The 558,319-nt window shown below is 48.3% G+C and overlaps 30 protein-coding genes and 3 long non-coding RNA genes across 56 annotated transcripts in view; 18 read left to right on the forward strand and 15 right to left on the reverse strand.

Annotated features, from left to right (window-relative positions):
- AP1AR (adaptor related protein complex 1 associated regulatory protein) overlaps positions 1-11,442 on the reverse strand; it is a 13,513-nt gene extending 2,071 nt beyond the window's left edge. Inside the window, exons 1-9 of one of the 2 annotated variants that reach the window (XM_054295840.1) lie at positions 11,266-11,442; positions 8,262-8,310; positions 7,600-7,626; positions 7,122-7,147; positions 6,616-6,712; positions 5,797-5,895; positions 3,894-3,958; positions 2,913-2,986; positions 2,083-2,211 (exon numbers count right to left, since the gene is read on the reverse strand). In XM_054295840.1, the coding sequence (XP_054151815.1) occupies positions 2,083-2,211; positions 2,913-2,986; positions 3,894-3,958; positions 5,797-5,895; positions 6,616-6,712; positions 7,122-7,147; positions 7,600-7,626; positions 8,262-8,310; positions 11,266-11,342 (643 nt within the window). In that variant the 5' untranslated portion in view covers positions 11,343-11,442. The remainder of the gene's footprint in view (positions 1-2,082; positions 2,212-2,912; positions 2,987-3,893; positions 3,959-5,796; positions 5,896-6,615; positions 6,713-7,121; positions 7,148-7,599; positions 7,627-8,261; positions 8,311-11,265) is intronic. The other variant, XM_054295841.1, reaches the window with a different exon arrangement.
- Positions 11,443-12,646: 1,204 nt separating this feature from the next.
- On the forward strand, positions 12,647-21,107 carry CDKL2 (cyclin dependent kinase like 2). 3 transcript variants are annotated; one of them, XM_054292547.1, is made up of 13 exons: positions 12,647-12,905; positions 14,817-15,011; positions 15,278-15,456; positions 15,581-15,693; positions 15,850-15,989; positions 16,265-16,353; positions 16,856-16,982; positions 17,605-17,876; positions 18,048-18,138; positions 18,944-19,028; positions 19,139-19,245; positions 19,551-19,643; positions 20,111-21,107. In XM_054292547.1, exons 1-12 carry the CDS (start codon positions 12,738-12,740, stop codon positions 19,608-19,610), a joined length of 1,626 nt encoding a protein of 541 aa, XP_054148522.1. In that variant the 5' UTR covers positions 12,647-12,737; the 3' UTR covers positions 19,611-19,643; positions 20,111-21,107. The 3 variants fall into 3 exon arrangements, with proteins under 3 accessions (XP_054148522.1, XP_054148538.1, XP_054148529.1); XM_054292563.1 differs by lacking the exon at positions 19,139-19,245; XM_054292554.1 differs by lacking the exon at positions 19,139-19,245 and having other exon boundaries at positions 19,551-21,107.
- Positions 21,108-22,259: 1,152 nt separating this feature from the next.
- RCHY1 (ring finger and CHY zinc finger domain containing 1) lies at positions 22,260-25,158 on the forward strand. The gene is made up of 6 exons (XM_054293321.1): positions 22,260-23,249; positions 23,505-23,549; positions 23,655-23,713; positions 24,043-24,069; positions 24,363-24,483; positions 24,702-25,158. The coding sequence occupies exons 1-6, from the start codon at positions 22,827-22,829 to the stop codon at positions 24,828-24,830; spliced, it is 804 nt and encodes a 267-aa protein (XP_054149296.1). The 5' UTR covers positions 22,260-22,826; the 3' UTR covers positions 24,831-25,158.
- Positions 25,159-28,805: 3,647 nt separating this feature from the next.
- On the reverse strand, positions 28,806-38,349 carry PARM1 (prostate androgen-regulated mucin-like protein 1). The gene is made up of 4 exons (XM_054292901.1): positions 38,250-38,349; positions 30,890-31,555; positions 30,107-30,185; positions 28,806-29,583 (listed from the first exon to the last, which is right to left on the reverse strand). Exons 1-4 carry the CDS (start codon positions 38,299-38,301, stop codon positions 29,499-29,501), a joined length of 882 nt encoding a protein of 293 aa, XP_054148876.1. The 5' UTR covers positions 38,302-38,349; the 3' UTR covers positions 28,806-29,498.
- Positions 38,350-40,940: 2,591 nt separating this feature from the next.
- Positions 40,941-45,194, forward strand: BTC (betacellulin). The gene is made up of 6 exons (XM_054292914.1): positions 40,941-41,018; positions 43,635-43,730; positions 43,981-44,098; positions 44,235-44,381; positions 44,680-44,787; positions 44,880-45,194. Exons 1-5 carry the CDS (start codon positions 40,946-40,948, stop codon positions 44,783-44,785), a joined length of 540 nt encoding a protein of 179 aa, XP_054148889.1. The 5' UTR covers positions 40,941-40,945; the 3' UTR covers positions 44,786-44,787; positions 44,880-45,194.
- A 2,870-nt stretch (positions 45,195-48,064) lies between these two features.
- Positions 48,065-52,440, reverse strand: GC (GC vitamin D binding protein). Its single transcript, XM_054295847.1, has 12 exons — positions 52,332-52,440; positions 51,141-51,210; positions 50,575-50,707; positions 50,277-50,488; positions 49,965-50,097; positions 49,791-49,885; positions 49,415-49,544; positions 49,122-49,324; positions 48,721-48,853; positions 48,537-48,634; positions 48,265-48,391; positions 48,065-48,186 (listed from the first exon to the last, which is right to left on the reverse strand). The coding sequence occupies exons 1-12, from the start codon at positions 52,438-52,440 to the stop codon at positions 48,133-48,135; spliced, it is 1,497 nt and encodes a 498-aa protein (XP_054151822.1). The 3' UTR covers positions 48,065-48,132.
- Positions 52,441-56,489: 4,049 nt separating this feature from the next.
- Positions 56,490-58,477, forward strand: DCTN6 (dynactin subunit 6). Its single transcript, XM_054295568.1, has 7 exons — positions 56,490-56,558; positions 56,693-56,757; positions 56,841-56,946; positions 57,503-57,591; positions 57,788-57,835; positions 57,924-58,066; positions 58,162-58,477. Exons 1-7 carry the CDS (start codon positions 56,536-56,538, stop codon positions 58,258-58,260), a joined length of 573 nt encoding a protein of 190 aa, XP_054151543.1. The 5' UTR covers positions 56,490-56,535; the 3' UTR covers positions 58,261-58,477.
- A 2,042-nt stretch (positions 58,478-60,519) lies between these two features.
- RBPMS (RNA binding protein, mRNA processing factor) lies at positions 60,520-71,602 on the forward strand. Its single transcript, XM_054295649.1, has 8 exons — positions 60,520-60,599; positions 66,372-66,449; positions 66,648-66,686; positions 66,795-66,857; positions 67,582-67,732; positions 68,339-68,469; positions 70,179-70,248; positions 71,520-71,602. Exons 1-7 carry the CDS (start codon positions 60,537-60,539, stop codon positions 70,239-70,241), a joined length of 588 nt encoding a protein of 195 aa, XP_054151624.1. The 5' UTR covers positions 60,520-60,536; the 3' UTR covers positions 70,242-70,248; positions 71,520-71,602.
- A 9,108-nt stretch (positions 71,603-80,710) lies between these two features.
- GTF2E2 (general transcription factor IIE subunit 2) lies at positions 80,711-101,327 on the reverse strand. The gene is made up of 8 exons (XM_054295593.1): positions 101,269-101,327; positions 100,537-100,703; positions 91,088-91,179; positions 90,587-90,694; positions 89,855-90,037; positions 89,310-89,403; positions 82,219-82,334; positions 80,711-81,563 (listed from the first exon to the last, which is right to left on the reverse strand). The coding sequence occupies exons 2-8, from the start codon at positions 100,697-100,699 to the stop codon at positions 81,444-81,446; spliced, it is 876 nt and encodes a 291-aa protein (XP_054151568.1). The 5' UTR covers positions 100,700-100,703; positions 101,269-101,327; the 3' UTR covers positions 80,711-81,443.
- SMIM18 (small integral membrane protein 18) lies at positions 92,566-97,961 on the forward strand. 2 transcript variants are annotated; one of them, XR_008484386.1, is made up of 3 exons: positions 92,566-92,842; positions 95,954-96,739; positions 97,693-97,961. XR_008484386.1 is itself a non-coding variant. In XM_054295594.1 (2 exons), exons 1-2 carry the CDS (start codon positions 92,704-92,706, stop codon positions 96,298-96,300), a joined length of 486 nt encoding a protein of 161 aa, XP_054151569.1. In that variant the 5' UTR covers positions 92,566-92,703; the 3' UTR covers positions 96,301-96,928. The 2 variants fall into 2 exon arrangements, 1 of the variants encoding a protein (XP_054151569.1); XM_054295594.1 differs by lacking the exon at positions 97,693-97,961 and having other exon boundaries at positions 95,954-96,928.
- A 112-nt stretch (positions 101,328-101,439) lies between the features above and the next one.
- On the reverse strand, positions 101,440-129,485 carry WRN (WRN RecQ like helicase). 4 transcript variants are annotated; one of them, XM_054293015.1, is made up of 34 exons: positions 129,388-129,485; positions 128,540-128,655; positions 127,472-127,617; positions 124,620-124,768; positions 122,685-122,834; positions 121,107-121,179; positions 120,100-120,208; positions 119,451-119,856; positions 119,228-119,308; positions 118,754-118,892; positions 117,935-118,010; positions 117,443-117,510; positions 117,170-117,278; positions 115,590-115,658; positions 115,009-115,091; positions 114,411-114,517; positions 113,525-113,712; positions 113,242-113,416; positions 112,541-112,722; positions 111,782-111,883; positions 111,328-111,420; positions 109,805-109,946; positions 108,876-109,049; positions 108,701-108,795; positions 108,368-108,443; positions 108,142-108,215; positions 107,300-107,378; positions 106,874-106,986; positions 106,584-106,698; positions 105,868-105,993; positions 104,856-105,018; positions 104,218-104,432; positions 102,453-102,593; positions 101,440-101,758 (listed from the first exon to the last, which is right to left on the reverse strand). In XM_054293015.1, exons 1-34 carry the CDS (start codon positions 129,475-129,477, stop codon positions 101,636-101,638), a joined length of 4,347 nt encoding a protein of 1,448 aa, XP_054148990.1. In that variant the 5' UTR covers positions 129,478-129,485; the 3' UTR covers positions 101,440-101,635. The 4 variants fall into 4 exon arrangements, with proteins under 4 accessions (XP_054148990.1, XP_054148998.1, XP_054148980.1 ...); XM_054293023.1 differs by having other exon boundaries at positions 108,368-108,440; positions 113,242-113,419; XM_054293005.1 differs by having other exon boundaries at positions 113,242-113,419.
- Positions 129,486-130,341: 856 nt separating this feature from the next.
- PURG (purine rich element binding protein G) lies at positions 130,342-134,193 on the forward strand. Its single transcript, XM_054296076.1, has 2 exons — positions 130,342-130,390; positions 131,353-134,193. The coding sequence occupies exon 2, from the start codon at positions 131,366-131,368 to the stop codon at positions 132,377-132,379; it is 1,014 nt and encodes a 337-aa protein (XP_054152051.1). The 5' UTR covers positions 130,342-130,390; positions 131,353-131,365; the 3' UTR covers positions 132,380-134,193.
- Positions 134,194-155,582: 21,389 nt separating this feature from the next.
- PPP2CB (protein phosphatase 2 catalytic subunit beta) lies at positions 155,583-163,842 on the forward strand. Its single transcript, XM_054295634.1, has 7 exons — positions 155,583-155,736; positions 160,016-160,225; positions 160,413-160,586; positions 160,799-160,888; positions 161,510-161,671; positions 162,490-162,608; positions 163,082-163,842. Exons 1-7 carry the CDS (start codon positions 155,635-155,637, stop codon positions 163,152-163,154), a joined length of 930 nt encoding a protein of 309 aa, XP_054151609.1. The 5' UTR covers positions 155,583-155,634; the 3' UTR covers positions 163,155-163,842.
- Positions 163,843-163,932: 90 nt separating this feature from the next.
- Positions 163,933-168,346, forward strand: GSR (glutathione-disulfide reductase). Its single transcript, XM_054294478.1, has 13 exons — positions 163,933-164,061; positions 164,810-164,836; positions 165,072-165,160; positions 165,601-165,670; positions 165,829-165,976; positions 166,093-166,147; positions 166,225-166,324; positions 166,770-166,856; positions 167,044-167,205; positions 167,308-167,419; positions 167,501-167,632; positions 167,794-167,927; positions 168,050-168,346. The coding sequence occupies exons 1-13, from the start codon at positions 163,933-163,935 to the stop codon at positions 168,197-168,199; spliced, it is 1,395 nt and encodes a 464-aa protein (XP_054150453.1). The 3' UTR covers positions 168,200-168,346.
- Positions 168,347-173,667: 5,321 nt separating this feature from the next.
- Positions 173,668-179,430, forward strand: LOC128950689 (neuropeptide FF receptor 2-like). The gene is given in 9 exon segments (XM_054295596.1): positions 173,668-174,135; positions 174,762-174,966; positions 175,674-175,760; positions 177,254-177,338; positions 177,341-177,602; positions 177,863-177,962; positions 178,321-178,393; positions 178,395-178,957; positions 178,959-179,430. Coding segments are annotated over 6 exon segments (1,203 nt in total). The 5' UTR covers positions 173,668-174,135; positions 174,762-174,966; positions 175,674-175,760; positions 177,254-177,278; the 3' UTR covers positions 179,104-179,430.
- Positions 179,431-181,169: 1,739 nt separating this feature from the next.
- On the forward strand, positions 181,170-184,584 carry LOC128950615 (ras association domain-containing protein 6-like). Its single transcript, XM_054295482.1, has 6 exons — positions 181,170-181,176; positions 181,473-181,657; positions 182,915-182,966; positions 183,483-183,601; positions 183,688-183,785; positions 184,500-184,584. Exons 1-6 carry the CDS (start codon positions 181,170-181,172, stop codon positions 184,573-184,575), a joined length of 537 nt encoding a protein of 178 aa, XP_054151457.1. The 3' UTR covers positions 184,576-184,584.
- A 2,462-nt stretch (positions 184,585-187,046) lies between these two features.
- Positions 187,047-195,624, forward strand: LOC128948768 (uncharacterized). 7 transcript variants are annotated; one of them, XM_054293566.1, is made up of 7 exons: positions 187,047-187,288; positions 190,478-190,601; positions 191,882-191,998; positions 192,604-192,876; positions 193,217-193,371; positions 194,487-194,612; positions 194,819-195,624. In XM_054293566.1, exons 1-4 carry the CDS (start codon positions 187,074-187,076, stop codon positions 192,757-192,759), a joined length of 612 nt encoding a protein of 203 aa, XP_054149541.1. In that variant the 5' UTR covers positions 187,047-187,073; the 3' UTR covers positions 192,760-192,876; positions 193,217-193,371; positions 194,487-194,612; positions 194,819-195,624. The 7 variants fall into 7 exon arrangements, 6 of the variants coding, with proteins under 6 accessions (XP_054149541.1, XP_054149508.1, XP_054149548.1 ...); XR_008484158.1 differs by adding an exon at positions 191,704-191,781 and having other exon boundaries at positions 187,052-187,288; positions 194,487-195,624; XM_054293533.1 differs by having other exon boundaries at positions 194,487-195,624.
- On the reverse strand, positions 192,863-193,262 carry LOC128948808 (uncharacterized). Its single transcript, XR_008484159.1, has 2 exons — positions 193,196-193,262; positions 192,863-193,008 (listed from the first exon to the last, which is right to left on the reverse strand). It is a non-coding gene; the product is annotated as an uncharacterized LOC128948808 (long non-coding RNA).
- A 4,794-nt stretch (positions 195,625-200,418) lies between the features above and the next one.
- Positions 200,419-315,406, reverse strand: SLC4A4 (solute carrier family 4 member 4). 4 transcript variants are annotated; one of them, XM_054291495.1, is made up of 27 exons: positions 315,248-315,406; positions 296,971-297,044; positions 284,606-284,785; positions 252,349-252,484; positions 248,503-248,663; positions 245,899-246,051; positions 241,413-241,508; positions 239,130-239,206; positions 233,464-233,621; positions 228,960-229,047; positions 227,655-227,809; positions 227,278-227,391; positions 225,720-225,894; positions 223,858-223,991; positions 220,580-220,851; positions 218,395-218,465; positions 217,878-218,066; positions 216,760-216,873; positions 216,236-216,397; positions 214,295-214,473; positions 213,607-213,679; positions 210,145-210,213; positions 208,716-208,889; positions 206,656-206,817; positions 204,110-204,206; positions 202,206-202,285; positions 200,419-201,327 (listed from the first exon to the last, which is right to left on the reverse strand). In XM_054291495.1, the coding sequence occupies exons 2-26, from the start codon at positions 297,041-297,043 to the stop codon at positions 202,242-202,244; spliced, it is 3,306 nt and encodes a 1,101-aa protein (XP_054147470.1). In that variant the 5' UTR covers position 297,044; positions 315,248-315,406; the 3' UTR covers positions 200,419-201,327; positions 202,206-202,241. The 4 variants fall into 4 exon arrangements, with proteins under 4 accessions (XP_054147470.1, XP_054147462.1, XP_054147485.1 ...); XM_054291487.1 differs by having other exon boundaries at positions 200,419-201,477; positions 315,248-315,405; XM_054291510.1 differs by lacking the exon at positions 241,413-241,508 and having other exon boundaries at positions 200,419-201,477; positions 315,248-315,403.
- Positions 315,407-351,242: 35,836 nt separating this feature from the next.
- Positions 351,243-357,888, reverse strand: DCK (deoxycytidine kinase). The gene is made up of 7 exons (XM_054291562.1): positions 357,819-357,888; positions 357,033-357,151; positions 356,429-356,622; positions 355,649-355,796; positions 354,655-354,770; positions 354,095-354,194; positions 351,243-352,459 (listed from the first exon to the last, which is right to left on the reverse strand). The coding sequence occupies exons 1-7, from the start codon at positions 357,886-357,888 to the stop codon at positions 352,433-352,435; spliced, it is 774 nt and encodes a 257-aa protein (XP_054147537.1). The 3' UTR covers positions 351,243-352,432.
- A 5,020-nt stretch (positions 357,889-362,908) lies between these two features.
- On the reverse strand, positions 362,909-382,447 carry MOB1B (MOB kinase activator 1B). Its single transcript, XM_054291573.1, has 6 exons — positions 382,364-382,447; positions 368,336-368,502; positions 365,798-365,891; positions 364,633-364,766; positions 363,362-363,525; positions 362,909-363,078 (listed from the first exon to the last, which is right to left on the reverse strand). Exons 1-6 carry the CDS (start codon positions 382,375-382,377, stop codon positions 363,001-363,003), a joined length of 651 nt encoding a protein of 216 aa, XP_054147548.1. The 5' UTR covers positions 382,378-382,447; the 3' UTR covers positions 362,909-363,000.
- Positions 382,448-386,692: 4,245 nt separating this feature from the next.
- GRSF1 (G-rich RNA sequence binding factor 1) lies at positions 386,693-393,061 on the forward strand. The gene is made up of 10 exons (XM_054291553.1): positions 386,693-386,869; positions 386,962-387,106; positions 387,764-387,919; positions 388,222-388,362; positions 388,932-389,061; positions 390,757-390,917; positions 391,044-391,171; positions 391,724-391,859; positions 392,075-392,152; positions 392,829-393,061. Exons 1-9 carry the CDS (start codon positions 386,693-386,695, stop codon positions 392,131-392,133), a joined length of 1,233 nt encoding a protein of 410 aa, XP_054147528.1. The 3' UTR covers positions 392,134-392,152; positions 392,829-393,061.
- An 871-nt stretch (positions 393,062-393,932) lies between these two features.
- RUFY3 (RUN and FYVE domain containing 3) lies at positions 393,933-424,049 on the reverse strand. 4 transcript variants are annotated; one of them, XM_054291546.1, is made up of 19 exons: positions 423,827-424,049; positions 411,152-411,205; positions 407,568-407,741; positions 406,773-406,890; positions 405,189-405,290; positions 404,961-405,084; positions 404,697-404,758; positions 404,546-404,611; positions 404,374-404,443; positions 403,370-403,462; positions 402,850-402,930; positions 402,279-402,446; positions 401,459-401,556; positions 398,753-398,872; positions 397,594-397,696; positions 396,845-396,921; positions 395,674-395,701; positions 395,342-395,416; positions 393,933-395,035 (listed from the first exon to the last, which is right to left on the reverse strand). In XM_054291546.1, exons 1-19 carry the CDS (start codon positions 424,032-424,034, stop codon positions 394,892-394,894), a joined length of 1,965 nt encoding a protein of 654 aa, XP_054147521.1. In that variant the 5' UTR covers positions 424,035-424,049; the 3' UTR covers positions 393,933-394,891. The 4 variants fall into 4 exon arrangements, with proteins under 4 accessions (XP_054147521.1, XP_054147496.1, XP_054147504.1 ...); XM_054291521.1 differs by lacking the exons at positions 393,933-395,035; positions 395,342-395,416; positions 395,674-395,701; ... (1 more) ...; positions 397,594-397,696; positions 398,753-398,872 and adding an exon at positions 399,060-401,115; XM_054291529.1 differs by lacking the exons at positions 393,933-395,035; positions 395,342-395,416; positions 395,674-395,701; ... (2 more) ...; positions 398,753-398,872; positions 423,827-424,049 and adding exons at positions 399,060-401,115; positions 418,103-418,884.
- A 3,494-nt stretch (positions 424,050-427,543) lies between these two features.
- On the reverse strand, positions 427,544-429,187 carry UTP3 (UTP3 small subunit processome component). The gene has a single exon (XM_054295601.1). It carries the CDS (start codon positions 429,185-429,187, stop codon positions 427,601-427,603), a length of 1,587 nt encoding a protein of 528 aa, XP_054151576.1. The 3' UTR covers positions 427,544-427,600.
- A 3,890-nt stretch (positions 429,188-433,077) lies between these two features.
- Positions 433,078-438,225, forward strand: JCHAIN (joining chain of multimeric IgA and IgM). The gene is made up of 4 exons (XM_054295787.1): positions 433,078-433,141; positions 435,564-435,699; positions 436,887-436,967; positions 437,180-438,225. Exons 1-4 carry the CDS (start codon positions 433,078-433,080, stop codon positions 437,379-437,381), a joined length of 483 nt encoding a protein of 160 aa, XP_054151762.1. The 3' UTR covers positions 437,382-438,225.
- Positions 438,226-442,022: 3,797 nt separating this feature from the next.
- SDAD1 (SDA1 domain containing 1) lies at positions 442,023-454,653 on the forward strand. The gene is made up of 22 exons (XM_054292938.1): positions 442,023-442,171; positions 442,262-442,366; positions 442,517-442,615; positions 442,725-442,835; positions 443,356-443,427; positions 443,517-443,617; positions 443,888-443,945; positions 444,828-444,902; positions 445,276-445,377; positions 445,609-445,678; positions 446,074-446,177; positions 446,833-446,890; positions 447,421-447,479; positions 447,802-447,878; positions 448,197-448,294; positions 448,691-448,767; positions 449,126-449,258; positions 450,153-450,250; positions 450,716-450,912; positions 451,409-451,493; positions 451,875-452,036; positions 453,552-454,653. The coding sequence occupies exons 1-22, from the start codon at positions 442,082-442,084 to the stop codon at positions 453,600-453,602; spliced, it is 2,082 nt and encodes a 693-aa protein (XP_054148913.1). The 5' UTR covers positions 442,023-442,081; the 3' UTR covers positions 453,603-454,653.
- Positions 454,654-455,420: 767 nt separating this feature from the next.
- NAAA (N-acylethanolamine acid amidase) lies at positions 455,421-464,369 on the forward strand. Of its 2 annotated transcripts, XM_054293626.1 has the most exons (11): positions 455,421-455,622; positions 455,757-455,921; positions 457,427-457,553; positions 458,303-458,393; positions 460,133-460,209; positions 460,664-460,836; positions 461,147-461,209; positions 461,758-461,824; positions 462,310-462,338; positions 463,223-463,319; positions 464,061-464,369. In XM_054293626.1, exons 1-10 carry the CDS (start codon positions 455,453-455,455, stop codon positions 463,296-463,298), a joined length of 1,038 nt encoding a protein of 345 aa, XP_054149601.1. In that variant the 5' UTR covers positions 455,421-455,452; the 3' UTR covers positions 463,299-463,319; positions 464,061-464,369. The 2 variants fall into 2 exon arrangements, with proteins under 2 accessions (XP_054149601.1, XP_054149608.1); XM_054293633.1 differs by lacking the exons at positions 462,310-462,338; positions 464,061-464,369 and having other exon boundaries at positions 463,223-463,305.
- Positions 464,370-470,381: 6,012 nt separating this feature from the next.
- On the forward strand, positions 470,382-483,327 carry PPEF2 (protein phosphatase with EF-hand domain 2). Its single transcript, XM_054295611.1, has 16 exons — positions 470,382-470,442; positions 473,546-473,673; positions 474,214-474,271; positions 474,758-474,933; positions 475,953-476,067; positions 476,909-476,955; positions 477,353-477,519; positions 477,603-477,639; positions 477,724-477,873; positions 478,546-478,866; positions 479,607-479,792; positions 480,423-480,565; positions 481,084-481,190; positions 482,112-482,275; positions 482,828-482,915; positions 483,146-483,327. Exons 1-16 carry the CDS (start codon positions 470,382-470,384, stop codon positions 483,325-483,327), a joined length of 2,130 nt encoding a protein of 709 aa, XP_054151586.1.
- A 1,482-nt stretch (positions 483,328-484,809) lies between these two features.
- On the reverse strand, positions 484,810-496,828 carry NUP54 (nucleoporin 54). Of its 3 annotated transcripts, XM_054295613.1 has the most exons (13): positions 496,697-496,828; positions 495,038-495,199; positions 493,004-493,087; positions 492,752-492,898; positions 491,891-492,120; positions 489,596-489,783; positions 488,951-489,147; positions 488,125-488,179; positions 487,451-487,544; positions 486,877-486,984; positions 486,388-486,507; positions 485,940-486,050; positions 484,810-485,614 (listed from the first exon to the last, which is right to left on the reverse strand). In XM_054295613.1, the coding sequence occupies exons 1-13, from the start codon at positions 496,746-496,748 to the stop codon at positions 485,486-485,488; spliced, it is 1,677 nt and encodes a 558-aa protein (XP_054151588.1). In that variant the 5' UTR covers positions 496,749-496,828; the 3' UTR covers positions 484,810-485,485. The 3 variants fall into 3 exon arrangements, with proteins under 3 accessions (XP_054151588.1, XP_054151589.1, XP_054151587.1); XM_054295614.1 differs by lacking the exon at positions 495,038-495,199; XM_054295612.1 differs by lacking the exon at positions 496,697-496,828 and having other exon boundaries at positions 495,038-496,294.
- A 1,427-nt stretch (positions 496,829-498,255) lies between these two features.
- Positions 498,256-514,695, reverse strand: SCARB2 (scavenger receptor class B member 2). 2 transcript variants are annotated; one of them, XM_054295802.1, is made up of 13 exons: positions 514,514-514,695; positions 509,620-509,777; positions 506,204-506,351; positions 505,029-505,217; positions 504,327-504,418; positions 503,963-504,082; positions 502,998-503,176; positions 502,715-502,833; positions 501,998-502,071; positions 501,162-501,213; positions 500,421-500,579; positions 500,197-500,267; positions 498,256-499,161 (listed from the first exon to the last, which is right to left on the reverse strand). In XM_054295802.1, exons 1-12 carry the CDS (start codon positions 514,628-514,630, stop codon positions 500,238-500,240), a joined length of 1,437 nt encoding a protein of 478 aa, XP_054151777.1. In that variant the 5' UTR covers positions 514,631-514,695; the 3' UTR covers positions 498,256-499,161; positions 500,197-500,237. The 2 variants fall into 2 exon arrangements, with proteins under 2 accessions (XP_054151777.1, XP_054151775.1); XM_054295800.1 differs by lacking the exon at positions 500,197-500,267.
- Positions 514,696-526,089: 11,394 nt separating this feature from the next.
- Positions 526,090-527,638, forward strand: STBD1 (starch binding domain 1). The gene is made up of 2 exons (XM_054295797.1): positions 526,090-526,327; positions 526,438-527,638. Exons 1-2 carry the CDS (start codon positions 526,090-526,092, stop codon positions 527,238-527,240), a joined length of 1,041 nt encoding a protein of 346 aa, XP_054151772.1. The 3' UTR covers positions 527,241-527,638.
- A 4,222-nt stretch (positions 527,639-531,860) lies between these two features.
- LOC128950150 (uncharacterized) lies at positions 531,861-548,698 on the reverse strand. The gene is made up of 9 exons (XR_008484320.1): positions 547,580-548,698; positions 539,224-539,291; positions 538,046-538,160; positions 537,285-537,422; positions 536,800-536,989; positions 535,459-535,584; positions 533,704-533,859; positions 532,763-532,830; positions 531,861-531,955 (listed from the first exon to the last, which is right to left on the reverse strand). It is a non-coding gene; the product is annotated as an uncharacterized LOC128950150 (long non-coding RNA).
- Positions 548,699-549,027: 329 nt separating this feature from the next.
- LOC128946397 (uncharacterized) lies at positions 549,028-549,474 on the reverse strand. The gene is made up of 3 exons (XR_008483959.1): positions 549,412-549,474; positions 549,284-549,327; positions 549,028-549,096 (listed from the first exon to the last, which is right to left on the reverse strand). It is a non-coding gene; the product is annotated as an uncharacterized LOC128946397 (long non-coding RNA).
- Positions 549,475-558,319: the final 8,845 nt, after the last annotated feature.

The following is a 558,319-nucleotide window of genomic DNA, read 5'->3' on the forward strand; positions in this document are numbered from 1 at the left end:
TGTTAAATATAGCTTTAGGTTATAAAAATTGTTAAAATAGAAACAATGCTATGTAGGATGCTTTGTTTAACAGAAAGGGCTTGCAGTGAGATAACAGCCACAGAACACCTAAATCTTTCAGAGAAAGGGAATTTATTGCGTTCTTATCAGAAGAAACGAACTTCTTCCCGCCTCGAAGGCGCTGTTAGGATCAGAAGTAAGAAGTTGACGATGACCAGACAGAATCCTGTGTTTGAATGGACTTTATGCATCATGTATGAGGTGTATGAATATGCAACAGGTTATTGTTTTTAAGGGTTAATCCTCTGTTCAGGGGTGTCCTTTTTCGGGCTCGTGATGCCCAGAAAAAGGTACCCGTATGTCCGTAACTCTTTGTTTTTATTGTCTCATATTGTCTTAATTCAATTTGTCCAAATTATTATTACTCTAATTGTGTTACTATTTTTATAACCATTTTACTACTATTAAACTTTTAAAATTTTAAAAACAAGTGATTGGCGTTTTTCACAAGTAGAACCAATCTATACCTTAACTTCTATCTATAGCCTATCATAACTCCTGTAATTCCCATATTCATGTTACTATTCTGCAATCGCTAAAAGTTACTACATTACAGTTTAAGCTACAAGTTGTTTTTTCTGTTTTCTTGCAGTGGAAAATTCTGAGACCTTTTTTCTACTTGCAACTTTTCTGACTTGTTTGCCTGTGTTATCTTTCTGCTTGGTAAAAACATCTTCTTGTTTGAGGTGGGTTTATTCTTTGCTCTAAGCCATAAAAACCCCTTCCAACTAATATCCCCTTTGCCTCCTTGGTTAGCCAGCAAGACTGGCTCAGCAATTCTTTTCCTCTATATCAAAACTTGCTTCCATCTCTATTCCTTGATCAGACTCAACATTTAAAAATCTTTCTGCTAAGCATACATATCTTAGCTTTCTTGTCAAACTTCCATCCTTCCCAACACACACACACACAGGAAACATGTGAGTTTCACCTAACTTTTATGTTTCTGCCAGGAGAAACGAAGGTAGAATATGGACAGATACTGGTGGTCTAGGAAAAGACAGACTCAGTGGTCTGGAAAAGTCTTCAGTTTGTTTAATTCCACACAAAATAAGGTTCTGGGCACTGCTCAGAGACAGATTTCACTGGTTTTGTCAGTAATTACAGACATTAATCACCTATCAGTGATCACCTATAAGCAAACCCTTGCTTATTTTTGGTGAGCCTTTCAATAGCCAAGGTCTCAATCTCCATATTGCATTCTACTTCGGCACAAACACAGGCACAGAAAATGATAAGGATATTGGGAAGAACTGTGCCTTGCTTTTCTCTGTGAAGAGAAATGTGGGGCTACATCTAAGATTTCACCGATTTTGTCAGTAATTACACATGTTAATCACCTATCAGATTGGCTAAAAAACAAACCCTTGCTTATTTCTGGTGAGCCTTTTGACAGCCAAGGTCTCAACATTTTGGATAAACTTTCAACCAAGAGTTTTTGCAGGTTTAGTGAACAAAAGAAGAATATTGTGTGCAGAAAACACCTGTAACAGCAGCAATGTTCCTGCTGTATCATTGCTGGGATACTCCTTGGAATGCAGATCCAAGTTCCCAGTGAATGTTACAGTGCCAGTAATAATAATAATTATAATAATAATTTTGGGTTTTTCCCAAAATACTGAAGTCAGACTCCTGACCAACCACCACATTTTGAAAGGAAGATCAAGCTCTTCCTTCTGCTCCTGGCTCACGAGAGGGCAGCATTTCTTCACCATTACTTTTGTCCGGAGTTTACAAGTCAGTTCCACAAAATGCAGGGAAATTAATTCATTTATCTATTGGAGTATCCTAATAAATGAATTCATTTAGTAGGGTTATCTCCACATTTATCAAAAATAAAGAACTTGTCTCAGTAAAAATAATTTACAGTTTAACCATTACAAACTTGTCAGAAACTCCATGAGAAACAAGTTTAAAATCACCTTCCCTTTTGAAAATGACAAATTTACAATGAGCACAGCTTAAAATGACAAGATCTTTAACTTTTGGGTTCAGGATGAAGCTGAAATTCAGGATAAATACCTTCTTCATCTTCCCACTCTAAATCCAAGGAGGTGCTGTCATCATTCCCACTCACTGATTTGGTTTTGGTCATCAAATCACAACTGCTCTCTGTGTTGGGTGTCAGCACTGTGGCATCAGATGAAAGCCCTATTTAAAAAAAAACAACCCATAATGTATTTTTAATTTGTAAATGTACTTCAATTTCAGGTTAAACATGCAAAAGTAAAATTTTAAATTAAGCTTTCATCGTGCTTTGTGGCCATTTAAACCTCAGGCATGCTGGAAAAGGTACTGCATCAGTTCAAAGAGTAATCAGTAGCTTAGTAAGCTGAGCTTTATGAAGACCTGTAAAAAAAAAAAACAAATCAAGCCTCTCCTCCCCAAAAAACTAAACTACTCACACAGCCATCAGTCCTCCACCTTAGTGGTTGTCACATACTGTCACCAAAACTAACAGATAAAAGCTTATCAAATTGTTGTCCTCTAAACTGGTATGATGGAATTTTTTAGTACAGGCAGCCAAATTCACCTCTTGCACGTCATTAGGAAAAAAATTAAACATTAATATGATTCTAATTACATTGCCAAGGGATGATTAAAAAAAAAAGCTATAAACACACATCTGCATCTTCAACTGGTTTTACAAGAAATGTTCACCACTATCTCTTATTTATCAGATAAAAAAATTGTCAGATGTTTCAATTACAGATACACGTATGCACATTTTGTATTTGTGTGTGTAAACATAAAACTAGTAATAATCTGTGTTTATCTAGAAAAAGAAGCAGCTCTGTGCCCCTCAGGGCCCCTCAACATGTAGAGATGTGCCTAAGGAAAGGCAGACTTACTGCTGCTTCGGAAAGCTTCATACTGGAATTTTGTATTCCTCAGGAAAGGATCGAGGTCCTCCTCTGCCACACAGCTGCAAGAACACAATTTTTACAGCTTCAGAAACCTCCAGGGCTGCCATCAAAAATATGTTAATCCACATGCCCCCAGCTCTGCTACAAAGGATGTAAACACTGAACTAAATGATTTATAAAATCATCTGCAAAATGCCTTTCTGTTCCTGTTCACGCATCCTCTCCCAGCCTGTGCTTCTGCTCAATTTTTATTAGTATTTTCAGTTCAAAATTAATTAATTAACTCAAAACAACTCCTCCCCTCTTTTCATCACTTTAGATAAAATCTCCTTAATTTTCAGTTCATTTTTTTAAGTGATGAATTCAAACTCTGCTCCTGCAGTCCTTTGTTTTTAAAATCTGGCCAGTTCCTACTCAGTTTTCTCAGCTCCTATTCTAACTGTGCTTCCATAGCAAAATTCTTCCTGCCCCCCTTGTTTTCTGTGCATTTTTCTACAATCAAACACCATTCCACTGTAAATTTCTCCACTTGTTTTAAAGCTTGTTTTTCCCACCACCACCATCGAACATGGGAGGTGGGAATAAAGAGACTTAAAATAAATAAATCCATAAAATACTTAATAAATAAATAAATAAAATTAAGAATATTAATGAAGGAACAGGCAGACTCTCTAAACCATTTAAATAGTGTGTTTCTATTGGGTTTTAAAAAAACAGGGCCCTGAACAATAAAAATATTTTATGTTAGCTGAAATTTTACATATAAACACCTTTCTAAAATAAACCACAAAATGGATTTTGTGTGTAAATATCTGTTAGCAGCTGGGAGTAGCACAGTATGCAGCAGTCTAATTACTCCAGCAACAACCAGAATTAACCCAAAATACCCTCTAGCTTTCCAGATGAGGAACAGGGCTACAGACAGTGAGGACTGTGAGTTATCAGGAATAAAGTTTGTTCTCTTACCTCTGGAACTCTCCATTGTTAACAGCATGTGCTCTCTGCTGTGTTATCCTGTGCTGCCTACGTTGCTATTAAGAGAAGCAAATAATTGAAAAAGCTGAACATTCAAAACAGAGCTCTCAACACTTTACCCTATTTTATGCACCCCCCAAAAAACCCACCAGTTTTTAGAAACCTCAGTCAGGACTGCACCTGTCTTATCTGCTGTCTTCTTAAAGTGTTTTCTGTGCACAACTAACACCCGGGTGATGTTGGATTTCTTTTGCTCCGTGCCCAGGAAGAGCCACCCTGCCATTTAAAAGATAAATATTTCCTACAAATCCTTTCATCCCTGTGCAAAGCAGTGCTGCCATCTCCTCTGGCTGTCTCCATCAGCACTAAGTGCTTCATCTATATTAATAAGAGCTTTGCTGCCTTGCAGGGCCAAAAGTATTAATAACTCTGCTAATGTCAAGTTCATCTGAGAGCTGCTCTTTGCTTTGGGTGTGGGGAGGTAACTGCACTGGATCTTGTGTCTTTCAGTCCCAGGAGGATGATGGCGGGGTTGTTTTCTGGCACACTTTGCATCCTGGATGTTTAAATGATAATAATTGCCGGTGGAAATGTGCAAATGGGGAGTGTTGAGAAAAAAAGTGGAAGCAGAAATATCACTTTGGTGGTTAGAGGTGAAAAGATTCAAGAACAGAGAGAGAAACAGACAGAAATTTGGCACAACACAGTCAACAAATCTGTCAAAATCAATTACTGACACACACAACCGTTTTCTTTCAGGATTCCTATACCCACATAATGTCCAATTTAGATTATCTCCCTGTTTTGCCAGGTCACATCCCACTATCCAGCACTGCCAGTTCCTGGACACACACACATTAAAATTCCCTGCTGTTACAGACCCTGACATTTAGCAGGGCAACATCAGCAAGCCAAATGAGCTTTGAGAGAGGCCACACTTCCAAGGAAAAAGCCATTTTCCCATTTGTGCCCACAACCAGCAGGGAGATGAGTGATGCATTCCAAAATAGCTTCCAGTTTATCCAGAAGGGCTAAGTGCTTGATGCATATCTGGACAAAAACTCTTCCTTAAAATCCTTATAATCCTTATGGGTTTTGAGGAGGCTGTTTGAGTAGGAGATAAGTGGTACTAATTTTACACCAAGAGGAAATTAAAATCTCTACAACCCATTCTGTCTTAGGTCCTGACTAAAAGAAATGCATATTAAAAATACTGAAAGACAAGAAATACAGCATTTCTTGCACAGAACTTCTATAAAAACCAGTTAATGCCATTAAAAAAGAAAATCTACTTTTGCTGGCTTTCTGTAGATCATAAGTGGTAAGGAAAAAAAAGCAGGCAAAAAGGTCAGAAAGAATTAACCCTCCCACACCAAATGGCAAGGGGAGAGAAAGAAATGTGAAAGGAGAGCTATACTTAGTGACACAGAAATTAGAGAGTACTCCAGAGCAGGGTCAATACAGAACACAAAGATAAGGAGCAATACAGTGCACAAATACAAAAAGTACATTTTACAAATCTAAATGATGCCTAAATTAAACATGTGCTCAATTTCAAGGGGTTTTTTTTTACCCCAAAGACACCACAATCATTTTTGTATTTAAGATCAGTAACTTCTACATATTATATAAGAAGAGTGTGAAGCTAATTATAGATTAAAATTATAGCTCATTCAAAATCTCTACTCGGTGACAGAAACTGTTTCAAACAATTATGGTGATTTTCAGCTGCTCCAACCAGCTGCACTTCCAAATCTTGTACTTCTTTCTCTACTTTGCAGGCCAAAGCCACCTCCTTGTCAGGTCTCCTGAGATGGAAAGGGTATCAGGGAAGTCTGCATACATAGGAACAGGACAGAGGCTCTCATAAATATTGGGGTCTTTTTCCCCTCACCTCCAAGAGCTTTTTCTGCTTTGCTGCCCTGGCTGCTTGACGTTGTGCAGCATATAAAGCCTCCTCTTCTAGTCTTAACTTCTCCTCTTGTAAGGCTAACTGTGTATGAACAAAACAGTAATGGTTAACAAAAGCAGAACCTATCTATCTTCCTATTATTAAAGCCATAAGTGCAAGAAAACAAAAGAAAAGCAGCTAGAAAAGCAAAACAAAACAAAATTGACTGCAGCTAAAGCATTAACTGGGTTTAACAGCTTCCCTCCCCACAAGCAAACAGCCCAAGAAATTTAGGTAACTACTGAGAAAACATTCATTATTAGTGAACTAATAATATGCTGCAATGCTTTTTTCTATTTTACTATGGACTGCACAGCGAAAGATTTAAAGATTTTCAGTTCCATAGTTCACTGGCACTTTAGATCAAAGTTCATCCAAGCTCTACATTGTATTCCACATCATATTCCATTAACTGCTGCAGCACTAAAACAGAATAACAAATTATGTGGGGTTTTTTCCCTTAAGAAAGTTGTGGAGAAAATTCAACACAGGAAAAGCTGAATCAAGAATATTCCCCATTTGGTCTTGCACTGAAAAAAGGGTCCAATTTAAGAGATCCTGGTCAGAAACCCAGCCTATTCATTCCATTTTTTCAGCTAAGAGACTGTTAAAAACAAGGAATTAGTGCACCTTGTAGGCTAAAAAATACAAACTGCTGAACAAAATCCAATTGCTCCATGTGAGTGGAATCTCCTGGTGTCCATGGCTGATCCTAACATTTCTGGAGAAAAAGCCATTTGTACTCTCACTGTGACCACTTACCTCTGACTGAAGCTTCAGGTCAACAACCCTCTGCTTCTCAGCAATGGAGTCGTAGTGTCTCTCCTTCAGGTCTGCAATTTCTTCCTCAGTCAGAGGCCTGGGGAAACACAAAAAAGCTCCATCCATTATTCATGCATGACAACCCTTTATTTGCACTTTGACATATCTGTGTGGTCTGTCCTGACCAGTCCTTTAATGCACATCCAACAGGCTCTGCTTGTGGCCTGCTCCTCCTGAAAGCTCCAGCTTGTTCAGGACCCTGCTGTCTCTCCTTGCTCTCACAATATATATTATTTATAATTTATATCTTTACAGAAAGCATATTTTCAGAACCATCTCTGCTAACAGAACTACTGGAACAGAACCATTACTGTCACTGCAGTCCTAACCTCACTTTTTTTTTCCCTTACTTGTTTTGGTCCCTTGTTTCTCCCTTACTCGGTTTTGTTTAGTGTTACCAGTGGGACAGCAAAGGGAAGGAGAGGTCCTCAGTCTCAAAGTCTTACCTGTGACTGCTTCCTGGGCTCTCCCCCTGTTAAAATAAATAAAAAAGTCTGTTTTATTGTAAAGACAGAGCACTTCCAGAACTTCCCTTAGCAAAGCGACACAGGTCCATTTCTGTTCTCAGACTGAGGGCACTTGCTGAGTTTTATGCAAGAGTTATACCCGCAGCAAATTCTCCTTTGAGTCTCCCCAAACACTCTTTTTCCTCACACCTCTTCTTGTCTTTTCTTTCTTCCCAAAGTCCATAGTGTCCCCTTCCTTTATGGGTTATTTCCCATACTCCCCAAAACCAATCTCTTAGATCTTTATCCAAAGTCTTAAATTCATACCCCGAGTGCAAGGAAAACAGAAAGTTAAAAGAAAACAACAACCCTGTGATTTAAGTCTACTGCTCAGCTTAAAGCAGGAGGAAGATGCAGATGTTGGAACCATTTTTAAGGCTTGTACAAGCAGATTTCACATAATGCCCCAGGTACTCACCTCATCACTTTCCACCAGGTTCTCAAACTGCAGAGGAAAATAAATAAATCATTTTTACAATTCAATATAACAAATCACTAAAGACTCATACAGCAAGTATGACTGCATATTTTATGTGTCTTGTAAAAACACCACTCCAGTTCTAACAGTGGGACTGTAACCCTACTTTCAGAGGAATTTTATTTTTAGAGATGGACCTTCTTAGCAATGTTTCTCTTCCTAACAGGAGAAGAGTCCTAATTAAAAAAGAAGCATTCTAAGCTGCACAAACTCACTCTCTCACAACAGGAAGTTCTGCAGCACAACAGATTTCCCCCTCTGTACACAACTTGCTGGACAGCCCAAGCATTACCTACAACAATTAATGTTATCCTCAGTAATGGGGGCAATCTGGCTGGCCCAGGACTTCCAGAACGCTCAGGGAAAGTAAACCAGGTTATTCCTGGTTAACCTTACACTACCCTTGGCAAAAAGGATTTAAATCTGGAGGTTGAGAAAGGACCTCTGTGGATTACAAATATCACAAACTATAAGGTAACCCAAATCTGGGCTGGAATATCCCAGAATATTTCAGTGTTCATAAACTGCAGAAAGTGTTAAAGGCATTGCCAGGATTCAGCTTTTCCCACTTTTTCTTAAATAGCTAAAATGTAAGTGCTTACCTCTATAGTGAAGTGTTCTCCTGTTGAACAGGTTCTAAAATACTTGGATCTGGAAAAATAAGTTTACAGTTAGACTGCAAAAGACTTTTCCATGCACAGCAGAAGGTAAATGAACCTGAGAATGGGAAACAGATTTTAAAATATGTTAACTATAAAATAACAACAAAGTCTTCATGTATTTAGCACATTGACTTATTAACTACAGCAGGGAGAGGCAAAAGCATGGAAATGCCTTCTGTAGAACTGGGGGGAAAACTACAACCCCTGTGAGATGAAATCACCTGTCAGGATGCTGGACTTGACATTTACAGACTATTAGCACGTTCTGCAATCCCTTTAATATGCTTTGGCTGGAAAAAAAAAACATTGTTCCAGGCAATTTCTGAAAATGCTGTTGCTCACCATGGCATTTAACTCTTTCCTGTATCTTGCACCTCATCAGTGCTAAACAATACATTTTATTTTGACAGCTTGGCACATCCAGAAGGCTGAGCCTCAGGAAAAAATATCCAGTAAGAGGTCAAGGCAATACTTTTAAACTAAAATAAAAAATTAAATTCACACTCTAATTTTATACAGGGAATTGGTTTCTTCCCTGATTTTTATTTAGAATTCTTCCTATTTTATTTGAATTATTTTACAGGGGACCGCTAGCCCTGTCCTCTACAAACCCCGACACAGTGTTGAGTTCCCTGAATACATTTCTACCTAGCCAAGGAGGCTTGGCCACGGTCCAGAAGAACATTCTAACATAAACACTCTTCAGTGCAACATCCATTTCATCGAACTGTTTCCAAAACCAGGGTTTCCAGTTGCAAGTGCTGACTGGTACAAGGAATAAAGCAGGGCCTCAGGGATTTCTCTACTTGCACGAAAAGATCCTTCAGCACTTGCAACCAACACCAACACTGTGACAATAATAAAAGCAACACAGCAGCCAAAGCCTGAATTATTTTAACCGTATCGGATTTCATCTCCATCTCATTTTTCTTTGGAAGCCACTTTAGGGAGCGTCTCCCCTGGCAACTTGTTGCTCTGCCCACTGGTTCCTTGTTGCACAACCTTTCCTGCCACTAAAGAACCTTTTCCAGAGGATTCACTGCTGGGAAACCAGAGAGGAAAGGCCACTTTCAAGGCAACCATGGAAGCCTGAGGTCATTAGGGACACAAACAGAAGACCCATCAGCTTCACCCCTGCACAAAACTTCAAGTGAAGAATCAGCAACCTCTGAACACGTTTACACCTTTTATAATTTTCCTTTAAGCCCTGCTTTTCCATAGTTTTCTAAGACTTTTGGTTGGATAGCTGCTGGAGAAAACAATTCAGCTGACAGGTCACAGGACCTATAGAGACAGTCAAATTAATCTTCCAAGATCTGAACTATTAAAGAGACCAACTTTTCATACATATATATATATATATATATATATACACATACTACATCCATATATAGATATATATAAAGCAGCACAATTCCAAGCAAAGGCAACTTACAATCTTCCAGGATATTGAAACACTTACTAAAAATCCTATACTTAGTTGTTTAATTAGGAGTTTATCTCTTACAGGCAAATCTTGGAGCATCTTAAAATAAAGAAGCTGGGGTTGGGGGAGGATATGAGTGATTAAAGTAATCATTAAGTTGATAAGCTACATTTTTACATTATAGTGTTCCAGAAACAGCCAAACATGGACAAGGTGGTATCAATCTAACTTGCAAACTTTATAATGCACCACATTTTACAGTTTTGGTTTTAATAGAATTCCCTGCTCAGTGGAAGGAAAATAACCTCAGCACTGTGACACTGCTCTGTAAACTACCACCACCACCACACCCAGAAAACAAATCTGATCTGAAGCACAGAGGCCAGCAGTCCTCTGTACATTTTATATGCCTCAGACTTTCACTGCAGGTTGTGCAACACCTGAACAACTAGACAATACAGCAGCGGTCAGGAAGATTTGTTTCACTGGCCAGGACAGCCTGGTATTGGACTAACAGATGCAGGGATTGGCACTAAATTTTTTTGTCACTAAAATTGTCACTAGATTTGCTGAAAAAAGGGGTATTGGCCTGTGGAAGGAGACTCAGCAAAACACACAGGAAGGAGAAGCTTTCAAGTTGTGCAGGAAGAAGCTTTCAAGTACTGCCTGGCGTTCTCAAAGCACAACAAAGTGCTACTTCAGTGCCAGCTGTCAAAGCATCGGAGGTGTTCCCATCCCCTCTGGCGGAGCACTAAAAATACAAGCAGGTATCCTCTACATGCACTGCCCTGGTTTTTCACCCCTGCCTCTGCGAAGCAGCTCGTCTGGAAGGTGAGACTCGCCTGCCAGAGCTGGTGTGAAGCAAGAGGCCACGAGCTTGCATCATGTAAAATGCCCAGCATATCTGCTGAGAGCGATTTCTACCCCAACACATCGAAAATAAGTGATGTGTAGGTATCCAGTGCCGGCCAGGATATGGGAAAAGCCCTGTTTGCACTGTGCTTTTCCGTGAACTGCTTGTGGCAGAACGAAACAGGTTGTCGCACGTTTCCAAGAGATAAGGATTCCTCGGAACCATTCTGCAACAGACATGAGTTCATCCGAACCATTCTGCTCCTGATTTATCCCAGCAGCGGCTCAGCCTCTGACTCACGGCGAGGACGAGATCACATTGCAGAAAACCGGGTGTTTTTCCATCGCTCCCACCAGCACGGCCCCCTGCAAGGCTTTTGACAACTGACCTGAAAACCCCCTCTGGGCACCTCCTGCCGGAAAAACACCGGGGCTCAGGAGCCGCTGACCCTGGAAGCGCATGAGCCCCGACCGCACAAAAACCGTACCGAGCCCGGCGGGCTCCCGGCGCCTCCATCCATGCCCCCGGCACGCCAAGGAGCCCAGACCCCGCATCCCTGCCCACCCCGCCACCCCCGGTGCCCCACGGGGAAGGCGGAGCCGGCGGGCCCGGCACCTCCCCGCCCCGGGGAGGGGAAAGGGGCAGCGGCGCTGGATGCTGCTCACCCTCCGCCGCGCTGGATGCGGCCGGCATCCCTCCGCAGGAACAGCCCGCAGCACCACTGCGCCCAGCAGTTCCCCATGGCATCCTGCTGGCCGCAGCTCCCGCCGCCTCCCGGCGGCCGCGGACCCCCGGGAACAAAGGGCCGGCACCGCCGCGTGGCTGCGCAGGGCCGGGCGGGGCTGGCCCGAGCGCCGGCACCGCCCCCGGCTCGGCATCATCGGTGACATCGGCCCTGCCCGCCAGAACCATCCCGCCCCTAGAGCGGCTTCCCCCGTGGCACGGCCCCGTGGGGTCATCGCCCGTGTTCTGACGTGTGAAAAATGCCTATTTTGTGATTGGCTTTCCGCAAATATTAAAATGAATATTACATGTGTTTTGTTAGAAATGCAATGCTGTATTAATTCTCTTAAGTAGTGTGGTAAATATAGTTTTAGGTTACAAAAAAATGTTAAAATAGAAATTATGCTATGTAGGATACCTTTTTAAAGAAAATACTTACAGCGAGATAGCAGCCACAGGACACAGGACACCTAAATCTTTCAGAGAAAAAGAATTTATTGCCCTCTTATCAGAAGAAACAAACTTCTTCCCACCTCGAAGGCGCTGTTAGGATTCAGAGGAGGGAGTTGACGATGACCAGACAGAATCCTGTATTTGAATGGAATTTATGCATCATGGAACACCTTTCTTTCCGCCATGCCCTTAGCTGTGACCTAGAGGCCACCAAACTGAGGCGGGAATCTTGGGAATATCCTCATGGAATGCCTTTGTTTCTGCAGTTTGTTCCTGGAGCTGTTTTCCTGCCGTGTCCTGCCCGTGTCCTGCCGTGCCGCTGCTGCCCAGAACATGAGAAGTCAGTGTCAGCAGAAGGCCAGACCGTGGGTTGCTACATCCATCACAGGATGGAAGAAGGAACAAGGGGACGATGGATTAAGAATGTGTTGGCTGAAAATATTAGTAAAGCCACAGGGATGCTTCAGCTTTCCTTCCCCTCAAAGGGAGCAGGTTCATGCACGGTGTTACATTGCAAATAGCACATGGAGACAAGTTTGTAAAATGAAGTAAAACCAAATTATTCACCACTGATCTTTAGCAACATCCACAGCCTCCCATCTGCACATGGAGCCCTCATTGCATGGACTCAGGCTGGGTTTTTAACACTCAGCCCACCGCACAAGAGATGAGGTTGCTTAGTGCGCTTTTTAAAGCCCTAGCGGCTTTTGAAAAAGCAACCTTTATAACATTTTACCCTTAAAACATTTTATGAGGCCTTTTCAAGAGCCGAGCGAGCTTCCGGCCGCCTTTCGCGACAGGCGGGGCGCGGCCGCGCTTTACGGCGGGCCGTTGCCGCGGTAACGCGGCCGCGTTGGGTGGGAGCCGGCGGCGGCCGCGGTGCCGCCATCCCGGTGCTGTCCCCGCGTCCCGGCCCGGCCCTGCCGCAGGGCCCGGGCCCTCCCGCCCTGCCGCCACCGCCATGGACAAGTACCAGGTGCTGGGGCTGGTGGGGGAAGGCAGCTACGGGATGGTGACCAAGTGCAGGAACAGGGAGAGCGGGAAGATCGTGGCCGTCAAGAAGTTCCTGGAGAGCGACGACGACGCGGCGGTGCGGAAAATCGCCCTGAGGGAAATCAAACTGCTCAAGGTGAGGCCGGCGGCACCGCCTTTTTTTCTAGCAATTTCGTGCTTAAATTGCAAAGCAGTTTGTGTGTTCAGACTCCTTCGGCCTCCCCTCACAGCATTCACAAGGTGTCACCGACACACCCCAGGCCGAGGGAGACTCGCCTGGGCCGTGCCGGGATCTCCAGGCGCCGGATTTAACGGAACCCCCCGTGCTGTGGCGGAGCCGCGGCTCCCTTGGCCCGAGCGCCGGGCTGGATGCACCTGGCGGATCCTGGGATGTTCTGGCGTTGCCAGGGGATGGTGAGGTCTCTGTTGCCTCCTGGTGGTGGCTGTCCCCCTGTCCCAAATGCCTGGCCTTTCCTGCTGTGGATTTGCTGGAAATAGAAGGAACGCTGACCTCTCACAGCCTGGGAGTGTGACCCTAAACGGGCTGGGGGCTGCCGGGGTCACCTGAGACGGGAAAACACTTCTAGGAAAGTTTTCCTTTTTTTTTTTTTCTATCCATGGCACCTTCCTGGCAGGAAGGACTCCTGTGGGATTCCCTAAACCATGTGTGCACTGTGTCCTTTGTTGTTGGAGTGTGGGATTTGCCTGGTGTTACTGTTGTGGGGAAGGACGAGGGGGAGTGGATTCAGACTGAAAGAGAGCAGCTTTTGACTGGATATCAGAAAAAAATGATTCCTAGTCAGGGTGGTGAGGCACTGCCATGGGCTGTCCTGAGGAGCTTCCCTTGCCCCATAGGAATGTTTGTCCCCTGTGCAGTGCTTGTCCCTCTGCATGGGCACATTGGGAGTTTGGAGCACTGGGACCCGGATGATCTGTTTGGTGAAAAAAAAAAAAAAGAAGGAAAACCTTATTTCCAGGCTACTCCTGTGATGTGGGGTGCTCCAGAGGTGGGAATACTGGCAAACCTGGGTCCTGTCCTTTTGTCTGCCACAAGTATCTCTTCCTAAATCTGCCAGCTTATGGTTCCTGTGCACTGAAGAGGGGAAAAAAGTGGTGTTTGCCTTTACTGCAAGAGCTACAGAATTGGAGTTAATAGAAATGCATGCGGCTCCAAGCCTTATCCCTTCAAACCCTTCTGAAGTGGATCTCTGCGAGCCTGGATTGTCCCTGCTCTGAGTTACTGAGCAGCACCCAGGTGTGCTGGGAATTAACTGCATTTCCTGGGTGAATGGAACCTTTGCAAGGAGAATGTTTGCATGTGCAGCTCAGGAAGGGTGGCCTCTCACAGGGGAAATAAATACCTGGAGGTTTATTCTCTTTGTAGTTCCTTCCCTTCTTCCCTGTCAATCTTTGGGTTTAATTTTTTTTCCCCCCTCGAGTTTGGGCAGAAATTTAATTGTGTCTGAAAAGAGCAAAAACTTCTTCAGGGCTCCTGTGTGGGGAACAAATCATTCTTGGAAAAAGAGCTTTTTCTCTTATTTAAAAATTTAAAAATTCTTCTCTTGTCAGACCTTCTAAGAAATCTGGGCAGGCACAGGTGCAGGCTGGCTGGCACTGCCTCTGCCCCGGCAGAGTTTCCCCTGCAATTCCCTGTGCTCTGCAGTCCTTTTGCATCTTCCTGGGTCCCACCCCTGGGCTCTGCTGCTGCCTCCAGGCAGCCTCTGGGGATGTTGCCCTGCCAGGTTCTAGCTAATAAATAACTGTGCTCTGTAGCATGGCCTTTTGTGTTGGTGCGTGATAAATGTGTAACAAATGGGAGGCGGAGCCTTGTCTGCTGGGGACACAAAATAAACAAAAGCATACATGACAAAATAACTGGAAAACACAGCTCTTTTTCTTCCACTTTTTATTCAAGTTGCATTTTTTGGTACTGTCCCAGCAGGGCTGCAGTTAAAAAAGTTAACTGCAAAAATTTTTTTTTTTAAATTTCCCTTTATAACTTTTAGTAAGTGTTTTCCCTCACTAAACATTCCCTGTTTCTTGACAGCAACTGAGGCACGAGAACCTGGTGAACCTGTTGGATGTGTGTAAGAGGAAGAAGAGGTGGTACCTGGTGTTTGAGTTTGTGGATCACACAATGCTCAATGACCTTGAGGACTCTCCCAATGGACTGGACTTCGAGAGGGTTCGCAAATACTTGTTTCAGATTATGAGAGCAATTGCCTTTTGTCACAGCCATAATGTAAGTATCTGCAAGAAATCAGCTCTGCAGCTACAATCAATAGATACATATTAGAATAGAAGTATGTATTTTTGTATTTGTATGTCTTTGAACTTAGAGAAATAGAAAGGAAAAAGAGTTACATAAAATACATGTGTCCGAAATTAGTGGTTCTGTGTTTGCCTGTAATTTTCTACTTGCATATGAGAAAGCTGTGCTTCTTGCTGAGCCAGTCAGTTTGCTGTGTACACACAGAGAGTTTCCCTGACTTCCTTCTCTCTGTACAGATAATCCATCGGGATATTAAGCCAGAGAACATCCTGGTTTCCCAGTCAGGAGTTGTGAAACTCTGCGACTTCGGGTTTGCCCGGCCCTTGGCCGCTTCTGGGGAAGCTTACACGGACTACGTGGCCACCCGCTGGTACAGAGCCCCGGAGCTGCTGGTGGGGGACAGCAAATATGGCAGGTGAGCCTGGCCTGCCAGCCTGGCAAGGGCTCTGGGGAGCGTGCAGGGGGTGCTCCATCCCTGCCTCAGCCTTTGGAGCCATGGAGCTGTGCTGAGCTGGGCTGCTGGTGGTTTTTCTCCCCAGGCCTGTGGACGTGTGGGCTGTTGGCGCCCTGATAACAGAAATGCTTACAGGAGAGCCCCTTTTCCCTGGAGACTCAGACATTGACCAGCTCTACCATATCACCAAGTGCCTGGGTAAGAAGAGCCCCTGGGGCTTGCTCAGGAGTGAAGGGCTCAGATTTGTTTTGATAGGTGGAAAGATAAGAAGCCAGACTATAGCCCTTACTAGCATTTCAGCCTCTCACATGTTTCACTGTCCTGTATTTTCCACCTTTGTTTGCCTGATTCTAGGTAACTTAATTCCAAGACAACAGGAGTTATTCTATAAAAACCCCCTCTTTGCTGGCCTGAAGTTGCCCGAGGTGAAGGAGCTCGAATCCCTGGAGAAACGCTATCCCAAGCTCCCTGATGAAGCGCTGGAATTAGCCAAGGTAATTAACTGAGTGTTTCCTGTGAGTGTTCCTCTGTTTCCCTGCCCTCCACCTCACACAGCTGAGCACAGGGATGTTGAAGTGCTCTTCTCTCAGCTCCCCAGGCAGTGAGCAGCTTGGGTTGGCAGCTTGGTGGGGGATCCCAGAGCTCCAGTCCAGGGTGATGGGGACACGCAGCTCTGTAGGGCCAAAGGGGTCACTGCAGGGGTCTTTTCCTCATGCCAAAGCCTTTGTTTAATTCCTGCTGTGTTTTTCTCCTCCTGCTGGTTTGACAGGAGTGCTTGCAGATTGACCCAGACAAGAGACCGTCCTGTGCTCAGCTCCTGCAGGGTGATTTCTTCAACAAGGACGGCTTTGCTGAGAGGTAAGAGCTCCTTTCCTGCTCACTGCAGGCTCAGGTTAGAAAGAAGTGAAGCAGTTGTGCTTGGAGACTGCACACTGCTGGGTTTGCAGAGCTCACAGCTGCTGAATGCCTCCGTTTGTTTTGGCTTGACCTTCCTGACAATAGAGTTGGAAGGGAACACATGGCACATTTACCTTGTTGTGACATTAATTCATCAGTGTCACCCCACATTGGGTAGTACAGTCTTACACTGTGTTCACTCACTGCATCTGCACCAAACTGGTGCAGATTTATTGTTTATTGCTGTATTTTATTGCTTTATTGCTGTATTGTGAAAAAATGTGTGCAGAAGATTTTATTTAATGTATACATTACATTTGTCTTCTCATTAGTTAAAAGGCACAGTTTGTTTGACTGTTTAAAAGTCTATAAGAGCCTGGGCTTAACAACTGATGATGCTGTTAATATAAACAGAAGTCCTTTTATTATTTGTTTCTTTCTTTTCTCCTTATATGGAATGTAGATTTACTCAGGAGCTTAAACAGATAATCCAGAAAGATACCAGAGACCATCAGTTTCAAAAAAAATCTAAAGTCAATAAGAGGGACAAAGATGATGTTTCAGAAGAAAGAAAAATCATCAGCGTCCAGGTTGGTCCATCTGTGTTTTCCAAACCTGTATTGTTTTGGGGTTTTTCTCATGTTTTGTATCATTATTTTTAAAATAGGTGCAGCAGTTTAAATTCCTAGGAAATAGCTTGGGAGTGTGCAGGGGGCTCTTGGGCCAGTCCCTTTCAGGTGAACCATACAGTGGTGCAGTTCCTGGCAATACAGAGCTGGAGGGGAATCACTTGGGAAGCATAAGTCATGCTTTATGCTGCTGTTAACCTGTTTCGAAGCCCTGTCATCAAAAATAAAAATTTTCCTTTCAACTGGATACTAAGAATGCTTCAGAGTGACTTTGAGGTGACATTGAGATGAGTTTTTATTTTATTTCTTCAGAAGAGACACAGGATACAGCTGGTTTTCCTCTATCATTTCTGATTCCAGTCTCAACTGACTTATTTACAGAGAGTGCTGGAACCCTGACAAATTTTCTCCTGTTTGATGGAAAGCAGAGATATTCTAACAAAACCAATTCCATCTCCATTAGATTCTTGCAGAATCATGCACATGTAGGCTTCTGACATGTTTTTTTTTGCTGCATGCACCGCTGTAAACTGCTTTTTTAACTATGACTGTAAGGAAAGATGATGTTTATCTTCCCAAATAGGATTTCAGCATAGGCCCAAGGAGCAAAGATGGGAAGCTGATAAAGACCAAGCCCTCTAAAGCTGATGCAGAGAAAGCAGATCGATCCTCCAAGCTGAGCTTCCTCTATGACAACACAATCCACCCATTGAAATTGAGCCCTCAGACCAACCTGAAAGATTCCAGCAGCAACTTGGACTATGCCAAGAACCTGGGCACATTTATCCCTCCCATCAACCAGAACTTCTCTCCTACATTTGGGATGGGGTCTGGGCCTGGGAGCCTTAATTACAGGTAAGGGAGCAGAGCTAGGGGAGCTCCTATCCATCATTCCTGGGATGTCCTGGGAGGGGCAGGGTGACAATGTGGGAGCAGGATGTGGGGTTTGGGACACCTTGCATTTGGTGCTTTATATTGGCTGTGTCAGCCCAGCTCACACCAGCTGTGGGGCATTTCTGATTACAGACTTGATGAAAAGAGTAAAAAATACTTGAACCCCTTGCTAAAGGCACGGAAGCCTTCTCCAGTGGGGCGTTGCAATGTCAGCCTGACACCGGTGAGTCGTCCGTCCGTCTGTCTGTCCTCCTTGGCCAAGCAAAAATTAATTCAATCGTGTGTTGTATTCTCAAGAACTCCATCTGGTCCATCTTTCACCATAACTCCCCACTGAAAATACTAGAAATACTACTGGTTTTGTTACCCCTTTTTCCCTGCAGATTTTGCGTTCATTATCCCTTGCTAACAGTTCTTAGATAAAATATATTTTATGTCAGAAAGCAATTTTTAGTGAGGGGAGCAGTCCAGCACAGGATATCTGTGAGATTTGGAATATATCCATGGCCTCCTGCCTGGCCAGGAGCGATAGACCATGTGTGCTGTGCTACTGAAGCAGAACCGAGGGTTTGGATTTACTGTGGCCAGGGCTTTACTTAGTCATGTCATAACTGCATTAAAAATTGATAAGGAAAACAAGTGAAATGGAAAGTTTTCCTCCTCTCTCACTACCTAGGCATGATGATTACTGTGCCAGCCAAGAACACTTGCCTGTTTCCAGATAACTAATCCCAGCCATTCTCCAAGGGCTGTGTTTTATCTCTCCAAAAGCAGCCTCACTTAGATGATTGTTTTTATTTTGCTGTAGCTTTTCCATTGCTTGTGTATAAAAAGCACTTGAGCAGGTTGAATTCCTTCACACACATCAGATTCTTTTGTCTCACTCTTGGACAAATTCCAACTGCATCAGAGCATTGCTGCGCCACTGCTTTTTTAAGCTTGAAAATAGCTTTATTTTTGTCTATATTTTCATGAGCTGCTCCATATGCCCTTGACTATAGGTTACTAACAAAAAACCTATCCTTCAGGCAAGTAAGAAGAATTGGGAATTCCTCAAGACAAATGTGCGTTTGCCAGAACTAAATCATCTCCCTGAGCTGAGGGGAGCGGAAGGTAGGAACTTTGAGCTCCTCTAAATAGAACCTGGGTACCCAACAAGTGTCAAGAAGCAGTGTGTCAGCCTTCACTCCCTAAACATGGCTCACCTTAGTTGTGTTTTGCAGCTCAGCCTCCCAGATTTCTGAAGAAGGAAAATAGAATGTTTGCAGAGTCCCGAGTCCCCTCCCTCGCTGCTATCGACCTTCATAACTCAAGTCTGCCTTCACAGCAGGTAGCAAGGCAATAAAGTGGTTTGTGCTGCTCTGTATTTGTTTGGTTTGCTTTGGTTTTTGGGGACTTTCTCAACAGCATGGCCCACAGAATTCCAGTTTGACTCCTAAAGGAGCAGAATTTGCCTCGGGGTTGTTAAGTCTTCCACTGTGGGAGCATTTTTGAAGCCTGATTTGACCAAAGAACAGATTTGTTTTGAATTAGGTGTTGGCATTGCATGTGTCTTTAGAAGGCTGTTTCTGATTGTCTTCTCTGTTGATGCTACACTTGGAAATTGATCCTGTCTCTTTCTTTCCCAATTTACAGCTGTCAGGGACCTTGATGCCGGATGCATCAGAAGCCACCTTCCCCAGGGTCGAGCACTAGCCCTGGGGAGATGGTCACACCTGCCTGTAAAAGGTGGGCTTGCATTCCTGCCGTGTAGCCTGCTGGGGGCTTCCAAATGCATGGTTTCATGAACACTCACCTAGGGATGGGAACTGCAATAGGAAAATTATTTTCCACTTCACATTCTTGATCAGGACATGCAGCTAGGACAGACTTCTTACAGTACACAGCTCACTGTGCACAGTAAATAATTTTCCTGAGGTGCTGGGCATTGGGGCTGGAAAAGAAGCAGCTCATGGAATTGGGGGGTTGAGCAAGTTGGTAGAACAGCAAAAAAAGGGGAAGCTGGCTGCCTGCATGTGGGCAGGGGAAAAAACAACTCAAGTTTTCTGATCTGTGAAGCACAGAGGTGTAAATGCACAGCTTCAGCAAGGTAAGGATGTGTAACAAAGCAAAATAAAGGAAGCCTTTCACCAGGGAGCACCTTTGTGTTTTGTTAGTCTGTCCAGAGTCATTCTCCTTTTCTCCTCTTGATGCAGGTGACTGAACAGTGGGAACAATCCATCTGAGTTTGCAGGGGCTAAAGCTGCCAGGTGTCTGCAGGGGAGAGGAGGATCCCTTACTCCTGTTGGTGCAGCAGACTGCACGGAAGTGGCTTGGGTCCAGGCCAAGGATGGAGCTTGCACTGCCTTTGCTGCTGGATTTCTTTCATGCAAACAGCCCCTGGAATGTTGACTTTCTGGCTTAGGGCCAGGTCTTGTCTGAGAAGAGTAGTGGTCATTGGTGTGTGACAAGGGCAGGAGCTGCTTTGGAGGACTCTGAAGGAAGCTGGGCTTTCTCTTGTCCAGCTGCTGCCTGCCTGAGAGGTTTGTTTTTCAGTGAATCCTGACAGAAGCAGCTGTCAAAATTCTCACGCATCAGTGGGCTGCCTGATCTGGATCGAAAAGCACCTTTGCCTTGACAGTGAAGAAAACATCTGTGCAAGAAATACAATATCTAAATGTGCAAATCTGCAGCTGTTCCTCTGAAACCCTCGCTAATGCACTTGTCACTTTGGTTTAGGTTTTCTCTTCACATTTTTGACCCCGCATCTGGGCAGTTGTCTTTGGGGTGTTTGCCCTGGCTATGTTGTCTGGCTAGTGTTGATAGTGAAGGAAGGAATATCCTTGTGGAATACTGAGCTGTGATGCAGGCAGCACATGGAATGTCTCAGTAACTCATTGTTCCTTTAGGTCGTCTAGGAGAATGGGACAGTAAAACTTGACTGTTTGGAAACAGTTTTTGCTTACTTGGCCTTAGTTTGTCTGTGGTCAGTTTTGGGCTGTCCCTGTCTTGCTCAAAACTTTTTTCCATCAGCTGTCACAAGCCTCATGGTGTCATTAACTTTGGAACTTATTTTTCCACAAAATACAGCCTTTCCCATCCATGGATCATGAGAGAATATGGTCTGAGTTCACTGTATTTAGGGATTTGTCTCTATGCTGTCTCTTGACATGTACATTTCATTTGTAAATAAAAAGATCTTCCAATTCTGGGCTTGACTGTCCCCATAGTGGATGCTCCACTTGGCCACAGTAGTCAGTCAGGTAGCCATGGGGAGAAGGTTTGGGGAGGAAAGAGTGGAGGTTTTTGGGGGAAAGCTGGGTTTTTGGAGGAGAGAAAGGTTTAAGGGGAAGGTTTTGCATGGGGAAGAGTGTGGCCAGCAGGTCCAGGGAGGTGATCCTCTGCTTGGCCCCAGTGAGGCCACATCTGGAGTGCTGTGATCAGTTCTGGGCTCTACAGGTCAAGAAGGACAAGGAGCTACCAGAGAGGGTCCAGCAGAGACCAAAGATGATGGAGGAGTCTGGATCATCTCTCTCAGGAGGGGAGACTCTGGGAGCTGGGCCTGCTCAGTCCAGAGAAGAGAAGACAGCAGGAATCTCATCAATCCATACAAGTATCTCCAAGATGGGTGTCAAGAGGATGGTGCCAGATTTCTGGTGTGCCCAGCAACAGGACAAGGAGCAGTGGCCAGAAACTGAAACACAAGGAGCTCTACCTCAACATGAAGAGCTCATGGAATCTACTCAGTTGGATGGGACCCGCAGGGATCACTGAGCTCAAGGAGTGTTCGGACAAAGCTCTCGGGCAGCTTGGTGGGATTGGTGGAGTTCAGGGTCAGGAGCTGGACTCGGTGATCCTGACGGGTCCCTTCCTAGTCGGAATATTCTATGATTCTGTGATTGGTCGTGGAGTTCTCTCTGGAGACATTCCCAGCCCGCCTGGACGCGGCCCTGTATCACCTGCTCTGGGTGACCCCGCCTCGGCAGGGAGCTCGGACGGGACATCTCCAGAGCTCCCCTCCCACTCGAACCAGGCTTCAGCGAGAAGGGGAACACGAGGCTTCCAGCCGGGGAGCGGGGGGAGCCATTCTGAAACCTCCAAATCCTCCGGAACCGGCTGTGAGGAAGCGGAAGAGGTGGAGCGGGACCGGGCAGCCTTGGCGGCCATGGCCACGGCGGGGGGATCGGAGGGAGGCGAGCAGGGACGCGAGCAGGGATGCGAGCACTACCGGCGGGGCTGCCGGCTGCGGGTGGGTGAGCGGGGGCCGTGCCGTGCCGTGCCGTGCCGTGCCAGGGTGGTGGCCGCTCCATGCCGTGTCCTTCCTTTGGCAGGCCCCGTGCTGCAGGAAGCTGTACCCGTGCCGGCTGTGCCACGACGCAGCCGAGGAGCACCAGCTGGATCGGTTCCAGGTGTCCGAGGTGCAGTGCAGCAGCTGCCGGCTCCTGCAGAAGGTGCGTCCGGGAGGTTATGGCCTGCTGTTGTGTCAGGGGAGGTTTAGGATGGATGGCAGGGACAGTTCTTGACCCAGAGGCACTGGAACAGGCTCCCGGGGGAAGGGGTCACGGCCCCAGTGCTGGCACAGGGCAGGAGGCATGTGGGCGTTGCAGTCAGGCACCTGGTGGGATGCTCGGAGCACTCCTGTGCGGGGCTGAGTGTTGGACATTGTGAACCTTGTGGGTCCCTTTCCAGCTCAGGATGTCCTGTCATTACAGAGCATATGGCACAGGACTGCATCCAGGCGGTTCTGGAATATCCCCAGTGAGGGAGACTCCACAGTCTCTCTGTTCCAGGCCACAGGAAGGAAGCTCTTCCTCCTGTGCAGGTGGAGCTGCCTGTGCATCAGCTTCTGCCCATTGCCTCTCGGCCTGTTTCTGGGCAGCACGGAACAGAGGCTGATTACATCCTCTTGGCACCTTCCACATCCCTGCAGACATGGCTTCGATCTTCTCAGCCATCCCTTATCAGGGCCCAGCTCCCTCAGCCTGTCCTCTCCACTCTGTTGATCACTTCTTAGCTCCCAGCTTTGCTCCAGGAGCTCCACACCCCTTTGGAGCCTGGAAGCAGGCACAGCACTCAGGACATTCGTGTCCCCTCAGGCCCAGCAGCGCTGTGAGGGCTGTGGCAGCCTCTTTGGGGAGTACTACTGTGACATCTGCCACCTGTTTGACCGTGACAAGAAGCAGTACCACTGCCAGGAGTGCGGCATCTGCAGGTGCGTGCGGGCAGTGGGCCCGGCTCCGCGGGCACCGGCCCTGCCCTGACTCCTCTCTCCACAGGATTGGCCCCAAGGAGGATTTCTTCCACTGCTCCAAGTGTAATTTGTGCCTGAGCCTGAGTCTCCAAGGAAAGCACAAGGTGAGGATGCACCACTGACCTCCATATCTTAAAAAGAAGTGCCTTGAACATGAAGCTGGATGTGCCTCAGCCCCATCTGAGGCCACAGGAACAGGGAGAGCAGTGGGTTCTCCTCCTCTAAATTCACCTAACAGCAACACAGGTGCCACTAATTGAAGACATAAGAAATTTTACCTATTGGAGTTTTACAGTATAGAAAAACACAGAAAACTACACAGCAGAATAATGTTTTCTTCTCTTTTTCCGTTTGCAAAGTGTATTGAAAATGTCTCCAGGCAGGACTGTCCAATATGTTTGGAGGTGAGCAGCCTCTTTTCATCTCCTGGATAACTGTGTGTGGCCCCTGTTTCTGATTGTGTGTGAATTGATTTTCTTCTCTTTTGTCTTATATTTGCTTCCAAACAGGATATTCACACGTCTCGTGTTGGAGCCCATGTTCTGCCGTGTGGTCACCTTCTTCACAGGTAAAGCAGATGCCTGAGCAAGGGAAACACCTGCTGCATTGTATTGGCTGTTTATTCAGCAGCGTTCAGTCTGTACCAGCTGCTTACAGCTGCTTTCTGAGGCACCTGCATTGTGGGGACAGTCTGTTTCTCCAGGAAGTATTTTCTTTAGGGGGGTTGTCTTCCTTCTCAGTCAGGTTTGACAGTGTGAAGCTCTCCTGTTACTTGGCCTAGGGATGTTTTTAATTTCTGCCATGGGGATACCTGTGTGGTTTATTCCCTTTGTGCAGCACAGGTGTGTTCCCTGTCAGTAACTCAGTTTTTCTGACTGGCCTGTGTTTCATTTTCAGAACATGTTACGACGAAATGCTGAAGGAGTAAGTATTTCCAAACATCTTTCCTCTCAATATTACCCTAGTCCAAACATATTTCTTCAAAAGGTAAAAGTTGATGCCAATTCTGCACCAACTGACTTAAAGACAGCTCCTAAAGGGATGAAGGGCTAACTTAAAGGGATAAAGTGCATATAATTTCCAATTCTGTTTGCCAGAACTTGCTGCTTCGTGCTGTTTGTTTGCCTGATACAATGTGAAACTTGTCCCTACCGATGGCCTTGTTTCATGGCCTCATTTCACCTTCTGATTGAGACGTGTCCCCCTCTTTCTGCCAGAGGCTACAGGTGTCCCTTGTGCATGCACTCGGCCTTGGACATGACCAGGTACTGGCGCCAGCTGGACAACGAGGTGGCACAGACTCCCATGCCCACCGAGTACCAGAACATGATGGTGGAGGTAAGAGGGCGCCCTTGCCTGGCTTCCCTAGAGCTGTGCCTCGGAGTTCCTGGCAGCAGAGGGCACTAGGGACCCGTGATGGATCGGGAGTCAGCCCAAGGGGTGGGGAATGCTGAGGAGCCGTCACGTGTAGGCCTAGGATGTTGTCATTGCTGTTTATATACACCCACCGCTGGTGCTGCAGCCTCTCCCTCCCTCCCTCCCGTGTGTGCCTGCAGATCCTTTGCAACGACTGCAACGCCCGCTCCACGGTGCAGTTCCACCTGCTGGGCATGAAGTGCCAGAGCTGTGAGTCTTACAACACGGCCCAGGACGGGCGGTGCCGGCTGTCCTTGGAGGAGCAGTGACCGGGGCAGGCTCGGCCGGGCCCCGGCAGAGACTGGTTTGGGAACAAAGCAACTCTTGTGTCAGTAAAAATTCCAGTTTTCCCAGTTCAAGGAGTCCTGTGCTGCGTCGGGGAGCAGGCAGGTGAGAGGAGCAGAAGGAGGAGATGTGGCGAGCGGCCGGCGCAGCAGCAGGAGGAGTTTGGGGGCAGCTGAAGGGGAAGGGAGGTGGAGAGGCAGCTCTGGGGGAAAATGGGTCGCTTTGAGAGGCCTTTGGGGCTAGTGCCAGCATCCAGAGGGCCGTGTGTGGGGATGTGGTGTTCCTGGGGATGATGTGTGTGCCTCCTGGGAATGATGGGTGTCCACAGGGACAGCGGGCAGCGGTGGCATCCTCGGCTCCCTTTGTGCATGTCACCTGTGTGTACAGAATTCCCTTGAAACAAGGGAATTGCCCTGCCTGCTGGGATGAGCAGCTGGAAGATCCAGGTGCAAAGCCCCCCTTTTCCCCCTGGACACCCATCCTGACTCACTGCTGTCTCTCTGCTCAGATTCCTTTGCCAGCTGCAGTCACTTTTTCCCTGTTTCTTCCTTGTTTTGCTCTGTTCTCTGGCAAAGGCTGAGGTGGTGTGGGATTTAAGACTCATACATAGCTGGATTTTGCTGGTTAGGTACCTAAAGTGAAACACATCCTCCACATCAGGCTGAGCCCGGGATGTTCACTGAAATAAAGCAGTCCAGGGTCCAGTTTTCTGTGGTTTTTTGGTGTTTGTTCATGGTCAAACTTCACTGGGGGGAGAACCACTGCCTTTTGAAAGAAATAAAAACCCCAGCTCCACCCTCTTTCATGTAACATTCTGCCTGAGGTGTTTTGCAGTCCTAAATATTGCAGGAAGTCCTCTGTGAATTTCACATGCAGATACTTCACAGTAATAAGATGTAAAAAAGGGTTGGTTCCTCTTCAGGTTATAATTACTCATTTTTAACTTGTTCTGTTGTAAAATGAACTTTTCTTAATCCAGCAGTGCCCGTTTTCTGTAGGGAATATTTAGGATTTGGATGGTAGCTATTGTAGCTTGCCTTGACTGGGGTATCTTTTTCTGGAGCACTTTTCTCACTGCTATAAATAAATGTTAAAAAAGGTCTCTATTAAAATAAACAAACTACACTGAGCGTGATGTGCTCTTCTTTCACACACATACTCCCTGGAAATTCCCAGCTGAGTTCAAACCATGATTCAGTGCTGAAAAATGGTTGGATGTGGGGAGGTGTGAGGCCTGAGCCACTGTCAGGAAAATCAGTGCTTTATTTTTTACAAGCTCCTGTGTTTTCATATTTTTGTTCTGTGGTACAAGCAAGACTCCCTGCTGCTTTGGTTGGCACCTGGTGACTCCACCTACTTCCCTGGGTGGAGACCTGCTCCCAGGTGAGCCTGGAAGTGCCAGTGGGGCTCCTGCCAGCCTGCAGGAGTTGTTGTCCCAGAAAACTCTGGCCAAGTAGCCTTGGAGTGTGTGGCTAATGGTAAAACCGTGCTGGTGAGGTCCACAACCAAACAGGCTTGCTGTTAAATGGGAAGCTAATTTTATTGCAGTTATTGATTGGAAATATTCTTGTTTGGGTTCCAACCACAAGAGGAGGCTGAAAGAAAATTCTAAGTTGAGCTGAGCTTAGGTGTTCGGAAGGAAAGTTATTCATGGTACGGGATCCAGGTGATTTTGACCTTTTGTTCCCCTGTGTTTGGTGTTTGCCTCTGGAAAAAGCACGAGGGAATGGGAATGCTGAGGGAATGCTGAACCACTGTTTGGTCTGTTTATCTTGGCACCGAGCCCTTAACTCCCTTTCCCAGGGAATAAATGGCAGGGTAGGAAAAGGAATGGCATTTTCAGGGGATAAAGGGCGTTGGAGGGGGGATAGAGACAGGCAAGGAGCTGCTTTATGGGATGGGAGGTGCTCTAGGGAGCTTTGCTGCCCTGTCCATGGAGGTGCAGCTGATGGGAGCAGGAAGGATGCTGGGATCAGGGCACTGGGATGATCCAGGGATGGAAGCAGCAGCTCAAGCTCCCTCACTCCCTGGCACCCGGAATCCTGCCTTGCTCACCCCTCCAGGCCAGAATCAGGAGCAGAAGGGATTATTGCTGCTTTGTGGGAAAAAAGTGGAGTTCCAGCAGGCTCAGGGGCCGCACACAAGGTCACAGAGCTATTAATAATGTCAGGGCCTGCCAAGCTCTGCGGAACATGGAGAGGCAGCAAGTGGAACAGTGCAGGGCTGAGGGGCTCAGCTGATAGGGGTCCCCAGTTTTGGGCTGGTTTGGTGCCTCTGGTGTGGTTTTGGCTTGCTCCAATAGTGTTATTTGGGATGGAAGTGGGGGTGTTCTGTGTTAAACCTCTGTTCAGCCACCCCCTCCTGGGGCAGTCTCGCCCCTGCCCGGCTGCAGGGAATCCATCTGTTTTTAAATTTCCAGCTGGAAGTGAGGGAGACGCTCCTCATGTTGTGCTGTTTATACCTCAGAGGGGCAGCATCTGTCTCTGCAGGGCTCAGCCCAGGGGTGTGCTGGGACCTCCATGCTGGAAATGGGGCGGTTTCCTTGGATTTTCTCCTTCATGGTCCCAGCTGGAGTTGGCTTCTGACACCTGCAACCAGGAGCTACTCACTCTGGTAACTCAGGCTTGGAAAGGTGGCTGATGCATGGGAATATTCACCAAACAAGAGCATTGTTAGGGAGGCCAGAGGGAGTCTGGAAGCTGGGATGAAGCTCCCAGCCAGTGAGGGAGAGCCAGGGCAGGCTCAGGGGATGGGATGTTCCACACCACGGAGCTATGCCAGCTGTTTCTCTTTCTGTATAAATAAAATAGCTCTGAGATGAAATGGAGCCAAAGGGGGGCGGGGGGAGGGAGGGAGGCGAGGGAGATGGGAGGAGGTGGAATTGAGCCAGGCTTGTGGGAGCCTTTGGGAAAAATGGGAATTGGCTGGTTTTGTAAATGAAACAAGTTGGTAGCAGGGTTAACCCTGTTGGTTTTTAAAAGAGAAGGAAAAGGGCCTTTTTTAGGGCATATCCTGGTTGCTTTTCCCCATTTTCCCCTGCTATACTGGTGTGGGATAGAAACCCCTCAATAAGCCAGAGAGTCTGAGGTGGGAATTTGAAAGGGGTGTTTGAAGGCATTGCCTGGAACACAGGCATCCTCCCTCTGAGGGCATTACCCCCCAGAATAAAGTGCTTTTTCCACTTGCCACGCGCATCTATTATTCCCTAGGCTGCCCTGTGCCTTGGCTTGTGCTGGCAAACAGTCCTGCAGATGGAAACACATCGTCCATGTCCACATCATCCATGTCACTGGGGATGGTGTCTGGTCCCAGAGAGGTGAGGAATCTGTTTTCACCCCGGGATATCCCCAAAAATATGTACAGCTTCTTCCTTGCATTGTAGGGTAAGAGAGAGTAGTTCATTTTGAGGATCCAGACACAGGGTTGAGCAGGAAAGCTGACACCCCATTTCTGTTCTCCTTTATGGAAAAGGAATTTATTCCCTTGGAGTTATATACTTTTAATTGAAGGGGATGGCTTTTCCTCTCCCTTTATTCCCTCAGTTTGGCAGCAGCAGCACAACACCCAGTTTATCGCCAGAGAAGAAGGGTGGCGTTTTTTTAATTCAGTTTGTGGTTTTTCTTAGCCAAGTAGCCTAATTTGCTGCTTCTTGGGTGCCAAAAAGATGAAAAAGAATTTTATTCATCCTAAGCATGTTCAGGGCCTGTGCTTCCCTCTGTATGCTCCCAGCCCCAACAGTTTCCAGGCTGGGTGTGGCTGAGAGGTGCAACAACCAGTCACAGGTTTACTTTCTTGTTTTCACCGAGGTCTGAGGGCTTTGCTTTCCACTGCCAGGGAATTTAGCCAGAGGGAGAAGCTGCTGAGCATCCCCTTCCCAAACCAGCTCTGCCATCAGCCACCCCCAGCCTTCCCACACTAAAAGCTGAACACAAGTTGGGGATGAAAAGAACACTCCGCTGTATTTTAGCAGCCAAGTTTTTTTGAGGAATGGAAACAAAGCTGTGGAGTGAGCAGCCACGTGTGTGAAATGGATGGTCAGTGCATCTTCCCGTGGGCTCCTAGGCTGCTTTTGGGACCAAACCCCTCACAATTAAATGGAAAAAATTAAATTAGGAACTTGTGCATGGAAGCACCTGCAGGAAAAGAAAGGGAGCAGTGACTGAGCAGCCCCATAGCTGTTCATGGTTCCTGGGGAGACAAGGCAAAGGATTTTGTAGCAGGGCAACACAGGGAAGTGATTTTAGGGAAAGGGACATGTGAAAGCACAGGAGACCCTGGCACGCTGCTGGCTCTGGCTCAGCAGCCCCCCACTCCCCCACAGATCACAGAGCAGCAGCATTTCAAAGGATGCCACAGCACTGGCTCAACCTCCATCCCCTCCCTTGACCTCCCCAGCCCCTCCCCCTGGGCAATTGGGCTTCTCTTGTCTCCAACAAGTGGCTGGCCTGCCCCAGGACCTGGTTTCCTGCTCAAAGGCCAAAATTGAGGTTTATTGTCAGCACTGCCCTCCAGTTCCTGCCATCCAGCAGCCCCGTGGTGATCCTGCCTGAGGCAGGGGCTCCGTGCCCGGCATCTCCTCGACAGCGGATGCTCTGCTGCAGAAGCGCTTACTTATAAATTAAGGGTTTTTGGGGTTTTTGGCTTCATCCCTGCTAGGAATCATCGTACAGGGGGTTGTTGTAGTTGCCCCAGGAGCCGTAGTCGTGGTCATCCAGAAGCCTTCCATAGGAGGAGTGCCTGCCAGGGAGAGCAAACCCGAGGTTACTTTGAGGATTTGTTACTTATTTTGCAATGGGATGAAGAAATATTAATGCAAAGGCTCCCTAGGTCAAGCTTTGGGATGTTTTGAGAGGAAGGACCGGGAGAAGTGAAGCTCAGATTGAATTTTACCCCCGTTGAATGAGCCTGGCCAGGGAATTAAAACCAGACCTTTGCTCATCTCAGCTGTCAGCAAAGGCTCATTAGGGATGCTCAGCACTGGGCTCTGCTGCTGTTTATTGTCCCAGCTTTCCCAAGGGATAATTACTGGATATGACTATGCTGAGCAGCATCCCTGGCATTTGAGCAGGGCTGTTGCAAAATGAGGGATGCAAACTCTGCTTTCCAGTACAGGAGTGGTGAGAAACGGAGCCCTGCTGGCACCAGAGCCCGCACATTGCCCTGCCACACCTGGGGACAGCATCTTCCTGCCACTTGGCATCATCCTGGTGATGGTAAGAGGGAGCCTCAGGGAGGGGGGCCACCCCAAAACCAGCCTTACCTGATCTTGAGGTAGGCAGCTGCCCCGAACACCAGCACCACCACCACGATGACCGTCACGGTTATGGCCACAATGCTGCCTGTGCAGGAAACACCGGAAAGGAAAGCGTTCAGGGTTCAGCCCCCTCACAAGTCCCAGCTCCATGGCACACATGCCACACCCCAGCTTCTCCCAGCTGTCTCTGATGGGGGGAATATTCCCTCACTGCTTCCCAAAGGGGACGCCGGGCCCCCCTTTATCTTGGCAATGATCCCCTTGCCATAAGTGCAGAGCAGGTATGTGTGGGATGAAACACAGCTTGGGCACTGTGGACTCAATCTTTGCTGCTGCTCCCAGCACTAGGCAGCATCCAGTGCTGAGCCAAGGCTAGGAAATGCTCCAGGTCTCCCCTTTTCCAGACACGTGGAGCACTTTTAAGCTGCCTGTGCTTGCACAAGGGGATGGGGAGAAGCTCGTGTCAGCTTCCTGAGGGCTCCAGGAGGGAAAGTTAAAACCTACACCATCCTAACTCAGGCTGCACCCACCATCCAGCCGCTTGTTTCCTCTCATCCTGAAGTGTTTCAAGTCAAATTTAGAACTGAGCTTTTTATCCACATCTCCAGGCAACCAAGATTTGTTATCCACCGCTCCCGGGCTCTGCCAGTGCATCAGATGACACGGGCTGCTCCAGGAATTTTGCAGAGTGATGCTCTCAGGAAGCTGAGCACCTCTTCCCTTCCAGTTTGGGGGTTTGCCTCCCCTACCTGAGCACCCTGACATTCTGTGTGCACACGGGGAGCTCACCTGCACTCAGGGCACGTGGTACCTCCTCCATGGTGACCCCGGTGGTTTTCTCCGAGGCCGTGGCCTGCGCTTCCGTGGGGCTCATCACAGTCACTGGGGGGGATGTTGGCTCCGTGGCCAGGCTCGGTGCCATGGCCAGTGTCCCCAGGGAAGGGACATCCTTGGCCAGCAGTGGTGGCTGGGTCACGGCCGGGCTCTCCAGGACGGGTGTCAGGGACGGGCCCGTGCCGGGGGGTGGGGTGGGCTGGCTGCTGGGAAGGGAGGGGGCAGGGGATGGCACAGCCAGCTCCGTGGGGCTGGCAGCTGCCCCCAAATCCAGGGTACTTCTTGCCACGCTGGCAGGGTTTGCTGTCCGGGGAGCCTCCGGGGCGGCTGGCACCGAGCTGGGGCTGGAGGCCACGGAGGGACCTCCTGCTGTGGCCATGGAGCTCACAGGGACAGGAGCAGGGGACAGTGCTGCCACCGGGGTGCTGGCATTGTGGCCATCCCTCTCCAGGGGCCTGGAGGATGTCCCATCTCCGGAGGGTTCCGTGGCCAAGGGCAGCTGGGGCTGGCCTGGAGCCACTGTGGGGCCATCCCTGGAGTCTGGTTTCACTGGGACACCCCCCCAGAGCAAGGGGGGGCGGATGGGGATGAGGGGTGGCTCTGGGGAGTCATGGCCCAGTCCTAGGAGTGAGACAAAGAAATGTTAGTGACAGAGCAATCCTTGGGGCAAGCTGGTGCTTGGGAGAGTGCTAAAGGGCTTGGGAATTCAGCTGGAAATAACATTTAAAATGGAGAGAGCCATCTAAAATGAAGAGAGGGGAAATACAGCTGGGTGCCTAGAGGTAAGGCTCAAACCAGACCAACTGTCCTGGCAACCATCAGCCCCGTTTTTCCCCCAGTTTGGGATACTCCTATCACCCCAATCACCCCCTCCATCTGCTGCCAGCAGCAGGGGAAGCAGCTCCTCCTCAGAGCAGCCCCTGTGCAGCTGGGAGTGATAACACAAGACATCTCTTTCTCCTCTCCCCCCATTTCCTTGTGCATTCATTCATTTGTCTCCATTTCTTAGCATGAGGATGAGTCATTTCTCCCTCTGTCCCCACCAGCTGACTGCTGGGGCTTTTTCCCCCCTTTCCAGGGGGGGGAAACTCAGCACTGGTCCAGCACTGGCCCCCTCAGTGTGGCTGGGATGAGGGAAGAGTGTGCCAGCACCGTGTGACATGGGGAGGCATTTTAATTCCATGTATTCATTTATTTACACCCCCCAGAGAGAGCATCCCAAGCCCAGCACTGGGCTGAGCAGGAGCTCACTCCAGCTGCAATGAACTGATCAGGAGTGGGGAGGACAGAAACATGCAGTGCCTGTCTGCAGGAACAATGGGATCTGGCACTGGTGAGCAGGGACTCATTAATGCAGCCAAAATTGTTTTTTTTGGTCCTGTGGATACCCATGTGGAAGGACTTCATTTTCCCAAGAAAAGGGGTCTTGGAGGAGGGACTGAGGCCGTGGCTGCTCTGCTGTCCTGAGGACAAGCACTGGGAGATGGCTCTGAGCTGTCGCCCTGCTCAGGCCGAGGACACAAACCATGGCAGAGGGATGACAAGCTGGAATCTGGTCACTGCAGGGAGGCCTGGACCAGGGACCCTTCACACCACACGGTTCAGAATCCATCTGTATGTCAATATTTTCACACCTGGAGCTTTCAGATTTCTCCAGCAGGCCCCAGCCAGCCTCTGCAGCCCAGCAAGCAGGATCCTGCCAGGACCTCAGGAGTTTGTTACCTCTGGAAGTGCAGATGCTCCCGGTCCCTCAGGGACACAGGCAGCTTTCCACCTCCCTGCAAAGCCACCCTGATGTCCCTAAGTGCTTGGGGTCAGCAGAGCTCCCATGATCTGCTGCACTTTGGAGGCAGAGCGGAGCTGGCAGTGCTGCTGGCCGGGATGAGTCAGGAACTTTCCGATAACATCTGAGGGGCATAAATTCGGAGGCTGAGCCAGAACTGGAGGCAGGAACAATCTCTGGCTGCTGGCTGAGAGCTCCCAGCCAAGGAGGTCACAAGTCACAGGGACTCTTCCCAGGAGAGCAAGGAAGCTCAGCTCTGCCCTGGTCTCCCCTGCCTCCCGCTATGAGCAGCCCGTCCCTGTGCTGTGCTGTCCCCTGCCTCCTCCATGGGGGATCTGGGATCCACCCAGAGGAGACGACCCCAGGAAAGCCCTGCCCTGATCCCAGAGGCAACACAGGCTGCTTCTGAATGGGGTGAGGATCGAGGGACAAAAGGCTTGAGGGCTCCCTTGGCTGGTGCTCCACATGTCCCCATCCATGTCCCTGCACCCAGCTGGTGGGGAGCCTTGTGTGCACATCCTGTCCTCTCCCCAGTGCATCTGAAAGGGAAAACCGAAAGGAAAACAAAAGCCAAGCAGAGCTTTTCTTGGTTTCCCCAACACCTGGTTTGCAGGAGCTGCTGCTGGGGGACAAGGGACAAACCAGACAGGCACAGCACTTCCCACAGGACCTTGTGGCTTGGGAGGCTGAAGCACCTCCAGCAGGGGCTGTCAGAGGGACTGAGGGACGTCAGCTCCCAGAGGATGCCCAGCATAGCTCAGCCCTGAGGAATTTGCTCATCTAATTCACTTAGGGCAGTTGACCACCCTGCTGGAATCCATCAGGGAGCAAGGCAGGGGCCTGCCAGGATGAGGTGACCGCCCAGGAAAGCAGCAGTGTCACACTCCAGGGCCCCAGAGCAGCTTTGCCAAGTCCTTTTCCTAGGATTTTCTCACTAGGAATACAGAAAACAGCCAGGGAAAGAAGACCACAAAGCTGTGTCAATCTAATATCCTGCTCTTAGGGGAAGGGGATATTCTTAGGGGAATATTAGCCCTAATCACATGCCAACCTGAGGAATTATCCCTCTCTCCTGGTGAATTATCTCCGTCTCCCACTGCCACAATGCTCTCCTGGCTCCTGGAAGGCACAGAGAAGGGCAGGTCTTGCCCTTGCAGAGCTGAGTGATGCTCATGCTCCTCTTGGGAAAGAGCTGCTTGACCTGGGCTGGCAGCCTCTCCAGGATGCACTTCCCAGGCACTCCAAAAGCCATTGCAGCAGATCCTGAAGTGCTCTGCCAGCTGAAAGGCAGCCTAAAAGCCACCAGAGAACATCTCCAGCCTGAGTGAATGACATCAGGCCAGAGCTGCAAACAAACATCCACTGATAAAGGCGGAGATGGAGCTTTCAGCCAGGCTCACTGCAGAGCTCACGGCCTCTGACACAGCCACAGGAGATGCCAGGAGCAGCCCCAGTTACCTACAGCCCCCAAGCCCCAGCTGCAGCCAGGGGAGCTCCCCCAGCAGCCAAGGCCAAAGGGATAATGCAGGTTTCCACAACATGGATGTTGTTTGTTCTGCCTGCCCTTACACAAGGAATCTCCCCAGCCGCTCTGAACAAGAATTACAGCAGCAGCAGGAAAACAAGGAAAGCTGCTGGACACACACTGCTGCACCAGCCTGGGTGCCACTTTCTGTGCCAGTTTAGCAGCTGGCAAACACCCAGAAAACACAAGTAACCAAGGCCATAGGTAAGCATCACTGCTCTTTAAAGCAAAGCTCTGTAGAAACCTGGCTTTAATCACGAGAGTGAGCAAAGAAATACCTTTTGCCAGTCCTGTATCATGCTGCTCCTCACCAAATGCTGATGACAGAACTGCCCTGATTCCCCTGAGCGTGCCTTGGGTTGACACCAGGTTAAGTGATGCAGAGCAGTAAAACAATCTAGATGTAAATACAAGTAAGGATTTCCTGCCCATGACCTCGTTGGCTCAGCTTTGGTTTCTGTGGATGGCTATTCCCCTAACTTGGTGCTGGTTTTTTAAAGTTCCCCTCCCCCTTGTTAATGCTCAGGTATGATTTTCGTTGTATTTCTTTGCTGTAAAACCAGCAGCATCTGGCTGTGGATGGCAGAAGCTCTCCTTACAGCAGCTAGGACTAAGCCAAACTGGTTTTTGCTTTGGGTTCAACGAGTTTTTCCAGCTGTTCAGCCCTGCACTGCCTCTCCTTCCCTGTCCCCATGCAGTTTGGGATCTGGGGATGTTCAAATCTCCCTGGCTGGGGCCTCACCTGCAGTGCACGGGGCTGGGACTGAGCTCCGTGCTGACGTAGGGACGGGAGCACAGAGGGTGTGGTGGCTGCTCTGGGCCTTTAACTTGTGTCTTTCTCCTTCTGGGGACTGCTGCGGACTCTTGCCTCGTTATCCCAAAGAAATATGGGTGATGGGAAGGTCTGGGAGCTGTTCTGCGGGCTCTGAGCTGTGTCTCACACTCACTGGGAGTTTGATCCACCCAGCTGGATCAGTGGTGGGAAATGGTGACTCCTGGGGGCATCTCCAGCTGGAGGTGTGCAGCAGAGCTCCAGCACTGCCTGTGAGTGCTGGTGACCCCCAGTGCCAGCAGCAGCACCCCTGCCTGACGTGCTGCTCCGCTCCTTGCTGCTCTGTCCCCTCTGTTTTCAGTGCCAGGGTATGCTGGAGATGGTGTGAGAGCAGTTCTGAGAGCAGGAGGACACCAAGGGAGAAAAGTAGAGGCCAGAAGCAGCACCAGGTAAAAGGCAGAGCTCTTCCCTGCCCGCGAGAGGCAGCCAGGGCCATCAGATCCAATAAATGTGCAGTTGCTGTGATTTACTGGCAGGCCGAGCTGGCTTCCTGCATGATTAGTTTTATTCTGCTGCATGCTCGTTAAGTGCCTGAGCTCTAATTGCTCTGAGGCTTTCTGTAGCTCAGAGAAACAGCTGCACAGCAGAAATCCCTGTGTCCGTGTGTCTGTCTGTCCCAGCCCTGAGGCCTGCACACCCTCCGAAGCCTGAGGAATGCTGCTGTGGGCAGAGTCCCCTTGAGGAGGCAGGAGGGAAGCTCCAGCACCCTTACCAGCTGCAAACAGATTTTTTTTGTTGTTAAATTCACGTGGCTCCCTGCACACTCCCTCCTTCCTGGCCTGGGGTGGCTGTCCAGGTCCTTCCCTGCCCCGTGATCCCAACCCAGAGGTGAGGACTGCTGGGGGCACAACAAACCCAGCCAAGGAAAAGGTAGTGATCCCCCCCCCAAACTATGTGTTGCTCAATTATTCAGCTCTTAAGCCCTTGATGCTGATGCTGCAATGAAATTATAGCAGAAAAGGAGGTGAAGAGGAATTTTTAGGTGATTTTTTTCCTCCTGAGAGTGGCGAAACACCTGCCAGCCTGTACAGCCAGAGGTATCTGATGAGGACCTGGGGTGGAAAGCAGTAGCTGACAGCTCCAGCCCCTTCTGAAATGATGTCTTGCTTGTTTAAGTAAAAAATACATTAGGTATTTCAAGTTATATTCTTGAAACATGCCAACAGGTGTTATGCTGTGCTGATTTCCCCTGGGGAAGGGGAATAAGGGATCCCATGGGATGCTCTTTGCTGTCTCCTGGGGCTGGGAGCTGGCAGATGGACCTGCCTGCTGGGGACACCTCAAAATATTTTTTCCCATATCTTGGATATACCTCTGGAGCCAGCCAGGACTTTTGCAAGAAGCAGCTCTGCCCAGGTGACAACTCCCCAGCTCTATAATTTTCCTGGCTGGCTGCTAATTAGTGCTTCCAGGTGCAGCTTCCAACGTGCATCAGCCCCATTCCAGCCCCTCCCAGGGGGAGAAGCAACTGGGCTTGGCAGAGGAATTTTGGAGCATCCTCTGGTATTAGAGCCTGATGGCTCATTTGGGCTGGGAGAGGGGTTAATTCCCCAGCTCCCCTGCCCTCCAGCTCATGGGGGAGCAGAGTGCCTGAACATTTGCCTCCTCAGTGGCAGAATTAAACAGCCCATGAGGCTCTGAGAGCCCAAAAAGCAGCTCTTCCAGCCCAGAGCCTCCACGAAGAAGCACTCAGAACCAAGATCTGCTTCTAAAAGGTGCTTAAAAACATCCTAGCTGGGGCACAGGGGGAGCTGCAGGAGGGGAGAGTGGGCCTGGGGCTGGGCACCAGGTCAGGAAAGCAAAACAGGTTTCGATTTCCATCCAGAGGAAGGAGTAATAACAGGATAAAAACTTCCTTGTGTGAGACGCTGCTCTTTCATTACGTGGCCAGGCAAAGCCCAGAATTATTTCACTCCTGGCCAGTGACGTCCTGGCTGTCATTTGCTCCTGAAGAATGAGCCTGGAGCAAATTTAAATTGTGCTTGGTGTTTCCTCCCCAGTGAGATTATATATATATATACATACACATTTTTTTTTCTTTTTTTAAAAAATAATTTCAGTGAGGGAAAAACTTTTACAGAAAGCATCTGAAAGATGCTCGAGGGCTGTTTGGGAGCAGCCTGAGGGACGTGGGACCAGAGTCCAGGGAAATCTTTCCTGTTTCTTGTGCCAAGCCTGGCTGGCGTTGGAGCTTTGGAGAGGGATGGTCGTGGGAACAGCTTCGGGTTTGGCCGGGGCGCTGGGAAAAGCCCGCCCCGACCCCAAGGCTGCCTCCCGGCAGGGACCGCCTGCTCTAGGGGCACATGTGGGCCCGTGAGGGAGAAGAAAGAGCATCCCCAGCATCCCAATGCTCGTCCCCATCCCCATCTCGGGAAGCACAGATCGGGAGCTCGCTGACAAATCCCCCTTTTTCAGGGACAATTCTCCATCCCGCTCCCCTTGATCCAGAGAGGATCTCCCGAGGTCCGGGGTGATGGTTGGGGGTCCCGCGGCTGCCGCTGCCTGCGGGCTGTGCCGGGAGCTCCCTGGGGCTGCTGTGCCGGCAGCGATGTGACAGCGACATCCCCGCCGATGGATCTCGCTCTCCTCCCGCGCGGCGTCCCCGGTTATGCAAGTGTGTTTTCCATGTTCCCGGGCAGGCGGCTCCTCGTGTTTATTAAAAGCCCAGCCTGGGCGGGCGGAGGGGTGACCCGCGCTCGCTGTCGCATCAGCCGGGGACAGAAGTGTCCCCGCCGAGCGCCTCGCGGGGGGAAGGTGCCAGACCGGGCAATTTCTGTGGCATGGGGACGCTGGTGCCGCCGGGGGGGGACTCCAGGGGCTGGGGGAGTGCGAGCTCGGCCCAAGGCCAGGGAGAGCCACAGAATTCCCTGGAAGCAGCGGCCGCGGGGGGAAGGGACGCGCGGGGCGGGGGTGACTCCAGCCCGGCCAGGGGGCGGCCGTGGGGACGCTCGGGTGGCCTCGTCCAGGCGCCCTCCTTCGGGCAGCCGGGGACACCCTCCGAGGGGCGAGGGGCGACACCTCCCGCACCGCTGTCATTGGGGGTGACCCCTCACACGGGGGTGTGAGCGGGACCCGCGGCGGGACCCGGGAAGGAGCCGCGCTGTCCCCGGCAGTCCCGGGGCTCCTCCGTCCCCGCGGCCCCATCGCTCCCCGCCGCCCATCCCGCTGCGCTTACCTGCCGGGAGGAGGAGGAGGGCGAGGAAGAGCGGGCGGCAGCAGCAGCCCATGGTGCCGGCGGCGCTGGCAGCCGCGGCGGGAGGGACGCAGCGCCCGGCCCGGCCCGGCCCCCGCCGCCGCCCCCCGCCCCCGGCCCGCCCCCGGCCCGGCCCGGCCCACAGCGGCACCTGCCGGCACCGGCACCGGCACCGCCGGGAATGCGGGCGCGGGCACCGCCGGCTGCCAGGGACCGACCGCGCTGCGCTGGTGCGCCTGTCCCGGTATGAGGCGGCGGGGCTGGATGCCCAGTGCCACACGCTCCCGTGGGTGTCACACGCCGGGGACCAGGCGGTGCCAGCCGGTGGCGCCCACTTGGGGTGCTCTGTGCCGCTGGTACTTGTCCCTCTTCTTGCCTGGGATCCAAGTTCCTTGCCTGCGTGTCCAAGTTCTTCCCTGCGCCATGATCCAAACCCAGAGGTGATGCCTGCTGTGCCAGCTCCTGGCTGTGTGGTGGGGATGGCCTGGCACGGGCTGTGCAGAGGAGCTGTGGTTGTCCCGTCCCTGCAAGGGTTCAAGGGCAGGCTGGGCAAGTGTCAGAGCAGCCTGGGCTAGTGGAAGGTGTCCCTGCCCATGGCAGCAGGGTTGGTACACAAAGAGCTTTAAGGTCCCTTCCCACCCAAGCTGTTGCGTGATCCCGTGATTCTGGACCTCCCTTGGGATGCCCAAGCCAGGTACGACTCCAGAGGAGCCAGGCCCTCAGAGTCCTGCCTTTCCATGGTACAAACAGCTCCCAGAGTGCAGCTCCCGGTGCTCCAAGGACCCAGCCAGGAGACAGACACCTGTGGCACAGCCGGAGGTACAAGGACCATTTTTTCAGCTCTTTCCTTCTGGGAAGAGCTGTGCTGCTGCGGGTGAAATATTTCCAGGCTGAACTCATCCTCCCCAGGCTTTTGCATGCTCACAATGGAAAAGGATTTTCAGAGCCCGGGCTGTGGCCGAGCTATCTTTACTCGGGGTTGCTCAGCCCTCTGCTCTGCTGTATTGTGTGGCCTTTTCTCAGGATGGATCCTGGCTCTGGGCCTGAACCAGCCGGGCACAAAATCCAAGTCAGCTGGCATTCCATTCTGGACGGGCGCTATCAGCATCTCCGCTCTCCTTGAGCTGGGGACGAGGGAAAATAATGCTGCTGCTGCCGTGGGAACAGCGTGATCCTCTCCCTGCTTCCCTTCTCGCATCCCTGTTGGTTTTGGGTGCTTCCATGGGCAGGAGTGTTTTGGGGGACGGGGCTGGGCGCAGCCGCCGCCCCTCGCCGCGGCCCCGGGTGCGAGCGGCGTTCGCGGGGCCCGGGCCGGGCCGCGGCCATCCCGGAGCGCCCCGAGGGCCGCCAGCCCCGGGCTCCAGCTGCCACCTGCCGGTCAGCTCGGCTGCTCCTCCGGCACGGCCTCCCGGGAGCGGCGAGAGATCCTTTTTTGGGGATAACTTTGGCCATCTCTTTCCCATTGCTGCTCGTACCATCTTCCCCGAGGCTGCAGCCCTTTAAAATCTCTTTGAAGTGCCTTTCCCCCAACAGTTTTATCCAGATATGAAGGGAAATTTTTCTTTTAGTGGTCATGAGGATTTTTAAATTTTTTTTTTTTGCCCACCCCACTGGGATGAAGCCAGCTCCTCTTGGGTGCCCTGTGCCACATCCTGTGCCAGCTGCCAGTTTTGCTGGTCTTGCCCAAGCCCCCAGCAGAGCTTTTGCGCCATCCTGGTGGTTTCCGACGCTTTGCCTGTTTTTGGGGGGCGCTGGCAGGGAGCCGGCCTGGCCGGGAGCCGAGGGCCCGGCGGTCCCGGTGTGCCGGAGCCTGCAGCAGGAATTTCTGGCTGGCCAGGGCTAGGGGAGCTTGCTCACCCGCTGGTCAGCGGCCAAATGGCATGGCTGGGCGGCTGCCAGCACTCACATTAATAGCTGCCAGCTTGCGGCTTGAGGTCACCCGTTCTTTCCAGTCTTTCATTTCCACCTCCATCGGCGCCCGGGGGCTCCGCGGCCGCTCCCCGCCCCTCTCTGCCGGGAGAGCCCCCGAGCCCCGCCGGGAGCCGGGACAGCGCCGGAGCATCCCTGCCTTCACCCCTGTGGGTCTCCTCTGTTCCCAGGATGTCACTCGGGGAGCGGGAATGCCCTCCCAGCACGCCCCGAGGGGAAAATGACACCTCGAAGTGTATTTTGAGAAGGCACAGCCCCTCGCAGAGTAATTGGGGCGGCCGTCCTTGCCCGCCAGGGCCCCTGGGAGGGTGAATTGATCCCCTTGCCACAGCAAGCTGGCCACGGATAAATGCTCTGGGGAGGCGGGGCTGGACTGGGACGCTCTGTCCGCCTGGAGAGGGGATGCCCAGAGCCCCGCCTGGAAGCCGGGCAGGATGGGGGATCCCTCCGGCTGCCCAAATCCCCAGGGACCCGCGGCGAGGCGTCTCCTGGCAGGACGAGGTGGGACACGCGTGGGTGCGACACCCGGGAGGGGACACCGGGGAGGGGACACCGGCACGGCCGAGGGATGGCTCCGGCAAAGGGAGCTGGGAGCCGCGCAGCTGGAGGAGGAGGAGGCGCAGCAGGAGGAGGAGGAGGAGGAGGAGGAGGAGGAGGAGGAGGAGGGCGGCGGTGCCCGAGCGGCCGCCCCCGTCCCGCCCCGCCGCAGCTGCGGGGCACCGGGCACCGGGCAGGCGGCGGCGGCGCGCATGGAGGCGGCGGCGGCCCCGACCCCGGGCGGCGGCCCCGGTACCCTGCTGCTCTGCCTGGCCCTCGCCTCCGGTAAGCACCGGCGTCCCCCCGCCCCGCCACCTGCCCGCCCCGGGATACCCAGCGGCTGGCAGGCTGCTCCTGCCCGTCCCGGCCCCGTGCTTCCCGCCCCTGCACGGCGCTCCGCGTCCCAGCCCGGTGCCACCCCCTGTCCCGGCACTGTCCCTCTCTGGTGCCGCCGCTTCCCGCTCCCGGACTGACGATCCTGCACCTGCCTCCCGGTGCCATCCCGGTGCTCCCCCGCCTGTCCCGGTGCTCCCCCATCCCATCCTGCTGCTCCCCGGGTCCCTTGCTGCTGCACCCTTGCGTTCCCGCCTCTTACACCCCGTCCTGGAGCTGGCCCCGTCCCATCCCAGTGGCTCCCTGTGCCCCCCTGGACAATCCCATCCATGCCAGCCATTCCTCTATGCCCAGTCCTGTCCCTGGCCTCCCCCTGTGCCCCCAGGTCCCATCCTGGATCTCCCCACCGTTCCAATCCAGTGCTCCCTTAATGCCTCTGAATCCCTGAATCCCTTGGGGCCAGCGTGGGGGCCGGGATGTCCTGGCTGGATCCTGGAGCAGGAGCGGGATGCTTTTGCTACCTGTTGAAGGGACGCTGCTGACGGGTGCCCGAGTGCCTGCGGCCATCCTTGGCAGCGCTGGGAATGTGGGATGCGGGGCAGGGAGGCAGTACCTCTTCCACAAGTGTGTGAGCATTAATTCCCGGGTTAGTTCCTAAGTTTTGGGGAAGCAGGCAGCTGCAGACAGGTGTGTGCTGATGGCTGCCAGGAAATAACCACAGCCAGGCTGGGGAGCTGAGACCCTCCCTGGCAGGGAATCCTGCCCGGCACTGGGATTTCGGGGAGCCTTTCTCTCCGCAGGGAGCAGCTTGGGTTTGGCCCTTTGGCAGGGCTGGTGACAGCGCTTGGCCAAACCTGCCGAACCTGTGCTGGCGGGAGGAAGCCGAGGGTGGCCGACCTGGTTTGGGGCCGCTGTGTCCCCTCAGAGCACGGCCCGTCCTGGCTGGCTGCTCCCCTGCGCTCTGGGCTTTCCCGGGAGAGCGTGGGGGTGGCAACAGCAAAACAATCCAGCGCTTGGGATGCTTCCCTGGGTTATCTCTGCCTGCTCGGGAGAGGCTGCAGCCCGAGATAGCGCAGCCGGAGCATCGGGGAGCTGAGGGTGCTGGCACCTGCAGCCCCCGGGGCCGTGGGTGGGCACAGCCCCTCCCCCGGGCTGGCACTGCCGAGGGGCTGCCAGCCAGTTCTGGCACTCCGCATCTGGATGCAATAAGGGTGGGGAGCTCGGCTTGGTGGGGATCTTTCCATGCCGAGCTGTGAACTCGGTCACCGCGAGTGAAGTCAGCCTCCCTCCCTGCCTGTCCCGGCTGTGCCCACGCCGCCCACAGCTGCATCCCGGGCTGCAGCCGCCCCATGGCTCATCCCTGGCTCTGGGCAGGCAGCTCCCACCCTCTGGGTGGGGCGGTGGGCTCCCTTTCCTCGCCGGGCTCTCTCGGGGCGGGCGGCGCTGGCTATATATAGCCGGGAGGGACGTGCGCGCCGGGAATGTCCCCGCTGCGGGACGGGGGGGACCCGGAGCCTCGGGGCAGCTCCCGCCGCTGTTGCCAAGGTGCCGGATGAGGACACGGGGAGCGGGAGGCCAGGCTGCAGGATCTGGCTGTGCGAACTCTCCGCTCCCTGGGAAGCCTCCAAGTGTCCCCACGCGGGATGGCGCAGCCCCGCCTCGGAGCCACCTCCGCGGGAACCACCCGGGTCCTGCCCGTCAGGCAGGACCTGTCCCCGCTCCCTGGGCGCCGCCTCGGCCGGTGAATCCCCGGGGAGGGCCGGGCGGGAGCGGGGCCGTGCTGAGTCAGGCTGGTATGCCAGCGATCCGGTTACCGCCGCTCCGACGCGCCCGGCTCGGTTTCACCCGCGGGGCCACGGGGAGAGCGCGGTGGCCCCGTTCCCCCCGTTCCCCCCGTTCCCCCCGTTCCGCTTTCCCAGGCTGTGCGGGGCTCCGGGCAGACCTCGGAGCACCTCGCGGCGCCTAAAGGGGCGCCAAGGGAGCTGCAAAGGGACTCGTGACAAGGGCACGGAGCGACAGGACAAAGGGGAAGGGCTCCGCACTGACAAAGGGCAGGGTTAGATTAGATACTGGGAAGGAATTCTTCCCTGGGAGGGTGCGGAGCCTTGGCACAGGTTGCCCAGGGAAGCTGTGGCTGCTCCATCCCTGGAAGCGTCCAAGGGCAGGTTGGACACGGCTTGGAGCAGCCTGGGCTAGTGGAAGGTGTCCCGGACCGTGGCAGCAGGGTTGGATGAACTTTACAGCCCCTTCCGGCCCAAATCCATCAGTGATTCCACGAGCCCTGATCTCCCTGGGGATCCCTCCCTGCATCCTCCCCGGGCAGAGCAGCAGCTGGCCGGGCTGTGTGGTCCAGGACCCACCGGGCTGGCTCGCAGAGCTCCGCGCCGGGCGTTGCTGGGTGGGGGCAGCGGGCGGGAGCGGCTCTCCCTACTCCCGGCCCTGGGGAAAAGCTGATGCCGCCAGCGCAGGGGGGCCGCTGGCCCAGCTGTAGAGCCCGCTGCCAGCGCCCCCCCTGTGCCTCTGGGGGTGCTGCGGGTCCCCCTCTGAGCTGCCTCCGCTGCCCTCCAGGCTTGGCACTCTTCAGCTGCGTGGGCGCCGATACCAACGTCACGGCCGGGCACGGCACGGAGGGGCTCAGCTGCGGCACAGCCAAGGCATGCACAGGTAAGGGCGTGCCGGGGGCAGCCCGAGGCCGTGGAAGGGAGCGGGAGGGAGGGCCAGGATGGCGGACGAGCAGATGTTGTGTCTAGCGTGGCCGTGTGGCATCGCCGCGCCAAGGACACCCGTGCCACCCCCGCTGGCCGCGGCCGGGCGGGCTCGGAGCTGCTGCGGGGATGCGGCGGCTCAGGGGCGCTGCTGCCTCTGGGCAGAGCTGTCACCCCTCTGGGGCCGCTCTCCGCCCTTGTCACCGCAGGGAACGGCACGCAGCCGCGGCGGCAGGGCCACTTCTCGCGGTGCCCGGAGGAGTACCAGCACTACTGTGTCAAGGGCAGGTGCCGCTTCCTCGTGGCCGAGCAGGCCCCCGCTTGTGTGTAAGTCACCCGCTGTGGGGACACGGCGACGCGGCGCGGGATGATGCGCCCGTCCCCCCGGGAAAGCGGCGTGAGGGGGGCATGGGCAGCGCGGCAGCTTTCGGGACCGCCCTGTGCCTCCCCTGTGCCCGGGCAGGTGCGAGCGGGGCTACACCGGGGCTCGCTGCGAGAGGGTGGATCTGTTCTACCTGCGAGGGGACCAGGGCCAGATCGTCATCATCTCCCTGATCGTCGCCATCGCCGCCCTCATCATCCTCGTCGTTGGCATCTGCCTCTGCAGCCAGTACGTGGGGGAATGGGGCGGGAAGGGAAAGGGAAAGGGAAGGGGGAGTAAATCCTGCCCGGCTCCCTGGCTTCGGGCAGGCTGAACTGGGGCTGTCCCAGGCTGGTGGGACCTGGTCCTGCAGGTGCTGGGAGGTGCCTGAGACATTCCTTTGGGGCTAGAAAGCAGGTGTGTGATCCCCTGGGCATCCTCTGCAGGGTAAAAGCCGAGGGAGAGGGAGGAGCATCGCTGCCATGTCCCCTTCTGCCTCTTTTTTGTTTGTTTGTTTGGTTTTTATGATTTTCCCCCTCCTGTCAAGCCACTGTCGGAGGCAGCGTAGGAAGAGGAAGGCAGAAGAGATGGAAACGCTAAACAAGGAAGGACCTTCCAGAAGTGAAGATGTGCGGGAAACGGGCATCGCATGAAGGTGCAGGGGAGCGGGGGGGCGACCGAGCCGGTGTGACCGGACCCCCTCGTTGGGGTGGATGCTGAGACCGACGGGCTCCGCTCTCTCCGCAGGAGCTCCCGGTACCTGCGGGCGGGTCCCGGACGGCAGCAGCGGCTGGCTGCATGGGCGAGGGCTAAAGCGTGCGGCGGCTTGAATAAAGGGGTGACGGAAAGTTGTCCCCAGTGGTGTCGCCGATGTCCTTGGGGCGCGGGGACTGCGCTGCCTCACCGCGGCCTCCAGACGGCGACACTGAGCTGGGGCGGGGGCGGCCCGCCTGCAGTGCCCGCAGTGGCCACGCGAGGGCGACACAACCGCGGGGCCTCCGCCCCGATCCCGGTCCCGGTCCTGCTCCCGGTCCAAGGGGCTCTGCCGGGTTCGGGTCCCGTCCTGGGCGGCCTGGAGGCTGTGCTGGAGCTGCTCCCATTGCTACCGCGCCTCCCCGCAGGGGCCGAGCCGAGCTCAGCGTCCCCGGGCGCCCTCCCGGTTCCCGACAGCCGGCGGGAGAGGGGAGGGAGCGGGTGAGGGAAACCGGGCAAAACCGGTGGAAAACAGGTGAGAACCGGGGCAGAACTGGGTGAGCGGGGGCCGTTGGCTCCCGTAGCCCCGCGCTGAGGGCTGCGGTGTCCGGAGCCGCGGTCCGGACCCTGCCCAGGCAGGCACCGGGGGCTGCGCTGCCTCACCGCGGCCTCCAGACGGCGACACTGAGCTGGGGCGGGGGCGGCCCGCCTGCAGTGCCCGCAGTGGCCACGCGAGGGCGCCACAACCGCGGCGTGCCCGCTGGGGTGCCCGTGTCCCCGGCTGTGGGTTTGGGCACCGACCCTCGGCGGGGGGACCCCATCGGCATCCCGGGATGGGACCGGGTGTCCCTGGCGCCACCCAGGCGGTACCGCCGGAGGTGGGGACGCGGTGGAGCAGCGGGGCCCCGGCAGCTCCCAATTCCCGGCACGGGAGCGGCTCCCGCTCCAACCGGGGCCCGGTGACCACCCCGGCGGCGCCAGTCCCTGGGGAGGTGTTGGTGCCCAGGCGATGCCACGGGGCTGTGGATGGCTCATCCCCGTGCCCAGGCAAGGAGCACGGCCCTGAGGTGCCAGGGGACATCGTTTTGGGCGCCTGCTTCAGCAGGGTCCAGGGTAGGGAGGTGGATCCTCAATTCCACGCAGCTGCCGGAGGCGCTGATGTGAGCTCATCTCTCCCCCTCCTGTAAAAGGCTCTTTATCCCCGGGCTTTGCTGGGCCTGCCTGGGGGGAGCCAAGCCAAGAGGAAAACTGCTTGCTGCTGCTTTGGGAATGTGCTGTTCACAGTCTGGGAGACCAATAAAATGAAAAGAAGGTATGAGACTTTTTCCTGTCTGTTTTTTGGGGGGTTGGAGCTGATGGCTGGGCTGCTGCAGGCCCAAAAGGGCTGGGAAAAGCAGGCTCTGGGAAGTCAGCAGCCCTGCAGGTCTCAGAGGTGGATAAAACACTTTCAGGTTTGTTTGTAAGGCTTCATGGAGCGCTGGCCAGGTGAATGTTGGAGCTGTTTTATTCAGTGCTTTAGGTAATCCTCACTGGGCTTTTCCCATGGCAGCCCCACATTTCCTGGTTGTAGTGAAGTGATGCTTCCCTGGATGCCACCCTGGAATTCCTGCATTGCCACCGAATTCCTGCTTTAACCTGATGAGTTCCTGGAGAGCAGACTGACTGGACAGGATGTGTTGTGCTGAGCACTGAGGCTGGGAATTTAAAATAAAAACCACACAACTAAGTCAGGAACTTTGCTACTTCCTTTACATTTTTGGGAATGGGTTAGGGAGGTGGTGGGATGAAAAGGCAGGCGGTGAATCCACCTTGTGTCGCCGGGCTAAGGGCAGGAGGAATGAGAGCTGGGAAAGAAAATTGCTATAAAAACCCCAAATATAAATCCCAGCTAGAACACAGAGTGGGAAAGCCAACTGGTTTATGCCCAGGCTGGCAAGGACTGGATGGAATCCCTGGGGAGGTGATGCTGGCTGGCATCAGGCAGGAGCAGCCTGAACTTTCCAAGGAATCTGGTGGTTTTGGTAAGAGGATTATTATTTGTGTTGTTTTGAACAGCAGCTGAGTATTTTTGGGTGGCTTTTTCCCCCATAAGCAGTGATGGTGTCACCTGGCAGAGATATCCTTGGCTGGCTTCATGGCATTTCCCCAGTTTTCCTTGGAATCCCAGAGGGTCACTGGAATTGCCAGCCCTTACCCTGCACATCTGGAGTGTGAAGGATGCAAACCTGAGCACAGGAATGAGGTGTGGGTCACCCACCCCAACAGAACAAGGTGAAACCCAACTTATTAATTGGAAAGAATTAGAAATAATTAGCAATTAATATTTTGGAAAACAGATGCCAAGGGCTGTGACATGAGGGTGGTGGGTGGATCCAGTGCCTTGGCATCAGCAGGCACTGTCCCAGGCCAGTGGGATCCTTGGGGAAAAAAGTAAAAGCCAAAACCAAACCAAACTAAAAGCAGTTTCTCCTTTCTGCCCAGGTCTGTATCCCACGATAAGAGGGGCCCTGGCAGGAGGTGGACAGGGATGGTGCCAGCCAAATCCATCTTGTTTCTCACATTCCAGGGCAACCGAGCAGTGATCCAGGGACTGCCAGTGCTCCCCAGAAAAGGGACAAGCTGCCTTGAACGGGGAGTTCTTCCTGGGTTTGGCTCTGGTTTATCGCTCTGGCTCATCTCTGCACACCAGGTGTCCCCTTGTCCTTCCCTTTGTTGCACACAAATCTGCCACATCTGCCCTCGGGGGATTTTCCTGCTTTCCTGGGCTGGCTTGGCCATCCTCCTGCATCCCAACCCGGGGCTTCTTTGCCTGCAGCACCCCCAAAATCCGCCCCCTGTGCTGGGGAGGGCTCAGCTGGGCAGGTGGGAGTCTGGGGGTGCCCAGGGTGCCCCTCTCTGGGTGCTGATCCTTCCACGTAGCTGGATACCCCAATACCCAGAGATTGCTGTCTTTAGGGGCATTTGATGAGACTTTTCCCTGGTTTTCCTTAGTTTTTTGGAGCTTTATCTCCCAGGATCAGGGCTGGGACCTGTTCCTGCCTGCAGAGGCGAATCTGGACCCCTCTCCCACCCTCTCCACGGCCCGAGGGTGCACAAAGCCTTTCCAGCCACGCTGCAGGGCACTTTTGATTTTATTTTGGCTGCAGGAACACAAGCTGTGGGCTCGGTGACACCTCCCATCTGCCGGACGTCCCCCAGCCCAGCTCCCCGATGCTCCCTTCGGTGTTCCCGGCGTTCCCGAGCTCCGCCTCGTGCCGCCGCTCCATCGGTGCGCGATCCCTGGAGAAGCGATCCCTGCGCCGGCAGCCTATCCCAGCAGGCAGGAATCCCCCTGGCACAGCTCCCCCAGCTCCGAGGTGACCTGGGGAGGGAGGGAAGAGCCGAGGGGCAGCCCCGGAGCGGCTGCGGCTCCGCGGGGGCAGGAGGGGCCCGGGCCTACCTTGGAAGCGCAGAGGAGCGGCGGAGCGTCCGGCAGGCAGCAGGAGGAGGCGAAGGATGCTCGCTGCTCCAGGAGCTGCTCCAGCGGCGCCGAGCTGGGCTCGGACTGGGCCAGACTGTCCCGCAGCCTGCCATGGGGAGCGCGGTTACAGCGGGAAGCGGAGCCACGCGGCTCCTGCTGCATCCCGGTTCGGCATCCTCAGCATTATGGACGGATTCTGATTGCATCCAGCTACCCGGGTGGGTTTTTGTGGGAGGAAGGGAAAGGCTCACCTCTTCTTGAACTCAAGGAAAGGCAGCTTGTGGAACTGCCTGCAGAGCTGCTCGGCCTTTGTCAGGAAAGGGAACAGCTCCGCCGCGATCCGCTGGCGCTGGGGGCAGAGGGGGGGAGTTACCAGGATGGGATTTGGGGGGCATTGGGATGAGGGGGAACAGGATGAGCCCCCACAGCACTCACCTTGCTGTCCCAGCAGGCAGAGGGGTCCTTGGAGGAGCAGCATTCCCCGCGGAGTTTCCCGGAGGTGTCGTAGAGCTTGGCGAGGACGGCCTCGGGGAGGCTGGGATACCTCCGGGCCACCTCGAACAGGAACCTGGAGCGGGAAACGGGAGAGCTCGGGTGAGTTCTCATTGTGGCTGCTGCTCGGACTGGGATGAGGCTCGCTTTTGGCATCTCTGTGCAGCCTCTGGTGGCACTCAATTCCCCTGAGGGAATTGAGGATGTTCCCCTGGTTATCCCCATAATAACCTAAGCACAGAACAGGGTCAGGAACTGGTGGGACTCGGTGATTTTAGGGATCTTTTCCAGCTTAAATGGTTTTATTCCGTGACTGCCCCCTGGCTGCCGTGGGTCCCGCTCACCTGGTGGTGTGGAGAGCCCCCTCCTCGGCACACAGCTCCTTGTTGGTGGGCTCTGGTAGCTCTGGCAGCCTGGTAGCTGGGGCTGGGGGCAAGGCCAGGATGCAGAAGTGGTTTTCCATCAGGTTTTTCCCCTGGCAGCAGGAGGCGAAGCGCTCGTCCCGCGCCGACAGCGCCGAGCAGACTCTGGCCGTGTGCTCCAGGAGCTGCAGAGAGGGAGCAGGGCCTGTGCAGGAGCCCTCAGCCCCCTGAGCTCCTGCTGGAGCTGCTTCGGGCTGGGCTCCAGCCCCCCCTACCTTCTTCTGCATGCAGTCCTCGGCCATGGAGTCACAGCACTGGCAAGCCACCTCGGCAGCGTCCTCGGCCAGGGGCAGCAGCTCCTCGAAGGAGGCAGTGGGAATCTTCTGGGCCAGAGAGGTCAGGGAGCTGGGGAGCACAGGGTGAGTGGGGCTGGGGGCTTGGACCCCCCTCCCAGGAATCAGCTCGGAGCAGGGTAAGGGAGGGAGGGGATGGGGAGCGCAGGGATTACTCTGTGCCTGTGCTGTGCACGGGGCAACTGCAGGGATCCACAGCAGAATTCAAGCTTGTTTTCCTAAATGCTGCCTGCCAACAGGATCTGCAGCAGGAGAGAGGAGTCCTGTCCCAGGATGGAGAGCCCATTTCCCCCCATACCTGAAGCTGGCTTTGTCCTTGTCATATGCCGAGAAGCGGGAGCAGATCCGGTTTGACGTCAGGGTGAGTAGGGAGAGGGTTTTCCTCTCCCGTTTCTGCCACAAATAGAGGATGGAAGTGGGAATCGGCACAGTGCTTGCCTGGCTCCCTGGGCAGTGAGGATGAGGGTCTCACCTCCTTCAGGAAGCAGGCAGTGGGTGCGGGGGAGATGCAGCAGGTGGAGACCATGGAGAGGAAGGTGGTGGTGGAGGCCAGGAGCACAGGCAGGGGAGCCTGACTGTAGCTGCTGGCATACTCATAGAGAAACCTGCGGCAGAGACGGAGTAAGGAGATCCAGCACCTCAGGATCAGGGATTCGGGAGTGTACGAGGGGTTTGGGGGCGTTGAGGAGCTCCAGGGATGGCAATCCCCTCAAGGCACCCCCTCAGGCTGTCAGCCCATGCCACAGGCCGGTGCCAGCACCCGGCCGGGCGCAGCCTGGCTCACCTGTCGGCGAATTCCCGGGGCTCCAGGCGGAAGGCGTGGCAGAGCTCGCTGTCGGAGGGCTGCAGGAAGCGGGGCAGGGGCTGGGGCGGGTGGCGCAGCGCGGCCAGGCACAGCTTGCGCTCCAGCCCCTGCTCGCCGCAGCAGCGCGCCGCGCCGGGGTGCGCCGGGAAGGGCGAGTCCGCCGCGCAGGACTTCTCCGACAGCGCCGTGGACTGCGGGAGGGGGACAGCAGGTCATGGCCACGCCATCGCCCATCGCCCATTTTTGGGGTCTGTTGGATGGTTTGGGTCCGGCTCACCCCGGCGTCGTAGCAGGAGGGGTCGGCCCCGTCGGCGCAGCAGGTCTCGGCCAGGGAGACGATTTCCCGCACGAGGTGGCCGATCTCCTGGAAGGTGCCGTTGGAATATTTCCGGCTGGTGTCAATGATGGTTCTGGCAGCAAGGACAGGGACAGCCAGGTGAGCCTTTATCTTCAATCAGAAATCACCTCCCAGGACTGTTCTGCCCAAATGGGTTTAACTGTGCTGGCTGTGGTGCAGAGAGAAATCACAGCATATTCCTTGGAAAACAGCCAGGAAAGAACTGGAACAGCTTCCAGGCTGGGGGCTGCCACTTACAGGGGACTGTGTCAGCTCTGTGAGAATTCTTAATCATTTAGGTGCTTAATTGGTTTTTTTGAGGAATTCAAAAAGGAATCAAACTTTTCTCCTGCTAAAAGCAATCAGAGCCCAGGGTTTGAATTGCATCTCCCCTTTTTGATGAATTTAATCCATCTGCTCTTTTCCATGATTTTTATTTACTGTTTTCTATTCCTGGCTCAGGTGTCAGGGCTCCTGGGAGGGCACCAGCAGCAGGAGGTACCTACAGGGTTCTGAAGTTCTCCTTGCCCAGGATCTTGTACTCCTGGCAGACCTTCTCCCGGACATAAGCTTTCCCTGAAAGTGCAGGAGAAGGAGGAATTGTGAGTAAGGAGCAAGGAATGCTCTGTCACCACGGAACACGCTGCATTATTCACTCGGGGTTTGTTCATTTTTTTCACTCCATTACTTCTTTTTCCAATTTTTCCACCACTTTTTCCAGGTGGTCCCTGGGGAGATGTTGTCACAGCCAGGCTGGGAGAAGCACCCCTGGTGTCCAGGCTGCTGCTCCAGCTCTGCAGCCAGGGAAAGGGGCAGGGAGAAAACCCTCTCTGGAGCTGGGAGAGCTACAGGTAAATTATATGGCAGGTTCGGAGTATGGAATATGTGGGGTTGGATTTTCTGGCAGGGCCTGGAAACCATAAGGGCTGGGAAACTATCTGGGGCCAGGTCCACAGGGCAGCCAGGAGTGAAAACATTCCCAGCAGTGCTGCCCTCCCTGGAAAAACAGGATCGATTCCCTCCAGACTCTGTGGGGCCAGACCTTGGCAGCAGCAGGGTAAACACTGATCCCGGTGTTCCCTGGGATTGCAGCCTGGGGCAGGGTCACCTCCCCAAAACCCGGACTTTGGGCCATCACTCTGAGGGTCACATCCCTCTGGTGGCAAGGGAAGAACAGGGTGAAGGCAGGGGGTTCCAGAATAGGAGAAGCAATGGAAAAATTGTGTCTCTTTCCCAGCAGGAACATCGGCTCCCAGGCCCAGCTTGTGGCATTTGTGTTCACTTGCACAAAGCCATGTGGGAGAGGTAAAGTTTAGGTGGGTTTTGGCAGCTGGGGATTCCCTGTGGAGCTGAGAAGGCAGCAAAGGATGGCAGAGCGTCGATCCTACCAAGAGGTGAGTTTTGCACAGGAATGGTGCCCCCCAAGGGGGGTCAGGAAATCCTCTTTTCCTTTAGAAAGGAAAACGCCAGTCCCTGTGGCTCTGTCCTCTCTCCATCCCACCTCCTCCAGCACCACCCCACAGTGGCATCCTGGATCCCAACCCATCCTCCCAGCCCTTCCCTTCCCTCTCTGCTCCTGCCCAGTGGTTTGGCTGCAGGCTGGGAGAGGGGAGACCACTGCAAACCTCTGGAACTGGGGCCCCATCCCCGTGCCCCTCATCCCAGGGCCAGCAGAGCCCCGCGATCACCTCCCTTACCTCGGTGTAAGGCTTGTGCAGCAGCCAGGAGTGGCAGCAGGGCCAGGGCTGCCCTCATGCTGGAGCTGGCTCTCCTCCTCCTGCCGGGAAGCGGCACCGGGAGTCCCATCCCGGGGTTTTTATGGAGGCTGGGTCAGCAGCTGGGAGAATGATTAACCCCAGAGGGCAAGCATCCTTGGCCTGCCCCCTGGGGCCTGGCTGACAGGGCCTCAGAGATCCAGACAGTTTGAATCATTAACTTGGACAAAGAGGGATGGGTGGCCCTGAAACCTCAGGATCTGTGAGGGATGCTGGGATGAACACGGGCAACAAGAGGAGGAAAAGCACTCCATGCACCCCGTGAGTGGAAAGCTCTGTGTGCTTAGGATACTGTCTGATCCCCAGGAAGGACACGCACTTTTTTTGGGATGTCAGCACCCCAAACCCACTGGTGCTGCTGGGCAATGCCAAGGTTGTTATCCTTGGAAGCTCAGCTCCAGGGTGCACCTCAGGTTTCATTCCTGCCACTGCTGGGTTGGGGGTCTCTGCTTTGCAGCCCCATCCCACACTTTTGCTGGGAGTGTTGTAGAGCTCTGTGGAGGCTCCCGACAGTGCAGCTTTCCCTTTGTCCCTAGAAAAATGACAATTCAGCATCTTATCATCCTCTAGGGTCCTAAGAGAAGCCAAGGAAGAGGAGAAGATCCAGCTGAAGTGATCCTCACTAGTCCTGCCTGGGCAATTGATGAGAGGGAAGCAAAGAGGGAGGGATGGGGATCCAACTGCTGCAGTGAGACCCTGTCCTAGGGTGACGCTATGATGCTTGTATCCCCATCCCTGTGTTCTGTTTATGCTGGATATCATGTTCTGTGCTTTCAAGAATGGCTCTGAAGGGTGCAAGTTTTGTTTGGGTTTCCTATCAGCTGCTCCCCCAAGGCTGGCGGGACACCGAGACGGGGCAGCACATGGTGCTGCGTTTGCTTTTTTGCTTTTGCCTTTCGCTTTGCTCTCGCTCTTGCTTCTGCTTGCTCTTGCTTCTGCTCATTAGCTAGTTTAGCTAAACAGTCCAGATTTTCCCTGGACTCTTTCTCCTTTCCTTTTTTTGGACCTACTTGAACCTGCTCTGGACTGGGACCCTGGAACACCGAGAGTTTGCACCCTGTGGCTGCAGCAGCTGCCCCAGCGCCGGAGGGACTGAGAACAGAGCGACCACCCAGAGAGAGACTTTCTGAATTTGTCATCTTTGTCAGAGCAGTGAAAGAGTGGTGTCACCCAGTGTTGTTCATTTTGTGTGCCGGGGGATGCAGAGCCTGTTAAATAAACAGGTTCTTTCCACTTCTCTCCAAGGAATTCTTCCCGAACCAGCTGGGGGGAGGGGCCGTGTGGGTTTGCTTTCTGGAGAGGCCCCCTTTTGGAGATTCTCTCCCAAATTTGCCCTAAACCAGGAGAGACCCCTGACCCTCAAATCCACCCAGCCTCCCCACATACCCTGCGCTCCCCCTGAGGCCGGATGTTCCCTCTCAGACCACATCCCTTGGGATGAAGACAGAGGTGGTTTTAATGGAAGATCCCGAGTTTTTCTCCCAGGGATCTGCACTGACAGTGAGCTGCAGCTCGGGACCAAATCGTGCCGATGCGGGAGATAACCACGTCCTGTTTTTGATGGTTTATGTGTGAAAGCTGAAACTAAATGATTAGCGACTCATGGAGTGGCCTCCTCTCCTGGATTAACTCTTCCTTATCAAACTTTCATGTCACGGCCGGGGCAGCTGGGGGGCGGCGCCCACGGGCCGGGCGGACCCCCGAGCACACGGTGCCGGTCGGAGCCCCCGCCCCGGGCCCTGTCCTGGCCACGGTTCCGCGTCTGCACCGGGGAACGGCTGCCGCTGTCCGCCCCGGTTCCCCGCCGCTCCTCCGGGGCGAGAGCGGCGGTGTCAGATTCGTTCCCAACGCCCGGCCCGGAGCGGCTCCTCCCGCCCCATACCGATCCCGGTCCGATGCCGACGGGGGAGAGGCGGCACCGCCCGGGACCCCCGGCAGACCCAGGCAGCGCTCGGCCCCCGCACCCCGGGCCACGGTCGCGGCCCCGTCTTAGCGCCCCGGGCTCCGAGCGGTCCCCGGGGGGAGCAGCCGTCGGGCGGGGCTCGCACGGCGCCGAGCGACGCCCCCGGGACCGGGGGGAAACAGGGGGGCGGGGCGGGCACAGGTGCGAGGGGCGGGGCCACGGGGCGCTGCGGCGGGGCCACCGCCACCGCGTTAGGGGTGGGGGGCAGAGCGCCGCTGGGGTGTACCGGGCGGTGCCGCCTCTCCCCCGTCGCCGGATCCAAGCGGCACCGGGCCAGGGATCGGTTTCGGGCCCGGGATGGCCGCGGGCACGGGGCGCTGCCGGGTGCGGGATCGCGGCCGTTCCCCGGCGCGGGCGCGGAGCCGCCGTGTGGGGCCGGGACCCCGCAGGGCGCCCTCTGGCGGACACGGAGCGCGGTGCGAGCGCGGCGCCCCCGCGTGGCCGCGGGACAGCGGTGCGGGGGGCGGGGCCGGACGACGCAGGAAGCGGAGCCTGAGGGCACAGGGGGCGAGACCAGGGGCGGGACCTGACAGAACATGGGGCGGTGCCAGGGGCGGAGCCGGGCGGTGAAGGGGGCGGGGCCGGCCGGTAACAGGGGCCGTACAAGGGGCAGTACCAGCACAGGTATGCAGGGCGGGGCCGAGGTGATTTAGACCCCGGCAATCGGCTCTGCCGCCATTTGCTCAGTCAGAGCACGGTGCGGACGGGAGCTCCCTGTGCGGGCTCCGCAGGTAAGGCGCGGAGGCTTCGACCTCCCCTTCTGTCCCTCTCTCTACCCCTGCTTCCTTCTCCACGTATTCCCTTTCTTTCTCCCCCTTCCCTCTTCCCCTGAAACGCTCCTTTCCTCTCCTCCCAAACCCGACCCCCCCTACTTGATCCCGTCCCGTCCCTTCCCCGCTACTCGCTTCTATTCCTCCTCTCTCCACCGTCCCTCTTCTGCCCCTCGGCCTTTCCCCTCCTCTCCCGCTTCCCTCCTCACTCCGACCCCTCTCCCTCCCCGTCGTCACCACCCCCATCTCTCCTGTCTCCCCGTCCTCCCCTCTCCTCCTTCCCTCGCAGCCGCGGGGCTCGGGGTGCCGGGCAATAATAAAGCCTTGAGGGCCGGAGCCCGGCGCCCCCGCCCTCGCTGGGGTCCCCACATGGGGCCGGAGCCGCTCTGCGGGTCCCCCCATTGCAGTGCAACACAGCGCCCCACAGCGCCGGGGCTCCGGCTGTCCCAACACCACACTGGGGGGGTCCTGGGGTGGGGGGTCCGAGTTACAGGGGCCCCCTCACTAGAAGGGGATCCCCCTCCGGAGAAGGGGGTCTGGGGAGGGGGCGGGGCCTGGGGGGAGGGAGGGGGACGGGTGACAAAGCCAAGCCTAAAATTTCCTACCTCGTGGTTGTAGAAGTGGCCATTGATAGAGAACCTGTGAGTTTCTACTTCTGTCCTGGTGATGGTGGGGAGCTTGGTCCTCCTGCGCACGGCCGCGGCATCGCTGCTGCTGCGGGGCAGGGTGGCACAGTCGAGCTCCTGCTCCCTCCTGGACCTGAGAGCGTGACTTTCATAGCATGGATAACCTGGACAGAAGAGAACCACGAGTCCTGTGCAGCTGCCAGCACCCCCAGAGGAGGGAGGCTCTCAGGGAAGGGCTTCATTTACTGTTTACTATTTGTTATTTTTGGGGGGGTGGAGCAGGAAAGGAACAAGGCAGAGGCATAAGATGAAGAACAGGCTGCTTGCAGGGGTTGCAGTTTGCTGATTTGTTTGTTTCACTGCCCTGACACTGCCCGCGTGGGGCTGGCTCCACTTAAGTGCCAACAGAGCGGGACTGGGAACTCCCCCAAAAAGCATACAACTTTGTCTCCACTTCTGAGGGGCGAAAAAAAAAAAAAAAAGCCTTATTTATTTATTTATTTCAGTACCCTAAAGCGGGCCAAAAGAGCCCCCTGCTCTTTTGGGGGACTCGGTGTCTGTTTCTCAAGCATGAACACGCAGGACGCTCTCTGAGCCCCTGAACACGGGACTCGCTCTCTCTGTCCCGGTGCCCGCCTCAGCCGAGCCCCTTTCCGAGCGCTTTCCTCACCTGGGGCGGTCCCGGGTTTCCCGGGGGAGCGGCGGGGGCCGGACCGGCCCGCGCAGCCCCGGGGCCCCGCCCCGCGCAGGCGCCGCTGGCCGCGGCCATGGCGGAGAAGGCGCAGAAGAGGTGAGTGAGTGCCGCTCCCGCCGCGATCCCTCCCGGTCCCTCCCCGATCCCCCTGCCACGGCCACCCCGGCACGCGGCGTCCCCTCCCTGTCCGTGGGCGGATCCCCCTCTGACCGCCCCATCGCTCCCCGCAGCGTGAAGATCGCGCCGGGCGCCGTGGTGTGCGTGGAGAGCGAGATCCGCGGGGACGTGACCATCGGTAAGGCCCTGTCCCCCGGCCCGGCCCCGGCCCCGTCCGTTCCTCCGGGGCGGGCGCGGGGTGACACCGGGCTGTCCCCGCAGGGCCCCGGACCGTGATCCACCCCAAGGCCCGCATCATCGCCGAGGCGGGGCCTATCGTCATCGGAGAGGGGAACCTGATCGAGGAGCAGGCGCTCATCATCAACGGGTCCGTGCGACGCCCTGGGGGGGCTTAAAAAACCTGGGGAGGTAGAGTTTGATAAAAAAAAAAATCACCAGACGTCGTGCTTTTGTGTACATGTGTGGCACTATGGCATGGGGGGAAGCCACAGAGTCACAAGGCCTCTCTAGCCTGGCCTTGGACACTTCGAGGATTGGGGCAGCCACTGTTGCCTTGGGGAGCCTATTCCAGTGTGTTACTCCCATTACAGTAAAGATTTTCTTTCCTTTATGTAGCCTAATTTATCTCCTCTTTAAGTCTGTGCCCATTACTCCTTGTTCTGTCGCTCCAGTTCCTGACAGAGTCCCTCTCCAGCTTCCTTGAAGGCCCCCTTCAGATACTGGATGGTTTCTACATCCCTTTCTGAATCCTTCTCAAGCTGACAGAGTAGAAGAATCCTAGTCCAAAGCAGTCTCAAAATTCTGACAGTTCAGCTCAGTTGGGTGGGATATCTGTGGCTTCAATCTGTCACAAAGTTGAGCTGCCACACAGAGCACTGTCATTGTTTATTTCAGACGTGGAAATCTGTTCTTCCTTCCCGCAGGTACCCAGAAAATATAACCCCAGAGAGCGAAGATGTGGAGCCCAAGCCCATGGTCATTGGCACCAACAATGTTTTTGAGGTTGGGTGCTGTATCCTGGCTGTGCAGTGACAAACCATCTGGCACATTGTGCTTCTGGATCTCTCCACGGGGGGGAGACATCTCTGGGGCTCTCTCAGGGTTCATATAGCCCACGGCTGGGTGGTGCTTTGAAAATGGCATCAGGGTTTTTCACCTGTTGAAAAAAAGCAAAGCCTTTTACAATTTTACTTAACACAGACCTGTAGATTCCCAAGCGATGAAGGTGGGAGACAACAACGTCATAGAATCCAAAGGTAACTCTGGCCTCGGTGCCTTTGGCCCTGCTGTAAATGCTGTGGGGACGGCTCTCACAGAGACTCCTCCCTCTGCTCTCCCTGGCAGCGTTTGTAGGCAGGAACGTGATCCTGACAAGCGGCTGCATCATCGGGGCCTGCTGCAATGTGAACACGTATGAGGTGATCCCGGAGAACACCGTCATCTACGGCGCCGACTGCCTGCGCCGCGTGCAGACCGAGCGGCCTCAGGTGTGTGTGTGGGTGTGGGGGGCACGGGGACATGCTGGCTGCCACCTCCTGTCCCCCTCGGCTGTGCCCTCACGTCCCCTGCCCTCCCTTTCCAGCCCCAGACGCTGCAGCTGGATTTCCTGATGAAGATCCTGCCCAACTACCACCACCTGAAGAAGACCATGAAGACTGCATCCACCCCTGTCAAGAGCTGAGCACCCACCTCATGTTCCAATGCCTGGGAATCACTACACACTCCGGGAAGTGTACAGTCTCTACATCCCTCATTCCATCAAAACATTTCTTCCTTCTTTGTGTCATTTATTTATCTTCCACCAGGAATCTCTGACCTGCATTGAGTCTGTTGTCTCTCACGCATTAACTCTACTGTTCGTGCTCTGTTTCGGGAATAAAATACCTCCTGTTCCTGTGCCCGAGAGAACCGCAGCCCCTGGACTGTGCGGGGTGCTGTGCCTGGGTCACAGAGGCGCTGTCGGGGCGGGGACAGCCCCGGTGCCACCTGTCCCGTCGCGCCGGCAGAGGGCGGTGTGACCCCGCGCTCCACGGGGGTCCCGGCCCCGCATCCCGGATCCACGCGGGCCCTGGGATGGGAAAGGCTCCACGCACCCGGTGCCACCCTCCACCCATTTCCCCGGAGGCTGCTCCTGCTCGGGTTCCCTCCCGGTGGACCCAGGGCGGAGCTGAACCTTGTCCACTCGTTCCACTGGAGTCTGGGGACTCACTGTGATTCCCAGCTGTCCCACCAGAGTACCCAGCTGTTCACAACTTCCCTTTCTATCCCTGTGTGACACAGTCCAGCGTTGTGTCCCAGCTCAGATGGACATTGATGCAGCAGAAATTCCTGTAGGAACGAGAGAAAGAGGGGAGAGGATGAGCAACTACTACAGAGGAGCCCAAATTTTGGTGGATATGGGGTTTTGGGATCGGGGTTTCAAGGCAAGGAAGCAGTGCAATATCTCCTGGAGCAAATTGGATTTTCTCCCCAAGTCCACTTTCATGGGTACAAAAAAATCCAAACCTCCCCTTTTTCCGGTTTGTGATTCCAACCTGGGTTCCAGCGCTGCTGGGGAGCTGCAGCTCTTCTCCAAAGCTGAGTCCTAATAAGGGTTGTGAGGATTGTCCCACCCGCTGTCCAGCCAGAGCTTTTTGTGCAGATGCCTGTGGAGGGGGAAAACAAAGGGAGTTAAACACATCTCTAAATTCTTATTCTATTTCTCCCCTTGCTGAAAACCTACTCCAAAAGCCAGAGGCTCCAGCAGATCTGGGTGACTACATCAATCCCTGTGCTCTAGATTCCCTCTGGGGTCAGCTGCCCTTGTAGCCAGACACTTCCCACTCCCCCAAATCCATCTGGTGCAGCTCATTTCCACCTTTCTCCCGGCTCAAGAGCTTCTGCCCTGTGAATCGCTGCTGCGGGCAGGCTGCAAACCTGTGGGTGGCCGGGCTGTGTCCCCTGGGCAGCCGGCAGGACAGGCGGACAGGTGCCTCAGGGCTGTTTCGGCTGCTGAGGCGCAGAAAGGCACGCGGCGACCTTAAGCGCTCGTTGGGAAGGAGCCCTGTGTCCCGGGCAGGATGTCCTCGGTGTCACCTGCACCTGCGGCCCCGGGCACTGTGACCAGGCGGCGCCTGGGCTGGACACAGCTGCTGGTCCCCACCCCAGGGTCTCCATCACGATGCTGCTGCAGGGGGAACGCAGCCCTGCGGGAGCCCTGGGGCTGAGCAGGGCTGGAACGACCCAAAACCGAGCTCTAGAATGAATGCCAGGCTCAGCAAAAGCCCAGCCTAGGCATGAAGCCTAAATGCAGTCCCCGGGCTGGGCAGGGAGGGGTTGAACCCCCAGATGGGGCTGGTTGGGGTGATGAGCCCCTGCTAGTCCTTCTACCGCCCCCAGCCCTACATTGGGTGTCCCTAGCACTGTCCCCTCCTCTGCCCCACAGCCGTGATGCATTCATGTCCCTGGGACTGTGCCCCATATCCCCAGCCTGGTGTTCTGTATCCTTAACCCTGTGTCCAGTGTCCCCAGGACTGTGTCCCCTCTGCCCAGCCCTGTCCTATACCCCAGCCCGTGTCCCATGTCCCTGAGGCTGTGTCCCTCTCCCCATTCTTGCTCCCCGTGTCCCCAGCCTTGTATCCCCATGTCCCAGACTGCCGTCTATCTCTCCAGCATTGTCCTGTATTCCCAGCTCCGTGTCTTGTGGCCCCAGCTTTGTGTTCCCGACACTGTGTCCCATGTCCCCGGCCCTGCGTCCCGCGTTCCCATGGCCCTCCTCCCGTATCCCTGTACTCCTCCATCCCCCCGCTGCCCGGCCCGGCCCGGCCCGTCCCCGCCGCTCCGCCGCGCCCCCGCCCCGTCCCTCCGCGGCCGCGCCGCCCCGCCCCGGCCCCCCCGCCGCCGCCGGGACCAGCCCCCAGCGCCGCCCGCCCGGACGCGGCTGCTGCCGGCGGGACGAGGAGCCTGGCCGGTCGCACCATGAGCAGCGTCCCCGCCGACAGGGAGGGCGGCCCCGCCGACACCGGCCTGCCCGAGGAGGAGGTACCGGGGGGACACACGCACGGGGATTTGGGGCGGAGGGGGTCCGGCTTCCCCTTCCCCACTCGCGGTTCCCGGGAGCTGCGCTCCTCGGGTGCCCACGCACCCCCGTGGGATAGGGGGTCCGCGCCGCGGGGCTCCCGCCGGCTCCCGGTACCTGGGGCTGCCGCAGGGGGGACAGGGACGAGTGGCGGGACCGCATCCCCCGCTCCCCGGGACGCTTCTATTCTCCGCCCGCATCCCCCTGGGGCTCGCCGCAAGCGCCCCTCCGCCTCGCCGGAGGGAACCTGCGGGCGCGGGGAGCCCCACGCGAGACACGGATCGCCCCGCGGGGCGTGGGGGATAAACCAGGCTCCCCCCGGTCCCGCTGCCGGTGCCTGGTGCTGCCGGTGCCCGTGGGTACCGTGCATCCAGCGGCCGCGCATCTCTTTCCCACGGGTCTCACCCCAAAAATGTTCGAAACGCTCCAATCCCCACGGGAGACCAACCCCACACCCCACCACGGTGAGAGCTGGTTTTCTTCATTCCAGCCGCAAAGTTCCTGGTTTTGCCCGTGACCTTGAGATGGGAATTTGGACTTTGTGAGGGTGAGAGCGGGAAGATTCCGATCTGAGATCGCCTCCTCCTCCTCCTTAGCCTCCACCCGGCTGGGCTGCTCCAACAGCTCCCTGCTGAGCTCCCTGCTTGGTGGCCAGCGCTGGGACCGATCACCTCAGCTCCACCGCCCGCTGCCGCCTGCCTTCATTTGCTTAATTCCAGAGGTGGCTCTGGCTTCAAACTTCCCAAAGATTCCTCAAAAACGGGGAGTTCTTTCCCCTGAAGGCCTTGCGGGGTGTGTGGAAGATGATGCTGCGGCTCTGTTGGGCATGGCAGAGGGTGACACCCATGGAGGCCTGTTGCCTTTTCAAAAGCGTGGAACCGTGCACCGGGCAAAACCAGGGCAGCCCTCGCTCCGCTCCCGCCGGATCCAGAGGGCCCGGGGCTGGCTGGTGCACTGCTGATCCTTGGGGACCCCCTGACCCGGTGATACCGGACATGGGGAGCACCCGGAGGGGACGGCTGGGAGGTGCCGGGGACACACGAGGTGGGCGATGCCCCCTCCTGCCTGCCAGCCTCGCTGCTCCAGTGCCAAGCAGGTATTTTCCCTGCAGGACTTGTTCCAGCCCAGGCTGGAGGAGCCGGTGCTGTCCTATTTGCTCAAGCGCAGGGAAAGGATTGTCCAGCTACTGTGCCTCACCTCCCCCCTCCCAGTGCTTGCCTTCCAGCCTCCTGTTCCCTCAGAAGAGGAGAGGGAGAGGTCACTCAGGGTGCTGCCAGGTGGGAAAAGCCCCCACTTCATGCCCGCTCCCCCCTGGCACGCCGGGTGGCTTCCCCGTCACTCTCGTGCTCCCCCCTCTCCCTGTGCAGGGGAGCCGTGGGCCAGGGGCTTCCCCACGGAGGAGCCAGAACAATTTGGGAAGGCGGTCACGTCACTCTGGCCGGGCGAGAACGGCATGTGAAAGGCTCGGCGGAGGCCTTATTTGGTAGCGGAGTGGCTGCGGAGAGCCCGGCTCGAGGCCCTCGTCCCCATCCCATGCCAGATCCCTCATCCCGGGGGAGCCGTGCCAGGGGAGGGGACCCCAGGGATGCTTCCCAGCGAGAATGTGCCCAGCGAGTGGATAAAACCTGCCCCCGTGGCCCCTGTGTTGCATCCCCCCGTGCTCCTGCTTCCTTTCCTCCTTAAAGCGCGGGGTCCGGAGGGTTTGGAAGCCAGCTTCAGGCGGGACAGGGACGAGTGTGACCCGCGCCTGATCCCGCCGCTCCTCCGCTCTGTTGCAATCCCCCATCTGCTCCCTTGGCTGCTCACTGCCTTTTCCTCTGCCGCTTCCTCGTTCCAGCCCCGGCAGCTCTGGACTCGCTTTTCCCCAAGGGCTGTTTCTCTGCTCCCGTCCTTCACCGGATGTGAGAGAACCGCGATTTTCCAGCAAAGCGGCTCCGGGTGGAGGCCGGAGACGTGTGCCGCTCCTCCCGCATCCCCCGGGCGGAGGAGCCGGCATCCCTCGGCCTCAGCCTTGTTTATGTCGGGGAGTTTTGCGGGCTCGAGGCATGCGTACACACAGCCCGGCAATCTAAACCCAGCCGAGGAAGACGCTCCATTAGCCAAGAGACTATTTATGCCAGGACTAATCCCGGCGGGGCGGGAGTGCACCCCGCAGCCGCGGGGGAGGCGGCACCCCGCTTTGCCGGGAATGGGAGGGAAGCCCTGCCGGCGCGGCTGCACGGCTTGGTGGCAGCCCCGTGGCATCGCCCTCCCGCTGCCGCCGGATCCGGTGCCTCCCCGGCGGGCAGTCAGGCGGATCATCGGCTGGTGGGGCATTAAAGCGAGCCCCGCTGGAAGGGGCGCACGCACGGACGGAAGGACGAGGGATGGGAGCTGGGCTGAAGGAGGCGATTAAATGCCTCGTGGATGAATCACCCGGACGCCTCCCGCCTCCCCACGGCCTGTTAACGTTTATCGGGGCTGGTCTGGGCAGGGCAGGACAGGGGACCAGGACGGTGCTGGGATCCCTCTGGGATCCCTCTGGGCACTGCTGTGTGATGGGTGTCCAAGCCAAGCAAATGCCCCCCTGGTGCCTCCTTACCTACAGGAGACAAACCTAGCTTGTGGCTTCATGTGAGGAAGAGGAGGAGGAGGGCTGCTGGTGCTCCATCATGGACCTCTCCATGTTGGGGTCATCCTTGATCCATGCTCTGGAGACCCCAGTCACCTCCTGGCCCAGATCTTTGCCTCTCCTTGCATGTCCTCAGCCCTAACCTCCACAGATGCTTTCCAGCATCCCTTAAACTGACCCAAGATGAGATGCAGGATTTCAGGGACAGCAGACTGGGATGTGGGATGAAAAGGTGAGAGGGGACAGGCCAGGCGTGGGATGGAGATGATTTCCAAGGAAGAGGAGAGTAGCACAGACGAAGGGCAGACTTCCTGCAGGAAAAAAAAAAGCCAGGAGGGGGCATATCAGGAGTGAGGCAACATAGGTAGGATCCAGCAGCCCTGAGAAATTTGGGAGCTGTGGGGTGCAGCAGCAGGAGCAGAGGAGTACTGTGGAAAGGGACTTGGAGCAGTCCCATGGCTGCCATCCCCATGGAAGGAAGTCAAGGTGGTCACCTTTGAGCTCCTCCTGGAGCAAACATTGGCATGCTGACTTTTAAAAAATCTTTGGTTTCACTCCAGGAAGAAGGAGAGATGGAGAAATGCTCCACCAAACAGAAACTGAAAGATGTTCATACAGCAGAACTGAAACAGCTCAGGCTGTCCAAAAATACGGTGGGGTTTAGGCTGGGGGAATCCCATGCTCCAGCGCCCTTTAATCCTTGCTGGAGAGCTGTCAGTCTGGCCCTGTCCCATGACATCCTTGGGAGCAGATGCCGTGCCTGATCCACCTCTCTGAAGGAGTAATTCTTCCCTGTGGAAGAACAGATATGTGCCTGCTGCCTGGCCATTTCTCTGATAAGGCTTTTTTTTTTTTTCAGCGAAGGATTTTGCCCTAGGAGTGTCTCTGTTAGAGGATGGGGACTGAATCCCTGGGATTTCAGCACAAAAAAACCTGGACTACCTCCCTGTGGGCCAAAGCTCCCCTTCCATTTAAGGGCAGGAGTAATATTTCTGTCTAGAATCTTTCCCTTGGCAAAAGGGCATCTGTGCAGCCTGCTGGGATTATCCCCAAGGATGTTCCCTTGCTCTGCCATCCCGCCTGCTCGTTACCCAGCAAATGATGCTGCTCATGTAGGACCTACTCCAACATCCCTGGGGCTGGGTGCATTTGTGGGGCGCAGATGGGGAGCACCCAGGAGCTTGTACCCATCCCCTGCCCTGGGCCTCAAAACCCCTTTTGGGGCTGGAATCCAGCTGGGGGATCCTTTAGAGCCCTTCTCCCTCTCGCCACTGTATAATTTTACAGATTCAAACTTGGCCGACCCGCATTTGAACTTGCAAAGAAAACAAAGTCATTACAGAAGAGAAGCCCTTCCTCTGTGGGGCTGAATTTCGGAGGGCTCCTTGGGATCCTTCATGTCTGTCTCTCTCCCATGTGGCTTTGGGGACAAATGGTCTGGCAGGCTTGGGCATGCACGGTTTGGATTTCAGGGATGCAAACTGGCAGCGGGTTCCCCACTCCCTCCCACTGGTCCCTGGTGTTTCCTGAAGCTCCCCAGGGAGAGGAGAGGCAGGAAGCCAGGGATGGCTCCAGGGATGGCGGAGACAGAGGACACCCTGCAGGGATGCTCAGGATGTAAACCCACCTGGGAGGATGCATGTATCTGGAGAGCCGATTCCCTGGGATTCCCTGAACAGCAGCCGTGCTCAGGAGGACCTGTGTGAAAGCCAGTATTTTTCACCCTAGGAAAGGAAAAGGTTGTTTTCTTTAGGTTGAATTTCATGGACACAAGGGGAGATCCTCCAGGTAAATCCCTCCCTAGCCCCTGCCAGGAGAAACTGGGGCAATGTCTCCACTGGGGGACGGGGCAGCACTGAACACTGTGGGATGCTCCATCACTCCCTGGTCCCAGCAGACAAGCAGAAAGCTGGCAGGGGTCCCCTGAGGAGCTCTGGGGGATGGTCCCAATAGAGGGGACAGGCTAGTAGCCCTGGCTCAGGAAGGGGTGAGGACACCCCTTCTCTGCTGATCTCATCCAGCCTGGATGCTGGTACCCGCAGGGAAGATGATGATGATGGTGATGATAATGCTGGCACCCAGGATGGGTATCACGGGGCTGTTGACACAAGGGCTGTGTGCAAACAGCTGAGTACCTTTTGTTATTTAATAGATATAGGTCAGCCAGAGGTTTTGTTCCACAAAGCAGGAATGTTTGCTGCTCCCAGACTGGGAGATGGGGGAGATAGCTTATCTGCAGGAGAAAGAAGAAATGTCAGCAAAAGAATAGGCCTGGGCTGGCTGTTTCTGGCTGTTTCCCATGTCTCTTTCCCAGGGAATGGGGCAGGCAGGGTGCCTGGCCAGAAAAATGAAATAAAATACATGGAGGTTTTCCCCTTCAACAGCCCAAAGTGTTAGGATGAGATTTTGGGGATGAGGAGAGGAACAACAGATTCAGTTCCCCACACTGCTCTCCTGGTTACAAGCTGGTTGTAAAGCAAAACCATCCCAGCACAGGGTTTGCCCATCCTGGAGGAGCCCCACCTCCCCCATCAGGGTGGTGGGAGCAGAATTTCTGCCAAACATCCCAGCTTTGAGTACGCTGCACCACGATAAACATTAGATCCACCTAAAAAGGGTTAAAACCCCTTAAAAGGTGACTTTTACAAACCAGGCACAAGTTGTTTAAATCCAGCCCCCTCTAAACCAGGGCTTTTCCTCCAGGAGGAAGAGCTGGTGTTTGCTTCTCCCAGTCCTTAATGAGCTGCTGCAATTAAACTGAGACAATAGGCATTGTCCAGGATCTGCTGGGGACGATGGGAGAAATCCTGTTGGCCAGACCGGGGTAGGAAGGTGCTGGGATTCTGTGACCTTTTTAACCTGGAGAGAACTGCTGGGGTGAGGACAGGTCCCTGCTACCTTTCCATGGTGCCTTAGCAGCTTCCTCCATGGCCATATGAAGGATAGGGCCACCCCTCCCAAAAATTCAGCATCACTCAAGCGTGATGCAACGCCAGCACATTGGCTTAAGGCTTTTGTCTGCTCCCCTTGGGCTAGCATTGTCCCTCCGGCTAGAGGGAGCGTGGTGTATCCCCAAGTTAGGGACAAGAGAGGGTCCCCAGGAACCTCCTTTCTTCTTTTCCAGGTGAGGACACTCTTTGTCAGCGGGTTGCCTCTGGATATCAAGCCCCGGGAACTTTACCTGCTCTTCAGGCCCTTTAAGGTATCACACTGGGGAGGGAAAGGGGGGCTGAAAGCATGGGGTTGGCCTCTGCCCCAGCCCCATGGCCCCAAACCACTTGGGAACCCATCATCCCACCATCTGGGAACCCACTGAAGTCTAATTCAGTCAGTTTATTCAGTTACTAGTATTTAATTGTGGGGATCTCCACCAAAAACCTTTTTAATCCTTTCCTTGCAGGGGTACGAAGGGTCGCTCATCAAACTCACCTCCAAGCAGGTAGGAACTGCTCCACATGGTGTAACCATCCCACCATTCCCTGGGGTGAGGGGCTCTCCTCTGTGCTACCCAGGAACCTGACTGATGGCTCCTGTCCTTCCTCCACAGCCCGTGGGCTTCGTCAGCTTCGACAGCCGCTCCGAGGCGGAGGCAGCCAAGAACGCGCTGAACGTGAGTGTGCCTGGCTCAGCCACTCCATTGCTCCATTTTCCCCTTGCTTCCCTGTCCCCAGAGACTCTCTGAATTCCTCCATCGCTAGGATGTGCACCTCCCATGCCAGCCAGCCCCATGGCATCCCAATCTCTCCAGACAATCTTGTTTCTCAGCTGCATCCTCCCTCCTGGGGGGCTGTGTCACTCTCACCTTTCTCAGGGCCATCCAGGAGGGCTTGAACATTCAGGACTTGAGCCTTAGATGCAAACGAGAAAGAGTATTCCCTGTTTATTCAGCAGGAAACATCCCAGCTAAGTCTGCAAAAGAAAAAAACCAAATTTCACTTTCTTTTAGCAACTTGTGAAGTTACCTGAAAATAATCACAGGCAGAACTGTGTGGAGCTGGTTCTCCAATTCCTTCCCAGCTCTCCCTGTGTTTTGGTTCGGGGTTGTTTTTTTCCTTCTCTTCATTTTCAACGTAAAACTTTTTTTTTTTTTGGCTCCACTAATCCCTCTGGATAAGAGCTCGGCCTTGCGGGATGCCGACTGCCAAATATGGTGCCGATGCTAAAGATGCCGGAGGAATGTGAGCCGCCTCGGGGCCCGGCAAATTAGCTCATTTCAGGGCTGCAAGTTGAAAAAAACCCATAAATAACGGGGAGTTATTTTTGCTGCGGGGCTGGCACGCGGCGGTGCTCGCCCACCCGCTGCGCCTCCTTCCCTCCTTCCCTCCCTTCTGCAGGGCATCCGCTTCGACCCTGAGATCCCCCAGACGCTGCGGCTGGAATTTGCCAAGGCCAACACCAAGATGGCCAAGAACAAGCTGGTGGGCACCCCAAATCCCAGCACCCCTCTCCCCACTGCTGTACCTCAGTTCATCGCCCGGGAGCCCTGTGAGTACCTCCTGCACTGCCAGCAGGGCTCGGGCTGGCAGGCACCAGGGATATTGGAACTGGAAGAATGGAGGGCATCATGAGGGGGTGGCCAAGGGGAATACCAGGTGCCGTTGGAAGTGTTGGTACCTGCTTGCTGTGCGGTGGCACGTGCTGGGGGCTCCCAAAGGAGAGGACCTGGCACAGGTGACAGCCAACAGGGTGAGGTCCCAGGAGAGACCTTGGCAATGCCCTACTGTGAGTGCTCCATGCCCGTTGTCGCTTCTGGAAGAGCTTCTCTTGTGCAGACTCTGGCTCCTCACCCTGCTGTTGCACACAGGCATGAGCTACACACTCTCCTCTGCTGAATCCCTGGTTTTACTATACCTTGTGGAGATAAGGAGCCCAGCCCCAGCTCTCTGAGTGACATCCCCAGCCCCATAGCATTGCTCACCTCATGTCACCCAGTGGGAGAATGCTGTTTTAGTTTTGTGAGCCAGCTCTCAGTGGTGGCATCTCACAGTTTTCCAGGGGCAGTTCTGCTCCTGCATCAAGGGGAGAAGGAAGGATGCAGTGAGGGTCACAGCCCTCTGGTCACCATTAACTCTCCCTCTTCTTCTCTTGCAGATGAGCTCACAGTGCCTGCACTTTACCCCAGTAGCCCTGAAGTGTGGGGGCCGTACCCTCTGTACCCAGCGGAATTAGCACCTGCTCTACCTCCTCCTGCTTTCACCTACCCCGCTTCGCTGCACGCCCAGGTAATTCCAACCATCCACCTCCACTGCTCACCCTCCCTCCTGCCCTGGCCCCCTTCCCCTCGGTGCTCACTGCACCACTAACTCTGCCCAGCTCACAGGCACTCACTCCCCGCTCTGCAAGAGTTAGGGACGGCTCCCAAATGGAGCAGAACGCTGGCAGGGGTTCCTGTCTTTCCCCAGACTCTTCTCTGTGCCTTCCTACTTTTGCTGGTACCTGTGGTGGGGCAGGTGGTGAGGGAGGAGGAGGGCTGGGGATGCTCCCAGGGTCTGGACCATGCCCATTGCTCCTGGCACCGAACCATCCGGTGAGAGTGATGTGACCCAGTGTGAGAGGGGGGCTCCAGAACCCCTGGCTGCCCCTGCAGCATGGCTGGGATGCTGTTCATGGATGTGCTGCTCAGGGGGTGTGAAGGCAAGCAGCTCTCACAGGGAGGAGAGGGAAGTGAAGCACAAATGGAGGGTCCATCTTTTATTGACGAGGAACTGCCTCGTCACAAGCGCTTTCTGCCGGCTGCTGCTGGCCCCCGATGGCAGCATGGGCTGTTAAAAATTAACCATCCACCTGGGAGAGGAGTGGGGGAAAGAGGAGGAGAGGTGGAAATGGCAGAGGAAGAGGATTTCTTGCAGTGCCAGCCTTGCAGCATCATGGGGATGCTGGCAAAGGACCCCTGCCACAAGGGGGAAAGGGCAGCTACCTCCTCAGCATCCATGCTGGGCAGCACCCTGGCTTTTGCTCCTTGCTGCCAGCTCCAGCTCAGCGATGAACAGGAGGTAACAAGCACATGGAAATAGATTTGCCAGATAAACTGCATCCAAAAGGCTTTTGGCCTTGGCCCACCAGGATTGAGCCAGGTTATCCAGAGCCACCATCACTGAGAGCTGGAGCAGCCAGAGGCTGGTTTGAGCAGAAGGGTGATGAAAAGTGCTCAGTGTGCAAACCATGTGCAGCCTTTGGGTGAAACTCCAGCTTTCTGGGCCCTGCTGTTCATAGGAAGAGTGTTGGTAAATATTATTGCAGCTACGTACTTGCCTTGTCAAATAACTGCTAACAGGCAGCACCTGCCCTGCTCAGGGAAGCGCACAGCCAAGGAAACAGGCATACAGAAGCTCTGAGGGTCCCTTGGGAAAACCCAGGCTGAGACCTGATGTTAGACAGAAGCAATATTACCTGATGTGAATTATCAGCCTGCTGGGGAGGGTGCTGGTGGCACCTTCCCATCCTCCTGTGCAGCTGCTGGGGTTGTGGCTTTGCTGGGTGGTGGCTGGAGACTGCTGCCACCATCCAAACTGGAGCTGCTTTGCTGGATCCTGCAGACAGCAGCAGGACCAGGAACTACAGGATGGACAGTGGGGCTGGCTTGGGGTGATCTGGCAGAGCACTGAGCGCCTGCATGCCAAATTTTGGCATCTGATGTTTTCCGCCCTGTTTCAAGCGGGCTTTGTAGGAGCTGAGAAGGATGAGCTCACTCCTGCTCAGTGGGACCATGGTGCTGCTGTCCCAGCTCCATCCTGCTGGAAGCAGCCATGCCAGGGGCTGTGCCTCAGTGTTACTGTTGGAATTGGAGCTGGGATGGCTGTACCGCTGTTCCAATATCCCTCCACCCTGTTCCTGGGAAAAGCCAGCAAAAGGGAGCCCAGCCACAGCCTGATGTTGCCAGGGTGGGCAGCCAGCCCCCCTCTCTCACCTTCTGTCCCCCTTGCCTTGGCAGATGCGCTGGCTCCCTCCCTCCGAGGCTGGTTCTCAGGGCTGGAAGTCCCGTCAGTTCTGCTGAATGCCGGGTGAGTGCCGCTGTCCCATCCTCCTGGGCCACCTGGGCACCACCTCCACCTCTGCCCTGAGCTTCCCCACTGGGACTCCCAGGCTCTCCAGCAGCTCAGGGTGGGTGGCCACTTTCCAGCAGACACCCCAAGTCCAGTTGCCCTCCTTGTCCCCAGAAAGGGATGTCTGCACCACCATTCACTTTCCCACATGTCCTGGGGCAGGAGGGAATGGCACCATGCCAGAGGGGGGTGTTGCGATGGAAAAGGCAGCCCTGACACCATCACCTCATTAAACCTTAAGGAAAGCTATCCAGGCAGCCCAGGGTGGTGAGGGTGCCAAAACAAGAAGCACAGCCTTACCAAGGACCCAGCTGCCCGGCAGGAGGGAGGGATGATCCCATTCCATCTGGGACCTCTTAGGATGGAAAAAGCCTTGCAAGACACGCTCTGCAAATAACTTCGGCCTTTGTGGATAAATAAACAAAGGGGACTCACATAGAAGAGGGACAAGAGCCTTGGTGGACTTGCAGAGCTTGCCCTGCAATCCCAGCCTGCCTGGACCACCCTAGCCAGGAACAATCCCTGCTGGGAAGCCTCCTGCTTCCACACCCACCTCCAGAGAAATGCCAGTGGATCCAAAGCTCTGGCATCAGCTGCCCATGCTCACATGTGACTGCTCTGCCCATCTGCCTGGCATCTGCAGCCCTGGAGGTCACTCAGCTGGGAGGGCATGAGACCCAGCCCCAGCTGCAGCCGGCCCCAGACTTGGATCTATAAAGAATTCACCGGCTATTTTAGGTCCAGCAGATAAAAATAGGGAGTAGTGAGGCTTTGGGAACCAATGGTTCTTCCAAAATATGCAACGTGCCAATGTTTCCAGATAAAATGTGAGCAGAGATGCTTTTGGGAAGGGGAGATGAGCAAACCCCTTGAAACAGGTCCACCAGCCCAAGAGCCACAGTGGGTGGTGAGGATGGAGGGTCAGGGACCTCCTGTTTCCCTTCCTCCAGCTGGGAAGGGCACAGAGGGCTTGGCTGAGGGCCTGGCTCTCCTGCTTGCATCTGTCTGGATTTGCTGCCTGGAGCCCATTATGGCAGGGCTAATCCCACAATCTGTTAGGTTGGAAAAGACATCTGAGACCACCAAGTGCTATCTTTGGCCCAATAAGCTGCAAGCAGTTCCCTTGGGAAGTGCCAGCTGTGGTCCCTGTGAAATCACCCCTGCCCTCAGCACACTGACCTCAGTCTCCAGTGCCAGCGTCCCTCACTCTCTGCCGTGTCCTCCCACAGGTCTCAGGTGTGTGATGGTGGCCTACAGTCAGTCTTGTGGGTATTAATGGAGTCTTCCAAGGTGGCTACTGGGTTGGTGTGCTCTCCACAGGACCTCAGTGTGCTGGTAAGGATGCCACCCTGTGGGCTCAGCTGCTTCGGGAAGGGGGCAGAGGAGTGAGGAAGTCAACACAATGATGTCCCTGAGCAACAGGCCCTGAGGTTGGCAGGGCCCTGGGGCTGCTCCAGCTACTGCCCTGCAGAGCCATGGCTCTGCCATTCCCCTGGATGGCTGTTATCTGGGGTGAGAGTTTCCACAGCCAAGGAATGCCTCTCATTACCCTGCTAATCTCATCTCCCTCCTTGCTTCCTGCCTTGGATCAACAGAGACTGAATTCCTCTTAACTGTAAAACTCACACTTAACTCTCGGCTTCCCACTTCCAGCCCCAGGGACTGCAGCCAGCAGGAGGAACAAAGTGGGATCAGTGGGGTTCTTTGTGCCAGGGATGCTACGGTCTCTCCCTGCAGGCAGGTCCCACCTTGCCCTTTCCCTGCGAAACAACTGTCCTTAGAGCAGGGTCCTGACACAAAATTTCCAAAACAAGCCCCCCTCTCCCCCCTACCTTGCTTCCTTCCTTCCACGAAGGAAGAGAGATTAACCACAGCCCTTTTTCCTCCATCACAGCTGCTCTTTTTTTTTTTAACACCTCTCTTTGTTGTTTCAGGCTTGAAAAAAAACCTCACACAAGTTTGGATTCCTCCAAGACTTTCCCACAGCCTCTATCACACATCTGCTCTCCTAGAAGAAAAAAGAAAAACATACCTAGTAATAATATTTTCCTCTTTTACACTGTATATTTGTAAGGAAGAGTGTGTTACTCCTGAAAGCATGGTTTGACAGGCATTGTTGTAGTGTTTGAAAAGCCTTTTCAAATGGAACCATAGGAAAGCAGACTACTAAAAAAGAAAAAAAAAAGAAAAAAGAAAGAAAAAAGAAAAAAAGAAAGTAAAAGGAAAAAAACCAAAACAAGAACAAGTATTTTTGTACCAAAGTTCCTCAAGAGGACAATCTTACACTGGGTCGGACCACAGGCTTTGTGCTTGACTTTCGACATGCGTAAAGAAGAGTCCTATTATCCCCTGGCCCTGGCAGCTGCATGTGGAAGGCACGGTGTTCACAAGCGTGAGGATGTCGACACACATGATGCAGGTTTGCAGGAAGTGTGCTCCCCTGGCACAGGAACTGTGCTCTGGCTGTGTTGGCAAGGTGTCTGCAGACACTACAGTATTACTGTTCTCTTCCCAGTTGCACCAAATGACCAGCAGGCAGGACGACCAGGAACTTCCTTCCCATGTATTTTTTACCTTGGGGCTGTGTTCATAGCTGCTGTGCAAAGCTTCCGTGGGGTACAACAGCTCGGATCAGGGATGGGCAGGCAGCCCACACACGTAGCAAGGTGACAATTTGCCGCCTCCTCCTCCTCCTGCTGCTGCCATGACTGCTCCAAGCTGTTACAGGCAACATAAACTGCTGTATAAAAAAACATACCAACAAATCCTTGGTTTGCCAGCTCCCTCCAGGTTGGACATGAGTCCTGAGGGGCTCCCCATTATCCTGAAGCACTGGCCTGGCCTGGCCAGTGTTTGAGTGCCGATGTTACGCTGGCCCAGCTGCTCCCTGTGTGGCATTCCCATGTTTCCATGTGCAAAGATGAGAAGGGAGGCTGCCAACATCCTTTACAGAGATAGAGTATCAGCAGAGAGACTGCTTGACATACTAGTTCTCCTTCTCCTTGCTCCAGGAGGAATTTGGAAAAAGAAGAGAGCAAACTGACCCAAAAGCTCTATCAGTTTCTGTTTCTTGCAAAGGAAGGTGCAGAACTTCTCCTTCCATTGCGTTCCCCCCATCTCCATTCCAGCTGCAGGGAACACTGAGCTCAGCTGCTGCCCAGGCCTCACTGAAGCCGGTTTTTCCCAGCTGTTTGTGGCCTCGTTAAACATCATCACCTTTTCCTTTCTCCTTCCTCTTGTCCTGTGGGTGGGCCACAATAAGATGGCTGAGATTCTGGCCATCGGGGTGGGACAGGGGGAGGAAAAAATGGGGTTTTTCACCATCAGAAACTGTCCCGTTGGGGTCTTCTGTAAAAAATAGGCCTGATAAAAGTGATGTGAGAAGAAATCAAATCCAAGACAAACCTCAGAGCGGCTCCAAAAGGAATGATACCAGCATTCCCAAGCGACGGACTAACTCTTTTAGCAAACTATTTCCTGTACTTTGTCTTGTGGAGAGGAGAGAAGCTTCCACATTGTCTACTCTGCTTTTGGAAATATGTTTAAAGGTACTTTTCTATTGTAATTTTTTAAAAATAAAACCGGTGATTATTATAAGTTACGCGCAGAGCGTCGCTGTGTGCTGTGTATCCGGCTGGGAACAGGGAGAAGGATCCCAGCACACCCCTCAGGGCCTTGGCAAACATCAGCCTCTTTCCTCCCTCGGGAGCAGCTGAAAGCACTGTCAGGCTCCTGGGTGATTTTTCAGGGTAGATGCCATCGTCCTGTTTGGCTCTCTTGGATCTCTAGGAAAGCTCCAAAATCCAGGCTGGAAGGACTAGCAGGCTTTAAAGAAATGACTCCAAGTTTACAAAGATGTTATCAGTTAGTTTTAAACCTACTAATCTTGGCACGGAGTACAGGAGCTGGGATGCAATTTTCCATGAGCTCAGCCTTGGCTGAGGCAAACGTAACCTAGAGACCAAGGGCCAGATTAGCTCTGTATTTTTTTTAACACGCTGGGAATTTTGAAAAACTCCAGTTTGTAAGCCCAACCGAGAAATTCCTCCTCCTTTCTTTGCTCTGCTCGCACCCTGACAAATGTGACCAGCATCCCCAGGAGCTTCAGCCAACACACCAGGCTTCAAAAACCAAGTGCCAGGAGCAAGCTCCAGCTTAGCAAAGGCAGCCTGGCAAACGGGGTGTAAAGGACAGGATTAAAAAAGCTACAAGCTCCAGGGTGGAAGGAAGAGGCATGGCAGTTATTTGAAACCCCTGGCTGGCAGGGATGAGTTAAACCCTTAATGTTGGATGTTAATCCCGCTGTGGCCACCGAGAGTCACAGCTTTCACAGCTTTCCTTCTGAGCTGCATCCAGCAGAGAGTTTGTTGGCAGGCACGGTGGAGGAAGGGAAGGGAAGGGAGCCACATCACTGCTGCTCAGCCCAAGAGCTGCTCTGAGCAGCAGCAACTGGCCAAAACCTCTGTCCCAGGCACCGCTTTGAGAGACACACAGATGTTTTTGGGAGCGGATTCAGCAGCAAACATCCTGCAGCTAAGAGAGCTGTGAAACATGCACACATCCTGGACTTTGCCTGGGCATTGCATCTGCTCCCAGATCTGCCCTGCAAAAGGAAGTGGGGCCTTGCCCAAAATATTTAACCTCTTGAACCATTTATTTTTTTTCTAATTTCCCCCAAAAGCCAGCCTGTTTTTGTCTCTGTGCTGATGAGCGTTGCCCTAATCAGCGAGGGACGGGAGCAGGCTGCTGCTCGCATGGCGTCCCCTTTGCCCGCGGTGACCTTTCCCCCTGCGGCCGGCCGGAGGAACATTCCTTCCCTGTGACCACTGGGGCACTTACAGGAAGGCCCAAGCTGCTGGCTGACACTGGAGAATTGCAAAATGGGATCAGGGACTCCCATGCCAGAGCTGCCATCCGATACCAGGGGAAAGTCCTGGGGGATATGAACAGGCAGAGCTGGAAAAACCAAAGCGAGATTTTGCACTCTCATTGTTTCCGTTTTCCCAAGTCTGTTTGTTCCCATCCCCCTAGCATACGGCTAAGCTCAGGGAGGGGGGATGCAGGCAGCTCCTTCCTGTGCATCCCTGCACAGGGGCTGGCTGACCAGCAGCAGGCTGGAAGTAGCTGCAAAGGCAGGGAACAGCTTGGCAGGGCCTAGAGAGAAAACACAGTGCTGATTCCCCACGTCAGATGGACACAAGTGAACAGCAGAGAAATGGGAACAAGGTAGGAGAGGGAGAGCCACATCTCAGAGGATTTGGGTGGATGGTCAGGCAGCAGCAGAAGGGACAGGGGTCCTGCCACAGGAATGGAGATGCACCAGCCAGGCCAGGGAGAGCAAAGGGCAGACAGAGCTGGCGCCGAGGCCGGCAGCACCCGCAGCCCGGATGGGGCAGGGAGGAGGAGGAGCAAGCCCAGCGCCACTCCTGGGAGAGGGGGAGAAGGAATAACAAGGCTGGGAGAGGAGAGATGTGAGAGCACCAGCGCTTGGCCAGGCAGCTTTTAAGGCTGAGACACAGGCTGTGAGGGAAGCCAGTGGCTGAGAGCAATGAGATGAGTGGCTTTGTGAGGATAGCTGGGGCCTGGCACAGCACTCAGCACGGATTTGTTCCCCGATTCCTGAAGGGAAAACCGAGAGGTGTCACTCTGCAAGGGTCACTGCAGTGTCTAAGAGCTGCCAGGCAAGGCTCTGTTCTCCCTGCCAGCACAAAAAGGAGGACATTCCAACCCAGGGGCATGAGCTGGGTGCTGCAGATGTGATCTGCCCCGAGAGCCAGCTCCAGCCGACACCTGAACGCTGCTACCTGCCTCACTCAGGATACAAACCGAGATGACAGCGGGGCTTAAAAAAGCAAAGCTGGGAAATACCATTAGCAGGTCCCTGAAATGCTGTCTCTAAAACACTGGGAAGTCAACCATTAGCAGAGTCTGGACTTCATCTCTGCAGTCTCCATAATTAATAACCAGCTCAGGAGGGAATAGAGAACACAACCAAACTGATGGAGGCAGGAAGAAATCGCACAAGTACTTCAGGCCTTGGATGCAAGCCCAGAAGTGCAGGTATATAGTCAAAAAATTAACTTAATGGCAGGACAAGCTCCTGCCTTAACCATCCTTTTCCCCTGCTGTGCTTGTACTCTGCACAATGTCCAACCCACGAGGCTGGAGCTGTTCGACACGTGAATCCCAGCCACAGAAGCACTGATGGGCTTTCAGAGTCATGGCTGTTTTTCCTGGGCTGTTGAGTAACACAGAGGCCACTGAAAGCCAAAGCAGCAGAAAGCAAGCTGGGGGAAACAAAAACTGCTCTTACAGCACGCCAGGAGGCACCAAAGGAACCAGGGCTCAGAGCCACAGGTGGGTACAAGGGGCTGCAGGAGGTCTCTGATCCAACCTCCCTCTCACAACAGGACTGCTGCTACCAAGAGACCTGGGCAGCCTGGTCTTGTCTGGGCAATGCTTGAACCCTCCATGGATGGAGACATCTCCCCACCAGCTGTTTTCCTCCTAATATCCAAGCCAAACTTCCCACATTCCCCTATTATGTTATCTGCCATAGCTGCCAAAAGCATTTGACCACATCATCCTCCTTACTGCCCTTCACACTGCTGTACTTTGTGATCAGATACACCCTCAGCCACCTGCTCAACACATTCAGCAGTCCCAGCTCCCCACAACTGAGGGCCCTCCCAGGCCCTCTGTCCCCAGCCCTGACCAGCCTGGGAGCTCCAACCAGCATCCCTGGGGATGGAGGGGTGACTGAACAGAGGGGGAGGCCTAAACTGGACACAGTGCCCAGATGGGAGCTCCCTGGTGCTCAGCAGAAAGCCAACTGCTTCCCTTGCTCTGCTGGCCCTTGCTGGAGCGGCGAAGGCTGCGGTCACCTCATTTGGGAAGGGAGCAGTTACAGCTATGCAATGCCAGGGAGCCCTGCTGTGTCCAGGCAAGCCCTCTCTTCTGGGGACATGCCAATCTTCCTGATCTGCATGGCAGGGATGTGTCCAGAGAGCCTGAGCAGAGCTGACAACACTGACACGGTCAGAACACACGCACAGAGCCAAAGGACAGACCTGAGGCACAGTGCCAGAGCAGACCCTCCCTTCCCTGGGAAGAGATAAAATCCCAGAGCACCTCCTTTGCCATATCCCTGACTTTGCCAGCAGACGGAAGCCAGCACCAGCAGGCTGAGATCCAAGCTCTCCTCTCCCTGATGGCTGCCAGTGGTTAGCCTTGCCATTTTAAACCAGCCAGCACTGAGCACTGGCTCTCCTGGCCATCCTTCCCCCAGAAGCAGGAGCTGCCAGAGGCCCCCGAGGCAGTAACACACAAAGGAATTTGGGCCTGGTACATTAGCAACGACCTGAAAGTGAGCAACAAAGCTGGAAATAATAAGATGTCAGCACCACGGCTGCTTTTGGTAATGTGCAAAGGCAGCCCCTCCCCATCAGCAGGTAGTGGGAGCGCGGCTCTCCCTGGTGGCCCGGCACCACCCGCCCGTGCTCATCGGAAGTGACAGCCCTGGCTGGCTGCAGCCACGTGCAGGGCCTCCCTACCCTTCCCAGGGCTCCCTGGCCTCGCTCTCCTCCGCTCCCTAAAAGCCTGGAGTGATCATGATGAATTATAGATGAGCTCTCGCACACATCGCCTCATGTCAGTTTTCTCATTCAACCATACGCCACCCTGCTGCTTTCCATCTCCTTCCAGAATGATCTTCTTAAGGGAGGAGGAGGAGGAGGTGGAATAACTCTGCAGTCAGAGCAACTTTTAGGAGAGAAGTTAGTCAGTAGAGATCGATGTGACACACCTGGGCTACTCAACTTGTCTCTTAAAAAAAGAAAAACCTTGTTGGGATCATCCCGTCAAATCCTGGAGCTGAGGGAACACAATGTCCTTGCTGGACAGGAGCCCCAGGAGAGTGGAAGAGGCAGGGAAAGGTATAGACAGCACTGAGATGAGTTTGCCAAAGAACCTTCCTGAAATGCACAAGATCAAGGTGCCTGCCACAACCCACTTCCATCTGAAATACTCTGTTCTATGTTCTCAGCCCAAGTGCCCTCATCTTCCTGGTTTGCAGCAGATGCTTCCAGGGAAGGAGGAGAAAAGTGGGATAATGGCCCAGGGCTGCTAGGACAGGACAGCACATGATGCCTCTCAGCAGCCTCTGCAATGCCAGCCTGAGGGAAGAAGGGTTTTGCCAAAGTAAGCAAGCAGAAAGCATGGTGGTATTGGCTACTGGGAGAGTCATTCTGCCACACACAGAACACAAGAGAACATGCTGGAGGAATATGAAGGAGGTTTAAGTTTTTAACAGCTCAACTTCAGCAAAAAGCCTGATCAGGATATAATGCTGTGAAGTGGACTACAATGGTACTAAAATGGTTTCAGCAAACAGACTCATGCTCATACAGTCTGAGACGTCTTCTAGTTCCACCATCTGATTTTTAAGAGGTCTTGGGAAAAAAAAGGAACACTGGGAGCATCTTTGGAAACAAAATCCAGCTCCTGAAGTCTACAGAAAAGAGAGGAGCTCATGTTTCTGTTCTTTTTGACAGGCTCAGAAAATTTGGTCTGGTCACCCTGGAGGAGGTTGGATGGAGACTTCACAGCCCCTTCCAGTATCTGGAGGGCCACAGAGGGAAGGAAGCCAGAGAGGGACCCTTTATCAGGGACTGTAGTGACAGGACAAGAGAGAATGGGTACAAACTGAAAGAGGGGAAATTTAGCTTAGATATATGGAAGAAAGACTTCCCTGTGAGGGTGCTGTGGCCCTGGCACAGATTACCCAGAGCTGTGGTTGCCCCACCCCTGGAAGTGTCTAAGGCTGGCTTGGAGTGGGTTTGAAGCAACCTGGTCTAGTGGAAGGTGTCCCTACCCATGGCAGGGGCTGGAATGGGATGAATGGGATGGGATTTAAGGTCCCTTCCAACCCAAACCAGTTTGGGACTCTACAATTCTGTGCTAACTGTCAGAACTTGTTTTCTCCACCACTGCTTTCTATAGTCCATGCCACCACTAACAGACCAACATGAGCTCTCCTTCAGCTGTTTTTCAGATTTTACCCTAACAAGCTATAAAACTTATTTATGCCCTTTCTGCTACTATTGCAGAGAAGAAGGCATCCACCAGTGAGGCAAAGCATCTAATTCAGTCTTTCCAACTGGACACCACCTGGACTCTTTTGTTCCTTTGAACACTGGAGCCTGACAAGGCCAGTGCAGCACACAGAGCTCACAGTCACTTTCCCTTTCCTGCTCTCCTGTTTTTTTGACCTAACATATTTTTAATCTTTCAAAGTAGCTGGAGGCGTTTTCTTTAGACTCAGACTCTATTATCCTAATCACTTGAGCAGAGAAACAAAGCAGGTAGCCTACCTTGCAGCCAGCTTTGGTTCACAGAGAAAGGGCAGTGTTATGTAAGATAAATGGGAAGTTACTCCATGAGACTCCCCAAAGGCAGGAAAAGCAACTCAGAGCTCTGCTGATGTCCAAACACCATCACCAAAAAAACCACTGCTCAAAAATGCAGCAGATGGAAGGGAATCTTTTTTACCTTGAGTCAAGATGGTAGAAGAGAGGTGAACAGTTTTGTGAGTGTGCTGCACGTACTCAAGCAGAGCTGTAATGCAAAACTAAAAAGTGCCAAAAGGAATTGTTTGTGCTGACCTGGAAGATATAGGAAAGAAAAGAGGTTCAAAGCCATCTGGAGCAGCACACTTTTATATATATATATTTAAAAAGCATGAAATATATATATAAAAATAATAGAAGAAACCTCCTAACAGCATTTGCCAGCTCCTTAACCAGGGCTGACATGTGCAAGACTGGGAGCACTGCCTGTTTCTCAGAAGAGCAGCCTTTCAAACCAGGAGGATAAATGCTGCACTTACAGAAGCACATTTCCCCAAGCTGACAGAACTTGTTCAGTGCCACAGCAACAAAGCCTCATTCTTCATCTGCTCACGTGGCCGCACCCGACGGCCTCTGCTCCGAGCAAGACAGCAGCCTGAGCTCAGGCAGCAGTGATGTGCCCTCAGTGGGGAGCTGCAGGCACCTCTTCTATCTCTGATCCTAACCCTGGAAGAACGCAGGAACAGCTCCTCTCCTGCAGGGCCGTGCAAACAGGATCAGCATTGACCAGCTCTGCTTTGGAACACAACAATAAGTTATGGAGAGGACACGGTTTGGCCACAGTCCATGTAAGGCTGTGCTGCATACAACACCAGGCACTGACAGGCAGCTTGCATTTAAGGTGGTTCCTCCCCTCTCCCCAGCCATCATTAAAGAGATGACAGTGTTAGCCTAGTACAGTTAAGTCACTGAGAGGATAAAAATATAGCAAAGATTCCTTTACCTCCATGAAAAGGAAAATGCAACAAGCACAAAAGTTGACGATGTTCTCATTCTTTAAGGAAGCAACAATGGAAACCTGCATTGTAAATTTATTACTTAAAAGAAAAAAACACTTCAGTATTACATCGTCGTTTTATTTCCCTCCTGTGCACAGAGCAGAAGGTGCAACACACTTGTACCCACAACAGTGAGGAGACATTGCCGAGGGCAATTCCTAATTACCATTAGGAAGCTCTGGCTGCATCCCATCCCACAGCCTGCTGGGATTTTGGGAGCAGGGTTTTCTGAGTTTGAGTCTCAGATATCACCGCCTTTCAGTAAAGCTCAGTCCCGTGGAAAGGAAGAAGCATACAAACCGTGGGTGTATTTGACTGTGAAAGAAACTTTGCCTGCAGTGATTTTAGGAAAAGGTTTTCCTGAAACAGGTAAAACAAACGCTGTATTCAATCCCACTAGAAAGCCCCTTGTAAGTAATTCCAGGTAAATACCCACTAAGCAATGTAAAAGCAGAGTTAAGCACTGAGCAGGAATTCCTGCATTACATGCTGAGCACCATTAATGCCAACAGGCAACTAGTGAGAACCTCTTACTCAAAGACACGTTTCTCATTAGCTAATTAAATTAACCTCTAAATTTAGTAGCTCATACTTGCTCTTAAACTGACCTGTTTCACCTCTGGCACTTGCTGGGGTGGGGGAAACACATCACATTATTATATACAGTCAGTCCTTGTGTGAGCAGACACTGAGCCCCAGCAGCAGAAAGCCCATCTAGAAACGCGCATTTGCTCCAGAATTCAAGTGCTCACTGCTTGCCAGGAACCACATCAGAGTAATCTTTTAATACTCCAACCAAGTGGTCATTGTGAGTCTTAAACCGGCGTTTCTTCTGAGAAGCAGGTTTCTTCCTCCTCTGAATGGGAGCCTGCAAGAAAAAACAAACAGCACTCAGAAGATCTGTGACATCTGACCTGACGTGTGACACCGTGCTGGTCACCACTGCCGAGAAAGATGAGCTCTGCCAGAAGGAGGGGTGGGCAGGGAAGGGAAGTGCTGGTTCCTGGAGAAGCAACAGCATCCAATTCCAATGCAGGCAGGGAGATGAGCCTGGGGACAGAGCAGAACCATGGTATCCCAGGCACAGTAGTTAAGTTGGCATTCTTAAGTGCAGCTACAGAAGCAGGTACATGTCCCACAGCTCTGTCCACAGTCCCATCAGGACTTCAAATCTCTTCAGCAGAAAAGGCAACATACCCCCCCCCCTCCCACCTTCCTCCCAAAATACTACTACTCTTGATGCATTGTAGAGCTTCAAGCAGAATCTTCCACTGTGGAGCTCACGGGGATTCCTGGAGTTTGCCCTCCTTTGATGCTGCTCAGATTAATTACACCAGCTCTAACAAGTCATAAAAATCACAGACTGCTGGCTGCAGCACTTGGTTTTTCCAGTTTTTAACACTGGCCACGCTCCCCCAAGCTCCACAAAGCTGTACATAGGCTCACCAACACATTTTGGAATTAACACTGAGGGATCAGAAAGGGAGGGATTTCCTAGAAGATCTATAATTTGTATCTCTTACTATTCTCTTTGGTCCGGTTTCTTGCATGGAAGAAATACCCTGTCGTTTCAGATACTCTTCTATCTTCTCCTCATCCATAGAATCCACAGGAATGCTCCTCCACAGCTTCTGGAATTCTGAAACGACAAACTCAGTTTTATATCCCAGTGAGTAAACCCTGGGCAAAGACCCCACAGGAAGGGAAGGGGAGAGACTTGACTTCAAACACTCCAACATTCTGGCACGTCAGTCTGTCACCACCAGCAGGCACTCACTCAGCACAGCCTTCACCCTCTCCAAATGCTGATGCACAGCCAAAAACACCCAAAACCCGAAAAGATGAAACTCCAACCAACAAAACAACAAAATACCCTCAAGCTAAACTACACTTGAGCATCAGGAGCACCCGGAGGCAACCTGTGCTTTCCATGTTCATTTGCTACGGAGTCTCTTTTTGCCTGAGATCTCCAGAACTGTAGGCTGTGAATGAGTTTCACAGATCCCGATGAAGAGCAATCACTAACCAGAAATGGCAACTTCATTTACACATCCTCAGCTGCCACTGACTTGGGAGACTCCTCATCCCATCCCCTAATTTACTGAGGGTATGAGACATCGACTTCAGCGGCTCTGAGCCCGTTTATCACAGCAATACGATCCACGCCGTGCTCTACAGAGAACAGAGTACTAAAATTCCTCTGGTGTTAAAAAGAAGAGAGACACCTTAAAAACCACAGCAACAGGAAAACAGACAGAGACAGTAAGTCTTAATTAGAGCAGCTGCCATCTGCCTGCACACTTTCTGCCTCACGTAAAGTTTCACAGAGCCTCTGGAATGCCTTCTCCAGGCAGCGGCTGGTACGATCCTACCTCCCTTCATTCCCCATGCAGGGAGTTAAGATACATCCTGTCAGCAGGTCTGGCTAACAAACTATAAATAAAACACGAGGCACACATAGCAAGGCAAGACTAAATTTTTCCTTTTATTTCCAGATAAATTTAGTATACAGTTGTCAAAAGAACCACAACCTCTGCATGCTTAAGGATGTGTCCTGTGCAGGAGGGGATGAGACGCTCCAGGGCCCGCTTGCCACAGGTATCCTGGCTCTGGGCACACTGCAACCAAATGGGAGTGTACAAAACCAACCCGGTTCCTGCCCTTGGAACAATTCCCTGCCTAAAGCACCTTGTTTTTCTATGCAAATACATGCCTCGAGTCTCAGGCGTTCACTGCCAACAGTAAGAGACTGCCCCAGCTTTTCAGGAAACAAAAGAAAGGAATTTCACCACTGAAGAATGACAGTGTTTGTTTTTGGTAATGCAGTGGTTTTGAAGAGAACCAAAACCTGTCAAAACACCACGTTTGGTTACAGGGAGATAGCTCACAGCCTGCTTCTCACAGAGGCTATCCAGCACCCTGGGATCAGTGTGCACATCCCTTAATGCAAGGACTGACACTGCAGTGAAGACATCCTCCATCTGCTCATCCATTCTGAGGGGCTTTCCAGGCTTTCAGCATAGCTGCCTGTGCCTGCTATTAGAGATCATCCCTCACCCCATCCAGCTGCAGCAGGTGGAGAAGGTTTGTCCTCTTATTCATAATATCCTGCTGCAAACAAATGTGTCTCCTCATTAGAGTTCAGGATATATGGATAAATACACCCTGGTGCAAAAAAAAAGAAAGCTGAGGATAGGTGCTTAAGGTCAAACCGGTCTACATTCTTCTGGGGAACAGAAGTGAAAAATTAAACACTAGAAAATAAATGGTCAGCTCTTCAGGGATCAGCATGCACAGAAGTGCAGATCACAGTTAATATCTAACTACAGTGGTCTGCATTTCTTGTAGTGCCACGGTTATGACATCACTCCAGCTTCACATCCACCTTCTAAACTCAGCCAAGAAATACAAATGGAACAGGTACCAAGATCCAAAAGTGCAGAGCCAGAATGGACTTTACATACAGACAATTTAATCCACTAATTGGCGCCACCAGAGTCACCATATCATATTCTACAACTCCATTTAAAAACTCCTCCGTAAATCAGGCTGCTTTCAGCACTACTGCTTTGATTGCAGTAATTGCAAAAGAAACTTCTACTCATTCTGGAGCTCCATGTAGGGCTTTAAAATAGTCCACTGCCCAGGAAAGAGGGAGTCATAACAACATGGAAGCACTCCCTGTTGGAACAAAAAGCACAGGATAAAGGTGGAGAAGCACGGGGAGCTGCCACCCTTCAGTGCATACAAGTTGTCTGCACTTGGTGCGTCACCTAGAAGGAAAGGGAGATCCATCCATCCATCACCTCATCACAAAACTGACTTGGTGTAACACCAGACACTGGGCTAAGTGCAAGGTCTGAAGGAAGAGAGCAGCTGGATGGCTGGCACTGAACCATTTACACATTACCTGTCAGGCTTTTAAGTCTCCAAGGACCATGCTCCTATCAGCCAGGGAAAGTTTAGACCTTGGGAATACACTCTCTGAATTATTGTGACATCCTCTCTGAAATATGAGAACCTGTGGGAAAAGCTGGCAATAACTGCAGCTCTCAAGAAACAACCATCTGCATTTGTAGCTGTGGTACTTCTGCACCTCAGAAAATACACCCTTGAGCTGACACAGGGAAAGATTCAGTCTGGTTTCCTTGACAAGAATCCCTAGTGCTGTCACCCCGGCCTTTGCTGTGTGTCTGAAGAGCAGACAACAGCAGCAGAAGGCAGCTCCTAGGGCAGACTTCAATATACCAGATCCATTTTTCACAAGGTTTTTCTTTCACAGGGCACAAGGAGCTCAGTGCTGGTGTGAGGGGATGGCTGGAGCAGGAGGCTCCCCACATGCTGGCCTGCTGCAGCCAGCCATGGAGAACAAGTTGGGATGTATGCATTCCTGTGGTGCCTGCAGCCATTATGATGACATAGCACATTCAATTTGCCTGTTCCGTGCCCTGCTCACTGCTGGGTGATCCTGACACCATCACAGCACAGAAAAGGTGAGACTCTTCTCTCAGAGCTACTAAAATCTTTCATCCATCAGCCAGAATGAAGGTAAAATGGCTGCAGGAGGATAAAAAGACAGCAGGGCAGGCCACACTCAGGCATGCTGACAATCTCTGCAGGGCTTAGGCTGCTTTGACAAGGCAGAGCCCAGAAAAAATCCCCAGGGGAGAAATCTCCCAGGAGTTTCTGGCCAAAGCCATTCAGGTGCTTTGAACCCTCACTGAGATTTGCATTTTTCACAGAGCTTTCTGTTCGGATTCCAGTGGAGATCTTCCTGAGAAGAGACACAAAGCTGTGATCCCAGTACTGAGGCAAGTGTCATGAACAAATCCTACACACAATATCTGGCAATCTGATCACGGAAAGATGTTAACTCAGAAACTGGACAGAATCAACACTACTCACAGGCTGCCTCCTTGCTCCTCCAGAGAGCTAAATTCTGGTCTTCTGAGTACTGAGAGGAGGAAATGAGACCAGGAGCTGGTGAAAAGCCAGTTTAGATGTTTGCTGACATCTCTAGCAACATGAAGTCAAAACTCAAAACAATGAGCTCTGACCAGCTGGAAACAACACAGAGCTAAGCTGAGGGCAGCATAACAAAGATTTTGCAGACACCTTCTCCCTCTGAAACACCCAAGGGGTAAGGATGCACAGCTACCTTGATTTTACAGCATCACGAGGTGCCTCATAGATGAAAACAATTTGCACTGACATTCCCTGAGTGATTATACTCTAACCCACTTCCTTTCTGTAAATGCTTACATTTGGGGAATGAAGTCATGGGTAAATGACTGCCTGGTGACTTTGGAGAGGCTTATCCAGCACTTCTGACTGCCTCACCTGCTCTTGCAGAAAGGTTGAGATGGTTGTGGAGATAAACTGATACATCACACAGCTAATAAAATCTGCTAGAGATTAAAAACAGCTTAAAAATCCTCAGTGAGTCAAGCCAAAAGCTGAGCAAAGGAAAAAACCAGACAATAACAGTGTAGAAGGGAAGAAACAACAGTCCTAGCAGTCCCAGGGAACGCAGCACTGGATTTATACCAGAAGGAAAAGGTGCTTGGTGCTAAATCTGTGCTGTCCCTGGACCACCACAGCTGTAAATCAGCACTGATCCCATGCAGATTTTACAGTGTTCAATTTAAGAAGCTTTAGCCATTCCATAAAAAGCCCTTCAAAAGCGTAGGAAGAATTTAAAAATAATTAAGTATCTGAATTTTTCAGCAAAAAATACTTCCTGTAGTGCATTCAGCTGGGGAAGATACCATCTCTAGCAGTCAGGCAATCCAAGTGGCCTTTCAGCATTCAGCACGGGGTGAAAGCCTTGTTCACATGCAAAGAACAGGCAGCCTCGACTTGGCTGAAGCACCTGAAATCTGGCCCTGCTTTTATAAACACTTTCAGCTCCACACCACTGACAGCAGATTAATTAGCCAGGAAGTCCAGAAGGAACACATGCAACCTGAACCTTCCTCAGCTAATCACATAAAAGGAAGAACAAAAGCCCTTCCTTGCTGCTCAAACCCCCTCCAGTACCCTTGAGATCTCGATATATAGGCAGCGCTCCGTTGCTGCGATACATTGGGATTTATTTTCACAGGGGGAGAAAGAAAAGCTTGTTCAGCCATCAAGGGCAGAGGCAGGCACTGCCAGAAAGGAGGTCCTCCCACTGCTCCAGGCAGAGAGCTCCACAAATTGCCCTGGCTCAGGCAGCAGTGGGAGAGGACCCCACTTTTCAAGGCTATCACCCTCAGCCAACATGTTCTGAGCTGGGATGTCATACAGCAGCACTGAGGAGCACAGAGCTCTTATTTCTGAGGATAAACATTAAACTAGAAACATATTTTGAACTGTCACCGGCTGCTAGATCAAAGAGTCTGCCAACACTTCAAGGCTTATTTTGCAGCCTTTTTAAAAACTTCATTTGAACGTTGCCAGAGATAATGAGCTGCAGTAGCATTGCTAAGGCAGAGACGTGTCATAACTCGTCCTGTGCACAGACAATTCTGCCAGAGACTCCCTAAGAGACACCCTTCTGCTGCTCTGGAAAGAATCCTAAAGCAAAGCTGCTCAGGAAGGGTGGCTTTCCTTCGTCACAGGATAACAGGGCTCAAAAAAGGACCTGCTCCAGCTGCAGTGAGTGAGCGAACATACTCAGGGATGTTTCCAGCACTGTGGCATACTCAGGTGGATCACAATATTCACAAAAGAGAAAATATTCTTGCCCCCTCTCAGAACAAAGCATCAAAAGGAAAACCAAAACCAGCAGGAACAGAGCAACAACAAAACATCACTTCTGGCTGGGATGGGGAGCTGCTGCCACCTGCGGATAAGAGGAAGCAGAGCCACCTTGAACTACAAACACTGCTCTAAGGATCCCTTCAGGACACACACTGCAGCTTAAATGCCTTCCTTCAGCAGGAGGACAGGCGTTTTAAGGAGTTTTTTTAACCTCTTCCTCCCTCTGGGAGCAACAGCTCCCTCTGTTTTGTGTAAGAGGAGCCCGGGATTTATCCTGGCTGCCTGATGCCTCTGTCTACATCTTACCAAAATGGGCCCTGTTATGAAACTTGACAGCTAATCCTGGAGTTATTACAAGCTAATAGCAACAGGGTAGAGACCTCCCTCTGATCACTCTTTTATTAGGGTTGGGTTCCTGCTATCTGGAAAAAATTGCACAAGAAAAAACACTCATTTAGCAACACAACTGTGATATAACCAGTGGCTAAAACTTAAAAGCTCTGTCTCAAAAGTTACTGCAAGAGCACTGATTTCTAAATGCTTTGGCCATGTTCAGGACCTCAAAAACTGTGGGACTGTGGACTGAAAAGGCACTATCTCAACAGAAGGACAGGGTTCATGGTAAACTCCTAAACATTTGGAAATCAGAAATTCCCCAGTGAATCCATTCTGCATTTTGCATATAGTTGCATTGCCCCTACAAGAAATGACAGAAATCATCATTTAAAAAGAAATTCACTTCAACCTTTTGAGATATTTTTCAGTATTATTAAATGCTGTAGATGCCACCTCTGCTTAATCACCTTTGTGAAACAAAGCTATCATTACTGAGATTACAAGTGTGTACTCTCAGTACATAACAAATAGTTAACGATACACATTTTTAGTTGCTAAATTCTATTGGAAATAAAAGATTCCCCTTGAGGTAGGCAAAGAAAGAAAGATCTTTATGCATCCTCCTGTGGTCCTGGAAATAGAGCAGTTCAAATTGTATCAAAACTCATTTTTTTACCATACATAATGTGACGCTGTGTGACGCAATGGCTTTATGTGTCATGTTACAAGAACAATACATGAAAAAAAGAAAGTGTTCAGTGTCACTGAGTCATTCAAAATAAGATCTTCTGACACAGACTGCCTTCCCCTTTCTGCATTTACAGACACCTCATGCTGACATTTATGTCCTTACTGGAACACATCCTGATTTCTGTAATTGATTTCTGTGCATAAAATGGCACCAGAGGATTCTACCACCATTTGTGACACAGCAAACACACCGAACTTGTGAAGCCCCAAATCCACTCCAGGCCTGGGCAGCAGCACTGCCCCCACACATCTTTTGTTGTCTGTGCTCTCCTCCCAGCTGTAACCACCCTCTTCTCAAGAATTTTGCTCACATCTCATCCCTCCATGCTTTCTCCTTCTGTTCCATTTATGGCTTCTTGCTGCATTCACCAGTAAAAGGCACATGGTTCATAACCAGGAAAAAACCCAACAAAAATCTTGCACCCCCAAATCATTCTTTTGGGGTTTTTTTGGCTTCCCCTTAAGCAGCAAAATCTTAGATGCCATTTCAGTCACAGTGAGGTGGTTTTTAGTCTCTTCTGTACCACTACTCTTGTAGACAACTGGTGGATTCCTGGTGCCATGTTCCCATGCAGCTATCATAAAGAAGAGGATATTACCACTGGACTCACTTGCTGGCCTCATTAGCCTCATGTTAATATCAACACTCCCCTCACATCTGGACACACCTAATATTTTATTATCACCCTAAAAGACTGCTCTACCTGAAGGCTGCCTATACGCAGATGTCCTTAAGGTGAATGCAGATCAACTGTCATGGAGACCCATGTAAAACAACACCTACCTTCATCTACAGCAAAGTGACAGCTCTTGTCGTTGTAGAAAAGAATTTTCTTCTTATCAGGGCGATTAACGAAGATGATCTGGTCCCCTAAAGCCTCAAAAACAAATGCAAAACAACAACTAAAAATAATTTCTTTTTCAAGCTGAAGGTCTCCAACCCCAACAGAGCCAGACCTTGGGCTAATAAAAGCAACAACAAACTGGAGAAGCTGCAAAGTAACTGGCCATGAAACACATGAGTACACTAATAAATCAAAAAGGAGATTCAGAGGACTGAGGTCAAGGTGTGAAAGCAGAACTAAATGCCTGCAGTTGGAACATGGGAGATCAGGAGTCTTTTGTGAGAAAGAGCTCTGAGAGCTGTCTTGAGATATCAGGGCAAATCTGAACGTAAAGGATGAAATACAGAAAATGCCACAATATCAGATCTGCTGAAATGCCACTTGAGTTATCAAAAGAACAGCAACACCTCATGAGAAAGCTCTGTCTTAGTGTCTCTCTTCCCTGTGAGAAGTGAAAGCTGAACTGCAGCCACGTGCTGCTCACCTTTATGGCTTTCTGTGCATTGGGCAGCCCTTCCTCAATGTCTTCCAGAAGGATTCCTCCCAGGCCTCGCTGGTCGTGCTTGTCCAAGAGCCTGAGCAAGGCCTTTTTGTCTTTCAAGTTGTACTTGGGTTTGAAGGCATACTTCCCATCCACAACTTCTATTTTTGGGTTGTTGACTAGAGCCTGTAACAGGGGGCAGAAATTTCAAGCCTTGAAACAATGCTGACACTTACCACTTTTTTCCTGGTGTGCTTTTGAGCACATGAACCACATGTTACAGCTGCCAGGCTGGAGCTTTGAGTTGAAACAGATTTTAAATCCTTGAATCCTATAATTCACCAAGACACACAGCACCTCTAAGAGAGAAGAGACCCAACTTTGGTGCTGCAGGGTATTTGTTTACCTTTCTTCATCTGGCAATGGCTCAGGGATAACTTTATATACGCTTCTTGGGAGGAGCTCTTCAATTCCATTCTGATATTCTGGTTCATTATGGAAGAAGCCTGGAGCTACTTTTTGGAAGACTGCAGCAAAATCAAGCTTCTCTCACAACCAACGCTGCCAGAGCAGAGGTTTCTGCTCCCCAGAATATCAGTATTGTCAGCAAGGAATGTTACAATCTGACTTAGTAGTTTCTTGAAGAAGGGATTACATATTAATAATTTAACAAATGTGTATAATTCAGCTTTATCAGAATTCTTTAATGAAAATCTGAACATGTGTTTTCTTTACCTCACTCATTAACCATTGTTTCTGCTTGAGTCCAATATCTAAATGCTGTGTTTCATCCAGTATCTCCTCCAGGGTTAATGGATGTGTGTCACCACGCTGGTGCCGGGTCTGCAAAAGCAAACAGGATCTCTTACAGCTCTGTACTCACTTTATTCAGCAACTCAATCACCAAAAAGTAGCTGAGATTGGCACCAAATGACACTTTATTTTGATCACTAGCCTATGAATCCCAAAACCTGACAGCATCTTGAAATTCTTGCAAATAAACCCCATTATTTTGGTTGCAGAGTGACCTGGGATAATCAGGATTTCAGTTATGAAACAATATGCTAGCAATTTCATTTACTGACAGCACTTTGAATTTAACAAGCAGTTTCTTGAAATTCTCACTCTTGCAGTAAAAGAATTTCAGGGGTTGAAACATTCAGCATTTTCTAGCCACAGGACAAGAAACAATTAAATTATTTAAAACCAGTATTATTTTACACCAAAACACCATACCTTCATATAATTCACTATTTTAGCAAGGACTCCAAACTTGTAGCCAGAGCCTCCCGAAAGGGCTTTCAAGTTAAATGATCCATTGCTGTGATCTACAAAGAAAGAAAACAAACAATTAGAGGGTGCTTTGATAGCTTCCTCTTGGCTCTGAGCTCCATCACAAACAGGAGTGGCAGAAGCAGCCACCCCCAGGTGAGTCCTTGCACACATCTTGATCCAGATCCAGGGACTCAGAGGACACAGCTCTGGAGCATTTCTGGGCAGAACTCCACAAACAAAAAGTTAAGAAAGCAGCAAGTGACTGCAGAGTTCCTGGCACAAGAGAACATGTTTAATTTGGTGGCTTAACATCCCATAATCATTTACACTACATGAATCCATGCTGAAATAATGTACTGCTTTTGCTTCACCAATACCTTCCTGCTGCTGAGATGGGGGCACAAAGCCTCCCTTCTTCCCCAAAGGCACTCAGTGGTTACACAGCAGGTGAAGGAAGGCTGTGATTTAAAAAAAAAAAGAATACTGTTTCAAGTGGTTCTAGGGGAGAATTTATAAAAACAGAGCCATACAAATGCAAGCCAATTCAACCTGGTGTGTTGCACCACTGGAACAACAACTCAGAACCCCCTCTGTTGTCAACTCTGGCTGGCTTTATCATGAGGTTTGCTATCACTTTGTTTCAAAAGTTCTTGCAAGGTTGTTAATGACCATTTAATAACCGTCAGCTCTTAGCACAGCACATTAAACACAAATATCCACAAACCACTATCACAAGCCACAGGCTCATTACCAGCACAACATTGCTCAAACCTAATGGCAACAGTTTTCTGGAATTTCAAGCTACTCCAGAAAAAGAACACCATCTCTTTGTCACCACGGGGATTGTTTAATCCTCTGGTGATTTCTAAGCACATCTGACAGGACAACAGATATCTCAGAGATATGGAGCTCCTATTGTTTCTGTGGAAAAATCAGTGTAGCAAGAGAAAAGAACAGAATTGTGAAGCTGTTACATGACATCAAAGTCTTAAAGGCTTCATACAGCACAACAATTCTAAAATTAACATAGAAATACCACTGTAGCTACAGAGGAATATTTTATTCTGGTTACTAAATTAAAAGAAGGAAAATCAAAAGCCAGCTCTCCCTGAAGATGTAGCCCATAGAGATTTTTCCCTACAAGGTTCCCTTTAAAGATTAAAAATTAATGTTATGTAGGACATTTTAGAAATAAATAGAAAAATCATAGATGCAATGAGAGGTCTGAAGTGACCAAAATAAATTCAGAGGTACAACAAACAGTTAAGACAACTTATCATGTTTTTGTTCTGTCAGATTTGAACTGAATCAGGAAGATAATCTGGTTTAATCTGCCTGCTTGCAGTCGATGACAAGAGAATCTAACCCCACGGTGAGGCTGGAAATCTGCAGATATTAACACTTCAAACGTCACGGTTTGATGGCTGATCCGGGCACAAAGCAGAGCAGGGTCGTGGCCAACCTCTGCTAACGAGCTCATCCCACCCCAAAAAACAAGAACAGGGAGGCATTTGCTTCTCATTCCAGACAGTAAGAGTCACATTTCTGAATGATTTACTCCTGGGGTTGAGGGCTCGATGCAAATGAGCACAAAGGAAGTTGTCAGCAGCATCGTGCTCTGGCCAATGGAAGGAAAGCTCCATCTTAGCTGTGCCATAGGCTGCACTAAAAAAAGGGACCAGAACGGCGCTCTCTCAGCATCCTTTCACACAAGAGGTAGGTGTGTATCATTTTATAACATTCTCTCAGGTTTATCTTGATTACTGAAAGAAAATATGTCTGTAAGCTGAGAACCTGTAAAAGCTTCTTGGAATCAGAATGATTTTTCTCTAGGCTGAGCAGGGTTTATCCCGCTGAATGTGGAGGAGCTTGTCTTGCACTATCAGACGAGCACTTTCACCATCTGTGCACTAATGGAAAATTGATGACCACTCCATCTTACAGCAGAGCTAACACAACCAGCCAAGATTCAGTAAACAAAATGGATTTCGTGCTTGCAGGGGAGGTGGGTGGTTTCCTGCAGCCTCACGTTCCTGGTGATTGATTCTATGTGTTTGCACAGAAATGACAGCGAAAGGGTTTTCCTTAAAACAAAGGCAGCTCCAGCTGAAATGTGAGCAATGTTACCTCCCAGGGGGTATTCCGTAAATTAGGCTGCCTAAAAGAGATCTGTGTGTGTGTGGAGGAGAAACCAGTTCTAGAAACAGGCAGGGAGAAAATCCCTGTGCCTGCTGTTACCTTTGGAAACACTGGAGCAGCCATAGACACAGGGCAAAGAACCGGGTTACAATGCACCTGGGATTTGTAAATGCTCAGTGCCTTCTTAAACAGGGCTTCCTCAGAGCTGCATTAAAAGGATTTTCTGCCAGTCATTTCCCTCTGCTCCATGATTTCAAATAAAGCTGCTCCTCTGCAGTGCCCAAAGATGCTAATGCTTTTAAATTAAAACCTAGTGCATTAAATATTTAACTCGTTGCATTTTGGATATGTACAACTGCTGATTTGATTGTAAATCAGACTGGCTGATGATACGAATCTGACCTGTGCCATTACAAAGTAAGTACAACTGCAGGAAACCAGCCCATTTTCGACAGCTTTCAAGGACACTAACCTCATTAGTGCTGTTTTAATTCTGAACAGTCAGCAACAGCTACTTCAGCCTAGTATTTCAATAATTACAGCAAAGAGTAGCTGATCTTTAGCTGCCTCGCCCTGTGGAGAGATCACCATCACCCTCCTCCTCAAGGAGCATTAAATTCCATCTCCTGGCATAAAGACAAACATCTCTCCACTGTGCAAACTGCTGCCCTAGTGGTGGATGTGGAGTGGGGAGGGAGTGGCTGCCCTGATGGAGCTTGTGGAGCAGAAAGGGGTTGGCTGTGGAGTGGGGAGGGAATGGCTGCTGCACTGTTTTCTGGCCATGCCGTGCTCAAGATGCTCCTCTCCTCTTGGGAACAGAGCTACTCCTGTGGCAGAGAGCTGTCCTGGCTGAACAGTGCAAATCTGACCAATCTCTCCAGGGGCCACAGATCTTGATCACTTAGAGCAATATAAATGAAAAAAATCCCACCAAAATGTATTAAATTTTGCTTCAGAAAAAATACCACCAAAACGTATTCAATTTTGCTTGCTCTGTAAACACCAAGCACAAAACCAGAAACAGTCTGGTTTTGTGCTTGGTGTTTACAGAGCAAGCAAACTTACATGTAACAGACTCCAACAAAACCCTCAGTCCTAGAAATCTATTTACAAAGTTCAAAACAAAACTTTTCTTTCCCAAAGGTATCCTTTTGCCATTTAAAACACATAATTAAATCTTGCTTATTTTAATTACTCCTCAAAGGGGACTCCAAATCCTTTTATTCAGCTCCCCCATCTCTCTTTGTCTCATGGATTATTTTGAAATAAGTCTTCAAGCCACCCCTTCAAAAACCCTCATGAGTTTTAGCCCCATAACAGGTTGGCTGAGTTTCCTTCTCACACCGTGACCAAACCAAGCCAGGACCTGACTCAAGCCAGGATTATTTTTAGCTGGGATTTGCTCTGTAAACTATTGTTTAAGAAAAAAAAAAACAACAACCCACCAACAATTTAATTAATCCCATCCATCTCAGTTATATACTGTATATTCAATTACTAATTTGTGTACCCAGCTACAGATTTAAGTTACTGCAACTGCTCCAGTAAATGTCTGTGTGAAACACTAATGCCAGGGACCTTCCCAACAACAAAGCTCTTTCGTTTCAATTTAAATCCACTGAAGATAAAAGGATAAAGAACGAAATGTAGAATATTAGAACAATAAAAATAAGACATAGATCACAGGCTGGTTTGGCAGCATGATCCTGGGTTTTCACCATGTCCTTTTCTTTAATAATTTCACAGAAATAAGGACAGGTACTCAGACTGCTTTAGTAGACACCATCACCACCATGTTCCACCTAAAACCTCCTTGCTGTTTCCTCAAAGAAATATGGAGACCTGACTTGATCTCCTCCTCCCACACCCAGTTTTAAACTGCCTGAGGGATTCAAAGGTTATTATGACATCCTACAGCCACAGCAGATAACCAGAAGTTACTGTAGCTCCTCAGACAATTTTTATTGCATTAGACTATTGAGCAAAGGCAGATTTGCTGGAGTCAGCTTCTTGCTTCATCTCCCCCACACCACAGAGCAGCCTCTTCCTCTGCTGGGTGCCAACCCAGGCTTAGGCAGAGTTGAAAATAAGGAGGAAGAACTCCTCAGGAAGGGTTGGGTTTTCCTTGTTATCCACCCCAGTGACTACAGCACCACAAACAAGATTTGCAAACGCTTCCAGTGCCATCTGGGCAGCCAAATTTCTCCAGCACAAACTACTCAGCAGGGGAAGAGCAGGGGAATGCAGAGGTCAGGAAATCTGCCCTCCTGAAGTCCAGAGAGTTTTGCAGGTGAACAAGTCTGTGCTGACAGGCAATTCCAAAATAATAAGGCCTTTCACACCACAAGACTGACGATGCACAGGTGATTGAAAACACTGCACACCTTGAAAATCTAGTTTGTAAGCTGTTTGTGCATATAATTGAAATAAAGAAGCAAAGCTCTCTCATTCCTGAATCACTTACACCACATCATGCCTGCACGAACCAGACACTGCCAAAATAAATGTTCCAGGTCTATCACAAGCTTACACACGTGGAGTTTGATATTTTAGTGAGCAAATACAAGTACGCAACAATCCATGTTAGTAGAAACTTTGAGCACTTAGTCTAAGTAGCTCCAATTTGTGATAAATATCACAGTGTTTCCTTGATTGACAGTTCTCAACAGCTTTGTTTTTGTGTTTCAGCTCCCAAATCTGTGCCAGTGAGCACACCCAAGCCAAGCAGCTCCTCAAGGATGGCAACCCTCAACAGCACCCACTGGAATGAAACTACTACATCCATCTCCCAGTATCTGGGCTTCCAAGTGCAAAAAATTTACCCTTTCCATGACAACTGGAACACTGCCTGCTTTGTCATCCTGATCATATTCATCTTCACTGTAGTTTCTCTGGTGGTGCTGGCTTTCCTGTATGAACTGCTGGACTGCTGCTGCTGTGTGAAAAACAAAACTGTGAAGGACCTGGAGAACGAGCCCAATCCTGTCAGAGCAATGCTGAACAGCTTCAGGAAGCGAGACACAGAGGTGGTGTAGGAAGCACTGAGCAACTGCACTTGGAGAACTTGGTTTGACATTTGACACCTGGAATGAAGCCTCCTGTAGCTTACAAACAAGCAAGTTGTGTGCTTTTTTCTTTTGGATTTAAATATCCACAGTGGCAATTTTATCTCTGGATGTGAGTTGGAATAATTGGCAAAGGTTTTCCAAGTGCTCAGCAGAAAGACAATCTACTGCAGTGTTATGGGAGGGAAAAAGATTGTTGTTTTTAGATGAACTGTTGCTGTTTATATTGAGTGACTAGCATAGAATTTTGTCTACCTGACCGAACAAATGCTGCCTAACATGCATAAAACTGTTGCTTAACTGAAGAAAACATTTATAAAATGTCCAACAGTCTGATCACATTCCATGCAAGGACAGCAGTGTTGTCCCACTGAGTCAACCACACAGGGACAGGACAGACAGACAAGGGGTAAGAAAAAAGTTGGGAGAGGAGGGTTGGAGGGCAAGAGACCCTTCAGGCAGGAAAGGACTGGGTGCATTCTAGCCTTTGGCAGCGCTTTTTATTAAGGGTTTTTTGCTTTTCAAAGAGAGGGTGGTGGGAGGAAGACTAAGCCAACAAGAAATGTATCCCTAAAATGGTCTCTTCTAGTTCTCCTAAGGGTAGTTTGACCCTTCTCCAGTTCCAGGGAGCAATTTCTGGGTGTTGACACCTGCATAACCCACTACCTTCAGAATATCTGACCCTATCCAAAAATACTGCTGGAAATGAACAGGGACAATTCTCTGCCTCAAGGCTGCTGCTTCTGTGGCAACCACAACACTACAGGGAGTGGGACACGCCGGATCTATCACCCCTACCCCACACTTTCAAAGCCAAACAGGAACTGGTGGAGTTCTTGCCAAGAGCACAGGGAGATGGGCCACAGACCTCCCACACTGAAGAGGGGGATGGCACCCAGCCCAGGTGCAGCTTTCAGCACTTTGCACAAGAGACTCTCACTTGACTCCATCTGCCTGCTGACACATCCCAGAGCTCACACTCACCCCTTGTTCATGTCCTGGCCACAGAACTCTCACACCTCTGGCTCACTGCCCCCTGTAGCTGTGCTGTGTCAGTGGTTTTTAAAACCATTCAAGTTTTGCTGCTACAAATGACAACTGTAATAAAAATGTCCAACAGCGTAGCCAACAGTAACTCCTGGCAAGTCGTTCACCCTCCTGAACCCCCACAGAAATTTCCCAGAGCAAAGCTACATGTGGGACAAGTTATTTAACTCCAGAAAACATTCCTGGCAGGGAGGAAACAAAACCCACCTAAATGGCCCCAACCACAAGAGACCTCACAGTCCATCCACATCTGAAAAACCTTGACCAGTACCTATAATGATCTTTTTTTTTACATATATCAAATCCCCCTCTCAGGCTGAGCATGACTAAGCTCCAGAAGATCTGAATACAGTGAAAGACTTGCTAATTGACACTCTCCATTGGGGAGATGGAGTCACAAAACACCCAGGGCAGGATGAACTAGCACAGCTAGTCCAGTGATTCACCTGGAGAAGCAAACTCCCTCCTGCAGTCACAAATCCCCACAGACACACTTCTTCAAGCCCAAAATCAAAAGCACAACTGACGGAAGCCACTGCCCTGAGCACAAGATCATTTAGGACTCACACTGAGATGGATGATGGAGATAAGGATGACATGCCACCTTCTGCTGTGTGACAGCATCAGACTGGGAAGCCCAGCTCAAGAGGCCAGAGTAGCCATCAGGATGCACTGAATTAAATCCTGGCTCTCTCCTAAAAGGAAGGGCTCAGGACACTTGCAGCATTCCCACAAAGTGCCCATCAAGCTGCACACAAGAGGGCAGTGTGTGCAGCACGCCAGCCTCTGCTGCTCTGGCAATGCCTTCCTGAGAAGCACATGGAGTGACATATGTTGGGACTCATCCCAGCTTTTTATTTCACAGGTCTGCAAAGGGGAATGGGGGTGGGCACAAGGAGCAGAAGGCAAAGGTGGCCCCTTGCACAGTACCAGAGAAGACTCAGGATGATTGTTTCCCACAAAACAGCCCCTTGAAGATTCTGGCTCTTGACAACTGTCAGCAGAGACCACTGAGACAACGGTCTTAAGACAAAGACCACAGCCACAATTTACTATTGATTAATAAAATGAAACAAACAGATTTGATCCATTTCATTTATTTTCCAGTTCCTGTTCTAAACTGAGCAAACTAGCTTTGAATTTTTTCAAACAACTTTTTGAAACAATGACAGTAATGTCTGCATAACAATCACTGTAGGAGCAGTGGGAAGCTTAGAGCCAGACTTCACAGACAGGCCAGATTTAGCTGGACAGTCTCTTGAAGATTAGCATGGTCTCCAAACCTCTCCTCCCCCAAAAAGTATCAAGGGCAGGCTCTCTGAGCCACAGAACCACAGAGCCAGGGAGGCACTACACACCCAGGGACTATCAGTGCCAGCACATAAATAATAAGGTGATAAAGGTGACTCCCTTCATCACCTCTGTGGCCACTGCACAACAAAACTAGGACTGACCACCCTATTTTTGTCTCTTTAGGGCGGTGGGACAGGGATTTCCCAACACCAGGCTGTTACTCCACCTCCTGTCTCTGACATCCACATACCCTGACAGGCATCTGCCAATCTGGCAAGTGAAATAAAAAGTGGGTTTTGAGGCAGAGGATTTTGACTCTGCAGCATAAAAATATTGTAGAAACCCTGGAACCTCTCTGCTACTGCCTGGAATGCAGCCAGCAGCATAAAAGATGAACTTTATCTCCTCAGAGCCACCTCGGGTCCCTGTTTGTGTAAGTGAATTGTCTGACAGCCACAACAGCACTTAAAGAAACCCTCAGCCCACAGAAACCACAGAAACAAAATGAAACCTTCTTTATCTGCTCAAATCCTCCAGATCAGGCTCACATTTGTACCCTTTGCCCTCTTCCTGACTCCCCATCCCTTCTTCCCAGCAAACCTTGCTCACCCCAGTGATGCAGCCTAGGATATTCCACGCAGAATTTTTTTTCTTTGGAAAGTGTGAAAAAGGGATGGATGGAAACCTGGCCTCCCTTGATTTATTTTAGAATGTCTGGCTGATAATTTATTTGGTGCCTGAGAAGCTGCAGACACATACCCAAATTCCCAACTCTTCCCCTGGGACAGAAAATGCTTCCCTCCTCCCAAACTCCCTGACATTTTTCTCTGTTGTTTTTAGCTCTATTGTTTCTCCTGGAGTTTAGGAGAGAGCCACGTGGGTATTATTCAAAATATGAGCATGGACTGAGTTTGCACAACAGGGTGTTTTGTGATTTAGTAACTCCTGGCATTTGATCTGACCTTTAAAGTGCACTTGAGTACTGCCACGGCTTTGGGAGCAAATCCTCTCCTCGGTGTTGCACTTTCCACACACTCCCACTATTTTTGGTCCTGCTTTATTAACTGTTTATTTGATACTAGGAGACTCATTATCAGTGCCACCATCTCCCCAGGGAAATGCCACAACTCCCCAGTAAAACAGGCAGAAAACCTTGGAATGCCTGGTGCTCACGAGCAAAGCTTAGCTCCCAGGTGAAAGGAGACAACTGCTAATTACAACATGCAAGCCAAACAAGAAACACCTGGAAAATCCCCTAAAACAAAATCCCTAAACGAGACACACCTGGCAAAATCCCCAAATCAAAATCCCCAAACAAGATACACCTGGAAAAATTCATCTCAGGTATGAACACCCTCCAACTTAGAGTTATCTAAATGCTTTAGGTACTCTTTTACCAGAAATAATCACGGAACAGGTTGGGAAGGAAGGGAGCCTAAAGATCATCCAGTTCCAACCCCCTGCCATGAGGACACTTTCCATTAGACCAGGTTGATCCAGGCCCTACCCAACATGGCGAACACAGAGAAAATTAATGGCACTGCCTGTCCAGAAGCACTGAAACTCACCGTTTCCAAAAGCACATCCAAAGCAGAGTTTCACATGAATAATTTTGGCAGCACAGATTCCTCCAACAGAGCAACAGCAAACGAGCCACGGGATGAGGCTTAACACACATGCACAGTAGGGAATGGGTTTTTCACACTGTGCAAGTGATTTTCTTAGCAAAAGTGGTAATTGAAGAGAAATTAACAACAGCCACCAGCAAAACTCACAGATAAAGCATTATTCATATTAATAAACCACGGCTTAAAGGTAAACAGCAGGAAACACCAAGCAGCTGCTGGACAGGAGACTTCCACCCACCTGTGGTTTGTTTTGAGCTGGAGGAGCCCCCTTGCTCTACCTTGGCCTTCTTCTTCTTGGAAGCAGAGGAGTCGGAGGAGAGCGCTGGGCGTTTCTCTACGGCGGGCGTGGAGAGGGCTCGCTTTTTGAACAGCTCCCGCTCCCGCAGCAAGCTGGGGTCCATGATTCTGCCACGGGGAAAAGGCGAGAGAAAGGTGTCAGCCTCACCGAGGTGTTTAGGAGCAGAAGCTGCTGTTTATCACGGAATGTGCTGAGCTCGATGGGGTCCCAGCACTGAGTCCGACCCCCAGCCCCACACAGGACAGGCCAAGAGCCCCTCCCGGGCCTGGCGGGGCTGTCCGAAGGCCCCGCGAGCTGCGGCAGGATCGGGGCCGTGACCACATCCCTGGGGAGCAATTTACTCCTTGTGTGCTCCTCCTTTTCCCCAACATGGTCTTCAACAACACATTCAAGGTGTCAGAGCACTACCGGAACCTTAAGGAATGTGAACAGCAATGCCGAACAGGGATAGGACAGCCCCGCACCAGCTTAACGAGGCACCTCACGGCAGGACGGAACAAAGTGGCAGCGCGGCGGGCGGAAACCCCCGGCCGGGGGATGCCGGTGCCTCGCCGCCCCTGCCCCCGCGCACAGAGCAGGGCGGCCGCTCCCCCGTCCCCCTCTCCGCTCCCGTCCCGGTGCCGGTCCCGCTGGGGCTGCCCCGTCCCCTCAGGGCGGCCCCCGCCCGCTCACCCGCGCGCCGCCGCCGCCTAGCGAGCCATGCCGCTCCCGGCAGCCCTCGCGCGCCCCGCAGGCCACGCCCCGGAAGCGGCCCGCCCGTCGCCATGGCAACGCGGCCCGGCCTGCCCGCCCCCAGCTCCCACACACACGGACACATACACATGAAAAAACTCGGTTATTTATTCAAATCCTTTTATTAACATCCCGTTTCACACAGTGAAAAAAGTCTCAAAAGTGCTGCTTAAGGAAGAGAGGAGGCAGCAGCAGGAATAATGCAGAGCAGGGGCAATTAAAGCCCCTGTGAAGCAACAGTCTGTGCAGATAATGCTTGCAGTCATGGAAAAGACTAGTAAAAAACAGATCATCTTGATTTCCACATTCAACTGAAAATCCCTTTCTTGGTTTCTGTTTTGCATTTCTTGGTCTGGGTTACAGCTCCAGGTGTTGCTGCCGAGGTTCCAAACCATTCTGGCACCCTCCTCTTAGCAGGGGGATGCGAGCTCTGGAAGGAAACAGGCACAAATGTAGAAGGACACACAGCCACAGCCTGCCCCCACTGGCACAGCTCTATTGCTCTAATTCATGCTCAGCTGGAGCCACAAACTGACCAAACTGTTCATGAATATGCCCCACTTAAACCCAACACCTTATTCAAATACCTAAGGGATTAAGAACTAAACTGAGAATCAAGGCTGACGAAGATTTGCACTCACAGCAATACCCAGCTTCAAACTGAAACGAAGGGTTCAACAAGTGGTGCTGGTCAGGGACAGGAGCTCCCTTTTAAATAAGAACTCTTAATATCTGCTCATACAGCTTGTGTTCCTATAGACACCAGGGGAAAAACCCTTAATGTGATGGGCACAGCCTCACAGTACCCTGTACTTCAAAGGGAAAAAAGGAAACAAATGTCCTCTTAAAATGTTGGAAGCATCTGCCACAAGAGAGCTGACAAATGTACTGGGGGAAAAGTTTCTTGTAGCAGTCTATTGCTGTCCAGATGGGATATTAAGACACAGCAAGGACAATAAAAACAACATGGCACCATTGCCTCAGAGGGGTGTCAATGAGAGGAAAGGGCTGGCAAGCCAGGCCAGGGTTTTAGACAGTCTGGGAGCCAAACAGAAGCTGAGAATGGGGTTGTTGAAGATTCTCACCCCCATCAGCAGGTCTGGGCTGTGCTCCTGCCTTCTCACCTTGGGCTGAGAGTCTGCCAAGAGCTGCTCCTTCTGCTCAGGATGGAGGGCAGGCTGGTGGGAGGAGGCCACGGTGGTGGGCTTTGAGGGGCCTGCTGCCCCCCTGCTCCCTGCCTGGCTGCCATCCACACTCCCTGCAGCCTTCCAGGGAACAAAAGAAAGCACAAGGTTACCTGGGTCACAGTCCCTCATCAACAGCATGCCAGCACCTCTGCTTAGTGAGGGCACCACCTATTGCTTATTCATTTCACCATAATAAAATCTGAGCAAGTGAAGTTAGTGCATTTCAAACACACAGCAAAATTGTACTTGGCTTTTTTTTTAAGTGGAAAAAAATCACTTGCTCCATCCCTATGGCTCTGAAAACTTGAAATATTTACTTCTGCCTCCCAAATGTTGTATTTTGAAATGTGTTTTCACAGCTAAAGTGTCAGTTACAAACAGTACAGTGGGCACAGAGATATGAGCTCATGTTTTTTACACCATCCTGCTGGCCATAGGCTGCAGCAGTCACACTGACATTTTTGCATCAGCCACACATCCCTGTGTTACCAAAGCCCTCACTAATGGCAGTTTTACCACATGCTTTATTAGAGTGACAACATCTGTTTACCCAAGCTGAAGGCACCACATGCAGATGGGTTTTCCCTGCTCCTTCCCTGGCTGCTGGATTGATCCCACTCCCCTATAAAAGCAGCAGCAGTGTCAGGCCATTCAAACCCAAGAACACCCATTAAGAGATTTAGAATTGCTTAATACAGAGAATTATTAGCTATTCAGCATATTTTCTGAAGGAGAAGTAAATAAAGACTGGATTAGCTTTTGGATTTGCAGTCTGTTCCTTTGGATTACATTAATTTGATTACTAATAGCATGTCATTCCACTATTAGCTCCAGGAGCACAGAAAAGTGTGACAAGCTCAGGCAATTGCACTGTCAGGAGGTCAACTGCAGGAAAAAAAGGCTGTGACACAGATATTGTAGAAACAAAACAGCACTCAGGGAAGCAAGAAAAACCAATTTGGCAAAATGGCAGTGCTTGAAAAATTGTTTGAGCCAGTGTTTAAGAAATCAGCCCCAAGCCCTGTAAGGAGCAGACAAAATCCCAGCACAGGTAGCAGGATTTGGAATATGCTGTTTCTTTTTGCTATTGCCACCGGGTGCCACTCAGTGCAGGGTGTCCTTTGTACCAGGTGCTGAACTCAGACATGGGGTCAAAGGCCAGCAGAGGGCTGAGACTACTCTGGATTTTTTCAAACAGCAACAAAGAGCTCCTTATTTTCCAACACTGGTCCTCCAGGTGACACTTGTTATCAGGCTGTGCCCAGCAGTTTCAAGTAATCTAAGGACCCAATTCCTGGCTGGAATTGCCTCTGGCTTTTTCATCCTCTTAACCTTCCTGCCTAGTAGGAGAACCTCTTTGCCCACAGCCCAGTGCACAGAAAAAAAGCCAGGGCACAAGCTGGATTTGGCTGCTATGAAGGAACATGCACATCGCAATTTTCATACTGGGAAGAACTTGCAAGGTGTGTAATAAATCACAGCTAAGCTGCACAGCTCTGACTTCTTCCTAGGTCAACACTTATCCCAAGAGAATCCTCAGTTTCTGCTCTGAGCATTGCTCTGAGGAGGAGGCAGTTCTGTTCAAAACTGAGGGAGATATGGATTGGGAAGATGCTGGAAACACCAAAAACATTCTGTTAGTCTGTTCCTACACAGAAAACATGATTTTACAGAAGAACACTTACAATCTTCTTTTACTAACCTGTGTTTTATTCCACAATGCACCTTGCCTTCTTGCTTGATCTGCTCCTGTTTTTCCCTGCTGCCCTTCAGGCCACACCAACCTTCTTTTGAAGCCTAAGCCATCCTGAGATTTATTTCTATTCTCTTTCTCCAGTAGTACAATCATCATCTTGATCAGATACAGCTCAATATTGGCAGGAGTACGTTTTCTAATTTCTTGAAGTTTGGTAGTGTCTTGGAAAAAATAGAAATATAATGTTAATTCTTTAAGCTCAGTTTTCTTATATTGTACAATACATTTGTTGCACCTCATTAAAGCACGTAATGGATTAAGGCATAGAAAACGTAAGTAGGTGAAAATGCATGGGTTTGACTTGTGAGATCATGTGATAAATTCCCACTGTGTTTTCTGAGGATGCCAATACTTACAGCAATACTTTGTCAGTTTTTTCCCCAAAAACATTTCAGTAAACACAGATTTAAGAGGGATGTCTCAAGAACTTACACACAACTGAGTCAAATGACTTGTAAAAGTCAGCCCCATTGTTATGGATCATGATGAAGTTACTTTACAACTGAACTTGAAAGGAAAGCAGTCTGCCCCAGCCTTCCAGGACTGCTGGGAGCAGCAGCTGCAGGTAGGTCAGTGATGCTCACCTGAGAGGATGGGTGGGCTGCAGATGATGTCCCTGATGAGGCTCTGCACGTCGGGGGTCAGACCCGCGCGCTCCACACTCACCGTGCGGCCCACGGCCAGCGCCTGGCACAGGTGGGTGCCAACCACTGCCAGGGGCAGAGATCTGCTCTCACTTATGGCCCTCTGGTGAAACAAAGGCACAGGGCATGCACAGGGCTCAGGTGTCAGTCCCAAAAAACAATCCAGAGTCGCCAGCACATGGTAGCACAACAAAGCTCCCCAAAACACTGCTTTATTCCTAATATCTACCTCATTTCTTATCCAGCTTGTCAAGTGCGTTTCTCCCTCAAAACTTCACAGCTTAAGTGCAACACTTCACCTGGAACTTAGCTGAGATGAAGGAGCTGTGGTGCACCTAACTTCTCAGGGGCCCACAAACACCACAACAAATTCCCCCTCATTTTCACAAGTTGGAGGAATTCTCCTCCTAAAGCATTTGCCTTGAAGCAAAGCATCTCAAACTTGATTGACCCAAACTTGATTTTCTCAAGGACAGGTCTCCAACTGGAATCTGGTACTCTTCAAAAAAGCACATTTCGACTTTCTACTTGTTTCTCCACAAGGAATACACACACTGTGCATTTCAGCAGGATTAGTGGATACAGCACATCAAGCTGCCCCTTAATAACTGTACAACTATTTCTTGTTAATTCATCTTTAGGTACACTTTTAACTCTGGGACCATCTGCCCCATACTCTTGGGACAGGCAAAGTAAAAGCCAAAGCAACTCAAGTTGCTTCCTGTGGAATTAAAAATTCACTGTATACCACTTCAGTTTTCCATACTACCACTTCAGAGATAAGTAAGAGCATCTGCCACTTCCCAGGAAAAACACTACCTCAGAGGTTTAAGCCAACCTATCCAGCACCATGCAGAGGATTTAAGAAAACTTGCACATCCCCCTCCTCTAGACAAAGCCTCTCTGCTGCCAGTTTTCAGCAAAGCAAAAGCTTCCACAGCCCAGAGCTTACCAGGGAGTAATTTTTCTCCTGGAACAAGGTATATGTGACCTCCTCTGAGGGAGAAAGGGCTCTAGCATGCTTCCAGGGAGATGCTTCTTTCTGAACCTTGGATTCAGCGGCGGGGAATGTGTCGGTCTGAGTGAGATAAAGCAGAATTAAATTAATTTTATCCCACTGACAACCCACTGATCACCCTCCCATTATCTGAAGTTATCTGACAAAGTAACCCTAACTAGAACCATTAATCTCTCTGGAGGTTGGTTTTGACTCCAACTCCATGTTCTTAAAAGTAAAGGGAGGGAACACTAAAGCAAGGAGGGAACACTAAAGCAAGGAGGGAATCCAGATGGACATCCACATGTTCCCATCTTACTAAAACCAGCATGGCATCATCCAAGGAACTTGGAAAAGAAAACCAGCCAGAATAAAGTGCCCAGGCCAACACATCATCTTAGGTATTCCTCATTCCATGTGAAACTATTTCACCAGAACAAACTGTGGCATTCAGTCTGCCTGGGACACTTCTCAATTTGAGCTCAATTTTCTCAAAACAGACATCCTGAAAGCAACTACAAAACTAGACATGCTTTTGATTCCTATTGCTAGATCAAAGCTTTTTTTTTTTTTGTGAAACAAAGACAACTCCATGGAGTTATCCAATAGCTGCAGAGCAAACTCCATCCTTAAGGTTCCTGCCAAGGAGAAGACACTTGATTTCATCATACCTGCAAACCATTTGCTTGGCAGAAGTCCTTAATCTCAGCCAGGAGAGGCATCAACATGGTGGACTTGGCTTCAGACACACCATCAATTTTCTTCAGGTTCTCGATGCTCGTAGGCCTGGTTTAGGATGAAGAACGCAGCAACATAAGGCAATCCCAAAATATTGCTGCCTTTTGGTAGCTGGAGGAGGCACTTCAGATGCCTCCATTCCCCCAAGAGAAGCAGCAAAGGGATTTGTGGCTTGGCTTGCAAGCTCCCCAGTTTGTACAACATGTCTGCGTGCTGGCTTTACCTTATCCGGGCCATCTCCACCAGGATCTTATTGGTTGCCAAGACAGCTGGAGGAATTTCCTTCTCATTAGCTACCTTCTGTCTAGCAGTCAGCAGCTTGCCATACAGAGCAGTCTGGGAAAGAAGGAAGGAGCCAAATTCTCAGGAAGCAGCTCTACATCACTTGTAAGTACAATTGTTACAAGAGCAGAAGTTATCCCCTCCCTGATCTTCCCAATAATACACAAAAACCCCACCATCCATTAACTCCTCCTTGTGTATTTCAGTCCTATTCTGGTAGTTCTGTTTAAAACAACCCAGTAATTTGAAGTAATTTCGTGGTTTTAAGTTAATTTTAAGTAATTTTGTTCTGCCCAAACACAGAACAACTGTGGTTTGCAGGCTGACTGCAATTCAGAGATATCCTCCCAGTCCCAGCAGAGCTTACCTCAAGCTCTTTTTCTCTGGATGAAGCACTTGGTTGTTGGGGCTTCAAAGGAGATTTCAGTGGTGAGCGCCCTGAAACACTACCAAAAAAAAATAAACCAAGTGTGAAGCAAGCCTTGCTTTAGATCACTTGAATCAAGGCCCAATTTATGTTGCCAGCTCTGCACCCAGGGCTGGCTGGGGTACAACCAGCAGTATCCAGACTCCCACTGAGTCCATGAGCTCAGGGACATGAACCCTTGACTGGACTGCCAGGATTACACTGCAACATCTGTCAGCACACAAGTTGGACTAAGAGACTCCTTCCCTAAGCACTGCAAAATAGCTTGGTTTTACAGATTTTAACTGTCCCTAAAATAATCAGTCTTCACATGGCTGCAGTGGCAACTATTCACCTAACTGATACAGCCTCTTCCTGTCATCTGCCAGCACCAGAATGGTGGCCTGAAGGAGGAATTCACTTAGAAACACAAGGTGCATTTAATCTGAAGCAGCACATGAGCCAGGAAAACAAATTACTTGGTCTGCATTTGCAAGAGGTTATTTGATTTCTTTTGACCTGAGGGAGCCTTGAGTTGGTCTCAGTCTTCTCCAGACCAGTGTGGAAAGGCAGAGCCCTCCATGCTCCTTGATGTTAACTGTGAAATCTTGTAAATACAATATATTTTGAAATGCAATAATGCAGTGTACAGCAAGTTTTAGGCACTTGTCTTTTTTTAATGCATTAAACGTTTCCACGCCCCTTGCACAGGAAAGTGCTCATTTTAATGATCCCCCAACAAGCAGTATCCCCATTCACACAGTCAAAACTAGGTAAGGCTGGTTTAATTCCAAATACTGTACCTGTTAACCATGCTAGCGTTTCTTGGAGGAGTTTGACCTTTTCTGTAACAGGAGAACATCTCATATAGAGATACCTATAAAAAAACAAAACAAGACAAATGCTGATTTACCATCTTTTCACTGAGTTTGCTGTTGATAAAAGTTAACTTGGGGTAAGCTGGGTTGGGTTTTTTTATAACATGGGCAGGGATGGATGACACAGCAGGAGGGTTGTACTGGTACAGACCTGCTTGCCTGGTGACTGTGCTGTTCCTTTTGTGCCAGGGGAGCGCTGCTTGGTGAGCAGAGGCGAACGCCTGCTGCTGTAATGCAATTAATTACATCTTAACTCCATTGTACAGTGAACAAAAAACAACATTCTGCTAAATAAACTGATTTCAAGTCGGTACAAGGATGCATTTGGCAAATCAAGTTATTGATTAATTATTAGAATTGTTATTCTGTGCAAAAAAACCAGAACACTGAGGATCTCAAAGCCTCCTCCTGTTCAACCCTGCCCTCTCCAAAAGCAGGGTTCAGAGACAGATCTGATTCAAGAGAACACATGTGCTATAATTACCTGGCAGAAGGTCTCTGCAGATTCAGGTCTTCACTGGACTGTAACAAAAGACTTGGATTTGGGGCAGATCCATCCTTGGACAGCCAATTCCTACTCTGGAGGAAACAAACCACACGGCTTAGCTGTGGGTTACTCAGGAAGAGCTCTCAGTGGGTTCTTTCACTACCACAAGTACCTTCTGGGTGAGCACACAAATGGTTGCAAACTTGTTGTTCTGGGCTGAAACCTCTTTGAGGAAGCCTTCCATGATGAGCTGCTGGCAGAGCAGTTTCCACCAGTTCTCTGGCCACTCTTTCCCACAGCCAAAGAGAGGGTGCCTGCGGTACCGCTCTGGCAAGCGCTGCGAGCACTGCAAGGTTGGAAAGATCCTGTCACATTTGGGCACTCCTTGCACAGGGAAACTTCAAATACAACCAGTAAACCAAAAGCCCAGCATGTGAGGAGCCTCCTCTGAGCTATTCCACTCCTAATCTACTCCCTGCCAAGGCTGTGGCAAGTTCATTTTTCCCTAGATGCACTTGTGTGACAACCAGCAGCTTAACTGCAATAAAAGGTTAAACAAGGAACATAACTCACCCTAACCTCCTCAGTTTGTAAGCATAAAAAATATTTTGTTCTTTTTCTAATTTATTTCCAGTGACTTTCTTGCTTAGCATTTCAAAACAATTAAAATTAAAGGTGTATGGAAGTTAGTTTATACTTATTCTGGTACACTACTTCAGTACTCAAAGTCAGACAGCAACACTAAGATACAATGGTAGCCATTCTTTGTTTTATTTAAACATAAGCCAACTAATTGAGCCAAATGTTTATCCTGAATTCTGAAAAGGCTGTTCTTTCAAGATAATCAAAATGATGCATTTTCACAAAAAATTAGAGGACAATCCCCTTGCTTGCTGCATGGGGAGTGGAGCTGAGCAGCTTCCCAAAGTCAAGACTACCTCTCTACAAAAACCTCCATCTCTCCAAGAAAAATGGTGCACACACATGGACATGCATGGATATCCACGTACTGATGGACAGATCAATTAGGAGGATCAATTAAATGAGGTTGTCACAGCCCCTCCCCTCAGAACACACACCAGGAGTTGCCCCATCACTTACAGACCCCCGAAGAAGCAGAATTGGCATTCTGGTCCCAAACTTCTCATCCAGGGCGCTCACTGCAGACAGCAGCTGGTGTGCTTGCTTCCCAAAGTCCTGCAATCCACCCTCAAAATCACTGGGGACTGCAAGGCAGGAGCCACTGCAAGGCACAAAAGAAGCCAGGCTTAGCACAAACAAACCAAGCCCCCTCTCCCTTGCTCCAAAATGCTGTCAACCCAGTGATTAAAGAAATAATTAAATGAAATAACAAGTGATTACTTGTACCTAGTCTCTAATGTCAGTCCATGTTCTATACATGTAAACACATTTAATGATTTGCATCAATGTAACTTCAAGACACATTTCTATTTCTATCCATGTAACTTCTCAGACACCTGCCCAACCCAACAGGAAGTTCTCCACCACACCTGCTGTTAAGAACATGGTCTCAGCAATTTTTGGAATTCAATATCAAAATACTTGCATTGGTTTGGGCATGCACAACATTTCTTCAACTGCACTTTAAAGCTTTTTCCTGTTTCTTTAAGAACATAAAGGAAAAACAAAACCAGGAGTAAAGAGCAGCCCCACTAAAGGCTAGGTAAGGTTTGTTAATAGGAAAAACAAAACCAGGAGTAAAGAAAGACATAACCCTTTAGTGGGATTGCTCTTTCTTACTGCCTGAAAGAACACACTGAAAAATTACTGGCACAAACCACTTCTAAGGAGAAAAAACAAGAATTACTTATTTCAAGTGATTTCAGTTCTGCAATACAAATTCACAACCTGGCTCTTTAGTAGCACTGCAAGGTGACTGCAAAGAGGGCAATTATGATCTTTTAAATTCTTTAACTCGGCTGTAGTAGAGGCCAGGCAAAGCTGTCCTAATCCTTGACATACAGAAATTCAGTAGCTAAACTGGTAACACTTCTCCAGAAAGCAGCACAGCCTAACACCTCACCTGGGATCAGAAAGCATCAGGCTAACAGCCAGAGCAAGGAATGCTTCACTGTAACTTCAGGGAAAGCTTTATTGTAACTACAGAAGGAGGTGACAAATGTGTTTCTGCTCATGCCTCCCTGACTATCAGCCTCCTGAGTCCCCCTCAGCACATCCATGAGATTATTAGCAAGGTTAAAAGAGCACATGTCAGCACAGGAGAACAGCTCCCCAGACACTGGGGCAATTTAGCCTTAGACACCTGGTACCACACACCATTTGCAAGTGTTGTCCTTTGGGATTAATTACCTAACAGGCCTTAAACTGATGAACAGAAGTGGTTTTCACTGAGTGGTGCTCTAATCCCCTTTTAGGAACTGCGACCCTGCTCTGCTTCCAGGCCTTCTCACAGCCTCACTTGGAGCTTATCACAGTTTGCTTGACTCACTGGAAAAAGGTTAGGGAGATGCCCAAAAAAAAACCCGAGGCTGAGCAGCTGCCAGATCAGATGTGTGAGAGTCAATTCTTTTAGATAATTTGCCTTCTAAGTCAGGCTGAGAGAGCATAACCTCCAGGACCAGCCTTGAGGGAAGAAAGCTTACCTGGACCTGCAATTATCACAGCATTCTTCTGTGCCCATGATGCCAGAGGAAACCTTCCGGAGTTGTCTGTCTTCAAAATGAGACAGGATGATTCTACCCAAGGGAACAAAAAGAATTCAATAGAAGACCAAGAATTTACACATAAAATTTATTGCAGAAAATGGAGTCAAAATCAGCATCATTAATTAATTCACTGGGGAACCAATTATTTAGCCCTAATTCCTCTAAAGAAAAAGTCTTTTTTTAAAAAAAGCAAACAAGGAAATGTATAAATGTGCTGAAGGATGTACTTTTGATACTGCTTATTAATACAGAATAGAATGTTCTGTGCTTGTGGAACACATTGTGAGCCTGAGCTGCCTTCTGGCTACAGCCCCCAGCTGTGCCTGAGCCCCAGCAGCTCTCAGCAAAGCTGCCTGCAGTGACACAGCACTAAATAGCTGCCAGCACTCACTTCCTCCTGCAGCCATTGGACACCAGGTACTTCTCCATCTTGGCCAACATCTTCAGCTTGTACAGCCGGAACGCCTCATCACGGATCTCACCCAGGAGGCGTCTGAGGCAGGAGCAAAAAATGTACAGCCTTAAGTGCTGACCACTGTTAACACATCAAAAATGAAACATGCCAGACAATACCCTCCAATTCACCAGGATGGCCCAGAAAAAGTATCCTGCTAAAACCAGACCCAAGCAGCCTGCCTGCTTCTGCACCATGGGGGATACTCAGGAGAGCACTTCATTCATATTCTTCCCAACATTATCCCAAAGAGGACAGAACAGCAGAGAGACACAGAGGTTCTTCCAAGCCTATGGGCTACTGTCACAGCCATATTTTCTGAAAAATGCCTTTGCCCAGGATTTTCTCCTGGGAAGCTGAGAAGTCTCAGAGAAAAAGGAAAACAAGTTCTTATCTCATTTGCTTCTCCTGTGTTGTACTCACATGTGGAATGTGTCTGGAGATTATTTCACTGGTTTCATATGATTTGACTTATTGGCCAATCAGGGTCAAGCTGCCTTGATTGGCCAAGGCAGAACACTGCCTTAGCACAGCATTCTTCAATATGAGTATCATAAAATAATGAATTAGCCTTCTGAGAACACAGAGTCAGATCCATCATTCCTTCCTTTGTCGGGGCACCCCACAAACACAACACGCTACTGAAGTGCAGTGAGCCATGGCCAAAGGGCCTGAGGAGGGAGGGCAGGGCTGTACCTGTTGGAGGCCAGGTCAGTGGCAGCCCAGAGGACGTGGCAAGCAGCAGGGAGGCCGTCATGCCCGGCCCTGCCCATCTCCTGGTAGTAGGACTCCATCTCCTTGGGGGCGCCATAGTGGATCACCAGCCGGATGTCGGCCTTGTTGATGCCCATCCCAAAGGCCACCGTGGCCACAACGCACTGCAAAACAGCAGCCACGTGCCAAAAAACAGGCCTGGCTTACTTCACACACGCTTGGGAATCTTCATCAAAATCCAGCCTGAACTACACCAGCTTCGTGCCCACACCCTCTGGCCAGGGCACAGCCATAGGATTGTAACCGTGAGAGGGATGATGTCCTTTGGCAAATACAGGAGTGTTTTCAAGAAGCTGTTTTCGACAGGCACAAAACAGGTCATGAAAAGGAACACAAGGAGTCCCAGGATATCTCTGCTGCCCAGGAAAAAAGCAGCTCATAGAAGCTGTGCTCTTGTTCCAGCTATCACCATTTTCCCTCGATACCACATATCTTTAAGGGAATTACTACAGAAATTCAAAAGATAAGCCTGGAATCTTGTTCCTGACAGCACGGACCAGCACCTTCTTCACCCAGAACTGCAGAGAGAGGACATGGCTAACACAGGTTGATATTCCAAAATTTTCTTCCACCAAAAACTCTGCAGTTCTAAACAGGACTCAAGAGACTTATTTCCTCCATACCTGAATTTCATCCCTCATGAACTGGTGGTGAGTGTCCCTCCTCTGCTTGTTCCCCATCCCAGCATGGTAGGTACCACAGGTCACATTGAGTTTTTTCAGTGCACACACCACCTGCTCAGTGGCCTTTCTTGTAGGGCAGTAGATGATAGTGGGGCCTTCAAACTCATACTCAGAACTGCTGAAAGTATCAACAACATCATGTAAAGACACAAAACAAAAAAATGCCACCTGCCTGTAAAAAAAACCCATACCTGAGGGATCAAAACCAGGCTTAAATCCTTACCTTCCTTTCCTAGTCAGGAACTGCTTCAAATCCCTATAGATGTCTCCACTTTGCTGTCCAACCTCCAGGTACAGGTTAGGTCTGTCAAAGCTGGTGCAGGTGACCTGGGGATTCCTCAGGTCCAGGCATTTCACTATGTCCTCTCTGATCGAGGGACTCGCAGTTGCAGTCAATGCAATAATGGGGATCTGCAAAGAGATGTACAATAATATTCATGACCTCTCACTGAGCATTTTTTACAACAAAAACCTCAAGAGTCTACTAATTCAGAACCTAAACAGGCACTTTAATGTGTTTATCATTGGATAAATTCAGTCATTTTAAAAAATATAGTTAATACTGAGCTTCTTGAGCATTTTAGACTGAAGCTTTTGAGAGAGCAGACAGGAGCACAACACTTGAAACGCAAAGTTTTATTCTGAATGCATCTTCCACCAGACCACAGTATTTCACTGCTGTGATTAGCTAAATTTAGGGAATATAGGATGACTCTGACAATAAAAGCATGTTAAGTTCAGGTCTAAATTTCTGAGCTTATGCAGTAAGTGCCTGAGGAGTGTCCAGAAATCAGTGGCATGCTCCTACCAGCCACTTGGTCAGGTAAAATAAAATCCTTCAATATGAAACCAGGGGCTTAGGGACATCATCTTCCTCGGCATAGGAATTCAAAACAATTTAAATTTCTTAAGTTTTGGTAGTCCAAGTTTAGAACACCCTTTGTTTAAACACTGGGAAAGCCTACAAAGCCCAATCACTGAAAGGGATGCTCCAATTCCCAACCAGCATGGTCAGTACACCCAGAGCACAACATGAAAAGGCTGGTGTTTCCAAACTACTACCCAAAACCCTCTTCTTGCATCAGAAACCCAACTCAGGCAAACCTCACCCAGGGCAGAGTCTTCTTTAACAAGCCCAAACTTCTGAAGGAGCTCCTGAAGTCATGGCCCCACTCAGAGATGCAGTGAGCTTCATCCACAGCTATGAGGGTGATACCTGGAAGACACAAAACCACAGCAAGCTCCAGCTTTCCTGAGAAACCACCAGCAGGGCCTGGGTTTTATTCCTAGAATGCTTTCTGCTGCACCATCTTTAGGGTCTTCCTCATAAAAAAGGCCCAGGAGCTTTTACAGTCTCCCCCCCGCCCCCCCCCCACAATCTAAGCTCCATTCATCCAACATCTCTCATATGCCTCAAAATCTCAAGTTAGCTCCAACAGGAGCTTTTCCCACTCACTGCTTCTCAATCAGTCACCAGTAAGAATTCCAGATGTCACTTGTTGTATTTCCTGGATTGTAACACAAAGCCTGATGGTCTCAGACAAACTCATATGATTCTTTTTTCATCTTGTGTGATGAATGGGAATGAATGGTGTCACTACTCTCACCAAGAAATGGGTGAAAAGTCTCCAATTACCAAAAAGGCTTAAACATAATGATCAATTTAAGCTGCCTGGCAACTCACCCACAATCTTACCTTCAACTTACCAACAGTTTGGTCAAGGTCCTGAAGTAATTCTAAGTTCCCTGAGCAAAACTCTGGAGTCATGTATATGACCCTGTACTGACCCCTGAAAGATCAGAAAAAATACACTGACACAGAAGAATCCAGACAATTCAATAAAATCATGATGGCACTGAAAAACAATGATAACAACAGATTTCTGATGGCAAACAAGAGGAATTGAGTGAAGTCCACAGAAAACATTCCAGAACCACAGGAAAGCAAGGCATTGCAGGAAAAGTAAAATCAGATTTGCCAGCCATTGGAATAAGAAGGGACTGTTGTGGTGCTGACAGATACAGGCCTAAAACCTGACTAAAATCAGGTATAAATCAGAATACAGCAGAGTCACTAAATTCCATTTCCCCAGCCAAAAGGCACTGGAGGGTGGCTGTAGCCTCCCACACTCTCAGCCTGGGGGAATGTAAACAATATCCTGAGTGCCAGGTCCCAGGGCTGGGCCAGAAGCAGGAGTTTCAGTGGTGATGGAGCAGGGAGACATCTCGCCCCCCTCAGCAGCCCTTTGTCACAGCCCAGAGTACCAGAAAGCTTGGCTCAAACTCACCCTCTGATAGAATCCTTGACCTGTTTTGACTGAACTGAACCAAGGAAACAAGCTGGAATCCCTGTCATTCTGCAGAAATAAAAAAGCACAGTCATGAACAGACTCCCTTTCCAAGCTTTAGCTTCCAGCCTGTGCCAGCATTTCTAAAGGAAGTTCAAGCTGTGAGGTCAGACACTGCTTTCTTCAAGGATCTTTGTGTGAAACACCTTTTGAAAAAGCAGGAGTGGTGCATGGCTCTTCCTGCCACCCAAATGCTCTTGCACTTCCCCTCCACAAGACACACACTGGATTAATAGGAATCAGAGAAAGGAAAACCATTTTCCCTGCACAAGTTCACAATTAAAACATGCAAAAGAATATGCTAAATCTATTTTCTTCAACTCTTCACTGCAGCAGCTCATCACATTTGGATATAAGCCTAGCTAGCCCACAGTTTTTTACCGTGTTCCGTCTTTTGTGAGCTACTGATGCTGCATCTGCTTGTTTTAAATCAGGTGGCTGCTTTTTAATGACATAATAAATACCAGCCCAACTGATTGATATTTCACCTCTTAGCTTGGTGATTTGCTGCATTGTCTCATAGCCCTTGGTTTCCACAGCTGCTCAGTCCAAACTGCAGCCAGACTGACAGAAAAACTGCTGCAGTTTGTACAAATTCAGTCTCCTCAGCCTTCAAAATGAATTAAGGCAGTGAATAAACCCTTTCCACAGAGGAAAACAGTGGAAAAGTCACAGAGACACCCTGCTGAGCAATAATCAAAGAGCTTAGGCCGTCCAGCCATTCATCTGCACACAGTCACAACATGCAGCAGAAAATGCCACATGTCACTGGTGTGCTTCACTTCAAAGCACCTTCATATCCCCTCTAACACAAAAAACTCCTTTTCCCAAGCTGGACAAAGCAGGAATGAACCACACAACTCAGCATGAGTCCCACAGCTCAGTGCAAAAGTGTGAGAAGTGAATGGCTCTTACAATAGGAAGTGAATACATGTGGAGAAAGCATTATCAGGTATTAAAAATCAAAGAGATTTATCTTGACAACACACCTAGAACCACTCATGTCAGAGTGATTTGGCATCACCCACAAGTTCCCCCCTCAGATCTCTGAAGAAGTGAAGAGGTCAGGTGTTGGGAGACCTACTACACTGTCCCTCTTGAAAGCCTGTGCTGCAGCTTTGATCTGGAATGCCAACAGCTCCCAGCTATACTGGGTTCAGATGTCACCCCTCTGACCCAAAGCAAACCCTGACATGAGTCTGACAGCCTCAAACAGCTCCCCCACCACTCTGGTCTGACATAAAAACCCTGTGAATCCAGAAATAAGTGTCTTCAGAAACCTCTCAGCAGCATCCATCCTTTGCAAGCTCAGCCTCTGGTTCACCCATGTGGCAAACCCAGGGATGTGAGACTGCCGACAGTCACACAAGGGCTGTGTGTGCTCCCTGAGACACACAAGCCCTGCAGCTGACACCCCAAGAGCCTGCTGCAAATGAAACACCCAGCAAGGGCACAGGCAGCATCCCTGTGTGCCCAGGGGGCAGCCAGCAGCAGCCTGGCCCTGCTACCATGTCACTCACGTCAGCTGCAGCACCTGGTCCTCCATCAGGGAGATAAGAGGGCAGATGACAATTCCTGTTTGTCCAGTGTAAACAGGAGGAAACTGGAAGCACAAGCTTTTTCCATAGCCTGAGAGGGGAAAAAAAAAGCAGCAGAAGTGAGACACCATGCTTTCTATGCACCTACAACAGACAATTCTGACACTCCAAAAAACCCAGCCATGTTTGTTGTACTGCTGTTCCCCAAAAAGGGAATGACTTTCTATTGTTTCTTAGGATGCAGCGGTAACTCACCAGTTGCCATGACAACAAGATTATCTCTTCTGTCTTCCAAAAGAGAATTGATCACTTTCCACTGGACCCTTGGAATTAAGCAAAGGGGAATACTTGATTTTGGCCACCACAGATAACAAGTGAATTGTATGGAACTGCATATTTTGCTGGACTGTGGGCTAAAGGGACCCTTGGGGCTGCCTCAGAGTGGTGTCCTTGCACACTGCAGCCACTCTGACACCCCAAGTACTGCAGGCAGGGCCCAAGTGGGGATCTCTAACAGGACTCAGGCAGGCAGCACTTGAAGCAGGAGATCACTGATCTCAAATAACACCTGCGGTTTTCACAGCATTTGTGGATCACTTATCTCCAATTCAAGAGAGTGTGAAAAAGACCTGGATTTGTTCGTTGCCATTTTTTTCAAGTGAATGGTAATAAAAACATCATCCAGGTTGGAGGAAGGGCAGGAACACCTACCCCAGGAGTGTCCATTTCAACAGAGAACACACTCACGGTTTAAAAGAAGAATGCCCAAAATAAGTCTTGAGACACATGATGTGGCTTTCTGCAGGCTCTGGTAGCAGTGGATCTTTAGTGGGAGAGAGAAGAAAACACTCTTTTAGGATTGAATTTTAAAAAGATAAAGCACTGTCTCCACAAGCAACAGTCTGCTCATGCTTTGTCATGCCCAGGGGTTAGAATTTGGGCAATTCCAGTGAAAAGAGAGATCTCAAACTCTAGATATTTTCAGGCTGGAATGAAGGATTAAAAAAAGCAAGGAGGCTCCCCAGAGACCCTGCATGAGGAGAACATATGGCTTGATTAATGAGATAAAGCAATAGGACTGCAATGCATAACTGCATCATCTGGAACAGGATCACCCTTACAAGTCAGCTCCTCCTCACATTTCAGCTGCTTTTCCCCATTTCATTTGTTTCCACAGGGACAACCCCAAAGCAAGTCAAAATCACCCCCAAGGCAGAATTTCTTCACAATTCTGTCATTCAGCAGCAACAGAAGAGCACAGGCAGACGGGAGGTGTCACCTCCCCTGTGCTGTTTCTGAGCAGGTCCCCCACACCCCCAGGTCAGTTTTACTCCATGAAGCAGACATCAGCTGACCAAGGCAGAACTTCACTCTCTCCTGCCAAGCACACCTTTGTATTTCAATCTTCACACAGTCCAAACTCCCCTTAGAAATCCAGGCAAGCTTCACCTTCCCATTTTGAGAAACCCATCCCTAAAAGTCACTGTGCTTCCAAGGCTGCTTCTACAGACAGTGGTTTTTAAAACAATGATTTCACCATGCAATAATACTTTTAAAAAACCATACCCAAATATTCCTCCTCCTCTTCCTCAACGCCTTCATCTTCATCACCATCTGGTGCTACATCCACTTCAGGAGTTTTCCTGGCTTTACTGGACTCTCCTTCAGGTAGAACTCCTTCACAATCATCTACATCTTTTAGAGACTGAGCATTTAAGAAGAAAAGTTATTTTGGAGCAGGGAAGGGTAGATAAAACACCTCTCTCAAGTAAAAAGATACGGGAACCAATTTTTAATCCAGTTATACCAACTTCAATCTAGCAGGCAGATCAAGTCCAAGCTGGTGGAGTAAGGATGACACAGGAGGCAAATGGTACTCCAGTCTAACCCCAGCAAATTGAATTCTTTAGGTATTCCTGTGTTTATTCTGTCCCTCTTCTGCAAGCAGCACCTTTCTGCTTCATATTCCCTCCCATTAACTGCACTCCCAGAGCAGCATAATTATAAACAAAATTTTAAAATAAACCCTCTGGCACTCACTTTGAGCATCTCCATTTCCAGCTCTTCATCACTCTCAATGACACAGGACACATTTTGTTCATTGTCTGTGGAACACGCCTCCTACAAAATCAACACAATTCTCTTAGGAGCAAAGTAATTTCTGAAAATTCAAGATAATTAAGCTCAACATTCAGCTCTGAGGCCTGTCCATTAAAAACAAAACATCTGATAGAAATATTTGGAGTTAAGGAGTGTTCATTACCTCGGGTGCAGCTTCACTTCCCAATTCCTTGGCAGCCTGACATTCCAAGACCTGCAGCTCTTGCTCAGTAATGTCCAGGGACATGAAGTCATCCCTGTCCTCTCTGTCTGTGACCCTGGCTGCTGGAGCCCCACTTTCCAGAGCAGTGTTACCTCTCCGTGCCTCCTCCCCACTCATTTCTTCCTCCCAGAGGACAGCCAGGGTAGCATCAGAGCAGATGTTGAGGTCACCTTCAGGCTGCTCAGCACATTCTGCTTTCTGTGCTTTGACACTTGCTGACTTGGCTTCCCAATGTGTTCTGTTTGCACCACAGCTCCTCTCCAGCCCAGAAGGAGAACCTGAGCAAAGCAGGGTGGCTTTCAAGGCACTGATGTTCCCTGATATCTCTGCTAGTATTTCTGTAGCCCTACGAGGTAAAAATCAAAGAACAAATCAGAAACAAAACTCAGCCAAGTTCAGGGTCAAATCCCTTGCAGTCAGACCAGTGAAAACACATATTCCTACATATAAAAAAAATGCATTTTCCTGGAAAACAACAAACAGGTAACAGATGCCCGTTCAAAGACATGTAACTTTGTTCTATGGGACCTGGGGGATCAAAAACAAAAGACTGATTGTGGAGCTAGAGACAAGTCAGCACAAAACTGACCTCTGCAAGTTCTCCAGTTGTCCAGAAGAGTCAGGGATGTGAGAAGCTAGGTCTGTTATCTCTGCAGCCAGGGAAGCCAAGTGCTTCTTCACACCCTCAGATGTGGCATCTGTAACAAGCGCAACAACTGGTTATTTTGTAATAATTAATTTGTAATAACATCACTATGTCAAGAACTCCAGCGACTGCATCCCTACAGCATTTGCAGCTGGTAAAACAGCATTTCCCCGGGCTTAAAAAAAATCAAGCACAGAGAATCAGGCCAAGCTTCTAAGTATTCCAGCATTGCATCTCTTCCATCACACAAGCTCAGGGAAAACCGGTACACAACGGGAACAAAGCAATCCCTCCAGCTCCTGGAAAAGAGCTGCTAACACAGACATAAAACAAGGCCAAATCCTGCACCTCAGATCAAGGGGACAGCACTGCCACTGCTCCTTTTGGCAAGAAATTAAAACTGAGCCAAAACAAAAAGGAAACTATCCCCTCACCACCTCTTTTTCAGCCTTAAGCTAACTGTAGTTTTTTATGAAACACAAAACACTAAGATTTTAAAATCGTCTCTAGTCAAGTAAATAATGTTAAGCTGCTCTGAAACATTTAAGTCCTATTGATATGCCTCAATAAAAACATTACTTCCCAACATGGTTTCTTTTGTGGCCCTATTTCATGTTAAATTAGGTATCTGTCCCTGCATCAGCAGCACTGAAATTAACTTACTGAAGTGTTTCCATAAACAAACTGGAATGACAGCAGGAATTCTTCCCATCCCTGTGTACAGCAGAGACAAACACAATCACCCCGAGAGCATCTTCCCACATCCTATGGAAAACAGGCACAGAGTAGGGGTACCCTGGGCATCCAAGGCCTCTTGCTCCCTCTGCAAGTCATGTGGAATCACCAAGAAGCCAAACAAACCTGGCACTATTTTAATATATATATGACTTCCCTGCTGGGAAATGGAATATGCAATTGCACATGGGATAAATTCCTTATGGACAACTTACCTTTGCTCATGCTACACAATTTCAGGTCACTCTTATTCATGTTTTTCAGTTTTTCATAAACAATGTAGCCAGCCTAGGAGGGAAAAGAAACTATTGGTACTCTGTACTCCTGAGAGAAAAAACAATAAAAAAAATTCATCAGGAGTTAATCAGGCAAATCATGGCAGCAATGCAGTGTGACCAGCAGAAACCCAAACTGGAATATGGGTCCCATCATACTAATTACCACCCTGACTCCACTGTCCATCAGGACCAGGTTACATGCTACAGAATGCTGCACTAAGGGCCAAGTGCTGACTTGGGACTCCCTCTGAAATGGATCCTCTTACACAGATCCCAGAGTGGGTCATCTCAGCTGCTGGCTGCACACAGAAAGCTCCCAGTGCTCAGCTCCCAGGGCCACCATCTGCTCACCTCATTCAGATTTCATGCCCTACTCCAGGAGAAGAGCTACAAACACACCAAGATGGATTCAGTGTGTTTAGTATTTCCCTAGGTATGAATAATGAGTTGTAACAGAAAAACACAGCCTAAAGCCAGCAATGTGCTAATTAGGCTACATGTGTTGAAAAAGAAACAAGTTACTCCCTAATGTTTTCCTGGGAGGCTCCAAAAGGCAGGTCAGGTGAACAGAGCAAAGTGGGAAAGATGCACTGCCTTGGAAAAAATGGCTACAAAGGATGAACCAGGCACAAAAAAATTTGAAATCTTTTCCAGACTGTTAAAGATCTTGACAGAGGCTAAACCCCACATGGCAGAACTTTTAACTGAACTAGAAATCAGAAAAGAAACCACTGTCCCACTTCCCTTCCTCCAAGCCTAGAAATATGAGACTAAAAGGATTTTTTCCCTTGATTTTCTCCCAGGAAGCAGGTGGCACCTGGTAGCATATTGGCAAAACCCTTCAGAGAACTGCAGATAAACCAAAATTCATCCAAATGACTGAAAAAAACAGGGACTTCTGGAGAAGCACAAAACTCATATGCAACTAAACTCTCCCTGACAATCCAGATTGTGGCTCTCCTGTATTAGCCATCAGTGAAGGCTGTGTTTCTTCCAAGTTTTGAATTTCACCTCCCATACTGTATTTAACAAAGTTTGGGTTAATTAGCAGCTAAGAAACATGACAAAACCAGAAGGAAATGGATCCAGAAGTGGTAACAAGGGACTAAAGAAATAGCCAGCAGCTAGGAGCACACAGGAGAAGGAATTCAGTTCCAGAGGCTGGAATGCAGATCCCCTGCGGTACATACACAGGCATCTGTGGCTGCATAGAGCTTCTGCTCCTTGTTGAGTGCAAACTTCTCCCAGTTGCTGCAACTCTCCCTGACAATCCATATTGTGGTTCCCCTGTATTACCCACCAGTGAAGGCTGTGTTTCTTGCAAATTTTGAATTTCACCTTCCATACTGTATCTAACAAGGTTTGGGTTAAGTAGCAGCTAACAAAGATGACAAAACCAGAAGGAAACACATCCAGAAGTTCTAACAAGGGACTAAAGAAATAGCCAGCAGCTAGGAGCACAGTGGAGAAGGGATTCACTCCCTTCTGAGGAGGCTGGAATGCTGGGGTACATACATAGGCATCTGTGGCTGCATAGAGCTTCTGCTCCTCCTTGAGTGGAAACTCGTCCCAGTTGCTGCAGCGGACGGACGGATCCTTCAGCAGCTGCCTGCCAAAAAGGTGCTTCACCAGGCCATTCAGGCTCCACGTCTCCTTACACTTCAGCTGGGGAAAGGAACCCAAACAAAACACCAAAAGCAGAGGATATGTTTATAAAGGAAAGGACCTGCACCTCCCCGAGAAGAGCAAAGCATACTCAATCCCTTGTTAGCAGCAAAGAGCTCTGGGTTAGTCAAAGCATACTTAGTTTTTCAAAGCAGTGCTGTCACAACAAAAATATGAGGCATCTGCACAAAACAGCCTCTGGGTTGATAAAATAAAAGCCCTGGACTTAAACAGCACCCCTTCTCTCCTCCAGGATTTACCTGCGACTTGCCTTTCTAATTAGAAAAACCCAGCATCCGGCAACAGGGATTTACCTAATAAAACCACAGGAATATTAAAGCCTGCCTGTGTGTGGTGGACATCTTCTGTCAGGCTGAAGCCAAGCACAAAGCAGAAAAGCACAGCTCTAGCCCAGTACTCCCAGGCCTCCAAAAGCCATCCCAGAATGTGCTGCCTCCAAGTGCCTTTGCAATCCCTTGTCAGCCACAGTGGCCGCACCCTGCTGTCCCCAGAGCCAGCCTGGGAAATTCTGCTGTGGTGCCCAAGGATCCAGGCCTCATGGGCACAGTCTGCTGCTATTCTAGCCTGGAAAATGTGCCCAACTGTGGAGCTGAACAGCAGCAGTGCAGCATTAGCAGCTCACTGCCTGGAGTCTGGTATTAAAAAAACCCTCCCAACTGTTCTTTTTAGGTTCCCCCACCCCTTCCCCTCCCATTGTGCCATTATATATAACCCTGCTCTCCTGTTCTCTTTCAAGTTTATTTTTGGTTTGTTTTCTCTTCAGCAGAAGCTGCTATCAGAGATCACATTGCTCATCTTCATAAGAAATTATCCTGAGTCAAAAGACAGAATTAAAAAAAAAAAAAACCAAAAAACAAAAGGGGTGACTGAGGAAACTCCAAGTTGGAGAAGTAACAGCTCCTCTTGTTGCTTGGGCAAAACAGTTAATTTGTATCATTTCCAGCCCCAACTCCACAGGGGCTCCTAGGGAAAGGACTGAGCTGCACCACAGAAGGAATGAGAAATATGTGGAGAGACCAAGCACAGGTAAGGTGCACACAGAAAGAAAAGCTTTAAGGGATGTGCTAGAAATCAGAAAGATTTGGAAAGCAATGAACCTTGGGCTCCCTTCCTTAAAAGACGGCACAGGTGGCCCTGCATCAAACCATCTCTGACACAGAACTGAAATTCAGGGCATGCCAAAGGCAACTTGAAAACAGCAGCTCAGCAGGTGCTGGAAGCAGCACCCACACCAGAGCTGAGGGGACACCAGCCTGAGAATCACAGGAATGCAGATATTCCTATAGAAAATCCATTTCCAGACTGTGTTGCAGAAACACCTCTGCAGGGAGGGCTTCAAGGAAGACCTTGAGCCTCCCTCCAAGAAGCAGGGCTGCCTCCTTGTAGCCTGTTGATGAGGCTCAGCCACTGCTGGGACAATGCCACCACTGCCAGCACGACAAGCTGGCCATTGCCATCACCAAAAATTAAAGGAAAAGCACCTGCAGCTGAATTCAAAAAGTACCTCTTGTAAACACTTGAGCAGACCTGAGAGGAGACAGATGTTGATTAAAAACTGGATCACTGGAAGACAGTAGTTAGTTCTGCAAGCTTTGAGAGGTGTTTTTAAGCAGTTTCTAAATAAGTTAAAATAGATCTCTGCTTTACTCCACAGAACAGGTTTGCTGTTGGAATTGAACTCCAACCAAGACAAGGAAGCCTTCCTTTGCACAGCAGCACCATAACAAGATTCCCTCCCACAACAAAAAGGTTTTAGAGTTTTACTTTGTCATTAGCAATGTCAGCCAGCTCCACAAAGCTCTTCAGTTTGATCTCAAAGTCACTCATCAGCTTCCATTGATCTCCCTCAATTCCTACGCCAACCTTTTTAATTGTTTCATCTTCGAGCAGCCTTTTGAGTCCCTTGGGAAAACCTAAAATAGATTAAGCCCAAACATGAGAAACTAAATACTGGAAGATGTCAGAAAGTCTAATGGAAATTAAAAAATCCAAGCAAAAACACCATCTGCAAAACCCTGGGCTTCTAAAGAAAAAGCCACCAAAGTTCCTCTGTTTATTTGATTTCTCCCTGGAATGACTTGAAAATTTCAGCTGGTTGTGATGGGTCATCTGCAGACAAGCAAGAAGGAAATACCTGAAATACACAAATCATCCTGCACCTATCTGGAAACAAACCAAGTAAAAAAACCCAAAACATAATTGGTCTTTCTGATTGTTAAATCACGCAACAAAAACCAACCCCACACTGGAAAAGACACTAACTCTCAAAACTCAGTGTTCATTGCATAAAATCAAGCATTATTTTACTATTTTCCCCATGATGTCCTCACAGTTTTTGCTATTTCCCATTTCTGGGCAAGAGTTGAAACCATAAGCATGGGAAATCCCCAGCAGCACAGATTTTCTGAAGACAAACTCACAGCTAAGGCTGGGCTGCTCCAACAACAGCATTTGGAAAACAGAACCCACCAACCAGCTGCTGTGCCAAGCCCAAACATGCCAGACCTGACAGCAAGCAAAAACCCACAGTGTTCAAAGACACACACAGATACTCAGTTTTATATTTTGATTTCTCCCAAACTGATGGCACAGCAAACCTGGATCAAAGGGTATTTTCAAGCTTACAGAGCTGAATTAAAGAAGGCAGCTTTCTCATCTCTTTCTGCAGGAAGAACAGCCCCAGACACTTCATCCTTGAACAATAACAGCCTTTTACTCCCCTGTGTGTTTGCTCCCATTTAAAATTCAGAACATCTTATTTAGAGCCATACCTTCAGGACCCCACAGCTGGATACCCTGAATTAGTCTCAAAAGTGCAAATCTAGTACCTGCAAACACAGAGAGCTGCACAGGCACACAGTGCTCACCTGCCTTGGCTCTCATTGCAAACACCACCTCTTCCCAGCCCTGCAGTATGCATTTATGTACTTCAACAAACACTTGGCACCACTGATTTTATTTGTGCACAATTGCCTCTGCCCTTTGCTGGCTGCCACTCTACATTTGCAGCCATAGCCAATTTCCTGTGCACTGGAAAATTGCAGATCCACCCCAAAGCTTTAAAAAAATAACTGGTAAAACCCCCCAGACAGCAGCAAGCTGGTGCTGTGAGAGGCAGACGAATTACAGCATTCCCAAAGCACGCGAGCCATGGGAAAAGATGGAAAACCCTCCACAAATAAAGAGAATTCAACCAAATACAAGCCTGCATATGTACAAGGGGTTTTCACCTAAGGGAATCATCACTACAACCCTCCAGGATGGGCACTCCCCAGTCAATGAGTCCTGCCCCATTTCCTAGAAAAGAGAATTTTCTGGTTTTTTGTTAGTCAAAGTTGAAGACTGTGCAAAAGCCACAATCTGAGAAAACAGACCACAATTTGAGAAATCTGTAAGGAAATTTTTTAAAAAACACTAAAAAATGGAAAATGATGAACAGTCTTCCTATTAAATAAATAAACATGGTTTTGCCATTTATGCACAGTCCAATAAGGCCCAATTCCTACTGCAGGAGAAAGCTTTTTTGCTAGGACTTGCTGTGTTTTCTTCTGGTTTGGCCAGATTTCTGCAGATCACATATATTGCCATAAAAGCAGAAATTGGCTCTGGTCCCTGCCCAAGTCACTCAGTTCAAAGTGCATCCTCCACTGGCAAGAGGAGGCACTTTGAAAAACCATCCAGAGGGAAACTTCCCCTTTTGCTGTACCACAGCAGCCGCACAAACATCTCCCCTGCCAGAAGCAGAAGCATTGCAGCTCTTTATGGCTATTGTTCCCTCAGCTTCCTCTCCTCACATCATTTTCCTTTGTGCTCTCCAGCCTCCCCGATGGAAGAGCCTCCAGCAATTAAATTTTCCACCCCATTTGCTCTAAATGACAAAGGATTGAACACCAACATTAAAATTATCACTATTACACCTCAGCATGAGTCCCCCAGGGAAATCAGAAACCTCTCCCAGGCATATTTTTAATCTAACATTTTAAACCAAAGGTTATAAAATTGCCATCTCCCTCCCTTACCCCTATTTTCCCTATTTGGAAGCTTTTATTCGCATCCATAATGAATTCAGCCTCTGCTAAGCACACCCCTTTCTCTCCCCACAGCTGCATCACACCAGGTACCCAGGACTCTTTCCCAAAGCTGATGTGACACAATGCAGGAATTGGGAACAAAGAGCACAACAGCCATCATTTCTGAGGCTCCTTGTTGAAGCCAAATGAAAAAAAAAAAAAAAAACCAAACAAAACCAAAAATACCAAAACACAATAAAACCCACAGCCTGTTCTATTTAGGTTCACTGTTTATTTTGGCACTAAACAGGAAATTCATTAAAGGAGTAGAGAATTAAATTTTTAAAACTGTAATAAAACATTCCCATGTAGAAAAATAATCAGAACCCACACCCTGTTTTCAAGCACATCCAAGATTGTCTTAATATACAGGCATCACTCAATGAATAAATCCCTTTATTTTAGGTGGGAAAGGGGAGGAAAAGGGTGGGTTTTTACTGTCCCATGTGGTAGGATATGTCAGCCATTGCTCAAGGCTTCAGTTCAGAGATAACCAGGAGAAGCAGAGAGCAGTTCATGCCCCAAATAAGAGAGGAAGCACAGTACCTGCCATGGAGGAGACATGGAACAAGTAGCACCTGTCCTCAGCCACACACATCTGGATTACAGCTGTTCTGGCCATCTTGCCCTTGGTGTAGGATGGGGGCCACTCGATGTCAAAGCCCACAGCAGCCCCCTCTGACAGGCTCTGCCTGGAAAGGAGCAGATATTCCCACATTTACCTGCTGCTCCAACACCTGCCACTGACAGCAGAGGTTGTGTGACACCCCTGTGTCACACCTGCAGGGCACAGAAACCACCCCACAGCTCTGAGCACTTGGTGTTGACCCACAGAGCCCCTGAAATGCTGCAAAACCCTGCAGATGTGCCTGCAAACACAAATACACATTGTTAAAAACAGCTGCAGGTGGTGAGTGCAGAGAAGGACACTCAGCAATTACCAGCACATCAAAATTAAACTGATTTCCTACCTGATTTCCTTTCCAGTCAAATCAGAGCAGGGCAATGGGAAATGAAACAAGCTCAGATCACCTTTCCCACACCACTCCCTTCTTCCCTGGACTCCCAAATTTCCCACCTCTTCCCCCTCAGCACCACAACAGGGACAGAACATTTAATCCCCACTACTACAACTTGGCCACAAAGGCCTCAAGGACAGGCAGAGGAAAAAAGGAATAGTTTTTATTCCTGTAAAGGGTTCACCCTAGGATCCCTTGAAAGACAGTCCTTTATTAATCCCACAGCACTGGAAGTGTTGCACACAACTTTTTTCCCCCAGCATCATGAGCTGTGCTACACAAAAAAAGGGGGAAATAATAATGTACTTGCACCACAAATTTACTGTATTTTCTTTACACATACACTCCCAATTAATGGATTAATTAGGAACTAACACTCGTCCATGAAGCCAGTGAAGCACATGGAATTACCCATCCTGTGAAAGGCACTCAGTCTGCACTGGAGCCCTCACAGCCTCTGCTCTGAGGAACAGAAAGGCTCAGCAATCTCCCACCAACAAGGCCAAATGGCAAACTATCCCCAAGAGCTGAGCCCCTTCCAAAAACACAGGAGCAGTCAAGGGAAAGATGGAAAAAACTGAGTGTGAGCTGTTACCTGATATCTTCTGAGAGGAGGGAACAGTCACTGGCTTCATAGCTATAAACAACAGAGCCAGAGAACTCCAAGAAAGGCAGCCCATCCTCCAGAACACTCCTCTGGGCACCAGGCTTCTGAGAAAGCAAATTTGGGAGACTGGTTACCTACCACTCCCCTCCTCACTAGGGACAACCATCCCAGCCAGGCTCACACAGCCCCATCATCAAATCATTTGGGTTCCTATCCCATCTTCCCTAGTGAACAACAAGTCAAAATTACTGTTGTTTCACCTGATAACTTTTAATAAACACCTACTAATCAGCTAATCATTTACTCCCACTTGGTGGAATAAAAACTGCTGAACTGCACCTTCTGCTCTCCCCCTCCGTCATTAATGAATTAATTATCTAACTACTGATAATTAATTAATATATTAATTATCAACAGTTAGATAATTAATTATCTAACTAAATAATTATTTCTTTACTAATATTACATATTTACTAATATAATACAAATTTTATCTATTCTATTTTATACTTACATTGCATATAAAATTATATAAAATTTTATATATGATATTTATTTAATAATATAAACAAATTATATCTATTTAAATATTTATATTATATATAAATGTTATATATTTACTAACTAATTATCTAACTAAATAATTATATATTTTATACCACTTGGTGTAATAAAAGCTGCTGAACTGCACCCTCTGCTCTCCCCCTCTCTCATTAATTAATTAATTACCTAATTGTTAAGCTGTTTCAGAGATGGTCCCTCCTCATGGGCATTTTTACACTGAACATTCACACATTCTCCAGAGCTGGGTTGCTCTGCAGTGAGCCAGGACCCACCTTCGTGTGCCCCAAGGAAGCTTCGTCCTGGCTCTCTGTGAGCATCCACTGGGGATACTTATCCCGCAGGCCAGCAGCTACCCCATCCATTTCTGGCACATTTCTAGAATTTATAAAGAGAACAACAAGAAAACAGAACAGTCAGCTACCACATCCATTTCTGGGACTAATAAAGACAAGAAGAAAAAATTAGAACAATCAGCAGCTCATGTGGAGGTCAGCTGTCACTATCATCAGGCCTGATCAAGGTTATGAAAATGTCTTCATTTTTAATTTATTTTCAAGGCTAAGCAGACTTTTCCCTTGGTGTACAGCAGCACAACCAACACCCCCCTGCATTTCAACACCAAACAAGCATTTTTACACTAAAGCACGACAATAGCCACGGCTAACACGCCTGACTTGCTACACGAACACTGAACGCCCTCAGCGCTGGGCAGGCGGCCAGGGCCCCCAGGGAGCGGCTGCCCTGCTGTGCCCCAGGGCTCCCGGGCCCCCCAGCAGCGCACTCACCGCACTCAGCCGGTGTTCCCTCGCAGCCCGGCAGCAGCTCCGAGCGCAGCGCGGGGGCTCTGAGCCCGTTCGGCCGCCGCGGCCTCCCCGCGCTCCGGTCCCTGGGAGCAGCGGCCGCCCCCACGGAGCCCGAGCGCACATAACGCGTCATGCCGCGTCGCGCCCTAAATACGCCACTGATGGCGCCCCGCCTCAGTTCGGGTTACCCGAGGTGACGCGCACGCACGGTGCCGCGGCCGTCGCGGGGCACTGTGGGTGTTGTAGTCTTGCCGTCGTAAGGGCCGCGCACCCCCCGGCGCCCCCCGCGCTGCCGCCGCCGCCGCCGCCGATCTCGGCCGGGCGGGGCCGGGGCGGGCCGGGGCGGAGCGGGCGGCGGGGGAGCGCCAGCCCGTGGCTCTGCGCGGCGGGGGGGGGGGGCGGCGGGGCCGCCGGCTGCGGGCGGTGGCGGCGGCGGCGGCTGAAGGGCAGCGGCGGCGATGGGCGCTGCGGGGTGAGTGACCGGGCGTGGGGAGCGCGGCTCCGGGGGGCGCGGAGCGGCCGCGGGGCTGCGGGGGGCAGTGATGGGGCCGGAGATGCTGTGCCGGGGGGCGCTGGGGGGCCGCGCTGGGGCACTGGGGGCGCTCGGGGGCGACGCTGGCAGCGCTGGGGGCACTTTTGGGGCGCTGGGGGCAGTACTGGGAGCGCCGGGCAGCACTTTTGGGGCGCTGGGGGGTAAGGGTGAAGTTGTGGGAGCGCTGGGCCTGGAGGTGCAGTGATGGGGAGCACTGGGGCGCAGTAGTGGGGCGCTGGGGGCTAGGGGAGCACTACCGGGGGCAGTGCTGGAGGGCTCTGAGGGCACCAAGGGCCGGTACCGGGGCCGTGAGGGGCCAGAGGGGCACTGGGGCACTACCGGGGGAAGGAACTGGAGGCTGGAGGGCACTGGGGCAGGAGATGCAGTGGCGGGGGGCTCCGTAGGTAGCGGGGGACAGAAGGGCAGTGCTGGGGGAAACCCCAGTGCAGCCCCCGTGCCCTGGGAGGAAGAGCAGAGGGGGTGATGGAGGGGGAAGGCAGCGGCTCGGGGATAGACCCTGCAGAGGGGAGCTGCAGCCCGGGGAGAGGTTTTTAAAAAAAGAGAGTTTTAAAAAAAACTCCCCGAAACAGGGCACCATAACCCACCCCCGTGGGGCAGCTGGAGGGTCTGTGGCACCACAAGGCAGGACAGGTGGGCTGCAGGGCAGGGAGTGTTGCCGGGGAGCGCTGCTGGAATCGGGGCTCCATGGTCCGGCAGCCGGAGCACGGGAGGGGAAGAGCGCCCGGGATCCTCGGGCTGCGATGCTGCGTGCCAGTGGCAGCGAAGGGGGATGCAGGAGCCTTTGTAGGGAGAGCGGCGCCGAGCGAAGCCGCCGCCGAGGAGCTGAGCAGGCCCCTGGTGCTGATGTTGTTATCTGTGTCTCTGATGTGTATTGTTTCCAGCTGATTGGTGAAGATGGAAAGAGGGAGAGGAGGAGGAGGAGGAGGAAGGAACCTGGGAGGCTCTGGCCTGCACAGGAACATTTATTCCCAGTCCCAGCAGCAGTACCACTACCCGGCCTCCTCCCAGGGGAGCTGCATGGAGATCCAGGAGCTGGCCTCCAAGAGGGTGGACATCCAAAAGAAGCGGTTTTATCTGGATGTGAAGCAGAGCTCCCGCGGCCGCTTTCTGAAGATCGCCGAGGTCTGGATAGGAAGGGGCAGGCAGGACAACATCAGGAAGAGCAAGCTGACCCTCTCCCTGTCAGTGGCCGCTGAGCTGAAGGACTGCCTGGGAGACTTCATCGAGCACTACGCCCACCTGGGCCTGAAGGGCGGCCATGGGCACCGGCACGAGCACAGCAATGACAAGGAGCAGCATCCCCGGAGGCGGCCGCAGCACCCGCCACCCTCGCCCCCGGCCTCCGTGGGCTCCGAAGAGCCCCCTCACAGCGTCCTCAAAACGGAGTACATCGAGAGGGACAACAGGAAGTACTACCTGGACCTGAAGGAGAACCAGCGCGGGCGCTTCCTGCGGATTAGACAGACCATGAGCAGGGGACCTGGCATGATGGGCTACTTCGGCCACGGCTTGGGACAGGAGCAGACGATCGTCCTGCCGGCGCAAGGCATGATCGAGTTCAGGGATGCTTTGGTGCAGCTGATTGAAGAGTACGGCGAGGGGGACATAGAGGATCGCCGGGGGGGAGGTGAGGAGCCCCCGGAGCTGCCCGAGGGCACCTCCTTCCGAGTGGACAACAAGCGCTTCTACTTCGACGTGGGATCCAACAGGTACGGCATCTTCCTGAAGGTAAGTGAGGTGAGGCCGCCCTACCGTAACACCATCACAGTTCCCTACAAAGCGTGGACACGGTTCGGGGAAAATTTTATCAAGTACGAAGAAGAGATGAGGAGAATTTACAACAGCCATAAAGAGAAAAGAATGGATGCCAGAGGGGACAGTGGTGAAGAGCAAGAGGGTCTGGAATAGAGTGCATTGGACAATTAACCAAACAAAGCAAGCAGAAATTGGTGAGAGGGACTGACCTATAGTAATTCCAAGTTGCCCCAGTTTTTTGTAAAGTCCTTTTCTGGTAATTCTTGCTAACTCCAGTATATAATGTTATAGGAGTCTGGTTATCACGTTAAACTATGCCCAAAACATCTCCATGTGTCTTAGAAAAGGACCAACCTCCCAAGTCCGTATGAGTCAGCTGCTTCGAGTGTTGGAGACTGTGGAAGTATGAGTATCAGCACAAACAAAATCCGGCACCCTGACCTTTAAATAGTCTAGAAAAGGCTTGTGTTGCACTTAAACACGATACAAAAGTACCCCTGCCCTGAACCTTACCATGAAATGTATCAGTTTCTGCTTATCACCAGTTTTTCAGGACTGGCTTCTGCCCGTGCCTGGTCTGAAGGCCAAGCAGCACTGTCGTAGAGCATTTATGGCAAAAATCGGCTCCACGTGAATCTCTGGTCTGTGTGTGAGGAGGGAGAGAGGTTTAAAAGTTGACATCTCCTGGTTGTTGAGTTGGAAACGATAGTCTGTTTATGGGTAAAGTCCTGATAACCCATCAGACCTCAGTCACATGCCAGTGAAGGGCAGAAGAGCTGTCGTTCATCCTGTAGTTTTGTGCTGACCAGATCACCTGAGTACCCCAGGACAGCAGAGTACTCAGCCTCCTGAATTAATGGCAGTGAATGATAACCCACTCCTCATCTCCATGTTCTGCCCCTTAGAGGCTGGTGATCTTTTCTTTTTTATTTTATTTTTAATGCATTTTGTCCAAAATTTCAGAAGGTATTTTTGTATTAGGCATGGAGCGGGTGTTGGGAGGTGGAAGGAATGCCGTGGCTGAGGCTCCCAGCTCGTCTCCCAGATTGATGTGGTTCGGGATGTGACCTGGGCGAGGAAAGCCTTTGGGTGTTTTCCTCCTCCTGCCATGGGAAGACCTTTGGGGTGTTGGGTGCGCCACTGGATTTGTGTAGAAAGGCATCTCTGTCACACTCGCTCGTGGCGCATTTTGGAAGCTGTGGTGGATGCCCCGTTGGTTTTTCTGTTGTGCTGGTTATGGGTGGTGCTGGGGAGACAACATCCGTGCCCTGCCATCACCACCTTCCCCCCCAGCTCGGAGCTGGAGCTGTCCTTGAGCCGCTCCAGTCCCGATCTCGCCTGCCTGCCCCAAGGTTTTGCTGTCATCCTGGAGTCTTTGTGATGTAATTTTAAATCTCGTGATATTAACTCTCTGCCTGGAGGGAGAATGTGTGCAATTACCTGGTTGGGAGGTTGGTGAAAGGTTCTGTGTTTCTTAAAACATGAATATTTATAGCATCAGGGGCTTGTCCAGCCTTTGGGCAACCAGCTTCTTCCCCCTGAACCAGCGGGAGTTTGACTGAGCTCCAGGTACTTCTAGTAGTGCGTTGCTCACCTTTAAGATTGTTTTAAGCAGGCATTACCATGTCTGATCAGATATTTGTAATCACTCAAATTGTTTCATTACAGAGTGGCCTAGTGTGCATGTGGACCAGCTGTTTTTCCATGCAGCCATGATCTGTTTTATTTTTTAACCTTTTGAGAAACATCTTTATCTCCAACCAAGACTGTTCACCACTCTGAGTCTGGAGCCACTGCACACTGCATGGCCACCCTCAATCCGAATGCTGTTGCCTGTTAATGTCATAATGAGAAAGGTTGGGGAGACAGGGTTGGGAACCAAGAGGATAATCTGGATTTTAGTTTGGGAACTAAAACTAGTTAATCTGTTTTAACTTTAAAAAAAGAAAAAAAAGAAAAAAAAATAACAGCTTGCACCAAAGTCACCAAAGAACCTTTAGGAAAATGTTACAGTTGTGACAAGAAGTAAGAAAGTTAATTTCACTGTTTTAGGTGATTCTCCCTTTAAAACCATATATAGCAGTTACAGCAACCAAGCCTTTGGCTTAGTGTCAAAAACTCCCATCCCTTTCTCCATAGGTTGCTCTTTCAGGTCCCTTTTCAAACCTGGAAGAGGTTTCTCGCTCCATCAGTCGAACAGCCAGTGGACCATGATGAATCAGCGGGCGTTGTGCGGGGTCCTGGTTCATCGGCGCTCTCACGGCTTTCGTCCCAATGGTTTTAACAGGTCAATTAAAAAAAAAAAACCCACCAAACCCCAGGTTAAAAGAACTCCACATCCTGTTATGGTGTGAAACCAGAATTTAGTGAATGAGTCGTTGATGCGTACATTAGCGCATCGCTGACTGCTGCTGCCCGTCACAGTGCCTGAGGTAAAAAAATTCACTTCTAGTCTTCTAGTCCAACAAACCGGAGCTATGAATGTACGAACTTTTTATGCTCTCCTTCCCTGTGTGTGCTCGGCATCTCCCATCCCTGCCCGCTTTTGCCTCAAGGGATCGTAAAAGCTCCTGGGTTGGAATTAGCCTAAGTGGCCGAGTGTGTTGTAAGTGCTCCTGCCTTCCCTGTGTTCCTGTAGCATTGGTGAGGAAATTACTCATGATTGGAAAGGGATGTTTTCTTCACCGTTTTAAAAGATGCAAAAAAGGATGCAAAATTGCTTTCCTTATTGCTGCCCGTTTTTAAAAAAAACTCTTTATCTTTTGTTAGTGAATTGGCCTTCCAATGCCGTTAGTTTCTTATAAATATCACCCAGGAATCCAGCGACGGCCAGCCTTGGTTCTGGCATGCAGGTATCCCATAGGATCCGCTCATGTATTTACTCCCCTGGCACAGGATGCACCTTAGTATCCAAACCTGGCTCGGGATCTTCACGTTCATTGCCCATCATCCATGGGTAGAGCAGCGGCTCTGGGTTTCCATTGCCACGGGAAGCACCGGTGTTGGGCTGGGGGAGGACGGCTCTCCAGGCGATGGGAAGCGGATGTAGGGCTGGAGAGCAGTAGGGATGCACTCGGAGTGTAGCAATGCAAGACTTGAATGGTGAGATTCGGAAACGGGTTCCTTTGTGTTTTTGGCAGTGCGTCCTCAGCTTCCCAGAGCAGTGACCATGCGGGCTGCTGGTGCCCAGGAGGGCCCAGCGAGAAAGCTCCGGAACGCTGAATCCCTGATGTGTTTTAAGTGTTTGTTCCTGACGCCCTGAAACTGCCATGTCCCTTAAACTTGAGAAAACACAAGCTTATTTGCACTAGAAAGAACGGCCAAAAACAATCCTTAGGAGGACAGGGTGAAGAGCACCGGTCTGAACCTCTTTTTCTCATGAGAGAATTTCCTATTCAAGCCCTCACCTCTGTTTCAAAATTCTATGGTCCCGGCAGAAAGTCTGTCAGTTGAATTATTAAATCCTAATGCACTTTATATTGTGTAAATAATGCTAGGAGCACATTTCTGCTCCCGCTCCGGTAAGGGGATGCTTTGGTAACGTAGTCTAATGCCGAGAGAAGCCGTCTCCTGCATGCACACCTGTCTGTTAGAGACCTGTTGATCCTGCTCGGTCCAGCTCTGCTCGTGTGTTAGAGGAGGACAGGCACTGTATTGAGGATCCTCTCAAACCACCAAGAGTGGGATGATGATTTGGTTTTTTACATTGCAATGTTGCAGAGCTGCTGAGCGCCCTCAGCTCCGCCGTCGCAGCGGCTCCTCACCCCTTCCGCAAACTGGGTCCCCCACGTTGCTGTCGAGGCTTAAAGGCGAGCTTTGCTCTTGTAGTCTTGACAAAACCAAGTCCAGCAGCTGCCCCGTACCTGGCTTTCCCTGCTGCTGGCACCAAAGGCAGGGTGGTCCCTGCAAAGCTTATCCCAGATGGAAGGGGCTGGGGGGCTTCCCCTGCCTTGCAGTTAGGGGGACGTTGTGTTGGGTCCGGCCCACGGAGCCAGCTTTCCTGGTAAAGTACAGAGCTATGGAAGGGTTGGGAAGCATTTTGCACTGGTGTGGAGAGGGCAGAACCCTCCCTCGTGGGCTCCCTGCGTGCAGCCTGGATGGACGGTAGACTTTACCCAGCGAGAAGCTGCAGTGGTTATTGGTATCTACTCGTCGTCGTTAGTGTTTCTTATCTGTATCCGATATATACCGATTCATATCCACGTATAGGCATTACTATATTTATGTGAGTATATTGTAGCCTGTAGTAGCTCGTAGCGAAATAACCTTATTTATCTGAAGTGCAGTCTGAGGAGGGGACATCTGCTCCCGCCACCAGTCTGGATAAACACGTTATTCCACCCAGGGCTGGGCGCGAGCTCCTGGCCGCAGCCCTCGGAAGAATCCTGTAGGTTTTCAGCAGGGCAGCAAGGGGAAGCGTAGTTAAAAGAAGGCAAAGCTCTTCCTTGGAGGCGTCATTGAGGAGAGGTGAGAGCTGTAAAGAGGCAGCTGCCGGCCACGTCATGTCTGCGTGCCATTTTACAACCCCTGGCTCTGCAAATCTGTACTGCCATGTTCATAAAATCCCAAGCAGAAATATTATAATCACGTCCTTTGTACAAAAAAGAACCCCCGAGCAATTACCAAAATCAATGTCAGCACATTTTTTTTTCAGCTACAGATGTCCTAGTCTGATAATTGCATCATTTTTTTTCCCCTATGGCCTATTGAAGTGACCTAAACTCCCAGGGAAGTGAGCTGCTGGTGGTTAGGAAGCCTTCTGCTTGCGTGACTTGCAGTCTTGTTTTCCAATTCTAGTAATTTTTATAGTAGAAAGGAGTTTATTATTGTATATTTTCACTGGGCAGATTTTGCACTAGGTCAAAAATTATCTAATAAGCTTTTTCAGTTTCATGGCATTCCCACTTTTGCTGTACATACACTAGATATATGCAATTTATTAAAGAATTCCTGAAGAAAATTAGACCTTCTGTTTAATTTTCTATGCTGCTTACTCCAAAATTAAGTTGCCCTTTATTTTTAATGATTTAACATGATGTGATATCTAAAATTCACCTTTTCCTTCCTTTGCTTTCATCTAAAGGTTGTGTCTGAAATTAAGAGTTTATTCAAGAAGGAGTGGATATAAAGGCTGCACCATAAGCTACACCCAAGCAAGGCTGTCATGGCCACAGGAAAAGAGCCCCAGCTAGGGGAGAAGGTGCTTCTGGATTTGGGGGATTTGGAAAAAGCTAAAGCCAGATATTTTGCTGTTCTGTTCCTCCAAAACCTGCGGAAGCCTTCATGGGCTGACATCAATTTTTCTTCCTAATATTTTGTCAGCCTGTGTTCAGTTCCCCACCTGCACCTCAATAAAGGCAACAGTATATATAAAGCATCGAGGTGAAGTAAAATATCAAGAACTCCTGATAGATGACATGGATTAAAAATTGGTTTTCCAGAAATGTCAGAGCGTAAATTGAGGTTTTATAAGGCGGATGTCGTTTTGGCATTTCTGTGATGGATGTAATTGGATCGCTCCCTCCCCATGCGGAGGGAGGCATCACGCGGAACCCGGACCCGCAGCCTCGGGGCTCTCTCGTGTGCACCAACTTCTGGAAAGGTGCAGGTGCCTGCTGGCTTTCTCACGTGTGGGGAATGTGGTGTTCCTACTAGCCTGGCCTCCAGGGGCCTGCCTGCCCCCCCCAGTAAAACCGTCATTAACGACTTGCTAATTCATCTTCTTAATTGCTAGGCTGCACAGAAACGCTTGGAGTGGCACATGGAAATTGCTAGCTCTGCACAGAGCTGAAACTTAAAGAGGCATATTCTGTCTTTTTGGGGGTTTTAGAGCCATCCAACACACCAGTATTAAACTGGGAGGGGTAACTGCTCCTGCCCTGGAGGTGTTGGTTGGACACACAGACAATCGGATGGATTTCTTACCACAGTGGAGGAAATCCATCCGGCAGGCGGGAGTTTGCGTCTGCTCTTGGTCCTGATCGTTTGCCACGCAGAGATTAATTGGAGGCAGAGATGGCCCTCGGTGGCGGCTGCTGGCAGCCGGAGAGAGCCGAGGCTTCGTGCCCAGCCCCACTGGCACAACATCTGTCAGTTCATATGTGGGCACAAATGAACGCAGAGGCGAGGGAGAGAGGAGTATTAGAGATAGATATGCACGGGCATATTGCAAATACTCATTTCCCCCCTGTTTCCAATAGGTCCTTCCCTTGGAGACATTAAACAGACTATCTGTCTGTTCTGTTTCCCATATTGGAGATGATCAGCGTGCAATAGGAGCGAGATGGGTTTCACAAGCAATATCAACACACTCTACTACTAACCTTAAATCTTTACACTGCAATAGAATCTGCATTTCAAAACAGCAGAGAGTATGTGGGATAAAAGACACGGGTTAACCCCAGGCTCTTACAAGTATTCCCATCTGGTCCTTGTTGGGAGCACATGTTGTTGGCACAATGCAGAGGGAGAGGGGGAGTAAGAGCAGAGATAAGTGCTTCTCACTGAGGCAGAGGAACAAAAAGGCAGGAGGGGGCGGAGGGAAGTGAGGACAGGATGCGTGCTCCAGGGAATCATAGAGCATGGTGATGGTTGTATCCCTAGTAGGAGGAATAGGCAGCCCCTTCAGCACTGGAGTCCCACAGAGCTGGGGAAGGAGACACAGGGCCTGGATCCTAATGCTGTACTCCCCGGGGACCAGGGTGGTTCTCTTGGACTGGTTCTCCTTCCTCTTTGGGATCAGTAACACGCTCTGCAAGTGTCTAACCTTGCCAACAATCCCACCGGGGCCAAGTGTGTCCGATGGGTGGAGTTACTGCTTGTACAGCTCACTCTTGGAGGCTCAAGTGGCTGGGCTCTTGCTGGGCTTGCCCAGGAATACAGGCAGAAGCTCAGAGGAGAACTCAGTTGTTGGTGGCCTGTAAGGTTTGCTGGTGCCATCTCAACTTATGGATGCTTGTGTGTGCTTTTCACCAGAGCCTTGCTCCACATCGGCTGCCTCCCGCTCCAGGAATGAGTGATGGAGTGTTGTGTGTATCCGTGGGGCAGCTGCTCTTTTCCATTTCCAAGGAAAGGGGTTGGTGAAGGCTGGAGTGGATCAGAGTGGAACGAAAGTGGCTTTCAAGAACAATCTCATGCCTTTGCAAAGGGTTTTGTGTGGTTTCTAACAAGACTCTGAGGATGATGACCACTTGTACCGCCTTTGCTTTCCTGGGCCTGCCACTCTGAGGGCTGAGGTGCAGCAGGGGTCGGTGTCAACAGCTGTTGAAAGCTGTGCTTTGAACCAGTGAAGTGCTGGAGTAATTGTCTGGACTCTGGGAAAGCTGTCAGTGTGTGGAGCTGGGCCTCCTGATAATAGAGATGGGATTGTTTTGGCTTTATCCTGCCTGTGCCTGTGTTCTCCACCACTAAAAGGGGGTGGATGACACCTTCCTACCTCAAAGGAGTGCAAGAGTTCTTGTGATGGTCTGATGCTGATCAATACTGATGGTATCTGGAAGCAAGACCAGGAAGAAATTTGGGGTGAAATGTAGTGTTTGGAAGGTTTGGAACCTACCTGACTCTAAACTTGAATTTGTCAAGTGCAAGGATGCCTCTAATGTCTATTTCAGGGCCGGGTACAGAGCTAACAGCATCCATATTTTTCCCAAGTTGAACAACCTGGAAAAAATCTGTTCTTTTAAATCTCTCATGCTGGATACTCCCAGCTCGACACTCCCTCCCTAAGCTATTTCACCCTATTTCCTGTCCGATACTTTTCCTGCTGTCCAGTCCATGTGTCCCTTGCTTCCATCTAATTCTATTGCTCTTTGCCTTACAGGCCATGCTCTCCAGAGGAGTTATAAAAACAGTTTGGTTTCTTCCCTGCTGCAGCTCTTACACATAATTAAAGGTTGTTGTCAGGTCTCTTCTGCATCCTTTCCAAAGGAAATACAGAACCTTCCACATGGGGTAATTTTTAGCCCTGGTCATGTTCTTGTTGCTTTCTGATGAGTCTGTTCAAACACAAATGTAGGGAAAGCACAATAAATGACAATGTAAGCTCCCTGTGCCAGCATGTTTGGAAATACAGGTTTTCCCTTAGGTTCCTAAATCTCCCAGGATTGTGTGTCAAGAATCACAGAAATACTGGCATGAACTTTCCCTCAGTAACATTTTTAGTGTGAGGAGATCTGGGAGTTCTGTGTAGGTCCAAGGAGAGAGAAGCTCCTGCTGTCCCACAGTGCCACCACTGCACATGAATGTATGATGTATATTCATCCCAGCAGCTTCCAGAGGGGCACATGTGTCAGGCAGCTATTTCTTCCCTCCTCTTCCTAGGGAAAAGGCTGGGTGTGCCAATGCAGCCCTGGTATTTTGAACATAAATCAATTATCCCTGCTGTTCCATGTCCAGGGGGGATCTGGAGCACGTTGTGTGCTGGCAGCAGCGACCCCGCTGGCTTTGAGCACGAGAGCAAAGCTCAGGGCTCCCAGGGAGTGAGCCCAGCCTGGCCTTGGCAGTGCTCCCACTGCTTCCCTTGGCAACTGGTGCTGAGCAGGAGCTGCTTTGTGTCTGCACGTTCCCCCTGGACCTGTGGCTGTTTTGCAAATTGTCACTTTTGCTTTGGGCACGGAGGAGGCTGCTGTGCTGCTGCCTGGTTGGGAGGTACCTGATGGAAAAGGAGAGTCTCTCTCTCTCTCTCCCAGGAAGCTGGCAGGGGGAATCTAAGGCCAGAGACCTTAGGCTCTGAGAGGGAGGTGATGGAGCACTGCTCTGGAGTAAATGCAGCTCAGTGTGCAGTCAGCAGGTAGATGGGTTTTCTATTTGGGTTATTTTCACCACACTGCTTGTTCTTTCCTCCTAGATGTTGGAACACTTCTGAGATCTCTATAGGGCTGCCTAGAACAGGAATCTGTGAGGGAACTGAGTGGCCTCCAAGGACAGTCTTTCTCCCGAGCCTCCAATAAGCATGGCAGAGTGTTTGAAAAGTGGAGCATTGTGCTGGTGGCACTTTGAAAAGAGTTTTTCCCAGGTAGATATCCTAGCAGGGGTGAGCAGAGGCTACTGACAGCCAAGAACAGAGGGCAAGGGTTTCATCTAGTTCTTGGCAGTAGCATTTATCCTAGATTCAACAACTCAGTTTATGTGCACATCCCTGTAGTAAGTGATGAAGTTTTTTAATTTAAGCCTTTTTAATAATCTCCCCCATCCTGGTAAAATTAGGGAAAGAGTTTTCTGGCTGAAATGTTTACCAGTAAGCTGAGAATAGGCACTGTTTCACAAGGTGAGCCAAACTTCTGTGCCTCTTACCTCAGAGCATATCCTTTAAGCTGGCATTACATTTCTTGCTCCATCTGGTTGCCAAACATCAAGGTCACTAAAGCAGCACAGGCAGAAACCCCTGTAGGTGTTTATATGGCTGAGTGCATAGGGACATTCTCCTCTCACTTTGCTGGCAGTGCCTGATCCTGCTAGTGTTGTCCCTTTTTCCTGCTCGATCACAGAGTTCGTGTCTTGTTCATGACCTGGCTTGAGGGCCCTAAACCTCTTTTTTTTCTTACAAGTTCATCATCTTTTCCTTAAGCTTTCATTATGAATCCCTCTGGAAATGTTGTGCAAAGCCCGAATGTGCCTTGGTTCCCTCCTTCACTGTGCATTTGCTAGCTGCTGCATCCAATGTAAGACAAAAAGATGTGGAGCTGGCTATATTTTTCCCAGACAGTCGTTTTGCTCCCTGTCTGTTTTGGTGTGTTTTGGCCTCAGCTATTCCAGGGATCCTGTTCCACAGCTCTGACGTGCTTCTGCCGCTGTTGCATGGCTGGTGGGGCTCTGGCAGACGTTACCTCTGGACTGGGGCAGATTCCTGGGGTGAAGCTGCAGCAAAGCAGGAGTTATTTAACCCTGCAGCCAGCCATTCCTGCAGGGATGGCTCCCACATGGAGAGGGCTCCATGGAGCAGTTCCCTGGGGCAGATCTGGAGCTGTGCTGGTGGCAGACTCCGAGCAGCCGGCGCGCACCATCTCGCTTGTAGGCAATGTCTGACAGCTTCCCCAGGGATGAGCTTTGCTGCATCTGCTGCAAATGCTGCTCTGAGCTCAGGCTCTTCCTTCCCACCACGGCTCAGTGGCATGCCTGGATCCTTTGTTATGTGTAACCTCAATTTGGTTTCTTTGAGCAGTGCCAGGATTTCATTCTCCCCGGGACATTTAAATGGGGTGCAGAGTAATTAGAGTCGCTTTTCTCTGCATGTGTAATAGCAAATGCTTCCAAATCAGTTTGGGAATCGACCCAGGGGTTTGATGTGGGTTTGTAAATTCAGGCACGTGGGAGGAGAGTGCCCACAGCAAAGCATGAAGATGTGGAGATAAGAGCTGTGCCTCTGCCAAGCTCCTGTCTACTCTCTTACAGTCCTGTACTGCCTCCAGTTGCTGCAGTGGGAGCCACCAGGACCAGGGACCAGCAGGGCCTGCCCATAGCACCTGGGTCAAAGTGGCAGCAGACACCTGAGCTAGGCAAGGGACCACCACCCACAGGTACTGTGTGTCCTATTACAGCTCAGAGGGAAGCTGCCAACAGCTTTATCCTGGATACCACAGGAGCCCAGCTTTTTCATCCTTCCTCTTCTGCCTCTGGTGCATCCTCTCTGGAGAGCCCAGAGGCATGTCTGTCCTGGGATCAGTGTGTGCCAGCATGCAGTGTGCACGTAATCCTGCTGCATCCCGGCCCCCTCTCCAGAGCAGCACTTACTGCTGATGTCAGCACAGTCATCCCTCAGTGCTGCCAGGGGTAACCCTTTGAGCTACCACTGATAAGTTCCTTCTAGCTGTCTTATTTTAAAAAAAGAAATAAAAAAAGAGGAGGAAGGTGCTGCAGTCGCCTGATGAACATTTTCATGGATGCTGCCAGCTTTTTACTGTGGGTTACCTTGGTGAAGGCATATTACAGAGACTTTTCTTTTAAAGAGAGCTTAAAACCGTCTGCTTGGCAGTGTGTGTTTTATGCTGATAGATGTGAAACCCCGAGAAAACCCCCAATCCAGACCAGGAAGCAGAGGTGTGGCCCACTTAACTCCTGCCTGCAGCATCAAGCTGCACTTTAACCTGTTGCTTTTCACACCTCTTTCCTGCTCTTAGGAGGCACCTTCTAAAGCTGGGATGCCCTCCCTAAACCTCGCTCCTCAGGCTCTTCACAGAGGGAAGTTCACTCTCCTGCTCCCTTCTGCAGCCCTCGAGCTGTTGCAATAGCCCTTGAGGTGCTCTCTCTCCTTGTTCAAAACCCACGCCAGCCTCTTCCTCTCAGCAAGGCTGAAGATGCTGTGCAAAACAAGCAAGAGGGCACAATATGGGGATTTTTCACTTGCCTCAGCCTAAAAACCAGCCTCCTCCAGGCTCTCAGTCTTCCAAGAGCTTCCCACCTTTCTAGCCAAGTGGTTTGTTTGCAAGAAGAAAAATTGGTAGCTTTGTGCTAGCAATAACCGGAGTCCTCTTTCACTAGCGCAGGCATTTTCTCCTTTGAATTCTGTTCTGAATGCAGAAACTATTGTGAAATGAGAGCAGTAATATCAGGGAAGGGGAAAGCAGAGTGCTCCTCTGGATAGGGTTTGATAAAATTTGAAGCTGCTTGTGGAAGATTGGCTGGAAGGTAAACTGATTTGGGCTTAAAAAAGATGGTGCTGGTAAAGTGTGTTAGTGACTCTTCAGCAGATGGTCCAAAATAGCTTTTTTATGGTCTCTGACCTCTAGGAAAGATAACTGGATTTTTGATCTTAGATTGAAGGGGCAATTTCTGCTGGAAGAAACTTGTGTTCTTTAGAAACCATCCCAGGCTGGCATTTACTGTCAAAAACGTTTCATGGGAGTGGACAGAAAACAAGCGAAAAATCACACATCTGAGTCAACCCCAGGAGAGCCTTGCAGGATGCTGTGGCTGAGCTATATCAGAATGAGATCAACCATCCAGTATTCAGGATAGGTCCTGTTGTCATCCATCCTCCTGGTGGTCCATGGCCACCAGAATTTCCTGTGAGGGTGTGATTAGTCAGGAGCTCCTGGTTTTGCAGCATCCTGGACTGCAGAGGAGTTGTGGCTCCAAGGAGAAGCGTTCCGCTCTGACATTCCCGCGTTGTGTGGGAGCTGCAGTGCCCATATCAGGTGGTGGTTGCTGAGGTGGGTATTGAGTTACAGGGGTGCCTTTCCAGAGCAGTGCTTGGTCACCAGCTGTTGTCCAGGACACCGTGCCTTTTGGTACAGCAGCAAAAAAATACACCTTTCTCTTTGAATTTCAAGTCAGGGGCCTGTTTTCTGCCAAGCTACCCCCCACTGTTTCAAATGTATTTTATTCTCCTTTTCTTTGCACTGGTCCCGTTCCGCTCCGCTCAACAGCTGCTACATTTAATCCCAGAAGCTGCAGTTGGTAGGGAGCAAAGTGATCTCCATATAACCTCTCTGTTACTCATAAGCGTGCATTATGAAGCTTAACCGATGGTAATAAAATGTTTTGCTTTCAACATGCTGTCCCTGTGGTCCAATGTTCCCGTCTTCAGGCTCCATCATTGTGGTGGGGCGGCGTACCAGAGCTGTTCTGCTGCTCCCTGGGAACGTGCCTGGGAATACTGGATGTAGGCCTCATGGATACCCAGCTAGGAGGGATGGAGAAGGTGGAGCAGAGTCTTTTCCATAGGTAGTGGCACCAAGCAGCTTTTGGAGGAAGATTGTGTCTTGGCTGGGACCCAAGTGCAGGTTCCCATCTCCCTAAGATTGTCTGGCACTGCAATCTGCTGTGAGAGGCTCTTCAGGGAGCACAGGAACAGATTGCAGTCCTGCTGCTTGGTTGGGTTTTCTTCATCCCTTTCACAACTACTCTGCAGGTTCATGGCTTTATTTGGCTTCTTGTGTTTCCTGCATACTAAAAAAGGGCATTTTCATGCCATCCTGCACGATGGATGTTTTTGTCCAGGGGGGAAAAAAGATGTTTCTCATCCGCATTTAAGTAACCACACAAAAAGTGGAAAGTCTGCTTTAGGAATTTGGGTTTTGTTTACACACCATTGATGCTTTTATTAAAAGCATCTTTTCACATATAAATAATTTAGAGGTCATATGATTTTCCTGCTCTAAAACGAAAGCAGGGATTTCAAAGCAGGGATCTCCAAGCATCATTTCTGTGTCACGGTGGGTTGCATTAGCCCTACAGCTGCCTTTTGTTGAACAGGATGGGGTTTCTCCATATTTGAGGTTTATGGCATTGGGTTTCAAAGAGGAATTTTCCAGACAGAGCCCCCCAGAAGGTATCAGAATATATGGCTTTGTCAGGCAACAATAACAGCTTTTTTCCTGGAGATTGCCATTTTGTAAATAAGCTTCTTCTCCAGCAGCGCAGCTACAGCTAGGAAAGATGGATGATTATTTCTTCCCAGAATGGGTCTTCCGCTGCAGGATCTGGTTTTTATTGCGATAATTAGCATAGAATTAAAAATGGCCCCGCATCTTCAGTTTGCACTGTAGTATCTCTGGTACCCAGCAGCCTGGGCTGGTGTTTTCCTTGGAAATAGGCTGTGTCTGGGAATCGCTTGATTCACCACTGAAAACCAGTGCACGGATATCTGCAGCCTTCAATGCAGCAAAAGCCTCCGCCTCCAAAAAGAAATTACTGCTCCTAATAAACTTTCAAATCAGTTGTTTTTTGGAGACTGGGAAAGTTGCTGAGGATGTTTAGGTGAAAATCTAGAGCAGCGGCTGGAGCAGAGTTTTATAAATGCCTTTAAAATCTGGAGCTTGGGTTAAAGGTGAGGTCACAGGCAAGCAGACAGCTTTTTCTCCTAAAAAACCTGTAATAGCTTTTCTTTTTAAAAATTTAACAGGGTTGCCACTCCAGGTGGAGGCAGAATTATAAGGAGTGTCACACACAATGACAATGTATCCGTAGGAGAAACTAAAGCGGCAGAAATGCAGAACCACGCGTAAACTTCCTGGTGAGAGCCGTGCAGGAAATTACTGAGCAATTGGACACGGTGTCCTAGCATTAGATTTATTATCCACTTCCAAATCATCTGCCAAAAATCCTTTCCATCGGAAGACAGGAAAGAACATGTTATAAAAAGACCTGGAAAAGGAGCCCTTTTGGCACGGGAGTTTTCAGGCTGGTAATTGTCCATGCCTTCAGTGTTTGGGTTTGGTCTCAACATTGAGGTCAATGCTACTTAAACCAAATGTGATCCCAGTGCCTACATATGGCACATGCTGAGATGTGCCAGTCTTGCAGGATCACTCCTGGAATACAGTCCTGGAAGATGCTTCTTTGCCCAGTCTATTGCTCAGTGATTGCTTTTAATCCCACAAGGCTCCAGCATCACTTAGGGAAGGCTGGCATGCTTTTCCCTTTTTCCCCCATGATGGACTTGTTCCTTGCTGGGTGGCAGGGTCATGGCCACATCCACATGCTTGTGTACATTCCCCTGGATATATCATTCCAGAAGTTTCTTGTCTGGATGGTGGACTGAGATGGTGGTGTTTCCCCACCATGGACCTTGTTGCTCTCCTCACTGCGGGGCACTGCTCATATCACACTGCACTTCTCCAGCTCCCACATCTTTTCCTTTCTTTCCAGTTGTGTACATCGATATCCCCTGTATGCACAACCTTGCTCTTTGTGTGTTAAATCCAGCTCTTTCTGGCAGTAAGGGAAATAAGTGACGTGAGTTGGTAGCTCTGTTTTCACTCCTGGGACATTAGTGTTCCCTGCTGCTGGAAAACCATCTCCCTAGTGCTAGGTCTCTGAGGAGAAACATGTCTGCAGCTGTACCTGCAGCATCCCCCACAGATCCTGCCAGTTCCAGCAACTCAGTACTTTTGACTTAAAAAGAGCTTTCTCCATAGAAAAGATCCACATCCACCTTGGACGCACCAGATGTTACACAGCCAGATGTTGCCTTGTGCAACACTTGGGAGAGTTGGTGGTCCTGTGGTGAGTTTTTTGGGGTGCTTGCTGAAACACAGTGAGAACTAAAGGTTCTGCTTTGTGTGAAGAGGGATCAGGCTCGGTGATGGGGCAGTTGGTGGGAAGTGTGTGTTTACCGAGGGAAAAGGGAATGCCTGTCATCTCTTGGGATGAATCCTCCTTTCCCAGCCTCTCCCCAGGAGCGTGCTGATTCAAAGTCCTTCTCTGGAGCTTTGTTCCTCATGAAAACCAGTGTTTACCAGACCGCCTTCATCGTCTCGTCCTTGTGTTCGTTGTCCTTTGGCAGGTAGGGTGGTTAAGAGAAACAAGCCAGCTTAATGCATGGTCAGGAAGCTGCAATTAACGAAGCAGACCACAAGTAAATAGGTAAATAGGCTAAGCTGTAAGATAGCGTGTGAGAGGAGGCAGTGTGCCTCTGCAAAGTGCATGATAAGCATCGGCCAAGCTTGTTGCAGACACTGGGCAAGGCTGCTTTCGCTAGACTTTGAGTATCCTAGTTGCAAAGGCTCGTCAGTGTTCCTAAAGGCTCTTGGTTTTGGAGTGGGCTCGTCCTTTGTTTTCTGTGCACCGTGACCGCTTGCTTCCCGAGCAGGTTCGTAGTGATGGAGTTCATGGAGCTGTTCTTTATAGTAGCCTAAAAGGTGTCAGTCGTTTGCTCGTGTGTGTTCACAAGCTGAGCCGTGGCGTGATTTGAAGCACTTTTGGTGTGGCATGTGCAGTTGCAGTGCTGTCTGTTTTTAATTTCCCCCAGGGTAGCGTCCCCGCCTTCCCCCGTGTTTCGGACACTGAACCAAACCGACGCTGGGACTAGCACTTTAAGTACTAGCAGTCACTTTGCTTCGGACTAAACTGAGCACTGCACTTTTGTACCTACTGTTAGCACTGAGTTTTCAACTCTCTTCTTTTCCCCAGCTATTTCCCCTCCTAGGCGCAGTGTTAATTATGTAGGGGCCATCAGAAGAAAATTTTGAGGTGTGTTGGACCACTGTCCAGTGCCTGATTTTCATTGCATATCCATTAGCCACCTGAGAGTAGGGAATTTACCCATCCAAGTTTGTTTTACACGACAGCACCAACCCCTACAGGCAGATGTGGTGGTTGTTGTAAACTTCGAGGTCACATGCAGACCCAAGGGCATGGCTTTTAAAAACACCAAAGATGCAGGAGAAGTCTCAAAAGGGATTGGGATGGTGCAAGATCATCTCCTTGGCACCTGGAACTGAGCGGAGCGGGAGCTCTTGTGTCTGGTATGGGACCCTGGTGAGTCCATGGGACAGCCCAGCCCAAACCAGTTTGAGAGCCTGGTGCCAATAAAGGCTGTGCTCAAGCCACTGCAATAAAAGCCATCATTGTGCCTGCACTGAAAGTGCTGTTGGGATTGGTCGTGGGCTTCAACTGCAAAAGGCATTTTGAAGTAAAAAAGATTTACAGACCATTTGGAAGATGGAGCACAATAACCCTGGGGTTTGCTGTTGGATTTGGAAAGCGTTGTTAGGAGTTGATCAGCTCTCATGTTCAGAGGCAGTTCAGATGTGCTATTCCTGTTAAATTCCTGTGGTATTTCCATATGGAAGGCCAGGGATCAGAGCTCCCTTGCCAGCAAGAAAGCAGCAGGGTAGAGTTAGTAGGAAACATAGTCAGAAATCTCTAGGATTTGGAATGGTGATCCCTGGGATGCTGAATAATCTGGGTTTTGCTGCCCCAAACCACCCACTCCCAACCACCTGGTGAGGTTTTGCTCCTTTAAAAGCCCCTGTGGGTTTTCCACAGCAGCAAATGAATCATGGTGGATATGAGAGCCCCATGTTCCCTTCATGCCAGGGTACCCACACTTGGGACTGCTGCTCATCATCCTTGATGAGCCCACAGCCAATCCAAACCCTTCTCTGGCAATCCTCCGGGATGGGAGTTTCTCCCCGGTGACACTTGATGGATAAACCCTGCCAGTGCAGCGTGATCAGTGAGAACGCAGAGAAGGGAATTAGGGCTTCTCCTTCACTGCTGCTCGCAAGGGGCCAGCATGGAAATAACCTTCAGCAGCAAAAAGAAATGGGTGTGTTGGGTTTCCCTCTTGCAGCAGATGGAGGAGTTTTCCTAAACAGCTCCAGTTTTAGTGGCTGGTTTTGTTGGCTTCCTTCTTCAGGGGCTTGGATATTCATTGGGAACCCAAGGTGGTTAAAAACCCCAAATCTTGAGCAACCCCAAGTATTATGGTCTTGCATCCTCTGTCACGGATGTAGAAACAAAAATAAAACCAGCATTTTGGGTGGGGTTGGTTCTTTTTCTTCTTCACCCCACTCCCCCCCCATCCCCAGCCAAATTATCCCTGCAAATTTAGCTTTAAAGAAATAGCACCAGGCGATGCTGCTGCTCTGTCTGAGCCCCAGAATTATAGTGGCTGAGGGAACAGCCCTTTCAGAAAGTACCTTGGTGACTCAGAGCCCACATCCTGCTCACTGTCACCAGGATAAAGGCACACCATTTGGAAAATCCTCCCCACCCCCAGCAAGCCCACCAGTCTCACTGAGTCCTTGGAAATAAGCTTGGGAGAAAGGGGGATGTGGAACAGGTATTTTTTGTCTTTTTTTCCCCCTCAGGTGTAGTTTTTTGTCCTTTGGAGATGGCATCTCATCCTTTGGGAAGGTAGAATTAAGTGTTTTCTCCTGCCTGTCACGTTTGAGGCCTGGATGCAAATCCTAGCACAGCACCCTTTGCTCTGGAAGGGCCTTTTAGGTGGAAAAAAAGGATTTTTAGTTGTTTGGGTTTTCAGATAGCTCGTGGGAAGTGCATTGTAACAGCACACAGGCAATGCTTTACCAACCTTTTCTGTTCCTCCAAGAGAGACTTTTTAATTTGCTTCAGTAGTTTAGAGTTTGTTTCCTTGAAAGTCTTTTTGGACCCATGAAAATGCCCTTGAAATGAGTCAAGTTTATCAAAACAAAATTGTGCACACACCCATGCACTGGCCCATGTGTTCGTGCTTGTCTCCCTGGGTGTGTATACACTCAGAGAAATAGATTACTTCCCAAAACATTCTTTTTTAAATTTTTTTTTTTGGGTTGGTTTGGTTTTTTTGGGTTTGTTTTTCCCCACCCCCAGGATATTAACCAAAAGGTGTTTTAAAGTCATGGCATGAAAACTCCTAAATGTAAATCTGAGTACCTTGTGATGCTAATTAACAGGTTTTCTCCTGAAACTTTATGTGATGCTTAATATTTTCCTTAGGAGGTTTTGTTTAATGTTAGATCATTGTTCTGGAGGATGTTGGTCCTACTGGCATTAAACTAATGGAAATAAAATGCATGTGTTACAAGTGTAGAAACGGTGAAGAATTAAGTGTGAACTTACTGTACGATACTGATTCTGTTTTCAAACAATCTGTTTTGCTGTTCAATAGTTGACATATGGAAATGCCAATGTACTGTAATTTAGCACTTTTCCAATGGACCCTGTTCTCACTACGCCTGAGGGAAGAAGCAGCTTTGGCTCGAGGCCGACTGAGGGCAGCTCCTGAACCCTTTTCTGCGTGTTTTGGCACCAGAAGTGGCCAGGTGGAGTGTCAATTTGAGGTTTTCTCATCACTTTGGTGGCTGCCACAGGGCAGAGTGGGGTGGCTCTTCCATCCCCGTGGCCAAACTGGGACCATTGTGCAGCTTGGTCTGGTGAAAAAGAGGGTGGAGTTAGATGATTTTTAAGGTCCCTTCCATTGTGAGATTCTGGGATTCCCTGATTTGGGAGGATGGGCTGGTGGCACTGTGCTCCACCAGTGCATCCCCCCGGGAGCCAGGCTGGGCTCGGGCTGTCTGAGCTGGGGTGGGAAAGCGGCCAAAGCAATCCACAGTCCCTGAAATCCAAGGGCAGAAGGGCCAGCTCAGCAGCCACCCCTCTGCAGCCCAAACCCTCCTTTCCTAGTGCTAACAGGGTGCAAAGTGTTACTTGTCATGTACTGTACTGAAAGGGTTAATTGATCAGTGACTGTATTGTACTGTATGAAAACTCATGAATTGCCTTGTATTGTTTCCAATGGACTGTTCCATGTATCCCCACTGCCCCGTTGTTCCCAAAGGACTTTGCATGTGCTCAGTTGGCTCCTCCAAACTCTCTGGTGCTAACTCCTCCCTATCTGATGGTGCTCCTGCGGACACCAACTGACCACATGCCCGTCCCCAGCTTGAAGTCCACCACATCTTTCTCGTCTGTTTGTATCATACACACACACACACACACACACACACACATATGAGAAAAATTAAGGATAAACTTGAATTTGTTTCAAAGCCTCATTGACAATCTAATGTTTTCTATGTCTGCTTTTATTTTGGGATGGTTTTTCTACAAAGCAGCTCGCCAGCACCTTCACCCTAGGAGGGGATTTTGCCCTGTTCACTCCTCTGGCATCTGCAGTGAGCTGCTCCCTCGCTGGCTTTTCAGGCTCAGCCACTGGAGCCAGTGAGGAAGAGGAGGTGCAGGTGCCTTCAAAGCTGCCCAACCCTAAAAAGCAGCTGGGATTCTCGTGGCTGCTCGGTCCAAACATAGGTGGGTGGGCACTGAGGGTCTTGGAGGGGATGAGCCTGCCCCTTGCTTTGTGGCAAAAATTGGCTTTTAAGGAGAACGGAGGTGGAAATTTAAGAGTCCCAAAGGTGACTCCGTCTCCTCCCAGCATCATTCCCGAGCCTGAGGTTTTCCAGGTGACACCCACCTCGGATGGCGTGAACAGGGCCACCCCCTCCAACCCCCCACCCTCATGCGAGCTGCTTTATGGACAAAATGAAATCTGACTATATTTTATATCGATTTGAAAACAAAGTCTGATATTTACCCCTGTTCTCAACTGAATTTGCATATTGTTGTTTGCCACGATATTTGTTCTGTCCTCAAATAAATTTGCTTACTTGTGTAGTCTTAACTGTCTGCTCAGATTCTTACCATCAGATTTACCCCTGCTCCAAGGTGTCTGCACCACAGCTCTCCTTTGAGCGCTTCCCAGGGAGAAGAGAAGGAAATTTTTTCCGGGAGGGGAATCATTTCAGGCTGTAAATGTTTTTCTCTCCCTTATCTCCCATTCATCTCCCCGGGGCTTTTCAATTTGATGCCCTTTCCCCCCCGCAGTCTTCCATCATCGGCTCCTTCTATCCGGGTAAGTGCGCGGCAGAGGAGCGGCTGTGCCTCAGCCCGCTTCATCTGAGCGATAGAATTGTTGCTAACACATTTTTCCAGGGTGAGGCATTTCCGACGGCAGCGTTTTGCATTTGGGAACGGAGGGATTTACGGCCGCGAGCTGCGGGCACCGCCGGCTCTTCCTGCACATCGCATTAGCGAGACGCTGGCATCAGTCACCGGAGCCGGCGCGGCGGAAGGCAGTGCCCTCCGAAGGCTGCAAACCCGATTTGCACATGCGTTTCCAGGGAAGTAATCAAATCAGCCGGCAGGCTCGATACAGGGAATAGGCAAATGTTCCAGATTCGCCTGCGTTTGCAAACAGAACCTGTTGCAAGGCTTGCAGGTTTTGAGGTTCCTCCCCCTCCCCAAAATAGCTGTTTGGGGATTAAAATTGTTCCAGGCTGCTGCAGGAGGACATTTTTTATTCCCTGAAAGATGCAGCTGTGTCCGAGAGGAACATTTCGGGAGGATCCTTGTGAGAGTTTGGCTACTCTCCTTTCTTTCGGAATCCATCCCTGTGCATACATCACAGCAACAGAGTCCATTTTCAGAGATTCATCCCCCTTCTCCTGGCAGCATTCCCCCTCTCTTTGCCTCTTTCCTCCCCTCTGACTTCTCCCTGGCTTTTGTTCCCAGTTTACCAAGATGTTGTAATGTTCCCTGCTGCTCCTCACAGTGCTGCCCATGGGGATAGATGCCATCACGGGAAGGAGGGAGACAAATCCTGTGGGGAAACCCTGGGAGAAAGAATCCAGGCTTCCATAGAGGCTGCTGCCAGGTAGGTTTGCCTCCCATGCACTGCAAAAATGCTGTGTCTGCACCCCAAAATGTGTTTTAGGGATCTGTATCCTCGTGCCACTGAGTGGTCCAGTGTTCCCCTGCACCCTCACAGGGGGGTCAGGGGCCCTTGGAGCAGCTCCCACTGGGTTTGTGCACCCTCATCTGCTGGCAGAAGGAAGAACTTTACTGATTTATTTCATTTATTCACTGTGGGGTGGGTTTTTATCCTCTCTAAAACACAGGAGTCCAGCACTCTTTGGGAAGCAGTGGATAAGCCCAGGCAACGCCTTCCATAGGCATTGCTGTTTCTCCTGTGTTCTGTATCGCAACCTAAAAAAAACGAGTTTCAGTGGAAAAATCACAAGAATAAGAAAGCAAGGTACCCCATGGGGGGGTTTAATGTTACACAGCCAACAGTAACGTACTTTTTAATAAAATGGCCTTTTATGCCACTTTACCAGCATTGCCTTTTTAGAAGGTTCTAGCAGAGAAATGAAGAGATTTTTAGAGAAGGTGGTGGAAAATCCTGCCTTCATTAATTCCCTCTGGGTGAGGCTTGTCAGTTTTCCCTGCCAGGGAGCCTGATGAATGTCCTCACTGCTGCTGGGAGACTCTGCAGGCTCCATCCCTGCCACTCCTTTGCAGGAAAATCCCCAGCTGATCCCACGAGCTCCCTCTTTCCAGCAAACCACGTCCTGTTGCTCTGGGGATGCTCCTGGCTCAGGCTGTGAGGTTTTGCCAGAGCTTTGCTGAGGACCTGCCATCGGATCGATACCTCAAAACCTCTTTATTCCTGACAGGGAGCCAAGAGAAATATCTCAGCTGCACCTTTCCATTTAAGCTTCCCCTATTAAACATTTTAATGATGGCAAGGAATCAGTAAATAGAAACTTAGCACCACAGCATGCATGTCCATGTGGGCTTTGTTTGCTCAAGTTAAATCACGAGGAAACCTCCAGAAACTGAAAGATGGGATAAAAGCTGCTTTTGGTTTAAGGCTGACCTCCTGAGGCTCAGGATGCCCTTTTTTGGGTCATTTTGGACAAGGCAGGGGTGATTTTTATTGGAGGTGCTGGATGCCATTTTTTGGGGTCATTTTGGACAAGTCAGGGGTGATTTTTATTGGGGTGCTGGATGTCCTTTTTTGGGTCATTTTGGACAAGTCAGGGGTGACTTTTTTTGACGGTGCTGCTCTCCTGTATGCTTCGGACTAGGAAGATTTATTGTTCCTGCCACAAGGCTGGGTTTGCCTTATCCCATGGCTGTTCTGTGCTGCAGTGTCACAAACATGGGCAATATGGTCAGAAATGATCTTCTGGAAAACAAATCAAACATTCAGAGGAGTGTGAACACCTCCTGGCAGCTATCTTTCCTGGGAACTGGACTGGCGAGCAATTGTCATCTGTAACAGTAGCCACAAGGTGTGCTTTATGTAAACTGCTCTCTTTTACTTTGCTAGCTGTTTTTAGTTAGAAAATTTACTTCAGGGATGTGATGTTGTGAATCCTTTCATTTTGTTCCCCTCAGTTCAGGGTGAATTCCTTAAATCTGTCTGTTTTACCCAGCGGAGATGAAGGGAACTGTGAGCAGCATGAGTGCTCCTGGTAGGACAGCCTGAGCAGCTCCTCAGTAAAGCTCAGCCTTCCCATCTGACATGAACACACCTCATGGACTTGATCTACCTTATCCTGCTAAAAATCCCAGGGAAATTTCCCCTCAGAGGTCTCCCAAAATCCCAGTTCTTGCTCTGTGGACACTCCAGATTGCGGCAGTGTCACACCCTCAGTTGTTGCATCTCTGTCATAATATTGCTGCTCCATTTGGCTACAAGGGAGACAGCAGAACGAGTTCAAAGGAGAGAAATAAACAGTAGTAGGTAGGAATTCGTGCAGGTCTGTCACACTTTAAAGCTGACGGCAAGGTGACTAGAGTGCCAGATTGTAAGTAAATATATTAATTTTACTGCTTATATTCACTGATCGTGTATCATATTTGGCACATCATCGTACACGTGATGAAAAAAAAAACCTCCAGTTGTGATTATTGCCGCACAGTATTTCACGGGAATATGGCGAAAGGAATGAACACCGCACATTCACTGAGGGGCAGACAGGGACTGTCACATTCCCAAGCCCTGCTGCCAATGCTTGCGACTCGACACGCACAGCGGGCGCAAACGCGTGTGAGGTTATCCTTTTTCCTTAGAAAGAAGGGAGCAGTTTATTCCTTTTTCCTTTGCCGAGCGCAGCCGCCATAGCCTCACGCAGCCGTGAAGGGAGGGGCGGGGCCGAGCGGAGGGGCGTGGCCAGCGGGGAGGGGCGTGGCTCTGAGGCCGACTCAGCGCGCCGGAAGCGTCGGCGCGCGGCGCGCGCGGCCGTGGGCGTGGCCGGAATTGCGCAGCAGCCGCGGCAGGCGGGGGGCGCCGCCATTACGCGGAGCGGAGCAGACCCGAGTGGGCCGCGCGTCCCCGGTCGCCGCCGGCACCCACAGGCGGGCCCGGGCCTCGGGGGGCCCGCCCGGCCCCCCTCGCCATGGAGGAGAAGGGCTTCGCCAAGGAGCTGGACCAGTGGATCGAGCAGCTGAACGAGTGCCGGCAGCTGAGCGAGAGCCAGGTCCGCAGCCTGTGCGAGAAGGTGAGTGCGGGGCCCGGACGTTGGCAGGGCGGGACGGGGCCCGCGGTGTGTCCGGCGTTGGCAGACGGGCTTGCGGCCGGGGCGTATCGGGCTCTGGGGGGCGGCGTGCTGCCTGTGGAACGCCGGGCCTGGCGAGAGCGGGTGGTGCCCGCGGGATATCGGGCTTTGGGAGGCGGGGATGCGCCTGGCTGGATATCGGCACTGGGAAAGCGGCTGGTGCCGGTGGGTTTGGGGTGAGCGGGATGGTGCCTGTGAAGTATCCGCCATTGGATGCCTGCAGCGGTTTCTGTGAGATTGGACATGGCGTGGCCAGGTCGGTGTCTCTGGAGTATCCAGCGCTGGGACACCGGCGTGGTGCCGGTGGGGTACCCGGTGTGCCGCTCAACATGGAGGAGCCCCGCGCTGAAAAATCGACCCCCAGTCAGTGAGGAAACCCACTGGCTTCAAGGTGGGACCTCGGGAAGCAGAGATGAGACCCAGAGACACTCCCCGCCCGCTGAGGGGACCAAAATAGAAAGAGGAATGGTTGGGTAAAGGACACTGTCGGCTGTTCTGGACAGGCCTTGGCACACCGTGCTCGGGTTTGTTTAGTGGGGAATGGGAAAAGCCTTTTTTTCCCATCAGGAGAAAGGTCCTCAGACCTGTGCTGGGTGTTGTCTGAGTAGTCTCTCAACACTGCAGTCTGTGACCAAGGGAAGATTTTCCTTGCCATATTCTTCCAGCAGTGATCCTAGCACTCCTTAACCCCCAGACAGCTTCTGTTTGCTTCCCTTCTTTTTCATTTTTTCAGTCCCATGCTAGGGCTGTCTGTTTGTTTTGTGACTCTTTCTCCAGAGCTCCCTCAGTTGTGAGGGAGCTGTGGCTGTTCGGGAAGCTGGAGTAGTGGCTGCTGTGTTTTGGGGAGCAGATTGTGGCTGGACACACAGGAAATAGGGAGAAGCTGGGTGGGAGAGCTCAGCTGGAGGTGGGGAGGGTGTTTGTCCTTCAGGAGGCAGGTGACAGGGAGGTGTGTCATCTGTCACAGCACCTTGTTCTTCCAGGCTGCTGGAAACTGATGGAAACGACTGGGGCATGAAGGAAACACTGTGCCCTGCACTGACTTGGCTTGTTTAAGTTTTGGGGAGTGGTTTGGTCACCCAGGAGAGGAGCTTACAAAAACCTCTGGGTGTGAAGCCCTGCCACAAAGCTGGTTTAGTTGGTTTCCTTGAAATTATATTTGGAGAAATCCTCTTCTCCCGAACACTTTCTAGCACTCTTGTGTTTGGAGCTGATTTCAAAGGGGCCCAGTGCAGTAGTGCCTTTTGCCTCAGGTTTCAGTGTGTGGGTGAACTGAGTACTAAAGCAAAAAATCAAAATGAAGTGGGGGAAAAAATCTAGAAAAATCCGAGAGTTATTTGTGTGGGTCGTTCTTGGTTTACGTACTGGCATAGTGGGCAGTGATGAGGGAGGAATTGGACACAATGGAGGTGTGCCTAGTGACTGTGTACGCTTCAAAGTTGTTGAAGTTTGCAGCTGTGGAAGTGGCGTTCTGTCCTCACCTGCCCAGTGGTAACCTTGTTAGGGAGCTGATCTGCCCCTGTGGCTCATACAGGGATGAGGTGAGGGAGGTGCTGTTCCTCACTGTGATAGCATTGTTCCTATTCTGTTGGTGTTCACAATGGAAATTAGCTCAAACCCTGCAGAAATTCAGAGGCTGATAGAAGGATTAATTCCGGTCACTGCTGGAGCCCACAGGTGAGGGAGTTGAGAGCCACCTTGCTTAATCCAGGTTTTTCACCAAGATGGTGAAATGGGCTATGGAGGAAGGCAGGGAAAAGGCTGTCTCCTGAGTTAAACAAGCAGCCGTCCATGGCCGTCCCTCTCCTTGCTGCTTTTCTCTCCTCTCCTGGTTCTTGGGATGTGTAAGAGGGGACACGGTCCCGTTGCAGGCAATTCCTTGTGCTGTGTTGTGGCTGGCAGTGTTTTGTCTCTCTGTTGGTGGTGCTGGTTCAGGAGTCTCTGGGAGCACCTGGGTGCCTTGGCAGAGGCTCTGGGTGTCCCCTGCTGCCTCATTCCTGAAGGGTGAGACAGGTCCATCCCTCCCATCCCTCTGACTCCCATCCCACTTGGCTGGTTCTCCTTCCAGCCAAGCTCCCTGAGGTTCAATATCTCAGCCCACTTGGTGGTACCGTAGTTCGGACTGTGGACATTGGTGGGTTCGAGGTTCAGGTGAATTTTGATCCCAAACTCCATGCCTGGCTTTGGATTCCCAGAGAACAAGCCTCTATCGGTCAGACCAAGCTGAGGGAATGAATGCTCCAGAAGGAATGGAGTTTTTCCTTTCTCCAAGGCTCTTGAGAAGCACCCAAGGAGTTGAGGTGATGGGCAAGCTCACAGCCAGCAAATGGGCTGCTCCTCAGAGGCTCTCTGAGCACAGACAGGTAGCCATTGGTTGGGTTTATTTAATACAAAGGAGGTTTATTTAATAAAAACACCTAAAAGCTGCTGCTTTTTATCCTGACCTGGATATGGTTTTCATCCAGCGCAAGTGGGACAGATGCACAGGAAGCTGATACCATTAGTCACTGTTTTCTGCAACAAAGGTAGCTAAATTTTGACTTCTAAGTCATAGTTATTTATTAGCCTTCTGGATTAAGTGAGTGCTGATGATGCCAGGCAGCCTGCTTGCATCAGAGGTTTTCATTTTTGCTTTGTAATAGTGCTTTTTATTTTAAGTAATTTGATGGCAGTGTTCACACTGCAGGCAGTTAGTCACTGCTTTTCTGGGGTGTTTTTATTGATGCTGAGCATTTTGAGAGTCTTGTTCTGCATTAGAAAATGATCACGTAAGGGCAAACTGGGGCTCCCCAGTCTGATGTAAACCAGCTCTGCAGAGTTCAGATGACAGCCTGGATGTGTCCACGTGCACTTATGAGTGTCCTGCCCACAGGGTGAGCTAAAATGGGTGCAGGGGAACAGCTGCTTGGCAGCACAAGGAGTCGCTCCTGTCACCTGCCAGCTCCTCCTTCCTCATCAGGGGAAACTTCTGGGTTCTCCTGGCACTGACGTTTCAGTTTGTGGGCTGGCCCCCCTTCCTGGGATAGGTTTGAAGGGAGCCTGTTTGCCCTGTTCCTGTGGAAAAGGAGCCCTGCTGAGCTCCAGCTTGGAGCAAACCCCTGCCTGTTGCTTTGTGCAGCAGCCAGAGCACAGGGAGCAGCTGTTTTGTGGGTTTATATTTGTCTCTCCCAGAGGGTGGAAGCTCTCCGAAGGCGCTGTAAATGCTTTTAAAGACATGCGAGCAGAATCTGAGTGCTACTACTGCACTCACATACAACATGTTCAGCAGTTCCCAGGCACAGCCCATCTCAGCAAGTCCACGGGCAGGAGGTGACTTTAAGGATCCCTCAGGTTAGGTTCTGTGCAGAGAGCATGCTGGATGCAGTCCAAACTGTCCAAACTGCTTGGGGTGTAGTTATTCCTTCCAGATACATGTTTTTCTGAAGAGAGGCAAGGCAGCAAACATTGGAATGGGAATGCAGGCGTCCTCAGAGGGTATCCTTGGGAAGCAGCTCCCTTCTGGCAGCCCAGGGTGAGCCTTAGCTCATCCTGAGCTAAGGGATATGGCAGGGAATACCCAGATCATCACCTGCCTGTGACTGCTCAGTGCTGATGATCTTCCAGCCCTTTTGTTTGGATCAGATGGAGCCATCCTGTGGGTGTTCCCTGTGCCTCAGATGTGCCAGGAGCGCTGATCAGCATCAGTCAGTGAGCTGCAGGCAGCACAACAAACCTGGTATTTGATAAGGATAATGAGGTGGTGCAGATAGGCTACATGGCATGGTTGTAATTAGCAGAGGAACTGCTGGGTGTGGAAGAAGAGATGACTAAATCCAGGGATGCCATCCCTCCATCTGTGGTGGTTTTGTTGCCAGCTGGGTACAGCCGAGGAAGCTGGTTGTGGCTCCATATGTTCCAATTGCCTCTGTCTTTGCTTTCCAGTTGTATGTGACTCGCCTGTAGAAGTTGCTGAACTGTTGTGCTTGGAAGAGGATTGGAATTTTGGTGGGCAAAATGTGCCCTGGGCAAGGAAATCTAGCCTTGCTGTAGTAAACCTGCTCATCCCCCTGCACTGGGATTTGGGAAGCATCCCTAGTCTGTGCTCACCCACCAAACTCTTTTCCAGTGGTCATCTTGGGCTGTGGGGATGACACCAGTTTCCTGTGGGAATGCAGCAGAATAACATCACCTGCCTCTGGAGGAGCTTCCTCCTTTTGTGTCCTAAACGTGCTTTCCTTGCCAGGCTAAGGAAATCCTTACCAAGGAATCCAATGTGCAAGAGGTACGCTGCCCCGTCACCGTCTGCGGGGATGTCCATGGGCAGTTCCATGACCTCATGGAGCTCTTCAGGATCGGTGGCAAGTCTCCAGACACAAACTACCTGTTCATGGGAGACTACGTGGACAGAGGCTATTACTCAGTGGAGACAGTGACTCTGCTGGTGGCGCTGAAGGTACGGCTTAGGAGACTGGGGATAGGAGCTGGGAGCCATTTTCTCCTCCCGGTGACGCTGCTGTTGGCTCAGGCATGACGGGTGTAAATGGATCCGTGCTGGGAGCAGAGTGCTGGGCTGCTGTGGGTGATATTCCATCACTCCTTGTTTCCATGCCTCTGCTAAGGGAGGTTCTGTCCGCCCCCAGGTGCGGTACCCAGAGCGCATCACGATCCTGAGGGGCAACCACGAGAGCAGGCAAATCACCCAGGTGTACGGCTTCTACGACGAGTGCCTGCGCAAGTACGGCAACGCCAATGTCTGGAAGTACTTCACAGACCTGTTTGATTACCTGCCTCTCACAGCTCTAGTAGACGGCCAGGTGAGTGTGGTGTGAGGAAAAGCCTCCCTTCCCTCCCTTTCTGCAAGCTGTGTTGTGTGACATCCAGAGGAACAGTCCCAGACAAGCTCCTGTAACTTGTGATCCCAGGATAAGATGGCTGGGGTTGGGAATGAGTGTTAACAGAGTTAGACCCAGCTGGTTTGGAGGTCATTGCTCCCACTTAATGGATTGCTCTTTTCTTTCTGGAACAGATATTCTGCCTCCATGGTGGCCTCTCTCCATCCATAGATACACTGGATCATATCAGGGCTCTGGACCGCCTGCAGGAAGTTCCACACGAGGTAACAGAATTCAGAAACTTACATATCTGCTGGTGGAAGATGCTAATGTTTTCTCACATTGCAGTCCATTTAGACATGTGGTTACACATGGATTATGGCCTTTCCAGGAGCTAGAGCAGATGAACAATTGGGCAAAAACACACATAAGTCAGTGTGCTTTGATTACAGCAGCCTACGTAAGGAGAGCTGTGGGGGTTTCACAGCTGTTTTCCCTAGAATCGTGGGATTTTTGGGCTTTCAGTCTGACTCAAAGAGCAGGATTTGGCAGGGGAGGGTGTTTACTATCTTCAGCCTCCTCTCAGAGCTGGTTGTGAACTGACAACCACCATGTGAAGCCACATTGTATCACCATCCTTCCTCCCCAGCCAGCCCAGCCTCCCTCCTGTGGTGTTGCACCTTGTTGCAGCTTCCTGGGGCATGAAATCTGAACTGAAATCCACCTTGGAGCTCCACGGGCAGCTGGAAGTCTTGTTGGGAGTGGCTGGGGCTCACAGACGTGTGCTCAGTAAACTCTTCACGTGCTTTGCACTGAGCAGGACATGCTGGCAGTCTTGCTGCTGTAAATAAAAAGTGTTTAAGCACCTTGCCAGTGGTCTAACGGAGAGCTCCTAATGTTCCCAGGGTCCGATGTGTGATCTGTTGTGGTCGGACCCGGATGACCGCGGCGGCTGGGGCATTTCCCCACGTGGTGCTGGCTACACCTTCGGGCAGGACATTTCGGAAACCTTCAACCACGCCAATGGTCTCACACTGGTCTCCCGCGCTCACCAGCTGGTCATGGAGGTAGGGCAAGCACTGCTAGCCAGGGCTTCCAACACAGGGGCCCACGGGGTCTGCTCTGGGACACCTTCCACTCACAGGGTTGTTGGCACCTTTTACATAGGTCAGTACCAAAGAGAGGCTTTAGTCACATGGAAACAACAAAATAAAGTGACGTGCTTTGACCTGCAGCCTAAATAAGGGGATGTTCTGGCCTTTCCAAGCAAATTGCCCCCTCCAAGTAAATTGCCAGAGAGGCTGTGTCATGCCCTGTTTGTGGCAGGAATAATCTTTTTCCATGCTGGTTTGTTCTTGCTCAGACTGCTGCTACATCCAACAGCCTGTCCCATAGTGCTCAGCAGTCAGATGTGACAGGGATTATGCCATTTTTGGCTCTCTACAGGCTATTCTTGGATGTCTTGCTGGAAGAATGCCAAGTGGATCAATGGAGCAGATGCTTTTTAAAGTCTAGTGCAGGTAGATCCCTTAAGCAGAACTGTGTGTCAGAAGTCAGTGGCATTCAGCAGGCAAATTGTCACTTGTGATGGAGGAAAGCTGAAGGCATCCCTAAAAATCCCAAGGCTTTTCAGTGGTGCAGTCCATAATTTACAAGTGAGGAGGGGATGATCTCCTATAGGCTGCTTGAAGCTAGTTTTGTGAGGTACCTGCTGCTGCTTCTTGTGGTAAAGCACCTATTTTGAAATGAAACTAAGTCAGTTGGAAATACTTCAAGAAATCTGTAGTTTCGCAAGTGCCTCAGAGAGTTTCAGGCCTGAAGAGGAACTTTGGAGGGGCTGAGGTTTAACAGAGACCTTTTGTTTTTCCCTCTCTGTCCCTGGCAGGGTTATAACTGGTGCCACGACCGGAATGTGGTGACCATCTTCAGTGCCCCCAATTACTGCTACCGCTGTGGGAACCAGGCTGCTATCATGGAACTAGATGACACTTTAAAATATTCCTTGTGAGTATGCTGCCTTGGGCTGGGCTCTCCTTCTAGCCACTCTGAGGAATGGCTGATCATTCCCAAAGGGGTTCTTCCATGAAAAGCCAGCTCAGACCACTCTGGAATTAACATGTGCTCTGCCTTAAAGTAAGCAATGAGTTAAGCTCCTAAAAGCTTCTCTTCCTGGCTGTCTGGAGAGTTGGAGCTTCTGCCCTTCAATCTCTTTATTGCCTAAGCTTGATGGAGAGAGTAAAAACACATGGCTTTATCTATTTGTTTTCATCTTTGGTAAGATGAAGGAGAGGGTCTGAATTGTGCTTTCAGCTGCTCGCCTGAGAAAGTGGTGACAGGCTGCTGGGTCACTGATGAGTTTTAACTCTTGTTTGGGGCTTGGAATGTTACGTGCAGCAGGAGAACAAGCCTGGTGTTTATCATGGCAATGGAAAGTGACTTGTGGAGGAGGGTAAGTGATCCATTTTTGTTTCCTGCAGCCTCCAGTTTGACCCAGCACCTCGTCGTGGAGAGCCTCATGTTACCCGTCGTACCCCAGACTACTTCCTATAAACCTCTCCCAACCTTTGTAGAAGGAAGTACACCTGGCATTTTAAAAGAGCAACAATATTTACATGTTTCTGTAAGAAATCAGGGTTCGTCTCAACTCAAATCCCCATCATGGACCAAAATGTGCCATACAGAGGACGAAGAGCATTTAGCACAACTTGAGACTGAATTCCTTAAGACACTCTCTCTGTCCCATGCCCATCAGCCCGAAAGTCAGTTTGCCTGCTGTATTTGTAGTCATTGTTTTCCTTCTGGACTGTTCAGAGAGGAAAAGGTAACACTCTAACAACACTCATCTCCTCTGATGCTTCTTTGTACATTTTTAGTTCTAGTGTTTAACTGGCATGAATTAGAGTTTGTTTTCCAGGGAAGTGCACACTAACTTCATCCCCCACCACTCTTTATTTTATTGGAAAGACCGCTCAACTTAACTGGAGAAAGGAAGTGATTCCTGCTTGGGAGTACGTTGTCATAACCCAGATAAAAGCGTTCCCTTTTTAGCTCTATTCCCGTTCTGTGCTGATCCTGCCCCCCCCCTTTTTTTTTTAATTGTTTTGGGGTATTTTGTTTATTTTGTTTTCTCTTTTGTTATTTCCCACCCCCCCCCTCCCCCTCTGTATATTTGTCCTGGAAGTGCTTGCAATCCTCCTCGCTGTACCTGAACCAATAAACTCGCCGTTGTCAGCCCCAACACGTGGTGTCGTGCAGGGCCGGGCGGCACCGGGGCGGCACCGGGGGCGGTCCCGGGGCGGGGCGGCGGGGCCAGGCAGAGCCTGGAGCGATGGCGGCGGCCGCCTACGAGCTGCTGGTGCTGGGCGGCGGCTCCGGGGGGCTGGCGGGGGCCCGCCGGGCGGCCGAGCTCGGCGCCCGGGTCGCGCTGGTGGAGCCGCAGCGCCTCGGCGGCACCTGCGTGAGTCTCTTGGGGGTGCACCCGCACCCGGGGCGGGGAGGGACGCGGAAGGGGACGAGCGACGCGGGGCCGGTGCCCTCTCGCTGACCCCGGTGACTCTGGGATGGTGGCGGAACCCCCGGGGGGGGTCGCGGTGCGGGAAGTGGGAGAGGGGGAATCGCCCTCCCGGTGTCCGGGCGTTGTACAAGGACCTGCCTTGTCAGGCTGAAGCAGGATGGATCCCAATCCCCCATCTCCACCAGCTTCTTCCCGGCAGTTTCCAAGCCGTTTGCAGGATGCCGATGGATCCTGGATCCTGTGTAGCACAACTGCAAGGCGGTAAAGCAGAACTCCAGAGCATGGTGAGCTGGTAACGAGCCAAAAAACAAACTGGTTTCTCAAGCAAGTGAGGGACAGGCTCTAATTTTATGCCCTAAATGCATTCTGCTGGGAAAATTAGCATATTAGAAGTGCAGGAAAAGGATGGCAAACACCTTTCTGCTAGTAAATAATCTTTACAGTCTGAATGGAAAAAAAACCCCTTGTGTTTGAAGGCCTCACCTTCCATATTATCTTTCAAGGAAGTGAAAGAAAACGAGCAAACCGCAAGACCTTGAGCCTCCCAGGGCGGTTACACCCCTCTTTTTCCAAGAACCCCTAATCCTGCCTTTGTTTTCCTGAGCAGAGAGCTGGGATGTGGAATGCTCTCTGGAGTACTGCCTTGGGAAAACTGGGCCTTGACACTGAGACTTGTTCTTATTCCCTCCAGGTCAATGTTGGATGTGTGCCCAAAAAGGTGAGGCTGTTCTGCCACCAGCTCCAGTGGCGTGGGCTGGGTCTGCTGTAGGTGCCTGCCAAGTTTTAGGGAGGTGCTGGCACAGGGTGTGGGGAGGAAGCAGGGCCTCGGAGGCTGTTGAGCCATCGGGCTGCTGTGGGCGCTCGGGGCAGAGGTGAGGAATCAGGCAGCCTGGCAGGGATTTTCCCAGAGTGCCTGCAGTGCTCCTGAGCCAACCTGGGGTTTGCGTGGGCAGGTGATGTGGAACACGGCGGTGCACGCGGAGTTTGTCCACGACCATGCTGACTATGGCTTTGAAACTGCGGGTGTCAAGTTCAACTGGAGGTAAGAACGGGAACCAGTTGGGAATCAGATCTTGCAGTGAGTGTCCCACAGGGAGCATCCCACTGTCTGCTGCCCAGGGGTCCCTGCCTGCTTCCAGGCTCCCGTGGGCTGTGCAGAGCTGCTTACAGGGCCAGCTGTGTTTCAGAGAACAGGGAGCCAACCTGGCTCTGGGAAGGACAAACACAGGGAAGGCAGGCACAGAAATCTTGCTTTGTTGGGGAAAGGGTCATAGGGAGCCACATTATTTTATGGCATGGCTGCCCACATGCCAGAGGGGTTGCGTTCACAGAATCACGGTTGGAAAAGACCTCTGAGGTCATGGAGTCTAACCTTTGGCTGATCACCACCCTGTGAACTGGAGCATGGCATGGAGTGCAAGGTTCTTCCTGAGCTCTGAGCTTCACCTGCTGGCAGTGATGGCATTCCCTGCTCTGTTCCAGGACCATAAAGGAGAAGCGAGATGCCTACGTGCGGCGCCTCAATGACATCTATGAGAACAATGTGAAGAAGGTGAGCGTGGGATGTGTTTATCTTGCAATCCCAGTGGCAGAAGTGATGGATTTTTGGCCACTTTTCCAGCCCTAATGGGTGTCCTCCGACTGTGGAAGCCCTGGCTCCATCAGCTGACTCCTCATGCCGCTGTTAACCTCGTAACTGTAACCCCTAAGGCTCGCATTGACATCATCCGGGGCTATGGCAAGTTCTCTGCTGATCCCGAGCCAACCATCGAAGTGAACGGGAAAAAGTACACGGCTCCTCACATCCTTATAGCCACGGGAGGGCGTCCGGCTGTCCCTTCCGACAGCGAAATTCCTGGTGAGCCTGATGAAATCCCCCGGGCTCCCAGGCTGGGGAGAGGTCTGCCCAAGCAAAGCAGGCTTTGGGAGGGAAGGGGGACAGCTGAAGGGGGCCAAAGCATCTCTGCTTTACAGGTGCCAGCCTGGGGATGACCAGTGACGGCTTCTTCGACCTGGAGGAGCTGCCCAGGTAAAGCGGGATCCATCCCCCGCAGCCACCGGCGCCATCTCCAGGTGGCTGCACACGGCGTTGTCACTTCTCCGCAGGCGCAGCGTCGTCGTCGGGGCCGGCTACATCGCGGTGGAGATGGTGGGGATCCTCTCCACGCTGGGCTCCAAGTCCTCGCTGCTCATCCGCCATGACAAGGTAGTGCCACCCCCTGTCCCCAGCTGTGCTTCCCGCCCCGCTGCCACACCCCATCCCTGGTGGCCAGAGTGATTTCTGGCTGTCAGTTCCTGGTGAAGGAGGGTCTCAGCTGGCACGGGAGTAGTGATGCAGGGGATGGTGGCGTGGGAGCTATGCAGAGGATGGAGGGGACGTGTTTTAGCAGCACCCACCCACAAGCCCGGTGTTTCTGCAGCCATACGTGTCACCACATCCATCCCCTTGAACTTTATTTCAAGTCACAGCTTGAAAAGAGGAAGAAAGGAAAAGAAAATAATGGAGAAACAAACAGAGAAGTTTGTTGTTAACCACAAGCACCCCAAACCTCTTGGGTTCCCGGGGCAGGGAAATGCCGGTGGAGGGGCTGCCAGGTGGTGCCTTTGCCTGCAGACCCTCGCCTGACAGGGTTGGGGGGGTCCTTGCCCAGGTGCTGCGAACCTTTGACTCCCTGATCAGCTCCAACTGCACCCAGGAGCTGGAGAACACCGGGGTGGATGTCTGGAAGCACACACAGGTGGGAGAGCACAGAGCAGCCCTGTGCCTTGTCCCATCCCTCCTGCAGAGGCAGTGCTGGGGGAAGGCTGCCCTTTTGGGTGCTGCTTGCTGAGCCATGGTTTTGGCAACATCCCTGCTTCTGCAGCATGGCTGCTGTCTGTTGTTGCAAGGCAAAAGCCATCTGCACCTTCTCCTGCTGCCCTTAGGTTAAGAGGGTCACCAAGTCTCCGTGTGGGCTGCTGGATGTGACGGTGGCCTCGGTGGCACCCGGCCACAAGCCGACGGAGGCGGTGATCCGGGACGTGGACTGCCTACTGTGGGCTGTGGGGCGAGAGCCCAGCTCTGACGGGCTGGGCCTGGAGAAAGTGGTAAGATTTGGGGTTGCCTTTGGTCTCCAGAGCCTGTCACAGGGGCCCCACAAGCCCTCCCATCCCTGCTGGAGCGTATGTGTCTGCTGTTTGCCATGGCAGGGCGTGCAGGTGGACCCCAAGGGCCACGTGGTGGTGGATGAATACCAGAACACCACCAGGAGAGGGATCTACGCTGTCGGGGATGTGTGTGGGAGAGCCCTCCTCACCCCAGGTACTGCAGCCCTGCCCCCTCCCCTGCTCAGCCCTGTGGTGCCACGTGGCTCAGGGTCCCTGTCCCTCTCTGTCCCTGCAGTGGCCATTGCAGCTGGTAGGAAGCTGGCCCACAGGCTCTTTGAGGGCAGGCAGGATTCCCGGCTGGACTATGAGAACATCCCCACGGTCGTCTTCAGCCACCCGCCCATCGGCACTGTGGGGCTCACCGAAGGTGGGGACAGAGGGGCTGGGGACACTGCCTCAGAGCTGCTGCTTGCATACTGGAGATGCTTTGATCTCCAGCAAGTGAGCCTTGACCAAAGGGCTTTGACTGCTCTTTTGGCATGTCCCATGTGCATCCCTCTGACCCCTGTTCCGTGGCTTCTGCTGCAGAGGAGGCCGTGGCCATACATGGGAAGGACAAGGTGAAGATCTACAACACATCCTTCACTCCCTTGTACCACGCTGTCACCCAGAGGAAGGTGAAGTGTGTCATGAAGCTGGTGTGCACTGGCAAGGAGGAGAAGGTGAGTGGGGGCAGCTGGGAACCATGGCTGGCTGTCCTCTTGTTCCCTTGTGGTCAGCTCTTGGGCTGGCATCCAGCTCCCCAAGCCTGGGTCCCACCTGGCCTCTCATTTCTCCTCCAAAGGTGGTGGGATTGCACATGCAAGGGCTGGGCTGTGACGAAATGCTGCAGGGCTTTGCCGTGGCCATCAAAATGGGGGCCACCAAGGCCGACCTGGACAACACCGTTGCCATTCACCCCACTTCTGCCGAGGAGCTGGTGACGCTGCGCTGAGCCTGCGGGCACCGACACCCCGGGGATGGTGGCAAAAATGTTTCACGTGCTTGCAAAAGTGCCTTACTGCTGGGCGGGCGCCTGGAGGGTGTGTCTGTAGGGTGGGTGTGGCTTGCTGTGCAGCGGGAAGTAAACACGCTGATGCTGGCTGGTCTCTGCCCTTTGCTCTCTGGTGCCCGTCTCCCGCCATGCCCTGCCGTGCAGGGCGCTGGCATGGCCCATGGATGTGGTTTGGGAGAAGGCTGGCAGTGGTCAGATTCCTCTTCTGCAATCCCTGGCACTGGGGCTGGGCAGGGAGCAGCAGGAGGAGTAGGACTCTGGGGTCCTTGGGGTGTTCGCGTGTGCTGGGGTATCCTGGATGGGCTCCATCTTCCTCTTTATCTCATGTCCCAACACCACTGACTCTCCAGCCTGTCCTGACATCTCAGGGGGAGTTCAGGCTGGGGGTTCAGGGACCAAATTCCCTGTTTCCAGCCCCATTTCCAGCGGCTGGAAGCTCCAGACTCAGCTGGGAAAGAAGAGGCCTGAGTGGGGTTTTGGGGATCAGAATGGGGCTCCCCGTGGTGAGCCTGGGCCAGGCACCTTCATGTCCTGGAAACAGGGACTGAGGCCTGGGTTTGGGGGGCAGCAGGCTCATTTGGCCAGTTTTAGGGTCCTGTAATAAATAAATCAGGCATTTTCTTTGGCTCAGAAATGAGGCAAGTCCCACATTGCTGGCACTTGGAGCCAAGCCCATGCGGGCAGTCTCAGGGCTGTGAAACACACTCCAGCCCTGTTTGGGGAGTGCGAGTGGGGGCTCATCCAGGCACTTTAAGGCTTTGACCAGAGAGCCCAAATCCTGTGTTTGGGGGCTCAGGGCATACCCCAGACTGGTGAGACACAGCAGGAGCTGGGGGCGGAGCAGGGTAGCCCCAGGCTGCGGGGTGGGCTCAAGTGTGCAGAGTGGGACTGGGAGCATTTGCACCCCGGGAGTTGCTCCCCTTCCTTTTCTCTCCATGCCCCTCTATCACCCAGATGCTGTTTGCAAGGCAAAAATAGAAATTATGCCATGGACAAAAGCATTGACAGCAGAACGGGATATACCTGGGCAGTGTGAGCAGTCTGTGGAAGTCAAACCAGTGACCACACAGAGGGATTTTAAGTCGGATACTTGCAGGTTTCATTTCACAGGAACTCAAATTTTTTTGGCACCTCTTGCTTACATGTTTCCCTGTTGGAAGAGGTCAATTAGTCTTTTTAATGACCAGATTAGCCAGCACAGGGGAAAACAACCAGCATTCCCTGAACACCTCCATCATTTCCATATCCATCTGCAATCAGGGGCCAATGGACAGCAGCGTGCCCTGAACAGGCTCCGAGGTGGGACTGGATGATCCTTGAGGTCCAAACCAAACCGTTTCGGAGTTCCATGGGCAGTTCCATGAGCTCTCCTCGAGTTTATTTCGCATCCTGTCCTTCCTTCTGCTCCCAGCAGATGGTGCCGCCGGCCTTCCAAAGAGATGGAAGCGTCCTGGGACACGGATCGGCCCTGCTGCTCACGGAGCCGTTTTTAAAACTAAAAGGACAATATTCTGCAATGAATCCGTGATGAGGATTCCATGCTGATGTTGAAAAGCAGAAAGCGATTCCCGGCAAGTCTCACTTCCCTGCAAGTCTCACTTCCCTGCGATGTGGATATTTTGTTGCTTCCTTGAGTAACACTTGTTCATCTGAAACTCGTTGGATTACAAAGTGAACTCGCTGCCTTTTGGGCTTCCAGGCAGAGGGAATGTGAATATAAGGAAGTGATGGGGAGACAGAACTGCGGCAGTGTGTGTGTGTGTGCAGGGCGAGCTGGGGTAGGAATTCTAGACAAAATCTTCTTACCTGTATGCAGGATCCTCTCTTGGTCTGAGGTTTCTCTGTCTGTGGCTTTTTAGTGCATCCAGCTCCAGGCCCCCAGTCCAACATCCTGGATTCTGGGATTCCATCTGCTGCATCACACAGGGCAAAACTGCCCTCACTGCAGTGTCTGTGTGTGGCTGGAGCTTCTCGGGTTCCATTTACAGCACGTGATGATGCCACACAGAGTTGTTATAATTCCAGCTGAGTTATGCTGGAAAAGAATTTGTTGGTTTCAGTTGATATTGGGACATTTGCTTGATCTCTCAAATTTAAATGATTTGCTAAAGGATTAATTTTTAAACTATGCCAGGAATCAAAAGGGGAGTGTAAGAATAGAGAATTTATTCTTATTAAGGAATTATTCCTACGTCTATGAAATCATTAGTTGGAAGCCTGTTCTCCTAGAATCTGTCCTTGGGATGCTGCTTTTCTTTCCAGAAAAACCTGATGGAGAGGCAGGTAAGGCAGGACCTGCCATTTCACCATTTCAGCTACAGGGGCCACCTGGTTTCACCTGGGCCACACAGACTGTTGTTTTGGTTTTTTTTTTTTCCCCCTGAGTTCCTAATGTAAAAGCTGGAATCTCTGGAGAGCCTGGACCTGAATGCCGGAGCTCAGCAGGTAGGAGCAGAGTCTGGGAGATGCCACTGTGCTGGGAGCACTTGGAGCTCTGGGGGAATCTGGGTTCTGATGGATGAGGGGCGGCAGGGGTGGCACCTGCAGAGGTAGCTGTGACTTACTGACCCTTGGAATGAGCTTCCCAAGGCCGAGGGATGCCTCAAGCAGAGCAGGGAGGCTCTGCAATGGAACATAGCCCAGAAACTCTTCCAGCCGGGCACCCCCAAAGCCCCGGGGCTTGGCGCCTGGCTTTAGGCTGGGCTCTCGGCTCCCTCCTTCCTCCTGTCCCTCCTCCCTGCCTGAGGCAGGAGCCGCAGGGCTGCGGGAGCGGGGGCTGCAGCCTCGCCTCGCTGCTGCCTGCGGAGCCAGCGGCGGCGGCGGAGCGGAAAGCGGGGCGGGTACCCGGGGGATCGGGGTGCGGCTGCCTTCCCCCGGGCAGGGCTGCTCCTGCCTCCCTGCTGCAGCTGGGAGCTGGGGAAAACCGCGGGAGCTCGGCGAGCAACAGGTCTGTGTGTGAGAGAGAGAGCTGGAATGCTGCTGCCACTCCTGGAGGTGCCCCGGTTGGCAGGGGGGCACAACACTGCCTGCCCCGGGATCCCGGTGATGCCAGGGACCTGCCGGCTGGGAACAGCCCCCTTGGGCTGCCCGGGGTGGTCAGGGCTGGGATCAGGAGCGGTTTGGGATGGAGATGGCAGCAGGTGCCGCTGAGCCTCTGCCTTTGGGGTTCCAGCCCCCGTGTTGCAGGAGGCCCTGGGCTGGGAGCTGGAGCGCTCTGCAGAACTCCAGAACTGGGGAAAGAACATCCTGGGGCTGTTTGTTTTGTTTTGTTTTTTTCTCAGTGATTAAGACAAGTTTTATTTTGCTCATTTTATGACAAGACATCATTTTATTTTGCTCTTCTATCAGTAGCAGGTACCTCCAGTAGGAGGAAAGTGTCTGGAGCTTGAAGTAGCTCATGTTATCATTTAAATCTGAACCTTTCCAGGGGCTGCAAAGTCTGAAATGCAGTGAGATCAGTTTGGGGTGTTTTGCTGGGGAAAGGTGTGTAAACAAGTGTAACTCTGAGCATTTCCTGAGGCTGGTAGGTAAGATGGCACCTCATCCCAAAAGAACAGATCTGTGCTGCTGGGTTTTTTTCCAAAAGAAAATCCTAGCAAGGAAAACTTCCTTGCAGTCCTTGCTGTTTGGACTGCTGTGGGTTGCAGCTGTCATTTATTGAGCAGAATTGTCTTCAACTGGAGTCAAACCAGGAGGTTTCCCAGGTAATCTCTCAGCATGTCAAATTCCTGACATCAATCAGAGGTACCTATCTGTGTTATCCAGGTAAGGCTTAGAATTTGGTGTTAATTAAAATTGAGTCACTGAGGCAGCAGCAAATGGAAATTCAAGAGCACTAAAAGGATTCAAATCCTCAGAGCAGGTCACAGGAAAAAAAAATCAATGATTACCTAAAATGCCTGTGTGCATGTGGATGGTGATGTAAAGGGAGCAGTCAGAAGGTAGGAAGGTGCGGGGAGAGTTCAGCCCTTCCACAACCATCATCTTTCTGCAGAGGTGACACTGCATTTAAACCTCTGCTGTCACCCTCACAGCCAGCTCTTCTCCTGTGCACTTATTTAAGACTAAAGGCATTGCCTCTGGGCAAATCCAGCATGGGCTGAGGTGGAGTGTTCAGGATCCAGCCCCAGGGTGCCGCACAGGGAGTCACCTGTCCTGCCCTTGGGCCAGGCAGGCTGCTCTGCCCAGTTCCTAGTGAGGCATAATCCAATGTTCTGCAGCCCAGGAGCTTGGGTGGGGGGTGAGAGGGTGTTTATTGTGACAGGCTGTAAGTCATGGCGCCCTCACTGTGTGACCAGGTCATGGGCTGTCTGCTCTCATGCCTGTCTCACAGAGGGCAATGGCACTTCTGTGCCAAAAGAGATGGAAATCAAAAAATTCCGTGGCTCTGGCTGGTGCAAAGAACCCCTGTGGTGTGCTCTGTGCCTTGGGATAGGTTTGGATTTTCTGGTCTTTCACTTGGCAATGATTACAGGATCCTCTGTGTCCCCCATTTTGGGGGGGGACACAAACTGCCTGCTGGCAGAGCTGTCTCCTGTACCTGCTGCATTAGCCTTCACTGGCTGATGGGCCCCTAAAACACTTCTGTTGTTTGCCAATCCTGTCCTCCACTGAGACTCTCTCATGGTTGTCCCACTTTTCAGGGGTGTCGTTTACCTCTATCTACCTGCTCCCCAATTACTCCCCTCAGTTTCAGTGCCCAATGACAGGGCTGTCAGGGAGTGACTCGTGAGCACAGGCTGAGCTGAAAGGTGCAATTTAGGAGGCTCATGTCCTATTTGTGGGAATTTAGTGCTGCCAAGAGCCCAGCAGGGATCATTGATTTAGCTCTTCCTATAGACCAAACCCCAGCACTCACTGCTGAACTGCTGGAGCATCTCTCCAGGGAAAAAAGCTGTGGCCAGTCCAGATATTCTGTGGGGTCCCTGCCCAGTTTCCAGTGATGGATGGGAAACTGCTACTGCATCCCAGGAGAACCTGAGTAATTTCCTACTGAAAGCTTTTAAAACAGGGACTTGCTTCCAAGGTAAGGCAGCTAAAATCCTATTGCTTGCAAGGCTTCTCAATAAAGTGGTGGCATAAGTGTGCCTGGGTGTGGAAATCTTACTTTAACCTGATTTCAGGGAGCAGTTGGCTGAGATTTTAGTTAAGATATAGAACAGCCTGTGATGCATCAAATAAAAAATATATTTAGAAGCTTAAAGGTTGATTAAGCATGAAGTAAAGGGGGAAAAAAGGATTATAATGACAAGAAATAGGTAAGCAGCCTTGGTTCTAATGAAGCAGGGTGGAAATGATATATAAATAAATATATATGTGTATAAAAATACAGAGCCATTGCCAACTTGCTGTGAATGCCTCACCTGCCATTTGCATCTTCTGATTTACAGTTACAATTTGGCTTTGGAGTGAAATGTTTTCTATTCCCAGCTCGAGTGGATGAGTAATCCACAGCTAAGTCTGCTGTTTATTCCAGTCATCCTGCTGATAGCCTTGCTCTCCATCATTTGAAGTTTGAGATCTTTTAAAAAGAAACACCTATTTCAAAAAGCAATACCTACAAACTATTTTCTTTGGCCCCAGCTCAGCCTATGCAGATAAATGACTGAGGGGAGGATAAGCAGTTTAAGTTAATTGAGAGGAGATGTGTGTGCAGCTCTGAGATTGGCACATCTGCCTGGGATTGCCCATTTCAAAATGAGAAATTTGCTTCTCAAGGTGCACTTGTTTTTCTTTATGAAAGTAAATGTCAGTAAGAAAGAATTATTTGATTGCAACTGGCTATTTTTAAGGGCGTATTTTCTTCCACAGCTCCTTTCTCCTAGCTGAAAACTTACTAGGATATTCAGGCTTATTTGGAGATGAACCACTCTGAGGTATGTCAAATAAAATAGGATGGAAATATTGATGGATGAAAAAGTTAAATACTTAAAGAGTAAGTTCTATTACCTTAATTCACAAATATCCCCAGAGTCCCCAGCTCAAGCCCTGCATGGCCCAGACCAAACACCTCCTGCACCACTCCCTGTGGAACTGGGAATGGGGGGTTTGGGGTGGCTGCAGCTCCCCCTTGCTCTGGAAGAGAAGCCAAGAGGAGCCCAGAATCCCATGGGCTGTGCACGGGGTCCCTGTGGAACAGCGTTTCAGGTTTTTAGTCAGTGGCTCCTTCCTGGTTCCCTATGGCAGAGGATGATCCATGAATTTCTCTCTCCCTTATTTCTCAGACACTCAGAGACCAATGTCCTGTTCTTTTTGCCATCCTTCAGGGGCTGTGTTTTGCCCCTGGGAATTTCTCACTTTTCAGCAGACCAGGGATCATGTTCCAAAGTGGGAAACCTTGGGAACTGGGAGCCCTGGGAAGTGTCTGTTCTTGTGCCATTACTAAGTTCAGGACAAGGGAAGAACAAATTTTTTAGCACTTACCACACTGAATGTTCTTCATGTACAGCTACATGCTCCTGCTGTTCCTCCCATCTCTGAAGTCTCCTTATTTTTGTTTCAGCCTCAGAGGATCCTGTGAGGGTATTTCACACATAAAAATGAAGACATCAGGATGACAAACCCAGCAGGTTGTGCACAGGGGTGAGGCAGTGGTGGCTGCTCCAGGGGATTTCTTCCACGTGCCCAACATGAAAATAATGGCATCACTTCATAATGGCTTGGAACTGCTGCTCTAACGAGGGAAAACTGAATTTCTCTACCCAGAGGTACACAATTGTCCTGGTCAGGCTGTGAGATGTTACATTGTGTATCTGTCCATGGAGGCAGTGTCTGAGATTCCAGCAGGGAATGAGCCTCCTGTGCCTGGGAACCCACTGTGTGTTGGGGCAGTTTTCACTCTGGGAGGCTCCCTCCCACTTTATTCCTTTGCAGATTTTCTCTGGTGTATTAAATGAAGGAGGGAGGCCTTGCTCTTATCAAATTACCATGTGGAAACAGATTACTGTTATTCATCCTCTTATGCCAATTAGGTATTGCATAATTTTTTCTCAGATGAAATGTCTGTCTTCTGTGCCTCTCTCAATTATCTATCACTGCTTGTTTTAGCAGGCAAGGCCCCTGTGAAAACACAAGGCACTGGCTTAATTTCTCCTTCCAGCCAATCCTTCTCCCCCTCAGCTTCAGGATAATAGAAATCCATGGAGCTTTTCCATTTCCTGTCATCTGCAGTGTTTGCACAGCCACTTCCCTATGCCTGCACAGCCAAAATTTCATTAGTGCAACTGGGATGAGACTCAGCTCCAGTTTTGCCTTGAGGCTGTTTACAACTTCTTGTTTACTAGCTATGGACAAAAACTATTCCAGAGATCATTACTGAAGTGTTTAGAAGCTACTGCCTCACAGCACAGTCTCAGAAGCAGAGAGAAAACACAAAATATGTATCCAAAATAACCATTATTCCTCCTGCTTTTAGTGTGATAAGGGACAGCCCTGTCATGGCATGACCAAGAACTTCTGCCTCGAATCATCAGAGACCCCTGCAAAAGCCAAACTCCCGCAGGTAAGGGTGGAAAGGCACCTCTGAGGACAGCCCAGGGACAGCTGGGCATGGGGACTGGGAATGTGGTGGGAGCCAAAAGCTACCTTCCCCTGGCCGCAGTGTCTCTCTAAAGCAGCTCCTCTGGGAAGCAAAAAATTATGGCAGAAAATTAGTGGGTAATAGTAATAATAATAGTAATGTGGTGAAGAGCAGCAAAGGGAGCAACAGGAATGCTGCTTTTTAATGGAGAGAGCATCTCCTGGGATTTATAAAGCCCAGCTCCAGGTCTGGGATTAAAGGAGCAGTGTTAACTTATGTTGTCAAACTTCTGTGTTGGCATTCTGTCAGAGTTCCCCACCTTGAACCCAGGTTGGGGTGCAAGAGCACCAGTGCTACTTCCTTGAGGGATCAGGAAAATGGGCATTAAAGCACTTCACACAAGGCTGACTCTGAGCTCTGTCTGGGTAAAGCATTTGGCACATCAGACATCTCAATAAGATCACCTCCAATGATTTTGAAAGCATGTTGAGTAAAAACTAATCAAGATAAATAAGCCTTGGTCTGTAAGGACAGCCCCACAGAATGTACAATTATCCCTACACTTGTTCAAACCAACAAGCAGCTGGGTTTTGGTGAGGGACTCCAGATTTTTGTCTCCCTGCCTGGCTGTGCAGGCATTTAATAAGTCTGTAAAATACAGACCCATCAAGACACTGCACTGCTGCTGATTTCTGAACAGGCATAAGAGAGCAGAACATGATGGGTTTTCACTGCTCTGCTAGTTCCAAACCTGAGGCACAGCAGAATAAATACTTTTTTTTTTACTGCACTTAATTCTTGAGAGTAAAGCACTTGCAGAGGCTTTGCTGAGCTTTCATACAAGCTCACCAGGATTCAGATAACTTGTGCTTAAATTTAAATCCCATTTCTATTAAGAAATTTGGAGCATCTTGAAAGCACCTGTGCTCACACTTTAATTTCATTCCTGCTGCTACCAATTAATTTTGCCCCCTGCTTCTTTAGGCATCCTCATCTGGGAGACAAAATATATGTGGAAAAGAGTTTGGAATGCTGCCTCCAAGTCAAGTTAGCTGCTTGGAAATGAACCCAGCTCTCTTGTAGCTCAGCATGTTTCAGACACAGTGTGGTCCTTCTTGATTGCAGCCTTGGAGTTAGGTAGCTTGACTAACAGGGAGCAGGGAATTAAATCACCCAGCTGCACACAAAACCATGTCCATGGAATGGGGCTGGATTTGAATACTTGCAGGCAGAAGGCTTGTGCCACTTGAGAAAGATTTAATCCCTGTTTTTCAGTGCTGGAGTTAGTGACTTTTTAGTGATTATTGTTCGGCCACCACACTGCTGCCAGGGTGCATGTGAGTTTCACGCTTATTTCAGCACACAGTGGACCCAAACCAGAAAACAATGCGATAATAATACTGATAATAATATTATCACATTGCTTCAGATCAATTGCAAGCAGACTAAATGGCCTCTTTACAAATATCTTTTAGGGCACATTAGAACACAAGGAGGAGAATGGACTCAAACTCCTCGTTGGATTGGCCTCACTTGGATTTGCTGAATTACAACAGGACAAGTACAAGTACCTTTACCTGGAAGGAAATGTCTCCTTCGTAGACTTCTACCTCCACCAGCCTTGGGTGGCTGCTGTCTTCATCACCTCCTACCTGCTCATCTTCCTCCTGTGCATGGTGGGCAATGGGGGGGTTTGTTCCATCGTGCTGTGGAGCAGGCACATGCGCACGGTCACCAACCTGTTCATCCTGAACCTGGCCATCAGTGACTTGCTGGTGGGGCTCTTCTGCATGCCCACCACCCTCCTGGACAGCATCATTGCAGGTGGGCTGGCTGCCCGTGGGGTGGGGAGAGCCAGGGGCGTGTGTCCAGGGAGCTCTGTGGGCATTCTGGGTCACTGGAAGGTGTCCCTGCCCATGGCACGGTGTTCCTGGCCATGGCTGGAACTCCATGATCTTGCCTTCCATCCAAACCACCCCATGAGTCTACAGATCTACTCAGGAAATGGAATATGAGAGCGAATGATTTTAAGCAGAGTCCTGCAGTGAGATGTCAGCAATTCCAAAATGCCTGTTTCCTTGCAGGGTTGCCCTTTGGGAGCCTGGTGTGCAAGATGAGCAGGATGGTCCAAGGCATCTCTGTTTCTGCCTCCGTCTTCACTCTGGTTGCTATTGCCATGGACAGGTAAGATGCTGCAGAGTCTGTAACCACCAGTGTCATCTCCCCTGGCCCCCTGACCACCCTGAGCCCAGTCACTAACCCTCCCAACACCACAACAAATCCGATGCATTTTGCTCCTAAGCAAAATAAAATCTGGGCAGGTCTAAAGAGCAATCTGTTCCTCCACCGGTGTCCCTTAAAGAGAGTGGAACTGGGCTATCCCAGCCTGTCTGCAATTGGTTTGTTTCTCAGCCATGAAGCTGGATTGCACAGGCAGCAACTGCCAGGGAAGATGAAAGACAAGCAGTTTAAAATGTGTGTGCATCCCTGCCCGGGATAGGAGGCGTTCTTCCTCACGGCTTCTCCGGTGCCCGTGCCACAGGTTCCGGTGCATCGTGCACCCCTTCAAGCTGAAGCTGACGGTCCCCACCGCTGTGGTCGCCATCATGGTGATCTTGGGCGCTGGCCGTGGCCATCATGTGTCCCTTGACGGCGCTGCTGTGGCTGCGGCAGGAGAAGCACTTCCAGCTGCTCCTGGGCATGGGCAACGCCACCCGCCCGGTGTTCTGGTGCCGGGAGGAGTGGCCCGAGCCGGCCATGAGGAAGGCCTACACCACGGTGCTCTTTGCCAACATCTACCTGGCTCTGGTGGCGCTCATCGCGCTCACGTACGCCAGGATCGGCGTTTCCCTGTGCCACACCGCTGTGCCCGGGCCGGGGAAGCGCGGCCAGGAGCAGTGGCGCGGAGCGTGGAGGAGGAAGCAGAAAGCCATCCACATGCTCATCCTCGTCACCCTGCTCTTCGCCCTGTCCTGGCTTCCCCTGTGGAGCCTGATGCTGCTGTCGGACTACGGCAGCCTGTCGGACGTGCAGCTGCAGCTGATCAATGTGTACATCTATCCCCTGGCTCACTGGCTGGCCTTCTCCAACAGCAGCGTCAACCCCATCACCTACGGCTTCTGCAACCGGAGCTTCCGCCGTGGTTCCCAGGCCACGCTCTGGCTCCAGCTCTGCTCCAGGCCTGCCTCAGCCCAGCCAGCCCCAGGCCAGGCTGCCCTGTCCGCCGGCCCGGGATACCCCTCCCCACACAACCAAGGGAGGAAATTGGGTCAATAAGCAGCAGGCTTTGCTCATGGAGGAGCTTGAAGAGAATGGGATGGAGTGAAAGGTGCTGTGCTTCTGGAAATCTCTCTGTTCCCCATGGAACAGGGCTGCTCGAACCCTGTTTTTGGTCATATTTCATTCCTGGGAGGATTCCCTCATCCTGTAACTCTCATGGACTGAAATACTGCAGACCCAGTCTGGCACCCAGCCACCCCTGAATTATCTCATGATTGTGCTTCTTCCTGGACATTGTGAATGCTGGTCCTGCTCAAATGACAAAATTTAGCATTTTCCGTCACATTCCATTTATTCCCCTTGGTTGCTGTTATTTCTGTCACGTCCATTATTATTGCAGCTAGAGACACAAGTGGAAATGGAAATTTGAGAAATAAAGGATAAAAAAATTGGTTCGGTGGTGTGTTTTTTGGGGAACTCAATTTGATGTTGCAGGGGAATAAAAGTCACCCAAAAAGACTGAAATTTAAATACGAGCAGGAGAGAAAACACTTGAGAGCTCAGGACAAACGTCAGCAGGGACAAGAGTGACACTGGAAGAATAGTGAGGAATGGAATTTGTGCAAGGAGCAGCACAGGATCACAGAGCACCAAGGCTTATTCTGTAAGGCCCTACAGGAGCCAAATCCCAGGGAAAGCCATTCCCTAGGGCAGTCCTCCCTCAGAAAAATAGGAGTGACTTCCACATTATGACATTCCCTGCTGCTCACTGTCTCAAAATGATCATTCTCTTCTCTACATATTACCTAAATTTTATCCTCAAACCTTTACCTGGATGTGCCTCCGTTTACCTCTAAATGTTCATTTTGTGCACTACAGCCTACCTCAAATTTGCTCCAAAAATTTTTCCCTGTCTGTCCCCTGCTTTTTAACTCATTTTCTCCTCACAATGTTCATTTGCCCTAGGGAACAACTCAGATTTATGGAGGAGCATTTCTCCCTCATTTTAGGAGGAACATTTCTCCCACAAGCACACACTTTCTTTCACTCCATATCCAGTTGAGGAAACACCAAATCAGTGCTTGGCTCTGACATAAAAGAGAGAAAAAGGCAATTTTGCTGGGATTTGGGACACAGGGTCTTTCCCCCCCTCACATGATCCCCGAGTTTGGCCACAGGAGACAGGAACGGGAGAGGGCGAGGTGAGAGGGAGGTTATGGCAAGGGTGAGAATCTCTGAGTTTGCCTTGGCATCCTAGAGCCTCTCCCCATGCAGATTATGAGGGGAACATTTTCTGAATCGGTTGGTACTGATCTTTTTCATGTTGAATTAATGCATTTTGATAATTTTGTGTCATTTAAGCTTGATGTGGCATATTTTAGGTGGCATTTCCTGTGGGGCTGCTGGTGTGCTGAGGGTGGCTGTTGATGCTGGGAAAGGCAATTTCCCCGCAAAGCTTTTCTGTAAAACATAACTATATGAAATAATGGAGTTTCTATGATAAGAACAGGACTTAGGCTCCCAATAGAGAACTGGGGTGTGCTGGGCAGGCACTGGGAAGCATGCAATTATTTCTGTGATAATTTCTCCAAACATTGATTTCTGTCTGTTTGCTTCAAAACTTCAAAACTTGTTTGTAACTTCAAAAACTAGAGCTGCATCACAGATGATATCCAAGCTCTTCTTTAGGAGAGAGAGCAGAACCCGGGTTCAAGTATATTGAAACAATGCCAGGAAAACATAAATCTCTCAGAAAATAGCAGAAAATAATGCATTATAAATGTCTTTATTTCAGCCAAGTGCCTGCCAGTAGAGTGGGTGAATATTCAGCTGTACTTACTGAGATAACACACAGGTGATGCACTGGCACTCCTGGACTAATGTGAACTGCTGCCAGGTGTTTTCCAGTAGGTTCAGTTGCAGTGCTGGAGCTGTACTGACAAGCTGGAGCCCTGAAGCACAAGAATCTGCGCTGTCCATAGTGAGTGTTGTCTAGTGCGTGTTCTGAGGTCCCTGAGCTAGTGCTGTTCTGTCACTGAGTCAGCTCATTCTTGTTTAAACTCTCTTGAAAAGTGCTTGAAGTGCACATGGGAGTACAAAAAACATGTGGGAAAGCTTTAGGGGTGTGCAGCTTCCCTGCCAGCCAAGGGAAATCTCTTTGCTGTGTGCCACATGCCCTGTAAGCTGGGGAAACACCCACCTAGGGCTGCTTAGGGCTGTGCAGGTGACTTGGTGAACAGCCAGTGGCAATGAGCTGTGCTTTCATCCAAGAAATCATTCCCAAGGGAGCAAATCAGCAAACTGCAACCCCTGCAAGCAGCCTATTCTTCATCTTATGCCTCTGCCTTGTTCCTTTCCTGCTCCACCCCCCCAAAAATAACAAATAGTAAACAGTAAATGAAGCCCTTCCCTGAGAGCCTCCCTCCTCTGGGGGTGCTGGCAGCTGCACAGGACTCGTGGTTCTCTTCTGTCCAGGTTATCCATGCTATGAAAGTCACGCTCTCAGGTCCAGGAGGGAGCAGGAGCTCGACTGTGCCACCCTGCCCCGCAGCAGCAGCGATGCCGCGGCCGTGCGCAGGAGGACCAAGCTCCCCACCATCACCAGGACAGAAGTAGAAACTCACAGGTTCTCTATCAATGGCCACTTCTACAACCACGAGGTAGGAAATTTTAGGCTTGGCTTTGTCACCTGAGGGACAGGGAGCCCTGCCCAGTGAGGTGTGCCTCAGGCTCAGGCCGTGGTGTGGCTGTTCTTGTTCCCAGACATCAGTTTTCACTCCGGCTTTTGGGTCAGAAACCAAAATAAGAATCAACAGCCAGATGAGAACCAGACAAGTGATAGAGCAGTTGCTTCGGAAGTTTAAGGTAAGTCTGCTGGCAGGAGGAAGCGTGGCCGTGTTCTGGAAGCGCTCATTCCCATGTGCACTCCCTCCAGCACTGCGGGAAAGATGTGGAATAGCTGGGCGAGGACAGTGCACGGAGCGGAGTGTAAAAAACCCAGATGGACAATTTTAACCTTGGCGGTGCTGCCCTCCCGCGGACAGCCCGGGAACTGCGGCTCGCCTGAAACAGCAGCGATTATCCCAGCGCCGCTCTGGGACGCGCTTTCCCTGGGAGCCGGGCGTGTGGAAAGATGGGAAGGTTACAGCTGCAAGTACTGCTCGAGGCCAGTGCCATGCTGTCTGAAACTACTTTTTTTTTTTTTTTAAATTTCCTTGGAACCATCTCCCACCAACAATGTCGTATGTGGTCAGAAGTAGCTTTGCCCTTACTGCTGCATATTTCTCAAATATCTTGATTTTCCATGGCTGCTTAGTGTTTAATTTATACTTTAATGGTCTTAAGCTTACCATTTAACTTGTCTGGAGACTTCACTATTGCAGCATTACTTTGTGTGGTTAGTAAGACTTGTGAGTGTCTTGGAAGGAAAACAACTTCTAGGAGTAGCAAGGAAGGGAATTACAGAGCAGGGAGTAGAGTTGTAGGGAATACATTGCAAAGTAAGCATTCAAAAGCTGTGCTGTTTTCAGGATGTGGCTGTCAGGCACGAGGGTAGGTCACAGAGGTTTACCTTGATGGCAGCACAAACAGCAGATCCACCTGTGAGGGGAGAATAAGCTCTAGGAAGCAGTTAAGGATGCTGCAAGGAAAGCAGGCAGGACAGATCTGGGTTTGCAGTGTGTTTCTGGTTTGGGCACATGGGAACACAAGGGTTAGGGCTGGCCCAGGGACAGTGAACGTGGCAGCACAGCTTTCTGCCTTATCCAGATCCACTGTCTTTAGCTCTTGTACAGACAGGATCCCTGTCTCAGGCTTTGATCCAAATCTCTGAGCTGAGACACACAGGGAAAATGTGCTGAGAGGGAAGTGCTGGGAAGGTCTGTGAGTCTGAATGGAATTTCTTTTTTTTTTCACAGATAGAAAACAACCCCCATGAATTTGCACTTTACGTTATCCATGCATCTGGAGGTAAGCCAGCCACTGTGCCTGAGCACTTCAGCTCTGATCATTGTCTCTGTGTGTGGAATGTGTCCCTTGGAGTAACAGGACTTGTGCCAGGCCTCTGTCCTTGTTTGTGCACTGTGTGTGTGCTGTGGCATTTTGCCTTCTCAGGGACCCTTCAGAGATGTCTCCTCTGGAGAGGAAAAGCTGAATAATTGTGTGTATTTCAGCTGACAGCTTTGCATTGCATATGCTGAGTTCAAAGTACTCACTGGTCAGTGGAAAAAGGTTACTTCCATAGCAGTTTACTTTTCCAGAAAAAGGGAGATTTGATCTTTATTAAAGGGAACATCTGAGAGAATAGGAGGGAACTGGGGGAGAAGGTATTTTAAATGGCACAACATCAGGGACCTGTTGGGTATCTGGTCATTGCACTCGAGTCAGTATGGGATCCTCGTCAGGTAAAAAGGCTCGTGACTGCAGGTGGTAGATGGAGCCCCTGTGGTTGGTTCTGTGTTTTGTGACACTGCTTATACATTCCAGAAAAGAAGCAGCTGAGGAGTAGAGATGTTCCCTTGCTGCACAGGCTGCTGCAGGGGCCCTCTGAGAAGATTGCCAAGTTCTTTCTCATGGATAGGGACGTGGAAGAGATCAGCAGTGATGTATGTATATCCTCACTTCTCACAGCTCGTGGAATTTTCCTCGGTGACCACAGTCAGTAGTGCCTTTCTTGTCTTCTCCTTGGTAGGTGGCTCAGTACATTTCATTCCATCTTCCCTTCTTGGAATCCATTCTGCACAGAATAAATGAAGAGGAGAAGCAGGAGATTCAACAGACAACTGCAAGGTAAACAGGCACAAAATGAGGTGTCACAGAGTCAGTCCAGGGCAATCTGTACAATTGGCTCATGAAGAGAAGATATGAATGTAGCAGAGTACAGGTGGAACACTGTGATGGGAAGGCTGGAGGGATTGGGAGGGTTTGTAATCCTTTCCCTATCCTGCTGCTCTTAAAGATTCCATAATTAACACTGACTACACACAGAGTGGGGTCTTCAGAAAATTTGGACCCTCAGGGTAACTTCTCTTTATTTTGTTTGCTGTTTGCTTTCTGGGCCTTTGACTGGCTCGGTCGGTACTTGCTGCTGTTCCCTTGGAAAGGGTAAATGCAGCACCACACGTGGCACCATTTTGGTTCTGTAGCATTTCAGCCCATCAGTGCCTGATGTCCCCTTAAAACTTGAGGTGAGTGATGGAAATGCCCCTGGCAAAAAGGGGGATTGTCCCACAGGTACAAGCCAGAGGAGCTGCCATATTTGTGAGCCTCTCCTGAGTCCAGGAGCACCAAGAGGCTGCAGCAGCCACAGATCTGTTACTGCACGATGGGCTGATAATCACCTTGAATCCAAGTGTCAGGAAACATTTAGAAAATACCAGACTTGCCTGCATTGGGGAAGTGGGACAGGGCCACAAAGGTTGGGAATGGACCCACATGTGCGCAGCTGGTTGGAATTTGGGCTGAAGGTTTGCAGAGGTTATTTCAATGCCTTCCCCCTCTCAGGTACACACGAGAGAAGAGGCTGATCCAGCAGCACCTGCGCAGTCGGAGCGTTCAGAAAACAGAGACCACGGTGTGAGGGGACGGCCCTGGAGAGCACTGGGAATGCCCCTGGAACGCCTGGGCTGCTGAAGGACAGTCCTGCTGCCTTCTGGGCTGGGACTGAGCAGTGACAGTGCCCCGTGGGAGAAGTGTCCCCTCACCATTAACCCCTGCAGCGCTGGGGTGCGGGCTGCAAGCACCCACAGAGATGCACATTGCCCAAACTGCAGATGCTGGCTCTGACTTGGAACTTGGGCAAAAACTCCCCTGAAAAGTCCAAGGCCTTAAATCCTGCTGATGTGTGACCTGGCACCAAGAGGCTGGCGTAGAAAAATGCTGCAATAACCAATGTGCTGATAGAAAATGTGCAAACTAGGAATATGGTTATCCCTCTGTTAAAGAAATGTTGTGTTATATCAGCAGAAAGCTTTTCAGTAGAGCCAAGTGGCAGAAGATATTTATGTATTTAAGACTGCAGGTAGGATTTCCATTTAAGTTATAAAACATGCATGCAAGATGCCTGAAATCCACGGGCTTCAGGCTGGTGGATGCTGAAACTGCTTAAGCTTTGAGCTGCTGTTAGAGAAACATAACTGGAAACCCTCCCACTGAGGAGCTGCTGAGCTTTTAGCAATGACAGGGAATTTATTGCTGAAATACCTCGTGCACTGCAAAGTAAGAACTGGCTGAACACTGTGGGCTCCTGGAAGGCACCTCAGTGGTTTATGCAGTTGGAATTGCTGATTGTGTTCCTTCCTGAGTGTTCTGTTTGACGGGGAATGGAGGTGCTCAGTGAGAGGCCGCGTGTCACAGCCAGGGAGGGCTGGGCCCACGGCCCCCCCAGGGATGCAGTTTGGCTCCAGCCCAGCCCCACGCAGGGCACTGCAGCCCCTGCCAGGTCCTTCCTGCCTGAGCTGTGCTCCATCTTAGAGCTCCAGTTACAGAGATGTAAATAAAATAAAGCTGTGCACAGCTCTTTGTCCTCCTGCACTACCTGGTTGTCCTTACCTGGTGTCTGTGCCTTACCTCACTGCCTTTGTCTCGTGCAGGTAACAAATGCTTGTGAGGGAGGAAAGGGATGTGCAGAACATGTGGCCTCGAAATTGTATGGAGTAAATCAAATTGTAAAACTTTACACTGCCCAAAATCCTGTCACTGGGATGGGAATTCAGAAAGTGAAGGTCAAGGTGGTGATTTTGAAGCTTCTCAGGTTGCAGCAAGTGTGTTATTTCAAAGTACAGTTTATAATCCTGCCCAGGAGAATGGGCAGGGACAAGGGAGCACAGAGGGCAGAAATAACAATAACTCATGGTTAAGAGGTAGGAATTAAATAGGCCGTTTTTGTCACCATCTGATGTTCAAGGCTTGAACCCTTTTCAATTCTCTTGTCTTGCTGAATTGGGACTGAAAACTTTGGGCAGACAGAAGTTTGGGGATAGGGCACAGTCCTGGTGCTGTTGGCCAGGATTTCAGGGTGAGGGCAATGGTGCTGTGACTCCTGCGGGGCTGGTTCTTTGTGAGTGCTGTACTGTCTAAATGAACCATTTCTGACAAATACAGGCAGGAGCAGGGGAAGAATCTCTTCCAAGGTATTCTGGGACACTCAAGGAAACACAGCAAGGACACACAGGTGACAGAGGAGAGGGCGGTCACTCAGGCTCGAACATGAACCATTAACCACAGAAACAGTGATTACAGTCCATATCTTACCTGAATTTCTGCATGTGATCTCATTTCCACTTACACTTCATAAGCTTAGGATTTAAAATGCCTTTATTTGTTTTGTTTTGTCACTATTTGGGATAATATGATAACATTTCATACCAGAAGGTGGTGGCCACAGCCAAACCCTGAATTTCCATCACTTAGCTTATTGTTTCAGTGGATTTCCTTATGGGCATTCAGCCTCTCTCTGACCTAAAGGTGGCTTTTTGTCACTTGGTTTGCTTTAAATGCTCCCTGTGCCCTTTGTGTCACTTGTCCAGCGAGGACCTTCCCAAGAACTGTGCAGCTCCTTATGCCGACAGCATTTTCTCACTCCTTTGGGTGAGTTCTGGACCCTGGAAAAAGGAAAATCCCTGGGAGCATCAGTGTCAGGAGGGTGGCTGGTGTGTCTGTGACACGTTCAGTGCTCATTAGGCTGGGGCTGCACTCGCGCTAATTAATGGGCACGAGAGCAGCAGGCCGGGTTCGGCCGAGCTCGGCTCGGTTCGGCTGAACTCGGGGCCAATCGCAGCATTCGGCTGAACTCGGCTCGGCTTGGTTCGACCGACCCCGTAACGTACAGGTTGGTTCGGCTGATCTCGTGGTTCGGCTTATCTAGTTCGGTTCCGCTTATCTAGTTCGGTTCGGCTGAACGCGGTTCCGTCCCGTTCCGTCCAGTTCACCTCAGCTAAACTGGGATCGATTCGGCAAATCGCGGCCAGGGTCGGCCCTTCGGGTACGCTCGGCTGTTCTCGGCCACACTCGGCTGTTGTCGGCTCCGCTCGGCCGCACTCGGCTCTTCGGCCGTCCCTGACTCTGCTCCGCGGTGCAATGGCGGCCGGTGTCCGGGCCCCGCTCCCCGGCCTGAGCCCCGTGAGGGGACAGAGCGCTGGCACAGCCGCCTCAGCCCGGGTCACCGTGTCCCTGCCCGGGCCCGCGTCCCCCGGAGCGCGCCCTGCAGCGCAGAACGCGGCCTCGGAGCCAGGAGCGGGGCCAATGGCCTTGGCTCGGCAGCGGCGCCGGGAGGCGGCGGGCGGTGCCCTCAGGTGAGCGGCCGGAGCGGAGGGAGCGGGGCCGGGGGCACCGGGGCCGGGGCGCCCACAGCGGGACGGGGCTGCTTTGGGCGCTGCTGCTGCGGGGGACCCGCTGTGGGTGGGACGGGGCTGTCCCGGGCCCTGCGGCTCTCTGGGATCGCGTTCCGTGGAATAAAGCTGGGGCTCGTCCCGGCTGCGGGGGCAGCGCTTTATTGTGTGAGAAACAAAGTTCACTCTTTAGAATTTTTACACGTTTGTTAAGGGATAAAAGGCAGCGCTGGTGCTCCTGTTTGCCAGGAGCACCCGGTCACCTTAAACCGTGTTCTCTAGATTCTGTTCCACTGCAGTGCTGTGTGCATATTCATTAGAGTTTATACATGTTCAAACAGTCCTTGGAGTTTAGGTGTTCTTTTGCTTGGTTTTAACCTTCATGCCATCTTGTGGATTAAACCAATATACTTTATTTCTTCCTGTGGTGCCATCCTGTTTTATTTTCACTCCCTCGTTATTTGATAACGAGGGTCAATAATATTTTTCCTTTTTTTTCGGTGTTCTGGTTTCTGTTTCTGTTATCTTGTGTTTCAGATAAGATTGTCCCCAAATGTGGGAAATCACCTAATTATCTTACACCATTTTCTGAGTTCCTTACATGTAAAAGCATTTTAACATTTCAGAGTCTCTATTATGCTACAGTCTAAAATAGTATCTCTTACACTGCTATTTACAAAAGCTCTGCAGTGCACACACGAACTGACAGATGATACTTTATCAGGAGCAGTAGTTACAGATTGTGCTCTCTCAGGAGTTCTGTGGTCAATAACATGTGCCAGAGCTAATACACGAATGGCAGAGACAATAACTGCATTTGTTGTGTTTCATTCTGGGCTGGGCTGGGCTCTGTGTCCCGGGAAGCAGCGGGATGGGTGTCCCTGTGCCCACCCCTGGGTCCCAGAGAGAAGCTGCTCCTGTGGCTGCAGCTGAGGGGCACTGGGAACCCTGAGCAGTCCTGATGGAAACCGATGGCAAACCAGGTTTTGTTGGGTTTGGGACTTGGCATTTCCCCCGCTCCGTGTGTTTTGCCTTAGGAAACAGGAGCTGGGCACGGAGACATTTTGTTACCCTAGAGGGGATGAGTTTGTTTGTATTTATTTCCTGAGGCACTGGAACGATTTGGGTCTCAGCTGGCACCGAGAGCCTCCTCTGTGTCCTGTGTGGGTGGTGGCGATCAAAGGGGTCAGAGCTGGGGCAGGAGGGTGGGCAGAGAGGAGAGCAGTGGTTCTTGGGGGATTGCATCTGGAAAGGGCCCTCAGGTTCCTGCTGGGAGTCCTGGGAACAGAGCTGGGAGTGGCTGGGCAGTGAGGACGGTGCAGCCGGAGTGCTGAGAGTGCCGAGGCTGCAGTGGCTGTTGCTGCTGCTCTCCTGGTGTCCCATATCCAGTGCTGGGCTGGCACCCGGGCACCTCCCAGGGCTGGACACCCTCGGGGCAGGGGTGGCTTTTAAATGTTTTAATGCTGCAGCAGCTCCCTCAGACTGGATGGGTGTGAGGATGTCCAGCTCTTCCTTAGGGCTGGGAGCGTGGCAAGGGTGCAGAGCTCGTGGTCAATCTCGTTTAAACACCTGGAATAGCAAAATACATTAAAACAGAGACTTTGAGGAAATAACATAGGTGAGTCTGTTGCAAGGATAGGTACAAGCTGTCTTTATTACAGATCCACACTGCTGGATGTTTTGTCAAACCCCTCTGGGGACAGCAGTGTCCCCAAAGGTTCGTGAGCCCCTTGTTTCCTGGGGCAGGGCAGGGTGTGCCCCGGGCTCGGGGCTGTGTGGCTCCTCCTGCCTGGAGCAGGGACAGCCCTGGGGCTGAGCCACAGAGGTTCAGTTGTTGGAGCAGCTGGGGATGGATCTCTCTGTGCCTGGGAATTGCTGTTGCTGCGTTGCTGTCGCAGCTGCAGGGCTCCCTCAGAGCCCGGGCCCGCAGCAGCACTTGGGGCTGCTGTGCTGGGCAGGAGCAGCTCTGGGCTGGGCTCTCAGTGCCATCAGTGCCCGTGGAAATGCAGCGTTGGTTTCACTTCCAGCAGCCTCTGTGCTGTGCCACCCTCGGTGCCAGGGCACAGAGCTGTGGGGAGGCTCCATCCCATCCGTGCCAGGGCTGCCAGCGCTGCCAGCAGCAGTGCTGGGGCACCAGGGGCTGCCTTTGGAGCCTGGCTGTCACACAGGGTCACACACTCTGCCCTGCAGCCCCCAGCTGGATCCTACAGCCGGACAGTTCAGCCAGCAGGGATTGGAGTCAGCTCTGGGGCCCAGAGCAGGTTCTGTCCCACAGAGAGGGACTGAGCTCCCTGGCACAGCTCAGAGATGGGCTCTGCCCTTTGGGGCTGGCACTGAGTGCTGCCAGGTGATTGTGATAGGGGAACTGAAGCTTTCCTAGAAAAGCCATCAGCTGTGAGGGGAATCTGTGGGAAACAGGTGCTTGGTGCACTGGCTGGTAGCAGGTCCTGGGCTTTTCTTCTTCTTTCCTTTAACCTGTTCTTAAGAGGACCCCAAACCTGCAAAATCTAAAGGAAGGGGGATGTGGGGGTGAAAGTTGCTTTTCATTTTTTGAAGTGTTGCTGTGGATTTTGGTGTGTCAAGTGGCACTACCAAAACAGCATTGGAATAACCAAACTTCAGGGCTCTGCACTTCATTCCTTTAATGTGTTTGTGTGGGTGCAAGAAATGCCAAATCCCAGAGCAGTTCCATGTCTGTAACTTCAAGTGCAACATCTTTAAAGCCAAGTGCTCAGTGTGGGCTTTGCACGTGGATGCAAATGGCCAAAGGCCTTTCTTGTGTCCCAAACGCAAAAACCTTTGTCTGTGAGGTTTGGAGGGGATTCTCTCTGGGATTTCTTGTGATGCAGCTTCCTGGGTGTCCCTGCCTTTGTGCCAAGTCCAGTGGTAAAGGATGGAATGGCTGACACGTGGGGTCTGGGATAAAAATGGTTCTGTTCAAATTAGGCAGAGAATGCAATATGGAAAATGAGCATCCTGTTATTGTCTGAAATAGTCAGGAATAAAAATGCTGGCAAAGGACACATTGATGTTTGAATTGGTGTCACCTCTCATGGATAAAACCCCATAGGGAGCAATCAGGGCAGAAGTATGAGAGCTGGGATCCTTTGACTTCCACAGTGGACTTAATTTTCTTTTTCTCCTCTCTTTCAGGGCAGGAAAAATCACCAAACTCCTCCCATCTTTGCCAAAAGCTTTGGTGTTTGGGCAGCCAAAGGCAAGAGGCCTCAGCACCGGGCTCTGCGCTGGAGGGCTCTGGGCCTGCCCACGCTGTGGGGTAAGTCAGAGGGACACAGGGCTCCTCTTTTCCTCTCTGCTGGGACCGACTGCCATGGGAATGCCATTCCTGACAGCCCAGCCCCAGCTGTGTCTGCTGGACAAGGGCAGAGGTGAAGGGACAAATGCCAGAGTTCCTGGGGCTGAGGGAGCTGTGGTGTTGGCCGTGCCCCGAGGGGCAGCTTGGGCACTGCCTGTGCCCCCAGGGCTGCTCTGGGGTCAGGAGCTCTCGGTGCATTCCCAGCTCTGCCAGGGCTGGGGCTGGGGCAGGGCTGGGTGACAGCCCCTGCTGGGGCTGGGGCAGGGCCTGGCCCTGGCACGGACGCAGGGGCAGGGCTGGGAGGGTTTGGGAGCAGCGGGAGGAGAATGAGGGATGGGGCTGGCACAGTGCTCAGCCTGTGCTCTGTCAGCACAGCCCTGCAGGGCACTGGCATCTGGGAACAGCTCCAGCTCTCCTGGTGCCAGGGATGGGCTCTGAGGGACTGGGCTCACCTGTGGCCTCCCAGGTCAGCAGGGACAAGGGCAATGTGGTGCCAGAGCTGGGGCCCATCGGGCTCTGTTTCCCTCTGGGAAAGCAGAGCAGTCTCTGGGCTCAGGTGAGTTTCCTGCAAGTGCTTAGAAGAGCAGTCCAGGGAAAAGGGAGTTCAGCAATTGCATCTGCTGCTGGGAACAATGCCTCAGCCTTGCTCAGTTTGTGTCTGTGAGAAGTGGGCTTTGGGCTGGAGACTGAGTGGGAGGGAAGGGGAGTATTTAGAAATGATATCAGCGTTTCTCCCAAAACTGGGGTGCAGCAGTGATGGGGGTGGTTGGGTTTGCTCTGGGCCTTGTTATTCCTTGTGCAATTTTTCAATTCTGTTGCAGGATTTACTGTCCAGTATCTTTCTAACAAAAACTGTCAGGAATTTAGGTTCAGGATTAGAACTTAGGTCCATTCACTGCAAATCTTGCCAAGGCTGGGGGACTGGGGTGATGGCTGCTCTCAGCAAAGGTTACTTATAATGCTGTGTCAGATTTCCCTCAGTGCTGGGCAGGAAAGGTGAGGGTTTGGAGCAGGAATTCTGCAAACAAGGCCTGGGTGATGGCTGATTTGTTTTGTTTTTCAGTGAGCCAGGGCTGGCACAGGGAATGGTGCAGGTGCTGGTCTGGCAGTGGAGCTGCTGCCCTTTGGAGCCATTTTAAAGGTGTGATCATAGAACATTTTGGGGCTGTTTTCAGCAATCTGGGTTTAGAGCTCCTGTCCCCAGCCCGTTGCTGACCCTGAGACATCTGCTCTGGTTTCAGGCTGTCCTTGCTGGAGCACCCTGGTCCCTGCCATCCCCTGGGACACAGAGGGAGCCCTGTCCCAAGTGGCTTTGGCACCTTGGCAGGGATGTGGCAGCAGCCCCAGAGCAGCTGGAGGTGAGAGCTGGGTGTGTGAAACTGAGCAGTGCTTACCTGGGGCTGGGGGAAGGGGAGGAGTTTCCATTCCCCCTGGAGCTTTCCTGCTGGGATGGGGCAGCACAGGGAGCAGCACTGATTGTGCCCCTCCCGTGGGCACTGCTGCCTTGGTGTCTCTGCTGTGCCACCAGACCGTGGCACTTTGCTGCTGTCACTGCCACTGCCACCCCCCGGGGCTGTGCCCTCCTGCCAGCCCCAGCCAGGAGCTCCAGGGGTGCCTCTGTGCTCTGTTGGGAGCGTTTGCTGGGAATGTGCCTCATCCCTGGCAGTGTCCCTTTGTCCCTGGGCTGCCAGCCAGAGCTTTGGGCTGCTCAGGCTCAGGGCTGGATTGCCCAGGGCACTGAGAGGGAGCAGCACAGGGAGGGTGACAGAGAGGGGCTGGCAGAGCCCAGCTGGCAGCCTGTGCTGGGGCTGCAGGTGGGCTGGGGGCACTGCAGGGAGTGAATGTCCCCTTCCCTGAGCAGCCCTGCAGATCCCAGGGGCTCCTAGAGCAGGATTTTATTCCTTACTTCCCTTGTGGAAATTCATTCTCCCAATTGCCATGAGCAATTCTTTGATTTCTCTAGGAGAAAACCTCCCAGCAGAGACAGATTGCAGTGGAGGCCAGAGTTGTGTTTGGAGCAGGGAGTGCTGAGAGCTGCGTCTGCCTGTGCTGCCACAGCCTGAGCACAGCCTGGGAACAGCCTGGGAAAGGGATTGGGGCAATTTCTGATGCCCAGTGAAAGAACACAAACTCAGCCATTCAGCCTGACAGGCCCCTCCACCCAGAGCTCAGCACACATCCTCAGAGGGAAGTCCAGCATCCAAAGGGAAAAAACCCAAAAACCCAGAAGAAAAAGGTGATTTATTTTGATTTAAATTTATTTCAAGTTCTTAAAGCCCAACCAACATTTGCTCTTGATTTTGGTTGGGTGAATAACGAGCAGTGGGCACAGATGATGCCATTCATGTAGCTGAAAACCTGGTGTAGTCTAGAGGGGATACAAGAACTGTTTGTGTAGGAAAATGCAATGTGAGGGGATGTCAGGGGCAGTGAGGTGGCATTTGTGAGGGAATTGCTGAGGTCATTGAAGGGAGCCCAGCAGACAATTCCCCTGGGAAATCCGAGGGCCCACAGCCAGGACTCTCCCGGGCTGAGGGGGCAGCCCTGGGACTCACTGTGTGCTCCTTCCTTGGCAGCAGCCAGCAGGGAAGGGACAAGAGGATCCCTGTGGGATGAGGCTGGAGAGAGCGAGCAGAGGAGCAGCCTCGGGCTGGAGAAGGGCAGAGGGACCAACGTGGTGTCACCAGGGCACCTGTGAGGAGCAGAATGGACACTTGGAGGCCACATGGAGGTGAGGAGTGGATGGTTTGGGGCAAAGTGTGAGTTAATCTACAGGGAAATAAGTAGGGGATGTTTAGGAGGGAAAAGCTGAGGTGAGGAGCTCACCCACCCTGGCACAGGGTGTGTTTGCACAGGCTGGGGCCAGAGGTGAAGGTCAAGCCAAAGCCAGCCCTGCTCAACCTCTAAATCCCAGGATAAGTTGTACAGGCTGCCCACTGAGGGATTAAAAATACATAAAATGAAACCAAGAGCATTGATGAGATTGCTGGGAATCCCATTAACTTGTTGTCAGAACTCCTGACACAGTTTTGAGCTTTGATGACAAGAATGCATTTCTTTATTTGGATTATTTATTTATTTATATCACTGTGTGGGATATGGGGTCTGTTTGGATTTTCAAGCTCTCATGGTGGCCCTGACACTGCTCAGGAGCTGGTAGGAAAAGCAGAGTCAGAGCTCCTGGCAGGCACAGGGTGTTTTCCCCCATAGTGGATGGTGGAGGAATTGTCTGGGACCTGGATTGTCCCTCTGGGTGATGCCACTTGCTGTGATTTGTATAATTCCATACATTTAATTCCCAAAACTTCCCAGCCCAGGGGTTTGAGCTGACAGGGCAGGACTAAGATTGTTCTCTGTGTGGGGCCCAGATTTGGGGTTCCCTGTCAGCTGTGCTAGTTGTGATGAATTACACCCAGAGCCCCAAATTCCCTGCTCCATTCCCACTGCAGTAACCTCCCAGTGCCCCATGGAGTGTGGGCATTCCCATGCAGAGCTGCTGCCTTGGACAGCAGCTGTGCCAGGAGCCAGCAGAGCTTCCAAGGAAGCTCAGCAGCACAGGGACAAGGACAGGGTTACATTCCATAGAACTGGCATTTATAACCCTCACCCCAATGGTGTCCCTGGGGTCACTGGACAGAGCTGCCTGGAACTGAGCTGATTTCACCCCCCTGAGCTCCAGGATGGAGAACATCCAGTTGGTGTCTAAAGCAGGAGAAGGCAGTGGCCAGATGTGCTCCCAGCCTGTGCTGGGGCAGCCCCTGTGCCCAGGGGGGGACATCTCTCCCTGCAGGAGCTCAGCTCCTTTCAGAGCCTCAGCAGTGGCCTCTCCAAATTCCTTTCTCTCAGGAAAGGGATGCACATCCCTGTCTTCAGCACATCTCCAGTGGGACCTACCTGTGAAAGCTTTCCACCACTTGTGCACTTGCAGCTGGATCCCTGAAAAACTCCAAACTCCATCCCACTGATTTTCAGGTATCTCTGAGGGCTACTGCCTGGGATTTAATACCTGTGGGGGAAGATTGCCTTGGCTTCAATGCTGCTGATGGATGGTGGCCTCAGGCTGGGCAGGAGGGAAGGGATTTGGGGTGGCTGGGACATGGCTGGCAGCTGTGTGGGAGCTCTGAACCGGGAATTGCTGCGTGAGCCCCTGTGCAAACAGCCTGTGCCTCCATTCCCAGGTAATGCCAGCTGCTCCTTGGGCTCCTCCTGGGCTCTTGGTGCTCTGTGTGGGCTGGAGCATTTCCACGGGCCTGCTCAGAGCAGCCCCTGGCCCAGGAGCCACGGTGCAGGCACAGCTCCTCCTGCAGCTCCCACAGACACGAGGGGCTGCTGCCTTCAGGAGCTTCTGCTCCTCCTGCCCTGCGCTCCCGGCCAGCTGGGACACCCCGAGGGAACACGAGGGAGCACGGCTGGCAGCGAGCAGGAGACACCGAGGCCTCTGGGCCCAGAAACAGCCCCGGCCTCAGCAGCCACCGTCGCTTTGGCCTGGCAGCGCTCACCTGCAGGAAACGGCCCCTGCCACTCTCCAGAGGAACTTCCCCACGGAGCAGGGTAACCCTCAGGACTTGTCTTGTTCGCTTCTTCCTGGGGAAACAAAGGGACATTGCGTGAGCACATTTACAGCTGCTGGGTAAATCCTGGAAAGGGCAGAAGAATCGGGGTTATGGGGAAGAGTTTGGTGCTGACATGTTGAGTGCCAGCCAGTTCTGCCCTACAGCCATTGCAGGGGCTGGTGTGTAAAGCAGCATTAGCAGAAGGGAAGGAGCTGCATTTGTAGAGGAGGTCTCTTACTGGCAGCAGTCATCCCCATCCCATGCAGGACCTTTGGAACAACCCTGGGATTGGCTCAGGTGTTTGGATCAGGGTGCTGAGAAGACCAAAATTCTGTGTTCGTTGTGCAGCTGGGCCGGTCACTTCTCAGCATTTGGCTCGATGATCCTCCCGGCTCTGGAAATAAAGAACAAACAGTTGTCACTGGTTTTTTAACACTGGGGTTTTTTCCCTCGTGTTTCCCTGGGGCTCCAGTCCCACACCAGGCACAATGGGAGCGGGAGCAGCAACGCCTCGGCCCCAGCGGCCGTCCCAGAGCGGTTGCTCCGGCCGGGGCGCTGCAGCCCCGGGGGTGCGGACACGGAGAAGGGGCTGCGGGCGCTGGGGCTCGTAGGGGAGCGCGGTGCTCGTGGGGTTACCGGGCCGGGGGGGCTCGGTGTCCCCCCGGGGTTACCGGGCCGGGGGCGCTGCGGGGCGGCGCCGCGTCCGCCAGGGGGCGCCCCGCGGGGCGGGCGGCGATACCGATGGGGTCCCGGGGCCGGTACGGGCGGTGTCCGTGTCCTTCCCGTTTCCAGCCGCGATCCAGAGGCTGCTCCCAGGAAGCGTCGTCCTCCTGGCGGGCATGGCAGTAGCACAGCACGGGCTCCCTGTTGCCGCAGCCGGAGCCGGAGCCCCGGCGGGACCCAGCTCTGCGCCGGCTGCAGCCGGAGCGGCAGCGCCTGTCCCGGAGTGATTCTTTCCGAACGCGGCGATGCCGGTCCCGATCCCAGCCCCAATCCCACCTTGATCCTCCAGCCCCAGCACCCGCACCCTGCCCGCCGAGGAAGAAGTGGCTCGGCCCAGCTCCCACAGGAAATACCGGCAGGATCAGGACCCAAATCCCCGGGTGCCACCTGAGCGCTTTGGACCCCGCGCAGCAGCAGCAGCAGCCCCCGATCCGGATCTCCGCACAGCGCTCCGACCGACGCTCCCGCCGCATCCCGAGCTGCGCATCCCCCGCAGAAAGCGGGACAGGCGCGGATGTGAGGGACCGGGGGGAGGGAGGGGGGGGTGGGAGGGGGAGGTGCCAAGACCCGAGGGGACGCTCGTGTGTCTGGCAATTTTTTTTAAAGTGTGTTCACGCTGGCCCCCCTCCACTTCCCCCCCACCCCACCCGCCCCCCTCCCTCCCCCCGGGCCCCGGTCCGGAGGAGGGGGTCCCCGGGAGGGAGCCGGGTGAGGGGGCGGAGCCTAGAGGGGGAGCTACCCCCCACCCCAGGACCCCCCCAGTGTGGTGTTGGGACAGCCGGAGCCCCGGCGCTGTGGGGCGCTGTGTTGCACTGCAATGGGGGGACCCGCAGAGCGGCTCCGGCCCCATGTGGGGACCCCAGCGAGGGCGGGGGCGCCGGGCTCCGGCCCTCAAGGCTTTATTATTGCCCGGCACCCCGAGCCCCGCGGCTGCGAGGGAAGGAGGAGAGGGGAGGACGGGGAGACAGGAGAGATGGGGGTGGTGAGGACGGGGAGGGAGAGGGGTCGGAGTGAGGAGGGAAGCGGGAGAGGAGGGGAAAGGCCGAGGGGCAGAAGAGGGACGGTGGAGAGAGGAGGAATAGAAGCGAGTAGCGGGGAAGGGACGGGACGGGATCAAGTAGGGGGGGGTCGGGTTTGGGAGGAGAGGAAAGGAGCGTTTCAGGGGGAGAGGGGAGGGGGAGAAAGAAAGAAAGGGAATACGCGGAGAAGGGAGCAGGGGTAGAGAGAGGGACAGAAGGGGAGGCCGAAGCCTCCGCGCCTTACCTGCGGAGCCCGCACAGGGAGCTCCCGCCCGCACCGTGCTCTGACTGAGCAAATGGCGGCAGAGCCGATTGCCGGGGTCTAAATCACCTCGGCCCCGCCCCTCCCCGCGCAGCCGCCCTGGGGCCCCGCGCACCTGAGTTGGGCCCGCCCTGCGCACCTGAGCTGGGCCCGCCCCGGTATTGTCAGGCCCCGCCCCCTGCACCATCCGGGCCCGCCCATGGCCACGCCCTCTTCGGGCAGGCCCCGCCCCTCACACCTGTGCCGGTCCCGCCCCCCGCACCGCTGTCCCGCGGCCACGCGGGGGCGCCGCGCTCGCACCGCGCTCCGTGTCCGCCAGAGGGCGCCCTGCGGGGTCCCGGCCCCACACGGCGGCTCCGCGCCCGCGCCGGGGAACGGCCGCGATCCCGCACCCGGCAGCGCCCCGTGCCCGCGGCCATCCCGGGCCCGAAACCGATCCCCGGCCCGGTGCCGCTTGGATCCGGCTACGGGGGAGAGGTGGCATCGCCCGGGATCCCCCGGCAGACCCCAGCAGTGCTCTGCCCCCGCACCCTCGGCCGCCGTTGCGGCCCCGCCGCAGCATCCCGTGCACGGTGCGGTCCCCTCGGTAAACCCCCGATAGGGCAACCCCGGGGCTTCCCGCTCCGCCCGGCCCCCCGCCAGAGCACCGCGCCGCCGGGGCAGAGCGTCGCCCGGCTCTCCCTCCCTTCCCCCGGCCGCAGCCCCGTGAGGCTCTCGCCCGTCGCGCGCGGCCCTGTGGAACCAGCGGGGCTGGATCGCCGTGAGCGACCGGGACCTTCCTCTCCTCGGTGTCCAGCTGCTGCATTTTGCCCATGCCCATTGTCTGCTTCTTCAAATAGGTGAGACCTGTCCTACCGCTGGGCTCATCTACGTACCCGGTACCCAGGGAGCTGCCCACTCTGCCCAGTACTTGCTCCAAAGCTTCCAGAGGCACCAGAGCTGACCAACAAGGAGCTGAGTGGCAAGGAGGTGGCTCTCCCTGCCACCAGGTGAGTGGTACTTCCTTTGTGCAGGTTACAATCCCAAAATAAAACCATTTGGATTGGAAAAGACCCCTGAGATTGATCCTGGTCAGTTCCTGACCCTTCCTTCTCCCCTTGGTTTGGTGATTGAGGAGATGGTCCTCAGTTCCCTCTGGGGTGCAATCCCAGGGAATCCCAAATTTCCCCACAGCCACAGCCCAGCCCTTCCACGAGGTGCCTTCACCTCCAAGTGCTGCCCTGTGCACCGGCCCCATCTGAGCTCAGAGCTGGGGGAGCCCCGGGGGCAAGCAGGGATCCAGGGGCCCGGAGGGCAGTGCCCAGTGGGGGCCCAGCAGACCCAGACCTTCTGGCAACTCTCCACATCCAACCGCTCCCCCAGGTATCCCAAAATATGCTTCAGTGGGTCCAACACTAGGGTGTCAGGGAGCCCCTTTTATCACCAAACTGATTCTGGGATCTCGGTTCCATCAGACAAGACTTGGCACATAATGAGGGAAAACAGACATGAACTCTCCCGTGAATGCATAAAGTTACTTTATTTTCAGTATACATTTATTTAATTTTGAAAAATATAAATGCTAAAATATCTCATCATCTTCATCTTTTGATTCCATAAAAGTCACAATAGAAAGCTTCATAAAACTGTAAAATACTATAATGTTATTAGGAATTTCATTTTTCATATTACTGGAAAAAAAAATCACTTTAATATGTTTGAAATGTTTTCTGCTTTTTTTTCCTTTTAGTTCCACCATCTGATCCACTTCATTTCATCCTAAGTCCTTGTTCCCTCCTCCAAAGAAAGCACGGACTTAGGAGAATTAAGAACAAGAATAAAAGTATCTCAAAGTGCGACTCGATTCCAGCAGAGATACAAAGGTGCGGCAGCCCCAGGGAGGGGGCAGCGCAGGCCGGCTCCCCGCGGGCCGGGAGCTGGCATTTGCTGGGGGAAGGTCATTTTTGACGGCTGCCTCTGATCTTGGAGGGCTTTGGGTCAGTCTCCACACTTATTCCCTGAAGCGCCCACCCAGGCTTTTCCGACAAAACACCTAATTTGGATCGAAAGCACGTTCTGGTTACTCTCCAAGGCCTGCAGAGAACCTTTGCTGCCAGAGGGCGGCGCTTCTCATGCAGAGCCTTTGTCCTGTCGGCAGCGCTGCCCTCAGCGCAACACAAAAAAACACAACACAGAGAGAGAGAAAGATCTAGAACAGCAGTCAGGACACTTCAAGTGTATTGAACACGGTTCAGAAGAGAAGACCTCATTTTTGGGGAGACAGGTCACCAGGCAGCAGCAGCTGGAAGCTGTGCCCATGGAACGGAGCGGGACAGCCCCTGCGACCCAGCTGATGGCACCTCTCCTGGGGGATTGCTGCACATGCACGGTCTGGGCAGGATGTGCAGCAATCCCCACGCAGCTCCTGTGCTCCAGCCTGTGTCCCCACCGGGTGCCAGCACTGGTGTCCACCAAGGGATGGAGAGCATTGGCTAAGCTGGCATCACACTTCCCAAGTTACCTGTCCTCCAGCAGCAGGAGGGATCCCACAGCTGCTCCTCTTCAGGCCTTTCCCAAGTTTCCCCGGCATTTTCAGAGCAGGTTTCAGCTGAGTTCCTAAGATACCCAATACAGATTTCATGGAAGCTGAAGGGGAGGCCCCTCAAGGGCGAGCAGGGGCTATACAGAGGTGGTGGCTCCTGTGTGGGAGCAGATGCTAAAATTTGGCATTTAAGGTCTCAGCACCATCAGAAATTCCTCTTGACTTCACCAACCCAGACTTTGGTTTCACAAGGACCAAGTGGCAGCACGTGCCCATCCTCTGTGATGGAATTGTCTCCATCAGGAAATTCACCTCGAGAGCTGGGGTACTTTTGCTTCTTGTTCTGTTTTTTATTTTTGGACAAAGCTTTTTGCGTATTCCCCATGTCCTGGTGAAGCCCAGTTTCCCAAAGATGCCTTTAGATGCACATACCAGTATGAACATGCTGCAGAGAGGAAAACCTCTCTCCTGATGTGATGTCCACTTGCTTGGTTGCACCCCAAAATCCTGGGATGCCCATGCCTGGCCTGCTGAGTCCTGCTGCATTGCTGGTGTGGGGCAGAGCAGCCAAGGTGCAGGGTCAGTTCTGCAGATGGTGGAACACAGGGCTGGGATACAGGAGGATCTTTGTGAATCTGAGTGTCAGGATGAACATCCCAGCAGGCCACCTTCATCTTCCTCCTCGTGCACTGTGCCTGAGGCACACCTTGGCTCTTCTCACTGCACATACAGACATACTGGTGTTCCAAGAAAACCACAGAGCCATCCCAGGTCAGAAATCAACAACAGGGATAGAACCAGCAGCTGTCCATTCAGGCTCTTCTAAGATCACAAGAGATTTAAATCTCTTTCACAGCAGGGATCGCTCATTACAAAAAACTCCAAGAACCAACTTAACCCTAAGAAAAACAGATGCTTCGGAGCACAAGGTGTTAATTGAACTGATCCAGCCCTGTGCCACATCCTGGAGATTGCAGTGTGATGTCATGGGTTTGTTTCTTGTAAAAATCACATTATATATGGTACAATACATTTTTTACAGAAAGCCTTGCATCTAGAAATAAGAGGTAGAACTACTCATAACTATATGTTTCCTGCTGCAGGAAAAAAATTCATTTTTCTTTACAGTAATTAAAAAAAGGTTAAAAAAATTGTCAAAAAAAAAAAAAAAGTCGTAGGTTAGGCCCCCATAATTTAAACAAAATAATCTAGGAAAATAACACTCTTCCATGTACCTGATGGATTAAGTCCATTAAAGTGTTTCTTTAAAAAAAATTGCATAGGAAAGGGACGTTTCCAAACATGCTACAGCGATGGCAATGGTCTGTCTGTGCTGGGAGTGAAGTACCTTCTCTTTTACCTACACGAGGGTTAGCAGCACGTTCCAGCAGTGGGAGCAGACACGGAATGAGCCTGGAGGTCAGCTGGGCTCTGCAGACAGACAGACAGCGGCTCCCGGCGTTCCCGCGGGGCTCAGGCGGGCCCGGAGCGCTGCTGCCCCCGCAGCCAGGCAGGAGGAGTCCGGGAAACACCGAGGGCGTGGGCAGGGAGGGGCAGGGCGGGCCCCGTTACCTTCGCCGCTGGGAGCAGGGAGCTTCTCAACATTTGGCTAGTGACAAAATGAACTGGTAAAAGATCGGACAGACAGACAAATTACAAAGTAGTTTCTGTTCCCTTGCTCCTCCAGAAATAACCATTGTCTTCAGGATCAAGTTCTATTCTAATTTGAGGCACAACTTTTACTGGAGTTCGTGGAGGGCTGCAAAGAAGAAGACAGACAAAGTCAGAGCAGCACAAATGCTGGGCTTTGGGAGTGCACAGCCAGATTTCAGGTAAGGCCCACACACAGATAACCTGAATGAGCTGCTCTGAACACTGCTTGGACACTTCCAGGGATGGGGCATCTTGATGCTCCACCCCAAGTTGTGACAACATCCCTCAGCTGCCACTGAAATAATCCAGGCATGGCTGCTGGGATGAATATCAGTGCCTGTCTAACAGCTGTAAGCACAGACACATCTTTGGCATTTCAGAGGAATAAACTTGCCTTGCTCCACATCACAGTCCTGCTGCTGGGAGGCCCAAGCTGGCCCCAAGGGACTGGACTCTGAGCAATTATTACTTGCTGCAGTTTAAGGTTATTCTTTACTCTGTTTTCCACCACAATATGGAAAAATTGATTATTTCCCCTTGGCAACAACTCTCTGGGCTACCCCAGTAGCTCCACATCTTTCTCCTGGTCTGATTCCCAAACCTGTTCTCAGTGCAGCAGCCAGGAGGCCAGGGAAGCTGCCAGGTCTCTCCCAGGTTCTCCACTCCCCATCCCCAGCCCTGCCAGGAGCTGGAGTAACTGTGGAATCAACTTGTTCATGATCACCTTGGGAGGCAGCAACCCAGTGCAGGGAATGTTCTCCAAATGTTTAAGAGTCCCCTGGAGGAAATTTGCTGTGTTCTGAGGGGGGCAGAGGTGCATTTTGGGGTGCTTACCTTGGCATGGCATGTGATTGAAGGAAGGGAATTGTATCAGCACGATGTGTGGCGTTCAAGGAATGTTGGTGATTTTTCTGCTGGGGGAAGAAAGCCTGGCTGTCACTGCTACACACCCACTGTGCAGTGCCTCCAGCCCTGCCTCAGCTCCCCCAAATCTATGGGCCAAGCTCTTTTCTTGCTAGCTGCCAGATGGATTTACAGCTTGGTGAGGAAGTTCTGCATTCCCTTCTCTCCTCTGAGGTAACACCCCTGCGGTGCCAGCAGCCCCGTCCCCTGGAGTTCCCCCTGTTTGGGGCCTGACACTTACCTGGGACCTGTCCCCCTGGGCTACCCCCCTCTGTCACACCCACGTCCTTGGGGGACACACGGTGGCTTCCCTCTGCTGACCCTGTGGAGCCATGTTCTCTGGGAATGACAGTCCTGCTCCTGCTCTTGCTGTAGGAAAGCTGCTGTCAGTAGTACTGCCAGGAACATGCCCTGGATCACAGTTACACTCAAGCACAATCCCACAGTGGTGCTGCATTCCAGTTGGGTTTTTTTTGGTATTCCAGTGGCCTGATATGTTTTAATTTTTACATTGCTTTTAATTTGAAAGCAGCAAATAAAATACTGGATTATAAAAATGTATAAATACACCAACCAACTACAGTTCAGCCCATGGCTGATTTTATCTGTTCCATCTCCAAGGGCATCCCAAGAACTAGGCTGATGCCACAACTAACTTTTCCTAACTATTTTAGCCCTTAAGATGTTGGAAAAAAGGCATCTGATCCTGAAATCCTGAATAACAATATTTAGGATGCAGTTTGTTTTTAGTATCAGGAATGCACTAAATACATGGAATGAGGATATGAGGTTGCCTGTGGCTGATTTTGGATGATGTGCTGACATCAGCAAAACATTGAGGATATCCAAATAGCCAAGAAAATGCTTCCTTTCCAATGCTTTTATTTTTATCCCAAACTCTGAGTGTCTCTGTATCTAAAAGCTACAGGGTAAGGCTTACCATTCCCTGAGGGCTCTATATGCTACCAAAAGGAAAGGAACCTGGCTCCCAGTTCCAAAGATCCATGGATAATTTAAGGATTTAAAGATCAGAGGGGTTAGATCCTGCTCCTAGGAAGCACTAGCCAGGCAGTAGCACTAATTTATTTAGTTTGTACTTCTCCCCTCCCACCTCAGAGGAAAAGGGCATTTGACACCCTTAGTATGTTACAAAGTCATCCCAAAGGCAAAACCACCAAGGTCAGCTGTGATTCCTCACTTAAAAGAGGAAAATGTGAAGTGGGAATGACTGAAAATAAAGATTAAATTCAACAATTACAGCTATTAACATCAGAAATGAAATCCTAAAAGAAGAGCACAAACCACCTAAGAAGGGAAATATGTTAATGGCCAACTGATCTCTGCCTGTGCAGCTTAATGACACAAATAAATAATTACTCTGTTAAATGCTGATTTTTGCAACTGCTTGGCACTTAGGGGAACAAACAGTGACAGGACAGCGCTGCAAATCCAGAACACAAAGCTCAGTGATAAAAAAAATAAAATCCCACCATCAGCAGGTTAACACCAAGGGGGAGAGGGAGAGGAGAGGAAGAGAGAGTGGGTGGCCAGGAGACCTGTCAGGAGCTGGAGAAAAGCACTTAAACTGGAGGCACCAGAAGGAATAACATTGATTTGGTAACCAGCAAAGAAAATAAAAGCTCACAAAAGCAAAATCTGTCATAAAGCAGGGGCCTGGAAATTAAAAATGAGAGGGAAAAAAAAAGGAACAAGAGAATACTTCTGAAGTAAAAGGAAAGATTAAAAATTATTTTAAAATCACTAAATAGACACAGATATAGTTTTGTAGTGCAAGTGAGAGTCAAGCAGGCATGCAAGAGCTTAGTTCTACTCACTGTCAGCAGGTTTGCTATCACTTAGGAAAGGTTCCTGCTCCATGATGTCCATTGGTATTTTAATACTTGGGACTTTTTCTGAGTAGGGGCAGTCAGACTGTGAAAGAAACGTGTAAAAGGTCTTAGAATATTCCCACTGCTCTCTCCCTCATCGTCTCCCACACATTAAAATTATCCTTCACACAGTTCTGTAGGAAGAGGTAAAAGAAAGGAAGGGAAAAGAGAAAAGCATCCTCCAGCATAGCTGCCTGATGGATTCCACTGGTTCCCCACTGCATCCCACTTCCCTTGATTACCCTCATACTCCAAAAATAAAACAGAAAAGAATCATCCTGTGAGATTGTAAATTGTAATACATCTCCTTTCCCACCCCACTGTCATAAAAGACACCATCCCCTTCTGCCTAGAGTCAGCTGCAGGAAATAGAGATGGAAAATGCATTTGTGGGCAGACACAGCAAGCTGCTGGAAAAGCTCCTCCAAACCCTTCATCCTGCTGGGATTCTTGTAAAAGCCCTTGCTTGTTCCCAATTGCTCCACAGGGCCCAGATATGACATGGCAGAGGCTCCTCACATCAGACTGGCTCAGCTCCCTCTTTAATGCAAGTGGAGTCAACCCCAGTCTCAGTTACACCTCTGGTTCACCAATTCCAGAGCCCTTGGAAGAATTCTGTAACCCTGGCCCAGCCAGAGAAACAGCAACCAGCTCAGGATGGGGCACAGGGAAAAGCTGGAGTCCCCCAGAGCTGGGGCACCAGCAGGATTTCACCCCTGCTGCCTTCTATCACCACCTGCTTCTGCTCAACAGGAGTGATTGGAATTGTTTGGCTTTTTTAAAAATAAAGGGAACTCCTCAAAGCCAAGGAAAGGCTGTTACTGCCTAAGTTGGCAAAGGCAGGAAGGTGGGATTTGCCAGAAATGTTGGGACATCTTTGTTTCTGAAGAAAACCAGACCCACAATACCAGGGTAGAGGGAGGAGACCTTCCAGTCAGGGCAGGAAAACACTAAGGAGGCCAGAGACTGGCTCTCCCTGGATTATTATTCTTATTTTAAATTTATTTTTTAACATAACTGATATCCAGTGCCTTATTTCATACTCCAACTTCAAGATGTTTCCTCAGGACTATTTTTATGAGGCTGAGGGACAAGCAGAACTCAAAGAAAGCACAAGTGACACCCAGCAACTCCCCTGGCTGAACTCAGATCCATGCACTGCTCCCCAGATCCCACAGGACTGACTCTGGGGGTGGATATTTCTGGAAGGGAAAGGGTGAAAATAATCCAACCAGTAATTGCCCAGTGCTGTATGTTCAGGAAGCTAGGAAAGGCAAGTGCTGAAAAAAACCAGCAAGAGTTAAGGACCAATATTTTGCATAAAATATCTTACCCATTAGATTAATTACTGTACCTGGAATTCAGGAAAAGCCTGGGAAGAGAGGAAATACCTTAAAACAGACAGGAGAGAGGGAAGCCATGGCTTCCCCCATGGATACACTGCTGGATTCACACCAGTCAGGAGGAGGGGATGGAGCCAAACCATTGCTGATTCCTCAGCAGAGCCCCTTTTACTCTCATCTGGGTTTGCTCAAGGGTGCTAAAGAAAACCCTGGGAGCTGGAGCAATGATGGGACAGGGCAGCTTGCTGTCTCAACTAAAAGCCAGTCCTCCCAGCTGTTTTTCCTGCTGTGCTAAAAGGGGATTCTTTCCCAGCTTCAGGTGACCTTACCTCTCCCTACAGCCCAGGAAAGGCCCTTCTTCATGGACATGAGCAGAAGAAGTGACACCATGCTTAGAACTCACCACGGACTGTGTTTAGCACTTCAACATAAATTTAAAGCATTTGAGTTAGACCTGAGCAGGAGAACATTTAAAGGCACCAAGACTACATTTCTTCTTCTTACATATACAGGAGGAAAGAGAACAGTCAAAGGCACATGAGTGTGGCCTAGCCAGGTCACTTTTCACTATTTAGGGCATGCTGCCACCTGAGGTAGGACCAGAGTGCACTGCAGAGGGCACGGATGCTCAGGAAACATGGAGGTGATGAGTTTTACCAACACCAAGCAGCTTTTCCTGCAATATGACAAATCACACCTATTTTGTGCTTTCCAAAAGAGCCATTACAAAAATACTTGAAAAATAAAAAAGAAAACCAGTAGGGCCAGAGCTGCTGGTGAAAAGCATTCTCCTCCTAAAATGTAAGAGACCACGAAGGGGAGAAAGGTGTAGGAGGGAAGCTGGAGGAGGCAGGGTGACAAGAGGCATTCTAGCAGGGGGCATGAAACCTCAGCAGGTACCTGGTGCTCTTGGAAAGTGCAACCTCACCCCTAGCAATGCACAAATCACCCACCACAGGCTGGAAAAGGGAAGGCTGTGTAGGAATTAAGTTTTCTTTGGGACTCATTAGCTGCAGCAGTGGCAGACCGAGCTGTCAGCTCCACAAGTGGCTGGCAAATGTCCAGCCTCAGCACTGGGCAGGGCATGGAATGTGCAGGGGGTTAGCTACCTAGGGAGGAGCAATGTGACAAGAGCAGGAAGCTCCTTACATCATCATTGTCACTGTCCATACTGCCCTTCTTCTTTTTCTTCTTCTTCTCATCCTCTTTCTTCTTCTTGTCCTTTTCTGGAATGACGTCGTCAAGAAAGCTTAAGTCATGCTGGGAAAAGAGGTAGTCCATGGCTTTTCTGACTGCCACCAGGGCCAAGATCTGCAAAGGCAGAGAGGGATTCCCAGTCACATTTTACCTTTCACTTGGCACACTGCATTCCTCTCAGTTCTGCTTCTAAGCCCACACTCTCGAATTCTGGCTGTAAATGAACATACGAAGAAGGTGGTGAACACCCGGGACATCTCTGTCAGCTTAAGAGGTTGTGCTGTCACTGCCTCATGTCAGAAAAAATCAGAAGCAGTGGAATACTCCTGTATTTAACACTCCTGTATTAGGAAATAAAGAGCAAACAAATGAGCACTTTCATTTACTTTTGGAGGCAGGTTCACAGGACAGCCTGAGTAATAAAACCTTGACTTATTTCTCACCACTTGCCCAGATGAACTTTTAAGAAATCAGACAAGGGCCAATTCACGCCCCCAGAGATTGCAGAATAAAGTTTACTGGGATTGTGGCAGCAGGAAACTGGAGTAAAAGCTTGTTCTGTGCAAGACTGCAACAAAAGCACTGGGAAAGAAGGAAGGGACATGTCTGAAATGGGTGCTTACATGGACACTGGGCCTGACAGCCCCAGCAGAGGCCACTGAGATCCCACACAGGCTTTGCAGAGGGTACAGCAAGGGGCTGGGAGCTGTAACCTACTCCCAAGAAGCTGTCTTTAAGGACAGCTTTGTGCCAGGCCATCCTGATGCACAGCACAAACAATTCCCAGGAGAAGATCTCAGGCTCTGACTTGCATAACCTGAGGGGCAATTACGGATGTGAGGAATTACTCATGGGGGAAAGATACCACACAGACACTGTGACCATCCCACTGTGGATTACTGTGCTGAAAATGCCTTTCCTCCAAATAAACAGGGACTTGGCCACTGGCTGAATCCTCACAAACTGAAGTTTGTGCTTTTTTGCTCGTGAGTGCAGAAAATGGAGCTTTTTGCCATCACATCCAGCTCCATCGAAGCTGTGGCTGTGCCTTCCCTGAGTCTGCACTATTCTAACAAACTTGGTCAGCCTTGGGTTGCAATCAGATTCTAGCATGGGCAAAGAGATTTTACATTCAGCTTCCAACATCAGTGCAACACAGCCATGGAGTTGCGATGGAATGCCACATCAGTGGGAATTACTGATTTTTTACATCTTTCACAGGAGCATGTGTCTCAGCAGGAACATTTGGAGGATTTTTTTAACTGGCATAATCTTTTCTAATTTCACCATCTTGTTCTTCACCTGGGTTCTGTCCTCCCTCCCTCTCTCCCTTACATAAGCACTGCAGCTCCTACCAGCCCCCACAACTCAGATTTTACATGTCCATAAACCTGAAATTAGGTGACTTGGGACCAAGAGTTATTCAGGACTTTCATAAAACTTTGCCTTTTGCACAAGTCAAACCCATCTCCAAGCCAGAGTGCCTAGCTGTGTCTATAATTCCAGTAATAATATGAATAGTCACCCACAGAGGGTAAACAACATTAGTGTCTTTTTACTGGAGTCCAAGGAAAAGAGACATTCCCTTTCCCTCCCTTTGACACCTCTCTTAGCACTGAGCCTCCTTCTTGGTTCTGTCAATTTGTGCTATTTAAAAGCCAAGGAGACATTTTGCATCTGGTAGCTAGTGTGGGCTAAGCCAGAAACTCTGCACCTCTCCTCGGTTCATGCAGCTCAAGGAGAAACCACAGCAAATCTAACCTTGGCAGCCAGGACTGGTCAACACTAACTACACCTTCCTGGGAAAAAATTAACTTTCCAGGCTCATTTTCCTCCAGAGGATTAATGGAAAGGCAGCCACAGTCACACTGAGCCCCCTGAGTGCCACGAGTGGAGCTGTGAGGCACAGACTCGCTAGGGAGAGGCTGGATTTACACATGTACAGGAGTGTCCAAGGGGGAAAGGAGCAGGCTGTGGGGAAAGGGAGGGCTGGGGAGGACAGCAACACCTACCATGACAGGGAATATGATGGCAGCCACGGTGGATTTGAGGATCCAGAGGAGGGCCAGGCACACCACCTGCAAGAAGGTGAAGAGGTGCACCCTGCGCAGCGGGACGTGGCGCAGGTAGATGAAGTCAGGCTGGTGTTTTAGAGGCATCAAGAGCAGCTTCAGTCGATCCATGAACTGGAAATGAAAAGGAAGAGATGTTGAAATGAAACACAGGATGCACAAAAAAAAGAGAGAAAACAAGATGAATGCCCAAACCAGGGTCAGCATCACACTCTGGGGAATTCTTGCTGTCCTCCCTTTCCCTGCTCCTGCCAAGGAAAGATATTCAGCCTTTAGAAGCTGTGCTTTTGTTTTCCCCAAATAAATCAGGAGCAGAGGTCAACAGAGGCGAGGGCAGACATTGCCTTGCCAGAAAACAGAACAGCACCTCACCAAAGAGCGAGGAAGATGGGCAGCTTTCCCAGCAGTGTCCCTGTGCTGGACCGGATGGACTTGGAGCTAAACCAAAATGGGGATTTCTCAGTGAGTACAAAACACTGTTGATCCCAGCCCCCCCCCCCCCCCCTCCCCCCCCCCCCCCGCCACCTGGGTCGGGAGCAGGGGAAATCCCCTCCAGGAGAGCCGCCCCAGGGCAGCGGGACAATCCCCTTGTTGTCCCCTGCCGGAGCGCGGGCTCACTGCCCACTGCCGGGACCAGACGGAACCGCGGCACTGAATGGAAGCTGGAGCCGTTTTACAGAACGCCTGAGGGAATTCTGGGGCTCACAGAACAGGCAGTCCCTTCCCCTCAGGGCACAACCCGGCACGAAAAAGAAAGGCCTCAATTAACAAGGTGCCAGAAAGCAACAAAACCACTTCCAGCCTCCTTGGGCCAGCTACAGGCGCTGGGCATGAGAGTGGTTCCTTATGTAAGATTTCCTCAACGACAAAGAGAGGGGAATGGCTTCCCCTCCCTGGAGAACAATGTCCCTGCTCCTTAGCATTGAGGAACAACCCCACTGCCATAAATCATCCTCCTTCCTTGCCTTCAGTCTGTGGCACAGGACCCAAACTACCCTGGGAGCGAGCCTGAGCTGGGGCAGAAGCCTGTAAAATCCTGGAATGGTTTGGGTTGGAGGGGATCCTAAGGGGATCCTCTTGTTCCACCCCTCTGCCATAGGCAAGGACACCTTCCACCAGACCAGGCTACCCCAAGCCCCATCCTGGTTGCCAAAGATGGACCCAGGTCTTCACAAAGCACCCCTGGCACTGCCAGTGCCCACTTGGCCACTGTCCCTTGGTCTGCCATTTCAGGACACCCGGGCTTGTGGCTAAGTTTGCCAGCAGCTGCCACCCTTCATGGGCTTCTTGGGAAGGAGGAGGAGGCAGTGAAGGAGAAGGGTAAAGCTGGAGGGCTGTGGGAGAAGCCCTGTGCTGGCTGATGACTCACCTGCACGCCGTTGAGGGATGCAACTCCCATGTAGAGGAAGACACCATAGAGCACGGGCATGGGAATGAACTGTGGGACAAGAAGAGCAGGAGAGCCCAGGTGAGAACCTCCCTGTACACCACACACCATTAACACGTGGTGGGACAACATTCCCAGCCTGTCAGCCATCCAAACTGCACCCACGGGGGAATGACAGAGAGGAATGAAGCCATGGAAGTAATAAAGCTGAAGAAACAATATGTAAATATGTAATTCATAAAATGAAGCTGAATAAACAATAAATCCTCCTGCTGTGTTCTGAGAGACACAAGGACATTTGTGCAATCACACTCTCCCAGTTCACCAGGACTTGGACATCTTGTCCAGAGGGCATGATTCCAGTCACTCAGCAAGTCAAGGAACAGGTGGGCAAATGTGTTCCAGTGAGCTTCAAACTGCCTTTCACCTCTGATTTGTGGTGTGACTAGAAACAGAAGGCAGAGAAGAAGGAAAGGCAGAACAATCCTGTAGTTTGTGGTACACCGCGTTTTCCCAGGTAACTCAAGTTGTGCCAGGGGAGGTTTAGGTAGGATCTCAGGAAAACACATTCACAGAAAGGGTTGTCAAGCCCTGGCACAGGGTTTCCAGGGCAGTGCTGGAGTTGCCATCTCTGGAGGAATTTAAAGGCAGCTCTTGGGGACATGGTTTAGTGGTGACTTTGGCAGTGCTGGTGGAACTGGGTGATCTTAGAGAGCTTTTCCAATTAAAACAATCCTGTGATTCCATGTCCAGTCCAGCTCAGTAAACCATGCAAATCCATGCAGAAAGGATGTTCTTTGGAGTCCCACCTGAGCAACAACAGTCGTGCCAACCCAATCTCTTCCTGCTCTGTCTCTCTCACACATTAATCCAGAATTACTCCCAAATACAGGACTGACTTCCTTTCTTTGTTGCCAGGATGTGTTCTTTCGAACATCACTTTCTGCTCCCTCAAAGTGCCAAGTGCTGCCCATAACTCCACATGGGGCACACCTCCCTTTGGGAGTGAGGAAGGTGCAGGGGAGCAGCAGACAGGCTGCCTGGAATGAGTCTCTATCCCTCACCAGAGGAGTGGGCAGCCTGCCTGGCATGACAGGAACAGGGATGCCTGGATCAAACCACAGGCAGGAGCTGAGTACCAGCCTCTGTGGGATTTACTGGTGCCCAGGGAGGATGGAATGAGCTCCGAAGGACAGTCCCTAGTGCAGTGCCAGGGGACTGCCACTGAATGGCAGCCACAGCCAGGCCATGGCACCCACTGCTCCAAGCAGTCCTGTGCTGGGAATCCTCCCCTTCCAACCCCTGCACTGAGCTCATTAGAGAGGCAAACAACACTGCAGCTATGCAGTGTTTTAGCATATTCCCCACCACCTTGCTCATTGCTTCCAGCAGGCATTTCCCTGGGGCCACATAAGCACCAAAGTCACCCAGCCATATGCTATCCAGAGCGTCCCTGCCTGCATTTCTCCTTCCTTCCTGAGTCTCACTGCCTGTCCCCTCCTGCGAGCTTCTGAACTGCTACCTCATCCTTCTCTTGCGTTTATTTGCTCCCTCGAGTGAGCCACACTGCTGTTTCCCATCTGAAGGTAAAAGTTTTTTCTGCAGCTTTTTCTGGGCTCTGCCAACAGCTCTGCTGTGAGAGGGACAGGGACCCGGCAGGGGCTTCACAAAGCTGTGGGTGATCATGGGATTCAAAGCCCTCACTGGAACTCAGGGATGACACACAACACAATACAGTAAGCAAGAGCTGAGCTTGACAGCTCATTTTCACTGCTCTCCTCTCCTGCCCTTCTATTTATTTCCATGGGTTTTTTTAAAAGTAAGAACAATTTCAGCATTCCATCATGATTAATCCTGTACATTATCCTGAGGTGAAACCTCAGTACCTGAGCCTGCAGAGCAGCAAGTGGTGCTGTCATTTTGGAAGACTTTCTCTTGGCAAAGCATTCCCTAACGATGGGGGTGCTGGCTTTGGCCCCCAAACAAAGCTGCTGCAGGCCAACAGGACTAAAACTGTATTTATAGGAAAGTGCCTGTCACCCTCCCAGCAGGGCCAAGGATGTTTCTGTGGAGATCTGCCTGGGCTGAGCAGAAACACCAGCACCATCCAAAACCAGCACAACCACCGCAAAGCCCTCAGCAAACAAAGCTGGGATTATTCCGTGGATTGCCTGGTTTATTAAATTTGGGATTGTCAACATTCAATTTGCCGCTGGCAGGAGAAGACTGAAATGTTCTGCAATGCATTTAGCAGTGCAGCTCTCTCCAGCAGGACCCTGCCACTGGAATTTGCTAAAGGTCCTGAAATCCTGCCAGGTCCTTCCCTCTGGCACGTGGGCCAGCAGCATGCTGACTTATCCTCAGGCGTCCTCCAGCGAGGATCTTCCCCACACACTGTCTTAGGGGAAGCACAGACAAAGAATGAATGACTGAAGCAATAACAGGGGAACTAACAGACCCCAGTGGGATAGAGGAAGAGGGATCTTGCAGGGAAAGGTCACATAAACTGAAAAGCAGGATTATCACAATCAGGCATTAAATTAAAGGCATGGAAATGCCTGTTTGTGTGGAGGTGGAAGCTGTTACCTGAGACACCAAAATTCGAGCTGTACAAACAGCCCTAGAAATTAAGAACAGGAACACACTGGCATGAAAAGTCACTGTCTCCACTCCCTCCACAGGCAGAGTCACTGTTCCCTGCCTGCCTCCTCCCCTCAGGCTCACATCCCACTGTGCCTCACTGGCCCTGCAGCCTCCAAAATCTTCTGTGCAGCCTCCACAAATGGTCTTCCAGACACCCATCTGCTCGGTGCTGTGGTCACAATGCACAGTGCTGCTGCTCTGACATCTTCTGCTCCTACCATAGGCCTATGGATCCATGGATAAGGGCTCCTGCAGCTGACACCTCCTGTTGGACAGTATGTGCATGCTTGGCACCACTTCCATCACTATCCCCAGAGAAGGCAGCATCCTCCACAAGACAGGTTCTCCAGTTTCCTTCTACAATCTGATGATCCACTAAGGATGCATTTCTCCATGGCTACATGCACCAAATCTCTGGTCTTGGAAAACAACAACCTACCTAAATGCAATGGTCCCATCAGCAGCACATCTATCCAGAGCTTTGGCTAAACTTACAGGAAAAAAACGGTTCAAAGACTAAGAAATGCCATTTAATTGGACTGCTTCCTCCAGAAACATGTTTTTCATAGTCTGAGCTTTATCCAGAATATGTTTTCCATAAAACAAAGAGTGAAGGTATAAAAGAAAAGGGAGCTTAACTTTATGCAAACATGGAGAAATAACCTTAAAATGAAAAAGACCACAGTGCCCAAGAACCCCAGCCCTGAACTTGGTGACTGTTCTAGCACACTACAACCATGTTGGTGTTTCCTTCCAAAAGGTTTGGATTTAAGCCTTCAAAGAACCGTGAACAGTCCTTACCTTCAGGATGGGAGCCATGAAGACAGACACCCCGGTCAGGATGAAAACGATCACACCAGTGACTCTCTGCTCCCTGAAACAACATCACTGAGTCAGGACCCCAAGTACTGAACACCAACAGGAATCCCCAAAACTCATTTCTGCAGCCACATTTTTCATCCAACAGCCTCAGGCAGATGGCTGGATCCTGAGCCAGACCTCTGTTTTAAACCTCAGACAGTTTTGTTCCACCATTGGCCCTCCACACCCGAAACCACCTCGGCCAGTAATATTTCAGAATGCTGAAAGACAGGCCATAAAATTTCCATCTAGTTACCTAAATAAGCTGCCTGATTTCCAGGAGTAATCCCACTGGAAGCACTTCAGACCACTTAATTAAAACACCCAAACACATGAAAAAGATGCTTCATTAAGTAAAGCTGCTTGCACTAGGTATGATAGGTTTGTTTGTTTGACCATTACATTTGCTAAGGAATTTGCTTCATTTCCCTGGACAGAGAAGCCTGCAGGAAATTTATTTCCTTTAACACAGGAACACTGCACCTGATGTGGCCAAGTAAACTTTGGAGGAGCCACAAGGGGGCTCGCCCAAGGACCTGGCTTTGGAAATAGGGAAAAGGCAGCACAAAATTCTTTGTGCAAAAGGATTTTGCAAACAAGGTAATTGAGACTTCCTGGTGGGACATACCTCACTCCCAAAAACTTGGGCTGCTCTCCAGGGGCTGAAGTCTCCGTCTCCATCTTCAGGCTGTCGATGTGAGCGATGGAGATGACGGTAGCAGCCACGTACCAGGGCAGCCCCATAAAGGAGCAGACAATCATCAGAATGGCCACCCAGAACAAATCCAGATGATATCCAGCACCTTTCTGTGGAGGGAGACAAACAACCTTCAGCTTAATTATTCCAAAGGCCTCTGGAGCAGGGCAGAGGAACACTGGACAGGCAGCATTTCCTTCTGCAGCACCCTGGCCAACAGAGCCAAACACCAGAAATACATTGGATCCTGTGAACAGCATAAGGAAGCATCTCCCTCACGACACAACCCCATGCTCCTTCAGGAGTGCAACAGGAACAGCTGAAGCCTCATTCTCTACCCAGAGGAGAAAGCTGCCCTTGTTCTTGACTCCTTTTCAAACACCTCTGATCCTCTATTTTCAAAATCCTGTAATGAAATAAAACAGGAATTCCAGCAGTCACAAGTGCCAAGAGAAGAAACAAAAGAGCCACCAAGAAAAGGGATCTTCAGAAAAACAGCGGACAAACCTCTAAGGTTTGCTATTTTAAAACAGATTAACCTTTTTAAAATCCCATTCAGCTTGATTTTATTGGAAAAAACAAAATGATCCAGGCCTAGGATGACCCAGGAGGGAGGCCAATCCAGCTTCTCTTGAATAGTCCTCACTGTTTTCCTGACACGTGCACTGCTTACCTTGGCTGGCTGGTGGCACCGGGATGGGCACCCAGCAGTACCCTGCCAACACTTCAGCAAGGGATGAGCAGAAAAAACCATCTTTTTCCTACAGCAGATCTTGTGTATAGAAGTGTTTTTTGGTGTGGAACAACAAGATGGGGCTTGTGAACCCTCAATTCCACAAAATACCATATTCACACCATAAACAAAGGAAGCAGGGAATACATTTTTTACATCAAACAGTACTTTGGAGTACTGGAGTGTTTATAACTTTGTTGCTAAAAAAGTACAGCCAGTGCTGACAGCAAAACCACATTCAGCGGTTCATAAGCTGCAGAGATGAGGGGCCTCTTCCTCATGAGGGAAGAACAGTGAATATTTTCTTACAGTGTTGAAGAAAATGCTATGTCTGCTTGGTTAGGTGCAAGAGACAGACCTAAAACTGCTTAGTCATCTCTGAGGAACATGAGGGCCCAATATTGAGTTTATCTGCTCAGATCCAGGTAGCAAACAAGGATGTTCTGAGGGGTTTTTTAAATCATCAGCCAGCAGTCATCACTGCGCATAAGAAGCCATTCCCATTCCCTGGTACTTCAACTCTCTCCTCCAGGTTGGGCTCAGGATGGTCTTAAATTACACATTACTTGTCTAACATTTACAGTGACCACATGAATTGAAACATCCTCCTCTTTTCCAAGCAGAAGCTCCCTTCCCATTTCCAACAGCTCTCCTGATAACTGATAAAGCAGGTATCTAAATAATGACCCACCATTGCCTGTGTTTTGAGGGAGCCATTACTCCCACAGGTCAGACCACTTGAAACATGCCCTGTGAGCAGGAAGAGACAATCTTCTTTCACAGGAATTTAATATTTTCCAATAGAACTGACCATGCAGGGGAACAGAAAAAAACCCTACAGGCATGAAAAACTGCATACCACTGGTCTGGAAAGTTTGTTTTAAAAACATGACTACATTTTAGGCTGTTACATATCAGCTCTTCTTTAAATAACATCCAGCTGAGGCTATGCCCTTGATATGTCCCAAATCTCTCCAGCTTATTGCTGGTATTTGACAGCACCGTGCAGCTTTGGCCACAAAGCCACTTTTCCTGCTTAGAAACAGCAGCCAGTGCCAGGGAATAGGCTCGTGTCCATGGGGAGGAAGGGGGCAGGGGTAAAAGCCCCTGCCCATGCTCCAGGCACAAGGCACACCCACCTTGAGCTTGTGCTCCTTCCTATTGACGATGACGGCGGTGATCTGCTGGTCCATGAAGATGAGGATGGTCACCAGCAGGGCAGGGATGGCTGCTGCCAGGTACACCCACCACGGGTTCCCTCCAAAAGGTGGGATAAACCAACCCCTCTCGGGACTGGTTGGCTTTGAAGGGCAAGGAAAAGAAAGCTTGTGTTAGAGGCACAGTACAGGGGTGATGAAATCCCAAAGCCAGGTCTGCTTCCAGCAACGGAGCTCCAGGGAGACACTTCAGGTTTGTGGCAATTTCATCCTATCCATTAACACCAGTCAAAGGCTCCAAGTATGGAGGCAGAATTTAGGAGATAAACCAGCCAATTAAAATGATGCTAACAAAAAGCCTCCTAACCCTAAGCCTCTGAGTAAACAGGCCCTTTCCAGATTGCTGACTACATTCCCATTCTGAGGGCAAGTCACTCCACACAGGGCAGGTGCAAGGGAAAAGGAACCTCTTCCAAAAGCCAGCAAACAAGCTGACAACAACATACCTTGAATTCACTTGGCACAATTAGTTTTGGTGTGTCCACACCAACCAGGGCATCAATTCCACAGAAGATCAAAATGGACAGGATAATGGCAAAGTCACTGATGAGCTTCCGGGCCTGAAAGAGACGTGGTACCATAACCACAGGAGTTAACACCCCAGAACAGCATTTCACCCATACTTTAGTGCCCACATGGCAAACACTGGCAGGACAAGCTCATAATTTCTTCCCCCACAAATATGGCCACCATCATGTCCAGTGTCATTTGCCACACATGCCTTGGTACTTTACTGTGCTCTCTGAAAGCCTAAATGGAGGCATAGAAACAGCACAAACTTCCACAAATGAGATACTCTGAAGGACTGGCAGAGATTACACTGTTTGCTGTTCAAGTAATAAGTCAAACTAAGCAGACAGGAAAACAAACCAGGCTTCCCAGATAAATCCCTAAGACTGCAGCTCTCCTGAAGTCACTGGAATACAACAACTTAGAGCTGCCAGTGATCAGACCCCAGAATTTAACCACACAGGAGGCACTGTGCTAGCCTGGAACTGTGTGAGCTCTCCAGAGCTGCTGTTCCTTCCAGGTTTCTTGGGTTTGCATGGTTACAGATAAATTGAGCTGCATTCCAGCCCGGATGGAATTTGTTTCCTTTGTATTAAAAATAAGAGAGGTTCAATTGTAACACAGTGGAACAGTAAACATCCATGCAGGATAAATCCCTGTGTGTCAGGATGCCAGAAACGGGGCAGTCTCAGAGAGAAATGGCTTTGGCTCACACGCCTGGCCTGGGAGCCTCACCAAGGGACAAAACAGGCAGATGCACCTGAGATGCGCCTGAAAGCTTGGAAGGGTTGCCTTCAGCACCTTTAAGACCCCTGCCACATTACCCAAGCAGGTTACAGCTCCTCTTGGCTCTTCTGTTGCTTTACCTGTGCTCTCCAGATGCACTGGGAGCAATCCCAGACATCCCTCTGATAACCAGATCCAACAACCAGCTGCACTTTTATCCCGACTGCTTCCCTGCAGAGCATCCCTCCCTGTGTGTAGGACAGCAGCTCCAAAAGGAAGGCTGAGCTGTGCCCTCACAAAGACTGATGGAGTGACAGGAGATACTTACAGTGGTGGGAAAGTAGCGACTGGTCTTGAATTTCTTCAGGGCCATGGAGCAGGTGTAAGTGCCAAAGAAGAGGATGAAAGACATGAGGGTGATGTCAGGGACATAGTCACAGTTGTTGCCCACAAGCTGACCCCCATACTTCAAGCAGTCCTTGGCTGTCAGAGCTGCCCAGTCAATGGTGCTGTTGGCCTACAGGAAAAAAGGGAATGTTTCCATAAGGATGTGGGTACTTGGCCCATGGTGGGACAGGAATGGTGACAGAGTATCTGAGAGGAACAGGGAGGCAGCATGCAGGAGTTAAAATCACTGAAGCACAGAACGGTCTGGGTGAGACCATTTTCCTGCTGGTGTTTGACTAAAAGAGGTTGTTATTCTGTGCCTCAACTTCCTTCCCCCACACAGGGACGTGATCCAGCAAGCTCCACTTCTTTCTCCTTGCTACCCAGAGCTTGCCAGCAGAGTGGCACCACAAGACTCTGCAGGCCACGTGATCCCTGCCTTCCCAAGGGGAACTCACCAGCTCAGAGGAGGGAGAGACCAGCTCATAGTCTGACAGCACCATGGTCCTGTTAAGTAATGAGCTATTAACTGCAAGAGAAAAGAAAACAGGCAATATGGTAAGCAGGATGCAGGAAACCGTTGGGAAGGAGAGACAATTCCAATTATTAAATAATTTCTCTGTCAAGCTGTTTGCCACCTCTTTGCTCCAGAAAAGTTAGGCACAAGTGTTTCAGAGAGACTCAAAAGCCTCAATCATCAATCACTCACAAAACAGAAAAAGAAAAGGTTAATTGAAACATAACCCAAAACCAACGGGGATTATATTTTGAGTTGATGGTAAAAAAAAAAAAACAGAAAAAACCAGACAGACAATATAATATTTCATAGCTTTCCAATATTTTCCTAATGATTTCTGGATTAAATTAAATACCCACAGAGCACTCCTAATGATTGATTTCAAATGCAAGCACAACACCAAAGATACCCAGAAAAGCAAAATGTGATTCAGTGTCCAGCATAAACACCGTTTTGAATTAAAAGAAAGAAAAAAGAGAGCAAGAAATTGAAATCAACAGGATGGGGATAATTTCTTTGAAAGAAGGAGCAGCATTCCCTGTGGCTTCTGAAGCATTAGGAATCATGAATTTGAAATTTCATTTAGATATGCAATCCTTCCTGTAAAATGGGCTCATGGCTGATTGAGGTTTTGCATAAATAAACTTTTTCACTTGGATGTCTGGAGAGCCACAAGTGCTTCAATGGGAAGTGGAGACTTGCAATTTGGCACTGACCATTCCCATCGTCCTAGTTTCAAGAAGGAATTCACTCTGCCATTCCAGCAGAGGCAGAACCAGACTGTGCTCACCAAGGTCCTGTGTTAATAGGGAAGGCAGGCACCCAGCCCCAGGGAACGGGCTCTCGACACCTGCGAGGAGCAGCCAGCAGCTTTTCCTGTTGGACAGGTGTGCTAACATAACTTGCAGTTTGCTCTGGGCACAGATCAAGTTTCTTACTCACTCCCCATTGTTTATGGGATCCTAGGAGTGGTCCTACTTCCCTAATGGTACAGCCAGCCTCTCTCAATTTGGATTTGGGTTTTGTAATCCTTTGTTCCCAGAGCCATAGGTACACTGGCTCTATCTGCCATGCAGCCCACACTCCAGAGATAGGCTGACCTGGGGATACACTTCCCTTCTTGGAAGGGAGGGAATTGTTTGTGCTTTCCCTCTCATCCGTGCAGCCAGGAGGTGGGAACCACCCACGTTTGGGTAACGCCTTGAATAAATCCAGCTCCTGAAACAGGAGTGGCCTGAGCTCCATGGCAGTGACCTCAGCTGCACAGCAGTGACCCTGGCCACCACTGCTGCCCCTTCATGGCATTTGGAATACCATTTGGAACGGGGATGCAAGGAGACAGGGGTGCAGAAACAGCTTCTCCTGGTCACGATGCTCTCTGGAGGAGTTCCAGCAAGGCCAGCTGTAATGTGACATGTAGGTATAGAAGAAGGGATTACAGGTGACTGTGCCCCTGTCACAGTTGCACTAATTACCAAAGAAGAGGAACAGCCTTATGACCCTCAATGGGTCACAGCAACTAATAAAGACAAGTGTGACAAAAGGGATGGGTTGGCTGCTCAGGGGTGGACCTTGAAGAGGACGATCTGGGACCCCTGAGGAAGAAGGAACAACCAGGAAGAACTAGAGGATGGACAAAAAAAGGCAGAGAGTTGCTGCTGAACAAGATCTGTGGTGAGGTTTGCAAGGGGCCTGCTGCTGGAGCCTGCAGTCATATTCCAGCAGGAACAGCCTGCAGACTCTGCAAACTAACATATGCAGTCACAGTCAAGCAGGAATTAGCTGCAGTCAGAGTCCACCAGGGAAGCCAATAGTAGGAGCTTGCTGTAGTCACAATCAGGATGGCTCAGTTGTAGAGAAGAATAAACTGGGAGCCTTTTCACGTCGTTGAACAAGAGTCCACGTCTTGGCTCACTTCTACCCCCAATGAGAGGTCTGCTGCAACACTGACATTCCACTTGGGATGAAATGTACCTCTCAGCTTCTAAGAGACTAAAACAGGATATCTGAAGGCAACTGATAAAGAAGGAATAATCTACCTATTATCTGGGCTGCAGCACAAGGGAAAAGGAGAGCAAAGGCCACCTCCTGTCTACAAACTGGAGAGGTAATGAACACTCCCTTACCTGGATCTAGTGGTTTACAGGCACAAGAGTAATGAGTGATATAGTCCACCTTGAACTGGGAGTTGATGGGATAATGATCTGCCAGCTTGATCATCTTCTTGAAAGCATCATAAATGAAGATGAAGCTGATGAGGGAGGAAAACCCTTCCTCGGTGAAGCGGGTGAAGTACTTGACCAGGAAGCTGGCGTCGGTGGCCACGAGAATGAGACACTGGAAGGCTGACCAGAGGCCGATCCAGAGGCGGAACTCCAGGTAGTCAAAGTCATTGTCCCTGCAACAAGACAAGGGGGGCAAAAAAGGAAAACATTGGGTTAGATAAGATCAGGAAGTAGAAAGCAGATGTTACATGGAACAAAGCTGAGTCAGGTGATGTTGAATCACAGAATGACCAGGTTGGAAGAGACCTTCAAGATCATTGAGTCCAACCCAGCCCCAGCACCTCAGCTAGACCATGGCACCCAGTGCCACATACAGTCTTGTTTTAAACACATCCAGGGATGGTGACTCCACCAGCTTCCTGGGCAGACCATTCCAATACTTTATCATCCTTTCTGTAAAAAGCTTTTTCATAATATCCAGCCTATACTTCCCTTGGTGCAGCTTGAGACTGTGTCCTCTGGTTCTGTCAGCGCTGCCTGGAGAAAGAGACCAACCCCACCTGACTACAGCCACCTCTCAGGGAGTTGTAGAGAGTGATAAGATCACCTCTGAGTCTCCTTTTCTCCAGACTAGACAACCCCAGCTCCCTCAGTTGTTTCTCACAGGGTTTGTGTTCCCAGCCCCTCTCCACCCTCACTGCCCTCTCTGGATGGGCTGAAGGGTCTCAAGGTCCTTCCCAAACTGAGGGGCCCAGAAGTGGACACAGTGCTCAAGGTGGGACCTCACCAGGGCCGAGTACAAGGGAGATTGACCTCCCTGCTCCTGCTGGCCACACTGTTCCTGATCCAGGCCAGGAGCCATTGGCCTTCTTGGCCACCAGAGCACACTGCTGGCTCATGTTCAGACAGCTTTTGACCAGTATCCCCAGGTCCCTTTCTGCCTGGGCACTGTCCAGCCACACCGTCCCCAGCCCACAGCATTGCAGGGGGTATTGTGGCCAAAATGCAGGACTGGGCACTTGGATTTATTAAACTTGATCTTACTGGAGTCTGCCCATCCATCCAACCACTCCGGGTCTCTCTGCAGAGATCTCCTACCTTCCTAGAGATTGACTGAGACTGGACATAGAGTAAAAACCTTCTCCCAGAGGGTGGCTGGACACTGGAACAGTCTTGCCAGGAAGCAGTCATGGCACCTAACCTGATGGAGTTCAAGGAGCATCTGGACAGTGCTCTTGGTCATATGGTTTAGTTTTAGGTAGTCTTGCCAGGTGCACAGAGTTGGACTTGCTCATCCTTAGGGGTCCTTTCCAACCTGGGATATTCTATGACAAACCCTGGTGCTGGGAATGGCAGGGGATGGAGAGCCATGCACCCAGCTGCATCATTCCTTTCTGGGGACAATGCCCCCCATTGTTTGCTGCTTGAGGCTGAGGTGCTGTGCCAGCACAGAGTCCAACGGTGGGCTTTTAGGAATGAAAAAGTGCCTCAAGGGAACACTGGAGCAGATGAGGACATGCCAGGAAGGCCACTGCCTGTTCTGAAGAAGGAAGCAAGAGCTGGTGGGACTGGCAGGCTCAGGCAGCTGTAATTCTCTGGAAGCCAGAAGCCCTGACCTGGAAGAGGGCAAGGAGCAAGTAAGAAACAAAATTATTTAGAAAAAGAGAAAGGAAAAAATAAAAATACAAGACCCAAGTGACAACTCTGAAGCATCCAGAGTCAGTGCCTGAGGGGGCAGGAGATCCCATCCATCTGAAGGCAGCTGGCAGAAACCCAGCTACACTGACTCCACACCATTCAAGAACTTCAAAAATATTAAACTATATTATTTTAGCATTTACTTCTCAAATTCCTGCAGCACTTCTGAAGCTGACAGAGCAGGTGGAAAAACACTGTGTCCTGCAGGATTGCTCCTAGCAGGGAACAGCGTGTTGTGAAAATGAACAACCACAAATGCATTACTGAAAAATCAAAGTACTCAGTTCCAATTTCCTTGTAAGAAAGGCCTCCTTTGAAAAGGTCTTACTTTCTGCTCTGGCAGGCTGTTAGGACAATGGCTTTTACAACTGCCACCTCCTCCTCAGGTTAACAATAACCACCTTCTTCCTTCCAAAACAGTACAAAGTGTTTTTCCATCTTGCTTTTTTCCTGCCGCCTGCTGCACCTGGGCTTTGTCATGCTTGCCAGGTGCCAACAAGTGCAGTGTGTCCATTCCTGACTCTATTCATTGATTCCAGATGAGGGAAGAAAAGAAAGGCGCCCACCTCTTGCTCCACTGTGCAACTCACCCTTTGGTAGTTTCCAGTTTCCCTCCCTAGGATAATCTAACTTTCCAGCCATTTTTTCTAGCCCCCATCCCTCCCTACATGTAGGAACACAAGTCTTGCACAACCTGCCATGCTGAGAACACAGACTACAAGGGATTTGGGGTGTATTCTGTGTAACCTAAAATGCTCTCCTTGCAAAACACCAGCCAAAGGGTCACCAGCCCCATGGGTGAAATAATCCATGACACTGCTGATTCCTTTGGGGATTCCAGTGTATCTTCCTAATATTGCAGATGTGGGAATGGTAAATGATCACACCTAACAAAATGGGCTCCCTTTAGCTTTGGTTGTCAGCTGTCAACAAAGTGGAGAAAGCAGAACTTCTTTATACCAGTTAAATGGAAAAAATGCAGGAAATTTCCTTTAAAAGCAGAAAAGCTCCCCCATGGAATTCTGGGGGCTGTTTCTACCAGAGACACTTTTGCTTTCATAAATAATAGTGACTATTTCAAATGGCCACTGGACAAATTCTTGGCAACCTTGAGACCCACGGGATTTTGTTAGCGAAGAGCAGGATTCATTTCCTTGTTCCTATGGGAGACAGAGAAGCAGTGATGGGGAGAAGCAGCACACTGCACCGAGAGCAAATTCTTCACCAAGGACTGAAGTGGCCAAGGCTGTTTTTGTTTCAGGACGCCCCACAGAGACAGGCAGCCACACACTGGGCAGTGCCCTGGGACATGCATGCTGGGACAATCCCTGATGTGATTGCACTGGGTGTCAGCAAGGAACAAGACCTTTCATTCTGTGCACTAAATCCCCTCCTTCCCCAGGAGCAAGCAGCTCATTCCCTGGCTGGATTTCCTTCATGTGGGACATTCCTGACCCCATCCACTGCCACCACGTACTCACTTGCTGAAATTGAAGAGGAGTCTTTCAAAGACCAGGACAGGTCCTGTGCTGCTCAGAATGGTGAGGGGCTGGCCAGCCAGGAGGCAGAACACGGCGCCGGTGACAGCGGTGCCCAAGAAGCTCTCCAACACGCCCTGCAGGGACACAGCACAGGAATCACCCTCTCTGAAGGAGCACTTCTGTTGTGGCTGCATGTCCCTGTGCCTGTGACCAAGGGGACAGCATCCTCCGGCCCCCCCTGCAGCTGTCACCAAGATGTTGGTGCCACACAAGCCACAGTTACTCGGGACAACCCACATTAATGTGCTGAGCAGCCATTAACAGCACAGGCCAATCCCTCCCTTCCGCCAAGGCAGCAGGGATGCAGCTGCAGCTCTCCTGACTTGTCAAGGGTACTGCAAGAATTGCAATCCAGTTTTGTGTCTCTCTTCCTTTAGAAGACACGAGTTAGTGTTTTCACTGAGGAAAGCAACAGGCTGGCTGCCTTTGGGGGACTTGTAAGGCTGAGCCCAGTAATCCCAGGGCAAGGAGCAGCCTTCACACAGCTGATCCTCTCCACTCCTCTTGTATTTTTCTTGGAGAGGGCCCTTGTGGCCAGAGCATCTGGAATCTCTTTTCCCTGCGTTCTTCCACTTGTCTGTAGCTAAGAACAGCATTTTTTCTCAGAAACAGAAAACTCAGGAGCAAGCTGTGAAGACAGTGCTGGCTGGGGCAGCTCCCAGGACAGGGAACAGGGATGGGCCACGCTCAGTGCCTGCCCCAGCAGCAGTCACATCACTGTTTACAACAGACAAGACACAGACACACAAACTGTGATGTAGTCACCCCAAAAATACTGCTCTCTGAGGGTTTTTTTGCTACTTGATAGTAAGCTTGAGACTTCTGGACACAATGAAGTGTTTCTCAATTTGAACTAGATTTGGAATCAGGTAACATTTCCCCTTCCTCCTGTAATTTAAAGACTGCACCTTGTGCAGAGCAGACAGGCTTTGCTGTACTACCCCATGACAGTCCAGTGTTGCTCACTGGTGGGACCTGGAGACCTCTCCATTCCTGACTTCCCTGGAAAAGGCAAACTGTTTGTACAGAAGAGAGGGGAGCTGGGCTGCTGGATCTTACTCTAGCCTGTAATTCATCACAGGGAAGTGCAGGGTTCCAGATATGTGCCCTCATTTCCTATGTTTGACTTAATTAAACCTGCATAAATTAATAATTCAGTCATTATCATTATGAGCTTGATTATTGCTAGGAGATTTGAACTGGACTGGCTGAACCAAATATATCTAAATATAACCTCCTACTTTTCCTATTATTCCACTAACACACAGGACCTCCAGCACTGTTAACAGAGAATCCCTTCTCTTTAGCCTGAGCTAAGCCATTGATCCAGCCTGTCCATGGATATGTGCCTGGTTCTCAGCTTGTGCCCTCCCACTACTACAAACTACTACTACTTTCTAAAGACCTGACATTTCTCTCCTGTGTTACTCATTTTCCTAATACTTTTGGCATTTTCTTTTCACCAGAGAGGCCAAAGCCTCTACAGAGGTACTGTAGGAATCAGGCAGAGGATTCAGAGTTAGCAAATTGAATTGGACTAAAATGGTACAACTGAGAGCAGATCAGAGGAGCTTCTCGGTACAGAAGGAGCAAACCTTCTCTGTTTCTTGGGCCTGCTTTTATTCACCATTTAAGGAACTGCTGTACAAGCTGTCAAAGAACAGCACAGCAGCAGAGAAAGCAGTGAAAGCACAGAACACCTCCATTATTGTACCAAGAATTCCAGCTTTGCCAGTGCCCAAGCACTGCTCTGACTGGACAGCACAAGGCTGGATTTGCTGGTTCTGAAAGCTCTTGCCCACCTGCATGTTCTCCGTAGCATCCCCAAGCAATCCCCCAAAAGTGATGGCATTGGTGACAGTGGCCAGGTAGATGAAGAGGATGGCTGAGAGGGCCTGGATGTTCAAAGCGTCGTAGAAGTCACTGGCGAAGAACGGTGCTTTCCTCTTGATGTCTTTGATCAAGCCCCCGCAGAATCTGCAGGGACAAGCAAAAGGAGACTCAGGCAAGATGTCTCACAGTGAAACTCAACACTCTAAACCAGAGCAGAGACACTGCCAGCAATGAAGTATGATCTCTAAGGAGTGAGATCAGCACGTTGCAAACAGCCTTATCATAGCTGTGGTGGTCCAGGGATCTCAGAGAGAATCCTGTAACGAGAGATAATATCTCAAACTTGTGATGCAGCTGGAAAGGGACAAATTGCAGGACTACAAGCCACACTTCTGCTGAAACAGACCACTACAGTTTGTGTGTCAGGAAGCTCATCTGTTGGTTTTTTTCCCCCAAATATATTAGTTGATGTAATAAAACAGATTAACTCTGGTCTAAGTCCCTGCCTGAATTTCTCCACATAGCAGACACCATGGCTGGGCGAGCCAAACAATGTGCTGCATGGAAAAATGATTCAAATTAATAACCAGCAAAAGAACTAGAAGCAAAAACATAAGGGAAACACTCTCGGATGACAAAAGAACTTTCTTGCAGATATCCCTTTTTGTATGATCACAGACAAGACAGTACTTAAGTCCTATAAACTCCACATGGCACTGGCACTGCCAGCATGAAAAATGTTTGTTTAGCCTCTTGTTCCCCTGCTCACAGCTCCCCACCTCTGCCAGGACTGCACAGACACTGTGGCAGACAGGTACACACCACCTTCTGACCCCAAATCAGGACACTCCACTGCCTTGTACACACCAAGGCAGTGTGAAGACTTTCAGACTTTCCCTCTAGAATTTAGACTAGAACTAGAACTGAAAAAGAAGATTCAGAGTGGGAAGGAAGGCACAAAGCCACCATGAAGCCCTGTGCATTGATCTTGAAATGCTGAACCCGCTGTTTCATGACCACCTGAGCTGTATTCCCACTCCAGTGGACTTTAACATGGCACAAAGCAGAGTAATAAAGCAGAGAGTAGGGCCTGGGCCACTGTTACTCTCTCTCTTTCTATCCAATAACAGCCTTTAGCTGTGCACTCCAACTGCAACACTAATGTCCAGAAAAGGGAACATCTCTGCTTTTGGCTAAGGCACCCCTTCAGCAATCCAAATGGATTAACTGAGGCTTGTACCAGCCATGTTTATGTTCCCTACAGCCCATCTGACTTCCCAGGCTCCCAACAGGCAGCACCTACCTGGGCCTTCCATCCTTTTTAATGGCTCTTTATCATTTACTGAGAATCTGATCCATGACCTTCAGCCATCTGCTGAAGCCGGACGTTCTGAACCCTTCACACAGCCTCACTCTGGGCAGGAAAGGCCCCCAGGACACATTCTGGGGTCACACCTGAGCCTGTACACACAGCCCACTGGGCTGGGGATGCTTTGGCAAGGAAGGCATTGCAGGGGTGTCACCGACCTGCCCGTGCGCTGCAGCTCCTCGCAGTCGCCATGGCCGCCGCCGCCGTGGCCGCCGTCATGGGGCGTGTCGCCGTTCATCTGCACGTTCTCCCCACCCGAGTACATGTTCTTCCTAGGCCAGGACACAGCATATCAGAGCACCAAGAGGAACCTCAAAGAGCCCAGCAAACTACCAGCTGTGTTATTGTGCGCCTACAACATCATCTCAAAAGGTACAGACTTCCAGGAACATCCTCCCTCCCTGAAAATATCTCCAGGCCTTTCTAAATAGTGACAGCCAGGTGCAGGTCACTCCTTAGACCTGGCACAACCAGAACACTGCCTCTTCCCCTCATGCCCACTGTCCCTGGCCAGCAGCCCCTCTCCTGCTATTACCTCTTATCTGAAGAAGGGAGAGACTTGGGGGGCTCTATCCTAATGGCTGGATCCCATTCCCCAGGGGGGAGCACAATGACTTCATCCAGAAATTCATCGATGCCTGCGATCAGGTCCTGACGGTCCTTGGCTTTATAGGCAATGTCATGGAATACCTGCAAGGAAAAGAGACTCCCCGTGGGAAAGGTTTGCATTTTCTGTGGCCCTGGCTCCAGAAGCAGCTGCTGAGTTCTACAAAATCAACTTAACTCCTTCTCAGAAACCTCTGAGAAAGTATCAGGACATGCGCCACAAGGAGGTGTGACCCTCAGAAAGCCCCTTCCTTTGGCTGGATAACAACAGAGATTCTTTCCTTTTAGGCATATATCTAATTTTAAGAAAACCATTTATTTCTAACCTTTAAAAATGTTAGCAAAGCAATCATCTATATCATTAGTGCAAAAAAGTTTTCTTCTACATAAGGACTTTCAATTACACTTGTAGAAGACACTTTGACAAAGTCACCTACTTCAGTCTATCAAACCCAGCTTCATCTTCATCCCTGTGACACAGAACTGATAACAATATTTACTCAAAAACAATATCATAAGCTGGTTTTAGTGAAAGGCCTGGTATTAATAATGAAGAACAAACGAGAAAAGGTGGGGGGAGGAAATCATTAATGCTGAATTTTATAGGAATCTTCTGGAGTGTGTGGAGAGGAGGTGGATCAGTGCATGTGACAGACGAGTTGGTGGCAGGAAGGGACTCTGGGGCTGTGGGAAGCAGCCCAGTGAGTGACAGAAAGCTGGAGAGCTGGGAGCAACTGAGCTGTGATGAAGGAGCTGTAGGGAAGAAAGGAGCTGTAAATGAATCTTGAAAGGCTGTCCATGGCAGCAAGGAGGGGCCAGCTGCTCCTGGCTACACATGAACACTGCCAGTGCTTGGGACACAGTGCCACACGCAGCACCACATGGGGGAAACGGTGCTGTGGGCATCACCCGCATATCCCTGGCTGTGGGATTCTGGGATGGCAGAATGGGACACAAGGTGCAGACCACAACAGAATAAATTCAACAATTAATTCACAGTTGATATGAAAGAGTGATCACTAGCAGGACAATACACACGGCGCACAAACTTCTCCTAGAGTCACACTTTTAACAAACACAAAGTCAGAGGCAGTAATTTTGTCAACAGATGGAATTAGGAGGTAACATGGGTATTTCAGCTGTATGTGAATGCGCCTTCCTGTTGACCAGGCTGGAGGGAAGGACACTGTTACTTGGGAAAACCATTTCCCACTGGAGATGCCAAGACACCTACCTCATCTGACATCAGTGTGGCAATGGCTCGGCCGATCTCATGATAGGACTTGGCTTTGCCCTTTGGTCCCAGCAGAATGAAGAGAAATCTGACAAAACCAAGAGATTGTTCTTACTTAGGATGGCAAAATCAACTGCTTATTACCTATACAATACCTAGACAGAAATCTGGCCTGAAATTTGTGGTCCTTGTTAGAGATCTGGAGGCTGCCAGTTGCCTCAAGCTATCTTTGGACCAGAGGTTACACCTTGTGGCCCACCATGGTCTGTGCACTACGAAAGCCTGTCTACCTCCATGGGGATTTGTTTCCATGGGGATACCATCCATGGGGATGGAATCACAGAACAGTGTGTGTTGGAAAGGATCCCAAAGGCTATCTACCCCCTCTACTAGCCAGGTTCCTGCAAGCCCTGTCCAACCTGGCCTTGGACACTTAATTTTCCACATGATCTCTTTGGGCAGCAACTACATCCAAGTCACAGCTGAAGAGTTTAAAAAACACCATGGTATGAAATTTTTGGAAGTGCAAACATACAGATGAAATAACCTCACCAGAAGCACCTATCCCCTTCCAACAACTGGATTAAATATTATTTTATCTCCTAACTCATATATGATGAGGTACTAAGTTGAATGGCTTATGAGGAGTATTTTATCCAACCAAGCACTTTCTGTTCAAGAGAATCTAGAGTACTAAAGGAAAAAAGGCAGCAAGTTAGTAGGACAAGATCCATAAATACATACTGATTGGCATTACTACACAACACCTCTTAATTGAGTCTTTCACGAGGTGTTTGAGTGTTTTACTGGAGGTTCACAGGGAGGTGAGTAAGCCACACACACCCAGGTCATGTCCTCTGCTCTCCTCCCACCTCCTGGAACTTTCCCTGCTTTACCAGTTCTTACAAAATAACACTCAAGAAAAACTGTTCCTCAGCCAACTCTTTCCAAACTCCAGGATGCAAATTAGCCAAACATATTAATATACTAAAAAAAGGAGGTTCATAACTTCAGGAGCTGCTGCTTGGCATTCTCCTGGTTTTCCAGGAGAACCAGGCACTTCCATAACCCTCTTCTGCAATAACCCCAACCAGCTGGCTCTTTTCCAGCACAGTGCAGCAGCACCTGAATGCTCCTGCACTACTAAAACACTCCTGAAAACAAGGAGACTGTGGCATTTTCCAAATTCTTTGTCCTAATTCAGCTCAGATCTGCCTTCAGTGGGTAGAACAAGATCTTTTCACGGGCCAGACATTACAAACACAAAAACATTAATGCATTTTAGTGGCTGTAGCATTAATATGCAGAACAGGACTGTTTCTTCATGCAGAAAACACCAATCTTAATTGTATAGGCTATATTGTATAGGATTACCAGAAGACACTGTGTCAGATCTTATTGGTGGGCAATACATTCACACTTAGTTTATTGGTTAGTACGTGGTATTTTGCATGTGTATCAAACTTCTGTATTTATAGTTAGTTTACATACTTTTTCTACTGATTCCCATGAGACAGATCTTATTGTTTATGCAGGTGCTAGTTGTTTTTCACCTAAGAATAAGTTGTGTTAACAAACCTTTCATACCTAAGATTGTTTTTGGATGGGAACTTGCAAATTACTCAGCTGCACTTAGAAGAAATGACAGGGTAGCTATAAATTTATCAGAGCAGGCCTGATTTGATGAGGCCTTTCTTCTATAATTCTTTTACCTGTCTACAACAAGTGGCCTGAACTAGAGTATGTGTGCATAGATTTATTATCATTTAGTTATGAACATTTCCAGCCACAAAAGCCCTCACTCCATGCTGTGCCATACTCCTCCTCTTCCTCTGCTGAAGGCCACTCAAGAATTCCTCCCTGCTTCACACAATACATGCTGAGTTATCCAATGCCTATTTCTGACACCTAACATTGCTAATAATGCTGCAAGGCAGGGAATGGGAGGTTCCACCAAGCTCAAAGCCTCTCAGAAGTATTAATAAAATGCAATGTTTCTCTCAATGCACTGCTGGAACAGCAACTCCATAAGGGCTGAAGGCACCTATCAAAAGAATCTCAGCCAAGTCCTGGAGGAAAAGTACCTTTGCAGTGAAAAGCCTCCACTGGGAGGACCAGATCTGCCCCTCGCTCTCCAAATACCTTGGACAAGTTACCTCACTTCATTTGAGACCTGCAGACACCAGCCTTTCCCAACTCTGCACACCAGACTGTGCAAGTCTGTGCAGCTTATCTCCAAAAAACATCTTCTCCTGGCTCACTCCTCATCTTTCTTCCCATCTTCACTGCATTAAACAGTAGCCTTGAACACACGATTGTGAGTTGCTCTGATGAAAATACAAAGCCATTCCCAAGCCATGTTGCCAGCTCAGGGCTTCCCCAAATGAGGAGTCCCAAGCACTGTGGGATTAAATTCGACACAAGAAAACCAAAGGCCTTAAAGGTTTTTTCAATGTGACCAGTAAAAAGAAAACTCAGGAAAGGCTGAGATATCTCTGTTCCAACTGCATATCCCTGATGTTTCTATTCTAGCCCCTGTGCTCTGGAACCAGGCTGGGAGAGCTGGGGGTGATCAGCCTGGAGAAGAGGCCCCAGTGAAACCTCAGAGCTCCTTCCAATGCCCAAAAGGGCTACAGGAGAGCTGGAGAGGGACTTGGGACAAGGACCTGGAGTGACAGGACAAGGGGGAATGGCTTCCCACTGACACAGAGCAGGGTTAGATGGGATATTGGGAAGAAATTCTTTATGCAAGGGTGGTGAGGCCCCAGCATAGACTGACCAGAGAAGCAGTGGCTGCCCCTGGATCCCTGGAAGTGTCCAAGGCCTGGTTGGACAGGGCCTGGAGTAACCTGGGCTGGTGGAAGGTGTCCCTGCTCGTGGCAGGGGGTTGAAACAAGATGGGCTTTGAGTTCCCTTCCCTTCCAACCCAAACCATTCCCTGCTTCTCTATCTGCAGTTCCTGAAGAGCAGGAAATGTTCACCTAACACAGCACCCCAGACAGAGGGACTGGAGACAAAACCTGAGTGTTTAACCCCCTCCTGCCCTACATAAAACCAAGGAGAGAAGCACACGGGTCACACTGGCAGTACTGAGAGAGCTGGTCCAGTTCCAGAGGCTGCGCAGCATCCAGCTGGCACCCGCACTTTTACCAGGGAATCAACAGCTGAACCAAATAAAAGGAGAGGTCCCACAGGACAGAAGGCTGGGTATGCCAGAGGCTCCAGCATCCTGCAGTCTGCGGGCTGTAAGTGCAGGCCCACGGCAGGAATACCGGCGGCACCGGAGATGCTCCATCACAGCTCCTCCTGGCCCTGAGGGGATTTCCTTGATTGAATTTCCTAGGATGCAGCCATGGCAAATGGCTCTTCATCACTCATGAAAGCCACCTAATGAGCCTTCCTGCTTTGATTAGGGCCAGTATTTGCTTTGGAGAACACCAAATGGATAATACTATTTCCTGGGAAAAATGCTGGCAGGGAAGGACATACTGCCTTTATTATTGCTACTGAGTAATGAGGCGGCCCAGCAATCCTGGGTCTAACTTCCTGGCTCTCACCACCACAGCAAGCAATATCTCATCTTACAACTGCTGAAAAGAATTTGGAGATATGTTTAAAAAATAGTCAGTGGGATTAGAGTGGGAAGCTGAAACACTGAAGCACACAGAGGCCAGGAACACAGAGGAATGAATAACCTGCTACAGAATGAAGCCACATCTGGGTCCCCACACTCCTACCTGAATACCCAGAGTGTACAGACAGCTGTGGATATGGCTGTAAGAAACCACTTGATGAAACTGCAAGAAACACAAACACTGCTACTACCACTAAAGAGCAAAGCTAGATGTCTTTTCCCTTTGTTTGGTACACAGAAAGAGGCAAGGATTCCAGCAGCCATCTAACTTCCAGGGCAGCTTAGACAGGCAGGCATAATCAAGCAGTGACTTAAAATATTTAAGAACATGAGATATATTGCTATGAGACTGAGGTTAATTTGCAACATGAGTCACAATAAATAAAATATTTCTCTGACATTTTTCCTTGAGCCATTATGCATTATAAAGCAACAAGCCCCAGTAGAATTGTATGTCCAAGTTCACCTGACTTTTTTTTGCCCCAGGAGGGCCAGAATTGAATTTTCCATCTCTTCTGAGCTGAAGAGGAATAATATGTACAGCAAAAATGTGCAGAGGGAATCTGGGATCTGTACAGAAGGGGCAGGAAAAAAGCCTCAGGACTTCAATTCAACACTGACAGTGCTCTTAACAACTGCTGAGTTGTTAAGGCAGTGTGTTTGTGTAATGGTTTACTCATAACCAAACTCAGGAGCTGAAAATGATGAAGCAGCTTCAGTGAGTTTTGTTACTTTGCACCACCAATGCTGATGGTTCTGCATGTCACAGCATGGAAGGCATGGAGAACACCTCCTGGCGTGCTGTTTTACCTTGGCCAGGTGGAAATGCAGGTGCCTGGGTGGTGCCTGCCCGGGGCTGGCTGTCCTTACCGTGTGGGGACAGGGACCTCGGTGAGCGCTCCCAGCATGACCGCCTGCTGCAGCCGCACGAAGGCAATGAAGGGGCTCTCCAGGAAATCCACCTCCCCCACCAGCACGTTGGAGGCCTCAGCGTCACGAGGCAGCTTCTTCATGAATTTGTTCTTCAGCTGCAGCAGTGCAAGAGGAGGGAAGAGAAAATTAAGTTGCGCTGGGCATGTTCTTCTCATCTCTACACCTCTGTGCAGTAACTGTGCACACTCATGGACCCTGCAGTGCACCCTTGGTCTGGATCCAGCCACGGAGAAATGTCCAGGCTCCAGGGAGACCTCAGCTCAAAGTCTCCAGGGAAGGGGAAAACACCACAGCAGCAGCAGGAGCCCCTGGGTTCTAAAACTCAGCCTCTGCGAGACACCTTTGTTTGAATTTCAGCAGCGACAGAATTAATTTGAATGGAAGGCTTTTTGAAAAGCCTGCCCTCAGCTGGTTCCCAATCTGCCCCCTCTCCCTGGGTGATCTCTGGAGATGTTCTGTGTGTGCCTGGCAAAGGGTGAATGGAGAGGGAGGATGTACTGCCAGGAGCACCAGCAAGAGGGGGGCACTGAACTGGGCTATGAATCCCTAATGAGCTGCATGAGGTGACTCAGGAAGGAGGAAAATGGAAAAAGTCTCCAGAAAATACATGAATTGACTGAACAGGAAGAAAACTGCCCCTGCACACTTCAGTTAGGATTACCACCAGAAGAAACAGTAAATAAGCATCAAGGAGCATCGTGGAGGAAGTCTGGAAAAGCCCTACCAGTTCTTCCACAGACAGTGTTTGGAAACACAGTGGCGGTAAAAGAATAATGGGAAGATGGCAAATCCACAACAAACATTTTATTTACCTCACCAGGCTGGCTGGCTGTGTGGCTGAACAAGGACCATTCAAAACACCAGGGCTGGTTTGGACACCTGACCCAAACCCAGGTGATTCTCTGAGGCAGAACTGATCTGCAGCATTTCCTGTGCCCACTCAGCTCCTGAGGCTAAAGGCTCCAGCCCCTTCCTCCTGCCCAGCACAGCAAACCACTGTCACTAATTTTGAAGAGCTGCCATTATAATGGAGTTTTTAATCTCCAAATGAATTTTGCAGCACCACTCACCACTTTCTTAAATCATTTATGAGACAGGTAATGAGTGCAGTCAGCACTTAAAATCCATTCTGAACCATTCCCCAAAGAAGCTTTGGAAAGATCTGACTCCTCAGCAGCATCCAGGAACATGGGAGGGATGAGGGAACTTCACTTTCCCCTGCCAAACTGAAGATCATTCCACCCCAACCACTAATGTTATGTCAAAAGCCACAGGTCTCCAGCACTGTACTTGCAAAAAGGCACATCAGCCTCAGAATCCCAATCTCCTTAAATGTACTGGAGCACTCGGATCATCAACACCACTCTGGATTGACTGGTAATGAAAGCAGCTCCTGAGTACACACTCCAAAGTAGCACTTAGGGAAGGTTAATTCCCCTGGAGCTTCAACCTGTCTCTGTCTCTCTGTTTTTCTGTATCTGCTCACACAGAGGTTTAAGATCACCTGATCACCTTCCCACAACTTATCCCTTGAACACCTGCCTCCAGGGGCACCTTCCGGGCTCCAGGCTGCTCTGTCACTCAAGGATGCTTTAGAGGGCGACTGTGGATATGAGGAGAAACCAGGAAGGCAAAACTGCCCTCTGCATCAAGAAAAACAGCGAAAGTAAAGGAAATTCCAGTTAACTAAACTTTCTAGAAGCTTTTCCTTTCCTCCAGAAGGGTGGCATTGATTGTACTGGAAGACAATCATTTTCACAGGAGCTTCATGGAGTGAAAGTACATCACCCAGGCTGACAGACCTCAAAACTGGGAATGTCTGCTTGCAAGTGTGGAGATGAGAAGATGTTCCAGCAGGAAAAGCAGCAATCACTCCCACAATCAATCCCAATGCATTCCCAAGAATGGGATCCAGCCAGCGCTTTCCTGTCCACGGGTCCCCAGGAAAGGCAGGAGGGCTTCTCTAAACAAGGCCAATTTCTTTTTTAACTCCAGCACTGGCTTTGGCACAGATTCCCTGTTGACATGGGAACACTGGGTTGAATACACAGTGTCTACACCACAACAAATAAGAAGGGTTTTGTGCCTCCCTCTGACTGACCACATTCATTCAGAGCCAGGCTCGTCCCACATCCAAGCCCTCTGGAAACACAGATAACACCAGGTCAGGAAACTCCCCTTATATCAACATACATTCCCTTGCTTTATGCTGTTGCATCAGCTCAGGAATAGCAGGTGCCTGGGAAAACAGATTTCCTTTCGTGTCCCCTTTATTCTACATGTTGAGCCCTGAAGGAGTCCTGGTGGTGCAGCCACTTGGAGTTGCCAAGGACATTCTAATAGAGCACAGCCAAGGGCTTCTTGCAGGGGGAGGGACTGGAGTGGGAACAGCAGTAGGAACTTCCCCAGCTTCCTGTGATCTGCTGGCACTGCAGCACCAGAGGGGCTGAGAAAGCACCTACTTGACTTTTTTCAGTCACTCTCCTTCACACATAAGCTGGAAAAAAAGGGTTTACAATGTTTTTTAGATATTAAGATGTGGCTGCCCCATCCCTGGAAGTGTCCAAGGCCAGGGGTTGGAGCAGCCTGGTCTAGTGGAAGGTGGCCCTGCCCATGGCAGGGGGTGGAATAGGATGATATTTAAGATCCCAATCCATTATGAGATTATGGGATTCTATGAATATGTTGCTAGTGAAAAATTTGATCCAACAACTTGATATTCAGGAGCTGGAGGAATTCTCCAGCTGTGAGAGGCCCTGGGTTTATGGACATAGCTCCAGCACCGCTGGTGTATCTAGTAACAGAGAGCTGGGAGCCCAGGAGGGGGCAGGAAGTCTAGATGCTCATTTATTAACTGCTATATAGAAAAGAAGAATAAATTGTCCCAAAATGCCACTGCTTGTCTCTCCAGCTGCAAATGCCCAGGGCATTAACTGCAGCCAACAACTCCTAAAATATGACAAATGAAGGCAAGTCCCTTCTCTGTGCTGCCACCTCAGGAGCAGTGCTCTGCCAAAGCAAACACAATGAAAGGGAATACAACTCCTCTTCCCTAATTACCTTGCTAAAATGCCAAGCAAGCCCACAGCACAGAACATGACAAAAGAGCAAACCCCCAGTCTGCGGGCCCTTACTGAAGCTGTTGCTCACCAAAGTGGTTTGGGTCAGGGCTTCTGCAGGATCCTGAGCCAGCCTCTTTGCCATCCCAGTGGATCCAGCCACCATTCCCATGGCAGAGAGAGCTGGCTGGTGCAAACTGCCTGATTCAGCAGACATAAGGAGCATCCTGAGCCAGGCAGAGCTGTCTGGGTCCTGGCAGCAGGGATGAATGCGGGAGGATTCTCTGACAGATCACATCTCTGACATGCACGTGAAACCTGAACCTTTCAACATCCAGAGAAAAGGAGCAGGAATGCTGCAGATTAGAGGAGTATGCTGGCTATGAGCTCCCTAGATCATTAGTTGCACCATTCCAAATAGCACTAAAGGTTGCAGAACTGAATATTAAAGATGTAGGAAGACAGGAAAATCACTGAAGGTACAAAGAAGTTTGAACAAAGCCTTTTTTCCTCTGAAACATGGGCATGCAATCCTCTACCTGTGTAAAACCAGGGATTGATTAAGGATGCAGGAAGGATGCAGGAAGGCAGTCCTGCTCCACACAGCTGCTATAGACTGACCTCATCCCTCACATTTCTTACAGGCACACAAATAAATAAAAACTGGGATGTTCTGTGTCTCCAGCACTCCCCTCTGCCTGTATGGCCTCACTGACTGTCCAGCTTCCAGATGGGATGCCCAAATAAAAACAGCCAATCTCCCTGCTGCCAAGGCAAGTGAACTTGCTTCCTTTGCGGCTCCTGCTGTGGTAACATGATGGATTATTGCTGTGCCTGTGTATGGCACACTGAGTCCTGCTCAAGGAAGCTGCCAGGCACCACCACAATGCCACAAATTCAATCAAGGCAGGACTTTGAGTCGATCAGCCATGAAAACTGAGCTCTAAGGTGATGTCTCAAGGTGCAGGAGGACAAGGCTCCCACTTTGCGCAGAGTTCATCAGCAGGACATGGGCTAATTAACTAAGAGGATTTTTGGAACTCTACACTTAGCAAGAAATAGTTCTCACCATCAAGAGCCAGGCATTATGTACACTGGAAGTTAAGAACTTTGGAGCCTGCTCCCAGCTGCATCTATTAACAGATTTCCCTATCAGTGCTACCAAAAACATCTATTTTTATACCTAATTCTCCACAAAAGTCCATTATCTGAATTTCCAGAGAGAGAAGGGGCAGTGGAGACCGTCTGTACTGCTGAGAGCTGCAAAGCTGCAGCAATGCTCAGCCCCAGCTTTGGGCTGGTCTAGCATTAAAACCACAAGTACAATGGGATTAAAAATGTCACACAGCAGTTTGTCCAATGACAAAAAGCTATTTAACAATCCTCCTTCTTCCCCAGGTGTGGCTGTGTGTACTAAAGGAAACAGGTATTTTGGAAACACAACCAGTACGGGTGATACTAGAACATACTACGACACTGCATGACTCTGAGATCAGTGCAAAACACACTGCTCCCCTTCTCTTTCCATGGAAAGTGTATTTCTTTAGGCAAATATCAATTTCTTTTTAAAATGTTTAATTAGTCTGAACTCACTATTGTATCTCAATTATGTTGTTGTGTCCCTTTCAGGATTTACAGAAAACTGTGACCAGCCATTGTTGAAGGATGGAAGCCATCCCCAACTGGCCAGCAAAGCTGTGCTACCCAAACAGGTTTCCAAAGTGGCTCTCATTTGCATTCAGAATCACCATGAGACTAGGGAATGCTGGAAGATGCAGACCAAAAAAGAGATTCTCCGAAAGAAACAGCCAGGCTTTGAGAGTAACCCACTTTTTGAACCCAGACAAAGGTTTTTTGAAACTTGCACAGAGACCTCATTCAGACACCAGTTTTTCTAAGAGTTGGAATAAACTCACTCTCACCCCTCAGAGGCGGCAGCCTGGGGGAAGGATGGAAGCACACACAAAGGCAGCCCGTATGCCATACCACAAACATTTCCCTGGGCTAGCAAAGAGGTCAAGGCATGGACATTTGTCACTGGAGGCCAATTTTAACTCGATTACTGACTGCATTTTGGAGCTGCTCTCCCACATCACCTGTGAGCACAGCCACCTTCCCACTAGGATGTGCAAGGGGAGGTGGCACCTTTGTTCCACCAGCTGCTGCAGCAGGGACACATTGCCCTGAGTGCTCCTGCTCTACCCCATAGTTCCTGTGAACATTCAGCCCAGGGTGCTCCTCTGCAGACCCTTGTAATCCCTCAGCAGGGAGAGGATCCAAAATCCATCACTCCCAGAGTATTTCACCTCCTTTCTCATGGGGATCAGCAAGATGCCATCTACGTGGTGTCACTTGATTCAGACCTTGTAAGAGATGAACCTGCTGTTTGCACGGGTTGGTGCTAAAAGAGTGCAGGAACTAATCACAGGACTCAAAAATACTCACTCCTCTTGTTTCCAGGGCTAAGGTACAGAGGAGCCCTTTGCCCAACATCCAGCTCCTCTCCAAACTCATCCCCAAGAAAAGGCTGGGCCTGGAGCTTACCTGGTCCTTCTCAGGCTTGTCTGAGATGTCGTTGAGGCTGGTGGAGGTCAGGTTTCGGTGAGCCATGGCTGGGCTGCCTGGAGGAACAACACCAACAGCAGTTAAAGCACCTGCTTGGATCCAGTCAGAACACAGAGGCTCAGGCTACAGCATCACCTTTCCTTGGGAGGCTGATGTGGGGAATTCCAGACCCTGACAAGCTGCTTTCTGTCACTTCATGTGGCACAGGGGGGGTTTAAGACACTAACACTTTGTCACCTCTGACCCTCCTAGCAGTCCAGTGACTCCAAGGACAGCAAAAGAGTCCAAGAATTTCCATAATTCCTGCCTGTGGGAGATAAGCAACACAGCACCACACTGCTGGCCAGCTCACCCAGGACCCACCACAAACTCATTCCTCCACAGAGCTGGGACCTTCCACGGTACATCCAGGTGTACAGCCCTGGCCTCAGCCCCCCTCAGCATCCCATGCACTGCACACAGCACAGGAAGAGAGGGAGGGGGGCAGCTCCTGCTCCTTTGAGACAGCCCCTAATGAACGCCTCCCTCGCTCTAAGCAAGCTCATTAACTAAGCTCAGGAGCATCTCACTGATTAAAACAACGTGTGTGCCACACCGACAGGCCAGGAGTCAACAATTCCTGACATATTCTCCAGAGAGGTGAAGAAACTCTCCAGAGACACAGCAGAATAATTACATTTAAACCAACCCAAACAAACAACAAACTAATAGTAAACAAAGGCTTCTAGGACGGATACAGGATCAGAAATCACAGTGGTCAGTATGAACAGTAAAAATTATCCTGAAATGTTCCCATCCCTTCTCATCACATTTGCAGGAACCTGAAACACAGCACCAGGAGCTTTTATCCCAGATCTTCTGACCGTGAACTTCATTGGAAAGGGAGGAAATATAAAGGAAGAAAAAATGGCAAGGAAGCATCTCCCAATTGAGGCTGTGTTTTGAGACCAAATTTATTTTATATTATTATAAGGAATGTCCAAGTTCTCAGTGTTCATCAGCTCCCAGCACAAACAAGCTCAATAATAAATCAGCATCAGGAGCTGGGAATAAAAAGGAGCAGGAATAAAAAACTCTGGACTCTCCAGAGCTGGGTTTTCTTTACAACATATGTGGGTATAGATTCAAAGTAGCTGCATCTGCTGTGTGTTACTGCCACGTCCAGCAACACCAGCACAGCCAAAGCTAAGCACAATTAGACAAATCACATGCCACAAAGGGGGATCCTCAGCTCCAATTCTTCCTGCTGTTATTTAAGACCCCATTTAACTGCTATTTTTTCCAGATTACATCACTTGTTTGCTTTGTTTATTGGATTCCAAGCTGACTGTTCCCTGGGATATAATGACCCTTCTCCCAAGAGGAGGAGGCTTTGTGCCTTTCTCGCCCCTTACCAGCAGCCTCCTTCTCCTGGGGAGGTCAACATAGCCACACAAACTCAGAGCAGCTCCAAATAAACATGTGGAGTACAAAGTTTCGGCTGCTGAGACCTCCTGGTGGAGGACTTCTGGCCCATGACATTCATCCTTATGGTGCTTGCTAACAAAGGATCATTTCCTGATCCAGGCCCAATTCCCATTCCTGTCTCTCTGGCAAAGGTGACCCGAGCCTGTCCGTGGCCGTGCTCAGCCAAGGACTAGTGAGGGAAGTACAGCAGGCAGTCCAAACTCCTCTATGCCATTACCTATGAATCAGCTCCATAGTCATCTGGCAAGGGGAATACCCTGGAATTCAGACTTCAGTCACTTGTCATGGTCACCACAGAACACTTCTGTGCCACCACTGCCATAAGCTGTGCCCTCCTGGGAGGAGCAGTGCGCTCCTCTGGGATCAGCAAGGCTCCCTGACACAGGGAATCAGACAGGAGCAGTGCCAGAGACCTGTCCAGCTCACCCCAGAGAGATCAAGCTGGCAGACTATTTCTGAGGATAATTTATACAAAAATTACAATATTTAAGGCCCTTTAACAGGCAAAGGATACTTCAAGAGACAAAAAAAAAAAGTGCCAGCAGCCATCCTAGACTACCCTTGGAAGGGGAGAATGGCCTGACCTACCTGCTTCATCCCAGATGAAGGAAAGAAGGCAAACAGAATGAAACAGAGCGACAACAGGAGCAGCCAGAGCAGCAGACTCCCCACAGAAGGCACCCACGCTCTCCCCACTGTTAGGTTAACGCACCAGCAAGCATTAGAGCCTGGCTGTGGCACTGCCTGTCCCCCCTGCCCTGCTGGCCCAGCCCCCCTGGCGCTGCCCACACTTACTGAGCCATCCCACGCTGGGGCTGCGCGGCACTCCCAGCTCATCGTCCAGCGTGCGCGTGGCCAGGCAGGGCACCGAGCTCTCCAGCGGGCTGCGCGCTGGTGCCGGCCACGCGGGACACGGCAGCGGCAGCAAAGAGCAGCAAGAGAGCAAAGGGGAAAAGTTAAAAGAAAAGAAAAGAAAAGAAAAGAAAAAATTATGGCAGAAAGAAAGGCTCAAGCAGTGGTACAGCGAAGCCAGGCAGGACAGAAAGTTGGAGCTGCACAGTGCGGTCACCGAAGCCCACTCATTTAGATCCTGACTTCTCCTCCGCAGCTCCACCTCGCAGCCTTCACTTGGCAGGGCTGGACACAGCTTTCCATCCCTGGTGTCTCAAATTCAGGCATCTTTGAAGCAGATCTCATGGAGGTGAGTGGGCAGCTGCAGTGCCAGTGGCACTGAGCAGTTCCAGGCTGCAGCACCATCAGTAACAATAGGTTTTTGAAAATAAAGATCAGGTCATGTCCCAGGAGCCAACTTTGAGCATCCTGCTCCCATCTGTACACACTCAGGCACACCAATCCAGACTTGGAAATGCTCACCTTAGTCTGCCATGCTTCCAATGATGCCAGCATACACATTGATAGGGATTTTCCAAGCATTCTCAGACACCACCTCATTTCTGGTATTGTTCAGCTGATGCCACTGTTCAACTATAAAGGCACTGAGGTCCCAGTTCATGTGAAAAGCACTGAACTGATTAATACTGAACCAGAGGAGCCATAGCTGCCTCATTCCTGAAAGTGTCCAAGTGACAGGGCTTGGAGTAACCTGGGCAAGTGGAAGGTGTCCCTTCCAGTGGCAGGGGGCTGGAACAAGATCATCTTTCAGCTCCCTTCCAACCCAAAGTCCTCTAGGATTCCAAAGTGGGATAAAACCTCTCTCCCCACCCCAGCCAGGTATCCTCCAGTCTGTGCCTCAGCTGACAGCCTGCTATTCCCACTCAACTGTTTCCAAACCATGCTGCCAGCACAGTGTGAACAAACAGGGCTCAGGAGGTGTTTAAGCAGCACCCACGCAGTGATGGGACCATGCCATTATTTATGGTGGTTAAACACACACACTTAAACACATCACAGTTTTCTATAGTCTCTGTCAGCTTGGGTTTAGCAGCATTTCATAATTTCTCACTTGCCAAAGGCTCCCACAGGTGTTAAATTATACAAAACGCTGGCAGGCACAAAGCTCTGAAAGAAAAATCTCAAAATGGAAAGCAAATGTCATCACAGAAGGCTGGCAAATATTGGTCAGTCCTCCAGTCAGGCACCTGCAGAAGGGATGGGCACCACAGATCCCATATTATAGCATGGCAAAGCTCAAGGTGTGCCAGCTGGAGAGCTGCTAGCCCAGGTATCATGTACTGCTCCAGGGGTGGAGGACAAGGGCTGTGCCAGGAAGGAATACAAAGAACTCTTCAAAAGCCACTCAACAAAATGAGACACACACAAAAGCCTGGCAAAAACCCCTGCAGGAGTCTCATCAATATGTAACATGGAAATATCCTTGCTGAACACTTCATACAGTTCACCCTTCTACCAGTGGAAGCAAGCAAAAGGGCTGTGTCTTCACAAGGTAACATGGAGGAATTGCTTAGTCCAGCTTTGTACACCCAGAATTTTGGCAATCATCTTTTTCCTAGACAACAGACAGCAATGGAGTGCTGTGATTTATCCTCTTCCATCCATGGCACACAGGGAACTACCCTCTTTGCCCAATTCCTTTCCCAGAGCAAAGGGATTCCTGATAAAACATCCTGCCAGAGCAGGTGTCAGAGCACACCTTGGCCATGTCTCTGCCCATCTGATCACTACCTTGCCTTCAAACAGAGCAGTGACATCAAAGATGGGGGCTGAGGATGACCCACCCAGGCACCACAGAGCCACCCCCATCCCTAGGGAGGGTTGGGAAAGGATAGAGATGCTCCAGGATCAGTTATGGCAGGGAGATGGGCAGAGACATCTCTCTTTCTTAGGTTCCTGAATTTCTAGAGGCATCTGGGATAACTGCATGGGGCTCATTCATCTCAGAAGTCAAAAGTAAGAATATTTTGGAGGCCCTAAGACTTCCGTTAATTAAGCACTCTGAACCAAATGAGATAGAGGCACCACAGGATTTTTTTGAGCCATGGCCCAGGGTGTATTTCCAAATTTCAGATCTAACAAACAGATCCCACCCCTGGAAATGTTCAAGGGCAGGTTGGCTGGCTGCAGAGGGTGTTCCTGCTGAGCCAGTGAAGCAGGGGGCAGCTGCACCAGGCTGTAAAGCTGTTGTGCAGAGGGCAGGCGGATGCTCAGACCTATTGGATGGAAGTGTCACTGAGATGAAAACAAACACCTACCTGGAAAGAAACTCAAGGGGAATTTAGGAGTGCCTGGGGCTGGTGGCACAGTCATTAGGGTGATTAGCTATGCTAAGAGACAGCTGCATTCCTGTTGGCCTCATAAAATTTTTATCTGTCTAAAGGACACATGAGACACTCACTGAATCCAAGGTATAACCTGATCAAATACATTCTGTAGTTACTTCTCCATTAAAGTGTAAATAATAAATAACAGTAACGACTACTCATCAGGTTTTTCCCCCATATGTCAGTCTTGCCCTCCTGAAGTCTCAATGCATTTGTACTGTCATGGAACAGAGTGTGTTACACATCCACAGAGCACATCAATATCCCAGGAGGAAGAACAGAGACAGAACAACATTAAAGGAGTGCCTGAAGACCAGAACAGGAAAGAATTCCTGGAGAATCAGTCCAAATGAGCCAGATCCTGCACAGCCCATTCAAACAAGAACAAGAAATGAATGATATTGAAATCACTTAAAATCCAAGCAAAGAAGGCCTTTAGCCATGAAAAATGAGCAGGGGCTGAGTGAGACTGGGAGGAATGTCCTTTGTCAGCATCACTCTTCCTGGGATAAGCTCTGCCTACGTGCAGGAAAAGGGGTTTGCAGCTGAGAACTGAGGGCATCCCCTACAAGAGGTGACTTGAGCACCAAGGCACGTCTGTCTGGGGTTCAGCCTCCCACACACTGTGGCCACAGGCCAGGGTTCTGCTCCCCACAGCAAACCCGACCATCACAGGCCCAGAAAGGACTTGGGTCATGGACGTGGTACCAGAAAGCAGCTGCCTTCCATCCATACCATGGGGAGCATACCTTGGGAAGGCATCCAGAAGGCCAGGCTGGCTGGGGCTTGTAGCAATGTGCTCCAGCAGAAGGAGTCCCTGCCCATGGCTCCTCCAGCTGTAGCACTCATCTGGCCATGCTGTCCCTAAAGCTGTCATTTCCTCCCAGTGCACTCCCCAGAGCCCAGTCCCTCTCTGCTCCATTGGCCTCCTGCAGGGATGTTCACTGTGAAAAACTCCCTTGGTTCACGTTACTGCACCTTGCCTTACTCCCTCACTCACCACCTTATCAAGGCACAGACATGACAGGAGGTATCACCCAGAGCAAGGAACAGTCTCCACACACATACACACTCCTGCTGCAAAACCAAAGGATGATCCAAGGTAGGAAATATTAATGAAGTGTGAGAATAGGTTAGGGAGAAATGTTAGGGTGAGTTTTAGAAGCCAAACACAGCAAGCTAAGAGGCCTTTGGTAGAGCAAGAAGAAAATAATTTTCTTCATTTGCTCTTATTTCTGGGTATTTTAAAATGGCAACTTTAAACCCAATTTCCAGACTGTCACAGGAGACAGTCGAGAAAACTCCAAGGCATGACAAGAGGCATAAAACTCCTCTTTTCTTTATTACCATGAGCAAGAAGATCCCAAATCTCCACCCAGGGGCAAGCACTGAGTCAGTGTCCAGGCCTCCATAGCTGTCTGCATACGCACACACACACATTTAGGGACACCACTACCAACATGGCACTACCTATTACACCTTTTTTAGAGAGAACAGGACACATATTCACAACACACACCACAAAATTATTTTAGGACAAATAAAGCAGGATGGAAATCAGCTTTACCCCACTGGACAATGATTTTATTGCAATAAAATGCAAGCTAGGTGTTACCGCCAGGTCATTTTTGATTCACAGTGCTACTGACACTGTTACAGACACAGAATGTGCATGGAAGCTTTGTCTCTGCCCAAATAATTCAGGTGACCAGCCTTTTAAGGTTCAGGCCCCACCAAAGTTTTTGGCAAATCTCTCTTTCCTATCGTTGCTCCTAAACCATCTCCTAGACGCCAGCTGTGAGAGCACCCTTGCCTTCCAGCCTGCCCCTGGATCCCTGCCAGTCCAGTGAAGGTGTGCTTAGAGTGCTGTGCCAGGGCCAAGCAGCTGCAGAGCCCCCACTGATGCGCCATCAGCACGGCCTCGCTGCTCCTGGGGTTAGGAAGCGGGGTCATGGCCACGCAGTTAGTTCTGGGCGGGTGGGCTGCTGTGACAGAGAAGGCAGCCTCTGCATTACCATTATCGGGGTTGGAAAACATCCTACTTGCACTGGAGACGGTCTTTCCAATGTCAGCCAGCGAGCGCAGGTTGGATTTCTTGGTCTGGTGCCGGTGCTTCCTGAGCAGCGTGTAGGTAACCTTGTCCTTCAGGTCAGGTTTCAGCAGCCCCGTTTCGATCTGATTGTCAACGATCATCTCTGTGGCCACACAGGAAGGGGGAGGGAGGGGAGAGCAAAATTAACCACAGAGCTCAAAACCACTTCCAGGGAGAGCAGAGAGGGAGGGCTTGGAGACATTTTCACCCTGCCTTTTTGAAGGCTTTCTCACCATCTCAAAGCCAGCTTTTGTTTCTATGAAAATCTCTTTTAGACATTCCTCTCGAAAAAGGACATAAGCACTTCCATCCAGCATGAGCCACTAACACACAGCTACTGCACTGAGATTCCCTTCTGCTATTTCTTACATGCCATGGAGCCTATTTCAAAGACCAGGGTAAGCCAATTCTTAGCTCAGAAATGGAATCCCCTCTCAGCCTGGACTTTCTCAGAGATACTACTACTCTAAGGCAAGTTCCATGATGCCCCCATAAAGCACACAGAAAATCTTCTATTAGCTTCAACAAGGCCTGAGTTCACCTTGCAGGCCCCCAGTAAAACTTAATCTAAAGACAGGAAGAAATCCTGGAGATGAGCCACTAATTAAATCATTCACTTGCAGGACTGAAGTGATGGCAACTACAAGCGGCAGAACTTGCTCCAGTTACCACAGGATGTATTATATGGCTTTACTTTTCATGGAGTCACCAGGAGAAAAGGCCCCTAGCGCCCTCAATGCCTGCTCACTTCCCATCAATTCCCTCCTTTCTCCTCCCTTATCCCAGAGGAAAAAGGCAGAAAGGTGGCCAGACTTATGAAGAATGTCCCCTGTGAAGTAAGTCTGGCATGAAGTTGTTCCCTTGGTAACTTGAGTTCACACACTGTCCCCTGAGGGCAAGTGGCAGCTCATATTTGTCTGCTGGTAACTTTTATTTGTGCTAATAATAAAAGTTATGGCAAGGGGGAGGCAGGACACGCATCACATTTGCTAACTCAGTGAGTCAGAAAGTCATCCTCTATGTGCTGCTCAGAATTAAAGCCTCTTCAAATCCCCAAGGAAGCACCTAGCTCTTCCTCTCAAATTAAGACAGGGTGGGCAGAAGCACGTAGGTACCCTTACACAACATGCCTGGCAAAAGGCTGACCTTGGCTAAGCGTTACTTTAATACAAGCTTTTCTGGCTCATGGTTTTGGTTAGTGAATTTTGGAGTATTTCCTTCAGAACCTACATTCAAGTTTTATCTTTCTCTATCTGGCACTTCGCTTCCCTGTTGCAGATAAAACACAAACAACAGAGAGAGTTTTTCTTTGGAGTTTTCCTTTCCTTTGTGTCACTACCAGACACAAGCCAAGTGATCATGATTAAATCATCCTGGAAATCCAGTCCTGTATATCCCTACCTGTCTGATTAAGGGTCTGGATCAGCAAAAACACCCCGCTCAGGACAGTGTCACAGCAACAGCAACCACCAATGTGTAATTTAATCTCCTAGGAATTAGATTTAATTTGGGGGTTGAAGAAGGAGATTGAAGGTGACATCTCGAAGGGACTTCAAAAGAAAATTTAATGTTTGAGGGTTTAAGGTTTTGGACCATGAACACCAGCTTCTGAAGCAGGTTAACATTCAGCAGAAAACTTGAGAGCTTCTTGGGGGATTTATTTTGTTAAAACTTTGCAAAGCTGTGCATTTGGATACACAGACACAAAAGCAAAGGAAGATACATGTCACCATAGGCACATGCAAAACTAAGTTCAAAACTCTGTATTTAACACCAGAAACACCTGTAATTCCAAGTCTGACGATCCAGTGTATGGGAGAATTCAATGCCATGATAATTTTGACCTTCCTGAGATGATCATTCAAAGCAATGAGTTTTGGCAGAGAAAGTACTTAATTTTTCTCTTTTAGATCTCCTCGTGTAATGGCTCTTAAACTCAGCATTTTGGTTAAATGTCCCTCCACTGGATGGCTCACTTGGAAAATTTATTTTCCTTAAGTTCTCACACACCATGGGCAACATGATCTGGCTGTCAGCATGTCACCAAGCGTCACCCTGGGCCACAGCTGATTTGACCATACAAAACCTGCCCTCCCACTCTGCAGAGCAGAGCACCAGCTGGTGCTGGGCTGCTCTCCCCTCTCCCTTGTTGGGGATCGGGAATATCCCATCCTAAACACAGCCCCATCTGCCCTCAGTGGGCAGCTGAACACCTCAGCCAAGAGCAGCTCCTGGCCCGAGTTGTTCTGCATAAACAGTACCTGATGGGTGTCTCTGCTCCAGACACATGGCCCTTCCACATGTCACCTTTTCCATAGTGAACATAAATTAAATGGATGTCTTTTCCCTGCACTGAGAAGGACTCTTTTAATCTATCTGTTATCTCTTTCCAGGTACTTTCTAGTTTTTCCCTCTTATTCCTTTTTCTTTCATTTTTTTCTCTTTTATGGGAAAAGCAGCGCTTTTTCATTAAAACCACCCATAAAGCCACACCAGAGTTAATAAAAATTTGTGGGGAAGTGGTGAGAGAAAGAGCCAAGACAGGTGTACTTACCCACCACCTGTGGGAGGGAAGAAGCCTCCATATCCAGCATGATGGAGCCCTTCTCTATGCACGTCCTCAGCTCGAACAGGCTGTGCAGGGACAAGGTGGCCACGTGCGGTTTGCTCCATCGCTCCCCACCTTGCTCTACCTTCTCCTCAAACTTGATCCACCTGCAACAGGGCAGAGCAATGACATGGGGTTAAGGCTGTTGCTTCCTTGCAGGGAAATAAATCAGCATTTCTGGAAATAAGGCAACTTGTCCTTCATTATCTGGGCAGTTCTGGTTTAATGGTTGGACTCTATCGTCCTGGAGGGCTGCTCCAAATGGAATGATTCTGTGATTCAATTTCGGGCAATAAAATATGGAATCAGCCACTGTCAAGACGGAGGCAGCGTGGAATACTGCCGTCCCATGCCCACAGGCTGACAAAGATGGGAAGAGAGGAGCACAAGCTAGTCATATCTGAAGGTGCTTTTAGAGAACAAATGAGCCACCAAAGGAGAAGGCACAAATTAAGGAGCTCATTCTTTCCCTCCAGCTGCTGTTTAATGATTTAACCAAGCAGGTTTGAAAAACCCAGAAAACTTATCTCTAATGGAAGGTGAGAGCAAAGGGTGAATCCTGGTTGTGCAAAACACACTTTATACCCCTAAAACTACATCCCAAGAGCAGGGAAGCAGGAGGCTCCCTGTCCGTGGCATGCAGCCCATCCCCAATTCCCCCTGTTGCCTTGACCCTGCCCTTGGCCCCACTGTGCCCAGCCCAATAGCGTGCAGGGATGGGCACTGGGGACGGAGCACAGGCCTCCTGTGGGCCTGGGGGATCTCAGCTGGCCCATACCTTCTTCCTCACCACAGCACCCAGCAACAGCTCTGCTGTAAACTGGAGGTGCAGGAAAACGTGGTCCAGTATGCCCTAATGGCAAAGCAGAAATGCTTTTTAATCCCCTCTTGAGACACCATTTTAATATATGTGGAAAATGAAAATTCCAGTGACTAATATAAAGAGATTATTAAGAAAAAGGTAAGGAATAAGGTAAGGAAGCTCATAAATTTGTTCAAAAGAATATTATTAACAGCAAGGGAAATTATCTTTAATCCTGAAAAATGTATTACTTGAGGATTAATCAATTATGCTTCACAACTGAAATAATCTCTTTCTGAGACTTTGTTTTTTTAAAGCTGCTTTTTAACTCAAGATAAAAGACTGATTTTCATCTCAAATTAATAAGGTCCTTTTAGTTCACAAAAAATAAGTGTTTCCTAGGACACCTGAGGGGTCTGGGTGGATGCAAGTCTGTGCACTTGAGGGGCTTTGTGTGGAGCCACATTTACCCTGTAACAGCAGGAAGGCTGCAAATTACCAGTGTTTGTCCTTCCAGGGAAAGTGATTACTCACAACTATCAATAATTGCTTTCTGTTTACTTTTCTCACTGCAACCCACAGTCCCAACACAATACACCAAACATTAACTTGCAAACCTGGGTGAACAAATGCCTGCTGGATTCACAACACCAGAGAGTGGTGTGGGTTGGGAGGGACCTCACAGCTCACCTAGTTCCAAACTGCTGCCATGGGCAGGGGCACCTTCACTAAGCAGGGAATGCCTGCATTCCAGAGGTGGTCACAGGATACCGAGTGAAGCACAAAAAGGAGAAGACCTGCAGCAGCTGGAGGGCCCCAGCTTGTTGTGAGGAGCACTGAAGTATCTTTGGGGACCAAGACATGCCCAGCATAGCGTGGGGATATTCTCTCTAAAAGGCAGAGAGATGGCAGGAAGGTGATGGGATTACAGAGAAAAGGAATGACAGTGCTGGACTGTGGGATGGTGGATATGGGTTTTTTGAACTTCTGTTATAATCATTTTTGTTCTATAAGCTGTGCCAGGAATTACATTTCTATCCTTCACCCTTTTACACCTGATAATATCACCACAGCTTTCACGGGCTGCTGGGAGCGAGGTGCAGCAGACAGAAGGAATGTGTAGGTATCAGAACAGAGCAAGAAGGAGATGAGGAAGGTAATTTGATTGTTTGCTCTCTCAAATATGAGTGCAGCCTTTAGCCCTACCTGAAGCCAGCATTGCTTTCCCCAGCTGGGAGCTGTGCAGTTCTACACTGGGCCAGGGGAAGCATGGACCCTACAAGGTCTCTTCTGTCCTCTCCTCTCTCCTCCACCCACACAGCCCTGCACTTGCTCCTGTGATCAGTACCTGCTCCTGCAACTTCCCAGCTGTGGGAGCTGTTCTGCAGCAGCAGATGCGAAACAACCCCAAAACAGCTGGCAGACCCTGTGCCCACTGAAGCACAGCACCAGCCAGCTCTGGACACACTGGGAGATGCTCAGGAGCTCTCAGGAGGATCTATGGTGCAAGATTCAGTAATTTCAGCAATGTACTGAAAAATCCTGAGCAATCATACTTTGTAAGATCACTATCCACAAAGGCAGGAGGTTGGGTGAATTTAGAAACTTAACAGCACTTCAACAGGGTGCTTTGTTACATTCTGTGTCATTTATACAAAGAATCATGGATCCATTCAGGTTGGCAAAGTCCTCTACGATCATCCAATCCAAACAGTAATCCAGCAAAGCCAAGGCCACCACCAACCCATGTGCCTAAGCATCACATCCACACATTTGTTAAACCCCACAGGAGATGAGGACTCCACCACTATCCTGCACAGATAACCCTATGGGTGAAGAAATTTTTCCTAATATCCAACCTAAACCTCCCCTGGCACACCTCGAGGCTGTTTCCTCTTGGCCTGTGGTTTGCTACTTGGGAGAAGAACCCTGCAGAGAACCACCCACACAGCTCCATGCAGCACTCCTACCAAAGATGTGTAACAACAGCTACATCAGGAAGTGCTGAATTCATGGTAAGAGGAAAGGAGAGCAATAAAGGGAGAAAAAGGATGAGCAACAAGTTAGAAGTTAGAGAGTAAAAGGTGAAAAGTCATTAAGTAAGTTTCCCAAGCAACTGAGAAGCAAAAATAAATTAAGATAAGAGGTAAAGGGGTAGGTGGTGGAGCAGCTCATTAAATCACAGGTAAAGAAGATTAGGGTGACCAAACAGGGGCTAACGTTAAACAGACAGTGCCCTTAAGAGGGGAAGGTGGGGAAAGAGCTTAGCCCAGCCACCATAAAGAAAAGGAAAAAAAACCCCAGGCTCAGTGAAGGCAATTGGGAATAGGCCAGTGGTGTTCAGATATAAACTACATGTAACTTGTAGCAGCCAGACCCCAAAAACATCGCAGTTTTTTTCTCATGGCTTTTTGACCAAACTAACAGCAGCATCGAAGAACCCAACCAAGGAACTCAAAGCAAAGTAACCCCATGCAGCACTTAACATGCACCTTGAATAATTTCTTCGCAAGAAAACAACTTTAAGCTTTTTTTCCTATTTAAAATTAATTCCATCAGTAATTCAGGAGGACAGGGACAGCCTGTCCCTGTGAGGTGGGACCAGGCTCAAAAGCCACTTTGGGGCAATAGTACTGAAGCGCTTTTAACTCAGCCAAATTGGAATTGGCAACTTCTGCCAATTCCGGCTGAGATGTGTCCCCCTTTGCAAAGCACTACTGAGCCCATACTTTTCTCTCCACAGGCAAACTATTGCAATCCATCTGGCACTCTCTTGTTCCCCTGGTTTTTCTTTTGGAATACCTAAACAAACCCTACAATTCTCTCATTCACCAAAGAATGGAAATTTGAACTTCGCAGGCTCCTTTCTGCAGCTTCCCCATGCGATCCTGCAGCACAGCTATTCCCCAGTGGAATGCTAAACCAGGAATCTCCCATGGAAAGCACTGCTGGCTGCCCTTCCCTTTGGGGGTAAAGGAAAAGCAACCCACCTTGCAGTCTCCTTCCACTCCATCTCCTGTCCATCGACAGCCAGAAGCTCGTCCAGCTCGGTGAAGAGCTGCGGGGGCGCGGGGCTGTCATCTTCCTCTCCGAGGATGAAACGGATGCGCTCGGCGGCGGGGGAGACTGCAGAGGTGAAAATACTGCGGTTAACGGCCTGTGAGATGACCAGGGACGTGCGGCTCCTCTCCTTGCCCTGCTCCCCAAGGCCGTTCAGCTGCTTCTCCAGGCTGCCTCTACCATCTGACATCCTCGGCGCTGCGGACACGGGCCGGGAGCGAGGTTGCCTCTATCTCCCTCTCTCCCCTTCCTTGCCTCTCACTGAACTTCTTACAAGTTCAAGCTGGGAGTAAAGTTCAGGAAAACTTGTCTCTTCCTACAGACCTTGACTATGTTACAGCAATTTGCAGTCCTTGTGAAAAAAAAGCACTATGGTGCTCTGTGGCGCTGCCCGAGGACCGGCCGCTCTCTGAGCAGCCCGGATCCTTCACCCCCTTTTTTATATGACCTAAAACCAGTTCCAGCCAAACCAATTGGGGGCTTGCTGGCACAGCATCCTACTGCTGGCTTTCCCCTCCCTCCCTGCCAGCCAGGTTTGGGCTGCCATTGGCCTGCAAGGGAGGCTGGAACCTCCCCAGCCCACCACTGGAAAACACAGGAATACTTAACAGAAGGGTTGTCTCCTCTATACATGAAGAATGCAACCCCATGCATTTAGTCAGGCACCAATGCACTGAAAAAAACCAACTGGTCTGGGTTGGAAAAGGCTGCCTGTTTAGGCAAAAGAGCTACTATGTTCAAACACACAGCACAAGCAAAGCCTGCTTATTTTATAAGCTCAAGAAAAAGGACAGAAACCCTTTCTTGGCTAAGGGTTCAAAATTCAAACCTGAGAACATCACTGTACCCATCATCCCAAGGCCCAAGGGCATCTCCTAAAGGTAAGTGGAGCCCACACCACCAGAGTCACCTTGCTGGAGGGCTCCTTGGGGTCTACAGCCTTTTTCTCAGCATATCACCTTAAAATAAAGGTGTGACCATGGGAAATTTTAAGACAGACATCCTTTCTGCTGGATGTTTATCAGCATTAGAGATACACAGCAGACTATGAACTTTGAACAGTTCCGCTAAAAACGCCTTTCTTTTCAAAAGATCAGCTGGCTCTCTCTTGCAAAATAATTAATTACATCAGGTGTCCAACCACATTGATTTTTCCAGGGTAAACAGACTCTCAATTTGCAATTGGGAAAAAAGAAACCAGTAAAAAACATGCCCTTTACTCCTTTTTCTTTTCCTTAAATAAACTTTGATAGCTTTCTTCCTAAGTTACTCAGAGTGATGATGCTTCAGTGATATAGATTTCCTTTTGACTGAAAGTATATCGGTAACCATAAATGCCCTTGGAATCTCCTGGGAGCCAAGGACCTTGCCCTGCTGCTACAGCAGCTTCCCTGTCATGAGGCATTCAGCTTCCTGCAAGCTTCAGGAGAGCTGGGGAGAGACTTCTGACAAGGGCCTGGAGTGACAGAAAAAGGGGGAAGAGCTTCCCACTGACACAGGACAGGCTTAGATGGGATATCAGGAAGAAATTCTTGCCTGCGAAGGTGGTGAGGCCCTGGCTCATGTTGCCCAGAGAAGCTGTGGCTGCCCCATCCCTGGAAGTGTCCAAGACCAGGTTGAATGGGGCTCAGGGCAACCTGGGGTAGTGGAAGGTGTCCCTGCCCATGGCAGGGGGCTGGAGATGCCAGACACACGCATGTTCAATCGTCCTCTCCCTTCACCTGCACTAATGAATCTCAATATCCTTTTATATTTAAATGGAATTCAAATATCACAGCTAGAAAACAAATAAAATACATGCCCATTTTATTGCTTCAAAAAGCAAGATGGACCACCGAAGTGGCTGCTGCTTGGAAGAGGTTGTAAGAGAAGGGACTGCAAAGCTCCTTGAGCTGTTGAAGGCATCCACTGGAGCCAATGGGAAAAGTCTCTCTTGAGTCACTCTGAAGTGGCTTCACTATATGAAGCGTTACCCTGATACTGCCAGATATAACTCGATCACTCCACAATATTCTGCACACTGAACCTGGGTGCCCATCGTCTGTCACCCCCTCTCTCTTGGCTGCCTCCTCTCTGTGTTGCTGATTATCCATTACCCGCACTTAGGGTTGATGATAAGGTTCACAGCCCCATTAGGGCCCTTGCTGGGTCACAGGTCCCGATGCTGGCCTGACCACATGTTCCTGATGGCCATTCTGTGGGTTAATGGGCCGTTTATGGGCTGTTTATGTGCTCTCTTGAGCAAGGAGAACATATTTCCATCCTCATCTCCAGGCGAACGCCGTGTGCTCGGCGTGGGCAGCTGGCTGAGCCCCGGACTTAGGGGCTGGGGAGTCATTAACCCGGGGGTGACCCCTCAGCCCCCTGCCTGCCCGACCTCTGAGCACCACCGGGCCAGCCTGGCCCGGCCTTGGCCACCACCTTTGCTTCCAGCCCGGCCATCCAGCTCGGGAGCTGCTCAAACCAGCATCCCTGACGCCAGGAGCAGCTCAATGCTGCTTTCCTTAGTGTCTTCAAGAGAACTGCCTGATGGTCAGCAGACATTTGCAGCAGAGAAAAGGCTCATCCACAAATTTAGATGGCTGAGGTTATATATTAATTGCAGAGGGTTGAATGTTCCTACACAACATGGATACAGAGGCAATGGGATGTCTCTCACTTGCCTCTCTTCCCTTTCCTGTTCCATTCAGTCTGTGAGGTAGCTTATAAAATGATAACTTGCACAAGAGCAAACACATCAGCAGTTTCTCCAAGTTCAGCTCAGGCCAGTTCTGAGCACAATACATACCCTTGGGTTCCCAAAGGCAAAAATCAATCTCCATCAAGAGAGAGGAATCTCAGGGAATTTGGAAATAGGGAGAGACACGTTCTCGTACAACGTCAAATGGGGCATGCCTGAGCTTCCCAGCCCTGGCTTTGGTGGCAGCCATCACTCACTGCCTGGTGCAATGGCACAGCCACACACGGAAATGCCAGAGGGCTTGGTGGCACTGGCCCCCTATCCTAAAGTCACCTCCTGCTTTGGTGCTGAGGGCCTGGCTGGTGGTGGGTGGAAGCCTGGCTCTCCGGGTGTACAGGGCTGCCTCAGGATAGAGAACAGGGGGTACCTGTGTTGATGCACAAGTTAAACAGCCTGTTCTCCACTCAGCCAACATGCTTTCCCTCCTGCTTTTTCATCTGGCTGCTACCAGGGACACTTCTGAAGACATGAAAAACTTAGTTCCTTATCAGGAAAATGTTGCTGAACAGGTTTGTCTTTGAAATCAGGATTTCTTTGTTTGTGCTTGCTTCAAGAATCAGAACTATTCAATCAGAACTCTTCTTGTGTTTCTACTTTGGTACAGATTTTCAAAGGTATTTTAAAGCCTTAAAAGATAACATTAACTAAATTTAAGATAAACCAAAATTACCCTCTTCACACAGCTATAAAGGACTGAAAATTCACACAGATGAAGTAAGTCACTGGAGACAGATGGAAGAAAACCTTTTATTGTTTTAAATGGACAGAAGGCAGCCACATTTCCTTCAGTAGGGTTTCCCTTTACAAGGAGAAGTTATGTTTTGAGCATGTTAATGGCATGGCTAGCTGCATAACAAACCCATCCTATCTCCTCTCTGCAATCCTGTAGCAGTCTGACATTGACTCCAGTGAGAACAGGATTAAGCTGCAATACATTTTTCAAAGAGAGAGCCTTCTGAGATATTTTGTTGCCAGAACCACTGCTGATTTTCCTATCTGGCTGAAAATAAATGTAAAATAATTGCAGAGTTTTGCTGAGTGACTAGTTAGTAAAAACTTACTCCTATCTTGCCCTTCAATTCAACCCACACTTCTTGAAAAGACTCTTCTCTCTGCCTGTTCCCACTTGCTTATGTCTTCAGTACTTTATTACACTGAGGACCTGCACCTCAGTCAACTGCTTCCTCAATCTGAGGCCTAAGGGACCATCAGATACAAAGGTGTCTGTTACTTCTAAGTGAGTTGGCAGCTACAGAAATCCCTGAGAGACCTGGTGCAAATCCCTCCCCAGAGCCTGTGGAACCAGTACCAAGGAAAGTGGTTTGTCAAATGTGCATTCCAGGCAGGCTTATTAAAATAGGACACGATCACACTCCCCTTCCTTTCTGGGGCTGCCCTCCCTCTGCCAAAGCCCAGGTCAAACCCATCCACAGTCAGAGCAGTGACACACTTGTGCAGACACCTGTTACAGACTTAAACTTGTTTCCTTTCCAGTTAAGCTAACTTCCCTTCCAAAATTCTCTATTATGAAAACCAATTTTAATTGTGTGTCACTGTCAACACAAGACACCAGCTAAATGCATGTGGGGAGGCTTTGGTGGCCCACAGTCCCACCAGCTTCCTTTAAAGACAAACCTGAATAGAATTCCACTTAAAACCAGGAGATGAGAAAACAACCACCTGGGACACCTACTATCTGGAAAGACTGCTCTGAGTTTTTGGGAGCACTGCTCCGAGGCTGCACCCTGGCCTTTCCCAGAGTCCCACAGAAGCAGCCCTGGGTGATCTGCTCCCCAGCTAATCACTCTAAGCAAGCGTGAGAATTTCTCCTTGCTTGTTTTGCGTCTCTGCTTGTGAAAGATCACTTTTTGACCCCATGCTGGGGCAGGCTGGCTGTGAGGCAGATTAGACTTTCCACAGGCAACACTTGGCAGCTGGGAACGCTCCCCACAGTACCTGAATCCCTCCCCAGGTCACTTCTTGCATGATTGTGGGGTGCAGAGAATGCTATTTGAGGTGCTTGCTCTATTTTGGAGCAAATCTACCCTATATTTTCAGTGTCCCTTATCAGACATAATGAACAGCACTGACTGCCTCTGGAATAATCAATTTTTTGCTGGACTTTTGGACTGCATGATAGTACATGTTTTGCTGTAAATTCCTCTGCAGCACGTGGCATATATTAAGTGTCTGATCTGCAAAAAATCTTCAGTATTGGAGAAATTCTTACTAATAGTGTGTTCTGTCAAATGCCAGAAGAACGGCAGCATTTACATAATCCCTTGCTGGGCATTCCCAGCTCCCTTGGTCTTTGGTGCTGTGCCTACAGACACTTTGTTAAAACATTCCTTGGAGATGCAGGGAGAGAAAAAGAACCCTTCTCCCAAAAATGTTTCACATCAACTCATCATTGGATGCAATATGGACAATCAGTCTGGGAAACTTCTAAACAAACCCAGCACCATCTCATGAAAATGTTGTGAGCCTTATCCTAAAAAGCAGTTCCTATAAAAGAAGGCAGCCTGCCAATCCCATCCACATGGCTGTGATGGAGAGACCACCACATGCTATATCCCAAGTCCCATGATGAGCTTTTTCCAGCACTGCTCCACTCTAGGGAGACTCTGCCTTCAAAGACTGTTTTTCCCAGCTGCAAGCCAAACCCAGTAATGTCTACACAACCTGCCAGAAGCACAGGCAGCTGCAGAATTCCAAGGAAAAGGGAACAGATAGTCTCCCACAGACACACAATGAGCCATTTGAGTCAAACTAAGCATTTTACCTATTATCAATGTGAGGCTCTGCCTGCTCACATCAATGCCAGGCTCCCCTGATTCCAAGGGTGCTGAATTGGGCATACATGGACCATGCAATTCCCCATGGGTATGCCACAGCTAGATGCCAATCAACAGTGACTGGCTCCCAAACGGATAGAAAAACAGGAAATTTGTCTTTTTACACCACATTTAAAAAAATTTCTAGGTTCTCAGAGTGCCATTCTTAATTGCATTAAAGGCAGCAATGCCTATGACACTTCCTTTTACAAACCAACTACTCCACAGTGACAAACCATACTGGTTATAAATCCTGATATAAAACATACCACAAGCAATTCACTGCAAAACATGGATAACAAAGGTATTTTTGGACCAGTCCTGGAGGTCAGCCATCGTACCTCCAGTTGTGTCAGACTGCTACAGCAGCACATTTTTAAGGAGCGATTCCCAAGCAGTTGCCAAGAAGACTTTAATAAAGAAAGAGCAGCACCTAGGGAAAGCCTGGCTTTCTCCAGAGCTCTGGAACATTTCCTGTTGTCACACAGACACAAGATGCTGTCTGGCATCACACCTCCATTGGATCTGAGCAACAGTCAAGTCCCCAGTGAAACAGTAGAGCAGTGGCTGCCGCATAGAACTGAGTTCAAAAATCACTCCCTCTTTCTCATTATTTTCCTTCTTTGGCTTTTCTTGGTTTCCCTTTTCAAAGCAGTGTGGCTTTCACAGTCTCCTCCCTGGTGCTGTCCACCTCTCTGGGATTCTGCTGGGTCCTGCTGTGGTACCTTAAACACTGTAAGCACACCATGATCACACACAGCCCTTCCACACCTCTGTATCACTGCACCATGTGCCCACAAAGCAACTGCTCATCATAAGCACAAGGGAAAGCTCCTGCTCCTCTGGTGAACAAAAAAAAAAATCCTTTTCTTCTTCAGCACTGAAATGTTGCTCCCCAAAGATGGTTTTAAAGCAGTTCTGAGGAGCTGCAGTCCCTGTAAGCAGCATTGTTTCCTTGCACCAGCCACAAGCCCTCCTACCAAACTCTAACTCAGTCTATCACTGCTCATTTACCTTGTTTAGGTAACAGGGACAGTACAGGGACACTTCTAACAACACAGCCATAACAACTCTGGGCTCTCCTCTTGGGTTTAAGCTTCCACACAACGACAAGAGGAAACTTCCTCTCTGCCTCCCAACCAGCCCTCCGGCTGCAATAGCCAATTTTCTGCCTATTAAGCTCTTCTCACAAGCAGGGTTTCATCACTGTCTATTTGTCTCGTTCAATCAATCTCCACAGCTGACTGTTTCAGCACTTCTGGAAGCCTCCTTCAGCAGGGACTCAGCAGGACAGAGCCCACACACAGAGGGAGGAAACTGCGCACGTGTGGGTGAGGATTTTCCATAGTTATTCCCACAGTTTCTGAGCACACCAAGCCCTTTGCCCTGTGTCTCCGGCTGCAGCAGAGCCCACCTCTGTTGCCAGGCAGTTTTTCAAGGAGTACTGAATGTTTCTGGCATCCACACTTTTTGCTTTCAGCTCTTTTCATTCTGTCCCCTCTGTTTTCCATGTTGCCAAACACCTCATCCATTCTGGGCACAGAGGGAGCTGTGCTTTATTATTCCTCACCATCCCTGGAGAGACCAACCGGTGCATGAGAGCTAAAGGCACGGGCTGGGGGGTTCTGCAGGTTGTTATTCCTTCCTCATCACCTGTCCTGCTCCAAACTCCACATAAGAGAGGGAAGCCATGGTGTAAATATGTATTTTATAGAATCCTACACTGGTTTAGGTTAGAAGGGACTTAAAGATCATCTGTTCCAACCCGCTGCTACAGGCAGGGACACCTTCCACTTAGCCCAGGTTGCCCCAAGCCCCATTCAACCTGGTCTTGGACACTTCCAGGGATGGGGCAGCCACAGCTTCTCTGGGCAGCCTGAGCCAGGGTCTCACTGCCCTAACAGACAAGAATTTCTTCCTGATATCCCATCTAACCCTGTCCTGTGTCAATGGGGAGGCATCCCCCCTTGTCCTACACATACTCCACACTAAAAGCACTATCACAGAATTACAGAACTGTAGGACACCAGGTTGGAGAGACCTCAAGGATCATCTGCTCCAACCAGCTCAGAAGCCAGAGCTCAGGAGGCCGCTTCACCTTGACTCACAGCAAGGTGAGGAAGGCACCACCCTCCTCTGAGATGCTTTGAAAAAGGCTTCTCTATTTTCCCACCAGCTTCTGAACAGCTCTGCTCAGTGACAAACTGCCCTTTTGGCTCACAACAGTTCACAGCCGCTTATGTAAAAAGCTGCAAAGCCAACCTGAGAATCCAAACAATGCTTCCATTGACCAGGAGAGCACCAGGATTTGGCCTGACAGGGTGCTTACAAAACCAGCTGGTTTCACATCTGGGTGCTGGTTTTCCTCATATTTCCCTGCTGCTGCAAAGCAAGCTCCATCGGATGGATCCACCCCTACAGACCTGCCTCTTTGGGTGCCTGCATTTACTCTGTATGTTAAATCCTGACCAACACCACTTTCCTCCCTTGGCATCCCTGGAGATGGTAGCACCATCCTGATGGAACTGTCCCAACAGTTAGCAGCGTGGCAAAGCAAAGCTCTGCGTGGGTAAATCACCTCTCTGAAGGCATTTTCTCTTTCTCTCTGGGTCGAGTCAAGGGAACTCGGAAAAGGGCTCTTGCAATGGCATTTGGGAGCAGAAAGACCCTATTGAGACAAAGCCACAATGAGCAGTTTTGGGCCTGCCTTTAAAAATTAACCACCATTAACTCCGGGCTTGGCAGGGCTCCAGGCTGCCAGCAGCACACTCCTTCCAAGCAGCTTCCCAGAAACTCCCAATTCAGCTGCTTCTCAAAAGCCTGCTGACATTTGGGCAGCTCCTGCTCTGCACTGGTTTCCCCTTGCAACAGCAAGTGAAGTTCAAGCTTCTGCCTCCTTTTAACTCTGAGCTTCACAGACTCACCCCCACCTCCTACACAAGCTCCAAACCTCCAGGGAACACGACTATGGTGGAAAAAACAGTGGATTTGCTGGGGTCTCATCCATGCTGAAAGGTAGCTTTACAACTTTAAGCAAATTTCTGTAATTCAATCAAGGAAACATAAGTATAAAATATTTCCACTTTCAGGAAAGGAACATGACCAGGATCTACACTAGTAAAACTGTGTACAAGAAAAATAAAAGACCATTATCCAATGGATTTATCCAGGAAAATTAAGCACGGGTTGGCTTTCAGTAAGTGAATGCACTGTAACGAAGATCAATACACTCCAGAAAAGGCTACTGCCAAAACTGAAGAAGGAGGAAAGCAAGTTCAAACAAACCCAACTTGTTTTTTCACTGAAAAACGAGAAATCTGGTATCTAGAGGCACATTTGGTGACTCCTTATGGAATGCAACACAAGCCACACAGAGAGATACTTTTACCAAATCAACAAAGAGGCTCTAAAGCAGCAGTGAAGCACAAATACACAGAATAAGGAGGCAAAACCACACTTCACTGCACCATTTAGGAACATCTGGGTCTGACACAAGCCCAGGTGAAAGGAAAACTACCAGAAATGAAAGATTCCACTAAACACTGGAGGATAAGTGCGTGAGGCATACAAGGAAAATGAATTATTTAAGACCATTAGCAGCAGGAGCTTGAGAAGCAGTGGGTGACCTGGACCACCTTGGAGAGAGACAGCCAATTAAAGGGATTAAAATGTGCAGGAAAGCAAAGCAGCCTCTTCGTGTGAAACCCCAGCACACAGGTGGGTGCACAGGCACTCAGCCTTTCCCAAAGGGTAATGTGGGACGAGGCAGGTGTCTGCAGAACAAAGAGGAGAGGATGGAAGTAAACCCAAGGAGTTCACAATGAGTGGCCAGGCCCTCTGTGCTCACATCTCACCAGACCCATCCAGAGCCAAGGTTTTAGTCAGGTCTGAAATGTTTCACACAGCCTGAATCTGAAGAAAACAATCATCAATCCCCAGAATTACCAGGCACTGCTATCCAATAGGATACCATCTACCATATTTTTACCATTTCTTTCTAGACTCCAGGCTGGGCCCTTTGGAGATTTTCCTTGCAGTTTCCAAAGGTGCACAAGGTGACTATGCCTTTATTTTTCTTACCCAACTAAAACCACATGGGATCTAAACTGCCCCAGCCTGCTGGGACTTACCCAGACCGGAGGGCTGCAGTTAAAAACAAATCCATTAGCAGAGTTCTCCAAAGTGCTACTTAAGCAGATTTTTTTTCTTTCTTTTAAGCTCCTAAATGCAACTTTAGCAATTATTGGTTTATGTAATTGCCTAACATTTAATGTTTACAGCAACATTTTACAACTAATTTACATGCAGTTCACTAAATGCTTTAGGGTTAATTGGTCTTTTGCTGTGCATTAAGCAGCTTGCTAATGATTAGACAGTTGGGAAGAAAACATAAGTAGGAGGTCAGTTTGGGGATGGCTTGGACCAGGAGTATGGCTGGGGGGCATTTTTGCAGAAGTATTGACCTTCCTAATGGTCAGGTCCCAGCCTCACCCCCAAGTGGCAGAGATAGTGTCTTTTATAGAGTCACATCGTTCCCTTTGTGCTACCTGGGAGGAGGAGGAGGATACCACAGCAAAGGAGAGAGAGAAGATGCAATTCCTTGCACTTGGCAAGAATAATGTTGTACTGCCTGTGCTTAAAGGGAGCCCCAGGAGAGCCAAGTATTCCCTGTCCTGAGCATCCAAAGGTATGAGGATGCTTCCAGGAGTAGGAAAAGTAACAGTGTGCCTCCCTGGGGCCCTGTGTCACTGCACTGCCATCTAAGGACAGAGTGCTCCAGACATGATACCACAACTGAGAAAGCCAAGTTAATAACTTAATTACCAAGCTGGCCCTGCTTTGAGCAGAGGTTGAGACCCACTGATGGCACCTTCCAACCTCATTGATTCCATTTTATTAGCAACCTTCCCAGATAGATGATCTCCACTCCAGCTACCCCATCTGCTGCCCAAACATGAACACTTTTGCCACGGCTTCAGGGAAAGTTCAGTAATGAAGAGAGACTGGAAACCCCACGCTGGGTTTAATGATCTGCTTGGCATCCTGGCCTGGAGAACGGGAATAGAAAGGAAAGTAACAAAACACCAACTCTGCATCAGAAGATACTGGCAGACTCTTTGGAAACAGCAAGGGCTGCACCAGCCCAACCAAGACCAACAGGAAAACAGCAAAACAAAGCTAAACTGCTTCCTTTGCATTTAGGGAATCGACTGTGACCAACCCAACAGGTAGTCAAACTCTACTTTTTAAATCCTTCCCCAAGCACAAAAAACTGGCAGTGGGATCAAAAGCACTGAGCAGCCAGCTGGTCTTAAACATTGTCCAGGACTTAGGAAAAAAAAATTAAGAAAAAAATAAGAGGGGAACAAATCAGCCAGGTACTACTGGTAATCTTTTAAACAACTTAGGATGGAAAGAGCAAAGCAGAAATGAGCAGTGTTTTCCAAACTATTCCATCAGAACAGCACTGTCTCCAATGTGAATCTCTTCACAAGCACTGATCTCCTTAGAGTCATTAAATGCCATCTTTATTTCTTTTTAACTGGTCCCACTGCATTTTAAATTGCCTTTTAAAAGTACAGCTGGAGCATATAAACATGATGTGTTGAAACATAGAACTGTTAAAATACAGGAAATAAATTTGAAAAGTTTGTGGTTTTACTGGTACTCAAATTTCATTACCCAGAAATAAGGAATGTACTAATTTTAAAACAAAAAATATTTGACTATTAAGAAAATCTCAGTGTCTGGCAAGTTCTGGCAGATGATTAATTATTGCAACTCAGCAAGGGGTGCTGCTGCTTTCCTTCTGACCCTGCACACTCTCCAGGTGGGTTGAAGAATAGCAACAGCACACATCACCTTTCCCCACTTTTATTGTCTTCCTGCTCCCAGCCCTTCAGCCTCCTGTTCCCCCTTCCCTGCTGGGATCAGGACTTGGGGCTTGCACTATAGCAAAATCTGTTTTGCTGATTCAGCTTAGTGCACGGCCACAAAATCAGCTAGATGGCCCTTAAATCTGTCAGATGGAGATGATTATTTTTACAAAGAGGGTGGAAAACCATTGGCACACAGCAGTGAGGGATGCCCCATCCCTGGAAACATTCAGGGCAGGTTGGATGGAGCTCTGAGCAATGCAGTCTAGAGGAAGGTATCCCTGTCCATGGCAGGGGCTGGAACAAGATGACTCTGAAGGTTCCTTCCAACCCAAGCCATTCTGTGACCATTTTTATGATTCCATGAGATGGGTTAGATGGCTACAAAACCAGTTAGGTGGCCACAACAGCAAGAGGAGGGAGGAACAAAGGAGCTGGGGTGAGGTGGGAACCTCGCCCAGGAGATCTGCCCTGACAAAAAGCTGAAGTTAGGGATAACCCCTCCATGGAGCTGCCCAGATTCCCAGCCCAGCAGCTGGGCCAGGCTCAGCTAAGGCCGAGGATATTCAAAGGGCCCTGTCACCGTGCCAAGCACGCAGCTCCTGTGACAAGGGTCGCTTTGTCTTGTGTCCCCTCCGCCTCCCAGCACATGGGAAACTTCAGAAATTCCCTTGCTGAAGAGAACAACTAAGCTGAGTAACTTGGAATTACAGGCTTTTAAGGTTAGTTTGCTGCTGGAGCCAAGACATATTTCCAGAGCTTCTCAGGACTGAAAACAACCTCCTACTTTTAATGACTTGCCTTTTATCTTTAATAAGGGATTAGGAGCTATTTTTCCAGCTAATACCTTAAAATCCAGATAATCATAAAAGCAATCAGTAATACCCAATATATGTTAATTACTCATTTTCTTCTCGTCTCTGGTTGCCCTGCTGTCACTCAGGGCCATTAATTTGTCTATAACAAGGCTGCAAATCAAAACCAACAAAAGGCTTCAGGTCCTCTGGGGAGTCACAGGTTTGGACTTGGGGGATTAACCACAGATTATATCTGCAACAACAGCAAGGAAAACAATATTATGGCCAAAGAGGTGCTGAACTATCCCACCAGCCATTTACCTATGCCTGGACCTGCTTATTCCCACAGCAGTCAAGCAAAGCAAAAAACTGATTTAAAATCAGTTAACAAGCCACTGAACAAACTTGACAGCACTAAGGGGAGCCAAAGCTGCGCTCACCAAGTCATTCCCAGTGAAATGTGACTCTAAAATAATTTTACTTTCTCCACACGAAGCTACACTGGCCTTTCCAAAGGGAATTTAAAGGAATAGCAGGTGTAGAAGCTTTACCTTCAAGATCTGGTGCTGGAATAATGATGCTGATCAGCACATTGCTCAGACAGGTAATACCTATGACTTCTCAGAGAAGAGGGATTCACAGTTCCTTGAATGCCATGAATTTGAAGGATGCCTTGGATTTACCAGAATATTATTAAGGTGATAAGGAAAAACTGAAGCAGGAGCAAAGATGGATGTACCTACGTGGAATTCCATCCAGCATTTATGCTCTGCCCTCCCTGCACAGCCATTTCTCCCATTTCTGAGTCCTGAAGAGCTCTGCAGGGCCCTGAAAGGAGTTTAATCCCTCGTGCCTCAAACCCAAACTCTCCATCACATCCATTACTGCACCTCTGGGTTTCAGGACGATCTATTGGCAGTCCCAGCCCCCTTGCAAACACGCACGTCCCGCACAGGTGATTCCTGACACCCCAAACACCTTCCCCTAATCTCCAAAGCCACAGTCACGTAACACCAGCCATTAGCTGCTTCTCAGCTCTATTAATAGAGCCCAGGCTGCAGCCAGCCTGGTGGCCAGGGCTGCTCCTGGCTCACGTAACACAGTCTGTGGCTCCTCTGTCCCAGGAGCACACACGAGATGTCAGCACCCACCAGTGCCCCACAGCCAGCAACCAAGGCTCTCACAGGAATACAGCTTTCCATCCCTGCTTCCCATCCCTGCAAGTGTCCTAAGCCAGGCTGCACCAGCTCAGAGCTGCCTGCTCTAGAGGAGGGTGTCCCTGCCCATGGCAGGATGGAACTGGACGGGCTCTAAGTTCCCTTCCTGCCCAGGCCATTCTGTGATGATTCTATGAGCAGAGAGCACAAAGTATGTGTTTGATCCTGAAGACCTGAGCAGATCAAATTGCTTCATCCAAACGAGAATCAAAAGCTAGTAATTTCAGCCAAGACTACACAAATGTGCTAATCCAGTTTTTCCCAGTGGCATCTTCTACAGGGCAGAGGGAATATTACTGTCAGTTTACATTAATTAAATTATTCAGTTCATTAAAGAAATTAATTAAATATGATGTGACAACAGGAGAGGTTGTTCATTTTTTCAGAATTCTCAGCTACAAGAAGGGGTGGGAAGATGAGATCTAAGGAGAAGAGGGAATTTGTCTGGCTCATTAGTTCAGATAATGCTCCCTTAATCCCTAAAAGGACTTCAACTGGGGAGAAAACCCAAACACCAAGTAGCCGCACCATTACCAAAAAAGACAGCCTTCCCCTTGGATATTTTTAATGGAATTTCAATCTCCATCCACATGGAATTTGAAAAAGATGATCCAAAAGGAAGTCCTCCCCATCTCCAGGTGGATACCAGCATGAACATCTGGCCATCCAATGTACAAAACTCGGGATGCTGGACGCCTGCACATCACAATGTCAAATTACACCAGGTATTATAGAGTGTGACTTGGCTACCAAAAGGGAACAGCAGATTCAGGGTGAAAGAAATCCTAACAGCAAATGAAGGAAATAATGACAATGATATCACCAGATTAAATCCATTATTTAAAATAAAGTTCCCCACTTGCTGATTCAAATGAAGCATGATGTCTTGTACACTATTTTTTTTAAGGCAAACATGAAGAGCTGATGAAGTGTCCCATGCATTACTTCACCCACTGAGCTAAACTCTCCATAGTGAGGTGCACATTTTCATGGCTCCAGGGGAAGGAGAACCATGACCCCAGTGAAGAAGGTACACAGCAGTCTGGAAGTGCAAGGTAGCACTGAATCACAGAATCCCCTAGGCTGGAAAAGACCTTTAAGAACTGGAAGCTGCAGTGAAGCTGCATTATGGAAAGAAATTCCCCAAGAATGTGTAAAGCACAAGCCAAGGCACACATGGATCCTGCTCAGCCATTCTGATTGCTGAATTGTAACTGATTTATTTGTGTACACATACCAAGAAGGGATATTTGTACTTCTTCTCAAAGACCTGGCTTAAAGCCTCCTGAAATTGAGGAAAAAAGTGACAGGAATACCATGTTAAGAAATACACAGGTGATTTTCAGGGAAATTAAATTCCTCAACTTCTGCCTCCCTGTTCCAAGTATTCTTTTAAAGTCCTAAGTTAAACCAAGGTGCTGAACAGAGAGATCCATCTCCTCCTTCCCCAGTCCTCCACCACAGAGCACTAGGTACACTTTGGTGGGATGCAGTTGTGAGCAACAGGAACACATGCTCCGAGAATCCCTTTTCCAGCAGCCATCGTGCCCTGCTCTGTCACTACAGTGAGCAAGTTCTGAACAAGGAAAATAAACTTGTCAGGGGGCTCCATCTATTTCAGAGCAAGAAACTCCATCATGTGGAATAGTAACCCTAGAAGAACCAGGCAAGGACTGTTTGCTATATACTTCTATTAAATGCATGAAAGAAAAGAAGATGTAGAAACAAAGATTGGTTTTCCAGGTGTTCCTCAACTTTGTGGCACTGGAGAAGCTACGGAATAGAGAACAGCTCTTTCATATATAGCTGATCCCTCAACTACAACCCAAGTTCTTCCGCTTAATTTTGAGATGAAGTCAAACCTCTGCCTACAAAATCACATTGCAGATGAGAACAGTACAATGCACTGATTTAGATAAAATAGCTTTCCTTCAAAATACTTTTGTTTTTATCCCCCAAAGAGACAGGAAATTGTGAGCAATAAACCTCAAGGATGTCTTTTCCAAGATTTGAAAGCTGTTCTCCAGTGGAGATTCCCATTTTAAGCACATGCTTTGCATAACTGAAAGAAAATACATGACCTTGATAGTAAGCAAAATATTCCTTGCAAAACATTTACTCTTTTTCTTGCTGTGCAAAATCTGTCTGCTCTTCCCAAATGAAGGACACCAAACCCACATTCCTCAGAAAAACATCACACCAGATTTAACTGGAGGAAGGTGTTTTTACAAGTGCAGCACTGATCTTATGTTTCTGAAGCTGTTAGCTTCCAAGCAAAGAGCATTTTCCCTTCTGCAACATGTGCTGCCTCGGCTGTGAGGGCTTTTCCAGAGCCACAAGGATGTTCTTTACTTCCACATCAAGGGCATCTGATGGAGCACCAAATACCACCTGACATTGTCCCCATCCCTAATAACATCTCAAGAACTCAAAAAGTATATCCAGGGTCTGTCCTCTTACTACCTTAAGCTACAGGAAGAGCAGTGTCCCCATCATAGAAGCCCAAAATGGTTTGGGTTGGAAAGAACCTCAAAATTTATCTCATTTTAATCCTTGGCCATGTGCAGGGACAGCTTCCACTATCCCAGGCTGCTCCAAGCCCTGTCCAACCTGGCCTTGGACAGTTCCAGGGATGGGGCAGGCACAGCTTCTCTGGGTAACCTGTACCAGGGCCTCACTGCCCTGCCAGGGAAGGAGCTTTTCCTGCTGCACCATCCAAGCCTGCCCTGTCAGTCTGAAGCCATGACGAGCCACCCTGCAGGAACGAGTCACCAATGGCAGTGGCTCCTACACACTCTGTGTCCGTGTAGAGCTGACCTGGCAAAATCCTGCCTCTGCATTTCCCACAGGCACTGAGTTCAAACACCTGGGAACATCCCACAGCAGCAGTGCTGCTTCCAGACACGTCAGACAAGCAGAGGCAGCAAGAGGAACTGCTCACAATGAATCCTAGGTGCCTGACCCACAGAGATCAAAAAGATGTAAAATTCCAGCAGATTTCCCAGGCCAGATCACAGATGCCACAGCCTTAGACAGTTGCCACTTCCAAAACTTTCCTGTTGCAACCCCTTTTCCAGACGAAACCTCAGAGGAAATCCAAATCCTTATTTCCAAAAGGTGCTGAGCACGAGCAGGCTGCAGCCAAACAAGAGATCAACTTTCCAAGTCTCCAAAACTCAGAGTAAATACTGTACTTCTTCATTTCAAGAAAATGAGTGAAAAGAAATACAAATGCTTTTCTAGTCAGTCTCAGCCCCACAATGCCAAAGTTATTGTAACACAGTTGTTCCCAAGGGGCTGAAAATAAAGAGCCACTATCAGTGTGTATCCTGCCATCACACTGCATTCCTGCCATCCATGAACACGTAACCTCTCTTCCCTCCCAGCCAGCAATCTTCCCTGTAGCTCCTTACATCTGCATATTAATATTATTCTGCCTTTTCTGTCTATCTTCAAAGGCTTCCAAAGCAGCCACATTCCCTTTTGACAACAGGAATTAACAGGTTCTCCCCCAGAGCATCACACCTTCCATTTCTTTGCCCTGCTCACGCCTGTCCCAAATTCCTTGGCAAAAACAGCTATAAACATGGGAACTTTGATCAATAGGGTTTTTTAGCACACTTATTAGAAGTATGCAATAACCACTGTGGAGGAATGAGGCAAATGTCCTGGTATCTTTCCATTTTTAGAAAAGCCCATAATTACATTAACAAACAACAAAACTATGAGATTAGTCACAGCACTGCAGCAAAAAGAGCCAAGTCACCAACCCTGCATTATCTGGAGATGTAATGAAGGCAAACTAAATATTTTCCCAACCCCCAAAATAATGTTCAATTGAACTTGAAGGTGATCTGTGGTCTTCCAAAGTGTTTGGAATCCTCCACAGAGAGAGAATTAATTGCCAAAAAAAGGTCTGCTTTCAGCACAGAACAGCAGGTTTGGGAAATCTAAGGAAAGTATGCACCAGACAATTTCTGACTGCAAACAATCTATCTCCTCTTGTGCAGAAGGGCAAAGAAAAGTCCCTTTTGTTGTTCACAGGTATTATATCCACTTTGGGAAAGAAAGCAAAGAAGACATCCCCAGCCTCCTAAACGCTACCAAGTCTCAGTTACAAGCCTACAGCTCCACTGCTGTGAAATATGGGATGTCCTGAAAGCCAACCCTTTCCAAGGCTGGTACCAGCTGAGAGCTGTAACAGGATGCAAGTCATCTGCAGGGCTTGGTTTATCCATAAACAATTCACAAGGATAAGGTTTGCTAAAACCTATTCTACTCTAATGACTGAGGAAGGGCATCAGGCAGAAGCTGGGGAACAAGATCTTCATTCACAAACCTTACACAGCTGCCATCTTTTTCAGCTTCTTAATATTGAACTGTCCTATAATTAAGAAGCACCATAAGCATGAAAAACACTGTATTCCACAGGCACAGGTTTTTGGACAAAAATCCACATGTGTTACCACTCTCACACAGAAAAATAAAGGTATTTTAAGACTGGAAATGAAACCTGAATGCAAAGAAAACGTTTCCTGGAGCAGGACAGACACAGCTGTCCAAGGCAGCTCCAGGAAAAAAAGGTGAGCAGGTTGCTGTGACCACCAGCAGCAGCTCTTGACTGACATTTTCCACATAGGATACATGTCAGTGGCTGACCTCCCACAACAGGTGGGAAGTCTGTCTCAGTTGTAACTCAAGGAGAAGGTCTGCAACTGAATCACTGCCAAAGGGGGAGTAGCTCCAAGGGGAACTCCAAAGAGAGCTGCTCATCTCCCTAACTCTGACTAAAGAAAGATCCCAACCTAAGAGAATGATCGCTTTTTTATGAGCCCATTTTAACAACAGTTGAGAGAAACTACAAACACACCTGGCAATTCATTTAGTGACAGCTGAGCTGGCATTAGGGCAAGTAAAATAATTGGGAAAATGACAATGTTCCTCCTAAGTACTGCTGGGGGAAGAAAGCTTTTTTATGTTACTCCACTTCCAAAGGGACAGCAGGACAAGCCATAGAGAGCATGCTGGCTGCTTTCCCAAGAAGACTCATCCTCCTGGGATCAGTTTACAGTAAAGCTCAGCGAGGGGACAGCTCTGAGCAGAGCCACACTTTGGGAAAGCCGCACAACCCCTGGCTCAGCCCGGAGAGTGGGCAGGGAACTGCCAGTCCAGCTCCAGTCCCCTGTGCTCCGATTCTCCCACTGGTGACAAAGAGAACAGATACCAGGGATGATCATCCCAGCCCAGCAAGCAGCTGAGAGCACTCCCTGAATCCTTGCCCACTGCCAGGTTTCCCCACGTAGCCAGAGCAGCTCCAGAGCGGGTAACTATTTATATCAGCAATCTGCCCGGCACTTCAGCAGATGCTCAGCCTTAAATATGGCTTTAAATCTTCTTGCAAGCAGCCAGGCTAAATATATGCCTTGGGTTAAATTTGTTCCTGGTGTTGTCCTGGGTCACAGCTCTCACTCTGCCTGCGCTGTTCCTATAGATAGGGGCTGGCACAAGGTGTCCTGGCAGCCTGTCCCTGTCCCACCGAGGTCCCTCCCAGCCTTATGCCAAAGCAGGACCAAACCTGCGGACAAGGTGATGCTGGAACATCCAACCATCAAAAATTGCTCACACCCCAAATGTGGTTTTGTCTGCAGCTGGAAGCTTCTTATTTATTGCCAAAGCCCTAAAGGAACCCACAAGACAAAGAGCACTCTCATTTCAAAGGCAAACAATTCATTACAAAATACTGCCTGTTTTGCATATACATGCATATGTATTTTAAGCAGACGAGGCAAAAGATTTGGAAATCTTCCCTCTTCACCACTGAATTAAAGTCACATTGACACAGCTGGAACAAAAACCAGACTGAGCTCAGTACAAAGCCCCCAGCACCATTTTTCTGGGCAGATCCCAAGGCATGCTGCCCATCCCTAGACCTTCATCAGTTTCCTGTTTCCCCTTCCCATACCCACACATGATATGCATCATTGGGAACTGCAACATGCTGTGAAACCCGTGGGCCAGGCCAAAGGAAAGTCTAAATGACTCCAGGATTAGTCTAAATTGGGAATTTAGAGTGCAAGTTTGATATCTGAACTGCACAACAGACAAAATTTTACTCTAAAATAGCCCATGTGAGTAACTGTAATCACCATGGTCTGTGGTTCCTGAGCTGCTTCCTTTGCTTCCAACCAGCAAATAGGATTCTAGAAGCTGTCACAGTCACTTTATCTAAAACAGTCCATCCTCAAATAATCCCCATTTCTTGCAGTAGACATGAAACAACTGGATTACACTATTTTCCTGTCACTAGGAATGCAGAGCATGTTTCAAGTCCAGTTTTAATGTTAAGCCTAGACTAATCCACCCCAAGAGCTTTAGGTAGGCTTTGCCGAAGGAGAAATTGCCGCCACTAAATGCATTTATACTGTTTGATGGTGAGCAGTTTATTCTGTACAGTGAGCTTCCATTCCCATGATGAAACCCATGCTGGAATGAAATCACTTGAGTGAACTTCTTTTTTTGCTATAGACTCATCCTTCTGAAGTTTCCCATCCTTGGCAATTTACCTTGGAACAGGCTAGGACAAGAAAACCATGATATACAAAGTAGGCAGAACAAGTCCCACCCAGATAAAGGGAAACCCAAATAAGAGCAAGTCCAACAAAATGGGGTCAGGCATGTTCTCTAGGAATACCCAAAGCACAAGGAAGAGCCTGTGCCCAGCTGAGCAGCCAAGTCAGTACTCTGCCTGGGAGGAAGCAGCAGGCAGCAGCCTTCTCTTCAGGAGGCTGACAGCTTTGCAAGATGGCCCAGAAAGCTTTGAGAGGCCCAAGGACGAAACACCACACACTGAAATTCTCCCACATCACGCAACTCTTTTCTAGCCTCAAAGCTTCCATTGCTTTCATGGACTTGAAACCAAGCAGTTTCAGGTGACTTCTGTAAGCACATTTCTTCAGGACCCCCTTTATCTACCCCATCCCACCAAAATGCCCCCAAATAACTCCAAAACTTTGTGGATCCATCACTTGCCATGTGCCCAGTTTGCTGTTTCCACACAGCCTGCTCCACAGGCAGCATGGAGTGTTTGACTCTGAAATACAAGCCACAGGACATGGTTACCACCCTCCTACTGGGACGGTACTGGCACACCACAATCCAGCCCAGGGAGTGTGAATGAAGGTGCAACGTCTCCACAAGGGGTTTCAGTATGGCCAATCTGGAGCCCTCAGAGAGGGAATACACAGGACCTAATCTATCTTGCAGAGAGACTCACTCATCTGGACCCCAGCCCATGGAATACTTTCCTTTACCTCCTCCCAGTCTGAGTGACACCCATCTCTGCCCAGATTTGGTGCAGAACACTTGCTAAGAGCCCTGATATCTAAATCTTGTGGTTATCTAAATGTTATGGTTTCAGAAAAACTTCCCCGCCCTCTCTGCACTGAGCACATCAAGTTTCACCACCTCCAGTTAGCTCTTTCTGCTGCTCTTGCCTGTGAGTGGTGCTTTTCAGTCGTGTCCTTTTCTCCTGACTCACATCCTAGGAGCTCCTTACGTGTCTGAAAGCCACCCCCAGCAGTCCCCCAGTGCCATCAGCACTCCCTGGCCAAGAACCTGTGGTCACAGCCCTGCCAGCTGCTGTCCCCACTCCCTGTACCGTGCACACAAAGCTGATCCATCCTCAGTGCCATCCATCCCCTGTCAAACCCCACGTGCTGGCTCCCAGGGGCAGGCACTGTGAGCAGACTCCTGTGAGTGGGTTTCCAAGGAGGAATGTCCAGGTGGCCCAGGGGGAGCCAGCAGGGTTCAAATCAATCGAAAGGGATTTGACACCTAGGCTGTCTGCCTCCTTCAGCCCCCCAGCTCCCCTCCACTCAGTGCTGCTTGCAAGCAGGAAAATTTGGTTTCAAGGAAGGAAAGCATGGATTTGATCTCCTGCTTCACTTCAACACAGAGAAGCTGGGTTATTAATGACAGCCTGAAGGCCAAGCCTGCTGCAGAACTGCCCTCAGAGCAGGAATACAGAGGGGAACTGCTGGAGGTCTCCACAAGTCAGGATGCTCAGAACACCCCTCCTTTCCTGCCAGCCATGCAATTCCCAGGGTATTACACACCCTCAGCTCAGAGCTCAACCAAACACCCCTGCTCCATCAGATGAACTCAGTTCCCATTACTGTATTTAAATATCAAGGTGTCCACTTGGAAGCAAGACTTGAACACATCCCAGTACCACATTCAGGCTGGGACTAGTCCATTCCTAGGCTTCCTTACAAAGAGCAGGAAAGGCTCTGCTGATTTATGCATACTTTTATTTCCATGTAACTGCTGAGGCCTACAATGCCCTTCCAGGGGTATCCAAACAGAAGGAAAAGGCGCCGCAAGGGCTCTGCCTTTTCTGAGACATAAATCCATCCATGCAAGTACAAACACATCTATGCAAACCACTTACATCTCAGCTAACATCTGCTTTCCTTTTTAGCTTGCAGATGACCATGTTCTTCCTACACATAATTCTGATGTGCTTAATACCATTATTTTAAAATTCACTCAGTGGGTAAGAAATCAGCAAATAAATCCAAGCAAAGACTCTCCCCTGCTTGAACAGATGTCAGATCAGGATTCAAAGCTGAGCAGAATAGCCCACAGCTCTCAAGGATTTTGTTTCAGATATCACACAGATTTGTTTTAACAAATACACAATTTTTCTAGGAAATGGCTGACACTAACAAAGAGAAAAGCAAATTATTTTAAATGATCAGGTACTAGAGATGAGGCTTCTCTGCCCTATCTTGTTTACTCTTCAGGTTTTTGACATGGAAATCTCAATTTCCATTTCCTTTCATGGTGGCCCTTTGGCTGCCAGTCCTTCACTCACAGCTAAAAGAGCCAATTTTGGCTCATCAGGAAGTCAAAGAGATAGAAGTCAGAAGAGAGAGAAGGGCACCTCCTGCCTCTCCATAAGTTGCTGTTTCTTCAAGGCATGAACACATCCACAACACAGCATCTGCTCCAAACTTCAAAGCAAGATCACTACCATCATTTCCTCAGAAAGAGAAACCCCAGAGTGGGTCCTTGGAAGGGACAGTCTGAACACAGGCCTTGCCTCAAGAGCATTTGCAAGGGCACACTGAGGTTCAGTGTTCCTGAACCATGACAAATGTATTTATTTCAGGGTTCACTCTTACACAAAATCCATGCTGGAGCCATGTCCATAGGGGAGCAGGGAGAGCCCTTTGCTATCAGCTCAGTAATCTGTATGAACTGATTGATTTTTCTTTTTGAACACTCCCTTGTGGTCATTCTAGCCTGCTGGCACTAGAGTGCCAGCAGGTTTTGGCCTCAAGATCTCTGGTTCCCCCTCCAAATGTTTCTTAATCATCTAATTCCCTAACAGTTTCCCTGTGCAATCAAAGTCATCCGCATTGTCATTGCGCCAGCTCGAACTGGAGGAGAAGATAAACTGGGGGAGCCAAGTGAAAAGGGGAAGGGCTCAGAAAGTCATTGTGTCAGGGAGAAGGGAGCAGCCCTACACTCCCACAGACACCCTGCACTGCTCTCCACCAATCTGCTGAAACCTCAGTGGCTCTACTCATTAGATCAGCATCTGCTGCCATCCCAGCACTGCCATCTGTGCACTCATTTCCCAAAGCCACAATCCCAACTGGAGGTTAGTAGGTCATGGACATAATTCTCTGCCCCTCTTGGGATGAGAGGAGACTTGGTTCCAAGCTGCAGGAAGCACTGAGAGCCCCCCTGTTACCCATCCTGACCCTCTGAGGCCTCTCCTGCCCCTTGCTGAGGGTGGAAGCAAGAAGTGACCGGCACACCTACCCCAGCTCTGCTGGTGGGCGATTTACTGGTGAAAGAATAATAATAAAAAATAGACACCACCTTCAAGAACAGCTAGACCAAGGATCAACATCTGAAATGGTACCAACAGGAGAAATTCAATGAGGTTCACAAGAGGCAACTGAAAACACAAAGGAGGGTTCAGAGACGAAAATCCAGGTATTGGTTATACTGGCAGTAAAAGATAAACCCCTGTTTACATATTCAGAGAAATGCAGAGCTTTAGGATGGCTTGTTCCCATACTATCCAACGGATTTGCATGGAGTGTAATCCAAAAAGGGCGGCTTTGCAGTGCCAACCATCACATCCCCAACTCAGCCCTTCTCAGCTGGAGAAAGAGCTCTGGCTTCAAATCAAAATGTTTCTAAAAGAGATTTTTTTCGCACATGGTAAATTCCTTGGACTTTTCTGCCCCTTAGCAGTTTCACGTGAACACAGGGAACAGAATTAGGCAAAGCATTAATGTGGCTTAAGTAATTATAGTGGCACATGCTATCATCAGTTCAAGACACAAGATTAACACAGCAAGCTCCAGTTAAAGCAGGCCTTCCCCATACTAGGAAAAGAACCAGCCTCTCTTTTGCTCTAAAACATAAACAGCCTATCCTGATAAAGTGGGAATAAAGACCCCATAAAATCTTCCCAAAGGCATCTCTGCTGGTATCTGTTCTGAAACACAGAGGAAGTTTCAAGATGAAGCTGAAGAACCACTTTCAATCCACCAAGTAGTTACACACCCTGTGGCTTAAAATACCATGTCAAGGTTATATTGAATTATTTTCTTCTACATCTACATGACTAATTGTGTCCCCTTGGGCCAAGGGAGATTTCTAAGAGAATTGCTGGGTCAGGAAAAAAGCAGCGAAGACCATTCTCAATTAAGGAAGGCTTAGTCATAGATCTAAGAAAACATGCAGTTAATTGAGGCAGAAGTGACCAGTAAATTAAAATACTATGTCACTTAGACCTACCCCAAAACCAAAAGATTCTGAGACTAAAGCTGCCTTAGAGGACAATTCCTCTGTTTTGCCCAGACCCAATTTTTCAAATAACTCTTGCTATTTTACCTCAAACTTTGCCATGATTAATTTAGTATTAACTAGCTGGGGTTTAGAAATTTAACTCCTCTCCCAAGAACAGGTTACAGTTATAGAAGAATCTTAACTTTGACTCACCCCAAAACTATTTCTATCAGTTCTTGAAATTGTAGAGGAAACTTAGAGGTGTGGCAAGAGGGTGGCAGCATTCAGGTGTGAGAGCCAAAAGGGCAGCAAGAAGTGTTTGTACTTCTTATTCAAATTCATTTTTTCACTTCAGGGCTGTGGATCTTGATCATTTCAAGTTGACAACAACCTAAGTGGAATTGCTCAACAGCCCTGCTGTCTGCATTGGTGTCACTGCCACGGCAACTTGTGTGGCTGTTTTTTAAAGATGGAAGGAGTGGAGGCAGGTTTTAAAAGCTCTCTGAAGAGCTGGCACTGCCTTTAAATGCATTGCCCCCAGGAATAATCCTTACCAAAAGCCCATTATCATTTTATCATTTCTCCATTTCATTCCCCCTTCCTCCCCCAGGGGCTGCTCCTTTCAGACACATCCAGACATCCCTGAAGAATTCAGACCTGAACAATTTCATCCTGCTCTCTGCACAGGTGGAAAAATACTCCCCTCTATAGCCACAATATTCTATGCCCAGGCTCTTGGGACAGTTCCACATGGCACATGACAGCAGACTCCTTTTCACTCCCCAGCACCACTCTGACATCATCACAGCCCAGGAACACTGAAATCCTAGGAATACAAGACTCTTGATAGATCTCCATGACACCTGAGGCACCCAGCAGCCTGGCTGCAGCTGGAGGGGACTGACAAACACTGAGTGACACAAGCACTATGGAGACACAGTGCACAAGGAACAAGTCAAGCTGGAATTCCAGGGAATTTCAGCCTGCACTACTGATTTCTTTTGAGGAACCATGCACAATGGCAAACATAGGCCTGGGCTGGTTTATGTGGCTGAACAGTCCCTTCCAAAGGGCATCTGGTGGCACTTCAGAGCCTGGGGAAGGACAGACAAGACAGAGAGCGTGGGGAACAGCGCTGCATTAGGGTGAGATGCATTTTCACCTGCACGAGGCCCCTGACATAGCTGTCCCTCTGAAGACCTCCAAGAGCATGTCCCAGGAGCAGCCAAAGGGCAGCTGGTGGCAGGGGAAGCGCAGATGCCACATGCCACCTCCAAGCACATCCGCACATGGGGGCTTCTGTCACAGCATACGTCACAGCTGAGACTACCGCAATACGGAGTGCCACCACCCCATTACAGAGCTTCAGTCCATACAGAGCAACACCTTACCACATCAGAAGGCTGCAAGCATTGGTCCATCTTGTTCTTTAGCCCAACCTTGTACATCCCTCATGGTTCATGCACTGCACCTGTGTGCCCTCTGCTCCCTGTGGTGATTGGTCAGTGCCCCTGAACACTCCATGGCTCGTTACCTTCAAGAAGGTTCACCTGCTGCTCACAGCTGGAGCCCACTGGGGATGAGGCTCAGCCACAGCCCCACTCCCAATTCCACAAACTGTGTACCTACAGGCTTTCTACAGGTACCTGAGCCATGCCCATGGGTTTAGTGATTTAATCAGTAAGCGCACATAACTCATCCAGGGACAACTGCTTCTGCTCTCCTACCTCACTCTGAAAAACAACTTCAAAAAAAATCCCAACTCCTAGACTTTTCTGGGCTGGAAAAGAATAAATCCCTGTACCCGAGACACTCAGCATTTGTCTTAACAACGAGATTAATTGCTGGTTTTGTGTTGGGAGCCTCAGGACACACCTAAGGAAGGATGAAGTTTAGCTCTACCTTTTAGGACGCCCACCAGAAATCTGGAATTTGCAAGCAAATAAAAAAATCCAAACTTGACCTCCTTTCCAAGCTATCATGAGCAAGGAATGAAAGCTCCATGCTCTATGTTCTGCATTTACCTAAAGGAGATGGACAGTCAGTGTAAGGGAAGTGCAAAGGGTTTTACACAAACAGAAGTGCTTGTAAGAAGCCCTGATGTGACTGGCACATGCACAAGTAAAAAAGAAAAAAAACTCACAAGTTTAGGCAAGGGTTGTTGCAAAAAGAGCATTTTTTTTTTTTTAATTAGCTGTCCAAGTGAAAGCCTGTACTCTTGACAAGAAGAAAAGGAAAGCCTTTGCTTAGGGTGATGGATCACATCTAGACCAAACCTCATATCAGCATGTCCCTTCATCCTGCCCAAGTGCCTCAGTGGGAGGTGGGGCTTTGCAGTGAGGCCACAGGAACAAGAAAAATGCCATCCTGACCCTCCCCCAGAAAAAGAGCTGGAGTAAGCAAGTGGTGAAGGTAACCAGGTTTAGCTGCTGCTGGAAGCGCCCCCTCCAACACGAGCCTCTTCTCTGTCACTCTCACACCTCAACAAGTCCTAACTGCCACCACCGGCACCCTCAGGGCTTCACACCACCACAGGGCAGGGTTAGATTAGATACCAGGGAGAAACTCTTGCCTGTGAGGGTGGTGAGGCCCTGGCACAGGGTGCCCAGGGACACTGCAGACACCCAATCCCTGGAAGTGGTCCAAGGCCAGGTGGGACAGGGCTTGGAGCAACCTGGCTAGTGGAAGGTGTCCCTGCTCATGGCAGGGGCTGGCAGGAGGTGGGTTTGAGGTCCCTTCCCGGCCAAACCCCTCTGAGCATATGGCTCTCAGGCCCCTACCCACCATGGAAGCAGGATGGGCAGACAGCGATCCCACCAGTGCCAGGATCAGCGTCTCTGTGTGTTACGCAAGCCCTCCTCGGCAGGGTGGGAATGGCTGCACCGAGGGCTGTGTCAGCACCTCCTCAGCTGCCCTGCCCCAGCCTGCCTGCCCCAAGCACCTTCCCATGGCCTTTCCCATGGACACTGCCAGCTGCACCCTGCCAGTGCCCCAGCGGGCCCCAGCTACACAGAGGGCAGTCTGCAAGGCAAGCAGTAATTAGCTCTGTGCTTAACTCATCTCTGCACTTGCACTACAGTGGACCCAAGCACTACTGGAGGGGCAGAACAAGGCCTGTTCCAACTGACCCCAGCACCTGGGACCAGTCCAGAGCCTGCCGTGCAGTTCTCAAAGACCAAACCAGCAAAATTCCCTCCTACTCACAGCAAAGTCTCCCTGACCACTTTCCCTATGCAAAATGCCAATACAAAAACAATGAAGCTTTGGCCATCCTACCTGGTTTTTGTCAGCTACTGTCAGTGCTCTCACTGAGGTGAGCTGAGGCTAAAAGCTTTTGGAAAATCCTAGTCCATGTCTTGAAAAATCAGGAAAGAATTTGGATGGCTGAAAAATCCAGTAACACGAACAGAAAGAGAACTCTTGGCACAGTCCTGACTGTGCTGCATCTGCTCTGCTAAGGAGGTTCATTTATTTCCATCCTGTAGCTCTCTCCTGCTATTTATAGCGTCTGCCTTAATGAACTTTCAAAGCAGACACCCAACTTGAGCATTCCTAAAGAGATGTCTAAATATCCTTGTTGAATTAATTTGATCTTTTTATGAATGGACCCTTCCAGTCAGACTGGCATTCCTCACTGGGAATCACAGAATGGTTAAGGAACCTTAAAGATCTGCTCATTCAACCCCGTGCCATGGGCAGGGACACCCTCTACTACCCCAAGTTGCTCCAAGCCCTGTCCAACCTGGCCCTGAACACTTCCAGGGATGAGGAATCCATCACTTCTTTGGGCCACCTATGAAATGGGACATTGCCCACAATAAACTCTTCCAGCAAAGCAGGCACTCCAAGATGGGAAGCAGGACCAGGAATTTACCTGCTTCCAGTGCAAATCTGATCCATCCAGCCAAAACCTCACCTTCACTGGGAGAGATGCACTCCATGTAGAATGGCAGCACAAGCCCCAAACTGCACCTTAATGAAATTACTCCCTGCAAACAGGAGAAGTGCTCCTCCAAACCCACATCTGAGGGCTCAAGAGAGGATTTTTACTAAAACCATTAAGAACTGTTGCTGCTGGGTGCAAGAGGAATTCTCTGAGCCAACTAGAAGCCTTTAAAAAGCTCTCATGTCATCCTTCCACTTTCTCTTTATATGGGTCCTCTTACCCCTGCTTTTAGGTATTCCAAAATTTAGATTCTGCAGTTATATTTATCAACATGGCAACATTCTGACACCTGACAAAAATCAGGTTTTGCTCTCTTCAGGGCTGCAAGCACTAAGAGAATTCAACTCCTTGGAAGTAAGAATTTCTCAGAACCACAAGGGGTTTTAAAAAGTCAGTAAAGTATTGCAACACCTGGGTTTGGGCCAGGGAGGTGAGCCAAAGGGACTTGGAGGGCAACCAGACAATGAGAAAAAACCCCTTCCCAGATCAAGTGGAGATGCATTTCCTCATGGGAAAATCTCTGCACACCGGTAGTACAGAACGAGGAAGAGGGAAATGGACTCAGAGAAACTTCATCTGCCTTCCTTGTTCCTCCCTTGTGTCATCCCTTGCAAGTAGCAGCAAACTGCACCATCCTCTTTGTGCTGACACAAGCACCAGCTGATCCATGAGGCAGAGCCTAAAAAGCCTTTGTTCCTGACTGGCCCTAAATGGAAACCAAGGCTAGGGGGTTACAGGAGGTGCTTTTAGACCAGAGGTGCTGGGATGTTTCACCTGGAAGAGGATTTGTCATCGTCTGCAGTCCTGCCTGAGAAGCAGGGCGTGAATGCCTAAGTTCCCTGAGAGCAGAGACAGCCCCGCAGGCCTGGAATGTCCTGAAAGGGCTCTGCAGAGGGAACATTGCCTTCCTGCCTCCTCCTCAGTCTGTCAGAATATCCCTGTCTGGATTTGTGAAGGAGGCATGGTTCCCAAGCACTCATTTCCCTAGGATAAAATGGATCTGTACACGTTCCACCTGCCCAGCTCTCTCCAGATGGGAGAGCTGAAGGTTGTCTAGAACTACCAGAGTTTGGCTCAGCTGGACACAGGTTAAAAAAAATATAAGGGCTGACATTTCCAGACTGCACCAATTCCCAAACACAGAGGCACAGATAGAGTGGTTTGGGACCGAAACAAAACTTTCCTAGGGAAGATTTACATTTCTGGACCTGTTTATTCTCTTGCTGGTATCAATGGACATTTTCTGTCAGGTTCAGCTGCTGCGAGCAGCTTGACCCAGTGAGTCAAACCCAGACTTGGTCTAAGTCTAATTGCAAAGTTTTCATCCAAGAAGCTGAGAAATTATTTTCAGGTAAGATATTGAAGCTTAGGCTCATGGTCCTTAGGGACAGATCAAGAATTCCAAGTGATGTACCAAATCACAACTGGCTTAAGCTTTCTACTCAGGAAAAACAAAGGTCTCAATATATAGGACAACAAAATTGTTCCCTGAACTTCTACAGATTATTTTAACAACTACATTATTAAAGATTTTGTAAATCAAGCTCTATATACTTGTCCTTGTATTAGAAGAGACACTAAATCACGAGTTGTATACCCAAGCTGAACTGACAAGTGTCTAATACTGGCCAAGGTGATAACTGCAAAATCAACAAAGAGAAGGAGCTCTTTGTATAAATTAAGAATTTCTTAAAATGAGATATGTTGAACCAAAACTCACAGTGCTTGAGATTTCTTCATGTCAGACCAGATTTTGCTTGTTTTAAACCACACAGCCCTCACACCTATTTCAGCATCTGATAGTCCACACTCTCTACTGACTGCCTTACATATACGTAGTACAGCTCATTTCAGCTTTCTCCCAATTCCATTAAAATTGCTCTGCAATATTCTCCAGCTCTTAGTTTCTAAAGTTCTTTTGAAACTGAATTTGAGCCACCCATCCCTCAATCAATGCCTATTATGGGATGAAGATTAAAACCCCAGGGTTGTAACTGAGGTTTCTTGCCGGGATTGCCAGCACTGGACACCAGCCTGAACTGGTACATGCTGCCCAGAGAGAAATGGGCTTCTGTCAGACACACTTGTGTGACACAGCTGGTGGGGAGAAAAGAAAGGCATCTCAGAAAGCAAAAGAAAGGGTGTGAAACACAAAATTCAGGTCAGTTCTGAAGACAGGAGTTTCAGAGGAGGAAAAAGCCCAGGGATATGAGGTAACTTGTAATTCAAGACAGTAATCTGAACTACCCCTCTCCTTTACAGAGCTCCAAGATAACTGAGCCAGCTCGTAAAAAGATCTGGCCACCAGCATGAAACAGCAGGTCCCTGCAAGGACCTGGAAAAGTATCCAGATACCTGAGCTGCTGAACAACAGAGAAAAGGGCACAGGGATGGGGTATGAATGCTACTGCATGGGACACCTGGAATATTCATGCAATTCCACTCCAAAAATCTGCAGTGCAAAGAGGTCAGGGTGGAAGAGCCTATGGGAAAACTGCAGATGGAAAGTGATGGGAAGACTGCATTTTCTTACTTGCAGTAATATGTTCTTATCTGCACTTACACCTGCATAGAAAAAACAGAAGAGAAAAAACACCACAAACCCCTCCTCAAATGTCACAGACACAATGATGGGCAAAATGAAAACCTGATGGGACATGAAAATCTGATGGAAGAAATGGGTTTTCAAACACAGGCACACTTAGCCCATGGAAACAATTTCCCTAGGATATGATACATTCAGAATCAAAAAAGAAATTTCTACAGGCCTGGTAACCTGCATGCTAAAGAACAGAGGTGTGAAAATAAACATTTTATGTTTAAAGTTTAAAACATTTGAGTTCTTGAAGTAATTATGTCTTTTGGTGTTAAACCAACTCCTGGTATCTGAGCACTGACAAAAAACCTTCTTTGGGACAACCAGGGAACAAGAGCTGGGAAGAACAAATGGAATCTATGACTTGCCTTCCTTTCTAGGTGCTGTTCTCTGAAGATGGTAACCAGGCTAAAGACATGACTGATCTGCCTGCCCTATGTTACTGTCTCTATCTACAGCAACTACCCAGCAACGTGACTTCAAAATGAGAAATGAATGTATTTCTTCAATCCAAGATGCAGTTGTATGGATCTCTCACACACAGGAAGCATTTTTCCACTTAGAAATGAAGCTCCAGCCATCTGGAATTAGCCTGAATATTCTAAGCTATATCACATCCTGGCCTGGCCTGCTATACACAACCCCATCAGCCTTCCCATCTCCCCCCTGCTCCTACCAAAGCAGCCATCTCCCAGATTTCAGGACAAGTTTGTGGCCAACAGAGAATACAGCAAGGGGAATGCAACCCTGTGACTCTGCACAATGATGGCACCAGCTAAAGGTCACTGTCCTCTGCATAACAATTCTGGTGGGAATAGAGGCACAGGCGATCCAAAACAGATCTCACCTGCCTGTCAATATTTAGACATTCAATCTCTAAAGATACTCAAACGTACAGCAAAGCTCCACTTGAGTCTCCGTTTCGATTTCAAAACCTAAAACTGGTTAATTACCAAAGGGAAAGAAGCTGTTAGCACTGCAAGTTAGTGACACATGAGGCTGAAACCATGGGGTGCTGGAATTCCAGAGCATGTGCACGCCCCAGAGCCAGGGCAGAAGCTGCAATAGATCCACCTAGGCACTGCTCAGTCTTTGCCCTTGCTTGCTATCTCTTTACACACAGTGTCAAATTGCTTTTCAAACATTCAGCCTGTTCCTGCCTGGCATCCCTCAGGGGCCAACTCAGGTGATACAGAGGGATGAAATGTCTGCTCTGGGCTGTGCCTTTTTCAAGCACAGCAGCTGGGTAAAACCACTCCAACCCTGCAATGTGAGATCATTGTTTTTGTGGCTCGAGTTCCATCCTCCGTGAGCAGACCCCCTAGAGAACAGAACATTGTAAGGACTGACAAGTGGAAGCAGTACTCACTGAGTGGTTTAAGGATGCTGCTGCTTGTCTCGTCAGTGTTTTCTACGTCTGATTTGTCCGAGTAGTTCTCCGAGATTTTCTCCTTTTCTTTCTTTTCTTTGTGCCCAGCTCTTCTTCTGTGACGCCTCCTCCGCCGGTAGCTCTTCGGCACATGGACCCCGATGTAAATGGTGTGGTGACCTGGGGAGCACAAGCACACCAACATTAACTTCAGCTCTATGCAGTCTGGGCACCATGGGCCAGCACAGTTCACACTGCATTTCTGTCAATCCCACAATGGTTTGGGTTGGAAGGGACCTTGAAGCTCACCTCATTCCAAAACCCTGCCATGGGCAGGGACACTTCCACTAGCCCAGGTTGCCCCAGGCCTCATCCAACCTGGCCTTGGACACTTCTAGGGATGGGGCAGCCACAGTTTCTCTGGGCAGCCTGTGCCAGGGCCTCACCACCCTCACAGGGAAGGATTTCTTCCATATGTCTAACCTAAACTTCCCCTCTTTTGGTCTAAACTCGTTACTCTTTGTCCTATCCCTGTTTCACTCCAGAAGGCAAGTGAGATATCTCTCTTAGCTGGCCTAACGTTAATTAGTCCTGTTTTTCTTGTCTCCAGATGTGAGCTTGGAGCTCTGTAGCTACCGTTTGGAGAAGTATTTTTATCCTATCATTTCTGAGAGCACGTGCCAGTGCAGACTCTGATAACGGTTGTCCTTGTGACTCATTTAAATACAAAAATAAACCCCACAGAAGGCCATCATACTCATTCTGTAATATTGAACAGAGTGCTTTTCAAACACATTCTACACTAATTTTTCCATTTGTTTTACCAAATACACTGGCTGAACTTAACAACTACCTCATGCCAAGTGATTCAGTTTAATTGAAGAGCTTAGACCAACAAAATCTACATCACTTGACTGTGCAGTCCACTGTATAACAAGTGCCAAAGTACCATTAGGTACCTTACACAGGTGCCACTATAGAGGTCCATGCTCTAAGTACCATTAGGGTGTTGTGATAACACAGCAGAGGAGGAAGGACTACTTACACAAACTCCTATAAACTCCTACTTGACACTTTCTAAAATAAAAATTAACAAGTAACAGAAGAAGTGCCAAATCTCATATGTTGGCTGTAAATCCCAAGGATGCCCTTGCACTGAGACTGGGATTTCAAACCAAAGCACTTCAACTACATTTGCTAATGGTTGTGTCTATTTGTGTCTGATAGAAATGTTTTCTTTTCAGGGCTTTCTGCACTTCTGCCAGCTCGGGATGAATATCCTGTGCTTACAGAAAGCACTTAGATGTTGTCTTCTCCGCCCAGATCATTGAGACATCTCACTGCAAGCTATAAAAGCAGCTCTTACAAAAGTAACTCCTGAGAAATGAGAGCTGGATTCTGTACTTGGGACCAAGTTTGATTTCCCCATTTCAATCCCAGAGTGGCCGAATGGAGAGTTTTGGATGAACAGACTGAGTAAACAAATTCATCTGAATCAATGACCCACAAACTGAACATGTGTCTCTAATTCCTCTTTATGATAAATCCAGTCTTGGTGACTGAACAACTGAAAATTCAGGCACAAAATACTCCATTTCTGTAACTAACTGATTTGCCAATGAAAAACAACCCTGATTTGCCATTTCAAATTCCACACACTCCTGAGGCCAGCTGTGAGGCCTTTATTTTGCATGTTTGCTCATCTTGTTCCAGCCCCTGCCATGGGCAGGGACACCTTCCACTACACCAGTTTGCTCCAAGTCCCATCTAACCTGGCCTTGGACACTACCAGAGATGAGAGAGAGAGGATTCTGGAGCTGAGCAGGGTTCAAACTCAGGCAGTGAAATAGTGACATAACAGGGTCCTGTGTCTGCTGCCTCTTGTCAGAATGGCCATCTCCGAGGAATGGGATCACAGTGCAGAGGGAAAGGGCAGAGCCACAGAGACATCTGCAGCAAGACCTCCCAGACAGACACGTGAAGATCCAGTTTAGCTCTTGCGTGCCAAAGGAAACCCAGAAAGCTCTTCCAGCAACTGGAAACATCAGCTTTAACGTGGCAGATGGCCTGAGTACAGGGACAGGGACGGGGAGATCTTATCTGAGCACAAGCAGGAGTTGGAGGGTGGGGGTGACCCCAGACAGACAGGGCAGTGGTAGCCCCTCCCAAGGGATTCTCACGCCCAAAACTCCATCCAAGAGCCTGATGCAAAAGGCATCTGTATTAAACATTCCCCTTTGAATCACTTGAATTCTGTGGTCAGTTCGATAATAGAAACACATCATAGTGAGCCTGCAGTCTTAATACTTTAATATGCTGCCAACAGAACTGGACAATCTCTTTAATCTTTGGACCACGTGTGCACAGCACAGATTTTGGTAATATGAAACTCACTTGTATATACGCAGGCAAACATCTGCATTACTTTGCTGCTTTCCCCTAGTCTGAAGGCAGAGACTTATTTAATGTTCCTTGCTGTGCCCCCACCCCCCAACCGTTCAGGGTGGCCAACCAAAACATTTTCCTTCCCCATGTACTTGAAGTGTTTGGCATCTGTTTATATTGTTCCAAATGCTGAGATAATCTCCAAGGCTCCCTTCTCAAAGCGCCTGGGAGGAAACAATTGACACATACTCTCAATGCTCTGGGCTCCTGGGAGATTTCCGACTCACCGGGGGAAGCCAGCCTTTCCCATGAGAACCAGTGCCTGGAAACACAACGTGACACACAGGCACTGCAAGGATCCTGCAGCTGGGGAGGAGGGGAAGCACGGAGTGCTAAACTTCAGGTAACCCAACCCTGCCCTCTTGCACACCCAGCACAGCTCCTCCTGGCCCTCCCCAGGACACCCACACCCTCTGTGTGCACCGCTGTGTTACACCAGTGTCTGTGTCACAACACTCACACCCCACCTGTACCAGGCACATGCAGAGCTGCAGGTCCCGGTGGCACCTGCTCTCTTCTCAGTGTCAGTGGGCTGGGTCGCTTTGGACTTACACGGACTGTAGCTGAAGTCTTTGACTTTTGTGACCACAGAGAATGTTTACTGTGCCCCAAGCTCACACCAAAATCGTTTCATCTGATTATTAACAAAACAAAAAGCAGTCATCATCAGGGAGGTTCCCCTGGAAAAACTCAGTTAAAACAGCATCTTTTGCTTTACTAAGAGCTACTGAATAAGTTCATGATTCAGCACCCAGATTTGGAGTTTGGGCACGGGAGACTCCCTGAATCAGCTCTACTGATGAAAACCCCCTTGTGTATCATCACCCAGCTGAGGTTCTGTGAAATGCAGCACACCCTCCCTGACTGCAGGAATATCTGCTCATCATCATCATCAAGGCCAGCTTGGATGGGGCTTGGAGCACTCCAATGGAAGGTGTCCCTGCCCATGGCAGAGGGGTGGAATTAAATATCCTCAAGGCCCCTTCCAACCACAACCATTCTGAGACATCACTTGATTATGATCCTCTTTTTTTTAAGCACTAGCTCTTTTTTTAAAAAGGTACTAGGGAATGGTTTTTGCTCAGCAAAACCAAAACTCAGTCACTTGGAGACAGGAGCTGAAAGTTATGGAATCAAAGGATAAAGTCTGCCTGCTGCATCTCAGAAGGAATCCTTTCCACATGACTGGATTCTTGAGACTCAGAGTGTGGTAAGACCAGCCCATAAAGAATCTCACGCTGGCACCTTAGAAGAAAACAAGATCAAAATCTAATATTAAAAAAAGTATAAAGGACTGAAAATAAGCTGAGCATTAGCAGTTTTCACCCAGCCCTTGTTTATCCCTTTAATGACTCCTTTGCAAAGAACAGGGAGAGTCACATTAAACCTGATCAGACTGCAACAGGCCCATGTGGTTACTGATGGCCACAAAGCCAAAATCTTCCCCACCAACTCTGGCCAGATATTTTGGGCCACCTGAAAAATGGGCTCTGCTCAGGATGCCCCAGCCATGTCACTTAGAGGCTTATGGCATGGGGTTGGAAAGAGGTGACCTTGAAGGTCTCTTCCAACCAAACCACTCTGTGATTCCATGAAAGGTGAGACCTTTTCAGTCCATTTTCACATCCCAGCCATCAGTCTTATTCCCAGATGGAATGGAAAGCCCCAGGTGCCCCCCCCCCCCCCCCAATGTAACATCTAGAGATCTGCTCCGCAGTCACACCAGAGGGGCCACATGCTTTGTCAGCAGAAGATGGCACAGTTTTGTGCCCAAGGAGGTGCCAGCACACAGCCAAGCCCACAGAGAGAGCTGGCACCAGCCAGGACATGGCCAGGATCACAGCCAGGTCAGTGTGCTTAAGAGCAGCTGCTTTTCCAACCTGGGGTTCGTGCAAAAGGTGCTTCTCATTTTGTGTGAGAATCAAAGAAAATTAACAATACAAAAAAAAGCCCACAGCTCAGAAGGACAAATAAATCAGGGGGATGATCCATTTTAAAGGGGAGATACTAAAAGTAGCGCTAACGAGGTCCCAAACTAAGCCCTGCTTAGTTTCAAATCAGCTCAAGAAATAAGAACAAAAGGCCAGGCCGTCACGTGCCGGGTGCCCTTAGCTCTACCTGGTTGTAGAGGGCTTTACAGGTGCTGGCAGCAGCAGAGGGGCAGCACCTGCACCCCACCCAGCTGCACCTTCCAGGCCACAAGCTGCTCTGCGCTCCCAGGATGGGATGCACAGCCAGCAGGACACCCCACGCTGGAGAGCTGTTCACACCTTGGCAGAAACAGGGAACACAAGGACCTCCCCAGCACTGTGCAAGAGCCATGTCCTATTCCCATTCATGCACATGGACAGAGACACTGAGTCTCCAGGGAAAACCAAACCTCTAGACAGCCTGCCCAAGCACAGTTCCCCCAGGCTCACCCACCAGTCCCCACGGGGTTTTCAAAACATGCTGGTATTCCAGCGACCAATTTTCCATGCAAGTAAAAATCCATCAGTCAGGGAAAATGCAGAAGGATTCACTGAGCACTTTGTGGAAATCTGAACAAAACTGAATGCACTAGTTGGAGACAGATCAAATCCAAATCCCTTCTCCTATAAAGAACAGTAGTATGCAATTAACCAATTCTTCTGTGTTGTGGCGGTTTGCCAAGGAGAAGGGTCAGCATGAATCCATCAAGAGATGGGAACAACAACCATAAGGCTGAGCTGCAGGTTCACAGACCTGTGATAAATGTCTCCTGATAAATGCCATCAGGAGATGAGTCTGCCATGAGGGAGACACAGGAAAAGGCAAAACATAAAACAGAGGCTTCATGAGAGACAATCCTGAACTACTATGCCACAGAAAAAGGAAAGAAGACATAACAAGATTAGAAACATCAGGGATCTCTTCCAGTCTACCAGCTCCAACAGAAGAACCCCAAATTCATGGCTTAGATTCAAGCGAGGATCACCATCAGCAAGGAACAGGCAGTTCCTTAACCAAAGAGGGAACTTGTGCAAAGATCATTTCATATATTTGCATTACTGCCCTTTCATCTCTTAACCAGTAGTCCTTGACTGAAATGCCTATGAGGGGAGGGAATGAGCTGTGCAGGGGAACACGGTGGGGAAAACTGGAGACCTTTTTCTCTTTTTCTGTAACACCAGGCTTCTAGCACTTCAGTATCTTCAAAAAGGATTTAAAGCACTAGCATGTAACAAAGCTATAGTTAGACAGAAGGGAAGTCTACCTAGCCATTTGCCTAAAGCTTGCACTCCTCTGTTCCAAACAGATGATCCATGACCCAGACTGGACCTACCAGATTCCTAACAAGATTCAGACGCCACTCCAGCAAAGATGAGTTAGATCTGAGCAACAGGATGGCTCTAAAAGACGAAGCTCACATAAATTCAAGTAAAAAATATCTAAACAGGAAAATAAAATAAAATTAGGTCTTCCATTTTCTTCCTGAAGATCCTAGAAACCCTGCTTGTGCAGATGGAACAAAGTCATTCGGGGGGGGTGGCAATGAACGAAGGGGTGGACATTGTTCAGACAGAACAATGAACATGTGGTGGGGGTATTCTCCCTGAGCTTTACATAAGCCACTGCGAGACTCTTACCCACAGCCCTGTAAGCTGCTTTTCTTTCTCTCTTCTTTGGAGCTGTGAGAGGTTATAAAAGCCACTGAACCTGTCCTGCTGTGATCTGATCTAATCTGGCCAGAACTACTTGGCTTCAATGGAAAGAAGAGTTGAAGAAAACTTGAAGAACAGAGGGCTCCGAGGAACAGGGCAGAGAAGGGGATCTGTGCCGGACTGTTGCATTTAGCTCTCGGGAAGCACAGTACCTTTGGATTTTCTGGCATCCTTTAAAATCATGTCCCCTTCCAAAATGCTCCAAAAGACCACTCTAGAGAACTGATCTTGGCTGAAAATCTTTTCCTATTTCCATCTCATTAATTACCAAGACTGAATGAATTGAGTACCAAGCTGTACTTGAATTGAGTACAAGCTGTGCTCACAGGTAGAGGCAGGAGTCAGACCTTGCTCCAACAGAAGTAAGAGCTGTGGTATGATGACTAAGGCATCCCAAGCTGCCTCCATTCTCTGGGAAAAACCTCAAACCAGCCCTCTGCAACTGACCCTCGATTCCAAGGCTGCAGTTTAATTGGAACAGGTGTCTGATGGAAGGCCTTGCTGCAAACAGAACAGGGCTCACACAGAGGTGCCCATACAGAGGCACTCCACACCTCCCCAGCAGCACACATTTCCTTCAGGCAGTGCAGGAGTTCCCTGTGCCCCTTCTCAGTCTCTGTTTCAGTCTGGTGTTCTGCTACCAGAGCAGGAACATCACCAGAAGGAAAGGAGAGGACAGGCCTCCAGGAAGGCTGGGAGGATGCTCAAACCAGCAAGCTACAGCCCCAGCACCAGTTTCCAGGTTAAGCCCAGCTTTGGCGGTTCTGGTATGAGAAGCACAGGTGGGAGAGGGAACAACACTCCTGATGTTACCTAGCCCCAGCCCAGGCAACATGACCAACATGTTTTGGGTTACCTTTTCATTTTAAATGTCCTGGAAAAATCCAGAAAGGCTCACAAGCATATCTGGGACTCACATCTGGCAAATGAGCAAAGGCTGTATCTGATTTGTCATCTCCATGCTGAACTGTTATATCCAGTGTTATTGTACCTTAAAAAAGAGCTGTTGGGCAGAGGAAGATGAGAACAGACAGTCAAACAAGCCTAGACTTGAATCCTGACTGAAATGAGAGGAGGTGTTCCCATCCAAGGCTGCAAGGTGCCATGTGAGGGCCACCTTTCTAGCTGGCATGGGCCCCAACAAAACTAGTTTCACTGCCAGGTCAGAGAACTGATGATAGTTTCCAATCAGTTGGACTTGATGATCTTAAAGCTCTGTTCCAAGTTCAATGATTCTGTGATTCTAAACTGACTGGAGATGGGAAAAACGAGTCACTGCCAGAATGGTATGGAAACCCACTCCTTCACCTCGTGCTCAGCACATGCTGGCACAAAACTTATTACCACTGCAGAGCAACCACCACCTTTCCCTAACCATGGGCAGACCATGCCAGCTATTGACTCAGCTGCTTTTAGAATGCTTCCTCCACTTCTCGTGCTGGCACAGCCAGCTTATTGCTGCCTTACATCAAGTCATTTACCAGCCTCTGAACCCAGACTGCAGCTTTTCTCACTGAGCATGGAGAGGGTGGCCATCAAAAACCTCCTCAGCCTACCCAGCACCCTCAGAGCTAATGCTGATTGCTGACAGCAGAGCAGGGACAGCAACATGACCAGAACAATATTCCATGCAATGACCTGCTGGACACTGCCAAGAGTAAGCACTCTCCTGAAAAGTGAGATTCCATGGGGAATTAAAGCTGGAAAGGAAAGAATATGAAGACCTGAAATCTTTCATCAGGGTGTTTCAAAGCTGGGAAGATTTAAACCACCTTTCTTGTTTTTACTTAATTGTGTGGAGCAGCCCTGCGTTCCAAACTCCACCTGCCATTCCCAAGTTCATAGAATCACAGAATGGTCAGGGGCAGAAGGGACCTTAAATCTCATCTAGTTCCAGCCCCTGCCATGTGCAAGGACAACTTCCACTATCCCAGGTTGCTCCAGGCCCCATCCAACCTGGCCTTGGACACTTCCAGGGATGGGGCAGCCACAGCTTCTCATGGCAACCTGTGCCAGGGCCTCACCATCCTCACAGGGAAATTGTGCCAGATGCTGGTTGCAAAGAGAGCACAAAGGCACTGCCTGAGTCCTCTGAGTTTGGCTTTTGCAGGAGTAAAGCCTAGTTCAGTTTTACTGAAGCAAAACACAGCCTGGTTTGCTTCTACATATAAATTAAGGGTACCAAAGAACATTAATGAGCACATTCTGTGATCAGATTTTACCTGATTAATTTTTTAATCACATTTCTTTCAGAAGCAATTAAAGACTTTGATATGAAACAGGTCATCTGGTTACTTCTGAAAAGGAAGGAGGGTCTGCCTACAGTCATGGATCAGAAACAGAGGGCAGGGATGAGAGGAGAAAAAGAAATGCATGTATATGGGCAAATACAGCTCATTTCTCCCACTGTCAGCCTGCTGTTAATACAGGTAAAGATGTTCACAGTTAGCTCTGCCCTTTTAGCCTCTCTCCTCGTTGATCCAACCACCAAGGACTAATCTTGGGCTTATGGCATCACACAGCTTTCTACCAGCAAAATGCAATGACACAACCGGGTCGAGAATAGAAAGCAAGGAGGAGGAAAGTGCTAAAATGGAACAAGCAGTTATGGAACATTGTTACAAAATCCCTGGGTTAGCCACTCTGCAGAGCACAACAGTACATGACACAACCATAACAGGACCCAGGAAAAGTTTCCCCTAACTTCCCCTAACAGCGCTGAGAGGTGCTATGGAAACCTTTACTTTGCCCATCATTTGAAGGCAGGACAGGTATGCTGCTTCTGATTTGAGTCATCAGACTTCAAATCCAGCATCCTTCACCCCACCACAGAGCCAGGGTGGCAGCAAGCCTGGGGGAAGTTCCACTCAGAGAGCCAAGAATACCTTATCTCACAGGATAAGGTGGAGCTTTACTTTTCCCCTCTTGCAAAATCGGTTATTAAGTAATGTGTTTATGTCACACATACCAGCACTCCTCACAGGGGCATTACAGCAGCACAGTGTTACCTTCAAGGAAAGGAACGTGCAGTGCTCTAAATGAATGGGAAGGGTCCTCTCTCATGGCTCAGGGCAGTGCCTCTTCCTGATTTCCCCCAGCAAAGTCAACTGGTACTTGCTTTCCTTCATGCTCTGCCCTAGACCCAGGCAAATCCCCTGGCTCACCAGGTCACGTTTCTGGGCACTTCTAGCCAAGCAACTCCTCCTAACTAACATGCACTGAATCCACCTCCAAGCCCTCTCATGGGTCCAGGCAGCAGGGAGGAGCTGAAGTGGAGTAATTTCCAAATGTCAACAGCTGATATCACAGCAACACATTCCAGTGTAGGACCAGGGTGAGGTGCCACCTGAGGGACGGACTAAACACACCCTGGAAGCAGGCCCAAGGGACATAGTTCTGTCAGGTATGAACAGTTTCTGTTAACACTACATTTACTCAGTGAGGGCACAAGGGACAATTTTCCCACCCTGAAAATGTCTCAATGCCTTCCCAAGTAGAAATGCCCTTTTTTATCCCTCCTTAAAAAGCCAAGTCCTTCCCTCTCCCCCGCACCACTACATAATCAAATTGGTGGGTGATGAGGTTGGAGTTGCTATCTCCATCCCACAGACATAACCTGTGGGCATCACTGACAAAGTGAGCCACGCTCCTCTCTTTTCCCAAGGAACACACCAAAGAGGGATGCTCAAAGCGACACCTTCAAAATTCTGTCTTCGCCTCTTTGAACTCAAAGCAACTTAAAACCAGCAAAAGCAGCCTGGTTCCAAGGCATATTATAATGATCTGCTGGAGAGTCTTTCCATTCTCTCCTGCTAACCTATCTCTTCTGATAAAGGTTACAGCTCCCCTTCCCCTCATGGAAGGAAAAGAAACCATCTCCTCTCTGCTCACTTTCAGTGAAATTAAGTCTCTTGACAGACACTCTCCTTCCTTAAAACACCCCACTGTAAGTGCAGGAATCTAATAGGGACTTAAAAGCATCTGCACCAAGTGCCAGCCAAAGGTCTGCAGCCTGATATCTTAACCCTTCCACTGGGTCTTACACTAACAGAAGGCAGGGTGAGATTAGATTAAATACTGGGAGGAAATTCTTCCCTGTGAAGGTGGGGAGGCCCTGGCACAGGGTGCCCAGAAAAGCTGTGGCTGCCCCATTCCTGGAACTGTTGGACAGGCCTTGGACCAACCAAGTAGAAGGTGTCCCTGCCCATGGCAAGGGGCTGGAATTGGAGATCAGTTCCAACCACAACTACTCTGTGAGTGTCAGCTGATCCCACACATGCAGACCATGACTGCACCCAGGGTGCACATTGGATACACACACTCATGACACACACGGATCTCTGCAGAGAGACAGATGTAGCCGAGGACACACAGAGAACTGCAGAAACAGCGAGGCTGGAAACTTGGAGACAAATAAGATCTCTCCAAAGTGCCAAAGCCTTCAATGCCTACAGGCACTTCTGCAGTGCCCCAGATTGCCAGGCATGCCAAGAATTCCAGGCTGTCCCACTCAGCACAGAGCAGAGGGGCTGAGCAGCGGCTCCCTGGCTGACCCACCCATGCCCTGTGACCCTGACAGACGCCTCAGCCTTGCATCCTTGGGAAATTTAGCTGGGCTGCTCCCAGGAGCCTGGCAGGAATCATCGGCTGCCTTCAGCACCCTCGAGGGAATGAGCTGGCTGCACAGCCCCAGGGTTCTGCGGAGGCTCAGCCCAGCAGCTCCAGCTCCCTGTCGAGTACAATTAGAAGCGCTTGTTTCACCACCGCTCCTCATTCCCCCAGCTGGTCTGTTAGCCCAGCTAAACCAAATGAGGATATCCACACTGGAACAAAGGATATGAACACACCACAGCCACAAATACTACTTCAGGCCGTAACCACATCCCCTGCAGACAGTCAGAAGGACCCTCCTGCACTCATCACCAACCACCACTTGTATTTTACTCCTGGAACATCACACGCGGCCCTTGTGCCTCAAAACAACACGTAGCAACATTCAAGACAGTAAAACATTAAAAAATATCCTCTCTCTCCCTCCTCAAATGTTTCCGTTGTGCCAAAGTGTCAATTATTCCACAAGCAAAAGGCTAATACAAACCTGACCCTGCAGACAGCAAACAGCCTCATTAAACCCAATACAATGATTTATAGTGGCTGAGCACAGATTACTTCATTCCAGACAGGAAGAAAACACAGGCTTTTTGGTGGAAACGACTGGCTTGGTTTGCTGGAAGTGCTCTAACTGCTCTTTATAGAGACTATTTCCTCTCCTACTGCTGGATCCTTTCCTGTCCATTACTGGTGACAATGACATGGCTGTAACTCTACACCTTTCAACACATTTTCAATTGAAAAGCCACAGGCATTTGTTTGCAAATAAAGAAGTTAGAATAAAATAATACCCTGAAGTCAGGAGGGGAAGGATAGTTCTGCAAGGTGAAATCCTCTCCCTTCTAGGTTAAGTCCTATCCTATCCTGTTCTCCTCCTTCCCCCCTACTAGTTCATCAAGACAACAGAAAATAAATCCTCAGAAAATGAGAAAAAGAGAATTTGCTGCCATTAACTCAGTCCTATCAGCTTCATCATTTTCCAGGAAGAAACTTGAAGTAAACTGCTTTAAATTCTTTTTACCTTTGGGATTTCACAACATTTTTAGTTAGAGAAAAAGCAAAAACACGTCCAAGGGAGTCTACTCTTTCCCTATAAAGTGAGGAAATTGTTTTCTCCGTTAAAAAGTTCTCCTTGAAGGGAAAATCATTCTCTTTATGCCTCCCAAGGACAAAGAATAACCCAGGCAAATGGTCACTTCCTGCCTTAAGAGCACCCTGACACTTGGTACAAATTCTGCTGGATTTCCCACTTGGCTTCTCCAGCTGCCTCCACATTTCCAAGCTCACAACTGCAGTGCTGATAGGCAAGCACTGCCAAATAGCTCTATTCACAGAGGAAAGCAAAGCAAACAGCTCTGGTGCTTCCCAGCCATTATGCAGGGCACAGCAACCAGTACTTTGGGGGAAGAGGAAGCGTGTGCCAGCAGCACACAGCAACGTTCGCTCCCCAAATGGAACTGAGGATTTCTCTAAAAAGTCACCTCCACCCCGACCAAGCCTACCCGTGTTTCAGTCAATTTTAGGATGAAGTACTGGGCAAACCAAAGGCACCTCGGGTCTCTGCCCTCCTACATACAAACACCAAAGCAAAGGCACCCTTCCTCCCCAGCAGTCCAAGTCTCTTACCTTCCACTTCTTCTTCATCACATACATGTTTAAGGAAGGAAGCCCCTCTATCCAGTACTGCCTCGTCCTCCATCCTATAGTAATAGAAAAGAAAAAAGGAATGCTCAGACTTCTCCTGGAGTGAGCTGTTTGAACCAGCCCAAGTCCTGGGCAGGTTAACTTGCAAGCTGTTGTTCATGTTCCTGTGGGCACTCCAGTCCTCCTTCCAGTGCCTGCTGTTCCTTCATAGAGCTCCTTTCACATGGCGTTCGCTTTAAGCTGGCCTCACGTAGCTCCGATTCTGACCTTGAGAGGACATCAGTGGTGACAGGTGTGAACAAGGTAATCCCAGCTACAAGTCTTTGGGGGCTTTCCTGTTTCTTGTGTCTGGCTTTTGCCCCCCCTCCTCTTTTCTCCAAAAGGTACAGCCACACAGGCAGGCTTGGGGCTGTCTATGCAAGAGCCAAGAGTCGGTGGGATGGCAGTTTGCCTCTGATGCTGCCCCAGCGGCACAGGGAAGGGAGCAGGCACACTCCCCAGGGCCACACGTTCCAAGCACAGTCCCTAATAGCAGCAGCACAGCACACTTGTCTGCTGGGAGCCCAGCTTGTGTCACATGCTGGCCTTACAGAAATCTGACATATGAGGATTATCCCAAGACCGAGCTACAGTAAGTCAGATCATCACAGCAGTCATTTATGTGTGTCACCCATTCATTCATCCATTTGGGGAAGGGTTTTAGTGGCTGCCCTCCTTCCCCTCCCCTTTTCTCTCCACCTCTGATCTGCCTCTGTGGACAGCAGAGACTCCTAATTCCACGCTTCTGCCATCGCCGTGCTTCTGCAGAGCTGCCCACAACTCCTGCTGCTGTGGCTCACCCACAAAACCAGACCTTGCCCGCGTTCCAAGGGTACATCTGCAAATCCACTCTTGACAAGCAAATGCAAAAATAATAAAATAATAATAAACAAAATTGGAACTGTGTTAAATAATCTCCTTAGAGGCTAAGTACACATTTGCTGCTCACTACTGGGCAGTCGCCATGGGAGCTTTCCATCCTAATACAGCTGAGACCAAGCTGGTCACTTGTTTTCATAGCAAAAATCAGCCATAAAACAGCACCTTTTCCTTATATTTCCTCAGGGGAATAGGGACAAACTCAGTTCAGAGTGAGACAAGGCCTTCAAAAATTCTTCCCATCCATACTGCTTCCATTCAAGATCCTCTGAGAGCTGTAGCAGCAAACACCTGCAGATTATCTTAATGGAATATTCAAATTCAGGAGGGTATAAATACTGAACAGATGAATCCAAGAGTCCAGAATGCCTTAGGGTGTCTACCTTGTATGCCCAATGCCTGGCTACCTAACTAGAAAATAAAAAATAAGACTCAGCCACAAAAGGAAGAACCAGAGTCCCATTTCATGAAAGCAGTACCTCAGTAGCCACTCTCCCACCTCTGTCAAGTTTTCCTCCACCGCTTTAGCCAGCTCCTCCTTCACACAGGCCGTTTCTGACTGAACTCCAGGAGCCAGAGGATTTGAAGCAGAAATTTCCCTGAGCTAGGAAAGGTGCCATTCCCCAAGCAGCTGCTGCTGGGTGCAAAGGGGTGGGACGTGCTCCCTGCCAGCACAGCACACCAAGCCAGCACTCAGGCACACACCAGCCTCCCCTGAAAGCTCCAGCTCTTCATTAAATTATTTAAGGCTATTTACACATCTTTTCTAATGCAACAGAAGGGAACATATCCCATGGATACCCTTGCCTGTTTGCAATGATTGTACAGGAACAACCCCGCATTTTTAAAATTATTTTTTTCTACAAAGCAGCACAGTAGCTCCTTGCTAGATACTCAACTGGAAACATCTGGAATAGATGGGACTGGATTTCCAGGCCAAACACAAACTACAGGACTAGTTTATTCCTCTGTAAAGTCTGTACTAATCCTGGCATTCAGCTCCATTCCCTGGGCACCCACACATGTGCAGGTGTGCAACACACCTGTGTGTCCCACAGCTCTGCCTAAACGCTGTGTGTCCCAAGGCCAGCTCCTCCAGCCTAGGCAGCATCAGCCCAGCCATGGAGCAACTGAGAAGGAGCAATGTGGTAGAGCAGAGAAAGGCAAAGGAAGGGAGTAATTTCCACTGCATGCAAGGGATACAGGGCTGAAAATTCACCAGTTGCCATCTCCCTGGCAAATGTCTCCTCATCCTTCCCATGACAGCAGAGCATCCTCTCAAGCATCACTACAGCAGTGGGAGTGTCCCCCACCTTCCCAGAACATCACTGTGCCAGCCTGGAATGGGTTTATCACATTTAACAGCCATGCTTTTTTAGCTCCAGAGGGCTAGAAAACTGCTCAGCAAGGCTGATGCTTTCCTTGAAACATGTATCCAAAGGAGCTGGGGGGTTTAAAGGGCCAGGAATAGAGCTTGGGTCGACTTGGCACAGTGCCCCGGCTCTAATCCACAGGAGTTTAGTGATTAGACTCCAAGCACCACCTCCCTTGACTTGGTCTTTTCTGCCCTTCTCAGATTATCACAGGATTTCTGTGGGCCAAAATCTAGCAAGAAAACATCCTTTACCGATTTGCATGGGGAAATTATCTCAGTCTCCTGGAATTTTTCAAATACCATGAAATGGGAGTTGCAAATGAAGAAAGAGAAAAAAAAATAGTGATGTGGAACAAGTAAAGGTTCCCTTGAATCTTCAGGGGGAAGTGGCAGGCAGACTCCTGTTGGTGAAGCACTGCAGCAAGACCACTATCCCATGGAAGACACACATGGACTGGAGAGAAGAAAGCATGGAAAAAATTTTAGGGCCTCTGAAAAGAAATGCGGTTAAGCCTGGTTTACTAACTCCTTGTTGGAAGGTAAAGGAGTTTCCAGACATTTCTTGTCTAGATCCACATCCTCGTGACTGCTGCTGCAACATTTTGGAAACAAACCTAAAAAAAAATTTAAAAATATTTGGCTTCTATTTTCAGTCTGACAGAATATGCTCCAGTAAAAAAACACGAACTGCTTGAGTAACTGGCCTCTCTGGGCCAAACATTTTTAGAAATTATGTTATGTGTCAATAGCATTTGAACAAGAGTCACACACGGCCAGCAGCAACTCTGCTCTGCCTGAAAAGCGCCGGCAGATCCAGCTCACGGAAATATTCTGCCCAGCTACTCAGCAAGAACAAGACCAATTTAGTACTAGCAGAGATCCTGGACTTGCTAATGGATGCGCTCATCTGCCAGCATCTGTTCTGCTCATCACAACATGAATTCTTCGCGCGGGTCTCTGGCTGCAGCACCAAACACTCTCACCGCATCTCCCAGGCAGCGCAAAGCAGAGCGTAACCTCGGAGTTAGCGCTCTCCGCGCTACTCCCGGCAGCGGCCGGCCGCCAGCTCCCCCGGGAGATGGAGTGCTGCCACCGCCCGGCTGCTCAGCTCCACAGCTGCCAGACTCGGAAGGCTGAGGGCAGGAGAGAGGGAAAGTGGTGTTCGGCGTAAATAAAAAGGACTGATGTGGCAACACGAGATGTTGCGCGGAGTCACAACTCGCCGGCGCGAATCAATGCCTGACGGAGCTGTGGAGCCAGAGGGGAGAGTTACTGCTCACCGATAAGCTTTTACGATTCTGCCCATTTCCAACGGCTTTTGCAATCAGGAAGAAACCCCAGCAAACTCTGAACTGCACAAGGAAAAATAAATGGAGCCAGTTCCGTAACTGGAGCAGTGTAACACAGAGCCGTGAGAAAGTCACATTAGAGAGCAGCCCAGCGAGCTGGGGCGTGGAGGGGATCATGGGGCTGAGGGAGGAGGGAGAGCTCCAGGTCCCAGAGCAACAGCACGGGCAGCAGGGCTCCCGGCGGATCGGTGGGAGCTGCCAGCCCACAGGGGGCCTGCCCAGCACAGCACCCGCTGTGCCACAGCTCTGCCAGGCAGGTGTGGGGAAGCTCTCCACTCTCCCGGGAAAGGCAAGGGAAGAAAGATCTTCCTGAGCGTGCAAAGTCAACCACCCTGTCTGTTTCACAGAGCACAGCACCAGTGACCTGTCAAGACTGACTGTTTTCCTCAGAAAACTACCACAACCAAAGTGGAGTGGGAAGGCATGGATTGGGATGCTGCGGGAGAAAAGACAAACCCAAGCAGATGGTGCACGGGGCATCATGGGCTGAGCTGTTTAGCAGGTCCCAAATCCCACAAGGTTTACCCCCAGATCTACCACATACTGCTCCCCCACACCACATACCCCCAAACACAAAAGGAGAGATCTGCTCTGGTAGGAAACATTCACAGCCCCACACTGCTCCCCTCAGGTGTAACCAACACAACTTGTGACAACAAGCCTCATCCAACCTTCAACCACAAATGAATCAGCCAGACCTGAAGGCTCCCATGGACAGGACCTGGACCTGAGCAGAGAGAAGAGCCACCAAAGGCTTCCCTGCCAGTGACACCCAGTGCCGTCACCAAGCCACCCAGGTTAGATGCCAAGTGCAGGAATGAGTCAGCAAGCCAAACAGGCTGCTTCTGTCAGCTGGCTGGGGGGAGACAGAGATAACATTATTCCTTCTCTCTGCAACCTGTGAAGCATTCAGACACTGCAATTGTAGTGGCCAAGTAAACAGGAAACCAGGAAGGAGACCGGGTCCCAGCTCATGCTCTCACAGCCCATACGCAAATGTGTGAATAAACAGACCTAATGTGACCGATTCCTTTTAAGGGTCCTGATGTGTTCTGGTTTTCTCACATACCTGCATATGGGCTTTATAACATAGAAAAAAAGAGCTTCTGCCTATACTCAGCACAGCCTGGTTGATGCACTTTTGGAACATGCTGCCAAATTTATCCTAGATGCATTTTCCCCTGTCAGCTCTAAAGCTGCATTTATTTACAAGCTTTCTCAGCAAAAGGCTGTACTCACCCAGAGCAAAGCAGGACAGAACCCTCTGCTTTGCACACAAAGAACTTGCACCCTAATATTCATAAACCAAACAAATTCCCAATTAAGTCATCTCATTAGGTGAAATGTTTCCCTTTATGGAGGTGTCCTCAGGGATTGAAATTAAGTCCCGTGACAGGATTTAAATAGGAGTCTCAGTTCTTGACTAAACCTTGTTTTCAAAAACTCTTACAGACTGGAACGTCAGGAACTCTAAATGTTTTATCTCAACTCACAGGTGAAGTCTGTGAGAGCACCTTCCTGAAATCAAGATAAGAATCATTTTAATTCATGATGGCAAAATAAGTTCCATCACCTGGATTTCAATTTTGATCTCCGACAATTTCGGAAGAACTCCTGAAGCTGGCTATGTTCCAAAAATTAAGTAACTACTAGGAAAAGCAATTAGGAGTGAATGAAGTTACAGCTTTCTTCTGCACAAGTAATAAAGTAACACTATCAAAACATAGAGGAATACAAGAGGAACTGTCAATGAATGCAGGGCAGGTGTAACAGTTGAAGCCTTTGTTTCATTGTGATTACATTACTTACCATAAAATGACATGACTATTTAAACTGGTGAAGTCAGCTGCCTCTTCAGCTGACTTCTGCAAGAACAAGGCTGCCTTGCACTCCAGCTTCATTTGAGAACTGCAGGATCTCAGTGCAAGCCCCTCTCCAGGGCAGTGTGAGCCTCTGCTGCCAAGCACCTGGCTCCTGACACATCCATCTGCTGTATTTCATGGAGCTACAGCCAGGAAAAGGTACAGAGACAGCCTGTAAGGAATTCAAGCTTGCTCTTTGGCAGGAGCTTTGGGAGATGGAATCAAATGAGATGAATCCACAGGAAGAAGTGATTCTGGACTGTGCAAATATTACGAATGTATCTGTTTGAGGATAACATAAACCATCCATTTTTGTAGCTTTGTTTCCTGGAAATAGAAATCACCAAAAAAAGATTTCTCTAGAGGCAGAGAGACATCAGGTTTTAAACCTAAAAGTAGTAGTGGATTTTTCCTAAAAAATATTATTTCAAGCCAGCCTGTGGCATCTGAACTATTTTTGGCTATTTATTACCGTGACAATGTCATGTCCCGCAATATTTTTGTTGCAGTTTTATGCCTGAGAGGCAACTTCTTACTTGACTGTGCATCTATCTGAAACCAGTGCTGGTTTGTACAGTAGCTGCTCCTAGTTCCAGGCTCCTGTAAGAGCTCTTTTTGAGGAATCTGTGACTAAGTGTCCTGTGTCACACACAGGAGCAAGTACCATGGGCTAAGAAACAGAGCAATGTTTCAAGTGTGTATTTTACATCAGCTCAGCACACAGCTTTCAAAGTATAGGAGGTCTGGATACACCTATAGAGAAACCTGGACAAAGAAACAGCAACTGCAGGAAACTTCCAGCATCTGCTGCATATTGCTCACCTGGAACCTCCAAAAGTAAGGCATGGGAAGCCTGATCCTGAGGCAAATTCCCAGCTATAAATGAGGATGTTAGAGTGGGCAGCCTGGTCCTGTGACTAAAAGCAAAGAGTTATCTGGGCTGGGTGGTGCTGGGTTTAAGTCCATTTCCCATGAGCAAAGGAACAGGCAGTGTGTACAATGAGGGGTGGGGCAGCACACACTGGCACCACTCACCAAGGGCTGCTTTTCTCCAGGGAAATCAACCCAGCACACTCAATCCTGCCTTCCCAGCAAGCACCTAGCTCCTGCACTTGTCCTGTCCTGTGACTGCTTTGGGGGAAAATGTTCTCCATAGCAATCACACCACACAAAAGGTGTGAGACCAGCCCATAGCTTAATCCCTGGGATTACAGTCTGAAGCTTTTCCCTTCCCTCAGGCTTCAGACTGTGAAGTGTGCAACTCCTGGAGTTGCATATTGTCCCACAAACCACTTCCAAGATGCTGAAGCCCCTCTAAAAGCATCACAAATCTCTGGACCACTGATGGTAACACGGGTACAGAGCATGTGCTGGCTTCCTGCTGCAAGGAGGACAGGCAAGACCTGAACCAGCACAATCCAGACTTGAGCTCTGGCTGGCAGAGGCAGAAAGCCTGGTTGTATAAAACATTTTGGACACATCTGAAGCAGCCAAGGGAGCTAATGCACTCTCAGCACTTCCCAGAGTGCAGGCACAGCGTTTCTGATCCAGTTCTTGGCATTCTGAAGCGATATGTGGATTCACAATATGCTGGTTTCAAAAACATAATCCAGCATCAAGGATATTTTTAACATGGATCATTTTGGGAATCTGCTTAACCACTCGCATGGTGTCACACAAGCAGGAACTCCTCAAAGTGCACTTATCCCAAATTATGCAAACTTTACCTGGTTACTAGATGATGGTGTCTATTAAAACTGTAATTCTTCCACCTTGGAGCAGTTGCTCCAAAGTAAGAAGGGATGTGATACCACTTGAGTTCACCTCCAAAGGAGTGCGGACAGAGCACACAGCTGTAAAATTTAAACAGAAGGGCAAAGCCATCCAAACCAAATGTCAGCACACACACAAGATTCGGGCAGAAGACAGGACTCCAAAAATATTAGACAAGGAAAAAACCGGTGGGCTTTGGACCTCATCCTCACTTGAGGGCCAACTGCTCATCCAGAAGATTTTATAGTGACCATTCCCAGGGGTGATGAGACAAAATCTCTGCTGAGGAAGGTCACTGGCATTGGTCCTGGTGCATGCATCAAATCCTAATTCAATAATAGTCACTCAAAACTAATGCAGACCTGAGAGCCAGAAACACAAACAGCCAGATTTCAAACTAAATGCCCTTCTTGCCTTCACTGGCTGCACTGGGAAGAAAAAAAAAAAAAAAAAAAAAAAAAAAAAAAAAAAAAAAAAACAAACAAACAAAAAAAACAAAAACAAAAAAAAAAAAAACAAAAACAAAAAACAAAAAACAAAAACCCACACAAAACCAACCTAAACCCAAAGGAAAAAAAACCAAACCAAACCAAAACACAAAAAAACCCACAAAACCACCCCAGAAAACACAAGCCAATGGAAGCTTACTGAAGATAAAGAAATGTTTCCAGACAGAAAAGGAGAGAGGGAAGTGAACTGCAAAACCAAGTTATTTTATAGCTTGAGGCTGAACTGAAAAAAAGAATTTCACTGCTTCCACCAATTTAAGGTCCAGTCAGAAGAGAGTCAGTCACAGCCCAGAGCAGCACAGACCCAGGTAGTCATTCTGTCTCCCAAGAGTGTCAAGTGCTCAAGAAAACACTGATTACACCAGCACAAGCCACACAGCCAGGAGGATACAGGTCCTTCACAAGATACCCACAAGGATCACAAGCAGAAACACAACTTCAAGTGACAATTCCCTTCTACATGGCCAGAGATGGTGCTCCTGCACCCGGGAGAGCATCTGCTGTTGGATCAACCATATGTGTGGTGCTGGGCTATCACTAACCAGTAACATTACATATTTTACCTACATGCAGGAAAACTTCCCCTCCTCCAAATTTCACATGGTACCAGAGGGGCAGGTTGGTAGAAAACAGCTGTTCCAGAGCACCAGCAGCTACTGGGATATGACACAGTCTCGGGGAACCTCACTGCCATGGCCACTAGCCCACAGAGAATTCGTCCACACAGCCACACACTTGAGACTGCCTGCAGAGACAGCAAAGGGCAATTTCGTACACTTCTAAGGGAACAGGTCACCGGAGCATGGAGCACAGCATCACCTTGGGGTGGCCCTTGGCCCTGGGTGCACGCAGCCCGTGAGAGCAGGGCGTCATGCTGACCCGCCCGGCACCTGAGCTGGGGCGCGTGACGGCAGCGAGGAGCAGCCAGCCTGTGATCCCTACACCCAGCCCTGCAGACAAATTAGCGATTAATAAGAGCCTGGCCCAGAGCAGGCAGGGCACATGATCACGTTAGTCAGTAGCGCAGCGACACGGGCTCCTTCAGCAGGACACCGGCTCCAGCAGCACGAACATGATGCAGCATAAAAGCACACTGCTATGAGCAGACAATGCATGATCCTGCATAAGACAATCCATTTAGCAATGTTCAACCCACCTCACCAGCAAAATGTGTTTGCTTCTGGACCGGCATTTTGCTCCATGGGACAGTCAGGTTCTTAATTTGGTTCTCAGTGCCCTAAAGCTGGGTTTACTGTATCCTCCAACCACAGCCAAGAGCGCAGAACCCAACTGCTGAGCAGGCAACTCCCAAGTTTTAACAAGACTGTCCTCTACATGACATCCATTTAAGGGCAGCTCAAAATAGACTTATTCATATCAGCCTAAAACAAGACTGTGAAGAAAACAACAACCCGAGAGCTGAAAAGTCATCTCTTGCCAGAAAGTACTCACAGCTACTTCTTCTGAACCCCTTGCTTGTGACCCATCAATGTTGTCTGGAAGAAAAACTTGTGGGACAGAACTGGTAGGAGCACAGCAATGCTGATAAGCAGCGCTGCTGCAGGACGTCCTGTGGTTTCCAAAGTAACCTAACCATCAGTATAAAGGCTACTGAGCTCGGACAAAAAACCAAGCAGACTTCTGCAAGGGAAGAGAAAATGAGACTTCAGCATCAGTCTTTCTTTCAGGGTCTGGAAAACTTCATCTGTCCTAAGGATGGATTATGAAAAAAATCCTTCTCTGGACAGATAAAACCTCAAAAATTAAGATCACTTGCATCTTCCTTTACCAAAGGAAGGCTGCTCAGCCTCCTCTACTGCCACTTACACAAGTTTGTCACTGCAATGAGCTGCTCTCCCTGCATGGCAGCTGGCTCCTTCTGACTCCAGATCATTAGTCCATAAACATGAACTTCCCAGGCATTCCTCAAATGTTCTCTTCAGATTTCCCATGTGCCTGTACAATTCAGCCCTTTACCCATTAGGGTTTCAAGCAATAGTGTTTTGACATGAGTAAGTGCTATAAAAAATATTTTATAGGTCCCACATTCCCTCTCCTCTTCCTCCAGAACTCTGTATAAAGCAAGAGTTGCTAATTCTGTTTTAGGAACTATAAACTCAAAGGCATCCTCAAGAACCACAGCGGATGTAACATTCTGTGCTACTCTGCCTGGGGTACAGCTCATTTTCTTCTCAATATCTAGTAGGGGGCTATGGTTTGGATTTGTGCTGGAAACACACAATTCACAAATGGCAGTTGACCAATGTTATTGTACCTGTCGTGGGAGCAAGCAAGCAGTGGTGCAGCTGGGGTTAAATCAGGACACTCCTTTTTGGTGTCCAGTACAGGGCACAAAGGGTTCAAAAAAACGGCAGATTTGACTGGAATGTGCTAGGTGGAATTCACAGCTGTCATAGCTGTATGGATACTGATCAGGAGGCTCCTGCCTTGCCATGGGCACGCTTGTCTGGCTGCATGGGGTGCCTAGAGGTTGTCAGGGGCAGTTTTTGCTTTCGGTGCTCCCGTGGTGCTTATCAGGCTGCTCTGCTGGGCCTGGGAATGCTCTGATAACAGCAGTGACGACGACGTGCCCGGGCTGATGGGGCACAGCTCAGGGCTACTCTGCTGCTGTCCTGGGGAGGCTGCAGCTCCAGTGGGAGCTTGGGCCAATGGGCTGTGACCTGTGGGAACACCCCAAAGGATAACTCCAGGCTGGAGAAGGTACGTCTCAAAGGATCTGGCCAGGCCCACGCTGCAGCAGGTACACCTCAAAGCATCAGTGGCTGTGCATGAGGACATGCTGGAGTCCTTCACAGCTCACGTTGATCACCCACCATCTGCTTTCATCCTCTTTTCCACATGCACCTAAAGCACTGCAGGAAGTCATTCTTCCAAAAAAAGTCTCTTTCTGTAACAGGCCTGAAATGGTTTGCTTTGGTAATAGATATTCATAAAAGCACAAGCAGCTTTTCCACTCCTTTTTTAAGCTGTCAGGGTGACCACGGCTGAACCCAGACACGGTCATCAGTCACGCATTTCTTGGAGACACCTGTTAACAAAGAAGGGCTTTATGCCCAGCACCTAATTGCAACATGGCTGTTTAAAGGTAAACGGGAAATGGGCGACAGTAATATTAAATCCCAGTTATCTGCATCCATTATCTTGCATTTTTTTATTGCTAAGCTGAATGACTGGTCTGGGACCAGAGCCAGAAAAGTTGGGCTGATACCACAGATCAGGACTTCATAGATATTTCTGAGAATTACAAGTTAAGGGTCACATCCAGAACTGAACAGACTGCTCCACAAAAACCCACAGGTATCTTGACTGAATCACAAGTCAAGCCTTTCCAGGAAAACAGAGGTGTTGGCAACCCAAGGCATTACTAGACCAGGAATACGTAATGCAAAGGTGTCCTACTCACCACTTAGAATTAAAAAGGCAGAAACAGGTTCGTTCAAGAAGCATTGCCCCATTCATAGAAAAGTTATTACAGAAACTTTTAGAGTTCACAGCAATCTCTACACTCCCACATTTGTGAAGATTCAGGGAACATCCAGGTTACTTGCTGGGAGAGACATTGAGCTTACATTGTTTTTTCAATGCTTTTTAACAAATTAAGTTGCATAGCTAATGTTCAGTGAACTAGGATCCTTTAGCTTGATCTTTAATTCGAGTAATTATTTTAAAAGCTGGAGACACCATCTCCCTTTACTCAGTCTCTGGAGAGGATTCTTACACTGGAACACACAGTTGGGGTTTTTTCACAGGGCTGTTCTGCAGCATATTCCCTTTCAACAAAATTTATACACTGTATTCCTGGCAAAGGGAAGAGAGCTGTGATCCAAGCAAAACTTGGGAAATACAGAGGTCTTCCTTCTGCAGCAATTCCTGCCATTGCACTGTTTTGTTCACAGGTCCAGAGTGTCCATCCCAGGTTAAATTACAGCCCAAGGATGGCAGCTACATGCCTACTCCTTCAAGTTCTACTGCAAACAGGAGCAAGCCATGAGACTGAGCACTGAGAGCATCCTGTCTGGAGCTCTGTGCCCACAGCAGCCAAGCATGGGCGCCTGGGCTTGCCTTGCCGACAAAGCACGAGCCTAAGCCCAGGCTCGAGCCCAGGCTTGCTCACATTCCGTCCATGCTAGCAGGCTCTCAGGCTCAACTTCAGAGCCCTGCCGAGGTGGTAACACAGAGCCCAGAGACCCAAAGGTCAGCAAGGTGCCTCGTACAAGCCAGAACCCGGCAGAGTCCCATGGCTGGAACCTCACACCTGCCTCGTCAGGCACAATGCAAAAGCTCTTCCCCAGGCACGGGAAAGCCCAATGGGCACAGAAGGCCTTCTCCAAGCTTGTATGACACGGGAGCTGTACATCATGGGAGACAGCCTGCCTGTGCTTCTAAAGCCCAGCTTCAGTATAAAAATTGATCATTCACCAGTGATTAAAAGGGAGAAACATACTCCTTTATCCCGAGTAAGAAGCGCTCACATAGTTACAGAGAATCATTGCATCTATCACATTCTGGTAGGAGCAGTTCTTGCTCTTGGGCAGCAATAATCTCCTTTCTATGCACATTCCAGTGATATGCCAATAACACGACAGAGATACAAAAGCACTCTGAAATGGAGAGCATTTCAATATCCATTCAAGGCATCTTTTGCAAAAGTTCACTGATGTCATCCGACTGGTGAACTGGAACTGAAAAGATAAGCTAGGCAGGTGGACAAATGACAGCTCTAATTTCATTCCAACACTACCCTAAATCAATACTCTATTCTACAGCTTCTCTCTAACATAACCCTCCAAGTGCCTATCAAAGATGCACTCAAGACTTTGCACTGGTCTTTCACTGATTTCCAACCCCACCCTGCAAGTAGCTCATGGCTGCAATCCAGACTTTGTCCCTGCATCCCTCTGGCCCCACTTGATGAATTCTCCCCACACACTGTCCTATCTCAGCATACATTTCTTCCACTCATGCAGGACTCACCCCAGCACAGCACTTCAGCATGGCCTCAAAGGCCAATGAGTTGAATTGCCTCAAGGCCAGAAGTCACCTGCACTGAAGATTTTTGTGGGACTAAGGCAACAGCTCCACATTTCCAATCATTCTCTCTGCACTGATAGAGGTGTTACTGCACTGACACTCCATCACCAGCACTACTGCTCCCATGAAACCCCGCACTGACACATCTACTGGGACAGTACTGCTCAAACCCCATCCCTGCTCACCTAAGAGATCATGAGATGTCAAACAATGGATGTGGAACACTCCCATGGCACCACAGGCTGGCTCACTGTGCCATCGAGGCTCTGGAACGGAGCTTTGCTGGGGACACAAGAGAACAAAGCCCCATCTATTTTCCCCTGGGGATGATTGTTCCTGCCCAGAAGAACACACAGGCAGCTCTGTTGAGGAGGGCTGCTGGTCTTGAGCCGTGCTCTGTATCTGCTGAATGCACCAAGTGTCAGCCAGGGAACTGAGCTCAAACTAGACAAATTTAACAAGAATTTAGGTAACATCTGCTTCAAGATGACCGCAATTGCTAGCTCTGAGATCTCAGCAAAATGTGCACCTCCAATTCCTGTGTGTAAGAAATACACTTCAAGGTTTGATGTGCTCAAATGCCACTTTTCATTGAGCTAGTGAGCAACTATTTCCCAGCTTCATTCTTATTAACCTCATATTTAGCAGCCTTGATGAAAAGACCTTTACGCTTACATTGAAGGGCTGACAATGTGTCTGAAGAGTTATACAGCCACTACAGGTACAATAAAAGCAATTAACTTTTGCAACCTTCTGTTCAAGGTTGAGAGTTTAAATGAGGTCAGTAAACCTTCAAGATGTGATTAAAATGAAGCAAAAACTTATTAAAAAAACTTAGGAGGAAAACACCATAATATTCAAGTTGCACACACCATTGAAAAAGAGACACAAGTTCTGTTTCTGCACCTACTGTACAAAATAGAGAAAACTGAAAAATTTTAGTAAAGATGAGTAGTTGGCACGCAAGACTTCAGTTGCCATCTTTGCCATCAGATTACACATCTGCACAGTCATCAAAATCCAAGTGTTTGCATGTTTCGCTCAGAAAAAGTAGCAGAAAAAGACAGAACACACCACAGGAAAAACTCCTATGTGAAAAAAGCTAAAAATTAGTTGGACATGCAAACCACCAGGACTTCTTGCATAATACCAGCTCATTGTAATAACTTTCAAAAGAAAGTAAAATTCAATCTCCCCTGGGGAACAATCACATCAAATATCAGCAACTTCACAGATGAGCAGCAGTCACCTCAACAAGGTCAAAAACAGAGGTACCATAGCTCTGTATTATTTATAGATTATATGCAATTTTATTATTAATAATATTATATTACTAACTATATTTTGAATAATATGAAATAGCTTTTATAGTCACCATTAATAACAGAATGAAGTGATTTGAGTAATCCTCAGTCTTAAAAGAAGTCATGGAACAATTCCCACCACCAAGTTCTTAACTCACTTTGGGATACCAGAAGTATGGATCAATACTTATGAAAGGAAAATTAAGGCTTCTTTCAAGACAGAATTAATACAGAGTATTTAGCAAGTATTTATTATATGTTAGCAAAACAGGAATATGATCCTGTTCCCCTATAAAGGCAGTTATATAAAACAGCTAGAATTTGAAATACTTGGAAAATTCTCTTCCCCCACTAAAAGAATTTCCTTAGGAGTAGAAAATATATAGATCAGCCATATTCTCTCTCTCTCTCCATACGTATTTATATATATAAATAATAAAGCTATTTCAAATCCACCCCTCAGTCTCTGTTTTACTTTGGCAGCAGAATGAACTTTCCTAATAGCACATGGTTTCTGGAATGCAGAGGCTCAAAGTTCATTTGTGCTGCAGATTCAAAGAATTCTGATATCGGTGACATGGAATCAACTCTTCTGGTTTTTCTGGTGAGAAAATTCAGATAAAAATTCAGGGCTGTCTGCAACCTCCTCTGCTGTGCTCAGAAGGCTCAGCCATACTCCAACAGCATGGCTCTACATGCCTACTGAATTTGGACAGAAATCCACTGTTCCAAATCAAACTGAACGCCAAGAACTGAGATGGAGCTTTCTCTGATTTTCAAATTTCTCATAAATCTCCATGCAGCCTTACTGCACTGCCAGTCCCTATGGCAAGTTCAAATATGTTCCTTATGTGAAAGACTCATAATTGTGTATGTAATTCAAAGACATTTTTATCTCTTCAGTTAATGTAATTAAGCCATTGAAAAGCAAGAGCTCTGCAGCTTTTCACTTATGCTACGCACTGTTTTATCACCCAGTTATGGGTGCAGTCATTGTCTTTGACACTGTCTAACAGCAATAAAAATCATTCCTGCCACAAACTGCGCACAATCTTGAGCAAACTCAGGAGAAACGAGATGCTACAGCGACTCAAAGTTCAAGGGCAGGGAGGCAGAAACCTTACTTTGAGTGGTTGTGGGAATCCACTGCAACCTTGACCATTTTATAGCTGTATCTCCATTTCAAGCCAGGCAGTGTGAGCTAAGAGAAAGACCTCTGCCTCCCCATCCAAGCCCTTATGTTTTGAGGGAGCACAAAAGAGGAGCTTTCCTTCCACCAGATGCAGCACAATGACACAGACACGCACTCCTTTATCAATATTAACCATAAACTACTATTACTGGGTTTTCAAAGAGCACTCTCCCCTCTTGTGAGCCTTCTAAGTGGATTTGAAGCCGGAAGCAGCTAATTGACTTGGAACAAGGAGGAGTTACCAGTACCCTTTTAATTTGCTCAAAGCAAGAGTTCAAATTCTGAACCTAATGCACACAGCAGATTTGTGTGAGGTGGGTCTCTGGAGCGTGACAAGGATGCTCTCGCAGTGGGGCCATGAAGGCATCTCAGCAGGACCCAGCGGCACCATCGCTGTCAGCAAAGCACCCCCAAACCCTCCTTCCAAGCCCTCTGCTTCTCCCAGCCCAGGGGAGGAACTTGGGGGCACACCAGTAAAAGCCATGCTATTTTGATATGGATGTGTATAACAACGTCATGGCATAAAATCCAAAAAATTAAATTAAAGAAGAGAAACTGGTTTACCAGCAAATCTGCACTAACGGATGGCATGTACACACACAGGAGCACCACTTGCTGAAACCACAAGGCCCATTTTTGGGCACCCACCTCCCAAAACAGCACATTTCCCCCAGATTTTCCTTTCTCAAAACAACACCTTTCCCTTTATGACTGCATCCTTCTGGCGAGGCAGCATCCCCGACTGCAAATAGCTGTTCGCACACTTACTGGCAGAAAAATAAGAACAGGTTTTTTTCTTTAGCCTCTCACGCAGCAATTTTCCTTCCCAACCTTGCCCAAAACCCCTTCCAGCTTATTATTTACAGCTGTCCAGGGTGGCAGCATTAGAAAACCTTCAGCCAGAGACACACTCAGCTCCTCCACCCTGTCTGATAAGCAGGTAGATCTGAAATCAAAAGGAGTTACAGATTTTTCCTTCTCACAGGGATGTTTTTCTTTGAACTGCACTTTGTGCATAAATTCAACCTTTTCTTATCAGCTTAAGACATCGGTAACCGAAGCATTTACCTTACACTCAACACATTTTAAAAGCTCCTCTTAAAAACCTGCTGCAAGTGATACCACAAGACAGCACCAGTACATGAGGCTGTTTTCTGGCTGCAGAGAAGTTTCAAGATCTAAAATTGTAACATGGAAGTTAAAGGGAAAAACCTGCACAGTTCTGAGCTGCAGAAAATCCTGCCAGACCTTGCTGGGAGCAAACCGGATGAGTGCAGGGTGTTACCTTGCCAGGAATGCCCTGTGCACATAAATGAAAGTTTCATCTCTCCTCCCCACAGCTGGAAAACGAAAGAAAAGGAGAAAAAAAATCCATAATTCCTTCTCACCCCACCACCATACCTTGCTCCCTACTCATCCGAGGTCAGCAGTCTACAGTTGCCAGTCCCTTGAAATCTCGGGAATGCAGGTCCCTTAAGTCCAGCAGCTGCTTTTAAAAATGCAAAATTAACTTACCCTGAGCTCAGCAAAAGCAAAGGGTAAGTTACAAACAAATCCTCCTAGTTTATTTGGAACTTCAAAGTCTGTGCTTCCTTCCTAGGAAGCTGAAGAAGCATCCCTGCAGATTGCACTTGCATTTGCCCTTCCAATCCCACTGACCCTCAGCAGCAGGTGAAGTTGATGAGAGCTAAAATCACCAGCTGAAACCAGGCTTTGCAAAATTAACTCTTCCATCACCTAATCCCGATGTCACCAGAAAAACTCTCTGAGCCTGGAATGGCAGTCCAGGAAAGGACTAGGACAGATCAGCTTATGTACCATGCTCTGAGCAAGCACAGATGCAAACAGTCCCATTTAATTACTTGGCACAGGACCGGAGATTGTGAGAACAAAATGAAGTCTCTCATTCAATAGTTGCTGGGGTTTCGGAGCCTGAAGGTTGCTTTGGTCAGGGGGCCTCTGTACAATTTCCTACTGATCTCAACCAGAATAAGAACTAGGTGTATTCCTGCAGTCTATCACACCAACACTTAGCAACATATTCTGTCCCACACACAATATATACAGCTTGGCACACTTTTTTAAATCCAACTAGTGAAGCTTTTGTCGTTCGGTTTTTGGGTGGGTTTTTTTTTTGGTTGGGTGGGTGGGTTTTTATGTTGTTTTTGTTTTTTTAAACAGAAAGTATGTACATTATGGGAACAACCAGAACAAAGTCCCTAAGCAGCTGGGAGCACACGCACAGAGTCAAGTTCAGATGCACCTCTGACACAAAAGGAGCAAGTACCTATATATAGCACATGGAGCAGTTCCCCAGGGGAGCTGCTACTGCTCGGATCTGCCCCAGGGCCCGACCTTGCTCCTTACGCGCCCAACTTTAACAGGAGCAGCTTTGCGGAACGACTCCACGGAGCTGCCGCCACGCATCCCGAGCCCCGCTCTCCTGTGAGAGCCCGGTGCCTTTTTCCATCATGTCGTGGGAGCTCCCTGCACATCCGAGTGTTCCTCCTGAACGCGAGGGCTAAAGGGATGCACTCGGAACAGAAGAAAAATCTGTTAGTAACTAACGCCGTACAGAAAAAAGGAACAAGCCTCAAGATGGTTAAATCCTCATTTCCTCGTGTGCTCTCGCTATGGATGGCAGCGCTTCACAGGAAGCACAGAAAGGGCAAACAAACAGGTCTTGGATAATAAAACACTCCATACAACCATACACCAGGTGGATAACTGGAAACCCAGGAAAGACGAGGCTGCCTATTCAGTGGCTGCTAACAACTCACTGAAGATGAACTGTAACGGTAAAGAAAGTTTTCAAACACCATGAAGCGTTTTAAAAGTTGGCTCCAGCAGAGCTAGGCACCGAAAAAGACACCGAGGACGGAGAAACGCAGCCCGGCGTTTCCACCCCCGCTCCCGGTCACTCACCTCCGGGGCTCGGGCTTGCGGCGTTCCTCCAGCTTGGCGGCGGGCGGCGGCTGCGGGGCAGCCGGGGTGGCGGGCGGGCGCTGCGGACGGGCTGCGGGCGGGCTCAATGGGGCATGGCGGGGGCCCTACACCTGCCCCTCTGTGTCTGTGCCCGTGTCCGTGTCGGTGAGCGCCCGCGGCAGTCCGAGCGAGCGGCGCGGCTGTGCTGGCGGCACCGGCCCGGGCCCGCATTTAAAGCCGCCGGCGGGCTCGGCCGTCCCCTCACCCGCTCCCATCCCGGCCCGTCCCGTCCCATCCCATCCCCGGCCGCCGCTCGGCGTCACGGGGCCCGGGGCGGGGAGCCCGGAGGAGGAGTCTGAGGGCCGGGGCTGCGCTTCCCCGCCCCGAGCCGCGCCGGGGCAGGTGCGCGCTTCCACGGCTGGAAGCGGAGGGCAGGGGCGGCAGCGGGAACCCCCGCCGGCTGCGAGTGGGGCTGGCAGTGGGCACCCTGTGCCTCAGGCCGGGAGATGCCAGGCCCCCGAGCAGGGGGATGCTCTCCCTGGGGGCACAGCCGCGATACTGCCGCGGGCTGCCCACGGCTCCTGTCGCACGCCCAGGGCAGGTTCCCTGCCGCTGGAAACGCACGACCCACGGCGCTTCCGGGCCAAAAGCAGGTAGCACTGGAAAAAACCCAAGCAAACAGAATCCAACCAAACAAAAACCTCAAAAACATTAAAAACCCAACAAGAACAACAACCAACCCAGAAAAATATAGAAACCATAATTTAGTCAGTTCATTTTAATTTTCCACGGAAATAGTACCTTATGTGTTGCTTCTCCTTAACTTCGAGCATCACAAGGTTCACCTTGCTTGCCAGCCCAGTCCTACTTCCTCCTCTCTCTCCTACACAGACACTTCCATGGACACTCATCACCCTTTCATAGGTTCCCTCCAGACTGCTGTTGGACAAGAGAAGCAGTGCCAATATCCCTCATCTTGTTCAGTCAGCTGTAGCTCCTGCACTCAGCTTGACTGTCCAGGCCAAGGTGATGAGATCCATGAAATATTTTTAAACCATGGAGCTCTGCAAAAGGCTCACAAAGAACATGGCAGAACAGCAATCCATCATGGGAAGTACACAGTCTCCCAGGGGAACAAAGGAGGCCATTGTAGCTCCATAGGGGGAAAACTCCCCTTCTTCAGCAAGGTTTATGATTACCACACAGCAACTGCCCCTTCAGCTGCTCCTCAGCTACCAAGCTCCACCTTTGTCACCCATCCAAACTCTGTACTAGGGAATAATACGCAATCCATTGGCTGGGCAGAAAAAGCAGCAGCAACAGAAACCACAGCACTTGCAGAGCAGAGGGAGAGCGCTGCAGAAGGATCTCCCTGCCAAATTCCTCCTCTCCTTTCTGCTGCTGCCACCCCTGTGCTGTCCCCAGACACTGAGAACAGAAGATTGGCTTTAAGTCACTGTCCCCTCATGCTGTTCCATGTTTTCCTGGAAGATCTCAGAGCCACAGTCTGCACATGAATGGGTCAGGGCTTGGGCTCCTCTGTTCGCTTTAATAAAGTCAGTTTTTTAAGAACCAGTTTTTCAACAGCCAGTGAGTTTCCAATGGGCACAGTGGTGCCTTCCATCACTTACAACTGTATTTCATTTCAATTAATGACAGTTCCTGTGTTAACAGAAGCAGAGCACCACATCAGTTGAGAAGTTTTGCGTGCTCAAGTCCTAACCCAAATAACTGTACATCTTCCCTATTCCAAAGGCTCCAAAGCAAGACTGCTGTCTCCATGCCCTAAATCCCTAATGATGTGCCAGTTAGTCCGTACCTTCACTTCACTTCCGTTTAAATAAACTAGGGAGCTCCTGAAGAAAAGACACATTAGCTACTAGAGAAAATTGCTGTTGTTTTTTGCCACTTAGATAACTCATGGGGGTTTTGGGATCCCTCCAAGCATTATGATCCCTCAATGAAAGCACCTCATGCTTCTCAGCAGCTGGCTCTTAGCTCGCTGTTTCAGAAACAAACCTAATTAACTGTACCAATTCCAGTTCCTGACAATTCACTGTAACTTCAAATACTGTCATTTTAAACCTGTGCATTCAATTTTCTGGCTAAAAAAAAAAGGTTTTTTATCAGGATGCCTGATTCCAAGTCAGTCTTTAAATATCACACTGCTGCATTTAATCATCTAAAACGCTACGGGATCCATTTCCAGAAGTCCTTAAATCAAGAGCCAGGCAGTTGTTTTGACCAAGTTTAAAAAGGAGTACGTTCTCTGTGCAGAGAAACACCCATAAAGTGCACTAATAACCCTGTCTGTCATGGTGACTGACACAGTAAGTCCCGCTGGCTAGAGTGGGCTTGTGCAGCGTCTGTATGTGTGTACATTCTGGCACTGCCCTCAGCCCTTGGCTCTCACGTCCCCTTGCCAAACCTCCTCAGTCGTCTCCAGGATTTTTCTCTGCTCCATTTCATAACAGAGAGGAGCTCGTCACTCAGCACAGCAGCCTGCTAGCTCTGCCCTCCCTGCACAGGCCACAGAGAAGCAGCTGGATTTGGGAAGACTTTGGCTGACTGTTTGAACCTGCCTTCCGAGCCCGCTGGCTTCAGTCCCGCTCACAAAGCTTTGGTGAGGAAAAGCTCTGCTGACAGCCTTTGCCGACATCCTGACCAAGGCAATGCCTCAACAGGGCATGGGACAGGACAGCACCTTCACCCAAATGCCTGCTGCTCTACAGCAATTTCTGATCTGCCCTCTCATCCAGCACACACACATTTTCCTCCCTCAGCTAACTCAGGAACTCGTTTTCCAGGGAGGTCACGCAAGGTATCACTGTCATTGACAGTGTGTGATATGTGTATGGATAATGAGAACAGGCAAAGTTCTGATGGTAAAGATTAGAGAACATATACGTGCGCATGCTCGGTGCAACTGCTAGGGTAAAACTTTCCCTGTGGGCAGGTTATTCCATAAATACATCTTGCAGCATTTCTGGTAGATTCCTCGGAAGCCGCTCATGCTGACCACAGCATTGTCAGTCAGAGGTGATGCTGAATGAGATGGAAACTGGCAGCTCCTGCACTTCCAGGGGTTTGTGCACACTACCCAGTGATAAAATATTTGCATTGGATTAAGTCACAAGTAATTCAACCTAAGTCAGGAAGTTTCAGAGGATAAAGATTGCAATGGAAGGATCTAGGTGCAGAGAGACCGCAGCCACACTTATCACAGAGGCTCTCAGCATTTTTCCTTGGCTGACAAACGTCAGTGCCAAGTCATCATGACAAAAGCGGCTCACCCTGAACACACCTGTGCACACAGCAAATCCTATGTACACCAACAAAATCCCTCACACATGTTTTCAGGACTCAATCCTCCATCACAGCTATTCCTTGTGACCTTGAGGTTTCAGGGGTTTTTTGGTCTGTTTTACATAGACATGGGTACTACAGCCTTTTAGCTGCTGAACTCAACAAATTCCTGCACTGCATTCCTTAGTATTACAGCTGAATTAGCACTGATTTCCAAGGGAACCACAAAAAGCAACTCTGTAGCTCCCACATTTGCATTCGAGTCACCAAGAAGCAGGACTTGTCTGTCCTTTCCATCCACTTCCCAAGAAATCTAGACAGAACATGGCATCTCAGCAAGCACTCCCTGACAACTGACTAGTAAAGGTGTAAGGTGAGCAAACCCATTGCTTTTGGAAGCTTTTCTAACAGTGCTGCCTCAGTTAGCAGTGAAAACAACATGCACTGGGGTGCTGGCTCTCTAAGAGTACCTGCTCAGCCCTGCCTGCCCATTCCCTGGGAAACCACTGCAGGGCCCTTGGAAGAAAATCTGCCAAATTCCCACTGACTTCCCTGCCCTGGCTCACTCATTTAGAAGAGGCAGAAACAGGAGGTGCTGAAAAACATTAAATTGCGGTAAGACCGAGCAGAACACCGGAGGGTTAAGGGGGTTTTTGTGAAGTGCTTGATGTGCCTTTCATTAATAATGCACCATGTCTGCTTGAGAGCAATGAGCCATCCTGAAGCACTTGGAGACCCACCCAGGTCACAGCACTTCCTTCATTCAGGGCACAAGAGCCTGGGGATTTCATCAGCTGGGGCTATTGCTTCTGGTGCCTTGCAATACTTCTGCTAGCTCCTGAAAGCATGGTATGTTTACCTCAAGGGCTTAGAAAACACAAGTTGTGTTCCACTCCTCTGGGAAGCAACACAGGTTTGGGCATTGCAGCCCTGTGAGCAAGCCTTGCCAGTCTCCTACCAACTTCCAAGACTGCACTCTCTAAAAAAACACCCCTTATCTTTCCAGCAAGAGCAACTCCTCCGAGAGCACACTGAACTGCCATACTTTGTGCATCCCTCTCTACCAGGAGCCCCGGAGCTGCTGGGGCCAGGAGAGGGAGCCGGCAGTGCTGCTCGAGGGCCCTCTGCTGGGAAGCACCCCTGCTTCCCGTGCCCCCCAGGTCCGCAGGCAGCCCCGGACGCAGCCCCCCCGAGGGGCGAGCTGCCAGTGTCCCCTCAGCAGTGATCATAGGGGCAGCTCAACGCCCCGGCCCCAGGGAGAAAGCAGATTTCATTTGCCTCGAGTTGAGTCCTGCTCTGTGCTACAGGGAACGAGGCCAAAGCAGCCTTGGGTCAGAGCCAAAAACGCAGGGCTTTGTTAAATTAAAGCGAGTTTGTTCCTACACCCACAATACCCACTGGAAGGTAGGGCCCAAAACACACTTCCACCACCTCCAGCTGTTGGGACACTGGGACAACAAATACTCCCCCTCTCTGGAAGAGAGGGCTTAGGAAGCAGCCCAGCTGACTGAAGCTCTTCTGGGCTCTCAAACACATCATCTGCTCTCTGCTTCAGAGCAAAAGCAAGTCAGAAGGGACACAGATCCTTTCACTTCTCAGGCTAGGAGGGAAATCCAAGGCTGAAGTCACACCCCTTGAGCACAAGGCTCATTGTATTTACATAAAAATGGGGTACAGACCTGACAGGGGTGATATGGATGGGCTGCAGTGGGACGAGCAGTATTTACATCAGAAGGATTTCCTCTTCTCCCAGTTTGTCCCCAGCTGTCATTTTGATGAGTTTCTTTCTCTTCCTGATTCCTCAGCTATTGGCATCCTGTGCCAAAAAAAAGCCACCAGGAAAGCTCAGAGGGATGGGCCAACAAGCCCTTCAGCCCTTTGCAGAGCACCTGTACTGTGACCCAGACCAATTCTTCTGAGCACCGAATCCTTACAGTGCAACTAACTGGCGTCTTCACCAAGATCCTCCTCACCTCCTGAGCACCAGCTCAGGAAGGCTTCTAATATTTTATCACTGACTGGAAGGATGAGGAGGAATCTCACCCACTCTCAGTGGAAGGCCAAGTCCAACAACATGACTAGTACAGACAAAAATTACAACCTGGAGCCCCCCAGTCAGCCTTCTTACCCTCTGGTTGGAGATAACATCCCACAAGCAGATGGTGACAGGCACCAGGACTAGAAATGCTTTCCCTGATGTACACTACTTCTTGCCTGCTTCTCTAAAATTGAAACCTTGCCTCTACAACATAGAGTATCTGCTCTTGAGCACCTAATATCCTGAAGGAAAAAGCAACTTGAATAGCAGGTCACCGTGATCCTCTGAATTCAAGACTACATCTTTTCCTGATGCTAAGAAATGCCATGTGGGACACCTCCACAGGGCTTTGCATAAGCCAAATGTTAACTGCAGGAAATCTGAAAAACACCATCAGTAATATCACAGATAAATCACCGATGTTTCTACTTCATCCAGCCATATACACACCTGAGCAGCCTTCTCAGATAGTGCCTTACAATGGATTCTTGGGAAATGAGCTATCAAACTACCACCACAGGAAAGTACACAGTAAATCCATGGACATCTATATTGCTCTGCTCCAGACAACCTACCATCAATTGATTTAGAGTGTCATTTAGGTTACTGTTCTTGGAACACTATTTTCCCCTCACTGTGCCAATTTAAACAACAGATACTCCTCTCAATGTTTCTTCTTTTTCTCACTTCATCTCAGCTCTTTGCATTTAACCATTTTCCTGTTGTGATAATACAGACTATATTCCCAGTGAAAAATATGTTTCCACTGGTTAACTTTTCATGTCTTCCCTCTGCTGGCCCTCTTTTGATATGGAGAAAAAGGCTACCCAGGAACATCTGGTACTTATAATACATTGTATTTTCCCTTCTGTCATTTCATTTTTCAACTCCTAATAATTTTTCAGCACACAATTTGTGATGCCACACAAAGTTTGACTTTTGTTGTTTTGGGTTTGTTTTTTCCTTTGCCTAGGGCTTCAGTTTATTATCCCATTGTCTATCCTGGGTCATCAGAAATGTTTTCTTTTCTTTTCAAATAATTAAACAGCAGCATCATTCACAGCTTTGGATTTTCACATCTCTTGTTCTGTCTCTCATCTTTTATATCAACATTTCCTAAACAAAATATTGAAAACCAAACACTGGCAGGTCACATTTAGCCAGAAATTTGTACTCTATAAATAAAGCTTTGAGGACTTAACGACTTTTAAATTATTTGTTAGGTAATTCCAGCAGAAACAGTCTAGTTTAAAGCAAACAACAGTTCCCTGAGAGCACATGTAACTCCAAAAGGGCTTTGCCACTTAAGGGCTGTTTGAAGAGCAAAGCATTCTAGGAAAAAAAAAAAAAAAATCTGAGTGAAAGTGAAACCAGAGAAATGTGTTGTCCAAGCCAAAACAAGGCCAAAAAAATAAGGGAAAAGCACCCCTGAGAGCTGGCTACTCTTTCAATGCTCTCTCCAGCTCTGCAGCCTTCTGCTGCAGAAGCTCCTGGAAGTGCAGGTAGATGAGGAATACCCCCTGCATATAGCCCCAGATCTTTGGGATTCTTCCCAAGGAAAGGGACAAGCAAGCTGAGCTGAAACCTTCCAGAAGCCACACACTCCACCGGAAAACCTTTGGATAGATACCCTGTAGGTATGAAAACCTTGCCTGTATCACTGAGCTGTGCATTTTATGTGAGGCAGCACCAGGAAGTTAAGATGAGAATCCTGCCCACAAGACCTGTTGCTGAAACCACCTATTTAAATACCTCTTGTGGTTACCTCCAGCAGCAGTCCCTAGCGAAGGCTGCAGCCAACAACCCACATCCAAGCTCCTCTCTACAGGAAGGAAGCAATTTGTTGAGCAGGAGTTGAAGGGCAAGGAGTGCCTGCTGCTCTGGAAGCACTGGGAAGGGCAGGCAGTAGAACTTCAGGAGCACTGACCTGTAAGAACAGCCACAAGGTCTCCAAACTGCTACATACAAGAGATGAAATGTCCAACTGGCCTCAGCCTCTCTGGCCTTCCAGCAAGCAAAATAAATCCGCGGCATATCAGCTTAAGACTAATAGAAATTAAGGCACTGTATGAAATAAAAATGTGCAGAAACAATATCTTCTGCCTTGAAAACTAATAAAGTCAGGGTTCACTTCAACATTTGTGTAGCAACAGGAGATGACTGCTCTGAGTCAACATCCCACTCTGTGTGCTTTAGGACTCAGGCCTGACGGAGTATCCACAGATATTTGGGACAGCATGTTCTGGTGGAGCGCTTTAACAAAATACGAGTGCTGTCAAAGGGCAGGCTTTCATTTTTTGCTTGTTCAACTCAAGAATAAAATATTGCCTTTGGAGAATCTCACATATCGTTTGATTAATACAAGCACATCAGGACTATCTCCATTTCTCAAAGCCTTGAACTTCTGGCTGTTTTCCCCCACATGCGTGGTCCCACCTCAAAGCTCCCATCCATCCTCATCAAGGGAGGGGACATCCTCAAGGCCCCTACCAGCTCATCCTCTGAGGCCAGAGCATTCTCTTACCAAGCTGCATTGGAGCAGGCAAGAGCTGCTCTCTAGAGCATGATGTCTTCATGTACAGTCTTGCTTGTGGTGGAAAACGCAGCCTGGGGCACTGACATCCTTTGTTTCTCCCCTGCGGCAGAGGCAGCATAATCCATGTTCAAGCCCTGGTGGTATCCCTAGGCTGAATGTGTAATTATTCCAGGTGCCCTACCCATGATAGGGACAGAGGTAGTGAGGATACCAAGGCAGCAGAAACTGAGGGACACTTTATTCCCATCCCTCAAGACAATGTCTTCTGGCCTTTTCTTTCTCCTTTCCTACCTATCTTTGTGAGGTTACATTCCAAGACTCCTCACTGAGTTGCTGGGGATATTCCAAGGGATATTAATTACTGCTTGAAATTACTTCAAAGGACCTTTTTCTGTCTTGTATTAATATCCAGAATGAGGAAATTGGTTTGGATTTCATACCTACATCTGCTTCCCAAGTCTCTGCATATTTCAAAACCCCATCTTAACCCAAACCTCCTGCTATTAAGGGCTCCTACTCCATGCAGGCACTCACACCCATCCCTTTCCACTTCCCCACAGATCTACAGCCCTGCATTCCAATTAGCAGCCAGAGGTACTAGAAATAACCACAAGAAAGGCTGCCATGAAACCTCCAGCCAAGTTTTGAAAATCCAGGCCCTTGACACAAGCCTCTATGCTTAGAGGGCTTCAGCTGAAAGCAACCTGAACTCAGACTCAAAAGGTTTGTGTAGCAGGGATCAAATATCAAAAAAATGTAAATGCAATTACCTTTTTTTTCTCCCATAAAAGCATGCAGGATAACAGTTGTTCTACAAGGCTGTTAGTGCATACTTGTAACAGTCTGCTGCTGCTCCTGCCCCTCCGGTACTAGCTAATGGCTGGTTTTCATTCCTAAGTGGTTCCCCCAGCCCCCCCCACCAAAGTCTATGCTACAGTGATTTTGGAAACTGGGTCAAAATGCAATTACTACATTCCCATGCTTTGGGGTGGGGAAAGAAAATAAAAGGAGGAAGAATGGCAAGAAGCGATGGTATTGGCAGCGAGCCAGTGCTGTGCTCCCCGCCCTGTCACCTGTGCTGCAGTCCCAAGTGCTCCCACAGCCGCTCTTGTCTCCCAGCATGGGCATCAGGGAAGTCCCAAGGCAGGGTCTCCTGGACAGACGCTGGTCATCCCTGCCCTCATGGCTATGCTGGAGGCTGGGAGCAGGTGGGAGATGCAGCTGGGGATAGGGAAAAGACCCTGAACCAGGCAGCAACCCCTGCAGATGACAAGCAGTGTCTGCCTTGCAATTCTTGGGGAAAGCTGTAGCACCCAGATCAACTCTCCAAAGCTCTCCCTCAGGATGCCATTCCTGCCTTTTCCCTTACTATGGCATAAGCAATATATCCCAGCACTTTGGTTCCCCTGCTCCACTGCAAACATTGGGAGAAGGAAAATAGTGTGTTTAGACATGCCCTTACTATTGTCACACTTAGAGCACAATCTATCATACCTTGTCAAATTGCACATCTTCAGCATGCACATGGTTTGCGACAACACATTTACGAGGCTTTTCAGTACGGAAAAGGAATCACTCAAAGACTTATTTATGCCACGTCTTCCCAAGTAGGTCTTTCTGAGAAACACAGAGCCCATTATACACATCCCTGCCTTCCTCTGTCCCTCATTGTTCCTTGTACACACAGTTATCACAAACCAATTGCCTTTGCTGCTCCTCTCCTTGGCTTTGTTTTGCACAGTTCTCAGAATATCAGCTCCAGCTCTGCAGCATTTGCTGGCTCTCCTCCCAATTAATAACTGCAGGTTAGAGTTGGGTCATTATAGCTGCAGACTAATGCAGAAAAACATTCAACAGCTTCTGAGAGATACAGAGAGACACACAACCTTTCTCTTCCTGACACGGAATGTGGTTTATCTTGCTATCCCAGTGTTCCAGGGAGATGTTATACCACTTGTCTGAATGATTTAAACAGATCAAAAAGTTGGCTCCACATGAGCATCTGCTGCTGACAACAAGCCACAAGGCTGATGTTATCCGAGAGGTAACTGTATATGCTAGCACAGGCTAGACAGATCGCATGTGGGATAAAAAAAATAAATTTTCATGAAATCACTCAGCCTTCATCCACACACCAGCAATTAAACAAGCAGGCACACAAGGCAAAGTGACAGGTTTCCACTGGATACCTGAATTCTTTCAGACTTGTTGCAAGGCACAGGATTGTGAAAACCCCAGAGCTGGCTTTCTGAGGACTCTCCAGTTCCTAATTTCTCTGGAAAGCTCTCCTAATACAATAACAGAACTGGTGCAAAAGACCTTGCCCCTGAGAAGAGTCTTATGCAGGTCATGACCCATATCAACAGGAGAAACTTGGTGAAATACCAAGTCTGGCACAGAGAGAAAAGGCGGAGCTATGATTTCAGACTGGAGACCATTGTACCCCCTCCTGATCAACTCTGGCTCTCAGCGTCCCGCCCCAAACCAGGCTGCCCAGACCTACCTCCAGTCCCTCCACAGATCCAGCTGTCCCACGGGCTCCTTGAGCAGGAGAACCAAGGGCTCGCAGCAGCTCGCCTTCCACATTTGCTCCAGTTCTGAGAGGCAGAGCCCAGCAAACGCTGTCCCACTCGAACGGACACTCCAGCTCCAGGCCTGTATGACATTTACTAGAACCCACTTCTTCCCGCCCCGCTGCCCCCCCAGAGAAAGGGATCAAAATAGTTTCCCCCCCGTGACATTTTGCTTCATTTGCCCGGCAGGCTGTGGGAGCATCTCCATTAAAGCCTCTGCAAGCCAAGCAAGAGCAGCAATGCCTGCCACCCCAAAGTGGGGGACACCCCAGGAACACCCAACCTTTCTGCTGCCGGCACAGAGGGCATGGGGTCCAGGACAAACTGCAGTATGCCTCTGCTACAATTTGCTCTGCAGATGCCACAGGTGAAAGGCGAGCTCTTAGCCCAGTGACTCTGTAAGTAATACGTGTTGGCTGCCTGTCTGTGGGACAGACTGCCCATCTTGGGGCTGAACCTGAGCACCTGACCCTTCACCCGGCTCACCTCGGCCCATCCCTCCCCTCATGTGTTTTTCCTGGAAACATTGTGCCTCCACAAGGCAGCCCCACGTCCTGCTGTGTTCCCTCCCCACACTGCTGCTGTGGGACCCCAGCTCAGGGCAGCATGCACAGACATGAGGACACAGCACAACCGCGATCTCGTGTTTCAGCTCCAGGCTGCCAACAAGCAGAAGCAACAATGAGAAGGGAAAGCTGCATCCAGTTCCAGATGAAGGCCAGATAACATCTGCCACCAAAAGGAAGAGCTGGCGCTGGGAGCCAGGATGTACATTTTCTTGATGTACAGAAGCACTGAAGACATTGGAGACCTGTGGTTCAGCAGTGGACTCCAGTGTTCCTCCCTTGTGTCACTTGGGTTACTCTTCACTGCACTTACACTTGCCCTCATCCTGGTTCTCAACCCAAAAGCAAAGGCTTGACTACCCATTCAAAAGGCAAAATATGCCTCCACAAAACCCTTATCTCAGACACTAAGACGGGTAACATTTTCTATTTCTATTAATTGTCCACAGACAACTCTCTTGGAGCATAGAGTACACCTTCCTTCCAGTTGTACCTAAACCCATCACATTCCTTACCCAGCAGTTACAAGCAAACAGAGCATGTGCCTCCCTTTTCAAGGCAAGCATATGAGATAAAACACCAAACCCAAAGGAAATCCCTTTTCCCTCCATCTCAGACAGTGCCAGTCTCTGGAAAGGCATGACCTGGCAGTGTGAATGAGCTCAGGTCACGTACGGCTGAAGCAGAGTTTCTGCTCTCTCTCTGAAGTCCTGCAGCAGGCGTAGCTGTGGTAACGCCAGCTCGGCCGCGCTGTTTGGCTGCTCCTGTGCAGCACTGCCAGCACCCTGCTTTGCCCCAGAGCCTGCTGAGCTGCACCAAGGGGCTCACAGCCTCTGCTCCCAAATGCTTGGGATGGAAGCAGACCAGGCACACGGGGAGGTGCTCTCACCTGCCACGGACACGTACAAAGAGGAATGCACTTATTCGTCTGCCATCTCCAGCATGGAAAAAGCAAACCAGTTTAACCCCACTCTAGTGCCTTTCCCATTTCCTTCTCATTCCAATGCACCTCCAGGCAATGGAAACTCATTATTAGCCTCCAGTTAAGCCTCAGAAGAGATTTTCCTTTTGTAATTAACTCTGCACTACACCCACTTTTTCCTGCTACCTTTTTGCTTGGACTTCTGGGAAACAACTCTGAAAACATTTTAAAACACAATTGATTTAAGGAATAGTACTGAGTGATAGAAATGAGCATGGAAATAAATTCTAGAAATAAGATTCAGACCAGCATATTAATTGTGCAGTGCAGAAAACTTAGCCAGGTTTTTGCCCCCTGAGTTATCCAAGGACAGTGTCCACAGGAAGATGTATTCTGATGCATACTGGTTTAGGAAGCAGAAACATGGCAGTGTTTTCATACCTGGTCTAAATGAAGTCAGTAGTGCTAAGTTACCTGGGAACATTCAAGTCTGGTACACCTGAACAGGTAATCACAGCCTGACAACCAGCCTGACAGGTTATTCTGTTTTGGGGGTTTTTTTCCCCTTTGGAAAGCTGGATTGTCACCCCCTTACATTAAATTGTATTTGGAAACAAAGTCAAAGCAATACTGCCCCTGCTCCAAGAACACCTAATGAAGAACTGAATCCTGTTCAATTCAAAGGCACAAGGTAGAAGAAAAAGAATGAAAGACAGAAAAATAACAAAGTATAGTATCCAGCAGTTATCTCTCTTTTAAATCTTAAGGATTTCAGTACATTGGAAAGAACTTACTGTTGATGTCATTAAAACTCTGTTTGGAAGGGGCAATGTTCCGAATTCAGGGTGCAGCCATTGTAGAAACCAGGAGAATTTTAAATTCTTCAGCTCCATGGAAATTAATACCAGATAAGGGAGGGTGATTTATAACAAACCAAGCTATTTTTAACTGCCTCTTAAAATGTACATTTCTGGCTTCTACAGCTAGCACAGGTGTCAGACAAGTAATGGGTCACACTAAAACACACTGTGGTACTGAACACTCCAGATGTGCCCTTAAAGACAAGTTGCAGAAGGACAAGTGAAAGCCAATTCCTTCTCTGGAGAGCCTGCTTCCAGCACAGGACATACAAAACCTGCCCCTGCTCAGCAGGGCACACATCAGGGAACCACTGCAGAGCTGTGACAGGAATACACTCCAGAGGGGGCAGCTGATCACCAGGACCCTAAAAAGGAGCAATGCCAGACTCTACTCCTTGCTCCTTGTCCCATTCCTCCTTTATCTAAGGCCTTCTTTGGAAAGAGGAGCCTGGCCCCATCCTCTTGAACCCATCCTTCAGACACTTGTATGCACTAATTAGGTTCCCTCTCAGTTTGCACCACCCCATCCTGCCAAGTCTCTGGACATCCTACCAGAGAGGTTTGGATCTCTTTCACAGGAATGATGGGCAAGTCACATGAATGACAAGTCACAGCCCTGCTCAGGCCAGCTCAATCCCTAGCTTTCACCACTTGTCTGTAAGGTCCTCTAAATCCCTACTGAAAACATGAAGAAGCACAAGATGCTCTTGGAAAATACACAGTTCAGTCCCAAACATGTTTGTTTAGAAGTGTTTCAGAAAGAAAAATACATCTCTTTTATCTGTTGAGTTGTTGAGGCAGCATTGCAAACATCTTTAAAATACACTATTCCATCCATTTGTTAGAAAATTAGTAGTTTATATGGATCCTGTCCACAAGTCTGAATACTTGTACTGCGCCCTTGCTGAACATCTTTCTTTCATCTGATTTTTGGCCAGTATTGAGGGAAAGCTCTCAAGAGGACATGTTGCCACTTCAGATCTCTCTCTCTTGGGGTTCTGAGGTTTAGCAATTCTGTATCTAACACTTACTTACTGTTACTTTCTGCCTGTGCGGAGCCTCTCATTAGGAAACCGATTTTTTTTCACTTGAATTGCTTCCTTATTGGTGGAAAGGTATTGGTTAAACCTGCACAGAGCCTGTCTTAAACCAAGACTGTTGTGGACAGACAGAAGAATTATAAAAGAAAGAACTCATCAAATCAGGCCTGCTCTGTTAAATTTATAGCTACCCTGTCATTTCTTCTAAGTGCAGCTGAGTAATTTGCAAGTTCCCATCCAAAAACAAACTTAATATGAAAGCTTGTTAACATAACAACTTATTCTTAGGTGAAAAACAACTACAACTAGCACCTGCATAAACAACAAGATCTGTCTCATGCAAATCAGTAGAAAAAAATTTGTAAACTAACTATAAATACAGAAGTTTGATACACATGCACAATACCACGTACTAACCAATAAACTAAGTGTAAATATACTGTCCACCAATAAGATCTGACACAGTGCCTTCTGATAATCCTATAAAATATGACCTATACAATAAAATTTACCATTTCTATATGAAGAAACTGAATCCCATCTATATATTAATGCAACACAAGACAAGCCCCAAAATGAACACTGGTGAGGAACGAAGGGGGAAAAAAAATTTCAAAGAACAGTTTTGCTGCTGTCTGTAGAATGAAGATCCTAAAGAAAGATCCTAAAATCTTCTTTGAAGGCATTTTGAAAACCAGAGCAGAAAGGAATTAACTTCTTTCTCTTATTAACTTCCCTCTTGGTTGATTTGTCAGTGGAACCAGTGTTAAAGACTCTGACTTGAATTTCAGAAAACACCACTGACTCACCCAGAACCCTGCTCAGGTTTTTTAAACTTCTCCATGCTTTGATCTCCACAAACAAGAAGCCAGGAGAGCTTCCTTCTCAGGGAGCCTGAAAAGTGACAAGCACAACAGTCCTTGAAGTGAAGGGAGAGCACTCACAGCCCTGCATTTCACCCATTCCAGAGGGAGTGCTGAGCTTAAAGGTCCAATTTATTTCCTGGAAAACTTGGCTCAATTGATCCATCTACAAGTTCAAGGCTTTCAAAATGAGGGCTCATTTTAATTTTGAGAATTTTCCTGTTAGCAACAACAAGTCATCTGGTTCTTCAGTTACAAAATGATTTCTTTTAGCCCTTCCTTTGTGACAGAGGAAATCACAGGAAGAAGGGACATGGGAGACTTACAGCTAACCACACGTCCATACATCCTGTCCAACACCTGCCTTATAGGAATAACACCATTCACTCCTGTTGCTAGTACTACAGGAGGCACGGAATGGACACATTGTTTAAGCAGGTAATTTTGGGAGACCTTTTATATAACAGTTTCCTAAGAACGATTTCACATTCAGGATACAGAGTGGATATTTGAAATGGTTCCCACTCTTGTGTCAACAGGAGTTTAATAAAAAATTCCTGCTTTGTTAGCTGCCTCACCAAGCTCCCACATCAGCAGAACACTTACAGGTCCATGTATTCCAACACTTCTTTGTGCTTTATGGTTTGGGGCCATACCTACATGCTTCACAGAGACGTGTCCCTGCCCATGGCAGGGACTTGGAACCAGATGAGTTTTAAGGTCCCCTCCAACCCAAACCATTCCAGGATTCTATGGGTTTGGCTGCAAAGCCGCACTCATCTCAGAGAGTGTGTGCATCGCTCACTTAAAATTTCTTGCAGGGGTTGCTGCAGGATCTAATTAAAAGTGATTATAATTAGCTCTGTAGTATTTCCCCTCGCACTTTTGCATGAGTAATCAGCTGAAGACGCCAAAACTCAAAACACAAGGGGATTTATCCGGGATGCAAAGACAAGAAAAAGGCTCCTTCCCCTGGGAGCATATTCCTGACAACGGAGCTGACACCCCATTGTCACATTTGTAGAACTTCCACCAGAAGCCTGTAAAATGTTATGTGCCATGAATGTCACAGGCTGAAGTAGCCCAGCCTCAGAAAATAGGGTTCATTTGTCTGAAGCCAGGGAACTTGACCACTGCTTCTTTCTGTCCTGCTGTGCATTATTAAAAGGCCACCAGAAACAAAAGCTCTGAAATGGTCTCTGCAGTTCTTTTTAACAGGATCTTTCTCCTCCTTCCTGTATTGAAGACAAGGAAGTTTTCACCTCAATTTAGTAAACATCTCCAAGTCAGAGTTGGCACCCAGTGAAATCAGTGGAAGAATCCATTTCTCTTGAAATCACTTGAAATTCTTTGCTAACTCAGACAAACACCAAGTTGAAAATTCTGCCAAAGCTTTTTCTTACTCATCAACCAAAGAGTTGACATTACTCCATCCTCCTTCCCTTTGAGTGGTCGGACATTTTCCACAGCCATTTAACAAATAGCTTGCTGGAAAATCCCCCCACTTCTGCCAACCTGCCAAGTTCTCTCTCTGATGACCCTGAGAGCACAGAGCAAAGTTAAACTTTTTACCAGAGCCCTTTTCCTGGGTGGGATGAAGTAATGTGCCTCTGGAAAAAGAAGAATAGGCAGTTGGCCAACGCAGGAATGCTGCCGCAGGCATGAGTGGTTTATCTTCTGTTTGATCCCTTCTGCTAAGGGATGACAAGAATGGACTTAATAAATCTGCATAAACACATGAAAGAAGCACGAGTCTTGAGTGATTTGGTAAGCCAAGAGAACGCTATGTTGTCAGCCTGGATGCTCTGGCATGGTGGAATATTCATGTTATAAAAAACATCATTACAAAGACAGCAGTCATTCTTTTAGGATGAAGAAGCTCCTAACTAAGCAACAAGACAAAACAAAGTAAGAAAAATTATTCACATTTTTAAATATTTCCCATGACTTTTTTGGTAGAAATATTTTCTGATTCCTTTGCATGGAAAGAAGAAGAAATCCTTCTAAGATACCACGAGATCAGACTGAAGTACCAGGCATGGAGCTTCCTACAAGAACTTTCACTGCTGTTTTAACTAGGATCTCTGTTCCTTCCTGCCTATGTGGCTTCAATGCTGTTTCCAGCCTCAGATCTCTACCCCTCCCCAAGTCTCTACTAGTGCCACAATTACTTCCATCCCTTATCTCTACACCTTACTTGATCTCTTTGATGAGTTATGCAATGTTTATCCACCATTTGATCTTCTCAGATTGTTTCATAGCAACAGACAACAGTGTATGGTGGATATTGTGTGAAAACACTCCAGCAGAACGTGCCCATGAGTCCTGCTGGTTTCTTGGAAAACGTCATGGTCTCTGGAACAATGCTGGCTAACAAGTTATCTTAATTTTACGCTAAAATTAGAGCAGTTGAACATTATTTATTTTGAGTCCACTGGCTTTTGTGAATACCAGGAAGCAATGAGAATGTGCCCCATGCACTGCAACCCACACAACCTCAACCATGACACTCATGCAGTGGCACTTGCAGATCGGAGCAGAAAACACTGCATGGCAACTACACCAAAGAAAACTTCAATGTGCCCACCACATTCCTTGGACTGAATACCTTCAGTAAAAGAGAAACCCAAAACCTTGGGACTTGGATTCAAAAGAGCTTCTCAGAGTCATAAAGAAAACCATGTCCAAAGACCCCCGAGGTAGTACGGGAAAACACAAAACCAAATTCCTCCAGCTAAGTCCCCAAGTGTTGCAGTTTTGGCAGCTGCTGCCTAAACTCCCTCCTGTGCCCCAGAACAGGAAGCAAGCAGAGCAATTCAAGCATTTCTTATCATACCATGTAGGTAGGTAAAAGGCTTAAGTAATGTTTAGCACCCACATTTATTCTGTGACCAAGCATTCCTGAAGTGCCTGTCTTTGGTTTTACACGGAGAAGTGCCAAAAGTACAAAAGTGTCCTGACTTGGCAGTTTTGTAACCTTTCCTGGTAAGGTCCCATCAACTGCTAAACAGCATATTCCCTCTCCCTTGGCAACTGAACCATGTCCTTCACAATCCCTGCACAAGCCTCTGCTTACAGAAGGGTCCCTGAGTCTTTCCTGTGGGCTCAAGGAGAGATCCTGAACTTTGACTTTGTAAACTAGTGCCTTTGTCCCTCACTCTGTAAGGACTTGCCTAAAGTCTGGCCTCTGTTTATGATGTCTCTTCACTAAAATCTTTTCCAATTTACACATCATCAGTCATTTTCTCATGTCCAACAAGAGAAGTGAAGGTTTTGCAATATAAGACTTCACCAGTATATTCAGATTTCCTGCTGCTACTTAATTTGACTTGTTTGAATAGGTCATTGACTTCTATATTTATATTGCCTGTATTACAAATGAAAATGCAGTGTTCTCAATTAATTTTCAAATTAGCTGCTAAGATTTTAAAACAGAAAGGCTCAAATATACAAAATAATCAGGCACACACACGTTCACCCATTTAGTTTTTCAAAGCACACTTGGTTCACAGGGTAAGGCCACCCATGAGATTCCTGATTTACTTTCTTCAATATGGATCAGCACACAAAGTAAAAAATGCACTCCTGATCACCCCACAAATAATCTGACAGATTTCTATGTCCACTGCATCATTGTCATACTATATAATATGGAATAGCCCCCCAAAATTAGATTTCACACAACCAATATTTACAATTTAATTCTTGCTAAGAAACAAAGGGTGAAACCATTCTTTCTGGCAACAGTATATTCTCAGATAAGGAATATCCCATTCCCCTTCCATCTTCCGTTCTAAGATCTTATGCCATCAGCACACAAAGGGGAAGGAAAGGTACGAACTGTTCAGATACATAAACTCCTTCTTACGGGAGAAGCCCTGGAGCTTCCAACCATGTAAATAAACACCTGACTATTAGAGAAGAGCAAGGACCAGAAACAGGTTCTCTGACACATTTCAAAAATAAACACGGCTGTTCCATCCCCATTATCAGATGTACCTGATCTGAGTCTCAGCAGGGGCCACTTGTCTGAGCAAGCAACATCACAGCTCAGGATGGCAGAGCTCTCGTGACCTTTATTGTTATTATTGTTATCAAGGACATCACAAAACACTCTTCCTTGGAAGTGCAGTTTGGCTCTGATTTTCTGCTGGAGGAAGGATTCCATTTTTCCTTTTAATTGTTTATTGTTGTAGGAATCAATGCTTTTAAGGTGTTTCATGTTACAATTTTTCACACAGAAATAGATACTGACTCACTGGAAGAAAACAAAAGCTGAGGAATCTGAAAACAGGGTTCTTGGTGCTCTTAGCTACATTCTCCACCACCACAGCCTACAGATGTGGAATTCTAAGGCCTGGAAGGACTTGGTTCTCATGTTAGGAAACCCTTGCTTTCCACTTAACAGTTACTCTGACCGCATTCAGCCCTTCAAACCAATAAATACAGGGAAATAAGGGGAACTTCCTTCTCCACTGGAAAGAGCAGACTTAGTTCCAGGGCTAAGAACCTGTTGGCTGCCTTTTCCTTCCTGTTAGAAAGCTTCACTTTAAACTCTCAAAAAAACACTGAAGAGACACATTCTCTAAACAAGAAAGCAATTTTTACAAGTGACAAGACAAGGCAAATGGCTTCAGATGGACTCAGGGAAGGGTTAGATATTATAAAGAAGCTGTTCCCTGTGAGGCTGGTGAGGCCCTGGCTGCCCAGAGAAGCTGTGGCTGCTCCATCCTTGGAAGTGTGGAAGTGTCCAAAGCCAGGTTGGACGGGGCTTGGAGCAACCTGGGCTAGTGGAAGGTGTCCCTTGCTCTGAGGGACTGTGAACCATGAAACCCGAGACAGGCCAGGCTGTGTGAGGGAGGGTGTGTGGCCTCCCAGGTCCCCCCAATCTGGGGAGCTGCCCCCCTCTGCCATTCAGCAAGACCACTGCCTTGAGCCCCAGCTCAAGACCCAGGTCTGGGTCAGGTCAGGTGTTTCTGTGTGAAGCATGTGCTGACAAACTCAACCCTGCAGGGAGTACCAAGATGTCTGCATTGCCTTAAAACCTTATTTCCATTTTCCACAAGTAACAGTGTCACAGATTCATTTTAAGCTATTTTCCTAGATCTCCTCTAGGTTATTTCCCATTAAATGGTACTAAAGGAGGTGTTAAAGGTAGGATGGGATGTAATACACCTTAAATATTTATGGCCTTTGTATTTATTACAGACCTCAGGCCTCCTATACAATATGTGCCAGCATCTCCATTCAATGCCAAACATTATCAACATTCCAACAGGAAGAGTTTATACCTACCTCAAGTTAATAAATCAAAATTACCACATTAGCATATAGATTTCTGTCTAGCTTAAAGGGGATTTAGAACACTGTGCAAGGAAGAGAAAATTCCTATTGCTAAGCTGGGGAGTTTATCTACTGAAATAGAGTCAGTAAATAGTACATTAGAGAGGCCATTCTGGAATGCAGTTGGCCAGAAATGAAACACCACAATTAGCAGGAAATTCTAATGGTTTGGTGAGAGTGCTCTGCATCACTCTTGCAGAAATAGACCTCAGCTTGCATTTAAATGCCAGCCTGATTCTCAAAACCAGGCAGTGCTGATGTCCTCATCATGTAAGTAGATTCAAAGCTAATTCTGAGCAGAGTTAAAAACAGAAAGCAAAAAAATTAGCCATTAGCATGGAAAGTCACTTTCACTGCTGTATTTTTATATTCTGTCTCTACATTTTTGGGCTGCAACTTCATATTAGAAGATATCAGCTGCTGAAAATCAAACTTCAGCACAGCACTCTGTCCTTCCTAAGCCCATCCTGCTGCTCATTCCCTGGAGAGCTTTCTCATGTGCTCTCTTCACTCTTCTTGCAGTCAAAGCTCAGCAAGCAAGCAGGAATTTGGGCAGAAGAATTTTCCTGCAGCTTACACAGCAGAAAGCCCCACGTTAACCTTCCCCATGACCCTCCCACGCACCTAGGCAGGGCACAGTTAGACTCTCAGCTATGTGACTTCTATTCACGCTTTGCCCAAGTGTTGGCTAATTTGGGAGCACGAGGCCAGCACTGGCAGAAGGAAAGGAACTGTTCTGGGGAGCCAGCAGGCCTGCAGACACCTGCCAGGCAGAAATCCCTGTCCCACATGGCTGGCATCATTCCCCTTTTCCGACTTGGGATTAGTGTGTCATTTGCGTGCATCAGCTCTTCCCACCCAGCATCTCCAGCAGCTGTCAGAGGCTCTTCCCAGCCCACCAGGCAGATGGCTCTGTGGCTGGGATGCCTATCCAGTGCTAGGCACTGGCACTTGGCAAGTGGCTGGAATCCCTCAGCAGGACTATAATAAGCACAGGGCATGACTAAACCTGAAATGCTGTTTACTTTTCCAGAGGCATCGTGCCATAACGCATATGCTACAAAGAACTTAAAAAAAAAAAACGCGACCCACATCCTCTTTCAATTCCTTACCCCTCTCCCAGCAGCATCTCATCACCCACAGCCAGCAACCCAAGCCCTGGGAAGCTGTTTGGGAGGCAGTTCCTGCTGGGACAGGGAGGCCAGTGTGTGGCCCACACACCAGGGACCAGCACACAACAGGGATCTCAGCCTCGTTCTGTTCAAATAGCACCAAGCAGGTAGAGCTGCTGGGAGCACATTCTAAAAGCCTCAATAGAGTGACACCTTGCACCATGTCACTGTCTACTTTCAGCTGAGCTATCAGCCCTCTGGCTACCATTGGCTCCCAATAGTTGTCCTAATAATCCTTGCACAGACATGAATAAGGAAGGCTTTGAACGGTCAGTCAGGAATTTTTAACAAGGACTACTAGGACTGTGAGTTGGAAGGGCAGGGTTAGCCATTCATTTGGCCCTGAATGACACGGGCCAAACCGGCCACTTGTGACATCCTTGCACTTTTTGCAGTTGTAGGGATCTGTTTTTCCTCTTCTTTTTTGCAAGCAGAGGAAACAAAGTGCTGGATGCATCACTGCACCTGAAATGGTACATCTCAGTCAACCCTGAGCCACTCTCAAATTTCTGCAGTAAACACTTCATTTTCTTTGGAAACAAGTCATTTGCAAATATTATCCTAAACTGGCGAAAAAAAATAAACAAAGGAGGCAAGTCACAGTCCTAAAAGCAAGGTACTCTGACAGGTGATTTTAGAATCCAGAGATCCCATCAGCAGTATCCTAAACCTGTGCCCAAAGTGCTGATGCAACACAGACATGCACATGTGTAGGCACATACACACACATCCAAACTCTTTTTATGAGAAGAGCAACCAAGTGAAAAGAAAGGAATTTTTCCTTTCTGAACTCACACACTTTATTAAAACTGGATTTTGGAAGCATTCCAATTCTAATTCCTTCCTCTGAAAGAACTCCATGTCTTAAAAATACACAGTATGTCATAAGCACTATTTCACTTGTACTTTTAACTCCTAACCAGGCAGGCAACTACCAAAGGCCCTGTTTTAAATGCATGGTAAAAGGCAGATAAAATGACACAAAATGGTCTGTTTCAGTTTAAGGAAGCCCAACAGTCAAGTCAAACAATACACAATCTTTCTTTTTAAAAAAGCCTTCAGTAGTGAAGGTTTTCAGTAAGTTTTGAAGAGGTGTCCTCCTCTTTTTCACTTACAGAAAGAAGAAAAGGTCAACCCTTAAAGCTATTTCAGACTGTGTGCCTGTAAGCACTAATCATATTAAAATCCCCTCTTGACCAACATCTTTGTCACAAAACTAGGGCAAACACCATTTGGAAATCTTTCTGCTAAAAGCACTTCCCTTCAGGACACAGCTTCAAACCATCACCTACAGCCAAACACAATCACATGACCTTCTCTGACCCCTCACTCCCTGCAATTCCCACTCCCAACAGAGTCAGCCTCAGCAATCCTGAGACTTGAACCTTGCAAATCTGCTCCTTCCAGCCAACAACTGGATTGAAGTTGGACCACCCATCTCCATGGGAGGACAGGATCATGTTTCTCTGAAATGTTTCAGTTTTGATGTCAGTAACTACACGAGCTGCACATACATGTAGCTTTCTTTCTGGATTTATTACCCCCTTACCTCTGCAAAACTGCTGATTTTGGTGAGCAGCTTATTTGCAACCACAAGCATTTGGCTCTGAAAGCTCAGAGCCACCAGTTTAGACCAAATCTTCACCTGGCACCTTCCAGACTTGGGTTTTTCCCAGATTGGTGGTGGCCATACCTGTTTGTCCACCTTGATGAATGTGGTCTCCCATATTCTCACAGCTAATCACACTGCTTGAGTTTTCCCTTCTTTACCAGGAGGTGTGGGTTTCTCATAAAGCAACACAGCATTATCACATGTCACCACCGTGCTATCAGACTGGAATCCCAGCCCCTTACCTTGTTCAAGGAGTGGATTTCTAGTGGAGCTCCTCACCGGTACAGGTCAAGCCTCTCAGGTAACCAGTGGTGGCCAACCACAGGACGAGAGCTCCATCCAGTGGCCCCTTCTCCAGCCAACACTTACCAGAGCCGTGAATTCATTTTGTATGTGCCCCTTTGGAGACTCTCAGAAACTCCAAGGCGCTTCAGCTCCCCCAGTTTCCATCATGCAGACAATTTCCCATTAGAAATTGGGCTTTTGTATCAAAGGGGATAAACCCCAACATGGACAGCCAAAACCGATGGTAATTTCTGAAATGTTACAGGTCTTCTGCTTTCAGACAGCACCGAGATTGCTTCCCACAGATACCCATCCCATGTGTATTCTCCTGAGCCCTTCAAGCCATTACTTAATACAGATCATTCCAAGCAAAACTGCTGATGTCTTAGAGCCAGCACGCTTCCTCAGCAGCTCCAGAAACCAGAGTGAGAAAGGACATGTTAAACAGCAGTGTGACTTTCGGACTTTTGTTTCTACCGCACCATTTCTCGGACTGTTTTGCTCCAAAGCCTGGAGCAGTGGGACACCTCCTCCCTCCAGAAGGCAAGTCTGCTCTGAGGTCAGCCAGACCTCTCCCTAGTGTATCCTCACTAGCGTTTCTGAGAAAGAGTAATGCCAGCTTGCTTCTGCTGTTCCACTTGCTCTAATTTACCTGGGACAAAGGGTTATCTCTCTGATCTTTCTGTGGATGATGTAACATGTTGAAGGAAGACAGTGTTAGACTGAATTCCTCCTGGGTGCCTTATAATTAGAAGGCACAGTCAGAACACTGTGGCAATAAGAGAGGTTGGCTTTAAGTAGCTGAGCCAAAAGACAATTTTAAAAAATGGCAGTTGTATAAAAGGCAAAAATAAATACTGTACACTTATTGTGGAAAGAACTGGCATGACCTCATCTCTAAAGGGATTTAGGTGCTAAATTGCCTCTGCAACCAATTCAAACATTAAAAATTCCTGAGCTTGTGAAGGTAAGTACAGATTTAATAATAAAATGTTCTTTATCTAAAAAAAGACTGTTTTAAAAGTCATCTGTAATTAATTGCTGACAGGTCTCAAAGTTAAACCCTTTGTAAGAGCAGCAGTGCCCTGTTGTTAACACCACATCTCACAGTTGGCAGGGACCAGTTTTCCCTTTCTTCTGTGGCATTACTCAGGCATGGAACAACCTGAGAGTCTAATCCCACTTTCCCTTAGCTTTGCAGGACCTCAGAGGTTCTTCCCACAAGATATTTTCCCACCAGCCCAGGGCACACTTGCTCAGTCCCATTCCAAAAACACTGGACAATGTCTGTTTACTTTGACACCAAAGAACCAGTTGATATTTTTCCTCTCTTCCCATCATATAACCATAAGCTACAAGTGCCCAACTAAAATATTAAGTCACGTGTCCTGCTGAAACACACACTGGGTGTGGCTCAGGCAGAAAGATGCACTACAGCTGTAGTCATGGACTCCCCCCCTTACCTGTGATGCATTTCCGCTCCTTCCTTGTGCTTCAGGAGAAAGTCCCTTTTCAGCTTCACAGCAATGCACGATGGAGGACTGGGAGAGTCTCAGATACTGCCAGCCATACCAGGAGCTGCAGGGGTGCCTAGAACAAAAAAAAGAGATTATTTGTCCTCTGCCCAGATGCCTCTGAAAAGGCCAGGGCCACGCTGCAACAAGAAGAGGACTGTTAGTTGCTGGGTGAAACAGTCAGCAGTGGGGCTGAGCCAGGCTGGACCAGGCTCCAGCTTCCAACATCTCAATTAGCTGTGCAGGCCCTGAGGCTCTGCTGCAGGTGCATTCCCACCAGGACACCAAGACCAGCTTGTTAGCACAGAGCAACAAGGGTTTTTTCCTCTCTTAGCCAAGGCAGGCAACTGTGGGACTTGAAGAAGGCATTTAGTTGGTTATTGTGTCACAAGCTTTCAGCCTTCTGCTCCTGTCCAGCCTTGCTTATCCAGCAAACACCTCTGTCCGCTAATGAGTGGAAAAGGGAGGAAGGACTCTCTAGGAGGTAGATAAAATCAGGGGGTTTGACCACTGAGGCTAAGGCTATTTTGGCCATCATTAAAGCATCAGATTAGCGAGTCCATTTCTAAACCACACTCAGGGGAGAAAGGCAAAAGTCAAAGACAAGGTTGCAGTAGGCAGTGAGAACAAGCAAACTGCCCCACAACACAAAGACACATCCCCAGAACTGTTAACTTGTGGGCAAGGCTGGGAAATCCTGAAGCTGAGCACCACAGACAATTCTCAGAAGGACCAGTGTATCAGTACAGGAATGATTTCCAGGAGTTGGCAACGACCTGGGTACAGAGCCAGGCTTTTGCCACTACACTGGGTACTGTAAGGACCCCCCTTCCAAATCTACGCAGTAAAACTGGCCTTACATGGGCACTCTGACACCCCCAGCCCTCAGCCACCTGGGCTGGGCAGGCCAGCCTGTTAGACAGAAAACTCTCAGATAATCTTCCCAAAGAAGAAAGGCAAAACCCAGATCACGGGTGCTAAGAGATTACAGGAACAACAACCATGAGACAGCAAAACCCAAAGCCATAACGAGCTGCAGGGATTGCTGAGCAGTAACTGTGCTGTGTGTGTTACAAAGCAATACTCTGTGTTTGGAATCACTGTGACTGCACACTCTGGCTAGATACTGTGGGCACTTTTTTCCCTAGACACTATTAAACCTTGAAGCTGCTCCTAAAACCTATGCAGGATGTGGCAAAATCTGTCAGGAGTTTAGAAGCCCTGCTCCTTTTCAAATCCAAGCATCACTGAGAAAACAGTGTGACAGTTTAGAGAATGAGGTGTCAGGAGAGTGAGGTGAGATCTCCTAATGACAGCAGGACGTGGGATTAAGCCCCATCACACACAGCCCTCTAGTGAGAGTCAAGAATGGTCCTGGGCTGCACCAGGTTACATTGAGTCAGAGGGAGAAATTAAATGAAGCATGTCAACACAGGCTGCATTTTCCTTCTAGGGCAGATAAGGAGAGTGCTGGAGGGCTCTCAGCAGGGAAAGAGCACAGTTGGCTTCAAAAAGTTGTGAAATCTTTGCCTATTTCTAATCAGTACCTCAGTGATGGGAAAGAATGAGCAATCATTCCTGGACTGGGAGGAAAAAACAATTAGCTTTCCCAAATCATTATGGAAAATAAACCCAACAGTAAGTCATAAGAAACCACTATCTGCCCAGCAAACCTCAAATGACACAGTAAATTTGGTGAGAATCTCATAAAAGGAAGCTCCTTTTGCTCCTTTCCAGCTAGTACCCAAAGAGCTGGTGGAATTACTGGTGAGTGACCCAAATCCCAGTTACACCAGTTAACCTATAAATATAAGGAAGAAAAATCTGTTGTGAGGAAGGATTCAGTGAATCTCTTGGCAGATTCCACACTTGGGACCATCACACCATCGTTATTTAGATAGAGCCCCTTCACTCCCAGAAGCCAAACTCGATGAACATGTCAAGCAAAGCCACCAAGTCATGGAAAATAAGGAAAATACTGGCAGTGGGTTGGTTTAGATAAGGTATCAGGAAGGAATATATTCTCTGTGGGACTGGGGAGGCACAGGCTGCCCAGATATGCTATGGCTGCCCCATCCCTGGAAGTGTTCAAGGCCAGGCTGGACAAGGCTTGGAACAATCTGGGATAATGGAAGGTGTCCCTACCCAGGGTAGGGGCTGAAAAAAGATGATCTATAAGGTCCCTTCCAATTCACACCATTCCTTGACTCCACAATTCAGGAGGATGGAGTTGCAGTAGAAGATTACAAAGGATGCAGGCTCCCTTTGCAGCAAAAAAGACAAGGAAATTGTTAATTTCTTAGCAAATACAATTGCGTATAAATAATAAATTCTGTGCCACTAATGTGTGGGAAACTCATTCACTCAAGCCAATCTGTGATCAGCCCCTAGCTCTACTAGAGACTGTTTTGATGTGGCCTGTTCTATCAAAAGAATTCCAGTGTTCAGCAAAGCTACTTTGAAGTTCTTAAATAACCTTTTAATGACTCTCTACTGCCTCCTAACTTCTTCCAGCCACTCAAAAGTCATGTAACACACATCCAGCTTTAAAAAAACAAATGGATGAACACTGATGCCCAATTTAATCAGAACATTGCTGCAAATCCCTGGAGATGAGGTTGTGCAATACGCTGCCAGGGGCAAGGAGCACACTGCTGTGGTAAGCAATTTGTAACAGCAGTCAGGACAAGTGAAGAAATCAGCAGTGGGACTGGGGTGGGGATTTTCACCAGCCTCCAGAAACACTCCTTGCTCTACATGAATTATAACCAAATGCCTTCCTCACAAGGAAGTCATAACACCATTTCCTTTTCTTAGGTAACATCTAAACATGCCCAGTTTCTTACCAACAGCAGATAAGCAAAGAGCTCTGGGGTGAAATGGATCTCTAAATACTACAGCAATGCCAGCTTCACAGGGGCTGTTTCTCTCCATGTTATTTATATTTGCAGTATATTTTTCATCTTACTATCCCAACAATACTGGTTTTACATTCCTAGTTCTTTTCTTCCAAATCAGTAAAAGTCTCCTTGATGCCCCTTCCTGCCAAAGCAGAACCTGCCTGCAGGGTGAAATCAACTTTCTCACAGAAAAGAACTTTAGACACACACTTTTTTTGAGCAGCTGAATGGTATGTTAAACATCTCCTGTCTCCATCTCCCATCAGTGACTTGTAAAAACTGAATGCACTTGGGCTCCAAGCCCGCAGAATTCAGTTACCAAGAAGGGAGAAAGGAAGAGAAAAACCACACAACTTGTATCCAAAGGAAAATGCAAGTATTTCAAATTTACAAGTGTCAGAGGAAACTACCACCCTAACTCCTTTCATTAAACATTGACAGAGTGCTCATCTGCATATCTTAATCTCAAGCAAACAAACCCAAGTTTGGAGTCAGGTGTGTTTAGCTGTATTAGAGATCACCTTCCCTCTCACCCCACCACATTTATGGCATGAAACAGAGATGAGAGCCTCAAAAACACCATTAGGTTTGGGACTGATGGCTCTCTCCCAAGTCCTTTCTCAGCATGTTTTCCTGACTGGGAGATGCTATTAAGAAAACAAACATAAAACCCATAGGCTAACTTGGTGGGTTCCTCTTTGACAATACACTGTGTGCCAGGGGGAAAAGAAAACAACAAACCTTCATTCTCTTACAACATGTGCTTAGCTAAGCCCCAGTTCAAACAGCTGTGCCCAGACCTTGCTCTGGGGGCAAGCCTGCGCCATGAGCTCAGCACACCTCCACCTTGCCTGATGCCAGCAAAGAGCTTGTAGGGTGAGCGCAGCCTTTCCTGTTGAAAACTAACTCTTGCTGCAAGAAATTATTCCAGCTTTTCCAGGCAAAACCTGCACTGACAGAAAGAGTTTTTTAACCAAAGCAGCCGTGCCAGCAGAAGACAGAAGACAAAAGAGGCTGCCAAGTTTGTAATGGCCTTATTTACTCGTTAACCTGTTTACTTGGCAGAGAAAAACCATCAGTAGATCCCCTTCAAAGCAGTTCTTATTCACTGGCTCTGTGGGGATGTAAAGACCTGACCCCACAAGCACCAGTGGAGCTTTTCCTACACACACAATCCTCGAGTGGCAGCACTGCCCTGGGTCTAGACAGGGAGCTGATGTGGCAGGGCATGACTGAATTCATCACCACAGTAGGCTCACAGTAAGCCTCCTCAGCCCCATCAGCTGTCATCTATGCAGAGCAAAACACCAAACACCTCCCTTGGGAGGTGGCTGGGACATCCAGACCTTCTAGAGAGAAAAGCAACAACATTAAAATTCCTTGAGGGACTTACCTTTGCCTTTGTTCTGCCACTGTTGCTTCCTTACAAGTCCAGCAAGCAGGAGCAAGCACAGAGGTTTTGCTGTGTCACTGGCAAGGCAGGAACTCAGCACCCACCTGCTCTCTGAGTGCTGAAGCTTTGGCAATCACTCAAGGTAACAGGTTAGCAGCACGGAACATTCCTAACCTCCACTCTGTCCCTCTTCCCTTCCATCAGATACGGCTGGGAAACTCCACACACTGCAACAGCTCTTCAGGCATGTCTTCAGGCGACATTTCCCACCTCTCAGTATAATTGTCAGCTACAGAAAAGCAGGTCTGTTTTTATCCTTCCCTCCTTTAGAAACAACAAAAATCCCTTACTGCTGAGCAGACCTTTCAGCATTGTACTTCCAAACCTGGAAGTAAAATTCCATCAATCAATTCACTCCTAAAGTCTATAAACCTGCTTGGTCCAGTCCCTGCTCACCTCATTCCCTCAGCACGTTATGTGACGTACTCTGCTGTATTCAGGTCACTGCCTGCTCCCACCCCTCACTCGGGCATTCCAGTGAGAGACACACTGCAGTACAAAGCAAGAGTTCCATCTAAGCTAACTTCAAGGGTCAAAGGATTTGCAAAAGCTAACAGAGAAAGCTCTCAGAAAGCTGACATCAGTCCCATAAAATCATCTCACTCCTGTAAAAGTGGTCTAGTGCAACACTAAGAACTAGTAGCCCACAAGTTTCAAATTTGACAATTAACCTGGGCCTCTAAAAAAAGCTGAGAACCCTCATTTTGACCACTGAGGGACCAAAAAACCCCGTGCTGTGGATGGGAGTCTCCTGTGGTCACTGTGCAAAGCAGAGGCACTGATGCAATGCTGCTGTTGGATGACAGCAATGGGCCCAGCACACACTGCTGCAGGAGCAGAACCAGTGTTTGTGACCCTGCTGGAGCACAGCCCTGCCAGCCCCAGCCCATGTGTCCAAGCCACCCCAGCCTTCTTCCCCAAGTTGATTGTGCACAACAGATCTTCATGGATTCTATTTAGAAAGAGCCTACCTCAAAGAAACCCTGCAAGTACCTCAGCCTCACCCCAGATTAGAGCTGCACTGCTTCCTGTAAGGACCCAAAGCTCCTCCATCTCTATGATCTGTTTTCTTGGTTTGATTTCTGTGGAGCTACTTTGAAAATGAAGCTTCAGTAATGAACACGAGCCAAAGATCCAGTCCAAGGCATCTCATTCTCATATCCTGCCAGATGAGTAAAACTGTATGAGCCATATCAGAAGAGAATCAGCTCTACCATATGAGCATCTCCCCGTCCAACATCTGTCTCATTGAGAAGTCTATTTCCCTTAACATCTATCTCAACCTCTGCTCTTTAATAAACAGCAACTGACAATTTCTCTCTAGCTCCTGCCATCCTCCCCAGCCACTTCCACAGCAGCTAAAAGGTTAAAAGTACAGCCCAGCTCTCAAGGCACACCTTGCTATCAGCAGTACAGGTGCTGCTGTGACTCATGGTCACAACAACAACATGTCCAAGACCTAACACTGTCAGGCAGTCACCACTAGAACCAAGGACTCACAATTACTGACAGTTTGGGTATTATTTCAGATTAAAGTTCATTTTTACAAACAGACCACAGTCCCCTTAAAAGTAAACCCCCAGTAATAACAAAAACTTGAGCCAAACTACATACTGTAATTTTTTAACCAGATCAGACAGGACACTGAAAGGTTTTGGGTGTTGTACTGCCAAAAAAAACAAACAAAAGTCCCCAAACAAAACATCCTGAAACCAAGGAGCAGAAGCGGAAATCAGTACTTACATGAAGAGGCCGAGAATTCTAGGGTCTACATTGAATTTCAAGACTTCAAGTGCTTCCTACTGAAAGATCATTCAAGGGACATCCTATTCCAGCCAGCAGGAAATGTCATAGGACAGATCTAATCCCCTACACAAATGTCTTCCAGGACCTGAAGCAACTACAGTTACCCAAGACAAGGATCAGAATGGGAACGGCCAGTACTTGGCTAAATATCCAGGCTCAGAGAAGGGAAGGTGAAATGACAGCACAGTGCAGGTACCCCCATCCAACACAGGTGCCAGTGTATGGAAATGAAATGCAAAGGCTCAGTCCGTGGGCAGCGGCTGATATACCAGGAAGGAGAACTGCCTTATATTCCAGCACCAGAGACAAGCAGAGGAGATGAGAAAAACAAAAAAACCTCAAAGGCAGCACAGAAAATGCGGAGACAGAAAATTCATGACAAAAGTGGCTAAAGGGAGGGTTCCACAGAAGGGCTTTGAAAGATCCAGAGATCTTCAGCCCGTGCTGCACAACAAGCAAACACAATTGCTACATTTCCAGCAGTGTTTTCTGACCTCCTGCCAACATGATCCCAGCTGGATTGTACCGGCGATCCCAGAAGCAATGCTAACAGCAGTCTTTAAAGCCAACAGTGCAACCACATGCTGGAGGTGTCCTCATCTGAGGGCAACTGGCAAGTGCAGACCGTCAATAAAATATAAAATGCAGATGCATTATCACTCTGAGTGTATCATGGGTGAGCAACCTTGGGCCAAAAGGAAATTTTCAGACAGGAAGAGCTAGTGATTCATCTCCGGCATGGACAAATTCCATCAGTCCCACTGCAGGCACAGGCTAAGTCTAAGTTACTAAGAGATCTCAACAAAGGCCATTATTTACATACCTAAGTAACAGCAAGCGCGTATCACAGGAGTTAAAGCATGCAGGACAGCCGTGACACTTGGCAAACACACTAAGAATTCCTTCTGAGAGTGTACCGTGCCATAGCATCCCCAAAGCTCAGTGCCACCTATCCTAAAACGCTGAGCAGGCTGGGAAGCCACCAGCAGAGGAACAACTGCTGTCACACTGTCCTTCCAGGAAAAGGCTCGTCCTGTGCACAAGCCGTGGTTATGTCAAAGGGGAAGAGTAAACCTCAGCAGGAAAGAGCTGAACTGTGAGATGAATCTGTTCTCCACAGCTGAAGGTCTAAGAATAGCAGGGGCACTCATTAGCCATAAAAACCTGAGTGTAAGTGCATGTACAACAGCACAAGAAACGCTGACAATGGAGTGCCTGATGGCTCCCAGCCTCAGGGAATCTCCCTTCACTCTTTAACAGCTCAGACTGCTCAGTTGCACAGAACAGAGCTATATTCCTGAACCAGACTGGTTAAAGCAGCACAAGCTGCACCAAAACCCCCCACTGGAAAAAGCTCTTCAGTCAGTTGACACGAGCCCACTCTCTAGACAACACACAGCAGAGACAGCAAAGAAACTTTGGCAAGGACAAGCACACCTGGAAAACCTACACAACTACACTGGATGATTGCAGGAAACGCTCGGGAAAGCAGCACCACTGCAGATCAGCAATGAGACCTAAAAAGCCACGTCCTGCTCTTTGTGACGGCGGGCGCTCTCCTCACGAGGCACAGCACAGGCAGGACACAGGTGACTGACCAACAAGGCAGTCAATGACCTGAGGCCACTGTGCTGGGCTGAGGGCTCGGGGTAAAGGCCATGAGTCGCAGCGAGGACAACACCAAAGGTGCAGTGGAGGCTCAGCAGAGAACAGCTATGGTTTCAGCAAAGCTGTGGAGGCAAAGCTGAAGGAAACGATGAGAAAAGAGGACACAGTCAGCACGCATCCATAGCTGGGGCTGAAACCAGGAGGAGGAAGGAAAAGCCCCGGCAAGCAGATGGGTTAACTCAGCAGAATTACTCAGAGAAGAGGACTAGAAGACCCAAGACAGCCAAAAGAAGCAGGGCAGAAGCCACACGCTCAAGAAGGCTGTCAGAGTCAAACACTGCAACACTGGCTTTAACTTGTCTGTTACAACTTGTATGAGATCATGTTTCTAGCAGTTATTAAAAGACAAGTCACAACAACTTAGAAGGAAATTGGAAAGAAAAGCACAAAATACAGGACAGGAGAAAGCACAGGATGTCCTCTGAAAAGAGCTGCAGTGGCAATACTTTGTAAATAACTCCTAGAAACCAACAGCTTTTTTCCAAGCCAGGCAGTACTACAAGCCAGCAAACATCCATGGTGCAAGCTGGACAACCTTGACTTCCTGGAGATCATCTATGGCATGTCCAGCCTGCCCAGGACATTGTGAAGTGCAGTCAGCAGAAATCCAAAAAGTGAGCAATAGCCTGCAATCTCATTCAGCCTCAATCTTATCTACGCTGCTCTCATATTCTCTATTCCCATGGACTGAAACTCAGACCCAAGAAGAAAAGTCACCTGCACACAAGAGACTCCAGTTTGGGCTCTGAGCATTCCATTATACCCACCTAAGTTAAAATAAATCCCTGCACTGCTTACTCCCAGTGTGGAGCCCACACTCCTTGTCACCGCTGGATTTCAATTGGCATTCTGGAGAGGCACCCCCAGTTCAGGTTGCTTTGGCACAGTAAGCACTGTGCATAGGCTCAGTTAGCAGAGCTGCTAGGTGTTTCACTTGGCAGCAGGCTGCCAGCATCAGCCCTGCTGGGGGCTGAGTGCGGGTGAGAGCTCAGCCCTGAGGGCTGCCATGGCTCAGACCCAGTGGGATTAGCGTTATCCATGTGCTAATGTTCACTCCCAGCACATCAACAGCTGGTGGCTGCACGGAAGGCCTTCTGATGACCAAACCCCTGCCATTAGCTCAGCCTTTTCTAGTCATTCACTTAATCCAGCAGGGTTTGCTCTACTCCGCTCCCTCCTGCCAGAGAGCAAGATTGATCTCACTCTGTGCACTATTTATCCTCAGGCCGAGTGAGGGACTGTGACCTCTTCCTTCTTCACCTTTTCCACAGCCATTCACTGTTAAAGCCCAATGCTCCTCTTGCAGCCAGCCCAGGGACTGAGACACAATGACCTCCAGTGGCAGATTCCTGCATGGATTTCTCCCCTTTATCACCAGCCTACAGGGACTGCAGCACACTTTTGCCATCAGTTTGTATTTCAAAACCAAACTTCTCCTAAGTTTCCGTTCCTCACTAACAGTTACAGCTTTCATTTTCCTAGGTGAACTAACACAGCTAATATTGCACCGATGGCTTTTAATATCTTTTAAAGCAAATAAATAACTTCCATTGGCCATGAATCTGGGCCAATGGCATCAGAACATCACAGAGCAAAACCTAAAACCAGGCCTGCCTTCCATTATTTAATAGCACACTTCAGACCTACAAAACAGCACATCCATTTTAACAAATGCCTTCTCCCGGGCTCCTGAAGGCATGGGGAGATATCAATATTTTAAAGACAAAAAGAGTGAAGCTAAGAGCGATTTATTTACTCACAGTCACGCAGAGAGTCTAAACAGGAGCTGGAAAAACCACCTGGTGGCCCATATGCTTGGTGATGCTGAAACCTCTTGGCAAGAGCACTTGCACACTGTGTTTTCCTAAGATACACCTCATTACTGCTGCAAACACACAGACTTCTCTGGGCTAGGCATAACAGGTCACAGTCAGTTTCTCCTGGGTCATTTTTATTTCACAAAGATTCCTGAGGATCTAATTATTAGAAAAAGAGCAAAACCAATTCAATACTTACCACATTTATACACAATTCATTATGAAGTCTGTTTAAATAAACAGAAAACAGTACTAATAAGTAACTGGGATCAAATTATAGAAAATTAGGTTCTACCTACAAAACTAGTAGCTGTTTTAAGAAGCACCTAGAGATGAGAAAATGAACTTAAGTAAACTTAGAAGAGAACTCAAAGTCCACTATATAGAAAACAGCCACAAGGACTGAGAATAAAATGAGGCAGTATTCAGACTATTACTCACACAGGTACTTGCATCACAATTAAAACTCTACTAATCAACTAATACTTCAATCTGTTTTTGAACTGGAAAAAAAACAGCATCCCAATTTTTTTCTTGATCTTGATTAAAACAAGCAAACATTCCTAGGCAATTCCATCACAGTATCTCTTATCCAAGGGAAGAGAAAGGGACACAATATCCAAAGGCTGAAAAACAATCCTCACCAAACAGCAGACACCAGTTCAGAAACTTTTCGCATCTCTAAGAGGCAAAAGCCAACACAACAATCCTGGTTTGTGGTAGCCTGGGAATAGATGGAAGCAAAGGAAATACTGACAGGTTCTGAAGGCTGAGGCACTGCTGGAGCTGAGGTCTAAGCTGAGGCACAGGCAGACCAGTCTCAGGCCATCTCTGCTGCTGTCTGTCCTACATGCAAATAACTGCAGCTTCGTGTGCTTCAGGCCAGCCACTTGCAGATCCCCCAGGAGCTGGGGGGCCAGTGGGGCGCGTGTTTGGGGTTTGGTATTGTTTTTTCTCCGCAGCAATTAAAAACATTCTTATAATTGGTCATGACTTTGCTCCTTCCAACCCAAACTTGGCAGGCAGAGATTTTGCAAAGCTTTCTGGAACGGGCTGCAGATAACCTGCCACAGAATTTCTGTGTGCTCTCTGTGATGGGTTTCAAAAGAAGTCTTTATTAGAACTCAGACATGTTTACTTCCTCGCAACAAGCACTGTCATTCCAATTCCTGTAATTAAATCCATAATTTTGACAGCTGAAACTGTAGAAATAATTGCACTGTTAGTCAAAATAAGTTGTTACTGTTCAGACTCTTGCCAAGAATGCTTTAAAAGCTTGTACTATGTATGTCAAGTAAATCTGAATTGAATCTTCATCCATTCCACCTCACTTCCTTTCTGGAGCAAAGATCTCAAAATCTTTCCTTTTACTGTGCAACCTTCAAGTCCTGCAAAAGATTTTCTGCCAGACTACTGCTAGTTTCCATACAACATAAATACTACACAACGCTCTTGTACTGAGCACCGTCACACACACGATGCACTTTTATGTAATCCTGTGTCTCCGTCCCATGAGTTCATTTCCCACACGTGAAAAAAAAAAGTGAAGTCAGTTTCGCAGAAATTGAGTAAAATTGAAAACTTTTTTACAACAAATACACCTATTGTACCAGTATTACAAACAAGCAATCCACAGTATTACTTCTTTCATGAGACAAGAAGCCAATGCTATTAAGCAACAAAAAAAAGTCTTTCCAATCACTTTTATTTTTCAGCCAGTGGTTAGGGAATACCAGCACAACTCCAGCCATAAAGGAACAAATCTCATCTCCAGCAAGCAGGTAGCAGAAGCACCACAGTAGACAATAAAAAGCTTTACAAAAAAATTTTGCCTTCAAAAGCTGAATGTGCACTCAGAAGTGTTCAAAGCAGAACAAGGCAGCTCACAAAACCCAGCACTTGAGATGGGCAACCTGAAGTTTGTTTTCTGCACCTGGAACAAGAGGCTCAGGCAGCAGCTACTCCACACAGGTCTCCACGCCTTACTCCAAGCAGGTGAGACTGAAAAACCCACTTCCAACAGTGCAGGATCTGGGATAAGTACCCAGAAGGCTCAGTGAACACATGGAGCAGCTGGAACAAAGGCAGGAAGCCACCTCTCACATCCCTAATGCGATTATGGGATGGTTCAGCAACACGTCATTTACAGATGGAGGCCATTTGCAAAACGCCCTTCTGCCCAGTGCAGGGCCTAGCAAGCAAACACATTCCTCTCCAGGAGAAAAGGACTGACCAGCAACACACACAACACTCTTTTTGGAAAAGCTAATAAAAATTGGTAAAACAAAAAGCCTCAAATATCCTAGTTTGCAGTGCATAACAGAAGTAGATACAAAAATTCATTTGCCATATAGGGAATTTCAGTCACATTTGGCTTTAATTCAGTGTATTCTACAAAGAACTTCTATGAAAAGCATCAGGAAACATTTTTGTGTACCTTAAACCATAAAATTCTAGGTTATCATAAAATGCCCTCAGCAGCAAAAATGGTTTTTACCTTTTACTTCCTGGGAACAAGAAATTACAAATCCATGCAGCTAAAAAAACAATGGAGAGATCTAAAAACCAGCTACCTTCTTCAAAATTAAACAGTAGTTGGACACAAAATAAATTAAAAACACCTACAAAATACTCTACAACTCATTGGTCTGATCAAAAACTGGCATAGCATTTGGCAATGCTTAGAATCCCTGTCTCTTCAGAATCTGTGCATGTCACTTCACATAATACTGAACAGACGTACCCATTTATTTAATAATTCCCCTATTCCCAAAGTTTATTTGTTCCTCACAACCAAATCACCAGGACTGAGTCTTGCCTCTCCAGAGGCCTCCTATAAAAGAAGGAAGAAGCTGCACTTGGAATCACACAGAAGTTTGGAATGGTTTGACTGTCTGCACTTCAAAGAGGATTACAACGTGCTCAAAAATTCCTTGACCTGCAAAGATAAACAAATATTGTCAATCACACTAAGTGTTTATCAACAGAAATAAGTAGCAAGTGTATTCACCTCTCCTCTGCTTTATGTTTTGCTACAACCTAAAGAAACAGGGAAAAAGCAGCTCTGGCTCAGCCATTACCTGTCCACCAAGACCATTTCCAGACATGGTACCTGTAATTTAGCAGATGCAGGGATGATGGGATGATGCTCACCCCTCCTGCAGTCCTGAACTAGAGCCCTCTGTCCCAAAGGACTGCATTACAAGTAGGTGTCACCCAGACAGGAGGAGAATAACAGCCACCTCAAAAGAGCTGTTATTTGGAAACCATGGAGTCACACCCACTGCCTGCACACCAGCTGGATGTGACAGTGCTGAACAACCATGGGCACCTATCCAGGATGTCCCCTGGAACCTGAGTCTGGCAAAGAAATAATGAAGCAATACCTACCTAAACCATGCTGCTCGGAGAAAATCCAATACTGGAGATCAATGCCAAGCTCACAACTCCTGCCTTTAAGTTTCAGGAACATCCCAGGAACTCGGCTGGGATGGGAGCATTTTCCTCTGCCCACTCAAGCCAGGCTACTCCACAAAAGGAATTCTTTTCTAGAGGACATGATGCTATTCTTTTGGCAAAGGCTCTTCTACACAAAGCCCATCTGTAAATATTCTGTCCAAATTCTTGATGTGAAATGGAAACAGATCTTGGATCACACTCTCCGACTGTGACCCTTCCCTTCCCAAGTCAGGGCTCAAAGAGGTGAGGAAAAAAAGAAGAGGTCAAATCCCTTCCTGTAGAGAAGGGAACATGTAACTGTGCCAAGACTAACTTGAAAGGCACCACAAGAAAGCCAAGCTCTGCTTCAGAGTAGCACCAGTAATCCTGCATGAAAAACCCCGTCAGGATTTACACACCAGGCACAGTCTCAGGATGAGCATCACAACAGAGGGAAGAAGAAGGAACACAGGGGTGTCCCCACACAGCACACAGCAAAGCCCGATGTACCCAGCCTCATCAAGTGTACCTCTTCCCTGGCTCCATTTAGGAAATGCCAAAAAACAGGACCAACACAGGGCATAGGCTGTTGCCAGATAACCTGATGGCTACGCCAGAGAAAAGTCCTGCAAAATCCATACTAAGTTGCCCAAGCTGGGCCTTATCTTATGCAGATGGGAAGCAGGCTCCCTCCACAGCTGCCATCTCTGGTCATTCCATCAATTAACAAGCTCAACCAGGAAGACTGGTTTTAATCAGGTGAACACTTCCACTCCTGGGTGGGTCAATGGAGATCAAAGGACAAAGCTGCTTTTCTTGTGAAGGAACACATAATTTCTGAAGAATGGAAAAACATGTGCAAACCACTGCTGAGGTCTGTAAGCCATTGCAGCTACCCAGATCAAAGTCAAGTTGTCCTTGCTTGACTCCCACTGGGATTCAAGTACCGAACACCTGAGCAGTTAAATGATAAAGGTTTGTCCTAGCTTTAAAATAAGTGTTGCCATAGGCTGTTAAGCTCTTCCTTACCTGAGTGGAACTCTGTGACTTAGATATTTTAGCAGGATGATCAGAGTGTAAAGTGTATTTCTAGAGCAATGTGAATCATCAGTTTGTGCTGCCTGTGAAATTTTACCTTTTCAATCATGTCATCATATTCGTCCTTTTTGCCTTTGAAGTCTTCGTTAACATCGAGCGTTAAAATCGGAATTTCCTGTAGATAGTCAAAATCTGTTCTGTATTGGGAGAGGAACAAAGCAAATATTAACAGCTGGAGATAAAGCAGAGAGCAGTCAAATCCCTGTCAGCATTTCCATTATTAAGAATCCCCCAAGAACTGCAACGATAAATTGCAGCCAGGAATTCTGAATTTGCAGCATGGCTCCTGGGATACAGCAGTGATTCACAGACATTGTGCTCCCCCAGCACCGAATGGAATAACTGCACTCTGTGTGCTACAGCCAGCTCAGCTGAAGCCTCTGCTGCTCAGAGCTCTGCGTGAAGAGAACTTGGAGCATGCTGCAATTATGAACGTGCTGGAAAGACACTACTCCTAAGGAAACACTGATAGAAATGTGCCTGCAGTTCAGATTTTCACATCATAAGAGAAGCAGAAGTTTCACTGGTGGAAAAAGCCCCACAGAACACCCTTACAAAGATTTACCCATCGTCAAGGAACCACTCAGCAAACCCTACCGCAGTGTCCTGTGCTGGAGCCAACTTTCATGCTTGTAGTGAAGCTTCTCCAGATATTCAATGGGGATTTCTTGTTCTTCATCTCTTCCACGCAAGTAAATCCTATTCAAGCATTTCTAAAGGCAAAAGACAGTAAATAAAAATAAATAAATTGCTGTATTGCATGCAAAGAACACAGAAATATCCAAGTTAAAAATAATCAAATGTTTAAAATCATTTGTTCCCATCCTGAGCACACCTAAAGCCTCAACAAGCCAAAACTGTTTAAATGTTGTACTTTGTTGTTTAAATATACATTCTTTTCTTAAATACAAAACCAAAAAGCCCTCAGAGTTACTTCCGCGTGTTACATTCCAGTTTTTTCCAACCATAACAAAACTGAAGGCATGGAAGCTGGAAGCAAGGAAATATCAAAGTGATCTGTAAGTTCATTAGAGCTCTTTTAATCTCATGTTTTTCTCTTGTTCAAGCTAATTTCACTCTCAAAGGAGGTATTTTGTTCTCTCCTTTTAAACAAATAGTGGATGGCCCAAGATCAAAGCAGGGTCATAAGGCCTCGCACACAGGGTGGGCTTTCACCTGGCTTAGCTCCAGCTCCGCAGGTGTAGGGGCGTCAGAGAGCATCCTCACATCAGCTCTACCATCACTGGAAACTATTGTATCCATTCCCTGTACAGCTATAATCCCGATGTAACAGCTATTCCTACAGGGATTTTGTACTTTCCTGCAGCCGCTTGCTTTATTCCAGCGGTATTTTCTGGTTTACTGTTCTCATGTATTCTGGTTTTAAAATGAGAAGATCATTACCATCACAGCTGACTAATACACACAGTCTACATTCGAAAGAACCTTTTTTTAAGTACTTCCAGACCTAGTCACAGCTCAAGCACTGCAGCCTCCAGGGGCAAAGCACAGCCTGAGCTGAGCTCTACCCATGAGGGGCAAGGCCAGGAACACAGAGTGGTTTAGGTGCTGTCACATTCATACCCCTCACCTCAGGAGTGGCTCGGAGATAAATGATCCCATCCAGTGCCAGCCTTGAGCCAAACTGTTTGTTCATCCAGTCGTGCCAGTCCTGGTAAATTGTCCACTCAGTCTCATTCATGCAGTCAGACTCGTACAAATTAGCAGCAAAGATGTACCTGTGGACATTGAAGAGATGGAAACAAAATTTCCTCAGACACAGGAATCCCCCGGTTTGCCCCAAATACAGTAACTGGAGAAGAAGTTGAGTGGTCACACTGCAGCATCTCTGAGGATCCCCTGGAGTGGAATAAACAGCTGGTATTGTCCTCCTGGAGTTGTGTGCATGAAGACCACCAACGTTTGCAGGAATAACCCACAGAACACAGCTGGCTTGTACACCGGGTGATTTATTTACAATAAATTAAAACACACTAATTTTTGCAATATATTACAACAGGGGGAGCACCTGAGGACTATGGGATGGGATACAGTTATCAGGTTTCACCTTCTGAATCCAGAAACACAGGATGGGGCATTTATTTAGATATTTTCCTGTTCACCATAAACTAAAGCAAGAGGAGTTCCACCTCAACACAAGAAACGAGGGTAGCCAAGCAGCAGCACAGCTGCTTACAGAGGTCACCGAGTCTCCCTCTGGAAGCATTTCAAGCACATGGATGCGCTCCTCTGCCACCTGCTCAGGGAGACCCTTCCTTGGTTGGGGGTTCGGACTGCAGAGCTCCCTTCCAACCTTGGGAAGGGATTTGACTTGGGAGAATTTCCCCTGGAGGGCTGCAGCCCCACGTACCTGTCGCTGTAGACGGAGCGCTCGAAGAACACCACGGGGTTCTGGGCGCTGTCAAGCTTGCGGTCCAGGGCGCCGAGCTGCGCCCGGATCCTGCTGAGGCACGCGTACGTCTGGAAGGTGAAGGCCCAGCGCTCCGGCTTCTCGTACATCATGCGCAGCACGTTCCCGCCACTCCGCTGCGACGTGCTCAGCTCCTGGGCCCAGGGGAAAACAAGCACACTGCTGCCTGATCCTGGGAAACGCAGCCGAGCAGAAGGCAGCAGCAACGTGTGCCCGGTCAGTTTCACACCGAGCTCACCAAAATGCACCCTGCTCTTTGCCAGGTCTAACAAAGATCTCCGGTCCCTCAAAAGCCACCTGCACGGGAAGTCGTGGCTGGATTGCCAATGGAATTACAGTAAAAAAAATAATAAAAATCCCACCTTAACACCAAGTGAGCAGCAGCTACTACTTTCAGATATTACATCCAAGAGGAACTCAGACCTTGTAAAAGCAATCAGCAAAAGTGTTGCTATCACACAGAGTCTGAAAAACACCCACTCCGTTGGACACGCTGGTGTGCTGACATCAGAGATTCGTTTGACTTCTTTTTCCCCTCTTTTACCTCATAGTCGTCTCCAGAGCTTTGCTGGACATTGCACCATCTAGCTACAGGCTCGGGAACCACTTCCCACTCCTCATTGGCTTGTTTCAGAATGTTCACAAAGGTGGATTTCCCTGCAGCTGTAGGAGAAGTATCCAGGAACAACTTCAGTGAGAAACCACCCACAGCAGTGTTATTTAAGTAGTGTTCAACTCTGCCTTGCACCTCCGTAAACCACTCTCCCACACCCACCATGAGGCAGACCAGTTAATGGAGCAACAGGGTTTTTCTTTATCTGAATTTAAACAGGTTTGACAAGAGGCACCTGGTGATACTTTGAGGTGTGCGGTGCAGGGCCAGGAGCGGGATTCAGAGATCCTTATGGAACCCTCCCAGCTCGGGAAATTCCGTGATTCTGGGTGCTTCGCACCACAAACGGGAAAGACGTGGGGAAAACCTTACCAGTTAAAAAACTCTAATAGAAAGCTTTTTAAATTTCCCTGTTGCCCCGCTCTGCCGTAGTGGAAGCCCTCAGACAAGGGAAAGGGGGAGAAAAAAAGGGGTAAAGTGGGAAAAGGGCAAAGAGGGGAATGAGGGATGGAAGGGAAGAGGTAAGGAAGAAGCGGAAGGGAGGAAAGAAAAAAGACAGGAAGGAGGCAGGCAGGGGTGAGGAGTCCTCAGAGCTGAGCCTCTCCCGGACACAGCCGAAAGCACCGAGCGCCGCGGAAGCCGCCTCTCCCTCCAGCCCTCGCCAACTCCCCGTTCCCCATATCCCTTTCCCCGCGCAGGCGGGAGGCGCCGACTCACCGATGTTGCCCTCCACGGCGACCTTCTTGATGCGGCCGTCGGGCCTGCCGCGCTTGGGCGGGGTGGCCATGGCGGCCTCAGGGGGCGCCTGAGGGGCCGCGAGACGAGGCCTGAGGGGGCGCGAGAGCCGGACGCGGACCCGCGCGCGCCGCCTTCAAATTTGGCGCGCGCCGCCTTTAAATTTGGCCGGGGCTGCCGCTGACGTCATCGGTTCGCGCCCGCAGCGGAGCGCATCGGTGGCGCCAGGAGCTGCTCGCGCTGCCAGCGCGCGGGGACGAAGGGAACGGGAAAGGGGAACAAAGGCACCCGCCGGTCACCGAATGCCTTCCAAACCCCTCCGGGAATGGCCTGGCACTGGCACGAGAGCTGGCTCTAAGGACATCGCCGGCACTTGAACTTAGGGGGCTGTTACCGAAAATCATTGGGAAGACATAGCCAACTTCAGGAAGGAGATCTTTGCTTCAGGCTGGAATTCTTTACTTCAGGAAGGCAGGCCCTGGCACAGGGTGCCCAGAGCAGCTGTGGCTGCCCCTTGATCCCTGGAAGTGCCCAAGGCCAGGCCTGACAGGGCCTGGAGCAGCCTGGGAATAGTGGGAGCTGTCCCCTTGTTGTCATTATATTGCAAGAGTTCTATTGCCATTACACTGCAAGGGTTCCACATCGCTAGTTTGGTACCTCCTTGATGTTTCTGGTAGGCAGCTCCTCTAAGCGCTGACTCTTCCTTCTTCTCACAGCAACCGACTCCAGATCCGCTCAACCAACCAACCCACTCTTTTATAACACTCTCCTTATTATTGGCAACAGCTGTGGCCTGTTAAAGTCAGGCCTGCTCCTAATCTTTAATAATTAACCCGGCTGCAACTCTTTAGGGGATAAGATTACTTTCTATACTATCTTTATTTACTTATATTCTATCCCCCTACATCCCTGCACATGGCAGAGGCTGGAATGGAATGGGCTGTAAGGTCCCTTCCAAACCAAACCAAACCAATGTGGGATTCTATCAAAGCCTAAAACCTCCCAAACAGACACCAAACCCAAAGAGAACTGAGGTAAATGGGGAAAAAACCCTGAGCCAAAGGGATGGGTGCCAGCAGCAAGGCAGTTATGGCCCTGTGCTGCTGGGCAGGGCCAAAAGTGGAGTCTGCTGCACCCTGCACCTCCTGTGGCACCAACCAGCCAACAGCACCCTTGGGTGTGTCCTGGTCACATGTGTCCAATGCAGAGGGGAGGGGAAAAATCTATTTCCAAGGAGGATACCACTGAGGAGAAGGAAATAAAGACAGTCATGGTCAAACATAGCTATTTATTTTCTCTTATAAACAGCCTTCAGTTTCTTATTGAAAAAAAAAAACCCTAGGATTTAAATATTTTGCCCCATCACATACAACCATCTGTATACATTATTTACAACTCTCAAATAAACACGGTGCGGGTTTTCAGACATTCAACTTATTCTTTTTGAATCAGAAGCTGTTTTCATTCAGAACTGAAATCTCCATCAGTGACTACAAACTGAAGCGGTATTGGCACAGTTAGCTCACAGTAAGGGTTCTCTCCTTGCATTTTACACATTACACTGAGTTTTGTCCCACATGTTTCAGGATTCTCAAGGAGGAGGAAAGGTTAGTGTCGCTTTCAGAATTAATTTCTCTTTTTTTACCTTCAAAAATGGCCTTTTACTGAAGCCTCACTCATTTTTACTCCAACCTCGTTGGTTTTCATGGAAATCTTTTTATTGCATCCTTCTCTCTCTCCCAGGGCATGTGCCCCTGCACCACACAAGCACAGCACTCCCAACAGCCACGACAACAAACGTCCCCTCCGCGACACGGCTCGGAAAAATTGTCCCCAAGTTGCAAACGTACAAAAATAATGAGTATAGTTCAGTGGCTATAAAAAATTAATCTCCCCGAAAAATACAATATTCTATGAACAATCTGGGGAATCGGTTCTCCCGACAAAATAAGGTAACTGGGTATTTTCCTAGGCTGCAAACTGAACCTGGCAAGAGGAAACCGTAAGGAAAGCGGGGGAAGAAGGAGGTTTAACACTGAAAATCACCAAAGTTAGTCTCGTGTTAAAAGAGAAGATATCCAGGAAAAAAGGATGGGCATCCATAAAACTGCCAGTGGTTTCAGGAGTGAAGGACTGGAAAAGAGACAACTGCTACCAGCAGTGAAGGAAACGAGATCTGGTGCAGAAGGGAATACTTGAGTGGGGGAAAAAAAAAATCAAGGAATCTCTGCTGGTGCTGCAGCTCCTCAGCTAATCCAACCTAAAGGGGAGTTATGTACAGGAACAGCACTCTGGCAGGCAGGAGAGGAGGAGGAGAGGGCAGCAAGGAAAAACACAGCTGTCCATAAGGATGTATTTATAGCAGAACTGTGTCTGGTGACCCGGGAGAAAGGAAGAGGGATGAGAAATAGAAAGGAACAATCTGAAAGGTAAGTTGAGTCCATAGCAGCAAATAGGTGTCCTTACCTGGTTACTGAGGGTCAGGGACACTGGGAGAGGGCTCAGTTCCCAAGGACTGAGTAAGGGCACTGCTCCTCTCCATCTCCACAGAAAAGCAGAAGTTCAAAGCTCTACATTGCATAGTAAGCAGGAAAAGAAACTGGATACTTGCAGATGGGCTGCCTGCCCCTCAGAACCTCTTTTGTCCCCTCAGCCACCTGCAGCAGCAGAAGGCGGTGGCTTGGTTCCTCTTTGCTGGAGTAACTTGTATCCCTGACTGGGACTGGAAAGACTTGGACACACATCCTATATCCATCCACCCCTGACTGGTCTCCCTGGGCTCGGCCCTTCGCCCCTGCCCAGCTCCAGGGAGGAGCCACCACCCAAAGGCCCAACAAGATGCAACGTGCTGGGAGCAGCAGAGCACCACAAAGCACAGGAATTGGGGACCCCACCAGACTGGAGGGCCTGAGGCAGCACTGGAAGCACAGCCTGGTTCAACCCTGCCGGCACTTTCTGCTCCCCGTGACCAAAGCTGGGAGGTTTGTGCCCGAGCGCTCCTCACCCCTCAAAGTCCAAAGTGGAGGCCTGGAGCAGAGCAGGGTTGGCCTCTCTGGGGTTAATGTGGAGGGGCAGGGGGTGGCCCCTCCTTTTCCTCCCATCAATGCACTATTTTATAAACACATTCACTCGATCCAGGTTCCTTTGAGTGGCATTTCCATGTGCCCTTACTCCAAGAGTGTAAACACACGTCAACTTCTGGTCCCACAGCTTTCAGAAGCAAAACAACAATGAAAAGCTGCAAAAAGAAACAGCACGGGGACCTAAATCCCCACCACTGCAAACACGTCCTCAATGATGTTCTTTTCAAGTGTTGTGGAATTAAGCAATGTGTTCATACAGCTGTCAGGCAAATCATGATCTCCAAGCTTTTATTACGTGCCTAGAAACTATTTGGTCAAAGACTTTCTACTGCCAGATATTGAATTAAAAAAACACTATCCACCTAGGACTCATTTTGATACATTCCAATTCTGATGAGCTGAACTGCAGCAGATGCCTCTGGATTTCTAGAACTGGCTGTTCAAAAGAAAAAAGCTGCAACAACAAGAACAACAAGAACTAAGCCCTCCTAGGGCACAAGTGTGCCAGGAACATGAACCCCTGCACTGCCAAGTCCACACAAACCCTCATTTCTACACCTTCATCCTTTCTGCTGCTTGCTGACACAGGACACCAAACCAAGGAGCCACCCTGAAATGGGGGGCATCCCCTGTTTAGCACCTGGGAGCTCCTGCCTTGCTTACTCTGTGTCCAAACGGAGCAGTTTGGATTTGGGAGACGGGTGGCTCTGACGCTGTCGTGCGGATGGTGGCACAGGAAAAGCCAGAACATCAGGATCCCTCACTGGAGCCCAGCAGCTCCCAAGTGAGTCACTTCTGTGCTCAGCTGTTCCCTGCTGCCCATGCCAATGGCCACTCACCTCTCCTGCAGGCTCCTGCACGCCAGCTCCGTCTTTACTCAGCGGTTTTGGTCGAGCCAAGGTGTGCAAAACAGAAGCTCAACCTCTCTGCCATGTGCTTACCTTGGCCTCCCTCCCCTGCTCCTGCTGCTTTTCCCAACAGCTGGAGCTCCCTCAAGATGGGCAGTGGTTTTAAACAGGGGAGAACACCATCCCAGTAACAAGACTCCAAAGCAGCCCCAGGAATTTTCTCCCCTCCAAGACACATTTCCTCCAACAGCAAACATTGGCCACCAGAGCCCCTCCTCAGAGCCAGGCTTTGCATTCCTAACTTAAAAACACCTTTCCAGCAGTTATTTTTCAAGCCAGGTTTTCCTTATTATTATTACTACTATCCCAGTGCAATTTTTTCTAGGGAATATTTTCCCTAATTGTATTTGTGCAAACTACCTGTTCATTTGGCAATGCTAGGGGAACTTAACAAGCTGGCTGACCCAACTGATGCTCTCCTGCTAAGAAAATAAAAGCAGCTGTGCCAAGTGCCATGGCACAGGCATGGAACTGCTTGCTAAGCACAAGGCCTGTGTAATTTTGACACCACCTTCACTGTTTCGCTTTAGCGAGCACTTTGCTTTTCTTCCTAAGAAGTAATCTAGCTTTGAAAAATTCTATATTCATCTCTAAAAAAATAAGACAAATATTTGTATTAAAAGCTGGAGATCATTGATTTCAGCAAGTTATGGCTTTTTTTTTTCCCTAGTGTAAGCATAGATATATATTTTTAAAACAAATTTCAGTAAGTGTCTGGGTGTTAGTACATGTTTTCTGTTTCCAGCAATGTTCAGTATTGTATGTGCTTTGCACCTCAGAAGTGAGTCTGCCAAGGCACTTAGAGAATGTAAGCAAGTCTTCCAGGGACTTCATGAGAATGGGCTACCACTGATACAACACAAGAACCCATCCACCAGCAGAGTCAATCCCCCAACCAAGCACGTTTCCTTAATAAACACTCAGCACCTGCTAGAAATTCCACAATGAATAACAACAGTAAAATAATATTAATTAAAAAAAAAGCTATTTACCACATATCACTAACAGAGAAAAGATTTCCCCTAATAAAAGCACAGAAAAGTAGATCTCAGCTGTCACTGGTAACAGCACAGGGGGGTTGTTTTGTTGTTTTTTAAAAAAAAACAATTAACAAAAAACAAATACCACACGCTCGCTTAAAGAAACAAGTGACTCCAAGAAGTCCTCTTCCTTTTATCTGTCCTTGGAGGTGAGTTTTTCAATCAGTTCTTGAAGTGGTGCAAGTTCTCTTCTATCAATAAGGTTGAATTCCTGGAACAGGGATGAGGAGAAAGACACAGAGAGTTCTGTGGGTACAGCTGAGGTGAGAAGCCTCATTAGCCAGAGCTCATCTGGCACTCAGCCGTCCAAGCCCAGGCTTGGCCACTGCATCCTCCCCTGCCCATCTGCCACTCGCTGACCCCAAGTATTCCACTGCCTGAAGCTTTTTCTCCTTCTTAAAGGAAGGGAACCTAAGAAGATGCTGATTTTTTTTGCACAAGGGAAGGGGGATAATGTAGCTTGGAAAGGAGAACACCATTTGCCATGTCCTTACCTGAACAAAGAATATAAAGTGCTTGAAAGAAGTGTTAAGGTGTGCCTCCTCCTGCAGCTGGATCACCGGGTCGAAGTGCTGGTGGTAGATGTGGGCGTAAACTCTGAACAGACGCTTGAGAATTGTCTTGGCCACTGACATGAAGTTCTTTGGGAATGGTACGCCTGGGGAGAATGAAACAGAGGGCTTATTCTCCAACTGCCAGGCATGTTTGTCTGCTGTGAAAGCCACTACAGGCCAGGGCAGATGGAATCAGTTCCAACAGCAGACCTTTGTCACTGCACAGGTTTTACTGCAACCGGCTGTAAAACGGCAGGTGGCTGCTGGGAGCCATGAACTCTTCAGTTGTCACTTCCCCAGGCTAAAAAAAGATCTGTATCAACCCTCTGAAAAGAGGAAACTTGACTAGCTCCTCCTCACCTACCAGTCTCCCCAGTCAGCTTAGCTCTCCTGCAGCCTGTCCCCAAGTCCTGCCTGAAGGCCAGAGGCTCTGGATGCTCTGGGGCCAGTCAGGACCTCCCCAGAGCTTGCAGGTCCCACCATCAATGTTCTCATGCTCCTGCTGCAGCCTGCCCTGCACACATGCACATGGCATTTCCTCCTCTGCCTGCTGCAGCACACGGGAAGTTCATACTTAGCTGCTTAGTTTGTGGCCTCTGAATCTCTTCCTGAAGGCAGGGTTTGTCTAAAGAAGCTTAATGAAAACGTGTCAAAAGCCTCAGAAACTATTTGCAAAGTTAAGGCAACTAAAAGATTCCCCCCCACCCCGTTATCTTTCCCAAACTGTTGGTTGGTCATTATTTCCCTCCTGCTTTTCAGAAGAAAGCCTCTTTAAAACATCTATTTTTTACCTTCACTTCAAGAAAACCAAGCAAAAATAAATCTACTTAAGATCAAAGCTGCAATTCAGCTTCTTTGGAGATAAGGCCTGAAAGTTTGTCACGACAACCAGACATCCCTTCTGTGACAAAAAGCTGCCAGTTACTGGTTAGAAGGGTCTGAGACCCTCTGATGTTATTTCTAAACAAAATGAATAAAACACCAGATATACTTCTGCACCCAGAATTGTGACAGGTGTTTATTAGGAGCACTAACGGATGGGTCAGAGTTCATGCATTACAACACACCTTCAAAGATAAGTGTGTGCAGACTGATAATGTAACCTCCCAAACCTGCCCCACACATCAAGCACTGAGAAGACCTTTCACCCCTGGAGTGTCCCTGTGCAGGTGTAACCCGAGTGCCCTGCTCAGCTGCAGTTACCCCCTCACCTATTTTGGAAGGAAAGAGCGTTTCATCATCCAGCTGGTCCTGGACCCAGGTCATCAGGTAATCGATGTACTTGGGTGCGGAGCACTTGATGGGCTTCTTGATGTTGGTGCCATCTGCCCAGTGGTACTCGTACCTGGGGTGAGACAGGGTGGCCTTGAGCACCAGGGAGCCACTCCTGATGGGCCTGCACATGGTGCATCACCTTGGAAAGATGGTGCTAAAAACCCCAGCACACCCAACACGGGAAGTGTGACAACACCAGCTCCCGGGTGAACCACAGGGCTTGTATGCTACAGATAATACACGAGGTTTTATGCAAGCTTAGCTGATAAATCTGTCCTCTCAATTTGTTTAGCAAATTTGGTTTTGTCAGAACAACAGCTGGGAGAATATTTTCACCATAAACAAATTTGATGAGGGATTATGAAGGTGCTGCTCACAACGGGACAAAAACCCCCCCCATTCTTCTAACAGCAACAAATCACAGGGTCTGAAAGCATTTTAAAACTGTATGCAAGAAAACATGCAAAAATCCCAGACACATCAAATGGACCATTTGTCTGGATTTATGAAAAAGCAGGATTTCTCACCACCCAGTAATGCCCTAATACCAAGATTTAAGTGGTAGTCATGTAGGAAAAAGATCAACACTTAGCTGAAATGCCAGGATTTTGCTCTGGTGCCAGAGCAAAACAACAAACTGAATTAGAGCAGGAAAAAGCAGAAACACTGGATGTCTCAACAAAAGCATAAGCAAAAATCCAAGAAGGGCACAGGGATTCTTATTCAGGCATCTACTATTTCTACAATGCCTACGAGGAACATTTTGGTAAGCCCCAATGGAATGCCTGCATATAAAGCCTTTAAATCTTTATTTAAGAAGCTCTCATTAATGTTTCAGAAAAATTTAAAAGGGGAAAAATAATTTTGATAATTAGTTTACTTCCCAAGTTAAAGGAAAAAAACAAACACCAAACAAATATGAACACAGACCAAAAAATATCAGCTTGCTATTTCCCACCCACTTAATAGACATTCAAATCCTTCTCTTTCACATCCTTGCCACCCAACCCTGGCACTCCTCTCAGCTGGTCTCAAGCTTTTACATGAAAAATCATCTCAACAATGCCCCCAGTCACCAGTGTGTGAGAAAAACATTCTTACTTGGGGCCAGCAGACATGACAGGGCAGCTTTCCTCCGTGCAGAAGTCCGTGATGGTTCCATAGAGCATGTTGATCTGGTTGAAGAAGTCAACAGCTGGAAAGCATGGAAACCACCTGTTAGCACTCTGCAGCACAAGATTCCTACAGCCCAGGCTGTAAAGCACAGCTTTTGGAATGGTTTTTGGGAAAAAACTCCGTTGTTGTTGCTTTTTAAGATCCATTATAAAAGAGATGAAGAATGCAACCACTGACTTTCTGGAATAGCTTCCAGCAAGAACTATTTAATTGTTCACTGCAGCAAAATTTTCAGTTGGAAGACAAAAAAAAAAAAAGGAGAAAACCTTGTCATTTCCTTTCCTGAAAGTTTGGTGCATTTTATTACAATCCCAAATTCTACTGGCAAGTGTGGAATCCAAGACAGATTTCCAGCATAAGCTTTCCAACTAGAGAGAGCAGGTACTCGTTAGGTGACAGTGCCTTCCCTCAGGCTTTCTATTCCCAAGGCCCACCTTTCCCAAAAACATATCATACAACCCCACACTGCTTCGGGTGGGAAGGCAATTTAAGGACCATCCAGTTCCACCCCTGCCGTGGGCAGGGACACCTCCTGCTATCTCAGATGGCTCCAAGCCCTGTCCAACCTGGCCTTGGACACTTGCAGGGATGGGGCAGCCACAGCTTCTCTGGACAACCTGTGCCAGGGCCTCTCCACCCTCACAGGGAAGGATTTCTTCCTAATAGCCCATCTAACCCTGCAGTTACTCTTTCAGTTAATGACTCCAAACTCTTAGAGAAGAAAGTTCTTTTTCATTCTGTCACAAGGAACTGTGGTCACTGCAATCAGCTTCTAAAACCCACTTTATCTACAGGCATTTTTCAGAGGATAAACAGCCAAGATTAGGCAAATGTCACTGGAGCAAGTCACAGCTACTGCTCAGCAGATGCAGGACACCAGCCCTGGCTTTTCCAGTGCCCACAGGAATTGTTAATTAAGTTTCTATTCCCTGCTCCCAGCAGAAACCACAGTCCACTGCTTGCTTTGAGGCAAGCATGTTCAGAAAACCCACACAGGCTCCCACAGAATGCCTGATTGTGGCAAATCCCACATGTGGAAGTCTCAAAATCCACAGGCCCATCAAGTCATTCCCTAAGACACCAGTCAGGCTGAGAGCAGAGCAAGAAGCAGCAGCAGGGCAGAGCACGCTTGTTTTTGGCTCTCAGGGTCAAGAAGGGCAAAAGCAATGACTTGAAGTGACACATTTTGTCTCCTGATGAGCCCTCTCTGTGAGCAGATGGAGCTCACAGCTACTGCTGGAGCCTGGCGTGGTGCAGGGATGCTGAGGGAAGGGAGCCCCTCACCAGCTCACTAATTACGCTAATTGCACTCCAGCTAGTTCAGCAGTCAAGTCACTTGGGAAGGGAGGAAACTGCTGCCATGCAGGAAAGCAGACACACAGAGTGCAGGAACCACCAAAAGGGAAGGATGCCAGCAATACATGAGGCATCTTGAGCAATGCTTACTCACACAAGTGGGCTGGCTTTTTTCTCTAGTCTAGTTTTGCAATGCAGTGTGAATTAACTTTTGCAAAGGATGGTGTCAGCAATTCCAGCCTGCCCTGGAAGCAGTGGCAAGTGGAGCACCAGAGCACTGCATGATGGGTTGGGAACAGGAAGGTGAGAGTCAGTGGAACAGTTTCACTTCCCAAACATCTCAAAGAGCAAGAAGAAAAAAGGCAGAACCACAGAAACAATTGGAGGACATTTAAATCAAGCAATAATTTCTACTGTAGTGCACAACCAATCCTGTACCACCACTGGAGCACATCAAGCCTGAGAGGCAAAAGATGAGCAAACACCCAGACAGGGCACAGAGCTTGTGGCAGCCAAAAGTGCACAGTGCAAAGGGAGACTCCATTCTTTAGGAGCAGAGGGCAAAATCTCTGCAGCAGGGAGAGGGAAGAGGAGGAGGAAACAAGGTCAAGCAATCAGAAAACACTAATTTAGGCATCATTGTTTGGCCTGAAAGCAGAGTTTGGACAAACAGCTTTAGAGGAAGTTAAAAGAATGACATCAGAGACTTACCAGAGCAAAGGCTCAAAACTTGGTAGGAACTAAAGGAACTAACTTCAGGAAAATTACAGACCCCATCAGAACCACAGAACCACTCGGGCTGGAAAAAGACCTCTGAGATCTTCAAGTCCAAGCTGTGGCTGATCCCCACCTTCTGACAGCCATGTCTAGCTGTTCCCTGGACATCTCCAGGGATGGGGACTCCAACACCTCCAATGCTTGACAATGTTTTCCATTAAGAAATTCTTCTGGACATTCAACCTGAACCTTGAGGCTGTTTCCAGTCACCCTACCCCTGCTCCCCGGGAGCAAAGCCCCACCTGGCTGCACCCTCCTGTCAGGAAGTTGTAGAAAGCAAGGCCCCCCAACTCCCCTTTTCTCCAGGAACAGACAGGGACACAGCTGTCCTGCCCCAAGTGTCAGCCCACTTCCAACAGCCCTGTGATGAAGAGAAGGCCAGTGACTCACTGTTAACTGCCACCCACTCATTGAGGTCCTCCCCCTCTGGAAGCATCACGGCCATGCGCAAGTTGCCGCTCCCCAGCGTGGCCTCGGCATGTTTGAGCAGCTCATACTGGTGGGACCCCTCAGGAATATTCTTCTTTGGTTTGAAGGTCTTGGAAGAGCGACTGCCACTGCAAGAGAGAGGGGAAATCTTTAGAGACCTTTTGGAACAGGAAGCAAAAAAGAAACAAGCACACTAGTCCCGGGTAAGGACAGGATTAACATGAAATACTTTACCCACTCACGTATTTTCACATTGCAGCAGGGTATTTACCAACAACTGGGGTGCTCATCTAGCAGGGATTCTGACTTTTTTTAAACCATTTTCTGACCTAATCACTTCCTTACCTAAAATTCTGTTTGGAAGAACATGGACTGGCTTAGGAAAAACGTTTAGACATTTGAATTTTAAACCATGGCAGTGAGCCTGGATGGCACACAAGCCCCTAACATGTCAGAAATACAACATGTAGAATCAAATATTTGCAGGGAAGTGTCAAATGAGTCAGTATTTCTGAGTATTTTCATGTATGAGCTGAGAGAAGAGTTCTGTCAGAATGGGCAAACTGAGCTCTGAATTCCAATGCAAGTGGAAAGCTGTGAAACCCACACAGCAGAATTCTCATTACAAACACTATCCAGATCTCATTCCTTGATGTAAAAACTTGGCCAATGTTTCACCATCTCTCTAAGGACCAAACAGAATTTTTTACTGGTGGGGTGCAAGGGCTGTCTCTCTTCATTTGAGGTCCTGGCACAGGATGCCCAGAGAAGCTGTGCCTGCCCCTGGATCCCTGGAAGCGTCCAAGGCTAGGCTGGAGGGGGTTTGGAGCAACCTGGGATAGGGGAAGGTCCCTGTGCCTGGCAGGGGTTTGGAACAAGATGGGCTTTGAGGTCACTCTTAGCACAAACCATCCTGGGATTCTGTTCCATGGTCCCAGAGCTGCTCTGACTCTCTGGGCTCCAAAGGAACAGCAGCATCCTCCCCTTCCCACAGGCCTCTGAAGCAATCCTGGCTCCTGGGGGCTGTGAAGAAGGGCTTGGCTGGAATTCCAGGGATCCTGGGTTGGTAGAGCTGCACAGCCATGAGCATTGCCATGGACACCCCAGCAACAGCAGCACAGCCTGCAGCTAAATGCAACCAGGAGCCAGAAGGACAAGGAGGGAACGTCCTGCTCCCGTCTGTTCTGCTACAGGACACTTCTAGCTGCTCCCAGGCATCTGCACCTCACCCTAAGCCAGGATACCAGACACAAATCCTGAATTAAATAATTGCCTCCCAGTGGAAGTGAGAAACTTCTGTGGCTCAGGGAGTTGCTGTCACCTCTCACCCCTCCAGCCATCTGCATGTGGTGCCAGAACAGACTCAAACCAGCTCTGAACAAAGAAGAAACTAACAAAAACCCAAGGAACAAAAACCCCAAATCTCTTGACTGATGACTTTACTTAAACCCAATTATTGTCTTTTCAGGAACAAAGCCACTTCAGAGGCACTTGGCCAACATGAGGAGTCAAAATACAACCTAAAACATCTGGAGAGCAGAAGAGACTGGGATCACTATCTTCCCATGTGTCAGCATAAGCAGAAGGAACCCAGCACGAGCTAAATACAACCTGGAAAAGGTTATGAAATAACTAACCCAAGCAATTATTGTTTGTATTTTAGCACTAACAGTAAGCCCAACAAAGGAACGAGGGTTTGGGAGTAGGGCACAAAGAAAGCATGGTGAAGGAATTCCCTAGGCAAGTAGTTTGTTCAGAGACATTCTGGGTAGGAATTCACTGTACCCACCCCAGCCTGTGAGTCTGCCAGCCAACAAACCAAGTCACTGCAGATCTGCTGAACACCCTGCACAGATCCACAGTCAAGGAAGCAGAAAATGCAACATGTTGGAAAAAGCTTTAGGTAGCATTTAATCCCTGCTCCCCCCTTCCCAGAAACAGGGGGATTCTTCCCATAAGCTGCCAAAGGCTGTAGCAACAGAATGAAGTACTGCTCTAAGGGAGCCCTTCCATCTTTGCCTCCACCACCTTTCTGATCCCTGCTTCTCCAATGCAGCACAGGCACCTAAGCCAGCAGGAAACGGTCTCACAGGCAAGGCAGGCAGGCATCCAAAAGGAAAAGCCATTAGGGTAACTGCAGCCTGGTAGTTGTCACGTGCTATGGAAATACCTGCAATTTTGGCAATAAATTATCAGAATTTCATACATTTATGCAGTTCACCCAAGCCAGTTAACACACACCCTGAGACACAGCTCAGGGACACCCTAATGCAGCCTCCATCTTGACAGGATGTGGTTTTTCTTGGAAAGTTTGGTTAAAAATATTGCATTACTAAACAGTACTCCAATTACCTTATTAGTCCAGAAGCTCTCCTATTATTTAACAAGAAAAAAATTACTTTTTCCTATTATGCTGATCTGTTTGACATGGCAGATTGAGAAAGTTGTCTTGACCCAGGTCTATTTCTTCAACTTCTTGAGCAATTGGTGAAAAAAGTTTAATTTTAAAGAGTTCTTCCTGTTGGCCAACAATACACACAATCATCCACGCCTGGGTCACATGTGACATTCTATTTTCAGCCACATTCCATCATGGAATCAGCCAGCTCTGTAGAGGTTTTCAAATGCTTTAGGACAGTAGGCAGCACCTGCCTTTTCTTGTTAGGAGTCTCTGAGCTCTCCTTCATCTTAACACAGAAGTGAGAGGGGACAGAGAAACCGGTGAGGATGCCATTTTCCTTGGACATAAGGAGGCTATGAAACATGGAGCAGGTTGCACCATCCCCACAACGTGCCACAACCAATATGCAGCCTCTCAAGGAGAAGGGACTCCTCAAGGTATTCCAAGGACGTTTTGCTCCCTTCCCTGCCACATGGACTGCAGCAAGTGATTTCTCCCGTCTATTCCTGCAGGGATCTGCAGCCGGGCCCAGCACTGAATGACGAGCTGTGGCTGAGGCTGTGTGCAGGGCTGCCAAGCCCGTCCCACCAGCAGGAGCCCACGCAGCCACGTCACCGGCGAGAACACCACATTTCCTCCAAAGCTGCAACTTGAGCCACTCATCTGCTGGCAGGGGGTGGGCTTTGTGATGCACCTTCTGCAGGCTGCTCTGTCTCAGGATGGTAAGAGGATGTTTCCAGAAGAAAGGCAAAATGTGAGGTGTTCTGCTCACCCCACACTGCCTCAAACAGCTCATCTCAGCTTCAAAGGCAGCACTGGCAGATGTTCTGTGCTCAAAGCACCTTAAATACCCAGCCTCAGCTACAATAAACTTGCCAGTAACTGCTCCCAGGAGAAGCCCTTGGGCCGGCCTAGCTTAAACCTCTTCACTCCCAACCATTTGTCCACAGACTCCTTCAGCAGGGATTTTTAACCATTTCCACCGAGTGTCTGCCACAGATTTGGGGAAACCTGAATTAAACCAGGTAAATTTAGGCAACACACTGCCACAGGCTAACCAGTGAGTTTATCAGAGAAGCCCCCAAGTTGTAGCTGTGCACTTCTTTGTCTCCCTTCTCCCGCCATGCCTCTTTTTAAACACAGAAACACTCCAAGACAAGACCCAAATTCCAGAAAACCAAACATTTCCAGCCTTTAAACAATAATACAGGCCTTCAAATGATAACATCCTGCTAAGAATAGAAACATCAGAGTGAGAGCAGTTTGTTTCCATCAGCCAACACGTCAAAATAGAAACTAAAATAAAAGCTCGAGCTACTTTTTGACAATGCAATCAATAGGTGCAGCCTTTAAACACCTTTTCCCTATGAGAACCACAGCATCAGAAGGACAGCAGGTAAAATTAAGCTGAACACGTTCAAAATCTGCACTGATGAGACTGAACTTGAGCACTTCTATTTATAAAACTGAATAGTCACAACATTTCTGTTCTGAAGAGAGACAGTGTGAGGGCAAAGCGTTGCTTCCTTCAGTTCTTACAGCACCAAAAAGTCAACTTTTTCCAATCCAATTGTCATTCACTGCAGGAAGCCTAAGTCCAGCCACTTGAATCTGCAGGTAACAAAAGCAAGGCAAGAATTCAGGATGCATTCCATGCAGCAGCTCTGGGAAGCAGCCAACTCCTTACACAACACAGTTGCTCTCCCAGAGTGTCAGGCAATGGTTTGAAAGCAATTCCAGGCCTAGAGCTTTTGTTCTGGTTTAAGGAGGAATCATTGGCACCAAATTGAAAAACTTCCCCAGACACATGGTCATTCCTATAGGAACAGAACACATGGGGCTCATTGTTTATTAGCTACACCACAGAGTAACTTTAATTTTCTGGAGGTTTTTGAACCTGAAGATGCTTCTCAAAAGGGGTGTGGTATTTCCTCCTTCCACTGGAGTACTGACAGGGAAATCAGTGTTTCCATGAAATTTTTCATTCTCTACACATCAAGGTGGGGACTGAAATCTGGCCTCCCCTTCTAGGGAAAAAAGCTGTCTTCAAAGACTGGACATCCCTACAGGATGGCAGATGGAAAAGGCTCAAGCTCATGAACAGCTCTTAAAAAGCACAGGTCCCACTATACACAAGACCTGACACGTTAAAAGAGCAGCTGTTTATCAGATGATTCACATGCAGGAAAGAGAAAGTTATTTAAGGTAGCCCTAAGGAACAGTTTTGCTTTTGCTTGCCCCAGCCACCACCCCTCAGTGTCAAAGCCGACATAACCCTTACACATCCACATTCTTAAAATGCTTTTTTTCCTGCTGTACGCACACAGTTTAGAGCCAGTGACTTCAAGCCAATGTGGGATTGGTCCAGCACAACTTTTACATGCACCAGAACACCCCTGAAGGGAAACCTCTGCTGGCTGAGCTGTGAGCAGGGGACAAGCTCAGCGTGTTTGGAGGGCGGTGGCTCTGCTGCGCCCTGTGCCCTCACTCCCCCTGCAGCAGCACATTGTGCCAAAGCCACAAGGATGTTAGGTGGCCACAGCCTGTTTTCCAGCCAAGCCAGGTACCTATACTTCCCCCTGCCTCCCTTTTCTGTCTGCAGGCAGACAAAGTGCCTGTAAACAAGGGGGAGGTGTTGTGCTACAGCACTGGTGAGTGCTACAACTCCACCCAATGGCGTTCCTGCTATTTACCCACTTGGATGCAACCCTTCCCCCAAGCAACCACAATTCCCAGTGCAAGGAACAAGCAAGCATCCAGAAGCCCATCCCATGACCGGGAAATCATCATCAGTTTGCTATGCTTACAACCAAAATAAATTCCCTTGTTTCATTTACAACACATTCATTTAATACACTTTCATCTCCTGGAAAACCCTCAAAATAAACAAAGCAAGACACAGTTGCCCTCCCTGGATACTACCAGAGCCCAGTCTGTGCACTCCAAACACAATTAAACTACTCCCAGGCTGCGGAAGTGACTCAACCTCTCCTGCCCTGTTCCCTGCAGCACTAACACAGAGGGGCAGGCCAGAGCCACGAACAGCAGTGTCCATCACAGAAAAGCCTGCATCCAGGTTCTCCAGGCAATCGTGCCCTCCTCCTGCATCCAGGTTCTCCAGGCAATCGTGCCCTCCTCCTGCATCCAGGTTCTCCAGGCAATCGTGCCCTCCTGACTTGCAGGGACAGGCAAGCAGACAGGGGGACAGCACAGGAACTAGAATATTTCCGTGGCACTAAAGCTGCAGCCTCCCCAAACTGTGGATGCCACTGCACTGCCACTCCCGAATCTCCCACAGACTTTTTCCCAGAGCTTTAAGACCACCAAACTTGAAACACATTTTCACCCCAACTAGCAACAAAGAAGCTTGCAGCAGAGACCCAACTACCTGTGCACATTCTCCTCCTCCTGACAGCCATTTGAAACCCTGTGGCATCAGAGGAATCAAGATTATCCCAAATATTTTGTTGCACACTCCCAGGAATCCAGTGACTACCCTGAGGCAAACACAACACTGTCTTCACCCACAAAACTTCAAGCTTACTACAAACAGACTTGATCTCAAGAAAGGTGAGCACTAGTCTTTGCTGTTCTGTTGGGTCCTTTCAATCAGACTGAGGTTCCTCATCTATTTCAATATTAACATTTACTGTGTACATACACACACACCTCGTGGCAGTGTAAGGAACAATCTAAACTAGATATATTTCTTCTAGTATCCTAATATTCACATAGTACTTGCTTAATAGCATGGGCTGCTGGAGCTTTGAAGAAGGCAAACATGAAGTACTTCTCCAACTCTTGTTTTATCCTACAAGATGGAGTTCACTATTTTGGACATTTCAGCCCCTGATTAAGCTCCCTGCAAGCTAAACAGCACAATTTCCCCAGTAATGTTCCCCTCCTTTCTCAGGGATCCCTTATTCCTGTAAATTAGCATCAGCTCACTCAAAAGGGAGGGCACAGCATGAACTCCAGCTTAAGTCAGAACTTCACCCAGTAACATTTCCAAGTTTAGTTTCCACAAAGGTTCAATCCTCTTTACTGCAGGAATCTACCTAATATACCATTCAGTGGGCACAACCACTTCTTTCTTTTTTAAATCTACCCTTCCCTGTGTACAAAACTGAGCAACTCATCAAAGAACCATAAGGAAATATGTGTGATACCCGTGATTCCCTTACTCCAGCACTTCTTCCATGTGATGAGCAAGGAGCAGCATCCCACACCAAAGGTGTCTGCTGCTCCCCACAGCCAGCTGCTGCTCCTGCCTGGCAGATTTCCTGAGGTTCAGCTGAATTATCTGTCTGCCCATGACTAACACAACACCCTCTGCGTCCCAAGCTGCTGCTAACAGTCACACCCTGTAAATACATTTACAAGTAGGAAGCAGAGCTTTGCAGAAAGCCATCCACAACCCGCTGAGGGTGATAAATTGCAGTAATAAAAGCTTGGCTCTAGCATCAAATTAGATGATGTAGATCCTTACTTGTGCACCAAATATAGTGCTTGGAGAACATGCCTCAGAACATGGATGGCTTCCCAAAATGCTGATCAGTGCTTTTGGAAACCGATGCTTAATGAATGACAAAGCAAATCCAGTCATACAACCTAAGAAATCCCATCAGGGCATTTCTAAAGGAACAAAAAAAAAAAAGGCTTCACTCAAGAGTTTAAGACAGTCTTCAATCCCTTTAAACACAATAAAAAGAACCATCTCTTAATGTGCTTAGGGAATAGGCAGTTAAAGGAGAAATTTAACTAAATTTCATGGAGAAAGAGTCAGTTTAACAGTTTGCAAAAGGCTGCCCTTTACTGTAACCCCCAGGCAAAACAGGCTGAGGACAGGAACGTGGCAAAGGACACTCGGCAACTTCCCAACAGAAAATCTCCAACAGAGACAGAAGGTTACACTGACACTTGGATTTATGGACAAAATGGGGTCTGCATCCAGGAACTAACACTCACTAGAGGCAAGAAATAACACAGAGAACAACAGGAAGAAGGAATGGGCAGGAGGCAGCAGTGAATAATCTAACAGCTTTCCAAAAATACACTGCATTATCTCACCCCCAAGTATTTCTTACACAACCCCCACATTTAATAAAATCCTGTATGCGCCATGGGTAACTATCTTCAGGAAAATTTGCTTATCTCTTCCAAAGTATCTTATCAGGAATACCCCCCCCACCCTGGTCTGAAGCATCTGAGAGGGAATGACTGCTTCTACATGGACAGGAGCACATTTCTTTTGAAGTTATTTAAGCTTAAGCATTTGACAGTTGAGTCCAAAGTAAGCTGAACTGTTCTATGAATTTAAATATTCAGACTTTTCCTCTTTTATTTTTCGCACTCCCATTGCAGCAAGGAATTTTAAGAAGAGCTGTCAACCACAAAAGTTAGTAATGGGACATTAGAGATGCTGTTTTTCCTAAAAGGTACACCTCAGCATTTGAAAAAGCAGTATTTTGTGGTCATAAAATAAAAGACAGAATAACGCCATTCTGATTCCTGGATCCAGTGTCCCTAAAACAATTAATCCATTCAAGCAAAACCAGGCCTGTGCTACTGAAGGTGGGAAAAACACAAAGTACCAGCTACTGAAACAAAATACAGGTTATTTCATTAAGCTCAAAATAGAGAACCCACTCAATCATTATTTGGGTTGAAATGATTTCCATATCAAAACTCAGTTGTCTCCATTTCCAGCAAAAGAGGAATTTACCAAAGCTTACCTAAACTCATTTGTTCCCTTTGTCATAAAGAAAGGAATTAGACTTGTGATAAAGACAACAAATCCAGGCATTATGAGCCCTTATCTGCAAGATGTTCTCCTTCAAGTGGGGAAGGGATTAAGATTTTGTACGTCAGCATCTCAAGGACACAAGCAATTAACTCCACAGGCAAGTGACCACACTGAAAGATGAAGTGGTGCAAGGACAGACGACAACAAAAAAACCCAAGCAAACCTCAACTAAAACTCAAGTGGAACATCATGAGCTGGATCTCTTCAGGTACTTAAGAGCACAAAATGGAATGGATTCCTGCCAATGATCAGCTGAGAACTGGGCAAGGAAGAGAAGAGAGGGTGAGCAAGGCACAAGTGTCCTCACACACCAGAAAAAAAAGCCAGAAGCAAAGTTGGAACAAGCAGCTAAGGTCACAGTTGGATTTCGGGAGGGAAAAAAAAGACACAAGAAGAGTGAGTGAATTCGTTTTCACGGGCTGCTTTTAGAAGCGCCAAAGTACATTTGCAAGGCAAAAACTACTGTTACCTTGATGAATTCTCAGGGTGGGACTGACACACAAAATTACCATCTCCTCCCCATGCACTGACTGACTGCTGACTCAGGCTATGGATTTGAAATGGGAAGCCAAGCCCAGAAGCAAACAGAGATGCACCACGCTTTGTACCTAAGCTCACTAAGAAATTACAAGTTATTTCAAACTTATTTTCCAGGAACCAATTGAAGCTGCATGGATACATGCAAATCCTCAGCTCTCGCTCCCTTCTTTCATATCCCCTCCCCAAAATATCTACTCAAGCAGCAGTGCCCTGGGAAAGCATCTGGGAGGGATCTGCGTACACAGATGACAAAGCAAAGTACTGGATCCTCAGAATACCACGTCATGACATGTGAAGGCTGGAGGAATTTTTCCAAGTCTGTGAAAAGAAATTGTTATACTTAAAACAGATTAAAAAGCAGCTGAATTATGACCCACAGGCTCCCTGTGTATTTAAAAGGAGTAGAAAAACCCAAAAACAGAGCAAAAGCCAAGCAGCCAGTTCATTGTAGCTCGGCTCCAATAGGAAGTGGCTTAGTTTACAAATGCTAAAAACATCACAAAGTACATACTGCGGTTTATTTAGGCTGATTTGTGGGTCACAGGCTTATTGATAGCTCTGGCAGCAAGATCTGCCTTACTGCTTATGAGGGAAGACTTAAAGTGGCCAAATTTAATGCAGTTATTTACTTCTCCAAGAAAAACAAGAAGCTTCACTCTGTCAGCCTCTTGCAACCCTCCAGCCACCCACTGCCTAGCAGACAAATGCTTCCAATATTTTATCCTTTTTCAAACAAGATAAAAAAGACTATGTATGTGTCAGGTGGAACTGTGGCCACAAAGAAGTCCAAAGCCCTGTCTGCAAAGTAAAAGGTGACAAAGGCGTTTGATAAAGATGAAAATCCCAGCCACTCTCCAGCACATCAATCACCCCCAAAACTTCGTTGCACCGCTCCTCCCTGCAAACAGCTAATGGCATTGGCTCACTTACACACAGAGGGAAGGACAAACAAGGGAAAACAATCGTGGCATAAAAGCAAACAATTAGGAAGCAATTAAGACCGGACATCACTGCGCTGTAGTAAACACAACTTTCACACTGAACAATGCCTTTCTTCCTAAGCTATTTTTTCCATTACAAACGAATCTTTCTACCTGAGAAAGAGCTATCTAACATTTAGAAGAGACTATCACTCACTTCACCTACTACGCGTTCCCAAAACACAGCAGCAGGGCCAAACGGTGTTTTTCCAAGTGCCAGGCCAAGTGCAGACATCTCCCAGCCCGAACTGGTCTGCACAGATCTGTGACTCCGAGGCAGACTCAGTCTTGCAGAAATAAAAGCCAGGCAGCAGCTTCCTCGCTCTCTGCCTCCGAGCTCACTGATAAGGCAGCAGCACTCCATTATGTGACACCCTAAACCCCACGTTTTACTTGGCTGTAAGCTGATTGTCACGGGTGATTCCGTTTAAACCCCACTGCTACGGAACACTTCTGCTTTCCTCAAAACTCAAAATTACTGCTACCAAGGCTTTAAAAAAAAGTATTTGGGAAGCTGGCAATAGCTTTACAGCTCTCTCTCCAATTTATTTGTGGGAAAACTCGAGAGACTTCTGAATCCTGGTACTTGAAAAACACAAAACAAACAATAAACAACAACAAACAAACAAAAAAACTCCACCAGGAACTGGACACAGCAGTAAGGGCAGCAGTCAAGCAGCGGATTTTATGTTAAAGCATCCCTGTGTGGAGAGCTTCTGTCCTGATCCCACTGCAGCCTTACACTCCTCAAGACAAAACTGAAGTAAACAAATACATTGAAAGACAGCGGGGGAAATACCTGGATGTCCCCTGTATTTCCCATTTCTAACAGTCTGCAAATGCCTACACGCTGATTTTTCCATGAGCAAATTCCAGTTCAGGAGTGCCTACCGGTCCTCTGGGCGAGTCCTTGATGGAGAGGAGATAAACACCTCTCCCAAAGTACGGAAGGAGCACTCACAGAGCACTCAGATGCTACACTGCCCACGTTGGACAAGAAGCAGCTACCTGGCACCTCGGGAAGCTGAGGAAGGGACAAAAACAAACAGCCCTAATGTTCTCCAAGAGCAGCAGCAGCCTGAGGAATTGGGAAGGCCCCACTATCTAAAAAAAAACCCAACAGCTCTCATTTTGGTATTTATCTCCAAGAGATGTCAGGGGGAAAAAATGGTCACTACACCTTCTACACATATATTTACACAGAAAATATGGTTTCAATTAAAATAAAAACAACAACAAAACAACAAACCATGTGGAGCATCAGAAGCAGCTGCCAGGCTCCACGGTGCTGTAGAACAAGGCAGTGAAGGAAGAGCACATCTTGCCCCAGTCTGGTTTACAAGTTAACTTGGCCTTCACTCACCAAAATATGTGCCCCCAACAACAGCCACTCACTCCCACTCACCTCCAGCAGCTCCTCGTCCTTCCAAGGCTGATCAGGCAACAACTACTTAAATCAATCTCTTGATTAAAAACCCTGTGCTGGAAACCTCAGGGAGGGATTCACTAATCCAAAGATGGGGGCTCTGTGGGGTTTTTTTAAAGAAAAGACAATTTCAGAACGTCAATAATAAATCTGAATCTTTTCCTTTTATAAATAAATGGTTTTCATCTAGCTTCCTTTTTATGTAAGTCTTGCCAGCAGAGGATAACACAAGCATGTTACCATATGGCACGCCCACCAGAACTATCTTTAATTTTTTTTTTCCTTAGAGATGTAAGCTACCTGCAACTATGCTGTAATTTCCTTTTAGAGAGAACTCACCAAGCAGAGGTTTTTTGGAACTGGATATATTTTCTAGTACAAGTCCCATTTTTAATTTATTTTTAAAGACTCGGGATAACTTATTCAGCTGCTGGAGAGGTTTACAAAGTCTTTTCAGAAAGGAAGAAACAGATCAGAAAGAGAAAACCGCGGCTCTGAAAATAACAATTGCTGTCAAACCCCAGTTGTATTAATTCAGTGACTCGCCTCACAAGACAGTCTTTTTATAGTGTTCCCCATAAGCAGAGAAAACAATGGCTCCCCTTGATTTTATTCCCCCCCCCCCATGTAGCTTTATATATCACTGGCCCTAGCAACAGGGAAGAATAGGCAGGGATTTGTCAGCGGACGAGGGGGGCCCCACGCACGCTGCGTTATCCCAGCACAATCCCCCTGTTCTTGGACAGCGGGAAAGCCTGCGGGAGAGCGCAGCTTTGGCACCGTGCTGGCCGTCACACTGACAGGCTGCAGCCCCGAGCCCGACGAGAAACCTGTGCCACAGGTTTGCTGCCACACAGGAAACCTCGCTGCTGCACAAGGACAATCCAATCCTCACAGCCAGCCCCAAACTGTGATCAGCCCGCTGAAGGACAGCAGTGCCACCGAGGCAGGGCACAAACACTGCAATGCAAGCTGGCATTATCAATAAAGCTGCAGACAACCACGCGCTATCTTGGAGTAACTCTTATCAAGCCAAAACTCCAGTCTGACAAAAGGTCATGCTAACTTTCTGGATCCCTAAAAAAAAAGCCAACCAATGAAAAAAAACCCCACCAAAACTCCATGTCAGCATCACAGAAAGTTTCCCTGGTCACCTCGAGGCCTAGCAGGCATATTTTCAACTTTTTTTTTTTTTAAACCCATTTCTAGATTGCAAATGAGCAAATTAGGTGCAATCTACAGCAGTCTGCCAACAACAGCTGAGGCAAATTTGCCAACATTTCTAGCTTTGCCACGCACTAACTCCAGTCTCCATTTCTATGTTTCATCCACAAGGATAACTTGGAACAATGGAGGAGGGGATAAAGGTTTGCTATCCTAGGTTTCAGAAAAAAGGGTCTGAAAAAAGAAGAAACCATCTCATTATTGCTTGTGACAGAGGGTGGAGGGTTTCATGCTTTTCCATTCCCAGTTAGCCAAATGCCACGGAGAGAGAGGCTCTCTAATTTGCAAACCAGACTCCCAGGACACTCGAAATCCTGTCCCCCTTTCTCCATCCACCGTGGCAGCTGAGAATTACGAAGGAGAGGGACAGCTGGGCTCCTCATTAGGAGCACGGCGCCTCCATGCACGGACAATCATCTGCACCCACCTCCCGTCGGTGGCTCCCGGAATCCCTCCGGGAGCACGACAGGCCAGCGGGATGGGGACGGCAGAGTTAAAAGATAAACACAAGGCAGGGACTGAGGAGGAAGCCAGCGCCAGGGTTATTTGTCTCCATGAGAACACAACTTACTAGGGCACTCCAGCTCTGAGATAAAGTCTCTTCTCTAAGCCCAGGCCACGTTTACATCTGCTGGTTATCAATGTAAGCCTCTAAGAACAGGCAAATATTCCGGCAGCAGTCCCAGGGAAGCCGGAGTGTGCGGGAACACTCAGCGGAGACAAGGCCCTAATGGAGCTTGGCTCTTCCGGGGTGCCTTTTTCGGCCGCCTCGATCGCCCTTCTTTCCCTAGAGCGCATCTTCGCCTTAATTAATAGGTCACTGAACCGGTTTATGTTAATTGTCACAAGTACCTCGTCTTTGTTTCCAAGGGGAGGGACCAAAGTTCATTCGGTTCTTGCCCACGAAGCAAAATTTCAAGAAGTGGTGCTCTGCTCGCACCTGTGTCGCCCCCGACTCCCGAGGGAGCTTTTTGCCTTTTTCCTGCCGCAGTAAAGCCCGGCCAGGTCCCGACCGGGGCTCCCTCAGCCCGGGAGGCCGGGCCGCCCCATCACCTGCACCGGGGCTCACTTCCACACGCCAGCTCCTGACCCAGCTGCGCCACACCACGCTACGGCACCATCCCCTGCCCGCCAGAAACGAGAAACCCGCATCAAAATATCATAAAACCTCGGGGAGACCGCTGGGGTGGGTGTTTGGCCCCAAGCCCGCTCTCGCCTACCCAGCGACACCCCTCCGCCGGGGAGGTGCCCGGGGCTGGTGATCCGTGGCTGTTTTCAAACTCGTATCCGTAAGGGGAAGCCGCACGGGAAGGGGAAGCCCGGCTCGCTCGCTCGCTCGCCCGCCCGCCCTCCAAACGCCCTCACGGCGCGGCGGCCCCGCCGCTCCCTGCCTGCTGCTCCCGGGGCCGCCGGGGGGCCGGGGCACAAAGGGAGAGAGCGGGGAGCGGACAGAGCGGGCGCCAGGCCGGCGGGGAGCGGCGGGCAGCGGAGCGAGCGGGAGGGCGGGCGGCGGCCGCGGCCGCTCGGCGGGCTGTGCTGCCCTGCCCTATCCTGCCCGACGAGACGGCGCAGAGCAAGAGGAAAGGACCCCCCACACGCCGCGGCTACTCACAACAAGAAGCTCATGGCGATGGCGGAAGAGCGGGACCGGCGGCTGCCTGGGCTCGGCGCGGCTCGGCTCCCAATGGCAGCAGCGGCGGCGGAGGGCGGGCGGGTGCGGGGAGAGCGCCGCGGGGCGGGGACACGGCCCGCCCGGCCGCCATCGCCCCCAGCGGCCCCCGCGCCGCTTCCTCTCTCGCAGCTGCGGGGCTCTGGCATGGACGCGCTCCTCTCGGAGCCGTGGGGCTCCCCTTCAGGAGTCCTTTCGTGGCCCCAGGCGCGGGCGTCCCCTCACAGCCAGCCCGCCGTGCCGGCCCCTCACAGGAGCCCGTGTGAGTGCTCCCAGACACCTCCATGGAAACGAGCACCCCCTGCCCCTCCAGAGCCCCCCTTCTCCCCTCAGGACAAAGGGGGCCAGGTACCAGCCCACAGGTCACCACCACCACCACTACCAGAAAAAGAACAAAAAAGTATTAACGGCGTTTCTGCCCTCCTCATCGAACTGTTTTTTAGCAAAACCTGACAAAAGGTATTGTAATATTTCTTAATATTTGTTAGCAATTTCTAACTGGCCTGGTGAGGGTAAGCGGTGGGCAAAGGAGGGATACGCCTCAGGTGACACTATGGGCGGCTGAGGTAAAAAAAAAATAAACTGAGGTAAAAAAAATGCAGTTTTTTTAAGAAACCCTTGGCAGGCAGATATAGTCACATCCCAGTGCTCTTTATGGCAGAAATTGCAATCCCAGGGTATAATTTTCACACAAAAATCTGGCTCTGTTTAGGTCAGTAAGAAGCCAGATTTTGGAGAGGGTGCAAGACAGGCAGCATAACCTCCAGGGATTCCCTTCTGCTGTAAGAGGAATTTGCCATCCCAAAAACCTCGCACTGCTGCAGGTAGGCCAGAAAAAAGTCTGATGACTTTCAGATTTATCACGAAAATTCAGCACATAAAACAGGCTACAATCGTGCACAACACTAACTTTCCATCCAGCACGTCAGGGGTTTCAGCGGTAAGGCCTTAGATGGCCACACTGACAGTCATTTGCTTCCCTCACCTCACATTTTTAAATGCTGAAACTGCATTTTCCACTCTGTCCTTCAGACTAAGTCAAAATGCCAGGTCAGTGCATTTTTAAGTAAATTAAAATTACACTATTTTTTCTAGGACACCTTTAAAAGCCAGTGTTTTACTGGGCAGCAGCAGTGTAATTAAAAAGCATTTCACGACGTTTGCAATTCTCCTTTTGCCTGCATTAGCCAAAGCGTTCAATGGGTCTTGGAGCACTTTGTCACAGATGCTCAGACTTAAGTTGGCCACGTAAATCAAACAGAAATACATCACTGATCTTTCTGGCACATTCCTGCTGGCACACGCATAACCTCCGTTCCCACCGCTACACTTCCTCCTGCCCACAGAACGTTTCATTTTTTAAGCGGCAAGTTAAAATTAAACCTCGGTTGCTGCAGTAGGAAACACTTGGCCAGGAGAGACGCTTATGTAACATGTCTCACATGAATATTGGGCTGCTGGGGATGGCTGAGGGTCACATGAAGGGCTCTCCTCGGCCCCAGGGGCTGGCAGGGAGCTGCAGCCTTACGTAAGGGGGAGGCACGGCCCTGGCCTCGCCTCTGTCATCTCCCTTTATCCAGAGTGCTGCAGAGCCTCAAGAATTCCTCTGGAAGGGCCCTCGGGCTGGCAAAGTGCTTCAGTCCTGGGCTGAAGTTCTGGGCTTTTCAGCACAGCTCAGTAAACACAGAGCACTGCAGCTGAAAGCAGTGCAAAAAAAAGATCACAAAACTGAGCATGGATCAGGAATACAAAAAAAGGGAAACGGTGTTTTGTTTTTAAAAATAACACAGCATATAAATAATTTTGGAAAACATTGCAAGAGAACAGAAGGTCAATTTTTCTTGACAGCAGATTACACAGAGGGATAAGAAATGTTTCCCAGTATAAGCACATCTGATGATTTTCTGATCAGACTAAAGAATAGCTGGAATTTATTGTTCGTAACAACAACAACCTGTTTAACATTCTTTAAGAAAAAGGCATCCTGCCAGGTAGATAAATTCTCCAAGGCAGATACATTCTTGGTCCACAGCAGTATGGAGGCATCTCCTGAGATTTCCTAGTTTTGCAGAGGCAGATTTCCTCTCCTAAGGCGACTTCATTCCACAGCAGCTCTGTCAAGTGAATAAATGCAAATTCTCTTGTCCTAGGGTGACCTTTATAGTCTCCTATAGGTGCAGAGACTCTGTTCTGACATGTAACTAGGCAAGCTCTGAGATTCCATGGAAACCTCAGTGCCAGCAGTTGCCCAACAACACGGTGCCCTCTAAAGGTAACTCTCACAAACCTGACAAGCTGCCAGACAAGCAAGCAGCAGTGGGTGTTTCTTCCTGTACTTGGGAAGCAAGCAAATCAAAGGAAAAACGGGTGCAAGATGTGCATCCCTTCATGAGATTTTTCCTTGCAGCCTGCCTGGCTCATAGGAGAAGAATGCCCATAACATTACCTCAGTCCCTAAGATTTAGGGATCTGCTTATTCAGGAAAACAAAGCACAAAAGCCAATCTAGATAGAGATAAGTGCTCAAGATGAATTCCTATGGTTATCTTAATTTTTTTTTCTCCTACACCATTTGCCTGCTTATTTAAAGAAGGTTTTGAAGAGAAACCTGGCAAGTAGGCCATGAAAGACTGGAATGTGAACCACTTGGGCACCAAGGTAAACATTCCTCTGAAAATGTGCATAAAACATGATTTACCTTGAAAACCCAGAAGGGTTGAGAGTGCTGCTGTCAAGAGGCTGTGCTGTTCTCAGGGCTGGAGTCTGTCATATGAAAGGCTGTCACAAGGAACAGTTTACAAAAGCATCAGCCAGCAACAAGAGGGTGACATAGAGTAGCTTGTTCGCATTTTCAAACTGGTGATAAGAAATGTTCAAGGCTTCTGATAAATGAGTGTGTTGGCAACACAGCAAGATGAAAGACTTGTGCTGGAAAACCCAGGATTGTATTTTGGGTTTGATGGTCTGCAGTTGAAATTGCAGCTCTTACTTGGTGACCCCCAGGCTACAGCTACGGGGTGCTGGAAAAGAGAGGAGCATGCTGGCTTTCATGGCTCTCATGGTCTTCCTGATCCAGCTGGGGTCCTGCTGGGCCTGGCCCATCCTCCTTCTGGATGCCTGCCTGAATACCCTGGATCTGAGCCTCCACATTCCCTCCCTGGGTTCCTCCACTGTTGGGATTTGGGATTCCAGCCTGCCTTTTCCTACTCATTTCGCTTCATCCTAAAAAATTTTTTTCTGGGTTCAGCAGGACCTACCTTCCCCACATGTGCACTTAGAAAGCCAGTGCCAGCTCTTTCCCCCTTATCCCTCTTGGATGCAGCAATGACAGCAGGACTGTCTTCCCAGACCACCTGGAAGGTTCTGCCTGTTGAGACCTTCAAGCAGGGATGGGAGTGAGGGGCAGAAAATCATCTCTCCTGGAAAATCAGTCTCCTGGGAAGGGGTGTAAAAGGCTTGTCCATGATGAAGCCCAACCTAAAACTTTTTTATTGCAAGAATCCATATGTGCCTTGGGCTCATCCCCACAGCGTGGACAGGAGGGGAGGGGGGGATTCCTCCCCTCTGCCCTGCTCAGGTGAGACCTCACCTGGAATGCTGCATCCAGCCCTGGGGTCCTCAGCACTGACAGGATATTGACCAGTTGGCACAAGTCCAGAGGTGACCACCAAGGTTAGCAGAGGGAGGGAGCACCTCTGCTGAGAGGAAAAGCTGGGGAAATTAGGATATTTCCTGCCTGGAAAAGCTGCAGGGTGACCCACTGGCGGCCTTCCAGTGCCTGAAGGAGCCTGCAAGAAAGATGGACACTGCTTACAGGGGCCTGGAGTGACAGCACAAGGGGGAATTCCCACTGACAGAAGAGAAAGTTAGATGGGATATTGGGAAGAAATTCATCCCTGTGAGGCCCTGGCCCAGGTTGCCCAGATAAACTGTGGCTGCCCGATCCCTGAAGTGTTCATGTCCAGGATGGACGGGGGGCCTGGAGCAACCCGGTCTAGCGGTACTCGTCCCTGCCCATGGCAAGGGTGGAACGGGATGATCTTTAAGTTCCGTTCCAAGCCAGGCCGTTCTAAGCCAAGCTCTGTGACAGGAAAAGCCCGCGGTGACACCCGCCCGGCCCGGCCCGGGGCACTGGGCAGAGCGGCGGGCAGCCCCCAGCCCCGGGGGCAGCCGGCGGTGCCCGGGAAGCGCTTCCCGTGCAGCGCCTGCCGGGAAGGAAGGAAGGGAGGAAGGGAGGAGGAAAGGTCGTAGGGGCGGAGCCGCGATCCCCGGCATGGCCGTGGCCGCCGCCGCCCGCCGCGCTCTGTGCGCGCTGCTGCTGGGCCGGGGCCCGGCGCTGCCGCCCGCGCTGCGTCTGCCCCGGCCCGCCCCGGTCCTGCTCTCGGCCCCGGCCCCGGCCCCGCTCTCGGCCCCGGCCCCGCTCCGCGCCGCCCTCCGCGCATACAGCCAGGTACGGCCGCGCGAAAATGGCGGGCACCGACCCCTGCGGGAAACCGCGGCCTCCCTCCCTCACCCGGGGCTCTTCTCGTGTGTCCGCGCCAGGTCACGGATGCTCCGTCCCACGAAGGTCGCCTGTCAGAGGAGAAGCCCGCCTCACCCAAGGCGGAGAGCGACACTGTCTACCTCATCAGGGCAGAAGGATTCCCGTTCTCGTGCACCGAGGAAGATGTCCTTACCTTCTTTGATAGTATGGGTGTTCATTTTCCTGACTAACTGTTCTGCATGCTGGTATTAGCCCATTAGCTCATGCCTGCTTAACAGAGGGAAAATCTAGAGATCATTACCAGAGAAAGATGAGGTCTTATTATTGCTGCAAATTTATTCACAACTGACACATATAAAGGGAATAATAATCAACATCCAAACTGCTGGACACTGACTAGAAGCTCATCCTTATGGTCTCTCAAACTTATTTGCACAAGTCTTTCTCTTCTTAATCAGTGTCTCCAGAGCAAAGGCAATCCAAATCAGAGTGATGCTCTTACAGGCCATTATGGCTGGCCCAAACTCCTCTCTTTTTAAGAAACTGTAGGGTTTTACTAATTAGTTCAAACTGCAGTGTTGTTTTCTGATCCTGATTCATAGCTTTTACATACCTTTGTATGTAGGCTGATCCTCCCTACTGTCAACAGTGCTGCATCCTCCCAGGGGCCAGATGCAAGTTTTTAAATTACTTGCTAGCCTGCCAAACTAAAGCAAGTCAGTGTGACGTTAGACTTCATGTTAGAAACGCAAGTGTGCTGCCCTTTGTTCTGCAGTGCTGAGGGGATGAGACCCCAGCCCTGCAGTCAGGGCACAGAGATCCCCGTGTCTGATGCAGTGCTGTGTGTCCCTTGGTTTGCAGGCTGTAGAATTCGGAACGGTGAGAACGGGATACACTTCCTCTTAAACAGGGATGGGAGGCGCAGGGGGGATGCCTTGATCGAGCTGGAGTCCAAAGCAGATGTGCAGAGAGCCCTGGAGAAGCACCTGAGGTACATGGGCCCACGCTACGTGAAAGGTGGGTTTGGAGCAGCAGGAGTTAACATTGCAGTGGAATTTCCCAGGGAGTGAATGTGAGCTCCTTGGGTAGTGCAGAGGCACAGCTGGGGAGCAGAGCAGCAGATCAGCCACCATTGGGCCAAAATGTCCTGGGCTGGCCAGGGAAAGCAGAGGGGCAGGAGCACGGAGCATGGGCTGGGGGAGGAAACAGCATGGAGCTTTGCAGGGGGGAAGGCTGCCTTAGGAAAGGGACGGAGTGCCTGCAGAGCGCTGCCTTGCAGTGCCCTGTGGGACAGCCCTCCATGGCCGCATTCCTTGCAGTGTTTGAGGTGCACGACAGCGACGTGGATGGCTTGCTGCGCAGCCTACGCGACGAGTCGCAGGCCATGAGCGACGGAGTGGTGCTGCTCCGAGGCCTCCCCTTCACCTCCACCGAGGAGGACATTGCAGATTTCTTCTCAGGTAACTCAGCCTGGGCCATGCCCTTCCTTTACCAGGCATTCACTTCCTTAAGTAGATGCTGTTGTTCCTCACGGGACAAGGCAAAACATGTGCAACCTCAAACACCTTAAACACCCCAAGGAGTTGCTGTTCCCCAAAAGTCACACAGGCTTTCTGAGCACCTTGGAGAGTTTCCCTGCCCCTCTGACCTTGTGCAGGTCTAGCCAGGGTCAGTACTTTCAGCACTCTGATTTGGGGCCAGGAGGAATTAAGGAAAAAAATTACCATAATAAGAGAAAATTTCAAGACCATTTGTGCTCTGGATCTACTTGTTATCCAGAAGCTGGATTCACTTACTTGAAACCTGAGATTGATTCCTCTTTTAATTAGTCTACTATTAAAACTGCCTTAAAGCAAAAAAATGGAGTTTAAAAAAGCTACGTAGACCATCATGAGCAGTTGTTTCAGAACTATTTAGTTACCTAATTAGCTTGTCAAAAAAGAGAAAAATAAGAAGGGAAAAAAAAAGACTGAGCTGTAGCACAAATTTCTGCCACAGTCAAAGCTTTTTCCTCCCCTGCCATCTCTAGGTCTGAAAATCACAGACATCGCTTTCATTTACCGGGGAGACAGAAGGACAGGAGAAGCTTTCGTGCAGTTCGCCGCTCCGGAAATGGCAGCTAAGGCCCTGCTGCGGCACAGGGAATACATGGGAAGCAGGTAGGTGCTTCCCTGGACTTCAGGGGCCAGGAGAATGTGGTGTGAGGCACCTATGGGACTTGGAGCTTCCTGCTGGGTGAAACAGCTCATCTCACACGCGCAGTGTGATTCAGGGGGGCCTCCTAGAAAGTCTCCAGATTTTCAGGTATTCCTGAAGGCATTCTCATCCCAATGAAAAGGGGAGACAGACTCCAGAGTGGGGAACACTAGATAGTCTGCCCAGGCCTCAGTGCACAGGGATCCTGTGCCTCCTTCAGACACGTGATCCTGCCAGATTTGCAGCAGGTTCCTCCATGCTTTGGGCAGTTTTGGCAGCCGCCCTCCTGCCCTTCAGCCCAGTGCCCAGCACAGCCAGTGCTTCCTCTCATGGAATGTCTGTTTGAAGCACCTGCCTGGAGTCTATTCCCAGCAGGGACTGCTGGCCAGCACTGCACCATCTCCCACCTCTTGGGTAGCCACATCCCCTTGGGAACTACACCATTTTATTCAGCTGAGCCCTGTGCCACACACTTGCCACACAAGAGCCTCTTTCCTCTCAAACAGAAGCACAAGGCCACCTTTTCCCAGAGTCATAATACAATTTAGGTTAAAAAACCTTTAAGATCATTGTGTTCAGCTATTAACTAAACACTGCCCTGCCCAGCCCCAAACCCTGTCTGTAAGCACCACATCCACACAGCTTTTAAATTAGCTGTGCTCAGAAAAGAAAACCCAAACAACCAAGGCTGCATTTCCCTGCTGAGTTTTGTGACTTCAATAATCTATAAAACTTTATCTGTACCCCACATATTAAAAGAGTTTTCCAAACCTTACCTCTCCCCCTGCACACCAACTTCCTTTTATTTCCTTGCTTCCTGTTTCCAGACTGCATTTCTTTGTGTTTGTCAATCTCCCTGCTCATACTAAAAGCAAACAGCTGCTCCACAGGCAGAATTTGATTGATTAATTACTTAATTGATTTAATAGGACTTGCCTTCTCTTGAGTAGAGCCTAATTCCAAATCTACTGTTAATTTTTTTCTGTCAGAACAAGAGCTAACCTGACTCATCCATCTGACTCACACACCTCAATTTCCATGTGATTAGCCAAGAAATTGAGGGGTTTTCAAGTTTGCTGGCACCTGGCTCCCATCCATTATTCCTGGCTTTATCCAGAGCTGGCCTCCAGCAGCACCCAGTGCTGAGTGGGGACTCGGGGGTGCTGAGCTGTCAGCCTGTACCCGGGGTTACTTCCCTTACTCTGGCTGCTCCCTTCAGGAAGGGTGGAAGGCCACCTCCCTTGGATGTCCGTATTTCCTTTTCATCACAATGTTCCTTCAGTGCTCTGGAAACTGCCTAATTTAACACTGCTGGTGAAATCCCATCCATTTCATAGGTATATAGAAAATTTAAGGGCTCCACTGAAGTGTTCCCTGTGACTGTGTGCATCTTGTGGCTCTGCCTGTTCTGAGACCTGTTTTAGGGCTGGGTAGGGTGATTTGGGGTTTGTAGGAATCAGTGCAGTTTGCAGAAATGCAGCGAGGGAAAAGCAGCCTCAAAGAGAACAGTGCCAGTGAAATGAGTTAATTCTTTGGTGCCTTGGCAGGGCTCTCACCCCCAGTACCTGAGCAGGGCCAAGGCAGGACACAGCTGGAAGGTGCTTTCTCCAAGGCCTGAGTGCCAGGTGTGCCACGCGCTCTCTCCCTTTGGGCTGCAGGTACATAGAGGTGTACGTGAGCAGAAAGCACCAGATGCAAAGGCACATGCCCTACAGCAGGCAGCTGACAGCCTATTCCAGGGCCAGAAGAGAGTATGAGTCCATCTCTGAAGACGGGGGCTGGAGAGACACTGGAGGCTCCCATGCCAAAGGAGAAATCAGTGAGTCTCTCCCTGTCGTGAGTGCTCCTTTGAGGGCCCTTTGTGTCACCCCACATGCCCACGGCTTTCACATGAGGGAGGGGGGCACTGCAGGCACTAGTGATGGTTTTTCCCTCCATTCCACAGAATTGAGCAGGGAAGGAACAGAAAGCTCCAGGAACGTTTCAGAGTCTGAGATTGCCTCATCACCACCACAGCATTTTGTCCACATGAGGGGTTTTCCTTCCCAAGCTAGTGCCCAGGACATAATAAATGTGAGTAACAGGCTATGGATGGAGTGTGGCTCTGTCATTACCTGTGCAAACCCTCAGGGATTGCAGGTTCTTAATTAATTGGTGTCTGCTAGTCCTCAGTGCCATGTGGCTTTGGATAGCTGTGGCCTTGGGCACAACACGGATCTGCTCCTCTCCATGAAAAAGAAAGAATTAGGGCTGGCTGGGATGTCTCAATATCTGTCACTGGGCTTGAGGAGCCCTTGAGAATCTAAAGCAAATTTCAGAGTAGCTGACTGCAGAGAAATGTTAACAGTGTACACAGAGCTGCACTGGTGTGTACAGAACACAGGTGCAGTGTGAGGACTTCTGTTCCTGGCGGGAGCTCCTATGCCAGGAGCTCACAGGGGGTGGGACAGGTGGCTGGGGAGTGCCTCATCTTCACCCAGATGGATCAGGGAGCCTTTTGCTGCTCAGGAGCTCAGACCCCCCCTCCATGGGTTGGTGGGTTTTGGGAGTAAAAGCATTGAGTTTCTGGGGAATAGGGTGCATTATTATTGTTTATTTCTCACCAAACTCTTTTCTGCTTTTCAGTTTTTTGCTCCGCTGAGGCCCACAAGGATCTTGGTGGAATATAACTCCCATGGAGATGCCACAGGAGAGGCAGATGTGCATTTTGAGAGCCACGAGGACGCAGTCGCAGCAATGGCCAAGGAGGGGTCACAGATGGGTAAGTCAGAAGAAGAGGGGGTGTCCTACAGTACTGGGATGGAGACCTCAGGGGGCTTGGCACAGCTGGTCCAGCTGCTGTTGTACACTGTGCAGAGGGATCACTTGAGTGTGGCATTCCAAGTTGTGATGTGCCATGGGCATTGCAGAGAAAAAAAAATCCAATATAACACATGTAAGTGTCTGACCTCAGCCCACCTTTCTTCCCTTGCCCAGAGTGCAGTGCCATTGAATTGTTCCTGAACAAACATCCCAAGGGACATGAGAACTGCTAGTGACAGCAGCACAGGTTTGGTGAGCACATCCCTCTCTGTCCTTCGTGCTGTCTTTGTAGCAATGCATGCCCCTGGCTCACAACCCAAAGGGTAAAACATGGAGGGGGCTGAAGGGAACCACCCCTGGCCTGACAGCAGGTGTCCAGTCTGATCCCACAGCCTGCACCTCCAGATTCCACAGGTGCCAGTCCTGCAGCAGGAAAAGCAATTGGTCTTTTGGATGGGGTGGGGTTTGATATCACCATCAGAGAGGGTGGACAGCTTGTTCCATGAATTCCCCTCAGAAAGTGGGAATTGGGGGATGGTGGTCGGTGCTCCCCAGGACCTGGTCCCTGCAGCAGGGAGGGCAGCCCACCCATCCTGGGTTTGTAATCCAGGACAAGGACAAGCCCTTGGGGCAGGTTCAGGATGTGCAGTCCGACCTCTCTCCTGCATCCCACGCTCCTTTGGCAGCTCCGTCCTGTTGGTGCTTGTGCTGGGGGAATTAAACACCCCCACCCCGTGCGCCTGTGCTGCAGCCCCACCTGAGCACATCCCACCTGGAGTCTGGGGTATTTTACTATTGCCAAAATGCTCTATTTCATTCTAATAGAGGATTAACTGGGAATAAAATGCAGTGGGCATTGGAGAAAAAAAGGAAAACATGCACACTGAGAGAGTGAATGATATCTATTTTTCCTCTCCCTTGTTTTCAGGCCAGGCGAACACATTCCGTGGATATGAGCGTGAAGATCAGGTCCAAGTGTCACCAGTCAGCGAGGAGGACAAGCTAAGATTAGATCAGCCTTATGTAAGAGCTTGTAATAAACGTGATGGCTGTGGGGAGCTGCACCAGCTGCAGTGGGAATGGCCAAGGCTCCAGCGTGGAGCAATCCGGGGCTCCAGGTGCATCAGGCTGCATTAATAAAACACCAGGATTGCCAATTAACAGCTGAGTGATCTAAGACCTCACACAGGTGCACACTCTTGCTCTGAATCCTCTCATACCTAGAGCCCAAGAGGAATGGGATGGAAAGACCACTCAGGAGGCAGGATATGAATGATCAAGGTGTTTTTTTTTTTTTGTGCAGAACAAAATTAACATCAGAAAACCTGTCCCCCCCTCATTCCCAAGGTCCAGGTGTGAGCCCACCCTGGCATCACACAGAATACCTGAGCACAAAGGGAGCTGGCAGCCAGCAGAGTCCTGCTCCCACCTTCCAGAAGGCCAGGCCTATGGCAGCCATCACTGCTGGAGGGGCTCAGCCACCTCCCTGCTTCATGGAGTTTAACCCTCTATTTCCAGTTTAATGCTTCCTCTGCATTGCCTGGGTCTTATTTTGTCCTCTGGGGATGAGTCACACTGGGGTTGGGTGCAGGAGTTCACACTGCTGGATGAGTACAGTAAGTACTCAAAAGTATTGACACTAAACTCAAATTTTTCAGTTTTCTCCATCTGCTGCCTGTGTCTCACCCCTTCTGAGAACTCAAGAATTCACTTGAATTCCAGGCTTTTGGTATATCAGCACTGTTTAGAACTCCTGCCATACTTTAGGGGATATCAGCAAAGAAATGGGTCAGGAAGCTGCCGTGAGGGGCAGAAGAGTAGAAGTTGGGTGGCTGAACATGCCAAGTGCTAAAAAGATGGAGGAGAGATGTTTCCTGGTGGAAAGCAGTACCAACCATGTCAGTACCTTGGCTCCAAGAGGCTTTTTAATGTGGCTCCAGCCAATCTAATGACTAAGGAATTAGTCATTAGTAAGGAATTAACCACTGCCTCCTACCAACATCTGCCCAAACCCCAGTGCATTTGTCACTGCAATGCATGTCTTTTCTATGAGCTACAGGACATTCTGTGGTCTCAGGGACTGCAGGAGGTGCCAGTAGGAAAAGGAGTAAACACTCCTGTGACACCAGAAAGCCACCACCGCTTTTTGGACTAGCAAAATCCCTTGAGGGAACAAAGTAACAAAGAATGATGTGGCACAAACCACAAAACCTCTCTGAACTGTATGTGCAATTAAAAATTCTAACAGGTGAAAAGTGTCCCCACTTGGTTTTGATCTAACAGAAAGTGAAATGCCAAGTTTATTGTAACAATGTTTCCATGTGCGCAAGGCGGAGAGGTGGATCCAAGTGGCCCTAAACCTCCGTGTGATGGGGATTGGGCCCAGCCCCTAAAGCCCAGAGGGGGAACAGAACATTCACAGCTTGGTTTGGGGTGTCCCTGTGCAGACTAAGCCCCTGGTCAGAGCCCTGAGCCAAGGAAAGGCAGGGAGGAGGTGTTCACTGATGGCCCACCTGCCCTGCTCGTCACCCAGGGTTCCCAGGATGAGCCAGCCTGTCCAGGGCAAACGGGAAAGGAAAAATGGGATTTCAAGTGCAGCCAGATGTGAAGAATACCCACACTCCTGTTGGGTTCTGGGGAGCCTTTGCTCAGCAGCAGCAGACACCCACACCACACACGTGAGGGTGAGAACACTCCCGACTTTTGCATGCAGACAACAGCTCTGGTTTGGGCAGGGGCTCCCAGAGTCCTGAGACTGCTCAGGCATACCTTGGGGCTGCCCTGTGTGACATTCCCAATGGAATTCTCCACAGCACCGGCTGATTTAAGGGCTCAGACTGCTGTTTTAGTAACAGGAGATTCTAAACACCAAGAAGCTGCTTCCCATCCGACCTCCAAAGCACATGGGCAAAGTCTTCACATTCCCCCTGAGCAGCTCCAGAAACACCATCAGGCACAGCCGCTGTTTGTCACCTCTGTGCCACCTGTTCCCTACAAGGGGCTACTGGAATACTGCTGGATGAGCCGCTGGTGGCAGGGGTTGCAGACACGCTCAGGATTGATGCTGGACGGAAGGGGCAGCTTGTGTACCGAGCAGGCTTCACAAAAGGTGCCCCCACAGTTCTTGCAGATGTTCTGGAATGCAGGAAAAGGACAGAGCAAGAGTCAAGGAGAGCTCCAGGTCTTGGCCTATCAACTCAGGGAAGAGCAAACACTGAGCTAAAGAAGGGAAGAAGCTGCTACAGGGGAGGAAAACCAAAACCACTGAACAGGGAACCATCACCCAATCAGCATTTGACAAAATTCTGTTAAGGGCAGAGGGGCCTGCAAGGGCTCCTTTCTTAGGACACCTCACCAGCAGGAATCTGATTCCATAACCAAAAGCAGAGGGAACTCACAGTCACTGGGTGTGGGAGATGGCAGGTCAAGCCCAGGACTTGCCTTTCTTTGGCTCCGGCTGCCCTCCTCCTGGCAGAGCTGGCAGATCTCGGCATGTCCAGGCCCCGACAGCTGCTCCTACAGCCCAAGCCAAAAGCAAGAGATTCTGCTTTATACAGCTCCTGTGGCAGAGCTCGGCAGCAGCAAGGGGGGAGCTAAACATTGGGAACAAGCTGGCAGCAGTAGAAATTCCCAGTGGACAAGACAGCACAAGGCATCCCAGTGGCTCTCTGGGGGTCTGGCTGTGCTTTGCCAGGCGCATGGAGGAGGAGAGGATTTTGGTCCAGCAGATTTACAGAAAAAGAGCAAAACCACCAAAAAGGAGAATCACTCACCTGCTCTTCCTGTGTGCCACTGGGTGACCTACAAGGGAACAACAGTATCACGTGGAGCAGGCCTTCCCTCACCAGAGCCTTTAAATAAAACAGTTATGCTCTCAGGGAATTCACTCATCCCGTTTTTAAAACCCTCCCCAGATTTTTGAGTAGCAAAAATTGAACCTGGTTCAATGGCAAAAGCAGAAGAAGAAATTGCAAAATGCATTCAGGAGAGCAGGAAGACAGGGATCATGAACACAGGAAAGATTGTTGAGGTGCTACAGCACAACAGTTTGGCTTTAAACACAGGCCTGCAGGTTTGATCCTTACCCCTGCTGTGAAATGCAGTAATAAAGCACCACAAGGCCTGTAAACTATCAACCTGACCCTCACTTGCTTAAACACTCCAGGTAAAACAGGGGTAAAAACAATCTCAGGCCTGGAAGGTTTTTAATATCTGGCAAAGCAGATTTGAACTGCTCTATGCTATTTTAAGAGGATATTTTCCTGATTAACTCATTGATTAACTCACTGATTAACTCAATGGAGAGTGCCTCGAGGGCACAGCAGAGCCCTGACAGAGCACTTCCAATGGGCTGTTCCATCCCGAGCCAATGCCTCAGCACTGAGCTGTGGCCAGGGGCTTGGAGAACACCTTTTATCTCCTAAAACCAAATATTCAAATCCTGCAGCAAGAATCCTCTGTAATAATTCAGCTTGAAAACAAGTGACCTGAACCACAATTTTACAAAGCCACCTTCTTAAAATCACACTTGAAGTTCTTTCTCCAACAGCTTCTCTTTAGGAGGCCCAAATACCCTTCTCCTTTCCCTCACCAAAGATACTTTGGACATTAGTTCCAAAGGTCTTGCATTTAGCTTACCAAGGATTCTTGAGTTAGAAAAATTAGTAAACAGCAGGTTTAGATGGAAAAGAATTCAAAGGTAAATGGGAGAGACACAAAGCTTTTCCCATCTGAAAGCACTGATGGCAAACAACAGAACCTGCTCCTTCCCTTTTGAGAGCTATGGAAAAGCAGCAGAGAACTCAACCAAGGGCATGAGGTTGGAAATCCTTCTTAAAAAGGGAAGTTGGACTATTCCCAACTCCCTGTTGGCACAGAAATTGGAGAGGGGGAAGCAGGACTTGGGAAAGGAGAGGCAGAGATGAGATTTGTTTCCTTCCTTACCTGTGTGGCAGGACACTGTTCTCTCTCAGCGGCTGCTTCAGTTTAGCATTTTCTTCCTGGACTTTGAGCTTCCCATCCTGCCAAAAGGAAACACTCACCCATCAGCTGCACTAGAGGAGAACTCCAGCTCCACTCCTGTCACACTGCAAGGGGAGAACTGGCACTGCTATTTTGGGATACTGCTCTGCCCCTCCTTGGCACAGAGGGGTATCTGGGTCCCAGTTTCCCCTGGGAGCAGCTCTCAGGGCTCTCTCTCTCTGTGCCTCTCAGAGGTGGGCAGGCGTCCCATGACCTCCTGTTGCCAGGAGCCACAGCCACCAGTTCTTATTTGCACAGCAGAGGCTGAGAACAAACATGGGCTTAAGAAGTTTTGTAAAAGCTGACCAGAGACAAACTTTCCCATCCAGCAAAGAAAAGAATCCTCTTCTTCTCCCCAGCTGGGTCACAGCTGAGCCATGAGCCCTAGAGCACTTCACTGAGATTGTGTAATACTGGTCAAAAAACACAAAATGGTCTGCACCATTCAAGCAGACCAGAGAGAAGCAAGGAACTGCAGAAGCCATCTCTGTTACTGCACAATTCTCACTGCAATTCAAACTGCCTGTCCAGAGTGTATAAAAATCTTCCCAAAGTTGCTCTGGTTGTGGCACATGAACAACAACCATTTACTGCCTGAGAAAGCTCAGTAAAAGCAAACAAGCCCAGGGAAAGTGTACCTCAAACCCGAGCCAAAACCCAAGTCACATTACCTGTCTGAGCCAATTCTTTGGGCCTTTTTTGCTTTCTTGGCTGCGCTGGTGACTCTGAGACCATCTGTCTCTTTCCCGCCTTAGCTCCAGTTCTAGGTGGCTCCTGGAATGCCAGGTGGAATTGTGAATAAAGGACAGTCTGGGGACACTTGGCATTGACAACTGATGAGCTGTTTGACCCTTTGTTCACACTCCTAACTCAAGAGCTAAAACTGCCGCTTGGAACCCAAGGCTGCCTCGCAATGTGTTTAGCCATAATGTGTCAGGATGAAAAAACCTCCAAGTCCTTCATCTAATTCTGGCACCATTCAGCATCCAACTGATGCAAAACCAGACCCATTTGCCCTTGTCCTCCTGAGCTCACCCACGCACACTCAGGACCTCACACCAATTGCTGACCAAAGCCACTTTGTGCTTGGCAGAGCGGCTTTTGGAAAAAAGAAATAAAAAGCTGGGCCAGGAGGGAAGAAGGGACAAAAACCTCCATGCATCCAGCAATGCTCCCACAGAGTTCATCCCAGTGACCTTGCAACAAGCCACAGATGGGTCAAGGCTGAAGGAATGCTCTTCTCTTTTAAGGAAAGAGATTTGTCTGTGTCCCTGTCATTGCTCAAGTGATGAGGCTGCAGGGAAGAGGTGATGGCTTTTGACAAGGTCTCTGAGTTCCAGCAAAACTAAGAGCAGTTCCAACAGGGAAAAAAAATCTGTGTTGAAGTACTGTGTGTCAGATAAGACAACCAAAATCACTGTCCTTGCTCCAGCACCTTCACTGTTTGCTCCAGGCAGAGACTTGGCTGCTCAATCCCTGCCCAGGAGCAGCAAATTGTTAATGTTAGCTTTGATTTCCCAAATATCACAGAATCACAGAAGGTTTGAGTTGCCAAGCACCTTACAGACTATCTTGTTCCACCCTGTGCCATGGGCAGGGACACCTTCCACTGCATCAGATTGCTCCCAAGCCCTGTCCAACCTGGCCTTGACCACTTCCAGAGATGTTACCAAGGACTTCCCTCCCTGGAGTTACACCTCGTGCCATCTAACACACAACTTGCCTCACTCCCTTCTCCATCCCCTGCTGCCCTCTGCCACCATCCCCCCTACTCTCCCCTGGCCACAGCACTACCAGCCCAGAAAAGAGCTTGGAAAAGGGTCTCTTCACCGCTGCCTGGAGAGCTCTTCCACTTCCAGCTGGAGGCTGTTGATTTTGTCCCCAAACTCCTGCTTGAAGAGCCGGTTGTCCTGCAGGGCCTGCTGCCGCTCCTTCTCTGCCTGTCGCAATCTGGATTTGAGCCACATGAACTTGTGATAAAAAACAAAAGCCATGGTGGGGAGGAAGACTGAGTTTAACCAACAAATAAAAAACCCAGTGAAAAGGTAAAGCCAAAAAAAGAGAATGGTAAAAACAATGGAAAGGAGGAAAAAATGTTCAAAGCAAAGCAAAATGTAGGTGAACCAGGCAGAAGCTCTCATTTTCAATAGTTTTTATTCTATCACTACAGTTTACAGCCATTAGATGAGAAACAGAAAACATCACTTTTATCCAGATTCGAAGCAAACCTCAAGTACACAGAATTTTAAGTCCAATTGGAGTTTAATGTACGTTACATTTTGGCTTTGCACAGGTAACTGGAACTTGGAACATAGGTAGTAGCTACTCTATTGAGAATTAGTGCATATTCCTGGTCTCTCCCATGGATGGACACTTGGGCTCAAGCCCCAAGCATCAGTACACCACCCCATTGCCACTTGGGGCCTGACATCAGAAGCAGCCAGATCCTTAAATCTGTCTGATTGCAGCACAGATCTCACCATCCAACCCCCTGTTCCTACAGCAGAACTGTGCCAAGGGGCAGGGGCTTCCCACCCTAACCAGCTGTTCACACTCCTTGATCAAAGCTTCCACCTTTCCCTTAGGATTACTTGTTCTGCAGGGAGTTAGGATGAGTTTCTAGTAGCAGGTTACTGAGGGGTGAGTTTATAGGTTCAAGCATGCAGCTTGGGCATAGCAGGAAAGTTCCCAGCAGGGCTGTGCTGGGAGCCTGGAGAACAAAGCCCACAGTGGTCCATGCTCACCTTCATGGGGTCCAGGCTGAGCCCCCTGGAATTTTGAAACATGAGGTGTTCCCTCCTGGGCTTGTCACATTTGCCAGCCATAGCCCTAAGGAGCACTGTCCCACAGGTCAAAGGGAGGACTGGCACCAAAGAACCACTACAGGCATCTCACCACAGCAAAAAACCCTTACTCGACACAGAAACTCCCCAAATCCAACCTTCCAAAAGAGAAAATACCTTGAGGAGCACTTACAAACCTAAAACCTGCCAGAGGCCAGCACAGGAACTTCAGTGATCAGAGAATGTTAGTTTATAATAGTTCAAGCTACAGTTACTTCAGATTTTGCACCTGGGTTTTAAACTGACAATTATTTTTCCTATTAAGAGGCATTTCTAAGCTTTAGCTCTTGTTCCGTTAGCAAATTCCATTTGTTTTGAGCAAAGCAAACTCACAAGAAAATGCAACAAGTGTAAAAGGCAACTCTTTTCAGCCACCAAATACTTGGACAAGTAAACTGCAAGGACCAAATTTCCATCTCCACTCCCCACTGCTGCACACTGGGCTCCTTCTCCTTTTTTTGAATGTGTTTTTGCTTCCTTTAAACAAAGATCAGATTATTTTTTATAAAACTGGTAACTTCCCTTTCTGGGAAGGGGAGAGACCTCCCAAAACACCTCTCCTCCACTTCCTTGGGTCAGGAAGGACCACAGGGTTCATCTGGAGGGATTCCTGGCAGAGGTAGAAGCAATGCAAAGAGAAGGAGGTTTCCACTGAACTTACCACTCTATCGTGTTACTCTAAGACACCTATAGCTACTAATTCTGGACACATGAAGTTTAAAGGAATAAGGATAAGTCCCCACCCTCCCCCCAGGTCCCTAAGGCAGAATCCAGGCAGGCTGGTTATGGGAGGGCCGGTGTTCCCGGTGCCAGGCCAGCGTCGCGCCTGCTCGGCTCGGACTCGGGGCTGGACCCACGGAACAGAAGAGAACAGGGAATGGCTTGGGGCACGCACACAACTACTGTCAACAACTTCCAGGGATGCATTTCTCATCTACTTCACAAAAGGGCAATACAGAGAAGGAGCTGACTGTCCCGAGCTGGCCACGGCCCCGTGCTGCCACAGGCGGTGACAGCAGCAGCCGGGCACGGCCACCTCGGCCACTCCTGGGACGCTCCCGGGCCAGCTCCTTGGTACTGGTAAATGGCAGGGTTGGGGATCCTTATACCTGACTACATCTTGGCAGAAAAACTCACTGATTTTAAAAACTCGGCAAATTCCAAATCAACTTTGGGTGACAATTAACATTTGAACAGTTGCTTTTAGCAATTCTCAAGTTCTCTCCTCATAAATGAGTCTGATGTCAGAGCTGTGAGGTGGCCAGACATAAAAATATCTAATGATGCTTCTGGATCAGTTTGTTTGCTGCACTATTTAAGGTTTTTGCCTGTTTCACCAAATCCTTTTCACTGTATAAGTAAGTCAGAATGAGGATGATGAGAAAACAGAAAAAATAAGAACAGCAAGAGAAAAAGAACACATGAATTAGCTGAGTAGGTATCAGGAAACATTTTCAAACACAAACTTGTTTTAAAGAAAATCACCCTGTCTACAGAAACCCTAAAATGAGAGCACCCAATGGAGTGCAATGCACTGCTCACTAACCAGGTCCCAGAGGTGCTACTCCCACTGCTCCCCTCAGGCAGCTCTGTCTAGCAGAGCACTGGGACTCTCCCCTGGCCCTTTCTGGATCCATGGGACACTACACTAAAGGACATACCAGTGGATCCTGGCTCAAGTTTCCTGTCTTACCTTTGTTCCAGCTGTTTGATGGTGGCAGCCATCTGATTTGTTTTTTCTTCCAAGCGGCTGTTTAATTCACTCTTCTGTTTCACTCCCATGTCTGAACTCTGGGAAAAGGAGCAGTGGGGGTTGGTGTAAGGAGTTGTAAATCCCAGATAAACCCCCATAAATCATTCGGCACACAAAGCAACAGGGCAAAAGGTAAAGAGGCAGTAAAAAGTGCTGGAAAAGCAAATGCCAGGTCAGTATTGCAAGGACAAATGTCTTGCCATAGAGGTGCAGGCTCCATCTGGACCCTGCAACAGGGCAATGCCACCATCCATAAAGCTTCCTGCATATGGAAAATGCATGATGCAGTGCCTGCCAATACCCAGTATCTTAATATAATGTAGCTGCTTTGAACAAAGCCATTGGCTCAAGGACAGCAGAAGCAACTCTTTCCAGCTGGCAAGTTGATTTTGGGATCTATTCTGAGCATTGGGTTGCTGTTTGGAGTCTGCTTGTCACCCCACATGAGTCACACCAGGGGCCCTGCACACCAGACTCTGCTGGAACACAAGCTCCCACGGCTCTATTCACACCACAAAACCACCCAAAATGCTTTCCCTGTCTCTCACACAAATTTCTGGACCATGATGGATTTTTGTTCAGAAGAAACTGTCTTCACCTTTACCCTCCACCATGTTCCCATGTTCTCACAGAAAGACAGGAGTGCACTGCACAGCCTGTGACCCTTTCACACCCAGTACCTCTCCAACAGGCAGGAGGAATAAATACACAGCAGCTCTCACTTCCATCTGGAATTCCCTGCATTTCCATAGCTCCCTACCTGCAGCTTGAAAGACAGTTCATGCTTTAGAGCCCTGAGATCGTCCAGCTGCTGCCTGAGTGCCACCAGCGCATCCTGCTTTTCACAGACATCCTTCTCCAGCATCTTCATGGCCAGCTCCATCTCCTGGCGCATCCCTATCTGTGCCTCCAGCTCCTTCTCCACATCCTGGAACACAAGGAGCCCTCAGCATCTCCAGGAGCTGCCCTCATGACACAGGGGTATCCACCCTTCCCTTCTGCCTGCGCGGTCCCTACCCACAAGCGTGCTGCTGCCACAGCTTCAGAGTCACACGTCTGACACGTGCCTTAAGGAGAATAACTCCCCAGTTTTCAGTCAGTATTACAGCCAGGTGTGCAGCATGGCTAGCAGAGAGTCAGGGAATTCTGCATGGGCCTGTCTTTAGGATGGAGGGGTCTAAGGAAAGATTTTATTTCCCAAAGCAGAAATTATTTCCTTAATACCTTCAGGCCAGGCATTTTTCTCCCCACGCATGTGTCGAACAAGAGCTCAGCAGGGCCGTGACCCTCCGCAGCCCTGTGGGGAGAGCCCCGAGCCCCCCAATCCTCACCAGGCGCAGCTGAGTCTCCTCCTTGAGCTGCTTCCGTGCCTCAGTCAGTGCCTGCCCGTCAGCACTTCTGTCCTTGGTGGCCTGAGGTAACAGACACAGTTCACTTGGTATTGGGTACTGCCAGCCCTCACTTGACCTCAATTACTGGCTTTTCCCCAACACTCGGAATTCTGCAATAATTCAGGACAAACCAGCACACTCCTATTTCCTGATTTGCCTGTCCCCCCACACAATAAGTCTCCCTCCCTCCCCTGACACCTTGCCCAGTGAGCTGTAAGCTGTGGGAGCTCCCGGCTCCACGCACGCTCCCCGCTCCATCCCTATGGGCAGGCAGGACTACCTGTGGCAGGGCCCATCTGTTCCCTCTGCACAGGGCCCACCTGCCATTCCCCTAATCCCCTGGGGGGTTTGTCTGAGACAGGCAAGGAAATGAACTCTGTTCCAAACCAGGCATTCAGGCTGGGCCTGCCCCAGGGCTCAGCCATCACACACAAACACACAGCCACACACGCACACCAACCTTCCGGCTGGACTCCAGGATGTAGGAGCTTTCCTCCTTAACCCGCTCCATCTCTTCCTGCAGTGTAATGATCCTGTTATTGGCAACTGCAAGCTGGGAACAGAACACAATAGTTAACGCACCAAAAACACACTTGGCTTGTTTTTTTTCTCTCCTGACCCCAGCAGATGAGGAAGATTTGGCTGGAAACAGAGGATGAGCAGCACACAGCATCCTTAGGGATGAGACACCTGGCCCAGAGGAATTCCCAGGGATGACAGCACTGCAGAGCAACAGATTAATGTGTTTGGTCAGAGGCAAAAGGAACTTCAGAAACCCCTTCTGGCTTTGTTACTCACACACAGGAGCAGCTCAGAGACATTCCAAGGCATCAGCCATGCTGTCCTGTGACAAACCCAAACACAACTTCTGGATGGGAGCATGAGTCCTTGGCAGAGCTCAGGCCCAATACACAGGGCTGTGATGTGTGACACAGGCAGGCACTGTCACCATAGCCTGCTCTGCACATGCTGCAACTTCTCTTGGCAGCTTCATTACCAAACCCCAAAACCACTGCAGGCACCACTGCAATTCAACTCCTGGTACCACACCAAAAGGCACTCACTGTGCCAGGTAAGACCTCCTGCCACCCATATGCCAGGGAACTCACCCCTAAACATTTAAATGACATTTATGCCATCAGTAATGAGCTGCAGATCCATGTTAAAACACAGACTGCACCTATGCCTCATGTACCCGCTGTTTCTCATGCTCACCCTGGACACCTCACTTATAATGACATTTTTTTCCTTTACTTTTTGCAAATTTACATAAACATACAGTTGATTTTCCAGCTTGTGCTCAGTAATGACAGCCAGTGAAATTCCTTGGCAGGTCAGCTATTCCAGTTCCATCGTTTAACACTCCTCATTCTGTACACCAGACATCTGAAAGGAATCCCTCCTCCCTGGTTAATCTCTAACTCCCAAAGGCCAAAGCACCTGGTGGTTTTTCATGACACTTACCTCCTCTGTCAGCTTTGTGTTGGATTTCTCCAAGGCATCCACCTTGGCCTGCAGGTTGTTTACTGTAGCACTGTTGAAGAGAAAAAATCCTACAGTAATTCCTTCATTTTTAAAAATGCTGTTTTGTCTTTTGTTCTACAAGATAATAAAGAGCCAAGAAAAAATGTGTTACCTTAGATGTCTGTTGAGCTCTTCAACATAGTTCTTCTGGTCCAAAATAGCAGTTATCTGACCATCTCTGGGAAAAAGAAACAGGGCAGCCTGGAACACCTGAACACACATTCCTAAGAGGGGAGCATGAAGACAACTGTGTGTGCACCTACCCTTCGCTGCCTTTCGTGCTGTTCCCATCTTTCAAATACATGGAGAAATCAATAACTCCGACCTGGAGAAGGAAAATTTGCATTTTGCATTAGACACTTGGTTTCTAAAGCCAACGCACTGTTGCCAGGTGTGGAAATTCAGAGTTACAACATCAGCACCTGCTGTACTTCAGCAAGGGCTCATTACATCAGTAAGCTATGCAAAATTAATGATTTTTTCATTTTAAATGAGCAGAACAAGCCCATTAAGTGAACACCCAGTACCTGGGAGTCCAGGTCCTCTCCCTTCATGCAGAAGTTGGCATCGATGACATTCAGCCCTACGAGGAGGCCAGCAATGATGGCACCTTCCTCCTCCATCATCAGTGCATTGGGCTCGTAAAATTCACTGTGGGATGTAGGGAAGGAGATACACAGCAGTGAGATGAGAAAGATGATCCAGATCTTACAGGAGAGCAGAAGTGAACCTAACTGAGAGAGTCCAGCACTCACCTGAGAAGATCCTTTCTGTTAATCAAGGCTTTCATGTACTCTGAAAGTTTCTTCTGCATCAGAGCCAGGCGAAGCCAAGCTCTTCCTCTGCCCACGGGTGTCCTGCAAAGGCCAGACACAAACCCTTCCAGACACCCTGCAAGGCACAGTCACCAACAGCTCTCATAGCCCCACCCTACCTCAAGTTTCTGCACTTCCAAGACAGAGCTGGCACTGGTGCAGAGAAATACAAGGTATGTAAACACAAATAGGTGCAGACCAATTAGGCTGTCACTGTCTCTTAACTCATGATGTTTTTCTTGCCATATTAAAAAGACTTCCCTGGCTTTATCCCTGCTGGATGCTGCCAGACAGATCAGCTGCTTCAGCTCATCACCTTCTGAGTCACAACCAGTTTTGTCTTAGTGACAGGAACATGCACAGACCAGCACAGCTGCCCAACACCACTCCTTGGGGTGGGTGGAGCTGGATGGGAATGTGGCTAGGCAGCTCAGAAACACCAACTCAGTTCTGTTCTCCTCAGGTGCTTTGCCCCTGAATGCCCTCACAGGATGCCATGGGCTCGAGTGCCAGTCCTTGCTCTCTTTTCTCCCAGCCACAGGGAGCACATGGCTCTAACAGGCTGACCTGGATGTCTGAGCTCACCTGGCACAAGCAGCAGCAGCCCAAGGAAGCCACGGCCAGCACTGCCCACCCCTGACGCACTAACAGGACCTGGCACTTCCCAAGGGTCACTGTGAGCATAAGGTTTAGAAATGCACCCTAAAACTGTTCTTTGCTTCCATTCATTTCCTATTGCAACGCTCTACAACAGGAAGAGGTACCAGGAGCTCTGGCACTTCACTGGTCCTGTCAGCTGCTGCAGGAGTCCTGCACACACCTCCAGGAAAAGCATCTGTCTGTATGAGCATGACTAAATACTAACCCAAAGTAATTTTTCGAATTTATCCAACTATTCTTTCAGCAAAGATGACTCCATCCTTAGTCCTGATCCTCATACAAAAGCTTCCTTACCCATTTTTTTCTATTCCAGGCTAAAAGCTTCTTACAGTTTCTCTTACCATGAAATAGGCAAGCCTGAATGTGATGTCTGAAATTCCTATGAAACTTTTACAAGTAATGTATGCTTGCTGTGGCTTCTTGCTTCCCCTCTTGAATACAAACTACAATCCTCCTGCTTGGTGCCTAAGCTTTCCTCTCACATACACTATACCTGAAGTTATTTACAAGAAGAATTGCTTACATCAGCCTCAAAACTATTTAAACTGTTATAACCTTTCTGTTAATTCCCCTCCTCTTGAGTCTGACTTCATAAATGCTCAATAAAGGCTGTTCCCATGCCTGAGGCACGAGCAGTAAATGCACTGCTGCCCATAAGTTGCCACGCTCCTAACAGAGCGAGAGTATATCCTGTGCTCTCCTGCTGCAGATCCTTGATGGAGTAAGAGAGCAATGATCCATTTTTACCTGCAGAAGGTGGCAGATGCATTCCTGAAGGTTCTGTTTGCCCTTCCTTCTCTTTTTCAGCATCCCTCTCACAATAAACCCTTATTATGTACTTGTGCAATAAAGGAGTGTACTTACTTGAGCCCTGGAAGATCCTTAACACTTGCTGTAATCTCTGCAGCCTCAGGAACAAGTTTTTCTACTAATTCTAGAGGTCCCCAAAATGACTTATTTTGCCCAAGAAAAGTCTTTTTGGCTAAAAACAAAAAGAAATAAAAAATGATCCAGTTAGACCTGTGCTGATAGAACACATTTTCAAACAAGTAAACAAATCAGCCAAATCTTTCCAGAATGGTTCCTCTGGGGCTGCTGCTGGACAGGCACTTGGTATCCTGGAATCTCAGGATGGTTTGGATGGGAAGGACCCACCATTTCCCATCTCCAGCTACAAGGACAGCACCTGAAGGCCAGTCCATACTTGGCCATTTGAGCTGTGACTTTGGATTTCAGAGTCAAGCACATGCTCTGCTTTAAAACCAGCTTCAGCCATGAGCTGCACACAGCCGAAACCCTCTGTTTAGAGAGGGCTGTTGAGAAAGGAGCTCTGGGGTTGCAGTTCCTCTTCCAGCTAGGGGATGCACTGCTAGAGCACACGGAAGCGCAGGAAAGGGAGTCACAATCTTGCCAAAAGCCAGTTGAGTCCCTGATCAATGACTTGCACCTGGGACAACTGAACTGCTGTTTTCAACACGGCAAGCACCTGCCACAGCTCAGCCTCCCCTCCAGCAGGTTCTGTGCCTTGCTCTGGCCTGCCCAGTGCACTTTGGTGACAGCAGTGACCGTGCCAGCCTCTCCTGTGTCCCGTGCAGGCTGCAGAGCCCTGTTGTTCACCCACTCTGCTGCTCCCCAGGGCGGGCTGTGCCCAGGCTGTACCTTTGAGGCCGTGCTTGAGGCAGTGCTCCATGACCACGAAGAACTGCTGCAGGGGGGCGTAGTCCGAGTCCAGCGTGCGGCCCAGGTTCAGCGCGGACTCGATCAGCCCCTTGATGCTCAGCTTGGCCATGTTCATCAGGTTCATGCGCTCGTTGGCCATGAGGTAATTGGGGTCTGCAACAAAGCAGGGAAACTGCTGCTGAGCAACAACAGCTGCCTTTATTACACTCAACACCCCACCTTGCTCTTGCTTTTCCTCAGCTTTGAAGGCATTTTTGGGGCAGTGAGTTTCCCAGGAGGCACTCTGCAGGCCTTTTGTGGAGAAAAATCAACACCAACTAGCAGTTTAGGGCCAAAGCCACAGTGGCATGGCAATAGACAATGTATCATACTGAGGGTGCCTTAATACTTCAAATAACTACAGCAGCTCCCTGCTTTCACAAAAGACACATTTGGAGCCTGGTGTTCATCCTGTGCTTGGCACCTTGACAACGTGTCTCTGACCATCACTTGTTCCAACTCACATCCCCAGCTACAAACCAGTAAGAATCCTCCACCTGTGCTTTGCTCTTCCATCTAAGGATCACACTGGACCCTCTCACACTTAATCCAGTAACGTGTGTCTCTATCCCAACTTGTATCTCTCTTCCTCAAGACTATTTTTTTAAGCTTAGATGTAACGTGAAGCCAATTCCCACTTTCCTCTCTTGCTTTTAACACTGCCACTGGTTTTCACCAGTGAGGAGCTGATCTTCATGGCTCCTGACAGGTCATACTAAACCCCCAAATTCACAGATGTCCCAGGATTATATTCTTCGTCTTCCACGTTATAAACATACAGACCTTTAGGCCTGCTACTCACACCCAAGTTTTGAGCTCCAGTTCTCGGGTACAGGCAGTTTCATCCCTGTAAATCCCCTGCTTATCCAGGGCTGTCGCCAACAGCCAGGGACCCTTGAACCAAGCTGCCACCTCGAGTTAATTAACTACTCCTGGCAGCAGAGACTGACCTGAGGACACCTCAGACTACAGATCTACGCAAGAGGCACCTGTCAGCATCCACCAGCCAGAGAGAGAGCCAAGAGCCCAGCTAACACACCCACACCCGAGTGCACCTCACTGTGGGCTGGGAAAACCCAGCACAGGCAGGGGGAAGAGCCAGGGCAGTGCCAGCATCCAAACCTAAGAGCACAGCTCATTTGTTCAGCCCTCCAAAAGCAGCTTAGGACAGCACCTCTCTCATTCCCCTTCTTCTTCAGAGGGAAGCACCACATTTAAAGAAGTCTCCTTCTCTAAATTGATTTCGATAGTTTAGAGAACTTCCAAGGACTCATTTAGGAGTGCAACACTCAGAGCAGCACTGGACTGCAGAAAGATTGAACTTTGTGAGGTGTTTTCACTGCCTGCCAGGACTATTGCTGCCTGAAGGTGATGGGTCTGGCTGCCCTGGAGGTACCCTGAGCTCGTGAGCTGCTCTGGATTTCCAATCCTTTTTCTGCCCTGCAGTGTAGCTAACAGTCACCATCACTGGGAATGGAGACTCGGGAATGAGTCAGGCACAGGACTGCCAACACAGAGACCTCTTCCTCATCCTCTCTCATCGCATTTCCTCACTGGCCAAGGCTGCTGCTCTGCTGGGTAGCAAGTTATCCACAGTGACTCTGCTTGGGAGGGAAAGCCATCCCTAACACAGAATTAGTGGAACTGTACAAGAGAGCACCAAAGAAAATGCTCCTTTGGCCGTGGTTATTGGCTAAGTTCAATAGAAAAGTATTTTCACCATGTCACACTAATCCAAGGTTTCTGCTTCCCTACTCTGCTCTGAGCAATTGTGCTCTGCACATGCAGTTTATCCAAGATTCCCATCTTGAAAACCAGTTAGTTCATATAGTGTGAAACTGGATAAAATCCCTAAGGTTTGTTCCAAAAATTAAATGCTAAGTAACTGATACTCTTGCTCTATGTACTGCCCCACGCACAGCTTTAAAGAAGGCAGGGTAGGCAGGCAAGACTGACTTGTACATGGTAAAACTGTCAGGCTGCCTTTAAGCTGGGACAAGTGCGATCCCGGTGTGCTCCATCTGAGTTGGTACCTTCTCCAACTTCCTTCTGCCTCTAACTGCAAAACCTTTGCCTGGCCTTTCCTACACAGCCCACATCATAAACCTTAAAGTAAATCCCCAGCCCTTGAGCTTGGCTTTCCACAGGGTTTGGGTTTCAAACAAAGGAATGTCCTCTTAGGACATTTTGTTATTTAAATATTGCAGCTTCTACAGAACAGACATCTTTTCTAACCAGCTGCTTCCATGAAGATGTTTCCAAAAGCATTTGAGAATCCTGTAATTTGTTTAAATGGTACAATCTGAACCCAGGAACCTGAAAGTCAAGAAAGAGTCAATGCAATACAGGATCTCAAAGGGTTAAGCTGTGACTGGTCTTGGTACTTCTCATTTGGTGACAATAAATTTTATCACTCCTCACACTTACTCTAAAAGAAGGAAGAAGCAACTAAAATGAAGCTAAAACTTGGATCAATGGCAGGGAACGATGAGACACTGGAGAAGTGAACAAACCCACAGCAAGCAATGCCAATTCACGGGCATTTCATCACTGTTCTCCATCTTACATCAGGAACAACAACTTAAAGTAAATTTAACACGGCTGCTTCCGTGTGGCAGAGAAACACCTCTCACCTGACAAAATAAATGCAAAACAACTTGTACTATATTTTATGAAAAAACAGAAGTCTCAAGCCCCTCTTTTTTCCTAAAAGCCTACCTTGGAAAATGCCCTTCTCTGGGAAGCAGCACGGGCTGCTGTGCCAGGAGAGGAGGACACTGCCTGTGGCTGAGGAGGCTGTGGGCAGCACCGGGCACAGAACCAGCATAGCAGTTAAAGGCACCATGGTGGAAGATGACAGCAAGGACCAGTGTGCTCAGTGCATGACAACATCAGCCTTTTGTGCTGCAAACACCTGAAACCCTTGCAGGAGCAGCTGTATTTAATCATCAAAGTATCAATCTGATTAACCACTTGCTACATTGGGAATTCAACTATTTCATATTTGCACAGTTTCTTAAAAACCAAGGAAAAAGTGCTATAAATAAGTTTGTCGTTTAGTACTTTACAAGTTTTAAAAAAATTAGCAATGCAAGTTTCAGAATAATTTTTGCCAAGCCTTGGCAAATACTGCCAGAAAATCTGAAGAATCTAGACAGAAATACTGCAGGAAACCTAAAGCTTCAGAGTGATTTCTGAAATAATTTTTTTAATTCAGCTTCCATATGTTGCTGCAACCTTTTAAGCCATGCTTCTGCCAGGCTCAGGAAGTTACTGCCTCTGAAAGCATTTAGGAGAAGGCAAACAGCCCTTGTTGATCTACTTCTTCTACCTCCACTTCAGGTCAAAATAGCAAAAAAACCCGCACACATTTATTTAAGCAACACCAAGGTAATGCAGGAAAGCCACAGCTACTGGCATTGGAAAGAGAAGCTAACTGCATTTTGCACTCAGGCTCAAAATAATAGTGCAGAAGCCAAGGATTAGCACAAACAAGAGCTGTGAGATGTGGGTGTGGAACGCACCTTCGGAATCATCGCGCAATTGCTCCACCACATCTGTCAAATCCTCCCAAGAGTCTTTGCAAACAGCAAAAGGAAAGGAAAAGAAAGAAAAACGTCATGCAAGCCGTGATCTAAAGGAAAGATTCAAAATCAAGGTGTAAGAAAAGCATAACTGAAAGGGAGATTTGCATCATACAAGACTTAATTCATAGTGGCAAGAGATCTGCAAGTCAAAAAGGTTCATTAGTCTGCACAAAGCAATAGAGCAAAGCATTTTTCTCCCAGAGTCAGACCAGGGCAGGCTTCAGAAAAGCTGCAGAAATTTTGTTTCTGCATTAACACAAGCAAAATTTTTGTAAAGCACATCCTAAAAAGAAAAGCAACAAAAGCATTACTTTATTTATAAGATAAAAGCACTAAACTTGTGATACTTATGCAATGTCAGCTTTTCCTTCAATTTCCTCACATCCAGCCGCAAGAGGAGCTGCTGGCAGGGACACAGCCACACGTGGGAAGCAGGCACGTTCAGGGAAAACACACACTGAGGTCATTTTAGAGGTTCAGCAGAGCCTAAACTCTGTTATGACCCTCGCCCCAAATGACAGATCCCTCAGAGGTGACCCACCAGCCGAGCCCTACATGGGTCCCAGGCGATCCCCAAGGACTCGGTCAGGGGAGCACCTCTCTCCTTGGCGGGGCCAGGGAGGTATCCTGGGAGAGGAGCAGGCAGGACAAGGAGAACTGGTTTCAGCACGCCCACCAAGTCCCTGCTCCAAACTCAGCGAGCCGAGCCAGACAAAGGCCCGGACCCTGGACACTGTTGGCTCCCTACTTACGCACCCGCGCTCCCCAGCGCTAACCCGCCATCGGCACAACGTCCAAAGCCCGGCAAAACTCCGGCCCCTTCCCCAGCCAACTGCGCCGACGATCTGAGCAAAGTCCAGAGGCTGCCCGGCCCTCCTCCCTCCTACACAGCGCCCGCCTCCTGCCCCGGGAGCGCAGCAAGAGCCGGGAGCCCCAGCGCCGGAGCTGAGCCCCGTGCGCTGCACGGCGCTGCCCGCCGGGCCCCGCAGCCTCGCACTGCGCCACGGAGACCGAGCCCCAGCGCTGCCCTGGGGATGAGCGCTGCTGCAGGAGCAACAAGCACCGTCCCTGGAGCAAACCCCTGGCGTCTAAAGCCAAAGCCCGGGTGATGCTCTCCCCCACGTGCCACAGTGATGGCTTCTGGTCTCTCACGACAGGTGCTGCAGCTTCCCAAGGGCCAGGAGACTGAATCTCACTGCAGTGCACCAGTCCCTGACGCTTCCAGGGACCCCGGCACTCAGATCCAGATGTTGATCATCCCGGAATCCCTCCCTGCACCCAGTAAGGGAAGCCACACACCACCACTGCAAGGTCTTTTATCTAAAATTGGGAGGTTGGATTTTTTTCTTAACCCAAAGCAGGGAAGAACATACAATCATACAACAGGGAAGTCTTCTACAGGGAAGAACATACAATCAAAACCAGATTTATCAGTACCTGGGTAACAGGCACTGAGACAACTGACAGGCTTAATTTCATCTTTCTCATTTATTTTTAACCCTTAGCAAGTAACCCACGTAAAGCTCCCAGAGAAATATCTAGAGGAGTCACAAATATTTTCTTCTCTTCTATCCCTACAAGCCATAAACCTGTCTTCCTCCTCGCAGGAACTGCATTAATTTAAACTGGTACTATGGCATTTGCATAGGTTTAGAGGTAAAAGCACACACTTAATTAGCACTTTCTTTCTTATTTTCATTCATTCTACATGCATCTAGCTGCACTTTGCATAGAGTTCATCTCTTTCACCTTGTGTATTTTCCCACTTGTCTGGAAATTCCACCAAGCAACAGTGGTGGAGGAAAAACATCTTCCCACAGAACAACAAAGACCTGAAATTCTATAGTTTCCATGGTCTTTTGGGGGTGTGAAAAACTCAATACTTTTGATTATGATGGAAAGTATTTAATTCACTATGTAGGAAGTTTAGATAACAGGATAATCAAGGCTTTTAAGTCTCCATAACACAATTAACTCATTCCAACCAGATTCCCAGGAAGATTAGTATTATGGAACTGAATATCCCATTGGAATGAACACTCAAGCCAGTTCTTCAGGAAGGGACTGGAGAACTTGTCTCTAATACATTAATCACAAAAATCCCATCTGTTATTTGGACAACAGAGGGGTTTGCAGTCACTCTCTTGGCTGACACAGCAGCAGTATCTCACTGAAGGAGAGGCAATACTTTCCCAAGCCAAAGAAAGCTTTTACAAGTAAATCCTGGGAGAATGTAACAGCATCAAAATTATTTCACAATGCTGCTCAACATTTACTTGGTTTTTAAGGGTTGAAGTTATTGGACTAAAATAGAGCTGGGAGTCTAAGCCTTTCTGAACTAATGAACATCATCTCACACACAGCCTCTGGATATCAAGTTCCTCCAAAGACAGATTAAATAAAATTACAGAATCACAAACCACCTTAGGTTGGAAGGGACTCTGACATTCATCCCATTCAACGCCCCCTGCCTCTGTCCCCTGCATGGACAGGGACACCTTCCCCTATTCTAGGTTGCTCTAAGCCCCAACCTGTGCCAGGGCCTTACCACCCTCACAGGGAAGAGTTTGTTCCATCAGGAAAAAAAGGTCACACATTTTTCAATAGGTCAGGACTTCTAAAATTATTTTTAAGTACAGAAATTTTAAACAAACTCACGGGGAGAGACTGAGCCATCAGTAAAATAACCTAAAAAAACCCAAGGCTTCAGTTTTGGGAAATGAAAACTGAACTTGATACAGAAAGTCCTGAGTGATGCTGCCCAGTCAGCCCTGCTGCTGGGAAAGCCTTGGCCCAAATCTGGAGAAATATTCCTCTATTATGAAAGGGGGACCTCTGGTAGTATTACTACACTTGAATTGCATTCTGATATTCTTTACCTTAGGAATATGTTGAATAGCAGATAAAGAGGCCAAGGGAGAAAATTAGGTAGATGCTGTTCATGTTATGGGAGGTACAGAACTAATTCTTTCAGGTTAGGTTCGCCAACATGATGGATCACTAACTGTTAACAAAGAAAAGGGATCTGCAAAGGGTTTCAGCATCATACTCTTAACACCCTGCAAGCCCAAAATCGGGAAAGTCACCGGCTGTCTGCAGCCTGGAATGCCAGGAACCATCTACTCAGGACAAAAAAACGTTTCTTTTAAAACCCCCTGCATAAACATTCCATCTCTAAATAAACACATATACACAGAAAGCCTTGCCTACAGAAGAAAAGAGCAGTCTAAGATCTGCCAGAAATCAGAAGGAAATAAAGGAGTACAGACAATTTGGAAATTCCCAGCCCACTCTCCATTACACCTATGGGACAAACAGCCATGTGCATCACATGAAGTCACAGCTTAATCCCACCCTTACTCCCATTCCCACATGACTGCCATCAAATAATCACCTGATTTCTCTATGTTGCTGCTGTGTGCAGCTGTATGGAATGTTTCTGCACAACCAGCCTGTTTTCAGAGGGAAACACATGACTAACTGCTACGGGAAATTTCTCACCCTATGTTAGTCCTTGACAGTTTACACCAAGAAAATAAAAGCCCAAACCCTTGGGTTTTTTTCCCCATCTTTCACTTCCCAGTTCAGCTGACACCCAAGTGGTTTCCCTGCAGCACTTGTGACTCGCCACCTCTGAGGGATAGAATCCTGCCCCAAGCTCCCCAGCTCTGACTTCAGTTAGACTGACACAGCTTAAAAGAGCAAAGAAAATAACTCTTAAGAGTAATTTCTGCATTGAAGTCTGGATTACATGACCTAACTGCTATTCCCAAGATTTATAACCACAAACACGCTGTAATTCATCTAACTTGCATTTACTGACTTCACATTTCTTCTGTTAAATCACATCTCCAGCTCCTTCAAACTTCTCATCTATTTAGGGGTTTCTATCACCAGATGCGTTTTAAGAGGCTTTTTGCAAATATAGTCATCTCATGTGGGTTTTTGTCCACATCTGAAAGGACCTTGCCACTCCCAGTACAATTCAGATTTATTTTCTAATGGGAAAGGCCCAAGGGACTGAAAAATCCCACCTCTCCCATGACTTTACTGTTCCTATTCCACACTACTGGAGAAACCCTAAACCCAGGTAAACTGTTGCCAGTTGGCACAACAAAAGCATTATCAGTAAGGTTATGCTGCTTCCCTACATCATTTTGAGGTACGAAAAACACTTGGATAGAAAATGGAGAAAAAAGGTAAAATCTGACTGATGATTCAGTAATCAGTGCAACAGATTAATGGGCAGGAGGTTTTAAGAAGAACATTTGCTTTTCCTGAAGATGTCTGTAACTCCTTGTCAGGGCATTCTACACAAGCACATGCCAGAAACTAAAACTTTTAAATTACTGGTCAAAAAAGAAGAAAAAAATCTGACGTTAGCTTCTGCCCTATAGAAAAGATAATTTAATCTTCACATATTGTAAATTCTAATTCCAATTGCTGCTCTTAGTGCAAATAGAGGAGGATTAATAAAGAGAGGAATACTGTAATTCCTCAAAGTTCTCTCAAGTTAGCACATGTATTCCTTCTGGATGCTACTACAAGGTGATCTCATGAGGACAAAAATTTCCACAGCCCTTATTGTGAAGCTTCTCATGATTATTCAAGATAGAAATTTAACATCCAGTTAAACAGCCTAAAAAAAGGCCATTTTGTGGAACTTCTCCCCACAGCTGAGAGCAGTGTTCAATGCCATCCATACACACACTCTGTTCAACATTAAACAGAATTACAGTCCAGGTGGTTTTTACCTCCATCCCTAAAGCTGCCTCCAAGACCGTCACACGCACTGCAAGCAAACAAAGTTAACAACCACCAATGCCACATTTAATTCTGAGGGGCCTGCAGAGGACAGTAAGGTTCTGAGAGTCTTATTAAGAATACAGCCTGTTTAAAAAAATGAGTTCTTTCTCTAATCCAAGCAGCTTTACAGTAAGCAGCAGAATCTGCTTATTTTCATATACACACAGAATTGTTTCAATCAACTGAAAAGGAGTATTAATTGCTTTTATTGTTAAATTGAGTGGCCATGCTACAGGTTATATGGAACATACCCAGTTGCACGCAACTCAGTACCTGCTGCTTGTTTTTAATCTGAAGAAAAGTTTTGCTTAGCTGTTCCCAAGCTCCAGCTCTGTGCAGACTGGAATTGTTGTGACTGAAGGCAGGATGGCTGCTCGAGGGCTGGGGGAACAGCAGATCACAGGGTGAAGAGAGGCCAGGGACAAAAGTCTCCAGAAGCAGCAAGAGCTGAGGGACAGCAAATGGAAGGCTTCAAATCTTAATCCAACAAGCTGTTTGATTTGGTACTTAGTGCAATATATATTTTACATCTCTTGATTTCTAAGGAGAAAACTGTCCCTCTTTCTTATGCCTTTGGAAGAATTCCACAACTTGTTTTTTCCTTCTTCATAATGCCTACCTTTGCACATCAGTTTTGTTTTTGGAGACACTCCCAGGGACACAAGCCCACGCTCCTGTCCCCCTGACCTGTGCACACCCTGCAGACACAGCAGCAGTGCTGATGCAGGAGCACCAGACCAAACACCAGGATACAGCTGTGTCAGCTTTCCTATTGTCAACGCTCTTCCTGACCTTCTCTGTTCAAAATACAGCTTGGAACCAAATACACTCCCAAACAGCCAACCAGCAACCTTCATTTACCAGGAAGGTTGTTACAGTGCTGCTCTTTTGCATTTATTTTTGATACTTGACTGTAATTACACCTTGAAAAACACAGGAGTAAGACCAAGGAAGGTCTCAGTGTAACACACAAGAACATGGGAATTGGAAGACAACTGAATTCCTGCTCACCCAGTACTCACCTCCCTGAAGCCCTGGGATATGCTTCAGAGGGAAAGCTAAATTTCTCCCTTTGAAACTTCTGTCTGGTATCCCACTGCGTGACTAAGTACTTGGCAAGCCAAATCCAAACCCCAGGGCTACTGTCACTGAAAGTAGCTGTCAAATGGAAATGAAATTATCCCTTGGAAATTTATTTTAAAGCTTAAATCCCCACCACAATTTCACCTGCCTTATTCAGCAAGACAATATAAGGCACTGCTGACTTAACTAGGCAGCATCAAATGGACCAAGCCAGACTGCTTGGTGGAGTGGCATTTCAGGAGTTACTGGAAAAGGGTCAGGCATGAGAAGCTGGGGCCTCCTTGCTCTAAAACCAAAAGCTGCATCCAGCAAGGGCACTCAGAACCTCAGCATCTGCAGAAACTCACCACGTCTCCTTTTTCCCCATTTTTTTATTGGCAGAGCACTGCACAGATGTCCTGTCATGCTTTTAGTCCTCAGTGCATTCAATCCTTGTCCTCCTATTAAACTGTTTATCAACCCAAAATCCTTTTTCCAGGGGAAAGCAAGATGCGCTACATCCCCACGTTTCAGGCTTCCAAGCCATTACAAACAGCAGCACGCTCATCAGAGGCGAGCTGGGGCACTGTGATGGCATCGTCACCTGACAATGGGCACCGCTGCGTAATCGCTGGGGCTTTCCAAAAACTCCCCACGACCGGGCACAGGCTGCGGTCCCCGGTACCAGCCGGCTGCTCACTAACACAGCTATCAGCCCCGGGTTAAGGGCAAAATCATGATTAAACGGTCTCACCGAGCACACACCACGGTTTTCTTCCTTCCTGAGATACACAAACCTGATACAGCTAAAAAGAGAATGCATCACCAATCTGCCTTAAAGGGCTGGGTTACAAATTCGGAGGGCAATGTGAAGCAGCAGTCTGGCTCTCTGCTGTGCCCACGGCTGTCCAGGCTCCGCAGGCAGGACACGAGCGCGTGGTCCCGGAGACGCCCCCTCCCAAGCGGTGCAGCGCCGGAACAAAGCCGGCCCGGGGCTCCCGGGGCACAGCCGGACCGTACCTTCGTGGGTAGGCTCGGGGTCGGGTGTCAGCGAGATGTCATCCAGCTCGCGCAAGCACAGCCACTCTCCATCCATGGACACGCGGAATTTGCAAAGATAGATGGTCTCCATGGCAGCCTGAGTGATCTTGTCTGTGGTGGGGGTTGGCATGTCGCTTTGAGGCGTCAGAGCAGACATGATGACTCAGCTGGTACAACAACAACGGGGGCAAAATAAGGACTAAAAACAAAACCTTTCTGAAGAAGAAAATCAGAAATACCTTGCGATTAAAGGACAGATTGCTCAGGATCACAGAGGCTGCTCTGGCCTTTTCATAGATCAAGCAAGGTAAAAACGCTGCTCCTTCCCGCTTAGCTCTGCCTCCCTCCTTTCCACCGACTGCCGTCGTCTCCAGCAATTGCTAGAGGCTATTGATCCTCAGCATCCACAAAAACCTGGCTTCTCCACCAGAGGCAGCAGGGAAAAACAAGTAAAAAATAAAAAGGAAAAAATAAAGAGCCAGCAGAATCAAAAAACAGTGTCTTCCTCTGGTGATGACCCCAGAAAAAAAACAAAGGACGAGCGAAGAGGCAGCGTCCCGGTGGCCGAGCGGCGAGCGCTGCTCCCGTCTCCCGGCGCAGCCCGGCAGCGAGTGCCGCCGGGATTGGCTGTGCGCAGGGAGCAGGGTGGCGACCAAAATGGCTGACTAATGAACAGAGCTGGAAATCCAGGCTCATGTGATCGCCTGCGATTCCCAGGATGCTGCCGAGACGCTGCTGATGCGGGGCCGGCAGTCAGGCGCTCCTGGGCACAGCAGCTCGTGGCCGGGCTCTGCCAGCCCGCTGGGGAGCGAGCGCAGCACCGCCGCACCCCCATCCCTCGCCCCCGGAATACAAAGGAGCAGCGCCAGCAATACAAAGGCACATTTGTATTCCGCTCACATCCCTGCATGCCACTACAGGAATTCAATCGGCATCTTTGTTTTCACGGGAGGTGTGCAAGGTGCAGTTTGGTTTTTATTCGTTGTGCCATCTTCTCGGGGGCACCTTGGAGCTAGAATTTCCCACGTACAAAAAATGTTAGGATGGATTTATTGTCTCAGGGTAATAGGAAGGAAAAAATGATCTGGCTCTAAGCGCTCCAGTGACTGAGGATGAAGCTCTTTTAAGCAGGGCATGTGCACATGGGAGGACAATAAAGGAGAACACCACCAACACCATGACCCAATCTTATACTTCAAAAATCTCCCCTGAAAATTGTGCTGCTCAGGTGAGGCTGACAAAGAAATATTATTACTCAGCAGGAAGAGAAACAGGCTTCCAGGCTCTCAACAATAATATAATTACAGTATTTTATAATAACACCACCACATTCCCTGTCCCTTCCTGACTGGCTGAACCTCACCTGCATCCCCAACCCACAGGGTCCTGGTGCTGGGGGACAGGAGGTCCCAAGTCACCACACAGGCTTCTCGTTCCCAAAGTCGCTAGTGTCACCACCCACTTCAACAACTCTATCAGGCACTAATAAATGAGCTTATCCGACTTCATTCCTGTGTGGCTCCAATGTATTTGGGGAGAGCAGATGTGTAACACCCATCTGAAATGGACAGACAGTCAGCCTTGGAGAAGGCTGGCACCAGAACAATATATTGATAACACATGCCCAATGTACGGGACCTTGATTACTTCTCCCTGCTTTTTGTTCCCCTAACAAATACTCAGAGGGAAGCACATGTTTCTTGGGGATGTGAAATGCCAAAACAGAATGCTGGATACAGAATTCAGCATGCCAATGCAGACAGCTGTCAGGAGAAAATGGCACCATCATGTACATAAAGCTGGGCAAGAGGATTAAGTGCTGCTATTTTTGACTGGCAAGAGGAAGCAGTTACTTTTGGTGAAAACTTCCCGCTCAGTGCAGCGCATTTTGACTCAGCAGCTCTTTCCCCATTAGGCCAAACCCAAGCAAGCACCAGGCAGCCTGTTCTGCCAGCGACGCAAAGGGCAATTATCACACAGAAAACAAGAATTACTATTGTTTCTTCTCCCCAACAGAACAGAGTTCATAAAGCGTGCTGACAGCATCTTAACTCCTATATTTATATACCCTTTCAGCAGGCACAGCCTCTAGCTGCAGCATCCACATCGCACCACCCCAAATTCTCAACACAGTGACAGGGCCATGTACCAACTGCTACACAACAGCTGCTGGCCCTGGCTAACCCTTGGACAGGGTCTAAAACGGCACACACTCAAAACAAACCCTTTAGAATCAACAAAGCACCATAAGCTATTGCTCACGTTATTATCCAACACATCTCACTACAGAGAGTTTAATTTCTTTGTTTTCAAAGCAATTAGAAATACCAAAGCACTGGGTGTAACCCTGCAGCTCCCATTTCACAACACGGGTGTTCAGCTGAACTCAGCACAGGCAAGTGCCCTGCACATCAGGATCACAGGGAAGGTCTGCTAAAAAATCAGGAACCATTCAACTTCCACTGGTTTGCTTTTAACACGCTGAAAGAACAGAAGCCAGTAATTGCCTTCCAGCTGAAGGGAAGTTCTATTTTCAGGCTCCTTTATGCAATGATCCTGCTGCAAGTACTCCACAGAGATATTTAAAGTACTAGGAAAATGTTCCTTAACTTTGACTTATTTCCAAAGACCAAAAAAAACCCCCAAAAAAACCCCAAACAGGAGGCGTTTAACTTATGACTTTTTATCTTTTTATCACCACCTGAAAACCGTAAGACAAGCTTTTCCCTATCCCCATCCTGTGCCCTAAAGTGATTAAAAGCAACAAACCATCTCATGAAGAAGCAAAAGAAAGGTATCAAATGTAATGGTCCCATAAAACCTTTCATAAAACTACCAGGCAACTCAAGGGCACCTGATAAGGCTCCATTAGGGTTCCAGGATGGTCATGGACACAGGAAAACCCCAATCACAGATAAATGCAGAGGAGGTTCTTCAGGATGAACCACTTTCTCCATCTCAAACCAGTCAGGCAGCCTTGACTGGTCCTACAAACCCTCCTGTGAGCTACACTTTGGCACAAGCCTTTAAAGGCTTTGGCTAGATTGCAAAACACAGCAGGGGGCTGCCAAAACATTTTTAAGATTAAATAATCACACACTGACTGCACTGGAATTTTCAGACCAATTACCTGAACACCAAGCACTCCCTCAGCCACCAGTATTTGGGAGGTCAGCTGTACTGCAAAGTACTTGGAGTTTCAAAGCTGAATGAATTAGAATAATCTACACAAAGAAACCCAAACAAATTGCCAAAGCACCCTCAGTACTCCAGGGAGCATCTTTGGGTGCATTTCTATTTTCAGGGCCTGCACAGAAGCAACCCGTGCTTTCATCATTAGGAGAAAGATTTCCCCCTCACTGCATAGAGATTGCAAAGCAAGAAGGACAAAGCCATCTCTGACATGGAAAGTAATCTAAAAAGATAAAATTAGCAACACAACATCTACACAGCAAAGTCTGCTTCTGACTCTTTTGCCAGGACAGATATGCACATTAGCTCAAATACCAGCTACTCCCAACCCTACAAGCTCAAATAGGAATGGGCAAAAGGAGGTTTAACAATCCAAAAACCAGTAACAATTTCTTAATTAAGAAGTGACAAATTTTTCTTTACCTACTGTGAAACATGGAGATATTATTTAGGGATTAAAGTAACTCTCATAATTGAAGAAAAGGGAAGGAAAAGTCGACTTCAAGTATCATGGTATTGAGTAGGCTTTCAGCGAGAACAAGCAAAGGTCTGGGGTTTGGTTTAGGGTTTTTTTAAGGACTGCCTAATCAAGTTGCTTTTATTCTGTTCTAAGATTTTGCTGCAGGTCAGCATGTTTAAGTACATCACCTTGTTCCTTCTGTCTGGAGCTACCTGTAACAAGTAAGCAGGTGCTGCTGCCATGAAGAGCTTTTGCAGTCTCCTTCCATAAGCAGCTCTGGCCTTCACCTGATGTTTGAAATCAGGTGAGAATACAACAGAATAGTTCAAGGATTGAGTTGTAACAGGGAAAAAAAAGACTTGAAACAAACCTCCAAAATATTGTGAAATACTTTTTGGTGTAGTGGCCACTGCCTCCCTGTAACACTTTGCAGCAGAACTGCTCCTGCTGCTCTGTGGGAACAAATGAAAGATGCTCTTAGAAATGTGAGAACTGGGAAAAAAAAAAAAAAAAAAAACAAAAACACAGCAAGAAAAAAAGAAATGGTGGGAAAAAGTGATTTACTGAATTTACTGACAGAGTTTGCCCCAGAAGACAGAGTTCAAGACACCATGCAAATACATGCTGATTCCTGCTCCCTCCAGACACTGCATCAGTCAGCCCCTGAGCAAGCTGTGACACTCAATACTGCGCAGGCAGCTCCACCTCCATGGCTCACAAAAACAAGGGAACTTTTATATGCATCTTGTAAAGGTTTCTCACAAAGCTTACCTGAACAATCACTGCAGAATAAGGCTGACACAAGATAAAGCATTTCTCAACCACTGAGCTTCTCCACCAAGTCCCTGCACACAAATGTGCTCATCTCAATGCTTCAGTTTCCCCAATGTCCAGATAAGAGCTCCTCACAAAGTTTGAACAGCTACAATCAAATATTTTTCTCTAAGTCTTCCATCAGAAGTAGCTCAGCCCTTGCATGCATATCACAGGGTTTACTACGGGTAAAGATCTCCTGATTAGGGAAAAATTACAAGTAAAACTGAAGGTTTTGAAAGGGGCCTGTCATTCCAAATAACAATTTTACATAGAGGGACTTTGGACATAAGTTGGCAGTCACAGACAGTCCTTCATAGAGCTCAGAGCAAAGTCACGGCATTTCACCTCCTCTTGGCATTACAGACATGGACTTCTTACCTCACTGGTTCTAGCTCTGCTGAGTAATGCCTTCAAGCACATCAGCTTCCAAAGGAGAAAAAACTAGATACGCACTCCAAACAAATCAGCTCCTGAGTGAGGGAATGCTCACCTGGGACAGGAGGTGACAAAGCAAAGGCCAAAAGCTCGGTCACACACACTCTGGCGGCAGCCCAGAGGATGAAGCTGCTGGTTATTTTTAGGATGGATGGAAAAGATCTCTTCTGTATGCACCCATGTGTGTATTTCTTATTTGATTTTAAAATACACCCAAGTACTTCAGAGTACTCCAGCTTCCACAAATACACTACAAGAACATCATAAAGAATCTTACAAAGGAGAACGCTATTTGTCACCCAACACGCCCCACACAGCGATGCACTTCAGCCTCTTCAGGTCTCCAGCGCGCAGTGCCCTCGCTACGGATTTATTTTCCGCACCAACACCAGGAGGAAACCCGAGATGGTGTTCCCCAGTCCCTAAACTACACCCCGCGTGTCCAGGACAGCCTGTTGGATTTCCAAGGGCGGCACCGATGCTCCTCAAAGGGCTCTCTGTGGGGCTGGTTTTGCTGAGCTGCTGGGCCAGCACGGCTCACATGCCGCCCCCCCAACCGCCTCCTTCCGAGCCCCCCGCCCTTCCCACCGCCGGGAGCAGCCGCGTCCCCCCCGCAGCCCCGGGGTCAGGGGCAGCTTTGGGGCGGCTGCCCCGAGCCCGGGCGCGCCCGTAGCTGCGAGCGCCGCCCCGCTCGGGGCAGCGGCGCTCCGGGAGGGCAGCGGCGCCCAGGGACCCCCGGCCCGCCGCCCACCCCGCCTCGATGGACGCTCCCGACCCGGGAGCAGCCCCGTGGTACTCACGGGCTCCGTCCGGTCCCGGGTAGCTCAGCACCAGCACGGGCAGCTCGGCCCCGCCGCGGGGCGCCGGGGGTCTCCACAGCCCGGGCGGCGCGGCGGCGGCGCCGCCTCCATGGCCGGGGTAGAGGAGGAAGAACGGCGGCGAGGCAGGGCGCGCCTCCTCCTCCTCCGCCGCTGCCGCCGCCTCCCCGGGCTCAGGCCGCCGCTCCATACCGGGGGGCAGCTCCGCTTCGGCCCCGTCCCGGGAACTTTCCGCCGGTGGCGCTGCCCGCTCCGCCTCCGCCATCGCCGCCCCAGCCCCCGCCCCGCCCCGCCCCGGCCGAGAAGCGCCGCGGCCGCCCCAGCCTCCGCCCCCGGGCGCTCCCCCCGCACCGCCGGTGACAGCCGCCACCCTCCGACGGTGCGGGGGCTCTTACCCGTGAAACGAAGCCGGGGCACCATCTCCTGCCTCCCCTTGGCTTTCCCCGGCGAGAGAACTCATGGACAGCTGCGTTTTGAGATCCTGGGACAAAAGGGGACAAAGTCCAAGTATGTTCTTTAGTATTACAACTGCCAAATACAGCGTGCTACTGGGAATTTCACTTGGGACAGTCTTTCAGAAAACAAGGCAATTAATGTGGATTGTGGTGCTGTCAGCAGGCAGGAAGCACAGAAATCTGCCAGTTTTTAAAGATCACCCAGCCTTCTGTGCACTTGGGTTAAGCTGAAACACATTGCTGCTTTCTTTTTACATCTCACATTAAAATTGCAAAAGCAAAGCTGTAAAGGCTACTGATTCATGGAGACTGATTTTTCAGCCCTGTCCCAAGACATGCAACATGTTGCAAGTAATTGAACAGATGCTTTAAGCCACTTCACAAATTGCACAGCTGAATGTTTGAGTTTCTACATGCTAACAAGAGCAAAACAATACCCAGACTGTGTGTGATGGAATACTATCGAACACAGCTAGGAAAACCCACACAGCTAGGAAGAAACCTTGACAAAATCTAAGGCAGCAGCAAATGTATTTCCATGAGAGTTACTCAATATATTTTCATTGCCCTGTATAAACAGAAATTTCAGGTGGTGATGCAGAAAGCATTGTCCCCCTCTCTGCCACTGTACTTTTCTGCCCTGCTGCTTCCAAAGGCAGCCAGGCTTACTCTGGATGCTCATCACCCCTCAAGGATTATGTCTTCCAGGTGCAGAAAAACAATAGTTCATACCTTGGGGCTTTCCACACTTTGCCTGTGTCAGTTTAAATATGAATCATTCATGTGCAGGTGTGGCAGGACTGACTGTCCTTTGCATTACTGTGCTCCAAGTGAGCGGGTGGAAAGGACCCAGGGCAGGTTCTTTCATTGCTGCGAGGGTGATGGAGGTGAGACAAAGCTGTTACCTGAGGCGAGTCCCACCTGCTTTAGGTGCTGCTGAGGCTGCCAGTCCTCTCCAAGCAGGGCCCTGGCAAGGACAAGTGCCATTTCATGGCTGAAGCATTTCTTGGCAATATCAGCACCTTCCCCAGAAGCAGTACTGGAAAAGGGAAAAGGCAGCATTAACCAAGACTTTGATCTACTCCTTGCTTCTTTTCCTGATCACCTGTGGTCCTATGCCTGTTTGCATATGTCCATTTTCTCAGGAATTTTCAAAACCTGTTCACGACCAGGCATTTCCCTTCAGCACAAAACATTACTCCAAGTATTTCCTAGTGACACGGTACAGTGTCCCCCCTCCCACAGCATTAATAATCACAGCATTCCCATTATCAGCCATACAAAAAAGCAAATGGGAATTATGTTTATGGCTTTGTCCAGTCTCTCAACTAATCAAGTGGACATAATGCCTGGTTAATCTTCATTAGCCCAGGAGCTGCCATCTGCCGGCAGGCAGGGCTGGGCCGCTGACACGCAGCATTCTCTCCAGCCTACAACCTAACCCCAGGGGGATTAGGAATGTGTCTGTAACGGCACACTAATTTGTTGTTTCCCTTATTTACTGCTCAGGTAGAAGTCACCACAATTGTGCTTGCCAGCTGCTAGGAGCTTTCCAAGGAAGCACAAAGCCAGAAGGACCGTTAGCCCTTCATTTTTGCATCAAGGGTGAAATGTGCACAAGGAGGTTCTGTGGTAATGAGATCAGGGAGCATCTCTGCTGGCTATTTTCCACACCTCGTGTGATGCCTGTTACACAATACCATCCCTCCCCAAAAAAAGCACCTAAGCTGCTTTTTCTGCCCAGCATCTTACCCCTTATTGACCTCTTGGCAGAGCCACCAGGGCAGAGCTCAGCATTATCAGTAGCAGTCTCCAACCATTATGGCAGTGGGGAGTTAAAGGTGGGCAAATTCTGCTTCCCTCCTCAGCAAGGCTGTGCAGCAAAGCTGCTCCTTCTCCCTGGGAAGAAGGAGCAGCTGACACTGTTGCTCATAGTAAGGGCAGGTGAGCAAGCACAGATCTAAGGAAACCTGTTCAGTGCACCTGAGACAGGACTGTTCCCATCTGTCCAGCTTAAGTACTGTGCTTCTACCTCTCCCTTCAACAAGCAGCCTGGAAAATGACCAAAATATTTTCCAGTGAACAGTATGTTCCTGGGAGAAACACGCCTGGGTTGTTAAGGTTTACACAAGAACCCCAAAAAAGCACATTTCACTTTCAGAGCACAAGCAGAGCACCTACATGCTTGTATTACCTGGCCTGTCACTGGATCAAGAGCACACACTTGTCTCCTGGCTTCCCCCGGGCCCATCACAGACACAAAACACGCCCATAAGATGCAACTGCATTACTAAATAAAGCAATTATTCTCCTGAAATAATTCCATACAGAAAACTAATACCTTTCAGATGGTATGGTACACAAACCAAGGCATGGGCTCCCTGAAACCTGTCCCAGACACAGGTCCAGGTTCTACCTGAGACAGTTTCTGTTAAACTTCAGAAAAATTATCACTCACTTTCCCTTCACAGCCCAGATTGGAACTGAACTGACTACTCACAGTCAGCTCCTGGCAAGCACTTCAGTGTGGGGTTAAAATGTATTCACCAAAAGGCATGGCAGTAATCAAAACACCCCCGAAGTTTACCTGCCCACTGAAGACAACACCTTAGCCATCTGTAAGGTGGTCCTGCAGCAATGCTAAGTCCTGTAGCAGCAGACAACATTTAACATTTATAATAGGAGAAGTTAATATGGTTATCACATATATGGTTATAAAATCCAGACAAGTCCTTGCTTTGCTTCTCACTAAATTTAGGAAGGGAAACAGTACTTCAGATCATGTGGAACTAAGTAATTTAAAAGAAGCGCCCATACTTTAGGTGTTTAAGAGCTAACAAAGGTGTTAATCAGAACAAAAATTAACTACTATTAACCACGTCTCTGCAGCTCAACACAGAAGAGGATGGACCAGAACTAGACAGCAAAACAGAGCAGGCCAGTGACACCTGCTGAGCCCCTTTCCCAACCCATCCTCAAGAGGTTCACCCAATCCCATCTCCTCACCAGTCCCGCACAGCCCATTTAATTCCCTTTTCCTGATATATTCCTTGCAATCTCTCAAGGTTTCCTGTTCAGGGAAACTCAACAGCATGACAAGAGAGGAAAATACCTTCAGACATGGGTGAGGTGTGGAAAGGGCCCTGTGCCACTTGGAGACAGCACCTTTTAGAAAGCCTCCTCTGAAAAACCAAATACCACCCCATCCCCAGTTTCCCTAAGAATAAACCCCACAACATGGTGTATAAAATTTTTATTGGATGCAGTACTGCTACTTGCAGCTCTGACAAAAAGATGACCATCACTTGAGCTTCCTGCTCTTTTTAACCCCAGCCCGAATGCCAGATAGTTCCCCGGCGTATCTGTGCAGCTCCCTGCGCACCTCGCGGACCTGGCCCTTGCGGCGGATTTTGGCTCGCCGGAATTTCTCCCGATGCTTCACCCGAGGGTTGCGGTCGATCTTCCTCCTCTTGGGTGTGAGGCCTTTGTTCTTGATCATCTGATAGGTCACCCCTCTCTTCTTACTGGGATCCTCTCCTTCTGACACCGCTGCTTCTTCAGGCACGTCCTCGTCTCCACTTCTCTTCCTCTTGAGTGCCAGTTTCTCCTCCATCATCTTGTAGTACTTTAGGGCAGCCTCCTCATCCAGCTCTGACTCATCCGAGGACTCAGCAGCAGCAGCAGCCTTGCCATTAACAGGCGCAGAGGCACGTTTTGGTTTGGTTTTGTTGCCATTCATGGTGAGAAACACTGAAAACTTGTTTCCCTTCCGTAGCTTCTCTTCCTTCTTGTCATAGTAGTTCCTCAGCAGCATACGGACCTGTGGGGAAAGCTTCTGGTCTATAACAGCGAGGTCGTTTATGATATTCCTGTACTCCACCAACCGCTCAATGACCGGGTGGCTGTGAACCGGCATCCTCTTGGACTTGAGAACCAGATAGAAACTGATATTGGCACAGTAGTTCAGGTAGAGATGATACTTGGTCTGCAAATAGCGGCTGCCCTTCCCCTGGGGGATGGTGCCGTCTCTGACCATTTGCAGCAGTGGGTGCAACTCATCCTTGATCTCCATGAGCTTCACCTCAAAGTCCTCCATCAGCTGCAGGAGCTCTGGGGACTCCTGCTTCAGCAGCTTCAGCTGCTCTTTCTTGGAAAGGGCCTGCAGATCCTTATCAATTTTCTGCCCCTTGCTATCGTGGGTTTTCTGCTGCTTAGCCAGGTAGCCCTGGATCATGTCCAGACCATAATCATCCTCCCCCAAATCCCGCACCAACCGTCTCTGGATGACTTGAGCCTCCTGCTCCTCTTCCTCCTCCTCAGCATCGATTTCTTGCTGGGTCCGCTTGCCTTTGGCCTGGGCATCACTCCCATAGTCCGTGTCATAGTAGAGCTGCTTGCGCTGGCCCCAGGAGAGCTCATGAGGGAGCTTGGCTTCGGGATGGCGCTCTTCCAAGTCGCTTTCCATGGACAGGTCCCCCTCTTCATCCTCAACATCATTGTCATCTTCCTCACCTCCTTCCTCTTCTCCGTCCTCAACATTTTCATCTTCCTCACCTTCTTCATCTTCTCCATCTTCATCCTCCTCTGCGCTGTACTCCACAAAAGGATTCCGATCCTGAATCTCATCCTCCTCATCCTCCTCCTCGCTGTCCTCGGGCAGCTGCAGACCCAGCACCTCCTCCTCCTCCTCCTCTTCCTCGCTGTCCCCGGCCTCGTCGCCGCTGTCCAGGGCGGCCATCACGGCGCGGAACTGCTCCTCGTGGAAGCGCTCCACATCGTCCGCCAGCTCCTCGGGGCCGGCGCGGCCGCCGGGCACCTCGGCGGGGTCATCGTCGGGCTCGGCGGGCTCGGCCCGCGGCCGCAGGACGGTGCCGCGCCGGGTCCGCATGGCTCCTGATGCCCCCGCCGCGCTTCCCCTTCCGCCGCGTCCCTTCCGCTCGCTCCGAGCCCTTCCTGTTCCAGGGCCGCAGCGTGGGCACGCCCCCGGGGAAGCGGGGGATGTCCCGCGAGGAGGTGGCATTCCAGCCGTGGCAGCGCACAGCAAGCAATGATGCCACGTGGGGAAAAAAAAAGAAAAAGCCTTTTGTTTCCTCCTCAGAGTTTTTTCTTCCTCTAGAAGTCCAGCCAGTACAGCCGCTGTCTGTGCGGTCTTCTTACGGCGAGGGAAAAAACAGATGGAGAACATACCTTACACCTGTGCCCTTGTAACCAAAACTTGATACTCCGTGCCCTAAGACCCGATCAAACTCTGAGAGAAGCAGAAGTATTTGCAAACCTCTCCGGACACCTCCGAGGTTTGGACATAACCTGTCCCGTCACCGAATCGCACTTCTGCTTCAGGCTGCACAGCTCGGCAGCTGCTGCTTGATCACCTCTGCACTCCTTGAATCTGTCCCATTATGCCAAGAGATCCTTGTGTCCCAGAAACGGAGTAATTCTGATTTTTCAACACCTGGGGATCCCTCCCTAAGAGAGCTTAATGCAGTCTGTACTTGCTCACCTCTGCATTGTCATCATGTGTTTTTGTGTCTGTCAGCCACAGCAGAGCACCAGCCCAGCCTCCCACCCTTCCCAAGGGAAAATGACATTAATACTGAGCCACAGGGAAACAATCTGCTTTTATGAGCTGCAGAGAACCCTGCCATAAGAAGAGAGTAATGAGACACAGGAATTAGTGTAGGCCAAGCTGAGAAACTCAGACCCTGATAAATCAGGCATGCACATCTCCCAGCAAGAGCAGTTCTGCGTACGAGTGCAGGGGCTTTTTTCTCACCACAGAACAGGTGCAGGTGCATTTATAAATGCTCCTGCCCACCTTTTTGTAGAAAAAAAACTGGTCAAACAGGTATTCAAATTAGCTGAAACACAGTGAGGAGCTTTACTCACTTTTTGGTGATTCATTTGGATCCTGATCCATCTGTTGGCAAACAGGTCTCAGTTTTATCTTTCTGACACACTCAGCCTCTTCACATGGTCACCTCTGGATCAAAACTTTCTTGCACAAACACAGCTTTTGCCTCAGACCGCTTTTCCAAATCTGTCCCTGCCAGTTTTCAGCCATCACCTTCCTGGATACAGGCCTGTAAGAAGAAAGAGCAACAAGAGTAACTTCGGTCTGGAGACACAGCATTCACTACATTTGTTGGCCATACCTCGATGGAAATCTTCACTTGGTACTTGGACATGTGCAGCCAGATCCTGCCAGGCTAAAATTCCAGCTAACTTTTGCAGCTGTGACTTAGAGAAACCCAGGCCTTGCTCATGTCCCTGACCTTGAGAGTTTCCATCTTAAGTGTCTTAATTTTTTTCAAGTCTGCCCTTTCAAAAATCAGCATACTAACTTCCACTTGGACCACTTGGACTCTCTAGGATTTAAATGGTACTGACATGTCCCCCAACACAAAGTTAATTTCCAAGAGCAGGAAACAATCCGTGTCTACTCAAACCTTTGCCAGGACTTAGTGAAAACATGAGTCCCTTCTGGTGAAGCTGGAGATGATCTCCAGCATGAGTTAGTTGATCCAGTCAACCAGGAGCTGCTCAAGCCAAACCAGTTTGCTGTAGGCAGTGTGGGATCACTGCTACCAAGACAACAATCAGGGACTGCTGCTGGTCTGTTTATGCACCATTCTGTTGGCTTCCAAGTGAGAAAGGAGGAGCAAACAGAAGGCCAGGGCAGACTGCTTGTGGATGGTGTTTTATGTGGAGAGAGAGGCCCTGAACCTTGGTGCTGTCCAACTCCCCCTGTGCAGCAACAACAATTTCAACCCACTTCACTTAGGCACCTGCCCAGCTTCTTACCTGGAAAATCCTAGTTCAGCACATCCAAGGGCACCTGGAAACACAGGACATGTGAACAGAGACTGAAACCACAGGGCTGGTTCCAAATTCTTTTCCAATTCTCAATTATTCCACCTCTAGCTTCTGTCCTGCAGGGAGGTTGGGAGTCCAGCTCGCCATGCAGCCCATTGCCAAACACCTGCTCACCCAGATAAAATTCCAGAAGGCATCCAGTAAAACAGGGGTAATCCATGCAAATAACAGTGTAGAACATAAGCCTTACTCTCAAGATCTAGCTAGAAATCCCCAGAGACATGCAGGTGGCTGAACCGGCTGAAAATAGCTCTCCAGTCATCATATCCAGACCAAGGGGCTGTACACACAGGTGTACATTTAGCAACCGAAATCCAGATACGCTGAGTGCCGGCACCCAGGGAAAACCACCAAAGTTAACAGAAAAACACAGATAGAATTCTGCTCAGTCTCTGCCTTGACATTTGAAAATACTCTCCTTGCATGTTCCCAGTGCCATATTTTTGTTATTGCTGCTAGGCAAACAGGTCAGCACCAGCCTCCCTTGCATGTTGTGTTTCTGGTGCTGGCATCCTCCCTTCTTGTATAATCCTAGCAGAATTCTTGCAAAAAAGAGTGACTGAAACAAACAGTACTTTAGACAGATATCCCTACCAGAACTGGTGAGCTAGGTTTATTTAAAAATGGGGCACAGGGAATACCTTGCCCCTGTCTCAGAGAGAGGGCTGCATAAAACTGTTAGCAATGCTTTCTGGGATGGGGAAGGGAAACAACCCCACATCTTTTCTCTGCTACAGACAGCTTCCTAAGGCAAACACACGGTTTGTAAAGAACTGTGGAAGAGCCCAATGCCCTGCGAGGGGTTGGCTGTGACCCATCTTCCCCCCCTCCCCAGTCCCACGCTCTCCTTGCACGAGCACTGCTGATGTAACCTGAAAGCTCATTGCGTCATGCAGCTGCAGGGTGAGGGGTTTGTGCTTGGGGAAAAAGCTCAGGGCACACAACCAGGGACTTGGAACAGTTCTGGCCTTATGGATCCAGCCAGCAGGGTCTGGAAAAAGGGAGACATCCTGCAAGGTGACAGGAGCTAGGATTCTTGGCAGCATTGCCAGAAGAGCTCAGCCTCTTGAAGAAGCCTGGCAAGAACAACCAGGCCCTTGCTAAGCTTGGGTTTCCCTTAAAAAGTGGCTTTTTCTGTACAAGACACATGCAAATGCTACAGAGACAGCTCTGGCCATTATAGGCTACATTTGCTCTTCAGAAGTTACACAAATGATCCCAAATCTGGGACCAAAAAAAAAAAAAAAATCCCAGGCCCTCTCCACTACCAGCCTCCTTCAGGAAAAGTCAGCATGCTCATTACTCCAGGGTTTTCCTGGCACCTGACTCAGGACCACTTGTAAACCACAAATCCCATGGAGTCCTTTGTCCAGTCACAAGAAGATGAACTCCTCAATGTAGTGGGCAGGGCTGCAGTGGCTGTACTTCTTTCAGCCCTGCCCTGTCACCTTTCCTGCTTTGACTGAAGGCTCTCTGGGGGCAGGTCCAGCCCTTAATTCAGGTTTGCACACAGCTGGTCTAAACACAACTGTGATTATGAAGCCTGAAGTGTTTTTTTTAATAGGACTCAAGGGATTTTTAATCTGATGTCTCAAAATTAGGAACCAGAGCTGTGACTCTTGGACTTTCTTACCTTCCACTAGCCCTGATGGCAAGATGTCCTTGTACTCAGCAGCTCTGTTGCCTGCTGGTGAAAAACCGAAAAAAGCACAATAAAAGTGCAACCCCATGCACCCTTCCCCTCCGAAAGCCAGAGGTCTTGGTGCATTAACACACCTGCTTTCAGTTCCCAGCCACATTTTCCAGTGTTGGCCAGGCTGTTTATTTTAGGAAACCCATTTGCACACGCCCTTATAGGCAGAGTCAGGCTCTCCACTGCTATTCTGCAAAAGAAGGGAAGGCAAGATGAAGAGCACTTGGTCGCTGTGTGTTGCCTTGGCTGTCTCCTTGGGGATCATCCTTGTGGCAGGTAGGTGAACAATGAAAAAATTGAAAACTGGGATTAAGACATCAATGGCAGGTTTTGTGTCATTTACCCTGAATTATTCTAACAGTCAGGAGTCAAATCTCAATGCCCACTCAAGCAGCTGTGCTTCAGTGGTGCTTGGACTGCTCAGGGTGTTTCTGCATCAGAGCAGTGGGATTTTAATTGCTGCCTGGAGGATAACTTGATGACTAGCTCCAAATTTAAGACCTGATAATTAGGCATTTTTCTCTCAGGTTCCTGAAGCAATAAACTGCAAATGTGCATGCTTGTTTTTCTGCAGTCCTAGGGAGCTTAGCTGCTAGATCTAAAGGCTTCCAAAATCTTCCTAGTAATCCTGCCATACAGCTACAGCCAACTTATTCTGATTAAACTGTAGCTTATCATGTGACTCCACTGAATTTCTTGGAAACCCTTGATTTCAACTGAGCTCAGCCTGTCCTTCTAGCACACTGCTCAGTGTGGCTCTCAGGTCTCTGGAGAGTGTGAATCCATCATGCTGCACATGGTGGATCTGGCCTGCAGGATGGAGTCAATGTTCAGGGATAATCATCCCAACAGCACAGACAGCTGCATCCCTGCATTTCCTGCAGCTTTTGCAAGAGGGCATCTTGCTGCTTACCCCAGGCAGTTCTGTTGGGCTTCACAGTGTATCAAAGGACAAAGCAATAGTGGATGCTCAGAAATTTTGTCCAAAACACAGTCACATAAGTATTGAGGAGGGAGGGAACAGCACAGTGCAGTAACTCAGGCATCAGGAAATCCAACCAGAGGACATTTAGAACAGCATTAGCAAATCTTGCATTTAAATACCTTCTCCCCAAGAGACTTCACTGGGTGACACATGGAGATACTGCAGGTAAAATCACTTTTTTTAGCATTGTAATCTTAAATAAAAAAATTGATGGAGCACCAGTAACTTTAACAGTGAAGCCAAGAGCATAACACAAGGAATTAAATCAGGGCAGTATTTTTAGAACAGTCAGCAAGACCTGCATATGCATAAGATTGTGCTAATCTAATTTTAGAATTAAAGCCTGCTCTGAGAGGTTTTGGGACAACCCAAAAGCCAATAGGATCTGACTTGAACATTGGCTTTGGATGAAGGGTTGGGAAAGAACTGCACACGATGTTAAGTGGAATGCAGCACAGACAGCAGAGGAAGAGCTGTGTGATGGACAAAAAGCCAGAGACTTCCCTTTAGCCAAAAGAGAGGCCAGTACAAGGAGCCAAGGACTAGAGAGGCTTTTCTGGGAGGCTTCTGCATCAAAGAGCTCATGTGGAATGATGAGTTGGCAGAGAAGAAGCTTGGAGAACAAGTTAGGAAAGTGATTTCCTTCCCAAGCTAGGAAGTCCATAGAGAATCATATCCAGCAGGTCTACTGCTGCCCAAGGCCACAGAGGCAGCACTTGTAACCAGCAGGTGAACTCTAGGGTCACTGAGGCATCATTTTACACAGTATTGGAACCTTTTTCACAGTTAGGGTGCCTGTAACAATCTCAGAAACCCTGGAATGGAAGCAGATGAGACCAGGATATTACAGGGGAAGGAAGGACCAAGGCTTTTAAGTCCAAGTAACTCCAAAATCCTTTATAGACATGATTAACCCAGGTTTTTTCAGCCTATTTCTTCTTTCTCTCTCTGATTAAACCAAGAGACAAGCAGAGCAGGCAAGAACTGAGATCCATTTGAGTCCAAAACAAACTGTCCTCATATGACAAAAATCACTGGGTCTGGTACTTTTAAGCAGGCTGAAGGTGCTGTAGCAAGAATGATGCAACATCAGAAACATCCCAAAAGCCTCTGAGTGACACCTGGCATGTTTCAGCTTGCTTTGACTGAGTTTCATATCGAGTAGCATGCTAGAAGCAGCAGTTTGGAGGGGTAAATCAGGACTGGAGTTTTCCCTGCAAACCACAAGCATCATCAGGGCCACCTGCTCTTCCCTGTCACGTCAGGGGAATGCCTTCTTTCTGGGTCCTCCTGCTTTTTGGCAGCTGTTCCCCCAGGAACCTGAAGGACAGGATACCACACAAGGAAAACTGACACATCGGCCACATTGGCAAGGTCAGGGACATTTGTTTAGCGATCAGATCCAAACTGGGGTTTGGACTGCTCGAGCAGTTCTGGTGCATGACAGAGGAATCACATAACCAATTCCTAGTAAAAGAGCCCTTCAGTCACCAGTCCCACCACCTGTACACTCAGCAGCACACTGAGCTGAGCAGGAAGACAGCCGAACACATCTTTGCTAAGAGACTCACTCGTACCTGCTGCAACCTCAACTTAAACCAATCCAGGTGCTGTAATGGTGCATTGCTGGCATTTTCATCCCTTGGCTATCTTCTAGAGCAGCTTTCAAGGATTTTGCTATTGATTCTGGGATTGCCTATCCTGTGCTTGCAGGTTATCCAGTGGGTCCCAGCGATGAGGAGTACGTGCTGGTCAATAATAAGTGTCAGTGTGTAACAGTGACCTCAAAGTTTGTCCCCTCTCAAGAAAATCCTCAGGAAGAAGTCCTGGAGAGAAACATCCGCATCATGTAAGTGGCAGCCAGGTATTTCACAGAGATGGTGAGCAGGAGATGCAGTGTTATACCAGTTTTCTTTGCATTGTTTCTGATGTCCCAGCACTGGTGAAGTGAATAGCTTTTCATGTGGACTGCTTTCTGTGGTATCCTGAGTATTTCACTTTGCTAGGTGCTTTTCTACCTCACATGAACCTCTCTGGTGTTTGTCACTTCAGATACAAAAAAACATCTCCATGTTTTATGCAGACCAGTAGTAACTTCACAAAATAGGCTGGGGAAGTAGATAATGACCTGTCAGAAGTTGATCTAACCTGAAACCAGATTGGGCCCATGACACTGGATTTTCCTTCTGACCTGACAGAAAGCCTGGGAAAATAGTTAATGCCTAAACTGATCAACTATCTGTTAATGCCTAAACTGTCTCCCATGAGATAGAGCTCAGTTCGAGAGCAGGACTTTGTCCTGTCCTCTCCTATAGTACTTACAAGGCAACCCCAAGCAGGAAGAATGATGCATCTGACTCCACGGTATCAGAAGGCTAAATAATTACTTTATTATACTATAACTATTTTATACTGCATTACACTAACAAGAACTATACTAAACTCAAGAACTCGTGACTGTCTGATAACCAGTCAACACAGCTTGGACCTGCTAGGCTAATTAACATAAACAATGTCCACCAGAATCCAATCAAGCAATCACCTTCAGGTAAATCATCTTCCAACACATTCCACATGTTCAAAAACACAGGAGGAGCAAATGAGACAAGAATTGTTTTGGTCATTCATCTCTCTGCCTCTCTCTGTTCAGAGGGCATGTGAATCCCACACTCTCCACTCACACAAACCTAACAGAAATGTGTGTATCTCTGGGAAACAGCTGCAGGAGTGCTCTAGAGCTCACAACAGGAGAACCACTAATTAAACATCCCTGTCCATCAGCCTCAAGCATCTGCTAGCACAGAGTTTAACAAAAATTAACCCTCTCAGCCCTGTCACTTGCAAGTAGCACTTATTATCAATTGCTGCAGTCCTGTCGGGGAGGGTTGTTGCCGTTGAGGGTGCAGAGGACCAAGATTTGGAGAAGGGTCAGAATGTAAATAACCTGAAGAAGATGAAAGTTTATATTTGCTCAAAAGAGGGCAGACTGTTTAAAAAGCAGCTTTCATGCGAGTGACTCTCTCCCCACCTTTGCAGAGTCCCCCTGAAGGCTCGGGAGAACATCTCGGACCCCTTGTCCCCACTCAGGACCACTTTTGTCTACCGCCTGAGTGAACTGTAAGTAGTTTTAGTTCCTAACTTCACTTGCCAAGACTTAACCCTCAGCAGCTCTAAAAGATGTCAGAGGGCCAGATGTTCCCCTGGAACACCTACAAAGGGCACAGCACTCTCCTGGCTCTACATGCAGATGAGCAAGAAAGATTGGGGGTTCAGCAGGGGCATCTTTTCACCTAACTCCTCACACTTGTTCCATTTTCCATCTCTTCCAGATGCAAAAATTGTGAACCCATAGAAATTGATCTGGGCGGGGCCATCCACCAGGCCCAGCAGGGCAACTCCTGTGAAGAACCTCAGACATGCTACACCTACGACAGGAATGAGTGCTACAGCTCCCCTGTGCCCCTGCTGTACCACGGGGAGGTGATGCAGGTGCCAGCAGCTCTGACCCCAGACTCCTGCTTCGCCCAGTAGCTCGGCCCTCTGCTGTGCCAGAGCCTCAGAGCACCCCTGTTCCTATCCCTAATGTATGTAGAGCACCACAGCACCTGGATGGCAGCGCCCCAAATGCTGGCCCCTGCAGTAACCCAACTTGTCTCTTCCCATTTCCAACCTCAGCCTCGTGCCATCTCCCAAGAGCAGCTCCTGGCTTTCAGTCTCCCTGGCATGCTGCAATGCCATGCTGTGTCTCACACCACACAGACCAGACCCCCAGCAGATATAATGCATTCCCCTGAAGTCAAGGGAATTACACTGATTTACAGCTCTGGGGAAGCTGTCCCTTTCAGGCTCCTGCGTGCCTCCCCCAGACATCAGCAGGAGTGTCTGTGCCCTTCCCTCCTTGAGCAATCTGAAGTGACCTTCACACAAGGCCTTTGATGACATTAGCAGAATTTATGCCCTTAGAAGAGAGTTGTAAAACCATAGTTGAGAGAAAAGATGAGGGACCCTTCTAGCACTTGGACATCTGCAAGCTTCCAGTTCTCCCAGATTCAGAGAAGATCAAAAGATAGAGCTACCCTGAAGTGTTTTGCAAAGTTGCCAAGCCCTCAGCTGTGCCAGGAATACTCAACTCTTCTGGGAGATGTTGGGCATTTTACTTTCCCCACTGCTTTACTGTTACTGCTGCCTTCTTCCACCCCTGCTCCTGGTTCAAGTGGTGAAAGGAAAAAAAATCAAGTAGGCTCAAATTTATTTACTTGTTCCTTCCTCATCTTGCATTTAAAACCTCAAAAAATTGTATAAACGCAACACAAATTGCTAGAGCAGGACCCTCGTCCAGGGTTCAGAATTGGAGTGATGAAACAGCAAAACCTTATCCTCACAACTGTAGGTTTGTTAGTCAAACATTCAATAAACTTTTTTCTGCAATCAAGCTGTGTGTTGTATTCAATTCAATAAGAAGGCATAAAAGGAAGCCAAACCTATAATAATATTCTTTTCTCTTTCACAATTATTCAAACTCTCCCTAAATAACTGTTTATATTTACAGGCAAAGTCTCCCAAAATACCAGAATAGAAATATTTCCATGCACTTGCAGAACCTCTGACAGATTGAGGCTGAACTGGTTTATCATTTTACGATCAGATCTGCATCACTGAGTTGCTTTGATTCCCAATCAGTGCAGGATCTGAGTCTCAAAATCCAAACATCACCTAAATTAACTCTTGAAAGTGCAATCCACAGATTAGAAGTTTTCACCATTCCTGAATAGAGTACTTTTAAGACAGGTAATCTGGAGGATATTCATTCATGTGCAAGGTGTCTGTCTTAAAGAAATAAAATCATGTGGGGCCAAATTTTGAAGAGCAAAGATATAAAGAAGGATTGACACAAATTATTCTGATGTTATGTCACTGTTATGAAAAACAAACTTGCAAAAACACCATTTCCCCCTCTCCTTCATGCAAAAATTAGCCAATCCAAAGAAACACCAGGAGCAAAGGGCCTCTTGGCAGCTTAAGTATTGCAGTGGGTATGTATAACCCACCAAAATATGTCTCAAAGACATTTTCATTTTCCAAACCATTCCCCAGTCTCAGAATGCTGTGATGTTACAAGCTATTAGATCACAGCTATGAAGGAACATCTGAGAGGGAGAAATTAAAGGTCTTTTCCATGCCACCTCTTTACTCCTCCTAAGACATGAAAAGACATTAAAAGGTTTTCATTCAAAACTAATAGTTTGGGGGTACTTAAGCAACGCTTAGGAAACCAGTCTGTCATTTCAAACAAACCTCTGCTATTCAGTTACTGCTATACACGTGCTGGGTTCGACCTTTGAATAATGATGTGCAACAATTCCTCCCCTCAGAGAAAGAAACATTTGTGCTGCAGGCAAAGAGATGCCACAGCAAGCAAAGGTGAGGCTGAAAAGCCTCTGGTTCCACACAAATACCTCACATCAGGACCATCACACCATCAGCTGGACTGTTCTTCTCCCCCTGGAGCTGCAAGTGACTGCGCATTTCTCAAGCCATTACAGGAACATCCATCCCCCTGTTCCCTTGAACAGAACAACACAGCTCCTATGTCTCAAATCTGCAAATAATTTATGAGCCATATAAAGATTTCTGTTGGACTTAGAGATTTGATTTTTTAAATTTCGAGCTTTTTTTTAAGGAAAAGAGCATTGACCCTGTTCTCAATTACAGAATTACAAATATTAACTCCAGGAAGACAAATTCCCTACAGCCATTAAGGGCCAGGAACTGACATGGAGCTTAAATGAAATGCTGGCAATCAAATACATTAAACATGTTCAAATAAAGCCTCCCAAACATTATAAAAACTCCAGCTCTACAGTTCCTAACGGGATAAAAAGCTGGGGCTGATTACAGCAAAAGCAAAAGAGAGCCAAGAGCTGCCCATCTCCAAACTCCCAGGCTAGCATCACGTGCAATTCTACCTCATCCATGAACTGTGCAGGCCCAACTACTGCTTAACTGTAAATAATAGAAAACAATAGACAAAAAATAGAAATACAGAGCAGAGAAACACCTTAGTGCCCTAATAGCAACTTCAGTAACACCTTGCCCTTTTTTTCACTTTCTAAGAGAGCCTAATTTACCTTAAGAACAAAACCCATTATTTTAAGTTTGAGTGTGTTGGTTCTCTGTTTTGCTTCTTTTAGAGCATGCTTAACCCATGTATCAACTGGGCAACAAAAGGAAAACCTTCTAATACACTCTCACAGAAGAAGTCCCTACAAAAGGCAATAACTCCATACTGGAAAACAATTAGTAATGAAAATCAGCCCAGTGTGCCAGAGATAACAGGCTTGGGGCTCGCACCAGGGCCCCCATTTTTTCACTTAGGAGCAATAAAGGTGGTGGTGAGTTAACTTTTGGTATTTTTGTTTAATAGGAATTGTTTGCTGTTGGATGGTTAGAAGCCAAAGATGCTGGTTTAGAAGCCAAATTAATTATGAAGTCTAGTTTTATAAATTGATTTTATATAAGAATTGGATGTTAATATTTATAAGTATTTGAGTTTTGTGGCTTCCTAAATAAAAAACTTTGATTAAAAGCCCATAAAATTGGGAATTTTTTTTCATTAAAAGCACTAAAGAGAATAATCTCTTATATGCTGTTTGTTTAATAATGCATCTTTTAATATTAAAAGAGTAAAAATTGTTCAGGAAGATGATTTTTATTTGTGCTCTATTTGTATGTAATGAGACTGAATTAGTTTGTTTGTCTAACCTTGTTAATTGCCTTCGTAGAAATCCAAACAATAGCCTTGCTCCTGTAGGGATAATGAGCATTTATTGTTTTGCTTTGGAGTGTGGATAAGGCTATTTTGCTCCCTGCCTTTCTTAAGTAGTTGTGGCTGTTCCTCACTTTAACTGCAAATGTGTTGTAGTCAGTCAGTGACATAACTGTGTTGGAGCAGTGGAGTGTGAAGCTGAGCACTCTTTCTGCTCTTTAGGGGAATTAAGCCTATGTAGTGGTGTTTAGGTTTTGCAAAACTTTGAGTTGTGGGTGCTGAAATAGGGATGGCCCATGGAGGTTATAGGCTCAAGTGGGTTCCTTGGCTGGGTCATTTAAGGGCTGTGCTGGAGGGCTCAGTAAAGTAAAGCTGCCTCAAAGTAGAGGCTAAAGCAAATGAACCAAATGAATAGCTGGCAATGTAAATGTATTAAATGTTAATTTAACTCTTTTGGTGATGGAGGGCTTGCCGTTGTTCTATGCATGTGGTAACAGGTTTTTCTCTTACATTTGCAGTCATTTTGCTCTCCAGGTGATGCTAAACGTTTTTTGTTGTTTTTTTGTTTGTTTGTTTGTTTGTTTGTTTGTTTTTGTGGGCTGTGTAGGTATGTTGAAGGGGATGTGCTTTACTTGCTTTAAAAGGTACAGGAAAGCCCAAACTCACCTGAGCTGCTCCATAGTAGGAGACATGTGCTTAGGGGGCTGCAGCTGGCTCTGAGATTCTGGCCAACAAGGTGAAAAGCTTGCAGTGAGAGAAGGGCTGGAGACTTAAATGGGCAGTTGTGTCCATGGTTTTATACTGTACCCCATTTATGCCTTAGTGCTACTCTGGTAGATGTTGTCTGGCTGAACCTAAGAGCATTTATTGAACCAAATTTATTTACTACTGTTTGCTAAGTAAACTGTATCGAGGAATGACAATTATTCCACAGTGTAAGTAAGTAGGTGTCTAAAGAAAGTATAAGCTATGCAAATGAAGAGATCTGCTTTCTATTCTCTTGGTCAAAAGCTAAACTTAAATAAGACTAAAAACGGATTAACCCTTTCTCCTCAATGAGAATTACTTTCTAATGCTGCTTCTTTAGTGACCATTTGAGACGTACTGAGAAGCGTTTTCCCTCCAAGTAGCTGAGAGGGGAGGAGAGCCAGCGCTGCGCTGGAGCAGTAAGACCGGGGTGCTGCGGCTAACTGCGCGGGGAGGCTGCAGCGGGGGCAGCTGCGGTCCGGGCCGGGCCCCGCTCCGTGGTTAACCCCTCAGGGCTGCTCAGGCTCCGGTCTGAGGGAAGCGGGGCCGCCCAGGAGCCGCTTCTCCCCTCTGACCGCTCTGCCGCCAGGGGGCGCTTTGACGGAGCGCGCCTCCCGCACAGGTTTGTCCCTCGGCGGCGGCCGTCGAGGGCGGGATAAGATGGCGGCGGCCAGCTGAGCCCTCGTGTGCCACGCTCCTTGTGCCGGTGCCCGCAGCCATGTCGGGCCGTCAGGGCAACAAGCTGCCCAGCAACCTGCCCCAGCTGCAGAACCTCATCAAGCGCGACCCCACCTCCTACACCGAGGAGGTGCGGACAAGGGAATGGCTGGGGCGGGCTGCGGGACGGGCACGGGGTACAGGCGGGTGTTGTTCAGCTGCCTCTGTTCTGTGTGTGCAGTTCCTGCAGCAGTACCACCACTACCAGTCCCATGTGGAGATTTTCACCTTCCAGCCGGACAAGCCCAGTAAGGAGCTGGCCGAGCTGCTGATGTTCCTGGCGCAGGTGAGCCCCGGGCCCTAGCCCCGCAGTAGGCGCTGTGGCAGCCTGTGCTTGGTGAAATACAATTAAATGTACAGCTTGCGTGTCCCTTGCCAGCCCTGTGAGGGAAGCGCAGGTGTGCTGTAGAGCTTTCTCTTGCCCTGTCCCTTGCAGGTTGCCCACTGCTACCCTGAGCACATGGCCAGCTTCCCGCAGCAGCTGAAGGAGCTACTCTCCTACCACCACACGGTCCTGGACCCCGACCTGCGCATGGTGAGACCGACTTGGGCTCGCCCTGCTCTTGGTGTGAGCTGAGAGCTTGGGGTTTGTTTGTCAATGAAGAGAAGCTGGAGAGGGATGTGAAATTTGGTTTCTCTTGCAGACTTTCTGTAAGGCTCTGATCTTGTTGAGAAACAAGAATCTAATAAATCCCACGAGTCTGCTGGAGCTCTTCTTTCAATTGCTGCGGTGCCACGATAAACTGCTACGGAAGGTAAGGTGTGCTGACAAAAACCTGCATCTCCAGTGGGTTTTGACCAACTTGTGGGGTAATGGCAGAATAGGCAGTTCTTCTCTGCTTGGTTGGGAAAGTCAAGTTTAAAATAGCTCAGCTGTTGGAGCAGTCAGTGCTGGAGGCAGGGCTCCAGCTCTATGTTGGACTAATAACAGTTTTGCTGCTGTAAACACCTTGCTGTTGTAGGTTGTAGGTTCATCCTGTTTGGGATTGAGCAGTTTGGTTGTGTCTGCAGCTGAAAAACCTGGCTGTCAGAACAGGCTTGAATGAGGCAGGGGCAGGATTTGAAGCAGTATTTGATGCTGTTCATTGTCCTGCCTTGCTGTACTGTGAATTCAGTATGATTTTGAAATCCATGAGTCTCCACAGGATGCCTTCCTGTGCGTTTTCCTGCTGTAAGCCAGTGATGTTCTCAGAGGTGATCAGCTGCGTTATGTCAGTGCTTGGGCACAGGGTGTGTGTTTCTGTGTGTTACTCCCTGTCATCTCTCCACTTGCAGACTTTGTACACTCACATTGTGACAGACATCAAGAATGTCAACGCCAAACACAAGAACAATAAAGTGAACACGGTAGGTGCCTTGGCTTTCTTGTGTACTTTGAACTGAGCTGCTGCTGTTGTAGAAGACCTCTAAAGACATGTTTTCAACTTGTTCTGTAGGCACTGCAGAACTTCATGTACACCATGTTGAGAGACAGCAATCCCACTGCTGCCAAGATATCTCTGGATGTGATGATAGAGCTTTACAGAAGGAATATTTGGTGGGTCTGGCAGGCTTGTGTCCATTTGCCACTTACTGTGGGGCACACGGGTGTCCTTTGTGGCACATAGCACAACACAATGCAAGTCACAGTGACTTAAATAGATTCCCTACTTGTACCCCAGTGGAGCTGTAACTTGTACCAAAGAATTTAGCTGAGAAGGAATAATGTCTTGTGTGAAATGAGTTATTTAAATATTTGCTGAGAACTAATTTTCTGAGAAGATAAAATTGCCAGACTTGAAATAAGATATGGCTTGTTTTTTTCCAGGAATGATGCCAAAACAGTCAATGTAATCACAACTGCCTGCTTTTCCAAAGTGACCAAGGTGAGGACAGAAATCACTCATACACTGGATGTTACCTTGGCTACCTTCTTCATGTGAATGTAACTTAATATGCTGTTATAGCAAACAAACTTCATTGATTTGTCTGTTGCTTGTTTAGTTCTCAAAATAACCCTCATAGGAGGAGGTGGAGCTTGGCAGCTTATCTTGTAACAAGTGTAGCCTGGTGCAGGGAGTGTGGAAGTTCTTTTCACTGCTCTTCAGAGCAGACTATCAGGATATCACGTCCTTAATATGAGCACTGTGAGCCTATGGTTAACTGAGGAGAGCAGCTGACCTGACTGAATATTGGGCCTTCTGCATTGGCTCTGGAGGCTTTAAAAACTTGTCCTATGGCTGGAGACAAGTTTTTAAAGTTTTTAAACCACTTTTGGACCTGTGAAGGTCCAAAAGTGGTTCCATTCAATAACAGTCAGCCAACCAAGACTAAAAACCTAACCAGCAAAATTACCTGAATTAATGCAGGATGAGAGCTCTGAGCATCACCTTGGCTCTTGCCTGTGTAGGGCCTCCTGACAGTGTTGACATGGAGCAACTGCATTGAAATGATTTTGCAGGATGATAAGACAATTGGCAGCTTTGAATTTTGCCTTGTGGCAACTCAGGTGCTCTTTGGTTCTGATTGCCTCTGAGCAATGATGGGCAGCTCAGGTTGTCTGGGTTTGTAAGATGCTTGTGGCTCTCAGGCTGTAACTTGCTTTATTTTCTGATCCACAGTTTATTTTCTGATCTTTATTTTCAAATCTATGCCTATTAAAAAAAACTGGTTAAATCTTTGCATGGCTTAAGGTATGGATGTTGGGTGGTTATAAATTCTGATCATGTGGGTCAGCTTGTCCCACATGATCTCATTTTACTTTTCAGGTGTTAGTTGCTAGTTTGAAGTTCTTCCTTGGGAAAGATGAGGATGAGAAACAGGGCAGCGAGTCAGAGTCTGAGGTGGGTGTTGTGACCAAATATTTCCCTTCTCTGATTTTCAGACCTGTTATTGGTTCTGTTATCTTGGTGACTCTGGCTTTGCCAATCTGTCTGCCTTGCTGCTACTCACTGTCCTGTCTAGCTGTCACCAGATGTTTCTGTGATTGACAAACAATTTCAGTGTCTGACATCTGGCCCCAGGATGTCTGTCTGTCTCTCTGTTAAAAGAGAAACACTAAGCTCTTTTTTTTTTTAGATGCTGGTACCTATGTGTTCTGAAGCTTAGTAAGGGGGATAGTTTTCAGAGTATGTGGTACTGAAAAATATTTGTAGTTTGTTTCTGTGCTTGCCATTTGGAGCCTGGGTCACCTGAGTGTTGTGTTCCTTCCCCAAGGATGATGGCCCCACGGCCAGGGATCTGATGATGCGCTATGCCACCAACAAGAAAACCACCAAGCGCAAGAAGAAACTGGAGAAAGCCATGAAGGTCCTCAAGGTGAGGAGAGGGCTGTCTGACTTCCCATCACCTTGGATTAATCCTTCTAGTATGGAAGTCCTATTGTTGCCCTGCTTGTTTAGCTGCAGATGGCAGATAGTGCTTGTTGTTGAAAATAGGAATAGTTTTTAAAATCTTCTTCAAGAGGCAACAGTCTTTTGACAGCAACCTTGAAACTTTAGGACTTTACTCACAAAAAGAGAAATGTATTTTACTCTTGTTTCCATGCAGAAGCAGAAAAAGAAGAGCAAGCCAGAGGTGTTCAACTTCTCTGCCATTCACTTGATTCATGATCCCCAAGGTGAGTGTGCAGTGAATTCTCTTAGTGCAATTTGGTTAATCTAACAGCACTTGATTTGGTTGTCATCTGTTCCAGTGAACCTCTGGGGATCTCATGTTCTCATGTCAACCCAAAATGCATTTAAACATTCAGTTTTCAATGCTGACCCAGTGCTTATAGTGTTGTAGAACATCTGCTGGCTCTCTCTGCTGAACCTGTGCACAGCAGGCCTTTTAGGCATATGAGAAGGGAGATAGCCTATTGGAATACGTGTTTTGGTCACCTTGAATTTCTGTGAAAGGGCACTGGGCCTTGAAAATAAGAACAAATCAAACTGCCTCTTGTGACTGTAATCCCATTTGAGTTCTGAGTTGTGTTCATTCAGTTTTCTGCAAAACCATTTTTGCCTCTTCCAGACTTTGCTGAGAAACTGCTGAAGCAGCTGGAGAACTGCAAGGAGCGATTTGAAGTGAAGATGATGCTCATGGACCTAATATCCAGGCTTGTTGGAATACATGAGGTATGTACTTGGATAATTTTAGGGTGGTCTGTTGGTAGCCAGCCTGGTGTGGCTGTGGCAATGTTCTGGCCTTATGCCTCTGGAAAATAAGCTTTAATTTTTCTCTATGTCCAAAAGTGTGTAGGGATGGTCAGGGAATTGCCAGGAGGCATAATGCAGTGGTAGTGGTACAACCTTGTGGGACTAAGTAAGCACTCATAGAAAAAGCTGTTGGTCTGGAATAGAGGAGCTGAACCTAAAAAATAGAGGAGAACTTGGTGCTTCAAGACCTTCCGGGGAAGCTGCTCATGCTGACCACGGAGTTTTCAGGTGGTGCTGAACAAGAAGGAAACTGCACTTGGAGGATTCTATGTGGCCTACCCAGTAATAAAGTGTTAGCGCTGAATTAAGTGAAGAGTAATCCAGTGCAAGTTGGGCATTTAAGGATTTAAGTGATAACGGCTAGGTGCAAAGAGACTGCAGCTGTATTTACCTTGATGCAGTTCATTTCCTTGTCCCACAAATATGAAACTCAACATAGGAGACAACATTTTGCTCTAAAATATGAGGCATTTGGGGAGCACACTAGAATGAGATGGTTTTACCACGTATCAGCTTATGAAGGTGATCTCAAGTTCTAAGACAAGAAGATAATATGTTGCAATTTGCCTTGCAGCTGTTTCTTTTTAATTTCTACCCCTTTGTTCAGAGGTTCCTCCAGCCCCATCAGAGGGGTAAGTAGCTACTCCAGGTACTGCTGATCCCTCATGTCTCATGTACAGGCAGTTGATAGAAGTGGCAGTGGAAGTGGACAGGTAGCAGTGGTTTGGTGGGAAGCAGGAGTAGTCCAGTGTAGACAAAGAAAGTACAAGTCCCTGACTGCAAGAAGTGCCAAGTGATTTGGACTTCTGTGGAGGCTGTGTGCACTCAGGGCTCCTTACCTGAGGATTTGAGCAAAGGAATAAAAGCAGTCTGAGTCCCTAATCCTGACCAGCTAAGCTAAGCATGGTTGCCTTATGCTGCTTCCTTTTACTGGGGTTTGACTGCAGTTCTGGAGCATTTCCTTTTGCTTCAGCTGGCTGTTGTGGAGGCCACAGGAGTTCCTAATGCTTGGTGGGAGAGGAGAAACAACTGTCCCAAAGAAGTCCAGGCTGAATGGTTTTGGGCCTGACTGAGCAGCTTGTTGAGTTTTCAAGGATGTGTTTAATGGCTGGAGCAAGCTGCAGCAATATGTTTTGGTATCTTCTTCCTCCTTTTCTTCCAGAAGTGACAAAGATTCTTCTGTTTGCTGCACAGGCTTCACATCAGCTGGTACCACCTGAGGTCAGTGTTCTCCCTGTGATGGATATTAAATGGGCAGCAGGGCAGCATGGAAATGCAACTGAGTGTGTGTGTGTGGGGGGAGGGGGAAGGGGAATTGCTCAGATTGGTTGGAAAAGCTTATGGTAATTACAGCAATTTTTGCAAGTTCTAAGGCATTGTTTCATAAAGGGGGGAAAAAAAGTTGATTTTCTGCAAGAAAATTTTAGAAAATACTTGTGGGCTGTACTGACATATCCTAATGTCTTTCTATGAAAAAGGATGTGTCTGTTAATAACACCGAAGTGTGTTTTGATTAAATATATGGGGTTTTTTTTATTTTCAGATCATCCAGTCAGTGTTGATGACCATTGCCAACAACTTTGTCACAGACAAGAATTCTGGAGAGGTCATGACTGTAGGGTGGGTACAGAATTGTATGAGTCATGTCAAACTCCAGATGTGATAAAATACATGGTTTTTTTAACCAATTGCTGCTTATTCCTTGTTACTGTGCTATGTTACTTGTGCTATGCTTTCTCAAGAAGCTGCTTGAGTTAAAAGTATGTTAGCTTCAAAGTTCTGGTTTTTTTTGCTGGGAGTATTTGATGGTTTTCTCCTCTTACACTGTATGTTGTATAAATGCTGTATAAGGTTCTTCAAGTTTCAGGTAATTAATTCTGTAAATGGTGCTTTCTCCTAACTGGTGTTGAGAAATTAACTGATTTTCCTTATTTTTAGGATCAACGCAATAAAAGAAATCACTGCAAGGTGTCCCTTAGCCATGACTGAAGATCTGCTCCAAGACCTTGTTCAGTACAAGACGCATAAAAATAAAAGTAAATATTACATGGATACCACTTTAAACTCTTTCCTTTTTTTCTGTGTTATGTGATCTTCAGTTACAGCCTTCATGGAAGTGCTGTCCTAATTGGTTTTTATGGGCTCAGACCACTTTGAGTGGTTGGGGTCCATCTCTCTATTTGGAGTGTGTAGCCATGGGAGACAAAACAGTCCAAGGGTAGAGGAGCTAATTGACAAAAATAAAGCAAGGGATTGTTAAGAAGAGTTAGCCCTGACGAAGTGCTGTGTTCTATACCAGAGAAATCAGAGGGAACCATAATCTCAGAGAAGACTTGAGTCAGTTGTAAAATCTCCACACAGCTGGAGATCTGTGGGGGCTTTTGGTTTGCTCAGAGTTGTTTTTTTTCCTGACTGTCTCATTTCTTGGGCAGATGTGATGATGTCTGCAAGAACTCTGATACACCTGTTCCGCTCTCTGAATCCAGAGATGCTGCAGAAGAAGTTCAGGGTAAGTGTTTCATGTATTTTGCACTCACTAAAAACTGATGTGCTCAAAAATGATGACAATTGGTCTCAGTATCCTTTTGAGAAGGTGGAGTCAAGTCTGTGTTGTTCCTTTGCCTGCTGCCTTTGGACATGGTGTGCTATCCACGTTTTGTTAGTTCACATTCATCTAACTCATGGTTAGGTCATGCTCCTGAAGTTGAGCTGTTTTCCAAGACACATTGACCTTCAGTTAATAAACTCTGCCGCATGGAGTAAGGGAAGGTCTTTGGAGCCACACCCTTCTATTCTTCTAGGTATTTTCTTGGATGGATGGATATTACAATAGCAGCCTGCTCAATGTGTGTTTTGTTAATGTACAGGGTAAGCCTACAGAAGCCTCAGTGGAAGCCAGGATTCATGAATATGGAGAACTGGATGCCAAAGACTACATTCCAGGAGCAGAAGTACTAGAGGTGGAGGATCAAAAGGAAAAGGGAGGAACCCAAGAGGAAGGTTGGCCTTTTTTCTTTAAAAATTCCGGTTTGGGCATCACTGTCACTAAGATTTTATGTGGACATGGAACCTGGTGTTTGTGCATTTCATTTCCTGCTGTGCTTTGTCTTGCACATGTCTGTCCTTGGGTAAGTGTGGTTTGCCAGTGGGGTTTGGTACTATGTTGCTTTTTGTGATACACACTGAGATGGGAAGCAGAGGGACAGACAGTACAGCTGTGAACTTTGTGTTCAGCTTCTCCTAAATAAAACCTTCTGAATATTGTAGAACAGCAAAACAGTAGTTGGGTATTATATTTGGCTTATTGAGTTCAGTTCCTGTGTAAATGCTTTACACACCCTGGAACCCATGCCTGAGTTGGAAAAGAGATGGAAGAGTCTTTAAAAGCAAGGCAGAGTTTGGTGAATGAAGTCTGAGTGCCTTGAAGATGCTGCAGGGGCTGGAGGAATGTAGGCTGTGTAGTGATCACTGTAACACTGGGCTTGGCTGCTGCAGCTGCGAACTTCGGCACTACAGCCAGCACGGCAGTGAAGAGCCATGCTTTGACTGTCTGAACTAAGCCAGCTATAAACTACAGTACTTCTCTTGTTGGGTTGGTTTAGGTGGCTAGGAGTGGGGAACAGTATTGCTTGAGGTAATCAGCCTGTTAATTCCTGTGGTGCTTCAGGCTGTCCCAAATGCACCTTGTTTTCAGGATCTTGCCCTGGAGATGACAACTGAGCTTTGCAGAGCATAGTATGATTTTTGTCCCAGGACAAAATGAAGTTGGGAGATAAGTGAAATAAATGAAAGGCAATGAGAACAGGCTGATAACTGATGGCAGCATCAATTATTGCCAGTCGGGGTAGTGAAGGTGAATTTGTGTTAACAGCTCTTTACTTGTTCTGTGAGCAGATGGCTGGGAAAGTGCTAGCCTGAGTGAGGAGGAGGACAATGACGATGGAGAATGGATTGATGTGCATCACTCCTCGGATGAGGAGCAGCAACAATTAGTGAGTTCCAAGTCTCTTCTATGCCAAGTACATATGAGTCTTGTTGATCACAGAGCAGATCCTCTTGCTCTTCACCCTCATGGAGCTGCTCTTAAATACCTACCCAGGCCTTCAGAGCAAGCTGTCCTGAAGCAGTGAGGCTGAAGTGCTGCTCAGCAGTGCTGCTGAAGTACAGATGCTGTTAAGGGTGGGAGGGGAGAAGGAGGAATTATATCTCAGGGCTCAATGCCTTCAGAGCTGTGATAATCAGCTGAGAGCTTGTACTCCCAAAATCTGATGTGCATGCACTCCATTCAGACACTAGATGTTGGATATGAGACAAGGAAAAATCCTGACATCTGGTTGTAGCATTTCGCAATAATATTGCCATTGCATGCTCTGTATTTGGGAGGCAAGGCTCATGGATTGTGGCACAGGAGTGGGATGCAAAGCTCTGATTGTTCTGTACCATTTTCTTTTCCAAAGACAGAAAAAGTGAAAAGCATGCCCATAGAGGAACGAAAAGCCAAAGCTGCAGCAGTCAGTACAAGCAGGCTGCTAACTCAGGAAGACTTCAAGAAAATACGTCTTGCCCAGCTTTCCAGAGAACTTAATTCTGCACCTGGCAAAGCTGCAAAGCGGAAATATATTGAAATAGATGATGAAGAGGAGGAGGAGGGCAGGTAGGATATGGGCTGTTGAGTGCTTTTTCTTACTTACCCTCTCCTGATGCAGCTGTTCATTGCAGTAGGGCACAGAGCTCTGCTGCTGATCAGTGTTCCCTGGTAACAGCCAGAGCCTAGAGTGGATCCTGGGCTTGGGGGTTGGCTTATACCTGGGAAAAACATCATGAGGAGCTTGTGGAAGGTCTGAGACTGTTTGACTTTTTCAGGCCTAGAGGTGTGAGAGGGGGTGTTTTGTAGCAGTAGCTGCCTGGTTATAGCTCCAGTGTTTCTTACACCTGGTGAAAAAAAGTAGGACTTGAAATATAAGTGGGTGACTTTTGTAATGGATATCCCAAGCATGAGGAGCATCCTGAAGGGAACAAGAAGTGTTTGTGTCTAAATTGATGGTGAGACAGTGGCCTAGGATGGGTGAGAGACAAAGGGTGAAGTGGGCATCTTGTTTTCCTTGCCAGCTGAAGCTTTGTGTGGTGACATTTATTGGATTTGTGTGTAGGGGGGAGTTGCTTTCACTCAGAGATATTGAACATCTGCATAAGAAGCCCAAGTCAGACAAGGAGACCAGATTGGCAACTGCAAAGGTGAGGTACTGGTGTGTCCTGTATCCTGTCCTTCTGGGTCTGGGTTTGTCTTCTGCAGGAGGAAATGCTGAGGCTGCATATCAAAGGTAAGTGCCAAGCTGCCATGTGGGTTTTGAGAGGTGATTTGTTTGGTTCTTTGCTGTTGCATCTTGGCCGTGACAAATACGGTGTCCTGGTGGTTACATGTGACCATGAAAATGCAAACAGATGCAATTTTCACTGTGACTTAAGAAATACAGCCAGTATGGGAGAAGCCATGTATGAACACAGTCATGCGGAACCCAGATTTGTTGTTATTGCCATAGAACCATCAGGCAGGTGATGTTGATAGTAGGTGAAGGAAAATGACCCCTTGTTACTCTATTGCGCTGTCTATTCTAGGCTGGAAAAACAGACAGAAAAGAATTTGTGAAAAAGAAAACCAAAATTAACCCATTTGCCAGCTCTTCCAATAAAGAAAAGCAGAAGAACAAGAACTTCATGATGATGAGGTACAGCCATAGTGTCCGGACCAAGAACAAGCGTTCCTTTAGGGAGAAACAGGTAATGTTTCATGTTGGAGATGGATGGGGCAGTGTGAGCAGTGATTTGTGGTACAGGTGTGGTGCTCCCTACTTTCTGGCCTGAGGTGCTGTTCCTGTAACTCTGAGAAAGCCTGTGGCTTGGCTTGCCCCACTCCTGCCCCAGAGGAAGAGCTGCTTTGCAGATTGTGGTTCACTCTCCATAGTCTGACCTATCACAGACTCATCTGTCCTGGCATAGAGGTCATCTAATAGCTTGTCATAAATGTTCCTGAGGAATAAAAGCAAATGCTGTTCAGTTAAGCAGTAGTTTGACACTAATGCTGCTCTCAGTGGTGAAGCCCCTGCCAGTCTAGGGTTTTACAAGGTGTTGCTTATTCAACTCATCCAAATGCGTTCAAGAAACTTTACAATAATCCAGTGGTCCAGTTGTTTCTTCTTCCCAGATGGTGTTCTGTGCAAGTGTTTACATGCAGCTTGAACTCAAAGTTGTTTCCAGGATCATACACTTTATCCAAATGATATTTGTCTGCAATTTCTTGCCTTAGGAAGGGCAAGGCAGGAACTATTAGTAGACTCAGTAGAGAATATCTGAAGCTTTTCTGTTGATCAGGAGCATATAGTCTAATACTAGTACATGTCATCTGTACATGTTTATTTGGCATCATTCTGCCTCACTTCAATTAAGGCTGACAACATTGAAACCAGCTCTCAAAACACACACAATAGGCTGCAAATGAACAATCCAGGCACTTTAAAAACCTGCTGTTTACAGTTATACTTGGCTCAGTTATTCTAAAAAAACATCTTGAAGCATTTTGTCCTCACTGAAGTTTTAAATTCAAATGTAATGCCTAAGCAGCATTTATTCATACTTTTTTCCCCCCATGAAAGTTAGGCTGCAGCACCAGTCTGTTAACCATAAGTGTTTTGAGTGGGTAGGAGGATCTTAGTTGTATGGCACTGCATTCTGCTGTGCTTTTTGGTGCTAAGATAAAATGGTCTGCTTGCTATAGTCCAGAGCTAGCTTCTCTACTAGGAGCTACTACTGCATCACAGTACTACTGTGTTTTAAGTACTACATCACATTACTATACGTTTGAAGCTATTACTTAAAACAAGTTGTATGTACAGTAAGATCTCTTTAGGGTGATAATGACACTTGTAAAAATTTCTCCTTCCCCCTTGAAAAGTAATTTTGTAATACTTCACGAAGCACCAATTTTACTTACGTCTCAGCTGAACTGTAACTTTCTAGATATCTTTTGCTCAAAGTGAGTCAGAGTAGTTTGTTCTCATCTTCATTGTGTAGGATCTGGTAATGCCTAGCTCTTTAATTGTACTGTGGAGTTTAGGTACATAACCCCAGTGTTTCTGCCACTCTAATTGTTAGCATTTGCATTGCTCCCTGTCTGAGCTGATGAGCTCCTAGTGTTTTTATCAGAGGTTAAAGAAATTGAAAAGAGTTCCAATGTAGTAGTGTTGCTTTCTCAGTTATGCTCCTTACCTGAATATTCCCCTCTTGTTTTGTGGTTAGCTGGCTCTTAGAGATGCACTTCTGAAAAAGAGAAAACAGCTCCTAAAATAAATGCTGGAGAGAGCTTCCTCACCCTTGGAGAAGTTGCCCTGGAGATGCTGATTTGCACCTACCATCACCCTGGGGGAAAAGAGGACTGTGGTGCCTTATGGATTTAGCTCTGATCTGTTTGGAAATGCAAATGGAACTCCTGCTAGCTGGTGGATGCTGCATCAATAGGACACAGGCCTTAATCCTTGGAGGATTTTAATTTTGTTTTAAAGTGTTCTAGGGAAGAAGGCAATTATATTTTTATTTCATGTAATTTGCTTACAGTGGGTTTTGTATGTGTAAGTATTAAAATACACAACAGTAAGGTAAAAATTCTACCTGAGGCAATTATTGACTAAGACACAGAAAGCAAAAATATTCTGGTCAGTCTATAAAGCATGTGGGTGTAGTGTCTGTGCCTGTCTTAGGGGACTGTCTGTACAGATGGAGTGAGCTGTTGTCTGAGTAGCTGGCTTTGACCAATTTAATAATACCAAGTTCAACTGTGATGCAGCTAAAATTAATTCAAGCGTTGTGGGGAAGAACAGTTCATTATAGCTTACTAAGAAAAGAAAAATGCAAGTAGTGTATTGGGAGATAAGGGTTTTTTGTTGCTATTTAAATACAAAAAAAATCACATACCAGAGAAAAAAGGAATGTTTTTCTATTGTGGTGTGCCTTCTGGTGGGACTTGCCAGTGACACTTGGCAAGTACATGCAAAAATCACATTGGTGTCTGAATTCTTTGTCTAAGGTTGAACTTGTGCTTTAATCTTGACCTCTGTTGGGACCATTAATGGATTCTTTGTACCTTCCCCAGCCACCTGTTCTAATGGAGTAGATCAAGTATTTATAACTTGATGGAGTTATTTATACTGTCCTTTTTCCAAGTCTGTTAAAGATTGATTTCTTTGTGGTGCAGAAACAGGTGCCATAGGCACAGTACAATGGCAGTGCATTTGGTGGGGTGCTTTTTTCCTGTCTTTTTAGGAAGCCAGATTCATGTTCTTATCCCATGTAGGAATTCACTTAACTTAGGTATTGGTTTAATATGTATTTGTAATAACTTTAATTCTTTTGTATGGATTTTGTTTGTTTTGTCACACTGCTTCCTAGAGCAAAAAAACCTTAGAGAAGCTTAAGGGAAAGAAGGTCAGAGTAGGGTGGGGTTTTTTGGTGTTTTTTTTTTTTTTTTTTACAGCTCTGTTTTATTCCAATTGTACATTCCTGCTGAGGGAAGGGCAGGGATTGGTACTCAGCAGGGAGCGCATTGAGCTCTCAGGTGGAGGAGCCACCTGTAGCTGGGAAACAGAGTGCTGTTGGGATGGAGTGTGGAGCAGGGGCTGGAGCCAAAGGTAGCGGAGGGGAGAAGGCAAGTACAATCTGTACACCACAGTTGTACTGCTAGGGGTGTTTTTTCTGGTGAGCAGTTTTTCTTGTGCATGTGTCCAGAAACTCTAATACCCTCTGACACTGAGAGTGAGTGGTCATTTTTTGCCCCTGCGGTAGAGGACCACGGTCTAGTCTCCTCTTTCCCGGTTTCCCTCTTGTTTACAGCTTTGCTGTGTCAGCCAGCATGCTGACAGCTCTGCCAAGCGTGGGTTTGTTCCCTCTGCCCTCAGTGTGGAAACGACAGTGTTGGACCGGCTTTGATCAGTGTGGCCCAACAGCAGCAGCAGCAGAGCCGGGTCAATGCACAGGTTACCCTGTACCATGTACCTGCTGCTCGGTCCCGTGTCTCACGGGACGAAGCGGGCTCGCAGGCTGCGGGCGGGCCGTGACGCCTTGGGGCGGGCAGGGCCGGGGCGGGCCCTGCGGCGCGGGGAAGGGTGGGTTGGCCCCGGGGCGCCGCTGCCGCTCCGTCCTGCGCCATGGGCTGCGGGCCGTGGGCGCTTCTGGCGCTGCTGTGCGGGGTGGCGGGGGCGGCGGCCCCCCTGCGTTGCAACGTGAGCCTGGACAGCCCGGCCGAGCAGCGCTGGCTGCCCGTGCTGCGGCACTTCGAGCCCGCCTTCCTGCGCGCCGCCGTCCAGCGGATCATCGAGTGCGTGCGGCCGGGCAGGCGGGGAGGGGGGACGAGCGGGGCAGCGCCGGGAGGGCTGGTGGAGCAGAGCAGGGCTGCCAGCTGCGAGCCGCTGGCCCGCTCTCGGCTGACCCCTCCTCGGCTGTGCCTTGCAGCGAGAGCGTACCCAAATGGGTTCACCAGGTCATCCAGCCCATAGCAGCCGAACTGGAGCTTTTCATGCCCCAGCCCTTCGCGGGAGAGATTGCGGGGATGTGCAAAGCACTTGGAATCAAGCTCGGAGATGGAATCCTGCTGAACTTCGCCTACGAATCCACTGCGTAAGTGTTGAGTACTTACATGGTCTCGTACAGCTGAGCGGAGAGCTTCAGTTCAGCGTGGGGGAAGGCACGTGTTGGGTTACTTGCACTCTTGGTTCTGAGACCACTTCATCTGTTCAGCCAGAAGGTTTCCTTCTCTTCTGGCAGATGGAATGCTCAATGGAACGAGAAATGGTCATGTTTTCTATTGGGAAGTACAACTCCTATCTGTCGTAGTTTTGTGTATGTACATACATACAAGCATATGTACATATATATAAACGTATTAAAATACAAAAATCATTTTTGCTGGTAAAGTATATCCATCCAAAAGTAGAGATTATTTATGTTTGAAGGGGATGTAATGTTCTCTGTCACTTAAAAATGGCCAAAAAGGAGGCTAGAGTAATTAGGTGCTCTCTCATTAATCTGAGATAAAGTTACTACTAAACTACTTTCTGGATGAAAGGTCACCATGGCTGCATAATCTCACTTCTCGATTTGAACAGTGGAAAATGACTTTAGTATATTTATGGCAGCAAACAAAATCTCAGTGAAAAAATACTGACTTTTTTGTCTCTTTTTGCCCTAGAAACAGGGTGCAGAAGAATAATCAACACTTGGTGTTGCCTCTGGGGAGCCTAAAATATTTCTCCATATACATTTTAGCCAATATCAAGGCATATGGCTCCTTGTTTGCATTTGGATAATTTTTTTCTTAATGTGTAGTACTCAGTGATAATTTTTTTTAATAAGGACTAATATTGAATATGATATATTTAACTGCTGGCTCTTTTAGTGTTTCACAGAGGATACTTGCCATACTTTGCCCTGGTGAGGCCCCTGAAATTCGGTTTCTTGGCTTGGATACTAGAAAACCCCCATCAACTGGGAATAGCCTACTTATGTGAAGAATTGTTTACCTTTATTTTTGAGAGGCAGAGTTATGCATCACTGAAATGACCAACTCAAAACTACAGAGAAAATAATCTAATTCCCTGCCAGTGCAATATACTTTACAAAAAAAACCCCCTGTTTTAATGAAACTGAACTTGCTACACAAGGAATTAGAGCATTCTTCATGTTCTAGAGAGTAGTCTGTTATTGAAATGGCTGATACATGAACCAATTTTCTTCAGTTTTATTGCTGGGACTTAATTTGAATGTATCTACTCATGATTAAAATTATAGACAGTCCAAATGGAAATGAAATCATCAGAATTAACTGCAAGAAGTGTGACACTTATGGATGCTTTCAGATGTTAGCTTTTCATTATGGCTTACAGAAGTGAAATGAAATAATGGTTTTTCCCAAGTGGAAGTGCTGCTTTCTGCATGCCCTTTAATTTCTGACCTGCTTGGACTGTGGAGTGGTATTGGACTGCTCTTTGTATGGTAACATGAATAAAACACTTAGCAGAGCATCAACTCAGTTACTTCTGAAAGGTTGAGCTCCTGCAGCTAGGATATTGCAAGCAGTGCCAGAGCTGTGCCTTCAGTCATTCCTTGTCCTGTTCTGTTTGCAGGTTCTGTACCAGCATTGTGGCTCAGGATGACAAAGGCAACATTTACCATGGTCGGAACCTGGATTACGCTTTTGTCGATATATTGAGCAAGATCACACTGGATGTGCAGTTTATCAAGGGTGGGCAGGTATGGTCTCGGTTGGCATGGCTGGATGGTGTTCTGTGAAGAATGGGACAGCCCTGTATCTGCTTAGATGGGGGGTTTAATGTAGGAATGGGGTTCTCATCCCAATTCTACTGAATTGTTAGAGCAGCACAGTTATGCTCCAGCAGTGTGGGATGAATGCCGATTCTCTTTCCTTTCTGGGCATCCAGTTTATGGTGATGGATTGGACAAAGTAGAACAGCTTAATCTGGTATTCAAGATATTATTTCCAAGAGATGCCGAAAGAAGGAAATGTCAAGATGCTAAAGAAGAAAAGAGGTATTAGGGAATATGGCAAAGAGATCAGTTTTGGTAGGAACCAATTCTAAGGTGCTTTTTTTCTTTAGACCTTGTGAATTTCTGTGACCAACAAATGTGTCTTTAGACAAAGATTTTCAAAAAAGAACTAGCTGCTAGTGCAGTTTTGTGAGTCTGACTTTTTTTTTTCTTTTAATGCTCATTAGTCCGTTTTTTAAACAGAAAAGTTGTTTGTTGCTTGGCAATTTAACCTGAGCAAAAGTCTTGTAGCTCTCAGTGATCACAAACAACTGGAATGCTGTGAGTTTGAGGCCTCAGAGTCACTTTACAATTTACTCAGCATGTTTTCTTGTAACTGAAGGCACAGTGTGCTATAGTAACGTAGGTGTGAAAGCTATAGAAAGAAGTACAGGCTGCAGGTTCCATCTGTGTGCTGTTCTGGAATGCTCAACTGCTCTCCTTCCTGGTTTCAGGTTGCGTACCAAGGCACCACATTTCTTGGTTACGTCGGCTTATGGACTGGGCAGAGTCCACACAAGTTCACTATCTCCGGAGATGAACGAGGTAAAGGGAGTGTCTTCCACAGTAGATGTTGTGTGTTTTGTTGATCGTCACCTGCCTTGGCCTTTTTCTCCCAAAGGGAGCAATGCAGTTAAGGTTGCCAAAAAGGACCTGAAGTGGAATGCCTTGCCTTGCCCTCAGGGAGTGAAAGCACACATGCCTGGTTTTGGATACTGTGTAGGGGAAGGTATTTGTCAGCAGTGTCACCTGAGCTGAAAGTGCCAAAGGATGGGGAAAGCCTTGGCAATGCTGTAAAAGATGTGGTCTGGTCAAGAGCCAGCATTAGAGGTGGCAGAAGTGGGGGCTGAGATACCAAGATGCAGTTTGGACAGTGAAGAAACTGCTCCTTTGCTGGTTCTGCTGTATTCCATTCTTGCCTGGCCTCATAAGGCAGTTGGAAAGAGGGGGAAGATGTAGGGGAAAGGCAGCAGACCTTGAGGGAATGCCAGGAGACACCAGAAAGGCAGTTAAGCAAGGTCAGTAGTAGAGCAGAGTTGAGAGATGCCACTACTGCGAACTAAAGTTTGTAGCAGTGGGGAAGGCAGGGGGAAGGTCACTGCCTTGTTCATAAGGGCTTCAGTTTCACAAGTAATGACAGTTATGTCCAACTCAAAGCTTGGGAAATTGTGTCCATTTCTTTCCCTTTTATTCCTTTTAAGAAGCTGATACTGTGCTCTTCTTTATTAGGTGACTGTTAGAACTGGCAATGATGTATTCTCAGAACCAACATCTAAAGCGTTTATTTTTCCCTTGTGATGGTGATAAGCTTTTTTTTTTTAAATCTTGAACAATCTGTTCTTCAACTCCTTAGCTATGCAAACAATATTCACTCTGTGTTCCACCGGTACATTCTCTCCGAGTAGGGATTCTGTTATGGAGCACTTGCACCTCTTGCTTCCTGTTTGCGTTGCTCATGCTGCCTTGTTGGATTCACTAAATTCTTTCCATAGTTTACATGCACACTGCTTCTGATTCCAGAGTAGTTAGTTAATGCTTTCAAAACTGGGGTGTCCTGGGCTGTTAGTTACTGGGGAAAACCGCTTTTAGTTCAGCTTAAAGGCAAGTGTTACATGTTTATTGAGTCTCTTGAAAGGCCTGATTGAGGAAAGCTTGTGTACCAAAGTCCTGTGTCTCTCCACATTCTATGTTCACTCCACACATGCTGCAGTTCTGTCCATGGGCTGCTGCTGACTGCTTGCTGACTTATCTGAAGTGAAAAATGTTTTCAGTTAATTCCAACTGAACTATGAATTGAGGGAAGTGAGCATGTGGCTCTTGGGGAATCAGGATGACTAAATCAGCATCAGGGTCTATCAAGTGACAAGCAGACTGATTTTTTTTTTTTTTTTTTTTTTGTGCTTTGTGAAGTGTGTTTAAATAGCAACAAACTTGGCCTTCTGGTTTTTGCACTTTGCTTATTATTCCCAGTAACACAAGCACTATCACTGCCTCTTTTTTTAGCTGTTTTATTATTTCTGTGAAATTCTTCCTGTTCTAATATTTCAGGAAGGTGAGTAATGAGATGATTATTATCATTCCTGTCGTGACAGGTCTGAGATGGTTTCTGCAAAACTGCTGTGGCTGACTGTCAGTTGGAATTGTGTTGTCTATATATATTTCACCTGAAGGTTGTGCTCCTTGTTGGCACTTCTCCCGTAAAATGTTGGTACTTAGTGCTGATAGGCACCTACCCTGTTTCACTGTATATAAATTACATGTATAGTAATTCTTTTTCTCCCCAGATGGTGGTAGATGGTGGGAAAATGCTATAGCTGCTTTCTTCAATAGGAATTACCCGGTCAGCTGGCTTGTGAGAGATGTAAGTGCAGTGAGTTGATCTTACATTTCACAGCTGTGCCACATTTGTCCTTAAATATCTAGTAAATTAAAATCAGTGGCACAGAAGACTTAACAGCTTGATAAGCAAATGAATTTCTCAGGAGAAACTAAGTGTGTACCTGTATTTAGTAGTGAGGCAAACCCAGCCCTTTTGGAGGGCAGCCTCCAGTGCCAAAGGTCCTGGAGAAGCTGTGCCAAGGCTTCCTTCCTAGGGAGTGTTTCAACTAGCTGTAACTTGTGTCGTAACCAGTTGAGACAGCTGTACTCCTAGATGGTGAATACCTGTGCCAGGGGTTATCTTATGTTATTTGTTATGTTGTTATATTAATATTTTCAAGTAGCACTTCAGAGTCAATTAGCTGGACCGTCATATTTTGAAGATGTCCCAGTACTTGTTTTTGTGCTTAACTTCACTCATCTCCTTTTTGTGTTAGACCCTGAGTGAAGCAGAGGACTTCCAGGCTGCTGTTCTCAGACTGGCTGACATTCCCATCATTGCTGAGGTTTACTATATTGTGGGAGGTGTCTCACCCAAAGAAGGCATGGTCATAACGAGGAATAGAAGAGGACCAGCAGATCTCTGGCCTCTTGATCCCTTAGGTGGAGCGTAAGTAGGAAAAAACTGCTTGGTTTTTGCTTCTCATGTTCCCTTCTGAGTGACAGGCTTAGTGGCACAATTTCCTGGAGAGAACCAGGGCACCTCTTGGTCATGGTTACAGCAGGGGATTCCCTCCTGTGTGCCATAGTTCATGGTCAAGGCTGTTACAGCTACCAGCATGGGGCCCTTGGGCTTGCAGAAGTGGAGGGAGTTGCCTTTTGAGGGAGTTTTCTCCTTTTGGCAATATAAGGATACAGATTGTTGGACTTTATGCATTACCTACTGAGTCACCTTTTGTTTGCTTATGTGCTTGTTGCAGGTGGTTCCGTGTGGAGACAAACTACGATCACTGGACTACCCCTCCTCCTTTTGATGATCGCAGGTAAATTGATTGGAAGCTCTGTGGGGAGAGAACATGTGTTTTCAAAGTGGCTAGAGGTATGGGTAGCTGTTTGCTCCTGCAGCAGGCAGCTCATTCAGCTCCTGTAAAGCCACTCTGAAGGGAGTACATATGGTGTAGAGCAATACTCACAGATGAAAGGGTGTGAGACAGTGATTAGCATAAAGAGAAACTGCAAAGATAATGCTTAGGCCACAAACTTGCTCAGAAAGCAAAATTTAGTAGGAGGTAAATGACTTAGATCAACAGTGCCAAAGTGGATGGCACTAGGAGGGTGTTTGTATGGGATTTTTAGGCTGTGTAGTGTGCAAAAAGGGATTGGCAGATTGCTTCTTGATATGTGCTCAATGGAATAGTAACAGGAACTTCAATACTGTGAGATGAGATCCAGTCACACAACTTGGGGTTATTTTAGACCAAAGCAGGCATTTCAGTGTTAAGGCCTTTAGTAAGAAGGTGTTTGTGTTGGTGCTTTGTAGCCTTTGAAACAGACAAGTGTGTTTAATTGATAATGTGTTGCTTTCCCACAGAACTGCAGCCATCAAAGCTCTCAATGCTACTGGACAGCACAACATCAACTTTGATACACTCTTTAAGGTAGTTCTCAAATTCTGCTTTATGAGTTGCTCTTCAAGTTCTTTGACAAAACACAAGTGTTCTTTCATCAGGGATGTAAAAGCTGTGCTTTATTGTGGGGAACAAGGTTTACTGCACAGCTGTCTCTAGGGGGGGTTGAAGACTGAAAGTTGTTCCAAATGCTTCTGGACTCCTATTTAGGCATTTCGTAACAGTTGACCAATTCACGTGGAAAGTGTGGGAGATGAATCCCATCATCTTTGTGCAGTTTCTTATTTCAAGCACAGGCACTTAGTGTTAGACATGGTGACCTTTGGGAATTGCAATGTCTTTCAGAGGGCTTGTTTTGAAAGTACTTCAGTAGAATGGTCTGATGTTTAAAAAAGGTGGGAAGTTCTTGACTTTATATTATTCCTTTCATAACTTCATCCTACTGCTGTTTCTAAATAGCCATTTACTTCCCTCTTTATCTCCCCAAATGACAACTCTTCCAACTTTCTGTACAGGTGTTGTCAGTGAAGCCAGTCTTAAACAAGTAAGTATTAGATTGAGAGATGTTGATTGGTGCCTCCTGCTGTGCCTCAGGCCATTTGAAAGCACACCACAAGCTTCTTTAGGATCTTCCTTATGTGTATGAGTCCTGTGGTTTCCCAGCCTAGATTTTGGCTTGTGCTCATGACCCTCTACTTCCACAACACTGTTCCTTTTGGGTCTACCACTTCAGTTAGGGAACTGCACTTATTTGGGCTCAGTCTGGTAATGGGAAATTGCATTGGAGTAGTGAAACAAATTACTTCTTTGGAGGAGCAGCTAGAGGTCACATGGACTCCTTTGCCCATTTTTGGAAATTTGGGCTTTGTGATAACACTGACAGTAGCTTTTTCTGCATGTTCTGATGGAGCTCTGATTAATTTGTAATAAAGGAAGTGGGATAAAGCTTTTAGATGCCATTTACTACATTTTCAAGAGATACGTTTCAGTACTCCATTCTTCTGTGCTGTTCCAGAAATTGCACTTTTGCAAGTTATCATGTTTTCAAGTTTTACTTTTACATGGAGCTTGATCATATTCTCTGTATCAGTCGTTGTCATTGGAGCTTGGCAATGGTTTCCTCTACCTCTGCCCTGCCTTGTCAATGTGAGGTAATGGGGAAAGGAAAAGGTTCATCTCAGCTATTGTGACATAGATACAGTATCAATTGTTTAATACAGTTCCTCTCTTGTGCTGTGTGGGGGAAAGAACACTAAAAATTGATGCCAACAGTCTTTAATTTAATCAGTCTCTTTTCCTAAATCCTTCTGTACCTAAGCCGAATATTTGTTTCCATAAATACCTGTCCTGCTGCCTTGCTAGCTAGATGGATTCCCCCTCCTGCCTTTGGGATGTCACTCACTCTCTCTGTTGCTCTTTCCCTGCCAGTAACACAGTATACACTACAGTCATGAGTGCTGCACTTCCAGATCGGTACCAGACATGGATGAGAGCCGGGGAGTGAAGAGATGGAAGTGGCAGAGGTGTAAGTGCCATCTGTACTTGCACAACAATTGCAGCTTCAGAGTCACTGAGGGCCAAAGCATTGCACTGGCATGCTGACCCAGTCTGAATTCCTGATGCTGCTTGTTTATTGCCCTTGGATAAATACCTTCCATTGTTTTAGAGGGAGTTAAATATTGACTCTCCTAGTGAAACTCTTGGAGAATATATTAGGGTTTTGATCAGAGAGGAAGGGATGGAAGCTGCAACCTAAAGGTAGAGGTTGCCTCTGGGAATGTTTAGCCTATTTTTACCAGCCCCACTATGAAACTTGCATGTCATCAGGTGGATGATGACAGGAAGCCCTGCCAGAGGGAACTGAATCCCAGCAGGAGGGGATGGTGCACTTAGCACTAAGAAAAATTGAACTTGGTTGGTAATGGCTGCTTACCAGTGATACATGTGAGCAGCATTCTTTGGGGGCTCTGTCCTGTGAATGTACAGAGTAAGCTGAAGTTCTTGAGCTCACAAGGTGCCTCATGGGGACAGCTTCAGAGAGATACTATGAGAATTTCTATGCCAAGAAACTGGTTGCATGGCCTTGGCAAGAGCACAAGAAGCTGTATTTCAGTTTAAAGAGGTTTTAAAAAATACTATTGCTATTATATTTGCAGCAGTTCTGTCAGATCTGATTTTAGCAAGAATAATTCTTTCTAGCGATTGTGTAGAACTTGTTTTTCACTTAACTCTGGACAAACCTGTGCTCTCTTGCCTGTTTTTCTAGTTCAACACACTGAGTGAGAAGCTGAAGCTGTGCAAGACTAACATGTGCTTTTAAAATCACCCCTGGGAGCAGTACAGTGGCTTTGGTTCATGAATGATGTGCGCCATTCAGGAAACAGTGATTTGTTAACTCTTCAAAGTGTTGCAGGTGATCCTGTTGATGACCTGTAATGGAAGTTTGAAATTTCCTGTAATTTAATTGATGCTCTAGTAGATGTTGATGGGTAAAAATGGCTTGTACTATTTTTGGTATGAGTTGTGCAACTGCGATGTACTTCTCTGCTGACTAATAAATACATTTTGTAAATTACATAGCCTGAAAGTCTGAAGTAATTAAATAAAAATATTCAGCTCATAGCTTGATGTATGAAGCCTTGTGGGATTTTACTTCTAGGTCCTCATCCTTTTCCCTCATCTGTGAGGAGTTGTTGATCCTGGGCCTAGCAGGGGCAGATGCAGCAGTCAGCAGCATACACAGCTGTAGACTACAGGTATTTTTTTTTAATCAGAAATCAGGAGCTATTTCAGGAACAGTGGTAATGTACTTTTCTCCTTGGTAGACGAGAGGAGGTTGTGTTGGGTAGCAGGGAGGTTAAAAACCAGTTACATTTTTTTTTGTACATTCAGATCAAATTACCTGCATTAAAAGTTAACATTTTGTTTTACGCTGCAGAGCAGTGGGGCTTTTGTCAGGTTGTGCTGACTGTATATTGAGTTTAGACACGTGTGCTCCAGAGATACCGAGGGAATTGAAGAGTCAAGGTGAGTGGATACCTTCAAGTAAAGCTGGCAAGCGCCCTTTTTCACTGGATAAAATGTCACCTGTATGAAGGTGACAGCACCACTTGCAGATCCATGCCATGCTGGCTGTGGTGGGTGTGCACTCGTTATGCAAACTGCTCTGAGAGCACCTTCTGGAGCTGAGGGCCCTTTATCTCCTTGTGCTGAGCCTTATAACCTACTTACCTGCATACTCTTCCCTTGCCTGGATAAAAGTGCTGCAAGCTGTGCCTTGACCCAGTTTAGACAGAGATGTACAGCAGGCAATGAAAAAGCTGAAGAAGAGTTCCTGGAGCAGGATTTTAAAATGCTCACCATCTTTGAGATTCCAGAAAATGCCATTGCTTTAATTCACTGAGTAGGCACTGATTTGTGATCCCACCAGGTTTACTTTTAAATAACAGCTGCCCACAGTTACAGGATCCTTACAGGTGTGGCTTTGTGTAGTCATTCTGACCTCCGCAGCATTAGGCTGATGATCCTCTGACAGGGGTGTGCCCAGATGCTCTGGTATATAAATTTGGCCCAATGTTTGTTTCAATGTGTACAATATGGAATGTCTAAGTTGTTAGTACCTAGCAGTATTCAAGAAGCAATTTGCTTCCACTGTTGTGTCTGAGCAGCTGTTTGGGGTTATGTGGTTTAAACAAGCAAGGAATGTAGTTTGTTTTATTTTCCTTATAAATTACTTCTTTGAAAGCCTTGCATCTTCTGTGGCAACCAACACTCCAAGAGGCTGACTGCCAACCAAATAAAGCCTTTCTGCCACTTTTCTGCTAACCCACAGGCTATATAACTTCCTGGTTTTAGTTTAATGACAAGCTAAAAATATAAATACTGATCAACTGCTGAGTGATATATCTAAGTTGTAAGATACTTGACCTGTGAGTAGCTAAGGTACTTGTGATAAGAACTGAAGTTTGATAAAAATGCAGAGATGTGTTAATACTTTAAACAAAACCATCTTAATGCTAGAAACATTAAAATGTAGCAGTGATTGGGTTTTTTTGGTAGGTTTGGATGTTTTGTGGGAGTCTTTGACCAAGAAAGACTGGACTGAAACATCCTGGAAGTATTTCTGTTGCCTGGTATTCTATGATTTTGTGGACATTGCTTTTTCAAAAATAAAAAAAAAGGAGTGGATCATTTATAGGTATTTGAATAGGTTGCTGGTCATATATCTGTGTGAGATTTCATCTGCTCTGTGTGTGCACTTTTTAAAGACTGGAAAGAACAGTGATTTTCCTGTTTTCTCAAGCCCTGGAATTGTGAAGTAATAAAACAAGATAAATTATCGTTGCTTTTTCCACATCCTTTCCTTTCTGCTCTATAGATTCCCTAGCTACGAAGCACCAAATACTTGTTCAGCCCAACACAAATAAGGGGTGAAACTTGGAATTATTTTTCCTCCAGAAGCTTGCATTTAGCAGAGGGCAGCTTGCAAGTGTGTAAGAGCTGACTCCAAGGATGAGAGGCCAACACGCTGTATTTCTCATTCATAATCCCTTGAGTAATCCTAATCCAGTTGAGATCTGTAGCCTTTATTAAGTGTCACGTGGTAGAGCGTTCTTAAGTCTGTTCATAACTGGGCAGTAAATAAATCAAAGTGTCTGCACCAGCTCTGGGTCGCACGTGCACAGAGACATGGCCTGTGTTGTGCTGCCTGCCCAAGGGAACATCTTACTTTCCTATTTGGATTCTGAGGAGGAGATTTTGCATCTGTAACTAAAAAATAGCATCAGAAATCAGTGATCATTTGGGTACCAAACACAACCAAAATTTATCGAGTGAAGAGCTTCAGTTGTGTTTGTCTCAACAAATCCATAAATTAGGACTTGGCAAGGTAAGTTGCATTTTTCTTTTTAATTCTTGGCAACAGGATTTTGTGTTCAGAAGTAGTTTAAAGTTTAAGATAAAATATCCTTTTTGTATGCCAAGGTGTGTATTAAGCTGCATTTGGGAGTTTGGTATCTGCAATTCCCCTTTTTGGCACTGCAATAACTGTGTGGTTGTGTGTTTGAAATAAAACACACTTCACTATCTCGCTTGCAGCTACGATGGTGCCAGGTCTGATGTGCACGTGGGCCATACAGAGGTATTTACTGTGAGGCAAGGCAGGATCATCACTTTCCCTAGTGCTAGCTAGCATTGTTATCCTTGGGAGAAGTATTTGGTTTTTAAATAATCTGTAGCTCTTAAACTCTTACTGTTTTTCTTTTAGTAGAACTTAAAATTGATTTCCCTCCAACATCTCTTTTAGCTTTTTCCCTAGTAAACTTTTTAGTCTGTTATGTCCTCCTGTTGCCTTCCATTTTCTGCCCACCTATTCCTTCCATTGCTGGAATGTCTATAGAACTGTCAGGTTAGTGGGCATCCTGTTCATGATGCATGAAATGTCACCTTTCCTAGGAGCAGGCTTCACATTAGCTGAGTTATTTCTGGCAGGTCTTGTGGGATGAGCACCACATTCTGCAAAGATCTATGAGGTGCACAAATACCCAGTGTGTTGGATTTGGTTCAGAATGCTGTCCCTTGCTTTGGTTTTGGAGATGTTAAAATAATTAGGCTAAGCCAGGAAATGTACCTAGGCTTTTGTAGTTTGGGTTTTGGGGCATTTGACTCAAGTGGATTTGTGCAAGGTTTCCTTGCCTGAATTTCATGGGGTACCAGATGGTGTTATTGAGCAAGTCCTCTGTTTGTGTTTGAAGAGTTGCAAGAACGGTGTTCCCCAGTGGCTCAGGAAGTGCATGGATTCTGGCTGCTATGTCTCTCTCTTGCCTGTGAAACATTACCCCCTGTGGTAGGGAATGTGTATCTTCTCTATGTGTGTGTGGCCTTCTCCTGAGGCCCTGTACTTGGTGTTCCACTGGTTGTCTGTGTCCATGTGGGGCTCTCAAGTCTGTGCCTCTTTAGTGGTGGTTTAAGTGTGTGTGGTGGCTTTTGTCACCTGGTTTTAGAATGTGGGTGTTCGCTGGCAGGTGCTCTGTGCCATGGCATGTGTCAGGGACAGCCCAGTGCAAAGGAGGTGTGAGGAAAACCTGTTGCAGAGGCCTCCTGATTACACCAGAGAAAAGGAAGTACTTCTGTAGGAGAGGAGTGGCAGGAAAGAGCAGGATGAGGAAGGAGTGCTTGGTAGCTGGCTGTTTTCTGGATGAATCATGTTTCTCACCTGTAAGTTAAGACAACCTGTACCTGAAGTGGTGCTTATGTTCAGTTCATCCGCTCTTTGAGTCTGTCCCTTGATTGGTCTCTGTTCCTCTTCCGTTTCTTAGGTGCAGGAATTTAGGAAGGGACAGGTGCATGTCACTGCTGGGGGGATGAGGAAGGATCCAAGGTGCTGAGCAGCTGGACTGGTTCTATTTCTTCCTCAGTCCTTCCAGCCCTGGAACAGGTTTGATTCCATTGGATCCTGATTTATTCCTGTGCGCTCCTTTGCTCAGGTTGTGGCCCTGACAAAAATCTGAGGGCAACACATGAAGTTCATGGCTCCAGCAACTGCTTGGGAGGGACCTGTTGATAAGCCTTTTTATGATATGATAATTAGGGCACACTAACACTAGGCTATCCCTCGCTATGGATGGCAAAAATGTGTTTAAAGTAGGGCTGCCCAAATAATAAACGCCTGTTTGTTTTGCAGGGAGAGAAGGAAATAACAGAAAAATTGTTCCCAAAGGTGACTTCAAATCCATGGTCACGTTTTATCAAAGCAGGCAGGTGGTACCCTGAACACATCCTCAGCAGGCAAAGTACTAAACACCATACTTGAGTGTTTGCTTCAGGTTTGTTCTCCATTGTTTTTCAAGGTTACATAGAAGTGTTCTAGTTCTTAGGGAAGGGGCCAATGCAGAATTAATAATTTTTACCATTGCTTCTCTGGAAACCTAAAGCTTGTTGAAATCCTCAGATCTGTGTTATTAAGTGAAATTTTTGTATAGGCCAGATGGGCCTATGTTCAGAAGTTCTGAACTTCTTCCTGAACTCTGGTTTTCCTGGCATTGGAGGTGACAAACAAGAGCTATAACTGGTGAGTTTTGTGTGCAATTGTCCCTTGGAGTAGTTAATAATCTGGAAAGCTGTCAGAGTATTTGCATTGTTTGAGCACAAAGAAGGTAAGGAGTTAGGTAAAACTGGGTGTCATTTGGCAGTGATTTCAGGCAATCTGTGCCATTGATATAAAATGGTGCTGTTAGAATAAAACAAGAGTGTAGGTATTTTGCTAAGAGCATTGTGATGTACCCTGTTGCATCACCTGCTTATGGCACTGTGAGGATGCCAGTGTACAGCTGGGCATCCTGGGCAAGGGAGAGAGAGTTGCAGGCTTTGCTGTGCTTTAGAACCTCCCGGTGCTGTGGTGTGGCTGAGCAGGGCTCACCTTCCTGAGCCAACGTGGATCACTCACCTTACACAACACCGGACACGCTCCTTCAATTACTGTTTGTGCGGATCTGAGCTATTTTGAGAGGAAAGACGTGGGTGAGGTGGAAAGAGATTGAAGGAGGCAAAAGGATTGCAGGAAGTGAGGAAAGGAGGAGGACTTCTCCTGGGCAGAGGTGCCTCTGTAGTTACTCTGTCCTGACCCTCCAAAATACTTTGAGCTATGTTCTTCTGCCAACACCAGCCTTAACATTTCTACCAGTGTTTATTTCTTTCCCTCCATTTCTCAGCTTTATCTTCCCTGAATTTCAGGGGAAAATAAAAATCTGTTGAATTCTTCAGTGATACAGCCTGGGGCTGCTTTGGCAGTGACTGTTTATTTTCCAGAGGGAAAATGTCTGTGAATGATATTCTGCTTACGCTCAAAGTGAGAGACTTCAGAGTTTGACCTAGTCTTCCATTAGGATCTGTCTACCCTGACCAGAGCTTCCACAGCAGTGAGCTTACTAAAGTCTGGATGTCTGTTGTTTTATACTGGCAACTGATGGCATAATACACTCCCACACTCAAGCAGATGCATGAGAATGAAGGCAAGCAGTGTTTAACAAAGCTGGCTATTTTCTTCTGATAGCTAATTGCTATTTTAGACTTAGCTTCCTGCTAGTTATGGTTAGATTAAATATCAGGTTTGTGTTCATCCCTCATAATGAGCTATCCTTTACAGGGCACTTTATGAATATTTGTCTACACTACAGAATGTCTGTCTGCACATACTACTTCTTAATGACTTTTTAGTAGTTCCTGATCATTATTGAAAAGCTTTCTATATCTTTGCCAAACAATCACAATACCTATTTTTATGCAGGTAGCTAAAGGTGCTGAACTGATTCCTGTTTATAAAGCTCACTTGCAATGTGAAGTGAGACAGAAATCCACATCTGAATGTCTGGGAGTAGCTGCAGAAATCTGGTAGTGTAAAATGTACTTGGGCATAAGAGAGGTCCTCTGATCATTGATATTAAGTGTTAATATATTTAATTGTAGATTCTTGGCACTGTGAGACATGTTGCAGCTGTTTTGATTCTGACCAAATGGTCTTCCCTGCATCTCTTTTGTGTTTTTGGTGACACTGGGCCATTCTGCAACGTTGGAGCATTGGTTGGACAACATGGGATCTGGTAGTTCTGTAAATGTCCAGTACAAGCACTCCCTGCAGAAGTCTGAAAATGGTGAGTGATTCTTAGAAAAGCGATCTTATCCTGTTTTCTCCTGCATGTGCTGTTGGGAGGTTGCATTGAATGTGTTTCTCCTCCTAGCGTTCTTCATATCATTGAAGTGAGGCTTTGTCTTTGAGTATCCTGTGACAAGGATTCTTAGGTGTCAGGCAGAAGACAACAGGCTTGAGGAAATAACAGCTATTTAGACAAGGAGTGGGTTAAAATCCACCCAAGCCTAACTAGAGAAGAAAGCTACAGTTAGCACCAACACCTGCTGGATGAAACACTTGCTGGGTAATGCAGCTGTTATGTCTGCTGACAGTGAGAGAGATGTCCCCTGCTGCTTCTCCTGGATTATTTTCCAAGGCTCTTGCTAGTGCAGCCAAAATAAATCTAGTTCCAAAGAAGGTGAGATGGTGTGGCTATGTAAAGCTGTCAAGCAAAAAGTGTGCATTTTGTCAAATTACATCAGCAAAGTGCTCTTAATCTCTTTTAATAATCCAGACATCTATGGCTCTCAAAGTTGCGGTGATTTATGTTTTGAAGCCCTCTGTAATGGGATTAATTTTGTGGGTGTGTGCCTGTGTCTGCTGCAGAGCAAAGGGAGTTGATGAGGAAAACCTTAGATATAAGGAAGAGCTAAAAAGTAAATAAACAGTCTTTTCCTTGTTTGAATCATGCAGTCATGAGCACTGGCAGAACAGCAGGATGGGGCAAACTGATTGCAAGTATTTGGAGAATAGGGATTGGAAGTGGGGATAAGGTTGTGACTCACACTTCTGTTTGCTACTATCCACTATTGAAAAACTCTTTTTATTTAAGTTAGACTTACCTGTCACCCATAGCACCAGAGGTCCATGGACTTTCCCAAGAAATTCAGGGTTGTTTTAAGATGAGCAAGTGTAACACAACACTAGTTACTTATTTGAGACTTTATATTACATCTGATAGCTGAGCAACAGTTTCCCACAGCAGTAAAGCCTCTCTGAATTTGTAGACTTTGGCTCTCAACATGCCTCAGATTTGGCTACTTGCAGTAGTGCAGCTGCTTAGGACTTGGTGCCCAAATGCAGCGTGCCAGATCTCATCCCTGTCCCTCCTGTCCAAGGTCTTTGAAAGCTGTTTTCAAAGGACAGTGTTGGAGCAGAGCTGTTCAACTGGCCCTGCCTTGGAGTGTAGTCTGGTTTAAGCGCTGCCACTTTGCTATGCTTTCAGCAGCTTATATGATAACATGGTTTAGATCATCATAAAATGTGGATAAGTCTTTCTTTTCTCTGTTCATTTCTTTTTCCCAAAATGATACAAACACTGCCAGATATAACTCACCCAGGTAAACTGCTAAATTAGAATACCTGGCTTTTTCAATTGCACAGTCAGTCTCCATAAAAGCAGAGTAAAAACCAGTGCCTTGCCCATCTGGGGCTTAAATGCTGTTAATGGTGGTATTTATGTTAACTGTGCACTTGATAACATGTCTCTCATAGGTGTAAGTTTTTACTGTTTCTAAGATTTTGGTTTTCATTGTGTGTGTGTAGAGCTATCACAAGGAATTTTTTCACAGCCCAGCAGATCAGTAAGCATTTTCTCAGCAAGAGAGAAGGCAAAGAATACAGAAGTTATTCCTGAGTTAAGGCTTGCCAAATCTTACCTTCTTGCCCACAACTTGAGGTTCTCTCACACCTCTGCTGAAGAGCAGCTGTAGGTCTTCCTTCTTTGTGCTCTGCAATTCCCAGTGCTGAAAGGGAATAATGATTTAAAAGGACTATTATTTTCAATGTATAATCCATTGAGATATCTTCATTAGGCAAAGGTCGCTGTCTCCTGCTGAAGTACTTGGAGGGCCATTTGTTATGTAATTAATGCAAGCTGACTGAATTAATATTATTTCTCAGTATGGAAGCCTTTGGGTAGGGGGTGAGGATTTTTCTTTTTTTAATGAAAATTTTCCCACACACCTCCCATTGCTCTCCCTGCTTTGGTGAGCAGGCCTAGTTCCGTACCTGTGTTGTTTCCCTTGGGTTTTGAAGCCAGCTTGTGGATACAGCAGTCATCCCTTCCCACCTCAGCTAAAGATGACAGAGAAGCAGTGTTAGAAGATGTTTTAAGTGTAGGGCTCACGGGTGGGGCCCCAGAAAGGAACAGGAAGGGATGCAGTGTAATCCAAAGAGAGATGTCAAGAAGCAGAGCTGGTCCAAGTGGGATCAAGGACAGCTAAGGAGGATGAGAGATTCTAGAGGTAAAATTTTGTGGCAGAACTTGAAAAACAAAATGTGAGAGTACACCAATGTACTTCACTTGAAATATGCACTCACCCCGTCTGAAATAATTTTTGAAGGGAACACACTGGAACTGGGAGAATAGAGAGGCTGTGTTTAAAAGATCAAAGGGCAGATAGCCATAATTTGGTGGGAAGCATCTGATGTCAGCACTGGCTGTGGCTTGAACATCAAATACGTACCTGGAAATTTTGGCATCTCATTCATTCTGTGCCATTAATGGCCAAAGTTCTGCCTCCCCTTTTTCACTGTAGGTGTAGTTTTGTCTTTATTTTATTGTAAGGTAATGGTATGTTGATGTTTATGCCAGTGTAGAGTCCTTCTAAAGCTTTTCCACAACTGCAAAAGCTGAGGCATTTATTTGGCATAAAGAGAGATAGAAAATCCCCACATTCTTGGTATCCAGTCTTCCCCCAACTCTTTGCATGGCCTCAGTTAAATTTCTGGTTTCCTGAAGACCCAGCACCTAGAGATGGTAAGAGGGACATAAAAATGATCAAGGTAGGTAGAAAGGGAGGATATTGTCTAATAATATGGAAGAAAATGTTAGGGCTTACAGACCTTAGTTATTTGTTGTTAACACTAGTGCTGAAGGAACCAGCAGCAATGGTTGGAAGTGCTTCAGAGGTCTCTGGGCAGGCAGGGTCAGGTCAACCTCTTGCAAGAAAGAAGGCAAAAAGAGATTTTTTTGCCCTTAGGCACAAGAATACAATTCCTGGTAACTTTTTCCTGAAAAGGAAAGGTTCTCCTCCATGTTCAGAGGTGGGGAAGGAGCTGCTGCAGGTGCCTCAGCTGCAGGCAGTGCTGCTCAGAAGCCTGGTTCTGTTCTTGTCTCCCAGCTTTCAAGGCAGCTGTCTTGATCCAGCAGTGGTATCGGCGCCACGTGGCTCGGCTGGAAATGCGCCGCCGCTGCACCTGGAGAATCTTTCAATCCATTGAGTATTCCTGCGAGCAGGATCAGATCAAGGTATGGTGCTGAGGAAAAGAGCAGGTAGGAAAACACATAGCAATGTGGTTTCTGTGCCAGACTCTGCCTTTTTGGGTGCTAGCTGGTCACCCTCTAAGTGCTTCAGTGGGCCAGGGACTGGGTTTCCTGCCCCTTTTTAACCTATTAATTCCCTGGCTGCTTGTGTTGCATAAAACAAAGTAATGAACCCCAAAAGCAAGCCCCAAGAGCCATTTAACAGAGCTTTTCTGGAGTCTGAACACAAAAGGCAAGTCTATTTGGTTTCTTATGTTTTAACTTTGATTAAAATTCTCTTACATGGCTGCTTTGCAGGGAGAGGAAGGGCTCATAGCATACTTCTGCCTGTGGCTGAAAGTAAAGCCACTGTTTTGACTTCATCTCAAGAAAGTCAAAACTTAAATTGGTACAGTGAGAGTGGCTGTATGTACCAGACAGTGTGAGGAGGGCAGAGGTAAAACTTCCAGAAAGATGATTATGATAGGTTGCTACTCTGTTCGATTTCATTCTGGGGTGAATGATGGGCTCTCCCTCTTCCTGCAGCTTCACAACTTCTTCAGTTACCTCATGGACCAGTTCACACCAAGCAGCAGCAAAGAGAGTAAGTTTGTGTGCTCTTTGTAGATGTGGCACCCGCAGCTCTGAAGGCTGAACCTTGTATAATTCATTGTCCAGTGCTGGGCAATCTTCAGGATGGCACATGTGACCAAGTCGCAAGACTGACAGCATCAGGATTAGAGAGTGAATTGTCTGGAGACTATGAGCTGTGTAAGGGATGTGGGGCAATGCCTGCTCTTAGGAGCTGGAAGGAGGCATAAAGGTTCGGTATGTTGTCACAGAGTGGCAGAACGGTGCACACTGCACATGGACATTTGTCTCTTGCAGCCTTTCCCCCACTGCAAGTTTTGTAGCAGTGCCAAGCAGTACCCAGCATCCACAGCTGCAATTGCTCCTGAGTGCCAGCCTAACTAAACAGCTCTTCTGTAACAAATTACTAGCATGGTACCTGGAGCCAATTAACTACTTTTTTGTGTGTTTCTCTTTTTTTTTAAATTTTTTAAATCAACCCCATAAATCTGCTGTCCAGGGGATTTTATCAGTCGCATGCTTGTAAGCGGGGAAAGTTACAAAGAGGCAGAGCTGGAAAAATACTGTGACTATGAATCCATAGAGGTGCCAGACTCCTACACCGGACCCCATCTCTCTTTCCCACTCCTCCCTGACCATGCCACGGCCTTGCTGGAAGCTTTCCAACAGAAACAGGTAAGGATCCCAAAAAGGTACCATGCTCTCCCCTTCTCTGAACAGGGTTGTAGGATAGATAATTTGGTCTTAACTTTCTTACCAAGCTCAGTTGACTGGAGTATAACAAGCTGGCTGTTAAACAAAATGGGGTTGGAAACTATATGGTATTTCCTAATGCCATAGAAATGTTCTTCCTGATAATGTACTCCTGACAAAATGGAACACTTTACGTAGAGGTGTACCAATATTTACCTGAATTTCATTTTTAAAGGGAGAAATCAGCAATAGCTCATGTTGAGACTTTTCATAATTTTTTGTTCAAATTTCTCAATTTGTAAATAGGTATAGGATGGCCCAGAGGAAAACAGCCAATTACAATGTTTTGTGTTATGCAACTTGGACTCTGGTTTAAAATGTAAATTGTGAGTTTTTTGATAAGGAAGTTGAGTACCACTCCAGAACTAACAAGACAAGCCTTCATACAATTGCAGTGTTCTGCTGCCATCCCTCAGCTGATACGCTGAACCGCAAAATAGGCCAAAACATCCCTACTCCAAAGAGAACTTCTAACCCAAAGGTGTCTCATGTCCCTGCTGTATTAAATGCCTATGCCCTGGCTTTGAGCATATCTATCACTGCAGGACACGTGGAAACTCATAGACTGGTTCAATGTGGAAAAGCTAAGAAAGATCTAGAGGACCAACTTTGTTACCTGTGATGTTGGACTGGAATTTCTGCTGCTCCTGGAGGTGGTGTGGCCTAGTGGGTATAGCCTTGTCCACAAGGTGTTGAGGCTTTAGGGTTGCTTTGCCAGCCCTCTCAGTGCTGAGGCTGGGCTGCCTTGTGCAAGTGTCTGCCATCCTGCTGTTTCCCAATATATCCCTCATCTTGTTTGTAAGCCCATAGGTCAGTACAGACTGGCATTCCAGGGAGAATTTCTACCACCCAGGCTATCCTGGTGGAGTCTTTACAGCCACAGTGGTGCTGCTCAGAGGCCACTGATTTCCTGCTTTAATCCTTTTACTTTCTCCTAGTAGCAGCTCCATGCTCGCTATGTCTTAAACCTCCTGCATGAGACCAGGAAGCACCTCAAGCAGTTGCCAAACATCAGTCATGTCTCCACCTGCTACATCGAGGAGATCACCGTGTGTGGTGGGTCCCTTGCAGCCTCCGGGGTGGAATGCTCCTATGGGAGGTGGGGCAGAGAGAGAGTGATAGTGAGAGCACAATGCCCCCCTCTGTACTGAACGTGGAACACAATGCTCTCTATAAGCAAAGTGTGTGGTGCCTTGACAGGCAGCTGGGTCTGTCTGAAATACCCAGGTGGTCTTTTTTTGTCCCACCCCAAACTTGGAGTTGTTTTACTAAACCACGGAAATCACATCCAGCTGAGGACTGGTCACAGAACTTGGTAGTGGTCTGACCTGTTCTGTGGTCTGGGATTATTTGAAAACAAAATGCTGGAGCCTTTCTGGGTGAGCACCAGCGCGTGCATGCAGATCCAGAATGTCAAGGCATCTTTGCATCGTATAAGTAAATTTGAGACAAAGCTTTTTACTTTTTTCCTACTCTAATGTTAAAATGTTGAGATATTTCTGAAAACTACATAGTACAGACTTTTGCATGCAGTCAGCCTCTGGAAAACAAACCCCTCTCTCCAATATTATGTTAAATGACAATTAGATGGTAATTTTGAATGCTGAGCTTTCTCCCACATAATGACAATCTTGTGCCAGGATGTGCCATCACAAGAGATAAATGACCAAAGCTTCTAAATCAGTCTTCAGCAGATGGTGTAGGTTTTTTTTTTATTGTCCTTCTCAGATTTCTGCTCAAGCCTTGCATCGTGTCCTTTTCCTCTAGGCTTGTGCTTCCCAAAGTATTTCTGTGCTGATTAATTTATAAAGGACCTAGTTCGTAGCAAGTTAGGTATTGGGTGTTTTTTTGAAGTCCAAGGTAAACATATTGTGAATCATCTCTTTGTGCCTGTCAGGAGACTTACACGGCCAGCTGGATGACCTGTTCCTCATCTTTTACAAGGTAGGCGCCACATTTAGAGAGGGAGGATGTCCAGGCATTGCAATGGGTATCCCATGGGTCATGTTGAGAAGTGTTTGCAGAATTGCGCCATTCATGTGCAATTCTGCAAGTCAATTGGATTGGTTTTAAATAGCTTAACAAATCAGTAGCTTATTCCCTTGCTGACTAGAAAATCTGATATCCATGTCCATTTTATTAGTGCCAATGGGTGTTTTTCTAGTGCTTATACCAATGACAACTCTTTGTGATTGCCAATTTCACTGCTGGGGCCCACAGTATAAAGATGAGCAAGGGTCTGTTGTAACCTAGGACAGAAGTGAGAGGCTGCAACTGGGGGGAGGGCATATGGACACCTTGGAGAGGCCTCTGTGGTGACATCTGTTCCTTGCTTTTACAGAATGGCCTTCCTTCCCCTTCCAAGTCCTACGTGTTCAATGGGGACTTTGTAGACAGAGGCAAGCAGTCCCTTGAGATCCTTGTTATCCTCTTTACCTTCCTCCTGATCTATCCCAAGGAGGTTCATCTCAACCGCGGGAACCACGAGGACCACATGGTGAACTTACGGTACGGCTTCTGTGCAGGGCTGAACACCATATCAAGGGCCTTGTGCAAAATCCCACTGAGCTTCCTTTCTCTTGTTCCTTTAGCTATGGTTTCACAAAGGAAGTGATGCAGAAATACAAGGTAGGCCTATGTTTGTGTCTTCTTTACCATGTGAGATATGCCTTTAGAAGACTGGATGCTTTATCTCTTTTTTCTTTCTCTCAGGTGCATGGGAAAAAAATCTTGAGGATGTTTCAGAATGTCTTCTGCTGGCTGCCCCTGGCCACCCTGATTGATCAGAAAGTCCTCATTATTCACGGGGGCATCTCTGACACCACTGACTTGGACATGCTTGAGAAAATTCAAAGGAACAGAGTAGGTTTTATTTTCCAGTTATTGCAAGAGACAATTGTGTTGCTGATTTGTGGTAAGAAGCTCATTTCTACATGCCAGCTTAGCTGTTGACAAGACAAATCTAACAGATGGTCTTCCTAGACAAGGTTGTGTTTAGGTATAGGCTTTGGTTAGTGTGCGTGCAGGAGCTGTGAAGCGATGGAGCACTGCTGGTTTCTGGAATATGTGCTGCTGCTGAAGTAAAAATGCAGTGATGATGAGACATTGTCCCACAGTTGCTTAGCCTGTTTTTACCCCTTAGACTTCCAGAAGGAGTTTAATAAATCATTTAACTTGCTTCTGCCTCACTCACTCAGTTAGGAAATACCCCTTTCCTTCTTCAAATAAAATCACAACTCTTGCATTAGTCATTCATGCTTCCTTTGCTCTGCTGCATTGTTCCCATTGCAGATGAAATCTGTATGCAGGAATTCAATGAGGAAGAGTGAGATGTGATGCACATGAGGCCCAGCTGCAAACCCAGGATGGCTTGTCTAGGAGAATGGCACTAATAGTTCCCCATAGTCAAGGAGCAGTTGATGGAAAGAAGGGAGTGAGGCTTGGATCACTTGAAGTCTGCCAATGGAAGACATTAGAGCTGGAGGTCTGGGTTTCATGCTGTGTTATCAGCTCCATTTCTCTCATATCTTTCAGTTTGTTTCTGTGTTAAGGCTGAAGAAAAGGAAGGAATCGAGTGGAAAACCACAAATCCAGGCCATAAATGGGGAGAGCGAATCAGGCACTGATGCAGCTCCCAGGTTATCTCTGCAGCCCCAGTCAGCCCAGGCTCCCAGCACAGCCAACAGGCGGGAGTTCTCCAGGTGGCTCCGGCAGACGGTGCAGGAGCAAATCGACACGTGCCGCCGGCTGGTGGACATCAGCGAGTCAGAGCCGGAGGAGCTCACCTATTCCAGCATGGTCTCCTTGAAGGATGCAGATGAGCCATGCTGGACTCGCCAGGAGGAGTGGAAGCAGGTGAGGAGTCTTAGCAGGGTCCTGAGCTGGATGTGCTGTGGGTGCCTCCTGCAGCAGTTGGTCATTCAGTGGTAGGTGGCCAGGAAGGGCTGCTCTGTGAGACCGTGGGGATGTTTCGTTGGTACCTTTGTTACCTCCTGAGAGGAGCAGCTGGGGACTTCCTTTCCTTGTTTTTCCAGACTGGGAGTCTCTTCTGTGCATTCTGAAACCACTGTTAGTTGGTTGACATTACATGTGACCTTCCAGTGCTGCACACCTTTTCTCTGTAGCGCTGTATACTGAAGTCAGAGTTAAAGGGATTAGGCCTTAATCCACACAGTGGTTACTGAGTTAGCACTTGTATTTCTGCAGGCTATGGAAGGACCTGGCTAGAGAACAAAGGCATTTTATACTAAGCCTACTAATCTGGATCTCAGGATCTGCTGGTTGTTCTTGCCCTGGGACTTGTGTTTTGGGATGGAGAAAGACAGGGAAGGCTCTTGGACATCTTAATGCTAGCAGAGGCAAAGCTTGTATCAGGCTTGACTAATGCACATCCCTCTTTCCCCAGACACTTTGGATGTGCCTGTAGCTCATGGCCAACAATATTGCCAGTTCTGAGGTGGCCCAGGTCTGTGACAGTCTTCAGCTGGAATGCAGGAAAAATGTCTGTTCCCTTGCACTCTGGTTATAGCAGCAGTGTAGGGAGGGATTCCGAGACTGAACTGTATTTTGTTAGTGAACTTTGCCAATCCTTTCAGGTTTTAGACATCCTCTGGAGTGACCCCATGCCTCAGGAGGGCTGCAGAGAAAATAAGGTGCGAGGTGGTGGCTGCTACTTTGGGCCTGATGTGACAGAGAAGTTCCTTGAAAAGTACAGCTTGCAGTTCCTGATCCGCTCTCACGAGTGCAAGCAGGAGGGCTACGAGTTCTGTCACAGCCGCAAGGTCAGCTGGGGGTGGTGTGAAGGGCACTTGGGTTTCCATCCTGCCACAATGGGGTTTCGGGGGGGGGGGGGGGGGTGTGGCTGTCTCAGTTCTGCATTTCTTCCAGTGGGGCTTTAAGCACGTGCAAAATCCTTGAACAGGCCTTTGGGAGTTAACTGAAGTGTGGGGACATGGATACACAGGCAAACTGTGTCCTTGTGTGTGGTGCTAGAGAAAATATCTGAACCCACTTGTGCCATGGCCCCCACTTAGTGCAGCTGCTCCTGCAGATGAGCTACAACAGGGTGCTACTGAGCTGCTGCAGCCAAGTTCTGTTTTCAGAAGATGCAGTCAGATCTGTGGCTTCATCAGGGCACTCGGATTCTGGAGAGCAGAATTGTTTGGAAAGAGCACAGGAAAATTGCAGAAGCCCAACATGTGGCCAGATCCACATGTGACCGGTGCCACCCACAAGGAACTCACACCTGCATGGCTTCCAGGCCAGCTGCCACCTGGCTTTCCCTCTTCTCCATATAACATAGATGCTTTCACAGTCTGTGGACTCTGGAGGGGATTGGGTGTATTGTTTACATGTATGTCAATACTACAGGATGAATGTACTGACTGCAAATGCCCTTTTTTTGGGATTAGGTGCTGACCATCTTTTCAGCCTCAAACTACTATGAGATTGGCAGTAACAGGGGAGCCTATGTGAAGCTGGGACCAGACCTCATCCCCCACTTTGTTCAGTACCAAGCAAACAAGACAGCCCATTTGCTCACTATGACCCAAAGGCAAGGCTTTCTAGTTGCTCTATTTGCCAAGTCAAAATTCCCTAAGGGAAAAATTTGTGAGCTTTTAGAAAGTTTGACTCTGGAGATGAAGTTTCACAGCTTGATTTTTCTAAAGAAAAGCTCTACAGGAGGGATTACGCTTTGTACTTGAAGTTACTGAGGAAAGCTCGAGGGTTGAGAAGGGATTATTAACAAAATTCCAAGGGGATTTTTCTAAAGCTTGCTGATTTTTTTCAGCTCCTCTTTTCCATGTCAGGTTTTAACTTTTGACCTTTGCTGAAGCTCTCTTTTGGGTTGTTACTTCACAAATGAATGCAGGGACTCGTGGCATCAGCTGCAGGGAACTGTGCCCTGGGCATGCAGTGCCTTGTCACAAGCACTGAGATGCAGCTGTAGCTGTGCAGAGCAGTTGTGTGGGCAATCCATAGACAAGCCAGGTAGAGCACTGGGAGGGAAGGTGCAGTTTTGTTATTCAGGGCAAGTCCTTCAAGTGCTTCTCTCTGTTCTGCATCCTCCAGAATCAGCAGAGTAGAGGAGTCCGCCTTTCGAGCCTTGCGGGAAAAGCTCTTTGCTCACACCTCAGCCCTCATCAGTGCCTTCAAGTCCTATGACAGGGACAATACAGGTAACCCAGAGCTGAGGGACGTGCAAGTTCATTGCCTGGTCGGATAGGGCTGAAGAGACTACATTGAGTTTGTGGCTGGCTCGGAGACTGCTCACTGACAGGTGTCACCAGCTGTCATGGGGAGGCTGTATCAGACCTTGCCAGAGGTCATTTGCTGTTACTCAGTCTCTGTGGATGCCTTGGAGTGACACCACAAAGTGGGGATGCTGAAAAAGCAGGACATCATTAGCCTGAGGCACAGTAATGGAGGCTGGTCCTAGAAGAACTCCTTGCAGCTGAAGTACTGATGACGCCTGGGGAAAGACGACCTGGAATGTGTCTGTTGTGTCAGTTGAGAAGGGCTGGGTGGTCTCTAGAGCCCCTTCATCCCTGAAGTCTAAAATCACTGGGAAGAGGAAAGCAAGGGATGCCTTCAATAGCAGTTGTCTTTGTCAGAGCCTTAAGGAAGGAGCTGAGAGTTCTGACCTCTGTGGCAGACAGGAGTGCTGTGTTGATGCAGTGACCAAGAGATGTTGCTGAGAACTGTCCACTGGTGGGCAGGGGAGAAAAGGGATATGGTGGCTGGCAGAACTGCTCATGGAGAGAACTGCTTTCTTGCTTTCTTCCCTGGTAGTAAAATTGTTCATAGGAATCCAGCTCAGTTATTACAGCTGCTGCTAAAATGGGCAGTGGGCTGCAAATTTCTAATGAAATACCCAAAGTTAGTGTCCTGCATTTGTTCAGATGCTTGCAGCATCATAAGCCTTGATATGTTGCAATGATGAAAACCTTGCTGAGGCTTGGGTAGAAAGTGCCTGCACTGCAAAATAATGCTGTGCTGTCAGCAGCACCTAGACTGTGTGTCACTGTTTTAGGCTTTGTCTTTGCCTTCACGTGCTTTCCGCTGCCTGTGTCCCAGAGGTGTCTCCCTTTTGTGTACAGGAAAGATCACTCTGAGCAACTGGGCGACAGCAGTGGAGTCAGTGCTGCGGCTGGGACTGCCCTGGCGAATGCTGAGGCCGCAGCTGGTGCGCAGCACTGAGGACGGCATGCTGGAGTACAAATCCTGGCTGGATGACCTGGCCATGGAGCAGAGGAGCCAAGAGGTAAGCACTCAGCCCCTTCCATCAAAGCATGATGTGAGCAGCTCTCACCAGATCCCTGGCGCATACAAATCAATTGTAGTACAAAAGGACAGTGGATTCTTCCTGCATAACCTGAAATCACACTGAAGTTGATAGGAAGTTTTGCCTGAGCTCAAATAGTCCTGAGGCACCCAGCCCATTTTTACAAAGAGATGACGGATGTGAAATCAAAATTTAGGGATAGTTTGGATGCAGGATGGTGAGTAGGAAAACTGTATTTCACTCTCCAAGTAGCAGTTTCATAATTACACCCAGCAAATGCAGCTCTGCAGTGGTTATAAAATGCAGCCTGGTTCACTGTTAGCCCAGAAGAGTGCCAATGGGAAGGGACAAGTTGCTGATGGTCTGTTCTGCAGATGCACAGAGGGTCCAGTCATCACACTCCTGGTTGATAAGGCACTACTGGCAAGTTCTTGAGAGCAAAAAATATTCTTGCTTGTGGAGACATCTGCAGTAACAACTCAGAGATAGGAGAGGTGTTGTCAGGACAAAAACTGTGCTCATGTCTTTCAGCACATCCAGTCCAGCTTGCTGGAAGTCATTTATCGAAACAGATCCAACTTAGAGACCATATTCAGGATCATAGACAGAGACCATTCAGGTAAGCAGGTGTGCAGGGGCTGTTGATCACTGCCTTCTGTGATCCCTTCTGCTTTGGAGTTTGCATTAGTATGTACAGAGGAGTTTTTATTTAGGCTTGGGTGGTCCTGCTCCCTCCCACACTTCTGCAGTGTCCATTTGTATTATGCCTCTGCTGCTCTAAGCTGTGTTTTAGTCAGTGTTCTCCACATTAGGAGATGTAGCTGCAGCACGTTAAATGCTCCTCTGCAGGTCTCATCTCCTTTGAGGAATTCCAACAAACCTGGAAGCTCTTCAGCTCCCACATGAACATTGAACTCATGGATGATGGCATTAACGACTTGGTTCGCAGCATTGACTTCAACAAGGATGGGAACATTGACTTCAACGAGTTCCTGGAAGCCTTCCGCCTGGTCAGACAGTGCCCGTCGTGAGAACCTGCTGGGAGCTACCACATCCCATGCCTTGATTTCTACAAAGCCAGGACTGTCCCACCTAACCTAGAGTGTGCCTGCAGATGGCAAGCAGGGAAAGGGGAGGCAGGTGCCCAAAACAGACACTGTAGGTGACAGCTGTGACCCATCTGGGGAGGCTAACACGTGAAATAGATGAATTGCACTTCAATTCAGACTGCTTTTAAAAGAAGCTGTGTTTTAAATAGTTTCCTGCTCAAAGGGAAGATGCAACTTATCTTCTCTTGTCAATGTGAGAGGATGTTACGGGTGTATTGAAGAGCAGTAAAGTGGAAGTCTATGTATTACATGTAGGCAGTGTTTTAATGAGGTAGCACCTGTTTGGTTGCAGCTTTCCTTTTAATAAACCTTTTTTCCAGACTGCTGTTGCTTGGCTGTTTATTTTTTCTCTAGTTAACTCTGTGAGCAGCAGTGCTGTTCCAGTGATGACACCTACTTCCCTGCTGGTGTTCCTCTGCTGTGGTAAGCTTGCTCTGGAAGTTTGGAGCTACTAAGTACACACAGTAGAGCAGAATGTTGGAAAAATACCTCAAATGTGCAACATTGTCTCTAGCAGGGGCACTTGTTTAAAAAATCTATTGAGATAATTTCATTTTCAAAGCCCAGGGCAGTAGATCAAGTAGCTCCCTGCTAGGGAGCCTATGCTGCAGGTTTGTTATTTTCAAAGCATGGTGGGATCCAGCTTGTGAAGTGGGGTGGAATGTGAAGAGTTTGCAAAACAAGAAACAATGTGGTTCTCAAATACAAGCAGCACAGTCTAGCAGGGGCCCCATGGCAGAAGACTCAAGACTGCTACCCCAGCCTCCAAAACAGAATTCTAGCCTCATTCAATTTCTTACAGAGCTCACTGCCCAGTGCAGACAGTTTATTAACTGGAACTATGCTTCCAAAAGGAAACTAATCCTGTTCCCCCTTAGCTAGAGCTCCACATATGCTTTTTCAATTGTAATGGAATCATGCTTCCACAAACACTCTCAAATGCACAATAGGGGTCCCAGCATATTGCAGCTGTATTTCTATTTTTCCATCCTTCAAATTTAATTAATGGAATTAATTTTGATGGCTAATGAACAAACTGATTTTGCCCCTTCCGTGTTTTTTTTCTGCTGTACAAACTCCTACTGCAGAAGACTGTTTTTTGTTTCAATTATTTTTGGTGACTTTGGCACTGAGGGGAAAAGCAGGTCTCTCTCCATGACATGGGGTGAGTAGGTACCTGCTGTGCAGCGCTTGCTGCCCGGTAGGATCTAGGAGCCACACCTTTCACTTTGGTTTGGGGACTGAGGCTGCCAAGCAGCTCTGTGACACTGGGTGTGACAGCCTGCTACCTTGCAGTGCCTGGAGCAGAGTGAAGTGCACTTACCTGGAGCTGGGAGCAGCGTCACTGCTTTGCTGATGTCACTGAGAGCCAACACCACACACCGTTTATTACAAATTCAGACTGAATTTATTACTTTTGGGTGATTTTTAAAAAAGACAGAAGACAATGTCCAGACATACTGTTACTTAGAGGGGCAGCAAAGCTTTGCATAACTCATATATGTAAAGTGATCAAAACATAACCTTCAGATCCTTGCACTCCAAAGGAAGGACAGAAACCGGAAACATGAACTTTCTGCAGCTTGCCCCAGTAACTGACTGGTATTGCAGAGAACAAAATAGCTACAGCAACAAATATCTCTGTAATGATTTAAGTTAGCTGTTTACACAATGGTGCTACTTGATTGTTCTGACAGAAACATGGAAGCAGGCTAAGCTTTCCACAAACCGAGTCATTAGTGAAACAATCCCCTCAGCACTGCATTTTTTAGGACAATGCTGCTGTAAAAAAAGAAGAAAAAAGGAAAAAAAATGTACAATAGTACATATAGTTTTGTAGTAAAATGGTATCTGAACAGATTCAGTTTTCCTTCTTTTGTTAAAGCATATACAGCTTTATAAAATATAAACCTTCCAAAGGTCAATTTTAAAAGCTTAGAAGAGGCTTTGCTAATTCTAAAAGTAACAGACAAAATACCATTTTGCTCCTACAAGACGTGTTTTATTTTACCTCAACAGTTTTAGCCTTGGAAGGTGAGCCATGAACTCCACTACCATGTTCTGTGTAAACCTCCACCAGTCAACTGAAGACTCCCCCTCGGATGGGAATGCTCTCGTTCAACCCGTGTTCTATTAGCTTGATGTCTTCCAAATCATCTTTGATGATGCTGATTAGGTGACTCAGCCCTTCTTGCTGCTGCTTCAGGTGCTGCAGATAGTTCAGAAACCAGTGTGAGTATTGTTCAACTTCACAAACTCACTAGGTAATATTTCTCAGAAGTGTCATGACTGGTGGCATTGGCACATTGATAATCCTGGCATCATTTCTCTGAGGAAGGAATAACAGCATTTTCTGTGCTAACAGCCTGTCTCCACAGAGGGGTTTTGTACAATAGGTTGGTGCCCCAGCACTGAGACCAATTACAAGGATGACTTAATCAAACATGACAACATGACATTCTAGATCCAGGCAGTGTCTGGCTTAAATGATCAAGCTCAAAGAGTAGGCCAGGGTTCTACCCAGTAACACTCACTTGCTTGATTTCCCTTAAGAGGTCTGCATCTATGTAATAGCGCTCTTCAGCCCGCACTGCTCCAAAGTGGTTTTGCATCCTGATCTGGGACATGAGCTCATTCAGTCTGCCCTGGGAAGAGAAACAGGCTTAAATCAAACACAACTCATTTACAGCTGCCACAGTTCCAGCATCTACCATTCCTTGAGTCTCCAGGGCTGGAAACATTGCTGTCATTTGATTTTTAGATGTTCTGGAAGACATGCAAAGGGTAAGCGACTCCATGATTTCCAAGAACTCAAAACTACTGAAATACCTATTGGCTATTCAGCAAAGAGCACAATGCTACAACCTATCACACCGAGACTGAAAGCCTTCCACAACTAATATACACATGTCTTTTGGAAAACTGCCATGCTTTCAGTGAGGAAACCCCAGAGGTGTTAGCCAAACGCTGTCAGCCACTCACCTTGAACTGCGTGGGTGCGTTAAGTTCACACTGAATTGTATCCAACTGTACACGAAGCTGCTCCTCATCTGCCTGAATGGCATAACCACTTTTCCTTTGGATCTCCTGCTTTATTAGCACCTACAAAAGAAGCCTTTGGCGTTCATTAGAGAACACTTGGCCCATCCTTCTCCCTACCAGCCCATCTCTACATCTTTTTGCCCCTCCTCCAGCCTGTTTCTCCCTAGATTTGTTGTGTCATTTAGTCTGCTGCTCTAAGACCTCAGGGCAGTCCTGTGGTTTTGGGTAGGTGAGAGAGAAGGTTCCCAAGTACAGCAGACCTGAGCTTTCCCTGACAGCTCTGCCTGGTACTTAAATGAACACCTGTTAGCTGAGGTCAGAATAATTCTCAGCACTGGCCTGCACAAGATGGAACAGGTTCTTCTTCCCTCTGAGACTGCTTGTGGCACTGAAGCGTGTCAAAGGACTTGTTTAGATCATCCTTGTTACCTGCAAGGTTCTGTGTGAAAGCGCCATCAGTTTCCTTTTGTATTGTGCAATTTTTGCCATAGTCGTCGTTTGGTTTTTCTGCAGCTCACTGATATCTTCTGATATTATCTGCAGAGGAGATGGGAGTCAACTAGAAGCCAGAGAGTTTTTGATAACAGAACAAGGTAGGCCTGATTTAAAACTGGAAGCTTCATGACACTACACCACTTAGCAACTTGGTGTCCTTGCCCCAGATGATTTTAGAAAGCTTTCTTCTATCTCTACTGTTCTGCTTTGTATTTATTTTCATACACAACTGGGATTTTCAGAAGGCACTGGAAAATTGGTTGCCCAAAGTTAAAAGTTTCTGCCAATGGACTTAATGGAGTGGGTGTGGATTAGCCTGTAACAAAACAGTAAGCTGGAACCTGAAACAAATGAAAGCCAAACCACTCTGCTCAGTTTTTGGCAAAGATCTATTTAAGGATATATTAAGACAATGGTTCATGTTTCCATTTTGAACACACAGGGCTAGGTGCATTTAATAGCGCATCCTTTGTCAACAGCAAGTCACGATAAAGATGAGCAACCTTACATCTAATCGAGTTTGATGCTGTTTGGTCATCTGATCCTGGACCTTCAATCTTCTCAGCAGTTCCTTGAAACCCACCATTGGCACAGGAATAAGCCTAGGAGAACACAAATATTTCTTACAACATGTTTCTATACTGGACACATCAAACATGATAAGGGTTAATAATTATGAAACAGAATCTAACATAAAGTCACAGATTATGCTGATCTTTTATAAATTAATATATAACCATATCTTCTTTTGCTTAGTTTTAGAGTCCTAACTATTCCCCATAACCTCTTCCTTTTTCATAAAGAAACCAGCCCAATTTATCTGTAACCACTGGAGGGTACAAGGGCACAGCACCTTCAGCAGAAAAGAGAAAAAACCATAAGGGTTGCAAAAAATAAATCACAATAACTAATCCATGTAACGGAGGACACCACTCCTTTAAGGAACCCAAGTAAGACTCTTTCTCTATCCTGACAGCTCCTAAGCGCCTAAATGGGTAACAGGATTAAGACAGGCACCTTCAGTAATCTTCACTGCTTTCAAGGGGATCAGCACTTGGCCAAGTTGTACTCGAGTAACTTTCTCACAAGTTATCTGAAGAGTAATATGCAATTATTATCTCTTTCTCCTCTGTCCAAGCCTTGTTGCAATATTTCAATACTTGAACATACTATTTGACTTACTTATCAGGATCAGGATTATCAACTTTGGCTTGTTCCCATATAATAGGATCAACACCTAAAAAAAAAAAAAAAAAGGATTTTTAGTAGGGCTATCTGAGAGATATTACAGCTGCTAACCAGGAAAAAATGCTGTGCAATACACAAACCCTATGAACTATGCTAACCCAAATGCCTGTTGCACAAATTAAGGTTAATTAAACTAGGGTAGTTCTCTAAATCTCCTGATCCTGAGCAGGAGCAGTAAATTCAGACCCAAAAGCTGTCAAGCACTGGTTTGAAAGCAGGGGAAAGGAATAACCCATAGGTGCTCCCATTGGATAATCCATACTTTAAAGGCAGAAATTCCTACTGTTCCCATTATATGCCACACTTGGGTCATCTGTCCTTTTGAAGTTGCTTATTGTGTGAAACAAACAAATATTTAAAATATCAGTAACTAAGTGATCAAAGTACGAAATCAGTTGGCAAAATAATCTCAGTAGGAGTTAGCTCTGACTTTTCTGCAAGACTAGGCCAAATGCCTTTTCCAATCCAGATTTCATAACCTTTCATATCCTAAACATGGACATATATAAAAGCTATAGATACAAAGGTAAGTCATCTAATCAAATTACATGAAAAGCCCTTAACTACTCTAAAACAAAGCTATATGTGCAAAGCCGTCTGTGGCCACACAGGCAAGCTAAGAGAGCCATCTGAAAACTGTGAGTATAGGACATGATTATTGTGATTTTTAACTTTTCTTTTTTTCTTATTATTTTCACAGGTGTTTTCCAGCTGACACCAGCTTTTTTCCTGGAGAGCACAGAAGGCCCAGCCCACGCACCGGCAGGAGGGTTCTGCAGGAGCTGCTTGACTTGTGCTGGGGACAGCTCTGTCCTGGCCATGGACAGGCTGACCCCCAGCTGCTGCAGGGATGATTTGATGTTGGCTTGCTCGAAGTGGGCATAGAGGGTCGTTGCAGGAACTCTCCTGGAGGTGCCGTTGGGGGAGCGCTCCACAATGTAAATGATCACTTCTGTCCTGAGCGAGACAAAATGCGGAACGTCAGGAAAAGGTCAGCAGCACGAAGGAGGTAACACAATACACAACCACCCAAAATCCAAGCTATCACTTCTCCCAGCTGACTTTTAACTTCTTTACCAAGTCAGATGTAAAGTACCAGTAGCTGCAGGGTTTAACACAGCAAGGGAGAGAGAGTGAAAAACTGTAAATACCATTACATTCTCTGCTCCTCCCAGTTTTACCAACCATATCCTATGGTGATACTAGTACTACATTAAGAATAACCTAAAATCTCTGGAAAGGCACTGGACTCAATGTTGTAAGAAAAACTATATGAAGGAATAAGAGATACAAATCAAACTCAGGATGAAGAGATCTAAAATCAAGAAGGGGAGACAGTAGACTTAGGCACCAACCCATTCTAACATGCAATATAAATGGGCAACCCTGTGGGAAGTTCACGTACTGGTCATCGGGCATTGTTTTAACACCTTCGACATTGACAGTGAGGGTCTGGTTTCCTCCCAAAATTTTGTGTAGCGATTCTACGAGCTGCTGCTGCTGGCTTCGAATATCTGCTTCTTTTCTGTTAAACACCAAGACCACGAGGCCATCTTCATCTTTGTTGTTGGGCATTAAACTGTAACCCACAGCCTGCCAAGGAACACATGAAAAATGAAGGTATGTTACTTAGCAAATGCCTATCCTTGTGGCATGAAGAGGAGGGGCTAAATCCCTCTGTTTTTAGAGCAACTGGTTCCAAATTTAACTCACAATTTATTCAAAGCTGCACAAACATGAAATCAATCCCCTTGTAAATCAATCTCTCACACAGCCATCAGTACAGCAGCTTTTGAAACAGTTTTTTACAAAAAGTTGTAAAGATTTTTACAAAAGTTGTAAAGATTTTTACAAAAAGTTCCTAAGTATCCTTTTTCCATCAGGGGAGTTGCCAACACAGCAGAGCTGACAGCAATCAGGAACATTTTACAAACTGAGCCTTTTTCCAAATTGCAAATGGAACCAGAGGATCAGCCTTATTACAAGCAAAAACAGAGTGGCAGCTTTCACCCCCTCTTGCCTATCAGCTGTCACCCCACGCTGGCACTGGTGACAGGGCGGAGCGTAAGGGCTTGGTGAGGCCCTGACACTGCACGTGGGTGGGTGACCTGCACCTTTCCCCTCATGAAGAGAGAAATGAGTTGGGGATGTGCCCAGGAGCTCGGTTTTGTCAGCAGAGGGTAATCCCCTGCCATAGTGAGCCTCGCAGAACCAGCCATCCTGCCATGGAGCACAACAGTGACAGCTAAGGAAGAATTTGTTTTTAAGCACATGACACCTCTGGTACTTCTGTTTTAAATAAATAACTTCCACAATCTTTTTATGCAACTCAGCAGTTTCAAACTAGAACAGATGTATTTTACTTCACTGTGGTACTTCAAACAACAGCCTGTAACACATAGAGCAGCATGCATTTCTTGGTCTGGAGCTGCACGCTTCTCATGCATCCTAGAGCTGGAATTGTGTACAAGTGGAACCCTTCATGTAATGCTTCTTTCTTATCTGATGCCAGGTGTTTCAGTGGCAATAACCAAAATAGCTTATGATGCTCTGCTCCTATCCCTGTGCCACCTTCTCCCCTATTTTTTGCAGGCATCTTCACTGGTGGCACAGATGGAACTTGTCAGTATTTCACTTATGGCACGTGAATTCATGGCATTAGAAATGCTCCAGTCACAGGGACAAGAGTAAACCTAGTATCTGGTATTTTCTAACCTGAAGACTCTTCTTTTTAGTAAATGAAACTCTAAAATAACCGATTTTGTGTCACACAACTTATAATGGGCAATTTTTCAAAGTTCAGAAACTGTGAAAGCAATTTCAGACAACAACTTACAAGAAAATAAGCTTTCAGTTGCATTGCTAATAAAATGTTCAAGGTAACACTGAAAAAGGTGATGCAACAAAACCAAACATTTTTTAGGCAGGCACAATTGCTGCAAAAACGTTACAGAACTCTCATAATGTACATAATCAACACTGGACTTAATTCAGTATTAACCTACATTCAGGACACAAAGTTCGCACTCCAAAGGATCAGCTTTGGAGGTGTCGCCACGCCTGCCCCAAATCCCCTTACAAGCCTGAGGCTTAGCAAGACAGTCAGCAAGTGCAGGATTTGCGGAGGATGGAGAGCCACAAATTTGTCAACATGAGAAGCAAGATCTGGAACTGCTGACAAGTCCACACAGGGAATGGAGTCAGCATGAGCACTGGCAAGGATAAAGGCTGGTGGATTTTGAACCTGGCACAGGCCAAGTTCATAGAGGGTTATTTTAATCTAGACCAAGCAAGGAAGAAAGACCCTGAAGTTCCTATTCCAAATGTTCACAGTTTCTTTCAGACAAGAAGGTTATTTCGAATTGTTTCTGTCTTATTGTAACATACACAGACACACATTAAAATTAATTTCCATAGATCTGTTTGAAGTACACACACACTAACCTGAATGCTAGCACATGAAATTGTTACTTTCATGCTCCACATCTGGGCTCATTATCTAGTCCCTCCACACCACCCAGATTTCCAGCATCTTCGTACCTTTTAATGAGTATGCATCAGAATTGTGCAGATTACCTGGAAAAATACTGTTTCAGAATACTCTTACCAGTGACAAAGTCTGGTTTAACACCCATGAGCTGCTCAGCCTCAGCAGAGTAATGGATTGGCGCCCTCTGCGGGCAGCTGAACCATGCCATACCTTAAACCTGCAGAAGGGGTTTTCCTGCGTGAACTCCACCGGAGCGATGTTGTTGTTGAAGTACCCTTTGCCCGTGCCCCAGAAGGCCTGGAGCTGGTTCCATTTGGCCAGAATGGCATCTCTCTCATCTCCCAGCAGTGTCGGGGCCGAGAGGGCGCTGGCTGTGTTGATGAGCTGGTTGGACTGAGCGGGGGTCTGGGCAGGCTGGTTGAACAACCCAGTGCCTAATGCTGGGTGGGATAAAGAGAAACAAATGAACCCCTTGACCAAGTGTGACCATGCTATCACCTATCACTAGCATCACTTCTTATCAGACTCTGAGAAGCAAAATAAAACCAAACAAATAAAGGAATTAAAATCAGATCATGTTTCTTAAGTGTCTTTTTACAGCCATTCATCATCTACAACAGAAGCTCCTGAACAATACATTAGAAGAATTTTAGGGTTTTTTTTAACAAGACACACGTATTGATCCATGTCACCATCTATCTGGCACCCTCAATACCTAAATCTGAGAGGCAGGCTGGCTGTTACAAATTCAGTGGACTCAGAGCCTGAAGCTGCTTATTATCCAGCTCCCATTTAAATTAACCTCAATGCCTTTTTCCTCCCCTTTCTAGTAATGCTGTGACTGCAACATCAATTCTCTAACTACATTCTACCAGCATTAAACCAAAGGGGTAAATATTGTTGGAAGCTCAAGGGTGAAGCTCAGAGACTTGCTTGAGCTCTAGTTTAAGAGTTTAAGTGTTAAACCACCTCCTGTTACAATACACTTCTGTCCTACTACCGCAGCAACAGAAGATGGCAATCTTGTGCTTTCACTGCTAAGGGATGGGTAAATCCAAAGGCCATACTCACTGGTCTGCTGCTGCTGCTGCTGCTGCTGGGTTCCAAAGCCTCCAAAGCCTAGCCCAGTTCCCAACCCACTGCCCAAGCCAGTTCCAGTTCCTGTGCCAAAACTGGTACCAAATCCAAAGCCTTTGTTCTGGGTACCACCAAAGAGTCCTGCGGAAACAAGCACATGATTACCGAGAAGAAGAGCACAGCAGCCCCGCAACCCAAAGCACTCCTGGATCTGCTCTGCGGGCAGTCAGTCCCTCAGTCCCTTACCGCCGGTGCCGGTGTTGGTGGGAGCAGAGAAGCTGAACGCCGGTGCCGCGCTGGTGGTGGTGGTCCCAAAGCCTCCAAAGGCACCTGCCGAACACAGACTGCGGTCAGGCAGCGGCACACGGCCCCGCAGCTGGGCACAACACCACAACCAACCACGCCTCGGGGGTCATGGCGACAGGGGCTGACAGACGGATGGCACATGGCACAAGCATGTAGTTCACACTGAGCATGGGCACCGAGCTCATCGCCCAAGGAAATGGGGGAGAAAACACGGATCACAAAGCCACAACTTGTATGGTGTGTCACAAAAGCAAATAAAAAGGCAGCAATCAACTGACATCTTGGTCCTTTACCAGAGGGATGCGCTTCCCCTAGTGACAGACACAACTAACAGGACTATTTCTTACATTCGTTCTCAGGAATACTTCTGCTCAATGTCACTACTAAGTGTTTAATAAACAACTTGATGTTTTGTGAACTTTACAAACAGCCCTAACACCTCAGGAAACCTGAGGCCAGATACACACAGTCGTGTAAATTTCTACAGGGTCTTTTTTTTTAAGCCTTGTTTCCCAATGATCATTCCCGTTACACCTCATTTAGAGGTTCAACCACTAGTATAGGAAGATGGATGCAAAAGCAATCGGCCTTCCACAGATTTTCAGGAAAAGCAATCATTGGCCAGCAGGAGAGGACCCAAGTGAGCGCCTGAGCTCCAGTGCTGCCAATGGCACTGGCCCAAGGTGCAGCCTGTGGAGCGCTGACCTGCCTGGGAAAGCAAGGTGTCTGTGTCTCATGCTGCTTTTACATGTGCTCAGAAGACAAGACAGTCTGCTACAAAGCATTTGTCTCAAAGATGCTGCCTCTCCTCACTCACATGTCAATAGCAAAAAAAAAAGATCTATTACACTCACAGTCCTCCTGTCCACAAATCAAATGAAAAGCATAAATCAAAGCTGATATGCAAGGGCATTATATTTCCATTCAGCAAACACTTTGATGTGAGTGGGCACAAGAAATTGTTCCTTGTAACACCCATGTTTCAGTCCTGCCAGAGAGCAGGACACCCTGGCAGGAGCACCAGCAGATAACACCATTTTTAGGTACCTTTGTACCCACTGCAAATTTAGTCATTCTTTCTTGAAAAGGGCCTGAGACTACAAATTCAGTACCAAAGAATCAAATTAAATATCAAATGGACTATCCATGGTCTCTTCTGTGTCTTCTCAAATGAAGCCAGTGAAGAGTGTTCACAGCAAATAAACCCAATAAGACCGCTGGAGTGCACAGAACAGATGAGAGGCGCAGACACAGAGAGCAATGACACTGTGGGATGGACGGAATTCCTATACGAGCAGCAGCAACCGGACCCCCTGGCTAATTCCACACCTACAAAAGCATTAGAAATCCATCCAGTCCAAAGTTTTCAGAGGGAAAGGGAAATATTTGAGGTGAAATGACGTCAGCTGATGGCTCAGATCTGATGGATCTCCATACAAAGGGCTTCCTTGGCCACACCCCAGTGCCCCCGTCCCGTGCAGGCCTCCCTGGAGCACGAGCACCCCTGGAGAGCTGGGGCAGGGCGGTGTTGGGACACTCGGTGGCTTTGGGAACGGGCCACAGCTGGCTCTGACTTTGTGCCGGTCGTATACAATTCGTTTCTGCACAGAAACTACTGAGGTGTGGTGTGTTCATGACAGCCAACGCAAGGCCGATGAGGAGACACGGGGGAACATGGAAACATGACTGCAGTAGTCCAAGAATCTCATGTCAGGAAACAGGGAAAAGGGACCAGCTCTGGGATTGTTTGGGATCACCTGGATTCATTCCCGTTCTAGAGACTTTTGCCTACAGGGTTATTTGTCCTCAAAAACTATTCCTCGAGAATTTAACGGGCTAAACCCCTCCCATTCCATTTCCAGAGCTTTTATGGATATGAGGATTAGTAGCGGACACAGATCCCCAGTGAGGGATGCAATTCTTGGACCCCTGCTGTAACATTTACCACAGAACACGTATGCACGCATTATCTACCTGCGCTTGCCAGACTGTTACCAAAATTGAAAGCTGGAGTTGAGGTAGTAGAAACACCGAAATTCCCAATATTAAAATTCACCGCGGGATTAGCAGTTAATCCGAAACCCCCAAAATTAAACCCACTGGCAGTGGAGTTTGCAGTTTCAAGCCCACCAAATCCTGACGAGCGGGAAGCAGAAAAAGAGCAAGGCAACATTAGTTCTGAGTGAAAGGCAGGTCCCAGGAGAGAAAAGCTGAAGCATTTTTCCATCACCATGAGCAAGAGTTAGACACAAGAGTAAAAGGTATTAACTGGCATTAAACTTTATTGGACACAAGGAGAACACTTGAAAGCTCAACACACTGCTCCTGTAAAGATATTATTTTTTAATTATACCATGCATAAAGCAGCAGCATTTCCCCACCTTATTTCAAAGCCTTATCTCTGTGATTCAATATTCACATTAACAGTCATTTTTAACAGCCTAAGACTGCTCAATACAGCTGCATCTGTGTTAAGTGTAACAGATAATGTCAAAATTAATTAATAAACTATCAGGAAGGCAAGAGTAAATCATCTTCATACAAGTAATACACTCAGATACATGACAGCAGAATAACCACAAAACTCAGCTTCAGCAGATGAGGCACCACACAAGCCTCAGCTACTCCAGGGCAGACTTATCCAAGTTCTATTGCCAAAATCTGCCCACCTCAGCCTTGCTGGATTTACTGATGCACCCAGCACCCCTGGGATGCAGCTGAAACAGTTTCATGCTAGACAGACAACGGGAAGTCCTGAGGAGTGATCCCAGATTTCCCTCTGACATTGGTCTGTGAATGTCATAAACCTCACCACAAGGTACAGGCAGCACAAGGCAATGTTTTACTTTCAGATGGGGCCAGAAAGAGTGTTTGTAAAAGAGACAGTAAAATTCAGGCTAACTAGAGCAAAGATGAGTCCCGTCCAAAGGAGTTTGGAGTCAACAATTAATTATTTTACTAACTGAGGGCAAGGAAAGCTCTGTCTTACATTTCACCATGACTGACAGTGACAAAAGCAGAGGGGGAAAAGTCTAACTTTACAAGTTAACCGCTATCTTTTACCTTGGTCAAAAATGAACTTCCAAGGGCATCTCGTCCAAACGATGAATTTATTGCAAGAAAATACTGATCCGAGGGACCTGACTACCTCATCACAAGCGCCTCAAGAGCCGCTCCCGGACCCACCGGGGGCCGCGCGGGGCGCGGGACGGCGCCTCTGAGGCAGTCGCGGCTCCCATTGGCTGGGGGGCACGCGCTGCCCGCCACCGACGCTCCCATTGGCCGCAGGGCACGCGCGGGCCGCCTCCGCCGGTCTCATTGGCGGGGGAGCACGCGCGGGTCCCTCAGGGGGCCGCGATTCCAATTGGTGGGGGGTCACGCGCGGGTCCCTGAGGCGGCAGTGATTTCCACTGGCGGGGGGACACGCGCTGCCGGCCGCCGCGGTTCTCACTGGCGGGGGGGGAAGCGGTACGAGGGGAACACGCGCGAGCCGCCGTCACGATTCCCCATTGGCCGGGGGGCACGCGCGGCCCTTTGAGGCGGCCGCTGTTCTCATTGGCGAGGGGACACGCGCTGCCCGCCGCTCGGCTCCCCCCGCCCCGCCCCTCCGCGCCCCGTTTCCCCCGCGCTCACCGGTCGGGTTGGCGGCCCCGGCTCCCGCCGTGGCGCTGAAGTTGAAGGCCATGGGGCCGATCGTGGGACGGCGAGCGGAGGCCCCCGCGGGAGGCGCGTACGAGCCCCCGCGGCGGGTCCGGCCACAAACAAAACCAGCCGCACGCGCCGCTTTTCCGCCGCCACCGAAGCGCTTCCGGGTGGCGCAGCCGACGCGCGGTGATGCAATCGGCGCGCGCCAGCGGGCTGTACCACTGCGGGCAGCGGGACGGGGGCGCCGGGAGAGGCTTAATGTCCCAAGGGAAATAAATGAAGAATAAAGCCGAGCAGCTCTTCCGTGAGGATGGCGGGCATTCCCGGGATTCCACAACCCCGGGACCACAGAGCCGCCGTTCCTTTGGGTGACCCCCCTAAAGGAGCTGGCGGGCAGGCGGGGACATGACACAATTCCTTCCCAGTGAAGGCTCCCACAGGCACCCCACAGCCAGGAGGAACGGCTTCCTTCCATTTTCCCAGGATTATTCCCAGAAAACAAGATTTGGGGTGACAGTGTTGTCACAGAATGCCAGGAGGGCTTGGTCTGGAAGGCACCTTCAAGCCCATCGTGCTCTGCTCCCTTCCATGTGTTGAAAATGACCAGACAATACTGGCTTTTGCATTTATGTATTAGCCTATGCATGCTGTTAGTGATAACAAGTATTTAGAAATAGCATCAATGATAACTCTTTTTAGCTGCATGTTAATAAAATATAGTCTATGAGCTTAAGCATGCACTGTGATGCTTAGAGAAATAGTGGTGTAATCAATACAATATCTCTGTATCACTCGTGGAAATAATGGTGTGATGAATGTATTGTGTTGTAGATCTTAGCAAAACATAAGATGGTTTAAAAAAGGGGCTTTTGTGTAACTAAAAAGAGTGTAAGGCCATGCACTGACCAACCTGTCCAAGAGATAAGATAACCCTGACACAAACCAGAGCACCGGAGGACAATTAGAGAATACCATGTTAAATTTAAGGAGCACACATTAAATCCTTATCAGGGGATGTGAAAGAGCAGGATGGAGGCACAAGGAGAAATAAAATATATTGACCTGACAACCAGGATGTCATTCAGATAAGCTGGATGGTGAAGTCAAACAAAGGAGTTCCCAAAACATCATAAAGTTCACAAGAATGTTTGAATAATGCAGGAAACACATGAATATGCGTGTATCTCAGTGATGTAACAGTATAAAGATAACACTGTCTGTATACCCCGGGGTGTTCTTTGGCTGTGGGTCAGGAGCACCCCAGCCCTGGAAATATGGTCCTTTTTAAATCCTATTATTATTAAACTTCTCAAAATTCTCAGCAGTGTGTTCTGCTTTTCACAGTGGGCAGGGCCACCTTCCACGATCCCAGGCTGCTCCAAGCCCCATCCAGCCTGGCCTTGGACACTTGCAGGGATTCAGGGGCAGCCAGAGCTCTCTGCACAATCCATTCAAGGGCCTCCCCACCGTCACAGGGAAGGAACCAAAGCAGCAGTCAGGAAAAAGACCCCAAACCAAGCCCAAGCAATGCAAGTCATGTCTCTTTAGAAGACAGTTATACACTTGGAACACACAGCTCACTACCTAATGGAAACATTCCTCGAGGAGAATATTCTTTTAATTGGGAAGGGGGGAAGGAACCTTGACGTTTAACACAAGTTTCTGCTTGACAAGTAAAAAAGTGTCAGGAGTTGTCACGACCCTGTCCATAACACGGAGGGGCGCTCTCATCCCACACACTCCAAGTCTGCATTATTCCCAGCAAACCCCCACAGCACCACCCAGCGGCTGTGTCTCCTGCCGCCCAGGAGCACGGCTGAGCTGTGGTGCCTGAAGCTGCAGAACAAAGCCCACACCCGAAGGATAAAAGCCTGGCTAGCAAGCAGAGTGGGAACACCGAGGTGCTCTGCATGGAGAAGCACTTCTAGCCGCTGACTCGGTCCCACGCAGAGCTGCAGCTCTGGGGCAGGTCAGCTGCACACTGTGCTGTGACAGGAGCAAGGACACCAGTGACGACAGGGAGGACACATCACGGACAGAGCAGCACCCAGCCCACAGCCTGTGTGTCCCTGTCCCAGGGCCATCCAGGAGCCCGCTGCCATTGGCACTGCCACCCGTGTCACTCCCATAGGGAACCGGGCTGGCCCCCGGTGCTGATCCTCTGTGGCTGCCAGTGTGGGTACAGAGGGCAGGGCTGAGAAAAGCAGGATCCAGAGCAGTTTGCAAATGGAGTTTGGAAGTTGGAACGTAGCTGAGAGAAAAGTCTCCTCCCTGGCTGCCAGTGCAGACTCCCTTCCACCTCTGTCCCACCAAAAGTGGCGCTGGACACAAGCGTGGCTCCACAGGGGACAGCTGGTGTTAGGTCAGCTCTAATCGCTTGCTCTCCAAGCTCACAGGGGGAATGAAACCTACTAAGACGTCCTGATGAGTGGGGACCTCTCTTCTTCCGTGCTCTGCAAGAACAAAACCACAGCAAGTGAAACATGGCCATCAGAGACCTTCCACCATGGGAAGCCTCCAAGTAGGGAAAGGAAAAGCTCCTACTTCTAAGGACAATTCCCTCAAGAGAGCCAGGGTGCACAAAGGAAGCACCAGAGGGTGGGTGGCAGCTGTAGCCCCTGACACAGGAGGGAAGGCCAGAACCAGCCAGGGAGCACAAGAAGAGCTGCAGACTGCTAGATGAACTCTGCTTGCAGAAAAAGCAAGAAAAACCAAAGCAGGAAAAGCACAGAATGAAGGGGGTCCTTTGTCACTTTGACCCCTGCAGAGTGTTCCAGCACATCCAGGAGAGCTGGTTTGAAGCTGGGCATGCAGGGTGGGGCAGGAATTCCCAGGACAGGCCTTGGGACACCCTGACTGAGCTGCTGACAGCACAGGCAGGCTCAGAAGAAAAGGAAAGGAAAAAGGACCAGTCTTCTGCACAGGAAACTGAAGTGCATGGGGATGGGATGGCAGTGGGACCCACTGATCCAGAGGGCTTCCCCAGGCACAGAAGGAAGTTGTAAGACAGCATTTAGGGAACACCAAACACACGAGAGCACAGTAAGCCCACAGCAACTATGAGGAGAAAACAGCCTCCTAGAGAACCCAGGCTATTCCTCTAACCAAAGGCTCCACACTGGTGCCATCTGAGCCCTGTTATGGTGAAATGCTGGCATCAGCTTTCACCCTGACAGGAACCTTCATGCCAGCGTGCTCATAAACAGATTTACAGGCTGTCTTGTAAATAGACAATAGAGGAGAATACTTCCTGCTGCTACTGCTGTCTGTGCAATTTATCTGTTCTTTGACCACAAATTTGCATTGTGATTCTGGAAAATAACCCACTGGCACAATGCAGCTCTTCTGCTGAGAACACTGACACCAACTAAATCTGTCCTCACATATGGTGGAGGTTTTGCATCTTATCCTTCAGGGTCCTCTAGACAGGCTGATTTATTTCACTACTGTTGGCAAGGGAATTGGCACAGAGACAGGACCTGCCTTACCAGGCTTCTCGGATTAACTCCGCTCCTTTGCTTTGGCGCGTTTATTCTGAGTCTATTAAAACTTCCCCTCCCTAGAAAGGTCATTCCCAACAAAAACAAGATAAAAACACGTGCAGAAAGACACCAAAAGATAAAATCGACCACAAAAAAAAAAAAAAAGAAAAAAGAAAAATCAAATGCAGGCAGATGGACAGCAAGCAAAGTCAAATGCAAGTGCTGCTTACCTCTTCAGTTATCCTCTGGGACCTGCAAGCCACCACGATGAAAACAATCCCAAACACAATCCCCAGAGCCATGATTACAAAGGGGATCCCAGTCACAACACTGGCTTCCAGCAGGACATGCCTGAGTTTGCTGGCAGATGCTTCATCAATCAGAACACTCTGGAGCAGAGAGAGATGAACAGGAAATTGAAAAAAAACCCCAAATCTTTATTTATTTCTGTGCTTTCTATAAGATCACTTTTGTGAAGGGCAGGGAAACAACACTCCCACAATTCTCCACCACTGTTTCACTGCTTCCTGACACACTTTCTCCCTAAAATTCTTCCAGGGGGCACAGGGATTACCTAGTCTATTTCACAGGAAAATAGGGATTTTTAACTTTTGGTTTAGGAATGGACTAACATCAATTGATTCAGTGATCTGACTACAGCACAGGAATATTCACAGCAGATGACTCAGGAAAAGGTGTGATCTCCTGAAGTCCTGCCTCTGTCTGAGCACTCCTTTTCCTCATGGCCAACTCTCTTCAGTTTAAAAGGAGTGTCTGACTGAGAGCGTTAGGGAAGGCTAAAATTAACAGTACAACAAACAGCAGGAGGGTGTTAGTTAAGAAACAGCAACAGCTTCCTAGCTATTGCTATACAAACAAGAAAATCAGCATTTTCTTTTCTGGCTGGCTCAGAGGGTATTTCTGCAAGCATTAACATGCCACAATGCTGGAAAGACAGCAAAACTATTTACCTCATTTATATACATCACTGGGAAAATCAGCGTTCGGATGTTGCCGGTTTCACTGCATGGGAAAAAAAAATTATGGGTTTGGACTTTTCCACCTGAGGGTTGTGAAGACAGATTATACAAAACCAATGAAAGAGGAAAAGTGTCCCTAAAAAACCTCTGGGCTGTTCCTTTTTGCTGTGTATTTTCACCTCCCTGCTGGAGTAGGACAATCTCAATCTCACAGATGGATAAATTCTGATTCGGGAGCAGGGTGTATTTTGGGATTTGGTGGGCAGTGAAAGACAGGGATCCATCCAGGGCTCATTAGTAACTGAGTGACAGATTTGTGCCAGGCAGCAGGAATTGAGCTAAGCTGATGTACTGAAGGTTACTCCTACTTGTAAAACACAGGAACTATTGTCCGAGCCACATGGGCACAGCAGAAAAATCCCCCAACAGTTGGCACATGTGGAATCTCAGCTCAGGCAGGAGCTGTGTTACTGTGACTACTTCTGGGCACTGGGAAACAAGCGAAACAAGCCTGAAGGACACCCCTGAGTCTCCCAAGGGGACTGGGCAGATAAAATACTTGTGTTGTAGTTATTACAGCCAAGTTGTGCTAGGAAACATCAGGAGCAGTAGCTGCCATTCAGCATTCTTTACTCTGCAGGTGGAACTACAGAATCTGCTTGATCTGTGAGATGGGAGCATACTGTCCCCTAGAACTGAGATTTGATTGCAATTCCCTCTCTCACACTTGCTCTCTCCATCCCATATTCCATCAAAACACTGCAGAACAAATCATGCTGAACATCAGGTTAGATATGAAACTCCACCCAGAAGCAGAGAGCACTCACAAAAATTCTGGTAATTTTCGGACGTGAACGTTGACCTGCATCCGCTTGGCTGCCTGCAAGACGAGCCCTGTCAGCTGGGGAATAAAAGAGATCAGTGTTAAAAAACCCAGTGAAGGTGAAAGAACAAGAACTGTGAGAATGCGGTTCTGGTACACACCATGCAGCAGGATCTGCACCGGGCCTGAGAGCAGCAGGAATTTCCTCCTGCTTTAGCTGCACATAACAGCCCGGTGAGTCAGAGCACTGTTTCTGTAAACCAGGCAGGTCGTGACTGTGCTCTTTTCCTTGACCCACATTTGTCTGTGGGGGTGTAGAGATCACCGCTGTACTGGTTTTAGCTGGGAGAGAATGGATTTTCTCCACAGCAGCTGGCATCAGGCTGTGTTTTGGAGCCCTGATGAAAACAGTGTGGGTAATGCAGGGATGCTCAGTGATTGCTGAGCAGCCCTTGCACAGCTCCAGGCCTTTTCTATTTCTCACACTGCCCTGCCAGTGAGTGGGTGGGTGGGGTGTGTGAGACACTGGGTGGGGACAGAGACAGGAGAGCTGACCCAAAGTGCCCAAAGGGATCTCCCATTCCATCCAGCATCACAGAACTACTACAGATTCCTTGAGGTCAGTGGGACTATGCCAACACCCACCACACAAGGAGGTGACCTGAATCCAGGTGCTTGGATCCATTCACCAACAGAACCCTTGAAAAAAGGCTGCACTTACGGGATTGATGTCCAGAAATGTCTCATGGTATTCTTTTTTGGGATGCATGCCCTGTATGTCCTCTACAAACTTTGGATCTGCCTGGTAAAAATGTGGAGCTGACAGAAATATTGGAGCACCTGGAATGCAGGAACACTGAGTCACCACCAAAACCAAAGGCTGAGCAGGACCTGGGGAAGCCCTGGAGGACCCCACAGCTCTGAGCTGTTTGCAGAGAGGGGAAGGGGCCCCTGTGGAGCCCCCAAGCCCCAGGGGCTGTGGGGCAGCCAGGGCTGGGCCGTACCCTGCTTGCAGACGCTGACGTTGAGCACGCCGGTGCCGGGGCAGTTGCCGGCGGGCACGCAGAAGCCGGCGTTGGCCGGGTTCACCGAGGTGTTGGCAAACACCATGGAGGAGGGCACGAAGCGGAACGTGGGCACCCCGGCCACGGCTCCCGAGCTGTCGTACACCAGGAACAGGGACCTGCGGGGAAGCAGAGCAGGGCCAGGCCTGTCAGGCTGCAGCAGCGCTGAGCCCAGCCGCATGTGTGCCCCTGTTGATGCCCCAGGTTGTGGTCCCACCACGCTCTGAGCAGCAAACACACATCCCAGCATCCTGCTGCTGCACACAACAGACAGTCCTCACATCACTGCTGCACATGGTGTGAGTGCTGGCACCTCTCCTGGGAGGGACCAGGAAAGGAACACAGTTGTGGAAGACAGAACAATCTGACAGGTTCTGAATTTAGCCTAACATGTGTCTGTATGGATTTAAATAATTCCAGCTTGGGTTTGTTCCTCATGCAATAGGAAATCAGCAAGAGGGGACAGAAGGTGTTACATAAAGAAGGAAAGGCCAAGATTTCCTTGGTACATTTCAGACAGCATCACATAAAGTCATTAATCTCTGAAGAGGGCAGCCTGGGTACTCTGAAAAAGCACAGCACAGAGGAAGACTTTGGAGGAAAGAAGCTTAAGGAAAGCTCATATAGATCCTTCCATTCCTCTCACTACTAGCCTTACAGCCCAGTCTGTCCTTGCAGTTTTTGTCCAAGTTTTCACCTCATAAATCTTCACTTTGAAATAACACATCCTTAACTGCAGATTGGGAGGGTTTTTTGTAACTCTCATGTTCCCATCACAAATAAATGCAGAACACTGTGAGTGTTAAATGAAATCACAGGAGGAGAAGCACCAGCCTAACATTCCTTGAGAGGAATGGATGTAAACACTCTGCTTTGAAGCCTGAGTGCCACCATCTTCTCCTCACCTGCAGAAATCTGAAGAAAAGATGTAAATGTTCTCATCCTTGCTGATCAGCGGGTGAAAGGATGTCCCATCTGTGCCATTGATCATGTTACATGCCTCTGTTGTCCACCAGCTCAAGGACCTGAGGAAAGGGAAGGAAAGAGGGCAAGGGCTAAAAGATGTCCTAACAGCAGTCAGGCCATGCCAGCTCCTGGCCCAGGCAAATGGGAATCAGACCTGTACAGAGCCAATTCCTCCTGCCTCAGCTCTGCTAACAACAAAAGTAATTGAAATGGGTTTAAGTTGCACTTGCATTTTCTTTAAACTGGCACCAGGCAAGCAAGGGGCAGATTGTGACAGAGGCAACAGTACGCTGAGAAACTTACTCTTTTCCTTTCCACTCCACAATCCTGGAGAAGTTCAGGTAGTTCGTCTCCCCACTCAGGAAAACATATTCTCCATCATCAGTTCCGTTCATCTGCAAACAGATGCAGGAGCTTTCAGTGGCTCCACTCCTCCTGTGGCACCTGGCTGCTCACTACAATGGGGTGGCAGGACTTGAAGCTGTCACCACTCCAAATCCACCCTGGGAGTGATGGACTGCCCCTGAGAGCTGTGCAGTTCATTGAACTCCACCCTGAACAGGAATGAGGTGGAAGTGACTGGGAAAGATCCTTACACCTCACAAACAAAGGAAATACAACACCTGATGAGCCTTTTCTCCTTTTTAGGGCTGCTCCTGAATAAAGAGTCCTCAGGAAGAAAATAACCCCACAGAAGTAACCTCAGCACTGCAGATATCCCCATGAAGCAAGGACTCCCCTCAGACCAAAATGACATGGAACGACCAGAAATACTGTGCAAGCCAGGAATGGCTCCAGCACAGAATTAACATCCAATTTCAGTCAATTACTAAGGAAATCAGGACATTTTTCTGGCAGTTTGCACACGTGGCCCCACAAAGCCCATGTTATTCAAGCGAGCACAGGCAATAGTGGAGGATGCTGTCCTTGGAAAGCTTATCCATCCCTCCCATGCAGTGCCATCACCCCCCAGGGACAACAGCAGCAGGTGTGGCCACGGGTTACCTTGCTGAAGAGCCCGAAGACGGGGTCGATCTCGGGGTGCAGGACGTGGATGGTGGAGAGCAGCCTGTCCTTGTAGCCCCAGAGCAGCTCGTGCACGCTGCGCATAGTGAACAGCGACTCCTGGTACAGCAGCAGCAGCACCTCCGTGGCAAACTGCAGAGGGGTCGACCTGGTCCACTCCATGGCAGTCTGCAGGGCATGGGAATGAGGGAGCAATGGTCACATTTCCTGGGCAACAAACCATCAGCTGCATCCAGGCACAGACACTTTCCACTGCTGCACACCCATTTCACCAAAATACAAACGTTTATTTCCTTTCCAGCTGACAACAGGCCTTTAAAGAGGTCATAATAAAAGGAGGGCATTCCTTCTGGGCTAACCAACCTGTGGTTCTTCTCATACTGCCTGATACAGTACATCACAGCCAAAAACCTGAAGGAGAGATAATCCTTACCACCACGAGATGCCTGGGAGGAGTTGAAAACACAGGGTCTGTATTGTCTGCAACTTTCATTAAGCGGAGTCCTAGCTACTACTCATACAGGGTATTTCTGGATTCACTCGTAAAATCAGGCATTTTTGGAAATGCTGGGGACAAAGTTGAAATGAAGGAACCCTGCAAATGAAACTAAACCAGGATGGAGAGCAAAGGCTGAATGACACCCCCAAGTATTTGAGTAGAGGCTGACTGCCTCTGTGACAGCTTGGGATCTGCTTGTTCTCATGCTATCCCTGTATAAGACCAAAATAATGGTCTGCCTCTGATCACCATGAGATTCTCTGTCACCTAGTTAGTGCAGTCTGGGGGTGCATTTTTTACTTTAATTTCATTCAGCTCTGTCTGGAACTGCTCTACTGTACTTTGTTTCTGGTTTAAGAAGCAGACTTGGAGGCAGGAATATCAGGCAGGCCTGATTTCCCCCTGTCCCTGGAGAGTGTGTCATCTTGCAGCACCAGGGGAAGGCACTGCAGAGATGTGAGGAGAGGGAAGAACAAAATAAGCCTCCCCACAACAGTCCAGCCCCAAAGTGAGACCAGCATCTGCCCAGGACACAAGCTGCCTCTCTTGTTCTTCCATCACATTCATCTACCACAGAGAGTCAGGATGAAGCAACACACTGCTCCTTCTGAAGTGTGTCAGGATGAATTCCAAGCAGGAACAAAAGAGAACTCACCACTGCAGGGATATTTACTGTCCTGATCAGGTCCACTTCAGGGTCTCCCACTGACTTCTCAGGTTCAAATACATAAGTCTTTGGGTTTAGAGCAGACACTTTGGTTCCATTGTCCAAAAACTGGATGTGGACTCTTGGCCTGTATTCCCTGAAAGACAAGAGTTTGTTCTCTGACTGAGTTAAACAAATAGAGCATTAGTCACAGTTAACTTATGGCTGTTTTTCTGCTTTAAGCACGAAAGGGTGGCATTTTCAGTTCTTTGGAAGCAGATTCCCTCACTGACACAAACTCCCTTCTGTGTCTGCATGAGCTGAGTCAGACCTCATGGGGCACTTCCAGAAATGCCACCCTGTGTGCTAACTGCACTTTGTATTTTTGCTTCATCTTTAAAAACCTCAAAGGAAGGACAATTTCAGATGGCTCAGAAGGACTTAAAGGCACCATATATGAGATTGCCCTGAAGTCCAGTGTGAAAATGAAACTTTTGCCTCTGCTGCAGGCAAAATCCACTTCCAGAAAGACGCAGGCTGCGTGTCATGGGCCTAACCCAAGAACCCACCAGAATCCTTCTGCTGCCTTCAGAGCATGGGGCTTACATGTGGCACGACCACAGAACAAGCCTCATTTTAGTTCTTCTCCTTTAATTCTTGAGCAGGAATCCTGGGCACAACAGAAATTCAACTGAACTTTTGCTTTTCACTACCTGGAAGGTTGCTGCTGTTCCTGTCTAAGCACTCAGACAGCAGGATAAAACTCAGGATTGCTGACAGACCAGTCCAATTGGCAAGGAACATCAAATGCTACCTGCTGGCCCGACAAGAAGTCAATTTGCATTGCCATTAGCACTTGACCAACCAGGATTCTGCAGCTCTGCTGACACACACTCGTTGCTCCAGCAAACCCCAAAAGGGAAATGGCAGCAGACTGCTCACTGCCTGGCACACGCAGGAGGGGAAACTCCTCCTGTTTCCTCAGCCTGCAGTGACTCAGGAGCCTGTTGACTTTCACATTTGCCTGGGCAAATGTCAAGTCACAAGATGTGAGAGAGAATCGTTCTGCCAGATGATGTACTGTGATGTTCTGCATCCAGTTTGGATTGAAATTCTGTCCTGGCTGCACTGGATCCATCAGTGCAGCTTCACAGCAGGCTGCATTACTCTGGCTCAGCTTTCACATCTAAAGCAAACTGGAAAAGCCTGTGAAACTACTGCTATCAGAAACCAGCCACTTCCCATCTTCCTTACCCTAAGTGTCTCTACCACTCCTCACCATCCCTCCACCCAGGAACATTTGGCAAGACCCTCTTGGACAGCAATCTATTTCATACCCCAGGGCTGGAACTGAGGGGATGGAAATGGACAGCTGTGAAATGCCTTCCTAAAATAGGCCAGGAGTAATCTGAGACACCTCTCCAGCTCTGGAGAGGAAAATAATACTCCCTGATGAGGGATATGAGTAGGACGTTACTAAGGCTCTAAGATGTTGAAGTTAAAAAGTTGTAAATATGTGCAAGACCAGACAATATTCCAGTGCTCTTTGGGACTCAGCAGGCTTGGGCAGATAGGCAGCTTGAGCTTTGTAATTACTTATTTTACATGCTGCCACTTCAACTTCCAGGATTTAAAAACACCAGCACTACTATGTTTTTGTTACAGAATCTGCCTGAAGTGCTTTACAATGTATGCTGGTGAAAAGTCTGAGCTGCAGAATGAGACTCTCTGGAGCCCTCCCTGTCACTGACTGGATTTTTTCCTCTCTGCTTGTCTGGCCCAGTTCACTCCCAGCCTTTCCCCAGCCTTTTTTTTTCTAAAAACACAGAGCCATGCACTTCACATTAGTGCATTTTGGGAGTTCTGCCACGTGCTAAGGCTAAATGAGGCTTCAGTGCTTTGCCACACAGGGCCTGTGGAACCAGCTGGAATGTACAGCCTCTTCCCCTCCCTCTCTGTCCCCACCAAGAACACCTGAGGGAGGGCTGGTGTCAGGGACCTGCTTGCAGGCAGCCCTTGGTATGGGATGCAGGGAAAGGCTTTCCCAGCAAAGCAGCAGCTCAGGCTGGGCCTCCCCTGGGGCAGGGCCCAGCCCCAGCCCCACCCACCCTGCTGAGCTCCTCCATGGACAAGGTGCAGCTTCCCAAAGCAGCCTGTGTGGGACACCCAGGAGGCACTCAGGGCTAAGGAAAAGGAAAGAAGCTGGCAAAGAGGACTGAATGCCAGCCTGTGTGAACCCTGGAGCTGGTCCTGTTCATCTTCCTGACACTGAACACATTGCTGACTGATGCCCAGCATTACACTACACTACACAGACCTGAAGGAAAGCTTGAGAACTAGAGAGCTTGTGGATCATCTTTTCTCCAGCTCTACTGGCTCCTGTAATAGCAGGGATTTTGCCAAAATACCACATGGAGTTTGCCAGGACTAAACAGACACGGGTCTAGAATGCAGAGGAGACAGGGGAAGGGACAGTAGGCAGGGGGAGAAGGGAAGCTGAGCTGTGGGAAGAAGGAAACTGAAAGGCAAGAGATAACACAGAAATCGAGGCTACCACAAAGGCTTCTGTTTTCATTCCAGGCCTTTTTCAAATACCAAGAGATTCTGATAATTTTGCAGCTTAGGTACAGGCAGTTCCTTCCAGCACTGAGCCCGTGCCCAGCCTGGATGAGCCTGTGTGACCAGAAGTGAGGCTGACAGTCAGGAATCCACCTTCTTGCCATGGGGACAAGTTCCCCATCACAGCAGGACTCCCAGGACCACAGCCTTTCCTGCCACAGGCCTGCTCCTGGCTGACATGGCTGCAGGCAGCTGAGCACATCACAGATCTAAAGGAAAACTCGTTTGTAAGGGAGTCAAATCTCTCCGTGCCATACAGGACAGCTCTAGGAGCTGGACAGTATTTAACATTACATGTGGCCTCAGTAAATCCATCAGTAAAAATGAGAGATAGGTTTAAAAGCTAAACAGGTGTTCCAGTGAGGGTTGGCTCAGGAAGACCCTTTTAGTACCACCCTAAGTGTTTTTCTGGCCACATTTTACCCATGTGGGATGGTGTAACTCCAGCTAGGAAGCAATTCCTGAGCAAGCATGAGTCACACTTTTGTGCAACACTCCATTCTCCCTAGCCTCCCAAACATCATCCAGCTCACAAGACAGCAGGCCAGGATACATTAACTTCCTCTGTGTTCAGCAGTGAAGAACAGCAGCAAAACTTGGCCCAAAATCTGACAGAAGTCACTGGCCTCATCTGAAAGCAGCTGCAAGTGTCAGTGCTGTGTGTGTGGGCTGTGACCATGCTCCCCTGGATAAACCTCCCCTCACACATTAACACCTAGGTTTTCTCCCAGAATGGGACCCCAAGCCTTCTGGATTCCTCACACAGCAGAGTTCTTGTGGAGTGTGGAACTCCTGAAAGGTCTTACCTGTAGGTGTATGGTCCTATCTCCTCCACGAGAGGAGTGGCACCTTGGAGCACTTCCAAAGGATTTGTCACATTGAAGAAGTAGAACTGCATGTAGACTGGGGGGGGAGGGTCCTCCCAGGCCTCAAAGGTTTCTGTGCCATTCTTCAGGACTGTTCCCTGAAACAAGAGAAAGGCACATCAGCTGCTGGTGCTATCATGCTGCATGGCACTGACAGGAGAGAGGAATTCCATGCCCTGGAAACAAGCACAGGCAGTAAGACTCGAGAGAGACCCCAGTTCTAAATCTGCTTTACTTTGGAGCAGCTCACTCAACATCAACCAAGCCAAGCACCTGCTCTCCTGGCCACAGGCCAGGGGTAGCACTGCTTGGTTTGTAGCTCCACTACTCCCCACAGACAATTGTGCCTGGCATTTTTCAGAAGGGAGACTGACCAACTACTACTCAGCAATCCTGTCTCCTTTCCTGCATCAGTAAAAACCTCCACCTGGTGCAAGACACCACAAAACGTGCCAACATTACAGATAAAAGTACAACTCAGTGCTGGGAGGCCAACAGAGTCCTGGCCTTGATGATTTCTTTGCCCAAGAATGTCAGAGTCCAACGCAGCTGTGAGATTCTGTCTCCAAAGCAATCAGACTTTATTCTTCAGTGGCCTGCGAGCAAAACTGTGAATGTCAAATTGCTTTCACATAGGCACACTAGGATTTGTGCCTTTCCAAGGTCCTGGAATAGGGGAAAGATTGTTCTCCCTCTGTCTTTAATTTCTTTCCTACAGCTGTGTCAGCACCTGCATCTTCAGACCCATAGTGTGTCAGTCTATTTGGTAACCAAGCTATAAACCATTACTTATAACAGAAGCACTTAGGAAATGAAACACTAATTCCCTTACCTCAGTGATACCCCTTATCAGTACACACACCTTACATGGAAAGTCACAACCACACCTGTCACGTAGAGCTCTGCAATGGAGGTCTCAATCTCTCACTTTATTACTGTTCCATTTTGGATTAAATTCACCCCATTTATAAAACATATCCACCACCAAAACAAAGGCTTTTCATGTAGTTATAACTCTGGAACCGCTGCAGTGGTCACACAGAGAAATCCGGCTGGCGGAGGGAATGTTCGGGAGTAAACACAAAGAAAACTCTATCTTGAAAACCACATCACCTGTAGGCGGAAAAAAGGGAGGAGGGAATGATTTGCAATTAAATGGGTCTCATCAACACTCATTCTTTTCATTCTTCTGAGAAAACAAGTGAAATATTGTGAGTGGAAGCTCAGAAGCAGAGCAGGCTGGACAGATGCCAGCTTGTGGTCAATGTTCAGGGGGTCTTATCAGCCACTCTTGCCTCAGGACTCATTCTTGGCCTTCCCACTTAAGGAGCTGTTTTCTCTCCATGTAGACTTTAATTCTGAGGGATGAGATAAAGAAGACTGTTTCAAAGACAAACTTGTTGGCAGGAGCTTGGCATGGCAGCAGTAATGCTGAACAGCAGTGAGAGCCAGCCCAGCTGGTGGCACTTTGCACTTGCAGCATGCTTTCCCCATAGGATTAAATCCCATTTATTCTGTGTGCACCTCAAAATTTAATGTGTTTCAGACACGCTTGAGGAGCTTGGAGCATTTGTCTGGAGCTATCAGCATCTCATATATACAATTTCTTACACAGGCTGATGCTTTTGATCCTGATTTCTTATGATTTATGCCAAGGAGACTCATCTCTGTATTCACTGGTCATATTCATTCCAGATTTATTTCTTGGATTGCATGGCACAATTTGCATCTCACACAGAAATTAAGTGTCTATTTATTATACAGTGACAGCAAACTTGCGAGCTGGATTCAGAGAGACTCCCAAAAACTGACAAGTAATGAAACATGGTAAGCTCTTCTCTTCTGATTTTCACCAAATGTTACCAGGGGTATTTCAGTCTATCACAGGATATTACAAGGACGTCAGAGCTTCTCCTTTCCAAGTGGAGTCCACGCTCATTTCCAGTGTTCCAAAGCAGCCTTCCTGCTGACTGTATTTATCAGCCAGCCCTGAACCCACAGCCCTCTCATTTGCTGCTGTTTCCTTGCCTTGACTGTGCTTTACACACAGGAAATAAATAGGGAGCTTTCCCTCCCAAATATAGCAGCTACTGGCAGTGATGGTGGGAGTAGGAAATGGTACTGAACATTCCTGCAACCTACACAGAAAATTTAATTCCTTTATTTCATTTTATTTCTTGGAACCTCTAAACATTTTAATTCAAAGACGCACTTTCATGCGTTCATCTATGACAGAGTTTAACTGCACCTTGTTAAGGTGGTGGGGTAAGTGTTCAGACCAGCACGAACAGACTCTCTGGGAATGGCCTGCCCCAAAGGAGCCTCCCAATGGATCCTTCAGCTAGGCCTTCATACTAAACTCTCCTGAGAGCTCCAGTGTTTTGCATTAAACAACAGCAAAAAATTATCAACACATCAGCTAAATCAAAGGAGAAAACATCTTCCTCATCCTTTTGGGCCTGAAATATTCCAGCCAACTCAGCTCAAGAGATGGCTGGTGACAAGTCCAGTGGAATTTCAAGGGGTGTGAAGAGTGTTTTCTAAAATTCTCAGCCTAAGGGATGTGGTGTGAAGGAAACACCTGGGCCAAAGGACTGACTGATTTCCAAGTCTGAAATGAGGAGCGTAGCTCCAAGATTGATTGTGTGTGTGCATATATATACACATATATATATAAATGTATATAATATTAGGTTGTATTCTCAATCTGCACACCTATGGCAATAAATACATCAGCATCTCTCCATCAGAGAGCACAAAGCAACACCACTGGCAGCTGGAATGCCTTTCTCCTGGGGAAGATTCATCCTTGTTCATTACTGATTTTTCCCATGACTCTCTAGAGTTTCAGGTGCTAGGCCCTGATAACAAACAGGTTTTGGAATTCTGCTTGGGATAGCACGTTTAGTTCACAGAAATTTAAAAAAATTGCAAACAAAGAATAAGTTGATGAGATTTGAATGTCTTCTGGGAAAAGTGCTGCCAGCGTTCTTGTCACAACACATCTGCCCACTGATTTCCAAGGGGATGTGAAGTCTGACAGCAGGCTGGATTCCCACTCTTCCCACACCTTCTCTGTATCCCAGACCCTGCCATTGGCTGGAAAGGCTGCTGCACACAACCCCCAGTGAAAGCAGAGCCATCCTCAGCCGTTCCCAGGTGCTGGCTGTGAAGACACAGGTGCTTCAGCTGCTCCAAAACGGCTCTCCACTCCAGCTGCACTTGAGACTGCAAAGACAGCCCTGCTCCAGGACGCCTGGAAAACCCTCAAAGGAACAGGGACTCCTTGCAAAAGCTCAGGTCTTGCCCATTCCAAAGGCAAATTTAGATTTGTCTATTTGCACAAGATTTTCTAAGCTACACATGCGGTTACACAAGAGACAGCAGCTTTCCCAACTACACACAAATGAGGGGAAGCTCACGTGGGATGAAGCAAATGTGGAGAGCAGCCAGCTCAGCAGAGTGACAGGGAGCAGCGTGCTGTGGGGCTGAAAGCTGTGCTTCCACAGCCTGGGGGTGTGGCTGCTGCAGAAGGCGCACCGGGGAGCTGGCACCCCTGGCAGGGAGCCGGGCAGCGCATTCCCTGCAATCCAGATGTGTGCCAGCACGGGCTGGAGAGCAGCAGGCAGCAAAGAAAGGCCTGAGCTCTGGAAACTTTATCCTGCATGACTGCAAGCCTGCTGAGCGAACAGCAAGCGGCTCTTACATAAGTTGCTGCGAGGAAGGAGCAGGCGGCCGGAGATAATGCGTGTAAGGAGGATCACGCCTAATTCCCGACAGTCCTGCTCCAAAGCACTGCTCCCACCCCGATAACAGCAGCGAGAACACTTGGAAGCAGAACTTCTGGGATGCAGGGGAGGGCAGACTCCTTCCCAAGGAGAGCCAAGATCAGGGGCATGGAGCTGTGATTCCAAGTGGCACAACCTGCTGTAAGCTCAGTGCCAACCTAAACCAAACCGATTTGTGGCAATGCAGTTTCTATGGTAGGAAATGCTCCCTGTCAACAGCCCAGAGGAAAGAACAGTAGGTTAGGAGATCACAGATAATCTGGTCACCACTTAGACAACAGCTCTGGACAAATCCCTTCATGGGTTAGCGTTCCTGGCTTCTCTGTCAGAATAAGAGCTAAGATAATATTCCTCAGATAGATAAATAATTGTTCATTACAAAGGAATTCCAAGAGAGTTACTAACACAGCTGACCCTTCCCACTGGGCCACTGCATAAATGCACAGAGCCACTCTGGGAGAGAAACAAAAGCTTAGGCAGGGCAGGAGCAGTGCAGGCCTCTGCATCCCCAGCAACACCAGGATGGGTGTCCCCGAGTGTGGAACAACCCGGTGAAATGCCTGGCTGCCATCACCCAGCCTGGGGAACAGGCTGGCAGACACCACGTGTTCCAGCCCACAGCACCTCTGGCCCTGCTCCAGAGGCACCCGTGAATGGAGCAGCAGAACAGGTATGAAAGCTGCAAGCAATTTATGATAGAGATGTCAAAAAGAAGAGGTGCTTCAGGCGCCCCCTGCTCCTCTCAGGCACTGCTGCTCTGGAGAGGACTCCTTGCTACAGCTGCTGCCCCACAGTCAGCAGCTGCCTCAAGAAGAGACATTTTAACCCCATCCTCACCCGATTTTTACTCAGCCCAGGGACCAGTGCAGCCTGAGCTCCATTCTGAGCCCCAACCCAGCCGGGTGGTGCTGGGCAGGGGGGGTCCACGGCCCAGGGATGCTCCTGCCCACTCACTCACCACCGCTGCAAGGAGGCAGCCAGCCCCCTCCCTCCCTCGGCTATTTTGAGAAGGAATAACCCAGCCGGCAACGCGGCAATGCTTTTACCTGCTTCACCTGCAGGTCCACCACTGTCTGGAAGACGTGCGCGACCAGCAGCGAGATGCTGGCGATGAGCAGCGTCATGGCCAGGACCCCCACGGTGACCAGACACAGCGACTTCATGGCTGCTGTCGCCGCCGCTGCCGAGCAGGGAGCGCCGGGGATCCGCCGGGCTCGGGCTCCAGGGGCGGGCGGACCGCGGGCCCCGCCCGCCAGCGCCGGGAGCAGCCGCCGCTCCCCGCCCTCGGCGCCGCTCGGCCGGGGGTGCTCTGCTGTCCCGGGGGATGCTCTCCCGGCTCGCCGGGGCCGGGACAGCGTATCCCAAAGAAACGGGGCCGGTTCCTGCCCGCAAGGACTCCTGGCACAGCCGGAAGGCTCCTGCCCGCTGGGGATGGCGGTGCTGGAGCGCCCCGCTCGGTGCGGCGGGCAGCGCCAAAGGGCGCTCTGCAAAACAAGCGGAGCAATTCCACAGCGAGGTTAATGCGGCAAAGCTTAGAGGCGCTTCACGCTCCCTTCAGACTGAATTAGGCATGGCGGGGAGCGGGTTCTGCCACACTTCAGTGCAGTTCAGTTGTTTAACTAGGTTAAACCGCTCTTGAAAAAAATCAATCACATCAATGTACCTGCTTTTTCAAAAGCCAGCGTGCAAGATGCATAGCTGTGTTTCGTGTCAGGTACAAACAGGCGACGTGTGTATTTGTGAATGCGAAATGTGTGGACCCCGACAATGGGAGAGCTGTGAATTATAATAATAACTGAGGAAAATAAAGCATGGAAAAAGGCCTTTGAACCTATCTTTTGTTTGCAATTAACCCTGGTTGATTTAGGAGCATTGGAATTAAGGTGTTAAAGATGTTGCTTTTTGCTTGCATTTAATCCATAAAAAGCTCTGCAATAATAACCTTTTGAAGTATAATTTTAGAATATTACTTGTATCCTTGAAACTATAGCTTTGGAATATATATAAAGGAAATATGCTTATCTCACTCCTTATTGAAGCAGAGAAAAACAGCTTGAGAAAGGAAGATGAACACTACCTCAAGGATTTATGGTTTCGACCAAAGGGAAGCTGGACATCACTGTTATGAGATTTATAGTCTCTGCAATTAAAAGGTGGATACACATGTGGGGAGCTGGACCCCACTAGATGGGATTCATCTTTCTTCTTTCAGAAACTGGACCGTCACCATTTGGGGATACTCCTTTGAGATACATCCTGAGAAATTAAAATCACAATAGTGTATAGAATTGTGATGTAATAATTTGGAATAAAAATTGCTGATGAGTAAAAGATTGGAAATAGAAACTGCAGAAAAAAACTGATGAGTACCCCTATAAATACCTGTAACCATCAATTATTGGTGTGCAGTTGGAGGGACAACTTCCCCCACTGTTCCCAGCGCTGTATTGCTCATACTTTACCATATTAATTAATAAATTGATTGCTGCTTGAATATTGGCCTAGCCAAGCTTCTTATTCATAACAAGTGGGATGTTCTGCTCCACTTCCCCACCCAGCACTGCCTGCAACAGAGCGATGGATGTCATGCCAACCCCCGTCCCCCACGGCTTTCCTGTGGCACAAGAGGAAGGCAAGCCCTGCGACATGGCGCTGCCATCCCACGCCCCATCAGCAGCACCAGTGTTCCCCCAGTCACAAGTCAGCTCCCTGTCCAAACCACGAGGCTGGCAGCTCCCAGCTCCAGCCTGATCCCACTAATGCCTTCCCGAGCAGGAGGGCAAGTGGCCTATCAGGTGGATTTCCTGCTAAGATGGACTGAAGCATCTTCCCTTAGAAAGGCTTCTTCCTGTAATTGTGATTGCAGCAACAGTGTTATGTTACTGTGTGCCCTTTTGGATATTTTTGCTTATGAGAGGTTCTGAGGTCACATGTCACAGCTGTTTGGAAAACCAGAATTTTTGTGGTTCCACTCATACAGTTAAATTTCTTTCTTATTATTTTTTTTTAAGGTTGTTCTGGCAGCGTTCTTTCATTTAGCTTCTCATTCCAGAGTGGTGTTCTCAGCCCTGTTTCATCACCATTTCTCCAAAAACCAAGAACCAGAGTACATAATTAGAATCTGGTTTTGAAGTTTAATTTAACTAGAGCAATAAAATATTCCCCTTAGAAAGAATTCCCACAGAAGAGTCTTTCTCTGTAAACCATAAATGTTCCCTTCATTGTAAAATATTTTAGCTGAACCCTGGCACAGATATTTATAGATCAAGCAAAGACTCCTACAGAATTTTGGGTTTGGTAAACTCAGCTTTTTGGCTTTTTCCATAAAAATCTGCCCATGTGATGCATAGAATCACATTGTTTCTCCATACAGATTTTCTAGATTCTCAGTGTGAATTATTTTCTTTATTTTGGCAAATCATTTTACCTTTGGAAGCCAGGGAAGTGCTCAGCAGCCATGATACACTGCAAACACTCCCTTGAGGAGTGGCTCCAGCTCTGGAGTGCAGCCTGGGAATGCAGTGGGTGCACTGCTGGCTCAAGGCACAGTTGTGTGTCATAATTCCAGATCCCTGAAACAAGCAGAGGCACATCTTCCCTTTCCAGGACCATGATGGTGTTGCTGAGACAAGAGGCAGAAAAGGCCCATTCTGGAAGCATGGATACAGTGAAATTGTCCTGTCCCATGCACTGGGAATATCTTGAATAAACATAAAAAGCCAGATTTACTGAGGTTGTGATGTGGCTCATTCAGTTTGTGCAACACCAGGTGCTCGGCTCCTTGGAGTCTATGCAAAGCAGGAAAAGCTTGTAAGGGGAGGAATTAGGAAATCACACAGCACAGCATCAGCCAAATCAGACCAGATCCCAAAAATCCTTAATCCTCTTCCTGGGGGTTAGCAGCTGTCAGACATTTCTCCAGAGGATGTTTGATGCTGCCCAAACAGGGCTGGAACAGCACTCAGGAGGGTGGGGTACTGCTCCTGGTGTCTCTGTGTCCATCCCTGGCACTTGATGGATCTCTGGGCTTTGACACCTGAGATAGGAATCGTGTTTGCCCTTACTTAACCACCTGCCACTGCTGACAGACCTGTTCACACCCTGTCTGACTGCTTCACACCCAGGCCCTGCTTCCTCAGGAGCTGTGACCTCAGGGCACACACAGACACCAAACAGCCTCTCCAGGACCCAGAGCAGTTTCACCTCAACACTGAAAATGCAGCTGTAACAAGAAAAGTGCTTTAGCTGATAAACACTCTGCCAGTTTCTGTCTCATCTCCAGTTTGGATAGGCTTGTCCACTCGTGTCCTGCTGTTGCATGATGTCTGCAGTCTGCTTCCTTCTATGGCTCTGTGGTACCTGGCTGCCCACCTCATCCACACAACATAAAACAGGGAACCTGCAGGTCCTTCCCACTCCCAGTTTGCTGACAAACTGAGCCTGTGCTGGCTGCAGTTCCACAGCAAGGGCCAAGAAGGACACAGCACAAACCTCGCATGCAGGGCACACTCCCAGCCCTGGAGGAGCAGCTCTTGGGAAACACCCAAGTGCATCAGTAACACACAAGGAAAAGCTTTCCAGAGGCTTTGCACGGCTTTCCCTGCACAGCTTACACATGTCCTTGTTGCCAAACAACTCACACACACTGTGGGTATCTAGTACTCTATGCTTAATTAATAAAACAACATAATAATATCCATACTACTACTACTACTACTACTATTACTACTACTAATTTAACCTAGTTATAAGATCCTGATTTCAGCTGAGAGTTGAGACATTTCTGAAAGGTTTGTAAGTGGGTAGTGATCACATTTCACTGTCTCAAGCTTCAATTTCTTCTTCCCAAAGAGCAAATTAATTGCTGGCAGGAAAGCAGTTCACTGTAGGGCAGAGCTATGCTGCAATTACTGGGTCTGTCAGCGACCTTGGGAAGGGCTGGGACTAAAGTTGGTGCTTTTTGTAAGAGCAACCTTTGCTCTTGGGTTAGAAACTGCTTGATTTCCAGATTTGGGACAGTGACCTCCCAGGAAATGAGACATTTGCCTGCAATAGCACTTAATTTAGCTTTTGAGGAAGTTATTACTTTTAACTGTTGTGAGATTAGCAGAAAAGTGGTTTTCCCTCTGAAATCTGGGCCTGTCCCTCATGTTTTTGACACTCCCCAGCTAAATAACCACAGCCCTCATGGATTGTTAGCCACTCACACACACCTGCATCTGGTAATTGATATAGGCACATTTTATATTCATATGCACACAAACATATTCTTCCTAACTTCAGCTGTACCAAAACTAGCAATGCAGCCACTCACACCCCTCAGCTACTTCTGGCTGGGGCTGCTGCTCCCCTGACTCACCTGCTGGTGCAGCAAGAGCTCTGTGACTCAGGGGTGCCAGGCTCTGCTGCCAGTGTGGCACCGAGCATCGCTCCAGGCCACCTTTTCCTCTGCACCCACACTGCTGCCCTCCTTTTCCAAAGCTGAATCCCTCATTCCAAACACCTCCTTCCCAGCACTGGCACACAGCAGAGCTGGAGCCCTCCCTGCTGAAGCAGGAAATGCCTTCTGGGCTGGGAGGATAGCACCAGTGGCTGTGGAACAGAGACCTTGCTGGGAAAGGAAGGCAAGGATGACTGGGAGGCTCTGGCAAATGGCACTGTCTGGGTAACTCACACAGGTTTGCTGAGGGCCTGGCTTGCAGGGCCAAGCCCATCTTATCAGTGAAGCTCCCCCTGCCAGAGTTTTACTACTTTAATTCAGGTCTTAGTTTCTGCAATGCAGATTGCAACAGGAAGAACGCTGTCTTTTCAAGTGCTTGATCTGATACTCTTGAGCATTGCCCACAGAGACTGACACAGTTTTCCAAGCCCTCAGTTTTCTGTACAGCCCTTAAGGCAGCTCCAGGATGAACCAGGTTTACTTGTTCTGCTGCTGCTGAGTGCTGCAAACAGCCCTGGACTACTGGGAACATCTCTGCACACCAAGGGATAAACACAGGTGTGGAAGCAGCCAGGGAGGAACCAAAAACACAGCTGATAGGAGCCTATGCTGTTCCCAGCAGCAGAGCAAAGGAGAACCTGGCAAAAAAAAGCCTGGAGAAATGCAAAACCAGACCAGGATTGTGCTCACTCTGGCCTTACAAACAAGCAGACAACAAAGCCCAAATCACCATAAAAATGTGTCTCTGTTTTTGTTCTAAGAGAGCTCTAAGGAGTGGGTAAGGTTTCTGACACATGTGACTAAAAGAGTCAGGTTAGTCATGCAGGCCAGGTACTTTTTATCAGTCACACACTTCCCCATCAATGTCTGACACTGCAGAGCAGAGACTTGACCCTCCAGCCCTGAAAACCTCTCCTGATAACCCTGGACATGACAGATGTCATGAAGAACCTCTCACTCAAACAGAATCCATGGTGAACATGTATTTTTTCCCCTACAGTATGGCATGCATGCCTCCTAAAAAGGGGAGGATTCCAGTCTACAACCCCCAGGGATGGACACTCCAGCCTCTGGCCCAGACCTTCCCCAAGGGAGGGGGCAGAGAGACACATGTTACATTTATTTGCCCCACTTGGGACTTGGAATTTCAACCTGCACCTAGTTTTAAGGGAACTGCATGTTCTAGGGAGGGCACATTTAAAATGGGCAAACCAATGGCACAAGTTTCCCTCTTCTGAGAGTCCTGTCCCACATAAGTGCCACTCTGACATGCAGAGGTGAGGGAAGCTCCGTAGCAGAAACTCTAGGAGTCTCATTTTCACCTTTTTGTATTCTCAAAATACAAAAAGCCTATTCTCAAGTGCTTTTCGATCTGAAAGAGTTCAAGAGCGGACTCCAGCCCTCTGAAGGTCTGCTGCTGCATTCAAGCCTGGATGCACACTACCTCTGCACACAACTTTACTGAGGAAAAGGGGAGCTCTTGCACAGAGAGCCAGGGATTTTCATGGTCTCTGCTGACTGCATTTGAGAGAGGCTGCAAACCTACAATCAGAGTCTGCTTTGTTCTGAGCCTGTCTTATGCCACAGACAGAGATCTTCCTCCATTCCTAAAGTAAACACAGGGATTGAAGGCTACAATTAGATCATCTTGCCAGCCTGCATCACATTATTATTTATTCAGGCAATCAACTAATTAAAAATCTGCAGTGTAAGTATCTTCTAGCTAGCAGCACCAGTGGCTCCAGAGCAGCACAGCTGAGCTCTCTGAAGCCTTCCCATGCACAAAACCTGGGGTGGCTGTTCTTAAAGTGCACCAAACTCACTGTCACAGATGAGGAAAGACCAAAGTCTCGCATTGGAAGCCTCTCCCCGATTCCCAGTGTCCACTGCACTTAAAGGCACGCTTGGTAGGCCTGGAATGAGTCATCTTTATCCTGCAGCCCCTGGAAAACAAATGCTTTGTATTTGTTACAGATACAAACAGCTCCTGTCTGCCAGCTCATCAACGGGGCTGTGTGTGGGACAGCCCTCAGCTCCCACCCCGGGCCAGGGCAGCACTGCCCGAGGGCATGGCAGCCACCAGCTCCTCTGGAAATGTGCCAGAGGCACAGCTCCCAAGCGACAGGTCGGGAGGAGGATGAGGGAAATGCTCTGCAAAAGGGTAGAGGAAAGAAGGGGATCCTAGGGGTCTAATCCTGGCAGGGAGGCTGTGCAATCTCCTGTCTTAGGATCTGTTTTCCCTGTACCCCCCAGCCCCTGAGGACAGTGCAGAGCCAGGCTGCAGCACGTGGCTCTGAATCCCTGCAAAGGCAAAGCTCTGGCCCCACGATGTGGGTGTTATCCCAGTGCAGTAAACAAAATCCCAGGACTGTTTGGGTGGGCAGGAGGCCAGGCTCCCTCCAGGACAGCTGCTCACAGCTGCTGACTTCAGAGCTGCCTTCAGCTGTTTGTGTCATCTGCTCAGCACAGAGGGGCACTGAGGAGAAAGGGAAGGCAAACGGTGCCTGACAGCAAAGCCAAGCAACCCAGCACCCTTGGGCTGTTTCTTGGTCTGTGCTTCTCCCAGAACCCAGCTCCTCTGTCCCCATTCCCTGCCAGGTATCAGGCACCAGCCCTGGTGCCCTGTTGCACTTGGGTGCCTGCCAACCTCAATTCTGAGTATTTAAAATCCTAAGTATAGGCCAAAAGCAGAGCCGGGCCCTAGGATGGGAGCCACTAGGCTTCAGCACAGTCTGCAATACCTTGTGTAGGTCAGCTGTGTCCCTTGGCACTAAAGGGAGCACTTTGGGGAAGCAAAAAAGTGCCCCTGCCACAGTTCTAGCATGTGACCCAGGCCTCGGGATGGAGCCACTGCATCAGGTGCTGGCTCAGGGCCCGCCCTGCCCTCTGCCAAGACTGTGTGGGAAAGGACTTCTTGCTTTCCCCTGTCACCAGAGCCAGGCAGCACATGACTCAGTGACCAGTGACATCCCCCTCACACACTGAAGCCAGCAAAGAGGAACTAGAGGGGACAGATTCAGAACAGGACCCACAGATTTGATGGCAGAACTGGGCACTTCAGGGCACACTGAAAATTCTGGCTGCAGTCTTGTATTCTATCCCTGGCTTGTAATTCCAGGGAGGAAAAATATCAACCACCAGTGAAGGCACCTCCCTGCAACTCTGTGATGCCAGACCAGTAATCAAACTTATTCAGGCCATGAAGACAAGCACTACCATTAGGGCTTACAAACCATTTGGTAGAGTTCTTTCCCAAGAATCTCCACAGGGTAAGCAGCCAGGCAACACAGAAAACAACAAAAAAACCACCCCCACTTTGAATTAAATCATGTGATTTATAAAACAATACAACTTTCTTGCAGCTTTCAGGAAAATAGCACCTAAAATATGGAGGCATATACATCCATATTCAGAATTTCTAAAAAGGTTTGGCCTAAAACAAAGAAAGAATGTAAAATAATACCACACTTCACCTGTCTGTCATGCTGCATTTCCTATGGGCCTGGCAACATAAAGAATCCACATGGAAGTCAAAGCATGATGTCTCCAGGATGTGTGACAACCATGAGAGGCTGTCAGCAGGATTTTGCTGGGAAATCTCATTTATGATTCAATTTCTAAGAGCTGCTGAGTACCACAAGTTCAGTGAAGTCTGAGATGAGACAGTTTAGCCAAATATATTGTACTTTGATTTATGCCCGGGAGGATGTAAAAAGGAACAGGCACCAACCACGAAAGGGGACCTGGAATGCAGCTGTACCAGCTGGGGAAATGGAGGATGAAGAACCACAACGTACAAAGTGAGACTTGCACAGACTGACTAATGAACTGAAAAAGCTGGCAAATAATGGCTCATGGGAAACAAACCTAGGAGGAAAAGGAATGTAGGAAAAGTTGTCATTGACACTACTGTCACAGCACAGAAATCCAGAGAAAGCATAGGAAATACAGCAAGAGACTGGCAAGGTCCCTTTTAGCTGCCTTCCAGATTTTCATGGCTCATAATGGGAAGCAAGTCTGGATCTGGGGTGTCCTCATTACTAACCAACCACTTCTCAAGAAGTTAATAGGAACTGAGAGAAAGACTCTCCTCTCTGTTTAGGAGGGAAGAGCTTTTCCTGCCAGCCATACTCCTCCTGTGCCACCTACTGACTGCAGTGCAACGCTGCACAAGAGTGTCCAGTGCTCACCGCTGGGATACTACTCCAAACCAAATGTGGGAGGGATGGGGTAGAATGCCAGTCAGGGTCATGGTTTCCTCCAAAGTACATGAATATTTTGCCCTTGCCATTTTAGTACCTGCTTGGGTGGGGATCCAACGCAGAAAGTATCAAACAAAAGCCCGGAAAACATCCACGACATCAGTCTTGAATTTTAGATTTTAACCTGGCTCCCAGGGAGGCTACTTCAGCCCAAGCTCTGGGGGTTACAGATGGGAAAAGGCGATGTGACATTGCTCCTTTTAACACCTGACTGTTTCCAGTTAAACTAGGAGAGGAATTCCTCACGCTGAAACAATCAGCAGTGCAGCAGAGACACTTGGCATCTGTTCCAGCAAGAGCTGCCTGTGGCACTTCCAGGTGAGCCCACAGCACAACCACAGAGAGCAACAGAGCTCCCAGATTTGAATTTCTTATTTACTGACTCACCTTTCTGTTTTGTTCTTTTGCAGAACTGGAGGAAGCATCTTACACAAGGCTTTAAGAGCATTCTCTCCCCGGGATCAGAGTGTGGCCAGCCTCACAGGAGCTCCCCAAATACATCCCCCCAAGTGCCCCTGTCAGAGCCAGGAGAGTGAGACAGGAGCACACGGGTCTGGCTGAGCAGGCTCTCCATTTCTCCCTGGAGATCCCCTGTCATCACGCTAGGTGGCACAGCTGACAGAGGAACAGAGCTCCTGTGAGACGCTGCTCCCCCCAACACCACCTCTGGCTGCTGCCTTGCTCACAGGGCTGGGAGAGCAAATACCTGCCCTCCTGTTTTGGTTTTGGTTCTGAAATGTGGAAAGGTGTCAGGCTTGAGGCTCCTGATCTTGGGCCAGCCAGCTAGGAATTCCACAAAGTCACGTGTGGCTTTTCCAAATGCTCTCCTCCTTTCCCAAGGCTCTCCCACTTGCTGAGCAAACAATGGTGCGACAGAGCCTAGTTCACAAAACACTGCTCTCCAAAATAATGTTAAATCAGGAATGACTGAGAGAACAAATGAAGTCTTGAGTTAATTGGAACCAGAATTATGGCCCTGAGACTCTGAGAATTTGTTTCCTTGTCCCTCTGTTGTAACAGACACCATGTTTGATTCTGATGAAAGCCTTAAAAAAAAATCTCAGTTGCATTTTGGAGCATTTCTGTTTATCTGCTTTGTAAATCCTCTAAGGAGACAGAAGTCTCCAAGCTGCACATGATATGAGCATTTGAAGAATTCCTAGAGGGGAGGGAACCAAAGCCTTCAAAGGGATAAGTTACTGTCTGCCATGGTCTGTGCATTTGCTTCAGAGGAGGAGCCTCAGCCCCCAGTTCTCTCCTGTTCAGCTGTGCTGAGGGCTGGCAGGGGGATGCCCTTTTAGTGTACTGCTACGATAATGAATGGGTTTTGCCTGCTGTGCTGCAGGGAGGTGACAGGGAAGCCTAAATTGCAGTGCACACATAGTACTTACAGAACAGCAGCGTGGAGGTGCCCAGACTGGCAATCCCAGCTCAGCAAGGTAGTGCACAGACACAGAGCAGGGAACTGGCTGTTTTGAAGGCCAGGAAAAAAAGGAATGTAAGTGAACAGCAAAAATATCACCTACTCTGCAAAGTTTCAGTAGTCAGCATGGGCCATTACAGCAAGGGTTAGTTCTCAGCACCAAGGCTGAGGAGCACCTTGAAGCACCAAGAGTGGTAAAAGAGAGGGCACTCAAGCCATCAGTCACTGAGAAAGTGCCTGGCTCCACAACTCTTTCTTTCCCCTGTGTCACCGAGCAGGAGATGTGAGCAGTGCACTTTCAGCCCATGCCAGGACAGCCCAGTACCAAAATAGATATTTTGACTTAAGCACCAGCTCAGCACTTTGCTGGAGGAGATGGTTCCTCAGCTACTGTGGTAAGCAAAGAAAGGGAAGATATTTAGATCATGAATTCTGTGTCTCTGCACAGCCACCCTGCTCCATGCCAGCCATGGAGGCTGCACACTTGTGCTTCTATAAATTCGAGTGACATTTACTGTCCCGTTAAGCTGAGGGGGCGCTGCTGGAACTGACACTGAAAGATAAAGAAGTTCACACACTGGAAATAGACTTACTGCGACATCCACTTAGCCATTCTCTTCTCTAATGAGATACTGGGCAAAAGCTCATCAGTGGGTTTTAGAGAGCCAGTCATGACCACACCTTTGGTCAGATAAAGAGAATGGATTTTAAAAAGGCAGCAAACAGAACCGAGTGGGACTGCCTCCCCCACTCCTTCCCTGCTGGTAATCTTCGGTGTTATAAACATTTTCAGAGTTTGTCACTCCAGAACTGCCAGTTCAAAACACAAAGTCCCAAAGTGCATTTACTAAATTTCTCGGGTTTCTACTAAGATTTATCTGTATAACCTCTCAATTCTGAAATGGAGTTTGACATCATCACTTCAAGAGTAGTAAAATGAAGGTAAATTTAAGTAAACATCACATATCCTCTGCATTAATGGACTCTGAGCTCCTGATAATCCAAACAGCTTCCTGAGCGTAACGCAGAAGCAGAGCAGGACAATGTTAAGGAAACCACTTGTAGTCATTAGAGTATGATGAAGAGGTTACAAAATCAGTGAATTCATCTCACTTCTCAAAGATACCAGAGCAGGACAAGATTGTTACCAGCACAAGCATTAAAATTATCAGCAAATCAGTCCCCCTCAGCACATCCCTGTAGGAGCATCTAAGCCCATCAGCACTGCTAGAATTAAACCTGCCCTGTGTGACCCTGTCTTAACAGGGAGGCTTGGGCTTAGATGCTCTCCAGAGGTCCCTTGCAACCCAGGCGCGCGAAGACTGGAAAACTTTCTCCGCTCTGACTTTGGGAGCTCATGCCTTCCCACCGCCTCCACGACGCGGCTCAGCCCGGCCCCGCCCGGCCCGCGGCGGCTCCTCCCCGGATCCGAAGCCCGGCTTAAAGCGGCGCCGCGGGGGCGGCCCCGACGGGGTCCCGCTGCAGCAGCGCCCGACCATGGCCCGCGACCGCGGCCCGCCCGTGCTGCGGCCGCCCCGCGCCGCCGCGCTGCCCGCCGAGCCCCGCGGCTGGGGCTGGCTGGGCGCGGGGCTCTGGCCGGCGCTGCTCGTGGGGCTGCTGGCCGCCATCATCGCCTGGTTCTGGTACGGCGACAGCGACGGGCGAGCCGAGGCGGGCGGCGAGGAGGCGGCGGCCGGCAGAGAGGGGCCCCGGCGGGCGAGCGCGGTGACTGCAGGTAGCGGGATGGGGAGGCGTTGCCGCGGGTGTCCCGGGCTGCCCCAGCCTGCGAGGACTTGGGTTTGCCGGCGCTCAGCTTAACCCGTTCTCCCTCAATGTCTCTTGCAGAGGATGCTGCGGCGGGCAGGGAGCCGGGGTGGCGGGAGGTGGCGGCTGCTGCCCCGTCCGGCTCTTGGAATCCAGGAGAGGATCTGGCGGCTGTTTCAAGGGAAGAGCTTAACCACGTCCCGAGCGGTGCAGTTTTGGGCGAACCCGTGGAGCTGGAGGAGCTGATCCCGAAGCGCGGTGCCACGGACCCGGGGGAGCATCCAGCTGATAAGGCCAGCAGTCAGGCAGGCGAACTGGAAGCCCAGGTGGGACAGGCAAGTGACGGATGGTGCGTGATGAACTTGGCAGGGGCCTCTGACAATGAATCTAAGGACAGAAGTGAGGAGCAGCCGTGTCAGCCAGCTGAGAGGAGGGACTTGGACCATGAAGAGTGGGAAGTTGTTTCTGAGCACCTGGTCGAAGGGAAGGATGGCAGCATGGAAGACTCAGACAGTAAGGAATGGGAAGCAGGAGACTGCTGTGATGGGGATTCAAAAGCAAAGCGAGTTGCAGCCGTGCCCCCCATGTTCCAGAACATCCACGTGGCTTTCCGAGTGCACTACATCACCCACTCTGACACACAGCTCATCGGTGTCACGGGGGACCACGAGTGTCTGGGCCAGTGGCACAGCTACGTCCCCCTCAAGTGTGACAAGGATGGCTTCTGGTCCGAATCCATCAGTCTGCCCGCGGACACCAGAGTAGAGTGGAAATTTATCTTGGTGGAGAATGGCAAGGTCAGACGCTGGGAAGAATGCGGTAACAGGACCTTAGTGACTGAACACGAAGATCAAATTGTTCATCAGTGGTGGGGATACCATTAATGGGAAGGTGGAAGCTGCTGGTTTAATGGCAGGCCTGCCTAGGTGAACCACCGAGCCCCTAAACCTTAGGGGGGCTCCTCTTCTTCTTTAGGAGACCCTCTTGAGTGCAGAGCTCTGGAAATCCCGTATTGAACCACGTAAGCAGCAGATCTCTTTAGGAAATCTTTTGGCAACCTGAAGAATCAACTTTGAGTGCACACTGAAGAGACACAAGGTAGGCTAAGAAGGCATGAGCAGCATTCCAAGCACCTGCTTGTCCAGGTGGATCTGGACCCTGGACTCAAGTATTGCTTTGAGTGGGGCTATGGGAAGCATCTTGGTACCCACTGCTTGGGCTTGGGAAGCGTACTGGGAGGTGTGGCTACCAACAGTGTAACAGGAACTTAAGTGTTTTAATTTATGTAATGTATTAAGGAAACAATAAACATTTTCAGATTGACAGTTCATTATCAGTTGACCAGTGACCTCACTCATTTTGGTAACTTTGATCCAAGTGAGCCACTTGACCTGAAATCTTAGTGCTAAGCAAGTGCTGAGAAGTGGCCCTCCCTCTTGGAGTAACAAAAGGTTGAACCCCAAAATAGTTAATTCTCTACCCCCTACTGTCCAGCAATCATCTCGGCTCAAATGAAAGGCTTGGCAGGCAGCTCCACTCCTGCTGCGGGGAGAGCAAAGGTCACAAAGGACTGTCACAGCTTAATGAATTACTTTGTCAGAGTTCGAGCAGGCTTTTAAAAAAAACCTGGAATGCTGTGATGGCCAGGGATTAGGGTTCTGGCTGGAACAGAGAGGGGTGGCATACTGATTAACAATACCACAGCATTGTAAGCAAATACTTGGCTTGAACTTGTAAATATTTTTTTAAGCCTAAGCTTTTCACCTTGAATTTATTTTAAGCTGTGGCCTTCTAGTAAGCCAGATGATGCTTCCAGCATCAGCTAGGTGGTATCTTTATATGATAGAAGCAGAAACTTGCCCTGCTTCCCTGCCTTTTGTATTTTTAGGCACAAATACATGCTGCCACTTGAGCAAGCTCCTCTCTCCATAATGCTGAACCAAGCATTACAAGACCAAGCCTGCAAACAGCCTTTGCCTTGAGTGAGCTTGGTCTCGGAGAGCAGAGTTTTGTAGATCTGCAAGTATACAAATTACAGCTTGGAAGAGGTACTTCAAAAAGCACATCACTAAATGCCTCTGCTAATTCCTTTCTGCTCTGTGCAGTGGAGCAGCCTGGATGTGTGAAATAGAATGGCTTTGGTGAAAGACTGGAAGATGAACTTCAGAGCTGACCTGCATCTAGTGGGTTAATGGGCATCCAGTTGGTGGGACAGTGCTGGGAAGAACAAGTGTTGGCAATGTTCTTACTGGGACTTCGATACCAGCTGGTCAGTGAGGGAGGGTTGAGCTGCCTGCTTCTGCAGACCTGGCCACAAAATAGCTCAAGGAAAACCTGGGAGGGTATTGAGGGGAGGGTGAGGAGGGAGAGAGACTGCCAATTCCAACCCGCAATTTGGAATTTTCATTTTTTATCCAGCAGAACAACTTCAGCTGCATTCTTAGCACTTGGCTTTTCTCACAAGAAACTGAAGTGGATACTATAGGTAATATTCAGCAGCAATAGAAGGTGATCTTCAGAAATCCCTGAAGCTGCCGCCTGAGCATATTTATACACACGCCTGAGGCTTGTCTGAGGAGATTAACTGTGCTGTTAGATTAAGTTATTCACCAGAAAGCTACTTAACCTATGCTAGAATAGATTCTCTAATGCAATGGTGAACATGTCAAACAGACCAACCCCAAGAACTCTTTTAAATTGAGAACAACTTAATTTTTTAATTAAGCACCCTGCACTTTGATCCCACAGACAACACAGTCCTCATGATTGTATCACCTTGCTGAATGATCAGCTAGGGTTTCTACCAAGACCTGCACTGGGCTTTTGCTAAAAAAACCTCCAAGTTATTATGATAGTCCCAGCAGGACCTGTGGTACATAAATTAAATGGTTTGGGTAGGGTGAAAGAAAGAAATCTGGATTTCAGTTTTTCTGGAGGAACCTATTAGTATTTTCTCCAAGTTCACAGGTGTGTTTTCTCATTATTGAACAATATTTGCTCAAAGGTGAAGGCAGATTTAAACAAAGTTGCCTTGCTGCATAAAAAAGATGCTGCTGGAATGGCTGATAGCTGTCTAATACAATGTCCTGGCTGTGAGACCAGTGCAGCTATATGTGACAAACAACTTATTGTTGTTTGGATCTAACAGCCAGTGGCTCAGCAGATGTCCAAGCAAACAATAAACTGCCTCACTCATAGCTTGGCAAAGCCTGTAACCACAGAGCTATCGTTAAAGTTCACCTGCTCATACCCCTGACAACCAACTTCTGTCAAATTAGACAGAATTTGATTGCTTTAATGTGAAACACAAACTGTTCCTTTTTGTCAAGTAGTTTGTTGCACAAATGCTGAATGCTGCAGCTGGATGGTGAGCTGTGCAAGCAGCCTGAGGGGACTAGGCATAAGCCATTTTAAAGTCCCCTGCTAAAACCTTCACTGCAGCTATTTTGCTTTGCAAAACCCACACCCATCTCACATTGTCTCTGGGAGTTGAACTCACCCTTTGGAGCCTCTGCACCTATGAGCCCTGCTGTTAAATTTTCTCTCCCAGGGGTTGGTTGCCATCTGTGGTGTCCCTGCTGTGGGCAAGCTTGGCCCAACAGTCCTGCTGTGCCATCCACCTGCAGGACATGGAATAACAAGTGCTGTGGGGCTGCATGCATTCAGCTGCTCTCAGGCTCATGGGTCTATGAGGCCTGTTCCTTGCCTGCTGCTGGTGGCAGGGGGGAAGCCCAGACCTGTCCCCAACTCTCTGGATGCCAGCTAAGTGATGTTAAGCTGCTGTTTTGTACTGGCAGATGTCCCTCCCTTCTCTCTGACCCCTTCATCTGCCCCCTGCCCTTGGCACACAACTGCAGCTTCTGAAACTCTTTTTTAGCTTGGCTCCTTGAACACAACTGAGAGTACACTTAGCAGTGACCTTTCCTAGGTCACTATTCTCTACATCTGACTCTCCCCTTGAGAAAATTTTGGAAGATTTGTCCAATATTTGTGGCAAGTCCAAACTGTGATTCATGTGCCATCAAACCAATCCTTTCATTTTCAATGCAACTGATTTCTAGGAAAGGGGAGATGTGTTTACTAATCTTTTGTCCGAGCTTGCAACACTGGCGCAAAAAGTATCTGAAACAGTGCAAAAAAATTATTAGCAAAACTAAAAAAATTTCTCCAATTAAAATACTGTTGGCAGAAACTGAGGATAGCTGAAGCACAACACGGTAATTTCTTCTCCCCACACAAGATGCAAACTAAAGTTGGGTGAGTCCATTCTCCTTGAATGAATCACTGTACAGTGTGGAATTGAAGCTTCAACTGGAAGAATTTAGCTTAGACACAGGGAGAAATTCTTCCCGTTGAGGGTGCTGAGCCCTGGCACAGGATGCCCACAGAAGCTGTGGCTGCCGCATCCCTGGAAGTGTCCAAGGCTGGTTTGGATGGGGCTTGGAGCAACCTGGGATAGTGTAAGGGGCCCCAGCCCATGGCAAGGGGTTGGAAGGAGATTAAATTACCCTTAAAGTTACTTTCTGCTCTGTACTTCCTGCTAATTTAAAATAAGAGCTATAAACAAGAATTTAAAATTGTAAGGGCTTTTTATTCTTTTATTATTAATATTTAAAACCAACTGAAACACAATGGATCTACATGAAAGCAATCACTAATGCATACAGTTGGACAGCTTTCTCTCCTTTTCCTTGCATTTCTTTGTCTTCACCTCCTGAGTTCTGACCATTGGAGACATGGCTGAAAATAGCAGAAGAACAGATTAGCTGAACACCACCTTATGTTCCAAAGGCTGAGGTCTCAGGTGCAGCCAGCTGAAGCTTCACAGAGTCCTCCCATAACAAGTTATGCTGTACCTATAAAGCCCTTACAAATGCAGCCTCAGTTTGCAATTCTTTATGTGACTACATACAAACCACTGAGGATATTAATGGATGGCAAAGAACAAAAATGAGAACACTTAGCTCTGACTTATTTATATAAATAGCTTGATTAGTTTTACCGACATCAGGTCACTTGTATGTCCCTGACACAAATGCACTGTGTGATGAGGGGAAATAATTTCCCAAAACTGTGCAATGAGACTTAAAGGAGAAAAGGGGAAGAGACTGGAGCATGCAATAAGAAAAAGCCCAGAGAAAATAAACCCCATCTCATCTGGCATGCCAGGAGCTCATGCAACTAAGTTTTGGAAATCTTGCAGTTTGCATGAAAGCATCATCAGCTTGTCAAAAATTCCCTGTAATTGGCCATGACAGCACACGAGGACACCCCTGAGCAGCTGCCATGTTTGACATGTTAAGGATCCTGAAGCTTATTAGAGGTAAGGGGCATTGTGGAGTTAATCTAATTACTCCACCAGGAGCAGGATAATGCACAAGTTAAACTAGTGTGTGCTAGTAAAAGCACAGGTAGTGCTTCAGCAGGTACCAACAACAGTTTCTGGAGAATGGCTGTTTTTTTAATAAAACAGGAATATTTTTGGTAAAGACTGGCATCTTGGTTTTTCATCTGAGATGATTCCACCAGGTTTTGCAGGCTCTCCATCTTGTTCTGTAGCTTCTTTGATGTGGGCTCACTAGTTCCATGGGCTGAGAAACTAGAGAAAAAATATTATCATCAGTAATAATAAAAAAGCCCATTATAAATTATCTAAACATTCCCTTTAAACTGATGTTCTTATGAAATAAAATCTATACCAACATTTTCAGTAAACCCCAGAACTTGACTAAATGTGTTACAGGAACCACAACAACTATTACAAACATTTTTTACTGCAAGTATTGATGTCAAGCATCCTTACAGCATTTTAATTTGAATAAAGCAACTGAACAGGCTTTAAAATTAGTGGTGCATGAAATTTATATTCTGACTGTGTAATAGATTAATTAGCTGCTATGCTTTACTCAAAATTCATTTATCACAGAATTAACCTTCTGCCTGAACAGAACTGGGAGGGGGTGAAGGCACCCTGATCAGGATGTGGGATTGGATATACCTATTCCTGTGGCTGCTCCCTGGGGAGAGCCAAGCTTCCCTGGGACTGGGCTGGGCTCAGATGAGGCAGCAGGGCCAGCTGCAATCTCATCAGGTGGGGTGGTTAAGAGCAAGTACCCAAATAAAGAACTCAAGAGCCTAAAATTTGGGCTCCAAAAATGTGACAATGCTATGGATTACACAAGTAATTGGAAGTTATCAATTTTGGGCGTGCTTATGTCAGCCTCTGAGGAGCTGCTTTCTAACAAGATACAGATTTTGGTAGGAAGTGCAACACCGCCTTTGTAATAGCACCTGGTAAGAGGTATTTGAGTAAATTCCTAGGAAAAAATACTGCATTGGGACTACATATTCTTCATGATATTCTGTAATGCTCCAGTTTGACATCAGTGCTGCCAGGAAAACTTACCAAGGGATGTCAGGAGCAGGGAAACACTCTGGGACTCAGGATCTGCAGGATGTGAGCAGGAAGGACACCTTAAAGCAAAATAAGGGCAAAACCTGCATTCTGGAAGGGTTATGCTGAAGTGTGGTCATGCTAGCCAGCACCCACAGTGAGAATGTGAAGCTCTCATATGGAGTCTCCAGGTCCTAGCCATGGAAATGAAAAGCAAACAATATGTTTCAGAGCTCTTGCTTAGAGGGATGAAAGTGACATGAAAGCTTTGTTTTATAATTTCCAGGAAGCTCTTAGCATTATGACTAAAACAATACAATCAAGCTCAGCATTGGGGCTGTATTAAAAAAGCCTTAGAAATTGAGCCTCAAAGGAGTACTGTGAGAGGCAGGTTACTCAGCTAAGTCAAAGCACTTCTCACTGTCCTAAAATGTGCTTTTCCACTGTGCTTGCAGCAGCAGCCTCTCCAGCTGCAGTTCTGATTTAATCCTAATCAAAAATCATGAATTGCATTTTTTTAAAATGAAGTATGCATACGGTCTGGATTAGAAACATCAGACTGTGTGCTGTATTGATTTTTCAACTTCATCTACTTCATTTTTTTTTACCAAACACATGTCATTATCATGTGTTTGGTAAAAACAAAAAATTCCGGCATTTGGATATTTACATATGGCAGGAAAAGAAGAAAGGAGCTCTGAACAAAAATAAAAGGAAGCACTAAAGGCAAATGGTGTCATCACCTTCTATTTCCCTTCCACCTAAAGCATCTGAGTAACCTGGCAAACAACAGAAGCTTTGGAAGCTTCCAGATTATCTCAAGTTTATGTGTAAACCTGACCTTGCAAAAACACATCCCACACTGCTCCTGAAGCATGTCAAGAGCCAGATCCCAGTTTCAGAGGGCACTGTAAGTACACAGCACACAACAGAAATAAACCTATTATTCTTACCCTGCATTCCTCATGGTTGTTAAAAGGGATTTTCTCCCACCATGGCTGTTGAGATCCACAGAGGGAAGTTCACTGTCTGAGCTTGTTAATTCTTGAAGAAATCCTCTTCAGATCCTACAATGGTTCTTCCTTCAAAATGTCCAGCTTGGTAGGCTTCTGACATGAAATAACTCAGTTAAAAAGTATTTGCAAAGGCACTCTGTTGTCAGTTCTTGCCTCAACTAATCCAAATGCATGTATTTTCTCCCCCTTGACTCTTGTTTTGTCCTTTTTAACCTGTGACCCCAGATACTGCTGGGCTGAAGGGAGACACAGGAGCTCCTGGGGGTGTTTGCCAGGCATACTCATTCCATGTTTGCCATGCGAACTCTGCAGCAGCTGAGCTGTCTGCAGATACAAACCCCTTCATTGCCACAGCCATCGTGGACATCAAGTGCAAAATTATTCTCATTTTACTGCTCAGGACTTGAGGCAAAGGCCTGGTTCAAAGAACCCTTTGTTTCAGTGAAAACTGGATTTTTCACTGCTGAGAACTGGATTTTTCAGCATTTCACGTGTTCAAAGCACTACTCCCACTGACCTTTGTTCCACTGGGAGATGGAAAAACTTGGAACTTTGGAAAAACTTTGCTACCCTATTTTTATTTTAAAATAAAGGTAATTTTTAATGTGAATACACTGGTTTCAGCAGGGCTTATATGGGCAACAAATCCTCAGCTTCATAATGGGTTAAAGTGACTTTGAGTCAGACCAAATCCTCCTTTTCCACACTCCAGCTAGGAAACCAGACTAGCACCCAGCAGAGTCTGTCTCAAGTGTTGCAGCTGCTTCATTTTCTATAATAACTAATGATGCAGGAACCAGAAGATTAAAGTAGACTTTGATTCAAGTGTTCCTGCAACCTGTTGGGTCCTCACTGTAGTATTAAATTAAAACTAAGTCCTTTTTTCTTCTTTATCTTCAGAAGTATAAATTGATTAACTCTGAGAAGAGAGAATGGGAGTGTCTGGTGCTGCAGGGATTTCACAGAAAGAACTATCCTTTGTTCCTTGATGGAAATATTTGCCATCACATCAGGAAGCAAACCAGAAAATCTTCCTGAAACTTGCCTGCACTAACTTGTGGCCTCCTATAGATTTTGAGGCTGAAATTAATGAAAATACCTGGGAGAAACATCGAGTCACCTCAGGAGATTTACACAAAAACTATGAAGAAAATAGCTAAAGAATTTTTTTAATGAGAGGTTAAATTTGATGTTTTCTGTAATAAAAAATCAGTGTATTTTATTTCAATCCAAAGGTAGACGTACAAAATGAAAAGGAAGAAAAACGGTGTGGATAAAACTGATCAAAATCATAAAAGCCAGGTTGGAGGAAGATTCAAATATCAAGCAGATGATTAAATGTTTCAACATCTAAGCACAAATCTATTTTCACTGTCAAATGTGATAAACAGCAAAAAAAAAAAGTGAAAACCGAACCACTTACCTTCAGACTTAATAGTTCATGAATGTTATTTGTGGTAGAGGTAAGATAAACTTAGCACAGTCTATAGGATTTTATAGTTGTCACATTGTTTTTTGCACCAAAAAAAAATCTGAAAGGACCCAGCACATGTGAAGCTACAGGAATTATTTCACCTTGGGCGTTAGGAATTTGCTCTCAGATGCTCTGAGCAGATGCTCTTCCCCGAAGAAATTCCATGTTATTTTTGCTGTTTGGGATATGCTGGTGTCCATGCTGAGGCAGGCACTCACCTGGGGGGCAGAGCTGGGCAGGTGCAGGGCATGTGGCCAGACAGCAGAGAGCAGGTGGGACTGAGGCACAGAGTGCTGCAGCTTCCCTGAGGCAGAAGCTGAGGAGTAGCCTGGGCCCTGCAGCTCCTGGGGAAAAACAATAAAAGTTCCCCACCTTGGTCATTCATCCTCTGAAGCACTTTTTGTATTGCTTATGTAGAACTGTATTTTGAATATAGCACTCTGTTCCTCTTTCAAAGCCAGCAGCTGGGGTGGGTCACTAAAATGAACGATAACTTCTTGTGATAAAACTGCTGCTCTCAAGGTACCCTTCATTTAGAGCAGTAGCCTCACTGCAGCCTGAAGAGTCCATGGTTAGAAATAAGGCAAAAGTAAAAAATATCCTCTATCCATCTGAGGAGTATAGACAGGGATTGGACTCCATCTAATATTTTGTTGTCATTACTGGAAATAGCACTCCAAAAACCTGGAATTATGGACATGTGCAACACTGAGGAATTCCACACAGAAAAGGGTTTCAGAACACAGACTTTTGAGAGCTGTTTGCATAGAAGAGGTTAAACCTAAAGCCAGGCCCCAAAGCAAATGAACCTGAGGCTGGGCCCACACTTCCCAGGAAGGCACTTGCTCTCACATCCAAGGTGTGCTGCAGCCTGCATGGCTTCCTGCTCCTGGCATTGCACGATGCACTGGCACTCTGCAAACTGCAGGGATGCCTGCAACAGAACACACAAAGGGCATGAATGTGCTGTGCTAACCTTCTAGGGATTGCACTCTTTGCTGTCCTCTCTCTTACAAAAACAAGGTGCACACAGGGATGCTGTATTCACCTCCTTCTATCAGCACAGAAATACTGCAGGATGCCTTTTTTGACAGGCTCACAAAAGCAACTGCTTATACAAACCTGGCAGCCATAACATGCACACCAAAATGTCCCAGAAGGGGACAATATCCTTCCACGCTGGCAAATTTGCAACAAAACCAAGTTGCACTATAATTTGGCCATAGATAGTTAATGGGATTCAGTACTGGTGTTACATACCACTCTTGAAAAAAGGGTCAGGTTGCTATTCTATGATTTACTAGATCTGCTTTTTTCATCTCCTGACTCACCCAGTTTTAAATATTTTTGCTCATAGTGAGATGGGCCATTAAGATTGTGTTCCCCCCCCTTCAGTGCCAGAATCCCACATAGCTCCCTGGAACAATCTGACCATCCTGGGCTGGCAGGAACCGCATGCTGTACCAGCAGCCATATTTGGATTCAGCCAGCAGGCTGCTCTTTTATTTTTAACATGAGCCCAAATTAGCAGCTGTGGGAGCTGAGCTGAGGCTCCCTACCTGCAGGGCCAGCTAGCTGCTTCTGGCCAGCCCAGAGTTCCTGCAGGAGATCATCTTTTTCCAGTTTTGCATCATTCAGTGCCTGGAGCCTCTTGGTGCATGTGCTAACCAGTTGAACCTTTTCCAGCTCCAGTTTGCTCAGCTTGGCCTCCATTTCACATATTCTGGCTTCTTTCTTATCCTTGACACTCTGCTTACATAAAAAACAAGAGTGTGTAATATACGTAATTATATAAAATAACCACAAAGATGTATGGACACCACTACTTAAAATCCCAGTTTAGGGCAAGAAAGAAAACCAGAGTGAAACAGACCAACTACTTGTTGATAGCTGATGGCTTTAAAGAATAATTAATCTTACCACGTGTAGCTTGTGAACATGATTGCTATTCTCTTGTAGCAGCTCCCCCATGTGCACTCAAATCCCTTCTCACCAAGAAGAATTAAATGCTGTCTGGAGTGTTTTTTCTTCTCAAGATGCTGACCTGCATGGGGCTTCCACGTCCCGTATTTCTTGTCTGAGAAATAACACGGGTCCTCAGTTTGGAATTCTGAGTGCTGCCTGTCTGAGCTTCTGCTGTCTCAGAATGAGCTAGGTAGAACTGCTTCTCAAGGTCTTGGACCTAGAAAAGGGCAAATATTCATGATGAGTTATCTTAAAGCATTCTATTTAAACAGTAAATTCCATTTCTTCCAGTTTTCTTCCAGGTCCTCCTTGAAAGAAGCACAAATGTTATCTATTGGCGCAGCAGAGTTATTCCCTGGGTGTACTCCTAATTGTCTTGCCTTATTTTAGTGATCAAGCTTAGTTTCATTTCAGAGTTAGCTGAGGTTCTGGAAAGTAAGTTGGCTTCCACCCTGATCCAGAGCTCTTCAGAAGACCCTTATCTACAACATAAATGCTGATTGGAATGGTAAAATTACACTTTGGGGAAAAATAGTCCTTTTTTCACCAAGGACTATTCCTTTACTATGGCTTCATTCAGAAATCTCCAGGCAAACAAGTTTTGTACCAAGTAGTGTTCACTTTCTCTGAAAGGAGGCAACTTCTGCCAGTTTATGAGATGATGGACCAGTCTACAAGGCTATTAAATAAAGATACTCCTCTGTGCCAAGTTTAAGTTAATGAAATTTTTCCTATTGTCCAGACAGTTTTTCTGAAACAATCCCTCATCAAGAGGCTTCCCTCGTGTCTCTGGAACATTTCAAATCTGGCACCAGTGCTAACAGGCAAATCCATACATACCTTGTTTTCACAGATCCTCTTCACTTCTCCCAACTGGGAACAGAGCTGACAAACTGTGGATTCCAGGTGACAGATGTCATGTGGATGCATCAAATTCAGGGTCCTTTCTTGTTCTCTATGAGAAGTTTGAGGTGGAAAAATTAGAAGCTGTAAGAACCATCAAAGGAGAAGCAGCCTCAGCCTCCTCATTCCGAGCCTAACACATGGATGTTTTCTCTCTCCTCTATATTGTGTAGTTTTGTGGGGTTTCTGTTTTTCAGTTTGCTCTTCATTTCACAGTCTGTGCAATCAGTGCTTCACTTAAACAAAAGAAGCAAAAGAATAGGGCAGAGAGTGGAGTGTAGTAGCAGATTAAGCTTTTTCTCAAACTACTGTTACTTTTAACATTTCCTACACAACAATCAAACCCCAGATTTAACAACCTGTCTCCAGCAGGCTTTGGCTGCTATTTGCAAGCTGCAGGCAACTGACAGCTTTACGAGGTGGTGCTGCCGCCTCGTGGTCATTTCTGCGCTGCTCAATTCTCCTCCCGAAAGAAAACACTGGCTATTATTTCCTCTTGGCAAAAAGTATCTTCTTTCACTTGTCACAAACACAGTAATTTCGATGTTCTGTTATTAAATATCAAGCTATGGATTTTTTAAATTTGAAGGGGTTACTGTGTAACTCAAGTGGACGGCGGGGCAAAAATTAGGACATCACAAACAAGAAAGGACAAAACTCTAAGTGAAACCAGCAAGAAAAACTGATTTAACCACCAAAAGTACTGTCAGTCTTTTCTTTTAATGGTGGAACTGATGTCCCAACAAAGTCCATGTGTCCACCTAAGCAACACTTCAAAAAATAATTTTCTTCCAAAATAGAATTTTTGTGGCAGTAACTAAACCAGGAGACGATCAGCATGGAAGGAAAGAGCAGCCAAAAGTCATGAGCAAATAAACATCTTTTATTGGAACGATCATTGAACTCCTCAAAAACATTGCTTGCTATTTCCTAGTCACCCCACCCCAAGGAAATTCTCCATGGAACATGTGAAAAATGTCTGGTTATGCTTCAAGAATAAAAAACCAGAGAATGGGTACCTCACTTGATGCTGCTGCATGACTTCACTCAAAAAGAGGCTGCTCAAAATAGTGCTGGTGAAGCTGACCAAAGACTCAGCAGTGACAAGGACTCACCTAAATTTAAGAAGCTGCCCCAAATTTCATCTCACTTCATGCAGCCCCTTCTGCACATCTCCACCTTTCTGAAAGAAACTGTAGAATAAGAGGAAAGTTTGGTTATCTAAAACCCTGATTACAAAAGGAAGGAAACCTGAGCCAATTCACACTGTCTTATTTTACTGGAATTGATCAGGCAATGGATTATTTACTCCATTCCTGAGGGTGTGGTGTCAGTTTGACTCATCAGTCTGAGTCAATCAGTAAATCAAATCATGGTTTGCCATCAATTTTCAAACTAATTTACATCCCTTCTGTGGGAGAAACTTTCAAATCTTAGATATACAAGTGTGTATGAAAACCACTAAATTTGAGCACTATCTTCTGGGGAAAAAAAAAAAAAAACACATAGCAGGAATAGGAATTTTCTAATAGCTAACAAATCCTGTGTACTACCTTAATTCCTGGATATTTTTGTTCATTGGAACAGCACCTGCGAAGAAAAGATGTGCATTTACTTTTTAATCTATTAACAGGCAACTTTATGTAACAAAATTAATTCTGCCCACCTAACTTTAAAACTGCAGGAGGACTTTAAGGTATTTATGGGGAGGTAAGTTTCTCTCCTTTTCCAAATTCTCTGGTTTATTTTCTTAGGACAGATCCAGATGCAGGCAGAAGAGAAAAAGAAGAGAAAAAAGAGAAAACAAAGAGGAAAGAGACAGAAAGAAAGGGAGTACGAAAAGAGACAGAAAGAAAGGGAGTATGAAAGGAGAGGAACGTGCTAGTGACAATTTTAAATCAGTGCATTTTTAAATCAGATGGTATTGACAGGTTTCTTGTTCTGTTTATTTGGATTTTCCTGAGTTACTCATCCTCTGGAGCACTGGTGACTACATCGCAGGCCAAGAGGCCCAGCAGCACCTGCCGTATCTGGCTAACTTAACACCTTCAACAAACCTGACACAGCCGCCCCGAAGGTGCTTCACTGAGGAGAAAGTTGGAGCCCTTGGTTCCGGAGTCCAACCCTGAAGGGCCAGAAAGGCGAACAGAGGAGAAAAGCCCCTCAGCCCCACCATGGCAGGCACGGCAGCTCCGAGGCGCCGCCAGGAGCTACCTGCCCTCAGGCAGGCCGGGCCCCGTCGTTTTCCCGCCTTCTGCTTCCCGCCTCTGGCCATGAGGGGCGCCTGGGCAGCTCCGTCCCCTCAGCGTGCCAGGACACCGCGCTCCAGGGGCTCCCCGCGCTGCTGCCGACCCAGCCCGCCCCGGGGAGAGCCACCAAGTTCCTCCCCTCGGGAGCCAACCCAAGCTGCTGGCTCCTTCTGGGAGACCCACTGGCTCCATCAGGGATCGCGGCGCCGAGCCCCTCAGGCCCAACATGGCCACTGTCCCCTCACGGCGTGGGCACCATTTTGTGGTTGTGGGTCCCAGGTGGTTTCGCCATGCTGGTTCTTGAGGCTTGAAAAAAAAAATCCCCTCACAGGGGTAGGGAAGGGCTTAGATTATTTCCCATATGATATTTGGCCAGTAAGGTGGGATATTTTGGAGGGGTGACCGTGAGCTGATTGAAAGCAGAAGTAGTGTGAGGGGACTTAGACTTTCTCCCGCCAAAGAGAAGATAAAGGGTCAGAAACAAAAGATTGAAAGGCATCTTGCCCTAAATCCAGTTCAGTAATACAAACTAGAATATTTTGGATTTCACACAAATCTCAGCAGAGAGGACAAGTTCCCGTGTTCCCTGGTATTTTCAAGGTGAGGGAGAGGGTGTAGATTCAACAAGTAATCACTTCAGCAAAGGAAATTACATTGTCTGACTGTGCCATTTTGGATCTCAATTTCAGGAATGAACACACTGGTGTCCACAGGTTGTCACTTATTTCAGATTATTCAAAAGACGACCTTGATACAAATTTCCAGGGACAGGTGCATGAACTCAGCCCAAAACAAAATCCTCAGCTGGAGAGATGAAGACCAAGAAAACTCAAAAGACAGAGAGGTATGATAATTTGTTTAAATATCTCACTAAGATTTAAAACACAAACTATTCCTCAAGGGTACCACACAATTTTCATTCACAAAATAAAAAACCATCCACCTGGTGCTGAAAGACATAAAAAAGGAGAAAAGTGGTTTTATATTAACTACTACAAAAGTAAGAATTATCCAGCTGAAAACAGACCTCAGCTCTCCATTCTCCTTGCTGTACTACAATCCCAAGTAGAAAACAGCTCAAGGAAAGGACTTCTATCGCACCATGCAGAAGAGGCAGCAACAAAAAGATTTTTCTTACCTATAGGAATAAGAGATAAATGAGTGTTTAAGTAAATACTGTGCCCTACAATATCCTGAAGCTCTATGATATCCTGAAATGATATTTTAATCCTCCAACAGTCCCAGGTGTTAATAAAGCACAAACACTCACCTGGGAGGGAACAAGCACCTACCTCTGGCAGGCAGTTTATGGACTTTGTCTCTCTGGGATTTGGGATGGGACACTGAGGTTTTGCTCCTCACTGTGGGGCTGGGAAAGAAGGGAGGCACTCATCACCCCGCCTTCGCTCCTGGCTTTTCTGTGCTGCGGGCTGCCAATCTAACTTCCCGAGCCCTGCTGGGAGCCACCTGCTCCTTACTCCACCCTTCTGCTCCCTCGGCAGCCTTGGGAACAAACTCCTCCCTCAGCAGCCAATCGTGTGCATGATGGAGAGCCAATAAACTCTGTACCCAGGGCTTGATTTCTCCCCCAAGTGTCATTCAAAGCCTGGCTTTAGTGAGAAACTTGATATCTTTTCCCCATCGGGATCCTGGCAAGGTGCTTTTTTGCAGAATGCCACTTGTCTTGACTGCAGGTGCATTTTTTTTAATCCCTTCTTTCCCGGGAGTCCAGGTCTGGAGCACCCAGCAGCCCCTGTCATTCTTATAACAGAATAACTCTCTTAGGATCAAATTCCTGTGTAACTTTCCTCCTATTTGGGAGTGCCTCTGAAAAGGTATCAAGATGCAAGTATCAACTGCTTGTGTTTAAAATAATCCCTTCCTCCCTGAGGGGGTAGACCTTCAGAGGAGGGGATTGGGGATTTATGCCAGCAGAGACTACTCACATAGCTGGTTACAAGAGTCGAACACCATCGGGCTGGTGGCTTCAGCATACCGGCTGTAAAAGGAGCATGACTCTTACTGGCCTACCACTCAAACTCGCAGTGGCTGTGGTAAGGATTAAAGTTCAGTGAGAGCTATTTGTGCTGCTACCTATGGCTCTTCCAACCCTTCTGTGGAAACAACTGTGGAAACAACTGGGCCTACCTTTGGCATAGTGTGGATGGGCGCTTTGGGTGGTCTCAGTGAATTGAAAGGCATTTCCCAATAGGCAGTTCTCTGGGTTAGAGTTGCTGACGTCTCAGAAGAGGGAAGCATATGTGTTTGTAAAGAGGAATGTCTGTTAGGAACTTCCCTCTTCAAAGCAGCGTGTTCCATTCCAAACAGACAACAAAGAAACAAAAGATGAGTGTGACTCTGCATTCAAATCCTGCAACGTCCCAAGAAGTGAATTTCTCTCTTCTATAGGACTGACTTGTATGAAGTGGCGTGGTTGTTTCCTTCCATTAGAAGGGAAACTCATCTAGCCAGGCTTCATCACCCCCTGCATCTTTTGGGGTAGTTCTTGGAAGAAAATAGATAGCAATTTTCCACTCCACATGCTTAAGGTTTCATTCTCTTCCTAATGTGCTTCAGGGAGCAAGCTATCAATTCCCTACGGTTTCTATGAAAAGGCATGAAGTGAATAATTATATTCCCATCGATCTAATAAGGAATCAAAGTCTTTTATGCCTGCAAGCATGCCCTTATCTTATGAAAAGTATGGATTGTCAAGGGTGGAAGAAGATCTGCATGAAAAGGGAGAAAACCCAGAAGCATGCAGGGATTTTTTCAGGTATGAAAGGGAAAATGACATTAAATTGTCAACAGAATGAAATTGCAAGAGGGAGGAGGAGGAGACAAATGCTGCCTTTGAGGCAGCTGACACAAGGACCGTCAGCCTCATGAGCAAACAAGAAAACCAAATGAAAGTTCACAGCAATCTCATCCACAACTTAGTGGACAAATGTGCAAACCCTTTTGTTCATTTATTATGTATATAATATATATAGAGATGTTTTTCATTCTGACAGAATTTTCAGGGAGCAAGCTAGTGTATGGCACCTGGAACCAATGGTGTATTGGAAATGGCCAACATGCAAAACACGCTCCATCCTGAACGCTACCACAGAAGAATCCCAGGATCATAGAATGACTGGGGTTGAAAAAGACCTTAAAGGCCATCTAGTTCCAACCCTCTGACTTGGGCAGGGACACCTTTTACTTGCCTAGGTTGCTCAGAGCCCCATCCAGCCTGGCCTTGAACACCAGGTTGGGGTGTCCATAACTTCTCTGGGCAAGCTGTGCCACTGCCTCACTATCTCAGCCTCCTGTTGTGAGTAGGTTTGCCCCCGAGCAGGCTGCACGGGCCAGATAGCTCAGTTCTCTTACGGGGACAGACTGCCTGAAAACCAAGCTGCTCTGAGTCGCTGGCTGCCTTTAGTAATCATAAGGGATATCAGCTCTTTCTTGATTATCAGCCTTTTTGGGTTCAGCTCTTTTGCTTGCTGGGGCGCTGCAGGCTGACCAGCAGGTCCTGGAGAAAGAGGAGAAGGTCACCTTGGTGTTCCACAGTGATGTCTTTACTGGGGGTCTGTGAAGGGTTCCAGCAATGGCTCCTCTTTCAAGAATGGGATAAAACAGCCCAATATATAGGGTACAGGGGTACCCAGAATTGGCCAATGGAAGGGGCTAAGGGAAAGTGACCTATGGGGTTACAGAGAGATAAGCTGGGGTCTGAAAGGGGGAAGAGAGGGGCTTACTATTTCACCAGTACATGGCATTTTCTATCTTTAAGCCTCTGCCCTCCAGGAGCCCTAGCAGGCCCAGCGCCTGCTACAGCTCACCACCCTCACAGGGAAGAATTTCTTCCCAAGATGTAGTTTCAGCCTGCCCTCTTTCACTTGGAAGCTATTGCCCATTGTCCTGTCTCCGTAGTTCCTAATGAAGAGTCCCTCTCCTGCTTCCCTTCAGATACCGGAAGGTGTTATGAGGTCTCCATGCAACCTTCTCTTCACCAGGCTAAACAGCCCCAATTCCCTCAGTCTGTGGGATGTGCTCTTGTCCTGAATACGGAACTGAACCAGTATTGACTTATGATTTTTTGAATCCTTTGAAGGCATGTTCTTTTTCAGCCTTAAATTAGTCTAAATAGCTTTGATTTGTGGGTATTGCAAGTGAGCAACAGAAATCACTGCCCTAGCTTGCCTTTTGTACAGCTCCTTTCCGTGGGAGACTTGGTACAAACATCACAGTTGGTGAAACAGTGGGCACACCATCGTTCTGAAATAGCTTTGCACTGTAAACATAGAGGAGGACTAAATATTGAAATCCAGATGATAGAAGCTGCCCAATGGACTCTGCTGGTGGAAATCAAATACTAGTCTAGTATTTTGAATGCAAATAATTCCTCCCAATGAGGCCAGACAGGATTGTTAGGCTTTGAATCTGGGCACATGGACAGTAGTGGATGGTTTCCACGTTGAAAACAGTGTAGATACGTGTCCTTTCTTTCATTAGTGGCTCAGAAATTGAAAAGGCAGCTGCAAAATGGTGAAATTTAAAAGGCAGCTACAAAAATCCCTAGAGTCTAAAATGGCTGTTCTTAATCTCACTAGCCTGCATAATGTGGAATATCTGGAGACAGAGGGCCACTCTGGCCACAGGCCAACGAATAAAAACCTCGCCCGTTTTTCCTGGCAAACTAAACTCACCTGCCATGGTTCATAATGGCAGATTGCAGGAGCCACTTGGCACTGTCAAACTAGCCTGACTGGACACTGGTGCCAGCGTGGGTCTGGGAACGATCCTGCGTATTGCGGAATTTCAGCATCCAGCCAACCACTCCACCCAGAGGCCCCTGAACGCAAACATCGGCCATTTTCCTTTGAAAAGAAAATTCATGTCTCCTGGTTCTTGACGGCAGATTGCAGGAGCCACTTGGCAATGTCCAACCAGCCCGAATTGGCACCGGTGCCACCTTGGGTCTGGGAACCATTCTGCGTATTGCAGAATTGCAGGAGCCAGTCGGCCACACCACCAACAGCACCCAAACACAAACCTCAGATCTTTTCCCTGGGAAACTAAACTCACCAGCCTCGGTTCTTGATGGCAGATTGCAGGAGCCACTTGCCACTGTCAAACTAGCCTGACTTGGCACTGGTGCCTCCTTGGGTCTTGGAAACATCATGCATAATGCGGAATTGCAGGGACCACCTGGCCACTCTCAGCCACAGGCCCCCAAAGAGAAACGCTGGCCAATTTTTCCAGGCAAACTAAACGCACCTACACTGGTTCTTGATGGCAGATTGCAGGAGTCACTTTGCACTGTCAAACCACCCCAACTTTGCACTGGTGCCAGCTTGGGTCTGGGAACCATCCTGTGTATTGCTGAATTTCAGCATCAAGCCCACCACTCCAGCAACAGTCCTCCGAACTCAAACATCCGCAATTTTCTTTAGAAAAGAAAACGCACCTTCCCCCTTCTTCGTGGCAGATTCCATGAGCCTCTTGGCACTGTCAAACCAGCCCAACTTGGCACTGGTGCCACCTTGGGTCTGGGAACCATCCTGCGTTATGCAGAATTTCAGGAGCCATCCGACCCTTCAGAGCCACAGGCCCCCAAAGAGAAATGCTGGCCCATTTTTCCTGGCAAACTAAACTCACCAGCCTTGGTTCTTGATGGCAGATTGCAGGAGCCAGTTGTCACTGTCAAACCTGCCTGACAGCACTTCTGCCAGCATGGGTCTGGGAAACATCATGCATAATGCGGAATTGCAGGGACTAGCCGGCCACTCTCAGCCACAGGCCCCCAAAGGGAAATGCTGGCCAATTTTTCCTGGCAAACTAAACACACCTACTCTGGTTCTTGATGGCAGATTGCAGGAGCCACTTAGCACTGCCAAACCAACCCGTCTTGCTACCGGTGCCACCTTGGGTCTAGCAACCATCCTGCATATTGTGGAATGTCAGGGGCCAGACAGCCACTTTGGCCACAGGTTACCAAACAGAAATGCTGGCCCATTTTTCCTCGCAAACTAAACTCGCCAGCCTCGGCTCTTGATGGCAGATTGCAGGAGTCACTTGGCACTGTCAAACCAGCCTGACTTGGCACTGGTGCCACCTTGGGTCTGGGAACGTACCTGCGTATAGCAGTATTTCAGGAGCCAGTCGTCCACTTCAGCCACAGGCGTGCTTTACGGCACCTTTTGCGACAGTCGTGCTTTACAACCGTTTTTAGGACAGTCGCGCTTTACAGCACCTTTTGCGACAGGTTTTTCTTGCCCATCTTGGGGTTTTTCCTGGTTTTCTCTTGCCAGTCTTGGGGGTTTTTTTCTGGGTTTATTCTTGCCCATCTTGGAGTTTTTCCCTGGGTTTTTTATGGGCTCTTTCTTGCCCATCTTGGGGGTTTTTTTTCCTGAGTTTTTTTCTGGATTTTTCTTGCCCATCTTGGGGTTTTTTTCCGGTTTTTTTTTTCCTGTTTTTTTTTTCTTGGTTTTTTCTGTTTTTTTTCTGGTCCATCTTGGTTTTTTTTTTCCCTGGGATTTTTCTTGCCCATCTTGGTTTTTTTTTTCTGGGTTTTCTGCGGGTGTTTTTTGGGTTTTTTCTTGCCCATCTTGGATTTTTCTGTGATTTTTCTGGGTTTTTTGTTGATTTTTTCTTGCCCATCTTGTGGGTTTTTTTGTTGCCCATCTTGGGGTTTTTTTCCTGGGTTTTTCTTGCCCATCTTGGGGTTTTTTTTTTCCCTGAGTTTTTTTCTGGATTTTTCTTGCCCATCTTGGGGTTTTTTAGGTTTTTTTTCTGGGTTTGCTCTTGCCCATCTTGAGGCTTTTTCCTGGGATTGTTCTGGGTTTTTTCTTGATTTTTTTCTTACCCATCTTGAGGTTTTTTTCCTGGATTTTTGTGGGGTTTTTTTGTTGCCCATCTTGGGGTTTTTGACTGGGTTTTTTTGGGTCTTTTCTAGCCTATCTTGGGGTATTTTTCTGGGTTTTTACTCAACCAGGATGAAGAAAAAAAAAAACACAGCCGGGGTGGGGGGGGGGGGGGAGGCAGCTGGGGATTTTTTATTCTAAATTTAACAATGAGTTGCAAAACCTGAAAAGCAAAAGTCATATACACAAGGTTAAATCCAGTCAGCATGCGCTCACACATGCAGACATGAGCAGACACAGACAGACACAGGCACGTGCTCTCACACACACTCACACACTCTTTCCACTTACCCGCTCGCTGCAGCCCTTACCTGAGATGCTGAAGAACGTGCTTTGACACATCTTCTGGCTGCCGCTCCTTGACGTAAATGGCAGATCCTGGGGAAATCAGCAGCCTCGGGGACCTGTGAGACGACAGGAAGGGTCAACGAGTGGCTATCTGACAGCTAGGACTTGTCCCCACTCTGGACTGATAAATTTTCTACCCAAAATCCCATAGAAGACAGATGAACAGTAAAATTTCTATAACTGTTCTACCTAACTGTGACTACGTACCAGGGCAGGGCAGCTCCGATCATAAGTGGTACAATGTAAGTACACACAATATAAGCTGATGCACACAGTGCAAGCATACACAGAGTGTAAATACACATAATATAGGGCGCCGCACTTACATACAGTGTAAGTACACCCAGTATAAGTCAACATAGGTACATACAATGTAAGTACATACAGTACAAGCCAGCATAGGTACATACAATGTGAGTACATACAATATAGGTCAATATAGGTACACACGATATAGGTACATACAATACAAGCCAGGACTGGAGATAACTCTCTGGAAGATGAATTCTTGAGCCCTATACCCTTTGAGAAGATGGAACCTATAGAACTACTGCAGTCATGTGAGGAGGGTGTAAGACACTCCCTCTAGAAGTCCAAGAAAATGGAAAAAAGGCACTACCAAAGCTGGTAGTGAGAAGGAAGATGGATGAGAACATCTTGTCCCTGTGAGACATTCCTGTCTCAAAGAGTAAAAATGTAAAGATGCTGGAATAAGGGATATCCGGAAAGGAATGTGAGTAGAACACGGCCTATATGGCACAGAAGAGTGCCGATAAAGCATCGAAATGTAACAAAGGCCTATGACGTGGAAGACAATGGACACACACTACATAACACAGACACCATAACATAGACACAGATGACATAACACAGAGACAAGTTGCAACTGCTTGGCACTTTCCCCTTAGGGACCTGAGAGTCCTAGCACAAGACGAGCCAGAGGCCGATGAGGCCAAGGGAAAGAAAGCCCTATGACAGCACGTGATGATGAAAGGTAGCTCATTAAAGGAAGTTAGGGCCAAAGCAGTTAGGAGGATGCTCGAGAGGCTCAGCAAGCCTAGAGAAGGAAGCGGACTGCTGGGTGACCACAGCTATAGCTCCAGACCTAAAGGCGAGCTCCTCAGGGAAAAGAGCAGTGACGACGTCGAGTTGAGGAAGGCAGACAACACAAAGTTCACAAGAATGTGAGGATGGGTCGGAACTGCCCTGCCTGGCAAAGGCTCTGGTGAGGCTGAGGAGAAACCCTCTCCCTTTACTTCCAGGGAGCCCGTCCCACTACAGCCCTCTCCGCTAAGCTGACATCAGATTGCCTCCTGTGATAGTAAAGGCTTTTCCCCTTCTCCCAACCACTGGCCCAGACACTTAGCTTTTGGAGTGGATAAAAGCCATTGTTGGTCAGACGTGGACGTTGAGATGTTCTCAATGTGTGTGCTTCGGTGCTGCCGCTTCCAAGCTGTAGCTACAAGCCTCCCACAGGTACCTAAGGCAAAACAGAAAAGGTGACCATTGCCCTCAAAAAGAGTAGTCCCCGGGACTCCTCCGCACCCCTGCCCCAGCTCACCTCAAGTCTTGATTTGACTCCGGAGGCTACCCAGAAGGTACCTGCAAAAAGAAAATGGACACGCTTAGCATGACCTATGAGTCAGCCTGCCTAAACCCTGGCTCACCTGCCCTCCTCCGTTCCTGGGCATGCCTAGGGCAGCGACAGCACCTGCAAAGAAACAAAGCAGAAAAGCATGCTGAGATACTGTGAAAACACAACCTCCCAACCCTGACAAGTATGCCACACCAATACCTTAAGCTTGAACTCACCTGGCATGGGCATGCTGGGCTAGGATAGATGGCAAGCAGACCATCTAAAAGAAAAAGAAGAATAATACATGCTTAGAGCTGCACCAAAAACTGAGACCTCAGCAAAAACAACAGCTTCAGTACCCTACTCAGTGCTCACCTTGCCCACTCAGCCTTGACAGCTGCTCTCTCCCTTGACTTCCTAAAAATAAAGACAAAGAGCAGAGCTGTAACAGCCACCAATTATGCTTCCTCTGCAGAGACAAACAGTGACTGATCTGCACGGGGCAATCCCCTCAAGCAGGATGGGTGGCTCTGCCCTGGATTTTATCCTTCTGCAACTAAAAGAAAGTTAGGATGAAAGTCAAAGGGTTGCAGGATAACTTATGGACTCCAGATATCCTGTGTCCATCTACAAATCCCATCTAGAGTCCAACTACACCCCACATTACAAATTCCAAGCCCCCGACACGCCTCCTATTGCACCAGGCTATGCAGCAGGGCAGAGCAGCTCTGGCACAAATGTGTGCAGACGCCCGTGACACAGGACAGGACATGACGGACAATGGAGACACAACAGGAACAGAAATCTCTTGGCAAGGAAAATGGCTGCAAGGACAGAGAGAATGCAAAAGGAGATGACCGAGGTGAGACCGATGGTGAGCTGATGAGGCTCAGAGAACCCTGGAGGAAGAAGATGCTAACTGAATGATTTATTCAAAGAACAGCAAAGATGGATGCCCAGGAATCCTACTGTCAGAATGCTCTACCTAACACTCTTTCAAGTGCTAATCTGCCATAAGGGATCATTGGGGGCATAGCTGTCCATACAGCTCAGAACAAGACCTGACAAGACATCTGACTGGATGCTTCCAAAGAGAGATGCAATTCTGATGCCTGTCTGAGCTCCTGAATCAAAATTTCCATGGCATGGGTGCCATGGCAAGGAACACTGAGATCGAGGATGCTAAGAATGGTGCCAAGGTTTCTGACAGGCTCCTCAAAGGGCTAAGGTAAAAGACATGAGATACCCAAACAACACATAATGCACAATAGACAAGTGACACGATACACACCGGGACTGCTCTGTCCTGCTGCGCACCTCAGCGCTGTGATCAAAAGTGAGACTTTGCTTTTATGGGGCCTAAGGGGCCACTTCATGGACACCCCCCACCTCCAAAGCAGACTCAAAAACCCCTCCCCGTAATACCCAACCCAGCACCCTGCTTCCATCCCCTCTGTGGGTTGCGGTCCTTTGCTTATCTCTCAGACATCTGGGGATGCTGGTGCCTGTCAGGTGCAAAGAAAGGCCACCTCGTCAGCTGGGAAGGTCCTGCTGGCACCGGGCTGTTGTCTCTCACACAGCTGTATTAAAGAGAACCAAACATCAGTGCCTGATCTCGGCAGCCCAGCGGCCAAAACCCCACAAGTCTACTACTCACCGTGCTCCTAGGAATGCCCAGCTGCTTGGGCCGCACGCTTCGGGCACGCTCAGAGACCGAGGCCATCGTCACAGGGAACGCCTGGGTTAAGAGGAGATGAGGTGATTTCCCATGGCTGAAACCTGATGGGACCCTCGCTCCTCCTCCCTGCTGCCCCGACTCACAACTCCTCAGCCATTGCTGAAGGCTATCCTGGTGACACCTTGAAATAGAAAAGGCAGAGGCTTCATTGCCGAGTCCAGTGATATTTCTGCAGGGCTCAGGAGAGCGGCGAACCCGGGGCATCGGCCGGTTGGTGACGGGGGCTTGGTGTGCTCCAAGTGGACTGCCTAAATTGCAGAAACAGATGCTTAGAGTTGCACTGGAAAGTGAGACTTGAGCAATAACAACTGCTTCTGTACCCTGCTCACCTTGGCCACCTCACCTTGACTGCTGATATCCAGCTTTACTTCCTAAAAAGAAAAGGAACAGTGCTGTAACAGAGGCACACTTTACACTCCCCCTGCAGAGACAAACAGTGACTGACCTGCTCGGGGGAACCTCCTCACCCAGCATGGGTGGATGGATTTTGCCCTGGATTTTGTCCTTCTGCATCTGAAAGAAAGTGAGAACAAAAGTCAGAGGGCTGCAGGATAACGTCACAGCTCCAAAGATCTCATGCCTGTCTAGGAATATCATCTAGAGTCCGGCGACACCCCACAAACTGCGAGTCCCTGCGACTTGTCCTATTGCAGCAGGCTATGTGGCAGGGCAGAGCAGCTCCGGCACAAATGCGTGCAGACACCCATGACACAGAACGGGACAAACAGAGGGACAATAAACACGACACATTATGCTTGTGGTGAGGGCCTCGAGGGGAAAAGGCAGAGATATCTGACCAAAGGGACCCCAAGGACACACCGGGTAACACGGTACCCCGGACAACACGGCGTGGACCAGAACTGTTCTGCGCTGCCCACCTGAAAGCTGCCATCAAAAGTAGAGTCTCTCCCTTTAGCTGTCCTAAGAGGCCCTTGGAGAAGATTGCTTTTCCCTCTGCTAAATTTTAAATCTGTCCCAAGAACTCCCAACCCGCTACTCTCCCATCTCCAGGCCGTGGCCCCCGACTTATCTTTTGGATGATCGGTGATGGGAATCCACATTGCACCTGAAATGAGTCTGCCTTGGAGCCTTGGAGGGCCCCGTGATTGCCTGTGAGCCTCTCGGTCAGCTACAATAAAGAAAACCAAAACCAATGTGTGAGTTCAGAGTTATGTGGGCCAAATCCCAGCAAGGCAGCTACTTGCCCTCTCCTGAGTGTGCCTGGCTCCTTCAGGCTCCAGCTTCATCCTGATTCCAAGGCTGTGGCCTTCATTAGGAGTGGCATCTGGGTTAGAGAAGGGCAAAGTTAAATGGCATTCCTGTGAGTGCAGTGGATGACCTTGTGTGCTGCAAGACATGGGAATGCCTCTGACAGGCTTTTGAGAAGCCTTGTGGGGGATGGGGGGCACCTCAAATAAACACCCTTTCTCACCCTGCTGCCTGCAAACCCCCTCCCAATAACTCCTACCTGGATACCTGCTCACCCTCACTCTCCTAGTCACGATCCTCAACTCATCTGAGGCCTCAGTCTCAAACATCATCTTTGACACTGGGCAGATCCCTCTTGTGACATGATGAATCTGCTGAAAAAAGTGGTGTAATTGACACAACTGGGAACCTCTGGAAGCTGTGCTCCTCCCAAAAACAATAAAACAACAAAACAAGAACAGCACCAGAAATTGCTAAGGAGCTCTACCACCCCTAAGCACAAAACCCAAAATCATGAACTTAAATACTCCCTGTATTCCACACTGTTTTCCCCACAGTCTCTTCCAAGTCTCTGTTGCTTTAGATGCCCAGAAACACCTGCTGAAAACAAGCTGAGATGAGCTGAAAGTGCCCCTTCACTGAAATGAGAGGAGAGCTCTTACCCCAGCACATCCCAGAGAGGGAATGAAGCCCCTCAGCCAAGGCTGGGGTTAATATACCCCTGATGGTGCCCGCCTCTCGTTCCCATGGCACCCAGGAAAAGGGAGGGGGCAAATCCCACCGGGTGTGGAAGTCCTCAGAGGAGCTGCAGCTGTTTGGCTCCTCTGACTCGAATTCAAGGGCAGTAAAGGGCTTGTTATAGAAGAAAACTCTTCAGAAAAATAAGAGCACTTTCTTTTTTACAACAGCTACTTGGAGCAGAACAACAGAAAACTGGTAAGACATAAAACTTTGTGTTTAGGTAGCATAGCTAGATAAATTGGGTAATTTGCTGTTAACTTACATAATTATTCTGTGTTTAAAAAAAGCCATCTAATAAATCCACACCCAAAACTCCAGCAGTCCAGCTGGCCCTACCAAATCTCTGTTTATACATACAGCAAACAAAACCAAAATCCCAGTAATACCTATCAGAAGTCTATGAAAGAAACCTATTGAAATTAATCCTACTTCAAATACAAACCAACTCATCCAGAAAGTTAGCTTCACTCAAAAAACAACTTACACAGAGTTAATAATACCAAGAAATAAAACAACACACCATATACCACCAATGAATATAATAGTGAAAGGAAAAAAACAATTTTTTTTTTTTTTTTTTTATTTAAGCTAACTTATTAGCTAGAACAAAAGATTTTGTCAGGGCTGTAACAACAACTTCTTCTCCTTGGGAAATGTCCCTTCTCATTCCCAAATTCCTTTCAACTCCTGAGTTTAAATCCAAGCAAGAAGCAAAATTCGTGCACTTGGGCGTTCGTCGCTCCTGTCAGATTCTCTGTTTCCCTCCACATCTTCTTACACTTTCAGTCTTCACGCTGTCCTGCCGTGATGAGTTTGACAGAAGAATTGGTAAATGTTGAGAGGATTTCCCTCCCTCCCTCTCCAGAGCTGGTTTCCTCAGCGCATTCCAATCAATCCCAAGCCTGCAATGATGAACGCTCACCTGAAGGAGGGGAATAAATCTGTAAAGGTCACTAAATGCATAAAAGCGCATCCCCATTGTTCCAATACTCAGCAGCCCAAGCGGCCAAGGTCAGAGCTCTCCGCCCACCGAGGACACGCAACCAGCAGGGCCCTTTCTCCCACTCTCCAGCACGGACCTGTGAAGCCAGAGAGGAGTTTACAGAGACCGGGAGGCGGCGGGACGAGACGGGCACCCGGCCCGACCTTTCTAAGCCGGCGGCAGCAAAGGCAGGGAGCGCCACGGCCCCGCTTCGCCTCCTGCGCCGCCTGCCCGGGGCCGCCCCGCCGGGATTGGCCGGCCCGCAGTCGCTCCCAGCGCCGGGAGCGGGGCGTGCGCGGGCTCGGCGGCTGCAGCCCCGTTCCGACGCCGCTCGCTCCCGCCCCTCGCTCGGCAGCCGCGTCCTTCCCCCGCCCCCGGCACCCAGCGGCGAGGGGCAGGGCGCTGGCTCGGGGGGTGCAGTACCGCCTGTGGCCACAGGGCGGCAGACTTACCGGGGTGTGCGATTTCCCCGCCCTTTTGGCCGCCATTTTGAGAAGGTCAAAGAAAGTCCGCGACATCCTCGACGCCCTCAACACGCCACTCCCAACATGGCGGCCAAAAGAGGACCCTCGGCATAAAGAAGCGTTTACTCTGATGCCTGTCAGAGTAACAACAGAAACCTGCCTGTCAGAAACTCGCCGAAATGCGCCCACCCGCGGCCCCGCTGAGCCCACAGCCCATGTCAGATACTCTTGAAACGCCACAGAAAATTCCGTCGAAGCTGCGCTGGCGTCGGTTTTTCGTGCAGGCAGTTCAGTTATACCCACCGGGGTCCTCGACTTCCCCGCCATCTTGAGAAGGTCAAGGAAAAGTCCGTGACATCCGCGACACGCCACTCCCAAGATGGCAGCCGCTCGGCTGCCTGTCGGCGCAGGGCTGCAGTACCGCGCTCTGCCCACAAGACGGCAGCACTGCCGCCCGCCCCAGCCGGGGCCGCAGCGCACCTCGGGGCTGCGGGCAGGGAAGGCGGCAAAAAAGAACAGGGGCGACCCCCGCCGAAAACTGCTCTGAAATAAATGCCAAAAACCGACAAGAACAAAACAAGCTCCCTTGCTTTAAAACCATACTTAAATAAATTTTATATTTCTATTTTCCGTATTTATATTCACATGCATATTTATAGGGGACATTGATGTAATATGTAATTTATATACTATATTCTGTCTATTCCCATTATTAATATTTATTTATCTTTTGTGGTTTTATAAATAGTTTTATATATTGATTGTATATTTCTAAATTTATAATTACATTCCATAACATTTATATTATTTAAAATAAAAATCCCATCTCTAACAAAATAAACACAAAACCCCCTTCTTTTAAACTATATTGAAATATTTTTATATTTATAGCTTGCATGACTATAGTCACATTTATAGCTATAGTTTATATTGATGCATTATACAAATAATTATATATAATATGCATCACATTCAAATATTTTAGATAAATTATATTTAATATTATGTACCATATCTATCTATACAAATTAATTTTTCTAATATTTTTAATTTTTAAAGAAATATTTATGTATTTATGATATATTTCCGAACTTAAATTTCTACATTTATATTATTTTGTATTTATAATTTTTATACTAAAATCTCTGCTTTTGCCAAATAAAAAACAAAACCATTGTTTATTTTAAACTTTGAAAATATTTTTATATTTATATTTATCATATCTATAATTGGTTTTCTATTATATCATATTGATATACTATACTTATTTCTATTTTATATCTATTTCTTATAATATATTAAATAAATTATATACAGTTTTACTTGTATTATGTATTGTATCGATTTATGTTATTTTATATTTACAATTATTAGCAATTTTTTATATATCTGCATATATGTGCAACACATTTCTATATTTATATTTCAGTTTGGCTTGTGTGTATATTTAGCTTCTCTATTTATATATCTATCTATAAATATACACAACACTCTATTAAAAATATAATACCTTATTATAATATATAATGACTTATGTTACATTACATTTTTAAAATAGACTGAATATATAAAAATAAAAGTGGTTTACTCCCATTTCTACACATCTATCTGTTTTGTTTAAATATAGTTATAATTGTACATTTAAAATCCAATTCCTAAATAAAATGACAAAACAAACAGCATTGAATTCCCACCAATATCTTCCAAAAACATCAAGATACCTCCACCAGCCAAACAACTGTCAGAGAAAAAACCACACAACACTTTTCAATAACAATTCTCATCACGTCAGAAAAATGGAACCAAAATAAAAGAAAACCCTGTAGAAACACCCACAGCAAATCACAAAAACTACTGAAAAAAATGAAACCAGCCTAATAAACTCCAAACAGTGCCACTGTCCCTGAACGTCACTAAAAAAAAAACCAAAATTCTACCTCTACACTAACTCAAAGAATAACCAATACTCTGTAAAAATAACTTTAAAAGCCGAGCTAATTAACGAAATAGAAAAAAATCTCAACCACTAAAAACTAAGAAAATAACTAGCCAAATAATAAATAATAAAAAAAAATCTTTAAAAACCCACCATATAAATACACATGTCCCAAAAAAACCACTGGATAAACAACAATCAAATACATGCAAGGAAAACAAAAAAAAAAAAAGATTAAAAAAACCAACAACAAAAAAGTCTCCAAAACCAAATAAACTTAAACTTACAAGAAAAAAATTATTCCTAACTGAATAAACCCATAGTGCCTCAATCTATCAAAATAAAAATACCACCTAGAAACAAACACAAAGCCTAAAGACAAACGTAACCATAAACAATGTCACCCAAATGATCCATAACAATAAAACATACACTACAATCAAACAAACCAAATAAATAAAAGCTCTTATCTTCATCAGGGAACAGTGTAGGGCCTCTCAGAGTCCCATCCAGGGTGTGGTGGTATTCTCTGTAGCTTATGTAATGCAGTTTTAAAAATCATTCATGGAAACATTTAAGTAATAAACTATAATATTTCACTCTCTGACACCAGTGTAGCAAAGCCCAGCTGTCCATGCCCTCTTCCAAGGTAAAATCTTTAAGGAAGCAAATTCTGTAATTTCAAGGACACCTGTGAAGCTAAACTCACACCAGAATGAAAATAAAAAGCAGCAAAAGCCAATTTACCTTGTTCAATGCTGCCTAAAGCACTATGCATACATTCAATAACCAGCTGGCTGAAGCATCCTTTGAATTGATTAAAAAACTGGAGCAAAAGGAGGATGAGGAATGACATGATGTCACACATGAAATATTTCTTCTTTCCCACTAAGACAACACAAATACAAGGTTTAATGTGGCCAGCAAATACCACCCATCATATGCACTTCACTGCCTTGTAGTCTATTCATCCTATCTGCTTAAAGGATTAATTAAAATTCCCCTCAACCCAGAATTTTTTTTTGTAAGAAACTCCAGAAACTAGGTGAAAATTGTTCCTTCATGCCAATCAGTGGATTTTCTCTTATTTATTCTTGGTTTTGGTCTGCATTCCACAGCAGCAGATAATTGTTGTTAGAGTCCCGTACCTTCTGGGCGATATTTCTTGGGGGCAGTTCTTCACAGCACAGACTTCTGCATGTCATTCCTCCTTCATCAAACCCCCCCTTCCAGACCCTCACTGCCTGGCCAAGCCCACCCCCTTTTATCCCAGTTATGTTCACTAGCCACAGCTGCAGCCCATCAAGAACAACCAGGGCTTATCAGGGCAAGGCCAATGTACAGATATTCAAATACAATACTGATACTTTAGAGGGACTCCTACTATAGATAATCAATGTTCACATTTTGTTCCTGAGGCCTCTCAGCTTCTCAGGAAGAAAAATCCTTAGGAAAGGATTTTTCATAAAAGATGTCTGCGACACTCTGCACTCAATGAAGGCAGCCTCAAGCTTTGTCTCAGAGATACCTGGCAGCTGGGCAGTAACTGGAAATCAGATCCATGACCTGAAAACATCAGGCATATGAGTTTGTGAGGTTTTTCCCATTCACAAATAGGACATGAAATAAATGACATGCACAAGCTGAAATGTCCAAGATAAAAAGAAGGAAGTTTATTTCCAAACTCCAGTATTTATAGACTTTCAAAAGCACCCGTGGATTGGAGGATGAAATTGACACCTCTCCAGCCACACTGGTCAAACCAAGTCCATCAAATTTCTCCTCCTCCATAAAGGAAGGCAAAACTATCATTATTTACATGAAAAGAGTGTGAGAAACTCCATTACAAACATGTAAACATCAGAAGGCTTAGAAGAACTTAGAAGAACAGGGCCCAGGGCTGTGTTTATTTTTCTGTCAAATTCCACTGTTTCTAGCTGAGGGAATAAATACATGCAGAGTATTTGTAAGCAATACCAGCTCTGCCCTTTGCTGGACACCTCACCTGGAGATGCAGAGGCACTTCATTTATCCTGCTTGTCTCAGGATTAATTTTA

The sequence above is a fragment of the Melozone crissalis genome, unplaced genomic scaffold (genome assembly GCF_028551555.1).
Source record: "Melozone crissalis strain CALT ecotype California unplaced genomic scaffold, PUWL_Pcris_2 ptg000006l_1, whole genome shotgun sequence".
Classification (NCBI taxonomy): Eukaryota; Metazoa; Chordata; class Aves; order Passeriformes; family Passerellidae; genus Melozone; species Melozone crissalis.

Excerpts from the sequence above, each read along its gene's own strand:
- WRN (XM_054293005.1), bottom strand. The coding sequence starts at position 129,477 with ATGGATGGGGTAGCTGCTGGCCTGCGGGATAAGTATCCCCAGTGGATG. Across the intron at positions 109,050-109,804 it reads TTCTGCTTCTTCGGGGGTCT|TGCTCGCAGCGCTTGCCAGA; the intron begins GTAAGTGATGGG and ends CCAACCTTGCAG. Across the intron at positions 108,796-108,875 it reads TTTGTGTGCTCACCCAGAAG|AGTAGGAATTGGCTGTCCAA; the intron begins GTACTTGTGGTA and ends TGTTTCCTCCAG.
- JCHAIN (XM_054295787.1), top strand. The coding sequence starts at position 433,078 with ATGAAGAGCACTTGGTCGCTGTGTGTTGCCTTGGCTGTCTCCTTGGGG. Across the intron at positions 433,142-435,563 it reads GGGGATCATCCTTGTGGCAG|GTTATCCAGTGGGTCCCAGC; the intron begins GTAGGTGAACAA and ends CTGTGCTTGCAG. Across the intron at positions 436,968-437,179 it reads GTCTACCGCCTGAGTGAACT|ATGCAAAAATTGTGAACCCA; the intron begins GTAAGTAGTTTT and ends CATCTCTTCCAG.
- SDAD1 (XM_054292938.1), top strand. The coding sequence starts at position 442,082 with ATGTCGGGCCGTCAGGGCAACAAGCTGCCCAGCAACCTGCCCCAGCTG. Across the intron at positions 442,616-442,724 it reads TGGACCCCGACCTGCGCATG|ACTTTCTGTAAGGCTCTGAT; the intron begins GTGAGACCGACT and ends TTTCTCTTGCAG. Across the intron at positions 447,480-447,801 it reads ATCAGCTGGTACCACCTGAG|ATCATCCAGTCAGTGTTGAT; the intron begins GTCAGTGTTCTC and ends TTTTATTTTCAG.
- NUP54 (XM_054295612.1), bottom strand. The coding sequence starts at position 495,296 with ATGGTGATGGAAAAATGCTTCAGCTTTTCTCTCCTGGGACCTGCCTTT. Across the intron at positions 489,148-489,595 it reads AAAACAATGCCCGATGACCA|GACAGAAGTGATCATTTACA; the intron begins GTACGTGAACTT and ends TGTCTCGCTCAG. Across the intron at positions 486,051-486,387 it reads ACGCACCCACGCAGTTCAAG|GGCAGACTGAATGAGCTCAT; the intron begins GTGAGTGGCTGA and ends TTCTCTTCCCAG.
- GC (XM_054295847.1), bottom strand. The coding sequence starts at position 52,440 with ATGGGACTCCCGGTGCCGCTTCCCGGCAGGAGGAGGAGAGCCAGCTCC. Across the intron at positions 51,211-52,331 it reads TGCACAAGCCTTACACCGAG|GGAAAGCTTATGTCCGGGAG; the intron begins GTAAGGGAGGTG and ends CTGCACTTTCAG. Across the intron at positions 48,187-48,264 it reads CGCTCCTCTGCGCTTCCAAG|GTCACCTCGGAGCTGGGGGA; the intron begins GTAGGCCCGGGC and ends CTCCCTCCCCAG.
- DCK (XM_054291562.1), bottom strand. The coding sequence starts at position 357,888 with ATGGCCACCCCGCCCAAGCGCGGCAGGCCCGACGGCCGCATCAAGAAG. Across the intron at positions 357,152-357,818 it reads CGCCGTGGAGGGCAACATCG|CTGCAGGGAAATCCACCTTT; the intron begins GTGAGTCGGCGC and ends CTTCTCCTACAG. Across the intron at positions 356,623-357,032 it reads GCTCTGGAGACGACTATGAG|GAGCTGAGCACGTCGCAGCG; the intron begins GTAAAAGAGGGG and ends CCCTGGGCCCAG.
- RBPMS (XM_054295649.1), top strand. The coding sequence starts at position 60,537 with ATGAGCAGCGTCCCCGCCGACAGGGAGGGCGGCCCCGCCGACACCGGC. Across the intron at positions 60,600-66,371 it reads CCGGCCTGCCCGAGGAGGAG|GTGAGGACACTCTTTGTCAG; the intron begins GTACCGGGGGGA and ends CTTCTTTTCCAG. Across the intron at positions 67,733-68,338 it reads GTTCATCGCCCGGGAGCCCT|ATGAGCTCACAGTGCCTGCA; the intron begins GTGAGTACCTCC and ends CTTCTCTTGCAG.
- GRSF1 (XM_054291553.1), top strand. The coding sequence starts at position 386,693 with ATGGCCGTGGCCGCCGCCGCCCGCCGCGCTCTGTGCGCGCTGCTGCTG. Across the intron at positions 388,363-388,931 it reads CATTGCAGATTTCTTCTCAG|GTCTGAAAATCACAGACATC; the intron begins GTAACTCAGCCT and ends TGCCATCTCTAG. Across the intron at positions 390,918-391,043 it reads CCATGCCAAAGGAGAAATCA|AATTGAGCAGGGAAGGAACA; the intron begins GTGAGTCTCTCC and ends TCCATTCCACAG.
- RCHY1 (XM_054293321.1), top strand. The coding sequence starts at position 22,827 with ATGGCTTCGATCTTCTCAGCCATCCCTTATCAGGGCCCAGCTCCCTCA. Across the intron at positions 23,250-23,504 it reads GTCTCCAAGGAAAGCACAAG|TGTATTGAAAATGTCTCCAG; the intron begins GTGAGGATGCAC and ends CCGTTTGCAAAG. Across the intron at positions 23,714-24,042 it reads TGTGGTCACCTTCTTCACAG|AACATGTTACGACGAAATGC; the intron begins GTAAAGCAGATG and ends TTTCATTTTCAG.
- CDKL2 (XM_054292547.1), top strand. The coding sequence starts at position 12,738 with ATGGACAAGTACCAGGTGCTGGGGCTGGTGGGGGAAGGCAGCTACGGG. Across the intron at positions 16,983-17,604 it reads GAAAAATCATCAGCGTCCAG|GATTTCAGCATAGGCCCAAG; the intron begins GTTGGTCCATCT and ends CTTCCCAAATAG. Across the intron at positions 18,139-18,943 it reads GCAATGTCAGCCTGACACCG|GCAAGTAAGAAGAATTGGGA; the intron begins GTGAGTCGTCCG and ends CCTATCCTTCAG.
- PPEF2 (XM_054295611.1), top strand. The coding sequence starts at position 470,382 with ATGGGATCTGGTAGTTCTGTAAATGTCCAGTACAAGCACTCCCTGCAG. Across the intron at positions 476,068-476,908 it reads CGAGGAGATCACCGTGTGTG|GAGACTTACACGGCCAGCTG; the intron begins GTGGGTCCCTTG and ends TGTGCCTGTCAG. Across the intron at positions 477,520-477,602 it reads GACCACATGGTGAACTTACG|CTATGGTTTCACAAAGGAAG; the intron begins GTACGGCTTCTG and ends TTGTTCCTTTAG.
- UTP3 (XM_054295601.1), bottom strand. The coding sequence starts at position 429,187 with ATGCGGACCCGGCGCGGCACCGTCCTGCGGCCGCGGGCCGAGCCCGCC.
- MOB1B (XM_054291573.1), bottom strand. Across the intron at positions 365,892-368,335 it reads TGAGTGGGTGGCAGTTAACA|CTGTTGACTTCTTCAACCAG; the intron begins GTGAGTCACTGG and ends CATGCTTTCCAG. Across the intron at positions 363,526-364,632 it reads GCTCTTTCCTTCCAAAATAG|GCGTACCATTCCCAAAGAAC; the intron begins GTGAGGGGGTAA and ends CATTCTCCCCAG.
- SLC4A4 (XM_054291495.1), bottom strand. The coding sequence starts at position 297,043 with ATGGAGGACGAGGCAGTACTGGATAGAGGGGCTTCCTTCCTTAAACAT. Across the intron at positions 216,874-217,877 it reads GTCGCTACTTTCCCACCACT|GCCCGGAAGCTCATCAGTGA; the intron begins GTAAGTATCTCC and ends CGTCTCTTTCAG. Across the intron at positions 214,474-216,235 it reads GGAAGGAGCACAAGCTCAAG|AAAGGTGCTGGATATCATCT; the intron begins GTGGGTGTGCCT and ends CTCCCTCCACAG.
- BTC (XM_054292914.1), top strand. The coding sequence starts at position 40,946 with ATGGAGGCGGCGGCGGCCCCGACCCCGGGCGGCGGCCCCGGTACCCTG. Across the intron at positions 44,099-44,234 it reads GAGCAGGCCCCCGCTTGTGT|GTGCGAGCGGGGCTACACCG; the intron begins GTAAGTCACCCG and ends GTGCCCGGGCAG. Across the intron at positions 44,382-44,679 it reads GGCATCTGCCTCTGCAGCCA|CCACTGTCGGAGGCAGCGTA; the intron begins GTACGTGGGGGA and ends CCTCCTGTCAAG.
- DCTN6 (XM_054295568.1), top strand. The coding sequence starts at position 56,536 with ATGGCGGAGAAGGCGCAGAAGAG. Across the intron at positions 56,559-56,692 it reads GCGGAGAAGGCGCAGAAGAG|CGTGAAGATCGCGCCGGGCG; the intron begins GTGAGTGAGTGC and ends CGCTCCCCGCAG. Across the intron at positions 56,947-57,502 it reads CAGGCGCTCATCATCAACGG|GTACCCAGAAAATATAACCC; the intron begins GTCCGTGCGACG and ends TCCTTCCCGCAG.
- PARM1 (XM_054292901.1), bottom strand. The coding sequence starts at position 38,301 with ATGGGCTGCTGCTGCCGCCCGCTCTTCCTCGCCCTCCTCCTCCTCCCG. Across the intron at positions 31,556-38,249 it reads CCTCCTCCTCCTCCCGGCAG|GACTGGGCCATGACTCCCCA; the intron begins GTAAGCGCAGCG and ends TCTCACTCCTAG. Across the intron at positions 29,584-30,106 it reads GCTGCCTACCTCAAGATCAG|GCACTCCTCCTATGGAAGGC; the intron begins GTAAGGCTGGTT and ends TCTCCCTGGCAG.
- GTF2E2 (XM_054295593.1), bottom strand. The coding sequence starts at position 100,699 with ATGGACCCCAGCTTGCTGCGGGAGCGGGAGCTGTTCAAAAAGCGAGCC. Across the intron at positions 90,695-91,087 it reads AAATAGTGAATTATATGAAG|ACCCGGCACCAGCGTGGTGA; the intron begins GTATGGTGTTTT and ends TTGCTTTTGCAG. Across the intron at positions 82,335-89,309 it reads TCACTTTGCTGTAGATGAAG|AATTCCAGAAGCTGTGGAGG; the intron begins GTAGGTGTTGTT and ends TTGTCGTTTCAG.
- PURG (XM_054296076.1), top strand. The coding sequence starts at position 131,366 with ATGGAAAGAGGGAGAGGAGGAGGAGGAGGAGGAAGGAACCTGGGAGGC.
- RUFY3 (XM_054291546.1), bottom strand. The coding sequence starts at position 424,034 with ATGGAGCGGCGGCCTGAGCCCGGGGAGGCGGCGGCAGCGGCGGAGGAG. Across the intron at positions 405,085-405,188 it reads AACAGAAAGGATCTTCTCAG|TGAATTTTACGAGCCCAATG; the intron begins GTGAGTGCTGGA and ends TACATCCCACAG. Across the intron at positions 401,557-402,278 it reads AACTGTCTTTCAAGCTGCAG|AGTTCAGACATGGGAGTGAA; the intron begins GTAGGGAGCTAT and ends TCCTTTTCCCAG.
- LOC128950615 (XM_054295482.1), top strand. Across the intron at positions 181,658-182,914 it reads GCCACTTCTACAACCACGAG|ATAGAAAACAACCCCCATGA; the intron begins GTAGGAAATTTT and ends TTTTTTTCACAG. Across the intron at positions 183,786-184,499 it reads ATTCAACAGACAACTGCAAG|GTACACACGAGAGAAGAGGC; the intron begins GTAAACAGGCAC and ends TCCCCCTCTCAG.
- SCARB2 (XM_054295800.1), bottom strand. The coding sequence starts at position 514,630 with ATGAAGTCGCTGTGTCTGGTCACCGTGGGGGTCCTGGCCATGACGCTG. Across the intron at positions 502,072-502,714 it reads CATTTCTGGACATCAATCCC|CTGACAGGGCTCGTCTTGCA; the intron begins GTAAGTGCAGCC and ends TTTATTCCCCAG. Across the intron at positions 500,580-501,161 it reads CAGTGATGTATATAAATGAG|AGTGTTCTGATTGATGAAGC; the intron begins GTAAATAGTTTT and ends TCTCTGCTCCAG.
- SMIM18 (XM_054295594.1), top strand. The coding sequence starts at position 92,704 with ATGCAAATGAGCACAAAGGAAGTTGTCAGCAGCATCGTGCTCTGGCCA. Across the intron at positions 92,843-95,953 it reads AGCATCCTTTCACACAAGAG|CTCCCAAATCTGTGCCAGTG; the intron begins GTAGGTGTGTAT and ends TTTGTGTTTCAG.
- NAAA (XM_054293626.1), top strand. The coding sequence starts at position 455,453 with ATGGGCTGCGGGCCGTGGGCGCTTCTGGCGCTGCTGTGCGGGGTGGCG. Across the intron at positions 458,394-460,132 it reads TATCTCCGGAGATGAACGAG|ATGGTGGTAGATGGTGGGAA; the intron begins GTAAAGGGAGTG and ends TTTTCTCCCCAG. Across the intron at positions 460,210-460,663 it reads TCAGCTGGCTTGTGAGAGAT|ACCCTGAGTGAAGCAGAGGA; the intron begins GTAAGTGCAGTG and ends TTTTTGTGTTAG.
- PPP2CB (XM_054295634.1), top strand. The coding sequence starts at position 155,635 with ATGGAGGAGAAGGGCTTCGCCAAGGAGCTGGACCAGTGGATCGAGCAG. Across the intron at positions 160,226-160,412 it reads CTCTGCTGGTGGCGCTGAAG|GTGCGGTACCCAGAGCGCAT; the intron begins GTACGGCTTAGG and ends GTCCGCCCCCAG. Across the intron at positions 162,609-163,081 it reads GACACTTTAAAATATTCCTT|CCTCCAGTTTGACCCAGCAC; the intron begins GTGAGTATGCTG and ends TGTTTCCTGCAG.
- STBD1 (XM_054295797.1), top strand. The coding sequence starts at position 526,090 with ATGGCCCGCGACCGCGGCCCGCCCGTGCTGCGGCCGCCCCGCGCCGCC. Across the intron at positions 526,328-526,437 it reads GGCGAGCGCGGTGACTGCAG|AGGATGCTGCGGCGGGCAGG; the intron begins GTAGCGGGATGG and ends TGTCTCTTGCAG.
- GSR (XM_054294478.1), top strand. The coding sequence starts at position 163,933 with ATGGCGGCGGCCGCCTACGAGCTGCTGGTGCTGGGCGGCGGCTCCGGG. Across the intron at positions 167,206-167,307 it reads GGCTGGGCCTGGAGAAAGTG|GGCGTGCAGGTGGACCCCAA; the intron begins GTAAGATTTGGG and ends TTGCCATGGCAG. Across the intron at positions 167,633-167,793 it reads CACTGTGGGGCTCACCGAAG|AGGAGGCCGTGGCCATACAT; the intron begins GTGGGGACAGAG and ends CTTCTGCTGCAG.
- LOC128948768 (XM_054293533.1), top strand. The coding sequence starts at position 187,074 with ATGGCGGCCGGTGTCCGGGCCCCGCTCCCCGGCCTGAGCCCCGTGAGG. Across the intron at positions 190,602-191,881 it reads GGGCCTGCCCACGCTGTGGG|GCTGTCCTTGCTGGAGCACC; the intron begins GTAAGTCAGAGG and ends CTCTGGTTTCAG. Across the intron at positions 191,999-192,603 it reads CAGCCCCAGAGCAGCTGGAG|GAGAAAACCTCCCAGCAGAG; the intron begins GTGAGAGCTGGG and ends TGATTTCTCTAG.